The 569092-nt window shown below is 38.2% G+C and overlaps 51 protein-coding genes and 4 long non-coding RNA genes across 111 annotated transcripts in view; 32 read left to right on the top strand and 23 right to left on the bottom strand.

Annotated features, from left to right (window-relative positions):
• LOC136773921 (prolyl 4-hydroxylase subunit alpha-2-like) overlaps positions 1 to 50451 on the top strand; it is a 51409-nt gene extending 958 nt beyond the window's left edge. Inside the window, exons 2-10 of the mRNA XM_066727894.1 lie at positions 34246 to 34493; positions 44699 to 45021; positions 45361 to 45528; positions 45646 to 45815; positions 46136 to 46402; positions 47028 to 47252; positions 47525 to 47590; positions 47737 to 47902; positions 48023 to 50451. Coding sequence (XP_066583991.1) covers positions 34258 to 34493; positions 44699 to 45021; positions 45361 to 45528; positions 45646 to 45815; positions 46136 to 46402; positions 47028 to 47252; positions 47525 to 47590; positions 47737 to 47902; positions 48023 to 48117 — 1716 coding nt within the window. The 5' untranslated portion in view covers positions 34246 to 34257 and the 3' untranslated portion in view covers positions 48118 to 50451. The remainder of the gene's footprint in view (positions 1 to 34245; positions 34494 to 44698; positions 45022 to 45360; positions 45529 to 45645; positions 45816 to 46135; positions 46403 to 47027; positions 47253 to 47524; positions 47591 to 47736; positions 47903 to 48022) is intronic.
• On the bottom strand, positions 35496 to 40014 carry LOC136773298 (probable helicase with zinc finger domain). The gene is made up of 5 exons (XM_066726860.1): positions 39463 to 40014; positions 37810 to 38522; positions 37020 to 37727; positions 36411 to 36920; positions 35496 to 36296 (listed from the first exon to the last, which is right to left on the bottom strand). Exons 1-5 carry the CDS (start codon positions 39695 to 39697, stop codon positions 35691 to 35693), a joined length of 2772 nt encoding a protein of 923 aa, XP_066582957.1. The 5' UTR covers positions 39698 to 40014; the 3' UTR covers positions 35496 to 35690.
• Positions 50452 to 51206: 755 nt separating the features above from the next.
• On the bottom strand, positions 51207 to 55365 carry LOC136773289 (J domain-containing protein-like). The gene is made up of 5 exons (XM_066726846.1): positions 54802 to 55365; positions 54626 to 54745; positions 53681 to 53782; positions 53486 to 53602; positions 51207 to 53100 (listed from the first exon to the last, which is right to left on the bottom strand). Exons 2-5 carry the CDS (start codon positions 54707 to 54709, stop codon positions 52882 to 52884), a joined length of 522 nt encoding a protein of 173 aa, XP_066582943.1. The 5' UTR covers positions 54710 to 54745; positions 54802 to 55365; the 3' UTR covers positions 51207 to 52881.
• Positions 52963 to 53714, top strand: LOC136773290 (uncharacterized). Its single transcript, XR_010822589.1, has 3 exons — positions 52963 to 53102; positions 53186 to 53490; positions 53578 to 53714. It is a non-coding gene; the product is annotated as an uncharacterized lncRNA (long non-coding RNA).
• Positions 55366 to 57920: 2555 nt separating the features above from the next.
• On the top strand, positions 57921 to 73613 carry LOC136773285 (phosphoinositide 3-kinase adapter protein 1-like). Of its 3 annotated transcripts, none has more exons than XM_066726840.1 (15): positions 57921 to 58224; positions 59509 to 59551; positions 59950 to 60403; positions 60922 to 61175; positions 69172 to 69334; positions 69430 to 69820; positions 69883 to 70179; positions 70262 to 70397; positions 70458 to 70648; positions 70733 to 70805; positions 70866 to 71192; positions 71260 to 71682; positions 71765 to 72184; positions 72266 to 72868; positions 72955 to 73613. In XM_066726840.1, exons 2-15 carry the CDS (start codon positions 59542 to 59544, stop codon positions 72969 to 72971), a joined length of 3759 nt encoding a protein of 1252 aa, XP_066582937.1. In that variant the 5' UTR covers positions 57921 to 58224; positions 59509 to 59541; the 3' UTR covers positions 72972 to 73613. The 3 variants fall into 3 exon arrangements, with proteins under 3 accessions (XP_066582937.1, XP_066582938.1, XP_066582939.1); XM_066726841.1 differs by having other exon boundaries at positions 59491 to 59551; XM_066726842.1 differs by lacking the exons at positions 57921 to 58224; positions 59509 to 59551; positions 59950 to 60403; positions 60922 to 61175 and adding an exon at positions 66934 to 67218 and having other exon boundaries at positions 72955 to 73612.
• A 184-nt stretch (positions 73614 to 73797) lies between these two features.
• On the top strand, positions 73798 to 75317 carry LOC136773287 (uncharacterized). Its single transcript, XM_066726844.1, has 2 exons — positions 73798 to 74387; positions 74460 to 75317. The coding sequence occupies exons 1-2, from the start codon at positions 73913 to 73915 to the stop codon at positions 75209 to 75211; spliced, it is 1227 nt and encodes a 408-aa protein (XP_066582941.1). The 5' UTR covers positions 73798 to 73912; the 3' UTR covers positions 75212 to 75317.
• A 108-nt stretch (positions 75318 to 75425) lies between these two features.
• LOC136773288 (receptor-binding cancer antigen expressed on SiSo cells-like) lies at positions 75426 to 77133 on the top strand. The gene is made up of 4 exons (XM_066726845.1): positions 75426 to 75825; positions 75956 to 76111; positions 76174 to 76287; positions 76344 to 77133. Exons 1-4 carry the CDS (start codon positions 75661 to 75663, stop codon positions 76533 to 76535), a joined length of 627 nt encoding a protein of 208 aa, XP_066582942.1. The 5' UTR covers positions 75426 to 75660; the 3' UTR covers positions 76536 to 77133.
• A 134-nt stretch (positions 77134 to 77267) lies between these two features.
• On the bottom strand, positions 77268 to 80596 carry LOC136773286 (zinc finger protein 569-like). The gene is made up of 9 exons (XM_066726843.1): positions 79964 to 80596; positions 79482 to 79888; positions 79123 to 79401; positions 78877 to 79057; positions 78562 to 78804; positions 78265 to 78483; positions 77857 to 78180; positions 77623 to 77777; positions 77268 to 77556 (listed from the first exon to the last, which is right to left on the bottom strand). The coding sequence occupies exons 1-9, from the start codon at positions 80288 to 80290 to the stop codon at positions 77379 to 77381; spliced, it is 2313 nt and encodes a 770-aa protein (XP_066582940.1). The 5' UTR covers positions 80291 to 80596; the 3' UTR covers positions 77268 to 77378.
• Positions 80597 to 95506: 14910 nt separating this feature from the next.
• On the top strand, positions 95507 to 102695 carry LOC136773183 (striatin-3-like). 3 transcript variants are annotated; one of them, XM_066726613.1, is made up of 11 exons: positions 95507 to 96079; positions 96865 to 96968; positions 97059 to 97238; positions 97559 to 97760; positions 98752 to 98913; positions 98999 to 99122; positions 99200 to 99327; positions 99880 to 100055; positions 100248 to 100585; positions 100669 to 100980; positions 101066 to 102695. In XM_066726613.1, the coding sequence occupies exons 1-11, from the start codon at positions 95810 to 95812 to the stop codon at positions 101233 to 101235; spliced, it is 2166 nt and encodes a 721-aa protein (XP_066582710.1). In that variant the 5' UTR covers positions 95507 to 95809; the 3' UTR covers positions 101236 to 102695. The 3 variants fall into 3 exon arrangements, with proteins under 3 accessions (XP_066582710.1, XP_066582711.1, XP_066582712.1); XM_066726614.1 differs by having other exon boundaries at positions 98758 to 98913; positions 101066 to 102676; XM_066726615.1 differs by having other exon boundaries at positions 97559 to 97754; positions 98758 to 98913; positions 101066 to 102675.
• A 668-nt stretch (positions 102696 to 103363) lies between these two features.
• On the top strand, positions 103364 to 105518 carry LOC136773345 (lysM and putative peptidoglycan-binding domain-containing protein 2-like). 3 transcript variants are annotated; one of them, XM_066726948.1, is made up of 5 exons: positions 103364 to 103519; positions 103842 to 104025; positions 104119 to 104265; positions 104342 to 104469; positions 104572 to 105518. In XM_066726948.1, exons 2-5 carry the CDS (start codon positions 103852 to 103854, stop codon positions 104807 to 104809), a joined length of 687 nt encoding a protein of 228 aa, XP_066583045.1. In that variant the 5' UTR covers positions 103364 to 103519; positions 103842 to 103851; the 3' UTR covers positions 104810 to 105518. The 3 variants fall into 3 exon arrangements, with proteins under 3 accessions (XP_066583045.1, XP_066583044.1, XP_066583043.1); XM_066726947.1 differs by having other exon boundaries at positions 103371 to 103750; XM_066726946.1 differs by having other exon boundaries at positions 103372 to 103720.
• A 133-nt stretch (positions 105519 to 105651) lies between these two features.
• Positions 105652 to 106813, bottom strand: LOC136773346 (E3 ubiquitin-protein ligase RNF180-like). Of its 6 annotated transcripts, none has more exons than XR_010822595.1 (3): positions 106672 to 106813; positions 105973 to 106161; positions 105652 to 105883 (listed from the first exon to the last, which is right to left on the bottom strand). XR_010822595.1 is itself a non-coding variant. In XM_066726950.1 (3 exons), the coding sequence occupies exons 1-3, from the start codon at positions 106691 to 106693 to the stop codon at positions 105725 to 105727; spliced, it is 360 nt and encodes a 119-aa protein (XP_066583047.1). In that variant the 5' UTR covers positions 106694 to 106813; the 3' UTR covers positions 105652 to 105724. The 6 variants fall into 6 exon arrangements, 2 of the variants coding, with proteins under 2 accessions (XP_066583047.1, XP_066583046.1); XR_010822596.1 differs by having other exon boundaries at positions 106668 to 106782; XR_010822594.1 differs by lacking the exon at positions 106672 to 106813 and adding an exon at positions 106378 to 106661.
• Positions 106814 to 107939: 1126 nt separating this feature from the next.
• LOC136773397 (protein brambleberry-like) lies at positions 107940 to 112845 on the top strand. The gene is made up of 9 exons (XM_066727047.1): positions 107940 to 108398; positions 108605 to 108992; positions 109283 to 109468; positions 109542 to 109764; positions 109847 to 110143; positions 110221 to 110433; positions 110495 to 110725; positions 110787 to 111078; positions 111138 to 112845. The coding sequence occupies exons 2-9, from the start codon at positions 108624 to 108626 to the stop codon at positions 111274 to 111276; spliced, it is 1950 nt and encodes a 649-aa protein (XP_066583144.1). The 5' UTR covers positions 107940 to 108398; positions 108605 to 108623; the 3' UTR covers positions 111277 to 112845.
• Positions 112846 to 133421: 20576 nt separating this feature from the next.
• On the top strand, positions 133422 to 142217 carry LOC136773317 (protein twist-like). Of its 3 annotated transcripts, XM_066726896.1 has the most exons (4): positions 133422 to 133459; positions 133635 to 133836; positions 135537 to 136459; positions 138070 to 142217. In XM_066726896.1, the coding sequence occupies exons 2-4, from the start codon at positions 133793 to 133795 to the stop codon at positions 138207 to 138209; spliced, it is 1107 nt and encodes a 368-aa protein (XP_066582993.1). In that variant the 5' UTR covers positions 133422 to 133459; positions 133635 to 133792; the 3' UTR covers positions 138210 to 142217. The 3 variants fall into 3 exon arrangements, with proteins under 3 accessions (XP_066582993.1, XP_066582994.1, XP_066582992.1); XM_066726897.1 differs by lacking the exons at positions 133422 to 133459; positions 133635 to 133836 and adding an exon at positions 135047 to 135263; XM_066726895.1 differs by lacking the exons at positions 133422 to 133459; positions 133635 to 133836 and having other exon boundaries at positions 135047 to 136459.
• Positions 142218 to 146231: 4014 nt separating this feature from the next.
• On the top strand, positions 146232 to 151510 carry LOC136773454 (uncharacterized). Its single transcript, XM_066727148.1, has 2 exons — positions 146232 to 146588; positions 146686 to 151510. The coding sequence occupies exon 2, from the start codon at positions 146761 to 146763 to the stop codon at positions 147721 to 147723; it is 963 nt and encodes a 320-aa protein (XP_066583245.1). The 5' UTR covers positions 146232 to 146588; positions 146686 to 146760; the 3' UTR covers positions 147724 to 151510.
• A 532-nt stretch (positions 151511 to 152042) lies between these two features.
• LOC136773805 (E3 SUMO-protein ligase ZBED1-like) lies at positions 152043 to 154762 on the top strand. The gene is made up of 4 exons (XM_066727717.1): positions 152043 to 152229; positions 152468 to 152649; positions 152720 to 152912; positions 153162 to 154762. Exons 1-4 carry the CDS (start codon positions 152043 to 152045, stop codon positions 154679 to 154681), a joined length of 2082 nt encoding a protein of 693 aa, XP_066583814.1. The 3' UTR covers positions 154682 to 154762.
• Positions 154763 to 156063: 1301 nt separating this feature from the next.
• Positions 156064 to 158851, bottom strand: LOC136773455 (ubiquitin-conjugating enzyme E2 J2-like). The gene is made up of 4 exons (XM_066727150.1): positions 158113 to 158851; positions 157758 to 157992; positions 157550 to 157678; positions 156064 to 157467 (listed from the first exon to the last, which is right to left on the bottom strand). The coding sequence occupies exons 1-4, from the start codon at positions 158235 to 158237 to the stop codon at positions 157255 to 157257; spliced, it is 702 nt and encodes a 233-aa protein (XP_066583247.1). The 5' UTR covers positions 158238 to 158851; the 3' UTR covers positions 156064 to 157254.
• A 7113-nt stretch (positions 158852 to 165964) lies between these two features.
• On the top strand, positions 165965 to 166586 carry LOC136773852 (uncharacterized). Its single transcript, XR_010822673.1, has 3 exons — positions 165965 to 166083; positions 166176 to 166344; positions 166436 to 166586. It is a non-coding gene; the product is annotated as an uncharacterized lncRNA (long non-coding RNA).
• Positions 166587 to 169667: 3081 nt separating this feature from the next.
• LOC136773381 (nonsense-mediated mRNA decay factor SMG8-like) lies at positions 169668 to 174349 on the top strand. Its single transcript, XM_066727023.1, has 13 exons — positions 169668 to 169816; positions 169936 to 170080; positions 170164 to 170438; positions 170517 to 170747; positions 170814 to 171007; positions 171073 to 171176; positions 171261 to 171454; positions 171516 to 171755; positions 171832 to 172145; positions 172225 to 172380; positions 172451 to 172661; positions 172727 to 173218; positions 173313 to 174349. Exons 1-13 carry the CDS (start codon positions 169776 to 169778, stop codon positions 173431 to 173433), a joined length of 2718 nt encoding a protein of 905 aa, XP_066583120.1. The 5' UTR covers positions 169668 to 169775; the 3' UTR covers positions 173434 to 174349.
• A 1397-nt stretch (positions 174350 to 175746) lies between these two features.
• Positions 175747 to 179606, top strand: LOC136773382 (splicing factor 3A subunit 1-like). The gene is made up of 10 exons (XM_066727024.1): positions 175747 to 175994; positions 176152 to 176482; positions 176557 to 176716; positions 176793 to 177074; positions 177162 to 177441; positions 177528 to 178211; positions 178279 to 178340; positions 178447 to 178554; positions 179103 to 179276; positions 179377 to 179606. The coding sequence occupies exons 1-10, from the start codon at positions 175877 to 175879 to the stop codon at positions 179476 to 179478; spliced, it is 2301 nt and encodes a 766-aa protein (XP_066583121.1). The 5' UTR covers positions 175747 to 175876; the 3' UTR covers positions 179479 to 179606.
• Positions 179607 to 179742: 136 nt separating this feature from the next.
• Positions 179743 to 185460, bottom strand: LOC136773383 (xylulose kinase). Of its 8 annotated transcripts, XM_066727029.1 has the most exons (14): positions 185324 to 185453; positions 184812 to 184898; positions 183118 to 183230; positions 182972 to 183054; positions 182685 to 182838; positions 182385 to 182564; positions 182143 to 182244; positions 181429 to 181560; positions 181151 to 181304; positions 180904 to 181048; positions 180510 to 180799; positions 180326 to 180423; positions 180109 to 180249; positions 179743 to 180042 (listed from the first exon to the last, which is right to left on the bottom strand). In XM_066727029.1, exons 4-14 carry the CDS (start codon positions 183019 to 183021, stop codon positions 179965 to 179967), a joined length of 1524 nt encoding a protein of 507 aa, XP_066583126.1. In that variant the 5' UTR covers positions 183022 to 183054; positions 183118 to 183230; positions 184812 to 184898; positions 185324 to 185453; the 3' UTR covers positions 179743 to 179964. The 8 variants fall into 8 exon arrangements, 7 of the variants coding, with proteins under 7 accessions (XP_066583126.1, XP_066583125.1, XP_066583124.1 ...); XM_066727028.1 differs by lacking the exon at positions 183118 to 183230 and having other exon boundaries at positions 185324 to 185460; XM_066727027.1 differs by lacking the exons at positions 183118 to 183230; positions 185324 to 185453 and adding an exon at positions 184966 to 185299.
• A 4025-nt stretch (positions 185461 to 189485) lies between these two features.
• Positions 189486 to 194204, top strand: LOC136773612 (uncharacterized). Its single transcript, XR_010822653.1, has 3 exons — positions 189486 to 189869; positions 192938 to 193032; positions 194011 to 194204. It is a non-coding gene; the product is annotated as an uncharacterized lncRNA (long non-coding RNA).
• A 62-nt stretch (positions 194205 to 194266) lies between these two features.
• Dad (Daughters against dpp) lies at positions 194267 to 223278 on the top strand. The gene is made up of 7 exons (XM_066727354.1): positions 194267 to 197475; positions 197510 to 197726; positions 203106 to 203156; positions 207578 to 207664; positions 221159 to 221359; positions 221669 to 222014; positions 222118 to 223278. The coding sequence occupies exons 1-7, from the start codon at positions 196762 to 196764 to the stop codon at positions 222119 to 222121; spliced, it is 1620 nt and encodes a 539-aa protein (XP_066583451.1). The 5' UTR covers positions 194267 to 196761; the 3' UTR covers positions 222122 to 223278.
• Positions 223279 to 227132: 3854 nt separating this feature from the next.
• Positions 227133 to 237114, bottom strand: LOC136773577 (synaptic vesicle glycoprotein 2C-like). The gene is made up of 10 exons (XM_066727353.1): positions 234554 to 237114; positions 231744 to 231803; positions 231160 to 231321; positions 230838 to 231000; positions 230627 to 230748; positions 230311 to 230549; positions 230055 to 230230; positions 229626 to 229936; positions 229184 to 229471; positions 227133 to 229115 (listed from the first exon to the last, which is right to left on the bottom strand). Exons 1-10 carry the CDS (start codon positions 234588 to 234590, stop codon positions 229072 to 229074), a joined length of 1602 nt encoding a protein of 533 aa, XP_066583450.1. The 5' UTR covers positions 234591 to 237114; the 3' UTR covers positions 227133 to 229071.
• LOC136773582 (uncharacterized) lies at positions 232753 to 237629 on the top strand. The gene is made up of 3 exons (XR_010822647.1): positions 232753 to 233620; positions 234321 to 234641; positions 237504 to 237629. It is a non-coding gene; the product is annotated as an uncharacterized lncRNA (long non-coding RNA).
• Positions 237267 to 240657, bottom strand: abo (de-etiolated protein 1 abo). Of its 3 annotated transcripts, none has more exons than XM_066727351.1 (10): positions 240471 to 240657; positions 240030 to 240088; positions 239404 to 239853; positions 239188 to 239325; positions 238977 to 239121; positions 238782 to 238890; positions 238511 to 238703; positions 238149 to 238432; positions 237774 to 237980; positions 237267 to 237697 (listed from the first exon to the last, which is right to left on the bottom strand). In XM_066727351.1, the coding sequence occupies exons 3-10, from the start codon at positions 239806 to 239808 to the stop codon at positions 237514 to 237516; spliced, it is 1665 nt and encodes a 554-aa protein (XP_066583448.1). In that variant the 5' UTR covers positions 239809 to 239853; positions 240030 to 240088; positions 240471 to 240657; the 3' UTR covers positions 237267 to 237513. The 3 variants fall into 3 exon arrangements, with proteins under 3 accessions (XP_066583448.1, XP_066583449.1, XP_066583447.1); XM_066727352.1 differs by having other exon boundaries at positions 240532 to 240582; XM_066727350.1 differs by lacking the exon at positions 240471 to 240657 and having other exon boundaries at positions 239936 to 240285.
• Nmd3 (60S ribosomal export protein NMD3) lies at positions 240427 to 243422 on the top strand. The gene is made up of 10 exons (XM_066727355.1): positions 240427 to 240543; positions 240615 to 241014; positions 241149 to 241283; positions 241355 to 241505; positions 241577 to 241820; positions 241892 to 242185; positions 242259 to 242410; positions 242483 to 242598; positions 242695 to 242877; positions 243066 to 243422. Exons 2-10 carry the CDS (start codon positions 240962 to 240964, stop codon positions 243259 to 243261), a joined length of 1524 nt encoding a protein of 507 aa, XP_066583452.1. The 5' UTR covers positions 240427 to 240543; positions 240615 to 240961; the 3' UTR covers positions 243262 to 243422.
• A 376-nt stretch (positions 243423 to 243798) lies between these two features.
• On the top strand, positions 243799 to 246642 carry LOC136773575 (sphingomyelin phosphodiesterase-like). The gene is made up of 8 exons (XM_066727349.1): positions 243799 to 243936; positions 244361 to 244677; positions 244832 to 245215; positions 245288 to 245460; positions 245537 to 245737; positions 245797 to 246148; positions 246227 to 246417; positions 246496 to 246642. The coding sequence occupies exons 1-8, from the start codon at positions 243861 to 243863 to the stop codon at positions 246590 to 246592; spliced, it is 1791 nt and encodes a 596-aa protein (XP_066583446.1). The 5' UTR covers positions 243799 to 243860; the 3' UTR covers positions 246593 to 246642.
• Positions 246643 to 246719: 77 nt separating this feature from the next.
• Uqcc1 (Ubiquinol-cytochrome c reductase complex assembly factor 1) lies at positions 246720 to 248247 on the bottom strand. Its single transcript, XM_066727356.1, has 6 exons — positions 247965 to 248247; positions 247622 to 247847; positions 247479 to 247551; positions 247240 to 247406; positions 246942 to 247136; positions 246720 to 246856 (listed from the first exon to the last, which is right to left on the bottom strand). The coding sequence occupies exons 2-6, from the start codon at positions 247820 to 247822 to the stop codon at positions 246773 to 246775; spliced, it is 720 nt and encodes a 239-aa protein (XP_066583453.1). The 5' UTR covers positions 247823 to 247847; positions 247965 to 248247; the 3' UTR covers positions 246720 to 246772.
• A 177-nt stretch (positions 248248 to 248424) lies between these two features.
• LOC136773574 (zinc finger protein 800) lies at positions 248425 to 253349 on the top strand. 2 transcript variants are annotated; one of them, XM_066727348.1, is made up of 9 exons: positions 248425 to 248573; positions 249344 to 249722; positions 249805 to 250128; positions 250191 to 250313; positions 250362 to 250383; positions 250471 to 250611; positions 250679 to 250836; positions 250916 to 251609; positions 251687 to 253349. In XM_066727348.1, the coding sequence occupies exons 2-9, from the start codon at positions 249345 to 249347 to the stop codon at positions 252892 to 252894; spliced, it is 3048 nt and encodes a 1015-aa protein (XP_066583445.1). In that variant the 5' UTR covers positions 248425 to 248573; position 249344; the 3' UTR covers positions 252895 to 253349. The 2 variants fall into 2 exon arrangements, with proteins under 2 accessions (XP_066583445.1, XP_066583444.1); XM_066727347.1 differs by having other exon boundaries at positions 250191 to 250383.
• Positions 253350 to 257353: 4004 nt separating this feature from the next.
• Tsp66E (Tetraspanin 66E) lies at positions 257354 to 302898 on the top strand. Of its 10 annotated transcripts, none has more exons than XR_010822695.1 (10): positions 257354 to 257690; positions 278495 to 278588; positions 279533 to 279631; positions 290866 to 290994; positions 291138 to 291212; positions 291832 to 291939; positions 292315 to 292479; positions 293058 to 293199; positions 295751 to 295857; positions 302761 to 302898. XR_010822695.1 is itself a non-coding variant. In XM_066727982.1 (9 exons), exons 2-9 carry the CDS (start codon positions 278529 to 278531, stop codon positions 302772 to 302774), a joined length of 792 nt encoding a protein of 263 aa, XP_066584079.1. In that variant the 5' UTR covers positions 257354 to 257690; positions 278495 to 278528; the 3' UTR covers positions 302775 to 302897. The 10 variants fall into 10 exon arrangements, 7 of the variants coding, with proteins under 7 accessions (XP_066584079.1, XP_066584081.1, XP_066584080.1 ...); XR_010822694.1 differs by lacking the exon at positions 302761 to 302898 and adding an exon at positions 300814 to 301797; XR_010822693.1 differs by lacking the exon at positions 302761 to 302898 and adding an exon at positions 298159 to 301797.
• On the bottom strand, positions 302791 to 309609 carry MED14 (mediator complex subunit 14). 4 transcript variants are annotated; one of them, XM_066727977.1, is made up of 22 exons: positions 309534 to 309609; positions 309266 to 309449; positions 309051 to 309183; positions 308677 to 308976; positions 308121 to 308612; positions 307906 to 308047; positions 307629 to 307833; positions 307390 to 307549; positions 307102 to 307309; positions 306527 to 306735; positions 306201 to 306447; positions 305997 to 306140; positions 305775 to 305918; positions 305530 to 305702; positions 305264 to 305458; positions 304937 to 305191; positions 304618 to 304846; positions 304232 to 304545; positions 303979 to 304137; positions 303638 to 303907; positions 303183 to 303443; positions 302791 to 302955 (listed from the first exon to the last, which is right to left on the bottom strand). In XM_066727977.1, exons 2-22 carry the CDS (start codon positions 309412 to 309414, stop codon positions 302791 to 302793), a joined length of 4554 nt encoding a protein of 1517 aa, XP_066584074.1. In that variant the 5' UTR covers positions 309415 to 309449; positions 309534 to 309609. The 4 variants fall into 4 exon arrangements, with proteins under 4 accessions (XP_066584074.1, XP_066584071.1, XP_066584073.1 ...); XM_066727974.1 differs by having other exon boundaries at positions 304232 to 304846; XM_066727976.1 differs by having other exon boundaries at positions 304232 to 304846; positions 306527 to 306702.
• A 17398-nt stretch (positions 309610 to 327007) lies between these two features.
• LOC136773585 (general transcription factor 3C polypeptide 2) lies at positions 327008 to 333901 on the top strand. Of its 6 annotated transcripts, none has more exons than XM_066727362.1 (5): positions 327008 to 327162; positions 330298 to 332055; positions 332176 to 333179; positions 333258 to 333359; positions 333430 to 333901. In XM_066727362.1, the coding sequence occupies exons 2-5, from the start codon at positions 330363 to 330365 to the stop codon at positions 333616 to 333618; spliced, it is 2988 nt and encodes a 995-aa protein (XP_066583459.1). In that variant the 5' UTR covers positions 327008 to 327162; positions 330298 to 330362; the 3' UTR covers positions 333619 to 333901. The 6 variants fall into 6 exon arrangements, with proteins under 6 accessions (XP_066583459.1, XP_066583458.1, XP_066583455.1 ...); XM_066727361.1 differs by having other exon boundaries at positions 332134 to 333179; XM_066727358.1 differs by having other exon boundaries at positions 330298 to 333179; positions 333430 to 333899.
• Positions 333902 to 334747: 846 nt separating this feature from the next.
• LOC136773586 (uncharacterized) lies at positions 334748 to 340419 on the top strand. 2 transcript variants are annotated; one of them, XM_066727365.1, is made up of 4 exons: positions 334748 to 336603; positions 338013 to 338229; positions 338640 to 338833; positions 339709 to 340419. In XM_066727365.1, exons 2-4 carry the CDS (start codon positions 338033 to 338035, stop codon positions 339894 to 339896), a joined length of 579 nt encoding a protein of 192 aa, XP_066583462.1. In that variant the 5' UTR covers positions 334748 to 336603; positions 338013 to 338032; the 3' UTR covers positions 339897 to 340419. The 2 variants fall into 2 exon arrangements, with proteins under 2 accessions (XP_066583462.1, XP_066583461.1); XM_066727364.1 differs by having other exon boundaries at positions 338010 to 338229.
• Positions 340420 to 341419: 1000 nt separating this feature from the next.
• On the top strand, positions 341420 to 346554 carry TBCD (tubulin folding cofactor D). The gene is made up of 15 exons (XM_066727048.1): positions 341420 to 342113; positions 342191 to 342329; positions 342677 to 342869; positions 342944 to 343175; positions 343232 to 343380; positions 343452 to 343681; positions 343763 to 343902; positions 343966 to 344071; positions 344142 to 344319; positions 344379 to 344537; positions 344609 to 344812; positions 344890 to 345334; positions 345433 to 345631; positions 345707 to 346009; positions 346091 to 346554. Exons 1-15 carry the CDS (start codon positions 341593 to 341595, stop codon positions 346370 to 346372), a joined length of 3480 nt encoding a protein of 1159 aa, XP_066583145.1. The 5' UTR covers positions 341420 to 341592; the 3' UTR covers positions 346373 to 346554.
• A 141-nt stretch (positions 346555 to 346695) lies between these two features.
• Positions 346696 to 348523, bottom strand: FucTB (alpha-(1,3)-fucosyltransferase 10). The gene is made up of 7 exons (XM_066727051.1): positions 348401 to 348523; positions 348284 to 348332; positions 348082 to 348206; positions 347803 to 348022; positions 347550 to 347739; positions 347303 to 347480; positions 346696 to 347233 (listed from the first exon to the last, which is right to left on the bottom strand). The coding sequence occupies exons 1-7, from the start codon at positions 348467 to 348469 to the stop codon at positions 346748 to 346750; spliced, it is 1317 nt and encodes a 438-aa protein (XP_066583148.1). The 5' UTR covers positions 348470 to 348523; the 3' UTR covers positions 346696 to 346747.
• Positions 348302 to 351198, top strand: park (parkin). Of its 2 annotated transcripts, XM_066727050.1 has the most exons (8): positions 348303 to 349338; positions 349413 to 349614; positions 349691 to 350054; positions 350126 to 350327; positions 350387 to 350548; positions 350610 to 350729; positions 350809 to 350893; positions 350969 to 351198. In XM_066727050.1, exons 1-8 carry the CDS (start codon positions 349078 to 349080, stop codon positions 351076 to 351078), a joined length of 1506 nt encoding a protein of 501 aa, XP_066583147.1. In that variant the 5' UTR covers positions 348303 to 349077; the 3' UTR covers positions 351079 to 351198. The 2 variants fall into 2 exon arrangements, 1 of the variants encoding a protein (XP_066583147.1); XR_010822611.1 differs by lacking the exon at positions 350969 to 351198 and having other exon boundaries at positions 348302 to 349338; positions 350624 to 350729.
• A 16-nt stretch (positions 351199 to 351214) lies between these two features.
• Positions 351215 to 355469, bottom strand: byn (brachyenteron). The gene is made up of 7 exons (XM_066727049.1): positions 354780 to 355469; positions 354116 to 354677; positions 353533 to 353628; positions 352907 to 353150; positions 352646 to 352799; positions 352373 to 352570; positions 351215 to 352264 (listed from the first exon to the last, which is right to left on the bottom strand). Exons 2-7 carry the CDS (start codon positions 354415 to 354417, stop codon positions 351450 to 351452), a joined length of 1809 nt encoding a protein of 602 aa, XP_066583146.1. The 5' UTR covers positions 354418 to 354677; positions 354780 to 355469; the 3' UTR covers positions 351215 to 351449.
• A 1758-nt stretch (positions 355470 to 357227) lies between these two features.
• On the top strand, positions 357228 to 373112 carry LOC136773804 (dnaJ homolog subfamily B member 13-like). Its single transcript, XM_066727716.1, has 8 exons — positions 357228 to 357255; positions 357548 to 357589; positions 371333 to 371429; positions 371528 to 371749; positions 371893 to 372037; positions 372176 to 372344; positions 372494 to 372665; positions 372815 to 373112. Exons 1-8 carry the CDS (start codon positions 357228 to 357230, stop codon positions 373092 to 373094), a joined length of 1155 nt encoding a protein of 384 aa, XP_066583813.1. The 3' UTR covers positions 373095 to 373112.
• Positions 358730 to 369551, bottom strand: LOC136773627 (uncharacterized). 2 transcript variants are annotated; one of them, XM_066727422.1, is made up of 7 exons: positions 369479 to 369551; positions 363608 to 363954; positions 362795 to 363288; positions 362592 to 362712; positions 362337 to 362521; positions 362113 to 362262; positions 358730 to 361987 (listed from the first exon to the last, which is right to left on the bottom strand). In XM_066727422.1, exons 2-7 carry the CDS (start codon positions 363870 to 363872, stop codon positions 361436 to 361438), a joined length of 1767 nt encoding a protein of 588 aa, XP_066583519.1. In that variant the 5' UTR covers positions 363873 to 363954; positions 369479 to 369551; the 3' UTR covers positions 358730 to 361435. The 2 variants fall into 2 exon arrangements, with proteins under 2 accessions (XP_066583519.1, XP_066583520.1); XM_066727423.1 differs by lacking the exon at positions 369479 to 369551 and having other exon boundaries at positions 362128 to 362262; positions 363608 to 365248.
• A 425-nt stretch (positions 373113 to 373537) lies between the features above and the next one.
• LOC136773235 (folliculin-interacting protein 2) lies at positions 373538 to 379774 on the top strand. Of its 3 annotated transcripts, none has more exons than XM_066726733.1 (12): positions 373538 to 374039; positions 374966 to 375173; positions 375282 to 375371; positions 375452 to 375531; positions 375592 to 375671; positions 375736 to 375855; positions 376075 to 376288; positions 376357 to 376689; positions 376765 to 376849; positions 376917 to 378604; positions 378876 to 379304; positions 379428 to 379593. In XM_066726733.1, the coding sequence occupies exons 1-12, from the start codon at positions 373948 to 373950 to the stop codon at positions 379453 to 379455; spliced, it is 3447 nt and encodes a 1148-aa protein (XP_066582830.1). In that variant the 5' UTR covers positions 373538 to 373947; the 3' UTR covers positions 379456 to 379593. The 3 variants fall into 3 exon arrangements, with proteins under 3 accessions (XP_066582830.1, XP_066582828.1, XP_066582829.1); XM_066726731.1 differs by having other exon boundaries at positions 373542 to 374039; positions 378876 to 379338; positions 379428 to 379774; XM_066726732.1 differs by lacking the exon at positions 375736 to 375855 and having other exon boundaries at positions 373542 to 374039; positions 378876 to 379338; positions 379428 to 379774.
• Positions 379775 to 380995: 1221 nt separating this feature from the next.
• LOC136773803 (stabilizer of axonemal microtubules 2-like) lies at positions 380996 to 383543 on the top strand. Its single transcript, XM_066727715.1, has 10 exons — positions 380996 to 381018; positions 381100 to 381151; positions 381220 to 381279; positions 381350 to 381394; positions 381488 to 381637; positions 381699 to 381888; positions 382030 to 382187; positions 382260 to 382544; positions 382627 to 382816; positions 383034 to 383543. The coding sequence occupies exons 1-10, from the start codon at positions 380996 to 380998 to the stop codon at positions 383393 to 383395; spliced, it is 1515 nt and encodes a 504-aa protein (XP_066583812.1). The 3' UTR covers positions 383396 to 383543.
• Positions 383544 to 385682: 2139 nt separating this feature from the next.
• Positions 385683 to 389289, top strand: LOC136773429 (endocuticle structural glycoprotein ABD-4-like). Its single transcript, XM_066727118.1, has 4 exons — positions 385683 to 386023; positions 387673 to 387884; positions 388126 to 388387; positions 389089 to 389289. Exons 1-4 carry the CDS (start codon positions 386012 to 386014, stop codon positions 389182 to 389184), a joined length of 582 nt encoding a protein of 193 aa, XP_066583215.1. The 5' UTR covers positions 385683 to 386011; the 3' UTR covers positions 389185 to 389289.
• Positions 389290 to 389544: 255 nt separating this feature from the next.
• On the bottom strand, positions 389545 to 404786 carry LOC136773376 (uncharacterized). 3 transcript variants are annotated; one of them, XM_066727014.1, is made up of 5 exons: positions 404744 to 404786; positions 404604 to 404652; positions 391919 to 392178; positions 391711 to 391830; positions 389545 to 391634 (listed from the first exon to the last, which is right to left on the bottom strand). In XM_066727014.1, exons 1-5 carry the CDS (start codon positions 404764 to 404766, stop codon positions 390974 to 390976), a joined length of 1113 nt encoding a protein of 370 aa, XP_066583111.1. In that variant the 5' UTR covers positions 404767 to 404786; the 3' UTR covers positions 389545 to 390973. The 3 variants fall into 3 exon arrangements, with proteins under 3 accessions (XP_066583111.1, XP_066583113.1, XP_066583112.1); XM_066727016.1 differs by lacking the exon at positions 404744 to 404786 and having other exon boundaries at positions 404604 to 404727; XM_066727015.1 differs by lacking the exons at positions 404604 to 404652; positions 404744 to 404786 and adding an exon at positions 400936 to 401253.
• Positions 404787 to 406819: 2033 nt separating this feature from the next.
• On the bottom strand, positions 406820 to 414066 carry LOC136773655 (retinol dehydrogenase 12-like). Its single transcript, XM_066727456.1, has 6 exons — positions 413479 to 414066; positions 412164 to 412245; positions 411776 to 412077; positions 411344 to 411463; positions 407336 to 407552; positions 406820 to 407127 (listed from the first exon to the last, which is right to left on the bottom strand). The coding sequence occupies exons 1-6, from the start codon at positions 413594 to 413596 to the stop codon at positions 406968 to 406970; spliced, it is 999 nt and encodes a 332-aa protein (XP_066583553.1). The 5' UTR covers positions 413597 to 414066; the 3' UTR covers positions 406820 to 406967.
• Positions 414067 to 414214: 148 nt separating this feature from the next.
• On the bottom strand, positions 414215 to 418609 carry LOC136773654 (retinol dehydrogenase 12-like). Of its 2 annotated transcripts, none has more exons than XM_066727455.1 (6): positions 418360 to 418609; positions 416769 to 416850; positions 416372 to 416682; positions 415972 to 416091; positions 415486 to 415702; positions 414215 to 414531 (listed from the first exon to the last, which is right to left on the bottom strand). In XM_066727455.1, the coding sequence occupies exons 1-6, from the start codon at positions 418475 to 418477 to the stop codon at positions 414369 to 414371; spliced, it is 1011 nt and encodes a 336-aa protein (XP_066583552.1). In that variant the 5' UTR covers positions 418478 to 418609; the 3' UTR covers positions 414215 to 414368. The 2 variants fall into 2 exon arrangements, with proteins under 2 accessions (XP_066583552.1, XP_066583551.1); XM_066727454.1 differs by having other exon boundaries at positions 416381 to 416682; positions 418360 to 418602.
• A 412-nt stretch (positions 418610 to 419021) lies between these two features.
• LOC136773802 (uncharacterized) lies at positions 419022 to 430500 on the bottom strand. Its single transcript, XM_066727714.1, has 12 exons — positions 430218 to 430500; positions 425088 to 425169; positions 424702 to 425000; positions 424065 to 424184; positions 423586 to 423802; positions 423003 to 423162; positions 422098 to 422221; positions 420922 to 421003; positions 420534 to 420835; positions 420125 to 420244; positions 419632 to 419848; positions 419022 to 419422 (listed from the first exon to the last, which is right to left on the bottom strand). Exons 1-12 carry the CDS (start codon positions 430333 to 430335, stop codon positions 419260 to 419262), a joined length of 2004 nt encoding a protein of 667 aa, XP_066583811.1. The 5' UTR covers positions 430336 to 430500; the 3' UTR covers positions 419022 to 419259.
• Positions 430501 to 431871: 1371 nt separating this feature from the next.
• On the top strand, positions 431872 to 434645 carry dib (Cytochrome P450 302a1, mitochondrial). Its single transcript, XM_066727452.1, has 8 exons — positions 431872 to 432447; positions 432527 to 432767; positions 432853 to 433028; positions 433113 to 433317; positions 433634 to 433784; positions 433865 to 434113; positions 434199 to 434426; positions 434498 to 434645. Exons 1-8 carry the CDS (start codon positions 432258 to 432260, stop codon positions 434624 to 434626), a joined length of 1569 nt encoding a protein of 522 aa, XP_066583549.1. The 5' UTR covers positions 431872 to 432257; the 3' UTR covers positions 434627 to 434645.
• On the bottom strand, positions 434639 to 436697 carry Rpt1 (26S proteasome regulatory subunit Rpt1). Its single transcript, XM_066727453.1, has 6 exons — positions 436506 to 436697; positions 436388 to 436425; positions 435786 to 436268; positions 435548 to 435712; positions 435308 to 435474; positions 434639 to 435236 (listed from the first exon to the last, which is right to left on the bottom strand). Exons 1-6 carry the CDS (start codon positions 436576 to 436578, stop codon positions 434858 to 434860), a joined length of 1305 nt encoding a protein of 434 aa, XP_066583550.1. The 5' UTR covers positions 436579 to 436697; the 3' UTR covers positions 434639 to 434857.
• Positions 436698 to 437444: 747 nt separating this feature from the next.
• Positions 437445 to 439659, bottom strand: LOC136773199 (endocuticle structural glycoprotein SgAbd-2-like). The gene is made up of 4 exons (XM_066726653.1): positions 439590 to 439659; positions 439006 to 439139; positions 438440 to 438584; positions 437445 to 438172 (listed from the first exon to the last, which is right to left on the bottom strand). Exons 1-4 carry the CDS (start codon positions 439599 to 439601, stop codon positions 437933 to 437935), a joined length of 531 nt encoding a protein of 176 aa, XP_066582750.1. The 5' UTR covers positions 439602 to 439659; the 3' UTR covers positions 437445 to 437932.
• A 6557-nt stretch (positions 439660 to 446216) lies between these two features.
• Positions 446217 to 448906, bottom strand: LOC136773942 (endocuticle structural glycoprotein SgAbd-1-like). The gene is made up of 3 exons (XM_066727932.1): positions 448765 to 448906; positions 447696 to 447832; positions 446217 to 446834 (listed from the first exon to the last, which is right to left on the bottom strand). The coding sequence occupies exons 1-3, from the start codon at positions 448774 to 448776 to the stop codon at positions 446552 to 446554; spliced, it is 432 nt and encodes a 143-aa protein (XP_066584029.1). The 5' UTR covers positions 448777 to 448906; the 3' UTR covers positions 446217 to 446551.
• A 3070-nt stretch (positions 448907 to 451976) lies between these two features.
• Positions 451977 to 452794, bottom strand: LOC136773944 (endocuticle structural glycoprotein SgAbd-1-like). Its single transcript, XM_066727933.1, has 2 exons — positions 452675 to 452794; positions 451977 to 452487 (listed from the first exon to the last, which is right to left on the bottom strand). Exons 1-2 carry the CDS (start codon positions 452684 to 452686, stop codon positions 452083 to 452085), a joined length of 417 nt encoding a protein of 138 aa, XP_066584030.1. The 5' UTR covers positions 452687 to 452794; the 3' UTR covers positions 451977 to 452082.
• A 3076-nt stretch (positions 452795 to 455870) lies between these two features.
• LOC136773552 (sphingomyelin phosphodiesterase) lies at positions 455871 to 476864 on the top strand. 6 transcript variants are annotated; one of them, XM_066727307.1, is made up of 12 exons: positions 455871 to 455910; positions 467354 to 467451; positions 468717 to 468931; positions 469942 to 470238; positions 471246 to 471431; positions 471831 to 472037; positions 472138 to 472310; positions 472392 to 472754; positions 472818 to 473010; positions 473113 to 473297; positions 473553 to 473738; positions 475124 to 476864. In XM_066727307.1, the coding sequence occupies exons 2-12, from the start codon at positions 467382 to 467384 to the stop codon at positions 475191 to 475193; spliced, it is 2145 nt and encodes a 714-aa protein (XP_066583404.1). In that variant the 5' UTR covers positions 455871 to 455910; positions 467354 to 467381; the 3' UTR covers positions 475194 to 476864. The 6 variants fall into 6 exon arrangements, with proteins under 6 accessions (XP_066583404.1, XP_066583402.1, XP_066583407.1 ...); XM_066727305.1 differs by having other exon boundaries at positions 455873 to 456179; XM_066727310.1 differs by lacking the exon at positions 475124 to 476864 and adding an exon at positions 474552 to 474771 and having other exon boundaries at positions 455873 to 456179.
• An 877-nt stretch (positions 476865 to 477741) lies between these two features.
• On the top strand, positions 477742 to 479735 carry LOC136773602 (threonylcarbamoyladenosine tRNA methylthiotransferase). Of its 2 annotated transcripts, XM_066727382.1 has the most exons (3): positions 477742 to 478003; positions 478093 to 478318; positions 478390 to 479735. In XM_066727382.1, exons 2-3 carry the CDS (start codon positions 478155 to 478157, stop codon positions 479606 to 479608), a joined length of 1383 nt encoding a protein of 460 aa, XP_066583479.1. In that variant the 5' UTR covers positions 477742 to 478003; positions 478093 to 478154; the 3' UTR covers positions 479609 to 479735. The 2 variants fall into 2 exon arrangements, with proteins under 2 accessions (XP_066583479.1, XP_066583478.1); XM_066727381.1 differs by having other exon boundaries at positions 477742 to 478318.
• Positions 479736 to 482319: 2584 nt separating this feature from the next.
• Positions 482320 to 504930, bottom strand: LOC136773603 (uncharacterized). Its single transcript, XM_066727383.1, has 2 exons — positions 503303 to 504930; positions 482320 to 482584 (listed from the first exon to the last, which is right to left on the bottom strand). Exons 1-2 carry the CDS (start codon positions 504593 to 504595, stop codon positions 482333 to 482335), a joined length of 1545 nt encoding a protein of 514 aa, XP_066583480.1. The 5' UTR covers positions 504596 to 504930; the 3' UTR covers positions 482320 to 482332.
• Positions 504931 to 506192: 1262 nt separating this feature from the next.
• On the bottom strand, positions 506193 to 526923 carry shn (schnurri). 3 transcript variants are annotated; one of them, XM_066726887.1, is made up of 9 exons: positions 526906 to 526923; positions 525124 to 525762; positions 515540 to 516048; positions 512564 to 515285; positions 512356 to 512476; positions 510297 to 512279; positions 509986 to 510178; positions 509623 to 509871; positions 506193 to 509548 (listed from the first exon to the last, which is right to left on the bottom strand). In XM_066726887.1, exons 2-9 carry the CDS (start codon positions 525131 to 525133, stop codon positions 509033 to 509035), a joined length of 6303 nt encoding a protein of 2100 aa, XP_066582984.1. In that variant the 5' UTR covers positions 525134 to 525762; positions 526906 to 526923; the 3' UTR covers positions 506193 to 509032. The 3 variants fall into 3 exon arrangements, with proteins under 3 accessions (XP_066582984.1, XP_066582985.1, XP_066582986.1); XM_066726888.1 differs by lacking the exon at positions 526906 to 526923 and having other exon boundaries at positions 509986 to 510172; positions 525124 to 525874; XM_066726889.1 differs by lacking the exons at positions 525124 to 525762; positions 526906 to 526923 and adding an exon at positions 521771 to 522261.
• Between the last annotated feature and the right edge of the window lie 42169 nt (positions 526924 to 569092).

The following is a 569092-nucleotide window of genomic DNA, read 5'->3' as shown; positions in this document are numbered from 1 at the left end:
ATGATGACTTGACGAGGATGCTCTATAAATTTCTCATTCGATTGTCAGTGTTTCCGAACGTGATACATGATCGTACTTTCGCGTTCGACTTTTTATATCGTTTCTCGAACAATATATATATATATATATATTATATAAAATAGAAGATGCAAGTATAATAGGCACGGTAAATGGAAGGAAAAGTGATTGAATGCTCGAGTCGAAGGAATCAGACGAGAGACTTGTACGTTTTGCAACTATCGACGATTCGATTGTGGACCTTCTCTTATCAATAATGATCCAATGATGACTCCACGAGGACGCTCTATAAATTTCTCATTCGCTTGTCACTCTTTCCAACTACGACGCGCGATCGAACTTTCTCGTTCAGCTGTATATTTCATCTCTCGGAGAATCTATATATATATATATATGTAGGTATTACATAAAATAGAAGGTGCGGGTATAATAGACTTTAAAATAAGAAAAAGTAGTTAGACGCTCGAGACGGAAGAAGACGAGAGGCTTGCGTGTTTTGGAGCTACCAGCAATTTCATTGTGTCTATCCTCTTATCAGCAATGATCCAATAATTATCGAGTGATGACTCTGCACAAGGATACTCTATAATTTTTTCATTCATTTATCATTATTTTCGACCAAGGCATAATCGAAATTTCGCGTTCCGATGCATATTTGACCTGCCAGGGAATTTATATATATATAAAGTAGAAGTTGTGCTGGTATAATGGGCATTAAAATGGGGAAAAATTTATTCGATTGTGCCCCCATCCTTTTATCAGTAATGATCCAATAATCGTACAATGATAGCTCTGCAAGGATGATCTATAAATTTTTCATTCACTTATCACTGTTTCCAGCCAACGCGTGATCCAATTTTCGCATTCAGCTTTAAATTTTATATCCCGGAGAATCTATTTGCGTTATGTATGTAATATATATATATATATATATATTATATAAAATAGAAGGAGCCGGTATAATTAGCAGTAAACCAAAGGAAACGTGATTGGTTGCACGAATTGTAGGAAGACGAGAGCCTCGCAGGTTGTAAAACTATTGACGATCCTACTGTCCCCATTCTTCTCTTACCAACGATGATCCACTGAAGACTATCCACAAAGATGCTCTATAAATTTCTCATTCGCTTTGTTACTGTTTCCAACCAACGCATGATCGAACTTTTGCATTCAGCTTTATATTTGGTCTCTGGAGAATCTCCACATGTACATGAAGAGAATTAAAAAGCTATTATCACAAAAAATATTTTCTTAATATATAAGGACTGATTTAATTCTTTACTTTTCTTGAAACGTTCGCAATCTTCTTGAACTATTCTTAGATGCTCTTGACTCAAATAAATTATGATTAATTTAGTCAATATTGATTATTTTCAATCAGATATTTATTTAGTACCAAAAGATTTATTGATTCACTTAATTTATACCTCTTTTTGATTAATATCAGCTAATATATTTTCGCATATATATATATATAAAACAGGAAGTAGAAAGTGTGCAGGAAAATAGACATTAAATAAGGAAACAGTGATTGGCTGCTCGAGTTGAAGAGAGATAGAAGAAGCGTGGGTTGTAAAGCTATTGACAAATTAACAGTCTTCAAATTTCTCTTACCAATGATGATCCAATGATGACTCCGCAAAGACGCCGTATATCATTTTCTCATTCATCTTGTTACTGTTTTAATTTCTCATTCACCTTATTACTGTTTCCAACCAACGCGCGAATTTTCGAACTGTCGTATTTTGTTATATATACGATCTCTGGAAAATCTTTACGTTTATATATATATATATATTAGGGTGGTCGTTAAAAAAAAATTTTTTGACGGATCCCCAAAAACCACTAGTATTTGATGAGAAAGTACAGTGGTTGAAACCTGTGGCCTGACAAATGATGGAAACACGTACCTCATTGCGATCAAATATAATTTTTGAAGAATTTTACAGTTTTTCGCAGATAACTCATTAAATATTCGATTTTATAAAAAGATGCATATAACCTTTTCTCTGCAGAATTAAATTCTACATAATAAAGGTTCTATACATTTTTCTTCTAGAATGCATACTAATCGAGATATTTCTGAAAAATCGATCCTCTTGTTCGTTTATACACATTATATTGATATGTTTATATGAATAATTATTTTTAGTTTACCGTACAATTAACATATTTTATTAAATTAAGAGAAATAAAATGTGTAACTACAGCGAAATAAGAATAACTACTCATATGAGCATATGTCAATATAATGTGTATAAACGAAAAAGAGGATCGATTTTTCAGCAATATCTCGATTAGTATGCATTCTAGAAGAAAAATGTATACAACCTTTATTATGTAGAATTTAATTCTTCAGAGAAAAGGTTATATGCATCTTTTCATAGAATCGAATATTTAATGAGTTATCTGCGAAAAACTGTAAAATTTTTCGAAAATTGTATTTGATCGCATTGAGGCACGTGTTTCCATCATTTGTCAGGCCACAAGTTTCAACCACTGTAGTTTCTCATCAAATACTAGTGGTTTTTGGGGATCCGTCAAAAAATTTTTTTGTAACGACCACCCTAATATATATATATATATATATATATATAATTGGAGGAATGCAGGTAAATAGGCATTAAAATGGAGGAAAAAAGATTCGATGTTTGAGTCGAAAAAAGACGAAAAGTTCGCGGGTCGTAAAACTATAGACAATTCCATTGTCTCCATCCTTCTCTTACCAAAGATGATTCAATGACGATTCCACAAAGATACTCTATAAATGTCTCATTCGCTTTGTTACTGTTTCGAACCAACGCATGTTCGAGCTATCGTATTCTATTTTATATGTGGTCTCAGGAGAATCTTCACATTCATATATATATATATATATATAAAATAGAAGGCGTGCAGGAAAATAGGCATTAGAGTGGGGGAAAAAACGACAGAGGATGCTCGTGTGTCGAAAGAAGACGAGAAACTCGCGGGTGGTAAAAGTTTTGACGATTCCATTGTCACCATCCTTCTCTTACCAATGATGATCGAATGATGACTCCACAAAGATGCTCTATAAATTTCTCATTCACTTGTCACTATTTCCGGCCTGCGATGCATGTTCGAACTTTGGTATTCAGTTTTATATTTGGTCTCTGGAGAATCTCTACGTATACACACACCCGCACACACATACATGTATAAAGTATAAAAAAATAGAGGTGTGCAGGTATAATAGGCATTAAAATGGGGAAAAAGTGATTCGGTGCTCGAGCCGAAGGAAGACGAGACGAGAGGCTCTAGCACGTTCTGAAACTATCGGCGATTCAGCCGGGGTGCTCGATAAAAGTTTAGAGCTTTGGGATTCGGTGAGGCGGTGGAACATCTTTGCGCGCAGTAAAAAAACTCTTCTGTGTTTTACGTCGGCCGGTATGACGCTCCGCGCGCGCGATAGCGAGAATCGCAATTCAGACTTAGCAGATCCTTTTACGGTCGGCGTGCAATCTAACTCCGATAGTCGCGACAGAGGTCACGGGGTCAAAAGCACCATTGAAAATCGCGCTTTTAACGAGGTCAGGTCTCTTCCGAGTCGTCCGTCACGTAAATCCCCCCAATCGGATCTTTGTCATTGTTATTATTTTTCTTGGACTTTCCAATGCCGTTGTTGCGTACTGTACATATACTATATATATATATATATACACTGGTGCATGCGGAGGAGAAACACGTGGGCTTCTTCGTGACTCTCCTAAGACGATAGCGAAGGTCATAGATCGCTCGATGATCCACGGCCTGCAACCGTTCACATTTCTTTTTATTTCCACGACTCTACATTTTTTGTCTTATATACACAGAGTCTATATACTATTATAGGATATATGTGTGTGTGTGAGTGCACTGTACACCTACAGTCCTTATAAAGCCACGCTCGATGCACGATTCCGCTCCAACTATTTAGAAATTCGCGTTTGATTTACTGCCAGCGAACGAACGAGTAGCATCAATGACTGGATCAACGATTGCGCCATTTCGTTTCATAATATTTCAGCGCAATTTTAAGCTATATCGAATAAACGAGTATATATTCTTTTTCCGTTTTATTTATGTATACTATATAAATAATTTCTCCGTATTTTCGAGATTTTGTTTTTACAGAGAGGAATATTATAGTGGAATCTATTCAATTTTAATGACACACGATCGCAGCTTTTTTAACATTATTCATTTGAAGATAATGCGGGTACAAAGTGTACCAATTTGTGCCATTTTTCCGTATATAAATTGGAGAGCAGTTTTATTGGATAAGAGGGTGATATGGAATGGGAATTTAAATGTATCTGTTGCTCTCTGATCCTTGAATTCCCATAATTAGGAATTAACGTGCGTGTAGGTATAATACAAGTATTGATATTTCGTCAATTCTTATTCAAGTGTAAAATTTGCTAGATCTAATAGCTCGATGATATCCAGTTTGTGTGGATAAAATTAAGGGAATTTGTTGGCGTAACGTTAGAGGAAGATCTAATTGGAAAAATTGGGATAAACGCGTATAAGGTTTAAGTGGGAAATCTGGTGGATTGTAAAAAGTATTGAAAATGTTAGATGGAATACTTATTGACATCTAGTTTGTCGATAAAATTAAGGGAATTTGTGTGTGTAAAGTTAGAAGATCAAATTGGAAAAAAGGGATAAACGTGTAGAAGTAGGTTTAAGTGGGAAATCTCGTAGATTGTTGAAGCATTGAAATTTGTTAGATCGAGTACTTATTGACGTCTCGTTTGAGTGGATAAAATTATAGGAATTTGTGTGTGTAAAATTAGAAGAAGATGTAATTGGACAAAAATGGAAATAAACGTGATAAAGTTTAAATGGAACATCTCGTGGATCGTTGAAGTATTGAAATTGCTAGACCGAATAGAGCTTAGCGAAGTCTAATCGATGGAGGTGAAATTAAAGGGTTTAGGTGTGTAATAGTTGGAAGGAGAGTTGATTGGAAAAAATAGGGATAAACGTGTATAAGGTTTAAGTAAGAGAGATCTCATGGATTGTTAAAGTATTGAAATTGCTAGATCGAATAGCTTAGTGAAATCCAGTTTATGGATAATTTCAAGAGAATTAGTGTGTGTGTAGATTTAGAAGGAGATTTAATTGGAAAAAGTAGGGATTAATGTATATGTCAGGTACAAAGCTTAAGTGAGAAATGTTATAGATTGTCAAGTATTGAATTTGTCAGATTGAATAACTTAGTAAAAAGCTATTTATAAACTAATTTGACGGAATTCAGATATGGGAATATGAGCAAAACAGGGCCACGATCAGATATCGACGATTCTCGTATATATATAATAAATAAAATGATGAAAAATATGTACCACTCTAATCAATGTTTTTCGTTAGAAAGTTTTATATTTATTGAAAATGTAGCCTGTTCATTTTAGTCGCGCGCGCGCACGCGCTCTTTCTTTTTGAAAAAAGAAAAAAATTTATATTAACCTCTGTTTGCCCCATGTTTCTCTCCATGTAGTAATTTGACGGAGAATTAATTGGACAATTAGGGATCAATATGTATAAGCATTTAAATGATAAAAATGTAGAGTGTGGATGAGAAATCTCACGAATTATTGAAACTTTCAAATCGAATAACTTAGTAATACTTCTGTTTATGGGCAAAAGAAGGAAATTTATGTATGTACTATTTAAAAGAATAACTGCTTGAAAGATTTATGGATAAATGTATAAAAGTGTAAGTAGTAAACTATCTAATAAGGGCTTAAGCAAGAAGTCTCGTCTACTATTACAATATTGAAACTGCAAGTTGAATAACTTAATAATACCCAGTTAATATAGGGAAATGAAAAAATTTATGTATGTAGTATTTAGAAGGAGAACTGATTAATAAAGTTATGGAGATAAATATATACAAGTATAAGTAGTGAAATGTTTAAATTTTAAGTGAGAAGCTTCATTAATTGTTGAACTATTTGAGCTGGCAGATAAAATAGCTTATGAAAACTCGGTTTTCGGGATATATTAAGGGATTCCACGTATATAACATTTATAAACAGAATTAATTGACAAAATTAGAATTGAGCTTATATAAACTAACAAAATAAAATATAAGATTTAACCTGGGAGAAATCGCGTAGAGTGTTGAAGTATTAAAAGAAACAGATGAAATATTTTAATAAAACTCCATTTTTGGAATAAATGAAGGGAACTCGTGCATATAATATTTATAAGCAAAGTTGGTTGAAAAAGCTAGGAACAAGCGTAATATACAAAGTTCAGCAAAATGTACAATAAGATTAAAACCGGGAGAAATTTCATGGATTGTTGAAGTATTGATACTGGTAAATGAAATAGTTGAAAAACTCCCCATATACGGGAAGAATTGAGGGAATCCACGTAAACAATATTCATAAGCAGAATCCATTGAAAAAATGAGGAATAAACGATACATCTATATACAAGTTAGGAAAATGTATACATATAAGAAGGTTTAAGCCAGGAGAAATCTCATGGATTGTTGAAGTAGCGAAGCAGACAGGCAGGCAGATGAAATAGCTTAGTAAAATGCAGTTTATGGATGAAACGAAGAGAGTGGAGGTATACAGTAGTTAAGAAGGAGAGGTGTAGCATTGGAAGGTAGAGATTTTTCAGCTCATTGACCGAGACACGTTTGTTCGCATATGCGGAGCCGATGGCCTATAAAAGTTTGCTCGGTCCGTTGTCGTATCAGCAAACTCCGATGATTCTCCGCACTCGAGCAACTTCCGCATGCCCCGAGCGCAATTTCAATTCGGTTCCATCCTCCATTTACCATTCTCCGTAGCGAAGGACCGATTCTCCAATATGATTGCCCGCAAGAAATAATTATCACTAGGAATTTTCTTCGCTAGTTTCCAACAAAACTAATTAACCTATTGTTCCGCACGGTCCACCAACTTGCGTATATGCCTCAGCCTTTTATCTCGAAATTCTCGTCCGCTTTTTAATATCGCACGAATGTCCAGTTGTATATACATATATATATATATATATATATGTGTATATAGATATATAGTGCACAGGGCACGATTTCAAGCATTAATTATACGCACGAGCGTTGCTCACCGATTATTCCGTGCACAACGTTTGGTCCGTAAAATTTAGCGAATCAATTTTGTCGATTGAAGTAGTAATGATTCCTCATTGATTAATTAGCGCCTGAAAGGAAGGCGAGAAAATGGTGATAAATGGAATATTATTAATGGCGCAGTTGCGCGGGGAGCGAAAGAGGATTTGGCCGGCTCGAAACTCCTAATGCAGGCTGCTCGCTGGCGCGAGGCATAGGCGTGCGCACGCACGTACGCACGTACACACACACACACAAACACTCGGTGAATCCTGGGAAGGTTAATCTAACGGTTGCCATATGTCAACATCCGACGCAGGACCCTTCCAGATGAGGCATTGCTCGACTACTGTAGCTACCGTGAACGTTCTCCTGTTATACCGCTTGTCTGCGCCTGGGAAATCAATTTCTATCAATTTTCCATATGCAAACGCAATTTGCTGTCGGAATCACATTGCTTATCCAGCACTTGGCAGCCTGGCAACTCGCAATTTCCAAGATGCCGTAGAGCGAACAACCGCGTACAAGGCGTGGATCACACCCCCCCCCCCCCCCCCACCCCTCCTACTCCCTTTTTGCAAATCTCTTGCTCAAACTCGGATAGATCGGAGAGCGAGCAAATCCTCTCTCTCTCTCCTCTACACAGTTTCTATTCCCAACTATTTTTCAAACTCGAATAATTATCTGCCGAACGCTCAAGGGCAATGGCGTGAGTCGAATACTACAAGAAGCCCGATGTGTTTACTCGTCACACATGGCTCTGCCGACTGAAAGTAAATTAGCCTTACCGCTTTCCCCCCCCCCCCCCCCCTCACCACCACAGATGTGCCTCCCCGACAACTTTCTACGAGAAAACGCTCTCGTTCAAAACATCGCTCCTTCTTCTCTCTTCGTCCAAATCTAAGAGACGGTGTGCACGTAAACATACGATCAATAGCTTATAAACAATGTACTCGAATGGCTGCAGAGCAGAAAACGATCAACGGCTAAATTCTAAAAGATCAAACTGATTCAAGAGTAACTCGAGGCTTTTTCTGCCTCGTTGATTACACTTTGAAAAGGATCCCGAATAAAATATCGGTCCGTGCGATTGTGGAATGTGCAGGGAGACGCGACGTATGATGGTATTTTGTAGCGCGAAATTCGGGCTATTTTTTAGACGATTGTTGGCGAAGTACCGCGCGGTAACGTAGGTCCGAAATGGATTTGGAAATAGCAGGTTTATCTGGATGGGGGGAGCGGCTGGGGGACAATGAGGGGGGAAAGCTCGTAGCTGAGCAACGAGAGTTCTTTGGGAGAAAGGCAAAGACTCGTCTTTCGGTACACGCCGGGATAGTGGGTATACATTGACCAGGCAAAAGCTCTTATTGTCTTGCTGAACGTAGAATGGTGTTTGCACCGAATTCTGTACTATGTATAGTCATATCGCTGTGTAGCCAGAGTATGTACATGGACAATGTAGTCGTGCGTAGCCATAGCTGTCCAAGGATTATTGGGCGAGTGTAATCCTCGTCACCACACAAACAAATCTCTCGGCCCGACTAAACACGGGAAGAGCTTTTGAGCATGTAGCGTTCATAAGGGATTAAGAGAGTGATGGAGCAAAATTGAAGTACCTTGCAAAAGCGGAGAAAAAACAAAAGAATGAGAATGTTAGAAACGTAATACGTTTTAAAAGTATAGCAAATGCTATAATACGGGGCAGAGCGAGCTTTATAAATATGCAAATATATAAGTTTCTGTTATTTTCAGACCAGACACATTTCAAAACAGGTTGTACGAAGAGGTCGCTCGAAATATTGGAAATACGAGAGTTCCAACGGTCGAATTAACTATTCGATATATCCAAGATATACATATATATATATATATATATATATATATATAGTATTATATGGAAAAAGGATCTTCTATAAGAAATTGGATATGTATTTTGATAATTGTCACCTGTATCCGGTTCCCAATAATGCCATTATTGGAGCCAATACAATCAGTTTGGGTCCTTTGCATAGATGGGTTAAAATAGCTTGGAAATAATTGTCCGGTTCCCAAAGGATCTCCAATTAAACGGTAATAGATATAGTCGTTTGTTGCATTCGGAAAAATTTGCCGTTAAACGGGGAAGCTTGGTTAAAAATCAACGTTTTTTTTATTTATTATTGGTTTGATTGGCGAGTGTGGTTGACCCGGGGAGAGAGGTGGTGGCGAATCAACCATGACACTTTTGCCACAAAAGGACGCTTCCACAAAGCGACGCGCTAACACCACTGCTCTCTGCTGTCGTTTTGCAAATATTTCATTTTGTAAATATGCGCTTTGTTGTCTGTGTGCTTATGGTAGACCAGGAAGCTTTTGCTAGATTGCTAGATTGTTTATGTGGGGTAACACGTGGGTGATGACGGTTTTTGTGTCTAATGGAGGAAGAGCTGCTCTGCTCGCTCTGGCAGATGCAAGCGAATGGGCGATGTTGCCGGCTGATAGCAAAACTCGAGATTTCTCGATGAATGTCGGTCGACCAGACGCTTCCGGTCCTCTGATAATACCTCGGGTGGGGGGGGGGGGGGGGTGGAAGCTTTTCTGATAATTTTTTTTTATTTTTCTTTATTTTCTTTTTTTTTTTGAGACCCACCACGAACACATTTAGCCCGGAGCGATTGATTATGAAAATCTCATTGTTGCAGGGCATAAATCGGTAATTGATAGCACGAGCCTTTCGCTCTTTCGACCGATGATGGGCTTTGTCCTGCTTTTCCCTCTTTCCTCAGCTTTCACCCCCTCCATTTCTCGTAAAATGAAATATATTACTCGTAACGTTTCCCGTTTTTAAATAATTATTTCCTCGCTAACAAGAGTAACTCAATAAAAGCGCAGCTGATATTTTACCGATATTTTCATTTCACGTCAGATTTGAATTATACGCTTTAAACGAAAATAGATAATGAATGGAGCTTTTCAGAAGCGTATTTCTATATGTGATGTTACATGTATGCACGAGCAAGTAAACGCATCTCTTTATCCCGTACGTTACATATAGTACGTATAATTTTCATCCAACTGCTGGTATAAGTATGCTTTCGGATGTTCTCTCCCGGCGTGCTCTTGGTCATGGTAATAAGCTGCGTTTCTTTGTGCTAGTATACTATACAATGTATATACAGGGTGTCCCATCGATTTTTGCCAAACTGATGATTCGTGTAGAGCGAGTAATTTGAAGGATAAAATTCTTATGACATTTTTCTATTCGACCTTTAATTAAAAAGTTATTAAGGATTAAAGATTCTTTCATTCGAGGCTTCCAATTGGCTGATCCTGTGAATTTTTTATTTATCGATATTGCTCGTGCACCATTTGCTCTAATACAATGTGTTTCAAAGTATGAGGAATTTTTAATCATTGAATTAAGTTTTTTGTCAAGAACTTTGGAGAAATGAAACGTTACCAGCATTTTATTCTTTGAACCCTTCGCTCTATGGTATATATATATATATATATATATATATATATATACATATATAAACTTATCGGTCTCGCATAAGTTAATCGGACACCTTGTATACTTCTAGAGAGAATCGGTAGTACACGCTTAGGTGCACTAACGTATTGAATATGTATTGAGACTTGAGCTTGGCAGTGCAACGTTTTTCATCCTTGTCTTTGGCTACTGCTTTGTCAGGGCGCGATTTCTCGCACCATCTCACTTCCGCCATTTCACTAACGAGTAGATAAGAATCCGTCAGAATTTATCATTTTCCCCATTAATTCATTGTTAATGTCGAAAAGTAATTATTAGCTTCAAAGTTGCAATCTGAGTGAAAATTAACGTTAAGGTATATATTAATATGAAAGAGTTGCGTTGTTTGATTTAATTTTGTGCAAAAAGTGTATGGTGAGATTTCTGTAAAAAATACTCATTACTCGATGCACGAGGCTTCCATTGATATTTATTGACTTAACGAGGATGGGGTCTAATATGATACTCTGATGCACTTTAAATTATATAAATTAATATTCTTTGGTTATTACGATACTCGAACTTGATTCCGTATCGATAGACGGTGACAAGTTACATTTCTTTCACTTCTTTATGGACTCTACCTATTTTAAAAGCATAAAAATAAATGAGTGTGGTATTGCTAAAAGAAAATGAAGATAAAAAAATGTAATATGTGTGTACAAACACATTAATAACAATTTATGTAATTACAACTGTATATTATAAATTTGCTCGAACGACACTCTGTATTTACAGATTAATGACAAAGGTACTCTTCTTCTTCTTTATAAACACTGTGTACTGCAGAGGTATAAAAATAGAGTACGAGGGTAAGCTCCGTTACAAAAGTATAAACAAAAGTAAAAAATGTTGCTATGTACAAGAGACATTAATTAACACGTTGTTTTTAGCAAAATGGATAATTTGAAATTTTGCAAAACGAGTGCTTTGAAATTAATTAATAATTTAGTATATTGTGTCGCGACTGGAAGATATTTTGAAACTAGCCGAGATTCTTCCACAGAGGCAACAGTGGAAGCACCACTGGAGCTACACCAAACACACCGTTAGTTGGCGTTTGTAGCGTGAAATAATATTAACATTAGTTGCATAATTTTCTATACCTATTTAGCAGAGTTATTTTGACAGTGTGCGCGTAACTCTCCCAATAAGCGAGAGTTTGGCTACCGCAATGGGGACAGATTGCGAGAAGATTCGTGTTTTCACGCTGGCTCTTTCAAAGAATTTCTCTGCGGTCGGCGAGAAACGCTTTATTCGAGTCCCTCGCGAACGATTAACCTCGTAATCGAGCTTGGCGTCGGGAAATCTTCGTAATTCTCGCAATTCGTTACCGAAACGTACGTTCTCTCCAGTAGTTTACTATATCTATATAAAGGTATATATATACCCCCTTTTTTTTGACTACTCCCCTTGAGATGCAAATCGTCGTCGTTTATCATTAGACAGGCAAAACTTTGCCACTCATTGTTATAGGACTGCGTGAAAATTGTAGCCCCGTCGTCGCGAGTACCACTGCTCTTCATAGAAATCCTAATGAATAGGCGGCTTTTTATTCAGCTCTGCGCGCCAGAAATTAAGTAAATTCGATTCGTGCAACTGGCACATTTCATGATTACCGCCAACTTTGGCAATTTCTACGTAGGCTCTATACATATAGGTAGGGTGCTTGAAAAGTGTCATGTATATACATCCGAGTTAGTTAACATTAATTAGATTGTGTTTGGCAATAAGCTGGCTTTCCTGCAGTGACTCTGCACACCCTGCTGTGTTTATAAACACTGCGAGTCTGGATTCTCGCGAGAGCGCGCTAGGGTTGAATTTTTCCCCCCTCCCCTCCATCAAAAGCGAGCTCGCGGAATCTTAGGTAGTTGCGTCAGCGCCAGGCCACATTTGCCTGTATATTTGGCTCGCGAGAGAGAGAGAGAGAGACGCCAGCACAGTTTCGCCCTGAAGAGTGGTCGGGTAATGGCAGCACTGAGCGAGAATGCGCGCCGTTTCACCGACACTTTCCAGCCCCGTGCACGCTCGCCTTTTGTTCGACTCTGCGACGCGATAACGCGCATTGTCTCCGCGCTCGTGTAATAAACACTCACTTTTTTGTCATCCTTCCCCCCCCCAACACACGTTTATATTTATTAATACGGGACACACATACGCGAGAGCCCGGGCAGATGCACGCGACAAGCTTTCTCGTTCGATGGGCCACTATTTTACTGCGTGCAGGGACCAAGCCATCGCGGAAACAGCCAGCCATGCATTATTCATGCTTCGAGTCACGACGACGACGACGACGACGACGACGACGACGACGACTCTCAACCTGCTCCACCAACACTACGGTAATAGCTACACCTACTACCAGACTTCCCAATCATTCATAGTTGTGCGTTTCCTTCGTCACCATATCCCCAACTTCGTTCCGTCCGGGAGAGCCTGCAGACGACGAAAATAGTTGCAGTCTTTAATAGAAATTATACTAGCGTTGAGCGAACTTTGGTGGTGGAACGTAGGCCCAACAATGTTGCCAAGTTTCTCCTCGATAGCACGCTCCAGCGTGTATACAGTTACCAGTAGAATGGAATCTTGGCTCCTTCCATGAATTCGACGGTTGTTCGCTACAGTCTATCGCGTCCAGTCGACAGTCACTAATTTCCAAAGAATCTCGAGGTTTGTTTACGTTGGCGCGTGTCGTCGAACAAACTTTTCAGATCACGATGAAATGCGCGTTTGCTTACCCGTCGGACACGTGACGAAAACACGCAAGTTTTTTCCTTCGTTTAACCAGTAAGCAAGACTCGTTCGGCCGTTTCAACACTTTTTTTTTTACTAGCTGTTTATGAATTCGACAGTCGTATCTCGAATTTAGTTGGCTTTCCAGTAATTTTTGAAGAATACAAGGGAATGTTTACTATCGTCGTGTTGTGGATGAAACTTTTCGGATCTCTCGATGAAATACACGTTTATAGTTGTCTGCTGGACACGTGGCGAAAACTTCGAAGTTTTTTCCTTCGTCTACTCTCTTGCTTTAACTAGCAAGCGCGAGACTCATTCGGCTGTTTCAGCACGTTTTTTCACTCTGTCTGTGGATAATTCGACGGTCGTATCTCGAGTCCAGTTTGCTTTTCCAATAAATTTCAAAGAGTCAGAGGGATGTTTACTATTACGTCGTGTTGTCGATGAAACTTTTCGGATCTCTCGATGAGATACACGTTTAGTCGTCCGTTGGACACGTGGCGAAAATTTACATGTTTTGCGTTTTCCTCGTGCTACAAACACTTTGCGCGATAGAGCCATCCGACTCTTTTCAGCGCGCTCGCGCGCTTTCTTCGCTCTATGAATTCGACTGGTTTTCGCTACGCAGTCTGTCGCGTCCTGTTGACTCTCCACGAAATTCCGAAGAATGGAAATGAATGTTTACCATTATCGTATTTCCATCGGGTGCGTGACGAAAACTCACGAGTGACTTTTTCTTCCACGTCTTTTTCCTCCATTTCAGTTTACGCGGAAGAGATCCGTACAGTTCTTCTTTCCAGCACGCTATTTTCACTCTATTATGAATTCAATGATTCTTCGCCACAGTATCTCGCGTCTAATTGACTTTCCACGAATTTCCAAAGAATGTCGTTCAATGTTTACCATTATCGTGTATTGCTCCAAGTAACTTGGAAGATCTCGATGAAATATAAATGCACAATTGTGTACATTGAACACGCGTGGCAAAATCCTACAAGTTTTTTCTTCCACGTATTTTTCTTCGGATCAATTTACGCTGCAGAAAATTCGTTCAATTCTTTCCAACGCGCTTACTCGCTCTATTTATGAATTCAATGGTTCTTCGCTACAGTGTCTCGAGTGCGATTGACCTTCTACGAATTTCCTTGAATGCGTTTACTATTACGGTGTATTGCTCGAAAAAAGTTCGAAGATCTCGATGAAATACACATATACACAGTTGTGTATATTGAACACGTGGCAAAAACTTACAAGTTTCTTGTCGCACATCTTCTTGGTCTAATCACTTTACGCGAGAGACCCATTCAGCTCTTTCCAGCACGCTTTCATGGAGGTTCTGCCAGAAGAAATTCCCCAAATCAATTTTCTCCCTTGTCTCTCGATGCACGTTTCTCGAGCTTCTGAGAGACCGAGCAACATAAGAAACGACAAAACTCGTTTATCCATTGGTCCCCCGTAAATCTTTCGATTATAATGATTAATCGTCAATTTTCTTACGGGTAGAAAAATGTCTTACAAAGCTGCACTCGATTCACGTTTATTTATCAGCGAAACGAGCACGGTAAGTGCAGTTAATCGACGTGGTTCTCGTTGGGATTCGATATTTCAGCAGGAGCGTTTATTTATTTGCGCAATTTTTACTCATTCAAGGATTTGGCGGCGGGGAGGGTCGGGTCGGTGTAGTAGAAGAGCTTGGTGCATGGTGCGCCAGTACTCGATAGACGACGCCGCGCGCGGCAGAGGTTCTTTATTTACCGAATAGTTTTTATTTTTCTCTGCTCCTGCGGAGTTTTCAAGTGGCGGGGAACCCCCCGCGCGCAAGCTACCCTTCTGAACCGAGCCCATAACTCAAAACGATGCAATTTCCGGCCAAGCTCTACGCCAGATTTCGCCACGAGACTTTCGAGTACTTTTTCCCACCAAATGTCGTTCTTACTGCTCTTTCTCCCCCACCTTTCCTCCTACACCCCTTGTACGTTCTAATTCTTTTAGCTGTACTGCCACACGATATATATATAGTTCTACACTCGATAGCTATATTTCGACAGGATATAGAAAAATGGTCTATATAGTGTATGGTTTAGTGGAATTTTGCAGGAGAAGAAACGATGTTGAGAGACGAAAAGCATGGCGTTTTCAAGAACTCGAGGAAGACTCTCAGCGTTTTTATACGGCGTTATAGCTTCCTTCGCGTGTCCTAATTCTTGTATATACGTATATAGATATGTATACTATTACTATATATATATAACTTTACATCCAATAGTTATCTTTGCACAAAGTACAGGGGAAAATACAATATATATATATATATATATATATATTTTAATATAAATTTGCCGGAGAAGAAAAGACGTTGATGAAAAGCATGACGTTCTTAAGAGAAGGAGGAAGACTCAGGCGTTGTTATACACCGTTAGTTTCCCCTACTTGGCCAAGGAGAATTTATAGTATTCCTTCATCGCAGCAGTAGGGGATTTTATTCAAGGAATGTCGGATGCAATGCGATGTCGCGCAAAGTAGATGTATGTCGCAAAAGGAGCTTCCGCTCCGGCAATCTCTCGGTCTAACCCCTCCCTAAAGGCTCCGACACCAACACCACCCAAGCAACGCTCTCTCGCTTGTCAAGTGGCACGCGTTAGCCAGCCATAAGCGTCCTTGCACCGCATCCTATAAATTTCTCCCAAAATTCATTCTATTTCCTCAAACTCTCTTTTTGTCTTCTTTCAAAACTACAGAGACGGCGTTTTTTCTCCTGCTTCCCCCCCCCCCCCCCTCTCCATCCCCTACTCGCTCGCTCGCTATATCGGAAACAGACAGCTGTTATACAGCTACTATATGTATAATGTATATATAATAACAAAAGAATCGCGCGTAAGAACGTCGAGTGAATTTTTCATTAATACCGGGGAGGAGAGCTACTGGAGATCCCAACCAACGTTATTCTATATGGAAAACTAAACACGCTGGAAATTCTCCGGACATGCTTTTTATTCTACGCGTCTACTTAAAATAACTGAAATTTTTCAGAGTTATCGCACCGTGCAAAAAGCATCTTTCTAATTTGCGCTCGTCATTTACGTTTACCACGCTTCTTATTAATTTCGCACTTTTTACCCTTTACGGTTGGACTGTCGTTCCCCCTTGACTCGATTATTCGCGCATTCAAATTAAAACTCCATTTTATATATACTGCGTAATAATTTATATGTGTGTGTGTGTGTGTGTATATATATAGAGAAAATCGGGTATATAAAACTTGATCCGATTTTGTCCAAAAGTGTTTATGCGGTGAGGATTGATTCGAGTGCTGGGACAATCATCGTCTTAACAGGAATAGGGGTAGGGGAGGGTGAGGGAGGTTGGTAAGATGAATCGGGTCTTTGGGGGTTAAATCGAACGTGCAGAATCCGTAATCCAGATGATCCAAGCGAGGTGAACCGTGGGCAGGCGGACGGGCGGGCCGATGAAGAGGAATAGGGAGGGGGTGTGGTCCACACCCGCATAACCCGAACAGTAGTCATCGGAGTAAAACGCGCGGGCCCCGCTCCGCAGGGTCGAGGAAATCCCTGTTCTTTATCGTACCGCACCATCTATCCTGCTGGCTGCTGCGATGCAGACCGGAATCGATCGGAGCATATCCTTCCTCCGCGAAAACCCTTGTAGAACCTGCATTGCCCACCGGAAGCACATCGGAAGCGGAACTCCGCAAGAGCAATTTTCTTAGTGTTTATACCGCTCTGCGCTCTTTGTCGAGCGCCCCACATATAGAAAATAGACGATTTTGCAGTTTATCGATGAATCAATTTAAATGTTGTTTTGCTTTTGGAGCGCTACCCTAATTGCACGAATATCCCCAGGACATCCTTGCAACTTTCCGAGGATATTCACACGTCCAGTGGACGTGCCGGGGATATCCCCTGAACATTGTGTGCTATCGTGGCTATGGCTTAGGATTTAGAACGTTTTGGCGTGTTCGCTAAACGGAAACGCATTGGAACCGGAAACGGAAGTCGAGCAGAGGAATTTTCTTGGTATTTATCGTTCTACGGTGTTTCCTAGTAAGATTTGCTCTATATTTGACCAAATAAAATTGCAGTCAATTTATCGATGGATTAATTCGAATGCTAATAGTTATCAGCTGCTATATACTGAATTAGGATTTAGAAGGTTTTATCGTATATATATATATATATATACATATATATATTCTCCGTGGAAACGCGTTGGAACCGGAAACAGAACTCGCGCAGAGGAATTTTCAAAGTATTTATCGCCGTGCGGTTTTTGCCGAGCAAGGTTTGCTCTACATTAGAAAAAATAAAATTGCAGCCATTTTATTACTGGATTAATTCAAACGCGGAGGGTTATCAGGTGCTACTGGCGAGGATTAGAACGTTTTGGCGTGCTTGCGCGCCCAGCGGAAGGGCGATGGAATCGGAAACGGAACTCGCGTAGAGGAATTTTCTTAGTATTTATCGCTGTGCGGTCTTTGTCGAGCGTGGCTTGCTTTACACTAGAAAACTGCAGGCTCTTTGCTACGTTGCACACCGAGAATAGAAATGATTCGAACCAAGTGAATTGTCATCTGTTAAATCATATTAATATTGATGTCGGATTAACATTCGTTAATATTAAAAATCCATATATATTATTATGATTATTCAAAACTATGTTCGAATGGAATAATTTGTTCTATCGGCGCTTTTAAACGCGGAGAGTTTCATCGGGTGCTACTGGGTACGTCCCTTGGGAGTTGGGACGCTTTAGCGTGTATGCCCAGCGGAAGCGCGTCGGAAGAGGAACTCCGGAAGAAGAATTTTCTTATATACTCTTTATCGCTGATGCAATGTGCAGACATTTTCTAGCGTGGCTTGCCTCGTACTATATATATATATACCAAAGACTAGAAAACTGCAGGCATTTAGCTGAATTAATTCAAGCACGGAGGGTTATCGGGTGCTACCAGATTGGAAATTACAAAGCTTTAGCGTGCATGCCCAACGGAAGCGAAACTCCCGAAGAAGAATTTTCTTACCTTTTATCGCTGCGCAACGTCTTTGTCGAGTGCAGTTTCGCGTTATAATAGAAAGCTGCAGATATTTTCTTAGATTATATTCAAGCTTTGTACCAAGCGAGTTATCGGTATCTGCAGGATTTGGAATTACAACCGTTTGACCCTTATGCTCGGCGGAAATCTATCGGAACCGGAAGTCTCGAGTAAGAAGTCTTCTACCGTTTATCGCAATGCAGTCTTTGTCGAGAACGGCTCAGCTTCGACTGAAAAATTGCAAAAGTTTTGCTAGATTACATTCAAAAGACTCGCAGAGAGTTATCAGTTGTCACTGAATTAGGAATAAACCAACCTTTGACCCGTACGTCCACCATCAATGCCTCGAAATTGATGAACTTCTTAAGAATGTTCTTATCGTTTATCATTAAGCATTTTTTCGAGAATAATTTAGCACATAAACTAAAAAACTACAGATATTTTGTCAGATTATATTCAAGCCTCGCTAAGAGTTATCATTTGTAACTATATAAATTAGGAATCACAATCTTTCAACCCATATATACACTCACCGTTAGCTCGTCAAGAACCGAATCAGAGACCTTCCAAAGAACTCTCTTATCGTTTATCACTAAGCATTCTTTCCTAGTATAATTTGACTTGAACTAAAAAACAGCATATTGCTATATATATTCAATCCTTGCTATATAAGAATTATCAATTTCCACTGGATCATGTATTACAACCATTTCACCCATATACAGCCACGATTATCTCATGGGAATCAGAACAGGAGGCGTGGAAGAATAGGCTAACGCGTTTATCGGTATGCAGTGTTTGCGAAGCACGACTCTCCTTGAACTAGAAAGTAGAAAACTGGAGGCATTTTGCAGGATTATATTCAAGGCTTGGCGAGGGTTATCGGGTGGTTGTGGATAGGTGCCTTGGGAGTTGGGACGCTTTGTCCAGCAGGTCCCATATTTCAAAGGAGCCCATTGAAAAGCCCTGCAGCGCGTGGGAGGGAGGAATATATGTGTGTAGAGGCCGGCGCGGCGTGTCTCCCTCGGCGCGTTGGTACCACCCCTTAACAACTGATGTCGGCACACTCGTCGCACAGTCTCTGCGGTCCTGCTCGTGGCTCCATGTGGCCTTCGTCACCCTCTCGCTCCGCTGACCTCTGCTTAACCGTACACCTGAGACACCTAGTCCAATTGCCGCCGAATATACCTGCAAAGCCCTCCAGACGATCAATAAACTTTATCTCATAATGTATTATATATATATATATATATATATATATATATATATATCTACAGAGATAGTCACAGAAGAGTATTTAACGCACCAGCACGTTTACACGCCTACGGACCTCTCGCACCGATATTATATATTTTTCGTCGAACGAATTTATGGTTGATTTTCCTATCCCCCACCCTCTTCCTCCTCACTCTTCCCCACTAAAACGCAAATTAGAGCTTGGCGTATAATTGGACGGAGAACACTATACCCTCGGAAACTAAATATCGCAACTATATATATATATACATGTATACAGCTATTCTGTTGATGTTGCGGTAGAAAATAAGAGATCAATGAACTTTGAAATTTGAAAATCCCACAGAGTTTGTAAATTCCACGTGGATCGATTACACACACATATATATATGTGTGTGTGTACGCTTGGCTCTACGTATATCTAATATTGTTTCGACGAGTCCTTCGACGTGATTCGAAAACAAGACTCTCGACGACTTTCGCGGTAGCACGTGGGTCTCGCGTGTCCCATGCAAAGACTGTACGACTGGTATACATACATATATATATATATGTATATAAGAACACAATATTATAGTATACGTGGATCTTTCGAGAAGAGTTACACGAGTTCCTGGAGCTTCGTAAATCTTATCCAGAAACTTGTCATAGAAGCCAACGAAACGTGCTGGTTTTCCGGCTTCGGCCGAATTTCCCACGAGGGAAATAGATTTTCATAACCGATCAGCTCTCCGCTGGCGCAACCGCGCATTCCCTTTATTTCCATTTCTACCTGGGAGCTCGATTAAACGGCAAAACGGCAAAGTTTCGTACGCCGCGCGGGACAACAATGCTGCGCGGAAGCCCTATATATATATATACATATATACACTTGTATATATATATAGCTTTTGAAAAATCTCGCGCATCCTTTCGTGGAGATCGATAAAAAAGAGAGAGTCGCAGCGTCAGCGTTGTCCCCCTCCCCCCTCTCCTTCATTGGTATTCCACGGACGTTGGAAAGTTGGTGATAATTCGGTGTCTCGAGCGCTACAGTCGCTCTGCGGGGTGGAGAAGGGAGGGAGAGAGGGGGGGGGGGGGGACACAGACTTCTCAGTCATCGTCGCAAAGCGGCCTACGTGACTGGATAACCCATCCCCGCCTCTTTTATCACTCTCCTTCTCGAAACTCGAATCCTCCTATCACCCCACCCCCACCCCCTCCTCCTATCCCCCCTTCGAACCAACTATTTTCGTCGTCGAGTCGAAGCAAACGCATAATAGGTCGGTTAATGAAATTGAAAGCACGGGCGGTTATAAAACAGGTGGAATCGCTTCCGATCATCCGTCTTATAATGATCGTATTTGCAACGAGATGCTGGCAGATTAACCGTAAGGAAAACGCCAGATGCTATCGATTGGCGCTCGACTCTATCTCAATTTCATTTATTTAAGCCTTCCCCCCTCCCCTTCCCCATCCTATACTACAATTTTTATCTCTTCCGGTTTCCGCTGCCAAGCTGCGACTCTGTTTGTTCCCTCGCTGCATCTGCGGCCGCTTCTCTCGAAGAATAGCACCTTTGACCTCTCGAGTAGATTTTCGTTATCGAGGCGACAAAAAGCATCGGTGCTTGGCACGTTTTCAGTTAGCGGAATTGCCAAGTGGCGAGTAGCGGCGCGCAGCACAGCCCGCTCGGCCAGCTTTTTCAGCTTTTCTTGCTTTTCATATATATATGTATGTATGTATACACAGAAGCAGCAGAGATTTTCGAGAGGTAGATAAAACAATTTTGCTCGTAAATGTTCATTTCCCGTTATCTGCCTGACACGTGTTGGAAAGGCCTGGCACGCGCCAACCATAGGTTACAAGTCCGATGCACGTGTACACTTTTGTCTATGTGTGTGTCTCTGTGAGAGAGAGAGAGAGATTCGGAAATCGCGATAGGACTCGATTCACGACTGACTCGTAATCGGAAGTGGCGGGACCAGCCAACCAAACTTCCTTCGCCTTACCTTGCCTTGCCTAGCTCCTCTTATACCCAGAGTCAGCCAGCAGCGCACCAAAGAATAATCCGATAGGATTCGATTTAGCTAACAGTCCCACGTGGAGCATATCTCGCCCTCGAGATCCCTCGCTAAAAAATAAAAAGCCAAAAGAATTCCGACAAATCTAGATAGCGATGCTCGTTGAATTACAATTCCTACCATGATCTTGCTATAAAATAGAATAAGCCGAAACGCCTTTTACCCCGACCACCGCCTAATGGCAATCCCATTCGTTTCATCTTTCAGACTTTCAAACTCTCATAAATTATCCCATCGAAAATCCTATCTTTTTCGATATGATAAAAGAATATTCAGAGACTCTTCTCATTCTATATATACATACATGTGTGTATATATTACATAAATATACTGTTTTAGAAACCTCTGCTCTTTTTAATGTATATATGATTCCACGATTATACAAATCTCAGGGCGAATCCTCTTTGGAAATATTGGATTCTATATATATACGCACAGTATATATGTATAACTTGGCACTGCAATTGGAACTCGAAATTAGAACGATAAATCGTGGAATGTGAATTTTCGGTAATAAATAAGCTCTACTTGGTTGGATGTAGGTCGGGGATGGACAGGTAAAGTCTGGTGGAGAAGAGAAGAGAAAAGGAGGGTGAATCGCAGAAGGGGGCTCGCAGCTTCGGCGGCGCGGAAAATGAGTTTCCGTAGAGTGGGGAAGAGGGGGGGGGGGGGAAGGAAGGAAGGAAGTAAGCAAAAAGGAAGTAGACGCGGTATCGCAGCAGAGAGTCTCGCGACGAGAGAAAGACAAGAGCGTAGCTTTTGTATCGAGCCAGACGTCCCGCCAAATGCATCGTTCTACGACTGCTCTAAAATCGCTCCCTCGGGAACTGGACGACCGTGTATATACTTATTGCCACTGCTGCTACTAAAAATCCTACGAAAACAAACTTCCTAACCTTACCGACCACCTGCACACCCACCGCAACGCTCTACCTTGTTACTCCGAAATTGGATTTTTAGCATTTTCAATTCTAATCATTTTTTACGCGTACCTCGAGTCAATGTGGACAAACTAAGCTCTCGTCGCGCAAGAGTCGCGACGAAAGATAGGGAAGACGGGAGAGTATAATATCTTTTCTATCGAGCTAGACGTCCCGCCAAATACATCCTTTCCCTCGGGAACTGGACGACCTTGTGCATATACTTGTTGTCACTACTACCACTATAAATCTATCAAATGCAAACTTTCCAAACCAGCGGACCACCTGCATCCCTTACATATAATTAATCTTCTTACTCCCAAACTGGATTCTTATTATGTATATATACTGTTTTCCATTGAAAGTATTTCTCATTACCCGTACCCCAAAGCGTCAATCTTTGAAAACCAAACTCTTATAATGCAAAGTCCCCATGAGAGAAAGACACTCTTTGAACTACACGTCCCGTAAATACATCGTCGTCTTCCTCGGGAACCGAACAATCGTGTATATACATATATACTTATCGTTCATGGTATCGCTAAAAATTCGCCAAAAACAAACTTTTCAAACAAATGCTATTGTGTGATAATTAACGCTAAACGTACTGAGAATTTTTTATACACGTGTGTTTACATTTAGAAAAGTCAGTTTGAACGCAAATGGTAGCTTTAGTGTTAACCTTGCTACTTCTACTATTATAGTGTTTATCATTGAAAGTATAGTATTTCTTCGTGTACAGAGCGTCAATTTACAAAAACCGAATTTTCCTCATGCAAAGTCTCGAGGAGAGAAAGACACTCTTTGGACTAGACGTCCCGCAAATACATCGTCTCCCTCGGGATCTGGACAACCGCGCGCGTATATATACTTATCGTTAATGGTACCACTAAAAATTCACCAAAAACAATCTTTCCAACTTCACCAACCGAACATACGCTTTTGCCATAATTTTAACGTTGTTGCTCCAAAACTGAATTTTTACTATTTTCAATTTGGAGCTTTATTCTATATACCGTGAGTCAAAGTGGGAAAACTAAATTCTTTTCATGCATGATCTCGGCGAGAAAATATGAGACCGTGTTTGTATCGAGTGAAACACCTCGCCAAACACTACTCTAAAATCGTTCCTTCGGGAACTGTGCAACTTTGTATATGCTCATCGTTGCTATTAACACTAAAAATCCACCAAAAACAAATTTTCACACCCTACGACCCTATAATAATAATTACAAAAAACATAGATGGATATTTTTGTCGCATATGTATTTACAGTTTTGGGATGAGCTCTTTCAAGATATTCCACTTTTTTTATCTATCTCAACGTATTTTTTCCATATCAATGTTTAAATCTTAAAAATCGTGACAATTTCAATATTATTTTTCAATCATCTCTAATTTTAGTTTGGAATATGGAGTTGTATTGTACTGAAACTTAGGATTGGGTGGCATACAAATTAGGGCTTATAGTCCACAAGGCTAATTATAGATACAGAAAAATTCAACATGCCATACCTAATATTGAGACAAATTTATACGGAAATATATATAGAAATTTTTCGCTTTTCTCCGATATTTTCTATTACTTGAAAATAGATACTGACAAATATTACTCATCCTATTATTGGAAAGTGTCATTTTCAATTTAAAGGCATGGAGCTAAAAAAATTTTCTTTTTTAATTTTAACTGTTTTTTGCAGGTTTTGCACATTTGAAATCGCACTCCACCATGTTGGATCCACCGCTTTTAATTTTTACATTTTGTGTTTAGATTAGTAATTAGCATATCCAAATATATGTAAAATTTGAATAAGAATCATTTTCTATGATAAAATATACAAAAACCGACAAAAAGTAGTTAAAATTTAAAAACAAATATGTTTGACTTAACTCCAAGCCTTATTTTTTCAAAATAAAAGTAATACTTTTCAGCACTAGGAATACCGATTTTTGAGTATTTGCCAGTATCTACCTTGACATAATTGAAAATATCAGAAAAATTACCATTTATTTACAAACTCGTCGCCATATTGGATACGCCATATTAAATTTTTCTATTTGTTCTTGCGGACTTTAAAGTAAATATTGATATGCCGCTTGCGTATTTCCAAAATTCAGTACAATAAAAATCGCAGTTTTCAAACTAAAATTACAGCTGATTAAGAAATAATATGGAATTATTTATATGTTTTTCAAAATTTAAACGGTCATATTGTAAAAATACATTGAGATAGATAAGAAAAATATGGAAGTTCTGAGAGAGTACACTCGAAAAGCGTAAGAATATATGCGACAAATAGATCCGTTTCTTTTCTATCACTTTCAATAATTAAAAAGCAGATAAAATTTGTGCCGTTTTGGGTGGAAATGGGTTAATATGATATAGTTGATTCAGTTTTAAAATAAAATCAATTAAACTTATAGGATATGAAAGTCCACGGGACTTGACTTTGATCGCTGCAGAGGCACAACACAACACATGCGTGCGTGCGCGCCCGCGCGCGCGCCTTTTCTACTGGTATTTAATTTACTGGTATTTCACTTATTAGACGAATTCTTACAAAGATAGAAGCTTTTCGATTCACCGCACACTACACCTCCATATTACATTCTTTTATATAAAAGATTGTTTGATGAATTACGAGGAGAGGTGCGAAGCCGTACAGCACGCGCGCCGCGCACCGACGACATTCGCGAGTCTTCGAGCTGATTGCACACTGTATTCGAAGCGGCTACGTGCATGAGATTAGAGGTGGACAGGAATGCGAATTCAGTTGAGATCGTTGAGGAGGGACGATCAAGTTGCACTCGCGGGGGTGGCGGAGGAGCGAATCCAGTACGGGGGCACTTCCGGTCGCGCAAATTTCGACAAAATGTAAAGAAAGATGGCGTCGGAGCGGGGAGAGGGTAGAAGCTGCTCGCACAAATCCGAAAACTAGTATCAGTTCAGTTTTTGGATTTGTGCGAGCAGCTTCTACCCTCTCCCCGCTCCGACGCCATCTTTCTTTACATTTTGTCGAAATTTGCGCGACCGGAAGTGCCCCCGTACTTGATTCGCTCCTCCGCCACCCCCGCGAGTGCAACTTGATCGTCCCTCCTCAACGATCTCAACTGAATTCGCATTCCTGTCCACCTCTAATCTCACGTAGCCGCTTCGAATACAGTGTGCAATCAGCTCGAAGACTCGCGAATGTCGTTGGTGCGCGGCGCGCGTGCTGTGCGGCTTCGCACCTCTCCTCGTAATTCATCAAACAATCTTTTATATAAAAGAATGTAATATGGAAGTGTAGTGTGTGGTGAATCGAAAAGCTTCTATCTTCGTAAAAATTCGTGTAGCGATTGAGATATTAGTAAAAATTGTCAATGGCAAACGCATGTGCTGTGTTTCTGTTGTGTTTTCATGTGTTTGCTGCCGCCAAAGTCAAACATCTCAAGGACTTTGACACCCTGTAAGTATCTTTGGTTTTATTTTAAAATAGAATAAACTATCAAATTAAAATTGGGTCGAATGATTCAATAAAGCTATATGTATATAATAAAAGAGTAATATTGTCAAATCGGTAGGTCATATAAAGTTTTGACTATACATTGTTGCTTCGAAACTGGATTCTTAGCATTTTCAATTGAAGATTTCTTACGCATACCTCGTGTCCACAATGAAAAATCAAATTCCTTTCATAAAAGATTTCGACCAAAGAAGAGAAGCTGTGCAGTGTTTGTATCGAGTCAAACATCTTGCCAAATACAACGGTAAAATCGCTCCCTTGAGAACTGTACAACGCGTATACACACATTCTCACTATTACCACAAAAAATCCACGAAAAACAAATCTTCTCTCGGGCCCCAAACTGCTATGTGTACATATATATATATATATACATATAATAATTAACATTGTTGCTCCGAAACTGGATTCTTAGCATTTTCAATTGGATTTTTCTTGCACGTACGACGCAGCGCGTCAACGTCGAAAAAGCAAATTCTCTGCATCATGCAAGAACTGGAGGCATCCTCAACCCCGGCAATGCGCGTGTTTTTCGCTGCTTCTCCCACGGGATGCCTTTTGTCTTCCGGAGAATCGATATTACAGTTTCCAGCGTCAATAGTCGATACGGCTAGGTGACTTCCGTCGCTCTTTCGAAATTTTCTTCTTACCGGAAATGACGAATGTTCTGCGTTCATATTCCTCCCGCCTCCCCCCCCCCCTCTTTCCTTTCCCATCGACACTCTTTCATCGCTACTTTCATACTTCGCCGGACGAAACATCTTCCACTTGGGCTTTTTCCTCCCGTTGCGCCATTCCCTTTGATTTCGCGACGTTCAATCTACGTAATCGACTTATCCGTCTTAAAAAGGGCGCGCCGTTGAGAAAAACGAGTGTATATATATATATATATATATATATATATATATATATATATATATATATATATACAACGTCTCACGTAACAAATCGGTGATTCGCGAAATGGAGTTACGGGAGAGAAGGAACAAAGCGAGAGAGAATTTTATTTGACGCGTATGCAAAGGGAAAGAGAAGAGGTGGGTGGAGTAGGAGGAGGAGGGGTTGGGAGAGGGAGGGTGGGGGGGGGGGGGTTAGTTAGAAGTGACAAGACTCCAATTAGTGGAGTAAGGACGTTGAGCATGGAGCAAGATTTCGATATATTTTACAGCTAAAAACCACTTTGCTGCAGAGAATAAACAGCTGAGCATTGAGCAGGCTGCAGCAAGGCAAACAGCAGCATCAGGATGATCCAACTTGGCAAAGTTAATTAGGGATGGGGGAAGTAGTAAGAACTGCTTCGAGTGAGAAGATCGAAGGAGAGCTATAACTAGCCCGAAGAGATTTCGTGGTGAGAATCGATAAACCTATACAGATATATATAGGTATATAGGAAGCAGCAGCAACCGCGCGTGTAGTACAATTTCTATGTGGTACGGCTAGTTGCTGTTGCTGCGCTCTGTGGCTTCACAATTAATAATAGTTGCGTTGTACTTATAGTGCGGTGTACGATCTACAAAGAGAACCGATTTGATCCGATCCAGAGACTAATTAAATTCGAGGCATAATTGTGTTAATGAAAGGTTACCCCCTCCCCTTACATCACCCCCTCTCCCAACTTTCAAAACTTTCAATTTCATATATCGACTTATTATTCAGCATGACTGTATAGTATATATAGTTACTGCATTATGTGATAGAATATTTGACATATATAGTACACACTGGGTAACAATATTTAATTCGGATAAATCTTTATTCGGAAAAGCGTTGATGAAATATTTACTAGGTATTAATGCAACTTCATAAAATGGATTAAATTGTATCAGAATGAAATATTTTCGTTTTTATTCGGTGAGTAATTCGTTAATACAGAGTACATATGTAATTGGAAACTTTTCATATACGAACAGTTATTTGAATCAAATTATTTTAGCTGGTATTGTTCCATATACTTTTGACGTGGTGCAGGATACCGACACGAACGAGTTGGTCCGATTTAGCAATAACTATTCTCTTTCTTGTTAAGTGTTATGTCATGCAATTTTATACATATAGTTATTACATAGTATAGTCGCTCGATTAATAGTATACTTGCAGTTTATTTACCTATCATAAAGCAGGATACAAATAAGATCAATTTTATCCGATACAATCTGACCCAACAATGACCTTTCCTTGCGTTGATAACTCGTATCATGCAGCTTCATAGTTGTTATATTATATATAATTATCCGATTAATTATATTGATGTGTTAACTTATATATATATCGTAAAACAGAATATACAAAGAGGACCGATTTTATCCAATATAATCTGACCCAACAACGACCCTTCCTTTTATCGTCATCTCATATCATGCAGCTTTATAGTTGTCACACATTATATACCTATACATAATCGCCGATTAATAACACTTGCGTTTATTTACATTTCCAAAACAGAAGACAAAGAGGACCGATTTTATCCGATACCATCCGGTCCAACGTCGCTCTCTCGTTAACTTGTATCATGCAGTTATATATATATATATATATATAGTTATACCGTACAGTCGGCCGATTAATTATACTTGCGTTCTACTTATATACCGTGTAATGCAGGATACATATAGAGGACCGATATCATCCGATCCAGCGACTAATTAGATTCGAGGCTTAACCGCGTTAACGAAAGCTTGCTTCCTGACCCCTGCCACTCCTTTTAACTTGTGTCATGCGACTATACAGTTTCTGCGCTGTAGCCGCACGATTAATAACATATACTTGCGCTATACTTATATACCGTGTTGCAGGAGGGATACAAAGAGGACCGATTTCATCCGATATCATCCGATCCAGCGACTAATTAGATTCGAGGCTTAATCGCGTTAACGAAAGGTTACTCCTCCCCCCCCCCTCCCCTCCCCCTCTTCTGCCTCTCTCTCTCTCCTCTCTCGCAGACTTAATTGGATTCCGCTTCGCTTCCTACAGACCATCATAGCCAACAGACCGCTGCTCTTCTGCAACTTACCGTGCCTCGATCTCCATATTGTTATCCGTCAGTATATACAGAAGCCCTCGGCAGCATTGTGTGGATCTTTCTGACTAAACAATCGAGACAATTTTGCCTTTTCGCTGTGCGATCCGGTAGCTCGTATAATACGATTAAACATTAGCGTGGAATCTAGTTCGGCCTTTTCCTCGGTAACGAGACGTCCTCTTGTCTCCGGTGAGATGCACCCACTCCCGTCCCTTCAACCCCTTAGGGGATGCAAATTTTCTTACGCATCGTAATTAATTATGACTTTGATATCTACATATAATTGCATGTTTAATAAGAAATAATAAATACGCGCATTTTTCTGTAATAATTGCGTCGAGTGAAAATTAAAGTTTTATTCGTGCTGATTAAATTTCGGAGAAATCTATATAGGTGGTGATGTTATTTATTCTATATACATACCTTGTTCATTTTCACGTAAACGTCTATATAATTGCACGTTTAATAAGAAATTAATAAATACACGCGTTTTCGTGTAATAATTGTGCAGCGAGAATCAAAGTTTGATTCGCAGTGATTAAATTTCAGAGAAATCTACGGGTTTGCAACGTTATTTATATCAATATAATATTCATATCTTAGTTTAATTACGAAGAGAAATATTAGCATAATTTAAATATTATAGTTAAGACAAGAAAAATACACGAGATTGGCATGTAATTACGGATTGGAGATGGAAGCTTATGATTCGCGGTAACGAAATATCTGAAAACCCCGTAGGTTTGATAAAACGATACAATTTGCTCGTAATAAAAATCCTCTGTAATTATGACGATACGTCTACGTAATTAGACACGAACAGAGTGAAAACACACGTGTTTGCATAAACACAAGTATATACCCACGAGGTCGAGAATCGAAGCTCGACTCGCGTGACGCGTGAGTAAACTTGTGAGAAATATATCTGCAGTGTGCGTCGGGGCGCGCGCGATGAAATTGGAACCAGCGCACAATTGTTAATAGCGATGGGGGTTGGCGGCGTTGAATGGTTAGGAGGGGGGGGGGGGGGGGGGGAGAGAGACGCCGAGAGACGGTGGTGAGGAATAAATAGCGAGTCTCGTACGTTGCTCGGGCCATTCGGTCCGAGTCCGGCAACCTGGAACATGGATGAAATAGCGAAGAAACAGCAGCGGCAGTTTCGGCTAGATCGAGCTGTATAGGAAGTGGGGGGGTGGGTGGGTGGGGATACGAGTCTGGCTTTACCTTGTCTCGTCTCGTCTTGCCTTACCTCTCGGCAGCTTTAGCCGTTGCAATTTCGCGGCATCCTAGTAACTACCGGATCGATAACGCCGCCTGCTTCCTTGCTTGCGGAAGTAATACCGATACTCTATCCCTTTACATACACCGTGCACACGAACGGTATAGCCCCCTCCATAAGCTCTTCACCACGTACAGACAAACTATAGAAACGCCTCGACTCTTTTCCCCCAATCTCCTGCACTACACGAGTTGTTGTATACCAAACTCTCGAGTAATCCGCGTCTCGAATATCCAATCGTTCCTGTTAAAGTCGAAACACCGACGCGCCTTTAGCGATAGAAACATCACTTTTCTCCCCCCCTCCCACCCGCTTACCTCGAGAAATCCCTTCGAGTCCCTAGCTCCCGCGCACGGCGCAATATGCGCGCTCTTTCCCAACGTATTCCGGAGAGCCAGAGGACGAGAAACATCAATTTTCGTCATATCCCTCTCCCCGCCTCTCTCCATCCAGGAATATATTTAGAACCCTCGAAAGGCGAAAAAGGGCCTCGAAAATTTCTCCGAGCTTTTATCTTCATCCGGCTTTACATTGTGTTTTTTGCCCCAGGCCTGTTTTACATTTTTTCAGGCTTGCTAGTTTTTTTCAGGAAGGTGTCGGGGAGAGAAGGTACGCGCACAGTGCGGCTAGGCTCCCTGCGGTTGGCTGGGCTCTCCCTCGCCTTTTTTCCCAGCCCCTCGTGGCTTCTTCTCCGCTCTTCTTTTTCAGAGCTTTACGCGGGTTTTGCGTCGATCGGTCCTTTTTGCCGCGGTGAATCCCGTAAACGCTCGAAAGGCTCGATGATTGTCGCTGGAATCGCTGTGTATATGTATCGCGTGCTGGCTGAGAGATCACTGTGTACTAACCACGGAGAACATTGCAGGCATCTCGACATAATGTATCGCTGAAGTGAAAATGTATTATTCATCGAGCACCGACCGCTTCCGCAGCTTTTTCCGGTCCATGACTGTCGAGCGTGCTATGTGCACCGTGGCTACAGCGTGTATACCGCAAGCACAAACCTCTACTGCATTTATGCGTCTCTCTGCTCGACCGAGACTGTCCAAGCTACCACCATCGGCACCACCACCTACCTCCTTCATAATAGCCACCCCGTTATCGTTCTATTATGTCTCCCTTACAACTTTCAAATCTGCCTCTAACACTATACTTTCTTTCTCATTTAAACAGTAATTATTCGCGAACAATGGTGGGATTTTCATCGAACGTTCAGCAGCTATGTCCAATGATATTCGACATTGTTATCGTTTATTATGCTCCGTTTAAATGATAGGATACGTGTGTATACCTCTGTATACGCAAAGACTATTAGACGTTCTCTTATTACTGCACATTTATGTGTTTTTTTGCTCGACCTAAACTGTCCAACTTACCTGCACCTCCATCATTGATAATGGACACTTTATCATTATATTATGGCCCTCTTACAGCTTTCAAACGTATAACTACGAGACAGTTCCTTCGTCATCCAAAACGCTATTGTTTGTAAGCATTTCTGAGAATTTTATATACTTGTACAGAATAAATGTTTTTAAATAATATTTCAAGGTTCGCAAGGTATAGTGCAGTTGACAAATATTAGGGTAACACTTGAAACGTTACCGCAAGCACAAACGTTCTCCTCCACATTTATGCGTTTCTCCGCTCGACCGAGACTGTCCACGTTTCCTACTACGAACCCTCCGATAATAGCCCAACCCATGACCGTTCTATTATACCTCTTTTACAACTTTAAAACCTTGCTGCAGCACCCTATATAAATTCTTTCTCATCGAAATCACAATTGTTTACAAAACACTCCTATGAGGAATTTGAGAACGAGCGTGGAATAGGAGTGGCAAATGACATTCAAAAACATAAACAGTGGGGCACGCGCTATAGGTAAACACCGCACAAGCACAAACGTTCTCTCTATACAGTTATATGTTTCTCTGCTCTAGCGAGCTCTCCAAGTTACCACCCACCAATCTCCCTCCCCCCCCCCCCCCCCCCCATAATAGCCACCCCGTTACCATTCTATTATGCCCCTCTTACAACTTTAAAACCTTGCCGCAGCACCGTACACAGTTTCTTTCTCATTCGAGACGCGCAACTATTTACAAACATTTCGCGGAATTTGATCGCGCTCGTCCGAAGGAGCATGCTAAACGATATTCGAACGTATCGTAACGTGCATATAAAAGTTGATAAATAGTAGGTTTACCGGCTAAATTCCGCAGTCCGAGTCTTCCTCGAAGGACGAAAGTACGAAAGCGTGCTTATACTCGGTATAATAACGTTCGCAAACGTCCCCCTCTCCCCCCCCCCCCCCCCAAAGTCCCATTCGCTGCAGGCGTAACAGTAATAATTCTTCGTCCCTACTTTTGCCCGCTTCTTTTTCTTTCTCTCTTTTTCCAGTGGAGGCGGGCGGTCTCTCGTGCGCGCGTTTACCCAGCAGCAGCGCGTTTCGCGAACGGCACAGGAACTTTTATCATCGTAACCGCTCGTAAACCGGAAGCAGTCGGGTCAAGATTACGAGCTTGCCACTTGTGCGTGTCGGTTACTCGCTCGCTCGCTCGCTCGCTACTTGGCAAGTAGTACGCGAGGCCCGGTTCTCATAGTCGAAGCCGAGTTTCTTCTATCAATCCAGGCTATTAATACCTATACAACGCGTGCAAAAACACGCCCTTCACTCCTGCACACACACACGCGCGCAGGAGCAATTTGTTAAAGCCCATTAAGCTTCGCAACTGCACGAAATGCGATCGATCGTTCGATCGCAACACAACGGGAAGCTTTGAAAATGCTCGATTACTGTTTCGGATTAATCTTGATTAAAATAATCAGCCGCGCGCACTTGCACGCTCGTGCCGACTGATAACGAAACGATAAGGCAAATCGATTAGGCTAATTGAAATAACTCGAGTTAATCGTGACTAATCTAGCCTAATTATCCCGTCTGCCTGGGACCGTACATTTTTCTGTTACTCGATTGCCAAGGAATTTATCAGGAACAAAGATAAAAGGATTTCGAAGGATTTCCTCGCGTTGGTGAAGCTCGAATCACGGAGACACACAAGGGTAGAGGAGGAGGAAAGGGGGGGGGGGGGTGGAATTTATTGCCATATACAGAGCAGCGAAAATTTTCCTCGTAGAGAAGCGAGACACGCGTGGACGGATTAAACTGTGTATATATATATATATATATATATATATATATATACTAGCAAGAGGGAACTACTAGAGTTTTTCTGTGGCGACCGCGCGGTCTATTAAGAGAGGCTTATTTTTTTCACATTTGAACGTTCCTCGAGGGGCGGGAAAGCAGCGGGCGGGTCTCTCCTCTGGACGTTGGCTGATAAAGGGAGAACTGGAACAATGGGGGAAGGTAGCAAAGAGCGGGTTGAAATTTCTCGCGAAAGCAAGTAAGAAACGGTCGGTCGTAATGAATGATGCTTTTTCACCTCCGGCAGCAGGCAGCCGCCTTTGCCTCCTCCTCGACCAACTCCTCGTGGCGCAGCTTGCTAAAAGTATTGTACACGAGGAGAAAAGGAAGCAGCGACGGCGTAAGAAAAGTCTGCCGCGGGAAACCAAACCGCGAGGAGCGAAATGCTAAAGAAAAGCCCCCAAGGCGGGCTAACGCGGAATATTCCACTTGGTTAACTGATGATTTTGCCAAGCTCCTTTCCTCTACCTCCATCTCTATATATGTATATATATAATACTGTGCACACGTTCCAGTGTTGCTCGCTTATTTTCTACCCCACTATTATAATATGCTTGTGTAACCCGCGCGCCTTCGGCTACTCTATGGAAATTTATTTTCTGCTTGCAGAATTCCTGCAGGATGAAGCCCGTCGATGTCGGAGGACGGGCGCTACCAGCAGCAGCAGCAGCAGCGGCCCCTCTGCCCAGACTCCTCGCCACTGGAATCTTGCTGATCCTCCTACTGGCACCGGCATCCTCCGAGCTATACACAGCTTTGGCCGATATGGAAGAGCTTCTAGAAACTGAGGCTGTTCTAATTGACACTCTATCGGGTTACATCAAAGCTCAGGAGCACCGACTGGCCATTCTCAGGAGGTAATCAAGATTTATCTTTTATCTCTACCTACTTTCCCACTACTTTTATGTATCCTTTATCCACTTAAAGCCCGCTCTTTATACCCTATCCCTCCTCGTTATCCCTCTATACTCTCTGCCTGCCTTCTCTTCATTCGTTACCTATTCCACCTTCAATGTGTATACACACCGAGCCTTCCTCTCCTCCTAGCCCTTTAACTATTTTATTTCCTCTTTATGCTCCACCACCCCCCACTCATTGTCCTTTAATGCAAACTACCTTCTTCAACCACCTCTTTCCCCCCTTTCCCCCTTCCCTTCTCTACATTTTCCCTTTATTGCTTTTAATTATATGCACCGAGCTTTTTATTGTCGAATCTACCCTCTTTAATTTTCCTTGCACTATCCAAACTCATGTTTTAATGAATTATTTTCAACTGAAGCTTTAGGTGCTAATTTTCACTCCCCCCCCCTCTCTCTCTCTCTCTCTCTCTGTCTCTCATCGTTCCCTTCTTCATGTTCCACTTTATCATACTTTCTTTCGAATTTATTTAATTGCTGATCAGGTTTATGCATTTTCGCGAGACGGGGCAGGCTAGTATTGTAACACAATAATTGTGCTTTAAAAGGGAAAAGAAGGACAAGCTATTAGCATAGAATTCATTTGATGCCTCGGGGACATCTCTCTTCTTAGTAGAAAATTGAGTTTACACCAAAGTACGTACACTACTACTAATAGTACTGCTGCGCTGCACTACTACCACTACCACTACCACTCTGCTCTCGTCTTTTTAACCTTCTTTAACTTTTCCCTTTTGATGGAATTTTGTTTAAAAGCTCGCGAGAAGCAAAGTATGAGAGTCCGAGTTTTGCATTACTTTTTGGAGAGTGCTAACGATTACCATCGTGCATAGTTAAAATACCAGGAGAAAAAACAAACCAGAGAGAGAGAGAGAGAGAGAGAGAGAGTACGAGTACGAGAAATGCTGCTGCGAATAAAACACGTTGTACTTAAAAGTCATTTTATTATAATGGTAATAATGAGACATTAAATTAAAAGCTGCTATCTTATCAAAAATATTCGAGACAACCATCGTGAGGGAATTATAGTCTATGATGTATCTAACAACCACAAGTAATACTTAATGATTAATATATATTATATATACTATGTATAATACGCAATATCTAGAAACTAGATCTAGGTAATATGATACACTAACGCAACTGGTACAAAAGGTAGTCTTTGTTAGAAGTAGGCGTGTTGTTCCGGGGCACGAATTCATCCGCTAGAGGGTTGAGTGTCGGCAAGAGGGGGAGATCGGACACCTCCTGAAGAAGTTGATGAAGCATGTGGCGATCTATCCCGCGAAGATCGGCCATATCGATGTACCGTCCCCAGAGCTGCTTGCACCGTCCCACGGTCAAGAGAGCGATAGGATCTCCGACAACACCTATGAAGCACTTTGCCCGAGTGACCGCGGTATTGAGTAGCCTTGGATTCGTCAGGAAGCCGTAGTCCTTGATATTTCGTTCAGCCGAGTATCTACAACAGTTTCTCGTGCGAACCGTGCTGACGAATACCGCGGTAAATTGTTTCCCCTGAGCATTCAAAACTCTCTCCACTGTCACGTCGTACAAGCGCCGCTTGCGTAATTCACACCGGATGCGTTGCACCTGAACGTTGTAATAGCAGAGCACCCCGATGGAATCCTCGCGGTACGGGCCCCATTTATCAACCGGCCAATAGCTCTTCATTGTCTCGACCCAATTGGCCACCTCGGAAGCCTCCTGCTCGTTTACGTAGCCCGCGGACAGTTGACTCTGAATTACCACAAAATACACATTCGGTTAGAACAACGCCTCTCTCTCTCTCTCTCTCTCCCCCCCCCCTCTCGTCACATTTCAATCACAAAGAAAAAGTCTCTCCACTCTCACCTGAATCTCGATACCTGGAGCAGCTATAAAGGTGAGCGGCGCCAGGAACGGATGAGGCTGATGCTTCCCAGCTGGTATCACTATCCCATGGTAGAAGGACAAGGACGCAAACTTGACTATATCGTCGTGAGCGCGATAGTTTTGCTTGAAATGAATTTTGCAAGGATGCTGATCCGGATAGAGCTGGTAAATTCTCTCTATCAAACTAATGCCAAAGCCGCATTCGCTGGCGAGGTCACTGTAGATCTCCGGTGCAAGTTGTTGATGATCACCGGCAAAAACCAGCCTGGTGTCTTTGGTGGCAAGAGCCAGGGCGACCAGAGCCTCGCACTCGAGGGCTTGGGCAGCCTCGTCGATAATTATGTGACTCGGCTGGAAACTCAGGCCCACTATGGAGCTGGAGGTTGCCAGAGTAGTGACTATTATACCGCAATTGTTGAGGTCCTCGTCCATAGGGTCGCGAAAGCCAGTCGCTTTGATCAAGCAGTACTCGTGAACCACCGGATGCACCTACGACACACACACACACACACACACCACAAAAGAGAAAATAATTGACGGGGGAAGAAAAGATTTTCCGGGGAAGCAATTAACTTGTTTTTTTTATACCGTATTCCTCTCTCGATCCCTGTAGTAGACTCTCAGGGGTCTGAGACGCTCGTTTTGACTAGATTTGTACCAGCGGTCAAAGTACTCCTTGATGTAGAGATCCGCGGCGCTGTTGCTGTGCGTGCAGAGCAGTATTTTACAGTTGGGTTGCTCGAGGAGGAGTCGGAGTATCGCTCTGGCGATGGCAAAGGTCTTGCCAGTACCGAATGGGCCGAGCAAGAGTATGGGTGGTAAACGTATCGGTCCGTAATAGGTGATCGCGTTGACCGCTTTTATTTGCTCGCAGTTGAGCGCGGCGTTGCCGGAGGAATTTGGCCAGAGATGATCCGGGGGCTCCTCCAGTTGCTTCGTCCAGAGTACATTGAGCATATCCATGTCGTTGCTCAGATCGAAGTCTTGGAGGAACAGGAGAGCCGTGTTGGAGAGGCAGTCTATCGCTCGGTGCCATTCGCAAAAGGCCAATCGATCCAGCACGAACTGCAGCCGCACTATGAACTCGGCTGTGCCCTGCAATTTCAGATGATCGACGAACTCTTTGGACAGCCTCGCGTAGACCGTCTGCGAACACTTGTCCTCGATCTGGGCCTCGAAGATCAAATTGTCCAACACCAAATTGCTCTGCATGCACTGGATCAAAACCGTCTTGCAGCTTCGAAGCAGAAGTCTGCCGCTCTTGGTGTCGTCCGAGATAGGCCTGTCCAGTGGTAGCTGTAAACAAACGAAGACTCGTGCGCGTCATTATCATTGTTGTGCACAAGTGAACAGCCATATAATGGCCCTCGTCCCTTACCTGAGCGTACATCTCTCCAGGTGGCGCATATTTCACCGTGACGGAGCCGTCACCGATGAAGGTATTGGAATAAGAGGAGCAAACTTTCATTCGCGAGATCTCGTTGTATCTGCCGATCTGCTCGTGCCGGGCCAATTCCTCGACGGCTATCAGCTCGTGCATGCGACATCTGTAGTTGCTTCTGGTCAACCACTTGTCCGACAAGCTTGCGGAGGTTAGGAAAAAATTCGTCTCGTCCGGGTGAGGGTAGATGTCCTGCAGATCAAGGTCTTTAGGGTGCTTCGGTGCCACGTTGCTCGATTCGAACGGGCGAACGCTCGGGCCCTGCCATCTTCTGTCCATTTGTTGCAAATTGTATTGGGTCGCGTTTGACAACCTTGTACCGTCTCCCTTCCGCACGCAGTCGAAGCAGACTGTCCGGAAATACACGGGGTACTCACCGAAATCGAATATAACGTACTTCCGGTAAGCGCCATAATCGTCCGTCTTGAAATTTAGCGTCACAGTGTAATAGAGTTCTTTGTTCACTCCCGAGGGCCTCTCGTCGCGATCACTAATGTCCGACAGTTCACTCTGTTCCGCTTCCGGCCTGTCGTCGTACCACAGTTGACCATTCGTGATACCAAAGTCCCTCTTCCTCTTGCGCACAGTCTCGATGCTGAAGTTCTCCCGGTGATCGTCGAACATCAGCCCTACCTGACGCAGCCTTTTACCTAAATTCCCACACACAAGCCAAAACTCAACAGCGTGTATTGTGACGCAAGTCGTAAAGTCGCCAATATAGATCAAGCGTATATAATAGCCGGGAATTTCGATCGTGGAAAATTGCTCTTTACCTCTCTCTCTCTCTCTCTCTCTCTCTTTTGTCCTGTAATTTATTCAAAATTTCCTTATCCCGACGCTCTTCGAGGCTAAAAAAGAGCTGCTTTCGAAATGAGATTGTTAGAAGCGCGAAAAAGCACGGCAACTTTGTCGAGTGGCACGAAAGAGTAATAGAGGATCTTAATTAGTATTGGTCTACGCTCTTGTGTACAGAGGCTTTGTTTTGGTGTAGCTCTCCTTCTCTCTCTCTCTCTCTCTCTCTCTCTCTCTTCTCTGTGCAAAGGATTGGAACGTAATTAAAGAATGATGAAACTTAATAAAAGGCCATATGATCCTGGATCAAAGTACAAAATACCAGTCAAGATTTTATAACTTTCGGGTAATGATCTATGGTCATGCTTCTAGCCTCTATCGTTTAATAAAAGACTTTCGGGCCATTTTCGAGAAACCTGGTGAAATCTCTTTGATAACTTTTTGTATCATTAAAAGAGCGTGCAACAAAGTTGCGCGTAGCGGAAAACTTAAAGTTTCTTTACACCGTACGTACACACTGTAAAGTAATAAAATTAGATAATTTAATTTATAGTTGGCGTTGCATAAGATTTCACGCGAAAAAGAGAAGAAATAAAAGAACCGAAAAGAGTGTTTAAACTCTGAGAACAAAGAAGTGATAATGCTACATTATCTCTGGCACAGTTTTTACTACCGCGGTACGCGTTTCGGAGAAAGCTACGACTGGATTTGAATCGAGAAAGATTGTTCCAACCGTATGTGTACACACGAGGGTAGTGTGGAGAAGGGTATGTGGTAGATAGAGAGGGAAGTACTTACCACGGGTTTGAATGATGAAAGACCAGTTGACTTTGAGGGTTTCCGTAGCTTGTTTATTGAATCTGGTATTGAGTTCCAGGTTAGAAGTGATCGAAATATCGGGCGGTGTTTGCAAAGAGAGGATCTTTGCGGGTCTCGCGGCTTTGACCCAGTCATGTTGGACTTTCTTGGTGAAGCCGGCAAAGAATTCATCGCCGTACTCCTCTCCCTTGAAATCCTTCTTATGGTACTGCATATTTCACATTGCAGGTGTTCGAATAATGCAACGTGACGGTCACCAGGCTTCACCTTTCACTTTACGCGCGCATCTCGTTCCAAAAGCTCAAATCCCAAGTTGCACAGTAGATGCGACGACTGATGGTCGCCATTACGGACTCTGAAATGTACGTGTTGCTCTCTTTCATTCGATTCGCGCCTGCGCACAGTCCTTATCCGTCTCCGCAGCGCCATCTCGCGTTCTTCGCGCCTTACCAAAAACCTACATTATCGACGTAGCTCTTTTTCGCTCTACACTTTTTCTCCGTCTCTCTCTCTCTCTCTCTCTCTCTCCATAGTCGTCGCTCCGTCGCTGTCGCGCGTCTTGTATATGTATAGTATAGCTGCACCACATACATGTCTGTCTGTTATCCGACGTTTCTCTCTTCCTGCCTGCCAGAAATATAAAGCCCTCGCTTTGATAGCCGCCGCCGCCTCCCATTCACCGCGAATTTGTACAAAGATTAAAACGGGAATAATTATTTCCTCGTATGTTGGATTTTTTTCTACGGCCATTTTGTTTTTCGCTTTTTTTTTTCATATAAGCCGCTTATTATCGTCTCTATACCACGTTTCTATCCCACTACGGTAGTACTGTGCGCCCAGCGTATGAGGATATACTAGTACAGTGACTGTGGTAGACGACACAAACGCATATCGAATAGAAAATAGAAGCGACATGAGAGGCGCGCGTTGCAAAAACGCGATAACGACGTGGCTTCTTTTTATTCGCTACGTCCCAATCCTCTCGTTAGTACGATTTCAACGTTTTTCTTCTCCCTTTTAACCACTCTCAAATTCCTTCCCACTCTCTCTCTCTCTCTCTCTCTTCTCCTCTGTTATTCGGTGCGGGCATCGAGGGAGATTTTCATTAACGATATAGCAGCGTTTTCCTATCATCCGTCCTCCCTACCTAACCTCCTTTCTTCTCCCGTTCATTCATCCCAATTCTGAAATACCAATTCCATCGGCGAAAATCAAATATTCTTAGGCAGAATTTAAAACGTATCACAGGTCGGTCCGCCAGCAATTAGTGGTTTTTACTTTTTTTTCTTTGCCTCGTTGCCTTCAACCCTTTTTCCGCCTCTCTTTTTTTCTCCCCCCCCCCCCCCCCCAGTACGCCCCAAATGACGCGCGAATCCCCTTCGCCATTACGAAAATTCCCGGTGCTCGATATGCAAATGTATTCTATGAAACGACCGTATGAATTGGAATTTTTAATACATTTTTTATTTAACAATTATTAACAAAATACAAATCGGCCGGGCAAGGTTTATCTTGGAAAACACAATATTACGGATTTTTACGCATGTGTGGAAATCCGTTACTTTTCCACATGGATCGTACGGAGTTTAACGAGGAATAGGTTTACACTTTGGTTGATTGAGCGTAAGATTCGAGAGCTATAAATCGTGAAAGAGGTGGAAGATGGCGGAGAAACGTCTCGCGGGAGGATTTCTATGGTATATATACAGTGGAGAAATTTCAAAGAGGCGGACGATTCGCGCAAGTGACATTTATAGCGTATAGCGACGACGTACCATTGAGTTTCGAGCGATAAGCGCGCGCGCGCGACCTTTCCCGAGAGTACACGATGACATTTTGCCAATAAGGCAGAAGAGGATATCGCTTCATCCTTCGTGGATTCGCCGAGTTTCCCAATCTGACAATCGTCATCCGACATTTTCCTCCTTGCTCTCGCCTCATTTGCCCGATGAAAAACCCTCTCCCCCTTTCACATTGTCCGCGCGCGCGCGCGCGCGCGTATATGTATACATATATACGTCGATCCCTACAAAGGGCCGAACAATCGATTTCGCGCAAATAAGATTTCACGAAAATTACAATTACGGAAGCACCGAGAAATAGGATCCCAAAATTTCACATTCGTTTTTCCTAACGAACCTGCAGTACTACACTCCGGTAGGTAGCAGCGACCAGCCATTTTCACTGCTGCACATTTTACCTTTTTACCTCCGAGCAAAGCTTGACTCGCGAGAGCGTAGTAATTCTGATATTGGATTTTTCGGGGATTCTTCTCGAATTTCCCGGAATTCTCTAAATTACATTGCACTCGCGTGGGATACGAGGGAGAAAGGGACAAAAATATGGTCAAGCTGGAGAAAAGTGGGTGAAATTAGATTTGTAGATATATATATATATATATATATATATATATAGAGAGAGAGAGAGAGAGAGAGATGCCTTGTAGGTACAGCGCGCGGTACGTATACATGGTACATGCTATATATATATATATATACTGGAACAGGTCTGTCACAGTAGTTGCGAAGTTAATAATCCTGAAGTGTTCGCCGGTGCGCTTGTGCGGGGTCGATCCATTATTCTGCCTCGTTGGGCCCCTGCGCGAAATTAGAAGATGAAAATTTGATTAATCCTGCACGATCTGACATCGATTTCGATATCAGCGGCTACTCAAACTCTCTTGCATTATTTCTACGTGCGTCGCTCGCTTCCTCCCCCCCCCCCTCCCCCCTCCCCCCATACGGTTTTATATTATATCCTGCATTATATATAGCATATCAGTTTTACGGAAGCATTTGCCCCCCGTAGATTTATAATTGTATTTTTCGTTCACCTCTAACAAAAACCAGAATATAAAGTCAATATAGCTTATGTAAACATTTCCTGGGAATTTTTGTTTACATTCTGCGTGCGAATAAAGCACTTGTATGGAAAATACACGCATCGACTGCTTCGAATCTGCTGCAATCAATTTAAGCAGAATGTATCTGTTAATTTTTGTTGCTCCAGCTGCTCTTGCATTCCAGCTGTTTTGCTATTATTGTGCAAATGTAATGAAACCTCTTTAATTATTGTTTATTCTTCGGAACGCGCAACGTTATAGCAGTCGCGAGGATAATAATCCCTGAGCGAACAATAGAAAACGACTCTCCATTTCGTTTTTAATTATTTAAGTTTCTCGGAGTCCGTCCGTCCGTCCGCCTATTCCCGTTCCGCCGTTCCTGCTTCAGCCTCGGTTTGTCTTCATTCGTCCCCGTCCCTCCAATGTAAATTCTTAATAAACGCCTAACTTACTCGAGTTTGCACTATTCTCGCGCTTTTGCTTCTGTCAAATTTTTCATTTCACAAAAAGAGCTGCTTTTTTGCTCGCTCGTATAAATATTTCACTCCTCTCGGTACCGTATGAAAATCTGTCGGTCATATAAGTGACAATTGAACGCGACAAAATTACACCTTACCCGAGCTCCGTAGATCGACTTTTTAATAGATTCGCGAATTTTCGTAGGATTTTCCACGAATAAAACATTCGGAAGGATTACGGGCGATCGATTTTGGTCAAAACAACAACAAAAAACACTAGTATATGTTTACATATATAGCCAGAAATAAATCCATTGTACATTAAATCCTACCGATTCCGTTAATTATAGAGGGAGAATTTTTGTGTTCTATTTGGCAAATATTTACGGCTCTCTCGAGATTGGAGAAGGAGGGTTGGGGGGGGGGAGGGAGGGGAGAGTCGTATAATGCAAGGAGGAATCGATTTGTCGACACGATTGCCAAAGTAGCTGGAAATATTGCGAGGTGATTTTCAGGTGGGAAGGCGACGCTTGGGGTTAAATTTAGTCGAATGCATTACTCCGGTTGCGCTAGGTCGGAAGTTGATTTCGATCGATAAGGTTTAGGCAAAGGTTCGTTAAACGCTCTGCGGGGTTATGCTATATATATATATATATATGTAATACTATACGAATCGCTGAAATCACCGGGCAGAGACTCCACTCCGCGCAGACACGATTCGTCGAATGGTGCAGGACCATTATATCCTATACTCCCACTACCACCACCATCACCACCACCACCACGTCACCTTTAAATCCTTCCGCGCAGAAAATCCAAAATCTCCCGCCGATCAAACTGAAATTCCCAATATTTTATCCCTCTCCAAGTTGCGCGTGATTCGTTGACTTCGCATTAACTGCCATTATGTGCTTGACACACGGGACGTCGCAGACTTCTCAAGGGTATTATTGCGTTAAACGGAATAAAGGTGAAAAGGGTTAGGTCCAAGCTGTGGAAAAGCTTGGATATTTTAATAGAATATTGGTGCAAAGATGCCCGATGAAATTTAAAGTTATTGAAAATACGAAGGAATAATGTGCCTTGAGGTGATGCTGCACAAGTATATATGTATATCTGCGTAGATATATAGAGCAGTGCTAGAAAGCAAAGTTTTCCGATAGAATTTTCAAAGATATAGCCGATGGAGAGAGTGGAGTGAATCGAGGCAGAGTGGTTGGCTGGTTGAAAGAAAATGGCAAAAAGATGCGCGGCTGCTAATTAAGCGATGCCAGAGCCGAGATAGCGTTGGCCCGATTACAATTTTAATTAAGATCCTCTCTACTTATAGCAAAGCCGCTCTTTTCACAGAGCGGTTCTTGCGTTTCCATAAGGATTATCGACGTGGATTCGTCGAGCAGCTGCGAATACACGGGTATAAGAGAACTTTTTTCGCGTTATTGACATACGCTTTGTTTACCAACTGGTCGTTCGCGGTCGAAATTCCGTGGAAGAGCGAGGCTGGGCCGTGGCGCGCGTTATGCAGTGTAACGGAAGAATTTTAAAATGGCGTGCTCTTTCCGAGAACGTGTCTGTTATTGTTATTATCGTCAACATTATATCCTTCGAGAGAGAATAGTCCCACAGCAGGTTGTTGCTCGGATCGATCCACTTTTAATATACGAGAGCACACACGGAGAGACGCTCGGTGTTCTTCTCTTTCCGTATCTCGGCGTAGCTTACCTAACCTTACCTCGTCTCCCAACCTAACCTAACATGACCTATAGGCAAGCCCGTGGCTCTCCCCAGAAATCGAGCTTTAACGACTCTGACGGAATATTGCGAGGAGGCATAAACGAATGAAAATATTTTGCCGCGGCGTTCGACGAGTTCATTACTCGATAGAGACGAACGATAAATCGATTGATCGTTGCAGGAACGTCGAGGAGTACTCGCGCGAGCATCAGGAGGCCTCGAGAAACATACAGCAATACCTGTCGAATCCCATAAACGCCTACTTGCTGGTCAAGAGACTCACTACCGATTGGAAGAGGGTGGAGGAAATTATGACGCAAGACGTCGGTAAATCCTTCGTGGCCAATATCACCAGCTCGAGGATAGACCTGAAATTCCCGACCGACGAGGATCTCAACGGTGCAGCGGTCGCTTTGATGAGGCTTCAGGACACTTACAAGCTGGACACGGCTCAAGTTGCTCGCGGTGTGCTTAACGGGGTTCAGTACAGTACGGGATTAACCGGTGAGTCGAGGTTCTGCATTATCAACCGAGCACCCCCTCCCCATCCCTTTCCACGAGCCTCCAGTAGTATATGGCCCAGTTTTCATGAATTATTAAGCAACCTAACCTTTACTACTACCCCCGGTGTACAACCTTTTCCCAAGAACCCTCTTCCCGCTCGATGCTTAATGCTTGCCTCCATAGACCAGAATATCCCTAATTAATTATTCAGAAATTATGCAACCCGAAGAATGCCTCTCAGCGTATATATATATATATATATATATATATATGAATATACGCAACGATCAGCGTAATTGATAAACCGAACAGAGATTCAGATTTCAAATGGCTTTTCAGCGAGCGATTGCTTCGAATTGGGCAGACAATCCTATCACAATCGGGACTATTACCACACGGTTCTCTGGATGCAAGAGGCAATGGATCGTCTTCAAGAGGAGCAAAATTCCACCACGACCACGAAGCCCGATATCCTCGAGTACCTGGCCTTCTCAACGTATATGCAAGGTTCTTCCTCGTCTTGTCTCTTGCGTCGTTCGATATCTCTCTGCGCTATATATATAGATATATATATATATATATAAATAAATAATTTGTACGATATACCGCGTGATTTCATTGCAGGTAACGTAGCAAGGGCGCTGAGTATGACAAACGAGCTGCTGGAGTTGGTGCCAACACACGAGCGTGCTTTGGGTAATCGAGCTTATTACCAGAAGGAGATACAGAAATCCAACAAAGCTAAAAAGAAGCGTGGCGAGGACGGTGGCGATGACACTGCTCTTCCGGACGAGGCAAGTGCACGCAGCAGCGTCAATTATCTCCTTGTTTGTTGTTGCATCGTTGCCTGTGGATATAGAGAGGCTGTAGTACCGCGTCATTGATACGATTATGAGCCTAGGCCAATTATCAATCGTATCGACGAGGGACGGTAACGCGCCAGTCTCCTCCAATTAGGCCATCCCATTAATCCGTTATCGTTGTGCGCGCTCTGCAGTTGCAACAACCGTTCGATAATAATAATAGTAATAACGATTGTAGCAATAACAATAGCAAAGCTATCGCGTGACACGTTACTGCTTCCACCACGTTGTTTCATCTGCTCGAATTTTAGCGCTTCTCGGTCGCCGAGGAAAAAGTTAAGAGCTGGGACGAAATGACGGAGCGAGAGAGGTACGAGATGCTTTGTCGAGGAGAGGTTAAAGTCTCGCCGGAAATAGGAAAAAATCTCAAGTGCCGCTACGTGGACCGTGGTATCCCATTCCTGAAGATAGCACCTTTCAAGGAGGAAGAGGCTTACTTGGATCCTCGAATAGTCGTTTACCACAACGTCATCACTGACGAAGAGATCGAAACCATCAAAAGGATGGCCCAACCTAGGGTAAGATATATATACTCGCTCCTCGCTAAAATCGAAATTTCCTCCAGAAGAGAAAATATATCCTTCTTGACTTCTCTCGTATTTTCCTCGGATAACGCGAAACTTTCAATTTTAGCTGCGTGATAAATATATAAAATCATTTTATACTTGTTTATTTATAATATTATTAAGGAGCAATGCGTTGTTTACTCGTTACATTTATATATATATATATATATATATATCAAAGCATACAAGGTTTGCTATACTTTACCTATACACCTCGCATGGTACACGAGTGGAAGAAGAGTAAATAATAATATTTGCTTGCTCGATGAAATGAATAAACTGAGATTTATTTACATCTCGGAAGATTTCAGACGAGTACAGGAATCGTGATTCTTGTTTACTCGTCGTGTATCCGAAATTATGCGAAATGCGCATAGAGATGTAAAGAAAACTCGTCGTCGAGGCTGTAAATATGTGTATACACACACACACACATAGTGTATAGTAATAGCAGATTGGGACGTGCTCGAACGGGACGGGACGGGACGGAAAGCGGAGCGATTATGTTGGGAAAAGTGAACAAGGGGAATGTGCACGGGCAGGACGGTTTTCCTAATTTTCATACACTTTGTTTCAGTTCAAACGGGCCACCGTGCAAAATTACAAGACTGGCGCCCTGGAGATTGCTAATTACCGCATTAGCAAGAGCGCCTGGTTGCAGGAACACGAGCACCCTCACGTAGCGGCAGTTAGCAAGCGTGTCGAGCATATGACCAGCATGACTGTAGACACTGCCGAGGAGCTCCAAGTAGTCAACTATGGAATTGGTGGCCACTACGAGCCGCACTTTGACTTTGCCAGGGTAAACAAATTTCCTCCTGTGCAACGCTCAAATATTCTAATAAATAATTAATAACCTTCGTATGTCCTTCTCCGCGATGCACCGCGAATGCGCGCAAATTCGCCAAAGTGCGATCCGTATATAGTATCCGCTAAATTCCCCGCTAAATAATTGACAACCTATAAATACGCACGTGCGGAGCATAATAATTTGCGCAGGGAACCAGCCAAATGAATAATCAACGAGCCCTAATAGTCCCTGTATAATTGATCGCTCCATGTTTTCTATTGCAGAAGGAGGAGACCAATGCCTTCAAAAGTTTGGGTACCGGAAACCGTATAGCAACAGTGCTTTATTACGTAAGTGAGGAAGGAGGGCTTGCGTGATTACTCACTGTAATTGGCAATCGCCTCGTTCAGACCATCTTTTTAATTGGCTCTCCAGACATTTTAAAGCAGTGTTTCGGAGACTACATCTCTGCGCGTGCTCGCGTCTTTGATTTTAGATGAGCGACGTCGAGCAAGGGGGTGGAACCGTCTTCACCGCTATAAACATTGCTCTGTGGCCTAGGAAGGGTAGCGCAGCTTTCTGGTACAATTTGAAGCCAAACGGCGAGGGAGATTTCAAGACGAGACACGCCGCATGCCCCGTGCTAACTGGATCCAAATGGGGTGGGTATCTAGTCGAGCGCCAAGTCGATCAGTCATTCTTGTATTTTCTCCGGACCGACGTCGCAAGAACCTCACCCCACTCTTTTTACCGCTTACTCATCCTTCCTCGACTTGTTGCAGTCGCTAACAAGTGGCTCCACGAGAGGGGTCAAGAGTTCCTGAGGCCTTGCACACTGGAGAACCAAGCTGCTGACGAGGAAGATGTCAGGCATTAGCTCTAATGACCAGCGACCATCGTTCTACGATCCAGCTCTGGACATATCCCAAGAATTGTTCGCCGAGGGACGAGGGATCTTATCACACGCCTTGTCCAAAAGCGACTCTGTCTCGTATCTCACTGCGCGCACTCCCTCATCAGAATTTATCCACGCGAGACTGGATAAATAGGGAACTCCCCCACCCCCGCCCTCTCAGGAAGGGAAAAAAATTGCTCAGAAACTCAAATTTCGAGTTTAATTTATATATTAATATATACACCTGCATACATACGAATATATATATATATCTATATATAGATAAAAGCTTCGTCGATTTGTACCAGTTAGAGAGGAGCGAGCTTTTTTTTCTAGCGCATCTTTAGAGGTTTTTAACCCCCGTCACGTTCAACGGGCCAGCTCGTTAACTTTTATCCCGTAGCAGAATCTTTTTATTTCCATCATTTGCATTGGATATTTCGTACCGAAGAATAAAACTGATGATCCTTTCAACGTTCTCGGTTTTACCGGTGCACCGTCGGTACGCGCTGCTTGGTGCTCAGGCTCACAGGGATTTGAGCAAGTTTTTCCCCTTATTTTGCTTTGATAAAAGAAACTCGAAGATACCCCGGACGGTTCTCGAGCTTGGTTTTTTTTTTTTTTTTTTTTTTCGTCTTTCTTTCGGTTTCCATTCTTCGATGCGCCAGATCAGCACGGAAGAAATCGAGAGAGGAGCGTCCTCATCCACGCTGATCAATACTTTTTGTATCATTCACCCAGCATTTTTGTCAGTTTCTGTACATATAATAGTCATACAACATAGCGGATAGGAGTACTCGTTGCGAGCTTGTATACGAATTGCTTGTAGGGAAGGACTGTGACCATAGTTACGAAACGATGCATTTTTTACGTCTCTTTCGTAATTTATCTCCATGAGCTCCCATCGGCAATCAAAGGCGCGTCAGCCAATTTCGACATCCGATCTTATTATCAGAGGTGCGTTGAAAAATTTTCTCAAAAATACCGAATAAAATTACGATCCGATTGAGTTGGAACTAATTCTAAATGGGCGACGATACTTTACACCAGAAATGTTCAAAGATACTGTTTTCCTGTTGTTATTATTAGGATCCAATGATCATGGTATAGGGTACAGGAAAATCGTGATTAATGGAGGGAGATTAAGGGAGATTCTCTCGAACGACGCGATTCGAAAATCGAGAGGTTTTTTATTGTTACGACACTTTGTTAAGCGTGATTGTTAGGCCTAAAGAGATACATTATTGATAAGCGAGTTTTTCTCGAGCATGTGAGAACTGCAATGTTCGAATCGTTGCAAAGTTCGCGGTTCCTCTTGTGGATACCGCTCATCTGTTTCCTATATACATATATATATATATATAGTATAATTACCTAGCAATAAGTTGATTCGCATCTCTCGTTATAAGCTACCATTAAGAAGTATATGAACAAAAATATCGATCAATAAAAATATGCAAAGCCGACAATTGGCTGTATAATACTACTATTGCTAAACCGCAAATACTTGCTGTCACTCTTTACTCTGGATTTTATTTTGTTTTGGCTTCATCCCTCTTATCCCTGGAGGATCACTGCGGGCAATTGCCATTTCCTGCGTTATCTGCCGGATACTCAGCTGATAATGACGAATTTGGAATTCATGGAAATTAGTGGCGTGCATACGTGGTTTAGATGCCATAATAAATTTATTGGTAGCCCGTGATATGCTCCAGGTATCATTACAGTTTTCTGTAATCCTTTTAGCATAGATTAATCCGCTCGTTCCGGCACGTTTAATATTTTACTGCAACGTCCAAAATTAGCTTTACCAACATTATAAAATATACATTTGCATATTATAACGCCGAAAACGATCTCCTCTCGGGCGTTTCGATGATACGAGGACCGGTAGGATTTCGTTGGAAATTAATGTAATAGCAGCGAGCCGAGCGAGATTTGGCGACAAGTCGAAAAATTGCTCTCATCGATATTCCGGATGGAATTATAAAGTTGGACGGGGATAAGTTTAAGGTGTGCGTGCAAAGTGGCTGGCAATGTGCAAAAGCGTGAAAAATCGGTTAGGAAGGGAATGAAACGGAGGAAGAAGGAAGAGATGGAAAGTGGGATAAGCGGGTGGGTGCAGGAGAGAGCAAGTAGAGTGTAGGTGAGGTGTGGAGGAATGCGAAATGACTAAGAGGACAGGCGACTGGCTTGCACGAGTGTTCGCGACACAGCATCGATCGTTTCGAGCCACTCCGCCCTTCGGCACTTCCTTTGATCAAAATTCTCGTACGCACGGATGAACAGGCTCCACCTTCTCCCATCCGTGCACCCCTTTCATCCCTCCAGCCTACCGCACCTACCTCAACCACCACCCCCCCCCCCCTCCTCCCTGCTACACGGCCTCCGCGTTAAATCGATTTTCTTCCTATCCTAGAAAACTTTAGCCTGAAATTAAAAGTTCAACACCCAGTGCATTCCTCGGTCTCTTCGCGATCGTTCCTTCATTTTGGAGAACCTCGCCTCTCCTCCCTCCACCCCACTCTATTCTACATCTCTCGCCCCTTCCATTAAACCCTGCAGAGGCGCAAAAACTGTTCTTTTTTTATTTCTGCAACGAACAGTCCTCTCTCAGCGTCCTTCGTATATACCTCCTCCCACTTTTTATATAGGTCAAAGTTTAGAACGTCGCGCGTCGTCGGCGGCCAACTGGAATGGTCGCCGATAGAATTTGAAACAACGGAATGCCCTACAGGCTGCTGCTCCTCTTCTGTGTCGTCGTTATCAGGCGGGCTGCAGCCGCGCACGAACCCAAACCAATTAGTTTCTTCTTAAAAAACCTACTCGACTAGAGGTTTGCAAATGAAAGTGGAGTATAGTCGATAAGTCAACGAGTTATTTTTCACGAGTTTGCCCGATCCACTGGAATTGCATTCCTGCAATGGGAAAGCTTTTAGCATTTTAGTGAATGGAACGTCAAAAACAGCTACTACCTCCTCTGATCCAAATATCGCTGTAGCCAGTATATGGTACGCTCGTACCCATAAGGATGCTTCGCGCGATATGTTCAATAAATCCTGCTCGTCCACCTCTTTTAATTAAACACATTTATTGAACTTTATACATCGCCAATTCGGCCAGCGTATTTGACCGATATAATTTTGGTATTAATAATAATGATAATATTAATAATATTAACAGCAATAGCAGGTACATAGGTAATGTAAACGATATTAATAATAATTGTATTGAACGCTTGTACAGTTACGTTTTAGATAAATTTTCTCTGCGTTTTCAGGATATTAAAGTGTAGTACATGCTATACATGAAGGAACGTGCGTACACGTAGTAGAAGGACGGACAGGTGGAGGAATGAGAAAAGCAAAAACGATGAATAATTATGATCAATTAATCGTCGTCTTTTTACACCGATAGTTTTTAATTGATTGATGCTCAATTGACTCTTTTTTCATCACACGTCTTGGAAAAATGCTCTCTCCCCCTTCCCATTAATTACTCTCGCTTAAAAGCATTTCCTCGGTAGCGGAAATAGAGGAATGGAAAAATTCGCCATCCCTTACTTCCGTACAATCCATATACATATATATATATATTTATCTCCATTCTTTTTCTGCTTTTGAAAGTTTCACAGTGATAGAGATGTCGTTAAATAGGACAAAACAAAGCGTGCTTTGTCCGTGATACGAAACACAGGTACATACGAAACGCGCCTTTTATGTGTAGCTCGTGACAATGGAGCACTCGAGTTTATCAACAGACTCGATAATGACGTAGCTACGGCCCCCCTTTTCCACCCCCCCCCCCACTCTTCTCAAAAAGCCATATTCCTCCCATCCAATGCTTTCCACTATCTTTTCAATCAGCCGGGAGCTCTCAACGTTATTCTTATCGTCGAGTAACATCACTGTTTGTTAAATGCTTTTCTCCTCTCTCTTTCGTATATATGCATAACTAACTGACACAGCTTTATCGAGCACTCTCATTGTCTACGCTACTTACTTTTACCGAGTCATTATCACCATCATCATCATCACCATTATAATCATCGTCTTTTCCGAGACTTCTCTTTATCCTTTATAATCACTATTATTATTAATATCCATTATATTATCTTCTCTTTACGAAAAAAGAAACCTCGACACGCTTTTACGAATCTTTTATACGAAGCTCCTCGTCCAAATAGTCTCCGCAGAGAGCTAACCTTTCAACGTTTCACCGTTCGCGTGTCTTGTACTCGATACTGTATCAAGCAGCGCCATCTTTCCTCGCGCGACAGTCGATTTGGACGAAGTTGGGGATCCAGATTGATCTTGTCGCTTTTATCAATAATAACATAGGAACAATTTTTTGTAAGGGAAGACTCAACGGTCAGCGACTCGAAACACGAGCAGGGATAACTTACGTGTCGACTTATCTTTATATATGTATTCTCGATATTTATCTATGGCAAAATAGTTTTCCCGCGCAATTTCTTCTCTATGGTTCCTGCTACTATCCCTGTTCTACGCGCCACGTCTCGATACTCGCTTATTATATTTATCTTACTTAATTCTGAGGATAAAAAAAATATTACACGTTATTGCACGAGGTACAACTATAGACAGACGTACACAGTTTGCCCATTTATTCTTGACGAGTTGAAATTCGCAAGTGATAGAGATGGAGGGGAGAGATATTTGAATGAAAATAAAAGTTATATATATAGTATAAAGGTATAATGGAGGGATGGGGGCACAAGTTGATTTAGATCTCGTAGTTGCGAAATTTGTTGATGACCTCGGTTGGGGCCTGAGATTCCCAGTTGACGTTGCTCTGTCGTCCGTAGTAGATGTTGGCGCCACCTTCGGAGGCCCTCCGATGCGGATTGGCTGCCTGGCCCCTCGCGTTTCCCGGTGAGCCACTCGCACCGCTAGAGTCCGGCAGCATCCTGTCCTTCGTCTTCGGCGTGCTCCAGTGCATCGACTGTGAGATCCCATATTCCACTTACCAATTTCTCTCTCTCTCTCTCTCTCTCTCTCACACACACACTTTCATTCTGTATTTCTAGCACAACGCGCAAACATAACCTCTCTTTCTCTCGCGCTCATTGGACCAATCGCGTTCAGCCTTCTATTCAATCAGTCAACAACGTTTCCATCATATTTGCTCGTCAATTTCTATCTACATTCTACCGGTTCGTCAAAGGATACTCTCGAGCCCGAGCGAACCGCCCAGGCAGAGAACCCTTTGAGGAAATGTCAAGATCCAAGTAAATCCAGCGAGTGGAAAAGTAGTCTCTTTCATCAATCGATAACGCGACGCGACGAGAGTAAATAGAGCAGATTCCCGGAAGATGGTGTGTACTCACCTGCTGTACGTGCTCCTTCATGCCCAGCCATTGTTTGTAACTGATCGAGATACCGCTGTGTCGCCATTTGTCATAATTGTTTCTTTTCTCAGGATCGCAGAGGATCTCCTTGGCGTTCTATCAACAAATACAAACACATTCAACGAACGCTGCTTTTCACTTAACCGAAGAAATAGTAGAGCAGAGAGCGGTCACCTTCAGCTGCTGAAACTTCGCCTCGGCCTCTTTGTTACCCTCGTTCTTGTCCGGATGATATTGCAACGCTAGCGCCTTGTACTCCGCTGTGATCTGCTCGACCTGAAAATACCATAAACGCGACTTGACAATCTTTTTATCTCGCTAATCGCTCGGTTATAAGCGTCGGAAAAATCAGTGGATTTGAACAGCTGGCCGAATCGAGCGAACCTGAGTAAACCGAATTATTTACAGACGTTGCATTCGATAGTTCGGTAACGAGAATAATCGCAGTAGTAAGAATGAATTTAATTTTCAAGCTACGAGTTGAAATTCAGTTTTACGGAGAGCCCAAATTGAGTGGATAAACTCGAGGAGGATTTTGCTCAGTTATTATGGCTATTATTTTTTAATTCTATAATATTATATCACAGAGGTAAACCGTGAGTAAAGGCTAGAAACCTTTTTCCTTAATTTCCTACTGTAGCAGACTTTGTCCAATTAAATTTCATCAGAGTCGACAGCTTTATTAAACAATGAGCTTAATCTCATTAAACCTGCAGAGGTCGAAAGAAGCAAGTTTTAGTAAAAGATATTTAGTTTAGCGTAATTGTTCAAGAGAAATATTAGAGGTACGGAGAATTTCAGCAGTAAATAGAGAGAAGGACTCGCGCTCTCTTGACTATACGAATAAAAGCAAGCAGCAGAGATAATTAATGCGAATGTGCGTTTCAATTTTCAGCACCAGTCGAATGAGACTTCGTTAAATAGACGTGAATTTTCAAGAGATTCGAGTAACTGAGAGTTCATTGAATTACACAGATTAAATAAGTTGATGATAGAGGCGCAGTACGGTGGCGCGCGGATAAATGAATTGACGAGTAAAGGGGGCCATTATACATATAGTAAAGTTATGACAGGTGTGACTATATAGCGTTTGTACAAGCTAACCGATTGACAGCTTACCGTGGCAGACTCGTCGCAGCCTAGCAGAGCGTACAAATCCTCATCATCGCTGGGCTTGTAGCTGAGTATATTATCGACGTTCATCGTGGCCAAGATTCGCGCAGGCACTACCGTCCACTACTGGAAGAATTCTTAATGAAAAGTTGGTCGAGCAAATGAATTACCGACGCACCCACCGTTCTGCTGGTTCTTTTCTACGACCAGCTTGTTTTCCTCGTATGCTTGACCTCCTACGTAGTTTATCCTGCTGACTCCCCCTCTCCTAACCTTCCACGTTCACTCTCTCCCTCTCTCCCTCGAAACCGCGCGCGCGCGCGCTATTTCTTCACTCGAAACTATTATCTTTTTCTCTCTATTCCACGGATCAACGTCTCCCTCTCTCGAGAAATATCCGTTCTCTCTCTCTCTCTCTCTCTCTCTCTCTCTCTCTCTCTCTCTCTCTCTCTCTCTCTCTCCTATACACGGTAAAACTCTGTCTCTCCTCGTTCGACCGTTTGGCTTATCCACCGCGCTCTTCGCCTTTCTCTCTCTCTCTCTCTCTCTCTCCCCCCGTCTAACTATATTCAGTAGCTCGCAGCGCTGTCGTTCCCTTACCCTCTCTACCGATTCAATAGAGTCTCGTGTGCGCGAGCGCGCGCTTCTCAAAAACTCGCCTATTCTCTCTCGTCTGGGTCCTGTCGAGGATTCAACGGTTTCAACCGTCACCTGTTGCGAACGCGAGCGCTCAACACGCGAGACCAAAGTGATGTTTCGAGAGGCCTGGAAAGCCCCGATTCCCGGCAAAAAAAAATTTCACGCATGCGTGGTACCAAGGTCCATTAGCTGCACCTGCGCAGCATCCCTCTTTCGCTCTAATCCCCCCCCCCCCCCCCACTCCTTCATCCGCAGCAGGTCGCCTGCCATTTCGCTCCATTATCCTTTTCGTCTTCATCCACTTCCACGCATTTCCCGTTTATCAAGAACCCCCCCCCCCCTCCCTCCACCTCTCCGACAGTCATGTTTACCTTAGCGAGACTGTAATTCGTGCTCGCGAGTTGATCTGCCCGCGCACTCGTCCATCCGAATACTAGACTACCCTCTGACCTTGAACTGATTCTTATCAGCTCTCTCTATCTCTTTCTGCGCCCAGCCGTCCGCTCGACCGATTGATTTTCAAAACTACAAGCCGATCTCGCTCGACCATGTCCGTGAAGCCTCGCCCCACTCGGCTACTCGGTTATGGTATTATACATATATATAGGTAGGTAGAGACTCCCTCGGTAAATCAATCTCACTCGAATCTCGGACTCCTGAAAATTCCATTAAAAGACCATAAATGAAATTTCAAAGCTCCTCTCCAAAGGATATTGAGTAAAAAGTTTATGAATCTCGGTAGATAATCGATGTTGCGCGCTTTGGCTTTGTATATATATATTGCAACGTATAACCGAAAATAGATGTTGCAATTTATATAGCGCGGAATATAAAGCGAGATAAATTCCATATGATGCATTTATTGGTTTTGTGGCTTATTTCTGGAGCAAATCCGCGTATAAATAAAGCGTTGATTAACGTCGCTGCTCTTGGATTATCCTGCTCGAGAGTTAGATGTATACTAATATTCCCAACGGTTTCTCTTGCTTTAAAAATTGTTCCTTGGCGCGACTTAATAGCGATAGCGAAGTTGGTAAGTTTGATGGTAATTTCTTTTAGTTGGCGTTGCAACCGGATATGCAAAGTTTCGCAGGGGAGCCTCGGAAGACCGCTTCTTCTTGTTCTTCTTCTTCTTCTTACTCGTTAAGGATGTAAATTTACCCCCAGGATTATGCACTGTCGGTGAAAAACGGTAGGCTTATGGCCACGAAAACGTGACTGAATGTGTACAGGATCATTAAACATTCGACGCGCAACAGCTACACAGAGCCATGGAAGACGCCAAGGATCATTGGATGCTTTTCTTTAACGAGCGAGACCTCGTCGCAAAAACTATCATCGATTGATTCTCTCTCGTTAGAAACGTGTCTACCTATTACGCTCTTTAAATCGTTCCTCGATGCACGAGAATAATTACCTCGAGCTTTCTTTCATTCAAATTGCACTTTTTCTTTCGATTCTTTCTTTTAATTGTATCAATGCGATCGCGTAGTTTGCAAATCTTTGTCTTTGAAATAAATCCTGCTGCTGGGTTTAACCAAGGTACAAAGCACCAACTTTCTCTCGTATTTTCATCATGGTTTACACAAGCCTCGAGAATATTGTATGTTTTGGTATAGGAAATGACATTTGGGGTACATTTGGCTGGCACGTGTCACGCAGACCCTGCAAACTTTCAAGGACCCTTCCAGTCGGATGGAAATTGAATCTGGGCTTGAAACGAGTGTCAAAAGTAATCGAGAAAAAATACCGGAAGAAGAGAAGAAAATCTTCGAGAGATTTTCCTGTCGAGCGAGCGAAATGGAGGAGGGGAAGGGGGGGGGGGAGTAATACGGTCACGCCGAGAGGGTTCGTGAGACAATAAAAGAGAAAAGGAGGGGGGGGGGAGAAGGAGAGGGTGAATCCTTCGCAAGAAAACTCACGCTTGGGGAATTTCGCGTTCACATGCGTGACTGACACGCAAACTAAACTACTTAATGTCTAATGTTTCATTCCAATCAAGATTTATCGGATAAAAGCCCAGTCCCCCTACTTTTTGTCTAATTAAACATTTCTCTGCCGTATAAAAATTAAATTCCGGTTTGCTCGTTCGTTTTTTATACGATTGAGAGAACAGTGCAATTTTTTAACAAATTTATATTTCTTTACCGCAACTGTATACAAAGGTGAACTTTTCTATTAATTCAAATTTTTACAAAAATAAGAGAACAATGGAATTTTCACGAAAGTCTTTGCAAAAACTACCAGACTATATATTTTCTACAACTTTATATATGCATGTATATAAAAGTTAATAAGGTTACTATTTATTTGCTTCTCCGACAATTAAGAGAACAATGGAATTTTGTTGATTGACAGGAAGCTCGCAAGTATACTGGTAAGTTTAAGGTCTGAATGGATTTGGAAGAGCTTATGATAAATCTCAGTCTAATTGGCGCAGAGAGGCAGAGAGGGTCTGGCTGGCTTGGGTTGGCTTGGGTCTCGAAATAGTCGGGCGCACGTGGCCGTTTCTTAAACAGAGAGGTTGCTTGCGGTGCCAGCAGATGCGTGGGTGCTCGAGGGAGGGGGAATGGAAATGGTCGGGGGGGGGGGGGGGGGGAGAGGAGAGCACGAGGACGCGACTCACATGGCGTACTGTCAGTGTTACTCGATCAGCAAACGCTGTAAGTGCTCCCTTTTGCACAGTGCTAGTTTCAACCAAGAAGCGTTCCTTCATTCGGATTTTCATCCAATCATTTTCTCGAATTTTCCAAAACACAAGAAAGGCAGCTGCGATGTCTCCGCGAATCTCCCATTTTTCCCCGCGCTCTCCGCTCAAGAATCGCTAATATTGGATTCGTTCCTTCCTGTGATCCTATTGTTGCATTAACGACCTTGGAAAATGCTTGACGATTCTCGCGGATAATCCGCTTGAAGACATCACCCCCCCACCCTCCCCACCCCCGGCCACTCTCGTTGAGATCCAGGTGAGTCTTGAAAACTTTTGCAAATCTTGTATACAAAAGCTCCCTCGCGATTCATTATTTACAATAACGAGAGAGAAAACTCGCAGTCTGAATTCAATGAAAAGTAATCGCCTTGAGGCTCGCGGTGGCTTCTGAAAATATTTTCGTCAGAGCGTTCCGATCTAATATTAGATCTTGACAGTCGAACTTGAACAGATCTCTCAGGCTGCAAATTTCAGTGAAAAACTCTCTTGCCAACTTTCCTCGAGGCTTTGAGAGATGTTTTCCTTTCGCTGAAATGGATTATACTTGCGCGAGTAATAATTGTGCAGGTATTAAACTCTATTTTTAGTTTTTATATATGCAAGAGGAACGGGTTTGTACGACGAGAAAAGTCTTTAAGGGTGAGGAGGTGGGAGGGAGAGATGCTAAGAAAGGGAAAAAAATGACATAACGAGGGGGAATAGCGAGTGCAAGCATCTGGTAAAATTACTAAAATGAGTAGCGCGTGCCCAAGCGGTACTATATATGCTTCTGTACTACCACAACGATTCACCGGAAGTCTGTTCGGCAGGTGCAGCACTGGCGGATTTATTAATGTACTTGCATCGGCGGAGAGAAAAAAAAGAAAAAAATTAGCAATTGGCAATCGCTTTCTGCACAGCGACACTAAAAATAAAACAGCATTTTAGGGCATATCGAGTTTTCAGCCAGAATCGATAAACACACCGTGGAAAATTCATGGAAAGTCTATACGAAGCTTTCTCTCGCTCCTCGATGCTTCCATGGACTCGAATGACATCCGAAAATAGCGCGTTGCACGAGCCACAAGGCGCGAAAGCTCCGAGGGAAAATGGAAGAAAAAGAAAAATGGCCGCGAATTTTCTTGCCCTCTGGCCATAGTAGAATAAAACGTGTTTACTCGCAAAATTTTCCTTTGGTTGTACACTTTTACGCGGTAGGAATTCGATTCGCTCTTTCGAGCACTCTATACAGCATGGCTCTAGCTTTGTTCGATGATGGATTATATACTTTCAATAGGAAGATTTTTATCGAAGATAAAACTTGCGTTCTACATAGATTATACATTTTATACATACCGTACTATATCACGATAATTCATACGTGACGCTGGAAACGGGGAAAGCACGAGTGATACGATTTCGCCCACGTTCCTGCGCTAAATTAAGCGTTTAGCCGCGTTTTCGAGCAAATGAATGAAATCCTTGGCTAAGCCACACCGATGAGGTACGCAGCTACGTTTTAATGGAACAATTTATTTCATAGATCTTCCATCTATTCCAGGAATCCCACTCCGGGACAGGACAAAGCTTCGACATGGCTCTGGGTAAGCACGCATGTTTCACAACAATTCCTACGATATTATAAATCATCCAATTCCTAAGAGGAAGCTCATCGTTGAAGGATTTCGATTTGCATTCGTTGCGAAGCTCGCGAATCGCGCGGCACGATCGGAGATGTGGATGTTACGCGTGTGGATAGAGAGGGAAAGTGTGTAAATGTGTGAGAGAGCAACATCCGGTAGCAGGCACCGTAGCCGCCAAGGGTTTAGCTCGACGCACGATGCGGAGTCTCGAAACTTTCCACTATTGCCGCTCAGTCTTCGAAGAAACCTTCAACGCGACAGAGCCGACTCCGAGGAGAATAATTAAAAATTCTATCGCTTCTATTGGCAGTATTGATAAAAGAATTCAGAGAAATTTAATAAAGCCTCTATGTTGACAGACAATCCCTCGTATTTCTCGGTATCGGCCGAGTGTCAACAAAGCAGCCGAGCGAGCGACTCAGCGAAGAGTCGAGCGTCGGGTCTCGGTGGTTTGTTTAGAAGGAGGTCCTGCAAGAGGGAGACGGAGAGCAGTAACGCTCCAGTGACCAATCAGAAGAAAGGATTGAGGAGTCTGTTTAGATCCGTGAGTGCTTGCCAGGCGGATGAAAGGACCCGGCAATTGTTGAGGGGCGAGCCTAGGCCAGAGGATATAGCGCCACCGTCTCCTTATTTATCGCACAAGAAGACCGAGCCTCGCAGGAGAACCGGAAGAGAAGCAAGATTGTTGAAATCCAACAGTGAATTGTTGTGCAGCGATATGGTTTATTGCCAGCCTGCCGTGGCCGGTGGCGTCCTCGACGACGAGGACCACGATGACGCTGGCGAGGTCTTCCTCGGTCACGGGGATGCAAGGTATGTACCACCTCCACTTGCACTTCCACTGCTCTATTTATATATAAAGTCTCGTTAACGGGATCCCTCACGCCTTCTTTGTCGACAGTTAAAGTCAATAAACAATTAGTTTAATAAAATTCAAATGCGAAGCAAATTGAACAATCGGGCGTTTGTAGGACAATGTGCCAGTCCTAACGAGTCAAACGAACTTAAAAACACTCAAATTAGTTGAAAAATAACGCTGTACCATTGTGCCGCGTTCTTGAAGAGAGGTTACTTTTGGTTATATCCACTTCAAGAACGCGGGACAGTGGTACAGCGTTATTCTTCATTCGATTTGAATTTTTTTAATCTCGATTGACTCGTTAGAATTGGCACCTTGTCATAAAGAAGCCCGTTTTTGCAATTTGCTTCGCATTTGACTTTTATTAAACGAATTTTTTATTGACTTGTACTGTCGGTGAAGCTCGCGTGAGGGATCCCGTTAATAGCGAATAAACAAAATTAACCCTATACGTATACACGCTTATATACAGGTATTACAATTTATCATCGAGCTTGAATAAATCCAGCAAAGCCGATCGAAGGAGGCACTCGATAGGTGGAAGCTTCTTGAGCAGGGAAAGGATCACGACGCACACGCATTTTCTCGACACGAATATCACGGTACCGGAAGACGTTGCTCCTCCTATTCCGCTGGAGATCCCCGAAGAGAGAGACTGCGTCGATGGAGTCGCGATCCCGTCCAAGACTAGAAGACGAAAACGACGTGGAGCCTCCTTTGGAAAAGGTCAGTATATAGAAATTCTATTTGCTTTGGATTTGCCTGTGTCATCGCCGTTCCCACGGGATATGGAATATATTCTAGACCCGCATGAACGCCCGCGTTGTTCAGACCCAACGTCCACTTGTCAGCTCGAATGCCTTCGTGTGTGCATTATCGTTCTACTCACTCGACTGCTTAGTCAATTTTTATATCCCCTGCTGTCTTCCCCTCCCCCCCCCCCCCCCACTTCAACCCCTACAAACAAGTCAATATAATCGAAATTCAACGCATCGGTGCTTCGAATAAATACGGCGCACGACTGCTTTCTTCTCATAATATCTTGCTCCGTATCTCGAAAAGTTACTGATACATGCATAAGATACAAATGGATGATAGAAAGCTCGCCCTTATCGAAGCACGGGTAATCTTCGGATAAGAGAGGCTGGCGAAGAATTTCGTTTGTTTTCTTCGATATATCGTGTGTTTATTATACGCGTGTATATATACAGTAAAAAGAAGAAAATTTGCCGAAAGGTACAAGAAAGTTTTTCTTCAGTTTTATTATTCCGTGCAACCGGGCTTGTCCTCGGACACTTTAAAATGTCGTTAAATTTCGTGTAACGATGCGCGGTCCGTCGTACGTTCTCTGAATTTGATAAAAGCCCGCAGGAATTCTCGGTAAAACTCGACAATATTACCAGGGGTAGGGGGAAGGGGGGGGCAGAAATTTGGTTAAAAGATATGGAAAAAGAATAAAAAGATAAATAGGGGGGGGGGGGTGGTCGATGTTAGTGTTTTGAATCGGGATTGCAGTAGCTTAGGAAAGAGTGGGAAAGGGGGGGGGAGTCTGCTGGGGAGAATTCCTGGAAGTTTAGAACTGTTACTTGTAAGTTGAGAAGCCTGGCGGGTTCGTGTGTTGGTTTTCGTTGTTTCTTACCGAGAAGGACGGTTCGTTTACCAGCCACGTGTTTTTCGTTAATCGAAGCCAGAACCGTGAGGGAGTTTATATATGCGCACGCGACTCCCCAGCTTCCCAAAGCTAATATTTTTCACGCGTGAAACGAAAAGTTCAACAGATCGAAGCAGCCCTATCCTTGAAGAAATACACGTTGCGCCTAATTATTATTCCATGCTCCAAACGAGTCCGGCAAACGCACGAAACTTGACAAATTCCGTGAGTTAATATTATTCATGGGAAAAGAAAGTCGATCGGGAAAATATCGAATACACGGAGGGAATTTTTACCGAACGTGCAAAACTTTGAACCGGATACGAGTTGAGAATTGCTTTGCTCTGTGTAGAGTAAAGGGTCGGAGATGAGATGGGCTGTCAGCTTCCGGTTTACGTTCCCGTAAAGTCTTCTTCTTCTTCTTATAAACACGTGCACAGCTTCGGTGACAACTCGTGCTACGCCAACAATGAGCCTGCATCCCAGATTTTTCTCAATTCTCTAAAACACATTTTTACGGCCCAACTCGGCTACCGAATCAGTTCCAACTCGTGTCTCGTAAAACCTATTATATGACATACATATTTATGACGCAACGATCACGAAAGGATAGAAAAGCGAGAGAGAGAGAGAGAGAGTTGGTCTAAAGATAGCGGTCGATAACCGTGATATTAAGCATTCCGTTGGCAAGCTTTCCATCCGTACCTATACTCCGCTTCCCGGTGCGGGACACGCATCTACGATTTCCGGTCCCGGTGTGCTGCATCTACCGTAATCCGCAACCTCGTCCGTTTACGATCCCGTTTCCGGCAACTCCAAAATGGCTGCAGGAAGTCACCCAACGATTCGTCCATCATCCTCCCAAGAAAAGCCCCGATAGAAACCATTTCGCAAAACGACCAGGATTCCCAATGACTATATACGTCGCGTGAATCGAGATGAGAACACCTGTGAAATCGCTCAAATCGTCCAGACCTACCTTTCATATATATATATATATATCTGTGTGTGTGCGCTCCAAATACGAATTTCTCTTCCATCCCTGATACCATATACGTATTATTTACCATGTATATACGAACACGTGTGTATGTATATATATGTGTGTGCGTGTGTCCCGTTTTCAGCAGGAGATTCGGGCATCGAGCCAGTATGACATTATATTTTCTTATTACGTTCATTCAATGAGATTCTCTCAACGTCCATTCAACGAACCGAAAGTTTCACCCCGGCTAGAAGATTATCCCTGGAAATTCTATACTTTCGATTAAAATTGGACACCCTGTATAGATATTTATCGAGGTTGAATGGACATATCATCCAGCGCATTTAACGAGCGCTGATTGGTCAATACGCGATGTCCGGCGGTGAGATTTGTCGGAGGACCGGAAGTTATCTTTGTCCCGAACTATCTTCAATAATTCCACTCGATTATTCCCATTCTAGGAAAACAATAATCTTTCCTGTTTTCTATTTCTAGCCTCGTCTCTCGGAACAATGCCATAGGATGAGTAATCCGTCTTTGCTCGGTCGTGTTTACAATTTTGTGGGACTAATGACTTTGGAATTTGTTGCATGCACATTGTGCATGTAGAAACTAGAGTAAACACTGGGAGGGAGGAAGATGGGATCTATTGACTGTCAAATTAATCTAATGAAATCTAATCCATTCTTGGTCAGTTCTGTTTACAATTTTGCGGGACTAATGACTTTGGAATTTGTTGCATATATTGTACATGTACAAACAAGGGTAAACACAGGGAGGGGGAGGAAGATGAAATCTATCGACTGTGTAAAATAAATCTAATGAGATCCAACCCATTCTTGGTCAATCCCGTTTCTATTTTTATAGCTTTAATGACTTTGGAGTTTGTTGCAGTATATGATATACACAACATGATGTGTATATATGTATTGTACGCTTACATGTTTGAGTAAACCCTGGAAGTTGGGAGATCCGAAATTGATTAATTAATCTAATGACATTTCATCCATTCTTGGTCAGTTCCGTCTACATTTTTATAGGGCTAATGACTTCGGAATTTAATGCATACTACGTGTGTATGTGTATCGCACGCTTACATATTTAAGCACAAACTCTGGGAGTTGGAAGATCGAAATTGATAAATTAATCTAATGACATTTAATCCATTCTTGACCCGTCGTGTTTATATTTTTGCAGGACTAATAACTTTGGAATTTGTCGCACGGTATATATACACTATCCGTATTGTACATACTCGTGTGTACACAAGCAAACACTAGGAGTGAGGAAGATCGAAACCCATCGGCTAATTAATCATTGCCTATTAAGTTTGCCACTCTGCATCTTAATTAATCACTGTTATTGCTCCCTTGCAGTCCACTAATTAAGTATATAGCTACTACGTAAATTATTATTTGTTCAGACGTCGTCCTACGAAAGTTGTGTTGGACAAATTTCTAATTAATTATCGCGTCGCTTGGAAAAATGGAATTCTTTCGGCACGGCTTACATCAATCTCGGGAATTTGTTTTCAAGAGCGATTCTGCTTGTTTGTTCGCGAGAAGAGCGAAAGAGAGAAGATGGCGGATGGCGGATGGTTTCGCCTCTGGTAGGCTAATTTTAAACGCGGCGCAACGCTCTTTCCTGACGGACAAGCGGCGTTTCAGCCTGATGGTGAAAGCTGCACAGCGATAGGCCTGCCTTTTTTCAGCAAAATTCTATGTTCGATCGCACCGGGACCGTTAATTATCAATTGGCGCACGGTTCGGCCAAGGACGATCCCTCCTCTGCTTATCGGGTTAGCAGCTTCAAAACGATGTTACACCTTCAATTTCCAGTTGGAGGAAAAAACTGAATTCCTGCTGCAATACGAGACAAGCTTCTCGGCTCTTAGACAAGCAGGAATTTTGCAGCTTCATGCTCCGCACGTAACGAGAAACAACGTGCACACCCCTCTCCCTTATTTACGATTATTATACAAATGCTATTTATACAACCTTCGACGACTTTTCCCATTTCTATTCCTATCGTCTGTGACGGTGATAACACTATTAAAAATAATGAATTTGTATAGTTGGAAACTAGTGATCACTTTGCATCATACGTGCATGTATACACTGTGAATTATAACGAGAGTCTACGTAGTTATATACTCTAATATTGGAGAAACAAAAAGTCAATTACCGAGCTATTATTTCACCGGAGTTTTGTATTTTTACGGATTAATACAAAGCGCGCGCTTTTTTCCTCATATTTACTATTTTTAAACCAATGCTATTTGTATACAAGCTTTTAACAACTTTTCCTATTTCTATCACTATCGTATGTATGCGATAGTGATAGCAGTATTAAAAATAAATTCGTGTACAGTCTCAATGAAAGATCTCTTTCCATGATATACATATACATATACACAGTGAGCGACAACGACAGCGTGCTCAATTTAGCATTGATTAATCAATGATCAATGTACACTAATTGAAAAATTCTCAACTACTACGTTGTATTGCTATCTTAGGGAATATTCCTATTTCGACGGATTATACCCCGTTGAGTAAGCATAAAAAAGCATGGTTCTTGCGCGGGGTTTTAAGAAAATGTATTATTTATTAGGAGGATGGCTCAACAGAACCGTCTGTCAGACGCTGATGAGAAGAGTTTGATATACGCCGTCGTCGTACGTTTCTTCATTCTTCAGATAAGATTGTTCGTTCAGTGAACGAGGGAGAGCAGCTCTCTTCTCCGATTTCGTAATTGGGCTGCAGCAATTTTTGCATTAGACCAGTTTTACCGAGGGACGATTCTCGTTCGGCGCTACTAGCCAACTGTATATACCATTTATATATATATAGCATATATTGTATACTGTAGGGTGATTGTTCTTTGTTTCTAAAAGAGAAAGGGAGAGGGGAGAAATTTGTGAATAACATATATAGATATATAGATATAAGAGAACTGAGTGCGCTCACCGTTAGAGAAAATGTAAAAATAAGATGCTTTTGAGATTAGGCGCCGGAGATAAGGAGGTATCGTTATAGGATAAGCATGATGTTTGTCTGCGGAGAATGGGCCTCAACCGTAAAAGACCTTTGGAGAGATCAACGGAAACGAGAACGATAAGCGTTGCCCTTTAAAACCTTCTTCAAGTAGAATTTCGATCCTTACGTTCAATGGGGCCCCTGTTGCATCTACGAACTTATGTCAGTTATGACTTAATTCAATTCTTCTTCCATTCCATGCCCCTTTATTAAAAGTTTTCTCTTCTCATTTCTCTTCGTTGCTTTATTGTATAATACCACTATCTTATAAATTCTAGCAGGTTTTCGATTTCGCTCGACACTCGCGTACCTTATAAAATAGAATTATTCGATTCCTCCTACCCCGTGATCCTATATAGCAGACGCTTTTCCACTCGGTACGTTTACTTTATACGAATTGCTGGTGGATCGTGCAAAAAAGCCTGTCTCTTATTGAAGAGGAGCGAGCGGAGGGCTCAAGTGGCGTGGGATATCATTTGTACCATGTAGTTGAATTAAAGGGTGAAGGAATGGAATTTTGAAAAAATACTGACGAGATAAGCAACGAGGAAGAAGAACACGAACGATAAGAGAATGCGAAAGAGGAGGAAGCAAAAGCAGAAGACAATTTAGTGCGCAGGCGCCGGAGCTTACAGCCCACTAGCGCTAAACTGGCGAAAGCAGCAACTGGCAGCAACTGGAACTGTCTGGAACTGGCTGAGGCTGACTAGTGCCGCTGTAGTGGAAGAAGTGGTGGACTAACAGCGGTCAGTCAGTAGTAGAGTGAGTAGGCTGAGTAGGCAGCATTCAGCAATGCGTTAGTAACGATAGGGAGACCGGTGCCATCGCTTCCCTCCCTGCCTGCCAGTTTCTCTCACGATCCACGATAATCGTGTAAAACTCGAAAGTCTCTGCAATCAAATACTATCAACGATATATACAGACCCCCACCCTCCTCCTATCCTTCTATTCCTCCTCCTCGACCAACTCTTATCGTAATTCTTTAATATGAGCCTATTCCGCTGAAAAATTAAAATTCTTTTGTGCGGTGAACATACAGAAATAAAATGAGGATCCAGGAGGAGATTTACGCGAAAAAGAGCGCCGAGTATTTTGGTGAGTCTCTGCAAGCTTTATTATTGTTTCTTCGCGGATTAGACAATAATAAAATTGTATAGGTAGTTTGCGAAACGAATAGTTTAAGAAATTGAAGAGATAATTAAGGGACGAAGAATAATAATTGGAAAAACGTTAGCTATTATGAGCGAGTTGAGTTGGAGTTGAGTAAAGTGGATGAGGGGGGAACCTTCCGAGAAATCCAACAATAAATTGTGATAGCGGCCGTTTCTCATAAATGCTATTAAACTATTCAGAGGAAACTTTCATTATTTACATCTTTCTTCGCGAGAATCTTCTTGGAAAAGATGTAATGGATGCAGCTATACCCATCGAATATCAATGAGAGCTCTTCTACCATCTTCGATTTCGCTATTTCTCACCTTTCTTTCTACCTTGAACGTACCATAGATTCTCTCACAATATTAACTTTTGCCACGTATCAAATTCGTTCCAGTTGATTTCTCGTTGTTCGCGTCATTTCTATACGTAAACGCAGTAAGTTTTCCGCATCCAAGAATTCAGTAGATGGCGAATTCGCAGTGCTCACAGCTGGAAGAGGATCGGGGGGCTGCAGAAGAGACGTAATTCTAATTATGGTCATGGGCAGACAGACAGACAGATCCAAAAGCAACGGGAAACGGCACGCGACGAGGCTTGCATTTATGAAGCGCCGGCTGCCGCTCCGGGGTTTTAGTCGACGCGAGAGGGTAGGGGAAGAAGAAGCTACTCGTTTATGCTCGCCATGCTCGGCTCACGCTTCCCTCCACCGTGGTACAAGCATCGAAGGACAAATAATCTTCCCTGCCAGATCTGCTCTTGTGTTTATTTCTTTTTATCTCGTACCCCATGCCACCCACATATCCCCACCTCGGTACTCCCTGCAGCTATTCCTCGAACAATCTCGATGGCCATTCGTCGCAAACGTTGACGTCGAACAATTAATTTCTGCAACAGTAATTAGCCGCCAATTTATCAAATCTTCACCGACTATAACTTTCACACGGATAAGTTTTTTCTTTTTTCCTATATATATATATATATATTTATATATAATTACACACCGAGAGAAAAACAGTTCTAACGAAAGCGATGAGAGCCATTTATGGTCCACGTGCGAAATTCAGCAGTAACGCAGAACGCTACGAACACTGCAGTGACTTCTAACGATTATTACCCAGTTTCCTGTTCGTGCGCCAACTACAAAATACGCTCGCGCGCCTATAATTCGTTCTACGAGCGGAAAGGAAACTTCGGAACCGGAAACCAAAGCGTTAGACGTTTGCCGTCACGTGCCTCACGTTCCCAATGAAGAACCTGGCTTGAAACTTCTCCCACTGTTCGATTAACACGTGCTTCGTCTACTAAAGCACCAGTGCAGCCTTATTTACACAATAAATTGATGAGCTTTCCTAGCAACAGCTCTCGATTCAATTTCACTCTTCGCTCTGTTGCCGTTGAACTATTCTAACGAATCTTATTATTATGACTATTACTAACAATATCCCAGCTAGCAAACAAAATTCTTTTTAAATATTCGTGGACCTCTGGTTTATGAAACAAAACAGATATTTTCTCTCGAACTCTTTAAGAATTCGAAAAAAAAAAAAAAAATGTACCATGAGAGTTGAGGAAACTCACTTTTTACCTTTTCAAATTAAAACTCTTAAAGGATTCTTCTTACACTATAGCCGAGTTAGCTATACGCAAGAGGGTTTACGTAAGTATATTATAATCAAGCAGAGGCTTAATCATCAACGACTCCAATGACGTTAAGCCTGAAATTCGATGACGCCAAGGGACTTTCGAAAAGAATAATAATCGAATAATGATTCTTTTGTACTATCAGAGATACCCATATCTCATTCGAGATTCTTTTTATACCTCATTCACACTTTCCACGACTGATAAACTATAATTTCCTTCTAATTGTTTCGCTTGGATTCGTTGCAGGCTCCCACTCGACACTGTCATCCACCAATGAGGAGATCCAGCAGTTAAACGACGATGTCGTCTTTGTGTCGAGCAAAGAAAGCGAAGCTGCGAATTTATGGATCAACTATTTGACAGCGTGCTTCGAGCAAATCAGCCGACAACAGGGTAGACCACCCTTTAGGTTAGTTAAATCCTTTAATTTTTTTTCAATTAGTGCAATATTAATTAGCCGCCTTGATGGATCTTCGATAATTTTATTTGTTGTATTTGCTACAGGGTGAAACAAGCCACCGTGGAAGAGTCGTGTGCAACGAGCGTTCTTGACGGAGTGCAGAAATCTCGACTACAAATCATCGTGGTATGCCCGGTCCTTCTGGAAAGAGCCGGAAGTCAAGCCGAGCAAGTTTCCATTTTAACTAAACGCCTGATACCGGAAAGGGTACTAGGTATGATGCTCGGCGTTCATGAGAGTCACGTAAACGAAACCCAGAAAGCATCCTTGGTTACTTACCATCGTTGGAACAAGTTCTTTGTTAAGGATCAGGACGAAACGTTCGTCGGAGAGTTCCTCAGAGAAGCTCTCTCCATTTTAGGCACTGTTTCTGCTGCCTCCAGCCTTAAAAGTGATAAAACTGCCTTCTCTGTTCATCCTAAAAAAGTTAAACTGGTAGGATTCGAAGGAAACCACAAAGAATCGAGTGGTATTTTATTTGATTGGTTTTATTACAGAGTCAGAATAGGGTAATCGCTTTGTTAAACGAGCCGCTCCACCCTGAAGACAACGTGGTGGTTAGCGTGGATCGCTGCGGGGAATCTTTAGACGTGGCCAGTGTGAAGAGGAGGAATCCTTACACTCTCCAGTTCTCCATCCCGGAAAGATGCCTCGACGTCTCTATGCTCATCGGGGTTCGAATTTTCAGGAATGGATGTCCTTTAGGGGTACGTCAGATCAAATGCGAGAGTAGACTCAGAGAACTCGACCAAATTCTCAGGGCGCACGATAATCCTCTCGAATTCATATGCCAGGTATAATGAGAACAAACAGCATTATAAGGATTGATAGGAATTTCCTTCTAATTTACTAATTACCAATTTTCATTCCATGTAGACCTTTGGTTTCAACCCTGGAGATCGTGAGCAACTGGACAGTTGGATGGTCCACGCTTTTCAACGAAACATACCACCGAATTTCAACCTTTTATCGACTCCTAGCGGCATGGTTCACACGCACAAGAATCAATCTAGTAATTATTCGTAAGACAAGGAATCTGGATGATAATAATTGTTGATAATTTATTTGTCAGGTCCGGAGGAGAATCCAACGTTGCTGCATTTCGCTGCACGTTTCGGTTTGGAAAGATTAGCCTGGCAGCTTTTGGAATGTCCTGGAGGCGACGTGGCGTGTGAGTTAAGGAACGTGGCCGAGCTGACGCCAGCCGAACTTGCAGAAAAATCAGGCCACGCCAGACTAGCTCATCAATTACGAAGTCATATGGTATAAATATGTACTTTTATTAGTCCTCGCGCGTCTTTGATTTGTGCAAATTCGTTTTAACGCTTTTCCACTCTGTCTCGACAGCAAATGAACGAATTCAGCAACGTGTACAGCTACGTCAAAGTCATAAGTGAAAAAGCATCTGATACCACTGAAGGTGAGTTAAAATTTAATCTGACCGTCGAAGCATGAGATTTCAATTGGGAGTGATTCTCAGTTAAGCACCCGTCGACTAAGAGAAGCAACTCGATGGGTACGGGAGACAATCATAAAGAGACTAAGGGGAAAGATGAGACGAATGAGAAAGAAGATTATTGTAGACCAAGAGCACTGAGCGACGCTTATTCAGTTCCGCCAGCGGCAAGACCAGTTACGAGTTTGTTTCTTCCTGGTGTTGCGGGTACTCCGCTTACTGCCAACAGTCCCATAGGCACTGACTACTCGATTGTTCCACCACCGATGCCTGTCGAACCTGTGTCCAGTACCGACAACAGCTTTCGTCCTTCGTCTCTGCAAGGATACGTCAGGATGTGTCCTGCTCCAGGTAATTTTACACTTTTCGCACTTCTCACTTACCCACTACTGCAACTTAAATCACTGCGACTTTTCAGGAGGGGAAACTGAAGAGTCCAACGTAACCGGAAACGATCAAGCTGGGCACCACATGGATCAGACAGCCAAAGATACTGACTTCAATGCAGCAGCAGTAGTAGTAGCATCCTCCAGCAACAATTCTTATCCAGGAGTGTCGAAGAATGGATCTTTGAAACGAAAAGATCAAGCCTGCCCGCAAGACGAGCTTCTCGAAATTATCAACGATTTTAAAAACAATGTTTTTACTATTTCCGAAGTAGAGAGATTGGTGGACAATTGGAAGAATCGAAACGATGTTCAACAGAGCTTCAAGGATAAACAAAGACAGTTGATGGCCATGAGAGAAGAATATGAGAGAATTCAGAAGAGAATCAAGGATGATATGAGGGCTCCTACTCCTTTTGACAGGATAAGGAAATTCTTTTCAAAAGGAAAGAAGGGTGGGTCTCATTATTATTATTATTATTACTATTAAATAAATATAGTATTATTATTCTATTGATAATTCGTACAATAATTCAGATGGCAAAGACGCAATTCGCGCAAACGAAGAGATCGTATCGAAATTAGATGGTTCGACAAGTGGATTGGGAGATCACCGTCCAGTGAGCAGTTTGAGTCTGCGTAGCATTTCGAGCTCATCCTCGTCGGGACGTATGAGCATCGCAAGTGGTTGCAGCGGTGCCAGTCTCGGTGACAGTGGAACTCACTCTGATCCCGAGGACAAAAGGTTGCAAAGTCTCAGAGAGGACAAATCCAGCCTGCTAAACTACGAAATCCCACCAGCCCCCAAACCTTTCTCCAATAAATACTCGTCAACACCACGCTATACTCCATCTCCGCGCTGCCCTACAGAGGATAATCACTTTGACTTCCGTACTGCCTTGGCTCAGACAGATCAGTATTATTTATCCTTCCCAATGTCTGCATTATCATCAAATTGTAAGGAACTCGACCATCTTGATTAATTTCAATAACGCAAATCTGCAATAACTCTAAAGTACACCCTTATCTCTATTTCAGCTCTGAAGGAACAGGATGAACTTCCAACCCCTTGTTCGCCAAGCGACAATATTCTTGGGGATCGCCCTAAATTTAATTCAACCAATTACGTAAACGTCGAATCAAATTTGTCTCCGAAAATCATGCTCCGTCCTCCGACTGGATTGTGCATTCCTGCCAATTACACAAATATCGACCCAAGTAACGAGAAGGCACAAACTTTCCAAGAGCTTGCCCAAGTTCATAGAAATGACTCCGCAGAACCGATCACTGTTACGGAAACCACGACTGCCGATACAAATTCTGAAATGAAATCCACTAAGGAGATTTGCAGAAGCAATGGGGAAATTGAGAAGATTGTCGGAGAAACGTCCGGATCTGAGGAATCAAAAGATCCCGCAGAGATCATTGACACGGATCAACTGGACGGCGAACGATGGAACAACCAACCAATCAAGTCAAAGACTGAAAATGCCATCAGTAATGATAAAACGGAAACCTTGGATTCTGGCGAAGGAAAACCATTTCCAGATTATATGAATGTCACTACATGCTTAGCCGAAGACATTGATAAATCTGCCAACATCCCAAAGAAACGAATTGGTCCTCCAGTACCACCAAGAAGTATGTAATATGTTTAAGAAAGAAATATCAAATGATTCGAATCATTTAATTGGTGCTATTTCCTAATTTATATTTTACTGTTACAGCTACTTCCAGCAAGTAAATAAATATTTCATCTATGAATTGTTTATAAAATCCTAATCGAGTTTTAGCCGGTAGTATGTATAATAAAAAGACAAAATGCCTATAACTACAAAAGTATAATATTTCGGTGAGCGTTATTGTAAAAATCTGTAAAATGAATTATAATAGTTCTTATTTTTCAATTAATTCTTTTTACGTTGGATTTAAGTTATTGTATATGAGAGAGAGGGAGAGAGGGAGAGAGGGAGAGAGAGAGAGAGAGAGAGAGAGAGAGAGAGAATGAATTCGTGTACCATTGTGCATTTATAGCTCTTAATTAAGTAATATATCTATACATATACATAGAATATTAATTGTAATTTCTACTGGTAAATCAATTGAATCTAATTCTGTATAAAAATGTTTAGTTAGCATAGTAAGTTTATACTCTATAAAAGTCGAAGCTAGCAGCATAAAAGAATGATACGAGTTTGCTAAAGATTTAAAAGTACTATCTAATATGCAAATCAAATAGACATGACTGGTCGTCCTCGAGATCAAACGGGATACTCCCAAGAATCTCATTACGTAATATTAGAGGACGAGCTGACTGTAACTTTTGTATAATTGATATATGCAGTTAAATAATAAAAAAATCATCGAACAAACCACAATTATTTCTAGTTTCTTCACTTTTATTAACTGAGAGATCGTTCAAAATATTATCTCTTAAACGTGGAGGTTGTGACCCAGTAACACGACTGATCTTAAGTTTATCGCGAGTTTTTTTATACAATATCATGTAGCTTTCATGAACTATCTGTACTTTAACAAAAGCGTATAAATACATTTTTAGATATGGAGCCTAAATTTTGGGTTTGTTCTCAGAACAATTGTGGCAAAGATACACATATAGCACTACTCGGCAGGAAGCTTGCCCTTCAGAAACATTTAAATGAGTCATTTTGAACATGATAACTGATGAATGAATGCGAGTGTGAAGATGTTTTAAGAGAGGGGCAGTTCATGATAGGTAGACATAAATATACAATCAAGAAAAGTTTGTTCTTCAGACGAAGATCGCGTAGCGCGCTATTAGCTTCGTCAGATGGTCATTTTTTATATTTCATTGTTTGTAGTAAAAAGCTGTTTAATTCGATTATAATTTATATTATTCACACTGTTCGCACACAAAAGAAGAATAAAATGGAATTTCCAAAGTGGACGATAATCTTCGCAGTGTTACTCACGATTTACCTGAAGGAAGTTAACAGTCAAACTTCAAATTCTGAAGAGAAACAAGGTGTTTGTCCTCCACTGCTACCGGTACAGATCTGTTCGCGATCCTGCTTCTCGGATTTTCATTGTCAAGGGCCAGGAAAATGCTGTCCCACTAGTTGCGGAGGCTTTGTTTGTTCACGACCTGTCAGTGCCCGAAAGCCACAACAACCCGCAGGTTAGAATAAAAATTCTTTGCTAACTATATGTCTGTCAGCACTATTGAAATAATACTTCATTATTATTATAGAAAACCCCGGATCTTGTCCCGCTTATCCTACCGGACCCTGGGTTTGTTCATCCACTTGTACAGTTGACAGTGACTGCAAAGGGATAAAAAAATGCTGTAGAAATCGATGCGGTGCTTTTACTTGTCAGAATTCTGAGAGTGACGTTATAAATTCTGTAGATGACTCCACCGAACCGCAGCCGGTCAAGCCTATCGATGCAATTCCAGAAAATCCAAACCCCAACGAGGGAATTCCAGGAAATTTAAATCCTAACGATAGAATTCCAGTAACTCCTAGCCTTAACGAGGGAATACCAATAAATCCGAGTCCTAACGAAAGAATTCCTGAAAATAGAAATTCCTTTGACAGAGGAGTTCCAGAGAATCCAGGCAATACTTACGACAGATTGCCTGTAACACCAAATCTTTATGATAGAGCTCCAGGCAATCCAAATGTTTACGATAGATTTCCTGTAACACCAAATCCTTACGGCAGATTTCCAGAAAATCCAAATCCTTACGACAGAGTTCCTTTAAGGTCCAATCCTTACGATAGAATTCCGATAAATTCAAATCCTTACGACAGATTTCCTTTAAACCCAAATCCTTATTACGACAGAATACCAGTAAATTCAAATCCATATGATAGAATCCCTGTACATCGAAGTCCTTACGATTTAGAATTCAATCCTGGATTTAATCCTTATCCATACAATCCTTACGAAAATCCTGGACCTTATCGAGTTAATCCTATAATTCCAGATTTTATTTAAGAATAATAGTTCATTTTTTTATGTAAATATAATTTAATTATGACTTTCACTAATAAATGAGTATATAAACTGTTTCTTAAACCAACTAAATTTTGTTATTTGTTGTACGTATTATTTTTATGCATATATATGCCGGCCGATACAGCCAGATGACACGGATGATGGTATTGATAGTATACAGGTATGCATATATATACATATATATATGTACTACACATTCAGCTGATACCACAGACCACACCATTCTTTGCTACGTTGTTAGGTTAGAAATCGCAATAGCTCTAGCGATATTCTAGTCTACTTAACAAATTCTATTAATGTTCTAAGAAAGTTTTAAACTATAGGAATAGTTTTATATTCTGCTCATTATGATTTAGGTGTGAAAGAAAATTTGTTTAAACTTCGTTTTATTTCATCGATGAAAGAACGTGACGCTCGAAGTTGACGCTATGGCCGTTGAATTTTTGGCAAATCGACTGAAAGCCCTTTTTATTATTTTGTTGGGTCTTTTTAAACGCGCGCTGTGCTGTCTGAGAAGAAGAAGAAGATCTTCTTGCGATGCTATTCCTCTAGCAGCCGTAGGTGTTCTTCCAACAATTGTAAACAATAACACAGTGAGTGTCAATAGTATTGGTTATAACCCCACCTTAAAAAAAGTAGTTACTTTATTTCTAGCAAAGCAATTTGTTTAAAAAACTTTAATTTATACGCGGATGGTAGTAATTATGGAGATGCTTACTCAAGGAATTGGAGCAGTGGGATCACTGGGAAGAAAGTCCTGTTGTTGTTATTCCTGACAAACCTATCAACCCCATTCAAGCAAAAATTGACCAGTATCGACAACAAGCTACAAAATCTTTGGAGCCTGAACTAGAAGAAGCACAGACTAATTTCTTTGAGGTAAATAAGCTAATTATCAAATCAGTCCTCTGATTCATACAATCAATAAATCTTTTATATAGGATATGACACCAAAGATCACAAAACAACTGAAAATTCTAGTTAAGGACAAACAAATGCAAAACCAACAGCTTAACCCTGCAAAATTTGCAGTAATTAGTGATCCGATACCAACAGTAAGTAATGGAATTTTTCCTTAAAAGCTTTATATTATAAAACAACTTTTTATTAGAATGATCTCCAAGAGTGGGAGGAAAATACAGTTAGCTGGGAAGGAGAGACAATTGAAGAGTTTGGCGATCCAGCAGAAGTGCTAAGGGAGCAAAGAAGAAAAGAGAGAGAGCAACGTTTATTGGAACAGCAGCTGAAACGCCAAGAACGTTGTTCCAGACCACAACCACTTGCTGCAAAATTGAACTCTTGAAATCGAATTAATTATTGACTTATTTGAGAATTATTGCACATATTGGCTATCTAAATACTAGTACTCCTAATGGAGTAAAGAATTCATTGCATTTATTCAAGTAAATGTTTGATGCTACTCTAATAATAAAAGCAACAATACAAGTTATATGCTCAAAATTATCAGACAAAAGTAGTGCATCCTTTTAGGTTGATCACAATTTTTTTTTACAAACTATCTATTTTTATCAAAAGTTAATGTGTACCATATAACCCCTTCATTAGAGTATTAAGTGTGTCAACAGATATTTATATATTCAAATTGAATTACACTCAGGAGCTGAAGTTTCAAATTTTATAGAAAAGCAAAGTTTCAAAAGTTTATAAAAAATGTTACTGTAGACGAGAAGAGTAAAGACACATTTTTTTGCAAAATAATATTTTTTTAAATGACTTAGCCTAGGATTTTTACATTAAATAAAATTTCTTTTTATGGCTTTGTGCTAAAAAAATTCTCTAATATTACTCCTATTATTTTATCTTGATGGCTATGAAGTATACGGATTAACAATATACTATGAACTCTCGACCGTTATGAAAAATAAAGTGTCACATAATAATAGTTTTCTAGGAGCATGTAATTATTATCTTAATGAAGAAAAAATAGCTTTTAAATTCATTAATAAGATCAATCTTAAACAAAAACTTAATATTTAATACAGAGGCATCAATTTTTAGATACTTATGCTAATAATAATTTGACTTGAACTTTATTTCAGAAAATTGGTCGATAAAATACGAGGCACGGCTATTGGTTGAATTTATCCAGGCAAGAAAAATATCTAAATTTTTCCTTACATATAACTCATTTTTCAGGCTCTTCAGCGTGTTCCGTTTTTATATGATGTGTAAAAGTGTATTGTGTCGTAAATCTCTTTTTACAGTAAGGACATTGATACGGCATCACAGGATGGGCAGATCGCAAATGCGCTACTGCTAGTTCTCTTAGAACAAACGGGGATTGGCATACACCACAGCGATATCTATGAAACGAATGAAAATAAGACCCCAGCTAATTAAAAAACATTTAATAATATGACTGATCGTACCCTCCAGCAGTTCTGATTAAGGTTCGTTTCAAAGGCGCTAGTGGGCTTCCCTCGCTTATTTCAACATTCGCTTCAATCAATGGCACTGTTACTTCCAGAGAAGTTTCGGGAGTTAAGGTCGGCATGGAATTATTTTCAGTATCATTTCCATTCTTCTACGAATTAAAGTAGGTACATTAATACAAGCATTATTAAAGTTAATTTTAGTTATAAAGTGTCATTGGTTCTACATACTGTATGATCTACGTGTACTCTCATGTGTGAGTTTCTAGATTGCGAAGTAGAAAAAGATGCGTTGCACTTTGAGCACTTATACTTTTTACTATTATTTTGAGTTTGCTGTTTGGATACTGAACTTTTTTTCGCAAAATTCCCATTGCACTGATGCGTTAAAAGAGATACTTCTTTAAAAAATAATTTATTACACTTTGAGCAATGATACGATCTATCCGGCGTATGCGTTTTTTGATGAGCTTTGTGCAAGCTTTTTTCCGCAAAAACTTTATTACAAACGTTGCATTGATAAACTTGGGCTATATTACTGCGTTTATGGGATACCTGTAAAATACAAAATTATCAAATTAAACTAATTAAATAAAAAAAAATGGTGATTTATATTAATTCCTATATTATTTTATTAACTTCGTGTCTTGATAATTGCCATTTTTCTTTAAGTGCTTTTTTACACTTTTGATTATTATAAGTTTTACAACTTAAGTTGTCTGAATGTGTTTTTAAGTGTGCCAACATCGTACTGTGATCGTTAAACCATTCTAAGCAAATTCCGCATCTAGCTACATTTTTATTCTTTTTGCTTTTGGATGGTGCTTCGTCAAGAATGTCGTCGTTTCTTCTTAATATCTAAGTAATTTATTACATTCATTTTATTAGAATAAATTAATTTTTTGTGAGTTTATAAAACAAAAGTAAAATTTTTACATTTGAGTAACGAAGAATTCCTGCTTGGGATCTTGCTTCTTTAGCTTCTCTTTGAGCATTCAGTGCTTCTTCCTGCTCTACTACCATCATGGTAGGAGACACAGGTTGTTGATTGTGCTCACTTAATCGATGAGCAGCCAAACGAATAAAAAGGCCAAAAGATCGTCCGCAAATATTACATTTATGCCGTTTTGGCTCATGCGTACGCATGTGATTAGATAAAGCACTTTGTTGAGTACAGACCTAAGAAAAAAATAATTCAACAAAGTTAGCACATAAAAAAAGGAAAGAAATATTTTTTTTGTTAAAAATTACTTTGCCACATGTAAGACACATTAGGGACTTCGTATTTTCTGACTTTAGTTTTGTTTTTTCTACAATCTTAATTGTATGAGGCTTATTTTCACTATGAGGAGGCCGTAACGAAATTGCAGAATAATTGCTAGACTTATGTAATTCCATATGATCTTTGTATAATTCATCACTATAAAAAAATCTGTGAAAGAAAGAAAGATTTATTTATTTAAGACATTACTAAGTATATCCTCTGATAGTATCTACCTATTGCAAGGAAAGCAATGAGTATTATGTCCAATTTCAACAGCTTCCCCTAAATGATCTCTTATTCTATGGTGCTTTAACATTTCCCAACTAATAAATTTACGATCGCATTGATCACAATTTTTCAAAGAATCCTGACAATCTAAAATCACTTTAAGATGATCAGTTGCCTCATGCTCAGCTAGATCTTTCACAGACTGGAATATTACTGAGCATTTTCGGCATGTGTATAATCTAGGGCAATATAATTGTAAGTGTTTTGTTAAGGCTTCCTTTGTTCTAAAATAGCAATAAATAAAAGTTTTAAGTTTCTGACAAATTCTTGAGAAGAAAATAAGTCTACAGAAAAATGAACTTACTTATAATATATATTACATGGTGAACACCAAAATGCAGAGCTTAAGCCACTTCTAGGTGATATATCTTTGCGATCATTTAATGTTAGGTTACCTTTTAAAACCTGTTCTAAAATACTAGTTGGTTTATCATTTTTGTTCTTCTTTGACATAAGACTTTTTCCTTGACTGTAATCTGTAGTCTCTATATTAGAATTATTACTCTTTATTCCCAATTCACATATTGCATCATTAGTACCTATTAGTGAATTTATTTCCTCAATCTCAACTTCACAAGGTAATTCAGGCAAATCTTCTATACTTTGAGTTAGTTCATCAGCTTCCATGGTTACAGAATTTTCAGGAGGTAGAGATATTGGTAAAGGAACTAGTGGTGGTGGGCCCCGTGGCCTCTCAACACAAAGTTTTGCCTGTAATTAATACCAAATTTCAGTAATATAAAATTATATAAAATTGAAAATAAATTATACTGCGGATAGTATTACCTGACAAGGATCGGGTGAACTCTTCATAGCATTAAAAAAAATTTGCACAGATTCAATGTTCTTGCATGATAACAATTCTAAATGCATATTTTTATAAACACTTAAACAGTACTCCCTAAATTCATATGCATCATCCAGTCTAGCAGCACAAAATTGGCAGATTTGCTTAGGCAGGGGGTCAGTTTTGTAAACAAGAACTGGCAAGCAAGCCCTTAATTTCTGTGCTACTTTTCTCTGTAACCCTTCAGTACCAAATATTGGCAACATCTCTTTTTTTTGTTCTGCACATAGCCTACATGCATTTTCCCATTTATTTCCCACGTTCATTGTCAATTTAGAAAAAAAAATTAACACTCATGGGTTTATTTAGTAGTATCATAAAGTGTATAAGAAACAAATTACATCAAATCATATGTAGATATACATACAACATATATGTCACGTTTTTTGTAATGATACATCAGAAGAGATATGAGGTTTGTTCTAGTGTTGCCCGTCACTTTCTACACACTTTTACCATGCGCTCTTTTTTTAACGGGTCGTCGCGGATTCACGCGGAGTGCGGACCAACGCGGACGGACTTTACGCAATACTCAGACTCAGGGCTCAGGGCAGTGCAGGGCAGTCTGCAACTCAGAGATCATCAGGTCAGGAGAGCAGCAACAACAACTGAAATGTCTGCCTGCCTTGCCGCGCTTCCATGGCGGCGCCACCGCCCAACATTACATTAGCGCCATTAGCGGGACAACCTGAGAGAGAGTAAGTGGGACTAGTGGGGGAGGGGCCGACCAGTGCGACCACCAGTAGTGGGTGCATCCAGCCAGAAGCACAACCGTTCAGTGAGCGGCGAGCGCTCGGTGAGCGCTCGCCAAATCCCCTAGACAAAAGTACTGGATGAGGTGCGGCGACACTTTGCCACCCGGGAGTAATAATTTCGCTCTATGAGGTTGGCAGCACTTAGCGCTTGAAGCATTTTATTCAAGATGCGATCTCATAGCAAATTTGGTGTACAACTAATGCATAAGCTGCATATGTATGCGTGTATACAAGTAAATATGAGATATCTGAAATAAGAATTGGAGCAAAGGAGCATAGCGTGAGAAATAAGTAAGGCATTTAATTTGAATGAAATATAAAAATAGATTTAATATTATTAATTGAAAAGGATGATTTTTCTAATCACTTTATTAATGATATTAAATAGTTATTTGAAATTAAATACACATGAAAATTTAATAATCAGATAAGTTAATATTTTATATTTTGATTGCTATTGCATGAAGAAATTAGTGTTAGCAAACGTTCTCTGTATTAAGATAAAGATTTTATTTCGCAGGTTATTTCAAATGAATATGTCAGATTTTTCTCAATGGTGTGGTGTATTCTATGGTAAACTACAGTGATCCCTCCTTCAATTGATGCACAGATGGACATGGCTAACCGTTTAAGAAGAAGCTATGAAATAAAAAACCTATAAATATAAAGATTGATATGCTGAATAAGTATTAAGTAAGTAGCAATATCATTACCACATGTAAATGAGTTAGAATCCATTGCAATTAATGAGAAAAACATAATATGATTTATTCGGTATAATACACAAGTGAGATCAACATGTATATTCTCACACGTATTAGGTTTTATATGTGCTTATTATCATCTCTGTATTTACTTGTATATTAATAATTACAAATTTTGATTTGCACATGACCTAATAGATACAGAGATGATAATAAGCACATATAAAACCTAATACGTGTGAGAATATACATGTTGGTCTCACTTGTGTATTATACCGAATAAATCATATTATGTTTTTCTCATTAATTGCAATGGATTCTAACTCATTTACATGTGGTAATGATATTGCTACTTACTTAATACTTATTCAGCATATCAATCTTTATATTTATAGGTTTTTTATTTCATAGCTTCTTCTTAAACGGTTAGCCATGTCCATCTGTGCATCAATTGAAGGAGGGATCACTGTAGTTTACCATAGAATACACCACACCATTGAGAAAAATCTGACATATTCATTTGAAATAACCTGCGAAATAAAATCTTTATTTTAATACAGAGAACGTTTGCTAACACTAATTTCTTCATGCAATAGCAATCAAAATATAAAATATTAACTTATCTGATTATTAAATTTTCATGTGTATTTAATTTCAAATAACTATTTAATATCATTAATAAAGTGATTAGAAAAATCATCCTTTTCAATTAATAATATTAAATCTATTTTTATATTACATTCAAATTAAATGCCTTACTTATTTCTCACGCTAGGCTCCTTTGCTCCAATTCTTATTTCAGATATCTCATATTTACTTGTATACACGCATACATATGCAGCTTATGTATTAGTTGTACATCAAATTTGCTATGAGATCGCATCTTGAATAAAATGCTTCAAGCGCTAAGTGCTGCCAACCTCATAGAGCGAAATTACTACTCCCGGGTGGCAAAGTGTCGCCGCACCCTGGATGAAACTGCTCATTAACGGAAATCCGTATACCGACATTACAGAGCAAAAACTATTTCGCATGCAGCTTCGTTATTTGTTGACGGATTGTAAAGTTATTACAGGTTTTTGGAAATGCCAGAAGCTTATCTACTAAGTTACGTTAGGACAATTAACAAGAAATGAAAAAAACTTTTTGTTTAAATAAATAAATTAACATTATTGAGAAACAGCAATTAAATCGCAAAATCCCCCAACGTAATTTACTAGATAATGTTCATACGTTTCCAAAAAGTCCACATAAATGCAAATCCGTCAAGAAATGACGATGCTGCATGCGAAATAAATAATGGAAGAATTTCGTGTTCGGGAAGTCGCTAACACGAAATTCTTCCATTATTTATTTCGCATGCAGCATCGTCATTTCTTGACGGATTTGCATTTATGTGGACTTTTTGGAAACGTATGAACATTATCTAGTAAAGTACGTTGGGGGATTTTGCGATTTAATTGCTGTTTCTCAATAATGTTAATTTATTTATTTAAACAAAAATTTTTTTTCATTTCTTGTTAATTGACCTAACGTAACTTAGTAGATAAGCTTCTGGCATTTCCAAAAGCCTGTAATAACTTTACAATCCGTCAACAAATGACGACGCTGGATGCGAAATAGTTTTCGCCCTGTAATGTCGGTATACGGAATCCCGTTAAGGTGTGGTGTGCTCTTGGCACTTCTACAAGATTCCCAAAGATCAGAAAATTAATTCGAATCATTTACTAATCGGAAGGGATCTTGTAGAAGTGAGCCCCCCCACCACGACAAGGTGGCACACCGTCGGGGAGGGAGGCGGCGCCGCCCCACCTGAAACAAAAAGAAAACAAAAATATACTTGAAAAAACGAGTATTCAACCCGAAATGTGGAAGGATTTTCAAGGAAAATATTCCCACATTTCAGATTCTAATTAGGAATTTCAAGGACAGACAAAGATATAAATTAATAAAGCATGCTACAAAAAGTGAATGAATAGAGAAACTAACTAAATTGTTACTTCTTTCTAGCTGTTAATTGAAAAGCTTCCTCCTCTCGAGCGTGAATGTTAATTCACACAAAGGTCAACCAGATCATGACTGATACTCTCCTCAGTGACTAATTACCCTTACATTCTTTGCCCCTTGGTGTGGATCCGAGTTGTCACACGAAGAACTACTACGTCGAGGAAACGATTTACACATCAATAAAGATGGACCCCTATTAGGTGAACTTAATGAGCCAACGTCGAGAGTCCACAAGGACAAAGTAAGTAAGGGTTGATAGTCGCTGAAGGAGGATCAGCCCGAGCCAGTTGACACTCGAGAGTCCACTTCTCAATAAACACCTGTACTTGAATTAACAATGAATGAAAGTAATAAAAGTAAATTTGCCTATCCTTGAAATTATTTAAATAAATGTGGACTTAAGTAAACGGAGAGTGTTTACTTCCTACTCCTTGGTAGCCTTGTCCTATAAGCGGCCTTCCTAAAACATAAAATAAATTAAACAATTATGAGAAATAAGAAAAGAATGTATTTGCCTGTACGTCTTCCTCCAACGACGGCTCGATTCCGAATGATGGTTTGGCTCACTCCAACCCAGGGTGGCAATGGCGCATGATTGGTGTCGGTTCGTGTTGGATTTATGCCGACAATCGACAATGTGGTCACTACCCATGGTCCTCTCCCGATCGAACTGAAACAGAAAAAAAACAAAAATATACTTGAAAAAACGATTATTCAACCCGAAATGTGGAAGGATTTTCAAAGAAAATATTTCCACATTTCAGATTCTATTTAGGAATTTCAAAGACAGACAAAGATATAAATTAATAAAGCATGCTACAAAAAGTGAATGAATAGAGAAACTAACTAAATTGTTACTTCTTTCTAGCTGTTAATTGAAAAGCTTCCTCCTCTCGAGCGTGAATGTTAATTCACACAAAGGTCAACCAGATCATGACTGATACTCTCCTCAGTGACTAATTACCCTTACATTCTTTGTCCCTTGGTGTGGATCCGAGTTGTCACACGAAGAACTACTACGTCGAGGAAACGATTTACACATCAATAAAGATGGACCCCTATTAGGTGAACTTAATGAGCCAACGTCGAGAGTCCACAAGGACAAAGTAAGTAAGGGTTGATAGTCGCTGAAGGAGGATCAGCCCGAGCCAGTTGACACTCGAGAGTCCACTTCTCAATAAACACCTGTACTTGAATTAACAATGAATGAAAGTAATAAAAGTAAATTTGCCTATCCTTGAAATTATTTAAATAAATGTGGACTTAAGTAAACGGAGAGTGTTTACTTCCTACTCCTTGGTAGCCTTGTCCTATAAGCGGCCTTCCTAAAACATAAAATAAATTAAACAATTATGAGAAATAAGAAAAGAATGTATTTGCCTGTACGTCTTCCTCCAACGACGGCTCGATTCCGATTGATGGTTTGACTCACTCCAACCCAGGGTGGCAATGGCGCATGATTGTTGTCGGTTCGTGTTGGATTTATGCCAACAATCGACAATGTGGTCACTACCCATGGTCCTCTCCCGATCCAACTGAAACAGAAAGAAAACAAAAATATACTTGAAAAAACGAGTATTCAACCCGAAATGTGGAAGGATTTTCAAAGAAAATATTTCCACATTTCAGATTCTAATTAGGAATTTCAAAGACAGACAAAGATATAAATTAATAAAGCATGCTACAAAAAGTGAATGAATAGAGAAACTAACTAAATTGTTACTTCTTTCTAGCTGTTAATTGAAAAGCTTCCTCCTCTCGAGCGTGAATGTTAATTCACACAAAGGTCAACCAGATCATGACTGATACTCTCCTCAGTGACTAATTACCCTTACATTCTTTGCCCCTTGGTGTGGATCCGAGTTGTCACACGAAGAACTACTACGTCGAGGAAACGATTTACACATCAATAAAGATGGACCCCTATTAGGTGAACTTAATGAGCCAACGTCGAGAGTCCACAAGGACAAAGTAAGTAAGGGTTGATAGTCGCTGAAGGAGGATCAGCCCGAGCCAGTTGACACTCGAGAGTCCACTTCTCAATAAACACCTGTACTTGAATTAACAATGAATGAAAGTAATAAAAGTAAATTTGCCTATCCTTGAAATTATTTAAATAAATGTGGACTTAAGTAAACGGAGAGTGTTTACTTCCTACTCCTTGGTAGCCTTGTCCTATAAGCGGCCTTCCTAAAACATAAAATAAATTAAACAATTATGAGAAATAAGAAAAGAATGTATTTGCCTGTACGTCTTCCTCCAACGACGGCTCGATTCCGAATGATGGTTTGACTCACTCCAACCCAGGGTGGCAATGGCGCATGATTGGTGTCGGTTCGTGTTGGATTTATGCCGACAATCGACAATGTGGTCACTACCCATGGTCCTCTCCCGATCCAACTGAAACAGAAAAAAAACAAAAATATACTTGAAAAAACGAGTATTCAACCCGAAATGTGGAAGGATTTTCAAAGAAAATATTTCCACATTTCAGATTCTATTTAGGAATTTCAAAGACAGACAAAGATATAAATTAATAAAGCATGCTACAAAAAGTGAATGAATAGAGAAACTAACTAAATTGTTACTTCTTTCTAGCTGTTAATTGAAAAGCTTCCTCCTCCCGAGCGTGAATGTTAATTCACACAAAGGTCAACCAGATCATGACTGATACTCTCCTCAGTGACTAATTACCCTTACATTCTTTGTCCCTTGGTGTGGATCCGAGTTGTCACACGAAGAACTACTACGTCGAGGAAACGATTTACACATCAATAAAGATGGACCCCTATTAGGTGAACTTAATGAGCCAACGTCGAGAGTCCACAAGGACAAAGTAAGTAAGGGTTGATAGTCGCTGAAGGAGGATCAGCCCGAGCCAGTTGACACTCGAGAGTCCACTTCTCAATAAACACCTGTACTTGAATTAACAATGAATGAAAGTAATAAAAGTAAATTTGCCTTTCCTTGAAATTATTTAAATAAATGTGGACTTAAGTAAACGGAGAGTGTTTACTTCCTACTCCTTGGTAGCCTTGTTCTATAAGAGTCCTTCCTAAAACATAAAATAAATTAAACAAATATGAGAAATAAGAAAAGAATGTATTTGCCTGTACGTCTTCCTCCAACGACGGCTCGATTTCGAATGATGGTTTGACTCACTCCAACCTAGGGTGGAAATGACCTCATGAAAGGTGTCGATTCGTTATGGGGTTTATATCGTTATTGGATACGAGGTCACTATCCATGGTCCTCTAGCGCTCGACCTGAAACAAACAAAAAAATTAGAATAAATTTGGAAAAAAACGAGAATTCAACCCGAAATGTGGAAGGATTTTCAAGGAAAATATTCCCACATTTCAGATTCTAATTAGGAATTTCAAGGACAGACAAAGATATAAATTAATAAAGCATGCTACAAAAAGTGAATGAAAACAGAAGCTAACGAAATTGTTACTTCTTTCCAGCGGTTAATTGAAAAGCTTCCTCCTCTCGAGCGTGAATGTTAATTCACACAAAGGTCAACCAGATCATGACTGATACTCTCCTCAGTGACTAATTACCCTTACTTTCTTTGTCCCTTGGTGTGGATCCGAGTTGTCACACGAAGAACTACTACGTCGAGGAAACGATTTACACATCAATAAAGATGGACCCCTATTAGGTGAACTTAATGAGCCAACGTCGAGAGTCCATAAGGATAAAGTAAGTAAGGGTTGATAGTCGTTGAAGGAGGATCAGCCCGAGCCAGTTGACACTCGAGTGTCCACTTCTCAATAAACACCTGTACTTGAATTAACAATGAATGAAAGTAATAAAAGTAAATTTGCCTATCATTGAAATTATTTAAATAAATGTGGACTTAAGTAAACGGACAGGTAATTAAGCCTTACTCGTTGACAGCCTTGTCCTATACTTGTCCCTCTTAAAACTTAAAAAAATTAAGCAAGTATGAAAAGTAGAAAAATAATTTGGATATTTGTCAGTACGTCCTCCTCTGATGACGGGTTTACTCCAAATAATGGTTTGTCTTTCTCCAACTGATGGAGAAAAGGGTACAGGGTTGGTATGAATTCCATATCGAATATATATCGATATTGGACAGTTTTGCCACTAGGAATAGTCCTCTTCCACTCCACCTGAAAATAAGAAATGTTAATAAAATTTGAAAAAACGAGTATTTAACCTTAAATATGGAAGGTTTTTCAAAAAAAATATTTCCGTATTTCATTTTATAATTTGGAATTTCAAGAACTGGCAAAAATGGTATTTAATACGATGATTCTACCAAAACATACGATTATAAAAAAAAGGGAAAATGGTATTTGATTCTAGTTATTAATTGAGATGCATCTTTCTCTCGAGAGAGTGAACGTTAATTTAATTGAGATGTGCCTTTATTAGTTGAACTGGACAAGTGGGAAGATAGAATCTCCGTGGAAAATGAAGTTGAGGTGATTCCCTTTATTTTAAAAGGAATTAAGAAACCTGAAAATGATACCCTACCTAATACCGAAAACTATAATGACTATCTAATTCACAAAGCTAAAGAGCCTACATATAACACCAATCTAAACCTAATGAAAAACAGAAAATACGCGCAAAAAGAAATAGACGATACGGAGGATCTGAAAAACATTAAAAACAAAACAAGAAATGATTTTAACCGAAGAATGGCCAACTGTAACCTACTGATAGGTTTTTGATCATTCTTAAGTTAATAAAAAAAATTTCCACGGTTTTACCCGTGGGACTCACTCATTCAGCGAATTCCCAGCCATAATTCATACTTATTCTGCGATAATACCGAAGATGGGAATGGTGATGTTGATGGCGATGATAATGGCGTTTATGATGACGATGGAGATAAGGACGCTGACGTTATGCACTCGCGAAAAAATAATTTTTAAACGGCACTGCGCGAATTCTTTTTAAGGTACACTTCTCGCGACAACCGCACTACGCGACGAGCAGCTCACGACTGACACTACAGACTCGGATTCTTAAATTAGCAGTGCGCTACGCGATTTCTTTTAAACGTACACTACGCGGGAGAACCGCACTACGCGACGAGCAGTTCACGACTGTCACTACAGATTCTGATTTTTAAATCAACAGTGCGCTACGCGATTTCTTTTAAACGTACACTACGCAGGAGAACCGCACTACGCGACGAGCACTTCACAACTGTCATTACAAATTCTGATTTTTAATTCAGAAGTGCGCTACGCGATTTCTTTTTAACGTACACTATGCAGGAGAACCGTCCTACGCGACAAGTAGTTCACGACTGGCACTACAGACTCGGATTTTTCAAACTGCACTGCGCGACGCGATATTTCTTTAACGTGCACTAGGCGGGACAACCGCACTACGCGATGAGCACTTCACGACTGACACTACGAGACTCGGATTATTCAAAAGGCACTATGCGACGCGATTTCTTTTTAACGTACACTACCGGGACAATCGCACTACGCGACGAGCAGTTCACGACTGACACTACAGACTCGGATTTTTAAAGTAGCAGTGCGCTACGCGATTTCTTTTAAACGTACACTACGCGGGAGAACCGCACTACGCGACGAGCACTTCACAACTGACACTTTGAGACACAAATTATTCAAAAGGCACTACGCGACGCGATTTCTTTTTAACGTACACTCGGGACAACCGCACTACGCAACGAGCAGTTCACGACTAACACTACAGACTCGGATTTTTAAAGTAGCAGTACGCTACGCGATTTCTTTTAAACGTACACTACGCGGGAGAACCGCACTACGCTACGAGCAGTTCACGACTGACACTACAGACTCGGATTTTTAAAGCAGCTGTGCGCTACGTGATTTCCTTTTAACGTACACTACGCAGGAGAACCACACTAGGCGACGAGCACTTCACAACTGTCATTACAAATTCTGATTTTTAATTCAGAAGTGCGCTACGCGATTTCTTTTAAACGTACACTACGCGGGAGAACCGCACTACGCGACGAGCACTTCACAACTGACACTTTGAGACACAAATTATTCAAAAGGCACTACGCGACGCGATTTCTTTTTAACGTACACTACCGGGACAATCGCACTACGCGACGAGCAGTTCACGACTGACACTACAGACTCGGATTTTTAAAGCAGCTATGCGCTACGCGATTTCTTTTTTACGAACACTACGCGAGAGAACCGCACTACGCGACGAGCACTTCACAACTGACACTTCGAGACTTGGATTTTTAAAGTAGCAGTGCGCTACGCGATTTCTTTTAAACGTACACTACGCGGGAGAACCGCACTACGCTACGAGCAGTTCACGACTGACACTACAGACTCGGATTTTTAAAGCAGCTGTGCGCTACGTGATTTCTTTTTAACGTACAATACGCAGGAGAACCACACTAGGCGACGAGCACTTCACAACTGTCATTACAAATTCTGATTTTTAATTCAGAAGTGCGCTACGCGATTTCTTTTTAACGAACACTACACGAGAGAACCGCACTACGCGACGAGCACTTCACGACTGACACTACAGACTCGGATTTTTAAAGCAGCTATGCGCTACGCGATTTCTTTTTTACGAACACTACGCGAGAGAACCGCACTACGCGACGAGCACTTCACAACTGACATTTCGAGACTTGGATTTTTAAAGTAGCAGTGCGCTACGCGATTTCTTTTAAACGTACACTACGCGGGAGAACCGCACTACGCTACGAGCAGTTCACGACTGACACTACAGACTCGGATTTTTAAAGCAGCTGTGCGCTACGTGATTTCTTTTTAACGTACAATACGCAGGAGAACCACACTAGGCGACGAGCACTTCACAACTGTCATTACAAATTCTGATTTTTAATTCAGAAGTGCGCTACGCGATTTCTTTTAAACGTACACTACGCGGGAGAACCGCACTACGCGACGAGCAGTTCACGACTGTCACTACAGATTCTGATTTTTAAATCAGCAGTGCGCTACGCGATTTCTTTTAAACGTACACTACGCGGGAGAACCGCACTACGCGACGAGCACTTCACAACTGTCATTACAAATTCTGATTTTTAATTCAGAAGTGCGCTACGCGATTTCTTTTTAACGAACACTACACGAGAGAACCGCACTACGCGACGAGCACTTCACGACTGACACTACAGACTCGGATTTTTAAAGCAGCTATGCGCTACGCGATTTCTTTTTTACGAACACTACGCGAGAGAACCGCACTACGCGACGAGCACTTCACAACTGACACTTCGAAACTTGGATTTTTAAAGTAGCAGTGCGCTACGCGATTTCTTTTAAACGTACACTACGCGGGAGAACCGCACTACGCTACGAGCAGTTCACGACTGACACTACAGACTCGGATTTTTAAAGCAGCTGTGCGCTACGTGATTTCTTTTTAACGTACAATACGCAGGAGAACCACACTAGGCGACGAGCACTTCACAACTGTCATTACAAATTCTGATTTTTAATTCAGAAGTGCGCTACGCGATTTCTTTTTAACGAACACTACACGAGAGAACCGCACTACGCGACGAGCACTTCACAACTGACACTTCGAGATTTGGATTTTTAAAGTAGCAGTGCGCTACGCGATTTCTTTTAAACGTACACTACGCGGGAGAACCGCAATACGCGACGAGCAGTTCACGACTGTCACTACAGATTCTGATTTTTAAATCAGCAGTGCGCTACGCTATTTCTTTTAAACGTACACTACGCGGGAGAACCGCACTACGCGACGAGCACTTCACAACTGTCATTACAAATTCTGATTTTTAATTCAGAAGTGCGCTACGCGATTTCTTTTTAACGAACACTACACGAGAGAACCGCACTACGCGACGAGCACTTCACGACTGACACTACAGACTCGGATTTTTAAAGCAGCTATGCGCTACGCGATTTCTTTTTTACGAACACTACGCGAGAGAACCGCACTACGCGACGAGCACTTCACAACTGACATTTCGAGACTTGGATTTTTAAAGTAGCAGTGCGCTACGCGATTTCTTTTAAACGTACACTACGCGGGAGAACCGCACTACGCTACGAGCAGTTCACGACTGACACTACAGACTCGGATTTTTAAAGCAGCTGTGCGCTACGTGATTTCTTTTTAACGTACAATACGCAGGAGAACCACACTAGGCGACGAGCACTTCACAACTGTCATTACAAATTCTGATTTTTAATTCAGAAGTGCGCTACGCGATTTCTTTTAAACGTACACTACGCGGGAGAACCGCACTACGCGACGAGCAGTTCACGACTGTCACTACAGATTCTGATTTTTAAATCAGCAGTGCGCTACGCGATTTCTTTTAAACGTACACTACGCGGGAGAACCGCACTACGCGACGAGCACTTCACAACTGTCATTACAAATTCTGATTTTTAATTCAGAAGTGCGCTACGCGATTTCTTTTTAACGAACACTACACGAGAGAACCGCACTACGCGACGAGCACTTCACGACTGACACTACGAGACTCGGATTATTCAAAAGGCACTACGCGACGTGATTTCTTTTCAACGTATACTACCGGGACAACCGCACTACGCGACGAGCAGTTCACGACTGTCACTATAGATTCTAATTTTTAAATCAGCAGTGCGCGACGCGATTTTTTTTAACGTATACTACGCAGGACAACCGCACTCCGCGACGAACACTTATCGGTTGACACTACGAAACTCGGATTTTTCAAACGGCACTGCTCGGCGCGATTTTTATTTCAACGTATACTACTCGGGACAACCGCATTCCGCGACGAGCACTTATCGAGTAACACTACGAAACTAGGATTTTTCAAACGGTATGCGCGACGCGAATTTTATTTCAACGTATACTACGCGGGACAACCGCACTGCGCGACGAACACTTATCGATTGACACTTCGAAACTCGGATTTTTCAAACGGCATTTCGTGACGCGAGTTTTATTTTAAGGTATACTACTCTGGAAAACCGCACTCCACGACGAGCACTTATCGACTGACACTACGAGACTCGGATTTTTCAAACGACACTCCTCGACGTGAAATTTTTAAACGCGCTCTCTCACTCTTTAGTGAAGTCGCTAACCGTAACAGAAATAAATTATTGCATGTAATTTTATAGAGTTAATTTTAATTTATTTAACTTTAATATAATTAAAGTAAAACTGGCAGGCTTTAACAGTCTTTGAGGCTTCTGTCTTTATTCGCTGCAGCACTCACACACACATACACAATAGACACGCTCCGCACTGACTGTAGTCACAAATTTTCTATTTATTACGCGAATTACACACAGATAAAAGCTTTTATTTTCATCACACTCTGCATTCATTACTATATATTCTATTAAAATATCCCAACTGCATTACTTAAATTTCCCTCTTGACATAATTAAATATGCGGAAATTATATAGAAAAGTTAAGTTTAATTTTTAAACAATTTATTGTCACCAATGCCGAATACTTATAATTGCACAACAATATTAAAAATTTTAACCAGAATTTTAAATTTATTTAGAAATTAATAATAATTAATAAAATCTTAAATAAATTTAAATTGTTTGTATAAAAATAATAAAAGCTAATTAAATTTATTCAAATTTTATAAAACGCGGCACAATTTTATTAATATTATAAAATAAATAGCTCATATGTGATGAAAATAAAACATTAAATTATTTTTAATCGCGACTAATTTAAACTAAATGTCAGTACTCAGTGGTTACGAAAAACCACAACGCGGAATCCACTGACGACCGGTACGCGGATAATTGATAACTGAGTTGATGTACCCGCTACGCGAGAGGGCTATGCGGAACAGGTATCGCTTATTGTGGGCGGGTTAATTAGCAATCGCACCTGATTGGTTGCAATTTGAGATATTCCGCAAATCAGTTGCGACTGCTATCGGTATGAGTAGGATCTCTTTCACCAACTTTTAAAATGATTATTTTGCCAAGTACGGATTGACCATTTTTTCGAAAATACTTATGCTAATACATTGCAATGTTAACAATTTTATATCATATGGCAAATTTAGCGTTTTAAAAGCCAGTGAAAAAGAATCTTAACGAGTAGTACCTGTCCCGGATGGTATTTTTTTGAAGCGCGAGTTTCAGTTTATCTATCAAATTTCCGCGTATGAGTTGTCAGTAAATCGCGCTGTTTCTTTTTATAATCACTGACATTTATTTCGCATTAGTCGCGATTAAAAATAATGTAGTGTTTTATTTTCATCAAATACGTGCTATTTTATTATTATGTTAATAAAATTTTACCGCTCTTTAATAAATCTATGTAAATTTAATTAAAATAAATTATTTTGTTACAGTTTAATTAATTTTAAGTAAATTTTCATTCATTATTATTGATTTTATATAATACAATAATTTTATGGAATACTGTATGTGATGAAAATAAAAGCTTTCATTTGTAAAAGCAGTGTAATAATTAGAAAACTCGTAAAAATTGTCAGTGTGCAGTACACGCGTGTGCGTGTTTAGTGCTTGCACGATTAAAAGTAGAAGATTCAAGGACTCTCTTAACCCATAATTCTCATTATTTTATTTTGAAGTTAAATGAACTATAAAATGAACTCACTACAGTTTAATAAAATAATATTTGTTATACATTAGACGGTCTTATTCTAAAATGAATGCGCGTTTAAAAATTCCACGCCGTGTAGTGACATTTAAAAAATTCGTGTTGCGTAGTGCCGTTTAAAAATAATTCTTTTGTAAGTGAATATCGTCATTATATATGCTGTTTTGCAATTAATTTACAACAAAAAATGTAGTTAATAAATATTTTAAAACATCTGCATGTTATAATAAATGATGTTCTGTTAAACAAATGTCTGCATTTATACTATTTATAGTTCCCACTTACATCTGACGTGTATAACGAAATTTACCGAGCTCAGACGAAGTTTTTTATAAGTTTTTTTAATAGTGTATAGACACTGTGGAAAATTGATCGCCGTCTTTGAAATTCGTAGAGAAAGTACGAAGTGAAGTTAACTGAAAGGTCGCCGAATCAATTTCCTATGGTGTAAGTTGGTACTACGTAATATTGACCAATCAGCGCTCTCAGATTCGATCATTCCGAGTGCTATAGTCAACTAACACGAATCTCCTATGCTCCGCTGTTAGGAAAAGACCCTGTATGTAGTGCACAGTGGGAAATCAGTGGAAAATTGAGTCGTATGTATGTGGTTCAGCTGCTTCACTCTGTAATTTAACATGGAAAATGATTACTATACACTATAGCTGAAAGCACACACGATTCAATTTATAGTTGTAGTATATACATACGAACGAAGCAATAAGCGAGTGAGTTAAGCCTACGGCACACTATGCTGGATTTCGTGCTAGAATGCTTGCTAGAATTGTGAAGACCAATGATGATTCAGTTGTGAATTAAATATAATAATCTCATTGGTCCTCACAAATCTAGCAAGCATTCTAGCACGAAATCCAGCATAGTGTGCTGTAGGCTTTAGGTGCGCGAAGTAAAAGGGCTGGTCTTTTTAATGCGATTCCTAAAAGCATCGAAAAATTATGGGAAAGCCATACCTGGCGATTACTGTATGTACATGTAAAAGATACCAAACTAATATGTAGTGTGTATAATTACAGCTCGGTTGTATATATGGCAAGACAATATGGTTTTAATAACATTTAAATTAAAATTAATCATATTAAGCATAAGTAAACAATAAATATTATATATTGAGATAAAAAAATATATTACTCAATGAATTTTGTAAAATCGGAGAGTAAGAAGTAGGAGTTACCTCACTAATGTAAAGAATACTATATGTATAGTGTATACGTAATAGAGTATACAGAAAAATCGGAGCGAGCCGAGCAGCATACTGTGTGAAGATAGTGCTCAATAGTATTAAAGAGAGAATGAGAGAGAGAGAAGGAGGGAAACTGTGAGAGACACAGAAAATGAAAGGAAGGGGAGAGAGAGAGAGAGAGAGAGAGAGAGAGAGATGAGATAGAGTGATAGAGAAAGAGGTGAGTGCCGACTGTGCTGAGTGCGGAGTGCTGTGCCGTGAAATAACTTTCACTCATCGAAGTGGTCGCGATAGAAATAATAATAGATCATTTTGCTATCTAGACATCGGACATAATTTGTTTAATATTGGTGGAAGATAGCTTGAAGGAGTCAGGTGTGGTATTGTAAATTAAATCTTTATGGTACACGAAAGTTCTCTCCCGTTCGATCGAAACATCCGACAGAAGAGCACTCTCTGGGCCTCGATGGAAAGAGAAGTTGGTGTAATGGCTGCCTTTTCATGAAATGAAGGTACCCAGCTTATCTTGTGCTTCTACAATGGAGGATAACTCCAGTTCCGCGTCGCAAAATCACAATGGACAATTGACTGGTGGTGCAAACATTTCCTTGACGAACAATAAAAATCAGGGTAGTGACAATGGCAGCAATGGAGACACTAAAGAGGATCAACCACCACAGTACTCGATGCCTGGTATTCTACATTTTATTCAACATGAATGGGCCCGCTTTGAGCTAGAAAGGTCCCAGTGGGAACTTGACAGGGCAGAATTTCAGGTATTTTCCCTTTCAACTTTTTTACATATCACCTTTTATTCTTCTCGTACTATCTACCGTTATTTATTTAATTTCTTTTCCGCGATCATTTCCCTGCTTTAGTACCCTGACGGCTCTCCTTGTGCTTCGTGCGTCTATTTTAACGTTATCTGTCAATGTATATTAATTTTTTTGATTAACTATCCCATAATCCAAGCTTTCCTTCAACTTTTCAATCTCCAATCAATGCACAACTCTATTAGTAATTCAAAAGCTAATTATTTTCCTTCAAAAACATTGTTAATTTTTAAATACAGTAAAGAGTTTTAATTTTTGCTATTTAGGTATATTTCATATCTCTTGATAATATTGGATGTTGATTGCTGTAATATAAGATTTTGTTTAATAACATTTGTATTGGTATAAAATATTTCTTTAGGGACATTACACAATTAAAAATGTTATTCCTGTCTGTATAATAGAATTTTCACATTACAATTTGTGGTATAGCTGTGACATCTGTATATAAAGCTTTTGGGTGACACTGATTAAATCTGATTATTCTAGAAGCCCTATAAACTTAAGCCAAAGTTTGTTTGATGAAAAATGTTACTAGCTACCTTGTGATAGTTAATTTTGCTTGAAATAGATTGATTATTAAGTTCAGCAATATGACTCAGCAATTTTTCTTTTAACAGTTTAATAGAAATGTTCTTATCACTTGTATTATTTGACTGTTTCATTTAAGAGAGAGAGATATATATATATATATATATATACAGACTGACTTAATTTTTCTTTTTTAGGCTAGGATAGCCTTTTTGCAAGGAGAAAGGAAGGGTCAAGAAAATTTAAAGAATGATTTAGTAAGGAGAATAAAGATGTTGGAATATGCACTTAAACAGGAACGGTAAGCTTTAGCAATTTAAAAATTGGTACATTACTTATAATTCCTTTCTGTAATTTCATAAACATTATTGATTGAGTTTTACAATTCCAGAGCAAGGTATCATAAATTGAAGTATGGTACTGATTTAGTCATACCAGGGGATGGAAAGCCACTGAATTATGAAGAAGGTAGCACAGGAGGTGCTTCTGATGGTGGTGGTAGTGATGGGGAGCAGTCATATACTTCAGTTAGTAATGTCAGCTGGCGACAGGGTCGTCAGCTTTTGAGGCAGTAAGTTAAAAGGATAAATTATACCCTTAAAATATATTATTATATATCAACAAAAACAATAGATTGTAGAACTGTCTCTGCGTTAGGCTAGTAGGTTGTATTTTGTATGAAGTAATCTTAAAATGGATACTGAATCGATTGTGAGAAGAATTTAATTTGTTACAATATTATGCAATTCTTTGTTTAATATTTTTTTGTAATTTAAAATTGACTAATCACCACAAAGGTTATTGCCTTACTACCTATTATACTAGAAGCAGAGGCAGTTCTATAATCCACTGCCTCAATTATCAACTCCACAACATTATACTTTTTTTCAGATATTTACAAGAAATTGGTTATACAGATACAATAATAGATGTACGTTCAAACAGAGTAAGATCTCTTTTGGGATTAAATAATAATGCAAATTCTGAAGAAGTAAATACTTCAGCATTAAATGGAAATCAGCATCATGAAAGATATTTAAATAAAGGAAACTATGATAAAAGAATTAATCAACCAGATCGAAAAAAGGTAGAGGTAAATAAAGTATAAAATCGTTTTTTTTTTTTAATTTTGACAATAAACTGTGGATGGGTTAGTCTTAAGTAACATGTTTCTTTTAAATAATAATTTAGTACCAATTTTTCTTAATCATCGTAATCAATACCTTTGGTTTTATTACTATAAGTTACGCATAAGAGAAATAAATTCAAATTAACTAACTTAAGAAGCAAGATTTTTCATCAACATAATAAAAACTTAATGAATAATTACATGTTCTACAACAGTAATTACAACTGTATTTTAGCTCTGCCTATTTTTAAACACAAATTTTATTCAGTTTTATCAAATATTTCTAATAGCAGTCAAATTTATATACCTTTCTTTTCCAAACATTTCAAAAACTTGTGTCATATGTTACATTTTACAAATTCATATTTCACAATTAAGTTTGTTTATTTTAACAAAAAAATTATATCACTTTTTACACTTTGTGCACATTGAATGGTATCAACTTATATAACAGATAAAGATAAAAATGCAAAAAGTTTAGAAAGCGTAAGGAATGTAGCTAATATGAACAATATAATATTGAAAATGCAGAAAGTATAATTTAGAGAAAAAGAAATTATACATTCATCCTTTGTTTTACGTGCGTTTTATTTTATATATTAATGTTTCGTTAAGTTTCCACCTTTCATACACACAATTGGGGATGAAAGCTTATTGAAAAAAGAAGTCGATTTTTTTCAAGTTTCGTTAAATACACGTAAAGTTTTTTTTTTTATTTAATATGTCTTTCTTTTACGTCGCGTATTGTGCACGGATTAGCTTTGCTCTTTGTTTGGGCTTGGCGAATCTTGAGAAAATAAAAATACCGGGAATAGAGCTAGTGGGTATTTATTGAGGAAATTTTGCAGAAGCGTAACGAGAAGCTCTTGTAGTCCGTAGCTATTCCGTTATACTATTATAAATATGTAGGCTCAACAGAAAAGTTATTGATATTTGATATTATTCATCTTTTGAGTTACAGCCAAGCTCAATAGCAGAAGCAATGATATTAGATACACAAGCAGCAGTTATGTCAAATTTTGAGTTCCTAAGTGATAATGATATGGATATGGAGGAAGAAGAAGGTGATGTAGAAGATGAGATTTATAATACCAATGCAGAACCAAAACCAAAAAAGGTACGATGCACAAATTCAATTTCAAATTCTATTACGCGAGTATATTTATCTGCACGTACATACTAATGTTTAATGTATTACGTAGGCAGCGCTTCGTCTTACAGAAGATATAGATACTGAAACTGAAGAGGTTCTGAATGAATTCAATCGCCTTACTGACATTGAAGAAACACCGCCTATGCACCTTGAAATCGAGTCTAACGAATGGAGTTAGAATTATAATTTGATAACGTATTTTAAAGTTCTACTTCATTTAACTCTTACTATTATTTTCCTTTTTTTTTAGATGCATTACATAGAGGTATGCAACCAGATACCAGAAATCAAAATAAAGAAGGTAATGATCCGGTTGTATTGGAGCTCGGAGAATTAGAACAGTTATGTGTCAATAATGAAACAGAGCTATCCTACGATGTATGTATCACAGTAAATAATTGAAATCACTACTTTTTAACACACATTTGTATATACATTAGGGTAGTTAAAAAAAGTAGATTTTGTTTTATTGCATAATTAAAATTTGTTTCTATATATCAAAATAAATCTCTGCAACAAAGTTGAATTGGCGCAGTTCTGATTTGTTATTATTTTTTGTTTACTTTAAAAGATTTTATATTGTCAATACGTTTCTCTATTTATTTCTCTTTCTAAAAATTATATGTTGTAATTATTCGGATTTTAATATCAATTTGAATATAACATTTTCGACAATTTAATGATGTAAAATTGATAATGAACATTTGAATGCAGGTAATTAAACATTCTTTTACGACTTTAACTTATAAACGGAACAAAAAAATATTTAAAGTTTATTGCGCCACCTTTCAAAATTAAGCTGCTGAACTCAACTTTGATGAGAAGTTTTATTTCAATGTATAGAAACAAATTTTACTTGTGCGATAAAAAAAAACAATCGGCTTCTTATGAATCATCCTAATATGCATATATTTTTATTGTTGTTGTTAGATTGTTAAAAGAGAAGCATCATTCAGAAAAACGTGGAACGCAAAGTATACATTGCGTTCGCACTTTGATTGTGTCAGAGCTCTCGTCTTCCATCCGTTGGAACCAGTTCTTATAACTGCGAGTGACGATCATACATTGAAATTATGGAATTTGCACAAGACTGTACCAGCGAAAAAGTAAGAATCTTATTTTTTTTTGTAAAGAGTCTTATATTAATAAATATAATTGTTTCTAATACTTATTAATATTTTATGTTTAACGATTAGTTTTCTGGCATGGTTACAAATTGATTTATAAGCAAATTGCTGTGACTGAAGAGATAAGTTAAAGGTTTTGGCAAACATTAATAAAATAATGTTTATTGATAGGTCTGTTTCGCTTGACGTTGAGCCGCTTTACACATTTAGATCACATACCGGCCCTGTATTGTGTTTAGCTATGTGCGGCACAGGCAATCGTTGTTATAGTGGTGGATTGGACGGTAACATTCATTGTTGGTCCCTACCATCTGCTAATATAGATCCGTACGATGCATATGAGCCAAGTGTCCTTAGCCAAACGTTAACAGGACACAAGGACGCAGTTTGGGGATTAAGCATGAACAATGAACGCAACCTATTGTTATCTATTAGTTCTGATGGCACTGTAAAATTATGGAGTCCACACAGTAAATCACCCCTTCTTCATACATATGTTTCTGAACAAGGTTGTTATTTCTTCTTTTTTCATAGTTGTGATGTTTTAAATCTTTTTAATATGGTATATTTTGCAATGAAATACTTATTTCAGATGGAATACCAACTTCTGTAGACTTTATACAAGATGAACCACATAGATTAGTGGTTTCTTACGAAGGAGCATGGGTGGTATTCGATACAGAGACTGGTGCTTCGATTACCCGTTTTGAAACCAACGAAACAAAAGGTATTAATCGTGTCGTAGTCCATCCTACCATACCGTTAGTTATTACTGCTCACGAGGATAGACACATAAGATTTTATGATCATCGGTCGGCTACTCTTGCTCACGCCATGGTTGCTCATCTTGACGCTGTTACTAGTCTTGCTATGGATCCACATGGTCTATATCTACTATCAGGAAGTGAGTAGCCGCGATTAAAAGTAATCCTAATCTTGTGCACATTTTGGAACTGTTCAATGTCTTATGTTATTAATTAAATTTATAGGCCATGACTGCAGTATAAGATTATGGAACATGGATAATAGGACTTGTGTTCAAGAAATAACAGCACATCGTAAAAAATTTGATGAAAGTATTTTAGATGTAGCGTTCCATCCAACTCGGCCGTTTATAGCAAGCGCTGGTGCCGATGCTCTCGCAAAAGTATTTGTGTGAGATGTAAATCAGGATTTGTCTTTTTCCGTCACGATGAAGGCAGTTTTTGTACCCATATTCTTTTTAAATAGTTTTATCTGTACGTATCACACTTCCAATTATGTTGTAACATTTAATGCTCTATAATTGAAAAATTAAATATTACTCATACTGTAAAATTAAAGTCAAATCATAATCGTTACCCGTGACTCTTATCGACAAAAAAAATTATTTCTAATATACATGTTGCTTGTTGATACAGTCTTCATCACATAGCCATCACACAATTCGGGATAGAGGGAAGGGGTCTGTCTTGTAGTATATTAGTTAAGATAGTCCCATTAATTAGATTGAAAAAGCCCCTTTGCCCAGAATCCAGAAAGCACACTGCCGCAGTAGCATAATATTTACTTTCGTGTTATACTATTTATTACAAAATATATCACAGTTACTGTTGCACAGCTACTGGGGATTAAAATGTAATGAGCTACGATAAAACTGTCCTAATAAAAAATACATTAATTAGTCTCCCATTACACAGCCTCTATGCTACCTTATGAATGTATACCTTGAGGTCAGCATTGAGAGTAATAATAAACAAAATACATTGATAATAATAATTACTTTTAAGATTATTATAAAATTATAGACATAATATTAACAATAAATTATAACTGTGTGTTTCTCTGTAATATATTGTATTTAAAAATAGACACTGTGTAACGTATTATAATGAACATTTTTTCATTAAACTCTCATTCCATTATTTTGCTTAATTTTATGCCTTTTATTAAGTGGATATTTTTTTCTGTTGTGTGATTGCATCGATACACGAAATCTTTAATATAGTATACAAGGTATGTCAAAAATCCTGGACCCCCTCAATAATTCGAAAACTAAATATTTTAGGAAACAAATTTTTAGGAATAATTCTATTAGATTTATAAAACTTTATCAAACGTTTCCTTATGCTTAATTGGGGGTGCGACGTTGAAGGTCATGCGAACCGAACTAATGAGAAGGCTACCTTCATTTTTTCTTTTAACGAAACCACTATTTTTTATCGTATATTTTTTCTTATTCAAGGGCCTTCCAAAACATTTGTAAATGTACTATTCTGTTGTCGTTTATTAAATATTTCTATTTGAATGTGTGTTTAAGTACAGGTGAGTAACAACGCGGTTAACGCGTCAGCTGCCTGACGGTCATTCACACTACTTCAGCTGACTTCAGCTGACTCTTCAACCAAATCTATACCTTTGTTCAATTTAAAATCGAAATATCTAAGGGTGAGTCCGACCAAATCCTGTAAAAATAAAATTTTACAATGTAGGATTGCCAATTTGCTGTGAATTAGCCAATCAGCATACGTATTTTCGAAAAATTGGCAATCCTACATGGTAAAATTTTACCTTACAGGTTTTGGTCGGACTCACCCTAAAGATAGAATGAAATGATAACTTTTTGAAAGTGTTTTGGAAAGTTTTTCAAATAAGCTTCAATAATATGCAATTGAAAATAGGGACTTTCACATGACCTTAAACATTTCATTCAAGGTATAAACCATGAAAAAGACACTAATTAATAGATGTTTTAAAGTAATACAAATTATTTCTTAAACATTTTTTTTCAAAAACGTTTAGTTTCCAAAGTATTTAAAGGGTCCGGGACTTTAAAAACATCCTGTATTTAGAGTATATAATATACACTAAATTTAAAAAGTGAAAACAAGTTTTGTTATTGGTTTATTCCTTTACCTGTGAGAGCTCCTGAACTTCCCTATTTAAAAACGAAAGGTTTGCCTAATAACGTAGATTTAAAAGATTTACTCAGGGTTTTAAAAAAGCGACTAAGAAGCAATCGAAAATTAAACGATTCACTGACCAATAGAACTTAGAAGAGTGAAATTCTAGTGAAATATTAAATTAATTCAGGAACTTGAGAAGTGTGTTTGTATGCTTTCATTAGCTTTTAATTACTTTAACCCACTTTAATCCATGATTGGTGATCCAAAATGCAGCATCATCAACCCCTGCATTTATCCTATAACAAATCAATGAATTCTTCCTTCTCCTTATCATAGTCCTAGCTGGTCCTAACAGGATATCTAGGAAGATATAATACTACCTAGTATGCTATACTCTTACTACTGTGCTCGTATTTTGGATGGATCACGGATAGTCAGCTGATCCAATCCAAATCGAATGGAGTCAAAGTCAAAGTCGTCAAAGATGGTTTAACATCCGTATAAATGTAGTAGATGTTCATGATTTAAGAAATATCCCGTTCAATATGAATTTATACCGTAAGAATACTATCCGATTGTTAAGTATGTAATTATGATGTAAGGTTAATGTTATTCTTTGATATCTTTGAGCGAATACCATTGGTTCTTTTTTATCATGAGACAAACAAATCACGCGTTTAATTACAAATCATTTTAAGTAATACTACATATTATGTGAGTTAAATAAATGTGAACTCATTATATAATTTTGATAAGGAGGTACATGAGATTTGTATAATATTTAAATAGGTTAAGTCAATGCTTAATAAGTATCTATAAAAAGTAATAAGACATGCTGATATATATATAAAAAATATAAAATTTGATTTTATATTAACAGGTTGTTAAGGATGGAATGGAATGGGGCTGAAATGGAAGAGCGAATGTGTATTAGAGATAGCAGCAAACCACATAAAAAATATGGTAGCACAGCAAAACACATCACACGCACTGAAAATTTAGTTAAGCATAGCGTGTCTCCTACAGATACTCTTCAAGGAATTGCTTTAAAATATGGTGTTACAGTATGTACTTTTGCTATGTATAGTTGTAAAAGTAAAATTATGTTTATTTAATATTTTTGTGTTTTCAAATTAATAATACTTATAATATTATAGACAGAACAAATAAGGAGAATTAATAGACTGTGGGCATCGGATAGTTTATTCTTACGAGAATATTTACTTATACCTATAAGCGTGGAAGCTAGTTTACCTGACATCACAGATGATTCTGCCAAACCTGGCCATGAAGCGGTTCAACCTGTTAGTTTTATTGGTTACAACTCTTAATTTTATTCTTAATTTATATACATAAATTAATACTATATTCCCTTCACAGATTTCCAGTTCTTCTTCAATAGCATCATCTATTGATGATGAAAGTTCTATTAATGATTTCTTAGCTAAAATGGATTCATCAATTGCATCTGTTAAAAAAGAGGTCAAACGTGCTCAAGGGAGTAGTGAGTAAGTTAATTATATACTTTTATTTATTTCAATATTTATATTTATTATAATATAGAAATACCCTGAAAGAGGAATCATTAAAATATCTAATTTTAATTACAGATTTTGTGGTGAGGGCGACGATTTTTTCGTACAGAGACGAAAAAAATGTACGAAGTTACGAAATTCACTTCCCGTTACGTCAAATTCATATTTATCGTCCCCTTCCGAGTCACAACGACCATCTTCATCTAGTGATTTGCATAATTTTCCTACCGCCGTCGTAATGACACAAGGGAGAAAAATTAAAACTTCTCTACAAAGACTTCAACAGCAACAAGATGAAATGTTTCAATTGTAGCGGTTCTATTTTGTTTCATGTGATGGTAATAACACGATTATAAATACTAATTAAAAATCTTTTAAGTTAGTAAGAGCTAGATATTTGATTCAAAACGATATTATTTGATATTATTTTCGGTATGTCATTATTTTTTTCATAATTTGAAATCAATAATTAAAGTCAAGTAGATAAATCATGAAGATGCTTAAGTTAACATTGGCCACCATCAAGAACAATTTATTGCAATTTTCACTCAACATATTTGAAAGAACCATGTGTGCCTTTAATACAAATCTGTAGATTGTTTACATTTTGCTTTGTTGATTTTTCAGATATATAAAATATTCTATTTTTAATGTCGCGCGTCTTCTTAAATAGTCATTTATTTTTAAATAATTATAATGAATAATAGACGACGTACATATTGTTGCATTGAGCAAGGTTATCAATAGCATCTAGCAGATCTACAAAAACTACAATTGTAATTATACATTACTGAACAAAAAATTTCTTACAATTAAGCGAATTGTAATCATATTAATTTACAAGTACTGAGCTTTGTTTAAGAGTTTTATTAAACATTATTGTTTGTCAAATAAGACAAAATTTAACTATATAAGACACCTGCATAATATTTCAATGGCTGAAGAAAAAGAATTTTAGTCAAATTTTATTTTATAGATAAGTAAATGAATAAATTTATGCAAGTAGAGCAAATTTATTGGTAATAAGTAAAATATGGAATTGCTTTAAGAAAATAATTTTTATTGAATCATGTTTAAAAGATATGATTTCCGTTTATTACATTATATGGTTTTCTGCATAAAGTAATCATTCAACAAAATATAATAGCCAATATATACTTGCAAATTTGAATTTTATTAGGATTGGCTTAAGAGTAAATACACAAATTAATCCATTTAAAAAAATATATCATTGGTTTCCAATTGCTAAATCTACCTTACTATATATTAATCTAATTGGTGGTATGACATATTGTTTGCAATTACATTTTATAACATTAACAAAATTAAAAGACCCTATACGAATGTTGCAGTTCAAACAGTTAAGTCTTCCTTTTGTCCAAGAATTCTGTAGAAACAAAGAATATCAATATTTATTTTGCACAAACTTTGAATATGAATTTAATTCAATTATAATGAAGATAATTATGATGTTACTTGGTTTATTGCTTCTTTAATCCATTCAGGAATATTATCGTCTGACATATATAGGCAAGAATCAATTTCCTCTGATGCACAGGTTAATTGTTTAGTAGAATCTCTTATTTCATTATGCGCAGAAAGTAATTTATCCTCTTTACATGTAAATAAAATTTTACGACAATGTTTACACCGTAAGGTGATCATCTAAAAATGGTAAAAACTAAATATATTATATTTTCAAAGCATAAAATTCAATTGTCCTTTTAAATAATAGAAATATATGTGACTGCAGAAATACTACTACTATTTAAAATTTTAATATAGTAAAACAAATATTTAATAAAATTTTCATCATTAAATCAAACCGAGTCTCATTGAATAATATCATTAAGTTTTCTGATGAAAAATAAATTGAATTACTTTACTATTTTATTATTTTCATAATTTCGTGTTATGGTAGTACTTTTTCATCAACATTAACACAGCCAAAGCACGCACATACAAGCTTGGACATAAAGAAGCTAAAATTTAACACAGTAAGGAAAGGACAACTTGACAATAAGAACAAGAAGACTATAAAACATCAGGATCAATTATTGCAAATTTCTATATTATGTGCAGTTTGCTTGACTGAACTCAATGTAAATATTACTCATTCTCATTAGTCCTTTAAGTCTTAATTATTATGTGATATATCTACTATTATCTACCTACAAGTACATACAACTATGGGCATTGGGCAGCAGTCAGCAGCTGTGCTGCCTGTGCTCAGTGCTGGTCAGTGCTGGTGCTGTTGGGTGCTGTGCTGAGTGTGCTGCACTGCTGCAGTGTGCTGCGGCTGTGGGCTCAAGCTCTTTTCTCCCACTTTACTTTGGCTGCGTTTCAAAACTTTAGCGCTACGATAGCGCTAGGTAAAATACGTGTCATGATCGGTCAAATTGATTCAACTGACCAATCATGATATAGCGCTACCTTAGCGCTTAAAATTTGAAACGCAACCTTCGACTTCGCTTTCTGTGCTTTGCATTCGTATGTAGCTTGAAAATTAAAGGTGCCTTCTCATGGTGACTATATTGGTGTTTGATTGGTGTTTGATTGGTGGCGGGTGCGTTCACGGAGACGCTATAACGCGCTACTTTTCAGCGTCAAAAATGTGACGTGACATTGGCCATGTTCCAGAATTCACTACCAGTAGTATACTGCGGAAATCGTTATATCTTTGGCCGTGTTCCGTTATTAAGACCGTTATTGACTGTGAGTACTGAAAATCTATAGTTTATGTCACGCAAACTATAGATTACTAGTACTCACAGTCAATAACGGAACACGGCCTTTGTCAAGAATGAAGCATTGAAAGAAGACAGAAGGATATTCCGCAGTACTGCGGTGCCGTCTGCCAGTGAATTTTGAAATACGATCATTATTGGATAGAAAAGGATATGAATTAAGGTGACTGATGGGTTGACTAAATACTAATATAAGAAAAAAGGAGATATCGCCAAATGAAATAACCATCGATCCGGCGTCAACGTTGAAAGTTGAAATAATCCAACTTTATATGCGAAACGCTAGCATCAAAAACGACCCAATGGTTGCATTCAGTAGAGACAACAGTTGCGGAACTGTTGAGTAATTCTTTTTAAACTTCTACTTCTATTGGAAAAAATTATAGGATCTAAGAGTAATAGCCAATAACATACAACGCTCCCTCAACATTTGTCTCTACTGAGTCTACTGAATGCAACCAATGCTACTTGAAATTGAACTTTGAAGCTTTTCAGAAATGTACAGTTTACGTGACATATATTGTTGTTTTCGCTTGTTTGTATACAAAGTGATGCGAGGCTTGAAATGGCGCTGTAAACACGCTTCTGCGATTGGCTGTGATTCATAATTTCAAATATAACGATATTGCGCTTCGAAATAGGTAATTTTGATTGGTGAATTTGAACGGGTAGCCAGTATGGCTGCTATTTTTCATATAAGCCGATTTCCTTGTATGATGAAATTTTTTTAATAATTCTAAATATTTATCACAATTTTGCTAATAAATTTTTTTGAAGAATCAAATTTCAATATATGCTTCATTTATTCATTTACAAAATTAGAGATTAAAACCTTATAAATCTATAAACTCATCGGCCATTGATAAGTTTGTCACGTGGGGACACCGTTGCGTAAAGCCAAATAATAAAAATACACATTTGTCATCGTATTTAAACTAGAAAACTTGTAAAGTACCACTAAAATGGTCTTACCATGAAAATTTTAAAGGTTTTTCTAGATTAGACCAAACTTGATGTAGCTTGTTATATTATTGGAGTACAAAAGTTTTAATAAGCAACATTTAAAGAGGAAATAGAATATTTTGTTGTATGGTAATATACTGAAATCGTTGTATAGTGGAGCAGAAAATACACTTAATATATTCTATTCTTAATGTAAGTTTCTTATTAACTTTATATATAGTAATGCTAACAACATAGAGCAACATGAAAATATTTGGCATCTTTGACTGTTTCTAATATACAGCTTATGAAAATTTTAATATCTTTTTGCTAAATGGTTTATTGACATATAAAATTTTGAATTAAATTTTAAGTGAAAACAATGCAGTAATAGGTTTTATTCTTTTTTATTATTTCAGTTTCATTTATCATATAAATATGGAACTGGCATTTGTTGTATTATTATTTACTATTAACATTAGCCAATCTCAATCAGCAACTGTATTAAATTGGATATGGGGAAAATCAGAGGATGATAACACTGCTGTGGTGGCTGATGGAGTTCCATTAATAAATATTCCTTACGAAACAATGACAGAAGATGAAAAGTTTTTACAAGAAGCAGCAAAATTTACAGATATCCAAGTGTCCTCGCCTTTGGAAACATGCCAACATAAGGTTGTTATGAAAATTAAAACCTCTTGCAGTGACATGACTGAAGAAGAGCTAGCAAAGCTAAGTGTTAATTTGTTAAATTGTCAATCAGCAGTAGAAGGGAGAAAAATGTTTCCATGTACAGAAGAAATGGTAAGTATTACATTGAACAGCACATATAAAATTGAAAAGGTGTTGAATATGTTTAGTTTTGGTAGGGGTAGTTTTGAGCATGTTCAGACTTGCATATCCCCTCCATAAGTCAGGCAGTAGTGGGGTAACTATTTTATACAGCGTCTCTAAAATCTGTGTAGTGTAAAATATCTATTTACTCTGAAATATTCCCTTACATTTCTATTATTATTTAAAAGATAGTATAAAAATTTTATGGTTTTAAAATGGATCTTTTAAAATTTTATTATATAAATGTAATGTTTTTTCAGTCACTTAAGCAATGTACCACAGACATGGATGCAGATATGTGGAATGCCTATCATTTGATGAGTAATAGGGCAAGAGCTGTGTGCTATGCAGCTAGAAGTACACAATTCAGAGCCTTAACAGAATTAACAGTTAATAAATTAATGCAAAGTGCTCATTCTCAAATAAAGACTCTTGACTCATTAAAGGTAATTTAAATTAAACTTCTGTCTCTAAATCATTCTTTGAAAGATTGTTTTTAAAAGAATATAATAAATACAGGAGGGACAGGAACGTCTTGAACTACAAACTATTGAGGCATTACATTCATTGTCCGAAGGAAACCAGGTTTTAATGCAACAACAAACATATTTGAAGGATGCTCAAATTTCAGCACACAATTTGGTAACAACAAATCTGAGAGAACTAAACAACGAAAAGGCCCTAATTCGAGCTGGGCATGCACAACTTGTAGTTATGACTGAAGATATTAAAAAGAAATTAGGTAGTAGATGAGTAAACGTTTATATAGTAGTATAAATTAATTGAACTGTAATTTGTATATACATTCATTTATTTAATTGTAGAAAAAGCAAATGAAGAACTTTTGGAGCAAGCACAAGAACGTGGTGCCAATCATAAAGAAGTATTGGAGGATTTAATGAGTATTCAAGAACAAGCTCTTACAATTTGGGATAAAATAGAGGCTAGTACTGACCGGATCCTTGAACAGCATGAAACAGCAGCTCAACAATACGAACAAACTTTAAAGAAATTGACCCAAATCAATGAAACAATACAATATATCTTGGATGCTACAACTAATATGCGTTCCGAAATCGACGAGAAATTAGGATGGATCACTGATTATATTGGAGATACAGGTTTAAATTATTTATTTTCTTTTTAATGTTATATTAGAGTATTGTATAAATTTAAAATATTTAAAAAATTTTTTTAGGAGAGCAACTACAAAGAGTTTATCGTATCTTCTTGCATGTCTTGTATCTGATGGTAGCTATGGTGGTTGCAGCTTTTTTAAATGCTCCAATTATAACAAGAATTACTCTGCTAGGATTGATACCATTAAATCTAGCAACCTATTTAAAACATGGATTGGATGGCTGTTTAGATTTTCCTTCTATCACAGTACTAATATTTTTAATTACTGGAAGTGAGTGTAACCAAATAAATTCTTCTTTATGATATTCATTTTTAAATACCTATATTTTCAGTGCACTTTGTAATGTCTGGAATTCAATATTTCTGTGGGCCAAAAACTTTGAAGACTTTAAGTAAAAATGAACAAAATGTAATGTCTCAAAATGGAACTTTAAGTGACAAAAATCATCAACATACATCTTCTTCTTACAATTATATTCCTAAGAAGAGCTTATATGTCCGAATAAAAAACACATTTAACAGTTTTTTTAATGGGATCGTCTATCAATTAAATCATGCAACAGGTAAACAAAAATAGCCAATAATTAATTAAAAATATTAATTTGTTCATGTTTTCATTTTTAGAAATAATTGGATCCTTTGTTGAAGCTGCAACTTTATGGAGTAAACGGAGTTTAACTTCCCATGAAGAGCTTTCTTGCTCGTATGTACCATCTAAGAAATCTCGAGCTGATTTATTATATGATTATGGGAAGGAATATTTATCAGACGACGCCACTGAAGCAGAAATCTCTGATAAACTAGAAAGCTATAATAGTTTCGATAACTTGGTGGATGCTAGTGAATTACGAAGACGTTTTTTAATGGATGCGGCTAAATATAATTCTCGCAAAATTCCTACACCAACAACAAGAAGGTACTAAAGTTTGCACATTTTTTTCATTTGTATATGATATACAGTCTTTTTATTCTCAGTCCTAGTCCATCTTATTCGTCACCACGTACACCCTGTGTTGCTTTTACAAGGAATGGAAAACGATGTAGATTATATGCCACAATTGGAAGTAATTATTGTTCAAGACATAATATTGGCTCTTCTGTTATGGGAGACTAAGGTTTTTTCAGTACTATCTTCTATAATAAATGTAAATATTAATAATTTATTGAATGTTTTACATTTTGAAGCATAATAATAACTGTATAGTATGACTATTAATTAGTAAATTTACGGATATGATGAATAGAAATATACATTTATTTAGGTTTAAAAAAACAATGTCTTTTAAAAGAAGCACAAAAGTATAATTATTCTAGAATACTAGACATGCGACAAAAGAAATATTCTACTAGATAAATAGTTTCATCATTTTTAGTACTATACCTAATATTAATTACTAGACTCTTAAGACCAACTTTTCACATTCCTTAGATTTATTTATAATAAAATATAGTGCTTGATGTGAAATTCACTTTAAATATTTTATCTTAATTTCTTCTGGTAGAATTAATATTTATTTTCATGCGTTATTGTGTATAATTAATTTGTATACTTTACTTATTTTTCTTAATAATTAATATTGTGTGACAAAAGATATGAAACAAACATTAAAGTTTATTCATATAAACAAACATTGTTTCTTAATAACGGTATTTCAAAATCTGCGTACCTATAAAGTATAATCTACAAGAAACCATTTCATATTGTGCACAATTTGTATTATTTGTTATTTTGTTATACTTTGCAATTATATTAAAACTTTATGTAGTTATTAATTTTTTTAAATTGTGCAAATATTCTATACATAATTGAAAACCATAGGCCAATCGATGGATTTGGAGATGGTCTAAAATTAACCTTTAGACTGCTTGAGCTCTTTCCAACAGAATTTTTAAATTGATCTACAGAGAACGTGCAGCAAATACAGGTAGTGAAGTGAGAATGTGTATTTGGTGTATGTACATACTATCAGTACAAACGATCGATCAATTTTCGCGCCTTTTAAAGTGTATTTTATATATGTGTGTAAAGAGTTGCAGAATGGCACTTCGCTATCACTGTATTTGCTGCATGTTCCCCTATTATGACCATTTTAACTATCAACAGTATATTTGTGGTAAAAAGTTCTGACAAATATCTTGTGCCACTTAAGTGGCGTCTGACTGAGTCCGGCAGTCTAAAATTTAGATTCTAAAGTATTCTAAACTGTCTAATGAAAGTTTAAGAAAAACAAATAAAAGCGTTTACTCAACTATTATAACAATCGATTTTTGTAATAAACTGTAAAGTACTGTAACCAAGCAGCTATCTTTAGTAGATTTTTAAAAAAGAATTTAAATTTAATCAACGGATCTTTATTGGTAAGAGATGCGTGTTACTTTAGTTATATTGTTTCCGTTGCGTTTCAACTCTTTTAACTTTGAATAATATATCAACATGATAAATAAGATCATATAAATTTTACCGAGTTAAAGAAAATTACTGTATAATGATCAATTTAATTTTTGAAATTATCATTTGAAGAACACTTCGAAATTTCACATTTTAGTCTTTGAATCACAAAAGTGCTTGACTTTTCAAAACTTTTAAGTATATAGTTAAAGAGAACAGTGGAGCAAGGGAGTGCGAGAGAGAGAGAGAGAGAGAGAGAGAGAGGGAGATAACACACTTATTTTTAATAATACATAAAATCATGTCTACAGATTTGGAAAAAGTATTTAAAAATAAAGAACACATATTTCTCTCGAATTTCAGTTTTTCCCCTAAGTGTGAAATGTATATTTTATCAGCGGCTCGGTTCACCCGAAGAAAAATATACGAGCTTCTATAAAGCGCAATATTAAGTTTATCTATTTACATATGTTATTTCTAGCGAATTGAAGAGATTCTAGTTAAAAAGCTATGCTGTAATAACTTTTATCTATTATTTAAAAATGATTGTTTTGATATTAACAAATAAAGAAAATTGGAGAGTATAAATATAATATACTATTATACAATACACACAGAATGCGTGTAATAGATAGGGAAATACCAATTTAATTATAGATTAATAAAATAGGATAATTATTAACAATCAGTTTCGAAAATAAGCACTGCATTTCCAGCTGAATGCGCTCTTAGAAATCTTTGCATTTCCCATCGAAACTAGAATCCCTATTGGAGACAATAAAATTTTTTCGAATTACAGATAAATTTGAGCATTGTTTAGTGTATTATAATATTTATAATAATTATAATTTGAAGATGAAAGCTAATTGAGTGAGAAATGTATTAAAAATTATGATATATCTTTTAGTGTGTCGCGTTGTGAAAATGCTGGCACTTATATAAACACGTGTATGAAAAATGCAACCATTTGGTCTTGTCAGCACAAAATATCTTTGTTATTTTAAAGATCTATCAGTATTCTGACGAAAATAGGATGGAAGATTCTCCAATATCTGGCTCGGCGTTTCATTATTCCCTCCGCTGTATAGCGTCGCGCGCGTGTCGCGTTTCTTGACAGTTCTGACACTTCTACGCGATTTGACCATCACCGACTGAACCGACTAAACATCATTCGCGCAAGAAACCAAGAAACAGAGAAAGAAAAACTGTAGCATAGCTTCAGCCTGCTTTATTTTGACGACGGAAAACACACGACTATTTAGCAACTCTACGATTCTCGCGCTTTAATTCACAAGAACTTTTATACTTTATGACACGCGTGTTAACATATATATATATATGAAACAAAAAATGCATGAAAGATATTGAGTACTAAAATACGAATAAGCAAATAATAAATATAATAGTGCTGCGTGACTGATGGAAAAGTATTATGAAATTTGTTAAAGTATAAAACTGACTGGTAATATCGATGAACAGTAGTATACTTTTTGTAATGATGAATGATGTTGAAGAGATAATGGTTGACCTATACGGAACGTCAAAGAACAAGTGTAACATCCGAAGTGTTTTAAATATAGCTCGTTCACAGTTTGTTTCTCGATGGGGACATCGTGCGACAGAAAGACGTGGCTTCTCACGGGTGTAAATTCAATCGTTTCTTCTAGTCGTTTTTCTTCTTTTTTATACAATATACTCGATGACGCGTCCCCGATGAATACTGTCCATCGAGATTCAAACGCGCTATCCCACTAGACTTTTTCTACCTCTCGACCCGATTTCATTTCTCGAATTTAAGAGCGTCTCCAAAGTGTCTTCTCGAGTATATACCCAGCAACCTGTGAACTAAAATCCATTTCCTCAGACCTACCTAAATATATGTGTAATACCATATATACGGATGAAATAATTCCTTCTCTCGCAAATACCATAATGCATGTAGATATCATAAATTTTAATTACGCGTAAATCTGGTTTTATTTTGAAAAATAGACAAAAGAGGAACGCAAATAGATCCAATCGATGAAGAATCTCTGCAACTGCGTCTTTTAAAAAATCGAGTTTGGTATATAAAAGAAGCTTCTTGGGAGTTCGGAGAGACCAGTCTGCAGCATGACTAATTATCTCAAAGGGAGAAAAAATCCTTTTGCGTCGTGAGCTCGAAGATCGCGTCACTGACTGTCAATCTCGCGAGAGTCGAGCATGCATTATGGGTTTCGAATGAGCCTGACTCTTCGGTTTAGAATTTCACAAATAGAAAAATATACGGTATAACCGTTAGAAAAAAAAACTCTTGGTTTAAAGTAATTTTGGGAAAAAGTCACTTTCAATTTTTGCATTGGATTGATCAGAGGCTGAAATATAATTTTTGCTAATTGAGATTCTTGTATCATTATCCTGCAGTTTTCTGAAATATTTTGGATCTTAAAACTAAATTCACTATATACACACACACATATATATATATATATATATATATATATATATATGAAGCAAGTTTGCGTGGCTAATTATTCGAAGCGCGGAAAGTTTAGAGTGCAGATTGAAGAGGTCGAGGGGATTTTTTTTAGCCGGTCTGGGGGTGGTGGAGGGAGTGGTGGTGGTTGAGACTGTCAATCCAGTTAGGGAGTCATGGGTATCGGCACAAAGTGCCGTCTCCTCTCCTTCTCCTCGCCACCTCCAACGAAGAAGCAGATGTCAGCGTGGCTGTCAAGACGGGAGACCAAACGGGGAAGAGACGGAGAGCCACGTTCGCTCGAAGAAGAGGAACGAACAGCAAAGAGAACTAAGTTTACAGAGAGTAATGCAAACAGAGCCAAAACGAGTTGAAATTGGAGAGACGAAGAAAGACACGGGAGGAGTGAAGAAGATAAAGAAAACGAAAGAGAAATCTCCGAGGATTAATTAGGGAGAGAAAGATTGGGAAAATAAATCGATATAAAAAAGCTTCTTTCTTCAATAACAGTGATCGTTGACATTATATATGACGTCGCGACGTCGGTTTGCCTTTTCGTCAACGAATCTCTCGCATCGTCGCGCCGTCCTTTCTTCCGTTTCCTTTTCATCAAGCTTCTTCTTTCCAACGACTCGTTATTCTTGGAAAGCTTCCCGATACCTTCCCGATATTCACGCCAAATAGCCAATCTCTATTTCGCCAATAATATCAACATGAGCCCACGAAAATGAATCATGGGGAAAATTCCTAAACGCAAGATTCTTGCGATTTTTAATTATATTGTAATTATTTTTGCTATTGATTTTAATATTTAACGAGAAGGCGAGAGATAGAAAGAGATATAGAAATCTGGCAGGTATAGGAAGGATAAATAGAAGAAGTACTTCCGCGAATGTGGGTCATCACGGAGGGATGAATGGGAACAGTGTTTTCCTGTTTGCTACTTCGGTTATATGTGTATTATATATATGTATACGCGCGATACGATGCTTTGCGAATCATCCTGTATCTGCTTTGCTCGCTAGACGCATGTGGCACGAGTTTAGAAGACTTCCAGGGACCGTGTCCTTGATCCAACATCGATTCTCGCTCTTCTCGGAAAGCTCGTCGTGTACTCGAACTGTTCACCAATGCCCCACGCGTATTCCTCTTCGGCAAAAAGTGCCTAGAAACGAGAATCGGATTGGATTATTCGTTAGTTAGGCTGTAGAACAACGAGTGCTTTTACGAAAAGAATTTTCATTGCTGAGAAACCAAGAAGAATCTGAAGAAACGAATCAAGAAAAGAAGAAGATAATGATGATGAAGCAAACAAAGAGGAAAAATATGGAGAAGGCGAATGTATATAGCAATGGTGATAGAAAAGAAGATGAAGTAAACGAAGATGGAAGAGTATACGAAGAAGAGAGATTAACGCAGTGACGATGGTGAAGATGAAGTAAATAATAAAGATGGAGGAAGAATAATAAGAAGAAAAGGAAGAAATGGCGGAGGGACAGTCGTGTGAACCGGATTTTGGTCGTTGGCAGCTGTTTGAGTTCCAGTCTGAAGCTAGAGTGCACGACCTTAAAACCTCGACGCCCCCGCTTCGTATCGGCTACGAAGGAAGCGGCAAATAAAAACACTCTTAAACTCGCAAATGCTACCAGCGACCGTAACTGCACCTGCTCAGATAAATCCTCCGAATACACTAACCCTACCTTGTCTCTCTCTCTCTCTCTCTCTGTCTCTCTCTTTCTCGTACCAATACTATGATTATATATCCACGATCCTTTCCAGTCCAACTAAAAATTGGAAACATTCCAATCAAACTATATAGCTAATTATTAAACAACCTTTTATATATTATTTTTTCTGTAAACGACTTAAAGTTGTTTTTAGATGCTTGAAATTGAGAATACGAGAGAGAAAGAGAGATTGAATATTTCGTAGGTGTACATAAGAGATTTGAAGGGTTTAAAGAGAGTTGGTGTAAGTGTGGTACGTATGTATAAGAAGCGAATCATTGGCCGTGAAATGTTAGGCTTCGGTGCGCCGCGCGCCGAGCGGTCGGTGTCTCGGTGCTACAGCAGCTAGCTTTGAAGTCACCGGTGAAAATGAAATCTGACATGGATGGAGGAACGGTGGTGGACTGGTGGAGAAGTAGTGGTAGTAAGAGGAAGCAAAATAGGGGAAATTGAAGAAGAAGAGGAGGGAGAGAGGGGAGCTCGCTCCATCCATCGCTTCGTGGTACATACTACACTATATCGAGATTCATAATTCGGACCGCCTGTCGACAGCTAATTTCCTGCTGGGTAGGCGTGTCCCCTGCGCGGAAAATGAAATTTTCCTATGATTTTTAGAACGCCCTCAACTCGACCTCTCAATCCTGTATACCTGCAACTTGCGTGCCCTGTCCAAAATTACCTCGTCTTCGGCCTTATCGTTTATCGCAACTATATATTCTGTTCAACAGTGAACTATGTTTACGTATAAAGATTTGAAACAAAAAAAGGGAAAATTTTGAAAGGAAATATTTCGAAAAAATGTATCTTCAACGGGGTTATGAGAATCGGGATGTCAGGATGCTAATGAAAAAACGAACGAGTTTTCATTGGCTCGCGATGGGCCCGAGAAAAACGGCCGTCGGTTGTATATTAGTGGCCTTCGCAGTATCGCAAAGTGCAGGCCCGGATTTTTCAATGAGTATATAACGAAACTTTGCGATATTTGTCGCGTACACCATTCCTTCTCTCCCTCCTTTTATAGCGACGCAATTATTATGAATTTCCAACGAGAATCGCGAGAAACGGAGAAAAAATAGCTAAATGTGCGCATAAAAATCGTAATTCACTTTTCGTATTAAATATTTTTAAAGCAATATCGAAATGATGGAGAATCTTTTGGTAATTTCCTCGCGAGCTTCCATAACCGCAAATCTTTCTAACGCCTCTACTCCGGTCAATGGGTATATACACATATACATATAGAGCGCGCGCGAGGTCCGTACGAAAGTCAGAGTCGAGACGCGAGAAATGGAGTGGAAATAATAATCGTCAGTGCCACTTCCGCTCGTCGTAAATCATTCATTGCGAACGAACCTGAAAGTCCCACCCGAAAATACACTTTTTCCTTTTCACTGCCATTCGTTAAACGGCCGTTTGTTAACAAAGTAGCGAAATCCTGCGAATCGCTATATACAAATTCGCTCGCGAGCCAAACTCTGAGATGAGTGCGAGAAATTTACGCTGCGACCTGGTCGTCGCGTGTTTTTCGTCCACCTATCCTTCTCGCTCGTAAATCTTCGGTTAACCATCGTGACTTCTTTTAATGCATGTGTCAGCTGAGCTTCCAACTAAAGCGCCTTGTACCTATTGTTGCATGGGTAAATTTATCCGACGAAAGAGTTGGGAGAAACGCGAAGGTTTACATTCCTCTTCTCTGTTAGGATGATGGAAATATGGACGACAGTTTTCCGAATCACGGAAGTTTCTCGTTTCCAACTGAAATTATTCTATAGCTTGATGATTTATACGATTCGGATATCCGTAGATCTTTCTGGGGAATGGTTAAAACGCAAACTATACATATATATATATATATATTAATGCTAAAACTTTTAAAAAGTTTGTTATCTACAGTTTTTCATTTTGTAGTAATAGGTAGAAATATACGAGAACAGTTTCGAGAATAGTGATTGATTAAATTTGGACATCAATATATATTTGAGAAGGATTTGAAATGTAAAATATTTTTGTTAATGCGTTCAAATTTGTAAAAGGCTCATTGTGTTTTGATTTCCATTTATTTATAAATGACAATGACGACATCAGTTTTTTAAATCACCAAAAATTATTCTATTTATCCAGTTTATTATCCTAGTATCGTTTATATAATCTGAAACTTTGTAAATCTGAAGAAGTAACAGGAATCAGAGTATTTTTAAAAAATATTAATAAATGGCCCTTATTATAATTTTTCGTGTGGTTCTTGGATGAAAATATGAGCGACGGTTTGCCGAATCGAGGAAGTTGTTCGTTTCCGTCGAAAATGATCCGACTTTGATGATTTATTAAATTTAGGGCTTTCGGTAGATCTAGGGAAGGGTTGAAACTGAGAGTATAGCTTTTTTTCTTTAGAAAAAAAAGGTTCGAGTTTTTAGACGGCTCGTCGTATAATCGATGGCAGCTTCAGGGACCACGGGAGATGGGAGACGGGGACCGTCGTCTTCGTCGTCGTCGTCGTCGTCGGATTCACAGCGTACTTCCGGTTAGGTCGCGGCGTATCATTTTTCAGAATATCCCCAGGCCCCTCGCCGACACCCGTCGTAAATTATCCTCCGAGACCGGCGAAACCTCGCGTGGACTCTTCCCAATTTATCTCCACTCGAATTCGGCTCGGTTTCGTGCTCAAATTTTAATTAAGACTGTACTACGCGGCCACACGGCCAATCATAGCTCGCGTTATCGCTCCCTTATAACCACAGCCACTACTTATTCTTTCTTCCCTAAAACTTTCAACTTTTTAATTGGTAGGCGCCACACCCGCTTCATTTATTTTCCTTCAAAGTAACGCTTGTAAATCCTGAAAGTGCCGCCACTCTGCCACGAGAATTAACCATAATTAGCCGGCATCATCGTTAACGGGACTAAACTTTTGCTTATTCGTTACAAAAATACCCCTAACTATCACCCGGCTCTACAGTAGCTTATCACCTGGTCATACGCTTGATGGTCGTAGTAAAACAAGCAATACTAGCAATTTTATTCTCTATTGTTAAAGAACTAAAAAAATTCAATTTCGTTTATTTTTAAAACATTCTACCTGATTATAATACAACAATTTACACGGAAACTTGATTTATTGTATTTTTTAATATTCTATAATGAAACTAAATACACTAAAAGTATATATATATATAAATAAGCTTTCCTCGTATTTAAAAATTCTAATCTAATTATACACATATGCATATATATGAGCAAAAATAATACAAAATTGGATAAAGATCCTTTATTTTAAATGTTTGGACAGCTATTTTTACACGAAGGAGTTATATCGCATAGTTTGTAATATATATGAATGAATAAATTTTTCCCTTACTACTATATGTATAGCACCACCGAGTAGCATGGTAAAAATGAATCTCTTAAAAGAACACAACGCCAGTGTGATGTACAAACGCGTGACTCAGTATATGTATAACCATCCCTGAGCAAACGTGTGTTAATAAAAAAGAGGGTCACAACGTAACTAGAAGATTCAATAACTTTTCGCGTTACACACGTGAGTATACATCAAAGGCACTTCCCTGGAATAATTACTGGGAAGAAGCTCCTTGTCTACGATAACAAGAAAAATCGTAAATCATTCAATGTTTTTTCCCCCTAATAATCCATTTAATTGCTATAATAACCAGTCGAACAAAAAACTTACACGGCCACCAAATTTATGAGCCTGACGGGAGAAGAGAGTAGTTTTAATCCTTCTGGTTATTAATAATATGAATCATTGGATAAACAATTTTACAGCGAGTTACCTTATTTTGGGCTTGGGAAGATATATTTTTTTTGTTTTTTTTTTCGTTTAGAGTAACTCTGAGCTTTGTCAGAAGCGTCCATCGCTATTTTCCATTGGTTCACGATGACAAAGGAAGCCGAAAACCTACGGCGAGAAGAAAGAGAGCGAAAAAGAGGAGTGGGGGGAGAGAGAGAAGAGGATTGGTTCCGAGAATCTTCATTGACGAGTACCGAATTGACTCAAGAGGGCGGATACCTGCTCTTCGGTTGGTTTCCGTTTTCACCAGAGCTTCACGAATATAACACAAAGAGGGCATACCTGTAGAGTATACATATACATATATTAGTATCCCAAAATTCTTGGGTTTCCTCTTGTGTCCCTCGCTCCTACGAGAATCAACAAATGGAATAGAGTTTTACGTATAGTATTGAAATAATAACAAAAAAACTGAATCCTATAAGCAATTAATTTTTGTATTTCACCTGAAACTCTAGGTTCGACCTCTATCTAATCTTTTTTACATGGATCAATAAATGGAATACAATTTTATTGCAAATTCAATCCTGAAAAATTAATTTATTAGTCCTACACTATCTTTGTACGTACTCTTAAAAATTTGAATTTTTGTTGTTGTATTATATTATCGTATTATAATTATTATTACAGTATTAAAATAATTAGAAAATACAATAATAGAAAAATGTGGTATTGAATGATTTTTTGTGGGGGTTAATGAATCGATTGAGACATTTAAGGGGGGGTTAGAGAAAGAGAAAAAGATTTGAAGAGAGACAAGGAAAGGGAGGGAAAGATGGGAGACACGGTTGATTATGCGAGGTTTTTGTCGCGCTGGCGCCAGCCGAATCTTTTCCTCCTTCACGGTGAAACTGCCCGAATCCTCCCCCATGCGCCAATTTCAAAGCGAGCCGAGGTCGACAAAAAATCGAACCGATCCGCTTCTCGCCTTACACGAGAGCTCGCGTCTCCCGAGTCTTCCGATGCCGCAGGCTGTGTAGCTCGAGGACCACGAAGAAAAACCGACTCCCCAAACGAGGAAACACTGAATCGCCGTGTCTGAAAAACGGAAAATGGGCGCGCGTTTGGGTGAACGCATCTCCGGATGGGCGTGTATTCCTGTATAATGGATATTTGTGAGGAGCAACGAAATATTTAACGCTTGATCCTCTTAGTCCTCTCTCTCTTTTTACTTTTTCTCTTTTATCTCTCCGGGGGACGAACCACTTATTGCTTGTCGCCTCATGCTCTCGATTAACATTATTATTTATCGTCATCCTTGAACATCAGTCTGGAAGCTTTTGTAGAACGGTCGATCTTGACGAAAATTTGGAAATTTATAGGTTTTGTTAGTATTTCAATTATTGCAGTTGTTTTCCAGTCGAGCGCGTTTATAATAATAGTTGGGACGTTGTGACGCGGCGACAGCTGCTGCGGTATCGAAACGAAACACTGCAGCAGCCGGACGGACGAGTAGCGGCTGTGGCCTGTGCTGTCTTGCGATACATCCATACAGCACTACAATGTAGCATAGTATAGTATGTGTGTGCAATGCTAGTCACGACTGTGGCGTGGCATGTGTATCGCAAACCAACGAAAAAGCAACACCAGCGAGAAGAAAGCAAGTGCCGCCACTTTTGGACCGCTGGCAACACCTGGCCATACGTTTTATGTATCTATACATACACACATCCATGTATATTTTAAACGTGTGTGCGCGCAGCCTGCGTAACAAGATCCCATATTTTGATCGCTCCGCTTCTTAATTCTTCACGCCTCTCTTCCTCCACCAGAAACACTCCATCTTGCGACATTTGCAAAAAATAAAACATTTCCAACAAAATCACCGCTTTAACGCTCGATATCCTGGAAAATTATAGAAGCTTTTCTTTATTTCCGGTGAAGTATACGAGCTTCGATGAAAGATGATAGTGCAAGATTGTATATAGGACCGCCACTTAAATGCCACATAGAATATAGGTGCAAGAAGGCGGATATCTCTGTAATTATTAGAGTTATTACAATTTTGTACAAGACATATCTGAATACAAATAGTGAGAGCTTTCGAAAAGATTTGTTAAAAAATGTAATATCTCTTATATTTACGGAGTTATATGTCTGTTTGTAACAAAGCTCTGGGGCGTTTGAACTGGTAGGTCTATACTATATATACATATAGATATTGGGCCTTACCTCCATTTTGCACTCGAAGCGAAGATCTCACCTGGGCCGCCTGGGCGGAGACCACATTTTATTTACCTGCCACGAGGGGCACCAATCGGAACACCTGGATGAGCAGAACCTGGAGACTCTTCGTTCGTTCTTTGCGATTGGTCCTCGTGGCTCGATGGTGATCCAGGATTGTTCCGATTAAAAAAAATGAAGAGTATATCACTCGATTCTCTCTCTCTCTCTTCTCTTCCTTATTGAATTTTTCATTATTATATTACCCATTGACGAAATTTATTCCTTTAAACCTTACTTTTTATGCTGCACCTGCAGCTCGATGAAATCTCTGCGTAAGCGAGGTCTTGATCGAAATTCTGGTAGTAACTCTAGTAAGACGATGGTTTGTTTTCAGTGTAGAATCTTGACGAGTGTGGAACATTTGCTTGACATAGAAATAGGCACACTTATTCGAGTCCCTGTTGGAATCTCAGTGGTTTTCCAGTAGCTTGTAGGAGGTCCCCTGAAAAAGCAACGATTAATCTGTCGTCGTGATATCCACGATGCGACGAAAATCCGCGGGGTTCCAGAAGAGACTTGGGATGACGTATGGAAAGGGAAAAGGAAAGAAAGTGACATAGAGAGAAAAACGAGAGAAAGGGCACGCTTCCTCTGGCCAGCAGCGGGTCGGGAAGTGTCGCGTGTCCTGAAATCGTCCCTATTCCTAGAATCAGGATAATTTAGCTCTGGAGGAGTCGAACCCTGCCGATAAATTTCACCCTTCTATTCGAAAACTTGAAGAGCCTTAAGGACATTGGAAATAATGATGAATGATTTTGAAATTACAGTCTTTCAGGTTGAAAAACATATTGTGGTAGTTTTTGATGAAATCAATATTTAATTTCATTAAAGAATTGTAATAGTAAACCCTTCTTATAGGCAGAATGTGAGGAATATATAGTGTGAATGCTTTTAATATAATGAAATTTAATTGTTTTCATAATAAAATGTTAGAAGAGATTATTTATAGATATAATAGATATACATATTATATAAGAAAGATATTAATAACAGGTAAGGAGAGGTATATAAATGTATTCAAAGTTCCTGACATGAGCTTGAGAGGGGGCCACGAAGCAGTCTCAAAGACGTGAAGAAAATGAAGAGAGATTGTAGAACGTGAAAGTTTTTTAGGCAATATGTGTGTGTGTGTGTGAGGAAGATAATGTAAATATTATTAACATAAAATGAACATTTTGATTTCCTTCAGTGCGGGTGTGACAGTAAAGTCTTAGAGGAGGTATACTTATGTAAGAGAGAAAGAGATATAGGGGAAGCTACATGAATGTATGAAGATTCAAGGGCCCTGACATGAGCTTAGGAGAGGGTCAGAGAAAAAAGGGCCTCATGGACAGCCAAAGGCTCAAGATTCTCCCTCGGGTCTACTCAGTGGGGGTCTCTCACGAACGTGCGTTATATCATTTTTCCTTCGACACTACAAAAAACATTGTCCTTGCTACTCTAATTGTCCTGGAGACCCCGAACAAAAAGCTTCGCCATTATAAAATATATCCTTTCGAAATGTTTTATAAAAAAAACTCAGACTTGCCATTTTTTAAGGTAAAACCCCGTTTTCTCTTTCTCCCAATAATTGTGTTCACGCGATAATTCCTTGAACATGCATTAATTTTATTTTCATGATAAATATCGATAGTCCAAAAGCCTTGTTCCTTTGCAAGATACCAGGTGACCAATTAACCTTATAAGACTACTATTACTGTTATCTATATGTTTGTAGATATGCTTAAAGCAGCTTAGCATTAGCTAGCAAAATATTGAAACTTGAGTGAGATCTGATTGTAGAAAACTGCCTCTTCAGGTTTGTGAACAGGTAAGAGTATCATATCTAGAGACGTTATACTTGTTTACACTGATAATACTTCCAATCTCTTAATCACTTACTCGTCGACCGTTTTGCTTTCAGATATCCCAGAAAGGTTTGGCTTATTGGAAACATGCGAGGGATCTAATTTAATTATGGTACACGAAACGGATATTAGTCTGGTAGTAATTTTCACTTTGTTAATGCCCAAAGTGTTTTACGCGCCATTCCATAATGGGACATCCGGGGATTTGACTTGGGTGTAAGAAACGAATATTTGGCGAAGCTGAAATATGGTGGAATTAGCAGGTTCGAGGTTAGCCGGTGCGTTGCCGCCAATGTCACATGGCAAAAGGGCGTAGACTTTTTCTTAATGGATAAAATCCAACGGGACATGTGTTCGCCAGACGACGTCTCCCGAAGGTGCATGGGAATGAATTACATTTCACTCCTCCACCCCTCTGTCTCTCCCAACATAGCGAACCGGTTACAAAATCATTCGAGAATATTCCAAAAGCTCCGGGTATATCCAATCGGAATCCAACGAATGTTACAGCTGTTCATTTACCAGATATAGCTGTATATTCCCCCCGATCCTCCTACCCTGCTTAGAAGACGTATATACCAAGAATTTCATAACGATTTAATGATATTAAGAGTATGGGTGATTTTCTTCAAACAGCCTGTATAAACGAAGACAAAGGGGAAGCCACTGTAGACGGGGCAAATGTTCATATGTGTGTATAGGGTTACTGATAAGATAGAGGAAGGGATTAAAGGCCGAAGACACACGGTGTCCTTGGAGCAGGTAAATCTGCAAACGATGACATGGGGATGGAGTAAACATTTCTGGAAGAAACCGGTGGCGCACACGTGTGTCGCAAGGGTCATTTTCGTAAACTTACGTGCTGGACCTTCCACACTGACCATTGCTAAATGCACCGACGCTAATCGTGGAGGTAATTTTTCCACCGTTAAGACTTCCGGTGCGCTCCAGGCAAATGGCAAAAATACAATAACGGTCTCCGTCAGACTACACCCGAAGACCCTTTTTTCCACCCTCGCATCTGACCTTTCTCAACGCAACTTTAAGAAACCTCTCTTCTTCAAACGCTTCGAATTGCACAAGAATTTCTCTTGTTTTTTCTTTCCATTCGTTTTTAAATAATTCTTCGGTTCAACACCAACGAAGAAACGATTAGTCATTTTTTTATGGAAAGTGCTATTACATCCGTGTCGTTTTGCGATGTGTATAAAATAGCGTGTAACATAAAAAAGATGAGATGGTTTGGATTTGAATCGCAAAATCAACTTTAGCGCCGTGGTAATATGGTTGCGTAACATTGCATGGAAGTCGATTATTCTGTTCATAAAAGATTTCTGTTTATTGTGAGAGTGGTGTTTACCCTCGAGTTACCAAGTATTTTAATCTAAACAATACAGGGGAGATTTTCGGTACTTTGAACAATCCCACGAAACCGATGCCACATGGCAATAAACAATAGACGATCGTGGACGGAAGTCTAGAAGAAACACCACGTTCGCCGCGTGTTTGTTTGATTTTCGTTTTCAGTGTGTGGATGCTTCGCTCTCTGGCTGACTCGTCTACACGGTTTTCCTTGTATGCAGAGTAGACATTCGATGTGTACACACGCCACGCTACGTCGTTGCGTCAGATCCAACGTCAGTCCCATGGACCACCCTGCTAGTCGCGGATTCTCCTCCATTTTAGTTTCGCTTCATTCCATTTTCTTCTTAAAGCATTGCACGAATCAACTCTTACAATTATTTCTACACTTATTTTATATTTTATCGTTTACGTAATATTTGTATAGATATATCATTGTTGAATACACGAATCAATTACAATTATTTATACGTTTTTTTAACATTATATTTTTCTCAATATTCTTGTAGATTTAGGTTATTGGAATATGATAGCTGAGGATATTTTTATACAATGAGAGAAGTGGAATATTTTCAGTATTAATGGAGGTTTGTCAAGGTGATAAAAGTATACTGTTGTTTTGCTGGTGGCGCTTTTGTTCGGTACCCAGGAGGTTGCTGGTCCTTCGTTGTTGTAACCATAAACATGCACCTTCATTTTCTTCTTCTCTCCTGTCTCTAATCCCAAGGCAGGTTATTAATAACTGCAGTTATCCAACAGCAAGTTCGTATATAGTAATTGGTATACAGTATTTTCTTCCACATGTCGACAGCTTAAAAAGTTCTTCTTAAAATTTCGCAATAAATATTTTATTATTCAACGTACCAGGCAAAAATATACAAATATCTTAACGAATTTACGAAGTTGTAGAGATCCATTCTTAAAATATTCTAATAAATTCTCATCAATTGTAACTGAACTCATATTTGGTAAAAAAATTGAAATTAATTGAAATTCAACAAATGGTGCTACGTTAGTGATAAAGTTTGACTGTTCGGAAACAAGGAAGCTGGAATTATAGCAGTGGTATAGCGAAATTAGGTGGACCATCGCTGAAACGTGCAGAAAATAATAGCGACTGGTACATTTGACGCATACGACTGGAAGGTTCGTGTAGCCTGTTCTAGGTGCTTTCGGATTAACAGGCCAATAAACTCTCATAATCCATCCTTCGACCAAACTTGCACTAACTGCAATGAGCTTGGAAAAATTACCAGTGCATCAGGTAGCAAGTCTTCCTACCTTCTCTTGGTTTTTCCCAACAACGGGGAAAACCAAGGAGTCCCTTGCTTCCAATTATATGGAAATTCTTTTATAAATCTACACGCTGATTCTTCGTTTATAAAAACTATCCCTCCCTAAAAAAGAAAAATCTCTAAAAATTTCAGGAAAAAACTTATAAAGGTATGAAAAGGACAAGGGTGATTTGACCTTCACCTGTGACATGGGTCTCGCTACGCATGTGTTTGAGCAAGTGAAATTGGGTACACGTGGGTGCAAAAGTATAATAATATATATTGGTCCCTGCAATCTGGAGAACATACTAGGGAGGCTCTATCATTGACGTGACCGGAATCTCATTATAGGTGCACACGGTGGGACTGGAATGGTGCACGCGTCCAATGAACACATGGTCGCCAAATTTTTCAAATTTATACGACCGGTCAAAGCCCTGACATGTGTTGACCAGTAAATTGCCAAAGGTCAGGACATCGAAGAGGTAAACTTGCACGCAGGTACAACGTGCTAGTCTCGAGAATCTCTCTCTCTCTCTCTCTCTCTCTCTCTCTTTGCACCTCCTCATCCTCTTCATATCCCCTCTCCCACCTATACCTTACCTTCCTTTCCTCCTGCATTTTCTCTCTTCTGTTTTTCACTCCCTCCACACCTTACATTTACCATCTGCTCTGGGCTCCAACTCGCATCCCTATTGCCAAACTATTTCGTTCATCTCTATCCTACTGCCACTTGATCACTCGACAACCTTCTTTTCTTTCATTATATTCATCAATGATTAATTAACTACTACTGTATTGTCCAGAGAATTACAACATTTTTGAAACTTCTCATTTATATATAGTATAATTTATTTTGTTAAAATAATTTACTCATATAGTTCAATATCTAGTATATATTGTTTAAGAATAAACGTATAGGTATAATTTTTGAGCATATTACTGTTCGTATACAGTTTCTATAGCTAACGATTTAATTTCTCTCTCTCTCTCTCTCTCTCTCTCTCTCTCTCTCTCTTATATTCAACAACCGATCTAGTTTCTTCGGTTATTTTCACCTTTTTCTTTGGAATCGATTATCGGTACCGATTTACAAACTTCCACAATCACATTTACATAATTTACGCAAATTTTTTCATAAAAACTATTTCATCGATTAACCAGTGTGGAGCAGCTGTAACTTTTACGAGAAACATTTATCAGAAGTGGATTACACCGCTGTTTCAACATTTTGGAAAAGTTTTGCAAACTGTACTTACCGTATAATCCCGGATAAAGGAAGTCAATGCGCTATTCGGATTAAGGACACAGAGAAAATATTTATCTTGAAAACAATAGGCAGATTAACGACTACTGATTTAACAGTGGCCGTGTCCCGTTACCGCCTAGAGTATCCTGGACATACATTCAGTGTACGTGAAATAAGAATTTCTCAAAAAACAGTTGTTCTCTTGTTGCAATATTATTAAAAGGAATGAAGAAATAATACATTTTAAAAATTAAAAGAAAATCATGCCAAGGTCACTGTTAGATATCAAGTGATAATTTTCAATAGTATTCCAATTTTTTTTATTTAAAATCTCATATACTGAGATTATTTCGTGGTATTGTATTGTGAGTGATGATAGATCAAGTATAATGGGTGATCATCGCTGTTGATGGCACGGTTGAAAAAGTTTACTGACTGTAACGAATTCAGAATTTGGGATAGAAGGAAGGTAAGCACAAAAGGGAACGAGAAGGCACTTGTCGAATATAATGAGGAAGCTTCGAGTCTCGAGGGTAACCATTGTGAAAGGCACTTGTTGCCATTCAACAATCATAAAAGCCATTTGACTCTTAGCCCAAAACCGCCCGCAATGCTAAACGTCCTCTTCACCTTCGGCAACCACCTCATCACTTATTCATTTCCGGTCAAAATCCAGTACCCCTTATCGTTATTTTAACCTCTTCTAACAATCTACCGCACTCTTCTTCGATACTTTTCGGTTTCTTCATTATTATCTCACTTGATGTATCATTCGACACAGGTTAAAGTCTTCATTTTTTATTTACAGTTTTACATAAATATGACAAATGATTCTACCTTTCTCATATGCACATGACAGTTTAATTACAAATAAAATTATTTAAAATCATAAGCAATATATCGTGGTTTTAACCACTGATATCAACCAATCGTTATCTTCGTTCAATTTCTTTCTTATTTTCAACTTTATTTATCATTTGACATACGTTAAGGTCTTCATTACTTATTTTCGATGCTGCAATACCAACCAATTCCATCTTCGTCATACCTAAACTTAGAATTAATTAAAAATTCATTCCGAGCTATATTTTTCACCTCTGCTATACCATTCACAATTCAGATTTATTAGAATTTACTATATTTACCGCTATTCTGAACCAGAACAACAAACTTTACTCGCTTATTCAGGAGAGTTTGATTTAAAAACACGCGTACCATCGAGGTTTTTTTTTACTTCGATTGAACGCAATATTGAGGAGAACTACTGAAAGCGTTACTTCCTAAAAAAAAAAAAAAAAAAAAAAAAACAGTGGAAAAGCAGGATTATTGAATGAGTCGAGTGTCACGTAGGTTGGAAAAACTTTCACCTTTGGAATGGGCAACATGTGTTGCACCGGAGAGCAATTTTGCGCGGGAAAATGTTGGAAACACATGTTGGCAGGGACGCACGCTCATAAATGCAAATTTTTGGCCAAACTGGAAGGGCCGGACGGAACAGCCAGAGTTTAGTTGGGAGTAAACGACACATGGATGAGCAGTGGTAACCAAACCCTCGCGCTAATACAGTGGACCCTCTTGAGAGATACTCCCGTGCAAAAAGCGAGTCAATGGAAAATTCTCGTTTATTTCGAGAGAAAAAAACTCGGATTTCTCGACTAAATAAAAGGAATTAGTATTATATGCAGATTTTAAAAAATTTAAAGAGATAAAAGGGGAAATCATGCGTTCGAGGAGTTTTTCAATGACGAAAATGTAGGGGGGGGGGGGGGGGTACAGCAAAATTTAGCAAGTTGACAGTATACTTCGGGTATAGGGAGAGAGACCCAGCCGCATGTTGGACACATGGCGAGGGTAAGACGATGAGAAGACATTGACTGGGGGACAAACATTGTACAGAATGTTATCTGTCGGCATGGATCGTAAAGGCAACGTTTATAAGCAGAACGCGCGCTTCTGCCGTGCCGTGCCGTTCTCCCTACCGCTGATCTCCGCTCGTTTTATACAGGGTTCGCGACACTCCGCGAAATCTACCGAGATAAACCGAGAAGAACCGAACTCAATAGCCATTGAGATGATCCACCCCCACTTCATCCCGAAAACCTTATCAACTATAAAACTTTGCATTTGCGCACTTACCACTCACATCGAAACGTCATTCTCGTTTTTCTATAGAATTCCTCTGTGTTTCACGCAGCAGTAAAATATTTATTATTGCTGAAATTTTGTCGAAAGTACGAAAAAACGTTAAAATTCAAAATAAAAATGGCAAGAATTACTATCCAACTAGTTAATTTTGGGTCTTCCTATCGTAAAGAGGACTTGGTATGCAGACTTTATGGTATTTGAAGAAGTATTAGTGGAAGGAAGGTGGAGAAGTTTAGGTACTAATTGCTCTTACTGGTGGCTGGATTCATCGTGTCCACTGGACAGTACGACTTGGCAATGCGTACGATTTCAGGGAGTATATCCAAGGTGAGGATTCATAAATCCTGGAAAAGGGGCCCTCGTGATTCCTCTCCCTCCCCTTTATTGGTCATTTGGGGAATTCCCTCGAGCCCTTTAGCATCCTTAATTCTTCTTTGAGAAATTAACAGTACTATACTCGTTATCTCACACCTAAGAAAAAATGTACACATTCGGGAGTTCCCTAGTTTCTAGGTGCACCAAGACAAATTAATTTTTTTGTACACCAAAAATTACTATTTATTTGTTAATTTTTCCTATATATACATATAGGAAAATTTACAAATATTTAGAAAAATGTATTATATTTATCTTCTAATAATTACTATTCTTAAAAACTCTTATATTTAAATAAAAAATATTCATAAATGTATAGTAAATTTAACCAAGTATGAATAGTAACTAATATTATATTTAGTTTTTACACTTATTTTTTTTAATTCTTAAGAATAAATATTACTATATCGTATATGATTTTCTTCTAAGTTATTTATTATAGAACTATCAATATTTACTATAATCCTTTGTGCGTCTGAAAATGACAATATATATAATTATAGTATTTATTACTCTATTATACATACACACACACACACAGAGTAATCAATACTATTTTCTATTCTCCGTATAGAATCAATAAAATTTGTTGCAAATAAATTTCGTCATGCGTTTTAATATACTTTCCATTAAACATTAGTGGGGAGGGAGTAAAGAGACGAAACGAGGAATATATGTTCGTATTGGTACTTTAGTAGTGGTGGTAGGCGATTAAGCGAGGCGCAACACGCGCAATTAAAGTCGCGTTAATATAGTCAAACGGTCCGTGCACTGCATCGCGAGCCACTTTTTGCAGTGTGCATCGTGCGAAATCACTCGAGACTCGTCCACACCGATCATACTTATCTTTCCCAAATGTCCGAATCAATTTTACTCTTATACTACTTTTTCCCGACAAAGAACTCGAATTCTAAAATTTTAGTTCTTTTTTCCTTCCAATTCCAAACTTTGCTGTCATGCTTTGCTCTCTTAAAATCTGTCTCTATTTTCATAACGTATGAGCAAGCTTTAATAATAATCTCTGTATACAGTATATATATATATATATTACCACAATATACTGTGTGTCTGATGGAAACATCATCAGTCCATAAGAGACGAAACAATTTAATTAGAGAATTCGTCGTTATAGTAAGAGTGGGTTCGGTGATATTTCGAATGGTATATTTCGTTGAGCGACGAGACTTTTGGGAATTAATCACCAATGTGCCATGTACTCGGTGTTGAATAAGTTTGTCAAACGCGCAGGGATATTAGGGAGAGTTGTTGAGTTGACTCGCGTCCGCGTCTACTGGGAGGAGAGGGCCGGATATTCCGAGAATCGAATCTTGTTTCGAAGTTGAAATGCACAGGTTACTTCTCTTCTTCTTCTTCTCTTACTCTTTACTCTGTACCTACAAGTTCGTCGATTTTGGCAAAAGTCCAACCGCAAATCAGATCGCCTATAAGGAGACCGATAAATAACACTACCAAACACCACAAAATAATACTTGACGCCCATCGAACTGGAATAACTATCATAACTTTCCAGAAAAGATTCATAAAACTTTGCAATTAATTTTTTTATTTATTCTGAAATATTTTTTTAAAAAGTTTAATATATTTCTATTATTTTACGTGATCGAATTGACATGCAGCAGATTTTTCTTTGTGGATGTTGTAACATTGATTTTGATCTTGAATATTCGAGGATCGAAGTGTTTTGACCAAGAAGTTTTCTCTATTTTCAATTCGACGAGAAAAATTGATGAAAAGTCAGGGTACATCATACAAGTGCACCTATATATACATTATCAAATAAAAGTCGTAAGCTTTATTCAATACTGTAACTTTGATTCGAAATTGTCAAAAAGGATAATGATAAATTTCACGTCGAATTCAAGAGTGTTACTGAGGAATGGGAAATTGGTCCCTCGAGTTTGGAAAATAAACCATTAAAGATGCGATTTAACGATCCATAAAGTTATAAATATTGGGCGACTATATCATACTCATTTGATGCCTGCCAGATGAAATTCCTTTAAGAGTCACGAAGACCGCGTTCGGCACTTCCTGACTCTTCCATAGATAAATTTTATATCAAGCCTATGAATATTTATTCAGTTTATTACCGTGATCCAATAAGCTTGGACGCATGCTTTGGTATATTCCAAAGATAATCTTTAATTTATTTATACTTATATAAATATATGTATCAGCTGTGAAGAATCGGTATAGACTCTTGTAAATCAAATTTTAGCAGACTTTACAAAAATCCTTAATAATTATACTGTAGTAAGCATAGATGTGGATAATGAACCGGTAAACTCCGGTTAGCGAAAGAGCGGTAGTGGGGATAAAGAGGATCAAGCGCGGCTAAGGTAGAAGTTACTGAAAATCAGTGTATTAATTGTAACTGGCGAAATAAAGTGTGCTTCTCCAAAATTAAGATTTTCTTCTGGTCTGTGCGACCGTTTCTTTTAATTTTTCCCTTCTAGAATGCCATATATAGTTTAATTTTAAATTAGCCCAGAATATTCATCCAATTTATTGGCATGAACTTATATACAACCTGAATATAAAATTTGTCTTCGTGTGTGTAGAAAAAGAATAAAATAATTTATTTCCACATCTAGATTTTCATGGGACAAGTTTGAAAAATCGAATTTTAGAGAATTTAACCAAAAAATCTATATAATCCAGGCATATTTGAATAATGAATTCAGAAACAATGAGGATCTCGGATCTGGCTTTATTTTGGAGAGTTGCTTAGAAAGCTGCGGTATAGTATATAATGGATGGAGCAGGAGGTGGAATGGAATGGTGGAGAGGAAAGTGGTGAGTAAAGGACAAATATAGTAGCTATTTCTTGCATGGGGCGCCTCCCTCGCGAGTAAATATTCCCGTAGGCGTGGTGCTCTCCGTAGTAGAGCGAAAAGGTAAATCACGAGAACGCGTAAAACTCCTATAGGCCTGAAACGCGGAATTTATAGATATACTATACCCACAAACGAGCTTTCCTCAGTCACAACAAACACGTCTCGGCAATCCGCCACTAACATCCATCACTCTACACACATTGTGTACTCCAAAAATTCACGGTTATATTTTCCTCCGTTCATTATACCTATATGTGTATATAACCCTTCTGGAATAAAGGATTTGCTCACACTCGCTTAGAAATTTTCTTGAAGGAAATATTTAAATAATCCAACTGGCATTATTAAAAATTAAGAAATAATTTACGTAGTTTAGACTTCGAATCGTCCATAAAATAGATTATTCGTGAAACGACCTGTAGTCTGATCACGCCCCCTTCTATTCTACTTATACTATTGAATATTTTGCGCGATATAAATATTCAAGATAGGTCGGCTATCCGTGCCGTCTCTCGACGTACAAATACGCTCCCACTTGGCGATTTTTCGTTCAATCTTCGTTCAACCTCGGCTTCGAATTTCAATCTGTCCTTCACGCTCGAAAACGACCTTAGCAGCGAAAATCTCTTCTGCATCTTCTCGCTCTCTCTCCTTCTCCAAATTTCTGCATTTCAAGGAAAACTATGTGTTATACAATTTTTCATACGATTTATCAATCTGTCCATCAGATGCAGTAATAATCGTACAAATTCATTCACTGTATGCCAAAGCGAAGATTCCTGAATCACCATAGTCCGTCCTTTTCTGGGTGGATGCGCTGTTCTTCCGGCGGTTGCTCGGATTGGTTCTTCAGGGTGTCTCTCTCTCTCTCTCTCTCTTCTCGTTGCTTGGGTTTCTCGCCAAGGCTGAAGGAGGGGGTCGAACTAACTAAGAGCTGGCTAGCTAGAGATGGATAAAAGAACGCGTTGAGTTTCGTTTGGTGGGGATGCTGCTTGGTAGGAAGAAGTATCTAGTTTGAGAGAGAGAGAGAGAGAGAGAGAGAGAGACTCGACGGTTTGGAAGAGAGTAGTGGGGATGGTGCAGAAAACGTAGGCGGAGTTCGTCGATGTGACATGAAGGAGCCGAACGACGAACGTTGATTTCTTCGGGCAGAGCCTCACGACTCGTTTGCCACGACAGAACGAAACAGAGTCCTCCTCACCTTTGCACAGTCCTCACGCGTCTTCGGAAGAATCAACGGTCACTCGGGTATCACAAATCACAAATCTGTTACTTTCTATCCCGTGAAATTCCTACAGAAATAACTCTCAACAACCACACATCTCTGGCTCTTCTGCACCAAAAGTGTCTTCAACAAAGACTGCCTTCTTCGCCATTTCAGTGATTGTGAGTGCTGTATTATAAGAAGTTTTGAAAATCGTGCGCGCGATTATTACAGAGAAGAAGTAGATATTTAGTTTTTCGATTAAATACCTAAAGAGAGAGAGAGAGAGAGGGGGGGTGCGTGAGGGAGAAGTTTTCAATGTGCCGACGTTGATAAAAATCATCGTATAAGAGTTAGAAAATGCAAACACACGTGGTACCAGTGGTACTTCAAGGTTCAAGAATCCCTAGTATGTATGTATTAGAGGCAAATGACAGTTCCGGTATTCCACACAGCGCCGGAAGTTCCGCGAGCAATTCGCCGGATCATTATGAGAGATTCACGCCGCCGACTCACCTGATGGATCTGAGCAGTCCTCCGGAGCACAGAAGTTTGCCTGGGTACCATCACAATAACCATCATCATCATCACCAACATCAAGTGATCTACCAGCAACCGGGGTACATCGTATACGATAACCCCGAGGACCAAGCGAAGAGGTACCAGAATCATCAGGACGCCAAGATGCTGAGGACATCCATGGACATCCAGGTGGATTACGACAGAAGGTTAAACGATAATTCGCCAGGATTTCTGTCGGACCACAGCAGGGACCAGGAGCAAAGTTTGTACCTGACGCCATCGCCGCAGATGTACTCTTCCGGTGGGGAGGAAATGTCCGTTGGTCCCCAGCAACCTACGACCTATCAGCACGTCGTTGATCCGGTCGAATATAAACCGGAAGTCATCGAATATAAACCGGAAGTCATCGAGTACAAGCCTACCGTGCTGCAGATGGAGGACGGCTACGACAAACATCTGTCGGACTTTAATCAAATGGCCGATAATGCTTTGTCCTCGTCGACGTCGAAAAGTGGCTTCGACAACGGTACCAGGGGCAAACGGAAGAGAAAGTCTAGTATGGCCGACGTCGAATCGGATGGCGAAACCTCGGCATCCTCCACGAGGATGAAGGTCCGCAGGAAAAGCGGGGCCACTTACGAGGAGATCCAGACGCAGAGGGTCATGGCCAATGTCAGGGAGAGGCAGAGGACCCAGAGCCTCAACGAGGCTTTCGCAGCCCTTAGAAAAATCATCCCGACTCTCCCCAGCGATAAACTCAGCAAGATACAAACTCTCAAGCTTGCCACTAGGTACATCGACTTTCTCTACCAAGTCTTGCACTGCAATTCGGAGAACAGCGAAGTTTTGGAGGATGGTGAGCTTTTTTCGTTTCTCTTTATTTTTTAGGTATAGAAACTTTTTTCGATATTCCAAGAGGTTAATATAGGGAGAAGAAGGGGGGAGGGGATATTACTATTTTGTGCAGTTGTTCGGATGGAGCACTCGAAAGTCGAACGGCTTCTCCGTCGGCACCCCCGATTCAGGCACGTGTGTTTATACGAGCTACCTTCAGCTTCTTTAGCGATTAAACAGAAGTGTAAGGACTCCGAGATCCTCGAGTGTACCATTTACGAGTAGCTTCTCCTCTTCTCCAAAACTAGTTCTTTGGTAAACTTTCCCTCTTCAGCATTGTTTCACGCTACTTCCACAAATCCCTAATGTTTATTCTCCAAGCTGTCCCACTTTAGTCAACGATAGACACTTCTCTTTTGAGAAAAAAAAGAAATGCTCCATGCTACTTAATTTCAACTTCTTATGATTATTCTTGAAAAGGTGTTTATTTGGATTTACATGGTTCAGTAAAGACATATATAGTTTTTTTAATAGTTTTGAGTCGTACAGTGTGTTGGCTAAATCCGAAGATTATCTCTCTTGTAATTTCGCCTCTTTAACTAGAAGTTAATTTTAACTGAGAGTGACGATGATCAACTGTTTTTCTTTTACCGAATAAAACACAACTCATGTATCAGATTTAAATAATTATTAAAAAGTAAAACTATCCATTTGCATTAATCTGATTCGGTAAAGGAGTAGTGTTTTAACAGCTACGACACAAATTAATTTGTTTTAATTTAATTTTTTAAATGGGGACATTAATCATGTCCGAGAGCGACAAAGATAAAAATAATGTTACTGTTATCAAAAATTAAGAGCACTCGTTTGTCAAATTCAAACAATTATTATTAAAGAAAAAGGCTATATCCATTCGTGTTATAAGGCGATTAATTTAAAAGATATTTTTTATAACTACTGCCCAAATGAGTCTTCAGTATATTCGTTTCTTTTTTTTTTTTTTTTTTTTTAATCGGGAAATTAATTCTGCTTGAAAACGGCTAATACTGATCAAATTCATTGTTTTACCGAAACTAAGCAGCACACCGCTCGTAAAATTAAATCAAGTATTAAAAACAAAAAGAAAAGGAAAACGATTCATTTTCTCAAAAAGTTCAGTAGAGGGATAGTTTTCTTGTAATAGTTACCAGTTATACAATGTTAGCTAAACGCGATGATTGTCTCGCAATTTAGTCTCTTTAATCGGGACATTAATTTTGCTTTAGAACGACGTCGACTGGACAATTTTGCTGTTACCGGAAGCAAACAGCACTAGCTCGTACCATTTGCTAGGCGTTTACGACGCTTCCGAAAGCTTCTTGAGTAAGTTTCGATGGCGAATCTCTCGACTAGTTTAAATCTTGCAATATTACGACGCGGATTGCCAGTTTACAGTTTCACTACCGCCAAATTTTCACTCGTCGTAGAAAATGCATTATCGTAAATCTTGAAACTAAAATTGATTTGGAATGAAAAAGGTTCACCGTAAAAAATTCTTTCCTCTTTTATCTATGAAATTTTGTCTCGCTTCAACCGGAATTCATGAATGATAAGGGAGAACCATTGAAAAACAGAATTTTCGTTTGATTTTAGGTGAAAGAAGTCCAAGGAGTGCTATGTTGGCAGCGAGAGAAATCACATCTTCCTCGGCGTGCAATTACGGGGCCCATGAGAAGCTCTCTTATGCCTTTAGACTCTGGAGAATGGAGGGTGACTGGAATTCAAATCTCTAGGGTGCCTGCGAAAGTCGAAGGATCTTGTACTTAAAACAGATAAAAGTCAAATTTTCTTAGAGGTAACCGAGAAATTACCCGGACACACCGGAAACTAATTTTCACGAGATGTTTCAAATACGACAGACATGCTACAATATTTTTTCTAAAATAAATAAAAGATGTTTCTTTTAAGAGGTCGATTCACACTATGAGTTTGCTGATTCCTTAAAAACACAATAAATATAATAAATAAATTACTGTATATTTCATACTATATCATTATCGCTCGGACACTGGTCTCACAATTGGTTTCTTCCTGAAAAATTTTGTATCGATGTAAGAATATATCGATAGCGGATTTATAGTGTGAACGATACTTTAATAAACAGCAGAACTAGGTAAAAGAGGAAGAGAAAAGGCATTTCTGACGTAAAAATATATTTGCGTTTGTTATTTTCGCTGGTCGTAAAGTAACCGAAACTATCTACCCCGTTGCATGTTTTTATCAACTAGTTATGCACAGCTTATCGTCACCGATACTATCTAGAAACAAGAAAATTCCTTCGGAGAACCCCGAAAGCATCTATAACAGCGTCCATTCCCGTTTACCCAAAACTATTTTCGAATTCAAAGAAAATCACACAAGGTTCTGAAACAAGCAAATAAATGAGAAAATCAGAAAAAGTTCAAAAAATCTTTTAAATACGAGTAGAAATATTAATGTACATATAGAGATTTAATAATATATATGTGATATCGACAAACTATATTATGCAATTTTCCAAGTATTTTGTATGCAACAAAAAGAAGGGAGAAGAGTATTAAATCTAGTGTCAGAAACTTATCGCGAGTTACACAGCTGGAGTGATAGATTTTATAATTGCGAATGATCTCAGCGATACTTTATTGCGAATCGTGCGAATAATGATCGAAATTAAGGAACTTGTGCTCTTTCCGGGGACATTGCGGTGGATGGAGTTGAATCGAGGGGTTTTCGGGACGACGAATGTGAACGACTGGGTTTGCTTGGCGCTTGCAATAATGTAAACCGATAATTTACGCCTCGCTCCCCGTTGGTCTATTAACGGTCCGACAGGTTTGGAACACCAGCCAAATATCCACGTAATTTCTGCAAAACGCAAAGTGGACCGTCCACGAAGAGTAACGTATGGGAGGGATGGGGAGGAGGGGGGGGGGGTTGTCCCCTCTGCCATCTTGTTAGCGAACGACGTTGGGTCGATTAACATCAAAAATCAATCCAAGCGAATCCTACGCAATTTACACGGAATGTCTCTTGGCAATCCTTCCCTTATTCATTCGCCTCGCAGACCCAAATTTATCTCTCAATCCAGCTCCATCGACGAAACGATGATTTTTTATGAAAATGAAGAAATTCGAGCGACTGGAAGTGCAAACAATTTTTATTCGTTTTGAGGAAGAAGCGCGTTATGGAATTTTTACGAGCAGAACCGCTTTTTTTTACGATCGCCTTAGCGAAACATCTCGAGGCGTCGTTAAGCTACCAGCTTGCGCAGTTGGGAAAACAGCCTTAAGAGGCCTAGTCCGGTGGTAGAAACAGAGACTCTCGAGCAAAACGACAACCGGGAAAATTTTAACGATTAATCGTCCGTTTACTCGTATATGCTCTATTACGATCCTATATAGGCTTCCTCCCTATACCCAGGGTAAACTTCATAACTCAACCTTGGAATCTTTTCCATCGATCCAGTAAAAACATTCCACGTTTCTGGCAATAAATCCTCCGGATTAAATTGGCTAAGAAGAGCGAGTCACTTTGCCATGCGCTTTCTCTTCATCACCGAGAGACTCATGATCATCGATCATTCCAACATTTTCACGTTTTGGTGTGATTCTTGTGAGAAAACATTTCTCCTATGGATGTCTCTTTCTTCTTCCTCGGAAATTCGTTGGAAACGTTGTTTTTTCTTTTTTATGCCACAGACACGAAGCAACAGAAATTTCCACGGATCCTCTCTGCCCCCCCCCCCCCCTCTCAGTTATGTTTACGTGTACAGGATGCGATGCTGTATTCGATAGTATATGAAAGCTTCAGTTTTTCCCAGCACATCGCCTTGATTCCTTCTCCGATTTTTCTTCCCTGATGTTGTTCTTTCTTTTTTACGCCACGAAGAGAAAAAAATTCATTAGACCCTTTCCATCTTCTCCTTATCAACGATAGTCTTTTGCTTTCTGTAGTGCATAAAATCTGAAAATTTGCATTTCGCATCCCCTTAATTCTCTCTACAGTTTTTCTCTCCTAACTCACGTAGTCCTCTTTTTTTTCTTTTACGCCACGAACAGTAAGAAGAAGAAATTTCGCCGGATTCTCTCCACCCTCTCCCTTCCTCAGTTGTGTTTATGCCTGGATGCGATACTGTACTGGTTTCAAGTTCCCGTGGCGCGACCGTGTGAATATTTCGGATCGAGTTAGTTATTTTAAACCGGGCAAAGCAAACTTTGGACCGCGTTTGACTCGCTTAACGAAGACACGCCACGTTAAAGCCAGCAGCAGCCTCTTTATTGCGGCAGTGAATCTTAATGAAAAAAATCTCTGACTCTGGTGTACAAGCGAGATACTGCTAAAACTATGCCTTCCAAGACACTTCTCGGATTTATTTATCGAGAGATAAAATTAAAAAGCGAGTCTCGTAAAAATCATTTAAAAAACCGATGCACTCGTATCATTCGCTACTCGCAAACTTCCCACTCGTCTCCATTTAAATCACGAAATCAACCAGATCGTTTTTCAGTTAAACAAATAAGGACATGGGAAGCTTCAGTTTTTAGAAGTGTATTGGGCATTATTTGTGGCTGAATCTCTCTACCCCCACCCTCCTCTATTTTTTTGTCACAATACGACAAGCATAAATCTTTTCGAGTTCAATTAGCCGCGCCATCCATCGCTCGAGTCCCAACCTTTCATAACCCCGGTGTGACGCCGTCCCAGATCCATCCTGTCACCCTACAAAAACAAACCTAATGCATCCTATGCACCAAATGCATATATCCAACCTACACCCAAAACCATTAAAATCATTCCACAGAACCAACTTTGGCTCCCCACCCCTCGACACCCTCCCCTCTCTACCGCTATACTATACAACCGTTTAAACGGACATTGACAAAAAATCTGCCATTCGAGATGATTTTTAAAGAGAAAAACCGATAGAGGCCGTGACTGGCTTTGTGACCGATAATTTCGCATCACGAAAAATCTGAATTTTTCGCTAAATTTTCCCATCGCGTTCTTTTCTGCCCAATACGAATAATTCCATAAGAAAAAAACTTATTAGCATCGTTTAGTACAAGTATATATACATAACAATCGATTCGATAAATCTCATGACGATTGTTAGAACTTCTAAAATCAGAGTTAAAGTTGAAATTAATTTTATATAATTGCGTCTATAATTATAAGAGAAAAACTCGAGTGCCTTGATGCCCGACCATACAGCGAACGTACCAAAAATTCTATATTGTAAATAAACGAAGAAATACTATATTATATTTACGCGTATATATATATATATATAGCTTATTTTAATAATTTAATTAGACTATAGATTTTATTGTGGTATGTGTATATATTTTAGGCGATATAAGAGACTGCGTGTGTATTATAGTATAAGTATAATTATACGAATATGTATATTTTTGCGAGGCTATATTATAGATTTATCAATATAATTCTCTTCCATCTTTGAAATGTGCGAGAAGAAAGTGGCGGCCGGGGAATGCAATAATTTATTATTTTTTAGCGGCTGGTCGTCGTAAAACAAATTTTTCTCTATGTATGTATATACATATGAATAAGCGAAAAGGACGCGGCTCTCTCGCCTTGTAAATAAGTCTCTCAATTGTCTTATCGTAAGCTATGCCTTATAAATGTCCACAGCGAGATTTGGATTTCCATTCCCTTCGTTGCAAGCCATGTACTTTCTCTACTTTTAAAGTACTCGGTAACGCCTTTGATATATGTACAGTATTTTTATACTATATAGTTGCAAAACTTTCAATAAAGAAATTTAATGTATAAAATGCAATTGTATTTATTCCGCACAAATAACCCTCAATTTTTCCATAAAGATAAACCGACATGGAGTACTTGTATATTTTTCCTAGCAAGAATCGGTGTTCCTCGTCAAGATATAATTATTCCATCCTCTTCGATGCAAACCATATACTATATGCACTTACTTTCTCTGCTCCTATAGCACTATATGTATAGGTAACGCATTTGATATATGTATACAGAGTATTTTTATAAGTCTGTATATGTAGTTGCAGAGCTTTCGATAAATTAATTTATGAAATGCAATCGTATATATATTTATTCTATAAGCATGAAATAAATCGAATAGCCTCCAACTTTTCCATAAACAAAAATCAAAATGTTATACATATTTTTCCCATGAAAAATCACTGTTCCTTGGAAAATAACACAAAATAAGATTGTAAAATATAGAATAAAATATGTTTATGTGTGTGTGTGATTTTACGCAAAGTGGTTACGAATTAACAAAGTATTTTTAAGCAAAGTAAGTTTTCGCTGTCGTTGCTCAGTCAGTGATATCGTTTCGCGAGATAATTAATGGGAATAGAATGATTATGAAAATAGGCCAGTGGCGTAGAAGGCGAATTACGTAATTGTGATGTCAGAAGCGTCGTCCTCCTCGCTTCTAGGCGTGTATTCTCAGATCGTAAATCCCGAGGTTTCAGCCGTATGTCGTATAGTGGGGGGTTGAGAAGGGATAAATAAAACGTGACAGAAAGTGTGCGGGAGTGGTTGAGAGAGTCGATAAATAATTTACCAAACGTCATTGGAGTTGGCCGTGTGCTTTAATGGATTAAACGAGCCAGTGCAAATATTATTGCAAGTCGTTCGAGAATATAGAGACGCCCATCTCTTCCCATTGGTCCAAAACGATGTCAATCGTCGTGCAAATGGACCAATGGCAATCTCTCTCTCGTTTTCTCTTAATCTCTACCATCTTTTTCTTCCACCCAGTCTACATGCACTGCAACACCATTCAACCAACCCTACCTCCATATATACATATATATTGTGCTCATTGTCTCGTGTGTCGGCCCTCACTTGTTTACGCGCATCCTAAATGCAATTCTTTCTAAATGGAATTTAAAACCCACATTTTTTCAATGTAAAATCATTTTTTCTAAATAAATTTTAAACTTTCGGAGGAGAGATTGTCTTTTTCTTAATTTATCTATTAGAAAATCAACCTATTTCTGCACTCTAGCTCTCTCTAACTCTGCGCATTCAATGCGCCCTTTCTCTCATTCATTTAAAACAAATACCCCTCTCCTCTATTTACTCAAGAAAACAATGTTTCTTGAGTAAATTCTACAGATATGAAAATTGTTTTTGTCCCAATCAATTGGCAAATCAATCCTAGAAAACCTTTGTACATATATTCCACTCTTTCAGATTCAGTGCATTCGAGACGGTTTCTGTTAATCTTTCCAAATACATTCCCCCGGAAAACCATGAGAACCAATGATTTCCACATAAAATTCTCCTTCTTCGATTAAAATTTAAAATTTAGAAACGTTCGTGCGATCATTGGTAAATTTCAGCACGATGAAGAGTATACATTTGAAAAGATACAGAGTGCATGGTTTGTAGAAAGAGAGGGGGTAGGTATATATGGGAGGATAGAGAGAAATTCCAGAATCTCGGTTGGTTTCTTCGTATTGACGCGTCTGGGATAGGATATCTATAGCGTTTGCCGTATTCGTAAATAAAGTATGGAGAGTCTATGTTTAGTTTAGGTGGTTTCTCGGATTTCTACGAGCACCATGGGACCACGGGCTACAAGGACAGGTCCCCTTCCCCTTTTGCTACCGGAAAACTACTTTATGATACCGCGCTCTCTCGCAGCCAGTTCCAGCAACGATTTACGCGATTGTTTCTCATCTCCTCGCTCCTCTTGCCCTATCCGTTTATCTTTAAACTGACAGCGTTGTCAAGCTTACTCAGTTATCAAGCTTTTAACTAGCGGCGATCTATTGCTCGAGGACAGACACCTGCGATCTATATACACCTATATATATATACATATATATATGATAGTAGATTAATATATGCGCGTATACCACACCTTTTAAACTCTTAATAAACCATTTTTCATCTCGAATCTTGCATCTAAATTATTGGTAACAGCTCCTTTAAATTTCTGATATATCAATTTCAGGTGAAAATAATGAATCTTAAAATTTATTTGATTTTCAGTTTTGCATTTAACTGTTCGCCTTTTTAGTACCGAAGTGGTCAATGTCCGTAGTTAGCTATATGCAAAGAATGATGATATTTAATTTTAGATATTACTAAAAGAAGATATAATAAAATATGGCAGCATTTTTCTCATAAATTGAACAATTATTAGTTTTCGAAAATAACCAGTGTAATTAATAATAATGATAATATTTGTAGACTAGAAGAAAGCGACGATTCTTGAGACACGCGTAACTTTCGTTATTTCGACGATTTTCGCTCGAGCGAGAAAAACAAATTTTGTTGTCCTTCATATATTAATAATATCCCATATAAATATTAGTGCTGAAAGAACGTTATATTGAAATTTTTGCAGAATTAAAGTTTATAAAATAACAACAGGGGTATATAAAATGGTTGTAAAAAATTGGAATTCGATAAGGAGTAATAAAATTGACGGAAAGCTGAGTGACGTGGACGGCAAAGATTGTAAAGTTAACGATAGTACGTATAGAGTTAACATCTGTTCCCTGTCCTTCCGTCTTAAATCAACGTGATTCTCGTCACGATTTTCCCTTTTTACCCCATATGATGAATAGAGGCTCGTTAGTGCCAAGCTGTACGTATTCGCATTTCTCGCGTGCAAAAGCCCACGCGCAAAATCCAAATTCGTGCATGCGGCCACACGTGACACAATTCCAGCGAATCCAGCGACGCGCGGTGCCGGCACTTTGGATTTTACGAGCCCGCTAAATCGCTACGCTCTTTCCATAATAAGTTTCCCCATGAAGATCTAGGATATCTCTCCCAGTGCTTCTCAAACTAAAGATGGTCCGTTCTGCCACGCTTAAATGTGGCGCAACGGTTCGCATAAAACTTTCAAACATGTAGGTGAAATCGAATCAATGTACGGAGAATATTTTTTAACAAATTGGAATTTCCAAACGTATGGCAACAATGAAATTGTAATAATTGAACCTAAAATGAAACGTTTCTACGACAGAGATTTAATTGTTTGACAAAAAACAACATAGTTTTTTTCTATTAATTCGTTCATTTTTTTTTTGTTTTTATATATTTTAGTAGTCAATGTTCGAGAGCAGTCCGATGATCTATAAGGGTCAGGGCACATGAGAAAACTTAAGCAAAATTTAAACATTAAGGTACAAATAGACCGATCACGCTTCAGATATTGCAGAAATTTCCAACTGCGATAGGTTTGTTCTCATTTTAATACTTAAGTCTTGCTTAACTTTTTCTGTAAGCCATGGCCCTAAGTCTGTTTTCTGTTGTTGCACTCTTCAATTAATGCAATAGTTACAATGAGAAAACGAATGTTTGATTTACCAAAACTTGTTAGCATTATTTTGTGCATCAATTCAACATTTGAACAGTGCATAAGAGATACGGTAGTGTATCGACATCAAAATACATATATTTTTAACATAGAAAACAGACGGCGAGTCTGTATTGTCTGTAATGAAAAAATGGGGAGGGATTCACATTTATTAAAATTTATTGTTTGTAAGCACCGTGTATGCAAACACTGATTGAAAAGTAAGAATGTGTTACTTTATATGTTTGCGGAACGCATAGTGAAAAATACAAAAATTTAACAATAGGCAGCGCTGTTAGCAAGTTTTTCACTGCCTTCTCATATATATATACATATATACAGCAATAAACTCTACTGTCTCACTTCACTGTCATGTCATTGTATTTCGTGCCCGGTGCCTGCATACTGTGTCAGTCAGTCTGTGTGTACTGTGTGTAGTGCCGTGCTAATCGTCTCAGTCTTACTCGCCTTACTCGTGTAACGTGTTAGTCAACACCGTCAGCACTGCGTACCTGAGTAGTTGCTATTGTTGTTACTGTGGATAAAACTAGTGTAAAGAACAGAATGAAAAAATAATCTGCATTATCTGTCCATGCGTTCACAAGTTACAACCGCCAAGCAAACTACCAGCTAATTAAGAACTTTATAGTGGAACAGTAGAAATAAACTTCTGAACTGTTTTGTATTAAAAAGGAAAGAAAATAAAAATATAACAGAGGAATAATACTACAGTTCATGAAAGAAACGACTTTTTCACTAAAATATTACTTTGAAGGCCTTCTTTAATTAGTAATAAAAGAGATAAAACGTAAGCAGTATAAAAGATTCTTAATAATAGTGTAAATATAATAAATTCAATTTCTAAAAAAGATATATGTATAATAAAAGCAGATTTTTTGTTATAGATCATTGGTGCAATTTTAAAGGGAAAAGTAAAAGCTTTAATTACAGAAGATAACATACACTTTTTGTGAAAAAAGATGAATGAACATATAACAGAAGATGAAATAGAAAAATTAGTTATGGATGTGTACAATGGGATTTCAAACCATAGCGATATTTTTGGTGAAGGACCCGATGATCAATTCATGCTTGCAGCAATTCATGGAGTAACTAAGGCTTTTCGGCTACCAAAACCTGTTAAGATGCTACATCTACGTGAAGTCTTCGATCAAGAATTAACCATGTGGTCTTCTTCGCCTGGCTTACCTTGGACTCAATTGGGATATGAAACGAGAGGACAAATACGGTATGCACCTGAAGCAATAAAATGGATTAGAAGATTTTGGCACCGTATTAAGTGTCTGGATGACCTTGTGCCTGATGAAACTACATTAGCGTTTGGGGAAGCAGTATTTGCACTACCTCTTATTAAAGCTTATAGTAAATATGACTGCCCTATAGTTTATTGTCTTAAATGTCAAACTGAGACTGTGCATGGTAACTTCTTTGCTAGTATTGTTTATAAGAATTGTGATACACCTATACCAGAGTGGTTGATCAATGACGCTTTTGGTGTTTTGAGTATCAACTTGAACTTAGCAAAATATCAAAATTATGGTACAACGCAAGAAGAGCGCATGGAAAATATGTGGTTCTTCATTCAAGATAATTTTATTAAAACCTCTTTAAATCTTAGTAAAAGAATAAGGTTCAGGCCAAAAGCTTCTATTGTCAATGGCAGCTACTTCACAACGCTTATCAGTAGTATTGTTAACTGTTTCCTATTGAAATACGTTTCCTATAGAACTATCAATTCTTTGATGAGTATTAAAGTATATGGGAGCGAATCGATATGTGGATTTGACCATCCAATCTCTCCTGCTCAAATTCAGGAAGTGCTAGAACCATTGGGATTCCCTATTGATACCACAAAGACAATGGTTTCTAGTCGTTTATGTGATTTATCTTTCCATGGCCACAAACTTAGATGCACAATGTAGATTAAGCTATAGTATTTTAGCCTTTATAACTTGACTGTGATTGATAAATATTTAATTTACTAAGCTAGAGCTTATATAAGTCTACCGAAATTGATCTTTTCTATTTCTAAGAAGAGTATACGCACGTATTAGGCATATTGCCTCAAAATAGGATAGTGTTTCGAGATATATAAAATAATATTAAGAAAAACTGAGTAAGCTAAGTATTTTCAGCAAAACGTACTAGTTTCACCGTAAATTAATTCAAACTGAATTTCCTTGTCGTTGATCAAGCGTCGTTATGAATTAATATCTCGGAAAGCTATTGATATCATTTCACGTAAATATCACTCGGACTGTATAACAGATGTTTGCGATTCCGCTACATTTTACTAGAAATCTTATTTTAACGTAAATTGCTCGATTTAGTGCACCTGTATACTATTGCAGATTTTTTATGAACCACCAATATTCTTTGAAAAAAAATTGTACTAATTTTCCTCAAGTCCTTGTATACTTTCATTCATTAGCTATAAAACTTTAAAACAGAATAAAATTATACGATTTTAAAAGAAAATTAGTCGGGTTATTTTGCATTAAAATAAGATGTAACAAATTTCTTCTAATTTTTGTATTTATTTCACTATCGATATAATTTTGTTATAGAGTATATAAATAAGTAACGTGTCTCTACAGGAAAAATCTCGTAACTATAAAACCGTTGGAGATGATTAAATATATTTCTAATTTCCTTAAAGTCGGGGAATGATTTGGTGGGCGTGTTTTTTGGGATATTTTCTAGGCTTCGAATATCAACAGGGTCCGATGGGATCTCTGACAGCTCATTAAGGCGCATAATGAACTCGCCCCCCTGTTAATTATCCCAAGATGGTTTTTCTTATCCTGTAGAACACGCCAACTTTGACGGCAAGGAGTATTCTTGCCAGGAATACTCGACATGTTACGCGATTCCTCAAACCAATTCTTGGACCGACGATCATTTCAATCATTTTCCTTGGTAGAGTCAAAATCATCTACATAAATTTTTAATGACAATTATTTTTAATTCTTTTACTGTTTCTTACGTAAGACTTTATTTTATACAAGCAATATTGACCCAAGGTAATGCTTCATCTTTTTTTCCTGAATAGGCACAGCAGTTATATTTTTGGTCTTGTTGTTTTTTTTTTAATTTTTTTTTTAGATTTTAGCTTTATAAATGATTAGCATGCAAACATTTATATTGCAGAAGTTTATCTTAAAATACGTTTCATAAAGTCATAACGTTATTTGCTTATTCGATACTTTCTTTAGAAGCAATTCTAACTCGGGTCAATGTTGTATTTCCATTGGATGAATGGCCTACAGAATTGGTATTCTTGATTTTTTGTAGATAGCTTTTTAGATGGCTAGTATTGAAATAATTTTTTGTAGAAATCAATAATTATTGATACTACTACTACAAGAAAGCAGTCTTACAGTTTTTTTGCTAGCAAAATTTTTAGATATATGATTATTTAAGCTTATTTTAAAAATTGTGCACTTAAAAATACGGCGAAACGTATCTTTTATTATTCAGACTTCGATTTCCGCTATAACTCTTATCATCAGCCGTGAAATAAATTTTGGTATTTATAAAACATACTGATGAATAGAGTCAACGTTTGATTCCAATTTGGCGAATGATTTACCGTACACCGTGGGGCATGATTATCTGTTAAATGCTAAACCACCGTTGAATGCTTCGTTGTCTAAATTCGCTCGGGAGGAAGGATTTATCCTGTGAAACTGCTTTCAATTTCTTACCGCACTCCCTTCATTTTTTTCCGTGAAAAGATCGGATTTAAAATGTGTTTGGACTTTTACGAAAAAAAATTATTAAAAATAATAAGTATAAGTATGGGGGTAAAGAAAAATAAAGCCTTGAATGGCGAAGTTATTCAGAAAGAAAAGGTAGTAAAATATAGTCATTGTGCAATTTTTAATATTTTTGTAATTGAAAAATGTACGCTATATTTATATAAGTATACTGTGTAAGTATAGAAATATAGTCAGTAATATTATTTTATATGGAAAATTACCGTTTTTTTGTAAAAGCTACAAAAACAGAGATGATGTTAGTGTATGTAAATACCGTACAATTTTTAATATAAATAAATTGATATAATTATCCTTTACTTGTTTAAGAATTTAATGACTCGTGTGATTTTTCCTCATTTCTCCTTCCATCTTAGTATCAGAAAATACGGAATGAAAGAAGCAAATAAGTAATTTCATTGATTATACAATAATAAGAAACTTATTATTGGAAATTGATGAAAGAGCAGACGAAAGAAGGGTATAGTTTTTAGGAAAGCTTAACTAGGCTATTGAAGAGGATTCTTATTCTTTCCAATGCCACCACTATTTTTTAGGAACACGCCTTTTTCATAAATATCCCAGATAGCAAAATCCTGTCGTAATGTTGTCATATTGTCCTCAGAATGCAGTATTCCGTGATGACAAAAATAGACACAGATGAGGACTCATTTGTACCTCAGATTGCACTCACGTCATGAGGTATCATTAAATGATAGAAAATGTTGAATTCCGATGTAGGATAATTCTTCAATTTTTAACGCCGGCGTTGCAACATTTTCGCTCTGCATTTAATCAAATTTACTTTCATTTTTGATGTCCAAATGATTTGACCGTACTTTTGCTGATGAAAAATCGTTTTCCCTGGTGGGTCTTGAATGCTGGTCGTTGGAATAATCAGGCTGATACCTTGTCCATTACACTGCCTGACGTTAGTTAGTAGCAAAGTTCCATTTGTCTATATATTTCGACTGGCTGTAATTTTATCGGTCACATTAATTAAAAAAAAATGTACGTGCTGTAGCGCTGATAGCGATATGTAGCTTGCTTCTTGAATACTCGTTATTTGAAAATATTAAATGTATTAATTACCACAATTACATTCAATGTACTCATAATTCACTCATGATGTGTCGACAGCAATCTTCATGTTATTATCATTACATGATCTCATTTTTTTCTTACAATATGACGTGAAATGTAGAACATAGCATGTCCTCACGATACCTCATTAAATGTCACAATGTGAGCTCAGGATCATATTGACATTATAGACCATTAATATTAACATGTTATATTTTAACATAATCTGATCACAAAAATAAAGCATTATGCGGTAATATATACATATCACGTCGTGATTAAACCTGAGGTTTCAGACGTTGCTATCTGGGTATCGTTATGGTAGCAACAGGACAGATCACCTCCCACTGTTCCTGCATCGTTTAAATAAATTCCACGTGGAGCTCAAACAATTATTTGCTTTGTTCCTAGTTTTTCAATTAAGGTTGATACCTCCTTTAAAAAAATTCCTGTTACAACTGATGAAACAGTTTGAAGAGCTGTAGGAAAATAATAAAACGAAACTATTAGCATTTAAAATTCCACTGTTTTCGTAGAGATTTTTGTTAGAAGGATATATCTATATAATTTCTAAACTGGTCAAAAGAAGACTGTTTTTTTAACATTAAAGTTTAATAATCGCATATACACTGTGGTCTGTGCCGCCAAATTAATTCTTGGCCATTTCAACTAAATTCACTCCGTACTTTTCTGGCATATATGGTCTGTAATACCAAAGGCGAGAGGGAAATTGACGCATAGCCGCAGAAGTATGCCAGAGAAGCACGGATCGAAGTTAGCTGAAATGTTCATGAATCAATTTAGTACATACAGTGTATTATGTATTAGGATATACACGGAATTAAAACAATAGCATAGACATTGTATTATCGGACGGAAGACTGAACGGTTGAAACAAGAAGACGTATAGTGATTACGAACACTTATGCATCATTGCGCATAGTCTTTATGGATTTACCTAATTTTTGATGTAATAAATAAAAGAAGGCTATATGTGTTTAGCGCACATTTGTGCGTGTCCGAATTCGTTAATAATTTAATGATAGTACCTTATCTTATGCACATTCATAAAATAGTAGTCTACACAAAGGGTGTTTTGGCCAAAACAGCGCTAAGATAGCGACTGCTGAGTTTAAGCGATAAATGGCGTCTGGAAATCAACGCTAGGCGCTTGGCTGTATGGGGACAGCAATTTCAGTCAATGAGAGCAGCGTGACGGAAAGATTTAAAAATCATCATAGCCATAACTAGCTATAATTATGTATATGGCGTGATAACGTATATTGATCAATGAAATATAAGTTCATTAAAATACGATGATGACGATTTGAATCCAGTTCGAAAAAAAGATGATGCACGGAATGAGGGGCGGTGAAATATTGCTATAGAGTAGTCTAGTGATGTCGATACTGTATCGATATATTGAAATATCGATACTTTTATGTCAATATTTCGATATTTTGTACCGATACTTTGCTCCGCGATATATCGTAATATTAATACTTTTTCGTTTCAATACATGCGGCAAAGTAATTTTAAAAGCTATTTTACTGCATATTTTTTTGCGGGCAATAAAACTCCAAAAAGGTAAGCAATTATGCACAATATTTTAGCATAGTTTTAGCAATTTTGTGCAGAATGGATATTATAAATTTCTTCAGCTGTTAATATAAGCTTTTTTTTCTACAGACATTCCCTTCCCTATACCATCCTATTGGATATACCAGTACGCAATATTTTCCTTTTTACCTTATTTTTCTCATTCCTTGTCATGAAAACTTATTTTTGTTGATATCATTTATTATTTGATATTATTTTATTATAGTGCCAACAAAAAGTAACATTTGGAAATATTTTGTAAAATTAAACACTGGCGGTAAATGCAAAATATGCCAAAAAGAAGTAAAGGGAAGCAATAACACCACAAACATGAGATTCCACTTGGAACGAGCTCATCCCACTTTAAAAATGGGAGTAAATTGTACAAGTGCGAAAAGAAGTGCATTGGTAATATTAATTATGGGACTACACTTATAGTTTATATCATTATAGTCTATTTTTTACTAAAATAAAATAGGTACTCGAAGATGATGACCCATCAAGTAACCCGGATGATCCTGACAGTGCAAATAGTATTGGCACTGCTACTTCCATGTCAACATCTTCTACAACATTATTGTCAGCTTATTATGCATTGGAAGAAACAGAAGGCTCTACAAGTAAACAGCCAAGAATTGATTTAACATTGCGTAATCAAACTTCATTCCAAGGTTAAGTATTTGTTTATTCTGGCTGTATTTTTGGACTCTTATTGTATTGCTTTAGATGTTCATTTACCAGTTGACATTCTATATAATAAAATTAGTCCTTACGATATCAAAATAGCTCAATTTTTTGTCGTTTTGACTTCATTAGAATAAGTTTTATTAATTGGGGTCTTAAAATGTGAAAAATGTTAAATTACAATTTTAAATGGATATAAGTTACTATTTAATAATATCAGTTTAATCTTATTTTAGATGGAGGTAAAAAAGCATTGGAAATAACCAGTAATTTATTGTTCATGATTGCTAAAGATAATATGTCTTTCTCAACGGTGGAAAAGGAAGGTTTTACAACATTTGTAAAAACAATAGCACCTTTGTATAAAATTCCATGCAGAGCAACAATTACTAGATTAATGGAAGAAAAATATCAAGTTTTATCTAGTAATATAAAATCGCTTCTGTCTAATACAAAATATATGTCGTTAACTACTGATATTTGGACAGATCCCCTAAATGTTAAGAGTTTTTTGGGTTTGACAGCTCATTTTATCCATGAAGATAAGCACAAAACTGTGACCATAGGAGTAACAGAACTTTGTGATAGACATAGCTCCAATAATATTCAAATGTGGCTATTAGATGTCACTGAAAAGTGGAAAATTAAACAGGAAAGTGTTGTGACGGTCGTCTGCGATAACGGAGCTAACATAAAAAAGGCTGTCAAGGATGTGTTTGGTGTAAATAAACAGTTGTCTTGTTTTGCACATACTTTAAATTTAATTCCTGCAAAAATCATAGAAAGTGATGATGTGCATGTCATATTTAAGAAAATAAAAGCTATCGTTACATTCTTCAAAAAATCTGTAGCTGCTATGGATAGTTTGAGAGCTGTGTCAAGTTTGAAATTAATACAGTCGATTGATACTCGATGGAACTCTGCACATGACATGATAATTAGATTTATAGAGTTATCAGATAAGATTGCGTCAATTCTTCTAAATTTACCAACAGCTCCAATGATGATAACATCAACAGAATTGCAGACTGCAAAAGAGTTTGTAGACTTATTAAAACCTTTCAAGGATGCAACAAAAATCATTAGTGGAGAATTTTACATGACAGCAAGTAAGTCGTTACCAATAGTGAGTACTTTAAAAGAAACGTTAAGTCAATTAATACCTATTACTGAAGTTGGAAATAAAATGAAGCAATTGTTGTTAGAACAATTTGAATTGAGGTTTCAAAACATTGAAGAAGAAAAAATTTTGGCAATGGCTACAATTCTTGATCCACGGTTTAAATCAATTCATTTCAATAATGAGACAGCATGCTCTAACATTATAAGTGATATAAATATGATATTAAATATTGAAGTTGCAAAAGAAATTGAAAACGTCAATGTGCAAAGTATTAATTTAAATAATACCAGTTTTTGGTCGTATCACGAAGCTTTAATCCATGAAATAAAATCAAAAGAGCGAACTACCTTTAATTCAAGCCAAATGCCTGAAGATTTCAGATTTTACTTAAGCCAGCCTCCTATTGATATTAAGGAATGTCCAATACAATTTTGGAAATCTAATAATTCAAAATTAAGTGAATTAGGACGAAAATATTTGACAGTAGTTGCTTCGTCTGTACCATGTGAACGATTGTTTTCTAAGGCTGGTCGAATTATCACAGAAAGCAGGAATCGTTTAAGCGCAGAACATTTACAACAATTAATATTTTTAGGTTCACTATCTATCCAAGATTGGATGTTTTTGTTGTAATTAAAATATAATTGTCTAAATCACCACTTAATAATTCAGAATCTTTATTTATTGGGTATTTCTGTAGAATAAAAAGAAACAATAAAAGTATTTCTTAATTTTATACAAATTTTCCTTTATTAAATTGCTTGTCACTTATAAATTCATTATTTACAGTTTACTTACAATCAATTAAAATGTATAGACTTCATTACAATAAATATTGTACGTACATACTACATACATAATGGGCGATATTCAAACTATATATGTTACTGTATCGATATATAGAAGTATCGATACTTTTAGTTCGATATATTACCTGTATCAAAATTGTACCTAAAAATACATATCGATACAAAATATCGATACAATTGGATCATATCAGCATCACTATAGAGTACTAACTAAAATTTGCTATAAGTAGTCAGCGCCTGTCGACGATTGTTCTAAGCAAAAATCGTGCAATGTAATTTAGTACCCAGCAATTGCTATAACTTAACACACAGGGTAGGCTAAAACGATTTCATGCATCAACCATATTTGTACCGTGTTTCGTTATTACTACAAGCTAGTACATGTAAGCTGCAAGTACATACAATGCTTGAAACTCTGTGACTTTTATTGCATAAAATATAGATTCTCAGTACTTGCAGTTTAATAGCAACAATTTGAAAAATACGGCCTTGAAGCTTGGATAGGACTCGGTCTTAGCGACTAGCATTCCACCAATGGAAATATTCAAGGTCGAATTTTAATTTTTTTTTTTGTTAATAGAACGGTGACGGTCGCTGGGCGCTGGGCGCTGACTCTATTAAGTATTAATTCTAACCCGATTTGAAACACTCGATGAAATCTCCTCGCCTCTGCCAGCTGCCTATTATAAGCACCATACGTCAAATACAACGATAGAGAAGTGAAAATGTGTAGCCTTATATGTGTACAGAAATACGGAATGCATAGTGAAAAACTGAAAAAATTTAACGATAGACAGCACTGTTAGCAAGTTTTTCACTTTGCTTTTCGCATGGATGAAATTATTGGTCATCGTACTCTATTCATCATCCACGGATGATAAATGAGATGGAGACGTTACATTTAATGTTATACATATACAAATTATTGTGTAATAATGTTGTTCACAAACTATAATAGAATTGTTTCTTGAAAACTTTGCAGTAATAATTACATTTTGTTTTACGATCTAGAGTTCGAAAGTATAATCGTAATACTATACAGGCATCAAACTTTGTGCTCTTATTAAAAATTATAACTTCCATAGGAATAGTTACAATTTTTGTCTCAATATCTATAACGACTTTTTTCCATTTATAACGCGTCATCATTTAAAGAGGAATAACACATAATAAAGAATTTTTTAAATAAACTTTCTGACACGCAGAGTCGTCGCACCTTTAATTTATTTCATCACTTAACTGCATTTGACACATTTATCGTATTTACATAGTTATGTTAAACCAATATCAATTTATACATTTTTATACATCATGTGATGAGGATAGAAGATGTATACTCTCTTGACTCAATGAAAAATAGCAAAACAAACAGAGATAATTGTATCCTAGAAAAATTGGAAATTTCATAAAGACTGGCCTTAGCAGTATTATTAAAATGTTTAAATTCCTTGTTCTATTGGCACCCGAACAAACCCCTCTTAAAAGAGACAAAAAGATGGAAAAGTATTGTATAAAATGCTTTTAGATTTTTAAACCAACTCAAACTAAGCATTTATATATACATTCATACAACAAAAATTAACATAACAAAAACATATTTGTTTAACTAAAGGAAGTTTAGTTTATACTGGGTTAAGCAGTACAAATTGCTTACTATGCCCTCCATAAGCGAAATGTGGCTTTTAATTACTTATATTTGCATATATACAGAATGAAAATCTTTGTTTAATAGAAAACAATGTCATTAATATCGACTATAGTTGCTGTAAAACTGAGGATAATTAAATTGGCACAGCAGACAGAATAGTCTTATTTAAGTAATACATTTGTGCTCTTCAAGTCTTTATCCATAGGGCAATAAAAAATTAATTATCTTAATTTTAAAAGATAGATACTACTAAATATTTTTAAAAAGCAGAAAATAACTGTAAAATTGAAATAGTCCAGTAGCGGAAGCTCATATGTTCTTCGAAGAAATTATACATTGACCAAAATTGGAACTTGCATAAACATTAGCCAAGATTAGTTTTGCATAGTTTGTAATCCCGAGACAATTACATTTAATTAAAGATGCACTTCAGACTATTATGTCATGAATATTGTACTTAAAGCTCAGGATTACTATACGATTAATATCTTATATTTACTTTTGCTATAAAAATCTATCAAATATTCAATCTTGGAAAGTGTTCCAATTCACACTTAGTAGTGCCATAATCACCACAAAAAACTGATAGATCGACAATTAGGCAAGCTAAGCTGCAGTAGTTTATCTTCATGGAAATTGTTAATTTTTTAACCTTTAACCAACATTTACAGTGTGTCCATCACAGCACTTTGTTTTTAATCTTTCTCTGTATTAAAACAGATTAAAGAGCAATCTATCCTGGAGATATTTTATTCTGTTGCAATACTTCTCAGTACATATTTGACGGTGTAAGCAAATGCTGCAAATCCAATGATAACAATTAGGTTTGTTAGTGCGCTATGCAACGGACTTTGATCTCTCTGTAATTGATCCCGAATCAAAGAAGAAACTTCTGCTGCAGTCGAATGATGCCTAGCTTGTTTTTCAAGCTCTTTTCTACGTTCAAGCTCTGCTTTAATAACCTGTAAAACATAATCTATACATTACTTTGTTTCCTTTATAATGAGACAAACATATAGTAAAATAAATAAAAATTAAATTTACCTCTACAGTTTCTGGAAAAAGTTCACAAAACAGTTTATCTTTTAAATTATATTCTAAGCTTTGTGCAGCAAATTGCTTTTTCTGAAAGTCAGTTGTGTTAATACTACCCAAAGTTGGACTTTTTTCAAGCTAGAAGAAATCATTTTATATAAATTAAATATGTTATAAAAGAAAATGAGAAAAATAATTAATTTTATTTTCAACTTACCATAAAACTAAGAAGCCCTGTCAATATAGTAGATACACTCCATGCTGGATTCCATGTATCAGGATGAAAATCCGAGATAGACAAACAAAGTCTGGTGTTAACTTTAAATCTTCCGTTTGGAGTAATCATGTAAATACTAGGAGGCTGGAAAGGAAACTCTCCTGGAAATACAAGCTTTCCATGATAAAATCCACCTTCGTAAGGAGTCTTTTCTGGACCTTTTACCACATAATGCCTATATAAAAAAAATAACTTTTATACATACTGCTACACAAGTGAAATAAAAATGTTTTCCTAGCTACAAATTTTAACAAATAAGCATTAAGCTCCAAAGCTAATATATACAATAACTCACCATTCCAAAATGTTTGAAGGTGTTGGTTCTGCTAGCACATAAGGAACTGGATCCTTTTTTAAACGTAAATAGTCTTGTTTCAATCTAGGCACTGCACTGTCTGACATTCTGTTTCTTCTTGACATCTTTGTGGTATATTTTTGATAATACTTTAGGAGAATGTACGACTTCTTAGCAATTTAAATTTATTAAATAATTTCCAGCAAAATTTATATTTCAGATTTAAATTTTTACTTGACCAAACTATGTAAGATACAAGAAACATACAAAAATCTTTTTATACTATTGTTGGATGAGTCTCTGATGACTTTACTGGAAGGGGTTGACAAGAGCAGTAAATTGTAGAAAAAATATTCCAAAATGGAGAGAGAGATGGAAGAAATGAAATTTCATATAGTTCCTAATAAAAAGATGTTACCATTTCACGAAATTTGTTGTAATAAAATCTTATAGTTGAAATCTTTTTTATGCGCGGATACAGATTCTCAGACTTACTTCATTAAAAGCAGGTTATACTAGAATGTTTTGTAAAGAGAAGAAAGAAAGGTCAAATAATTGTTATTTAAGAAAAACAATTTTTTTTAAATGATGTCAAATTCAATAAAAATTGAAGAGTTTGACAATGTTGTGATGAGATATGTGTGAATATCGTTAAAACTGACAGCACCGTTTCTGCGACAGAAAACATATGACTGAAATAACCTAGCGCCTAGTATTCATCACATCCACCAGATCACCTTGGGTGCATTCCAAGGTTGCCAAGTGTAGTACTTTCGGTACTACCGTAGTACCCAAAAGCGACATATCCTATAGCGTAGTACTATTTTGGGTACTACGCTATAGTCGCTGCTGATACTACTGGTCGGCGGAAATACGTCAGAGGGTAGAGACTGTAGAGGGACCGCAATATAGATATTTCTAATTACTAATTTCAAAATACATAATGCATGGTCCGTGAGCCAAGACAAATGTTAGTATATACATACCACAAGTTATAAAGTAATATAAAGAAATAAAGTGACAGTTTTAATCTTACTGACAGCTGATGTACTGATGGTATAAGTGAATAAATAAAGTGACGAAATTTGTAAAATGTACATAAAAATAATTTTTAAAAGTATATAAAGGACTGAACATTTTAGATAAGTATAACAATAAATTTTATAATATAAAATGTAAGATATAAATATTTTGTGGTACTTTGTGGGATTTTATTTCAGATTAAATTATAGTAATGTGTTTACTATGTCACTGTGCTGAGGATGGAGCTATGCAGATTTTCAAAATTAAAATAAAGGAATAGACTAAACATAATGTGGTTATTGTGTCATCGTTGAGATTCAAACTATGTTAATTGAGACGGATAATAAAATAAACGAGTGAAAAACTGGGTAAATACAATAATAAATAAAGAAGCTGACAAATTAGATATATAATATAAAATGTAAGATATTTTATAGTACTTTCTGGGATTTTATTTTAGATTAAATTATAGTAATGTGTTTACTATGTCACTACTGAGGATGGAGCTATGTGGATTGAACATTAAAATGAAAGGAATAGATTCACCATATTATGGTTACTGTGTCATCGCTGAGGATCAAACTATGTTAATTGAGATGAATATTAAAATAAACAAGTCAACACATTGGGTAAATACGATACAAATAAAGAAGCTGACAGATTACATTTGTAATTTCAAATGTAAGATTTTATATAGTACGTTTTGGGATTTTGTTTCAGATTAAATTATTGTAAAGTGTTTACTATGTCAATGCTGAGAATGGAGCTATGTGGATTGAACATTAAAACAAAAGGAATAGATTCACCATAATGTTGTTTCTGTGTCATCGCTGATGAGGATCAAACTGTGTTAATTGAGACAGACATTAAAATAAATGAGTCAGCATTTTGGGTAAATACAATAATAAATAAAGAAAATGACAGAATAAATATATAATATAAAATGTAAGATGTTTTATAGTACTTTGTGGGATTTTGTTTCAGATTAAATTATAGTAATGTACGTGTGTTTACTGTATCACTGCTGAGGATGAAGCTATGTGGATCGAACATTAAAAGAAAAGAATAGATTGACCATAATGTGGTTACTGTGTCATCGCTGAGGATCAAACTGTGATAATTGAGATGAATATTAAAATAAAGAAGCTGACAGATTAGATATATAATATAACATGTTAGATATTTTACAGTACTTTGTGGGATTTTATTTAAAGTTAATATATGTAAAATAAAATTTTTGTTTTCTTTTTACAATTGTATCTATATTAATTACTATATGTTGCAATCTCTTAAAATTAAGCCTCTGCTTTTATTAGCAAACTAATAGTTCCACACGGCAGTGATGCCAGAATCAAGCTTTTAGCAACAAAAATGAAGATAAGCGCTAGCCAGCAGGAGTATAGAAAATTTAAAGGGAAGCGGTACAAACACAACTATGCCTGGAGAGCATAGGTGTGATTTGGACTTCAGGCAACATTGGCTTTAGAAGAAGAGCGACTACCGCTAACCGTGACATTTTTACGTGTTATCCGTGTGAAGTGGTGCTGCGTTTACCTAAAAACTCAAAGCAAATAAAAATGCTTTTCCTAAATTGATTTGTAATATTGATAAAATCGTCAAATGTAGCCATTAATTAATTAGATTTGGTAATAAATACAGAAAATGCGTTTTATTATAACAAATGAGTTGAGGTAAAATAAACTCAATGTTTTTATATTAATCTGTTAACAAATGCATTTTTTTATTTATTATTGAGTCCAATAAATTAATGGTTATTAAAAAAAAAATTCCTTGTAATGAAAAAAAAAATGAAAAAATTCTAAACTTCACCAAGACTCGAACACGAGCCCACCGCATGACAAACGACAACCTTACCACCTGCGCTACAGCGCTCACTTGATGTACCAAGAGCAAAACAGCCTTTTAAAGACTGACTACAATTCTTTCACTAACTCGTCATAAACGATCAAGAATTAGCTGCAATAATAAATACATTTATCTCCATAGCATTATTGCACTAAATTTATTATGTTTTTAATTTGAAGCATACATTTTACATGAAGATACGATACTTTAAGGATGTTCATGCAATACTTTAAATACAAAACTATTCATATGCTGGTTTATCATAGTTATTCGACTACATATAACAAATATTATAATATTACTTAATTAATTTATGATAGTTGAGCATATGAGTAGTTTTGTATATAGAGTACTGAATGGTTTTAAATTATCATATCTTCATGCAAAATGTATGCTTCAAATTAAAAACAATAAATTTAGTACAATAATGCTATGTAGATAAATGTATTTATTATTACAGCTAATTCTTGATCGTTTATGACGAGTTAGTGAAAGAATTGTAGTCAGTCTTTAAAAGGCTGTTTTGCTCTTGGTACATCAAGTGAGCGCTGTAGCGCAGGCGGTAAGGTTGCCGTTTGTCATGCGGTGGGCTCGTGTTCGAGTCTTGGTGAAGTTTAAAATTTTTTCATTTTTTTTTCATTACAAGGAATTTTTTTTTTAATAACCATTAATTTATTGGACTCAATAATAAATAAAAAAATGCATTTATTAACAGATTAATATAAAAACATTGAGTTTATTTTACCTCAACTCATTTGTTATAATAAAACGCATTTGTTGTATTTATTACCAAATCTAATTAATTAATGGCTACATTTGACCATTTTATCAAAATTAAAAATCAATTTAGGAAAAGCATTTTTATTTTATTTATTCACTTATACCATAAGTACATCAGCTGTCAGATAGATCAAAGCTGTCACTACTCCTTATTTCTTTATTACACTTTATTTTTCCGTATAAAAAACATTTGTCTTCGTTCACGCCGTTCACGGTGACAGGCTGTGAATATAATATATATAATTTTTGATATATTACGTTCTGCATTTAAGATGGCTACTGACGTATTTCCGCTGGCAGTATACTTTGTGCAGTCTGCATTCCTTATATCAAAATTCACTTACTATAGAGCGTAGTACTATTCAAGATGGCGGACTTGGCAACCTTGGTACATACTACCGTAGTACCCAAAAGCGACATATCCTATAGCGTAGTACTATTTTGGGTACTACGCTATAGTCGCTGCTGATACTACTGGTCGGCGGAAATACGTCAGAGGGTAGAGACTGTAGAGGGACCGCAATATAGATATTTCTAATTACTAATTTCAAAATACATAATGCATGGTCCGTGAGCCAAGACAAATGTTAGTATATACATACCACAAGTTATAAAGTAATATAAAGAAATAAAGTGACAGTTTTAATCTTACTGACAGCTGATGTACTGATGGTATAAGTGAATAAATAAAGTGACGAAATTTGTAAAATGTACATAAAAATAATTTTTAAAAGTATATAAAGGACTGAACATTTTAGATAAGTATAACAATAAATTTTATAATATAAAATGTAAGATATAAATATTTTGTGGTACTTTGTGGGATTTTATTTCAGATTAAATTATAGTAATGTGTTTACTATGTCACTGTGCTGAGGATGGAGCTATGCAGATTTTCAAAATTAAAATAAAGGAATAGACTAAACATAATGTGGTTATTGTGTCATCGTTGAGATTCAAACTATGTTAATTGAGACGGATAATAAAATAAACGAGTGAAAAACTGGGTAAATACAATAATAAATAAAGAAGCTGACAAATTAGATATATAATATAAAATGTAAGATATTTTATAGTACTTTCTGGGATTTTATTTTAGATTAAATTATAGTAATGTGTTTACTATGTCACTACTGAGGATGGAGCTATGTGGATTGAACATTAAAATGAAAGGAATAGATTCACCATATTATGGTTACTGTGTCATCGCTGAGGATCAAACTATGTTAATTGAGATGAATATTAAAATAAACAAGTCAACACATTGGGTAAATACGATACAAATAAAGAAGCTGACAGATTACATTTGTAATTTCAAATGTAAGATTTTATATAGTACGTTTTGGGATTTTGTTTCAGATTAAATTATTGTAAAGTGTTTACTATGTCAATGCTGAGAATGGAGCTATGTGGATTGAACATTAAAACAAAAGGAATAGATTCACCATAATGTTGTTTCTGTGTCATCGCTGATGAGGATCAAACTGTGTTAATTGAGACAGACATTAAAATAAATGAGTCAGCATTTTGGGTAAATACAATAATAAATAAAGAAAATGACAGAATAAATATATAATATAAAATGTAAGATGTTTTATAGTACTTTGTGGGATTTTGTTTCAGATTAAATTATAGTAATGTACGTGTGTTTACTGTATCACTGCTGAGGATGAAGCTATGTGGATCGAACATTAAAAGAAAAGAATAGATTGACCATAATGTGGTTACTGTGTCATCGCTGAGGATCAAACTGTGATAATTGAGATGAATATTAAAATAAAGAAGCTGACAGATTAGATATATAATATAACATGTTAGATATTTTACAGTACTTTGTGGGATTTTATTTAAAGTTAATATATGTAAAATAAAATTTTTGTTTTCTTTTTACAATTGTATCTATATTAATTACTATATGTTGCAATCTCTTAAAATTAAGCCTCTGCTTTTATTAGCAAACTAATAGTTCCACACGGCAGTGATGCCAGAATCAAGCTTTTAGCAACAAAAATGAAGATAAGCGCTAGCCAGCAGGAGTATAGAAAATTTAAAGGGAAGCGGTACAAACACAACTATGCCTGGAGAGCATAGGTGTGATTTGGACTTCAGGCAACATTGGCTTTAGAAGAAGAGCGACTACCGCTAACCGTGACATTTTTACGTGTTATCCGTGTGAAGTGGTGCTGCGTTTACCTAAAAACTCAAAGCAAATAAAAATGCTTTTCCTAAATTGATTTGTAATATTGATAAAATCGTCAAATGTAGCCATTAATTAATTAGATTTGGTAATAAATACAGAAAATGCGTTTTATTATAACAAATGAGTTGAGGTAAAATAAACTCAATGTTTTTATATTAATCTGTTAACAAATGCATTTTTTTATTTATTATTGAGTCCAATAAATTAATGGTTATTAAAAAAAAAATTCCTTGTAATGAAAAAAAAAATGAAAAAATTCTAAACTTCACCAAGACTCGAACACGAGCCCACCGCATGACAAACGACAACCTTACCACCTGCGCTACAGCGCTCACTTGATGTACCAAGAGCAAAACAGCCTTTTAAAGACTGACTACAATTCTTTCACTAACTCGTCATAAACGATCAAGAATTAGCTGCAATAATAAATACATTTATCTCCATAGCATTATTGCACTAAATTTATTATGTTTTTAATTTGAAGCATACATTTTACATGAAGATACGATACTTTAAGGATGTTCATGCAATACTTTAAATACAAAACTATTCATATGCTGGTTTATCATAGTTATTCGACTACATATAACAAATATTATAATATTACTTAATTAATTTATGATAGTTGAGCATATGAGTAGTTTTGTATATAGAGTACTGAATGGTTTTAAATTATCATATCTTCATGCAAAATGTATGCTTCAAATTAAAAACAATAAATTTAGTACAATAATGCTATGTAGATAAATGTATTTATTATTACAGCTAATTCTTGATCGTTTATGACGAGTTAGTGAAAGAATTGTAGTCAGTCTTTAAAAGGCTGTTTTGCTCTTGGTACATCAAGTGAGCGCTGTAGCGCAGGCGGTAAGGTTGCCGTTTGTCATGCGGTGGGCTCGTGTTCGAGTCTTGGTGAAGTTTAAAATTTTTTCATTTTTTTTTCATTACAAGGAATTTTTTTTTTAATAACCATTAATTTATTGGACTCAATAATAAATAAAAAAATGCATTTATTAACAGATTAATATAAAAACATTGAGTTTATTTTACCTCAACTCATTTGTTATAATAAAACGCATTTGTTGTATTTATTACCAAATCTAATTAATTAATGGCTACATTTGACCATTTTATCAAAATTAAAAATCAATTTAGGAAAAGCATTTTTATTTTATTTATTCACTTATACCATAAGTACATCAGCTGTCAGATAGATCAAAGCTGTCACTACTCCTTATTTCTTTATTACACTTTATTTTTCCGTATAAAAAACATTTGTCTTCGTTCACGCCGTTCACGGTGACAGGCTGTGAATATAATATATATAATTTTTGATATATTACGTTCTGCATTTAAGATGGCTACTGACGTATTTCCGCTGGCAGTATACTTTGTGCAGTCTGCATTCCTTATATCAAAATTCACTTACTATAGAGCGTAGTACTATTCAAGATGGCGGACTTGGCAACCTTGGTACTACCGTAGTACCCAAAAGCGACATATCCTATAGCGTAGTACTATTTTGGGTACTACGCTATAGTCGCTGCTGATACTACTGGTCGGCGGAAATACGTCAGAGGGTAGAGACTGTAGAGGGACCGCAATATAGATATTTCTAATTACTAATTTCAAAATACATAATGCATGGTCCGTGAGCCAAGACAAATGTTAGTATTATTGTATCGTACATACATACCGCAAGTTATAAAGTAATATAAAGAAATAAAGTGACAGTTTTAATCTTACTGACAGCTGATATACTGATGGTATAAGTGAATAAATAAAGTGACGAAATTTGTAAAATGTACATAAAAATAATTTTTAAAAGTATATAAAGGACTGAACATTTTAGATAAGTATAACAATAAATTTTTTAATATAAAATGTAAGATATAAATATTTTGTGGTACTTTGTGGGATTTTATTTCAGATTAAACTATAGTAATGTGTTTACTATGTCACTGTGCTGAGGATGGAGCTATGCGGATTTTCAAAATTAAAATAAAGGAATAGACTAAACATAATGTGGTTATTGTGTCATCGTTGAGATTCAAACTATGTTAATTGAGACGGATAATAAAATAAATGAGTGAAAAAACTGGGTAAATACAATAATAAATAAAGAAGCTGACAAATTAGATATATAATATAAAATGTAAGATATTTTATAGTACTTTCTGGGATTTTATTTCAGATTAAATTATAGTAATGTGTTTACTATGTCACTACTGAGGATGGAGCTATGTGGATTGAACATTAAAATGAAAGGAATAGATTCACCATATTATGGTTACTGTGTCATCGCTGAGGATCAAACTGTGTTAATTGAGATGAATATTAAAATAAACAAGTCAACACATTGGGTAAATACGATACAAATAAAGAAGCTGACAGATTACATTTGTAATTTCTAATGTAAGATTTTATATTGTACTTTTTGGGATTTTGTTTCAGATTAAATTATTGTAAAGTGTTTACTATGTCAATGCTGAGAAAGGAGCTATGTGGATTGAACATTAAAACAAAAGGAATAGATTCACCATAATGTTGTTTCTGTGTCATCGCTGATGAGGATCAAACTGTGTTAATTGAGACAGACATTAAAATAAATGAGTCAGCAATTTGGGTAAATACAATAATAAATAAAGAAAATGACAGAATAGATATATAATATAAAATGTAAGATGTTTTATAGTACTTTGTGGGATTTTGTTTCAGATTAAATTATAGTAATGTACGTGTGTTTACTGTATCACTGCTGAAGATGAAGCTATGTGGATCGAACATTAAAAAAAAAGAATAGATTCACCATAATGTGGTTACTGTGTCATCGCTGAGGATCAAACTGTGATAATTGAGATGAATATTAAAATAAAGAAGCTGACAGATTAGATATATAATATAACATGTTAGATATTTTACAGTACTTTGTTGGATTTTATTTAAAGTTAATATATGTAAAATAAAATTTTTGTTTTCTTTTTACAATTGTATCTATATTAATTACTATATGTTGCAATCTCTTAAAATTAAGCCTCTGCTTTTATTAGCAAACTAATAGTTCCACACGGCAGTGATGCCAGAATCAAGCTTTTAGCAACAAAAATGAAGATAAGCGCTAGCCAGCAGCAGTATAGAAAATTTAAAGGGAAGCGGCACAAACACAACTATGCCTGGAAAGCATAGGTGTGATTTGGACTTCAGGCAACATTGGCTTTAGAAGAAGAGCAACTACCGCTAACCGTGACATTTTTACGTGTTATCCGTGTGAAGTGGTGCTGCGTTTACCTAAAAAGTCAAAGCAAATAAAAATGCTTTTCCTAAATTGATTTGTAATATTGATAAAATGGTCAAATGTAGCCATTAATTAATTAGATTTGGTAATAAATACAGAAAATGCGTTTTATTATAACAAATGAGTTGAGGTAAAATAAACTCAATGTTTTTATATTAATCTGTTAACAAATGCATTTTTTTATTTATTATTGAGTCCAATAAATTAATGGTTATTAAAAAAAAAATTCCTTGTAATGAAAAAAAAAATGAAAAAATTTTAAACTTCACCAAGACTCGAACACGAGCCCACCGCATGACAAACGACAACCTTACCACCTGCGCTACAGCGCTCACTTGATGTACCAAAAGCAAAACAGCCTTTTAAAGACTGACTACAATTCTTTCACTAACTCGTCATAAACGATCAAGAATTAGCTGCAATAATAAATACATTTATCTCCACAGCATTATTGCACTAAATTTATTATGTTTTTAATTTGAAGCATACATTTTACATGAAGATACGATACTTTAAGGATGTTCATGCAATACTTTAAATACAAAACTATTCATATGCTGGTTTATCATAGTTATTCGACTACATATAACAAATATTATAATATTACTTAATTAATTTATGATAGTTGAGCATATGAATAGTTTTGTATATAGAGTACTGAATGGTTTTAAATTATCATATCTTCATGCAAAATGTATGCTTCAAATTAAAAACAATAAATTTAGTACAATAATGCTATGTAGATAAATGTATTTATTATTACAGCTAATTCTTGATCGTTTATGACGAGTTAGTGAAAGAATTGTAGTCAGTCTTTAAAAGGCTGTTTTGCTCTTGGTACATCAAGTGAGCGCTGTAGCGCAGGCGGTAAGGTTGCCGTTTGTCATGCGGTGGGCTCGTGTTCGAGTCTTGGTGAAGTTTAAAATTTTTTCATTTTTTTTTCATTACAAGAAATTTTTTTTTTAATAACCATTAATTTATTGGACTCAATAATAAATAAAAAAATGCATTTATTAACAGATTAATATAAAAACATTGAGTTTATTTTACCTCAACTCATTTGTTATAATAAAACGCATTTGTTGTATTTATTACCAAATCTAATTAATTAATGGCTACATTTGACCATTTTATCAAAATTAAAAATCAATTTAGGAAAAGCATTTTTATTTTATTTATTCACTTATACCATAAGTACATCAGCTGTCAGATAGATCAAAGCTGTCACTACTCCTTATTTCTTTATTACACTTTATTTTTCCGTATAAAAAACATTTGTCTTCGTTCACGCCGTTCACGGTGACAGGCTGTGAATATAATATATATAATTTTTGATATATTACGTTCTGCATTTAAGATGGCTACTGACGTATTTCCACTGGCAGTATACTTTGTGCAGTCTGCATTCCTTATATCAAAATTCACTTACTATAGAGCGTAGTACTATTCAAGATGGCGGACTTGGCAACCTTGGTGCATTCCAATATCACGCATGAAGCGCATAGAAAGTACAGTTTATGTCACATTTATTATAGAATTTAAGTGCTTACTGCGCGCTTGCTATAAAAACAGTTGAACAGGGTGGGCAAGCACACGATGTCAAAAGTCCCTATACTATAGTCATGCATGTGTGAGTGAATTTTCACACTGCGCCTGACTGCGCCCGGTGTGCGACGTGCGTTCACTTGGTGCATCGGTGCATGCTAATTGCCGCTGCATACAACCCAGACAACAGTTGCGGAGCTGTTGAGAAATTCTTTTTAAACTTTTACCTTTATTGGATAATATTCTAGGATCTAAGAATAATAGCCGATAACATACATCGCTCCCTCAACAGTTGATTGGGCTGATGTGGGCTGATGCACCCACTGTGCGCTTTCCATTTGGCTTCACATCGACAAATTTTAAAGAGACACCCAGAGACACTGCAACGTTCGCCGTCATTAACACGTTTCATTAAAAGTGCATTTTGTATGATATAATTAAAACCTTGTTCGCGCGTTGCTTGCATTTTTTAATTTCTACCTCAACTCTGAAACCAGGTTGGGATAACCCTTAAAAAATCTATAGTATATGTGACGTATCTTATAGGCTTCAAGATGAATTAGGCTTGTCGTGTCTGTGAATTCCAGCGTTGGAATGGTGACTGTTGATTGGATATCCGCATCGTTATAACCAATCAGCTAACAACGCTCAGGTTAGTCCAGTTCCATCAAGCAATTCAGCACAATTAGCACGTGTGAAAGCAACTGTAATATACAGGGTTTTTCTCTAACTCCGTCATACATATGTATGATATATGTCACATACACTATTACATTATGAGCGTTTTGGGCCTTAATTGGAACGCGCCTAAATTGTGCAGCCGCTTTTAAGGCCATCAGCTGTCAGTGTAATCTCTGACCCTTTTATCTCAGCCCTGCTCAGCCCCAAGTAGCATTTCTCGTAATAAAAAAATTATGTACTTCGCAAATTTGTTAATTTAAAAAAAAAATAAAAATGCGTCCACAAAAATTTAAAATCCCATATGATTCAGGGAAGTAAGTGATACAATGTTCAGTATTTAATGTGCTCCTAACCAATGTCGTGATTACTTTTAGATAGTACAATTTTAATTTCATTGATTAATTTAAAACATTTAAAATGTATTTTTTTCTAGGTTTATAGACACTGATAAGAAAGTAGTTATTGTATCAGTGTTCGGTAAGTCTGAATATCGTGCAAAGGGATGTAAAACAGATATGCTGAGCTCTATTCTTCAAGTAGACCTGCTGGACAATCCAAAGATTGACTATCAGAATATGGTAAATTTAATTCTTGTAGAGTAATTCATCGCGAAATATCCTAAAAGAAATAAATTTTTAGTTTGAATAAATTTTTATTTCAGTGCGAGATTGAGGGCTACTATAATGCTAATGAAAAGACTGTATATTTACACTTAAAAGGATGCTTGGATGCATATTCCCTTATAAACACATATAATAAATTTACTTCAAAGCAAGAATGTAAAGATTTTCTTAGTGTGTGGGCACATATGAAAGATAGATATGCAAGAGCTTTGTTGGTTCTTTTTCATATATCACATGTTATAATACTTACTCATCCAACTCATAATTTTGACTATAATTACATTCATTTATTTTGTGCCATGGATATAGTTCGGTAAAAAAACTTAACATAAGTTTTCTCAATTAGTAATAGTATTATTATAGATTCTTAGATATTATTTTTTCAAGATAGACAAAAAATTTCTGGCCAATTATCAAATGTATTAAATTCTATTGAGGGATTACCTAAAGACTGGATATCAAATGTCCGTCCTTGTTCTCCAAGAGTATTATTTTATTTTGAGACATGTCCTACAATATTTCAAGAAATAGAAGGAGAGGCAAATATTAAGAAATTGGAGCATTCTTTAGAAGATCAAATTTATCATGTATTAAGAAAAAATCGTATTGTCACTAATATAAGGTAAATAAAAGGTAAAAAGTGTTCCTTTATTAAAAAAATTGTATTCTAGCAAATTTTCATTTTCAGTACAAACTCTTTGTTTGCAATACCAGCCAATCAAGAATTTGTATATGTAAATACTGGAAGTACTGAATATAGAGACATGTTTGGATACATGACTAGAAATTTAATCCAAAGTTGTAAAATTAGCTCGGGAGGTGCTACATCAAGAAGTCTTGCAAGCTTAAACTGTTATTTACACAATGATGATATTGATGCTGGTAAAATCTTAAAGAATTCTTGAAAAGGTACAGATTCTTATACCTAATTTGAAAAAAAATTTCAGATGCTAGATCGTTTAAATCATTTCTACAGCAACATATTAATCTTGCCTTTGCCAAAGGCTTTGATGATAATGTTGGTAGACACACAGCACCTGCTTATTTCGAAGTAAGTAAATCAATAGGTTTTGAATAAAGTATTTTAAAACACTAGATCAATTTATAAAAACTAGGGTAAACAAATTTTTTCTAGATACCAACATTATCATTATTTTTTGAAGTAACAAATAAAGTATATGATTACTTTATGCACAGCACTGACAAGGAATTAAACACTTTACATAATTTGCTAGACACTGATGTTAAATTTAGTAAAAGTAGATGTAGCAAAGTACTACCAAGAGCTTTACAAGCTTATCAAGAAAATCTACCACAGCATTATACAAGGTATATTTGTTTTATGAAAAATATTTGAAAGTTATATTATACCAATGTTCTTTGTATTTAGAGCTTACCACGAGTCTAAATTAGCTCATGCAATAATAGTCTTTGAAATGCATGCTCGTGGACCCCTGTTTGAAGAGTTCAGTAAAAAGTTACAAGTTGAATGTGACAAACATTGGAAAGCTGGAAGGCAAATGTGTGAAGTCTTATCTTTAACTGGAAATCCATGTACAAATCCTATTCATAAAGGTGGTAGTGAAGGAGCAGGGGGTGGTGAACAATGTGAAAACAGAAACGATGATAAGTAAGATTTCAAGCACACACACGAATAAGAGAAAAATATTTATTTCCAATAAGTTAAATTGTTTTTTTATTTTTAGTGACCTGCCATTAATGGAACATTGTAGTGGAGTTCGATATATTTGTGCATGTAATTGTGGTAGATGTCAAGGGCCTCGTAAAGATCCCTTTAACTTGAAACAAGCAAACTATGATTATTTTCAAATGCTGGCAAAGCAGTGTGGATGTGTTCAATTAGAAAGTTTGCAATTCCCTGTGTTCCAGCCTAGTACACATAATTTTAGACCAGCTCAATTATTTTCAACGACTAAGCGCAAAGATTCGTTCAGTAGAGACTTGTCTGTACCTCAAGGTCAAACTGAAGCATGCAGTTTGGAGGTTGAATCTCTAAATGGTAAAAAATAAAAATTATTATTTTCTCTTTTTATACAAATATGTTAAGCACAAATAATATATAGAATTTGATTGTAAAGATGACATAACAGCTTATGGCAGTGGTGGTCAATCTCCACCCAACAGTGATACAAATGAAGAAATGCCAATATTAAGTAACAAAGCTAGTCTAACTCCAACCGATGTTGACAAAGTAGTTATTCAAGTATCAGAAAGCGATGCGGACACATCAAAAGGTTTTCAAAATTGACACTTATTAGTTATATATTAGATTTAGACCATAATCATATTAAAATATTATTTTAGAAAAATCATTGATTAGACAGCCATCAACAACAGAATATTTACCAGGTATGTTACACACTGAATCACCAGCAGGATTGCTTCCACAATTTTCTAGTTGGTCCTTGATATGCCTTGGACCAAGCAGCCTTTATTCACATAATGTAGGATTACAACATCAAGCAGGCTTCTTGTCAAATTCCGCATTTCTTTTACCCTGGGACGTCACTGTCAGGTAAAATCTTTTAAGCAAATACATTTTTATAAAATCATAAAATACTGTTTTTAAATATTTTATAGATTAGAGCATCAGAAAGAGCGCGGCTCTCTTTGGCCTATGGTTGGAGATCAAAATATACATAGCTATTGTTCTAGAGGGAAAAATTTTCCAAATTTAAATAACATGCGTGGCAGAAAAGCTAAAAGTGGAAAAGAATTTGTAGTAAAGATATTTGTGGGGGTGGAATATGAGTGTCCTCGTGGACACAGATTTATGGCAGCTGCACCTGATAAAATTTTTAAACTAGCTGGGAATGACATTGTAAAGGATACTGGAAACAAAGTAACATCTAGTACAGCTGACATGCCTTTGTACTTTCCTTGTCCCTGCAGGCAAACTAAACCTTTAATTGCTCAATTAATGAGAATTCACGTAGTAACACCTAAAGCACCAGTTCACGTTACGTTAAATCCTCGTGTTCAACCAGGACCACCTCCATGTCCAATTTTTGTCACTGGCTGTGAAGAACCAATTAAACTGTCCCAAAGTGCATATTGGATTCTAAGATTACCGTATCCTTTGAATTTTAAATTATTGAGTTTTCTGTCATTTTATCACTTGCAATAATAATCATAATGTTATCTATATTTCTTAATATAAATTTAGATATGTATATATGGGGGATAAAGGCCCCTATTTACCACCAAAAGAACCTGTACCTGCATCTCATGGACGTTTACTAGCAGGAATGTATGGTATCAGTGAAGTTGTACCAGAGAAAAAGTAAAGAAAAACATTCTGTAGTAAAAGACTTAATTCAATTTAACTATTTCAATGACCAACTGTATAGAATTTTATCTCAGCTATTTAACAAAAGGAAAATGATATTAAAAAATGTTTTTACTACAATTTATACCTTTCACAAGTGAATTATGGAATTTACTACATTTTTCTTAGAGTTTATAATTCTATATGTAAATAAAGCAATATGTAAGTACATACTTTGTATAATAGCGTATCCTCACAAAAGTCACTTGAAAAAAAACGGCAAGTAATTAATAAGCTAGTAATCTTTAGCAATAAAATTGCTTTAACTGGAATCAGATAATTTCGACTAGTAATTGATTTTATTGTTATAAGAAATATTTAACAAATAGAGAAAAGTAAGTAAAATACAAATACGCTTGCTTTAATAAAGAAATATCTCAAATTTCTCATTTAGAAGAAAAAGCAATCAAAACTAAAAGCTTCTAGCCGTGTCTATACTTTATAAGATTAAATAAATTATCCAAATATTAATTTACAGACTATAATATGTTATATATGAAATATAGCTGAAATCACATTTTTCATTATATATCAAGCGTGAGTTGCAATTTTTACGTATACCTTTAGATATTAATGATAAACAGTCAATTTATCGATCATTTTTCTTGCAAGCTTTCCTTTACCACCGAATTTTTATTCTTTTTTTTACATTTCCTTAGTCGGCTGCCCATTCGTTTCTGCACATGATCGACGCATTCTTTTTTATTTATTGTAGTTTCCGTATAAGGAGCTACAGTTATAATGCCTTTGTATGTTTTAGAATCTCCATCACCAATATAGTTAAAACACTTAAACATTATGTTTTTCTTGCGAGCGTTTGAAGATTTCAACAATTCCATCAACTTTCATTTTCTCTGCAAATCCTTCATGACTTGCTGAAAATAAAATTTTATTTTTGTTGTACCATTCTTTATACATCTCAGTATTCATTTTAGATTATTTCCAAAATTCACATTGTTTGCACTAACTGCTGTTATCTTGAACTCTCTTAAAAATTGTTGTTTATATAAATTAATAAGAAATTTTATAAGATGAAGGAAACACAAAAGAACTGATACAAAATCATTTATTTTAAGAATTTATTAAATTAATAATTATTGATCGCTTCTTTTCTGCTTCTATAAATACATCTTCGCATTTAATACTAGTATTCAGATGAATTTAGATTAAAAGATTCATCCTCATAACCGATGCACATATTATGCAAAATGCAGCATGATAATATTAACAGAAGTACCGATTTAGTACCGTTTAGTTATTATACATATAAATAAAGCATAATTTTCTGAATAGATCTTTTAAAAGGCCAAAAGCTATTTCAATTACTATTCTCCCCGGTAGCAAAATTGGTCCAAATGACGTCATTATGACCGGAAAGCCAGTCTTGTTTACGTCACATTTGGGCCAATTTTGCTACCGGGGCTGGTACTTGAATTTTTTTATTATAAGCTGTGTTTTATTTTGCTACACTTTTAACACTTTCTACACTTTCCGTATTTCTGTCTTTGTCCATTTTGAGCGAATCAAACACTCATTCAAGTTTATCTTCCAAACTATTAGGAATATGAACTTTTTTGTAGAGATTAAATTTACTCTTTTGGCTGTACTGAAGCGCGCTACAAACTCGGTTTCTCAAAATTATAAAAAAAAATTTGCATAAAAATTATAAATATTTGTAATTTTGTTGGTCATAATAATATTGAAAATTAGGCGTTGTAGCGCGCTAAAGAAAAGTTCTATGACTAATTTGAGACCAAGAAGAAACAAATATGTATACCTAAAAATGTGGAAGATTTTTTTGAAAAACTAAATTAGGTATTGAAAGACAAGTTTTAAACTGTTTTACCGACGGAGAAGTTTCACAGTGCGTTAGAACCATTAACTTATTGGACTCAATAATAAATAAAAAAAATGCATTTGTTAACAGATTAATATAAAAACATTGAGTTTTTTTACCTTATCTCATTTGTTATAATAAGAACGCATTTTTTGTATTTATTACCAAATCTAATTAATTAATGGCTATATACATTTGAGCATTTTATAAAAATTAAAAACCAATTTAGGAAAAGGATTTTGATTTTATTTATTCACTTATACCATAAGTACCTCAGCTGTCAGACAGATCAAAGCTGTCACTTACTCCTTATTTCTTTATTACACTTTATTTTTCAGTATACACTATACATAGTACATACATATGTATACATGTATACAACTAACATTTGTCTTCGTTCACGCCACTGCAGTCACTGCACGCCACGCCGTTCACGGTAGCTGGGTGACTTAGGTGACTGTAGGTGACTATTCGAGACAAGACAATTCGAGTGTTTACTGTTAATTGTTTGTTCAATCTTCGCCGCATTCGCCGCCGTTTTGCAAGCCATCATATACTTTTAACAATGCCTGCACAAGAAATTGTGGTTTCCCAACCACCGGCGACTGAAGATTTGGAGGATAATACTGCACCTTCTTCTCAGCCTATTGTGGGAATTATTTATCCTCCTCCAGAGGTTAGAAGTATCCTTTTGAAGAATCAAAATAATAATTTACCCAAGTGCTTTTAAGCATCCTTTATTAAAAATAGTTTTTTTTAAACAGTGAACGATTTTTTTAAATATTTGATGCTTTTTTTACATAAAACTACTATCTTGCTTCTCCTTATAAAGAAATGCAGATATTGTTGATAAGACTGCAAGCTTCGTTGCTAGAAATGGACCAGAATTCGAGTCCAGAATCAGACAAAATGAATTGGGCAATCCAAAGTTTAATTTCTTGAATTTTGGTGATCCATATCATGCATATTATCAGCATAAAGTAAAAGAATTTAAAGAGGGCAAGGCTCAAGAGCCTAGCGTGGGAACTGCTATTCCTAAGGGTGTTGCTCTCAGTGCACACCAGAAGCAGCAAGAAATCTTAAAACAGGTTGAACAGCCTTTCATCCCCAAAGATCCACCAGTAGAATTTGAATTTATTGCAGATCCACCTTCTATATCTGCTTTGGATTTGTAAGCTTTCAAATTCATTCCTTGTAAATTTGAAAAATATTTGTTTATTAAATATGTATTTTAACTCCTTTCAGGGATATAGTTAAATTAACTGCTCAATTTGTAGCTCGTAATGGACGTCAATTCTTAACAAACCTGATGAATCGTGAACAAAGGAACTTTCAATTTGATTTCTTACGTCCACAGCATTCGCTATTTCAATATTTTACAAAGTTACTTGAGCAGTACACAAAGGTATATTTTTTTATTGTATAAATATTTTGTTAAATCCTACTGATGAAGACATATCAAATATTTATTTTTAATTCAGGTTTTAATCCCACCAAAAGACTTATTACCCCGCCTTCGTGATGAGTCCATAAATATGGATAAAATTTTGGAGCAAGTAAAGTATCGTGCTGAATGGCTCAAGTACCAAGAAGCACAAAGACGAAAAGAAGAAGAGGAACTAGAGCGCGAGCGAGTAGCATACGCTCAAATAGATTGGCATGATTTTGTTGTTGTAGAAACAGTCGATTATCAGCAATTCGAAGTAGGAAATTTCCCGGCTCCAACCACACCGGACGAAGTAGGAGCAAGAGTTTTAATGCAGGTATAAGTTAATTATATTGTTTATGACAAAGTATATTAATAATTTCTATTTATTTATTATAAAAATGTAATTAATGATCGTTTGCAGGAGCGCATTGAAGAAGGAGAAGATGTAGAGATGCAAATAGATAGTGATGGAGATGATGAAATGCAGAATCGTACAGAAATTGAAAAAGATCGTGCAAAGGATAATAATCAGGTTCAAGATATGGAAGAAGATTCTAGCGACGAAGATGATGTATCGCCACCAGGCGAATCACAGAAATCAAAAGATAATAGAGGACGGGAAGCAAGTATGCAGCCACCGCCATTGCCCCCTACACCAGGAAATGTGGTGGTTAAGAAAGGATACGATCCTAAACAACATGGTACTCATAGATTGAAACCCTATTAGGTTTTTTTTATTTATAAAATTAAGATTAGCTTCAAATTATCTTTAATTTATTATTTGCAGCAACTAAAGTTACTCGTCCTGCTGCTCCTGATGAATATCTCATTTCTCCGATTACTGGAGAACGTATTCCTGCCAGCAAGGTACAAGAACACATAAGGATCGGTTTACTGGATCCACGATGGGTAGAGCAAAGAGACAAGCATCTTGATAAGCTGGCACAGGAAACTGTATTTGCTCCGGGTACTGCGATTGAAGCTAGTTTGAAGCAACTCGCCGAAAGACGTACCGATATTTTCGGTGTCGGTGATGAGGAAACTGCCATTGGTAAGAAGATTGGAGAGGAAGATAAGAAAAAAGATGATAAAGTCACTTGGGATGGGCACACTTCAAGCGTGGAAGCTGCCACGAGAGCTGCTAGAGCAAATATTACTCTAGAAGAGCAGATTCATCAGATTCATAAAGTCAAAGGACTTTTGCCTGATGAAGAGAAAGAGAAGATTGGTCCGAAACCTGTTAGTCGAGCGGCGGAATTAACACATATGGCAGCTGCTGCTTCTAAGCCACAAGCCACACTGAAAGCTCCACCAAAACCACCAGCACCAAAACCCATACCTGTACCAACTCAGCCTCCTCCACCATCAACTATGACTATGCCTGCTATGGGTATGCCACAGCCAATGATGCCACAGCCTCCGATGATGATGATGGCACCCATGCCACAAATCAGACCTCCTCCTCTCATGAGTAAGTTGATCACAATTCCTTTCATTTGACTTTTTTCCATTAAATAACATTCACGAGTTTATTTTAGCACCTGCGATGTCGCCATTCATGCCTACACCCCCACCTATGCAGCCTCCAATGGGACCGGCTGTGAGTATCTATAAAATTTGAAGATAGATTGTCATCTTTCATATTCTAAGGAAAAATGTGCGATTGGGTCAATTGTTTTCAATTATTTTTATGCTTGTATTTGTAGATCGGCATGAAACATCCTGCAGAAGTTATGGAAGAAGAGCCACTAGCTAAAAAATTGCGTACCGAAGATTCACTGATACCAGAGGCTCAATTCTTAGCCAGGAACAAGGTGAAGAATCTTGGATGCTTAGTACACATGCGTACAGAGCTCTCAAAGAGTTTTAGAATCTTAAATAATTTTTTATACAAAAGTTGTAAGATTTGAATTGATCTATCTACTAGTCTGATAAGCTTGTCCTTGTTTTCTCGTCAAGGATATGTGAGGTTTCTTTAGAGTTTTGTTTTTAGTTTTCTTTTTTTTTTACATGGCATGATGTATTTTTTTTTGCATATTCCTGTAACCTATCCGAAGAGCTTTCATTGTACGAGTTATATTATTTCATTCGCTCACTAGATATTTCGGCCTGAAATTATAAGTAGTTAAGCGATTATGTGCGCGTGTAGCCTAACGGTCGCGTACACTACTTTAGCCAAATCTATATTTGTATGCAATTTTAATTAGAAATATACAGTGTACGATTGGACGATACAGTAAGCTTATATAGTGATAATTGTTGGAAATTTGGAACATAATTTTTTGTTGGATACCTTTTGAGGATTTTGTTTCTTTTAGTCGGTGAAGTTTGACTAATGTTTCTATAATTTAATCTTTTTTAGGGTCCAGTACAGCTTAACATTGCTGTGCCGTTGATGACAGAAAAGGCTGAGTGGAAATTAAATGGTCAAACATTAAATGTTACATTACAACCAAACGAAACTGTAGGAACTATGAAGGCTTTGATTCATGAGCAAACTGGTATGCCTCCTGGTAAACAGAAGTTGCAGTATGAGGTTAGTTTTTATATTTCAAAATATATAGTTCGGGTTAATATATATGTACAAAATTTTAACTCGACAAAATCTAATGTTTTGTTTTGTTTTTTTGTAACAGGGAATGTTCTTCAAAGACAGCAATACTCTCGCATATTATAATTTGATGTCAGGCAACGTTATTAATCTATTGCCAAAAGAACGAGGTGGTAGGAAAAAGTAAATTACGGATTGACATATTAATAAAATTTTACTATTTTAATTTGATCTAACATTATATTTACAATTTATTGTCATAATGTATCTTGCATAGAAAAACGTAAATGAAATAGAAAAGTTTAGTTATCGATATAGACTTGGAATTTTTTTATAAAATATAGTTTATTCATCACATTAGCAAAGTTATAAATTAGGATTTAAATATTCTCTTTCATATACATTGTTTGAAATGTATATGTGAATGCTTTCATAGAAATTACTTATTTCAGCAATAGGTAAACACAGCTTTGTACATGGATCTTCTACTTAGCAATAGAAAAATATAACTATAATATCATTTACTGTTGTTACGAATGATAAGAGCAATACTAGATATTACTTTATCTTGGATTAGACTTGATAGAAACGTAATTTACTATTAACAGAGTGTATGCGTATATAAAAATATAGCTGTAATAGTAAAAAATGTATAATTTGCACAATAATTGGATTATAATTGATTAGCTTTCGTCTTATCCAGTATACGTTTGATTAAGTTTTGATAACGAATAACAAGAGGTTTATATATCTGAAAAGTTAAATTCAATTAAAGAGAGTGCACACAGAATATAGAACAGGATAAATGAAAAGTTACCGAATCGGCGTCGCTGTAAGGCTTGCACGCGAGTTTTGGTTCTGAGAGCTTGTTCATTTCCTCCTCAAAGTTGGAATGCTCTCGCATTAAGGAAAATCTAGCTTGATACGCGGCACCCATCATGGCTGAATTTGCTATTTCCTCGAATGAGGATTAATTGATGCAAATGAAAGAAACGATTGCAATTTAATATATATTTAAATAGAATAATACTTACTGACACATAAACCGGCGAATTAAATACATCGGAAAGAACTTGTAGTATAGACATATTCGTGGAAGCTCCGCCAGTTGCAATTATGCGAGTATCACGGCCTAAGAAAGTGATTGGTTATACAGGAAGAGTAATTATTATTGCAGTAACGTGCAGAAGCAAATAGATCCTTGTTTTATGATTATACCAATAATAAATCCAAACTCTTCTGCGTGCGCTCGTTTTGCTATAAATTGGCCTTCGATCAAAGCTCTAACCTCCACTTCTTTAGAGCTGTATCGGCCGATTTCATCGTTCGCCTTGTTAAATCTGTGATCTCCTATTACAAAGGGTATGATCTCTTGCGTATCAAAATAGAAGGCCATATTGCCGAAATTTCCCCGCGGTGTGCTTTCTAATAATTCGTTGAATATTTTCCAGGAACCTCCTGCTGCACTGTTCCTTATTCTCTCGCGAGTGAGGGACCCATTTTTGAAGCTGATGAAAATACGTCGCGCGTATGAGTAGGAGCATTTTCTTTTTCTCACAATCCTTCAATTATAATAATTAATAGTGGAGAATTGGTAGAGACAATTACTTACCAAAGCAACGCCATGTAAGCATCGTCTTTTAAAGGATTGCACAAAACGTGACCCTCCGTCACTGTTTTTGGTTGGTCTAGCCACAAAAAGAGTGTGTCGCTTGTTCCTAAGCTGCAAGCAATATCCCCTTTCCTCAGTCTCATGCCTACGCGCAATTGAAACGATGAAACGTTAATCTATGCAGTTTGAAAGGCGGAAACAAAAAGAATTCGCACAATAAATAAATGTCAGAAATACAAGTGTGTACCGATCAAGGAGGCTGGATTGTCTCCGGTAAAGGCAATTATTCTACAAGATTCATCGAAGCCAAATCTTTCAACGAAATAAGGCGATATTGGTCCAATATTGCTGTAAGAAGGAGCAGGTTTGCCAAGTTTCTCCCTTAGATTTGGAGCACAAGCCTACGACGGATAAGTAAACAAAAAGTTGGAATTTTCGAGCTTTTCATAAGCAAGCATCGTTGTTAAGCATTTAACAGTATTTCTAGCTGGTAAGAGAATAATTAGGGACTATTTTTTGTCTTACTTCCAACAACGGTTGATCCCAGTCTTTCGTTCGAATATTCATCAAGTTCATACCCGTCCCGTCAGAATAATCAATCGGGGCGTAGTCTCCCAAAAAGAGGCTAGCGAGGAAGCTACTGATCAGCGATATTCTCTGAAAGAAATGCCATTCAAGTTTCAAATTAAAATTCACCAATCTTTTGCCATTATACAGAGAGGAATAAGTTATATAGAAACATTAGAATATAAATACGAGTGTGGACAAGAGCGGTGTCTGCATGCCGATTGTCGATCGGCTCGTTACATTATCATGAATTCGTAAGTCGCGTTTTTGCGCTCCAATTATTTTCGCTTTATCAATATATTTATATGCACCAATGCACGCAAGTACTACGGTGGGAAATATTGTTTTTGAAAAAGGATGTATCACTTTGAATCGTATATATAAATAAGTTTAAAGCCCCTTCGCGCTTCGTGGAATAATGGAACAGTGTGACATATGTGTGCGTATAACACTTTAGACATACGAACCAAAGTGAAATAATGCACGAAAGAAGAATAGAATCAAGGGTGCTTTTTTTAAATATTATTCTATGGAATATTTTATCACTGTCAGCAAAGCCTATATCGAATACGCCAATACCTCGATTATTCGACGTTTTCATATTTAGCGAAGTAGCGTGCACGCGCGCGCGCAAGTGTTATTTAGTAGTTAGATAGTGGATAGTGAATATACCTCTGTGTTGACGAATGCTTCTGGTTTCTTGCGCGCTATTTTCGCTATTTGTGCTCCTGAGAATCTTTCGTACGCTCGAGAGCCCGTTATTTCAGCTAATTTCTATAATCGGTAAATTGTAACGACACTCATCTTATACAATTACAGCATACAAAATTGGTTTGACAATATGATATATATATATATATATCGTTCATAGTATATGTAAAGCTGTTGGAAAGAGAGGTGGTTGAAAAACTCACCTGGGGACCACCCGCCACTTCCTCCAATACACGACACTCGTTGCTCGTACTAGAATCCATCCACACCGGAGAATTGCCAACTGAAAATGATGTTGCAAATTGCTCGTGCAAAAATTTACTAGGATTCAACTTTTGCAACTGGGCTCGACTGCCTTTGTTCCAATAAACCGTACCATGTTGCTGAGGAAGATAAGCACGTAAGTTATCCAACGACACACAGAATGTCAATCAACAAATCCTATACTCATTCTTCTGTGGTTTATGCATATTTACGCGTATTTATATATGTTAAACTCGTACCTGCGCACAGCCAGAAATAGCCGCAACTTTACTAAAATCAACGCCGCACACCCGTAATTTGTCAAGAATCATGTCTAAAGCTTTCACCCACATCAGTGTGGGTGCTACTACTACGTGGGGCTCGCTTCTTGTCTGCACGACTCCTCCATATGTCCTACAATTAAGAACATTCCAATCTATAGAACTATATATATAACTATAATTTAAAGTTATCATTGATGATGTTGTGCTACAACACATTGGAAAATGATTCTCTACTCTTTTTTTTTTCTTCTTATTAAACACACCTAAATTCAGGCAGGTCATTGTCGAATTGCACACTGCTTTCATGGAGCATGTTAAGATTATCGTCTAGAACTACTGCTTTCAGCTGTAAAACATTTGATTAAAAAGCAGAATCAGCGCAATACAAACATTTTCACACAATACATACTTAAAACTCTTGAAAACTATATGATACTGCGAGAAGCATCGACCGAACAAGACGAAGAAGCTTGGGAGAAGGGTTAAGGATTTTCTCTCAAACTACGTTCTTTTCAACCTGGTCTTTAAGAGAAATTTATTTTAAAATCAATTATTATTATTTATATACATTAAATGATTAACAGTGAAGTGTATGTTTTCAGTTAAAGACGCCGTATGCGAAAAATTTAATAAGAAAGATAAATACTGCTTTCAATCGTATCAATTATGCTCGTTTTTACCAATGTTATAAATATATAAATTATTCTTTTTTCTTCTTTTATACTCTTATGATCATTTTAAGTATAAGTAAATATTTTAAGTGTGGCGCAACCAATTTTCCTTCTACTTATTGGCAATCGTTATTATTAAATAATATTCGTGGTATACGTTTGTTTTCGATAGAGCGCGAAATTGCCTTCCTTCGCAATCTTTTACCACAATTATACATATATCAGACATAATTTCATCATATTATTTCGGTAACGATACCTATAAGAATGTATCAGTGAAAGATATATTTATCTCAAAATATATAGAGGGTATCTCATGAATGATGGCCATGTCAATACCATCGGGTAGGGTACGAAATTCTAAGTAAAAAAGTTCTAAAAACTGTTTGGCTAGCACTCTTGATTAAAAAGTTACTTGCAATTGAAGATTCTCGATTGTTATAGTCGTTCTTAAAGAGGAAGATTATATAAGGCCAAAAATGCTAAGATTCTGTGAATTAGAATAATAGGAAAAACACAAGAGCAAACATCCACTTGAGCCTATGGTGTGTTTATCGTTTGATTGTTTTTATGGCGCTCGTACTTGAAACTGCCGATCGGCCTTCAATCACTTGATAGGCTCAAATGGATGTTTGGCTTTGTGTTTTTCCTATTATTCTAATTTTCACAGAATCTTTGGCCTTATATATGCGACCAAAACAATCTTTCTCTTTAAGAAAGGCTAACTGTAATCGAGAATCTTTAATTGCAAATAACTTTTGAACCAAAAGTGCTAACAAAAATGTTTTTAAAACTTGTTTACTCAGATTTTTATCCCCTATCCGATGGTATTGGCATGGCCATCGTTCGTGGGACACCCTATATATAATAATTGTGATTAAGGTTTTAATAACATATATTGGTAAATGTAGAATTTGACTCTAATTAAAGAATTGAAAAAAATGTAATTTCAATATAGCGCGCTTTTACTAAGCACGCGCAGTAAATCCTTTCACACATGTTTGTGCGTCAGGTAGACCGTGCTCTATGATCTTGAATACTGATCCCAAATAAGGTTGGCGAGGTAAAGGAGAGATGAAATAAAGCATAGAAATCTACAAGACTTGAGAGAAAAAGGAAATTTCATGTGGTGCATCATTATATATACATTATTGTCATACATTAGAGGATTATTATTATTAAATTTATTATACTATTGATGAAAATTAATTCTCGGAAAATATTGCAAAGTTTCTGATTACATTTGCACATTCAGCAAGTGGTACAAGCTTATAGGCAACATTAAGAAGAATCTTATTCATGATCAATGTTGAACTTATAATTGTGCAGTGTGAAGCCAGAGCTAATAAAATTCTCAGAGATTTCATAATTAATAGCTTGATTAGTAGGAGAAGCCGAGTGCAATATGTCAGTTATAACGCATTTCTTTTACCTGCTGCGTGCTGAGATCTAGCCCTAAGTATGTTGAATTCGAAGGTTCGTCCATAATTCTGCCGTTGAGACGTAGCGGATCGTGGAACTGGACGGAAATAAGTAAAATCAAACGCGGAACGTTGAACCAGTTGGAGGTTATATTAGCGTCATACTCGAATAATATTTCTCTCATTCAGGTTAAATAAACATGAAAGACAGTTGTTAATGGAGTCATTGAAATCGCTCTCTCCCTCGTTTTCCGTATTAACTACTCAGCTCCTTTTGAGAAACTAAACCACAGTGGAGAGTCTTCCTCTTTGCACTCATTTACCATGCGTGCCAGCAGCGCACAGCAGCGTGCCCCCTTACCACGAACCACGATCCACTCTTTACTTTACTACGTCGCAATTCGCATTTCTTCAGCAGACGCATGCTGCTGTGTTCTGCGCTGTAGTATAATATGAGCGAAACTTGACCGGGCACGATTATCTTATCGTTACTAATAAATAATGTTACTCATCTAACACTTACGTAAGTTCATGACTGAAAATAGTTTTTCAATCGTTTTGTAAACGTTTAGCATACGTTGCATGTGGTCCATTGAAAAGAAGGAAATTAATCAAAGAGCCTGGGTTTTGACAGGTGTGTACTGTGCAATAATACTAGCAAGAGAACTGCCTTATCGACATTCGACAGATATCTCCGCGGGTAGCTAAGGTAGCCAAGCTGGCTTCGCCCACCCCGTCGTCTTCACCTGACGACTACTACAGTTTATGGTGTACAGTGAACACTGTACAGTGGCCCGTCATACCGTACATCGACGCGAAAATCACTTTATCATACGAGTTTTCGAACCTCTGGCTCAAATATATCATTTTTTTCCAAATGGGCTCCAACTTGAGCTTAGTAATTATTTAAGGCCAAGACTTAAACGAGCTAAGCTCGTACCAATAAAGATTAAAGTAAATGGAGTTGATCTTAACTGAGACAGCGCTAAGCTTTTTACAAATACAGCGCTTTATAATACCATGTAGCGCCAGCCACTCTTACACCTGAATCCTCGGTTAATTGCCATTTATCTGTACATAATTATTTTACAGCCATACAATTATTCCATGTTGGTAAACTCTATCGGATGAAAAAAAAATCTTTTCCTCTATTTTAGTAATAGAGCTACGGCAATTTGAATGCAATTTCCAGAGAAAATTGAAAGAAGCATATTTAACATTAATTTTGCTCTCAGTGCTAGTTTCTATTCTTTTTTATTTCGAAGAAAAATTGTATAAATTTCTGATACCCATCGAACGTCTTATATTTTGCTGTAAAAAAAGGGAGAATATTTCCAAGGCGTTTATTTTCGCCGTGGATCTGGTTCGCGGTTATTTTGTCGGTTCCGTTGCCTTATGATCGCTGTCTACAGATAATGGCCAGAGTCAAAGGACGGCGGGGCGTAACGAAAGCGAGGAAAAATAGTAGGCGGGATAAAAGGAACGAGAGAGAGAGAGAGAGAGAGAAAGGGAGAGAGGTAGAGACCAAAGTATACGTATAGCGTCAGCTTTGTAAAAGTGAGAGAGGAAAAGAGTGTGCGAAAATACAAGGCTCGTAAGACCTCGTAAGGCTTAAACTGCATGGTGCTGCAGATCGAGCCGGTCGAGGCAGTTTTAAACGGTCTTAAGACGATGCCGGCGGCCGGCACGGCACGGCCAATCGAGCAAAACTTATTGCTGGCGCGAATCCACAGACACTTGGCAAACATTCCCTGCCTGGCGCTACCGACGCCAAAAAAATCTAATTACGCTGAACACGGCAACATAATTGTTTACTGTCGCCGAGTGCCATTCGCATGTGTTCGCTTGTCTAACAAATTTGACGCTGTTATAGTAGTCGGTATATATATATATATATATATATATATATAGAAATATGCGCCCCTTAATAAATAAACTATGACGAATAAAGCGGAGGGAGACACGAATTGATATTCGAGAAGCGGGAGCGACACCACCTTTGAAAAATCCCCGATGCGAAAGACTTATGAGGAGTATTCACTCGAATTTTGGAGCTATGAAAAGGGAGTAGGTGTATAGCTTAATGGTGAAAAAAAAAACAATTGGAAGGGACGAGTAATTCTCGGTGGTTTGAGAGAAGATGACAGGGCTCGTGGCATCGTAAGATGGAAGGACAAGAATGGAATGTACGAATGCACGGTGTTGGCTATTTGGTTGGAAGATGAGCGAAAGAGATGATTGAGGGGTGTGAGGGGAGAAAAGCAAAGCAAGTAGAGAGCCAGCGGAAGCTCGACTAGGCGCCAGGACCAACTGCGGTAGTGAGTTTGGAACTGGGGATAGAGTGTGTTTTGGTGGAGTTGGAGGGGGGAGGGGGGAGAGGGGGTTAGAGCTTACGAGAGTTAGTAGGATTGTGTGTATGTATATGGGGGGAGAGGGAAAGAAGAAAAAGGGAGAGAGAGGGAGAGGGAGAGAGAGAGAGACGGAGACAGCCGGGCGCCGATTTCAGCGACCGGCCGGCGGGCGCTAACGTCGACGCCAACGAGCGGCGGCGCTACGTAGTTGGCTTGTTGGTTGGTTGGTTTGGTTGGCGTCGTCACAAGCAACGAGCGACGAGCGTCGCCGCCAACGCCGTCGTCGTCGTCGCCGGCCGCCGCCGCCAGCAAGCCGCCAGGCGACCGTCGCCACAGCCATCGCCATCGCCATCCTCGACACTGCCGATGCCGACGACCAATGCAAAAATACTTCTTTCCTTGGCATCGTGGCTCCAACTCTCTCTCTCTCTCTCTCTCTCTCTCTCTCTCTCTCTCCTCTCACTCCAACCCCAACCCCTGTAAAGCACCGCTCGCTGCCGGCTGACTAGCCGACGCACAGCTACCACCATTGCCACCATTCTCCTCCCCCCCTACCAACCGTACATGCTTGCTCACCGAGAGGACGCCAAGCTGGAGGGCGCCTTGACTGATGCCTCCTCATGCCCTCATGCTCTTGCCTCGTGTACGTCTATCGCGTCTACACCCTGCCTGCTCTGCTAGACTTCCTTTCTTCCCACTACCCCACTCCAATATTTTACGCCGTATACATATATGTAGTAACGATACCCGTTTACAACCCAAATCCCGTACACGATTCGTCATTCCGTACGGTCATCGAGGGAAAAGCCCCCCGTGGCCCCTTCCACACTCGCGCACCAATTAACTTGATTTACCATCGAAGAAGAATCCTCGTTCGCGTTCATTCTGCAAAAACACAACGGGCAATCGAGCCCGTTGCTCCTGTATCGCTATTATTTTCCAGAAGGTTACACATGGAAAAGAATAATGGGATGGTTGAAATGTTGCCGTAAATTCGGCCAATCGAAGATTTATTATTCTCCTTGTTGGTCATAGTTCCGAACGTCGCGTATAGCCATCCTCGAATCCATTTTAATGACGGTCTACGCTCGGTTCCGACGTACGAGCCACGAGGACTAGAGGACATCCGGAAGATGGGGGTTGAGGGATGTGGGGATGGGTAGGGCGATCACGACGGCTCCAACGTGGGGCGCCAAGTGTTTTGATGCTTGTTATGAGAGGGAAACTGGATAAACAACGAGAGAATCGGCCCCGCGGCGTCGTCGTCGGTCAGACCCCCCCCCCCCCAGAATTTATCCAGGCAAAGTTGAAACCGAACGAAAGAAGAAACGTCGAGTCATCGTCTCCCGCGGCCCCGCTCACTTGGCCAATCGGAATTAGTCAAAATTGTATGAATCGCGTACAGAATAAGAGAGAGAGAGAGAGAGAGAGAGAGAGAGAGAGACAGACAAATAGCTTCCCAAAGTCAGAATCCATCGGAGCTATCTCCTTTTATGTGCCATTGTTGCACTCTGCGAGCCAATTCTGAATTTTTTGCTGCATATTCGGGAGAAGATGGTATAAAGTTGCCGAAGGAAAATAAAGGATTCTCGCAGAGGCGACATAGAGTTGGCGGGATTCTGGCAACGGCGCAGTGTCGCGCCATGAGGCTGCCGGTATAAATGACATTGTTTATCCTGAATTCGCAGGAACTCGGCGAATGCGTTTGTCCGCTTCATCAGAGTCGGTCAACTACCCTGGCCGTTCCAAGTGTTCCACTACTACTCGGAATAGCCGGACTGTATCGCTCGTATCTGTCAGGCAGCTGGCGTTACGTTACTATTACGAGGCCACAATGCCGCAGCCGACAGGGTATAGCTATGGCATATGCAAGAGAGAAGGCAGCAACAGCACCGATGACCTACGACACGTGACTCTGCAGCAAATGGCAAGTACCAAAAAGTTACGTGCACTAACGGTACCAACACCAATGCCGTCAGCTCGCGAGCTTTTTGGAAGAGCCGCGGGCGGGGGGGGGGGGGGGCGAGTTTCGCGCTTTGCTCCGGCCGAGGAGCCATACGGCATGAAAGTGGACGCAAGTCGCGGGCGCGAATCGTAGGCTTGCGCGCGCATACACGTGCCAACTGCGATCTTTCATGCGAGTGGCGTCAAGATTCGCGTCGCCAGAATTTCGACGCGCCGATGGTCGCGCGTGGTCGTCGGCGCTGGTCGGCCCTAGTCGGCACCAGTCGGCTCTGCTCTCCGTAGTTAGGCCAGTTAGGTTGGGGACGATGTTAAAGCCGTCTCTGTCGCGACGGACGCGACACGTCGTCGGCCGTCGCTAGTCCCCGACACCGGCGCCCACGTCTCGCAATCTCGGCTCAACGCCGTCCGCGGAGATGGCGCACTCTCGCACACACACACACACACACACACTCGCCCGTCGGTCCCGCGTCTCCCTCGCGTCCCGGTCCTCTCCACTGTGATACACGCATATCATACTTATAGCCGATTTTGCCTCGATCCAAGTCAGTCGATGCTCCGCTACCGACGCGCGAGCTACCCCGCTATTCTTATCCGACATCTCATTCATATTCTATGATATCCCCTTGTATTCTTATCGCTGCCTCGTATCGTCACTCGTGTCGAGGCTAGCCTCTCCTCCAATCTTTTCAATTAAGAAACGATACAACGCACGAACGCTATCAATTTCACCGGAATTTTTTAATCCAGCGACAAGTATGTATAATAACACAAGATAGATGAATTTTAATTCGTATCCGTATTTCATCGGAGGAAGACAAACATTTACGCACGACTGATACGCGAGCCCCTCCGATGCTTCCGTTAGACAAACACATAGCTCTTCGTCGTTATTTTCTATAGCCTTCGTAGAAATCCTTCCCGCAGGTATTGCACGTGCAATTAGCCGAAGACCAATCGGCTTTTCTTTCTTCCTCGCTCGTGACAAATTAAACACGACGCGGCGACGCCTTTCCTAAGGCCTTTCTTCGTTCCACTCGCTCTGTCCTTTATTCCTGTGTAATCCCTATACTGAAAGCACGCGGACAAAGCTTATAATTAAGACGGCGCACTGCAACGGTTTTCTACGGTTCGTTAATATACTCGATTGAATTGTAACGAGCTCTAGAAATGACGAATAAATGGAAAATAATGAGAGCTGGCGCGATATGGAACGAGATTATTTGAAAATTTGCTCATTTGCTTAATGGTGTAGACTGCAGTGGACGTAAACCGTTTACGGTACGAGTGAAACGATGCTCGTTGATAAAGAAAGACTTTATTGGAAGTTGACTATGTGCTGTTAATTATGGTAGGATCGCCGGGGCCCTTGTCATTTTTCATGAGAATTGCCAAAGTATTTCACCGAGAGTCAACTGGTTTGGTATGTGATTACAAGCTGCTAAGTTTGGTGGGTTGTGTTCTTTGTTAAGCGCGTGCGCAGCGCTCCTATCCAATGAGGGGGAGCTTCCAGCTTATATAGAGTTGATGCAATGCAACAGGTAAGAGGTGCACGTGGATACATAACACGGGATTCGGAATTCTCGCCGTGAAACGCCTAGTTCGCCGCGTGATTTTTTCGTTCCTTCTTTCTTTTCCATGGTGGCGAAACAGTGTGATTTTGAAAAATAACGGGGAAATCCGTGCGTCCAGGAGAGAGACTGAGAAGGTTTTTTTTTAAATGCTGTTTATTCGCGTGGATATCTAAAGTACGTGATTAAAGGAGCAATTGCTATTTTCCGTTGATCCGAAATGGACCATCATAATTGATGTTGGAAAATAAGGAGGAGACGCGGTGGAAGGGGGATGATGAGTCGGACGGGTGGCGCCAGAGTGAGAGCAAGTTATGGGCTACAAAGTGTCTGTCTGTCGGCAGTGGAGGCGCACCTGTCCCATCGAGCATCACGACGCGCGAGCGTCTCTCGCTCTCACCGCACGGCGCGTCTCCTCGGTACTCCTCGAGTTTGTTATAGCACTTCCTCTGGCCTGTGCCGGCACCCGGCTGCCCTGCAGCCCTGCGTCGTTCGTCCTCGCCACTCTCGCCGTGCCTAGAATATTACCCCTCCCTCCTTGCTCTCTCTCTCTCTCTCTCTCTCTCTCTCTCTGCCAATAGAGTGCCACTAGCGGTGCCGTCTTAACCTTACAGCTACTCTCTTACCAAACTCTCTTGCTCTTTGACACGCATACATACACACACACATTTTGCACATAATTCTATAATGGCCCATTAGACTTCCCAGCCGTCATTAGCTAAAATAGAGCTATGCGTCTACTCGTTGAATTATTCAACAAATAAAAAGCTTGATTTATTCCATTTTAACGTACCTGAATTTATCTTTACTCCTTTCCGTCAATCTGCTTGTGTGTGCATGGAATTAAATACAGGCCGTGCGGGTTTATTTTTAGAGACCACGAACGATTTTTCACGAGGATCGATGATGCTTCGGTGGTTCGTAGGCCAACTGTCCATCGCGCGGAGGAACTGAAAATAGCCCAAAACTCTGGGCGAAAAATGAATTTTGGCAAAATTCAAAGTGTCAAATTCGTGGAACGAGAGGATGGCCGTGCTCTCCCCTCTCTCTCTCTCTCTCTCTCTCTGCACGTTTACTCGAGCGAGACTTGGAATTTCGGACGTTGACATCGGCGCCAGCGAAGGTTAAAATGGCACGCATACACGCACACGCACGTGTATACGAGTTAGATGCACACGTGATATGCCATCCTTATTTCTTATACCAAAGTTTTTATTCGGCGATGCTCTCCTTTTTTTTATTCTGCCTCGTATCTATATACCAGACCCGTTCGAAAGAAAGCTGCAAATTCATTATAGTTTTCTCATGCTCCGTCCCCTCCTCCTACCTCCTCTATATTTAATATTACAATTATTTTGTTCGCGCGAGATTCGACCAAGAGAATTAAATTTGTGGACATAAATAGTATAGAGTAATGTGTATAATAATACATGCAGTTACAGGCAAGAAATATCTGAAGAATGGCGTATCGTTCGTGGCTGCCACCGAGAATGCCAGTAATTTTCGTCTTTGAAAATAGAACGAAATCAAGATACACGTGTGCACAATCTATGCTTGTTCTCCTCGGCCCGCCAATCCATCACTCCTTCAGTCAGATAAAATTTATCTCGCTTTACTTACCAAATTTTTCAGGAAAACAAAATTAATGAAAAAGCACAAATTAAATAAAGGACTAAAGGAGAGTCGTCTAAAAATGCAAATATTTCTAGGCTCTTATTTGCTAATTAGGGATAAAGTAGGCGAATCTTTTTAAAGGTCGAAGGGTACAGAGCTAGATCAGGAAATTTAATTGTGTCGAGACACGAAGGCACCGCGTACGTTGACGGCCCTGAAGAATATAATAAGTTTTACCGACCGGTTGGATGAAGAGCACGATAGGAGGGATACACATGGATATAAGAAGGAACAAGGCACGTACATGTACTACATATGCCATAGGTATAGACGTGGCATAGAAGGAAGGCAAGAACGCGAAGGAAGAGGAAGATGTGCGAGAGAGCAAAGAGTTTGCGGAGGCCAAGCGTCTGATTACTAGCCACAGCCGCGAGCGAGAGAAGCCAGACGCGCATAACTAAATCAGCTCCTAAATTCTATATCATTTCGGTACAAGCTACAGTCCGTTGGAATAAGACGCCGCTAAAAGTTTCCCTGAGAAAAAATTTTATTGAAAAATAAAAAAACAAAACGGATGACGCAGAAGAGCCCGTGTGAAAATTAAAGCGAAATATAAAAATTGTTGCCTTTTTGTTGCAGATCGAGGGTAAAGAGTCTGGCGCTAGAGAAGACGAGGAAGGTTTTTATCATCCGGAGTAAAGAGGGTTGCCTGGGCCATTAGTTGCAGCGTTTCGGTCAGTAAGCAAACTTTGATTTCACGTAATTTGATAAATAGGAATTTTGGTCGTTGTGTTAGTTTGGATAAGCGATAAATATTGCGATTGAGATTCTCGTTGGTATGTTGACCCTCGTTAGTGGTACCGTAGCACGGTTGGTCGGCATTGTCGGTGGAGCGACTGGCGTTGGCGCTGGCGCTGACGCTGACGCTGGCGCTAGCCGCTTGGCGCTAGGCGCTACCAGTGGCGCTGGCGTCTCTCTATCTCTCTCTCTCTCTCTTCGCGTACTCTTTGCTCGTCCTATATGTCCGTCCACTCGTCTCTTCTCCTCCCTCCCCACTACGCTACTTCGAACTAATACCATAACAGCACATACCGCATACAGCTTTATACATACTGCGCGAATGCCAGACTTAACACGAGTATTTACCAACAATTGCAATTGCCCCGATATATTACTCGCTCCGCAAATAGCTTCTTCCACTCATTTTACCTCCCGCGATCAAACCAATTCACCTGCAAAGCTCGCTGCGATATTTCTCATTTCATCTTTTCATTTTAAAACTTTTTATTCAAAAAGATCGTTCCTCTAGTGAGCGAGCGTTTAATAAAATCCACTGGTCGATATTCTACCGGAATCAATATCACATACGTACATACTAAGACGTATATCTCGAAAGCACATCTTGCTTTCGGATGGATCATCCTTTTTTCTCGATTTCCGATTTATCATGAAGCGATTGAATCGATCGGTGATAAGAGAAGTAAATGTATAAAGGAGGAAAGAGAAAATTTTTTTTAATTGTCTCATTCTTTTCTTAAAAGGGTTAATTACCTGTATTTAATGGGTGTAGAGAGAGAGAGAGAGAGAGAAGGATTTGAGAAATTGTTTGCGAGCGTGGGTTTGTTAACCGGTCGAAAGTGGCGACACCGGTGGCGATTGAGGGAAGGAAGTTGAGCGGCAGCCATGTTTAACAATCTCGCTTTTGTGTTTAGTATGCTGCTGTCGGCGTTGCTGTATCGGCGGCGGTGCGCAGGGACGAGCGAGGTGCGAGAGCGAGACAAGTGCGGGCCATACGGGAAGGGAACGTTAGCTCTGAGGGAGAGAGAGGGCGATAGGGGTTTAGAGGTGGAGGAGGGAGGAGGGAGAGCGAACCTCGGCGGGCTCGGTGGAGGACTGGCGGCGAAGTCGTGGGAGAGAAAAGAGGTGTGGAGTGGGAGGGGGAAAGGGACGAGGAGGGGAAGAGAGGAGAGAACGGTGTGTGCGCTCATGACGGGGACCTCGTGTCCTCGTGTGTCTAACCAGCGGAGTAGCAGCAGAGTCAGCAGACCAGTTGCGTCGACCGTCGAGTGGAGTAGTTGTGAAGTGGAGTGGAGTGGAGTGGAGTGGATTGGATTGCTGCAATGGAAAGGGATGGAATGGAATGGAATGGTGTGGAACAGCGTAGAGTGGAATTGAGTTGAGTCGAGTCGAGTCGAGACGAGACGAGACGAGACGAGTCGCTATTTAAGAGGAAGAGGAATAACGAGGACGAAGAAGAAGAAAACGTGGACGCCGCGCACGGTGCACCGTGCGCGCCTTCTTTCACCTCTGCAACCGATTCTTCCTCTGTAAAACGCTCAAGAGAGAGAGAGAGAGAGAGAGAGAAGCCTTCTTCTCCCGTTCGATTCTCTTATTCAACATCCACCACTGCTATTTTCTCCTTTTCTTCGTACCGTACCAAGATATCAACTTACGTGAGCGCGGTGCGCGCGCGCGCGCCAACTTGACACACGCGAAATAGTGTACGTTCGTCCGAGAGGGAGAGATCAGCGAGAAAACAGCTTATCGGAAAATAATACTCCGTGCTTCTGTTCGTTTCTCTGTATTTTCGACGCATCGCCGTTGGTGTGTGAGTGTCCGTGTGGGTGTTTGCGTGTTCGCGTGTGTACCAAAGTGGTCTCGCAGTTATCTGTCGTTTCGCGAGATATATACATTTAAACGTATTCTCAATACGTTTCGTCAGTGTGTGGGCAAATCATTTACACATTCTTCTTTCTCTCGCTCTTCCCTCGCTGCATACACGAAACAATTTTAAATCTCGTACTCGCACCCTCTCTCTCTCTCTCTCTCTCTCTCTCTCTGCCCATCGGTCTGTCTGGTCTTACCGAACCCCCACCAAGAGTTCGCGCTGTTGCTTCGGAAGCGCGATTTCAAGAATGTGACAGTGCGCATCCTCGCGGTCGCTCGAGTGCGAATAAGCCGCAGAAGAAGAGGAGGAGGAGGAGGAAGAAGAAGACAAATAATAATAATAATAAACGGCAAGTGAGGTGGCGGTTCGGGCTACGATGATGTTTCGAAAGTGGTTAGTCGAAGCGTAAGCTAAAAGCGCGGAGCGAGAGAAAGATAGTATACTTTTGCACACACATATACACACAGTAGAAGGAGAGAGGGGGGAGAGAATGCCAGTGATTCAGAGAAGGACGAACGAAGGATGGAAATGCATCTACGTTGTTAGGGAAGCAAAGACGATCGTGTTCCATGATAAGTAGATGGAGTTGTGCTTTTCTGCTTGTAGCGAATAGCGAAGAGTTTGTCGTTGGTAGAGAGTGTGCGCGGCGCGCGAGAGAGAGAGAGAGAGAGGCGGCTGATGGTCGTTTCGATCGCAGCTTGATGAAACTCGAACCACCGCCAAAAAAAGATCCTCGTCGATAAACAAGAGAACGATAGTGAGTAGTCGTTGCAGTAGCAGCAGCATCATCATCATCACCACTGGCAGTACTACTATAGTGGTACTCGTTCTAAATCAGTCTACCTTGCAAAGGAGAGAAAATTTGCGGTATTGCCGGCGGCGGCGCGAAGAGGGAGTGAAAGAGAGAGAGAGAGAGGTTCACGCACTGGTGGCGCGCGATTCGACCGGCTGCTGACATAAGTAAATGAGAGTTCAAGGTCGCGCGACGTTGACGCCGCCGCCGCCGCCACAAGTGACGACGACGACGCCGACGGCGACGACGACGACGACGACCACGAAGACGACTGGCAACATCAGCAGAAGCAGCGGCATCATCGCGATCGCTTCGAGAAGGAGGAGAAAGAAAACGAGAGGGAAACGAAGGAGACTGGAGGAGGAATAAGAAGAGGAAAGAAGAGTTTTCGGAAAGAGCTTCTCTCTCTCTCTCTCTTCTTCGGATACAGAGCGATAGAGAGAGAGGAGTGTGTTTCGGTGCGTCAGTTGGTGTGTGTGTGTGTGTGTGTGTTTTTGGATGCTGGTGCCGCGCGGTATCGGTGTCCGTTGTCTCTCTCTCTCTCGGAGGAGGAGGAGGCTGGCTCTTGCGGTTCTCGATATTTTCTGGTCGGGATTTCCGGGCTTGCAGCCAGCAGCAGCAGCAGAAGCGTTCTAAGGGGAGGGGGAGTGAAGAGAGAGAGAGAGAGAGAGAGAGAGAGCGTGGACGCGAAGCTAAGTCGGAGGCCGAGGGTGGGCCGAGCGCGCGTACCGCGCCGCGACCCCTCCGCTCGCAACATCAAGCAAGCGAGTTCAACGGCGCCGACAGGCACAAGTCGGCAGACGAGGCCAGTGGCGTCGGACGCCGCGGAACCAGACCGGCGGCGACGGCTCCGTGCATTGGCGCCGATACACGCACCATCCTCCACCGCTCGGCCCAAACGTCATCCTCGCCGCTTCTTCATTGTCGAGGAAACGACACATTTCTCCGTGGCCACGATAAAAAGTACTGGCCCCCAATTGCGCGTACCGAAAATCCTGTTTCATGTTCATGTTCCGGAGCAAACGGACGGTGCTCACTAGACGTCTCCTAAAGGCCAAGATACGCGGAGAGCATGAAACCGAGTGTGAGGTTCAAGAGGATTCGTCACGTATCAATTGCAGCAGAACGACCAGCCTCGCTAGTAACACGGAGAACGCGAGTAACGACGCGACGCCACCGACGAGCAATCAGCGTAATCGCCAGCACCAGCAGCAAACTGTCCAAGTTGTCGTTGCATCGGCGGGAGGCGGTGGTACCACCGGAGGCAAGAGGAAAAGCTTGACGGGCCGAGTGGCCGGTGGAGGAGGACAAGCGCGAGGTTTGAGCCGTACCTGCAGCACTGCGAGTAAATTGCAGCAAAGTTGCTGCGGTGGCGATCGCAATCACGAGGACGACGATGAGGATCCTGCTCGATTGCTAAGGTGCAAAGAGTTGCTCAAAAGACTGGAAGAGAATCAGCTGGAAATGTTGCTGGCGGCCGTCGAGAGCTGCGGCTCCGTTCTTGGTTCTTGCGTCCTGGTGCCGAGGCTCCACTCTCGCGAGGACCCTTACGATTGCCAGCAGCAGCAGCAAAGCTGCTACGATCATCATCATCACCATCACTTTCATCACCTCCATCACCACTATCATCCTCGTCTCGGCCATCAGCGGAGCTATTGTCTCTCTACCTACGAGGAATCTCCCGAAGAGGGAGGAGGAGGAGGAGGAGGAGGAGGAGCAGGGGGAGGAGCAGCAAAAAATCCAACGAAAGAACCCGATGAAGCCGGAACGCTGCAAGATTCCCGCTAGAGCCTCTCTAGAGTCTTCGGACGCTCCGTTCGAGCCTCATTTGCTCTCCTGTCAGATCTGGCGTTGGCCCGATCTCGTTCATACCTCCGAACTCAAGAGACTACCGGTATGCCATTCCGCGAAAGATCCTGTTTTTATCTGCTGCAACCCCTATCATTGGAGCCGACTTTGCAAACCTGGTGAGTCCCTTTTTATAAAACTTATGTCTCATTTCCTATCTTCGTCCTTGTATACTTCCCACTCCTTGTTATTCTCTCTTCCCTTATATGATACAATAATAATGGTAATATCATTGTGTGGCGCCCGGTGAATGGGAAACTGTAGAATCGCCTCGGGATTCTATAAAGCGTTGAAATTCTTCCAAGTGCGTGCATCGTAGAGTTTGCTCGTGGCTGTTAGAAGCGCGCGTTCTACGATTCGGAGGTTAAAAATTTGTCTGGTCCTATGGAGGCAGCAACAGGCGCCACTGGAGAACGAGGCTTTGCTTTACGTAACTGGTCGATCGCTCTCGCGTCTCTCGGCTATCCTTGCAAAATCTACCGCAGCAACGACTGTTCGAAATTTGTCAAATGCTGCGCGGGCAGGCAGGCAGGCAGGGCCTATATAGCCTGCTGTAAAGTGATAAAAACGCAGACTAATTAATTGCCCATAACGAGCAGATTTTCCTCCACTCGAAAGTCTTTTGACAGGAACGAATTGGATATACCGTTCGTTCCGGCTTAATTCGTGCGCGAGGGACTGCCCGAGAATTATGCCCATGCGAAATCTATAAAATCGAGTTTCTTCGGTATACGCGAATAGAAATCTGGCCTCTGAGGTTAGATCTATGAGAGCGGTATATGTGCAGGAGTCTATATAGTAAACAGATCGACCAATACGGTTGGCATAAATTAGTTTTAATAGTTATTAGCATCTTAATGGCTTTTAAAGCTGTATACGCATATATCCATGCCATGTCGATAGGTTTGTGCGCAATATTAAGGTGCGTCCAGAGCGGAGCACTCCCCATCGTCGTCCCACAGATGATAGCCATGCAATTTCGATTCACATCCTCCGATAAAGTACGAAACATTAATCCTGCAGTATTAACCGATCTGGCTCTCTCTCTCTCTCTCTCTCTCGTCCGAACCTTCCTTTTGAAATTTTTGGCAAAATTCGTCCTTGTACGAAAGGTTCCAGGCCGCCTCCTATTCCGGACGCTCCTTTAAAGAGCGGCGTAGCTGCACTGCAACTGCGAGCGGCCGACCGAGAGGAGGGAACGCGAGCAGCGATAACCCCTTAATAGCCGTATTATCCAGTCCTACGAAAATCCGTTCACTCTCCTCCGAGCAGACGTAAAACTCACGATAAACCTATGCACTTTCTCTCTAACGCTCTCTTATATGTATGTACTTCTCCTCTATAACGTTGACTTTGAAATAATCGTACGCTATGCGACGAGACGCCTGCCTGCCTGTATAGAATGTCAAAAGCGAACGAATGAACGATTGCCGGTGAAAATAGCAAAAAAATCTTGAGAATGACTCGATCCAGTAGATATACAGCACAATATGCGAGATGCTGGCACTATAAACGCGTGTACGAAAGTTTGCTCGCGGAATGCGTCACTTATACACACCAACGGTATAGATATACACACACATATATATATATATATGTATGTATAACGAGAGTTGTAAGCAGGAGGAAATAAATCTAAAAATATATATAACGCGTGGTATTGGAGGCGCGCGCGCGCGCGTGAGCGAGAGAGAGAGAGAGAGTGAGTTTGGGATGACGGGGAATGAAAAAAGGGAGTAAACGGTGCGTAGGTAGAGAGTAGGAATTGAAAGATGGAGCGAGAGCATATGGAGTGTTGGGTTCGGGGGAATTGGAATGAGGAGGGAGGGAGGAGAGATGAGGCGCCGGGGCCCGGGCATAGAGAATATACGTGTATATAGAGGGAGAGTAAGCGGAGGTTAGGGGAAAGTGTTGGTCGAGCGAGCGAAGCAGCACGAGGCACGGGGACGGCCGACGGAACGGCGCGGGAACGGCTCTGCTGGCTGGTCGACTCGTTGTTGGGGGGTAGAGGAGAAAGAGGGGTCTGCTGGCTGTGTTGTATAGCTGGCCGGCGCCGCCGCCGCCGCCGTCGCCGCCGTCGCCGCGCCGGTCCGTGTCACTGCTGGCGCCAGCTAATTGCCGAGGCCAAACCGGCATCAGCCGATGTGCATTGCCGAACCTGACCGAACCTCCTCCCAAAGCCTACGGCAACGTCAACCGATCAGCCAGCGTCCGGCACACATACACACACACGCATTACCTACTATACCCAAAATACACCGTACTTAATAACAAGCAAATTCATTTTTCTTCCAAACTTTTCCACGCGTATACGCGTAAAAATCACTCGGAACATTTTCTCTTGATTTTTTTAAGCTAGACAATTTGCGTCGCTCTCTGCACGGTAAACCTTCCTGGCTCTCATTGATTCGCCAATCGAAATTCCTTCCTATTTATTAACAAGATTAATTCCAACTGTATATATATATATATATATATATTGTTATAATTTGATTTGAGTTCGCATCGAACAGGCTGGCCGAGATCGGCTGGACTTTGCTCCGTGTGCTCGGATCGCACTAAGCTTCGGTTATTTCTAGCGGACTTTTATCCAACTTTATGCACGATGCTAAAAGAAGAATTCTGATTTATTGATACACGTTGTTGGAGGTTAAAGTAATATTAATAAAAAATGCTTCTACACCTCCAGCTTCAAGTAATTTAAAGCTTTTTAAAGCGGAGCGTTTATTCGTTTAGCGTGTTACGAGACTCGCAGATGGACTGGGACGGGGGTAAAAAAGGATAGGTTCGATTTTTGAAAGATTGAATGATAGTGCGAGTGAGAGTGCCGGTGCGTCGGCCAAGTTTATTTTTGAATGAAAGGCGTGCCTAATGGATTATGGAGATGGCGCTGCTGGCGGTTCGTTAGGAGGGGGGGGGGGGGGGGTGAGAGAGAGAAGAGGACACATCGGCGCGCGGTCGTAATCGTGTCGTTAATGCATTATGGGAGAGATAGAGAGGGGCTTCGAGGAGAGGCACAACTTGTAGAATTTTGTTTTTGAGGAATTTTAGTGAGAGAAGGAGAAGAGCGAGAGGGAATAAGTGTCGTGGGAGAGTTGGAGTGGAGGGGGTGATAGTAAAGCACTGTAACTGATATAGTACGTATGTGTAGAGACGCGGAAGGAGGGGGGAGGAGGAGGGATTGTTGCAGGTAGACGACGAGCGAGCGAGGAGCGGCGTCCGAGTGTTGGACGCGCCGCGTCGAAGGTGAATCGCGGCGCGCTTACTTAGTCGGTCGCGCGCTGCTCGGTGACTGAGCCGAGTGGCGCCTTGTTTTCGTAACGCGATATGACATTGCTTTATCTGTTTTTCTATTCGGTTATATTCGAATGCTGCGCGGCTGGCCTGTAAAAAAGTCGGCCCGTCGCGACGCGACCAATCGATTACCATCCACGAGACAAACGCCTTCTCTTCTTTTCTTCTCACGCTCCTCTTTCCTATCTATAGATATATCTATGTTACGTGCAACGATAATTGTTTTATAGCATGCACCTAGAATTTACAATTTTCCTTCAATCTGACTTGCGCGTTTGCAGTATTCCTATATATATCGAGATACGCCTAACAGACTCGATCCTAATGTCGCGAACTAGGAAGTCTTTATAAACGCGGAAGAGGCGTTGAAAGAATTTTTAAGGCGAGATTTAAGAGAGGTTTGTTCGAGCAGGCAGAGAAGGAAGGAGGAAGAAAGCTATATTGGTGCATGGGTGGAGAGCGGGCGATTTACGCACACGTTTACCGAGCGCGTATCGGCCATTAGCGCGTTCGCGCACTCGCGCATCCGCGGATCGGGCGAGCCAAGGTCGCGTCGAGTTTTGGCAAAGCGAGAACCTTCGCGCGCCACTATATACTATAGAATTTCAACTATTCGATCAATCAGCGCTTTAACGTCAATTTACTCGTTCGAACTGCCACCGCGGCGCCGCCGCGCCGGTCACTCGATACGCGCTCTGACGCTGCAATTATTTTCTACATTCCTCCCACGCACCTTTGACTCTCTTATTTCTTTTCACAAACAGCGCTTCTATATCAAAGGCCTTCGCCAAAATTATCCATGAACAGTGACGTCATTTTTCTCTCCAATCATTACGGCAAATCTTTGCACGAGCTTGATAATTATCGCTGTTGTATCTTTGCGCTTCTCGATGCTTTAAAATTAGATCGAATAATTAAACGCGTGACTCGATCGTGGTAGAAAAATGTCGCTAGTGTGAGAGAACCTTCGGAAAGAAGTAGTCGTTCTCGCGAAACTATATAGAAGCGAGATGGGAGAAACAAGTTTTCGGTGCAATTGAATATAATGTGGATGGAAAGCTTGTAGCGGTGTACCTGTGATAATTTGGCAAGTTTATTAATTAGCGCGTGAAATTGATTAATTAACGTTGGGATTTTATCGGATTTTCCTCGTGTCGAGCAGAGTGTGGGCCGAGCGTGGATTGATTAATAAGTCGTTCGAGTCTCTCGTTCGCGTTTGCATCGGAGGAAAGGAGGCTGCACTTTGCTGCACTGTGTTGCATTGTCGCACTTCGAGCGTTATTCGCGCGCGTATATTAATTTCTATATGTAATTACGTATAGAATTAAAGAGTCGAGTCGTAAGCTGACGTTAAGATGCAAGCGTTATAGATATAAGTAATATGATCGAGGAAGAGATTTTTGGGGTCTCGGAAAGATGGCGATTGTGCGAGGGATGAACAGGGACGCGGTTTTTCCTCGCATAACCTATATATATATATATACAGGGCGCCAGGGCGGATATTCTACCGAACGACAGTCTTGACAACTCGCCGAGAGCGGATTTTCCGACACTAGCTCTCTCTCTCTCTCTCTCTCTCTCTCTGCCACTACCCCTGTCCTCCTCCATCCAGAGATCGCGCCCTCGTAAATTAATCTCGACGGGTCTCGCGTCGAATCTGCAATCTGCACGGATATTCCAAGGCCAACGAACCATTCAAATGTCATCTTCAACGTTTATGACAGACTAAGAAAGGAATAAAATCTCGGCAACTTTGAAAGCGTCACCCAATCTGTGTACTCTTCTCCAAATTTTTATCGGAAATGCCAATTTCTTCGCAATTCCAAGTGAAAACACTTTCGAGTGTGATTAAATAAATGACGCGTCGCGTCGGGTGGCATCCTTTCGAAAGCTGAGTTGATTATTGAGCTTCGGAAGATTGCGAAACGTTAGGGTTAAGGTGAACGGGAATTTCGTATTTATTAGATATATATTACAGTGGCACACATCTCGCGTGTCCTTTTATAAACGGTTTACTGTCGTGCAAACGATACTTAAAAGGACCAAAGTACTATATATACATACCGGTTTTGCTGGTGCATATTCTCCGTTAATTTGTAGTACCTCTCGATTTCCCATACCAATAATCGATAATAACAACATAGATTTATTTCTATGCGCTATCAGAGTTTTTTTGAAGTAAACATTTTTGCTTATTTTTTCAGAGTCGCCACCACCACCATACTGCCTTATCCCCGACAGACTGAAAGCCGAAGGTAAGAACTCGGTTTAAATCTTATTAATTACAATTACTCTAGCGCTATATATTAATTTAAAGCTATAGTATATATATATATATATATATAACGAGACATATATATATTGGTATAGGACGCATGGAAATTTTTTCTTGTGCCGGTAAGAGGCATGTAAGCCGATCTTGTTGTTCTGCAAACGATTCGTATATGGCTCTACGTTTCACGATATCACTGTTTCAATGCTTCGCGTCTTTATCTGTCTTTATTGCAAAGACCAGAGGCGCACCTGCTCAAATCTAAGCTATTATATTACACTTGGAAAGCCATTTGATGAAATTACCATTTTTTCTCTCTTGCTGAAAATCCACATGGACTCGAGAGCTGCTGGTCTATAAAATAATTAGTTGCACCGAAGCGTGCAAAACTCGACTTGTCTAGCCTAGAATTATTATATTGTTGAAAGGAGTGTCTGCGTGGACCGTTGGCCGTACCTCGCGCGATTCCGAAGATTGGCGCAGCTGCGCGAAAAGCGCGGTTCGATGATCGGGACGCGGCGGTCCTCTCTACTTTCTTATTGCGCAATCTGCGATATCTGAAAAGCGTCGATTGGCGAACGACCATTGACGTAGGCATTCCTATACAAAAAATGCTTATAGCTAATGACCGCAAACACGGGTAATATCCTAGTCGTTTGATCGCCCCATCCTCCAATTTGACATTTTCAGCATCCTTAAATGCTGCGCGACGATAATCGTTCTCTTGGTCGAATCAATATAAGGAGAGACCTCGAGAAAATTAATAAACTATTCCAACGTTGAAATCGATCGATCCGGTGGTTATCGATCCTATTGACAATAACATCCGGAAGAGCGAACGCTATATTCACCGCTGTGGTAGCTCGCGCTATATATATATATATATATATATATAGTTATTCCGAATTTACGATCTTTGAGAAAAAAATCTGTCCGAGTGTAGCAAAGGAGAAAATAAAAGCTCGGATTACTACTTGTTGATTCAGCAAGGACTCGCGCGAGCCCCCTCCTTCCTCTTCTCCTTTCTTTCTCCCTCGTTGGTGTCCCTCGCGCTGAATGCCTTCTTGTGTCATACGGAGAGCGAGCGCGCGCCGCACACGCAGACAGACAGAGAGAGAGAGAGAGAGAGAGAGAGTAAAAGTCACTTTTACGCTTTGTTTATTCCTCGAATTTCTCTACTACATTTATCATGTTCCTGGTATCTCGAGTAAATCTGCTCTCGCGCTTTATTTACGCTTCTTGTACGCAAACAGTTATATATCGATGTGTGTATTTTGGCAGGGAGCAAAACAAAGAGGATCGAGTCGCGCAGCGAACGATTAACGTTATTACGTATGCATGATATATAGTGACTATATAGTCGGTGAGTAGCTTTACTGCATCGATCCGCGCGTTCTATGCGAGGCGATTGCGTAAAATTCAACGAATACGCCGAAGGACGTGGCGCGCTCGCGAGTCGAGTCGAGTCGAGTCGAGTCTAGTCTAGTGTGTAATCCCTTTCGAATCAACGTGGACTGATCTCGAGTGTGAACTCGGGCTGCGTTAAACCGTCGGTTGTAGGAGAAAATGCCAATTGCCAGAATTTTCTTTCGGTTCGCGTTATTCTCCAGCGTGTATGATTCTTAAGGTTCGAAGGTGGTACTGCGAGTGACCGAAGATGGTCTGTTTGCTGGTGCTGTTGCTGATGAATGGAAGGACGAGAGGCTGTAAGGTCGTGGGTTCGGGGGGTTATTGTCTCGCTGCCTCACCGGTTGTTTTAGTTCGAAGCACCGGGTCTCGCCGTTCCTCGTCGTCGTGTCACACGAGACTGCACACTCCTATAGTACATCCAACTCTTCAACTTCCTTCTCTTTCCCCTATCTTGCCACTTTTGATCGTCAGTTTCAAACGCAAAGAGACGACGAGAATGTGAAATTACGTTGTTACGAAGGCTCGAGAATATTGGAGAAATCAAATGTATACAATAAAGGGTTAAATATATACACCGTGACTTTTCACGTTTCTCTATTCTCTGCTGTATATGGTAAACTGATGAATGTGGAAGAGAGAGTAGAAGGGAAATTATATCACAGGATCGTACACAGCTGCTGACTTTGATTCCTCGACCAACTCGAAGAACTATGTTTTGCATCTCTCGTATTTTCCCGTTCATTCGTCACTTTTATACTTGAGAAGAAAAAGAAAAGATTGCTTCCGCTCTTTTTTTCTTCTTTCGCAATCTGCACTTTTCAGCCGAATAATGAAGATGGAGAAGATTCGAGTTGTATATGCAAAATAAAATTGCAGGCTAAACGAAGGCTGAGTTATTAGAAGATTCGAGTCGAGTCGAGAGGAGATAAAACTCTGCTCGGACGTTCCTTGTAATGCTCCATAGAAACTATAGGAGGTAGTATATATAGATGTATAAGAATAAGGTCGTGGGCGGCTGTGTCTCGGCCAGTCTCGGGTTAGCTCCAAGAGCATCGGCAGCACCGTGTCCTTGATACCCTAACGCCCTCTTCCTTTTCCTTTCCTTTCAGCTCGTAGCAATCTCCCCCCCCCCCCCCCCTATATAGGCTTGCGCGCGCGCGTGCACTCTCTTCCTCCTTTCTTCCTCTTTCTCCTCTCGATCTCTTTCGCCTTTCGCAAAGGAACGCCTCTAAACGGTTTGGCGGTTCCCTCGCGCGTTCGCTCGCTATGTACAGTCTCGCTCCACTCTTCCCTTTTAGCTCCTTTCGAGCCGTACACGTTTGAGCGGCCGGTCGAGCAAGGCCCGAGAGTCTCTTGCCCCGTTGCCGGTGCCGTTGCCGTTGCAGATGCCGATAGCCGCGGGACGGGAGTCGGGAGTGGCTCTCCCGCATTCCAATCTTTCCACTGCATCACGCAGGACGCTCGCGCCCCGGCGCTAATCCTTCCCCCCTTTTCATCTATATACATATAGACTTTTATCAAATTCCCAATATCAATGTAGCACGTACATTTATTCCTTCGACTGTACACCTATACAGATACATGTTAATTGAAATCTCACCTACATGTATAATATACGTAGTGCAACTGACATTCTTCAACGGAATAACGTATAGAGGCTTCGAAAGCCTTGCGAGGGACGATTATTTTTAAAGAGAGAGAGAGAGAGAAATGCTGCTTCTTCGTCCACGATTCAGGCTGAAGGATTCCGAGAGCGTTCGGTGAACGGCGAGACGAAAGGGTTCGATAAGAGGAAACGATTCTCTCTCGGGTAGTAGAGAGAAAGAGAGGGAGTATACATCCAGCAGGTCTCATTGGAATCCCAAAAGAATGCGACCTATTCTTCCTTGAATATAGTTTTGGCCTCTGATGGTTATGACGTCACTCGTTTCTCCTTTATAGCCTCAAAAAATCCCTATTTGCTTTTCTATAAGAGCAGTTCAATTGCGAACTTTAACTAATTATTTTGAAGATTCGAAGGCAGAAGTATAGCAGCCGTGGCGAGCGTTCGAGGAGTAGAATTTCTATAAACTATACAGTATATATAGCTATAGTATGTTTGGGTGTGGAAAGTTTAGCGAGCGACGGCGAAATTAGCAAAGAATGTAGGCCGAAATTTTCAGTGGTTTTGCCTTGGTATACGCCCATCGAGTCTCTTCTCATACGTGTGTGCACACGTCCATATATATATATATATATACTCTCCAGTCAAAATCAGGCGTCTATATAGAATGATATTTTGTCACTTTCAAACTGTCCCTAGTTGCTGCACGTGGAATTCTTCGAGCAGTCAACAAATATATCCTACGACGACTACGACGGCTACGACCCGAATCAACTCGAAATTTGATTGAAAGATAGCTCGCTAAAAATACGTTCCACTTCTAGCCAAGATTCTTTTGCTTATTCCATTGCGGAGAGGAGAGAGCCCTCTCTCGTAATAACACTTTCCTCTCTGTCTCTATTATGTATATATATATATATATATATATATATATATATGCCAATTGTGTCGTCTATATTTAACGCAATAAGCTATAATCTACATTTATATATATATATATATATATATATATATACGTTATGATGTTAGCTGTATTTCATTACCCGTGCAGCTAATATTATATATTCATGGAAATTTAATGGTACTTACTATGCGCATTTAACGTACGTACGATAATGATATAATTGAACTGGCTAAATACTTTTGAGTCTCCTAAATCATGTCGTAGGTGCTAACGTAAACCATGCTTCGTGTGTACATGGCAGTTTAAATTGCGCGACGTTTCCTTCGAGAGTGGGAATGGGAAAAGGGAAGAAATAAAATAGAAAGAAAGAGAAGAGGAAGAAAAAGTAGAGGTAGAAGTAGAAGCGGAAAAAGAAAAAGGAAAAAGGAAAAAAAGCTACACAAATGTGTCTATGTCATCTTCTCAAGAAGTTGCCGTTTATTTTCAGATTGTACACCGAGTGAAAGGGATCAACGATGGGGCAAAAACATCGCATCCTTGCAACTTTCTGGCTCTCTTACCACCAACGGAGAAGGTAAATACACACCTCCTTATAAAACGTCTCTTTCCTATTAATTATATTTTTATATATACTATATATTTATATATATATAGTATGGAACAGGTTTACAATTTATTGAAAATCTACTCGAAGAATCCTCCGAGCTCCTAACAGATTCTATATATATATATATATATATATTAGGTAGGAAGAAGCGACTATGATTATCGATGGTCATTACGAGGCGACGGACTTGTAAGCAGAATATATAACAAGTTATTTTCTGGCTGTGAAAAATTGCTCGGTTGAGACGCGCGCACGCATGACGGAGAATTGGATCGGGATAGACATTTGCGGAGTGAATGGGAGTTTATATTTGAATGGTGAAGCGAGAAGAAAATAAAGGCGCGTGGGGAATGAGAGTGAGAGTCAGGTGATTTAAAAGGGTTTTAAACGGTTTGTTGGGCTGGAAGGTGAAAAAGGAAAAGCAGAGAGGGGAAATGTTGGCAAGGAAATTTCCTTGACGGGCACGTTCCACGGTTCTCTAGCCAGCCAGCCAACCAACCAGCTAGCGCGCGTGCTTGCAGCTTTTCACGCATGACGCATTGCGAATTTCCGAGGATCGCCAACTTCTCCTTTTCGCCCCCCCCCCCCCCCCCCCCGAAACTCCCGAATTCGTGGAACGCTACGCTTTTTTAGCATAACTTCTCTCTCTAACACGATTCTCAGTCCGTTGCTGCTTTGGAATATTTATATGTCATCACCGATTATCTCTAATCACCAACAGCTGCTATTCTTGTCAACTTATAATCAATGCTTACATAAACCAATAAGATAAAGCTCTCTTAAGATTTTCACCTTTATTATCTGTTGGTATATCCAACGATGCAAAGGCCACTGCTCTTGTGCTGCGTCGCGTATACTATGTGCGCCTACACTAATAATTCATTACGGTATAACTCGTACATAATACGTACGCGACTTATTGAGCTATACCAACACTTTTGCGTTCTTCATACATATTATATGTATGTATAGTAGACGAAAAGTCTTGCGATATTCTTTTGTAGTACAAGTGCAATTTCATCGTTTCTTATTTTCTTGTAATGAAATAAAATATCGTATATTCTTCAAATTCATATCTATATAGTGTTCACTTTGATCAATTCTTATCTATTCAGATGTGATCGATAACAACCTATTCGTGATTCAAGTATCTCGAGGATTGTGGTAGTTTACTGTTGTGTTTACATAGAGTTATCCAACTTTTGACAATAAATATAATAGTTGAAGGAAGGGGGGGGGGGGGTGGGCTAGTAAAAGTAGGTGAGTCCGTGGAGGACTTAAGTAGAAATATTGAAAAACCGAACAGTGTCGTAGGAATGACGAAAGAGAGGAGTGTTCCTTTTTTTCACTTGTACAATAGAGTGGGTGGAAAATTCTCGAAAAATGGAAGAAGCGGTAAAAGTAGAGAAGATGGCGAATAAAAGGGGGACTAAAAGAAATGGGAAAAGTATGAATAGAAGAGTGGAGAAGATGCAGAAGCTGGAGAACGGCGCGATAAGGTGGTGGAATCCTTGAAGAAACGAAGAAAGAGGTAAAAGGATGGAGGAAGAAGGGAGACGGAAATAAATGGAAAGTACGGTATATAGAAGAGTGAGGATGCAGGTTTGAGAATGGCACGATAGGTCGGCTAAGGTGGGTGGCATTCGGCGCGACGGCCGTTGGATGGAAAGGAGTGGGGGGGGGGGACTGGCGCCAGACAGCTGCCGCGTGTCTCGACCTCGCTCAGCCGCGCTCCACCACCGGCCCCCTCCCCCCTCCCGTATACCTTCCCGCCCCGCTCTTCTTTAACCCCTCCTCTCCGCATCCTTTCCATTTCTTCTCCTTCGCTCTCCGTTTTCTGCTTTCCGATTCCTCGACCGAATCGAGCAACGAGCCTTAAATAAAACATCAAACTATCGAGAGGAGCGAGGTCTAGCAGGCCTAGTTTGGCCATCGCAATCGCAATCGTGCTCTTTCGCAGAGATACGGATAGAGAGCCCCGGCGCTGGCTCGTGGCTAATATAGTCTCTCCAGCTATAACCTTCTTACCTATGCTTCGCTCGCTGTTATTCCATCGATTGCTTTCGAGTCGCGGCGTCATCGTCGCGTCGTCGTCATCGCCGCCGCCACGAATCGATCGTAAAACGTCGCGACGAGAAACCGCAATTTTCCTTGGGGCTTTTAATCGTTATTTTTAGGATCGATGAGCTTCTCTCTCTTGTGAATTCAGAGAGTATACATCGTGGTATACACATATATATATATATATATTGTAGAGAGCGCGAGAGAACGCAACAGGTTGTTAGAGAGGTCCTTTGCCTGGCTCGCCAGATCCCTTATCCAACTGCAATAACGGTTGGCCTTGGTCCACCCCCTCCATCCGTTTGCTCCAACGTTCGTACCTTCGTCGGGGTGGGGAGGAGGGGGGACTTTCTTCAATGGGGAAATCATCCGCTTTGCTCTCGGTGCACGAAGAGCGGTCGCTTCTCTCTCTCTCGCGTGCGCGATAACCAAAGCCGAATACATAAACTGCTTTCATTCATTCGGCTGATCCGTTCATTCGTTTTCTCGAAGGCGGCGGCGAATGGCGCTCGTCCCCATGCACACACGCACGCAATCGCGCGGCCAGTTTCACTCGACCTCTTCGCTCTGCTAATCGGGATTAAAATTCCTGCCCGCCAGTGTCCCATACACTCCTCTCTGCAGTATACCAATTGCACCAAATCAGCCATTTTCAACTTTTTATCTCGAGACGTCATCCCCGCGGGATATAAAAAGAGTTTTTTTTTGCTTTCTCTCTCTCTCGTTCTGCATTTACCCTTTGGTTCACCCACGCTCTACTCTCGCCTCCCCCCTCGAAATTTTTCCATTCTCTCGATCGGTGTTATTATATATAGAAGTGTGTGTGTGTGAGTGTAGAGGGCAATGCTGGTATCTAACGATCCCCGTTGTCGGTTGCTCAACTCCGCTGCAGCAAGGTCAATAAGGACGAGGTGTGTGTGTGTCACGGCACAGCAGTTGGGTCAAGCTCGGTATGGAAGCTCTTAAAGGGGACGGATCCGGATCTCTCTTTCGATGCCATTAAACAACCCCGGCCGGAGAACCATTCTTCCATCTCCCTATCCTAGTTATCCTCTTTAATCTTCAACTTCCTTAAACAAATCCTTTTAAAGACGACCGAACGATCTTTCGAGAAATCTTCTCTCCTTATCCTGTACGCTGCAATATCTCATTAGACAATTTTAATCCTTCCTGTTAAACGTAGTACATATATATATATATATATATACTTAAATACCGTACAAAAGCTTCGAAAACAATTGAAATTTCATGATTACAGTTTTTCCCTTCGAATATACGTATACAGTACGCTTAATACATGTTCTCTTTAAGATTCCATCGGATCACTTTAATACGCGAGTGTATCTCGGAAAGTGGTCGTTTTCAGTGAATGTTCCGTGATGCTGGAAGCTCGAAGGAGGATTTGGCACGTTGAAAAAGTTGGCTCCTGATACCCTATCGTGGTAGGTGGAGACAATTACAGTGGGAGAAAAAAGAACAGGAGCGATGGCAACCGAATTGGATCCTCCCGACTCTTTCAGCCGCAATGAAATTACAAGTGGAGTAATTAATCGCGCGCGACTGTTTAGCCATTGGGAGGATCGTTAGGTTACGAGCTATACGCGAGCTCTCTTCTCCTTTGAAAGAAACTTTACGACTTGTTATCCTCCTCCCTATACAGCCTCTCAGTCCTGCCATACAGTTGACACGAGGCAGGCGCATGCATAACATAGTCGCGCGTCTCTCGCTCGTACTTTCGGTTAAATCCTCCGTTGGAGTGTCGAGCGCCGACGTCGAGCGTTGCACGGTCAGAAACGCAGCCGGTGCCGGCACCGTGTGCGGCGTTAGCATTGCTCGAGAAATCCGTCGGGTCGACGGCCTCGATCTCTCGATCGTGCGAAAATAGATTGAGAATTTCTACTGGTTCATTCTCTACTAGCGCACGACGCTCTCCTCTACCTCCGAGATTTCCTTTGATTTACGCAAAAATCATATTTTTCCCCCACTCTTTGCTTCATTCTCTCGTATATATGTCGAATCTATTTGGAACAGCTTGGAAGAAATTTCTAATAGCTTGACTATATTCCGTATTTTAACCTTCAAATTAACTTGTTTGTTTTTCACTCTCAAGTATCTTTCTCTCTCTCCCTCTCTCTCTCTCTCTCTCTCGAGTTATCCCACACTATAGCAGATGGTTGAGAATAGGTTTCTTATTACCAAAACAGTCTAATCATTGGTTATATGTTTGTAAACAAACATTGTCAAGGATCGGTGCACGAGGTTAACAACGAACTATTTTTTGCGTTTGGATAACGTTGATCCTTTCTCTTTTCTTTGGGAAAGTTGCTGGCTTAGGGTAATACATATAACTATACGGATGAGGATTTTGTCGAGGAAGGATTTATCGATATCTGTGGCGAATGTGTTTGTTTTGCTCGGAGGTCCCGCGCGCGCGGCACACACACTCCCGCCCGATTGGTGGTGGCGCTGGTCCCGAGGCGATGAGGCACAGCACACGACGGCACGGCCAGCAACCCAGCCATGTGTTCGAAACTCTCGTTACGTCGCGTCACGTCGCGATAATAAAAACGCTTGAAAGCTGCTTTCACACAGAGACTAAGTAGCGACGCGCCATATTTTCACCTACAGCGCGTATAAATATAAATACTTGCGAGCTTCGAAATAAGCAGCACGCTGATTCCCAAAACTCCTGCCACGCCCACGTCTCTCACACAGCCTGCATTTACAAGTTATTCATTAATTGTTGGCGAGAGATCTCATTAAAAGGCATAAATAGTTTGACTGCAAATTAATTTTTTTAGTCGAAGGAACGAGGCAAGCATAAAGAAAGTGTGAATTACAGATATAACAAGGTATCTCCGTATCGACCACTGGTTTTACAAGCTGCGAACACCAAAGAGATCCGGAGCATTGTTCTCCAAACTCAATTGGACAAGCCCATCTGCTCGAGTGTAATGCTTATAATATAGTATATGGCGAAATATCATGAAACCATCTCTAATGTTCCAAATGAAAGAATAAAGATTTTCATTTGTTGTCGATGTTGCAAATTAAGACTGAAAATTGTTTCTATAAATAGATCAATCGGCCGGGAGAAACCAATGGTAAATTTTGTTTTCGCACACATGAACGCGTGCTCGTAAAATTGGAAAATTAAATGGTAGGGGTAAAATTAACTTGGTTTTTTAAATGCTACGAGATAAACGTTTACGTATACATGGAAACGAGTGGGTGTAGAGCAACGTATTTGGCTTTCCGTAGCTTTAGAAGTATCCTAACGTCGTTGTATTTGTTCTGTCGAACGGACGGAAAGACACATACATATCCACCTATGGTATGCATACGTTGATTTATCCATGTATGAGAAAGCCAGTATAAATATAAGAACTATTCCATACTTCTTGCTCTTTCCCAAGTACTTACGCAAAAACAACCTGAACCTTACACATTTTTCTCTTACCAAAAACATAATTGATACTCGATAAATTTCAATGAATGTTTTTTATTCTACAAAGACGTTTTAATAATGCACACAACTTTCACAGTACGAATGTTCGGCATTTTAGAGTTTATTTATATAGATTTATTAAAAAATAATAAATGTACTCGATACACTTGTGCATGTGTATATATATATATATATATATATATATATATATATATATATAACACGAGTTTTATACGTATAGAACATATGCAAGAGAGGGATCGAAGATATTATTTATGCAAGTGAGCAGTGTGGGAGTTGCGAGATGCTGACAAGCAAACTAAGTAAAGTGTCTGTGGAAATGGTTGGTGAGCAGACGCAAATACACGCAACGTGCGTGCCACGCAAATGGGTGATGGCTGACCGACTGGCAGTCCGGAGGAAAGGGCTTCGCACGAATCGCAGCTCGCCCGGTTCGCCCGGCGTTCCCATGCAGAGAGACCCGGGCTAACTCGACCGAATGCTCCTCGCCTCGCTCATTTTGCCACGTGCAATCTACCCCTCTGCAATGCGAGGAAACACCTATAGGGCTCTTCATCCCGCACCGCGTCACAACTGAGAAATTTCGTCTACTCTCTCTCTCTCTCTCTCTCTCTCTCTAATCCATTATCGTCATACGTCCAGCTGAAAATTGCTGAAAATCAAGGACACCCGAGATCCGCCTTTTCGCATATTCCAACGCGCTCCTTTTTGCCTGCACGCCAGCCAGTTTCAACGCTATTCGCGTATGCACACGCTTCCTAGCTCGAAAAATGTTAGCTTCATCTCATACGCGCATGTATATCTATATCGTACTGGCTTACACATCACTATATATAGCTAGCTGCCACGACACACGCTGCCACATTTTACTTGGAACGCGATCATCCAATTATTATTATTTTTCATAAAGTTTTTTTGCAAGTTCATGTTTGTTTCTTTGAAATTAATTTAACATTTTTTGTGTACTATATATATATGTACAGAGTGATGTTCTTCGAGGATATATTGAGAGGGACAATTAAATGTTGAATGGGGAGAGGTCAGATTTTGAGTACCAATGGATATTGCAGGAAGAAGGGAGAAGGGATGAATTTCATTGGCTATGCAGACTCATAGCGTGTGATGGCACGTAACGCGTACACTGTGTGGCTACTGTGCATGGAAAGAAAATATGAAGGTCGTAAGAGGCAGGAATTCCGACGGTGCAATGACATCCAGCTCGATGAGAATCAATTGCTTTGTTTTCAGCATCTCCCAGCCTTTCCTCGGTGCGCTACATTTACTTTAGCCACGAAAATTCTGCCCTCTACGTCCAAAATTGTTGTCGTCTCTTCTTCGAAAAAAAAAAACCCAACATTGCTCGATTTTACTTGCCTAATTAATGAGGATAATTAATCGAGAATCCCAGGCATACAAATATAAATAAATATATTCTATTGTACAAAACTGTATTTTGCTTAAGTGCCTTTGAAAGCTATTAACATTGAATAAATAATCATAAGAAAATGTTGACGAAGTCTGTATTTCTTTACGAGTAAATTTTGGAGGGATCTAATGGGTGGACTCAATTTCAATTGGAGATCCGAGGTTAGGCAATATCATAGCTTGATAAATAATAAAAAGGAATGCTGTGCGATGAAAAGTGCGAAAATGATTATTGAGATTTGAAAAGGGTGACCCTGAGTGCGATGATGAAATGCAAGGAGGATGGTCACACCCAAGTGATACGCGTTGGATATCCTGGCGCCGCAAAGGCGTTCGTGCTTAGTCTACCATTCTTTGCGGCTTTTTTTCGCTCCATTTCCTCCTCAATAATGTATATATATATATATATATATATATATATACTTGTATACGCGCGCATTGTGATAAGTAAATTCAGAGAGGCTCGCAAGCAACTATTCTCCTAGTGTAGCTTCTCTACCGCACTATACCATGGCTAAATCATACAACATTTCAGAGTTAAACCTTCGTGTCATATTATCGTATAATCTAAAACATGTTAATGGAATTTGAGTCTCGAGAATCCATCCACTCGACGTATCTAACCTGTATCTTAGACATTGATGCGATGGCTGTGAAAATTCAACAAATATCGAGTACAAATTGAGTTCTATAAATGACCAGTGTGTCGTTTGTGTGTGTATATATATATATAGACGCATGCGAGAAGAGATTGTTAATGGAAGGAGGGGGGGGGGGGATGTTATGTAAGCTTTGAAATCGAGGTGAAAATTGGTAAATAATCGCAGACAAGCGATTATCCGAATGTAGATTAGTTTGCTTTGACAGGTTGAATAAGTGGAGGGGGGGGGGGGGGGGGGGGGGATTCGATCTGGACGAGGCGACTGAGCGACGCGGCGATCGTCCGGCGCCGCCGATTGCTACGAGCGCCTGTGCCATGTGAACGCGACCAATACAGGAAGGGCGGATCATTTTACGAGTTTCTCGCTGCATCCGCGAGCATCTTTCGGACAATTTGTCAAAGCTGCCAGTAGAATTCTTCCGAAAGGACGAAACCATTGCACTCTTCTATTCTCGTTCCCTGAAAATAACTTTGGCCCGCGTAATTTGCCAGAAAATAATAGCCACGGTCTTATATATACATTAGATGATTTCTATGAAGCAGGAAACTGCTCGAATTGGAAGGATTTTCGACTCTACGGCGGTGTCAGTCCTCTTTCGACTTTGTTGCTCGTTAAAGTATCCATCTCCAGGATGAAGTCGGAGCAGGGTGGGCCTTTGATTTTCTTGGAAGAAGGGAGAATTTTTGTTGAGAGACGATGTTGCTCTTGCACAGTGGACTCTGTGTGGTATTAGGATTATTGGTTTGGGTGAGTTTGGAAATTAAGGAAGGATTGCAGCGTGGGTTCCGCGTGGCGCTCGACGCACCTCTCGACGTGTGCATATCTATAGCACATACTCGAGTACTGTATATACAGCTAGAGGCATTTAGTTTCTATATATATGTGTGTGTATATACTTGCGATTGCGTATGCGCAGCAACGAGCCGATACCTGCGTATGCAGTTTGCAGTCTGCAGCATTCGGTATGCGACACGAAACGGAGCACGCACGAGGCATACACTTGCTCTCTACTCTTACACCTATTGTGTATACGTCTATGTAGAAATGTCGTGGAAAGGCCGTTCGAAGGACAGGGGCCGGAGGCGCCCGCGCGCGCGTCCCTGGCGTCCAGTCGCGTCGTCGGTCGTCGCGTCGTCGCGTCTCTCCACCGGTCTACATATATATATAGTCAATAATCGACGACACGACTAGCCTTATATGTTTACAACCACCACTACCTTATTTTCTATTCGTTTCTCGCTGTATCTTACCTCCATCGGCCAATCAATATCGATAATGATTCCTTCTCTAGGACAATAGTTGTCCTCTTTGAAAATGTTACACCCGCGTGCTACTTTTTCGCAATTGCTTCGAATACCCTGAAAACTATCGCTTGGCTCGTTCATTTTTCTAGACACCTCGACGCATCCGCTATAAAAATCCCCACCTTACATTCGACAACTTTAATCTAACAAAAGTCTTTCTTATTTTTCTATACCGAAACAATCGAACGAATGATATATAGTATACAGAAGGTTTGACGTATATAGGGATGAGATTTATAGAGAAGATCAATCGTAGCGGAAATGCTTTGGAAATTTCAACGCATTTTGCCAATTGGGTGAAATCTAGGCTGACAGAGCTTAGTGTACCAGGGTTAGATAAGGTTTGTATAACCTTCGGGTGGCCGTGCCCATCGGTTGCATGGTAAAGGCCTTTGTTCGTTGGCTGAGAGAGAGAGAGAATGAGCAGCATAGTCTGCACATTGTAGACGCGCTCGCGCGCGTGGATGATTTTTCAATGTAAAAATAAAAGAGAAATAGGCGGTGTAGAGAGTGAGAGTCTGTCAGAGGAGATAACGCAATGGCATGCAGCGAATCAAAAGTGATAGCATCGACAAAACGTCCTTCGCTTCATTGCTCTCAATTTATGAGAGCTTTTTAGCTTTATTCGACATTCCTCTCTCCTCTCATGACTTTCCTCTTTAAACCATAGCTATATAGGCGTCTTTTTAAACATCGTGCTCCCCTATACGTATAACTTCTACGCCGCGCGTATACTACTTAAATTTACGACTCGTCGCAATTCACTAAATTCTGCGAATTCACGCTAGGCTTTTTCTTCGATTGAAATTGATTTTGTCGTCCAAGCGTTTTGCCGGGCCAGCCAGGAGCCGCAACACTCGGTCTCTTTCGGTCCAGTAATTTGATTGGAGGAAAGGAAGCGACGAGGAATTTCTTAGAATCGCTATATATATATATCATCGTGACTGTGTAGTATTATTGTCGAGATGAGAAAAATAAGCTGTATAATTGCAGTGTGAAAAGGAAAGAAGGAGATAATAATAATAGGACTGATCGGGTTACTGGAGCCGCTGGAGCCACTGGAGGAGCTACGGACTCGGTCTCGGACGCGCGACTCGCGTGTCTGGTCGCTCGGTGCGCGCTATATACGCACTCTACGCAGGCTTTCTTTTTCACTCTCGTATTAGTCTCATGGCGCATCCGTGTTTACAGCGTAGTTACATGCTGGTGCGTGCGCGTACAAAACACCTTCGCCTATCTCTATAACCGAGCCAGACCAGACGCAGCACTCGGCAGAGTGCTGCCATGCACCATTGGTCCCTCGCGCCAGGAGGAAGGCCAACCAGGAGTCATGTGACATTTTCAATATTAAATGCTTTCGCCATTCTACCATCGGCTATATCCAGTGCCTCGATCAAGAAAAAACAAGAGAATTTTTAGTAGCTGCGCCAAGAGAATACCCCTCGACCAGAGTAAAAATAACTTTTGCCCAGTTACGGTAAAAATCGATGCTTCTTCCACGCGAGATAATAATAATGGGCGACCAGTCAATTTTTCTTATTCATTTTCTCACTCCGAGCATCTACAAATTAAAACGTCTCCACTTGTGTTGTACACTGCAAATAACACGTCTATGAATACGAGGACGCTTTATTGCCAGCGGGTCTCGTAATTCCAATTTCTTTATCGCAGTCTTCTCGGAGAAGCCAGAAAGAGAGAGAATTGTGTTTTATTACAGGTACTACTCATTTCCCGAATAGCAACGATTGGGACAGATTTTTTCCAAAGGTCTCCCACAGTAGTATAATTCTCTACCCCCCCCCCCCCCTCCCAAACTCTCTCTATACATATGTGTATATCTTCCCATACAATTTAATTCTCCTAATTTATAGATCATCCTTCGTTATACCGATCGAACAACAACTCTCTAATATATACTATACTTTTGCTCCACTGAGTTTACCGAGAAAATCACTATAACATTAATCTTACCTTTAACAGAAAATAGACATATACACGCTTCTTGGAATTGATTCGACATTTGTTCCACAAAATCTCACATTTGCTCTCGACACGTAGAAAGACGGAAATACGAGTTTGTCCCAAATGGAATATGTCTTTATCACGAAGAAACAAAGTCGTTTCTCGAATAAGGGGAGTGGCGAGTGACTTATATATATATATATATATATATATATATATATATATATATATAGGTAAACTACACGTGTGTATTATACGATGAGAAAGATCGATTTGGATTTTGTCTTGCTGCGGGTAGAAGCGAGATTAGGACGAAATTTATTTGGATTATCAGAGACATTAGACATTAGCTACATTGTCCGAGTAGAATGGAAGAGTGAAAAGGAGGTTAAAGGACGATGATAGCGACGATAGCGATGATAGCGACGAAAACGACGATGAGCGACGCGACAAGCGTCCTTGCTCTAACCAGTCGCGCTACAACCGATGACGTAATCGTCGCGATACCCCGCAATCTTGGCGCCGCGGTAAACTCGTAATATCTATTTTTATCTGGTGGAACTGGTGGAAGCACAGAGCCCCACCCCCCACCCCACCTCTATTATATGCGTATACCCATGCTTGCCTGCCTGCGGAGTGCGGGCCTGCCTCACACTCGCTGCTTCCTTTCTTCTTCTTCTTCTTCTACTTCTACTTCGTCGTCGTCGTCGTCGTCGTCGTCGTCTTCGGTTAGACTCGGCTCCATTCGGATCGCAGCTCGGCCAACTACTTAGTTCTCGAGATACAACATAGAACGCGCAGATTTTTACATTGGAAACAGTGGCAGAACCGCGCCAGAGCCAGAGGCAGTCGTTGGACATGTGGAAGAACGCGCGACTCTATACATGGACTCTACCTCGACAAACACTCGTTAGTTTCGTCTCTTTCCCTCTCCTCTCGTATTCTCTCATTTTTCGAAATATTTACTCGTATAGCTTCGTTCAAAAAAGCTCCAGTTTGACGCTTACCGTATACTATATATAGAGGATACATACATATTATCTAAGACAACACTCGTGTTTTGCAATATACATGTAACAGTGGTATTATGGATCTATCATTACATAAAACTATATGCATAAAATTGTTACGAGCAGCGAGCTCTCTTATCACTCTCGAGAGAAAAAGAAGCTAGAAATAGCAGAAACGCGCAGATTTTTAGGCGAATCAGTCTTTCATCGTCATTGGACAATGTCATCTAACTGGTTTGTCCCCCACCCCTCCCCCTTTTTTTTCACCGTCACCCGAGAGTCCTAAGACACAGCTTCTCGACGCGAGCAAACTTTTAGCTTTTTCTCTTCTCCGCGAAGCTCTTTTGTGCCTGGTTTGTCCAACCAACGGCCAACACTCGTTCCAACAGTCGACTCTATCTCCATCCGCATTCCTTGCATATCAATCGAATCTCGACAAGTTTAATCGCGAATTGCCGCAAATTCAACCATCTTGCGCTTAATGAAAACACTCTATTAGTTATATCTAAACTAGTCGCTGGTTAGCGTGACTATCCGAATCTGACTTTACGTATACACACATACATACGTGTATATCAGTCCAACGTTAATTGCTTCTAACAACTATATTACTTTCAAACAGCTTTGTTTTCCTAAACTGCTCGGCCGATGAGCAAGGTTGGGCTTAGCCGAGTGTTCGAAAGTTGGGAAAATATAAACAAGAGAAAACACTTATATAGCCGCTTGTATATATAAGAGTTGGACTTTCTCGAGGTAATTTAGGTGTCGCGCGAAGGTGAAAAATATGGGAAGAGCATCGATCGGTGCAGGATAGTCCAAGCGTGTCGAGTCTATTCCCTCGTGTCGGTGTCCATTTGTCAGGAACGATGAGGCCCGAGAGAACCGGGAGAGCGCAGGGGCTTAGGAAGTTGGCGCGCGAGTGCGCAACGTGGTGTCGTGTGGTGCGCTGCCCGCAGCTTCTCGTTACTATATCTATATAGCTATCCTTCTCCCCTTTACTTCCCTGCCCAGTGCCCATGCACGTTGCACGCGGCCCTCGATCGCATCATCTTGTCTGAGGATCTGGCGCCACTATTGTTGTCCACACTCCGCACAGTCGTGCCAAACCGAAGCGCGCGTAGCGTGGGACTTTTCTATAAAGCAGCCGACAGTCCATTTACCAAAGAAACCTTCGCGAGAGTCCGTCGCTCACAAAAGATCAAATCACCCCCGAGCCCATCGACCCAACATTCTTTCCCCTAACCTCTTCAAACTTTGCCATTGTCTTCTTTTTCACAAACTAATTGGAAAATTTCTCCGTGCGATTGATAAATCAGCTCGTCCAGAGATAACCTTATATCGTCGCGGACAATGAAATAATTTTCCTGATATTTATCCATATATCGATTTGAATAATTGCTGCAATAAGTATACAATAAACGCAATGATACTTTAGTTTTGATATCTTATTCGCAGGCTCTATATAGTATAATCACATCGAATGTATAGTGGTTTGATGGAAAAGTTAATAGAGTCATCGAAGATTGATCGGTTGGGAAATTTTAATGATTGGTTGGTTTGTTTTACAGGCGAGAGTGGACAGAAGGAATGGTGCACTTTGGCGTATTGGGAGTTGGGCGGCCGAGTGGGACGTTTGTATCCAGTGGAGCCGTCGACGGTCAACGTTTTCGATTCTCTTCACGACGGCGACGGTCTTTGCCTGGCGAGTCTGGCCGAGAACCGTGTGGCACCACCCGCCGTTGAAAGAACCCGCAGCAAAATAGGCCTCGGTAAGGATACGTCCCCCTCCCCTAACTCGTTGACGCTCGCTCATTCGAGAGAAACATTTCCACGAACCTTCGTTCATCCGTATATTTAAACCACTCGGCGGTCATATTCGACCATGGCCGCGGCCACAAAGAGAGATGTACGAGGGCCACGCGAGATACCTCCTTCGATCGTCACAGAATGAAAAATGTCGTACAGATTTCCCTTTGGTATATTTATATAAATGAAAGAGAAAAAAGCTTTGAATCTCGAGACGCGGAGTATGGCAGGAAACAATTGAAATGCGAATAACACGCGTTTGCTCGCCGTAGGTTTGATGCTGAGCCAGGAGTCGGACGGGGTGTGGGCGTACAACAGATCGGACAGTCCAATCTTTGTGAATTCACCGACCCTGGATGATCCAGAGTCGCGAACGGTGCTAGTTTATCGGGTACCGCCAGGTTGCTGCTTGAACATCTTCGATCGTGCCAAGATTCTGCAGTCGCCGTCTTACGGAAGCGTGAGAGCGAGCAGCACGGCGCCCGGATTTGCAGCTTCCGGTCCCGTCGATGTTAATTCCGTCCGTATCAGCTTCGCCAAAGGCTGGGGACCCAAGTACTCCCGGCAGGAAGTCACTTCTTGCCCGTGCTGGCTCGAGGTCCTCCTGGCACCATGCAGGTACGATTTTCAAAAATTCCCAATAACTTTATTGTATTTCGACCCACTCGACCCTGTATACTTTCACCAGTTTACGGAAATTCTAACCTTTTTGTTTGTTCAGGTGATCGCCGAGCCGTTTGCTGCGAGGACTCGTTGCAATCCTGATCCACGCATCCTAGCTTCTTTCGTCTCGGCACTCGACCAATGGAAGCGGGGTATTTCTGCTGTTGGAAACTACGGAAACCGGCACTGCGTCTTGTGCCATTATCTTCGGTTTTCGTCTACGCACCTCGACTCGCCCCTTCCTGTTCCTCACTTTCCCACAACTCGAGATCGGTTGGCCAATGAACATGGAAGCCTCGAGGAAATTGCGAATCTACCTTGTCGCTCAGGGGGACTCGGCACTCGATGACCACTTTGCACGAAGAAGCAAATTATTTTAATCAAGAGCCACTTTTGATGCTCCAATGCGATCACCTTCGAATAGTAACGCGCAGCGCATCGATTTATCGATTTCAGCGTTTTATTTAAATCTACAGTATTTATGGCAATTTATGATGAGAAGAAGAGGAATACGCGAATGTTTGTAACGCGATTCCGACCCTCGACCATCGAGCCCGCCCAATCTCCCTCACTCGCAAATACACATTCTCCATTTGGAAGTTTAGTATGTGTAGAACTCGTGGACTCGGACTTCCGATAGGTCTAGTCAATGGTGTATAAGAAAGCGCAAGCTCGAAGAGCGCTGAGCAAATGAGAGAGAAGAGGAGCTATCGTAAAATTAGCGCCAATGGGATTTCTACGTGCTACTTATCCTTGCGAGATGCTTTTCAATGTACATATAATGAAAAATGAGGGGCAGAGAGAGAGAGAGAGAGAGAGAGAGAGAGAGAGAGAGAGAAAGAGAGAGCAATCATAAGAAGCAAATGGCAATGATCGATTTGAGCTTGCAAGGATAGTTTCCAAGTCTCACGCGATTTATTTTACATGATATATTCCTCCCACACCGTGAACCTTTCGGTGCTGTTGTAAATAAGATGTGTTTACTCGAACCGTGCCTTCCTACTTTAATCTGGTAAAGCATTGTAAAATCTAGTAAGAGAATGATAAAGAGAGGGAAAGGGAGTGAGAGGGAGAGGGGGGGGGGGGGAGGGGACGAAGGGAGGGATGGAGATTGAGAATAAGAGGAGAAAAGGGAGCAGCCGAGCCAAACTCGTGTCATTTGTTGTCCAATGCTTACGTACTGCAGTAATGTAATATGTGTACTGTGATAAAACGGTTCTCTTCCGTTCATTGGACGGTATACCGTTTTTAACCGAGCGTAGGGTCGAGAAAAGATAGAGGTGATTTTTTCTTCATTCGATTATACGCGGATAAAGTAACGATTGGAAATGTTGATGAAGGATTTCAAAGTGTGAGCCGACAATTTTTGTCCCATTGTATATTAACCGAGCCTTTCCGAGACGGATAAAACTTTACCACCTGTGTACTACATTGCTACAGGGATGAAGGAGCTATCTGCGCACGGAATTCAATTGGACCGCGGGAGGGCTCAGCCGTGAAATGTTACACTTTTATTGACTTTGATAGAAGCTTCGCATTTTATTCGGGTGGTTCTAATTAAAGGCAATTGTACGAGATGCGTACAGTGTATGTGTGAGTAAATCTAGAACGCGACTGTAGCATTATATATTTGTCCGTTTTATACGTAATGGCCATATACATAGAGACACGCATACATATTATATAGGCATAAGTGTACACTACACAAATGACTGATCCAACTGTAGTTTCTTCCGAATCGTTAGCTATTTTCGTAAAATCGCTTTTGTCGACGTAAAAATGATGAATGCCACATCATGCTATTGAGTCTCTCGGATCTAGCTCTGTTTGTGCGATCAACGAAATCTGACGAAACTTGAGATATCGCGAAGCGTATGGAGAGATGCGAAGTAAATGGTAAATGTATATGTGCATATGTATATATTTATACATTTGTGTTTAAGTTTTAAATTGTAAATGCGCGCGAATGCGTGATTGACTTAAAGATCCAACGTAGAGTTTAAGAGCGAATATGAGAGTTTGTATGAATGTGATGACGTGTGTTTCATGGGTAGCTAATTTGTACTACATGGAAATTTAATAAATATATATAGTTGGCGGAATAAAATATTAATTAACTGTCAATTGCCCTTTCGAACTTTGGATTTGTCCGAATGGAAATCTTATAACGATAGCACGGAAACTTTGGACACACAAAAAGTAGAAGAAAAAAGAAAGAAAAACAATCGCGACTGTTATACCATTAATATTAGAATAACATTATTTATTATCAACGAGTAGTGTACCATTGTTATATCTATAAAAAGAAAATGATGTGTCTAGAGAAGTAAGAGATGCCTTCGAGATTCTAGAGAATAGAATCGTCATGAAAAATGAAGATAGCGAGATGGTAGATCCCTGAAATTTTCTAATAGATTTTAAGATTGTATTGTTATTGTATGTTAAAGACAGTTTTAACTAAACAAGGACCAGTTTTTAATTGTATGCAATAAGCTTGTTGGGAAAAAATGGGCCTCGACCTTTTATAGAGAGAAACAATAAAAATCTCCTATTTTTCTTTTTTCTTCCTTTTTCGTTAAAAAGATGAGCTAGTCAGTTTGTCGAGAGGAGCACGAAATCAGCATAAATGTAAAATAGTTATCGCGTTTCAGGACTTGGAGAGGAGAAGGGGGGGGGGGGGAGGGAGTGTTGTTAATCGATCGTGTGCCATTTGAAACGGTGTATGTATTATTTATGATGTGAGCACTGTCACGTAATCTTTTTAAGATTTAATTGACGATAAAAGTGAGGGATATAGCAGACTCCAACCATTGATCAGGGCATTCTTCCAACTAATAGGATTAGCCGAGTAAACTGCTTCGCTCATTTCTCCTCCTCGCGTTATCCTCGTCTTGTCTTTTCTACGTGCAGCCGGTGCCTTATAGTGCGAAAATGTAATTCACCTATATATACTTTCGTTCTTTCTTCCTTCACATTTTTTTCTTACAGCTCGATATAATCCGTTAAACGACCGTCGAAACACATGCGAAGAATCCCTTTTTACGCGGAAGCGTAACTCTGGTCCACTTTTTTCCAAAAATCACGGTTGAAGCAACAAAATTTTTCTCAAGACGCGTGAAACGATTCTCTTGCTAATAACAATAAAATTTGTATTGTAACGTGTGTACACCTATATGTAGGCAGTGCTAATTACGTATGGCATAAAAATCGTGCTCCTTAAGAATATTCATTGAGTTTGCTAATGTGGACCACACTGTGCAACGATCGTCGATTCTCCCGAGCAACATGACGTGCCATTATTAATATTAATATCGAGAATAATAAATTTAACTTTGTGGCGACCATTAAGACGTTCGGTAGTATCACTTTAACCAGAAAAAGAAAACTCCGTGTCTGCGGTGTCTGGCGACTTGGCTTTCATCTACAACAGACATATATGCAATACGAAAGCTCTGCAACCTGTTGCATGCGATTGTTCCTCCTCGTTTATCCAATTTGTAAATATTTATATAATTTCGATTTTCCAACAAGTGCGCATATTGAGGAGAATAAACGAGGATCAGCAATTCTTTCAACAGAAAAATATACGTCTGTGACACTTAGTGCCTTTATAGTCATTCACTGTTACAGTTAAGTCGATATTATATAACTATTGTTAATAGTATATAATAATAACACGCAACTTTGTCATCTCAAACTCAAAGCTAAATTAATATTACAATATACCTATATGCGTTTAAGCCGATGACATTTTTCGTCCTTGAGTATATTACTTTTAATATACGCGAAATATATATATATATATAAAAAGAAGAAATTCCGATGCTCTTTGCCTCGATCAAGATTTTTCCCACTGTTTTTCCAAAACGACTTTATTATACCTCATTCCAGTAAGAAGCTAGTATGATTCTAATACAAGTCAGGAAATTCATCTATTAAATTAAACAGCTGAACTCTCCATTATGGAAAACCAATGAAAATGATAATCGTTTATGTTTATAGTGATATATAAAATCGGAAAATTTCCATTAAAAAAAAATTGAAATAATCCAAAAGTTACAATATCGTAATCAGTGACATTAAACCTATCGAAATGTTTCATTTGCATGTATGAGAGACTCTTATAATGATTATATTATTATATAATCTTGCTAAACAGAAAGATGTATCTCTCTACTTTATTTATAATTTATACAGCTTCATTTTAAATTAATATTGTTCTATAAAGCATAGTTAGAACAATATATAAATATATGTAAGGCAATCGTCACTGGGGGAGGCCTGCCAGAAGGTTAATTATTAACGACACAGATGCAATGAAATGAGTTAAAAAAATTATTATTTATAAAAATCGTGTAATATTGAAGAAACAAATTTTTGCCTATTATATAATGTATTTAAATGTACATAGTGCGCAAACGTGCAAACTATTTTCTAGTATTGTATCATGTAATATGTATTGTACGTGTATATAGTGTATATTTATTATTATTATATAATTTCTTTAATTATATTATTATTATCATCATCATTATCACTGACATTATCAGTAATGATGATAATATAATAATAATAGCGATGAATAGCGGTACTAGTACTAACACAATAACGAATAGTGAAGGAAACAATATCGATTATGAACAATAATATAAGAAAGTAAGGATATAATTAAACAGTTGTCGAGAGAGAGAGAGAGAGAGAGAGAGAGAAGTACTCACAATTTTAGTTACAATAATATATGATTGTATCCATTTGCGAAGTAAAACGTCTTTTAAACGATCGACGTCGTACACGTGAGAGATCAAGAGAAATCCTGTCCTTTCATTTTTATGAGAAAATATATAGAATTGCAAATTTTTAAGTGAATCTCAATTTATTTATCCCACTGTTTTACCTTAACAATTCTATTTTACCTATTATATCGTATCAGGTGTTTACTATTATATCACTTATCAGTGTGAGTCGTGCGGGGCGAGCATGTAAGCTCGTGCATGAAACTTGATTTTGTAAAAAATGTTTTATCTCCATGCCTCTATACCTACTGGAAGTTGCCTAGAGGTACGCAATCATGGATATTTCCTTACTATGGGCCGATTCCATCAAGATTCTGCGTTGCGTCTTATGCAAATATTCCATAAAGTTACTCGATCGTTTGGATGTTTCCATGCAAGAAAATTCACTACGATAAGAGGAAAAGTTTGTAGGCTCGATTGGATGATATTATGAAAAGGTTGTGCTAATTCCAGAGATGAAGTAAAGGAAATAAACCTTTTATTGTGATTTGATTTTGCATATCAAACTAAATAAATAATGTAAGATTGTATTATATATATAGGAGCTTTGGTAAATACGACATCTTCTCGTGTAGAGTAGTTAAGCAGTAAAAATATATGAAAACGCGTCGCTTTAATTTTCCCAAAACCAATTAAGGCAGTCCTTTAAATATACAATTGAATTCCAACTACCTTTATTATAGGTAAGATCCCAGGTTTATATAACGTAATTGGCATAAATTAATAAGGGGTTATCCTCGTGTGAGGGCTTTAAAAAGTCCATTTCTTTTTTTATTTCGTATTTTATATATATAACGAAGAAAATTTACCATCTAGATTTGAATTGGAATTATTTATTAATATTTCGGGAGTTGTGGAGCAGATAAGTAAACGCTCTGCTGACCTTCTTCTTATTTACGCAAACTTTAAACGTAATTTTCTCGGAAGCACTTATTTTCTTATCGGTGGGGTCCGCATTTACAGAAAACTATTTGACGAATTAGACTGAAATTATGATAGATTATTCTACGCACCTAGGACTGCTGCGCGTCTCTATCGCAATTCTATTTATTATATAAAAATTGATATTGCTTTGGTACTTCTATATATAGAGACGAAAGAAAGAATTGAAGAGAAAAGTGATTGTTTTATATATCCATAATTTTCTTATTCTTTAGTAAAATCGAATGATTTTGATCTGAATTATAGCATTATAAGCATGTAATCTTTTTATCTTTTTTAATACAGTTTAATTTTAGACAAGTGCGTATGGAAGAAAAGACGTTAAGCCCATGCACGTACCACTCGTGTTTATTACCGGGCGCCGTTTTTCAATGTAAAATACATTGATAAGGAATTTCTGAATTTTCATTAAATTCCCACGTTTCGTTGTTATTACGAAAAATGTCTGAAAAAAGCGTTAAATTTGATCCGTGACAGGCCGTCGTAGCGGCTCAACGAGGATATAGTTGATAGTCCCTTAAGTAAAATCCCCTTGATACGAATGATAGATTTCGCATCGTTCGCTCGTCGCGTCTTAATATAATGTATAGATCATCTCTCAAAATTACTAACAATAATATATTTTAGATACAATAAATATACCGTATAGAGAAAAAATGCGAGTTGCAAAGGTACGCCGCATTTACGGAAGAGAAGGACGACGCGTCTCGATCGTCTCACTCACCCCGTAAAGATACAACACTAGACTTATTCGAGCAGGTTTTTCACAATGGTTGAACATTCATGAGTAAAAAGGAGCGATAAAACGTAAAATAGAGAGAATCGACTAGTTTGATGGAATAATACTCGTTAAAACGTTTGACAAATGAAGAATGGAGCTTGGAAAGAAAATTGAAGAAGATATAATATGTATATATAAGCAGAATAGCAGCCAGAGTAAATGGCCTTATCGAGATGACGCGAGATTTGATCCGTCGGAAAAGTTTGCGTAGCGCGCCCATTTATACACAGGTAAAAATATACATTGCAGTTTCATTCGGTGAAATTGTGCATTTTGTTCCGATGGACGCGCGCGCGCTCTCGCTCGCAATCTCGATCCTATATATAATAGGGGGAGGGGGGGGGGGGGACTGTGTGTAGGACATGCAGATTGTCTGACTATATGTATATATATATATGTACACAATTATATTATCGAGATTCGAGGAAAGAGGAAGAAGCAGCTCTTTAACGTTCGGTCGGAATAACCGTGCGCGCGTGTACTCGGAAAATCTTCATCAGGTTTTTCTCACTGGGATCAGTAGTCCTAGGAAACCTCCGGCTGAAAGGAAAATATGTAAAATTGGGAAAGATGATAGAGGCTGGATGTATATATAGGTGTGTACCTACCGAGTACGATCGCTGCAACGAGGAAGATTGGTATTTCGCAACTGATGTCGAGAAGCATACCAAATGCCAGATTACTGGCGATCGCGCCGATCCTGCCGAAGCACGTAGTCATGCAAATGGCCACTGCACCGACGTGCGTCGGGAAAATATCCACGACCACGCTGCCAAGAACAAAGTTTGCCGTCGATATCGTCAGCGAGAATAAACAGGTGACTATTAGGATTTGCAGGGACGAACTCATAAAGTAGATGACCACGCCGAAGAGGCCAGCCATCAGCATGGTCGTTACTGTGAAATAGAAAGCCAGCCGCACCCACTCTTCTTTACACTCCTCTATACCTTCTATTCTCTTATACATATATATATTGCGGAGCGCACGATATAGGGCGCAAAAAGGAATAAGGCAAGAAAAGCTGAAAAGCCGAAAATATTGCTCACTCACCTGGCATCGTTCGACGACCAACGCGATCAGCCAGATATCCGGAAGCTATGTTACCGAACAAACAGACGGCGTTAATCGTCAGAGTGTTGATGAACACTCTTTCCCCTATTGTACCACTGCAAAGAACCCGATGGTTCGCAGCCTCGACAGCTGGTAACAACAACGCGTTCTCCATTGTTCCATTGCCACTTGGCAGCACATCCTTGCTCTTCACCAACTCGCACACAGCTACCGAACTGTTTGGATGCAATTCGTTGTACGTCTCGAATCTATTGAACAGTTCCGGTAGCCACAAACCGAAGCCGTAGTACCTTTCGGACCAAACAATTCTCATTTAATTTTCTGTTCCGCGCGCGAGGCTCATCCCTCTAATCAATCGTCTCTCGTATGTACATGTCATGTATACAGAGAGATCCACCAAGGACTCACCCAAACATGTTCGAGAAGAACATTGTCCAGCAGAGGATGGAGTACTTCAACAGAGGTGGCGATGCGATTGTTCTCATTTGGTACCACACGTTCTTTAACAATAACTCGATTCTTCCGGAAGTCCCATCCACCTCGTCTTTCGTCATCGATGATTCTTCCGATAAAAGAATCTTCACCTGTTCCGCATCATTGTGTTTAATAAGGACTCGTCTCATTCTTTCTCCCACATCAGCTCCATCATTCGTAATATACTCACAGGATAATCGTGCTCCTCCTGGCCAGTGTTGACGGCGTAAATTTTCCTGAGTATCGCCAACGCTTCGTCGGATTTGCCTTGCGAGAGCAAAAATTTCGGGCTCTCCGGGTACGTGATCCCTACCAGAGCCACCAAGAACGTAGGGATTCCGATGAGGGCCAGTAGGAACCTCCAGGAATTGTACAGAATACCAGAAACCTTGATGGAGAACGGCAATGGCAGGATAATCCAGGATAGTCCTGCAGCGTATAACAATAACAAGTATTATTAGAAATATTCGTTATAAATGTCTGAAAAAAAATAGTTGTCAATTGACCAGGTAAGACCAGCCATGATAGCGTCCAGAAGAATCCAACGTAGCAAATGCTCTTTGATCGATTCCTATCCGAGTGAAATTCACCGAGATACGTGTATACCAATGAGCCAGGGGCACCAATTCTGTAGAAAGAATTGGACTCGACAGTCGACCATTGACGTTCGTTGGAATCAGGCAAAATATAGAGAGCTTTTCTCTTTGCGATACTTACAGGAATCCACTGACGCCACGAAAGGCCAGGAGCAACGTAAAGCTTTGAGAGATGCTAGATATCATTGACAAGATGCTATCGGCGAATAAAGTTATCAAGAGGGTCTGCTTCCGTCCATAGGCATCAGCGTAGATACCCCAAAACAGCGAGCTTATCACACCACCTGAATAACAAATTAACTCACTTTCAACTTTTAATTCTTTCACCATTCTATTGTATGTATCAATTTTTCACTGCGAAATGTATTTGTATACATATATAATAGAGAAAAAGGAAACATTTGGAAAATTTCTCGCAAATGATATCTCTTATATGTGCTCACCAACGAGAAAAGCTACGTTCAGGAGTCCCTTCTCCTCGGATGATAAACGAAGATCGCACTCAGCGGATGGTAGGATATAGGCGTTTATACCATTTTGCAAACCCACGCAAAGGAACATCATACCGCATAAAAGTAACAAGCAATAGTGAAATTTTCCATATCCTGTAAAAATATAATTATTCTATTTCTTGCGTTTCTCCAAAAGCTGTATATATATATGCGTATAGTCCTAATATATATAGTACATATAATGTTGTACCACTCAAAATCACCGGAACCAGACTGTTTCTCTATTTGCGCGCTGATGTCATCCCCCTTTATTTTTGTAGCTATAAACGATTATATCAATTTATCATAGGCAAGACTCTTTTCAAAGGAAATCGATAAACGTTTATAAAAAATCTTATGGAATAAATTTATATCTTTTATAATTGGGAGTAAAAGATAAAAGAGGATTATAAGGGGAACCTTGAGTCTTTGGTCCGAGCGCATGATTTCAATAAGTTTTAAATAAGTATATTCGATCTTTACGTATATATATATATATATATATATATATATATATATATAATACTAATACTGACCGCAAGCTTTAATGGCTTCGTCAAAATCAGCGCTCCCCTCCTTGGACGCATGATTATTTTCTGAAATCAATAATATTAGATATTTGCACTCTTCCATACAATTGTTGGCAAAGAAAGAAATGAATTTTCTAGCATTGATTATATCATTGAGATATTTGGAGAAATTGACGCATTGGATGGACGCGAATGACGTTCTTTCGTTTCTTTTCTATAGCGATTAAAGCTTCCTATCCAATCAAAGAAATTCTTGAAGCAGCTCGAATTCGCGCATTGCTGCAATGACAAAAAGATATTGCGTGCTTCGCGTATGCACGCTGACACGTTCCAATTATCTATCTAATCGCCCCGTACTCTTCTGCCTTGCAATAGCCTTCGTTTCAATATTATAGGTATATGGAAATTTTTCGCCATCTCCATCTACTGAATTCTCTTAATTCTCACGAGCAATTCCCTTCTGTCGAACATTTCCGATCGAGCGCGAGCCAATTCACGAAATTGCCAAAAAATTGTACAACGCGTGCTCTCGAATCGTCGCGAAATCACTGTATTCTTTTTTCAAATGTGAAAATAAACTTTATAAAAGCTGACGCGAAAATCGTAACTTTATCAATATTTATACTTTATGCAACATCTGAAAATTTATTGTCCGCGGTTATGCTTGTCTAAATTATAGTAATTATTATTATTATTATTGAGAATGGGGCTGGAGAGAAATGTAGCGCTTAAAGACGTAAGCAAAGAAAAAATGATGATTCGACGAAAGCGGAGAATAATTCGCGTATCAATTTTGCGAGTGTTGGTGAAGTTTGGAGAAATAATTAAACAGGTTGCGAGAGGATACATACACACATGCACGTATCGATGGACGAAATAGAATTTTAGAAATTGCGACGATTCTTCGTTTTATCTAATGATAATTGGTAAGATGCAACCTTGGGGAGCATTCGGTACGTGTATATATATATAGGTATATCAATATATAAGGTAGGCAGTTGGTATGATTGTAAATTAGTATCACAGAATTGTTAACGCTGTTTGATTTAAAACGGAGCGTGGAAGGGCGTAGATAAAATTTTAATTTGCTCCTATATACGAAGATACAATTATGTTTCTTTAATGAAAATGTCTGTTTCGTACGAATAAGTTGTCAAGACGCGACAACATACGCGAGGATTATCATCGGCCTTTTCAATAATCGTCAAACACGGACGGCGAGTGTTTCGCGTCTCGTAATTTTTCGAGTGTGTGTCATACAGGGTATATATATATATATATATATATATATATAGTATTTACACGAAAATGTGCAAATAATTTCAGAGAAACAGATCGGAAGAATCAAATGTATCCACGCGTCGAAAACTTTTATTTAAATATTTCCAAAATTAATTCTTCTGCTTTTTCCTCATTCTGTACACATTTTTCGTACACTGGCGAACTTCGCTCTATATTTGGCCCAGAATATTAGCGACACAGTGCTATTAAAATAATATGCGTGCGAGGTATTTTCTTAAAAAGAAAACAGAAATATTTGTTTAGAGAAAAAATTTTTTGGAGAAGGAATCTTCAGTGGTGTGTGTTTTTTAGGAGTGTAAGATTTATTCTTTACACGATTCAACAAACATTCCTATTGATTACAAACTATTATTATTTGGAGCTGAGAGTTTTGTGCATGGAACAGCGCACCTCTATCATACACGCGTATATAATTATATAGAAAAGGAGATAATTAATCCGCTTTGAAGATCGTAAAAACAACAAATTAAACTATAAAACGTTTAATTTTTCAGTGATAATTATTGATTGGTAATCTGGCGCCACCATCCTAGCTTGATCGACACGAGTCTTTAGACGTCGGATTATTTGCTAAAGTCGAGGTAATTTAAATCAAGTAACCAATGTTCATTTCTCAATCTTGCATTAATTATCTTTCTCACGCCACGCGCGTTTAAGGAAAAACTAATCTTGCATCTATTTTTATTTCAATTGAATAATAATTTGTGGCCCAAAGCTCTAACGTTATCACAAAATATCGCACATGACTTCTCTTTACTTCCATGATGATTCATCGATACATCGGACCAAGGAAAAAATAGTATAACGTTTCTCGAAATTCTAAATAAATTATGGTATTTCATAGAGAACAATTGGACTCGTAAAAATATGGGGCGGAGGGATAGTAAAGAGAAGCAACATTTTTTCTTCACGCAGCTAAACTATAAAATTCCATTCGCGAATTATTATTGGTTTAATTGAAAATTTTTGTAAACGCTAATCAATATCTGAATTGTTAATAAGAATTGAAAACTATTACACGGAGAAAATATGAAAATAATTTTTATTGTGTGTCCTCTCGGTTATACTGTCATATCTTTTCAATTGTAGAAAAAATCATTGAATTTAGACTTCAAATTACTGTGTGATCATTAAAATGCACCTGAAAATCAATGATTTTTCCAGGAAATGAAAAAGTTTGACAGTCCAACCGAGGGCACACGGTAAAATTTACTTTCACATATTTTCTCCGCATAAAACATATATATATATATATATATATATTTATCTTTTGGTATCCAGCTCGAGAGAGATGCAGAATTTCATTTAACGAAATAAATATTTCATTTGGAGACTTCGGATTGACCGATGAAGGGTATACGAATCGCATGGGAAGAAAAGTAGCACGCGTTGCACGAGTAAATGAAGAAAACGATAAAAAAAAATTTATCCTTGAAGGAAACGAAAGAGAAGAATGAAAAATGAATAAAAATGTTGGGATGAAACGAGGAAAGAAGCGTTGAAGAAAAACTCACCGACTGCGAAGGACAAAGTTGCGATTTGGTTGACCATAATGGTTCACAGTAGCGATCTAGGAAATAACAAGCCTATATATATATATACGTAAGTACATAAGGATAACGATGAGTGGCACGCGACACTCTAAAATTGTTTCAGCTTATTCATGAAAGATTTTCAAGAAAAATTCTGGTAGCTGAAAAGACGCGCTCGCTCGGGCCTCTTAATAATTTTCTTCTCCTCCTCTTCGTTTCTTCTGGATCTTTCGTGTGTCAAGAGCAACTACTGCTTAAATATCGTGTCCTGGTCTGCCCTACTCTACCCTATTTTACCCTACCCTACCACACTCTATATTCCACTTTACTTTGTATACTCTCTCCTTTTTTTACTCTCACTCTTCTTACCGCGCGGCGACGCGTCAAAGTATTCTCTGGCTCTCTCGTATATGTATGTCTGCACGCGATCATCCGGCTGTGCTGCTGCTGCGCACCGATTAGTCCAACTTACATTCGCGCTTTGCGCTCCCGGTGTCCCCACCTGTCAAATATCGAAACCTACCAATTCTTTCGCATACACCCCTCTCCCCTCTCCCGGTCTCGTCACAAACCGTCCTCCTCCCACGATCTCACGATGAGAGGCAGACTCTACCCCGTAAAACCATGCACCGCGTGCTACCGACTATACGACCGACCGACATCGCAATTAAAGCACGAGCCAATAGTCAAGAACGAAAGAAGGATTTCACACAATTACGATAAATTCGTGCGTCGAGCGATGCCGAAGAAACGCCTTGCAGACGCCAGACGAGATATACCATTTTTCCTCTCAGTATTTTATTAGAGTAATGGATAAAAAAAAGAAAGAAAATATAGAGAGAATTGAGATAAAATTACCATGCAACATCTTAAGAGTTTCAGGGGTAGGATAGTTGGTATATCGTGCCATAGTTGTTCAACTACTTGACTCCCGAACTCTGCTGTGTCCCCTGATATACAAGACCGCCAAGACCACGCATTTAAATATTTGCTTGCCCGTATCTTTGAAATTAATTAAAAAAAATCGTATTATTACAATGGTGTTTACTTTTGCTCGATAAGGTTGACTTATTATTAGGAAATAAATCTGCTCCGAATGGAGACAGGTATTAGCGAGTATTCTTGCAGTATGCATCATATACGACCCCTTTGCAGTCTCTTCTTCCTTCTTCATTATTCCGATAAGGACCTGCATATAATATATATTTTTCACGTCAAATTGTACTATAAGCGATTCCGATACGTGACATTGGCACGCGTAACCTTCTCGCGACTTTGGCGAAGAGAAAGAGAAAGATTGGAAAAACGATGATCCTGCGAGTGATTTACGTGATACTGCGAAGATAGCGCGAGGGGAAATTGATCAAACTCCGATGGGTCTAATGGTACTTTATTCTACTTTTTCCTATCATTTCCCTCGTAAGTCGTATATAAGTATATGCATTTTTAAAGGATATTGCTCTCCTCGAGTATCGGTAGCATACCGCGGATCGCGAGTCTGCTGATATTATCGAATTTTGTAAAATTGCAACTCGCGTTCGAAATGGAAAGAAAACGAGTCCAATTCTCCCTTGGCATGGTCATGAAACTCGTAATGATCAACTTTTATTGTGTGCCGAGTAAAGAGTAGAAAATCAAAAACTTTTGTTTATTATTCTATTGTCTTTTACCGTCCGCGTTGCATTCTTATAATTTTCATCATCAACCAATCACATGCTTTTACCTGTGCGACGCTCATCAAATTTATGAATTTAACACTTATATTCTTCGCTGAATACATGAAGCGTATAAATCAAAGGCATGTGTGTAGAAATTAATTATAAAAGACAAACAGGGATACTCGCGTTGAAATTAATCTGAGACAATTTTGCACGAATGGTGCAGTGACGTAATCGTATAATTTTAATTAACTCGTTAATTCCCTGTCAAACCACTGTAAGTTAAATATGATATCCAGCAGTCACGTGTAAGAATCGTCTGGTGTATTGCGTAAATATCTTCACATATTCTACATATTTATCGATATTCAGACTACTTGTTTTATAAATCTACATAACGTAATATATAATAATAAAGCTCCTTTTTTCGTAAATTATTATTTGATAATATTTATTATTTCTGTGCCAATTAGTAGAGGATTCAAGCAAGTTCTATTTATCATTAAACTTTCAAGTTGTTATTAATGAATACAAAAGATAACTATTCTAAAAATATTGAAGCACTCTTAATTATTCTCGCGTAAGAGTATATGCCAATATCGTAAGAAAAAAAATACTTTCTCCTGGTGCATATTTAATCGCTAGGCAATATTTACAGTTTTACTGGATATAACAATTAAATGGTAATATTTACTATGGGCGCGGTACTCCCGTGATTAGGCTCATTGACCGCAAAATTAGGAGTACAGATCGATATGTGCTAGTCGACTTTCAGATCCGTTATTAATAGGCACAATAGAAAACGAAGAGAAGGAAAGTGTATTATCAGCGTGCTAAAAACTAAATATCCTCTATCTGACAAATTTATTCTTAATTAAACACGCCAAAAATTATACCGACTGTTTCTATTTATACTTCAAGAATCGTCTTTTTCAAGAATAAATCATGTTTATAAAGGTGGCAGACTTTCGTGTATTAAAATGTTTCTTATATAAAACATTACAAGGAGAGAAGCTGAACAAATATCGATTTAAAAAGTTTTATTGCACAAAAATAGCGTGTATCCCAGATTAAAAAATTCGTAATTATTTTAAATATCTAAATATTTTTATCAAAGAGATGTATTAAATACAAAGCTAATGAACACCTAAAGATTACAGCTGTTTATAAACCATTCACAGAATGGAATATGCATTTGTAAACATTTTTCCACTATAAATTGCATTATTTGATATAGAAATGTTATTACAGTATTTATTGTGAAATATTTTCAGATTTTTGCCATCAGATATGTCGAACGTGGAAACTAACGATGTACTCTGCATTGGTTCTTTGAACAGAAATTGCAAATGGATCGGTTGGATGGAACGTGAATGCAACTAATCGTCTAGCGGCCGTTGGTGTTGTTCGACCAAGCATTCCTGCATACATCCGAAACTTTAAAAGACCCGAATCTCTTGCATAAAATCTATTAATGAAAATAACGAATATAATAATAATCATACGTCAGACATTATAATTGATATTTCAATATATATATTAACCTGATAGGATGTTCCCCACATGGCTTAGGTCGCTCCATCATAGAGACCCATTTATCATCGTAACAAAATAAAGATAGATCGAGGTACGGGGAGCTCGAATATGATTGGGCACATATTGGTAACTGAGCAAGAAGTCTTTTTGTAGCCTCTGTTATCCCGCCATACTTCGCACTTACTATTGTCTGTTTAAACCTTTGTTGCATCAGTCTAAAATACGAAAAAATAAATCTAAGTAGGAAACTTTAATGAGTAAACGACATAATAAAAATATTATGCAAATAAATGAATTGTATATGAATTGTAAATGAATTATAATTATTAATTAACTACTTTTTGTTGTCTGCATTGCACTTTATACATATTAACAAGGGTTACCTTGCATAAATATTATTGGACGGTGAACACATATATTGACAATCTGTACTCATTCTAGCATTCCTAAAAAAATCACTAAAATTCTCAAACTGTGTTAACAACTGTGGTGAAGCATTGTCATAAGCTGCCAAAATTTTTGCAGAAACCATATCATACACCACTAGAAGCGCGGGCTGTGCATTTGGTTCACTCGCTTGTAACGTTGCGACTTCTTCACTCGCAAATCTGACTAATATGTGATTCGTATCTAGCAGCTGCATTTTCCACATTCTCAGAGAATTTAGCTACAATATTAATGTTTAATATTGGTAAAGAAAACAATCAAATTCAATGCATCAGATATATAAAAGATTTTTATGTACCTGGTCAAAATATTGATGAAAGCGTCTAAGCTCGTAAGGATTGTTTTTTGTATAGCTTATATATTCAGCCCTTCTGTATAAGTATACTAGCAATTTATGCTTTAAACAATTTATTGTGGTATCCCTAAATGGCCTACAATTAGCACCTGGCCATGCGCTTGTAATTAAATATGCATCATCTTCTAAACAGAATCTATGATATAAGAATTTCAGTTCTCAGCGAATAATAAAACATTTCAAGTGAAAATATTTAATTTTGAAAGCTTCCTACCTTCCTATTGTGCGCACATTTATAAACATGCCATCAAGAATTTGAAATATGTGGATAGTTTGATGCTGAACTGATAATACTGCCAAAATATCTTTATATAAGTATAGTCCTAAAAGTAAAAAAATTGCAAGTCAAAACATACAATTTTGATAGAAGCAAATGTACACTATAAATAATCTTTGTTTATGTGCCTACCTTGATTGTGCGACAAATATATTTTATCTACTTTAAATTGTCTAGTATCACATAACTTTCCACCTCGTAAATCAACCAAATGTAAACTATAATCTTCTAAAGGGGACCTAGGATTTGGTGTCAAAGCTTCGTTGTTTGAATAGATCTAGGATAATGGAAAACATTTGAAGAACTACATTCAGAAAGAGTTGTTCCCATAATCTATATATACCTGATAAAAATGTGGCCTTAGCTCATCTGGTATATGTGCTGCTGAGCCCACAATAACATAACGTGCATCATCCGTGAATAAACTACATTCTCTGTTTAACTGCTCGTTGCTCTGCACTACATTGACTACCCATTTAAGCTATAAAAAAATAAAGTAAAATATATACTCTTATCAAATTTATAAAATTATGAGGAATTATTCTACAAAACCTTGTACCTTAAAAAAGCGATTAAAAATATTGCTACGGATATTAAAACTCTTTTCATCATTTTGGCCAATGTATTCTCCTTCACAATCTGCCAACAAATCAGCAGCAGCTGATGCACCACGATATTCATAAACTTCAATAGATGTCTGATCTGCGCTGAAGGCAATCAAATACCTTCCATCAGGACTGAACTTTCGCAGAAAGCATGGTGGTTTCTCAACATTCATGACAGTAAAATTAGGAAAAACATTTTGATAAAATTGCCTTGCATTATGTACATGAGTTCCTGGATATGGGCACCCAAACGTTTCTCGTCTTCTTAGACGAACAACAATATTTTGTGGTCCAATTTTTCGAGGTTTAATCGGGCATGGCTCTGTCACAAATTCAATTTTACCCTCTTTTTCTGCCATCGTTTGAAGGAATATAATATTTTAATCATCACAACGTAATTATATCTGTTGAATAGCGACGAGGATTAGTTATAAATGTCTAAATAATTTTAATAAAGTACTGCTCATTGAAATGCTAATAAATTACTTGTCTTTGAATAACTTCAATTTTTATTATTTCTAAAACTTTCATAACTTTACAACAAAATATTATTAGTTACTATTAAAATATCCACACTAACCTATGACCTTATGACTGATTGATCAATGACGTTACGTACTACTACGTTATATATAAAATCTAAAGTAAAAAAGTTATTTTTTAAATAGCGAATGTTGAGATTGCGAAATAGTTAAATAAGGTATATAAGAGAAGATTAATATAAGAATAAGACGAATGAAAACTAATATGTGAATCATGAACTGGTGTTATGAAGTATGAACGGTATGAAGTGTATGAACTGAACTAGTAGTGTATGTAGAATGTAGCAGAGCCACAGTGAGCCACTATGTAGATTGTAGACTATAGCTGTGTTTCATTTAGCAAAAAGTTGCTACACTTTTTACACTTTGTGCACTTTTTAAGGTGTCAACTTATACAATGGACAAAGACAGAAATGCGGAAAATGTAGAAAGTGTTAAAAGTGTAGATAAATAAAACACAGCTTATGTAGAGTATGTACTATGTAGTGATGTGGTGTGGACTGTGAAGTTAAAAGTTGAAAAGTTAAAACCAGTTAAAACCTCAATTCATAGGCCGGTATTCATAGTCATTGCTTATATTTAAGTCTGACTTAAAGTATTGATTGTCCTTTTTCCCCTAACAGTAATAGAAAAAGATAACCTATGCTTAAGTCGGTCTTAAATATAAGCAACGACTATGAATACCGGCCAATAGAGGGCATTTTAGCTGAAAACGAAAGACGATCTGTGCCATCTGTGGTGGACTGCGTCCTCTGTGGAGTGTGGAGTGGAGTGACGTGATTGTGCACAGTGCATGGTTAACATTATGGTTTGTGGACTGTGTTTGGTTGTGTGCGTTGTGTGGTATAACTCCAGGACACTCAGGTAACCGGCCGTAACTGGTAAAGCCACATGGTGTCAATGGTGTGGTGGTGACTAGTGAAGAACTGAAGAAGACCACGTGGGAATTGGGATCCATGTACGATTCAAGATGGAATACATTGAACCACGCGGTTCTTCTCTGCTCCAGCAAAACGCTGTTATGTATGTATTTTATCAATATATTTACTTTTAAATACTTGATATGTGCAAATTCATCATTCTTTATATCATTAGGATACATTTTATAAATATATAGTATTTTCATTAAGCAATTTATTTAATTTTACTGTTCGTAGTTTATGCTGTGAATGTGGTATACAAATTGAACCAAATCCAGCAAACATGTGTGTAGCTTGTTTGCGTTCGCAAGTTGACATCACCGAAGGAATCCCCAAACAAGCAACTTTACATTTTTGTAGAAATTGTGAAAGGTTAACATTTTTAATTTACTAGATAATCTTATAAACTGTTTTATTAATTAACTGTTTCATTATATTTTCAGATATCTGCAGCCTCCTGCTGAATGGATTCATGCAGCTTTAGAGTCTAGAGAATTATTGGCTCTATGCTTAAAAAAATTGAAAGGATTGAATCGTGTTAAATTGATAGATGCTGGATTTGTTTGGACAGAACCACATTCTAAACGTTTGAAGGTATTTTTGTGAAATTATCAATGTATATAATGTTGCAAAGTGCTTAGCAGAATCTATCTGTGGTTTAATAGGTAAAACTGACAGTTCATGCAGAAGTTATTGGTGGTGCTGTTTTACAACAAATATTTATTGTTGATTTCATTGTTAATCATCAAATGTGCAATGACTGTCATCGTGTAGAAGCCAAGGATTATTGGCGTGCATCTGTTCAAGTTAGACAAAAAGCTACAAATAAAAAAACTTTTTTCTATTTGGAGCAACTTATTTTGAAACATAAAGCTCATGAACAAGCATTGGGTATTAAACCTATACATGGTAAATAATTTCAAATAAATGAGGTAAAATAAAATATGAGTAATATTAATTTTTGTAGTATTAATTTGCAGATGGCCTTGATTTCTTTTATTCAAATGAGGCTTCGGCTAGGAAAATGGTAGACTTTTTGATAGCAGTATTACCATGCCGTTATAATCATTCTAAAAAATTAATTTCGCATGATATTCATAGTAATATATATAATTACAAATTTACCTATAGTGTTGAAATTTTACCTATCTCAAAAGATAGTGTAGTATGTTTACCGCAAAAATTAGCAAATCAGCTTGCAGGGATTAATCCAATATGTTTAGTATACAAGATTACAAACTCTTTACATCTTATAGATGTTGCATCTGGGCAAAGTGAGAAAAATTAATTTTTTTTTAATTTAATAGCATAAGTAATTATTTCTTCTTTAAAACAGTAATTTTTTAGTTGCTGAAATCAACAGTACAATCTATTGGAGGCATGCTTTCAATAGTATTTGTGATCCTAAGCAATTAACAGAGTATGTTGTAATGGATATTGATCCAATTAAAGATAAAGATAAGAAAGTTTTTCCAGGGCAGGGATGTGTTTCCCAGAAAGTAAGTGTGATAAGATTTAATTAAAGATAATGTAAAAAATGAACAGTAATATGAACAAATTTGTTATTTTAGCATGTAATATCAGATGCTTGGATTGTTAAAGCTTCAGAGTTGGGCATAAATGATAATACCATTCACACACGAACACATTTGGGGCACATTCTGAAGCCTGGTGATTCTGCACTTGGGTATATATACAAATTTTTATCAAAAGAAATACATGAAGATATTAGTGTTGACTAATATTGGCTTAAAATATACCTAAATATCTTGTTTGGTTTCAGGTACAATCTGAAAGACAGCAATATTAATGATACCAATTTTGACAAACTAAATCAAGATATGATACCAGATATTATATTAGTAAAAAAATTTTATGGAAATGATAAAGCTGCCCAACGGCGAGCAAGATTATGGAAACTGAAACACCTTGCAGAGGAAGTAGTCAGTATGAGTACTGATAATAAGTAAGTACAACAGAATTACTAGTGTATCAAAATCGCAAGATTAAGATCAGGTAGATCGTTATTGCACAAAAACAAAAAACAGGAAGATGATCGTTAATTATCCTAAGCATATTATAATCGCACATTTAAATTATAACAAATTATTCACAGCATGTTAAATTCTCAATGGTCATTTTTTAATTTTGCAGTGACTACAATGAGTTTTTGGATGAATTAGAAGAAGATCCAGAGATGCGACAAAACGTCAATATATTCAGGGACACGAGAAAACAAATTCCAGTAGATACTAATGAGATTGATCCAACTATTCCTCAAATCACTTTAGAAGAAATGTTGGATGATCTTGTTATAGAAGATGAAGAGATGGCAGAGGTTTACAATTGAGAAATAACTGCGTGATTTTATCACTTAAGAAATCTCGTCTACAATCTTATTATTGTAAAATGACACTTGGATAAACCCAAGTAATCAGCGTGTATATATATATATATATATATATTCAGGGTTTTTTGCGTAAGACGCCCCAGAGTATGGATACAAAATGACATGTATCTCTTTAACTATAAGAGATATTCAATTTTTATATAGGACCTTTTCGAAACATCTTGTTATTTACTTTCAAAAAGGTTATATGAAAAAATTGAATACCTTTACAGTTACAGAGATACACGTTATTTTGTATCCATACTCTGGGGCGTCTTACGCAAGACACTCTATATATGTATATAGAGTAATTCAAGCGATAAGCACAAAAGTGTATATATATATATATATATAATATACACAATCAATAAATTGCTAGGAGATAGATAATTAGGTCACAATCAGTTTAATCGTTGCTCTCGAACGTGAGTAGATTTTTCTTTTGAACATAGAAAACACTGATGTAAAGAGGGGAGAAGATTAGTTTTATTATATAAACGGAAATTAGTTTAGCCATTCCGGCTACAGTCTAACACCGGACTTTCAGTAAATCTGTCAACATGCAACTGCATATAATTTTCACCTACCTTTTGTTGTTCTTCGCTACAAGCAATGCAAAAGTCAATGTTTTAAAAGGTAATAATAGTTTTTTCTATTTTTTGTATAACTTTGTTTCATATATTCAAGTATAATTATGTCAACAGTGTAATATTCCTATAGTAGTGGTGAATATTAACTACAGGTCGTATTGATTGCAATGGATTTTAGCAGCGTAAAACTTATGTATTTAAAACGGAAATAAAAATGTATTGTATAAAGTTAACGTTTAAGTCGCATGATTAATCTGCTCCAAAAAGAAATATTCTTCGTCTTATTTATTATGTGTACAATAATCCGCAGTTTCGTTATTCTTGCTGTTGTCTCGCTGAAAAACAGATCAAAATATACTAATTTTTCTGTGACTGTAAGATTAAAAGTGAAATTAGATGTTAAAGATAACAAGTTAAATATTCTTGCGTTATGAAGGCTGAATAAGCCAAAATAATTTTTTTATGAGTAGCATCAGATGTGGCGGAATCAGCTTTAGAACGCGAACTTCAAACATGGATGGAGTCGAACGAAGAGACTGATTCGTTCAAACAAATGATCGAATTATTTAAGCTCCCCACAAGCTTACAGCGCAAAAATTACAATTATTTTACTGGAGAAAGGCATACAGTTATATGCAAAACATGCATAGCTACTTTTAAAGTATTTATCCAGTACAGAAGAGATGGTAAGAGCGCTGAGGATATTTTAACAAGAGCTTCTAAACTATGTAAATTGTTGAATCTCCAAAAAGAGAATGTCTGTGAAGGTTTAATTCAATTGAATGGGGTAAATATATTTTCAAGATCAGCGTACTTAGTATTACATGTGTTATTTATCTGATTCAATATTCAAGTGTCACTAGTTTATTAGTGCGGTATCCACCGAGAGTGTTTTTCTTAATAACTTCAATTACTATAAATTAAATATTTTTCTTTTACAGCCAATTATTCTTCGTATAATAGACTTAAAACCAAATATAACTGCAGTCGACATATGTGGTGTAATGCTGGAGCATAACTCCTGTTCTGTTATTAGCAGTGAATTTGAATGGACAGTTAATATTGATACTAGTCCAGCTAAAACAATACGCGTTGATGATACAAACAAAATTTTAAAATTACTCCAATTAACTGATATCCACTATGATCCTAAATATGAGGTTAATGGAAATGCAGAATGTGGCGAACCCGCCTGTTGTCGCATAGGACAGAACGTGACAAATGACAAAGGAAAATTGGCTGGCTATTGGGGAGACTACAATCACTGTGATAGCCCATGGCATGCAGTTACAGATGTCTTAGATCATATTAATTCAACACATAAAGTAAATGGTTTTACGTTTTTCCGAATTGTATCTTAAACTATATTTTTATAATAACTTTTAAAATACTTGTAGGACATAGAATACGTATACTTTACTGGAGATATAATAGATCATGGAGTGTGGGAAACTGCAAAGGATGGAAATGTAGAAATTCTGACTGCTGTATATAGCAAAATTCATGAAACTTTTAATCATACCAAAGTATTTCCTGTGATAGGCAATCATGAATCCCATCCACCTAATGTGTAAGAGGCTTAAATTTATTATTTTACCACTGTTAAATACTCCTACCAATTTTATTTATTATTCTTATAATTTCAGTTTTGCTCCTGGTACCATCAAAGATGATAGAGATAGTATGGAATGGTTGTATAGAACACTAGCAGATTTGTGGATCGGCTATGGCTGGTTACCCGAATCGACACGTGCAACTGTCTTGAAAGGAGGATATTATACCGTATCACCACGACAAGGCTTTAGAATCATTAGCCTTAATAATAATCTTTGCTATGTATATAATTGGTAAGTTGAAATGAAAATAAGGAATATTATAATGGGATAAATGACTGAAAATTGTACAGGTGGCTTTTCTACCAACCACAAGATCCAAGTGACCAATTGCAGTGGTTAGCTGATACTCTATTGAAAGCTGAAAACGATGCGGAATTCGTTCATATATTAGCACATATACCCCCCGGGGATGCTGACTGTTTTAGCACTTGTCGTCGAGAATATTTAAAAATTATTAATAGATTTAAACATATCGTAACTGCTCAGTTTAATGGACACACGCACAACGACGAATTGCAAGTGATATATGAGGCGCAAAGTCTTGCTAAGCCTATCAATGTAGCTTGGAATGGAGGGAGCACAACAACATTTGCCAACCTAAATCCCAATTACAAAATATATTCACTCAACGTTAATAGTATGGTAAGCTATAAAGAAGCATTGATTGATGTAATTAAAATAATATCGATTTTTATACCTTTTCTTATTTTTTGTAACCAGGAAGTGAAAGATTTTGACAATTGGATGTACAATCTAACACAAGCCAATGAGACTCCAGACCAGCGGCCCAAGTGGTACAAATCTTATTCATTCAAAGAAGAATATAAGATTCCAGAAATTACATTGCAATCTTTGCATAATTGGCTTCAGAGGATAAGTATAGATGAAAATATGCTTAATCTTTACCATAGGTAAGTACTATTTTGGCCCTTTTACCTAAATGAAATTGTTAGATCATACATCTTAACTTTAAATTTATCATTCTTTAGAAATTTTATGAAATATGCAGACCCAGCTCTTGAGATACCTTGCAGCTCCAACTGCTTAAAAGATTACATAAATCGTATTATTGTAAATAGATATTGAACTTTTTTAATATACAAAGGTTTCATGAAAATATAGAAATTAAAAAAATATTTACCTTGTTAATAAATTATCATTATAAGTATTTTTTTATCTCAATAAAAGCATGTCTTGACTAAAAAACTTGAACTGTGTATAAGTTTATTTATTTTTTAGTATGTACAAGAATAAAAACAACACATATCATTTGATTTTCTCTAAAGGTAACCAGTTTACGCTCCTTTGATCCAGAATTTCATCTGGTGGTATTTTGTCTAACATTTGCATCTGTAGAAATATAAGAAATTACATTTTTTGTACAGATTGAATTGATGAATATTTTAAAAGTTTCTCAATGTTAAAGCCTACATACTTGTTTCCTGACATATAATACAAGCATCTCTATGTGTTGTGGATTATTGCACTCCGAAAGGAAAAACCTACGCCATAATGCACCAGCTAATACCATATCATTGGATAATATTGCTTCATCGTATCCAATTATAGCTGCTTGAAATTGCTCTCCTATTTGCATAATTTGCTTGTTCTTTTTAGAACTAGTTATGGTCTGTGAAATTGTTTTCCATTACCACATTAAATACTGTTTCATTTTTACCATATAGCAATAAAAACAACATTTGATTTAAAAAATATACAAATAAATAACTTACACCTAATTTATCTACTCTATTTTTAAGATCAGTCCACATCTTTTGAACTATTGCATTCCTGATATACTGTCCATTTTTTCCCTCAGCCATATAGCGACACATTATCATCCAAATATGCAATTCTGTTATAAGAAACCAAGAATTGAATGTATCTGGCATATTGAATTCTAGAAATAAAACTTTAAATTTAAAATATTACTCTTTGGTAATTCTTACAATGTTTTTAGAATATAAATTACCTTTAAAAAATAGATCATAATTCAATGTGTCCACAACATTTTCATAAATAAGGTTACTGTTATTTAACATTCTCTGCAAAATAATAGATTTCAAAATAATCAGTTATCATTTACAAAACATAACCAGGAAAGAGGATACTTACATACTTTAACAATCTATTACTTGTACCAATTTTTTTAATAGCATTCTTTATAATACTGCCATTTATATATGATGCTGGGGATGTTAAACCCAGATGAATGAATTTATTCTTTATCAAAGGCGATACGTAACAAGTAGGTAAAGCACCCAATCTACCAAAGGCAATAGGAAGACTTGCATTCTGCCTCCACAGATAATTCATCTGTTTCTTTTTAAAATGTAACAACCTAGTTATATAATACAAACAAAAATTTAATTATAAAAAAAATTAAGAAAACATAATTCAACTGAGGTTAGTAAATATTAATAATTATGATAAGATGGGATAAGGATACATATTTTACCTAATGTGAATAAAATATAATTTTGCCTAACAAGATTGTCACAATGATACTTGGAGAGTGCATAAAGCACGTTGTCAGAAAAATATAGACTGTAAATAGATAGACCTGATTAGGTTCACTGTACTTTAAATTTTATGGAGCTAGACAGCTGATAGGCTGGTTTTAGAGTTTGGTACGTTGGGTAAGCGGGTAAACTAGTGTAAAGTGCTGCTCGAGCGAGACTACTCGCGAGAATCGAGAAAGCCTTTGGTCTTGGTGCCTACTGCCTTGGTGGTGTGGCCGTCAACCGTGGCCAGCGGCTTTCCGATTCTGGTCGCTCTGTCGCTTGTCGCTTTGGTCGGTTTGATCAAACGGGGAGTATAAGAACTTAAGACTGAAAATGGAGGTCTCCCGGTGATGAAGATTCACAGATCGTGAGACCAGGATTTATAAAGGATTTCTTGTTGATTCTTACACAGAGTGTTTTATTAATTACGGAAATTGTTAGATCAATTATTAAACTTGTGAGTTGCATAGAAATTTTGGGAACAAAAGTTGATTTTCATTACATAAAATGAAGGAGAGACAGCACTAGGCGCTTACTGCTTGTTCTCAGTACATTTATCAAATGTAATAAAAAATCGTAATATTCTTCATGATTTTACATATATTTTTTATATAATTCTTGTCATTAAGAATTTTTTGCAATATCCCTTTAGATTCTTATTTATTAATCAACTCCTAATTGTAATACTTATAGAGTACATATACATACATAATATAACATATGATTGTATTTCTTTATTTTATATACTTTTTTCATTTGTGTATGTAAATTAAATACTTCATTACTTTTTTTTGTAAAATTTCAGTTTCATTTAACAAAATTGTTTATCTTCTAAGAAATATTATAAATGAGAGGTGTAACACTTAACGGGAGAAATATTTTGTTTAAGTATAGATGTTTGTAACAAAGATTACTGTTAATAGACATTAAACATAAGAAATATGTGGATCAATTTTGTTTATAATTGTATTTTAAACTTTTTTGTTAAATTTCTTGAATACTATATTTTTTGCAATTGACAAGCAAATATTGCTTATTTATTTGTACTACTTGTAGTATAACAATGAATATGAATAATTCTTCATTGCATAGTAGTAAAATAAAGTTTTAATTTTCATGACTCATATTAACATTAGTCCCACAAATTAAACTGATATTATATCATGTCTAATGCCATTTTTCCTTGGTTATACTCACTTACAATTATTATACCAAATTTGTTACAACAAAATTGTTGTATCCAAATCATTCTTATCAATGTGTGGATGGTGTAACAAAGGTTAAATACTATAAGAAACTTTTAAGAATCATCTTTGAAATGCCCTTTTTGCAGCATGAAGTCTGGTAGATCAAAAGCTAGAGTGGCTAGAGCAGGTGGAGCAGCCAAAACTAAAAAACTACAAGCAAAACATGCACAAGATAAGTTAAATACCCCTAAAGAGGCACAGAATGTGGATACCCCTGATCTATCGGAACTGCATAAGCCAATTGACATAAGTGTATCAAGTTTATTTCAAGTGACAAAACTTTTTGAAACGGGCAGTAATGAGGTTAAAGCAATTTTAAGCAGAGAATGTGATATTGTTTATGAATGCCGTATTTGTCGTAGTTTATTTAGAAGCTTGGCCAATTTTATTTCACACAAACGAATATATTGTACAAACAAATTTAATTTAGAGCATTTTGGAGAATTTAGAAATAAATATGATATGGTAAGTTTGTCATTACTATGCATGTTTATTATTCTGGCTATGCAACCAAAGTTTGTTTAATATACACATTTAACTTCCTTAGATCAAAAATCGAGATTTACATCACCAACCTGGTCATGAACCAAATACAGATGATAGTTCCAAGAAGAGTAAAATTCTTAGAGGCCAAGTTAGAATGGATGAAAGAAAAGATTTAACTTCTATACTTAGTATGCTCGAACAGAAGCACTCTTTAAAAGTTAATGGAAAGTCAAGTCCTGAGAAACAGGAAAATATGAAAATTACTCAGTTAAATGAAAATCCAATAGTTTTGGAGCCAATTGGAAGTAATTTAAATGCAGCTTATCAAACTGTTATTGAGGACAATGATTTTCCAATCATGTCAAATGAACTGATGAAGAACCAGGTAATAGCCTAATTATTTGATACTTCGTACAATGAAACAAGATAAATCTTATTAAATTGCAGGTAATTGAGTTAAACAGTATAATTGATGAAAATACAGGAATTCTTGGTCCAGATGGCCTGCTAATAGACTTTGACCAAGCTAATAACAAGGACAAGGGAGGTGATGAGAATCTTATAACATTAAGTACGAGTGATGATGACAGTAGCTCAAATGCCGATAGTTCTACATTACAAAATTTAAATTGCTCTATTTGTGAGTACATTCATTTAAGGACCTTCTACTTAAAACATCCAAATATCTTGGTTTTAGGAGTTAAAAATTATTCTTGCCGTTTTTAAGGTAATGCAAGATTTTCCACAAAGAAAACATTAACGTTTCATGTAAAAACTTTGCATACAACCCATCGCATGTGCTATCCATGTCCCTGTTGTTCCAGTACATTTGCAAACACTTGGAGTGTATATCGCCATTTATTCAAAGGTAAAAGTAATGTATTCCTCATTTATAATTCTAAACTAATTATTGTACTTGTATATTTGGACAATAGTTCATAGGAAATCAAATGACCAAGTGCGTAAGTTAAGATCTCAAATTCAAGAAAGAGCTTTTCGTAGAGAAACAACTGCAGCGGAGGATATAAGTAAGAAGACAACATTGGCCAAATCATTAAGTCTTACAAACTTGTCAATGAACAATAACACAAAGGTATATTGGTTGTTGAAACATCAATAAAAGTATGAAAGTATTGAAAATTATACTGTTGATTGTTAACTCGGAATTTCAGGATTGGATGGAAAATCAAGAGCTGGATATAGAATTACAGAGATGCGGAATTTGTGGAAAACGGTTTGAAAGGAAAGTTGCTTTATTTTCTCATTCTCAGAATTGTCAGAAGCGTTTAGCCGCTAATAACCATTCAAATAGTAAAGAGAAAAATTCTGATAAATCTTCATCCAGTTCTGATATATCAACTTGTAACAGATTATTAGTAGGCTCAAATAAAACGACATACTACAGTCCTATTATTAATTTGGACAAATCTTTAGTAAATTCAGATAAATCGTCGTTACATTCTGAAAAATCATTTTCGAGTAATGCCTCAGATACCACGGATGTTTTGACTGCAAATGATGGTATTAATTTACCAATTGATGGGACTCTAACGAGCAGAATAGATCGAAGAAACAAATCCGCTTCTCCAGAATTGGAAACAACAATTCGCGTTGAAGCAGTAGAAACTTTGAGCAAAGATGACTGGGATAAATTGAACGATAAATGTGACTATGGCGAAAATTCAAATCCTGAACTTTTTTCATCTGATGCAGCACCAATAATACAAACTCCCCTTTTAACCGATTTTATGTTTTTACCAGAAGATGAATACACTCCTGAACCTGCAGTGGAAAAATCTTTAACTGGTAGTAAAAGACGTAAAACATCTCTTAAGAATTTAAAAAAAAATGTTTATCTTCCGAGGGGTAAGATTTCTCTTATATATCGTAATTAGGTAACTTATAATATAAATTTATAAGAAATTATTATTGTCATATTACAGAGAATGATACAGGGAGAAATTCTAATACCGTGTCAGCTGACGATAATTCTGGAAAGACTAAATCATTAAGGCTATCGTCCAGTGAATCGTCAAATAAAATTGATTACACGGCTTTGATGGATGATAAAATATCATATATAACAAATATACGCAAACTGCAGTGCCTTTTATGCAAACGTAAATTCACATCAAAACCTAATTTACGGAGGCATATGGCCGTACACGTTGGTTGGAATCGCTACCGTTGTCGATCATGTGATTTTAAATGCTTCATTAAGAGCGAATGCGTCGCACATTGCAATAAAATCCATAATGCACAGAACAATCGTGTTATTTTAGAAAAGATGATAGCAGAAATACCAGAAGAGGAGTATGCTTCAAATAAAGATTTCCTGAATGAAAATAATGCTTATGAAACTGATGTTACCGAAGAAATAAAACGCTCTGATGTTACAGTAGCGACGTTTGATAAAAATAAAGATACTGCAGTGAATGATGATGCTATTGTCATTAAAGAGATAGCGTATTTAAATCTAGGCAATTCGGCAGATAACGATATAAAAATTAAACCAGAAATTATTAATTTTCCAGATATTTTTAAAACAGATAATCCGGATGTTGAAAAAAGTTCATCTTTCCAATATAATAATATTAAATATCCTCATAACGATATGGCTAAAAATTCTGAAGAAAATGTTTATGATAATCCTAATAAGGATACCGATCCTCCTAAAGAAACTATTGCACGACGACAAAATAATTTATTGGATTCTGATCCTGAGCTTCGTCGTATGGTGATGGAAGTTATTTTTGGTTCTACGGAAGCAGAAAATTCACTGGAAAAAGATGAAAACGAGAGTCGAAAAAGGAAGTTTGAAGATGAAATGGAAGAAGAGACATATAATTCATCGCAAATTGATAATGTGAACAAGTCATCTTCCGCTATAAATGAGGAAGAGCGTCCTCATCGGCCTATTCGAAATAGGGTGAAAGCAGTTGACAAAGACTTTGTTTATACGTTAAAAGAAAAGAAAAGTAGGGATTTCTCAATTAAGGGAACATGCAGAAAATCAGAATGCCAAACAAATAACCACGACGAAGGAGTGCATTCAAATGATTCCTTTATCCAGGAAGATTTTGACGCGAATAAGTTGGAATTAATCGAGAATAGCTGTTGTGAAGGGCCGAAAATTACGGCATACAAATAACGTTCTATGTAATGTATGTTATTTTGATTGATATAATCTGGTTATTTAATATTAACAACAAGATGTTATGAAAATGCAAAATTTCAAAGGAGTTTTATTTTTAATGATTTGTTTTAAATTACCTAATTGGTCTTTTCTATTTCACTGCATTGCTGCACTAGTGCAATGAGTTAGGGTGAGAAAACATAGGTTTGTCTTATTTCAACTAGTTTTACCAGTTCGATAGTGCAGCGAAAAAGAGTAGACCTAATATTTGAAAGCAGATACATGTATACATACAATAATAGTTTCATGATAATACATGTATATTCAATATAGTTAATATTAAGTAATTCATATCGTGTGGAGATTCTCTAGCTTTTATTACGATATTAAGAAACCTGGAAAAATACGATATACGAAGCAAATTAAATTATATTATACTAACTCTTTATTATCTGTGGAAATAGAATAAAGTGCCGTTTATGTCTTAAGTGAATTGTTTTATTTGCCAACTGTCATAAGTATTGATATATGTTATTTAAATTGTAATAAAATCATAAAAATGTCAAAAAGCTAATTTTTATATATATAATTTATCGAAATTAAATTTATTAAAGTATTTTTCTTTTATGCTACTAACTAATGGCGTTAACAATAATTGTAATTATTTGTAATAATTGTCCAATAGGATATGAGAGAGAACCTGAGAGGATAACACGAAACGTGGGGCCATCTAATGGATGAAAATGAAAGCTTGTCTAGCGACAAGTGTGTGAGTGTGCTTTACATGGGGTGCGTTCCGAGTCACGCATATGCGCGCAGTAAGCACTTAAATTCTATAATAAATGTGACATAAACTGTACATTCTATGCGCTTCATGCGTAATTTGGAATGCACCCATGAACGATCGGCGGCGGCGACGAGCGCGCGCCACTTGGAACAGTTGAAACTTTGAACTGCTTGGAACTTGAAACGCTTCGGGTCGGGAAGCAAGGTTGCCAAGTCCGCCATCTTGAATAGTACTACGCTCTATAGTAAGTGAATTTTGATATAAGGAATGCAGACTGCACAAAGTATACTGCCAGCGGAAATACGTCAGTAGCCATCTTAAATGCAGAACGTAATATATCAAAAATTATATATATTATATTCACAGCCTGTCACCGTGAACGGCGTGAACGAAGACAAATGTTAGTATACGGAAAAATAAAGTGTAATAAAGAAATAAGGAGTAGTGACTAGTGACAGCTTTGATCTATCTGACAGTTGATGTACTTATGGTATAAGTGAATAAATAAAATAAAAATGCTTTTCCTAAATTGATTTTTAATTTTGATAAAATGGTCAAATGTAGCCATTAATTAATTAGATTTGGTAATAAATACAAAAAATGCGTTTTATTATAACAAATGAGTTGAGGTAAAATAAACTCAATGTTTTTATATTAATTTGTTAACAAATGCATTTTTTTATTTATTATTGAGTCCAATAAGTTAACGGTTATTAAAAAAAAATTCTTTGTAATGAAACAAAAAATGAAAAAATTTTAATCTTCACCAAGACTCGAACACGAGCCCACCACATGATAAACGGCAACCTTACCGCCTGCGCTACAGCGCTCACTTGATGTACCAAGAGCAAAACAGGCTTTTTAAAAACTGACTACAATTCTTTTATTAATTCGTCATAAATGATCAAGAATTAGCTGTAATAATAAATACATTTATCTACATAGCATTATTGTATTAAATTTATTGTTTTTAATTTGAAGCATACATTTTGCATGAAGATATGTTAATTTAAGGGTAACCATTCAGTACTTTATATAATAACTATTCATATGCTCAACTATCATAAATTAATTAAGTAATATTATAATATTTGTTATATGTAGTCGAATAACTATGATAAACGAGCATATGAATAGTTTTGTATTTAGAGTATTGCATGAACATCCTTAAAGTATCGTATCTTCATGTAAAATATATGCTTCAAATTAAAAACATAATAAATTTAGTGCAATAATGCTGTGGAGATAAATGTATTTATTATTGCAGCTAATTCTTGATCGTTTATGACGAGTTAGTGAAAGAATTGTAGTCAGTCTTTAAAAGGCTGTTTTGCTCTTGGTACATCAAGTGAGCGCTGTAGCGCAGGCGGTAAGGTTGCCGTTTATGATGCGGTGGGCTCGTGTTCGAGTCATGGTGAAGTTTAAAATTTTTTAATTTTTTTTTTCATTACAAGGATTATTTTTTAATAACCATTAATTTATTGGACTCAATAATAAATAAAAAAATGCATTTGTTAACAGATTAATATAAAAACATTGAGTTTATTTTACCTCAACTCATTTGTTATAATAAAACGCATTTTCTGTATTTATTACCAAATCTAATTAATTAATGGCTACATTTGACCATTTTATCAAAATTAAAAATCAATTTAGGAAAAGCATTTTTATTTGCTTTGAGTTTTTAGGTAAATGCAGGACCACCTCACACGGATGACACGTAAAAATGTCACGGTTAGCGGTAGTCGCTCTTCTTCTAAAGCCAATGTTGCCTGAAGTCCAAATCACACCTATGCTCTCCAGGCATAGTTGTGTTTGTACCGCTTCCCTTTAAATTTTCTATACTGCTGCTTGCTAGCGCTTATCTTCATTTTTGTTGCTAAAAGCTTGATTCTGGCATCACTGCCGTGTGGAACTATTAGTTTGCTAATAAAAGCAGAGGCTTAATTTTAAGAGTTTGCAACATATAGTAATTAATATAGATACAATTGTAAAAAGAAAACAAAAATTTTATTTTACATATATTAACTTTAAATAAAATCCCACAAAGTACTGTAAAATATCTTACATGTTATATTATATATCTAATCTGTCAGCTTCTTTATTTTAATATTCATCTCAATTATCACAGTTTGATCCTCAGCGATGACACAGTAACCACATTATGGTCAATCTATTCTTTTTTTTAATGTTCGATCCACATAGCTTCATCCTCAGCAGTGATACAGTAAACACACGTACATTACTATAATTTAATCTGAAACAAAATCCCACAAAGTACTATAAAACATCTTACATTTTATATTATATATCTATTATGTCATTTTCTTTATTTATTATTGTATTTACCCAAATTGCTGACTCATTTATTTTAATGTCTGTCTCAATTAACACAGTTTGATCCTCATCAGCGATGAAACAGAAACAACATTATGGTGAATCTATTCCTTTTGTTTTAATGTTCAATCCACATAGCTCCATTCTCAGCATTGACATAGTAAACACTTTACAATAATTTAATCTGAAACAAAATCCCAAAAAGTACTATATAAAATCTTACATTTGAAATTACAAATGTAATCTGTCAGCTTCTTTATTTGTATCGTACTTACCCATTGTGTTGACTTGTTTATTTTAATATTCATCTCAATTAACACAGTTTGATCCTCAGCGATGACACAGTAACCATAATATGGTGAATCTATTCCTTTCATTTTAATGTTCAATCCACATAGCTCCATCCTCAGTAGTGACATAGTAAACACATTACTATAATTTAATCTGAAATAAAATCCCAGAAAGTACTATAAAATATCTTACATTTTATATTATATATCTAAGTTGTCAGCTTCTTTATTTATTATTGTATTTACCCAGTTTTTTCACTCGTTTATTTTATTATCCGTCTCAATTAACATAGTTTGAATCTCAACGATGACACAATAACCACATTATGTTTAGTCTATTCCTTTATTTTAATTTTGAAAATCTGCATAGCTCCATTCTCAGCACAGTGACATAGTAAACACATTACTATAATTTAATCTGAAATAAAATCCCACAAAGTACCACAAAATATTTATATCTTACATTTTATATTATAAAATTTATTGTTATACTTATCTAAAATGTTCAGTCCTTTATATACTTTTAAAAATTATTTTTATGTACATTTTACAAATTTCGTCACTTTATTTATTCACTTATACCATCAGTATATCAGCTGTCAGTAAGATTAAAACTGTCACTTTATTTCTTTATATTACTTTATAACTTGCGGTATGTATGTACGATACAATAATACTAACATTTGTCTTGGCTCACGGACCATGCATTATGTATTTTGAAATTAGTAATTAGAAATATCTATATTGCGGTCCCTCTACAGTCTCTACCCTCTGACGTATTTCCGCCGACCAGTAGTATCAGCAGCGACTATAGCGTAGTACCCAAAATAGTACTACGCTATAGGATATGTCGCTTTTGGGTACTACGGTAGTACCGAAAGTACTACACTTGGCAACCTAGTCGGGAAGGCAAGAAGGCCCAAGCAGCACTCTGCAGGCACGCACTATACATATGTATGTATGTACTAACACTACTAACAACAGGCAACAGCAGCGCAGTAACGGGAGTAACAAGAAGCAGTAGCACTAGCGTCTGCCGTCTAGCAGTTAGCACTCTGGCAACTCAGGCAGGCCACTCTGGCCACTCAGCGAAATTATAGGAAGTTACATGACAGGCAGGCAGGCAGACAGCAGATTGGAGCAGATGCGCGGCAAACGGCGCCGAATGAGGTGGTGTTGTAAAGTACTGTACGGAATATACGTGTTTTATTAATACGAGACGCGACGCGATACGAATGACGCGCCGGTTAAACAAAATACGATCATATTAATTATTCCTAAAAAATTCGTCAGATCCGTTTTATGAATGAAAGTGTAAAACCTGTGCTGAGTGGAAATCAACATTTAATACTCGACTTGTTACTGATCAAAGTCGCAGCATCCTTTCCTCTCTAAACGTAAGTGAGATTCGCTTTCTTTTTAACCTTTCTTTTTACCTCCAAAGACTTTAAAATCTGTACAAAATATACATATTATAACTTGTTGGCTGCATTCGTAAAGAGGGTTAAATTATAAGAAAACGAAAAGTATTTTAACGTTGTTTTTACACCTAGCAATATCTTTACAAATATATATATATATAAGTTAGTACACAAAACGACATATTTTTATTGCATAAATTCGTGAAGAATTGGATGGCCAAAGATTATTTGAGTTTATTGTTGTTTACGCAAGATTGTAGATTATAAGTGTAACATTGTCTACTATTGTTTGTTTATTTTGTCTAAGCATTGCTTAGACAAAATAAAATTTAGAGGTATTTTTTACAGGATCGACTCTGAAGATTTGCATAATATTTCATAACATAGCTATAAAGCTCTGTTATGTTCTGGACATTTGTTTACTTTTTTTAACCCATTCTGCTTGATGTCCTTTCTTCGATCGAATGTAAAAAATTTGAAGTGACTGAGAAATATATAGAAAACTAATGGAAGCCTTGCGATAAGAAGTTGAGAAATAATTATTGTGCTTTGTGCATAGAAAATCAAAGAAAGAAATACATTGTGATTCGAGGATGCAACAATGTTATTAATAATAAGAAATAGTATGGTAACAATAGAAATCACTATGCGTTTCGTGTATTCCGCTGTGTGAAATACGTGATCTGCCTGCGAACTTGATGCCAATAATAAGACTCGTCCGCACCATATATAGCACATATACCAATTGATAACTTTGCATATTTTATTATTGAAATTGTAATGAAGGAGAACAGTTTGATTTTTTATTACCGCCTTCAGTTGTTTTCCTTCCTTGTTGGAATTAGAAAAACAAGCTTCATGCGCCTTGAAGTATGAAAAGCTTGTATGTAATCCGTAGGCGTAGCAAAAAATGAGTAAAGGCTGCCATTTATGTATACAAACGCGTTTCTCGCTAAGTGACAAAATTTATATTCCGATTTCACGGGAAAAACGCAACATTTCTAATTATGCTTAACACTTGGTCTGATAGGAAGTACCAGATGTTACACTGTGTATCTGTATAACCGTGTCGGTTTGATTATCTTCAAGTTACCTATTTCGCTTGTAAGGAGTAAATATATATATGTACATAGAGTGAGATAGAAAGAGAAATGGAGATAAAATTATAATTGGAATATTTAAATAAATCATAAGTACTCTTTTATCGAAAGCTCGTTGAAAATTGTATTGCTTTATGACGAATATATTATATTCTTTTCAAAAATCACTGTAAAGTCAGCAAACGAAGAGCAGTTTCTTTGGAAATTATTATAAAAGGTGGAATGAGAATGAAGTAAATATAAATACGCGATTGTTGAGAGAGGGAGAATGGTGTGAATTTTTATTTACGAACGAAGCACATAGTTATTATCTAGCTAGAGCTAAGCAGCGGATGGTTCTGTGTTGATGTGTCAGACGAGGACAGCGAAAGGAGTGTGCGTGAGACTGTAGGCCTGTACACAACACTGTAACAGACCATGTAGAGAGAGAAGCGAGTTGATTCGTTCACTCGGTTCGTACTTGGTACCCAGACCCTCTTTTATCGCCGTAAACGCTGCGCGCGCGAGTGCAGCGACAAGCAAAAAATCTTCTTGTCTGCCTCAAAGTCAATTTTTATTATTATTATTTCATTTCTTTCCTTGTACTTACGTAACAATTAAATTTCTTCCGTTTCAGAATTATTTTTGAAGGCAGAAAGAAGGCGTTTGTTGACATAATTTTCTCGGCTGTTCGGGATAAATCTCGTAGAGGGTGAGGTAGTTCTGTCGAAAGGAGAGGAAAGGGGGGGGGGGGGGATATGGCATTAACGCGTGGTGCATATTGTGCGCGAGGTCGAGCCGAGAGTTGGGAGGACCTACGAGAGAGCCGACATCTTTCTTCGGTTCTCTCTCAAAACGATCGAATGCATTTTTAAGGGGAGTCGCGGCTGCGGTTGCGGCTGCGCCTCTCCGGGGACCTTTCCTCCATCGGTTCAACCTTTTTTCAATCGACACTTTTTGCCCGCAAAAGGGAGAAAGTGGCGTCCAGACATCGTAATCACGGGCACATGTCACGGGACGCCTGCAAACCAGAGATATTCGCCCTCTTATTTGAACGCTTTCCCACGCTAAAACCATCCAATCTCCACCACTACTCCACTCAGATTTCCTCGCTTCTTCTTACCAAATTACAAAATTACCAATTGACCATTTTCTCCGTGGGAGTATCATCCATGCATATGTAGCTGAAAATTAATTTTTAATAGGGAGAGAGAGTTTTGAATCTAGAATTGTCTGCTCGCGAGTGTTGCTCGAGTGCATGCGCGAATGCTAGAAATTCCAGCGTGGAATCTGGTTGTAGCATCTCTTCCCTCCTCTCTCTTTCTCTCGGAGAGCACCGGTAAAGTCGTTTCGTTTATTCGTTTCATTTGTGCAGCTCTCGGTGTCTGTTTTCGCTTCGCGCGGTCTCGCACTATATACTATATACATCAGGCTCTGTCATTACGGATTAGAATCTTGACTTATTTTACCGGCGAACCAATATTTCCCCCACTTTAAATACATCCAAGCCTATCTTCTTTCACTTATGGAGAAACTGGATAAAGGAGAACGAGCATGCTCAGCGATATATATCCAGAAATAAAATGCAGGTTATTTTGAAGCGTTGAAAGAAGGCGAATGAAAAGTAGGTGGAATTACACCGGTTGTGTGACACAATATTCGAAGGAGAGAGAAACACCTAGGAAAATCAACAGTCCGTTATTTGTAGCTCTAGCCGGAAAATTGACGTTAGAAATTTAGCGTACGTTGTTTCTGCCGGCTTGAAATAACGCGCGCGGGTGCGAGTCTTCCTGCTTAAGCCACCTCGATGAAAACTCTAATAAAATATCAAAGTATCGGACGTAAATAGATTTATTAGCTATATTCTACCAGTTTATCGCCTTGTGAATAGACGAAGCCGAGGAAATGAGTGATAAAGGTTAAATTATCAAGAGTTTTGTGTACAGGTGAATTAATATAGTGTACAGTATAGCCTTGTTATATTTGGAGGTTGTTGCTGGTGAAAAATAAAAGAGTGGAGAATGAGGGAGGACGGCGGACGCGATGTTTGCTTTTCTCTTGCCTGCCACATATATAGATGGATTATCGTTTAGCTGGACGGAAATGTACATACGAAGAGTATAACGATAATCTTTGGGGGATTAGGTGAAAATCGATGTAACGATTGTCTCTCTAATAATAGCTTTCTCTTCCCAACCATTCCCCATTTATCAACTATTCATCTCTGAGCCTCCTTTACAACGAAAGATTGTCAGCTTTGAGTTTATTGGCCCCGGATGATGTAACTTTAACGAATGGACGATTAGTTCGAAAGGGGAAGGCAGACAAATTCTAGGAAGCGTTTACCTTGAAAATTATTGAATTCTTTTTTTTACAGTAAGTAGTCAGGTTTCTCCTAATAGAGGCAACCCAGGCGTCGCTTATTTCCACCCTTTCGTGAGGATTTTCAGTTAGGGGGCAAGTTGGTTGCGGGAAAAAAGGGTCGAATGGGGAAAGTTGTGTAGGGACGTGTGAAAAGCGCGTTAGAGGAACACAAAGGAAGAAAGAGAGATAGAAAAAGCGAAAAGTGCCGCAATTAACGAGAGCCGAGGAGAGGAATAATGGAGGAGGAGAGTGTAGAGTGCGGCCTGGAAAGAAATGTGGTCGGTGTACGTGGTATTAATTAAGAGTGAGTATTGGACGAGTTTTCATACTGTTGATTTTAATGGTTTATCTTTTGTTGGAGCATCGTCAGGAATCGAAGGAGGGAAAAAGGGCAAGGACGAGTGGTGGTTTAACGCGCAGTGTTTCGTTGACTGAGAGAAGATAATGCGCGTGTTGGAGCGATCCCCCGTGGACACATGGGGAAGTTTCTGCTGCTTGCTGACGTAATGCACGGGGGCAATGGCACAGCGGAAAGCTTGTTACGTTGTTGTAACGCGTTGTTATGGAAACGCGGTCCACCACACGCACACACACGAGTGAATTTCCTTCCCTAGAATCCGAACGCGACATCTTCGCCTCAAAGGGCCCAACTTTTTCTCTACGCTCGAAAATAATCCTTCTTATCCCCTCTCTCAACAAATATCATAAGCGTATCACCGGAGCCTTTGAGAAACGTTACACTAACTTTCTTAAGAACATCACCGAGCAAAGCATCTGCAGGATCAATTTACGCGTTATTTGAAAGAAGACGCGATTCTATCAATTAGTAATGATATCGTTCACTCTATACCGTTCCAGATGCTCAAACGACTCGAAGTAAGACATGGGAACGAGGAGGTAAAATTGGCAGAGCGAGGCAAAGTATGTTTTTCGAAATAGCGAGAATAATAGTTGAGGTAGTCTCAGCGGGAAGCTCGTCCTGCAGACTGAGTAGGATCATTTCCGCTTTGGGATTATAAGAGTATCGAGCAGCGATAAAGAATTAAGAGAATAACCGTTTATCTTTACGGGCTTTACTTGGCCGTTGACGATTTTGCCGCTTCTTTTCGATGCAAAAACGGATCGGCTCTATTCGGTATTTCTTAGCCGGTCCGCGCATGTTAATCATTTAATTGACCAAGTTTCTTCTGTGTTATAGGAAAAAGAAAACAATAACATAATAGAGATAACGAAGAGAATGGTTGGTTGTAGCGAGCAGAGGTGTGGCCATCGAGACACGTGCTTAAATGGAAGAAGAAGGATTCTCTAGCATTTTGCTTTGATCCGCTTATATAATAGGTTAATAGTTTGACAAAGGAAGATTTGTGCTTTACGAGAAGAAGAATGAGAGACCATCGACGCGTTGGCGGGTGCGCGCGTTGAGTCATTGCAACTGATGTTAGAATCTCCGAAAGAAGAAAACTATATACTGGCATATATAGCGCCTATGGAACGATGTATATATAAATATGTGCTGCCGTTGACTCTGGCCATAATATACAGTTTCACATCCAACGCGCGCGCGCCTCTTGGCACACTTTATTCCGCGCATTAGAGAGAGAGAGAGTAAAGAAGAAAGCACGCACGGAGAGTAACACAAGACTCGAGGAATAAAAGTTGTGTGCAAAGGAGGATATATTCGCTAAGTGGAAAAACAGCCAACCGGCAGACCACCATCAGCCTCGGCTCGACTCGCGTCAAATCACAATTCTGCCACGTATTTGCGCAATTTCTCTCTCTCTCTCTCTCTCTCTCTCTCTCTCTCTCTCTCTTCGACCTTAAAACTCGCATTGAAAACTGTAGCTGCGATCAGAAATTGGATGATTTTCCATTCTTAAGCCACGACCTCGCCGAATCGACGTTTAGATCGAGTTTGTTCCAGCTACTCTTTAGACACGTTGCGTTCGCCGCCATGTTTAAAAAGTTGGCCAATAAGACTGATTGAAAATATTGCTTCGGCAAGGACACAGCTTTAACTGTTACAAAATGTATGATTCGCGTGACATTGAACGTGCGTCGAGCCAATTGTTGCGAAGCGAACGACAGTCGAGGCTCGAGAGGTTGATTTTGCATATATCCGGTTTGACCTTTTCATCGGGAATGGAAAGAAATGAGATATATATATATATATATACTTATTCCTGTCGATTAATTTTCCGATAATGGATCATGGATTTGCACGGAGAAGGAGAGAATCGCACGTTTGGAATAAAATAATAGAAGGGAGTGTCGCGTGCAGTCGCTGATGACGGCTGTGAGATTGCGTGGAAGAGAGTTGGTTGGAAAAATAAGGCAGGACTTGTCATAGAGAGAGAGAGAGAGAGAGAAATAAGGATCGGAAATTGGGAAAGGTGGAAAAATTGTCCGGAAAGCGCGCGAGTATAATAGACTGGTGGCTGGTGAAGCAGGTTTGGAGAGACATTCTTGCGTGTTCCACGGATGATTTTACGACGACCTTGGGGGTCTCTCCCAGGCTCTCCGCCGCGCCGCGCCGGCATTCGTTGCTTAACAATGTCCGCTTAAATCGTAAAAGCCCTCTCCTTTCCATTGGTGCACCGTGCGAGCACTGCGCACTCGAGCTCCGTGGTAGACGAGCGGTCCGCGATTCACCGATAAACCATTTATTACACTTTAGGAAAAAGACGCTTGCCAAACAAAGCGCCATTTAATTCAGCCGCCTATTATAATCCGCAGATTCGAGAAGAGCGTTTCAGCGAGACACGCGAGAATTCCCAGCGGAATAGCCAGCTTTTCAGCAATTTTTCTTTCGTTTTCGCACGCTCTGAAAGCTTCGAATCAAGGTTAGTCTGGTCAGCCTGGTCAGTCAAGGTAAGGATGAATTTTCTTCGCGGAGGAATAGGAGGAAGAGAAATACGCGCGCGACTCGAGCATCGCATTGGCGAGGCGGAGGAGACGGTGGTGCAGGGAGAACCCTCGTGGAACCGAGCCACTCTTTTTTTTTTCCTTTTTTTTTACGGGGCCATTCAGCACTTTTCTTACGGGCCATTCAACGGGACTTTCCCGAGGAGAAACCGTCCCTCTTTCTCAGCTCGTTGCTCGTAGGAACGACAGTGTCAAGAATCGTTCGGCCACTGGCCGAGCGATCGTCGAAGGTTCGAGCCTTCGCAGTCGATCCGAGCAAAGAGCGGAGAGGCGACCCCGAGGAATCTTTCCAAGCGAATCATCCTCGCCAGCAGCGAGCGCTCATCGCTACGCTCCTATGCTCCTTCTCCTTCATTTCTTTTGCTAGCCGGAAATCCCCCCACTCCTTCCCCTCCCCCAGTATATCCATCAAAATTAATCACTGCTACTTTTCCCCCTTAGCAATATATACGCTATTCTCTTGCGAAGCTTATCGCATCTATATATATATATATATATATATACTCTGTATCCACTCTGTACTCGATATAAATACATGTATAAATGTTTCTCCAATTGTCACCATTTTCTTGATATTTTACTCGAGTCAGCCAACTCGGGGCATTTCTCCAGTTTTCGGAAAACTCGACGACCCTTTCGTTTTATAAACGCAGTTTTAATTTTTGTCGACGTATTTCAGCAATATACTCTTGTAAATATTATAATGGATGAATCGAGGAAGAAACTCGAGTAACTTATGGGATAATACAGTGCTGGAGGATAGCGTAGCTTTGTAGCTGATAAATACATCTTCCCACCGAGGTCTCCGTTACTTTCTAAAGAAATGATCACTCTCTCTGTTGCAGCGGCGATCCGGCGGATGATGTAGATTTTAGCAGGCATCCTTTACTTCGTAGACCCTCTCTTCTGGATTTTCAATGGCAGAAGAGAGCGAGTCTATTTACTCGAGTTGGGTTTTGAAAATAGGATACAGATTGAAAAAGGTGGATTTCGCGAGGTGCGGTGGGAGGAGACGAGGCGGGGGAGGTGGTACGCTGTGCGGTGAAAAATCTTTAATGCAAGGGAAATGAGTAGTGAGGGGAGGGATTGCGGGATAAGAATGTATACACATATATATATATATACATATAGGTATATATAGTGTAATGTTATATACGGAGGACTGGCAGGAAGTTTCTCACAGTTTATTTGCGCTGTTAGCTCTGCTCGCGACTGCGACTGCTGAACGAGTATATATATATATATACATATAGAGACGGCCGGTAATACAGCAATCGCTCTCACGGTACAATAGCTGCTTTGCAATCTGCAATTAACCAGACTTACAAGGCGATATTCCGTCAGTATTGTTCCTTTACGTAAGCTCCATTATCGGATAGCCACCCCCCCCCCCCCCCCCCCGCCCCTTTCTTATATCTTCCTCCCAGTCCAATCGTCTCGATTCTCACTAAAGGATAAACGACCATTGCCATTGACCGATTGATTTGATTCTCAGCCTTTCTTACCTCGCGTTCAAATCACTTGTATGTATATAGGTATGTCTCACACTTTTGTTACACTTGCAAAAATTGTCTGGTTCCCCCAACTGTGTATAACTGTATAGAGTCCTCGACACACGAAGCACTTTTACTTTTCAATGATATATCAGCCAATTAGGTTACGCTTGCAAAAACCGTCTCGTTGACTCTTCAATTCTCGTGATGTTTACAAACTTACAAGAATAAGTATAATTATAGAGTGTTGGTCACTGACGTCTCAGTAAATTGGCAGAAAGTCATTCTTCTTATCTCCGTGTGCGAAGAACATAGAACGGAAAGTTTGTCGTAAAATTAGTCATGATCGAAGATTTCCTCTCTTCCAGGCAATATATGAGTCACACTTCATTTACAGATTTACGTGCTTTCTTTCTATTTGAGGAAAGCAGTCTGATCGTTATTGCGAGACATTTGTGCGATGCAAAGTATTATCATTGAATTATTGTTGTGTATAATCGCAGCTGGCTTTGTTGCTCGTCTTTCGATATTTTCAAATGCGTTAATTCTTTCTTTTCAGTCTTGTAAATAACTACTGTACGAACGAATGCCATTTCAAGTTATTTGGATAAATGTTCGACAATTAATGAAATGTCCGGAAAATGATGAGGGATAATCGATTCGATATAGATATCCCGAGCAACCAAGTTTGTCGTTGGTAGTAAATCCTATATACATAGATAGAGAGAGAGAGAGAGAGATAAAGAGCCGAATATTCCTCGTTAGTATCCAAAGCAATTTCAACGACATCAAAGTAAATCTTATAATAGCGAAATTGGAGTCATGGATCGATATTCTCGAAAGACCAATTAGTATGCCCGCTCTCTGCAGTGATCAGGAGCATCCAGTTTATCTATCGATCGTACCTTTGCACTACGATTCATCAAAATGACTATATTATTGAAGAAAAAAAAAGAAACAAAGACATTTGGCTGATTATCTTAGGTATCGAATTACTTCTTTGTGTCCAAGGGTAACTTTTTTCTCTGTGTTTTAAAGAATTAGCTGAAAAGCTGGAAGTCCAGTGGAGGGTTAGGCGAGCATAAGAGGATTTGATCCGGCTGGTTCGCGAAGCTCACCTGGGGGACTCCCAGCAGTCTGTAATTGGAGTTGCTTTAAGGGAAAGGGTTACGGAGGGTGGGGGGGTTTGCGCGCCAGGCGTTTTCGTGTCACGCATGGAAGATTCCATCGGGGAGCAGGTGGAGCAGAGTGTCCACCGTGCGTCTACCACCAACGAAACCAGGGCCCGTCACTTGGCTGATTCTCTCATAACTCTGCCACCGAGTCATTATTCCAGATACGAATTACCATTATACACCCGATCGATATCTCTTATCTTATTATTCCTAAAAAACCTTCCTCATCGTAAACTTATATGTACCAAACCGAAAGTAACTACATCTTGGAATATTGTAAAAAAAATCTCCGTTGTAGAATAAAGAAGGTTTCGCGATAACTATACAGATAAACGGCTGCTTTCACGAGAACGATTTGCTATTTTAAAATGAGTATCGAATTACATAGTAGCAATTTCAGTAATTTTCTTTAAATTGGATTAAAGTGAGAGCGAAGAATCTAGTGGGGCACATGTACCAGGTTGGAATTGAAATAAACTGCAGTGATTGCGCATCGCGGCTAGGCCAGAAAAAATGCATCTTTGATGATGGGATGAATGATAGAAATTGAGGAACTTTTGATCGGTCCTGTCGAATAATTCTTCTTTGTATGGTTTAATTCCTCCGTCGCCATCGCGATTTTCCGAATCTCCAGCGAAGATGAGACGATATACAGTTGGCTTGGTTTGGTTGGCATGCGCCAGTATGTACGCAGGTACGCGCGTTGCTTGCTCTCGGGACGGTACACGCACAATGGTTGCCCTCTTTAAAGTGGCCCGAGCGAGCGAGGGCACTCGAGTTTCGCGAAACCTATTTAAGAGAGCCATTATCGGTGCTCGTTGCCTGATAAGACCCTGGGATAACGGTCTTGCTGCAAAATCCCCCCCAACTCTCATCATTCCACTAGATCAAATTTACCCACATACGCTGATTCTCCAAGCAACACCATTTTGTCCCTGACACACATCAATTATAACCTTTTACATAGGCACATATGTGTCAGTGAGCGATAATTGAACAAATCTCATCGTATATATATATATATATAGATAAACGATTATTATCTCCGCGAGCAAATCGTTATTTCACTTCTGATAATAAAATTAATTAAGCTTCCTAAGTAAATAAATTATGCGACCAGTCGAACATTACGTAACAATCATTTCATCTATATATCTTTAGTCCAAGAAACTGTAAATAAGGTGAGTCATTTGAGATTTCCTAGAACACACATACGCAGGTTTTTCTAACTATAACAGATATTATTTTCTTTGTAGAGTCTCTTAATATTTCTTTCGTAATTACCATAGGAGAGATCTTGTATAAAAAATGAGAATTTTTTATAGTTATTCTAATTCGAATTCTTTATTACTGCCTCGCCGTATACATCGAACCAATCTTAATAAAGTAAATAACGCTCGTTACTGCAAAACGATCAATGGTTCGTCGATACGCTTTCTTCGTTGTAACATGATCCACGCATCGATCAATGATCGCAAAAACGAGAGAAACATTAGGTTCTTTAATTCACCAGAAACCTTTCTACCTTATAATTATATAGCCACGAAGAGAATTTTTCATAGGACCGATAAAAAGATTGAGTGGATTTTTAGTTAAAAATAATAAGGCCTTGCCTCTATAGTCTTTCGCTTTTTGAGAATTACGTAAGATTTATGATGGCAATTTCTCCGTGGAAGTTGAGTAAGAACACGTGTCTACCTTTCTCTATTTGCTCTACTTGCTGATTATAATATAGGGGGAAGAGTTGTAAAGTTCAGTGAGAAACCTGCATGCACCAAGAGTGAGGAGAGCGAGGCCTAAAGGTGCTCTGGAGGAATTATGCAAGCTGCAGCCTTCGGTACCGTTGCTCGCGTGCGCTGTCCTTCTGGCTCCTGCGCGTACTCAGCGGCGGAGAAGGATAACGTTGGAACTGTTGGGGGGGGGGGGGGGGGGGGGGGTAGCACACTGAAACTCGTCCGGACCAGTATAAGGCAAACCTGCTGCTCCTTCGAGTCCGCCCCGCCTAAAATCACATTTATTTCCCTCTCAACTAATTTTCCAAATTAATTGATCACCCTCACTCCGAAGAAGCTGCAAAAAATCCACTGGAGCCAATGACGAAGACCAGTCATAGTAATCCCCCGTGGAGCAAACACCAGCCCCTCCCCCCTTCCCCATCTAACATTCCACGCGCACTTGGGTAAATAACGCGCCATTCCGCGCAACGATGCGAGTCGACTGACGCGATTTTGGATCGATAAACTCGACAGTGAATCACCGAGGGACACGGACGACTCGCTTAATTTTTAGTAGACTAAGATGAGATTTTTAAATGGAGGGGGGTTGAGTGTAATGGTTATTACGTAGTAGCATTCGGGATTAGAGGCGAAAGTTTAATTAAAATCCGGTAAAGTTTGTTATACGAGCGTAAGGGGTCCAGGGAGTGGGTGGGATGGAAAGAATTAAGAGACGGTCGCGGTGGGTCGTTAAACTATATACATATATACATGTGTATGTAGCCATATGCGAAAGGAGTGCAGGTTGCTTTGATTTTGTCAAAGGGTCGCGCGAGATCCTTCCTCCGAGACGCCAAGTTTCGCGCGCCCATGCATAGTATAGGTATATATATACAGTTTCTTATCCTGTGTTTCTCTGGATATCCCCCCCCCTCCTTCCCCCCTCAACGGACAGGTTTGTCTTGTTGCGCCCTCGAGGAATTTTTCGTCCCGATCACCGATCCCTTCTCGCTCTCCCCCCCACCACCTCCAAAATTCCTTCGCTCCGACAGATTACTTTCCTGCTGGATTTTCTAACAATTCACACGATGCCATTGGTTGATTCATTCGCGCAACGCTCATCTCCTTGTGCACCTTTTCTTCCGTATTTCAAGTTCTCCTCTAACGAACCTCGTCGATTCGTTTATCCTTCTGCATAACTCTCTATTTTTAATGTCGTTTCATCTGTAGTTATATATATATACAGGTGCATATACTTGACCACATTTTTATATCAGATATTATATTGTGGTCCTGCAGGAAATTGCCTTTTTCTGCCGTGTAGAGTCGAGGATTAATTGAAAAATCTCATTCGAAAACGCTGCGAAGTAATTGATATTTTATTAAAAGGAGAGAACGATGTCTCAGGCATTTCTCTTCGCAGCATTGTGATGTGGCGATGAAATTCCTTCCGACGGAGAATTTTCCTGCTATTTTTCTGCATGGACGAAGCGAAACGTCCATTGGAACAACTCGAACAAGCTGTTTACCTTTAATCACAGGGCCTTGTTCTCCAGAGGTTCCTCTTAATACTCCTGTAAACTCTGTATTTTTGTTCGGTTTTCGCATAAGTACCAAGAGAAATCCTAATCGAGTCTGTTCTCACGCAACTGCGCACACTTGGATTTTCAGAGAGCCAGCGGACGATTTATAATTGTTGCAGTTTTATTATCGTAGATTCCAGAGTGGGTTTCCCCCTTAAATGAGTGAATTTTCAGTCGCTGCGTCGACTTTGGAATTATTGCGATAATTATAGCGATGAGATCGAAAGGGATCCGACGCGCAGTCGAGTATCAATCGTCCCTGTCGTCGTCGAGTCGCGCGGATGTTCCGCGGGTGAGTTTAACAAACTTTGGCGAAGCGAGGGGGGGGGGGGGGGAAGGCTCTGTGCCATCCCGTGGGAACGATCGTGCAGGTATTCCGAAGGAAGGATCAGGCGCAGACGGTGAAGCCCGACAAATCACTCCCAATGCTGGATATAGAGAGGCTTGCCTATATATACTATATACTATACACTACTCCTACACGGAGAACCGAGAAAAACAAGAAGAAGAGGCGCGATAAAAGCAACGAAGGGGGGAAAGGAGCAACCAACCGAGAATCGTCGGGATCGGTATAGCCAATTAAGCGGCTAAAGCCGAACGTTAAAACGAAATCCGCTTCAATTCTAAATGAAAGTTGTTCTTTTGTGCGAAGGAAAGACGAAATATATGTAGAAAATTATGCAAACTGAGCAGGGGAGATGAAAACAGTATAGCGTGGAGAAAAATTTGTATATAAGCAAGTGGAATAGATATATATCGTAGAGGGAGAGGGGGAGCACACACACACAAAGTGGATGACTATAGGGAGGAAGGAAGAAGGACTGATATGGCTGCTTTTTCTGACACGACGAGCCCTTGGACTCGTCGGTCGGTCGGTGCTCGCGATGATAGAATCCCGGAGCGATTTGCCCCAAAGAAAAATCACCGTCTTTCTTGTTTCGCAGCCTGGATTCCAGATCGTGCCTACCGGCACTGACCTACTCGGCGAGCTGGAGAGCGCGCGTTGATTAGAGTCACGTAATGTCACGACTCGCCGCGGCACTTCCGGCCAGATGCAGCAGCCGATTCAAAGAGATCGAGAAACTATATGGGAGCCCTGAATTTGCATGAGAAAGTTCTCCTCTCTCTCCCTTTATAAAACTTGCCACCCCCCCCCCCCCTACATCTCTCTCGGCATAGAATTTCACACAAGAGTAAATAAGCCGCAGTGTAGAGAAAGAGAGAGAATTAAGGCACGGATCACAGTGATCGCTTTCGACCCAACGTCCACATTTCTCGCTCCTCTCAACTTTTAACATCTCTCGGGTGTTGCTCTCTTGCAGCATTAGCATAGTATATGTATGTACGTATAGCAACGCGCGCAAAGTTGTGCGCATTTATATTCCATTCTCACTAGTCGCTGCTTCGTGATATTTGCAAATTAACCGTTGGAAACTCTCGATACCGTCAGCTGCCTCCGCAGTCTTACGCAATTCATAATTATTGTCTATATATTTCAGTGAGTTATCAATCCCGACGATCGACGTGAAAATGTTAGGAGCATGCACGAATATTAGAAAGTCTCCAGAGCAGGAACATTGGATTTTCCGAGGAATAACACATTATAAAGTTTAATCTTGGCGAAATAATAGTGCTGGAGTTCTTCCAGATGAGGTATATATGTGTGTATAGGAGAACTCGAGTCAAGATGGAGGGGCCAACAGTTAATTTGGCTAGTAAACGCGTTGGTGAGATGGTAGAAAGAAAAAATATTGTTATTTCTTTGGATAAGGTACTGGAGCTTATTTTTAGATCTCAGTTTTGTCGAATTATTCTCAATTTGGTCCTCGAGAAACGATGGACAAAGGTGAGAAAGCAAATTTTTTAATGAGAAATAAAGTGGAGCGATCGGTGCGCACTTTTTGTATATTATATTTATATATAATAATATGATTAGAATCAGTTGTTGGTTTAAAGGAAAATAACGGAATAGTTTTACGAGCATAGGTTTTATTTAATTGTTTTTCGCACGACAGAAGAGTCCCGTGGAACGAGGGGGGAGGAGGAGGAGCGAGTATTGAATCGAGGAGAATCGCTGGACCGTTGTATTTACTGAATAATTAGCATGCGAAGCGAACGAGCGATTGCTGCTCACTGCTATAGGCTCGCCTTGAAAGGCGTCCCCGGCCCGCGTCCATGCATCAGACGTGGATGAAACAGATGCAAGCAGGCAGGCAGGAGAAGAACGTAAATAGCTGTTCAAGGTACTCTGTGTGATTTCCCATTCATTCTCTTATTCCTACGCCATTTTCCACTACACTCGTGATCCATCCTACGCTAACTTTAACAAGCTGCACCGTTTGCATCCTTCATAACCTGCAACAAGAAAAATATTCAGAGAAAAGGGAAGAAAATATTTTTATACGTCTCTAACATATCCTACCATTTCGTTTAATTTCCTCAAAATTGTCCAAAGAACAACGAACAACTGCGACGATCGATATTTTGGACTATTCAATTGGTTCACTTTTAAACGAGTTTTATTCCCTCGGTTGACTCGATTACGACTAAAATTTTTCTGATCGATATACGCACTATTAGAAGAAAAAAAAGAGCAAGTTGAATCTATTGTATTAATAATTGAAAAAGGTATATAGAAGGCTAAACGTACGCGCTTACTATATATATGAAATGCTATTTTTGCACAGGGATATACGCGTGTTAAAGTGGAATAGAACTATGCATGGATAATAGATAATCGAACTCTTTATTCTGACGTTTCACTTGTATGAATCAATTGAGATTCCTTGGAATTATGATGAATTTTTTGTGTCCACGAGTCACTTTATCCGCGGTCGGTGTGTTTTGAAACTTTAGAAGCGACCCATTTTCTAGGAATCATCCGCTTAACCTAGTTGGGCTCCTACGGAAGGAGATCCCCTTAATAACATTTCTTCAGCGGTACAATTTCCAAATTACACGTTTTTCAATAATTTTTCCTAGAATTTCGCTCCACGATACTCGAGAAAAATTCAGTAGCATCATGAATCGATCTAATGGAAGATCCAATGAAAATTGTATAGTTAATGCGAGGATGAATAATTTATTGAATATATGATTGATTGATTTGAGAGAAGTTTGTTTTTTATGAAGGATGGGTAAAGGGGGGGGGGGGGGGGAGAATGGTTGATAAAGTACGATCTAGGCCGGTACAAGTAAGGAGGTTGAAGGTATATATATATAGGAGTGAGAGCGGCGCGCGGCACGGCGGTGTTACTGGGTTAGGGGAGTTTGGTTGCTGGGCGTCGATGGAAAAGTCGGGTCAGCTGTTGGGATGTGTGCGTTTGGTCCAGCGAGGGATAAAACTGGAGCAAAGGAAGGTCAGGTCGCGCGCGACGTCGCGTTTGTGCCCGAGTAACGATTCGAGCGAGCGCGCCAATGTTCCAACGTGGCGCACGCGCGCGCAACTCCACATTCGTTGCTGCATCCCGGGATGCAGTCTCCCCCCCCCCCCCCCCATCCTCTCCCTCTCCCTCTCCCTTCATCTTTCCTCACCACCCATATTCCCACAGCTTTTTATCCTCTCACCGTCTCATCCGTGCGATTACTCGAATATCTCTATTGGGAGGGGGGGGGGGGGTTATGTTCACCGACGTTAACGGTGATTTTCTCATTTGGCTGCAGAGAAAAGATCCGCGAGGCTGGTGCCTCCTGAAAAACGGAGAATCCCTCGTCGCATATACACGTGATACGAGGATGGAAAATATTAGCCGAGTTAATTCGAGTCGCTCTTGTCGAAGAACGCTTTGGAATTTTCCGACTTTTCTTTGATTCCTCTCGAAGCGAAATGAATGGATTTTCACGGGTGAATCGCATGGTAAAGGTAGGAGTACAAGGGGCAATGCGTGGTGTTGGTCCCACTGGCCGTTTGCATCTGGGCTATCGATTTTCTTGCCAGGGATGCTGCTGCTGCGTCGAAAGAGAAACGCCGAGCGCTATCAGGTGGTGACCCAGCTGCACCAGCTGATAGTAGGTCCTTCGTGCCAGCTAGAGAGGAGGCGACCTCTGCTTCTCTCTTGCCGCAGGACTATACATCGTCCAACCACCACAAATACAAACGCATCGATTGTCCTCGATGAAAAATCTTCCTTGCCAATTTTCTCGAATGAATTCCGTAGGAAATTAATAAAAGGAGTTTGCGACGATGGACCAAGTGTACACTTGCATCATCTCTTATCGATTTGCAAGATTGTCCGCAGCATGCATTCACCATGATCACCAGCATCCCGCGGCTCAGGGTTTTCTTTCCTTCGAAAGCCCGAGGTCAGTTTTCTTCAGGGTTATCGGTCCCAATCGACCTACAAATTTTCTAAAACGACGTTTACGATTGTTGGTGAATTTCATAGGAACGTTGTGCTTGGAAAAAATGGAGTTTGAAGGGCTGGGAGGGGGGTAAATGCGTCGTCGTGTCGGAGTGGTTGCATCTCTTATCGATTTTCCTCTCGCAATGGGGGCGGGGGAGGGGGTGGTAGCAAGAGGAATGTTATCAGCTGCTCCAGCATCGCGGCAGCGGCGGCTGATAGTAGGTCGCTCGATCAAGGTCTTTCCTACTCGGCGTTTCCCCATAAGCGACCTCCTGCACCCATTCCGCTCTGGTACAACCTTCGCAGTTGCGCGCGCTCGCCCTCGCTACTTCTTTCCTCCAGATCTTTCTCTCTCAGCCTATACCTATATGCTATATATATATATATATATATGTATTGGCAAACCGTGCGAAATAACCATATTTCTATTATTCTCTCGTGGACTAATTATATGGAGGGTGGTGCCGCCATTGATCATCGGAAAAATCACTTCTCCCCTCCCCCTCCTTCCTCAACCTCCTCTCGAAGAAATTATGGCAAACCGTCCAGCTGAAGCACGAGCACCACCACGCATGCACTCTCCTTATTACAGCATCGCTCCAGAAGAGAAGCCTACTGCTCTCCGGATGAAAGAGTTCGCCGAAGAAAAAGGAGCGATCGATGCGCGCGCGCGCGCCTCCCTGGCAATGTTGAATCATTCGTAAGAGTTACGTAATTACCGGAGCGAGCTGAAAGGAAGATTAACGAGTGATAAAGCACCGTACATTACGCGTAAGGTAAAACTTTACACGTGGAGAGCGAGCAATGATAGAAATTCTAGTATTTCCAAGAGCAAACTTTCAATTATACAGGTTCGCGGCGAGATGTATAATTGAAAGAGCGTGCAGTCGCCTCGAATATTTTCGGTTTAACGCGATCATTTAGCTTGCCGTAGGAGGGATTCATTTGAGAGCTTTGACGGCTGGATGATTAATGCAGGGATCGCTTTTATTACCGAGCGAGCGAACGAGAGAAAGAGAGAGAGGAGAGAGCACTCGAAAATCTGACTAATAGCTCGAAATAACATAAGAGAGATTCTACAGTGCATGGCCTCTTGAAAAACACACTAGGCATGGCGTTATAATTATAATGTTATACTACGTGCGTAGTTATACGAGGGATGATCGTCGATCGATTGGTTGTAAAATTCTTGTGGACGAATCGTTATAGAATTGTGTAGGTTGAAGCGCGATTCGAGTTTGGTATAACGGAGGGGAAAAAGTGGCCTAATGAGACGATAGAGTGGATGAGGTAATTAGAGGGAAGACTGCTACTGCTGCACTGATATATGAAATTGCGTTGCGTGTTGGAAGCTGCGCGGAATATCGCGAGGGCAGTGTCGTGCGCGCGTCTTGTCGCGCTCCAATCCGGCTGGTTACAATCCCACTGCCACTAAGTATGTACTGTGTCACCAACACTACCACCGGTGGTGGATCTTTCGTCGATCGAGAAGGAAGCATCGAGAAACTAAAGCTCGATGAAGATCCGCAGCTCGCTCATTAGTCATTCGCGACATATATGTATATATTACACCAAACTTGCTGCTTATCGTGCCTTTCAAAATAATCCCTTTAGAATTTCATCAATTCTTTCTTATTTTGCCGTTGGTTAAATTACTCAAGAAAATATTACATTGTTGAGGATAAAATAAAAGAAATGAACTTGATATGGGGAATTTAGAGATTGGACGATTGATTATTTGCAAATGATACATGGTAAATTGAAGCGACGTCCCAGTGTTTCTCAATATCGTTGAAGGAAGCTGAAGTGTGACAGATAAAGACTAGGTGTGTTTTTTTCTAGGTGTGACTGGGGAGTATTTAGTAAGAGAGTGGTTGCAGCTGTGGTAATAGAAAAGGGCGTACACCACAAAGACAGGTTAACCGACTAATAACGTAAGACAGTTAGCAATACGTATATATATATAGGTATAGAGAAGAGCGTTTGTGCCTTTACCAAGGAGTCACCTACTTTTCTCCCCTTTTTTCGGTTACTTTCGTTCCTCTCCAAGGAATGTCATTTTTATAAAGTTTTTTTCTTCTTCATCGTTGCGAACAATAACCGTCGCTGCGATCATTGCACCTCTGCGATATTCCTCGTGCACTCTTTTCATTTCTACGCAGTTAACGTTCAACGCGATTTCTCGGCTGATTTACACGCTGCTGCTCGATCTGTGATTTCTTTTTCGCGCGACACATTTATCTGGCGGTATTATTCTCATCGACGACGATCGATCGCGTGTTAATTATATCCCCGATCCCGTACTTTGCATCGGCAATAGATTTTCTTTCGGTGAAATTCTTCGCGCTTTCCTTCCGGAATAGTAAAATAATCCGCTTTTCCCTCTCTTTCTCCTAGTTGGATCGGTTGGCGGTGAATTTTTGTAGACTTATTTTTAGCTTGGCGCACATTGTCGAGGTTTTTCTTTCTTCGCGCGCGGTAGCAGCGGCAACGGTATAGCTTTCTAAATAAATGTTGAATCGAGGAAAGATTGCGGTCGGCCGAGTGCACGGGAAACGCCCCCCCCCCCTCCTCTTTCTTAATTCCTCCAATTTATGATTCTTTGCTCGAATCGCGCTCATGCACGTGGCAAGCATTGAAAATGTGATGAGTCGACGAATATGTCACATTTTCCTTTTTCAAACGAGTCTCATCGATTTTTTCATATACCGTTGAACGAAATTTATAAATAAAATGGCTAAACCAGAGGGATGACTACAATTTGAAATTTATTTATCATTTTCCACCCTTTGGTATTTTCAACTTGTGGAGTTTACGATATCCCTTGACGTCCGCGCTTAGGACAGTAAAGAAAGACAATAATAGGGTATTTTCTCCTTTAGCAGTGTTATTATATATATATCAATATTTGAAGTTCTACAAAAGACCTCGCTTTATACTTTTGTCGGACAATTTTTTCTACAGGAATATGTATTTAGAAAATCAAACATTATAATAATTTTTACAGTTTACATCAGTAAGTATAGGTTTCGAGAACTGTCCCTTACTGATTTCAATTGATACTACTTTGTTATATTATAGAAAGTATAGCATAAATTATAAAAATTCTAAAATATCGCTTTCCCTCTTCGTTTTTGAGAAAATGAGAAATGTAAATCTATAGAGTTTTTCGTGATAGGTGACATTTGTACTTGTCGGTATAACGGTGAGCAACGGAGCTACGCCATGCAATCATATTTGTCGAAGCGATGGGAATGGTATGGAGAGGAGAGGGGGGAAGCGAACTTTGTACCAGATGACTATTCATCGATAACGACGATCGAGCAAGCGACACCATGAAATCTCACCTAATGCTTCCACTCGAATTTCATCGCTGCGCATTGGTATCTCACTGTAAATAAAAAATGAGAGATACGCGAGTGCGTTCGTTAACCGGTGTTAAATTTTCATCCAACCAATTATCTTTTTTATTGGTAAATTATCAGTCCACACCACTTCGGTCCAGTTTCAATATAGCGACAATTATATTTCACACAGTTTGCATCGCTCGAAACGACGTCCCGCGAAGCATAGATATATACGTAACAAGTTATATATATATATATATATATCAGCTCCATAATCGGAAAGAGTTATTAAATTGCATTTTTGCTCAAGACCTTTTCGAAATCTCTTATTACTCATCGCACTTGGAGAAATCTTGTGGAAATGTTTAATATACTTACGTGAAGATATAATCACAAATATTTTCTTATGTATATATATATATATATGCAGACTTTGGGAGGTTTTAGATAGAAGGATACAATCCTTTATGTATAGTCTCTTCAAAATTTCTTTTATTTAATAAAAAAGTATTACAAAGAACTGATGAATTTTATGATGAATAAGAGAACACGTGCCGCGCTTTGCGTGTTGCGCCGACTCTGATAAATTGACGAAGATAAGAAATATATTGGATACTTGGAATCTAGCCAAATAGTCCAACTCTGTGGAGAAGGATATAGTTTTAACGCCCGATGGATCATTAATTGTTGCGTCAACGTACTTTTGTCATTCCAACGAGTGAAAAAGTAAATATCACGTTCTCGTTGTTTTGTTTGCAGGTAAAGAAGCGTTTGACCGATCGAAAGAAGGAAAATGGGCTGTGCATCGCAGTGTGCCAAGTACTTCCTATGTTTGTTCAACTTCTGCTTCAACGTGAGTATAATCGTGCTGGAGAAATATTCTCCTCGCATTTCGAGAGGGCCACTATAGTTCCTTACTAATCATTTTCTCGCGAGCGCGATAAGCTCTGTTTTGAGGAGGAGAAACAATATATATATATATATATATAGGTGCACTCTGGACGAGCATTGCGACCGGTGTTATATTAATTTTCCTCGACCATTGGTCAATGTCGTGCCGGAAAGTAAGAGGAGAAGGAGTGCATCGAACCCTCGCGCGAGGGTTTGCGTTTTTTCCCAAGCCTCGTCGTCGGTGCATCATCCCCCTCCAATAGGCCTAATCAATGTTATCGCGTTTAGTCGCAGCACCGCTCTCGGTCATTCACCTCTCTGCTTCCTTCCTACTTCTCGTCCTTTTTCAAGGCTCCTCCACGACCTTACGACTCGTCAACAAAATAATAGCAGTTTAATTTCTATCCGCGCACCTTTTCGCAGTCTTCTTATCGACTCTAATGCCTTGCTCTGTACGATTGTATCCATAACTAAGTTATTCGATTGGTCGGTAGTGCTGCATCGTTCGACGATAGGCTTGCAAAAAATTCATTATATAATATATTCATGCACTTTTGCGCAATATCCGGAATTTGAAAGGAAACGCGGCGGTCCGCGCGCTGGGTTTCCGATTGCGCGCGGATCGTTCCTATTATTATCGTTAGTTCGACCGTTAAAAATTCCTGTATAATTCATATCTCCCATATTTGGCAATTTATATTTATTAATTTTCTCTCATCGCGAGTCTCGCGCGAATTACGACGCGCTCTCTCTCTCTATACGTTTCGCGCTGGAGGAAATTGGAAACTAACGCGATTGCGGAAGATTTGTTTAAAGTTGCGAGGATAACGGTCGAGCTAATTAATTTTCAAAGTCAACGCGAATATTTGTACACATAACGAGGCGTTTGTGCTGCTCGAATTTCAGATTCTCGGCGGGGCAGCGCTGGCCGTTGGCATTTGGCTAATCGCTGACCGAAACTCATTCACCAACCTGATCGCCAAACTCGATCAGTCGGATATACTGGTAAGTGTGATTTTTATTTATCCAATTTATTATTACTCGCTCCTACGATTTTTCTGACAAAAAGATAATCTTCTGCTAGAGTCCTCCTCATGTGCATATGGTCTCTCGTATTCCTTGAATGTTCAATTAAATGTCACAATTAAAGGAGAGCTAGGAGGAGAAAACAGGCAGCAGTTTATATAGAGCGAAAAGGAGGAGGAGATGGTGTGTAACATTCGATATGGCAATGAGGTAACCGCCCCGAGAGATATCGAACGAATGAGCTTTCTAAAAGAACAGAACGATTTTTCTATCGAGCAAGACTCTCGCGATCCGTGCATTTTCTAAATTCCATTCAAAATTCTCTCTCGCGAAAATAATTTCACTATAATCTTACGTCGCACAAGTTGGCACGAGCTTTTTATCTTTCGTCGCTCCTCCTGATTATTATTCATATTATTATAAGAGAGGATTTTCAAGTGGATAAACCATTTGTCACTCGTGTCTCTCCTTTGAGAGTTAGGGACGGACGGATCGCAGTTGTATGGTTATATATATACGGCTGACTGTGGGCAAAAATACCGGTTTGCAAACGAGTTCCACCTTGCTCCTACGTATATATATGTACATGCACGCAACTCCTCCTCTCCCCGCTGACTTTTATCAAAGCGAGCCCGCGACCAAAGGTCTTGTTGCTTCGAAATAGTCTTCCCTATTGGAATCGTTGCTTGCACGCATCGGTTGCGAAAGAAAGAACCGTTCCAACTTGATAGGAAAGAAGATAAAGGCTTGTCAATAAGGGAGGAGTTTGTATTGAATTTAACGCGAAGCTCATAAAAATAAGGTATTCGTTGCAGTGGTTGGCAAGTATGCCAGTTTGCCAGTTTCGCACTCCCTCTCGGGTTGCGTCTCGTATTTACCCGATCTCTCTCCTTCTCTAATTTCCCGCCTTTTTTCTCACGTGATTTTAGAGGAGGTCACGTGTGCGTGCATTGCAGCTAAAAGTAGGTCTCTCACCCGTCACATCTCTTACCTTCTTCTTCTTCCTCTTCCTTTTCTTCTTTGGCGCATCGCAGCTGTGCTAATTAGTCGAGGCTAACGACTCAAAAAATTTCTGCCATTCCCCTAACTCTCGACATGCGTAATTTCTCCTTTTAAACGGTCGATCGAGCTACTGGAATTTTCGGGCAAATTGCCTCTCGCGGCTTGGATTAGTGAAAATCTCGTCAAAAGGGGAAAATTGGGATTATGCACTGGGGGAGGAGAGACTATATAATTATATTATTGAAGATTTTTCCGAGTACGAGTGTAAGGTGTGTGAAGAGGTGGGGGGAGGATAATTAGATTCAGCCTACATAAAAAGAACAATAGAAAATCCCGATTTCCTCTTGATAATTATTAGTGGACGGAGTATAGGAGAGGCCTTTTGCCGACTACGGGCGTGCCTCTCCTAATTATGCAATTGCTCTCACGCTATTTGTCTCTGCCAACGAAATAGATATAGGTGGTACAGGTTGCACTCATTGCACCATGCACCACCGGATCGATCTTGCGGTCACTTTTACAAAACATCAAACACTCTGATATATATCTATATGCTGTCCATGAACATGTGTATTATATCTCTCCTCGTATATCTTTGTGCAATTCTTATCAAACATTTAGCCTTTTAATGCTAATCGGGTTTCCAATCTTCTTCTTTCTTTCACTCCCGGAATAGAAATTACTAATAGTCGTTGTTTGCGTAAAAAAATGATGCGCGATATTTATCGTTGTCCAATTTTACATGCATAAAAATCCATAAAAAGGATTTTAGCATTAGCCTGTAAAAATAATCTATGTAAAATTACAATGGACGGTAAAAGAATATATAATAACTCGATAGTTATTCACGTGCTAAATTATCAAATGATAAATGTAACTTTGCTGGAGTTTTAAAAAAGAGTTATCGAATTTTGTGTTGTTGCTAGACAAACTTTTATCGAGTATACTTTATTTATTTCGTCCACGTCTTGTATTTACAATTGATGAAAGGAGGGTAGATATATATACATAAGGGGGGAGGGGGGTAAATAGGAAATGGGAGGGGGTGAAAAGGGTCGCAGAGGGCTCGATTAATGATCCAACAGGCTTCCATCGTTACATACTGGTGGTCGATCAAACTTTTCCTCTCTTTCTACATTTCAATATAATTTATTCCACTTTTCCACTCGGTACTTTCTTCCTTGTAACAACAAGGGATTCGATAAATAGAATCCGATTTCTGAACATTGGACTAATTTGCTCGCGACACGAGACTGTGCGAAAAGTGATTGATTCGCTATCTGATTTCTCATTGAACATGTCGAAATTGGTCAATCCTGACTCCAATTGAGGCTAATTGTCCTCCATCTAAATGATAATCAACTAGAGCTATTAATCCAATAGCTTCATCGCCCTGCAGTTTATCAGTCCATACAATTTGCATAATTTTTCTAAATAACTTATTCTTATCGACAAACTTTTACTTTTCCATTAAACTAAAACGATAATAGGCAAGTTTTATTATTTACAGTGGATCATATTATTTCTGGATTAGATTAACATTTATTTCTATTTAAATTTGCACTATGTAGCGATGCATACCGATAAGAAGCTCCCCCCCCCCTCTTCCTGCCGGGTCATTGACTTTTCCTTCGTTAATTAATCGGACATGGAGATGAGTTGGTAAAGAGAGAGAGGGGGGGGGAGGATCAGTGGGTAGTCGTGTAACTTTCCATCTCGCTCACCGTATTAGCTCCTTATCATCCTTATCATCGACCAATTAGCACGTGCATCACTTTCATCTTTTCTCTATTAGTACTCGTTATGAATGAAACTGACCGTACGGCGAGCGTTCTCACATTTTATCAAAGAAAATCGCTTATTCCCATCGAATAAGATTAACATTTTTTATAACGAGAGAGAGAGAGAGAGAGAGAGGAGAATTTCCTCCTGCATTATATTTCATCCACGCAATGATGCAATTAATGCTTTTTCAATCTGTCCTTACGATCAATTTTTATATACATGCATGGATATATATATATATATATATATATATATGTACATATAGATGAATGACATTAAGAGAGATTTTCTCAATGTGCACTACACATTTAACATCCCACTTTCCTGAAGGAAGAAAAAGTTTCTTTATTACTTATCTTGGAATAGATAATGGAATCTCTGATGTAATTTAAGTATAAGAACAAGTTTTTTCAAGCGTTGCTGACAAAAGTTGTTGGGAACTGTTACTCTAGGCTGGTAGGAAAAAGAATGGAGCACGTGGAAAAGCTTTTATTGTCTAGCGAGAAACTGGTTATTTAACCAATGCAGCACGCGACTTGCAAAAACCTATAAAAATCTCTCAACGTTAATTGCGATATAATTTAATCAAGCAACTTTTCTTCAAACGAGATATCGATTATTGGCATTTAATTCGATATAAAAACGAGTCTTATATTAAATATCCTTTCGACCATTAGATATTTCTAAGGTAAATGAAAAATTTCATAAAAATGCCTATATAATTAGATTAACGCCTGGTATATAAAAAAATTGGTTGATTGAAATAAATATTTAATCCATGAATATAATTACACGTTGGAATGAAATGTGTGCGTGTTTTCAAATTGATTGGGTTGCAAGAGTTTTTATTGGACTCGTGATCAGAGCGCGAGATGTATATTTATTAAAAGGAAGTAACATTGCCTTTGATAAGGATGAGGTTTGAAATGAAATTTACGGTCGCGTCTTGCAGCGAAGGTTTTGTCGGAGTATGCAAAGGACAATAAAGATATGCATATATATAGCCATAGGAGAAGGATTGGTTATGAAAAGTAAAGATTAATGAGGATGGAGAGAGATTCTAAACGCGCGTTACACCGTGGAAACCCACGCACGCGTACACCAACTCTGTCGGTTGGCCTCTTAATAAGCTCGTTACAAGTTTATTAAATAGACTTGTTTTCTTGGTCCTAATGATAACTCGGGAATTAATCTTTCGTACGGCCAGTTTAGAGAGCTTGATTACAAAATTGCAGGTAATTTAATGGATAGAAATTGGGCTCGTTATACGAGTTTAGGGGGCGGCAAAGGAGGAGGATGATGGAAGCTGACGCTGACCAGACAATTGTGTAAACTATTTTGCAGTTGAGTCACACACACACATACATACATGTATAGGCGAGACGCCTGCAGGAATTGTAAATTTTCATTAAATATTCAGCCGCGTGTTTGCTGCTCCAATTGTTTTTTATAATGGCTGCTGCCTCTCTTGACGCAGTGAGAAAATCAGTTATTCACCGACCCGGTCGGCCACCGAGCGAGCGACCAATTACTTTATTATCATAGCAGGTTCACGACTGCGGCGGAAATTGCAATTTTCGAGCCTCTAATTGGATTTCTCCAAATGCCTGAATCGCCGCCGATACTCGTCGCGTCTTTTCCTTAAATTCCTTTTTAAAGAGACTGCGTGTACTCTGAGTTTCTCATCCAACCTCCTGTGTACCACTTATCTCTTCACCCCACTTTGCTCTCGAATTTGCCTATATATATATATATATATATATATATAGGATGTGTATATATACAACGATGATGATTCTAAGTTTTCCTCCGTGTGACGGCGCGGCAGAAATGGCAGGCTTCTTCCAGGCATAGCCTGCAACCCTCTTACGAAAGAGCCTCTCCGATTTCAATAGTGAGCTCACCGCTCACCGTTCACCTTACAGAGCCTACGTATTATCTCTGACAAATGCGTCGCGCGATGCGTCTCCGGAAAAAGACTATATACATATGCAACATACCACTCCTCTCTACGCTCGCACGCACACTTTATTTTTGTACAGAAAAGCTAAAAAATCGGTCAGCTTGTCGAGTGGTATATATATATGGGCAGTTGCGAGAAGAATTATCAGCGGCGGGTCATGGCTGAGATACGTCGAGTCGCCAATGACACACGGTGCGTGGGATTTCAGCTAGGAGGAGCTCTCGGTACTCTTGCACTGCAATCTCTCTCTCTCTCTCTCTCTCTCTCTCTCAATCGAGAGGGCAAAGCTCCGTCGATCGCCACGAAAAGTCTCCGAAATAAAAGTGTTCGATTTGAAAGAGAAACATCTGCCAAACGACCAAACTTTTTATATATAGAAAAGATTCAACAATTTTTCCTCCTTACACTTTGTACATGCTTTTGAGCAGTTTTAATAGATTTCGTCGCGCTTATTTTCATCAAACGCGGCTATAGTTTTTAGCGCTGAACGTTGGTCCGTGCACGGTTGCGCATGGATTTGAAAGTATATAGACGCTGAGAGCCGATTATAGGGGCGTGTGTCGAATAAAAGGAGGAAAAGTGCGCTGCTTTCGGTTTACATCGCGGATGGAAAATACCTCGTCACGATAATTTACAGTAATCTCGCGCGACTCTCCACTGAGAGAGAAAAAGAGAGAGAGAGAGAGAGATTCTTTAATTTTTTTCCTATACTTTTCCCATTTTATACCGATGCCATTGAAATAAAATTGCTCGTGTCGTCTCTTTCGATGCAGCAGTTTCCCAACGCGAAGAAAATTACTCGCAAGTTAATAACTCGAGGATTTTTATTATATTGTTTATTGTGCGGTAGGCGCGTTGGCTCGCGTCACCAAAGTGCGTTATAGGATGACACAAGTGCCTATTGTTCTAGGAGAATCGAAGAAGAAAGAATCGAGTCGAGTCGAGTGAGTACGACCCGTTAATGGCACACTTGACAAAACTCTTTATAGCATTACACGTACTTTTTTACTGTTACGCCGACTTTTCCTTCGGCAAACCTAACAACATTTTTTAACGGTTCCTTCCTCTCCTTTTCCCACAGCGATAATCCTCTCATTATACATTCACGTTTATTTTCCATTTTAACGACTCGTCGCGGGGTGCGGCGCAACGTGATCTTGCCATTCCCCTCCCCCCCCCCCCTTCATCTGCCGCAACCTCTTTATATCGACACCAATGATTTTTAGCCTCGATTATACCTGTATTATATATATATGTAAAGTCCATAAATACAAAAAATTCTAAGATATTTATTATCGGCTTCTGATTCAACGCTATATCTATTCTTCCACTTGTACGATATATTCTTTATTAATGTCGCTGGATATTCTTCGAATGTAACAACCAATTTTATAACGCTTTAAAAGACTTGAATCGTTTTTTAACGATCAAACAAAATTATCTAGGATCACGGTGATAAAATTCGACTGTTGGTTTAAATATTGCAACAAAATCTTAATACTGTATAAAGTCTTAGGAAAAATCGATAGTCCATAAGGGAGAGTTGCTTTTTCCAAGTAGACTATTTGGTTCTATTAAAAAACACAAAAAGTTCATCGTCGTGTCGATCGATGAATAGATAGAAATTCTTTATAAATATAAATCGTTTAACCCGACTGATCTGTATAAGGATAATTATCGTGAGACACTCGGTCGTATCTTGTTCCAGGTGTTTCAGTCATTGAAGCGAGTAGTAACCAGACCATCCTTACCGCTAAATCATCACGTACAAACCTCCATTATCTTTTCATTATCCGAAACTACGTCTTATACGTTTTATCTAGCATACTATAACGTATCGCGCTATAATTCCAAAGATATACGATTATCGTGGTATTTATCGTGCAAACTATACAAGCTGGAAAAGAAAAGCCTCGTAAACTCATAGAAAATTAATTGCCTCGTGGCAATTTATGCCAAACAGAGATATCTTTCTCGATTATGACCAAACGTGTCGCGAAAAATCAACGGAAATCGAAACACGGGTGAGGAAATTCATAATTACGAGAATCACTGTAGAATATTTGTAAATTTATTCATTATTTTTAATCAAAACGCTTGACCTCTTATCTCTTCAAATTACAGGGTCGAGCAAAAAAATAGCTACTTTTGTTTCACATACCTCAAGACTTTCCACGATACACCAATAGCTGCATCAATAAATTAATTTCTTCTCTAGGAACGCGCGAAATTCACATTTTTAATTTTATAGTTATATACATATATATACAATAGCGAATGGAGCTAATTTGTCCAGATATAGTTGGTTCGCCTAGTTTCAGTATAATAATGCAATCCATTTAAAAAATAAAAGTGTCTGCTCCATGTATATAGAAATGGAATATATTCTCCTAGTAATTCTGTGCGTATGGTTGGTAGAAAGCGCACGTGTAATTCGTCAAGGTTCATTGATATGCAGCGGTGCACTGTCCCACATATAGAACACCTGTTTCCTTTTATATGATCGTTATCAAATCCAATGAGCTTGGCTTCTTTTCCCTCGCTGTTAGATAACATTCTAGAAAATTGTTCCATGCTTTTTTGGTTTATTTGAAGAATTTACCGAGACTCGTTGCGGGTCGCTAAACTCATTTTTATTTAGTTCACTTAGAAAGTAGATCTTAGAGCGCTTACGGTAACGTGCCAATGCTGCTGCTTAGAGGAGAGACGAGAATGGAGCTCAATTCGCAGAGATTAACTGGGTTAAACTTAATCATCGAGCCTGTCGAGTGTCGTGTGTCGAGTGTCGACTCGACCCAGCTCCATCCATCTCTACACCTTACGATATTATTAACATCCTAAATAATAATAATAATGATAAGCAGCGAGTATCGAAAAATCACACGTTACATTCTCACCGGCTACGGTAGAACGAAGAATCAAGAGACGTGCTAGTGTATCGACGGCAAGTACATATATACATAGTCGAGCGCTACCGTGTAACTTATACAGCAAGTTTAGTCGTCCCAATTTTCCTGGAGAATCTTGCAACCTTTTTCCATTTGGAAAAATCCTCAATGCAAAACAAATGCTTATCAAGCTCTTTCTCTTTCTAACGAAACTTTAGCATTGGAATTATAGTGGGTGTAGTTTAAGCGACGAGAGTTTGCTTGAATTTAACGAATATTTGGTGCTGCTTTCTGCAAATTGGAGATGAATGAAAAAGAAAGAGGGGGGGGGGGGATTGTTTGCCGAGAACAAGGCTTTTGCTTACCGTACATACATGCGAGTCGCGTGAGAGGATCGGGTAGGGCGGAGAAGAAGATTTAACAGAGATGAGAGTGTAGGATGAATGAGGAGGAGGGAGAGTCGTAGTGTGTCACGTGTTTCAATTGGCAAGCCGCTTCTGGACAAACGCAACAGTGAGCTGTGCCCTCGTCTCTGCCTCCGCGCGTCCGATTTTAATTATTGCAGATGCGTCACACACAACAACGAGGCCTACACTCGCTCTCCCTCCATCCTAATTACAAAAAGTGCCAACTAAATTGGAGCGCCCCAACCCATCCTATCTCTTTCCTCCCCTTATTCTTGCCAAAAACTTTGAAATTTATAAAGCGATCACCTACCTCCCCCCTCCTCTATTTCTCTTCTCGCGTTTCTATCACGATCATCGATCCGAGACGAATTATATTCTCCGCTGAAGTTGGACGAAAAGATTCGTCGATTGGAAAGTGTTTTGAGGCTCTCGAAGAGGGGAGCGGGGGGAAAGATTGATGCGTTCCACGTATATTATATATTAATTCGATGTGCATGTGATTTTTTTTTACGGTGTAAAATTTTTGATGGGGAATTTGTTGGGATGAAAGTGATGTGGGGAGGGAGGGGGGGGGGGGGGGGGGTACGGTTAATCGGTAGAAATTGAAGACTCGGCTCGACTCGCGTTAAATCCTTTCACCCGTTGACCTGATTTTCCTCCTCGTCCAACTGTGTTTGGCCGGCCAAGAAGACGCCGCCCGATAGGAAAGGTGGCTTCAGGCTCGCTCGGTAGCTCGGAGATGCTAAACGGCCCATGCAATAGCTGCTGGCCCGTTCCGTTACCGGCGCTGCTATACCGACTAAAAATATCCAACCACGACCTTTGACTCAACAGGTGCTCGAGATAGTCCAGCGATAATATAATGCAGTCGATGCACCTGACTCTCCCTTCACGGTCAATCTCACGATTATTAACAATCCTCGTTCAGAAGTTTTCTTTTACGCTTTAATCCTTGTGTGTATATATATATATATGTTTATCGACTCGATTCTATTAATATACTAATTATTGTACAATTACGATCTTCTTCTTTGCTTTCTTAGAAACTAATTAATTCTGTGATTATATTATTTTTTACTGCCAATGATTGGTAATAAACTATGCTATATTTGTAGATCTTGTTGTTTAGAATTTATATTTACAGCTGCAAAGTAGCTTTTATCGTTATTTTAATACTCCGGAGCAGTTGGCTATAAATACAAAGGTCAATGTAGTTAATCTGCAAGAAAAAAAATGAAAAAAGTTACTCGATTTGGAATGAAAATGAATTATTGAGTCGAATAAAATTAACGGTTGTAATTTTGTTAAGAAAGATGGTTGGGTAAAAGACAGACGCGCGAGTAAAGCTATTAAATGAATTTAATGACTTTAGTAAGGATTTCCAAGGGGAAGCAATTTTCCTGGGAATTCCAAAGCTCGTCTTCATCCGTGATATACATATATATATATAAAAAGGATTTAATGAGCAGGTCATTCGTTTCAAAGCAGCCAGTGGACGTACCTCGTTTTACCATGTGCTATCTCTAATAATACGCTAGGCAAATTTTAAAGAGCAAATTAAAGTAGGTGGAGTCATACAAGTTATGTTTGCTGCTCACTCTTCGACCGATTCCTCGCTAAATAATTTTTCTCATTTATTGCAATTTAACGTCCTCCTCGATGCTCGAAAATTTATCTCGAGTTGTCGTTGCATTAAATTTACGGAGGAGAAGAAGAAGAAGTTTGCAAGGAGAATGTTACTCGAGAGGTTCAACTTTTTCTTACAGACGTTGACATTGAGTCTCTTGGAAAAATCCTTTTGAAAGGGAGTCTCGTAGGTTAAAAGGAATTAAGGGAGGGATCTAACATGGAGACGAGTGTAAACTCGCATGGAGTTGACAGCGAGCAAAGCTATCGCAAGCATGTGTGTGTGTGTGTGTGTGTGGTTGTTTTGTTGAGCATCGTCAGCTCGAGTCAGCCATCGCGATGAATGAATGACGCAAGACTGATGCGCGCTTTCGGGTCAACTGCTTGCATACTAATTTCCTCCTTTATCCTCTGCTAATTGATCCATTGATAGCTCGACACTTTTATCGCAAAGCAAATTACACTCTTTTGCAATCTAATTTTTGTTCCTCGTCCACATTTATTTCGACCTTTTCTTTCAAGATATAAGCGTATCCGACTTGAATTTTTCTGTCTTAAGAAACGATGCATAATCATATATGCGTCTCAGCTGGGAAATACTGAAGAAACGACAAATAATTGTTTCATTTAAAAAATCTTGAATGTTATAAAATGTGACGATGGAAGATCAAAGAGAGTGCGATGGGCGCATCGATACGAGTAGATTTTCTTCGGGTATGTGAAACTATAACTGGAGGCCTAATTTAAGGAAATCATTTTTTTTAAGAGTGTTCAGACTTCTTTTACGATAATTCTAGAGATTCTCTGATGAAATTTTAAAAGAGTTCTATTGATTAAAACTTGATAAAATATAAATTTAAAAAATGGGCTTCTCTCAACTTCACGAGGAATTTAGATGCCCTAGCTCCCAAAAATAAGTAGTCTAGCTATATTTCATGATGAATAATGCGAGATAATTTCAAGTTTTTAATTGTTTTCTATTTAACTTACAAGAGTTTCCAATTGTTCATCTTCCGCATTAATTGTTTGAACAAAAGAACTTCCGAAAATGAAAATAGTTCGACTATTGCTGATCATAGTTGAAGTACTAACAATTATGTAGATTTTTATTTACATTTTCTGATAGTAAATTGATATAACTCTCTTTATAGATTTCATCAGGAACTCTAGATCTATCGTAAGAGAAGCAAAAACTTTTTAAAGAAAGGGTTTCCTTAGAATGGGCTTCCAATTTTACGCACCCTAGTTGTTTTTTCAGCGTGTAAAAATATCCGTGCGCGCGCGAGCGAGTAGCATCGCGGTGTGATTAGCGAGTGTGCTCGATAGGAGAGGGATATGACTCGACGCAACTAGCTATCCCATTAGAAGCATCTTTCACACGTGATTCTCCATTTATTCCTTTGAATAGCGAGCTCTTTGTAGCTTCAGGTTCTACCACCATGCACCAATTCTCTCTCACTCCTGCACTCTTATATTAATCTTTGTTTACAGAGTTATCTCTTTAATATAATTGTATTAATTTTCTTGTTGGATCGATTGCAGACGAAAACGGACGCAAATGTCCTGAAGATGATCGCTTACATCCTGATATTAGCAGGAGCATTGACCTTCGTCATCAGCTTCCTAGGATACTGCGGTGCGATGTTCGAATCCAGGTGTCTCCTCTGCGTGGTAAGTAATTTTTCTCGATAGAACCGATAATTTGTATTCGTTGATAAAATTGACTACAACTAACCAAGAAAACTCTCCTCGTTTACTTTATACTTTGGAGAAAATTAAATTTCCATTTGTTTGGTATACACCTCATCTTTCAGTACGGAGTCCTGATTCTCATCGTCCTGATTCTGGAATGCGTGGTCGTTGGTCTTACATTTGGACTTAAAGGGGATGTAAGTATGAAAAGAATATTTATTCCACTATATATATATATATATATATATATATAAGCTAATCGTTGTAAGATAAAAATGGCTTTTAATACCATACGAAGCAAGGGGCAGCGAGTCGTGCATCGTGTTAACGTCCGCAAGAGAGCAAAATAGAAAAAGTATACGGATGAATATTCAGCGCTGTGAAGGCCTAATTAGAGTATCCCTTGACGGAACTTTCGAAGAAAAGAATTTACATTTCCGTAATTGCAATGTACATGTTCGCGCGAAGCATATTAGAATCTTGCTCAAGTGCAATAATTACATCTGCACCGAGTAAAAAGGCGCACGCCCCCCGCAAGGCCGCCAGTGCATGGAGCCGCAATGAACGAACACGACCAACTAATGTTATTCGCTAGCGTAGTATTGTTTCCCCTTCATTAGGAGAAACAAGTACGTATGATGATTGTTCATAATGAAACATGGATGGAACTCAAAGTGATGCACGAGCTCGAGAAATTAATGAGAGGAAGCAAGAAAAGGGCCATATGAATTTTCCGAAGGAAGGAAGGAAGAAAGGAATTTCTATTATATTTATGTTAATTAATTCAAAATAATTAACGTTTCTTATGATTGACAGGCCGAGAGAGTAACGCAGACTTTCCTCAAGTCAACGATAAAGTACTATGCCACCAGTGCGGACAAGGCTGGAACCGTAACTGTTGCGTGGGACGGTATTATGACCCAGGTAAAAATACTCCTAATTAATAAACAGATTGAAATGCTCGATTTAAATAATGCTTCATTGCTCCATCGATCCCTCCACCCGCTTCTCTCTCTTATTCTTTCACCAGCTTGATTTATATATGCAGGCTAGTATCGCCAATCGTTCATTCAATTGGTTTAAAGCTCGTCGATACCAGTAAGTTCATTAATATCGTGTTTTTGTCTCGTACCACTGCAAATTTTATTAGATCATTCTTCTTTCCAACCAATCGTTTGTTCCTGGCGAAAGAAGAAGAGCATGTTTTTATATACATACATAGGATCAGTGTTCGCACCGGTCTCTCTTAGGGTGTCAAATGTAAAGCGTAGAGTTTTTGAAAAATTAATTTGATTTCAGCTTCACTGCTGCGGAGTGGAGAGTTATCGTGATTTTCACGACAGGGGCAATTGGACGTACACCGACAAGATCATTCCTGAAGCTTGCTGCGTAAAGGACAGCATAGGTCTGAAGGATCCATCCTGCCCAGTAAATCCAACTTCGGCAAACTCCTACCATCAGAAGGTAAAAATACCCGGTGGTACCAATTTTCTCTCCATATTTCTTCGCGTAAATGGACGATCGAACGAACGTTTCGCGTTTCTTGACGCCGGGACACGACGGAAATGGACGAGGCTGATCTTTTCTTGTTTAAACGAGCCTCGATGGCATGTGTCAATAATTTGAAATTCCCTTTCGACGTGTTGTTTCATATTAACGATTGTGTCCGATCCCTTCCTCCTTCTCTTCCTCTACTTGAGATATTTCTCTCCTTCCAATAGCATCTTTATTCTTTTTTTTTCGCGTACAATTTCAATATATCCTACACCCAAGTGGATCTATGAGTATATCTTTTGCCAAATCGTTCCGGAAGAAAGTAAAATTAGTAAAATGGAGTGTCGCGTATATTGCCTCGAAACCGATTTCATCAGTTATCGAAAATGCTAAGATTATTTTTTTTTACTTATATACATTCGTCATAAACGTTATACAAATGGGCTTTTAATAAACTATCCGCGAAACGTGGAACGAATGGATGATATTTGGGAGAGGTAAGAGTCGAGTGGTTTGACACGAACTGAAGGAAAAAAATGTTTTTTCAGGGCTGCTACAAGGCGATAGTGAATGCTATCGAAGAAAATGCACCAATAGTGATCGGCGTAGCTGCCGGTCTCTTGTTCGTCGACATCCTGGTGATCATCCTGGCCCTCTACCTGGCTTGTTGCTATTGGCGTCCACAGCATGGTAGGCCTGCTCTCAAGTCTTAAAGCCACTTTCTAATTTCGATTTTACGCTAATTTCATCACCGCTAATTCCGTTCTCATTCAACAACCACGTTCCACCTACGTTATTCATCTCTTTTTCTTTCTCACCTCTTCCCCCCCCCCCCCTTTGATTCTCTGTCACCCTCTCGTATTTCTCTTCTTTTTCTCCTGTACATTCACATAAAAAAGGCACATGTGTTTTTTTTTTGACACTTTGCAGTTTATCGATGCGTAGAGCCGTCCGGCAAGGAGTGATATCACCGGAGAGCAGAACGCTAACAAAGTTTTTATTCCTCCTCCAAGACGCGACGCGACGCGCCATTTTTTCTTTTATTCCGTCTTACGCCACTCTATTGTGTACCATCTATCTATATCTCGGAGACACACAATTCCTCATTGTCTCTTTTTTTCTTCCCCTTTACTCTCGCTGCTTCTCTCCCTTCTCGTTTCTCGCCAGTCTACCACGACGTCGACGTCGACGAGTCTGCGTTTATCCGTCCACGACTAAAGTGTAATTGCGCTGATCTGCGAAAAGGCCGCTTTGGTTTCTTTCATTATCGAACGACTCGCGCCTAATCTCTCTTTCGCGAATAATTATCAATCGTGCCAAAACAAACTATACACTGTCAATAATTGTACCGTGATTCCTTACTTGTTCGTCGTTAATATTAGCTAATTTAAGTTGGTAAGTTTAATAAGTTTGTTGGAGAAACGTTCGAATATTATTTCCTGTTTTTGCTAAAGTTTTCACGCGTCGAGGTTGAAAGTGAGGAGCTTTTGGACGCGTATCCATATATATTGTTAATCGTAAACTTGTATTCTTTCGTCGATTCACATGGAATCTTTATGTACACTCCTACAGTATTCATTCGGTGGAGGAGAACAAAATATTTGAAGGTATAAGTGTGCGCGCGCGTGTGTGGTCTCTTACTCTCCTTACTCATTTTCCTTCTTTATTTTCTCGTTTTCACACACAATTATACTCTCTGATTTGTTATTTATTATTAATTAACGATTATCGCACGATGTAAACCTGCACTCGTTATGTTTTCGTTGTAACTTGTCATGCACGTGTACATTTCATAGCATTTCGTCACTGGTTTAACGCGCCACTTTTCCGTTGTACGTCAATTATATCATTACTGTTAAGCCTTCCGTTTCAAGTACCATTAAACCAAGGGGTCTCTCTCTCGATTAACCATTCCGTCCAATTAGTAAATTATTGTTTTCAGTTAAACCATCCGCGATTCGCACAGGCTTTCCTGATTTGTTCAGTTGCGTATCAGTGGCTTCCAAGTACGCACCAACATCAGAATCACTTGCTTCACTTGGAAATAGTAAAACATTTCATCACACAAATCCTGGTTTTAAGCACATGAAAGAGTCAATAGAGCCATCAATTTGTTCCACTATTTTTTCTCGCATTTTTACTAGTTTTCTCTTCGTATTTAACGTTGAATCATTCCATGCCGAAGGTTGCGTAGTCGCGTGCTTTATAATCCTGTCAATTGCTCGTCTCGTCCTTTCTCACAGGTCGTAGTACTTGCTACTAATGCGAGACGTATATACAATGGATGAGAAATAAATTCGTGAAAAAGTAATAAATACTGACGAGCGAGTGAGAGGGGGAAAAGAGATCCGAGGATCGATCGATGATTGATATTAAGAATAAGTTGAGAAGGGGACCGATCGATGTAAAAAGGTAAAATTTCATTGCAATTTGATAATTTGACGTTTGAATGCAGGGGACGAGCGATAGAATAGGGGGCAACTGGAATTTTACTACCGGAAGCAGTTGACGGGTCTTACGAAGCACGAGAGAGCATACTCTACTATCTACGAACATTTAAGGCCACTCGTCCTTCTTGCAGCCTCCATCTTCTAACGCTAACCGATCGAAATACGCAGCAGCTCTGTCCACGTTGTTCTAGCGATCATTTACGCACCGCTTGGTCTATGTACAAAACTAGCTCTACAAAAGTTCATCATCCTTTCGTCGAAGCCGTATAAAGACGCGCGTGATCAACTTGTCTCTGAATCTCTGGATCTCCTTTAGCCACGTTACAACGACCCTCGCAAGAGGATGTTGTATAAAAATGTCGAGACCGGTGAATAGTCATAAGAGAGACGAGCAGTAATATCTCATCAATGGAGCACCGCGCATGCTCTCGATTCTTGCAGAATTTTCAGCTCTACGATTCGCGAGTACAGTCCTCCGATAGTCGTATGCTTCCTCTGTAACTGTAGACTCTTCGCCGTTGCTCTCCGTAAAAACACCCTTGATTCATCCGAAAAAGGATTTGCACGCGTAGCGTGAAATGCGAAGAGCGAGGAAAAGAAGGCAGGTAGCGAGAGCTGCTTTTGTCTAAAGAGAGGGATTTAACGGGGGGAGGTATGTAATATACAGGAAGAGTGGCCATAAATAGAGAATATATCATTTTTATCTAGCATAGACATTCTCATTGCATTCGATAGATTTTCCAAGATGAAAATTAGAGTTATAAGACAATTGACAAAGGACATTGTTTTAGCTTGTGTAGACGTGTCGTCGAGACAGGCCTGGTGAAGCGATTGAGCGAAGCCGATGATGATTTGGTGTGGTGATGGTGGTGGTGGTGATAGTGGGGTTTGATTTCAAGTAAGAAGAAGGTGAAAGTGTCAATTGACGGTTGACCTCTCCGAGCGTCGCTTCTTTAGCAACGCCGGATTCTCTATCTGCATATATATGTTTACCTTCATGCTCCGTTCTACACGTACTTTCATTGATTCCCTATATAGGCATGGTAGCTACTACACACTTGCTCTATCTATCCCCCCCCCCCCCCCTCCCTTATTGCATGACCGAAACACTCTCCAAGTGCTCCGACTACTATGTTTAAATTGCTGTCGACCCGATTGCATCGACCTTGGAAGTTGTCAAATTCTAAACCCACAGGTTTATATCCACCACCTGCGCTTCCTCGTAGCTCCATGTATCGATGAGCATCAGCGTCCATCCTCTTAGATATACCTCTTGTCCATATAGTTATTCTTATATATATCGTACATGTTCGAGTATTAGAAGCGCGATTCGTATACGTGCGTGTCTCATAGAAAAGCCCGTTTCTTCCCTTTCAACGGAGAATAGCAGCAGCAGCAGCAGCAGCTCATTGTCGTAGAAGCATCAACTAGTGCGACATCTATTTAGACGATTGCTTGGCAAATAATAAGCCAGAGAAATATTGGGTCGATGAATGCTGCTGGATTCTATTTTCTCTTTTCTCTTTATTTTCCTTTTCTTTTTTAAATCCATGACTTCTTTTCTCGTCGTCTATTTTCTTACTCGAGAACAACAGCCAAAGATTGACCTACCATCGATTCGTTTGCGAGGTTCGTCACAGTGTCAGATAGAAAAATAACAAATGTAAAAGGCGTGTATTTCTATTTAATAATAAATATAAACCATTAGTGTACAACAGTATAAGAAGAATAATATATGTAAGAGAAATTATATATGACGATTTGGGGAGATATAAATTAATATTGACATTTTGCGACACTGATGATAATCTCACCCTTTTACCGATACGAGTGTGTGTGATTCAATGTTTCCATCGTTTGAAAAAACGTAGAAAACAAGAAAAAGAAGAGAAAAATTTAAGGCGATCAGAGAGAACTTTGCAATTGGGTCCAAAAGCAACAGAGAGAGAGAGAGAGAGAGAGAGAGAGAGAGAGAGAAGAACCGCGAGAGGTTTCGATGGAAACGCAAAGAGAGGATACTCGATGAATAAATATGATTATTAGCAGGTATTAGCACAAGTTATCAATTAAAATGCGACAGGTAATGGATTCGCATGTAAAAGCTCTTAGATCGGTATTGCAAATAATTGTAACTTTATTGATATAAAGTAAACGACGTGTTACCATAAATTCTCTGTGTTCATCTTCGACTCGATTAAGGTTAAAAGTAATAAAGTAAACGCAGTTTTTAGTAAACTTGTCTGCTTAAGGGGATGCAGTTGGTCCGTTTACCCTTTATCCTAGCTATAATGGCATTATACACATATGATATTATAAACGAGTAAATTAGAGTCCAGAGAAAAAAGAGGGTTTCATAGGATTAAAAATGATAAAGAGAAATGAAATGTCAGTATTATTAGAGTCGTTGTAATGTAAATTATTGAAAGTAACACTACAAATATGCTTTCGATATGAGAGATTTGTAAGAACAATGTATTTCGTGTCACATTCCATGATAATTTGTGCTACTTGTCACATATTACTTCAACGATATACAACACGAGCACACATAGCTAGAGATATATGAGTACTATTCGCGCGAAAGACTAAAGCCGCTTCGCGCGAGACAAATTTCTTTTCCATTTAAAAACATGCAACTCTTAATTAGCCATTCAAAGTACTCTTTTCTACCGAGAAATTCCAATGGCAGAGAATTTGTCTGCTTAAGACTGATTTTATTCATTTTTGCTCGCAGACTTACACTTTTCTTTAATGCTTGATTGATGGAGAATAAAGCACATGTGATCAGTCGTGTGGTAGATGATTCAATCGTTCGTGGAAAATGTTTGATATTTGGTTGGATATTTCATAAAATAGTATGCTGCTCATAGAAGCTTTGCACCGTCAAACAAGTGTACACACAAGCTTCGGCTTGTAGAAAGAAAAAAAAAGAGACGAAGGAATCTCTTGGAAAGAGTAGCATGTGAAATCAAGGTGTTTCTCAGAGATTTCTTCGTAGTTTTTTACACGACCAAGTGTTCCACCCTACTGTGTGTATAACGATGCGTCGAGAGGCGCGTTTAATGTTCTTCGAGGGGGGAGGGGGAGGGGGTAAGAGTAAGAAAGAAGGAAAGAACGTATAGATATAATAGAGTAATGCAACGCTACTATAATGATGATTATCGATGCTGCGGAAGACTGTAGAGATTTTCGTTTCCAGTGTTAACTTGTTGGTGCTGCTGTTGACGAGACGTAAAGAGCATGGAACTGTTGAGTAGTGGCTCCTAGCATTCGCGCACGTGTTGAGCCCTTAGAGGTCCTGTGCCTTGCTTGCTTGAAAAACACTAATTGGAGTAATTGCTGGCCAAGGCTAGCCAAGAAGTCGACGAACAGAAACGAATCGTGTGCGTGAGCGTGAAATGTGGCAGAATGACGAGATGAGAGCAGTGGCGTAGGAACGAGCATCACACATAATAATACAAACGCGAATTCTCTTTCGATAACGTCCAACGAATCCCGGCTCACTACTCACCCACACTAGTCTCTATTCCTGGTCAGATCTTGATTATTCGCCAATCGCCACTATCCAAATCTCGATACAATACGTAAAATTGCCTTAATACGAAAACATAAAGAAAGCATCCGAGAAATAGCGAGAGAGCACCTATACCAACTTTTCTTCTTACAACAAAATTGCTCACCATTCAAAAGATTCTCTCCGACATTCATTGCACACGTACGACATAATAATATCTAGCATATCCGCGCGTTCATGTGCTTTGAAGAACATCTCTAAAGTTGTTATCATTGTAAGAATGAAGCTTCGTGTGTCGTGTATACAAAATAGATTTAATATTAACGTCTCTAGGTTTTTTCCAACCAACATATTGACATTTCTAAAAGATTCCAGTCTATCGAGATCCCAAAGTGGCGTTCCGGGGAAACTTGTCATTTCAAGATTTGACCAAAAATACAGACTGAATATAATCGAAAAAGCTTTAACTTTCATCTTCACCAAGCTTACATACTTACTCTGTGAGAATCGACAAGGTTCTCTCAAAGTTTTGCCCTTATAGATCAAGTACAAAACTAGGTTTTATTCCAAATATTTTTGATTCTCTTTATATAAAGATACAGATCTATATATAGTACATATATATCTATATACACACAAATATATATATATATATATATATGAATTAGATATTCGCGATTAAAAAATTGAGTCGTCATAAATTAAAGATAATTATAGTATTTTATCTAACGATGGGAGATAAAGTGTAAAAGTCCGGACATACGAAACTTGTTAATAAACTTTTGGCAATTTCAAAGCTCGATACGTGTTACATTAGATATTTCATGTCGTAAGATTCGCTAGATTCTCCTAAATAAGCTATTCAATGTCCAAGTTCTCGAGTAAGAGCTGTGCGTGTATCTTAGATGTCGACAAGCTCACTTGTAGGATTAAAAGAGAAATTTCAAGAAAGCCCTCCTAAGCTTGATAGAGAGATAAAAATATACATATATTAGTGTCACTGACCTACGTCACTGTGAGAGTTAATATCGAATTTCTCTGTTCGACGTTGATAGTGCAATCTAGATGCAAGTATCTGAAATGAGAATTGTACGAGAGGCGTAATCCTTATGCCCGAAAGGGTCCACATTGTACTACGATGTACATAAAGATTACATTTGAATCTAGAGTAATTACACAAAGGATTATTTCTGGATAGGTATATATTATAGTTTCCATTGATCAAGCCTATAACATAGGCAAGAGATTTGTTGGATTAAAAAAGTCAAATATCGTCGCTATAAATACATGTACAAAGATTTTAGGTGTCTGTATCCGAGAGATCGATATAGTTCGTCATCCGAAATGTTCGCTTCTGAATGGAAACTGTGAAAACGAAAGAATCTCGTTATTCTCTTCCATTAAAAAAAAAAAAAAAAAATGGAAATTTTTCCCAAAAAAAAAACGAATAATCAATGTCATTTGCAAGGCTCATTTTTTATTTCAATCGTGCCAGTAAAACTGTCATCTTTTGTACAATCACCTCGATGTATTGGCTTGTTTCTTCCTAATCAACACTTTTGGGTCTTTGCCAATCTGACGCATTGTAATAAGAATTTAATTATTCCTTGCTTTTTTTTCTTGACTCGACAAATATTTTCTTTCTCAGTCAAGTTAGTTTGTCATTTATTCAGATTGTGTCAGTGAAATGTACAAATGTACATGTTTTACAATTTAATCTAGATTGATTTACAATAATGCCTATATAAATGTACAAATGTAAAAATGCTAAAGGTCCACTTTGGTAAAATGTAAAAGAGAGTGTATATGATTTTCTTAACTTCTATGATTTAAAGTAAGAATAAAAGACAGCGACAGACTGAATTACGTTGAAGAGCTGCTTAAGGCAAAGTTTAAATGGCGTGATTATTTCGGGAAAATGTAATATGATACAAGACCAAACCAAGATTGTCAGGTATAAAACACCTTAGAATTTTCATTTTTATCAGTTTTCTCTCATTGGCAAGTAATCTTTGTAAAAAATTCATGCTCTGCTCTGCGACTGGATAGAAGAAAATTCTTCTCTCAGATTTTTCTGTCAATCTCCCTTATTTAGATATTTCATATTAAATGAGAGGTTCCTTCTTTCATTCAGTCGATGGCTTAAGATATTAGAATGATTGTTCCCACAATGTATAGCTTAGTTTAGAAAGTTCGTCGGACACACATTTCTTGCATGCAACGCACTATAAATATTTGTATTTATTTCTATCCGTTCTTCTTTTTGCATTGTACCACTCACCTCCCATTAAAACTGAATCTTCCTTCGAGACGTTTTATAATACACATCGAATCTTACAGAAATTGAATGAAATAGAGAAGACACAGCGACCAAAGGAATCATTATAATCTCTAAGATACAATTCATAAATATTGACGAATAAAGACTCCAGGGAAGAAAGTGCAATGCAAAAAAATTGAGCTTTAAGATATTCTTTCTTTCTAAAGCAGAATCTTTAGATTTACTGTTATATTCTTTAATTGATAAGATTTGGCATAAGACATTTATTCGACATTAACTTAGCAAATTAGATAATTATTAGAACAAAATTTCTTGTAAGCTTTATATTGATCTAACAAATTTACCGTACGAAATAAGTTACATGTATTGTATATATGAAAACTCTGAGAGAATGGAAGAGAGAGAGAGAGAGAGAGAAAATGATAGTGTGCGCGCGTGTGTGTAAAACGGCGAAAAATATTGTTGCGCAAAAAAAAAATAGTTTTGCAGCTAGTCGGCTAATTTTCTTTGGATTAATGTGAAAGTTACACATTGTATTATAGCATATAAGTAAATCAAAGCATTTCTTTTACCTTTTCTCTTCAATCGCAAAAATACAAAAGAAATTTCAATAAACAAAAATGCTCTAGGCATTCATAAGCTGGAACATATACGAATAACACAAATTAAGAGAGATGTAAAATATTTAACATTTATTTTACGTTCAGATTTGTTATACTTGTATTTTTTATCCACTTCGTTTCCATTAATGATAAATCGTAAGCTCGAAAAAGGCTAAATCGACAAGTGACGTACACTGACATATATATATTTCAATTTTTTATATACAGAGACTGATACTTGACCTAAAGTGTATATATTTAAAAAGTGTTATTTGATATATGATTATATTATGATGCATTATAATTAATATCTAATTAGTATTATATATATCATTATAGTATGATTGATTTGTTAAGAGTATTAATGTTTTTTGTAAAAAAAAAAAGAATACTGTACACACAGAGCAGAAAATAAAAATTTTATATTATTCATAAACGTGAGACACAGGCTGTTTAGTGGCAAAATACTTTTTTTTACACAGTCTTAATTATACCTAAATCTTAATATTATTTTATTAAATAAATGTCATCTCACATAATAAAGCAATGTGTCTGTCATATTCGTGAGTTTATATTTTGTAAGTAATGTTTATTTACCTCGTGTAATAAACTAAAAGCTTGGACTTATGACGTAATTAAAAAATATTAATATACTATATATATATATATATATATAAACAATGCTTTTTTAATTGAAATGTATATGATGTTTATTCAAAACGTTTTCATTATTTCTATATAATGTAAAATATACTTTTCTTAACTCGCTATTATTAAACTATGTTACTAAATGCCTTTAATTGGTTTGACTGTTCAAAATTTACAGTTTTTCTAATAGACTCATTTTTACCGCTTATTTATTTCTGACAATTGTTTTATTCGCCTTAGCTCGTCAAAAAGTTACTTGTAATATGAACGTCTTACATGTCTACGAAAAAAAAACTACAAAAGATATACACTTTAAATTAGTTAGTGAATTTACATTACAATCAGTTCAATGCACAGCAATTTTCATCTCTGTAATTACACTGATATCTTACATTCGCTCTCATATCACGCAATGTACACCAAACGTACAGACGCTATGCATTTATTTAAAAACTCCGGAAGGACTATATAAGTGCAAAGTTCGTTGCAAAAGTGAGATTCAGAAAAGCGGTTAAAATAGTTCAGCATTTTGCATGATAAATAGAAAATTCATACATTGCTAAAATATTTTAGAAACTTAGAAAATCCGCTACATTTTCAGAATCTATTTAACACAATTTTTTGTCTCTCCTAAAACTCCCCAGTCTGTGTTATTTTATTCGAATGAAGATGTTTTCTCTTTGAATGAAAATCAATTATTGCACACATTAGACAAGCTTTATGTGTTTAATTCATCCACATTTGATTATTGGGTAGACAATGGGGGGTAGGAGAGTAAAGCAAGTCCTATTGAGGCGGTCCACCCATCATTCCCATTGGTTGCATCCCTTGGATACCGTAAGGGCCTTGAGGTGGACCTTGACCTCCAGCCATTGGTGAATGCATCTGCATCGCTGGACTTTGAATCTGCTGTGTCGGGGTTACTTGTCCTCCAGCTGGCGACGCCACAACCTTAACATAAATTATTAAAGGATCCATTTATTAATTAACACCATATTTATATATTTGTAAAATAGTTTTCTCTCGCTAATATATCTCCAGCAAATGCTCGAAATATATGGTAATTTATGTATGAAAATGTAATTATAAAATTCATATACATCTCACACTTGAAATAAATCGAGGCCATTTATAATAAATATCATCTTATTATTTCAAAGCTCATTTATTCGCTGTACCTGAGATATAACCGGAGGCTCGGAAGGTAATGTCAAGTTGGCTAACAAGTCTCTAACGGCTGGAAAAAGAGAGCATTCGGAGGGATTTGCGTATTCAGCGAATCTCTTTAGTAGCAATGAAGCTGCTGCTGTCGCCGATGCCGGACTAGGATCTCTTTTTTCTGCTAGCTGTGTAAGATTTGTACTAACGTCGTATACCAATGGTAATACCAGAGATGGCGGTTCACCTTGATACGGTACGCCAATTCTTGTGATTTGTAGCTAGAATTAAATATTAAACGTATAACAAATGATTGAAAACTAAGGCTAGAACCACGCACACGCATTTGCATGTCCCGTAAAAAAATTCTTGTTTAGCGTACACGGTAAATTTTCTGCAGGACCTGCAAAAATGCGCATGTATGGGTCTGGCCTTAAGTATAACGAATAAAAAACTGAATAAATACATTACTTACGAAAAACAAAATTTTGTTACGACAAACAACAACTGCTGCCATGCCAGTTGGCATTATTGGCGTTGCAGATGGCGGAATTCGAAGACACCATTGAACGGACCATTTCAGTTGCTGCTGTTGAACTAACTGAGGCATTAATTCGAGTTTCATTATTTGCACAAAGTCTTTTAAAACATTAAAAGGAACATTCAGCATCTTTCCAAAGCCGGAAAGAGTGTTGGGCTTGTACGGCGGAGCAGCTGCTCTTGTATCGAAAAAATTTTCTATAATCTGTTGGATAACAATGATTAATAGCTCTGTCATATTTCAAGAATAAAGTATTTATTTGTAATTTTACTTACTTGCAGTTCTTCCAAAGTCCATTGATCTTTGTGTTCTGGCAAAGGCTGAACTTTGATATGTAAAGATTGCAAATGTTGTGGATTTAAACCGACTCTGCATTGGAGACTTTCTACTTTAAAATGTACAACTCCTGGCTCTGTACTGTTAATAGCTGTCAGCTACAAATAGAATCATGGACATTATTTATTTGAGAATAGAAATTAGATAATTGCTTTTATGTGTATGGCCCTTTAATATATTTAATAGCCTTACGCATTCATCTGCTTGAATGAAACGCTGCAATTGTCGTCTCATATAAACGCAACCCAAAAATCTTTCCAAAGGGGATAATTCTGGTCCAGGTAGAAGAGCCGGATGAGGTGAAGGACAGCATAGTAACTCCAGCGCTTCATGAGTTAATAATGTAGGTACTGCACCAGCCCATGATCGCTGTGGAAGTACTCTGGATATATGACTGCCAGGTTTATGGTCATTTGCCTGTGGACTGTGTAAAGCATGGCCTGAGTTTGGACCAGGTCTAGCTGGCGATGGCCTTGGAACACTTGGAGATCCTGGCCAATTGGATGCTGCTGGGGAAGCCATACTTTGAGATGATGGGAATGGGCTTCCATCAATGTGACCTGTTTGCATAAACGAACCAGCGGGAGAATGTCCAACCTGGACATTGCTACAAGGACCTGGAGATGAGGTAGGCATCAGACCAGCAGGACTGGACACGTGCATCTGGTTCAATGGACTATTCGCTACCAGACCAGAACTAGGAGATGGATGAGGTAGCATGTTTGGCGTGTTTGGTGGCAATGATGGAGGCGAAGCTAGGTTAAATGATGTTGCTGGACTACTTCCAAAACTTTGATGTTGGCTAGCCTAAAATTAAATCAGCAGATTGTTTAATGATAAGAATTTGGCACAAGTAATGTTAGACATGAGTATTATATGTAAATTATTCAGTTATACTTGTGATATATTTGCTGTATGTGGACTAGCAGGAGTGTGTGGATTACTGCCAGATGGTGGAGTTAAAGGTGGATGGAATCTTAAACCATCTCTTTGCTGGGCTGGTGATTGGGGACCACTTCTGTGGTGGCTCAGGAACCCAACACCACCTCCACCATCGCTATCCATGGTGACTGGTGATGGTGGATTATCGTCTTCCGATTGGGATCTTCTTCGAAATACAGCACTCTCATCCACATATTTTGATAAAAATGCCTGTCACATATTTAATAAAGATTACTTCTGATAATCTAATTACTGCCAACTTCGAATCAAGTGTAATTTTACCTTTAAACCTTGCGTTGGTGTAAACTCATCAACTACATTGCTTCTATCAAATCTACTATAAGCACCATCTCTTAAACTAATTAAACCTCCTCCTCTCATGCGTAATTCTAAACAATATATTCCTTGATAAGCTATTCTAACTAATGTCACACATTGTGGCATTATGGTAAAAGCTTGTACTGGGACCTGTGGTCTCTGGACAAAAACAGTTTACTGTCAGTTTTAAAGAAATCAATTTTAAGGAATAAATTTTGAAAAAACCTTACCGAATTATGTACACATAGCTGTGGTATAATAGGTAATTTATTAATCGACGTAAGAGGCTGCAAGGTTTCATTGAGTATATGAATAATCTGTGCCAAGTTTTTATGTCTGTTCAGGTGTGCTTCTAATTGCTCTTTCATAATCGAATGAGCATTAGTTACAGTATTTGTTGGACCTGCAAATTTTTTATTTTTAAAATTAATTACAATAATAAAGAAAACAAAGAGATACTGATATTTCTACTAACTTTTACCAAACACTAATTTAAAGGCTTTATCATTTGTACTCCATTGCACTGTTACCGTTGCTCCTCTATTTGGACCATAAGCAAGAACCAGCTTGCTATAATTATAGGATTTGATACTAACCATATTTCTTAAATTATATTTTTCTGAAAAAATAATATACAATTTTTTCTCTCATGCAATCAATGACAAAGAAATTCTTATTTTTCTAGAAATATATTTACCCATCTTAAAATATTCCGATAAATCTTGAACAATTAGATAAAGGTGTACGATTTGCGCCCAGTCATTTAATAAAGAATCTACAGTCCTTGAAACAGTATCTGCTGAGCGCATTTCATATTGAAAGTAAACTGGTCTTCTTAGACCTAAAAAATATCAAATTATTATAATTAGGATATAATGATTACACAAAAAACAATTAATACCTTGTTCCTTGGGATGGCTACTCCCCAAAGGACTACCATAGAAGACAAATTCAGCCATCCATGTTTTACCCATTCCTTTTCCCTGGACTCTAATAGAAACGCTGAGCATTCTTTTCAGCAATGCATTCCAAGCAGGATTAATCGCAATTGTCTGTGTCGGAGCTGGTAAATGTACAAGTTTCAATACCAGCGCTGTTGCATTAGCTTCTATTTGAATTCCTTGATGTGCTATCTCCCGTTTGGTTAACTAGAAAATTAGATTTTGGTGTTACATTAATAATGGTGCCTTAGGTAATATCTCGTACCCACTGTCTCAATAATTTTACCTCTTGCGATAGAGTTACGAAAGGTATCCTTTCGTCGCAAAAAGCAACAACGTGAGCCAATTCGGGAATAAAATAAGCTGGATGCTTGGGTCGCCTATTCTGTGAAGCACCAACTGCATCTGTTTTTCCTGTGGCCCCAGTACTACGGCGCTTGTTTCCAGTCGTCTCCATTGCTTCTGTAATGCACCCCCCATCTTGATCATTATTCCCTAAAAAATCCGCCCGTTAATCCCCCTTAAAGTAGCTTGACTACATTAATCATTGTCCAACTCATTTATCAGATGATAATCTTAATATTAGAAGTATAAACAAATTATGTTAATTGAATTACTTTAATATTATTCCGTTTAAGCGGTTTTACTAGTGTAAAATAATTAATATTATGTGTGTGTGTGAATGCTTTTATTAACTTGATCCACTTAATAGTTGAAAAGAGCAAATGAATTTGTTAAATTGATTACCAATAAGATTACATCGTACTAAATAGAAGGCCTTTAAATACATGCTCCATTTAATTAAATTCAATATATTTGTGTGTGCATAGATTTTCCAAATTTTTTATTAATAATGCTTACCGTTATCAACGCTTGTGAAGGGTCCGTGTGTTATAACAAAAGTGTCAAACTCTATTAGAGTTTGGACTTTTAGATACATCTTTGGAATTTCCGCTTCTATACTATCGTCATGTGGATCGTCTTCGATTGAGCTATGTTTTACCACTGCCATATAAAATGAACATTCAATCTCGCAGGGTGAACATTCTTTCTCTTTGAATGCTACAATCTTCAGGATAACATTTTAATACATTTTTGAAGAAGTAATGAATTACAAAAGCAGAATATATAATTATTATTAAAACTTACCAAAATAACTGTAGGGTGCCTGTGCAATTGAACAAACATTCGATGTCTACTAATTTTTGACATTGGATGGTCAGGATTATAAAGCATAGGTAAACGCTCGTGGGAAGTAGCAGGCAAATGTTGTAAAGTTTTTTCACAACGTCTTTGTGTTATCCAAAATCTAGAAAATCAAAAGCTCTTGATCTATTCTTTTATCTATAACTCCTGTTTTTCAAAATTACTGTTGGCTATACTACTACCGTAATTCTGATATTAAAGCTGGGAGTCTGGAGTGATCTGTATTTAACGTAATTGTTAATTCTGGCACAAGTGGTGCATCATATTGTGGCACATGACACTGTAGCATTCCTGTATGAGTATCTACGGTTACTAGAAGCAACTCTGCCCTTAAACAAGGTTGCAGAATAGGTACTTGAAGAATTGCTGGGGATCCAGCTAATGTACCTGAAAATGATTTGTTTAAGATGAATAAATATTGTAATGAATCAACAGAATATGAAAAATGCTGTTGCATACACTCTACATCTTTTAACATTGACTGCAATTCTTGTTTTAATTCGGTCAAACGATTTCTAGTTCGAATATAAATGGTATGCACCAGTAAACATTCCATTGATAATTGATCTGATCTAATAGCTCTATCAGCTATTTCACTTTCCTGCAATAAATCATTTTATTAAATATTTTGAGATTTTTAATAGGTATAGTGTTATTAAAAACTTTATAAATACCTTACTACCTAAGGAAGGTATATGAACCACTGCAAGTGGTCTAGCAGGATCATGTTGATCTACCTGAACAGTTAACTTATAACCAAGCTCAGACCTTGGATCTTTATTGGTTAATTCTCTCCAATATGATATTGAAAGGCATTTTCCAGGCGTATATTCATCTACATGAATATGATCGTCTAATCTATCTCGGATTAATCTTAAAGTTTGTGAATAAAGAACTTCTAATTGTAGAGATTGGCAGAAAAAGTGTAAAATATGATACACTTCTGACAATGGATTGCTACTTTCTGCTAATCTAGATTGCACAACCTGATGAACATATCTTGTTTGTAAGGGATGTACCAAAGCTTTTCCATCTCCAGTTTCTCTATCAGAAACCAAAACTTCCAGTTCCAATAATCTCCAAGGTACAGTGGGGCCATCACCCATTACTGTCAAAGATACTGAAAATTCTTGTTCTACTAAAAATGTTACTCTTCCTGCTTCGATCTATATTAAAAGATATTTAATATTATTTGATACTTATTTCTTAAGTTATTATTATAAAATGTACCTTTAAATTACGCATTTGAGGTAAAAGATTTCCAGTAACCAATCTGTGTTGAATCACTTGATTTAATCTTTGAAGTGTGTTCTTTTTTTCTGATGGAGTAATAGGATCAGGGGGAACTATTCTTTCTCTTATACAAGCTGGTAAGCGGCTATAAGTTCCTGTTGTGAGTACTTCAACTGCTGCAGGTATGTGAAAGTTTGGTAACCTAGCATGAACTAATGTTTCTCTAGCCATTCTTGCTAGCATGTCAGCAGTATCAACAAATAAAAGAGACTGCTTATCAAGAAATGCCATAATATGCTACAATATAAATATCAATAGGTTACAAGCCAATTAATGTTCATATTATTAGAATGCATTCAAATTTAACTTACAGCTGATTTATCAACTTTTGATGCGCTATTTGCCCATTTTACTAAAGCTAATAGTCGAACATATAATTGTCTGGTCCTAGCAGAAAAATTGTAAATTTCAATTTTACGCTCCATATCAGTCTTACGTGGTAACCTGTGAAATAATCGCATAAAAATACATTTTCATATTGAAACATTAGTGATTCAATGGTTATTTTATTACATGGTTAACTTACAATTCAGCTAAAACTGTAAGCTCATGATATGTCCTTTGTATAATAAAATCAATTAGCATGCCTAATGAAATTGAACCACCACGATTGCCTTCCTGGGGTATGTTATTAGCTAAGGGAGTTTGATGTCCCTCTAATGGTACTGGAGCCATTTTTTATCAGTTCAGTATTTAAGCAGAGACTCTTTCTAAGTTATAAAAAAACATTGAATTAACAAATAAATTAGGAAAGCTTAAATTTCCCAACTTGAAATAAACTGTAAGCTAAATACCAAATAGTAGTAATAACAATCACCAATCCATCCACTCCACTAACTCCATCGTCTCCAGCAGCCACCAACACTTTTTGTTCATCATAAGCTATAAGGAATTAAGGAAGGGAAGGCAACGTGCACGGTGCACTAGCACTTTGCACCAATAACGCCGTCTAGTGAATTTTTGTCGAAGCTATAAGGGGGTGAAAGTCCGTGAAAGGTGGAATGGAATGACTGCAATGTAAAATTACATATACTATATATGTATGTACATACGCATACATACAATGCGTGTGCATAAAATATAAATAATAAACGTTTAAATTCTATAATCTACGTGACATAAACTGTACATTCTATGCACTTCATGTATAATTCGGAATGCTGCCTGTCATCCACAGTCCACACGATCCGAGAAAAAATCCTTCCTGGTAGTTCCGAGAATACACAAGTAATTAAATTGTTACGTTTCCGTCAAAACCGTATATTTTCGTCAAACAGTTTTCGGAACCAGAACTTAGAATAATTTCTTGGACTGTGGACGGACACAAAGGGATTAGGCTTTAAGGCGTTTAAGGCATGATGGTAAATGGTAATCAGTTGAATAACCATCATCGAATCATTCGAATCTGCAGTTTGCACATGTCAGCGTCAGCTGTTGTCAGCACTCAGCAGTCAGCACGACAGCTCACAGCAATCAGCATATGCACATGCACATTGCGGCGATTGCGGTTCGGCCGGTTCGTGGGCCGTGTGTATGTACAGTAATCGCCAGGTATGGCTTTCCCATAATTTTTCGATGCTTTTAGGAATCGCATTAAAAAGACCAGCGCTTTTACTTCGCGCACCTAACTCACTCGCTTGCTTCGTTCGTATGTATATATTACAACTATAAATTGAATCGTGTGTGCTTTCAGCTATAGTGTATAGTAATCATTTTCCATGTTAAATTACAGAGTGAAGCTAGCTGAACCACACACGATTCAATTTTCCACTGAATTCCCACTGTGCAGTGTGCACTACATACACCATAGGAAATTGATTCGGGGACCTTTCAGTTAACTTCACTTCGTACTTTCTCTACGAATTTCAAAGACGGCGATCAATTTTCCACAGTGTCTATACACTATTAAAAAAACTTATAAAAAACTTCGCCTGAGCTCGGTAAATTTCGTTATACACGTCAGATATAAGCGGGAACTATAAATAGTATAAATGCAGACATTTGTTTAACAGAACATCATTTATTATAACATGCAAATGTCTTAAAATATTTATTAACTACATTTTTTATTGTAAATTAATTGCAAAACAGTATATATAATGACGATATTCACTTACAAAAGAATTATTTTTAAACGGCACTACGCGACACGAATTTTTTAAATGTCACTACACGGCGTGGAATTTTTAACCGCGCATTCATTTTAGAATAAGATCGTCTAATGTATAACAAATATTATTTTATTAAACTGTAGTGAGTTCATTTTATAGTTCATTTAACTTCAAAATAAAATGATGAGAATTATGGGTTAAGAGAGTCCTTGAGTCTTCTACTTTTAATCGTGCAAGCACTAAACACGCACACGCGTGTGCTGCACGCTGATAATTTTTACGAGTTTTCTAATTATTACACTTTTTTTACAAATGAAAGCTTTTATTTTCATCACATACAGTATTCCATTAAATTATTGTATTATATAAAATCAATAATAATGAATGAAAATTTACTTAATATTAATTAAACTGTAACAAAATAATTTATTTTAATTAAATTTACATAGATTTATTAAAGAGCGGTAAAATTTTATTAACATAATAATAAAATAGCACGTATTTGATGAAAATAAAACACTACATTATTTTTAATCGCGACTAATGCGAAATAAATGTCAGTGATTATAAAAAGAAACAGCGCGATTTACTGACCACTCATACGCGGAAATTTGATAGATAAACTGAAACTCGCGCTTCAAAAAAATACCATCCGGGACAGGTACTACTCGTTAAGATTCTTTTTCACTGGCTTTTAAAACGCTAAATTTGCCATATGATATAAAATTGTTAACATTGCAATGTATTAGCATAAGTATTTTCGAAAAATGGTCAATCCGTACTTGGCAAAATAATCATTTTAAAAGTTGGTGAAAGAGATCCTACTCATACCGATAGCAGTCGCAACTGATTTGCGGAATATCTCAAATTGTAACCAATCAGGTGCGATTGCTAATTAACCTGCCCACAATAAGCGATAGCCGATACCTGTTCCGCATAGCCCTCTCGCGTAGCGGGTACATCAACTCAGTTATCAATTATCCGCGTACCGGTCGTCAGTGGATCCTGCGTTGTAGTTTTTCGTAACCACTGAGTACTGACATTTAGTTTAAATTAGTCGCGATTAAAAATAATTTAATGTTTTATTTTCATCACATATGAGCTATTTATTTTATAATATTAATAAAATTGTGCCGCGTTTTATAAAATTTAAATAAATTGAATTAGCTTTTATTATTTTTATACAAACAATTTAAATTTATTTAAGATTTTATTAATTATTATTAGTTTCTAAATAAATTTAAAATTCTGGTTAAAATTTTTTAATAGTGTTGTGCAATTATAAGTATTCGGCATTGGTGACGATAAATTGTTTAAAAATTAAACTTAACTTTTCTATATAATTTCCGCATATTTAATTATGTCAAGAGGAAAATTTAAGTAATGCAGTTAGGATATTTTAATAGAATATATAGTAATGAATGCAGTGTGTGATGAAAATAAAAGCTTTTATCTGTGTATAATTCGCGTAATAGATAGAAAATTTGTGACTACAGTCAGTGCGGAGCGTGTCTATTGTGTATGTGTGTGTGAGTGCTGCAGCGAATAAAGACAGAAGCCTCAAAGACTGTTAAAGCCTGCCAGTTTTACTTTAATTATATTAAAGTTAAATAAGTTAAAATTAACTCTATAAAATTACATGCAATCATTTATTTCTGTTACGGTTAGCGACTTCACTAAAGAGTGAGAGAGCGCGTTTAAAAATTTCACGTCGAGGAGTGTCGTTTGAAAAATCCTAGTTTCGTAGTGTCATTCGATAAGTGCTCGTCGCGGAATGCGGTTGTCCCGAGTAGTATACGTTAAAATAAAATTCTCCTCGCGCAGTGCCGTTTGAAAAATCCGAGTTTCGAAGTGTCAGTCGATAAGTGTTCGTCGTGGAATGCGGTTGTCCCGCGTATTATACGTTGAAATAAAAATCGCGCCGAGCAGTGCCATTTGAAAAATCCGAGTTTCGTAGTTTCAGTCGCTAAGTGCTCGTCGCGGAATGCGGTTGTCCCGTGTAGTATACGTTAAAATAAAATTCGCTTCGCGCAGTGCCGTTTGAAAAATCCGAGTTTCGAAGTGTCAATCGATAAGTGTTCGGCGCGCAGTGCGGTTGTCCCGCGTAGTATACGTTGAAATAAAATTCGCGTCGCGCGTATACCGTTTGAATAATCCGAGTCTCGTTGTGTCAGTCGTGAGCTGCTCGTCGCGTAGTGCGGTTCTCCCGCGTAGTGTACGTTTAAAGGAAATCGCGTAGCGCACTGCTACTTTAAAAATACGAGTCTCGAAGTGTCAGTTGTGAAGTGCTCGTCGCGTAGCGCGGTTCTCTCGCGTAGTGTTCGTTAAAAAGAAATCGCGTAGCGCACAGTTGCTTTAAAAATCCGAGTCTGTAGTGTCAGTCGTGAACTGCTCATCGCGTAGTGCGGTTGTCCCGGTAGTGTACGTTAAAAAGAAATCGCGTCGCGTAGTGCCTTTTGAATAATCCGAGTTTCGTAGTGTCAGTCGATAAGTGTTCGTCGCGGAGTGCGGTTGTCCCGCATAGTATAGGTTAAAGACAAATCGCGTCGCGCAGTGCAGTTTGAAAAATCCGAGTCTTTTAGTGTCAGTCGTGAAGTGCTCGTCGCGTAGTGCGGTTGTCCCAGTAGTGTACGTTAAAAAGAAATCGCGTCGCGTAGTGCCTTTTGAATAATCCGAGTCTCGTAGTGTCAGTCGTGAAGTGCTCGTCGCGTAGTGCGGTTCTCTCGTGTAGTGTTCGTTAAAAAGAAATCTCGTAGCGCACTGCTGATTTAAGAATCCGAGTCTGTAGTGTCAGTCGTGAGCTGCTCGTCGCGTAGTGCGGTTCTCCCGCGTAGTGTACGTTTAAAGGAAATCGCGTAGCGCACTGCTACTTTAAAAATACGAGTCTCGAAGTGTCAGTTGTGAAGTGCTCGTCGCGTAGTGCGGTTCTCTCGCGTAGTGTTCGTTAAAAAGAAATCGCGTAGCGCACTGCTAATTTAAGAATCCGAGTCTGTAGTGTCAGTTGTGAAGTGCTCGTCGCGTAGTGCGGTTCTCCCGCGTAGTGTACGTTTAAAAGAAATCGCGTAGCGCACTGCTACTTTAAAAATCCGAGTCTGTAGTATTAGTCGTGAACTGCTCGTCGCGTAGTGCGGTTCTTCCGCGTAGTGTTCGTTAAAAAGAAATCGCGTAGCGCACAGCTGCTTTAAAAATCCGAGTCTGTAGTGTCAGTCGTGAACTGCTCGTCGCGTAGTGCGGTTGTCCCGGTAGTGTTCGTTAAAAAGAAATCGCGTAGCGCACTGCTAATTTAAGAATCCGAGTCTGTAGTGTATGTTGTGAAGTGCTCGTCGCGTAGTGCGGTTCTCCCGCGTAGTGTACGTTTGAAAGAAATCGCGTAGCGCACTGCTGCTTTAAAAATCCGAGTCTGTAGTGTCAGTCGTGAACTGCTCGTCGCGTAGTGCAGTTCTCCTGCGTAGTGTACGTTAAAAAGAAATCGCGTAGTGCACTGCTGATTTAAAAATCAGAATTTGGAATGACAGTTGTGAAGTGCTCGTCGCGTAGTGCGGTTCTTCCGCGTAGTGTTCGTTAAAAAGAAATCGCGTAGCGCACAGCTGCTTTAAAAATCCGAGTCTGTAGTGTCAGTCGTGAACTGCTCGTGGCGTAGTGCGGTTGTCCCGGTAGTGTACGTTAAAAAGAAATCGCGTAGCGCACTGCTACTTTAAAAATCCAAGTCTCGAAGTGTCAGTTGTGTAGTGCTCGTCGCGTAGTGCGGTTCTCTCGCGTAGTGTTCGTTAAAAAGAAATCGCGTAGCGCACTGCTACTTTAAAAATCCAAGTCTCGAAGTGTCAGTTGTGTAGTGCTCGTCGCGTAGTGCGGTTCTCTCGCGTAGTGTTCGTTAAAAAGAAATCGCGTAGCGCACAGCTGCTTCAAAAATCCGAGTCTGTAGTGTCAGTCGTGAACTGCTTGTCGCGTAGTGCGGTTGTCCCGGTAGTGTACGTTAAAAAGAAATCGCGTAGCGCACTGCTACATTAAAAATCCGAGTCTGTAGTGTCAGTTGTAAAGTGCTCGTCGCGTAGTGCGGTTCTCCTGCGTAGTGTACGTTAAAAAGAAATCGCGTAGCGCACTGCTGATTTATAAATTAGAATTTGTAGTGACAGTCGTGAACTGCTCGTCGCGTAGTGCGGTTATCCCGGTAGTGTTCGTTAAAAAGAAATCGCGTCGCGTAGTGCTTTTTGAATAATCCGAGTCTCGTAGTGTCAGTCGTGAAGTGCTCGTCGCGTAGTGCGGTTGTCGCGAGAAGTGTACCTTAAAAAGAATTCGCGCAGTGCCGTTTAAAAATCATTTTTTCGCGAGTGCATAACGTCAGCGTCCTCATCTCCATCGTCATCATAAACGCCATTATCATCGCCATCAACATCACCACTCCCATCTTCGGTATTATCACAGAATATGTATGAATTATGGCTGGGAGTTCGCTGAATGAGTGAGTCCCACGGGTAAAACCGTGGAAATTTTTATTATTAACTAAAGAATGACCAAAAACCTATCAGTAGGTTACAGTTGGCCATTCTTCGGTTAAAATCATTTCTTGTTTTGTTTTTAATGTTTTTCAGATCCTCCGTATCGTCTATTTCTATTTTGCGCGTATTTTCTGTTTTTCATTAGGTTTAGATTGGCGTTATATGTAGGCTCTTTAGCTTTGTGAATTAGATAGTCATTATAGTTTTCGGTATTAGGTAGGGTATCATTTTCAGGTTTCTTAATTCCTTTTAAAATAAAGGGAATCACCTCAACTTCATTTTCCACGGAGATTCTATCTTCCCACATGTCCAGTTCAACTAATAAAGGCACATCTTAATTGAATTAACGTTCACTCTCTCGAGAGAAAGATGCATGTCAATTAATAACTAGAATCAAATACCATTTTCCTTTTTTTTTATAATCGTATGTTTTTGGTAGAATCTTCGTATTAAATACCATTTTTGCCAGTTCTTGAAATTCCAAATTATAAAATGAAATATGGAAATATTTTGTTTGAAAAACCTTCCATATTTCAGGTTAAATACTCGTTTTTTCAAATTTTATTAACATTTCTTATTTTCAGGTGGAGTGGAAGAGGACTATTCCTAGTGGCAAAACTGTCCAATATCGATATATATTCGATATGGAATTCATACCAACCCTGTACCCTTTTCTCATCAGTTGGTGAAAGACAAACCATTATTTGGCGTCAAACCGTCATCAGAGGAGGACGTACTGACAAATATCCTAATTATTTTTCTACTTTTCATACTTGCTTAATTTTTTTAAGTTTTAAGAGGGACAAGTATAGGGCAAGGCTGTCAACGAGTAAGGCTTAATTACCAGTCCGTTTACTTAAGTCCACATTTATTTAAATAATTTCAAGGATAGATAAATTTAATCTTATTATTTTCATTCATTGTTAATTCAAGTACAGGTGTTTATTGAGAAGTGGACTCTCGAGTGTCAACTGGCTCGGGCTGATCCTCCTTCAGTGACTATCAACCCTTACTTACTTTGTCCTTGTGGACTCTCGATGTTGGCTCATTAAGTTCACCTAATAGGGGTCCATCTTTATTGATGTGTAAATCGTTTCCTCGACGTAGTAGTTCTTCGTGTGACAACTCGGATCCACACCAAGGGACAAAGAAAGTAAGGGTAATTAGTCACTGAGGAGAGTATCAGTCATGATCTGGTTGACCTTTGTGTGAATTAACATTCACGCTCGAGAGGAGGAAGCTTTTCAATTAACAGCTAGAAAGAAGTAACAATTTAGTTAGTTTCTCTATTCATTCACTTTTTGTAGCATGCTTTATTAATTTATATCTTTGTCTGTCTTTGAAATTCCTAATTAGAATCTGAAATGTGGAAATATTCTCTTTGAAAATCCTTCCACATTTCGGGTTGAATTCTCGTTCTTTTCCAAATTTATTCTAATTTTTTTGTTTGTTTCAGGTCGAGCGCTAGAGGACCATGGATAGTGACCCCGTATCCAATAACGATATACACCCTATAACGAATCGGCACCAATCATGCGCCATTGCCACCCTGGGTTGGAGTGAGTCAAACCATCATTCGGAATCGAGCCGTCGTTGGAGGAAGACGTACAGGCAAATATATTCTTTTCTTATTTCTCATACTTGTTTAATTTATTTTATGTTTTAGGAAGGACGCTTACAGGACAAGGCTACCAAGGAGTAGGAAGTAAACACTCTCCGTTTACTTAAGTCCACATTTATTTAAATAATTTCAAGGATAGGCAAATTTACTTTTATTACTTTCATTCATTGTTAATTCAAGTACAAGTGTTTATTGAGAAGTGGACTCTCGAGTGTCAACTGGCTCGGGCTGATCCTCCTTCAGTGACTATCAACCCTTACTTACTTTGTCCTTGTGGACTCTCGATGTTGGCTCATTAAGTTCACCTAATAGGGGTCCATCTTTATTGATGTGTAAATCGTTTCCTCGACGTAGTAGTTCTTCGTGTGACAACTCGGATCCACACCAAGGGACAAAGAAAGTAAGGGTTATTAGTCACTGAGGAGAGTATCAGCCGTGATCTGGTCGATCTTTGTGTGAATTAACATTCACGCTCGAGAGGAGGAAGCTTCTCAACTAACCGCTGGAAAGAAGTAACAATTTCGTTAGCTTCTCTGATCATTCACTTTTTGTAGCATGCTTCATTAATTTATATCTTTGTCTGTCCTTGAAATTCCCAATTAGAATCTGAAATGTGGAAATATTTTCCTTGAAAATCCTTCCACATTTCGCGTTGAATACTCGTTTTTTCAATTTTATTTTTGTTTTCTTTCTGTTGCAGTTGGAGCGGGAGAGAGCCATGGATAGTGACCGCATTTTCCCAATATCGACATAAATCCAACACTAATCATGCGCCATTGCCATCCTGGGTTGGACCAAGTCAAACCCTCACTTGGAATCGGGACATCATCGGGAGAGGACGTACTGGCAAATAATTAATTTTTTTATTTCTCATACTTGTTTAATTTATTTTATGTTTTAGGAAGGACTCTTGTAGGACAAGGCTGTCAACGAGTAGGGCTTAATTACCAGTCCGTTTACTTAAGTCCACATTTATTTAAATAATTTCAAGGATAGATAAATTTAATCTTATTATTTTCATTCATTGTTAATTCAAGTACAGGTGTTTATTGAGAAGTGGACTCTCGAGTGTCAACTGGCTCGGGCTGATCCTCCTTCAGTGACTATCAACCCTTACTTACTTTGTCCTTGTGGACTCTCGATGTTGGCTCATTAAGTTCACCTAATAGGGGTCCATCTTTATTGATGTGTAAATCGTTTCCTCGACGTAGTAGTTCTTCGTGTGACAACTCGGATCCACACCAAGGGACAAAGAAAGTAAGGGTAATTAGTCACTGAGGAGAGTATCAGTCATGATCTGGTTGACCTTTGTGTGAATTAACATTCACGCTCGAGAGGAGGAAGCTTTTCAATTAACAGCTAGAAAGAAGTAACAATTTAGTTAGTTTCTCTATTCATTCACTTTTTGTAGCATGCTTTATTAATTTATATCTTTGTCTGTCTTTGAAATTCCTAATTAGAATCTGAAATGTGGAAATATTCTCTTTGAAAATCCTTCCACATTTCGGGTTGAATTCTCGTTCTTTTCCAAATTTATTCTAATTTTTTTGTTTGTTTCAGGTCGAGCGCTAGAGGACCATGGATAGTGACCCCGTATCCAATAACGATATAAACCCTATAACGAATCGACACCAATCATGCGCCATTGCCACCCTGGGTTGGAGTGAGTCAAACCATCATTCGGAATCGAGCCGTCGTTGGAGGAAGACGTACAGGCAAATATATTCTTTTCTTATTTCTCATACTTGTTTAATTTATTTTATGTTTTAGGAAGGACGCTTACAGGACAAGGCTACCAAGGAGTAGGAAGTAAACACTCTCCGTTTACTTAAGTCCACATTTATTTAAATAATTTCAAGGATAGGCAAATTTACTTTTATTACTTTCATTCATTGTTAATTCAAGTACAAGTGTTTATTGAGAAGTGGACTCTCGAGTGTCAACTGGCTCGGGCTGATCCTCCTTCAGTGACTATCAACCCTTACTTACTTTGTCCTTGTGGACTCTCGATGTTGGCTCATTAAGTTCACCTAATAGGGGTCCATCTTTATTGATGTGTAAATCGTTTCCTCGACGTAGTAGTTCTTCGTGTGACAACTCGGATCCACACCAAGGGACAAAGAAAGTAAGGGTTATTAGTCACTGAGGAGAGTATCAGCCGTGATCTGGTCGACCTTTGTGTGAATTAACATTCACGCTCGAGAGGAGGAAGCTTCTCAACTAACCGCTGGAAAGAAGTAACAATTTCGTTAGCTTCTCTGTTCATTCACTTTTTGTAGCATGCTTCATTAATTTATATCTTTGTCTGTCCTTGAAATTCCCAATTAGAATCTGAAATGTGGAAATATTTTCCTTGAAAATCCTTCCACATTTCGGGTTGAATACTCGTTTTTTCAATTTTATTTTTGTTTTCTTTCTGTTTCAGTTGGAGCGGGAGAGAGCCATGGATAGTGACCGCATTTTCCCAATATCGACATAAATCCAATACTAATCATGCGCCATTGCCATCCTGGGTTGGACCAAGTCAAACCCTCACTTGGAATCGGGACATCATCGGGAGAGGACGTACTGGCAAATAATTAATTTTTTTATTTCTCATACTTGTTTAATTTATTTTATGTTTTAGGAAGGACTCTTGTAGGACAAGGCTGTCAACGAGTAGGGCTTAATTACCAGCCCGTTTACTTAAGTCCACATTTATTTAAATAATTTCAAGGATAGATAAATTTAATCTTATTATTTTCATTCATTGTTAATTCAAGTACAGGTGTTTATTGAGAAGTGGACTCTCGAGTGTCAACTGGCTCGGGCTGATCCTCCTTCAGCGACTATCAACCCTTACTTACTTTGTCCTTGTGGACTCTCGACGTTGGCTCATTAAGTTCACCTAATAGGGGTCCATCTTTATTGATGTGTAAATCGTTTCCTCGACGTAGTAGTTCTTCGTGTGACAACTCGGATCCACACCAAGGGACAAAGAAAGTAAGGGTAATTAGTCACTGAGGAGAGTATCAGCCGTGATCTGGTCGACCTTTGTGTGAATTAACATTCACGCTCGAGAGGAGGAAGCTTCTCAACTAACCGCTGGAAAGAAGTAACAATTTCGTTAGCTTCTCTGTTCATTCACTTTTTGTAGCATGCTTCATTAATTTATATCTTTGTCTGTCCTTGAAATTCCCAATTAGAATCTGAAATGTGGAAATATTTTCCTTGAAAATCCTTCCACATTTCGGGCTGAATACTCGTTTTTTCAATTTTATTTTTGTTTTCTTTCTGTTTCAGTTGGAGCGGGAGAGAGCCATGGATAGTGACCGCATTTTCCCAATATCGACATAAATCCAACACTAATCATGCGCCATTGCCATCCTGGGTTGGACCAAGTCAAACCCTCACTTGGAATCGGGACATCATCGGGAGAGGACGTACTGGCAAATAATTAATTTTTTTATTTCTCATACTTGTTTAATTTATTTTATGTTTTAGGAAGGACTCTTGTAGGACAAGGCTGTCAACGAGTAGGGCTTAATTACCAGCCCGTTTACTTAAGTCCACATTTATTTAAATAATTTCAAGGATAGATAAATTTAATCTTATTATTTTCATTCATTGTTAATTCAAGTACAGGTGTTTATTGAGAAGTGGACTCTCGAGTGTCAACTGGCTCGGGCTGATCCTCCTTCAGCGACTATCAACCCTTACTTACTTTGTCCTTGTGGACTCTCGACGTTGGCTCATTAAGTTCACCTAATAGGGGTCCATCTTTATTGATGTGTAAATCGTTTCCTCGACGTAGTAGTTCTTCGTGTGACAACTCGGATCCACACCAAGGGACAAAGAAAGTAAGGGTAATTAGTCACTGAGGAGAGTATCAGCCGTGATCTGGTCGACCTTTGTGTGAATTAACATTCACGCTCGAGAGGAGGAAGCTTCTCAACTAACCGCTGGAAAGAAGTAACAATTTCGTTAGCTTCTCTGTTCATTCACTTTTTGTAGCATGCTTCATTAATTTATATCTTTGTCTGTCCTTGAAATTCCCAATTAGAATCTGAAATGTGGAAATATTTTCCTTGAAAATCCTTCCACATTTCGGGCTGAATACTCGTTTTTTCAATTTTATTTTTGTTTTCTTTCTGTTTCAGTTGGAGCGGGAGAGAGCCATGGATAGTGACCGCATTTTCCCAATATCGACATAAATCCAACACTAATCATGCGCCATTGCCATCCTGGGTTGGACCAAGTCAAACCCTCACTTGGAATCGGGACATCATCGGGAGAGGACGTACTGGCAAATAATTAATTTTTTTATTTCTCATACTTGTTTAATTTATTTTATGTTTTAGGAAGGACTCTTGTAGGACAAGGCTGTCAACGAGTAGGGCTTAATTACCAGCCCGTTTACTTAAGTCCACATTTATTTAAATAATTTCAAGGATAGATAAATTTAATCTTATTATTTTCATTCATTGTTAATTCAAGTACAGGTGTTTATTGAGAAGTGGACTCTCGAGTGTCAACTGGCTCGGGCTGATCCTCCTTCAGCGACTATCAACCCTTACTTACTTTGTCCTTGTGGACTCTCGACGTTGGCTCATTAAGTTCACCTAATAGGGGTCCATCTTTATTGATGTGTAAATCGTTTCCTCGACGTAGTAGTTCTTCGTGTGACAACTCGGATCCACACCAAGGGACAAAGAAAGTAAGGGTAATTAGTCACTGAGGAGAGTATCAGCCGTGATCTGGTCGACCTTTGTGTGAATTAACATTCACGCTCGAGAGGAGGAAGCTTCTCAACTAACCGCTGGAAAGAAGTAACAATTTCGTTAGCTTCTCTGTTCATTCACTTTTTGTAGCATGCTTCATTAATTTATATCTTTGTCTGTCCTTGAAATTCCCAATTAGAATCTGAAATGTGGAAATATTTTCCTTGAAAATCCTTCCACATTTCGGGCTGAATACTCGTTTTTTCAATTTTATTTTTGTTTTCTTTCTGTTTCAGTTGGAGCGGGAGAGAGCCATGGATAGTGACCGCATTTTCCCAATATCGACATAAATCCAACACTAATCATGCGCCATTGCCATCCTGGGTTGGACCAAGTCAAACCCTCACTTGGAATCGGGACATCATCGGGAGAGGACGTACTGGCAAATAATTAATTTTTTTATTTCTCATACTTGTTTAATTTATTTTATGTTTTAGGAAGGACTCTTGTAGGACAAGGCTGTCAACGAGTAGGGCTTAATTACCAGCCCGTTTACTTAAGTCCACATTTATTTAAATAATTTCAAGGATAGATAAATTTAATCTTATTATTTTCATTCATTGTTAATTCAAGTACAGGTGTTTATTGAGAAGTGGACTCTCGAGTGTCAACTGGCTCGGGCTGATCCTCCTTCAGCGACTATCAACCCTTACTTACTTTGTCCTTGTGGACTCTCGACGTTGGCTCATTAAGTTCACCTAATAGGGGTCCATCTTTATTGATGTGTAAATCGTTTCCTCGACGTAGTAGTTCTTCGTGTGACAACTCGGATCCACACCAAGGGACAAAGAAAGTAAGGGTAATTAGTCACTGAGGAGAGTATCAGTCATGATCTGGTTGACCTTTGTGTGAATTAACATTCACGCTCGAGAGGAGGAAGCTTTTCAATTAACAGCTAGAAAGAAGTAACAATTTAGTTAGTTTCTCTATTCATTCACTTTTTGTAGCATGCTTCATTAATTTATATCTTTGTCTGTCTTTGAAATTCCTAATTAGAATCTGAAATGTGGAAATATTCTCTTTGAAAATCCTTCCACATTTCGGGTTGAATACTCGTTTTTTCAAGTATATTTTTGTTTTCTTTTTGTTTCAGGTGAGGCGGCGCCGCCTCCCTCCCCGACGGTGTGCCACCTTGTCGTGGTGGGGGGGCTCACTTCTACAAGATCCCTTCCGATTAGTAAATGATTCGAATTAATTTTCTGATCTTTGGGAATCTTGTAGAAGTGCCAAGAGCACACCACACCTTAACGGGAATCCGTATACCAACATTACAGGGCGAAAACTATTTCGCATGCAGCGTCGTCATTTGTTGACGGATTGTAAAGTTATTACAGATTTTTGGAAATGCCAGAAGCTTATCTACTAAGTTACGTTAGGAAAATTAGCAAAAAATGAAAACAATTTTTTGTTTAAATAAATATATTAACATTATTGAGAAACAACAATTAAATCGCAAAATCCCCCAACGTACTTTACTAGATAATGTTCATACGTTTCCAAAAAGTCCACAAAAATGCAAATCTGTCAAGAAATGACGATGCTGCATGCAAAATAAATAATGGAAGAATTTCGAGTTGGCGACTTCCCGAACACGAAATTCTTCCATTATTTATTTTGCATGCTGCATCGTCATTTCTTGACAGATTTGCATTTTTGTGGACTTTTTGGAAACGTATGAACATTATCTAGTAAAGTACGTTGGGGGATTTTGCGATTTAATTGTTGTTTCTCAATAATGTTAATATATTTATTTAAACAAAAATTTTTTTTCATTTTTTGTTAATTTTCCTAACGTAACTTAGTAGATAAACTTCTGGCATTTCCAAAAACCTGTAATAACTTTACAATCCGTCAACAAATGACGACGTTGCATGCGGAATAGTTTTCGCTATGTAATGTCGGTATACGGATTCCCGTTAATTATACTATAGTTTTCTTTCCCGGGTTGAATTATATTATTTAATTCATTACTACACTATCTGATGCCTGAGCTACATATGATTTAATTTCCCATTGTGTATATACGAGATAAGCGAGGATGAGTTATACATAGGCGCGCGTATTAGTACTACATAGTAAGAGCGCTGGTGTCTTTTTAAAGCAGTTCCTAAATGCATCGAAACATTAGAAAAAGCCATACCTGGCATTGGTTGTATCCCGCAAGGACAGAAACTGTAGCGTAGGATCCCGCAGTGAACAGAAACTATAGCGTAGGATCCCGCAGGGAACAGAAACTGTAGCGTAGTATCAGGATACTACGCTATAGGAAAATTATACTACGGTAGTACACTATTGCTCAATAATCTTGCGTCAGGCGAGGGGCAGTGGGGATAAGAGAGGCAAGGGGTTATCTAGGGAATTCTAGTGGACACCGTCAAATTTTTGATCGGCTATCCCTTTGACGCAAAAGAGCTGTCAAAAGCTAAATTAACCTGTATTTTGAAGAAATACAGAAACATAAATATTTTTAAAAAACAAATAAGAAGAAAGAAAGAAAGGATTTTAATAAATATATAAAGAAAAAATATCAGATGAGTATTAGTTAATAGGAAATGTTAAAGTAATTGTTAATTATTAAGAAAATATACTTTGTGGTTTTTTTATTTCTGTTACAGGTTAAATGCTGTTTCTGATGAGCTTAAATTACAGAAAAGAAATATATTTAGACCAATAAATAAAAAAGGACTAATTTATGAAGCATTTCTGTGTGGACCAGTCATTTCAATAATTATGATGTAATGTTCTAATAGTGAATGTGTAAGCGTTTGGTGTATATACACAAAGAAATTTTATTATAAATTAATAATTATATATAATAATGTGTTGATTCTTATTACTATAAATTAAAGCTAGTTCAATTAAAATATTCTTTTTCTTTCCTCCTTATCTGAATTCTATACATACATAGTAATTACATATTCTCGTAGAATCTATTCTTTAAACTAATTAAATTGTAACTATTTGGAATGTGCAAGTCATAACTATTTGCTTCAATGATATTTATTATTCATTGTAAGAGAAATTGCATAGAGCCTCTGCAAATTTCTTATTAATATGTCACATCCTTCTACATATTATCTTTTATGACATTTATATGCCTCCTTTGCACTATTTTCTTCTAGTCTATAACATATAAAAATAATTTTACAATCATTAATTATTATACGCAGATCTGATGATTCTGCTGATCTCTAATTAATTTTATAAATATTGAAATCATTGATAAACCATTGTCTAGTTAAATTTGAAAAATAGGCATTTGAATGATGTTATTTAAATTTGGTATCTCTTTTGTGAGATATGTTTTCATAGTACTTGGGAAGATAAAGTTCTTTAGAAGGTATGTGTATACTAATGAGTTCATTTTGCTTTCAGCTTCGAATAGTTTTTCAACTACGTGTTTGGATATACATTTTGAATATAGAATATATTTATTTTGTTACTCCTATTATAATGTTGACAGAATTGGTAGTAAGATATATCAATCATCTGAAAATAATAGAATATATATATGGCGACTAGATAAATTAAGGATTTAAGACAGATAATTCTCAACAACAAATAGGAGTAACAAAATAAGTATTGTATATTAGGAATGGATATCCAAATATGTAGTTGGAAAATTATTTGAAGCTGAAAACAAGATTAACTCAGCAGTATACATGAATGTATTGGAGGACAATATCCTGTCAAATGTAAAGAAAAGATATCATGTAGACGAAGTACCAAACATTATATTTAAGTACAATAAATTAAGTGAAGTGTCTAGATTCTTCAAATTTAATAGAGCAATAGCTTACCTATCATCCTCACATTGATAGAATCAATTAGACAGCAGAATAAGCATACTTCAGCGTATTTGAAAATATCTAGAGAAATATTGGTATATGTTGAAAACTAGAAGAAGAAGGAACAATCAAGGCAAATAAATGTCACACAAGATGTGAAAGAATGTGACAGATCAATAAGAAATTTGAAGAGTCTCTATGCAATTTGTCTCGCATTGAATAATACAAATAATTGAAGCAAATAGTTATGACTTGCACATTTCAAATAGTTGCAATTTAATTAGTTTAAAGGATAGATTCTATGAGAATATCTAATTACTATGTATGTATAGAATTTGGATAAGGAAGAAAGAGAACGAGTATTTTAATTGAACTAGCTTTAATTTATAGTAATAGGAATCAACACATTATTATATATAATTATTAATTTATAATAGAATTTCTTTGTGTATATACACCAAATGCTTTCACAATCACTATTATAACATAATTAAACCATAATTATTGAAATAACTGGTCCACACAGAAATGCTTCATAAATTAGTCCTTTTTTATTCATTGGTCTATATATATTTCTTTGCTGTAATTTAAACTCATCAGAAACAGCATTTAACCTGTAACAGAAATAAAAAAACCACAAAGTATATTTTCTTAATAATTTATAATTACTTTAACATTTCCTATTAACTAATACTCATCTGATATTTTTTCTTTATATATTTATTAAAATCCTTTCTTTCTTTCTTCTTATTTGTTTTTTAAAAATATTTATGTTTCTGTATTTCTTCAAAATACAGGTTAATTTAGCTTTTGACAGCTCTTTTGCGTCAAAGGGATAGCCGATCAAAAATTTGACGGTGTCCACTAGAATTCCCTAGATAACCCCTTGCCTCTCTTATCCCTACTGCCCCTCGCCTGACGCAAGATTATTGAGCAATAGTGTATAATTATACTACACTTGGCAACGCTGATCTCACTCAACCATCTCAACTCCTCTATACATATGTACTATCTTATAGCAAAAATTTAAAGACAAAAGCAGACGAAACGCGACATCGACAAATATGGAGATGACGTTTTGGACTTAGTAAAAGCATTATCCAAAAAGCATATTATTTATGTTGGAAATGTAGGGATGTCGAAAAATGGAATGGAAAATAATGCAAATATGGTGCATATATATAATATTATTTATCAAGTATAAAAGGGAAGAGATCGGATGCAATTTTCAGCCTATAAAGAGGAAAAAGCATCAGATAAGTATCGGGAGCAGCAAGTCAGAAGAAAGATTAATTTAACAAAGCAAAATATTTTTTAATCTTTCTTTTGATTTACTGCTCCCGATACTTATCTGATGCTTTTTCCTCTTTATAGGCTGAAAATTACATCCGATCTCTTCCTTTTTATACTTGATAAATAATATTATATATATGCACCATATTTGCATTATTTTCCATTCCATTTTTCAACATCCCTACCTTTCCAACATAAATAATATGCTTTCTGGATAATACTTTTACTACGTCCAAAACGTCATCTTCATATTTATCGATGTCGCGTTTCGTCTGCTGTTGTCTTTAAATTTTTGCTATAAGATAGTATAGGGAAGCAGAAACTATACCTGTACATGATTCAGTTTTGAACAGTGTATGTATGTACACTTCGGCCCAATAATCCTGTCCCAGGCAAGGGGAAGCGGAAATCAGAGGGGCGAGGGGATATCTAGGGAGTTTCTCCGTAGCTGTCAAATGGCGCGGTTAACCTTCGTTTTTGTATCATAGACAAAACTAATTTTTTCGGAAAAGTATTACGGCAAAAAGAAGGAAGGATTTTAATAAATAACAGAAGAAAATATATATCAGATGAGTATTAATTAATAAGAAAACATAAAAATTGTTGTACATTTTTAAGGAAATATACTTTGTGGTTATTTCATTTTTGTTACAGGTGAAATCCTGTTTCTAATGAGTTACAATTAAGGAAAGGAATACTTATATAACAATAAACGAAGAAGCATTTATATACGAATCATTTTTGTGTGGCCCAGTCATTTCAATAACTATTACGTAATGTTATCATAGTGAATATGTAAACGATTGGTGTATATACAACAAAGTCTTATTGTAAATTAATAATGATGTACGATAATGTTTTGATTCCTGTTATTATAAATTAAAGCTAGTTCAATTAAAATATTTTTATTTCATCCCTTTCCAAATTGTATACATAGTAATTACATATTCTCATAGTAATCATATATTCTTTATATTGCTAACAAAATTACAACTACTTTATGTTTGTAGAGGATAGATGTTTGTTGCAATGATTTTTATTATTTAACGTGAGACAAGTTAAATAGCGTTTCTGCAAATGTTGTATTGATCTTCCACATCCTTTTACATCTTACGTGATATTTATTTGCCTCATTAGTTCTTCCTAGTTTTTGACATATATCAATATTTCTTTACTATTTTTAAATAAACTTAGATATATCCTTTCTATTGACTAATTGATTCTATAAATGTTAAGATGATTGGTAAACGATTGTTCTATTAGTGGTTTTATTCACTTGCAACTGTTCAGTAATATCTACTGAACTTATTCCTCGATTCCACAGACTGATAACATTTCCTTTTTTCATTATCATTTTACTATTATTTGGCATTTTGCAATTAATTTTATAAAGAACCACTTATAAAACTGTTTAAGCTGTATCAGTCATAAAACAAAAGAAAGCAAATAATGTATCAGCCAAAGAACAAAGGAAAGCAACTACTGTTTTTATCTGCTAAACAAATGAAAACAAATACGTGTTTGTTTTCCTTTGTTTTATGGCTGATACAGCTTAAACAGTTTTATAAGTGGTTCTTTATAAAATAAATTGCAAAATGCCAAATAATAGTGATTTGTACATAAAAAAAGGAGAGGCTATTGGTCTGTGGAAGGGAGGAATGAGTTCAGTAGATATTGCTGAACAATTGCAATTGAGTAAAAGAACTATTAATCGATGGATTAAAAAATACAGTGAAGAAGGATATGCAGGACTAAAAGATGAAAGGATAAATAATAAAAGGCCGCGGATCACAACAGAAGAACAAAATAGGCAGATTGTTCGTGTAATGGATGAAGATCCTTTCCAGCCTTCCTGCAGTGTATTGAGCAAATTGGACTTTCGTGCTTCAAAAATGACTGTGCGCAGAAGACTCCATGAAGCTGGCATACATTGTCATCATGCTGCTCACAAAATTAAGCTATCTGAGTATCACAGGCAGCAGAGAATTGGATTTGCGTTACAGTATCTGACTGTGGAAGAAGAATTCTGGGATGACGTCATCTGGAGTGATGAAAAAGTATTTCAATCCTCCGAAGATGGGAGATTACACGTTTGGCGTCCAGATGCAGATAGGTATAATGACAAATATGTCTTGCCTACAAATAGGAGCAACAGGATTAGTGTTGCATTCTGGGGCTGGATATCAAAGCATGGTGTAGGTGAATTGGTTGCTATTGACACTAAAATGAATTCGGTGACTTACACTAGCCTTTTAGAGAACTGCATGCTGCCAAGCGTCCGAAGAAGATATCCCATCGAACAGGCTCCATTAATAAAATTCGTTCAGGATAATTCAAGTGTGCACACATCGAACATGACCAGACAATGGTTTGATAGGCATCCTGACGTCCTTAAAATTAATTGGCCAGCCAGATCTCCAGATCTCAATGTCATAGAGAACATTTGGGGAATCATCGTGAAACGTTGGAGGCCTGAAGAAGAAAGGACAAAAGAAGCATTAAGGAGCCATGTAAAAAGAATGTGGCAAGAGCTAATTGATCAACCAGAGATATGCAGAAATCTTGTAAACTCTGTCCCAGGCCGTTTACACGAATTAGTAGCAGCAAATGGTTATGCACTGAGGTATTAATAATACTTACAGTTTTCTAACTTGCAGATCAAATGGCTGTACGGTGCAGGGGGTTTTAGTGGGTATACTTGGGGGTGGCGGCTTGGTTGAGACTGTCTTTTTTAAGACAATCAAAAAACCACTCCCCCCAGGGAAGTCTTGACCTTGAATGGGGTCTTTCCACATAATCCTGGCCTACAAAGACCAGGATATGCGTAACAGCATTTCCTCATGCACCTAAATCTAAAAAAACAAAAAAAAAAAATTCAATGTGTTATATGTATAGCAGTAGACAAAATAAATATAAAATATATATAAAATACATTACTTTATATTGTCATTAATTCATAATTGCCAAGTTCATTTTTAAGTTGACAGGTAACCTTAAACATTTCCATTGCTGTAGATGAATTAATATATATTGGGATGACTGTGCAACACCAGTAAGTGCGAGCGGTAGCCTACTTCTTTCCGATCCAGTTGAAAAAGAGATATTTATTTGCCACAATCAGACTTTTATCGAAAAGAGGAATTCATCTGTAATCAAATTAAAAAAACCACAAAGTATATTTTCTTAGCAATTTACAATTTAACGTGTTTTATTAATTAATACTTATCTGATCCTTTTCCTTCCTTTAATTATTAAAGTTCTTAATTCTTTTGCTGATCTTTGAGCAATTAGTTACAGTTCTGCTGACGTAAATAAGAACAGTTCTAAAATTTAACGGTGCTGACAAGAATTCACTAGATATCCCCTCGCCCCTCTGATTTCCTCTTCCCCTTGCCTGGGACAGGATTATTGGGCCGAAGTGTACATACATCTCACCTCACGACTCACGACGCCTCACGTCACCTCACGTACTCTGTCTGCTGTCAGCAGGTCAGCACTCAGCAGTCGTTGTCGGTTCTCGGTGTCACTCGGTTTGGATTAATTAGCCAAGAAAAATGGATGATGAATTATTTTCGCAACGAAAAAGGGGTAGACCACCTAAAAGAAGCAGAGGTCGTCCAAAAAAATCGATAGCAATTAATTCTGATACTGAATATTTACCGTCATTACCTTACTCTACATCAGATGATAAATGGAACTGTGATACCAATGTCGATAATCATTTAGAAAATAACACATCAACAGGTGAAAGTAATAATAAGCATGGTAAAACAACATTGTTGATTAGAGCCAATGAGAAATATAATGATGCCATGGTTAAACATACAAATTTAGAAAGACTTGGAAATGATATAAGTAGGGATGATACAAAAAATCCAATATCTCAGAGCAATCAAATGGTAAAATGTTGTAGATGTAATGAAAATGTTTTAAAATTTCAGTGGGCTTCTCATAATTTACATCGTCACAATAACATGGGTTGGCGTGAACATGATACACCTATAGATTTGGAAAATGATTTACAATTATTGCGAAAAATATTAGCAGTTACGATAAAAAAAAAAAGAGGTAAATTAAATTGTGAGCAGTGTAATGATGTAAAACGTAGTGTTAATGGATTTTTATCACACTTACAATTTTGTGGAAAGTCAGAAGAAGAGCAAAAAGCTCTGTTAATGACTTGTCCTGTTTGCAAAGCCATTATGAAACCATCATCTATAAGCTTCCACGAAAGATTCCATAGGCAAATGGAACAAAAGAAACTGCTACAAGAGTCATCAGATTCTCAAGAGGGAAAATCAAAACGGAAGGCAGCAGAAAGAGCTGTATCTAAAATTCAAGAATTTACAGAACAGGTTGCTGATGATCCATTAACTAAAAGAGCAAAAATGAATAATATGAGCTTTAGAAATTTGATTAGTTTTCCTAAATATGTAAGAAGAATTCCTGGAATCATTAAAAAACAATGGAATGATAATTTAGTGTCTGTGGGTAAAGCAAAATGCAGAACAGCCACTTGTACTTTTATATCCAGTTCATACAAAGATATTTGCGAGCACTATGCTAAATGTGGATTTGCTGCTCAATCCGATTATAGATGTAAGATTTGTAAATTTTCTACTTTACTAGAAAAGGAGATATATGATCATATTGAGGAGATACATGCTAATGATGCAGATGGAAAATCATCTGATAGAGAAGATTATGTTGTAGGAGAGAGTGAAGATGAAGATGAATTAAATGCTAAAAAATATAGGATATTAAAATCATTGTCACATTCACTAGATAGAAGTAAAACTTTGAATACATTTGAATTTTTACCTCAACGCTACAAAATGAATTGGGACAAGACTTACAATCCTGTTTTAAAATGGACATTGGAATTTGAATTGAAAAATTACAAATTGCAGTTATTTGAAAAATTTAGCCCTAATAATTTTGTACCAATACAAACTAATGATTACAAGAAATATTTACCAAAACTTGAAGTATCAATGGTAACGAAAAGTGTAAATGCATATAAATCTGAAGGAATAGACAATTCCAAAATAGAGTGGAAAGTGTTTAAAATATTTGAAAGTGGATTTGATAATGATATACCAATGTTCTTTGCTGGTGGTCCAGTATGGGCTTTAGCATGGTTACCAATACCAGCCCCATCTATGCAAAATAATTGTAATCAATTTTTAGCAGTTAGCTGTCATCCAGACCCAGATAATAACTATGCTGTGGGAAAAGCGTACTCAGGTAATAATCTAATACAAATATGGAATGTAGGTTCTTTGAATCTTAATACTCAATTACCAAGTTCACTTCCCTCATTAGCATATTGCATCGCACATGATAATGGTACTGTCTGGTGTTTAGAATGGTGCCCATCTGGATGCTATGAAACCAAAGAACTGAATTACTTAGTAAAAGATAAAGTTACAAGGATGGGACTGCTAGCTGCAGCATGCTCCGATAGTTCTGTTCAAATATATTCATTGCCTTTCCCTCAAGAGTTAAAATTGAAACGTACAAACCAGAGTAGTAAAAAAGAATATCCAATATACAAAACAGATCCTCTTATAACGTTAGTTGTATGTACTGAAATGTATGATAATAATAAACAGAACTGGCAATGTACAAAATTGTCATGGTCTAAAGAACATAGTCACAATATACTAGCTGCTGGTTTCTCAAATGGTTACATAGCCTTATGGGATTTAGCAACCGAATCACCACTTTTAAATGAAAAACGACAAAATACAATATTCATGATACCTTATAAACATTTTTATGCACATGCACATGCAATTTCTATGTTGACAATAATTCCACATAGTAAAAATCGATTTATAGCATCAGGTAGTATTGATCGTTTATACAAAGTTTGGGATGTGGAAGATATTAATATTCCCCAGGAATGTGTTAAAAAGGGAATAATATCTAATGGAGAATGGATGACCCATTGGTCTTGCGCCATGATTTCTTTTGATGATGCTTTAGGATGGAAGCATACAAATTCTTATTTAATTCCTGTACGGGAACACGGATTCAAATTGTGCCCAATATTACCTACAAATTCTTCAGTTTATGGTGTTGCAGTTTCTGATCATACTAATGCTGTTGCCCAAGGAACTTTGGCTGGTGATATTATTACTATTTTTCCTCAGCAATTACTTTACTATCGCGATATCGAAAAAGTAATACCGAAAAACAGACGAATCAATTCTTTTGTTAAAATAATAGATTTTAAAGAAGAAATGTCTGAAAACTCTAAACTGAATAAAAAAGATACAAAATTGTCTAAGGAATATCATTATATGCCAGAGACATATGAGGGATGCAAGCGTCGATTTGGAATTATTTTTTGTGATAATTTAACGGTAAATTAGACTTTTATTTTTTATTGGATGTAATTTATTTGTTTCCAGTTATCTAATCTTAAGCTTTTTGTATTGCAGACGGAAAAAGAGGAGACTGCAAAAGAATCAAAATCGAAATGGTATCCATTTGAATTACCATTATCTAAGATTGAACAATATCCATTTGCTTCTGTTAATAGAGTATGACATTTAGTTGTATGTTATAATAGTTATAAATTATAGCTATTCATATTAAAAACTTTTGTTCTAGGTAACATGGAACCCAAATACAGTAAGCTGTTTATGGATGGCAGCTGGGTATCAAAATGGATTAGTTAGACTGTTAAATTTTAAATTTATGAATATGAACAATGAAATAGACAAACTTTTTCCGAAGCATGTGGAGGCTATGTTAAATGCAAACAAAGATAGTATAGAGACCAATTATGCAATGGCATAAGAAATCAGATTTGTACAAATTTGTTATTTTATCTTTATACAATGTTAATCAATTATCTCATTATATTATATATTACAAAATTTATAATTTAAGTTAGATTTTTATTGCTTAAATTATTATTACCGACTTATTTTTTAATAAACATGTAATTACTTGCATGAGAAAAAGAGAACTTTTAGTACAAAATACCGTATGTAGTAGAAAAACTTTAAATTTGAATGAAAACTACTATTATTTGTAGAAAAGTTTATAGAAATTAAAATTGTATCAGTTAGCAAATAAGATGAGATTTTCGTTGTTCAAACCCTAAATTCTAATGATGCATTTTCTCGGGTGCGTGTCTACATTTTTGCATCAGTTGTAACTGAATCATGAATCGAATTCAACCGAGTCTCGTTGCGATTCGAGAACTACACTATTTATCATATCATAATATCCCTACCTACATGCTGCCAGTTCGATACGAAGAATTCATATCGGGTCAGTAGCATGTACATATGTACTACATTGTTGTAGTTCACGAATCAAGAGCGGTTCGGTTGCAAGTGGAAAAGTGCCCTCAGGGCGGGTAAAACCAACTCCTTAAGAATGCTATATTCTATGTGGTCTATAATATAGCATAAAATTAGTTTAATATCAATAGTATTTTTACGGCAAGTTTCTCTATCTATTGGTAAAATGTATCCGTTTAATAAAAATTACAAATTGTAGTAAATTCTATTTAATTGCAAGCTTTACCGAACGGATAAATTTAATAAGCCGTTTACCAATAGGTGGATAGCTGACCCTTATAAACGCTCTTCCACTCAACTTGATGCTCCAATACTTTGGTTTACGTAATTTATATTGTTGTGCTTAATAGGAATTCGAATTATCGCGGCATTACAGAACGAGAACTAATTTAAAATAGCGTTTTTATTGTCGGACGTATTTTAACATTATAGGAGGGTTTAGGAAATGACACAAAATTATCTACAAAAGCATATTGGAACATTTTTGAAAAAACTAGGCAAAATAAATTTGTCTCATAATTTAATTGAGATATAAAAATTATTAATAAATTTAAACATTTCCTAACGTACTTTTGTTATAATATCGTTGCGCTTATAAAGAGCTCAATGAATTGATTATCTGCCAAGAAATAATGATACTATGCTCAAAATCAAGAAATTTCGAATTTTGGTAACGAAATGCTGCTTGCTTGCACGTAAAATGAGCATCACATTTTTTTTTCAACAGATTATGTTGTAAGTAGTAAAAATTTAATCTGCTGCTTACATAGTAACGGATCTACGTTGGACGATTCCCAAGAAAGCTTTCAGTTTTTATTAATTAGCGTTATCAGTTGAAAGTTGTAGCAAGATCTAGTCCTTAGTATAGTATGCCTATTGTCTGTCGCGCAATCCCAGTTTGTTAAATTTTTTACTCAAAATCTGCATGATTTATTTACAATATGCAAGCGTATATCTGTTTTCTTTAAATAAAGGATTAAAACCTTTATCACTAACATCGTAATCTGTTTAAAAATACGTAAAGGACCAGTAGAAATGTAATGTTCACTTTATTACATGCAGGCGAGCAGCGTCTCGTCGGTCTCGTCACCGCAATTCATGATGTGTTGATTTCCAAAGTATACAGCATCATTATTTCTTGGCGGATTTTTAATTGATTAAACTCTTTAAAAACGCAAAGAGATTATCTATCCAATTGCGTTGGAAAATGTTTAAATTTATTTACAGTTTATATAATATATATTACAACTTAATTATTTAAACAATGTTTTTTTTAGTTTCTCAAGAATTTTCCGACGTACTTCTGTAGATAATCTCTTGCCGTTTTTTCAAAATACTTTTACGGTTTTAAAATTCGTCCAGAAATAATACATTGGAATTAAGACGGGACTCATAAAGAAGACTTAAGTTTAAGCTTAAAGCCCGTAAAATCTATAGTCTGTGTTACACATCTTATGAGTTTCAAAATGATCTTAAGCTTAAGTTTCGTTTGTAAATCCTGACCTTAGCCCCGTAGCATTAAACGGAACTATATACGCTTAGCGCTGTCTTCGTTAACATCAAGTTGTCTCACTTTAACTTTCAATAAAATGCTTTAGCTTGGTTTTCGCTCTAAGTGTTCAGCTGAAATTTGAACTTATTAACTCCATTTAATGGTAAGGGTCTTATAGCTCATGACAATTATCGATATCCTTAACGGGAAGGCGTATATTGTTATTACGAAGCAATTACACCTGGTGTTTAAGTTCTCACAGACAACGTTATTTAAAACTTTCGTTGTTTTATACAAAAGATACATACTTCTCAGAAAATTCGAAAAGCCATTGCCGATAGTAAAATCGGTCTTCAAATAACATTGTCTTTTGATAACTAAGATTTCAGGTGGGCCACTCTGTAATTTAGGTAAAAGCTTTCTAGTTAAGGATCAAGAATAACTCCTACGTATCACATTTGTGTTTTGCATTTAAAAGAGCAACTTTTGCCAACTCTACCCTACAAATCCAGAAAAGTAATGGTAAGCCTGTTCAGACGATCACAGAAATGTGGTTAAAGCTCTTCAGCCTTAATGTTTTTTAATATATATGTGTGTACAAATAAAAGGTCCTAACTTATGGGGCCTTAAAACCGGGGTATCCTACTCCCCAAAACCTGTTACTATATGTACTTGGGAAATATGGTGGGGACTGAAATACTTCCTACAAGCTTACTCTCCAAGTAGTGCAGCCCCCCACCGACCGCACTATCGCACCAGCATCGTCATTTTCGTCATGATCGGCAGACGGCATCATGTATCAGTCATAAAAAAAACTGAGACTTGAAACACAGTTGAGCACAGTCTTCAAACAAGAAGAGTGCTTTTGGCTTACACGAGAGATAGACGACGCTATCGCCGGCGGAAGCGTTGATAAAAACACGAGACAGGCTTGTCTAAAATTGTATTTTAAGGATTATTAATCAAGTTTATTATATATATGTGAGTAGACATTATATTTTATAACTGATCATTATTATTTTATGAACCCCAAAGACGGATAAAAAATATTTGTGTCAATCTAGAATACAATAATTTTCATATTTTAATTTAAAGCATTACGTACGAATAAAATAAACTACACCAATATATATTCGTGTGGTTGTTAAAACTGGTGTTTTATGATTTTCACCAAGACATCCTCCAAATCTACTCCACAAATAAATAACAAAATTTTTCTAAAACCTGAGCGCTGAGAAAAAATCCTAAAGTGCGCCCCGTGTCGCTTATATTTTTCCATTTAAACAACATAGGGTTTTGACGGACTGTGGAAATGAACTTTGGGTTTTCCGTAATTTTTACTTTAAAATTGTTTTTATCATAATGGACTGTCAAGTAAAAGTGCTAGTATTTGCAGAAATTTTGAACGAATTTTCCGTTGCATATATAAAGAATGGCACATCAGTGAAATCGTCCTTTAAACCGATTTTTTGTTGATTTCAGTAATAACTATAATCTTTATACATATATATAAAAGAAAATTCGCTAAAAATGTCTGCAAATACTAAAATCTGTACTTGACAGTCTAATATGGTTTAACAAATTTAAAGGAAACGATTATGCGGAAAATCTCGGAAATTAATTTCCATATAGTCTGTCAAGATTCTAATATGTTATTTAAATAAGGAAATAGTAAGCGGCTCGAGTGGCACTTTAGGCATTTCTTCTCAGCACTGAGGTTTCAGGGATATTTTTGGTTATTTATTTGGAGTAGATTTGGAGGGCGCCTCGGTCGAAATGAAAATAACACCCTTTTTAATAACCACCTTAATTCACATTTAACATCATGGTCCGTCGCTCTCTGGTGAGCGTTTTTGAACACTCATAAATATGCAGAATTCTACAACAGAATTTATAAACGGTTTTTATTTTTCCTTTCATAGGTTTTTGTATGCTGAATATTGGCCAAGCGTGTGTAATATGTTTATAAGCATATAATAAAAATGTGGTACTCATTTTTTAAGTTAACGAGAAGTATGCGATATTTTCGTCTGAATGTGAAACAAAAAATTACTGTCTCACAAATATATATATTTAAATCAATAATATATGATTGCCATGTTTTTATAAATTAATATTTATATGCATATTATACTTGCCTTTTTCGTATATTTCGTTTCAAAAAAGACGAAAATATTTATATTTCAGTTTTTACATTACGAGAGACATACATCAGGTATACGAGTGTTTTAAAAATTCTCACTACACAGATCGACGGATCATGAGTTAGTCACGAATAGCAAATTAGAAACTGTTAGATTTCCTATTTGAATTTTTAGTGTTGTTTACGAAATGAAGGTTAAGGTTTATATTATATTATTACATAACACGATCTTTCTTTTTGATAGCAGTGTGACTTTTTTACATTATCATGGGCTTGAATCCAATGAAGTGGAAGACTAGAAATGTTTTGTATACGATTCTAGGAGTTTTCGGATTTTATATGTTTTTCATTCACAAGAGAACCCACAAAGTTCTATTCGAAGCAGTAATACAAAATTCGAATCCTAAACACGTTTGGGAGTATGTTGCTGATTTTAGTAATGTGAAAAAATTGAATCCAACCATGTATGTATTATATGTAATATGTATAGTGAATGTAGATACTATTAGCGCTGTCTATCGTTAACTATTATTGTAAGATTTTAAGTATATTTTTCGTATACGTATACAACTATATATATTCTCAATTCAATATCGTTGAATTAGTGTGCATGGTCCCACATGTCCCTTAGCATGCCTCTTAAGATGAAACCATAATATAGCTGTTTGATACAATTTTGAAAGTGCTAAAAATATGTATAAATTAACTTTGTCCAAATACGATGGATGAGCAGATATCCCAACTAACAGAAATTTTTAGACACCCTATAATGGTAAAAATTAAGATAATACACAATCGTTTATATGATATCAGCATTTAACGAATACACTGTGTTATAATAGAAATAGTTAAAATTAAACTATTAATATTTTAGAGAAGATTTTGATATTATCGCTGAAAGCGGTAATTACGATCATTGGAAATATTCTGTAAAATATACAGAGCACTTAAGTCATTTACCAATTATTCGAAATACTGCACATGGCCATTATGCAGTTAGAGAGGATAATAAAGGATATGTAATTAGTTCCAAACACCGTACGTGCTTTTATTCGGGCCTGAGTTGCTGTAAGTATAATATTATTATTAATGTGAAATACAAAGTAAAATCTGAATCTCTTATTAACGGAGTTCCTTATCGACATTACAGAACGAATTTTGAAAACACCCATAATAGCATAAATTACTAAGATTGGTATTCTAAGGCATTTCTCCCTTCAACCCACACAATGTCAAGTACTACAATATGTGTATATTAAATAAACAATAGTATTGGAACTTTTGTCGAGCTGGAGAAACGTATTAGAATTCGATCATTGAAAAGCCGACTTTTTAGTCAAGTGTGCTTTTAAGGGCTTTTTATACGATCACAGAAATTTTTCAAAGCTATTTGACATATTAAAAGTTACTAGACTCTGATCGCATCACACAGAAATTTGTATATATATACATTAAAAAATATTTTGAATGTGTATGTACGAGAGCTTTCTGTAATCGTTTAAATTATTATATTAGGTCCTTAAAAACGTGTCTGTATTATGGTGTTACTTAACGACCGATTTCAAACTTATTATAGTATTTTAATGACGTCGCGAACTGTGCTGTCTAAAAAAATAGTCAGATTTTTTAAAAAGAAAAAATGTTAAAATAAATGCGTTTCAATAATATAACTTTTTTTTGTTTATTTAAGAATCTGGCCATTTTACTGGAAAGAGTAATTTGCGATATCACTAAAATGCTATAATTACTATATTGAAATCGATCGTCAAATAACATCTTAATGTTCACACTCGTTTTCGGTTTTCGCTTTTTAATGTCAATATAAGCGAATCCCGTTAATAACAATTTAATGAATAGATATATGTCTACAAGCATTGTATTTCTTTCCATTTAGATATTAAAATTCATTATACTCTGTCCTATTTATCTTTTTTTACTTTTAGTGGACTCAGTTTCTCAATTCCGATTCGATAAGGATGGAGTCTCAGATACAAAATGCATAGAAACTGTGCAATACGAGTGCCCAATTGCATTTTCATTTTTGTGTTATAAAGAAATTATGTATCAACGAAAAGAGATCATGAATAGACTTAAATTAGAATTCTCCTTTGCGAAGGATCAAACTACGTAATATTTTCTATATTACCATGGTATTTTTCTAAAAGTGTTAAAATAGTTGACTTCGTGTTACTTGATTAAAGCTCTTAAGCATTATATATTTCGATTAACAAGAAGGCGGATGACATTTGTTATAGAGCGGCTCACTTAAAATCTTAGTTATCAAAAAACAATGTTATTTGAAGACCGATTTTACTTTCAGCAACGGATTTCAAATACTCAGATGTATATATATATATATATATATATATATATATCTTCTGGGATAAAACAACGAAACTTTTTAATCGCATTTGTCTATGAAAACTGAGGCACCAGATGAAATTGCTCTCTAATGTTATTATACGCCTTCCCGTTATTTTAAATAATACGATCATTTGAATGGTAAAAAGTGCTAGTCGAGTAACTTACAAATCCTATGTTTCACCATTAGAAAAAAACCATGTATAATCTTTTATCATTTTAATAAAGCGCATTACAAATTTCACTTGTATAATTATTTTCTTTATTACTCTAAAATACATTTTTAAAATGGATATTTTGATATTTGAACAGTTACCCCCGTATTCTTAGGACGGAATCGATGTACCCCACTTTAAACTTAAGCTCATGCTTAGGACATAGGACCGTAAAAATTCTACAGTCTATGTTAAATATCTTATAGGTTTCATCTCTCAAGGTAGCGGCATTATTTTTATCAGGCTGGAATCCATAAGTTAAAACTTATATTAGGTTCAATTCAACCGAGTATGTTTAAGCCCAAGTCTGACTTAAATATAGTTCGCCCGTTATATGAACTATATGTATATACCACTACTTTAAGGGCCAGTTTTTTCATTTATTCGTAAACGTTTTGGTACAGGTTGAAATTGAATAAACTTTAGATTATAAATTTTACTAATAGGGGTAGAAAAACTGACCTTTTAGGGTCAATTTATGTGACTGTGTTTAAGTTCAAACAGAATAATCGACGTAACACAATTAAAGGTGGTTCAAAAATTACTATAGTTTGCGTTACGTTAACTATACCGTTTAAGAAAAAATGAATCGAGTCTATAAATATATAGAATTTTCTCTATCAAACGAGAGAGATTATCTATCGAATAAGTATTAGAAAAATTAATTTTAAGCGGAAATAAAACAGTTCCGGTTAACTTCAATGATAATTTTATTTTTTAGTTAATAATATGCAAAAACTACCGACTATCAAATATTTATGCATATATATATATATATATATATATATACGTAGGATAACTATCCTGTAAGATCATATCAAACGATTGTCAAACGAAATCAAGAAAAGGCCAGGCCGATTGAAAATTACAAAGTTAAGGATCCGTCAGCCAACTTCTCGGAGGTAAATTCCGGCTATAGTTTTTACACATGCACACCTCTTATAGGGGCAATAGGGGTTCTATAAGTGTGTACTGGCCGTAGACCGTAGTAGTGTGTACATATGTATGTATGTATGATGTGTGTGTGCCGTCTCCACTCAGCTGTTTCGCCTTTCGGCTATGTACAAAAGTAGTCAAAGTACAGCTTGAAGCGTCTCGTTTCTAGCAAGTCAAAGTAGTCAAACTCTAAACTCTCGTATGTTTTGTTAAGTGTCTAACCTCGAGCAGTCATATTTGTTTTTTATCTTAAAATATAAATGGTAGGATACAGATTTGATAAGTTAATAAAGAAATGAAATAAAAGAAACCACCATGGTTTTAAATGACTGTCCAGATTCAGAAACCATTGGCTGTGGTTTTAGTGTTTTTAAAGAAATAGATGAGGTCACAGAGCTTATAAAAGAATTGAAAAAGCATGACTTGCCATCAAATATGATTGAAAGAAATCGAGATCGATTTAATTTCATTCTTTCACAATATCAGGATCAGCGTCAGCTCCTTGATCCATATCTTAATAAAATCTTAGAACCCATGATATCATTTATAAAAGACCCTAGTGCATCGGATCAAATGAAACATAATGCCTTTAAATATTTGTACATTATCATGTCTGTCAAAACATATAAAAATATTGTCACATATCTACCTCATGAGGTTGGGGATCTTGTACCAGTTTTAAAAATGTTAGAGGCTCAAGATCCTAATAATGCAGATACATGGGAAACTCGATATGTGCTTCTCATTTGGTTATCAATCATTTCTAAAATTCCATTTCCATTATCACGACTAGAAACAGCTACAGATATCAATCCAGAAAATACTATCTTAGTAAGGTAATTTAAAGTTCTATATATTGTTTTTATTTTCAAATTAATAATTGTAGGTTAACCTTTAGTATTTGTATTTACAGGATTTTAAAAGTATGCAAGCTTTACTGCCTTTCTGTTGGGGCCTGCTCAATTGCGGCAGTTTTTCTTATTACAAATTTTTTAACAAGATCTGATGTTAAAAAACTATATTTGGAAGAAATGATTATGTGGTGCTTAGAGGTATTGAATTAGAGACATTTAACCACTACATGGCATATTATTTCAATAAAACATAGGTAGCGTACTTGGGCCATTGCAGAGTCTGACAACAGTAAATCATTGCTAAAGACAAAATACTAATTGAACTAAATGATCTTCAAAATCCAAAGTTCGGCATGCAATAATTTCTTAAATCAAAATTTAATTTTAAATACTTGCAAAAATAACAAAAGAAAAGATATTGTGAATGATATTACTAAAAACCAAATTAATGTTTGGGTCATTTTAATCTCCATGTGCCATGTAATGTTTAAACTATTTTATTTGTATAATAATACAATCAAATAATTTTGAATTATATGCTACAGTGTATGGAAAAGTCTGATGATTTATCAAAGCATAGGCCTTTAGCTGTAATAGCCTCTATACTAAAGCATAATACCCGTGAGGATGTTAAGCCATATGCTTTAATGATCCTTGAAAAATTACTAAAAATGGAATTAAGGGAGAGGCCAGCAGATCTCATCAGAAAATATGGGATAAAAACTGTACAACGTATTGGTAATGAAATTACTTATTAATTAAATTTTTATATTTTATGTATTGAAGATAATAACAAAGTTCTGTCTACCTAGGTTATATTCTGTTAGGGAAAAAATTAGCTTCGTGGCGTTACCAAAGAATGTGTAGACCTATTTGTTTAATGCCAAACAACAACTCAACAAATATTACAGAAAATAGAACTCGGATGGATAAAATAGATGATAATTTTATAAATGATTCAGATGACCAGGAAATACCTCCATCTATAGAAGATGTTATAGAAGAACTTATAAATGGCTTGCGTGACAAAGCTATTCCTGTTAGGTAAAATATTTCTTGTATCAGTTGCTTTTCATGATAAAAAAAAATTTTGTTCTTAGATATTCTGCAGCAAAAGGAATTGGTAGGATAACAGCAAGGCTACCAATGGATTATGCTGATGACGTAGTAGGATTTGTTTTAAATTTATTCACTAGCCGTGAGTCAGATTGTGCATGGCATGGAGGTTGCCTAGCCTTAGCAGAATTAGGTAATATATATTCAATTTATTAGGTAAATATAAAAACGTAGTTTCTTTATTATTTCTTATAAATGGTTTAGGCAAACGTGGATTGCTTTTACCACACCGTTTAGATGACGTGATTCCTGTTGTACTACAGGCTCTTGTTTTTGACGAGCCTCGAGCTTATGGGGCTATAGGATATTTAATTCGTGACGCTGCGTGTTATATTTGTTGGTCATTTCCAAGAGCGTATGATCCACACATCTTTCTACCGTACGTTAAAGATATTGCTGCCGCTTTACTGGTGGTAACGTGTTTCGATAGGGAGGTAAGTCTTTCATATTATAGAATAATGTTAAGGAGACTTATAACAATATTAAATATAATTTTAAAAAATAATTTTTTACAGATAAATTGTAGAAGGGCGGCTTCTGCTGCATTCCAAGAAAACGTCGGAAGACAGGGCAATTTTCCACACGGCATTGATATTCTGACGGTAGCGGATTATTTTGAAGTAGGAGTTCGTACTCACGCATACCTTAAGATAAGGTATATTTTATAAATTTTCCAAAATGTTATATCGACGACTTATATTAATATCTGTTTTATTAGTGTACACATTGCTCAATATGAAGAATATAAAAAACCTTTAATAGATCACCTTTTAAATAAAAAAGTTGGATACTGGGATACTGCAATTAGAGAACTTTCTGTAAAGGTAAATTTTGTGTGATTCAGCACTAGGCTACTCTCTTTACTTTAATGATTTAAATATGTTAATTTTTTAGGCATTATATAATTTAACACCAGCTGCTCCAGAATATATGAAAACTATTGTTTTACCAAATTTATTAAGTATGTTTAACTCGATTGATTTGAATGTTAGACATGGTGCAGTATTGGCTGTTGCAGAAATTATAGATGCATTGTACAATTATTATAATATTAGGATCGAAAATATAATTGGTAAATTAACGTTAAAGATGATATAATGATTAATTATTGATCGAGATTAAATTTTTTAGGCGATTCTGCGATAGATATTATTCGAAATACCGTTAGAACTTTCAGGATTAGAGGACAATTCAAAGGCCTTGGTGGAGAATTAATGAAACAAGCATGTGCTGTTCTGATTAAAAAATGCTCTACTATACATTTTCCTATTCATTCTTCAGATGTAATTGGTAAAATGTTAGGCTTTCTTAAACTAAAATTAAAAAGTTCATTATTATATAATTTTATATATTTTGCATAGATGACTGGCAGAACTTGTTAGAGGAGTGCTTAAATCATGAAGTAGCAGTTATCAAACAAAAAGCAGCTGAAGCACACACCAGTTTCTTCACAGAATATTATATAAGTATGGATGACGGTAAACGTAATATTGTAATAAATCGATATTTGGAAAATCTTCAATCTCCTAACCAGGTTACGCGAATAGGTTTTGCACAAGCGATCGGTAAAGGACAATATTAAATGGATAAATTGAAATATAAAAATAATTTATTAATGAATCTTAATTATTGTTATAATTAGGTCATTTTCCTTTGTTCATTGTAAAAGACAGAACAAAAGACATATTTAAAGTATTGATTAAGTGCACGCGTGTATCAGAAGAAACGCTGAAATGGGCAGAAAGCAGAAAGGAAGCATTGCATTCTTTAACAATGCTTTGCCAAACTTTGGGTGTCAAAGAAGTCAGTTCATGGGAAAAATATGTGCACGATCTGTATGATTGTTACCTGTTATCATTAAAAGAATATACCGTTGATAGTCGTGGTGATATTGGATCATGGGTTCGAGAAGCAGCTATGATAGCTTTAAGCGTGCTTACAAACTTAGTTTCTGAAGCTAAACTATTTTACATTCTTAATGAAACTTTAATGGTGCATATCATTGGTGGAATCGCACAGCAAGCAGTGGAAAGGATAGATGGTATTCGTGCACAAGCTGGAGCCATCTTTGGTGATCTTATACACTGGTAAATTTGTTAAAACAAACGTTTATTAAATGTATAATCTCAATTCATTATTTTCTATTAGAGGGTATTGACAACTTTGTTTTTTTTTTGTTATATAGTGATCCTCCGCTCTCAAATATCCCGTACCATAATGAACTAAAAATTATATTTCCTTTAAACGAATGTAAAGATAATATAAAGTGGAGGGATGAATCAGCTACATTTCCACGATTTATTAAAATGTTAGCGTTTCCACCATATACTACCAATCTTTTAAAAGGAATTATATTTAGCGTGGGCGGTTTAAGCGAATCTCTGGTTTGTATTATTTTATAGAAAAATTGTATATGTGAAATTATGGTATATAATTATATTTATATATTATTATTACAGGTAAAACATTCGAGTTTTTCTTTATTCTCATATTTAAAAGAAATCGATGATAGTGGATTGAAAGATCTGTGCAGTAAAATCTTAGATATATTCGGAGAGAGCCATAAAAATGAAAGAATGATAACATCTATTTTAGCATTTATGGATCGTTTATTAAGTTCGGGATGTATCCAAACAGTTCTGGATGATCCAAGCAATTGTATACCAGAACGTATTTTGATATTATTGAAGAAAGAAATTAAATCTACGAATAGCACAAAGCTTCTTTTAAGTAGTATCAATGTTTTTTGTCAATTGCTACAGGTTTGTAATAAAGTTTATTTTATCAATTTATCTTTTAAATAGTTTTCAAATTGCACATATATTGATTTTACCATTTTATAGGTCAATGGCCAAATAAGTAAAAAAGCTTTTTGTCAGCTTAGCATATTCTTGTGCCATCGATACAAATGTTTGCGAAACACGACAGCAACCAAGACGTATGAAAGTTTAATTTTATATGGGGAAGAAATGGATATAGAAGAAGAAGACTTGACGCAAATTCTTAATATATTAAATGACACTGATTGGGAGCAATCGATCGAAGACTTGCGACCAGTACGAAATGTCCTTTGTGAATTGATGAAAGTGCCTGCACCAGTTTTACAAGCAAAAGCTGGAAATTAAGAGATTGCTTTACATATATTAATAACATTAATACTGTTTGATAAATAATTCATATTTCGCTTTTATACTTTGAAGTTTACTTATCGACGAGAAGACGAACACGCTCTTTTGCAATACAATGCAGCATTGTTTCTATTATATAATTTGATTATTTTTATAATTATGCCATTCCACAAGTAAATGACTTAAAACCTTCAAACAAGTAATGGTCAATAATAGCCAGGGACTTGTAATCAAATTAAATATAGCTGATGTAAATTTATTAATTATGCACAAATAAAATTGAGGATAACTTTCTTTGAATAAAATAATAAATATAAATATACTAGATTATTAAAATAAACGTTTATTACAATTTATTTGTTGTTAATCATGTTAGCAATTATTTCTTTCGTATAATTCTAATTTTTTTTTATTAAAAGTATTTATACTAATACTGATATTGTTATTTATGTATTGATTAAGTAATTTTCCAGCGCATTTTTCTATTTTCCATTGGCTTACCCACCAATTATTTTCGTCTATTTGATTTGTTAACGGATTTTTCGGCATGGGACAATCTAAATGCTCTTTCTTAACCATGTTTTGTTGTAATATATCATTTTGTACTTTTTTGCAAATGAAACATTCAAACTGCTCAACATAAACACCAAATTCATTTATCACTCCTTGAATTCTATTTTTCAAAGCGTTCGTCAAATTGCGATTAGTTACTTTTTCATCCTGGTTATTTAATTTATGAGATAAATGTTTTTCATACTCCAAATCGTTGCTAGACAGAAAGGAAATATGATCGGCCAATTCTTTTGGTCCAGAAAAGTCTAAAATTGATATTGCAGAGTTAACATTAGGAAGCCAGTCCTATAAACAAACAAATATTTAATAATTGCTATGATGTCATCTAGTTATCTTTTAAATAATTTATTGCACCTTGAAGGATGGGGATCCGTAATAAATAGGTACAGAACCAACAATAAGAGGCCTCCATAGCTTTTCTGTGATATAATCATTGCAAATAGCATTCTCAAAGGCTATTGTAAATTTAAACTTAGCAACAAAATGCAAGAATTCATCATGGTTTAATATTTCAAGATGATTTTCTTTCAGTCTGATAACATAGTAAACAAAGTTTTATGAAAAAAATACATTTTTATCTACAGTTTGGTTTGGGTTATACCTTTCAGATAAATTACGATTATTTAAGCAGGCTCCATATGAATCTATTGGAATGTGTTTCATTAATTCTTTTACATATAAATCTCTATCACTTGCTGTTTCACAATCTGATTGAATGTATAAAATTGATGATAAATTTTCTCTATTCATAACAATATTCTTATCTTTGGTTTTTACAAAGTATTCATTACCTAAAAATATTTTTGTCAATTACAATGTATGATTTTATTCTTATTTTCTTTATTACTATTTACCAGTTAATTTTTCTAAACTGGGTAGATCTATTAAGTTAAGTGGTATATCACTGTATCTACTAAAAGTAGAAGAATAATTAAAAAGATTAAGTGTTTCTTCATGAACTAAAATAGGATTATTCCTAGGAGATTCTTCATGCATTAATCCCCATATTAAAAGTGGAGATCGCCACCTTGGTAAATCTTCAATTTTAAAGTTGCTTCCATAATACAAAATAGCCTAAAAAAGTATTCTAACTGATCACAAATAATTGCCATATAAGACTCAAGTAAATGTACCTTTAACTGCTGATGATACTCAAGAGTTCGATTAGATGTAAAATAGCAATGTGAATAGTCACATTTCCTAACTTTATTAAAACTACCAAAAGGTGTCCACCATAAAATTATTGATGTCTTTGAATCTATACAAAAATAATAGTAAATAACAAATCTTTATTTAGATTATTATAAGATAGGTTTACTAATTTTAAAAGATTACCAAAGACTATCACCTCTCCATTATTGCTATAAAATTCAACTAAAAAAGCCTAAAAGTTGTTAAAAAAGTTTATTTATGATTACATGATTAGTAAAAGGTTTAATATAATATTCTTACTTGAAAAAAAATTAAAAATATTCCAAAAGTTATTATAATCAAAAATAATGTAAATAACTTTAAAGCCATTACAAATTTTAATATAAAAGTTATCAAATTATGATACACATGTACAATTACTATTTTTTAAATTTCAACTAATTTATTCTAATTTCAGTAACAGCTATTATCAGCTAATCATACTCTTGCGCTTCCTCTTTAAATAAAATTGAAAAATTCTTGCTTTGTTTAGTCAGACTCAACATAGTGAGTTGTTAAAGATATATCTATATTTAAGTCCTTTTTAACCATTTAACTGACTAAATTGGGCTTGTTGGGATTTAACTGTCAAACTGACAATTGATTGGGATTGGGATCCCTGGGTAGTGGCACTTGGCACTTTGGCAGTAGTGGCTAAGAATTGTAGAAAACATTAATTTGGTTTCAATTTGTTCCATTTTCCAGAAATTTCCAGTTGGATTTAAGTATTTAAAGATCATTACAGTGTCTACACACTCACACGCACTACACCACTCTACACCCTAGCTTCAAATGGGTTAATTTTTAAATCTAAAGATCTAAAAGAAAAAATGCAAAATGAAAAATTATAGAATGATTATATAATAGACATATGTATATAGATATTTCTGAATTTATAATATTTTGTAAACAAGGTTTACAATAAAAACAATAAAATTATGAGTTTTCTATTTAATTTTATAAAGAACATATTTGTCAGAATGTTTGAGGTTATTCGATTGTTCGGTAAAAGTAAAATAACTAATTGTTTAAGCATATATATCAAGACTAATACAGGTAATACACTTTCTGTTGACTTGGATCCAAAATGGGATATAAAAAATGTGAAAGAAATAATAGCAACACAAATGGGAACTCCTCCAGAGGAGATAAAAATTATATTTGCTGGTAAAGAACTACATAATTCTACTGTGATAGAGGTAAATATATCATTATAAAATAGTTCTTCAGTTTACATATTGTCAATTTAACATCAATATTTTATTTTGATTAGGATTGTGATTTGGGGCAACAGAGTATTTTACATGCAATACGTACCCCTCCTAAGAAAATAAAAAAAAATATTACGTCAACTACTATTGAAGAATCTATAACAGAGACAGAATTAAATGATACTGGTAGTAAGCCTTTAAATGAAACTTTGGGGGATCTAACATTAGAAGAATCTGACCAGCAGGAAGAAGCTTCTAATGAAGGTAAAAAATATTTATTATTATAATTTGTTCTTTAATTTAAACAATTTACTAAGATTATTATTTTAAATAATGACAGATCAGCAAGAAAATAAAGCACATTTCTTTGTATATTGTTCTTCTCCATGTAAGGCGGTGACACCAGGAAAATTGAGAGTGAAATGTGCTACATGTGGGAGTGGAGCTGTTACAGTAGACAGGGACCCGCAGAGCTGGCCAGATGTACTACTGCCTAAAAGAGTTACAGTACATTGTGAAAATGACTTGTGTGAACCATTCTTGGCGACATCAGTCAATGAGACAGATTCTCAGGTCTTATATGCCAAATTCTTCTTTAAGTGTGCAAACCATACTAGCTTAGGTGAAGATGATGAAGCTATTCCTTTATACTTGATCAAACCAAATCTAAAGCTAATACCTTGTCTGGCATGTACTGATGTAAAGTAAGGGTAAAATGGAATAAACAGAATGAGAAATGTGATTTGTTGGTATTAATCTAGCAGATACTTTTCAGAGACACTGTCTTGGTTTTTCCTTGTGAAGTTGGTCATGTTACCTGTCTCGATTGCTTCAGAGATTATTGTTCCGTTCGTTTAAGGGAGAGGCAATTTCAATTTGATGAAACGAAAGGATATTATACACTTCCATGTCCTGCAGGGTGCCCAGATTCCTTTATTCCAGAAGTTCATCATTTTCATCTATTAAGTAAAGAACAAGTAAGTGATTTATCAATTGTTGATCTATATTATATAACAGAAAGTTGATTAAATTTTAGTATGATCAATATCAGAAGTTTAGTGCTGAAGAATATGTATTAAAAATGGGTGGTTTATTGTGTCCAAGACCTGATTGTGGTATGGGCATTATACCACCTACAACAGCAGAAGGAATACTTGAAGAAGATTGTCGCAGGATCCAATGCATTGGCGGATGTGGGGTAAATAAAATATTTCATTCATTCTGCTAATATTAACTAATAAGTCATATATTCTTTGCAGTATGTCTTTTGTAGAAGATGCTTGCAAGGATTTCATGTAGGGGATTGTGAAACTCAGCCTTCTTCAAGTTTTGTTAATCCCAGTTTAGGATATTCCGTTGATCCATTGAAAGCTAAAGATGTATATGAAAAATTTATATTTATACGCATAGTTTTTTTGAACCATTAACATAGCTCATGTATTATGTATTTAATTATAGGCAAAGTGGGAAGAAGCTAGTAAAAAAACGATACAAATTTTTACCAAACCGTGCCCAAAATGTAGAACACCAACAGAAAGGGATGGTAAAGATGAAAAATTTTTCCATAATATCAGTTAGTTGTAGCTTATGGAATTTTAACTGAATAATTTCTATTTAGGTGGTTGTATGCACATGGTTTGTACAAGAGCAGGGTGTGGTTTTCAATGGTGTTGGGTATGCCAAATTGAGTGGTCAAGACAGTGTATGGGGAGCCACTGGTTCGGTTAATTCTGCAAAAATTGTCCATGAGAAATCTTGGATCCCAAGACTTGTAAACTTAATTATTTATTTTTTAAGATGTACATGTATTTTTGTAGACAGTCCTTAATACAGATATTTATACACAAATTTGAGAGGAATAAATCATTTATAAAACCCATCTTAGCCAGCTTCATTTATTCAATAATAGCAACAACTGTTCGAGATGATAGTTTTACATGGATTAAATATATTAGAAATATTTTAGAGGACGGATCAATATCGAGCATTAATTTTACCAGTATGCGACTTTCTAGCTCCAAATGTTATCAAAATAAAGTATATCTTCACAGAGGAGACTGCAAAGTGAACGAAGAAAAATAATGTAAGATTTTTGATAATCAAATGGCGGTAGTTTGAGGAGCTGGCGAAGAAGTGAGAGGTGTCCAAGCCTGTCGATCATTAGTCAAATCCTCTTGTCGATGATGGTGTTGTCTATCGATGACAGCAGTTAAGTATCTACGTTCGTCATCGGCAGAAACTTCGTTCAAAGTATCAGAAGCAGGCTGATGAGAGTAAACCATTTGATGATGTTCCTTTCCAGGTCCATCGAATTCGATGCTTACGGGTGATGTAGTACCAGGTTGACCTATGGATTGCAGGTGCAACATCTGGGAATGATGATGCTGCTGATGACGATGTTCAGGGGTGGTGGAGTGTGCCGGGGACATCTGATGATACTCGTGAACATATTCACCGGGCTCAGTCACCACTTGCGATTCTGCAGGATGCAATGCTTGATGAAGGCCATGACCAACAGAGTAAGAAGACATTTGATGATGAAGATGCAGGTTCAAGTTTAAATAGGATTGCTGTTGCTGTTGTTCTGATAAGTTTGTAGGATGGATCCAAGCTGATTCCGTGCAATGATCCTGAGAATTAGAACTGCTAGCTGGTAAACTTGAAGGAACATAGAGAGTACAACCAGCAACCGTGGTGGCTGTCGTAGTACCAACGACTGATCTTCCCAGTGCCGTGTGCGATCCTGACGTTGGCGACGGCGACGAGGGACTCGTGGGCCAGTCTTGTGACCCTGGTAAACACGCGGAGCTCATATTTTGCAAGGATTCTGGACTGCGCGATGACCAACCTGGCGTAGTCACGTAAGCTGCCGAATGTAAGAGTGGTACTGGTCCATATGGATCTGTATGTTGATCTAAATTGAAAGTAAAGATAAATTTATAAATCGAGGCAGCGTATTCTTATTTTGTATATAATCCTATGTAAAATATAAAAATATTATATGGAGTAGAAGAAATTCCACCTTCTTGTACGTATTTGTGTCTTAACGAATAAGGAGCTGTTCTGCAGTTATTTCGGTGACCAGCGGTGGATACGGTACATGAATTGGAATGGTGATTACTGGCTGAACTGGAGACTTGGTTTTGAGCAGCCACAATTGCCGATGCTGTGTTATATTCGTATCCAACCGTGGGTTGCGGAAGGAACCAAGCACCAGTGTCTGTAAAAATATGAGAAACGAAGTGTCTCATTGCCAAAGGGATAAATGATCAAGATAATCATTTTCGTAGCTTACATTGAGGGTACGTTTGGGGATCCGCTGGTCTCTCTTTAGCATCTAAGAAGGCCTTGGCGAAAGGATTGTACTTGATTTTTAAGCTCGTCACTTCCTCATTCTGATAGGCTGTTACAGCGATGAATTGGGTCTCGGGAAAACGATAAGTCAATACCTGCATGCAGTGTTACGTTGTCCTTATTTTCTTCAAACGGTATACTATTCTTATTTATGAATTACGGAATCATCTGAATTCCTTGTTGTGAATACATGAAAGCTTACCGTTCGTTGTTCTTCGGCACCAACGCGTACTAGATGAACGCGTGGCTCGTACTTATGCAGAGAGTTCAACATTATCTGACCGTTACCGTTGGATTTGTTGGTCAGTTTCACCTTGGCGAATGATACGGCCTCCTTCATCCAGTGAGCACCAAAATTTGGACTTTCGGGGTGTATGTATATCGGATTCGGTGGAGCTACTTCCGCTTTACCTCCTGGTACCCATTCGCCATTCACGTATTTCCATCTTAAAATTAAAGCCCTTTTTACTTTAATCGAAAATATAGTTAGGCGAGAGCAAAGCTATATAAAAATTCTTCTAAAATTAGTGTCATTGAAATTAGCTTTTGAAGCTTCGATAAAGAAGCTTCAAATTCCGTTACGCGCGCAGGAGTCTTGCAAAATGCAGCAAGGACTTTGATAAGAAATCATCACCGGTTAGTTAAAAGTAGCTCTGTACTAACAAGTTTAGGATATGTATGTGATAATTAACGCGTCAACTCGGTTCATCTGCAGCGTACGTACGTATTTCATTTGATCACGAGGGACTATAGTAATGCAATAAGAGTTGTTGCGTCGTCGGAGTTAATTGCAAAATATTTGCAACGAGAAATCGTATCGATAATTACCTGTGTGGATCCACTTGAACGAACTCCAATAACAAAGTGTACATCGCTGCAGGTTCCAGGCCTCTCGCGATAACTTTGACAACGGGAAACATTCGTCTGTTAAGGAATAATAGAAAATGAAAAGAAATGAAAAATGAGGTAATCAGTACAGGGATTATTTATACTTTTGATGGAAAAATGTTTTGGGTCCGATTGAAGAGGAAAGTACAAACGTGCCGACAGCGAGAGAGATAAAAGATGCTTGGGAAGGCTTAACCGATGTAATAAAACTTTATGGTGGCAATTCTTTAAAAAATGCCAGTTGGCAGGGTGGGATTCCGAAGATTTTACCTGGCCGTCACGGTGCTCGAATCACTTTCGATAAACCGTAATTGCTTCTCGATAATAACTGTAAAACTATCCGACAAAGTCGCAATATCTCTAGGTCATATTTGCTTCTCATCGTGGTTTTTAAGCTCTTGGGAACAATAAAGAATTTTAACAGAAATCAAACGGCAAAAGTGTATAGGTTTATTTCTAAAATAATTGAAAATAATGAGTAAATATGTGCGATGGAATTTAAATGAGAAGAAAAATGGCGAACCTTCCATTTTTTGTGACAATCATTTCATTGGTGATACACTGGAACCTCGTCCAAAGTTCTCTGTCCTCTAGTGACAGGGAAAGAGGTAAAGATTGATTGGATGAAACAGGGGTAGCGCAAAGTCCATGCCTGGATGGCATTCTATCGTCGTTTATCGTTTCTTCGCGAGTCACTTCCGGTGTGGCCCGATTCCTCCTAGTCTCGCACTCCCTTTCCCTATCCCTATCTCGCTCATCCAAATCCCGCTCAGCATCCCGCTCTCTACAAGAACGATGGTCTCCCGTACCATTTACAGATTGCATTTTTTCAATAATTCTCTCTCTCTCTCTTTATTTCTTTTCTTTCTTTCTGTAAACTTTTCCCGTTACCAAAACTACACAAATCTTTTTTTCGGTCTCTTACTATCAGCAGACGTCCAAGTCACGTTATAAACCTCATGTTAGGCTCCGTATTAATTTTGAACTCTTATATCAATAGTCTTTACTAAAATTTTCAACTTTCAAAGACACAAAGCATCTTCTCTGCACTATTTCCGGCTCCAGCAGATTTTCCAAGGTCGTTTCTGTAAGAGAGCGTCGAATCAATATTTGGAAAAAACTGCAGATGAAAAAAAGAAGGGAATATAGTTTTCAATGATAGAAAAGACTCTCGCGGTGAAACCTACCTATGAAGAAGAAAGAAAACCATTGCTAAAATCCATTATGCCCGAACACTGTGGTAGCGCTTTTTGTGTGTTTTTTTTTTACAAAAAGCTACAAAGCAATAAAACGGTGGCTTTGATAGGAGTTTCAGCGTCGCATCGTCTAAATGGATTGTCAAATTTTAAAATTGACTAATAACAACACTGAACTAATTATTCCACAGGGAAGAAACAAGATGGCAGCTTTAAGCATTCGGCAACATCGGGAAGATATCGTTCATGCGTAGTTGCAGAATGAAAGAGGATGGAAAATGTTGAAAGATAATGGCTATTTTCGTGAAATTGGATAATAATGGTAATATTAGTATAGGATTTGATGAAGAAGGGAGGGGACAGATGGAAAAACTTGTCTTGGAGGAAAAAATAGGCACTCGCGGGTTTGGTAGCACTTAGTCGCGATATTTCGCACAATCGGCTAGAAATGGCGCGTTCGATCGAGTTATCATTAAGGCGTAAAGGGGGACGAGGAGGGGATAGATGGAAAAGCTCTTGAGAGTCCGGAAAAAAGAATCGTCGCTGGTCTGGTAGCACTTGGGCGCGATATTTCGCACTAACACAACGGAATGGCGTCAGTTTCGATTGACTTATCGATCGAATCGCTCGAGAAGAGGAAGGAGAGGCCCGCAGGGACTTTCTAGCATTTAGCTCGTAACACTTGGCCGCGATATTTCACACTACGCGTTAAGAAGCGTTGAGAAAACCATGTAGACACGTAACTCGTACCCTTTCCTACCCCTCCTCATCTTCTTTTCTTCCCTTTCCTACCCTTTTCGCTCCACGCCTCGTCTCTACTCGTCTCACCTGCCCCGTTCCCCTCTTCTGGCGCTAATTGACGCTAAATTAGGACCTCGCTGCGAACGCAATATGGCCGAACACACAGCCATTGGTTATCCTTCACTCCGACCACATCCCAAAACTCTGCGCGTTCATCCAAAAACATTTCCACTTTTATCAGATATTACTTTTTTCTTTTCCAATTATTTACCATTCGATTTGTCATTGTTTAACCTTTCGCGAGGGGGTGAAGAAGAAGAAGGAGAAGAAGAAGAAGGGAACGAAATAAGAATTTGGTCTTTGCAGGTATCCCGACGATGACAGGGGCCCGGTAGAAACAGGTGTTAATTAGTTTATTTAAAAAGAATATGGCGGCGATTGCGGTGACAATGGTCACCGCCTCCGTAGGAAAGAACCGGCCAATGAGACCAATGACCATCATTGCGAGACTTTACGCTATTGGAGGATCGCTAGGCGCTTTTTGCCGCCAAGACGCCCACGCGCTTCTAACAACGAGAAGCAAGAATCCTCGATAGTCCTCGCGGACGACTTTGCCGGTGCGCATTCGAATTTCCGCCATTCGCTTTTATTCCCATTAATAGTGCCAAAATTTTTATACAAAGCCTATTTTTTCTCCGATCTAAGGGAAGACTTTGTCCGAAATATTATTATTCAAGCTATTTTCGCAGTATTATATATAGACGCTTGACGGTTCGCTTTCTAAAGTTCGATATTTCGCTTTATTCTCAATATTGGTGTGTAAAATTGACGAAAAGCAATCTTTTATGATCTGAGAAGAAAGTTCAATTGCAATTTTATCATTTAAACTGTTGCTCGAACATCATTTTTTTGATGAATTTGTTAAAATTCGATTTGACTTTCTTGATTTTTTTATTACGCGTATATAAAAATGCTTCTCTGAATCGCGTTAATCGATCAATCTATCTTGCGACTTTTTCAAATAATTTGTGTTATCTCTCGTCCCAGTGATAACGCGATGGTGCATCGATTATAAATTTGATTCTTTCAAGGTATCGAATGTCGAATAAAGTTTTTGGTTTAATCAAGTTGAAATAAGTGTATCGATAGTTTATTGCATTTTTGCACTCGCCATAAGCTTTTTGAGGAAGGCGAGGATAATTTTTAAAAACTTACAGTAGTATTATATAGATAATAATATTCGAGTAGGTATTTCGAGGATTTCGCATCAAATGACAAAAATCAACAGAAGTTTACGAGCTGCTGGAGGATCGAATGGATATTTGAGGAGGACCGTGATGGTTTCTTCTTGTTTGCCATCGCAGTTGCTTTCGGCTCGCGGGACATTCTTATTTGCCCTAGCAATTTCTTCAAGAATACCATTGCGATCTCTGCTGGAACTCTGTACACTTAACAGAAAGCAACCAGTGGTGATCGCGCAGCGAGAATTACAGCCTTGGATTTTGCTCGTGTCTTCTCCAAAAATGACAGATTTTTTTTTATCAACAAACTAGACAAACTCACCACGTTTCGTCAAACACTAGCAGCTCACCCTATACGAACAAAGGTGAAAATATTTAATGATCTAGTCGCTAACTACGGCTGGTTCGGTTTAATCACGCGACCGAAATATTCCTGATAATATTCATGGAGTTTGAAATGGATGAAACTGTACAAGTTCATCAAAGTGAATGAAGGATAAAAAATGGTGAAGCGCAATAAAAGATAGTCGGTGCTTTTTGTTCGAAGCGTTGTATCGGAGTTGTATTATAATTTTATATGGATGAGAGGGGATTATTGGGCGACGAAGCGGCGACTAAACAGTGGCAGGGGCAATAAAAATTCTTAGTCGGACGTGGAAATAAAGTGATGCTGATGTGTACAGTGTGGGATGGTGGTTTACGATCCCGGCAATTTCGCAGGATCGCAGGATGTCTCTACCTGCAGACCACGGGGAAACCGATGAACGACGGAGCGAGAGAGCCCTCTCTATGGCCTCTATAGGACCTATACTATACTGTGTATGTGTATATAGGTAGCCGATCTGATATTCCCTCCATTTTCCTCTCCGCGGTGGCCTACGAGCTTTGACCGATGCCGACGCTGAAAAAAAATTAGCCGCCGTCGTTAAAAACCCTCGTAATCCTCCTCTTAACTTTGTATCCACGAGGCAAACGCCCATTTGCTCGCCGGAAGTAAATCCTTCTTACCTTGCATTTTTCCAACACTCCTTCATTAGCACCGCCAATTATAATCGCATGCAATTGATTCGATCGCTGCTCTTAAAACCTATCGCGTTTATCCATTTCGATTGATTTCTTAGACATTTTTTATTTTTTCAATTCTCTTATAATATCTCGTTTTTGCACAATATTGTAAGAATTCGTCAAGTGCAATCTTTAATTAATAAAAGAGCGGAACATTTGGCTGAAATGGGGAATAAAAAGATGTTGCAATTATTAGGGGAGTTTTTCGTTGTCGGAATCATCGGACTTTTTCGGCTTCTGCTTGTTGAGGGTTTGAGGAGTCTCCTGTCGATGCTCCGGCTCACGGTTCTCCATGTACACATCTTTATTGCAATTTCCACAATCCTGACTGTCGCAGAAAAATCCTTGGGTGCTCGCTGGTACGGCCGATTGTTTCGTTATAGGTACGTGACACAAGCAGTCCATTTGCGAACGATGATAATCCATAAAGCTATACGTCTGTATATGTATAAATAATAACTTAATGTACAAAAGAAATGATAAAAGTTACCTCTTTATTAAAAATTGTGTGATTAATGGCTAGGCCTAATTTATCTCCAAAAACATCAATAGACTAATAAACGTTGCTCTAGTTTTCGTTTACTGAAAACTTAGTCGAAGGATTTCTTGGTGGTAATATCAGCAATGAGAATTATTATAGTAGCTTTGAAATTACTTACTGGATTTGGAATTTTGGTGACGATTCGGCCAGATTGGCTGGTTAGCCAGCAACAATTATCTGGAATTCTCTGAAGGAGCTCGGGGTCTTTGATGTTGTGATAAGGGCTTGGATTGTTCTGGTTCCCGTGGGAATTTGGGTTAAATGGGATGACTATGGGAGCCGCGAGGTAAACGTCGGGGATGAACTGTGGCAAGGAGAAAATCATATATATAGCAATTAAAATCTACTTTTTCTTTTCTGTCATACAGACATTGATTTATTCTCATCCCACCGCTCCCAACAATATCACCCAGGTCCGAAATCTCCCAGGTTCCGTTTCAACAGAATTTTATTCTATTAGGCTCCTTTTCGCGTTGTGGCGCCAAAAGAAAAAATCCATAAGATTTCTGATTTTACAAGTTTTATACAATTTTTACTGCAATGTCGTCAAAAAAACTTTAAGCTACCAGACTTCGGTAGTATATAGGATTTGTTAAAAGTGGGGGCTTGAGAGAAAAGAGAATGAAAAACGTAGGTTGTTTTGTAAGTAGTTCGCTGTAAATATAAAAATGCCTCCTGACGTGTTCAAGCACCCTGCATTTTTAAATTCTTCCGGAAAATTTTAATCACTTGAATTTAATTAGAATAAATATTTTGGCATTTTTTTAAAAATGAATTACATATCATTTCTACTAATATTACATTACAATTTTATGCGTCTCATTCCAGAAAAGACGAATGTTTGAAAATTTTTACTTGCGTATCTTTAAGTGTGTAGTTAGTGACTAGAAGATTTGGATATATTCAATATGTTTGAAAGTAAAATCATGTTTACAGGTTTCGCAAGGAGAAGATTCTCGAAGAGAATTTAAAGGAGCGATGCGAAATTACGTAGGAAAAGGCTATTCGAAAGCACGACGGTTTAACGGGAAATGAAAAAGATTGCGTTTAAGATAATTTGGTCCCATCGTATAGATACATGCGACGTCTGGCAGGAATTTATTCCAAATCGACCAACTCAATTGATATAGCGCGCGTCCCAACCAGCCAATCAAACGGTAGAACGATGTTTCCCGTCGGCTTTTCCAGCTTCCTACTGTCGCATCTTTCGCATTCTTCGCTCCACCAACCCCCTCTCCCTTCAAATTTAACATCAAATATCCTCGAAAAAAAAACTCATTTCCAACGCGACGATAAAAAAAGAAAAAGAAAATAGTGCTCCAATCTAAAGTGGAAAAACTTGGTCCAATAAAATTTCCAGTAAGAAACCTTGCAAAAGTTGTTTGTTGATCGACGAGGTAATATTAAACGTACGGGTTGAAGTTCGAGGAAATTCGAAAGATGAAGCGAAGATGAGGATTGGCTATCGTGCCAGAAATAATTTTCATCATCTACTAATTAATGTCCGAGGGTCGTCCGTTTCCTGCTGTGCTTAATTATCATTCTCCCATACATTTGTATTTCACTATAGGATTGAACAAAACGTTCGACCCTTGATATAACGCACTGGCACAAATTTTACTTTAATTTCCTATACGATTTTTGATTTTTTGAAAGACAAAATTACCGGCGAAGCAGGCAACTTCCGGTGTTCCTCGGGTTGTATACCAATCGGAAGTTGCCGATTACTGAGCGGCGAACGGGATAAAATACCGACAGTTGCGAGTCGGAGCTACGAAAAGATCTATGAATATTCTATGGGTGTTTCGATAAACGTTTAATTGGTCCATACATTCCGCAGTCATTCTTTATTAAAGAATTAAAGCTATACGATTAATCCACCCTTATCACCGGCTCACTTTTCTATTACCATTTGTATTATTCTCAGTAATAAGGGCGGTTCTTTATCTTTGGCGCGCAAATATATTCCATTTGCCAATATTTTGTCCACGTTCGGCTATGCTCGAGCGTCAAACCAAACTACTCGTCTGTCTTCAAGAAAAAACAACAAGTTTCTTGTCGATTCCCATATCACGAATGAATTTCACTACCTATTCTACAGATGCCATGAACATTCCGTTTGACCTTGTCACAACTTTAAACGAGAGTAATCCACACAAACGAGAAAAATTAACAATTCCTTCGTTGTGCAATCACTCAAACTTGTGTAATTTCACTGTATAGAGAAATAATAATTATACTTTGATACCTATCTAATCGGACTCGATGCCAATGCTCGAAACAATCGATTAAATTGATGTGTGTCGATCAATAATTTAAAAAAATTCAAAACCATAGTGACACTAGCCTTACTTTGCCAGTATCGTTCTCACGCTATTATTAATCTTTACTCTCTTTTACACTGACCCCATATTTTCTTAATTAAATTGCGATACTTTTAATGGGCGATATGACTATTTGCCGGATCGTATAATCAAAAAAATTCCAGCAGTCCATGAAATATCGATTTTTCACTGCAGGAATTTATTTACTACCTAATCGCGAACGATTACAATAACATCATCCTAGCTCAATCACACGATTCTCTATTCGATCTGGATATATTTATTTATATATCTATATATTTATAATATATAATATATAATATACTCTCTTGCACCACTTTCGATTTACCTTTAGCGACTCTTAACATCACAAAGTCTCACTTTTTTCCGCAAACCAAGCTCACCGAGCTTGAGAATGTTTCTCTTTGGTTTATCTGCTTTTTGATTTAGGAAGCACTGCTTCTTATAGTTTTCACCCCATCTCTCTTACCCGGACTCTCCCGGAAGAATCCCGGTCAGACCTTTCTAACTTTCCCACCGTTTGAGATTCACGGATTTATTCATCCATTCTCCCTGATATTCGTTAATAAATTAAGAGAAAATTGCCTCTTAAAAAGAAAAAAAAAAAAAAATCAATCTTAACTTTACTAAAATCGTCAAAGGAATCTTGACAGATTATAATTATAATTCGTGAAGTTTCTAGGACTTTATGCTTTTCAGAGAGCGTCTGTGTTTTTAATTGGAAATTTCGCCACCAATGGGGCCAACGTGTGGACTGTGCCAGGTTGGAGTGGTCGGTGGGCAGTATGATGCAGTGATTTGCCTCTGTTCGTCGATTTCCCCGTTCGACTCGTTATAGGCCGGATCATTTTCGTCGGCGGTGAAATTTCTGGACGACACGGGTGCCACGGCGTCGGCCGCAGCTGAACCGGAAGTTGACGCAGTGCCAGTGCGACTATCCAGACCATCCAGACTCTCCAGATTCTCCACAAGCCGATCTCTACTTACACTGGAGTTGCTCTCGCTGCTCTCCGACTCTCCAACGATGTTCGCAAAGTACTCCGACCTTGAAAACTTGCCAATCCCCGTAGAACCGAACGCCTGATGGAATCCCGGAAGTGGTTGCTTACTCTCCGTTCTTTTCTTCAACCCAAAGTGCTCCATATTGCGAGTCTCTCTCTCTTCTCTCTCCTCCCTCACTCTCGCCCTCTCCCTTTCCCTATCTCTTTCCTCCTCCCTCTCTCGATCCTGCTCCCTGTCTCTCTCCCGATTTTGGCCAGATTCCTTCTGCAAGAATTCCCAACTTCAGCCAAGGAATATAAACAAAGACATTGGACGAACAAAAATTGCGAATCTTTCAAACGAGCAAATTTCTCCATTATGGAAAATTATAATTATTTAAGTTGATTTACTGTGGACGACGTAACGATTTCCTCGAGAGAAAGGCCACCGGATCCAACGGGAGTTGATTCCCATCTCGCTTCGTGCTCTTCACGGTTGCCCATTGCAGTTGCTGTAGAATCAATAGCGCAGTCCATTCTTGGTTCCATCATTCTTGGGATCTGTGGAAAAAGAGAAAAGTTAGATTTCTCAGAAGAGAGTAATCTATAGATATCGGTCCTGGAAATCTTCTTGCCTTATGGTCCACCTGGGAGTGATAGGTAGATCGAGTATCATCGAGCACCTCCAATTTACCAGGGACGTACGAGACTTTCGTGGCCTCCTCAGGGAACGCGCAGTGTCTATTGGGCATTGGATCCCGCAGGAAAACCGCGTGACGTGGTCCTGGGATCGGTAGGTTTCTCGACATTGGTGATGTATCTGAAATCAGAAGCACACATTATAGATAATAGCCTCGATTCTTCTTAGAGAGTCATTTGACGACACTTACGTGGCATCATACCGTGACAGTATTGGCTCCAAGAGCCGTGAAGATGAGGACTCGACTGAACCGGATGTATCAGCCCCATTTGCGAAGGATGCGGTGCCCTTGGATGGTGACTCGCTCCATTCTGAAAATAATTTAAGTCTATAATACAGAATAAAGCGATGGATGTTAATATCGGAATGATAAAAGAACAGATTCTCGAGTACCTGATAGGGATGCCATTTTTGTGAATCGGAGAATTCGACGTAATCGCTGAGAGTTCGTTCTCTGCCACGATTGGTAGGATATTCCGAAGAGTACCCGTTGAACATGGAACATTCTTGATTGCGAATAGAGTCCTTGGATTGGTCGATGCTCCTTTGATGAAGTGCACCCATGGCCTGGAGACGTTGGATGGGGTCTTCGACGTAATAATCGGACATCCTGAGGACGGGTTTACCACGATGGGTCTGGAACCACGCTTCCGGTGCACGCTGGTCCTCCAAACTTGGCGAACCCACCGGTAGACCGGAAACGCAAGCGAATCGGTGCTGCGTCTCGAGGAAATTAGAGCCGTTCGCAGAACCGGAAGTCGTTGCGGGAGCACGCGCACCGTTGCTAGTAGCGATCGCGCTCTGCAGGATCGAACGTCTTGACACCTCGCGGTTCTGTTCACGCATTGCCTTTCGCAGTCTCGCTTCCTTCGGATTGTAAACGTAATCTATTTAAACAATTAATTTCAATCTTCAATAACCACTCTCTTGGTAGGCGAAGCAAAAGTAGTATGATATGTTAAAATACATTGAATTTCATCGGAAGTATACTCGAGGCGAGGCTAACTGTATATAAAGCATCGAATAAAGTTGTCTGCAATTAAAAATATAATTGCGATAAAATTCTTTGCGAAGGAGAAGCGAGGATGACGTCTGCGGAGGAACGATTAATTTTGTGACGACGGGATCTGAATTATGAGGGGGGGGGGGGGGGGAGAAGGAGGATTTTTGGGTGTTTTGTGGAGTTTTTCGGTTAATCCTTCGTACCTGTAGGATATGCGAGCGATGGGAGACCATTGTTGTTGTAACGGGAATTCCCGTCAGCTGTGATGGGAGCTGCAGCCGCCTCGTAACTGGCGTAGACATTGCTGTTTTCGTAATGGAAGTATTGTTGATGGTGTTGTGGTTGTTGTTGTGGTTGGTGTTGCTGCACTTGTTGCTGGTGCTGCAGGTGTTGTTGATGATGTTGATAGTGATAAAAATGAGCTGCTGACGGCGGCGCGTATGGCTCCACATAGTTACAGCAGTCCATCTCCTCAGCGGAGAGACTGCTTGACGAAAAAGAACTTACTTCCGCCCCGGAAGTGACTTTGCCAAATAAATTCTTTCTCCTCCTTCGAATAAACTCGCGAGTTTGATTAAAGCTCTATTAATCCCCCTTCCCCTGTCTTTTTCTATTCCTCTCTCTCTTTCTGAGTAGACTTCCCTTCCAAGGTCAACTCTCGGAGGACGAGGAAAAGGTTTGTTTTTCCAAATTGGAAGACCGTTTTTCCTATTATAATTTCTGATTAATGCATTTGATTATAGCTGCTATTTTTCACGTTCTTCTTTAGCAATGAAAGCGTTCGAAGAAGTCGAAGAGGACTTTTTTGATTGGTTTTGGAGAACTAGAAGAATTTCTGAGTGCTCTCTTCTTTCGAAGATACGCTGCAGCAGTAGAGTGTGAGAGAGAGAAAGAAATTGTTGTTTGTATACGCGAAGAGGCCTGCCTCCTGGTGGCTTATCGGCTGACTGGTCCGGAGGAGACCCGGCTTGGTCCCGGAACTTCGGAGACCTGTGCCGTGCTTTGCTCCGGAGGGACGTAAACAGTACCGGCGCGCCGCGGCGCTAGGCAGCAGCGAAATTCGATCGACGCCCGGCAGCGCGACGCCGGCCAACTCACCCTCTCTTCAACCCCTTCTCCCACTTCTACCACCTTCTCCCTCCTCCTCCTTCTCTCCTCCCTTAACGATTCCCGAGGATCACGACTTGCCGAGATGACGCGCCAAGATTTTCAAGTGGACGACCTCGCTTCCCAAATTCTCACCAAAATTATTCAACCCCATCACCTTCCCCCACCCACCACGCCCCATCCTTCACCTCCTAAGCTGTCACCAATAACCAACGATTAACGAAAATTACACCATTCGAGTTTATCAAACATAGAATTTACGATTCCTCGATTTTCCTTGATATTGACACTATCCAAATTCCCTTAAAATCTCACGTGACAGATGTCTATTCGATCTTCTTCTACTATTGTTTTTGAAAATGTTAAAACCTGGATTGCAGGTTAGTATATTCTCCACGGTGAACCTAACCTCTTCTGAACTCTATCTCTCTCTCTCTCTCTCCCTCTCTATCTGTCTATATCGCTTCTCGTAGTTCCTTCTCGATTATTACAAGTTCTGCTAGCTCCTGTGATCCCTAGGAGTCCGTCATTTCGAGAGCAAGTGTATCATTGGTCACTGGTTAACTCGGAGCACGGTGCAACGTGAGATCAACGAGATCTGCAAGATTCGTAATAACGTATGATAATTTGAGAGGAGATTATTGCACTTTAGCGATGAATTTCCGGTGGCTTCCTGGTACCCGACCCGGAAGCACCGGCCTCCGAGCCGCTCCGGGCTGCTCGCGCCATGCCAACACTGCACCGAGATCGATGCTCGAAACTTGAAGCCTCTTCTCGCCTTCTCTCCAACTCACCCTCCCCCCACCCGTGCTCTCGCCATCCCCTACCTCTCTTCCTCGTCATTCCCTCCCTATTCTCCCTCTCCCTCTAACGCTCTCCCCCCACGGCTTCTCTTTTTCAGTCACCCGCTGCACGCCGTGACACCGAACGAACGAACGATCGACCCTCTATTCCCCCCCTTTCCACCCTTTTCCCTCTCTGTCCTTGTCTCTCTCTCTCTCTCTCTCTCTATCTCTCTAGCACCGTCTTTCCTAACAATATAAACACACATGGTCAGAGCTTCTTTTTTCTATTCAATCATCTTCTTCTTATCTCTCCCCCTTCCTTCCCTACATTACTCTTGCTCTCTAATAAGTTTATTCGTACATCCTCTTCTATCTCTTTTTAACGCGTTCCCCACCTGTCAACCCGATCCTACCCCCGTTATATTGGTCGTTTCCTCCTCACTCTCTCTCTCTCTCTCTCTCCACCCCCTCCCCTCCTAGCCTCATCACACCCCTTTCCTCTCTATACGTTGCAGATCACTAACCGCGCCTTTATCCGTCGCCCTACTTCTCCAACTCCTCCACTGCGCCTACCCTGCATGCTCAGCCCTGCTCTATTCCGCTGGTCACAGGCGCAGGAGTCTCGCGTTTGTTTGTTTTGTCTCCGTCTCTGTCGCTCCTCAACTTCCTGCTAGACTCTCTTTCTGTCCTTCCGTTGTTGCGCGTCACGCTCTCCCCCCTTAAAAATTGCCACCTCATCTCGCTTACCATCCAACACCGCTGAACTCGGATGTCCTCAGGATTCTCAAAAAGGACTTTGCACTCAACTTTCAGAAGGCGTTGAAATTTTTACGAGGTATCTCACATTTTAGAGCTATTGAGAGATTTCTGGAAGGGGGGGGGGGATGCGCGTTACAGTGGCAACCTCAGCATCATTCGCGGAGTTAAGAGGATCTCTCTCTCTCTCTCTCTCTCTTGCATCAAGTAGCTCTTCCTTTTTTATCAATCGTCCTTATTTGTTTTTGAAATCAACAACACTTGATTTCTTTTAAATTTTACAAGAAGAGTAACTCCCTATCATTTGAGGAGTTTTGTTCCTATATTCCTTAATTTTTAAATTTTAAAGAAATTTTCGCACTGATGTATATACAGTAATAAATTTTTATTTTGTTACTAAAAGTAAAAATAATGTTAAATTGAATATGGTTTCTATTAATTACTATAAAAAGCCTGAGAACAAAACACCAGGAGCTTTTGCAAATTACAACGTGGACTCTTAGGACGGGGAAACCTTAAGAAACGGTGAGTTGAGAACATCTACGAGATGCTAAGTAGCTTCCCAGGAAGAGAAGCCTTAAAAAAATGTTAAGGGTTGAGAATTCCTGTAACTCGGCAAGTGAATAACCCTTCCGGCTTGGACGAGTGCTGTTCGTTGTGAGTTTCTTTTCTACTGTTTTTCAGTATACATACGTTAAGGGCAACTGAGCTAATGACGATGTTCCATTTTTTCCTGCATTTCTGTCTCTCCTTTAAACTGGAATGATTCTAAAGACGAGAATGACCCGTTTCAACGGCTCGTCGTTGAAAAGAGTGAAAGGGGAGAGGCTTTGTAGGAATTGGCACTGCGCAGTCTGAAGTCTAATCGGATAATCAGGTGATAACCGGGGTCAGTTCAATACGATTGCTATTGATCGCCATCGTTCTTAATTGATTTTTCTTTTAGGTCATGAGAGGATTAAATGAGGGAACAACGTCTTTTTCATTCAGTCGTCTCGGTAATATTTTTTGATTTTAGATCATCCAAAAGGTTCAAAAAGGAAGTCTCGCAGGAGCAAGGATTTAGGAATAGCAATAGGATTGGCTGAGGATAAAGGGTTTCTTTAATTTTTTTTAGAATCCCGTATGAGGGAACGCGTAAATTACAGGTATGTGTTGTTGCCTTTTTGAGGGCTTGTTTTTGTTACACCGCAGCGTCGATGTAACAATTAAACGTAAGGCAAATACATATTTTCTCATTGTAAATTAATGCAATGGTAGTACGGAGTATAGGAAAACTAGCGAAAAAACTGAGGCATAATGGAATAATCAGGTGGTAGTCGGGACTAGTTCAATACGATCGTCGCTTATCGTTGGTCTTAATCGTTGGCTCGTTCAGTGCGTTCTTTTTTCCCCCAGTCCCTTTACCCCCTTCATTCCCCGTATCTCGACCCCCCCCCTTCTCTCTCTCTCTCTTCGATCCCTTGCTCGTTCTAATTGTACGAGAAGCTGCCCTGCCCTCCAAACAAGATAATTAGATAGGCTGCCTCACCCCACCCCCCGCCCCAACTCACCAGAGTCCTAGCTTGTCAATAGTTTATCAATAATGAAATATTCTTCACCACGAACGATGTCCCTAAAATTAGATGAAAATTTTAATTAAAGCCAACGTACGGCGTAAATTCAGAAAGTTTTGAAATCGATGACAGCGTCGATAAGATTAGCCCTTATCGGACCATTCGATAATGCTAGATGGCCCGTCGAGGGTTGAAACAAATCTCGAATTTTCCGCTCGAATCGAAACGGAAGCTGACGATTGACGAGCTTGAAATTGGAATGCCAATTGTTGAATGTACGCGTATATGTGAAATTGCGATCAATTAGGGGTGCGAGAGCTTTAATAAATTGGAATTAGTTCGTTTCGATGCTTGCCTAATTTCGCGCGCAGCCCCAAGGATACGCTTTTATTTAATCATATAGGTACACGCTGCATGCGTCGCGTGCATGTGTGTATGTGAAACTACGCGCAGCAATACCATTGGCACTGATCGCATGCGCACTCGTCGCTTTCGTAAAATTCGTTTGATAACGGGAGCGAATCAATTGCGCGTCTGCTGTCACGCTCTGCTTCGAATGTAAATTAATCTCATTTTCTTCCCCAATTTTCTCATATGTCAAAATAAACAGCTTTCGTACCTGATATTCTTTCAGATACGTTACATCATGTTTCCCATTCAGCATTCACGAAAAAATTTATGAGAACGGCCACGAGTCAGCAACGAGACGACAGCCGAATGTAAACAAGATTTTGTACAAAGATTCGCGCCAGATCAGCGAGCGGGAGATTCGATTGAACGGGCTTTGGTTGGATCGTGGATTTGCTTGGCGATCAGCGGCGAATATTCGCAATGTGGATAGCGAAAAGTGTGTCCGTTGGTTAATATGGAGTTATGACGTAGTTAGAGGCGCGAATACTCTGAAACGTACGAGCGTGATCGTGCACATACTCTTTCTCTCTCTCTCTCTCTCTCTCTCTCTCTCCCTCGAAGCCAGGGAAGAAGGGTGGGGTTGGGGGAATGGTGGTGTATCGGACAGGTTCTCCTAGAGTCGCGTCGCAATCAATATCTGTGGTCTCTACAGGCACCCTACCCCCCCTTCCCCCTCTTCCTCTTCCTCCCCGCCGACCTCATCCCCCACGTACCCCGTCACTCAGCCGAGAATATTTCTCCGCTCACGCCACCCCCTGCAATTCGACCCGCAAACTCCTATCGCTGCGCAGCCCTTCCACCTAGACGACCTAACCGTTTTTCCACACTCTTGCAATCCTTTCCGAGATATCCTCATCCCTTTCAACTCTTACAACCCGTCCTTTATTTTTCTCTTTCCTTTATACACTTGTGCATTATTTTTCCTTTGTTTTTAGCAACAAATTTCAGATTTTTCTGCATCGTTCAACGTGAGAATTTTTCAGCTTCGCTTTTATAGAAAAAGGCTCTCGATAAGTTACATATCTAGGATAGATTTTGCTAGGGTTTCATACCGATGAATAAAGTTTCAAGCGTTTGAAATTTTTCGTTCGCTTTACGGGGTGAAATCGATCATCGAACTGCACGTATCTCCCTGCGTAGTGGCAACCGATGGGTGGATGTGTGTATGTGTTACGATTACACGGATGACCCATATGCAGCTTGCCATAAACGAATTTTTCATATCGGATAGTGGTCATGATCATAAGCTTCGATAAGCGGAAACTTCTCTCGAAAATTAAATATCTTCTTGATTAATTAAAAACGGAAATCCTGGCAATTAGTCGATCCCTCGAAAATCATATTTACTTTTATGCAAAATTAGATGGTTCGGTTGCACCCTCGTTAACTATACTGTCAATTTTTAACGAGCGTTCGTGATCTTTCTTTAGCCGCTTGTATACGCATCCTCTATACTTACCAGGATACTTTCGTTTGTGTTCAGCGTCCACTTCCCTCGCCAAAGCAAAGTATTTCTCTTTTACGTCCTTTGTCATACTTTTCCATAGTACTCCAAGCCTGACAAACAGAAATCCTTCGCTTATCGTTTGCAAGCATTTTACATTGCCATTTATTAAAGCTAAAATTGAGTGTATGAGAAGTTTGATCTTTCAATGTTCATAAATATATATATATATATATATATATATTTTGCAGTATTTATCACTTTTCAAAACAATAAAAATTATCAAATCTTATACGACTATTGATACTTTGTTTTTTGGAGAAACGAGGATTATTAATACGAAAATGGGGAAATACTGTTCCTTAAGGAATTTGTATATACAAGTTGAATAAATATCGGTAAACTTTCGAAGGGTTTATTTCTTGTAGAGATAAATAAACGATGAGGGGGAAGTTTACCTAACACTGATGTCTTTGTTGGAATCGCGTGGGTTTTCCGCAGCGAGTTGTTTTCTCCATTCGTTGGCGAATAGCATGAAGGCATTCGCGGGTCTTGGGATCTTCCGTTTAAGACTGGAGCTGTTGATAGTGGCCTCCACCAATCTACCTTCCACGCGCATCGGTATTGGAGGTTCGCACGCCTCTTGCGAAATACTCTTTTTACGCTCGTTCTGGCTTGCTTTCTTTGATTTGCCTAACTTGGGAGCGATTTTCACAAGCCTCTTCTGACACTTTTCCTTCTCCGACTCTGAAAACCAGAAATTATTTTTCTAGAATTACAACGTTTTCCCACGCTATAATGGATCTCTGATGAATATTCTATCACACACACACACACACACACACAAGAAATTAATTGCTTTACGTTGTTACAAATATAGGAAATGGAAAAAAATACTGGCAACCGCACCATTTGGATTGGAATCGTTACGACTATTTAATTTTTCATCGTCTTCTTTAACAGAGGGCATCAAGATAACAATGTTGTTAGTTTCAATTTTTATTTTCTTAATATTATCCAAATTCTCTTCGATGGAATCTGCAAGGATCATGAGATACTTTCTTTTCACAAAATTTTTGAAAATTGTCTAAAATACTCTTGCTTATTATTTACAATTGTGCTTTAAACCCATTGATAATTATCCCTTTCACTATATATAAACTTTCGCATTATCTTACTCTTCTTTCTTTTATTTACAAATATCGAAAATTAACAATTAAATACTCTTTTTGTCGGAATACAAGTCCGATAGTTTTTTTTTTTTTTTACAAATAAGATAACCTTTTGCAGTAGGATATTATCTTTGTAATTATTACCTGTAGTGTTGTAAGCATCATCTTTATTTCCACCAAAGTCCATGATTTGTAATATTGCAGAGCCTTTTTTATCGCAATTCAGAAATTATCCGTCTTATTGTTGCAGTTACTTAACAATAGTAATAAACTTTTAAAATGGGAGCTTTAATAATTACTGGTTTTAACACGCGTTAGTCATTCTTCGACTAAATTCAATAAAGACAAAGGGAGCTGGTTGTTGAAAACACGTGAAGAATTGTTTCTGCGTTACCGTATTGTCGCTTTTGTTTTTCTCTCTCCCCACACAATTCGTTTATTTTCTCCCACCATTCTCTCTCAGTGTAACACACACACACTCACACATGTATAGACTGACCGGCACGGATTCTGCCTAAAAAAATTGACGATCGAGGTGTTTTCTACACATTCCATCTAATCTCGGGAGCAAAATCGGTGCAAGCCTGTTTACGTGCACGTGATGCACCGAACAAAAGACTATAATAGGCGAAAATATCGATCGTCCGTGCATATCGAGTGAGTCGACTAATTTTTGAAATAAAAATGGAAATTTCAGCTCCAATAAAAGGACGTCGCTGCTTGGAATACGATTTGAATTATTATGGCATTCTGGCAGTGGACAGGGATGCTTCCGAAGCAAGGATAAAAGAAGCGTGAGTTGATATTCGATATTCATCTTGAAATATAAAAAGTAGTTTCTGTTTCACGGTCTTTGAACGATTTGACGAAAAGAAAAATGATTATAACGCAGTTTTAAAGAATTGGCAATCAAGCTGCACCCTCAATCGTCGAAGAATCAGTCCGATTGGTTTGTATTCACTTTGGTAACGGAAGCTTACGACGTGCTTTCCGATCCATTGAGAAGAGCTGTTTACGATCAGTATGGGGAGGAAGGTCTTAAAAAAGGTGTACCCATACCCGATGGCTATTTCAATCCATATGTATATCACGGGGATCCCATGAAAACTTACAGGTAAACATATAGGTTTTGTCTCCTCATACGATCCTACCTTGATCGATCGTTGATTCTATACTATCATTGAAATGAAACGTCCAACTTTTGATGCAGAAACCTAATTAAAAATGTACGATAAATCTAAATTGAATCGTTATCAGAGAGTTCTTTGGTACTGCGAGTCCTTATCCGAATCTGTTGGACGTTTACGCGCATCCTCAGCCACTTTACGATTTTCCTGAAGGGAAAGGAGTGAAGAAGAAAGACGAAGCAGTGACGAAAATGTTACTCTTAAGTTTACACGAGGTAATATACGTATCTTATATATACAAAAGGTAGATCTCCCGTTAAAATCGCCATTTATCTTGTTATAGTTTTTTCTTTGTCGAAGAGACTCGATTTATCAATATTCACTATTGATATTTTTATGCGTTCCGATCAAAGGTGTTTTATGGGGGCATGAAAAAGATGAAGATTCGGAAATTGGTAGCCGAGGCTGATAATCTGATGTCGATCGAGAAAATACTTACGATACCAATAAAACCTGGCATATTGACTGGCACAAGAATTATATTTCCAGAGGAAGGAGATCAGTGTCCGAAGAAAATACCAGGTTAACTTTTTAATTTTACATTGCTCTCGCTTGTATAGATGCTCTCATAAATATTTTATTGAGAAAATTTTACTCGATCGTTGCTTGTGAAAGAATTGGATCCTGCGATAAGAGTGCGGTGTGTAAAAATGAGATTGGTGTGTCGATAGCGGATATCATTTTCGTGGTGGAGGACCGAAAGCATGAAAGATTCAGCAGAGACGGATGCGACCTCCGAATGACCGTCGACATCTTTTTAAAGGACGCCCTCGTTGGGAGCATTGTCACCGTTAATACTATCGACGATAGAATAATCAGAATCCTCTTAACATCTGTCGTAACGTACGTCATCCTGCTCCACTTAATGCGACCCATCATTAATTTTATCAAAAGCTGAAAACCTATGTTACATTTTAGCTATAGAATAATTTTATACGAAAATTGTAGCATCTTGATTTTGCACAAGTTCATAAAAGTAATTTTACCGGCAGGCCTGATTATACAAAAGTGATTACCGGAGAAGGATTGCCATTAGCAGAAAATCCATCGAAAAGGGGAGACCTGGTAATAAACTTTAACATCGAATTTCCGATCTATATGCCGTTGGCCAGCAAAAATTTCGTCAAGAGAGCATTCGAACCTTCCGATAAAGATGATAATATCAACGATGCAGAAAATATTCATCGCTTCTTATTGAACGAAAAAATGCAAAGAAACGTCGATCAGAATGTTCCGCTGCGCAGTAATCGAGATAATTTTCGCTTGTGCTGACCTATTTTAAAAATATCAATTTCCACTAACGAGATCCCTATTAAATTTCTCCAATAACAACTCATATTATTAATTATTCCCCATTCACGACTCTGATCCACGTCGTGCTGTGATTCGTGTATACATGGTCGATAAGAAAGAATTGTGGATCACAACATATTGTTGAATCGATTTTTAAAGGAATTTTATGCAAATTTCAAATAATTATATATGTATATATAAATGGGAACTTGAGATATTTCTAGTAAATTAGTGAGATTAAGGACGAAAGTTTGGGAGAGAAATATGTGTGTGGAGAAAGCGTTGAGATTTTTTTGAAAGGAATTTATAGAGTCGGTAAGGAAGAGCTGGATCCTCTCTCGGTAGAGGAGCGACGACGAGATAAGCAAAAGTGAGCAGAAGCAGACCCAGGGGACGCTCTCTGGCGGTAGGCAGGCCAAACGATTTGCCACGAAATAGTATTAAAGACTGTTCCGCAGTCGACAATTTGACAGTGGTCAAGCAAAGGCTCGGCTTATTTCTTCATCGATTGTCCAGATCCGGCAGGCAAAAATTCAGCAAATTTCAAATCGAACCTTTTCCGCGAGAGTGATAAGGTGCGTCGAAGGTAATGGGAAGTTCCAGGATGACTCATCGGCTTAGAAGGAGGGAAAAGCAGAGGTAGCTCTGACATCGATTGTCAGCCAACCAACGGGACATTATTATCTCGGGCAATCATATGACTTGGCCGCACGTGACTTTATTTACAGTTGGATTACACTCGCGAACATGTATGGTGCAGTTTCTGGTGATATGATCGGCTATAAATTTAGACAGCGCGAGCAATGTTGGATTTATAGAGGCTCGGTGTCTTATGATGTCTTTTCTCGATAAGCTGATTCCATCGAGGAAGAGCTGCAAAAGCGTGGAACCACCCAAGAAGGCGGAAAAATCTGAAAACCATAGGTGAGGTATAATCGCCAAATGCAGAAATTTATCTTTTACTGGACCCATCTTTTATCCTTCACCTGCGATTTGCGAGCAATATCGTAAAAACTGATAAACCTTAGATCAATCATTTTTCCCTTCGCACAATTCTTTCTTTAAGTTTGTAGAATTTTTTCAAACGGTTAGTGTACGATTGGTCGACTATCGCTCAGGGTTATCATTGCTTTTTTTATGGGGAGATAATCTTGTTTGCTGGAAAATCCTAACCTACTCCAATGCGTTGAACCGATACAGTCGCTAGCCGTAATCGCTCGGGCTTCTGCCACTCGTTCTTTCTATGTGGTTGTAGTGTAGACGTTGTGGGTTGTGGTTATTCCGTGGCCTGACTTTCCAACACATTTTCGAGCGTGTGTATGTGTGTGTGCACGAATGCGCGTCTACCACACATTGAGCGTCTCTGTCCGTACGTCAAGCGTCACGTGCAAAAAACCTGCTTCGAACTGGCATCGGCTTGAATATTTCACCATTCAACTCTCGTGAATCGCGAACTGAAAATCCGTTCTTTCTCTATTGTCCTCCTGTTTTTATCTAATCACTCTAAATTACCAAATGTTTTACTAAAATTTCCAGTCGAATAAACATTTTTCGACATTTCTAAATTTATATCCTTAAAAGAGCTTCGGTCCTAAAATAAACTTATATTACCTAAATGGTCTTAGGAATTTTGTCGTTATTCCTATTCGACAATCTCTAATTTAATTTCCTCTTTACCTATAAGAATATATTTGTTCGGTCGTTCGAACATTCACGCGATAATGAAAATAGGGGAAAAATATATGAGGGAAAAAGAGAGAAGAAGAAGAATAATTGATTGTACTCAATTATTTGCATTGTAATCTTATTCGCGTTTATCTTAATCAGCTGTTTTTCTTGTTATTCTTTAGAAAAACAGTTTTATGCGTCGGGACCGACCAAGTGCGGATTCTGCTATTTCGAGAATGCGAGTGGCAGGGCAGAAAGCTTTTGTTCGACTCCGTCACTTTGGAAAAGCACAAGAAGCAGAATAAATGTCCATCAACGGGTTCCCCGAGGAGCAATGGGGAACCCGGGAAGGATGAATGTCTGAGCGGCAAGAAAACTCGTAACTTCGAGGTAATAAAATCACTGAAGATAATTCTGAAAAATATTCAACGAGCCCTCTATGTCGTATCCCAGAATATATCAAATAATATGGATAATTTTTCATTTCAATTCTTTTAGCCGGAAAAGAATGTGGAAGATGACATCAGTTTACTGAGCGAAATGGTATTCGGCACAGTCGCCATGACTTACAAGGGACCGTCTTTCAAAGTACAAATTTCCAACATAAATTAAATTAACACAATAAAAAAGGATTTCTTGCTAAACGATGAAACACTGAAACTTTTCAGGTTCATTCTTTAAATTCACCGCCATGTATAATGTGCACCAAAGTTTTTCCCGCCTCGGAACATAATGCATGCAGGAAGAGGTGAGTCTTTATCGATTATCTAGTCGAAAGATCGATATTAATAATTGTTATATTTTACAGCAGGAGAAATCTTGAAGAATCGTTTGGGCACACTGCCAACTTGGAAACGAGCAACCCCAATAGCGCAGTTTTAACTTTGTGTGAGTAGTGAAAATTACGTTAATTTAGAGCGACAGATATTGATTGATCTATAAATCATTATAGTTTCACGTTCGAGTTCGGAAAACTTTCCTGGAAACGATTCGAGTCCTTGGCCCAGGAAAAACTCGACGTGTTCTAGCAATGGTAGTGGTTGGGATATAGAAATACCAGCAGTGTTCGGAAGTTAGTATAAAATTGTTCGAAAGAGATAAATTATTAGAAATCTATATATATATATATATATATATATATATATAGACGTGTGTTATTAGAACTGGTTTGATAATTTCGATCAATTCCGAAAATTATGTACAATAGATAATAGAGAATGGAAGGTCTTGTGTGTGAATAAAAATAGAAAAAATTGTAGATTTTAATAAAGAATATTCAATTTTCTGTCAGGTTCACAATCCTTGGAAAATCCATCGGGTCTTGGAAGTTTGTCGAGTTTGAGGAGAAGATGGTTACGTGCAACTTCGACCTCTTTGAGTCGATCGGAATCGGATGATGCATTTGGCATGCAATGGACAGAAAACCCAAATGAAATTCGCGATAAGCGTCACAAGACGAGACTCGGACTGGCCATGCTCGTTCGCCTCACTAGAGATCACGAAAGGTTTGTTGAATTCAAACTCTATTAATCTTTTCTACAATATTTATTCATTTTTTTCGTTATTTTAACAGGAAAATGGAAGAAAGGATGCTGGAGCACATGGCCCTTTTGGAAGGGATGCTGGATCGCTTGAGATTTTTCTGTATTGAAGCTAGTAACGCGAACGGAAGGACCAATAGTAGAGGAATGCTTATGGCTGAAAAGATCTACAGAGCATCGTTTCGTTTCGTAATTTTACTGTTGAGGTTGTTGATGAGCGTCGAAGCATTTCCAACGCCCCTGCTGTGGCATGACATTTTGTTAAATTCCACTGGCATCATCGAGGACCGAGAGAACACTTTACATCTCAGTCTCCAGCAAATGTGTCAGTTGCTGGAAATCGTTGACACGAAATCCACTAACTTGTTAGTAGACCTTTCTTCCTATAAACAATTGGCAAACATTATGTTAATATTACCAAACACATGTATTATTTTCAGTTTTCTCAGCACTGTTGTAACGGCAGTACTCACGTATCACCTTGGTTGGGTATACACAGTATTACCACTCCAGGAAAGGCGGATGGTAAGGAGAACTGAAAAAATGTTAAAAGATACAAAAATATTATCGAATTCTTCATTTTTCCTTGTAGATGGAAAAAATGGGTAAATGGTATCCTTGTAACCCGTTGTGGGCTCAGTTGGGTGATTTGTATGGAGCTTTGGGCAATCCCACAAAGGTCGCCCATACTGTAATCGCTGGTGACCCGAGAAAAGTCGAGCTGATCAATTCGATTCTATTTTTCCTGTCCTATTTCGTGCGAAGCGGCGTCGTGAAAAAAAGGGAAGAATCCCGATGTCCAAGTCAACGAGATGTCCATGAAGCTATTGAAATTATGGAGCAAGCGAGGCTTAAGCAGCCTGAACTCTTTGCCAGCCAAAGGGGCTCGTCTTTTGAACAAAACCACAATATCAGATCTCACACCAAACGAAAACAACCCAAACTTTGTAACTCCAATTTCAACTCTCCGGTTGAAATCGATAGTTTAACCTTGAAAGTATCTACGGAATTAGGAACCCTAAAACGTACCAGATCTGTGAAATCGAATCTAGATACTTGTTCGGTGAAGTCTGAACAATCGGAGTTTAAATTTCCTGCAGATAGTTTACAGAAAAAAGATATTAAGCAGAAAATCGTATCCGTCAAAGGTGATAATAATCCAAGATTTGTTTCTGATAAAGTACGATTAGTTGATGAAGAAAGTCCCACTACTAAGGTGGAATTCTTGGAAGACGTTAGTCGCTCATTGAACAAAATCAGCTTCGTCGAAGAAAATGATTATTTATTGAAGAAAATTATATCAAACGAAGAAAATATTTTTAACGGTAATAAGTCGACACTGGATGAGCAGGAAGGACGCTTGTCAGCTGAAACAGTTGATGAAACAGCTGGTAGCTTGGATCGTTCCAAACTCAATTTGGATATCTGCAGGCTAAATGGAGAGCATTCGGAATACAAATTTCCAAGGAAGGAAACAGTGGAGGATGGGAATTCGGTGAAAATTAGATTGGACGTAAGCAGCAAAGTGAAATTAGATGAGGAGGAGAAGGAATGTGCATCGATCAAAATCAGATTGGACGAGAATCACAAAGTACAAATTGACGAAGATTACGAGGGTTATGCGACGAGTAAAGCGAAGATAATTGGAAACGATATATCCGAAGAGGCAAGACTGCCGAAAGAGGATTTGCAATTTCTCGAACAATCGAATAATGAAGAGAAACTCGATAGCAGTACCGAGAACGAAGAGAGTAATAACGTGGATTACAAGTTCTACACTAATTTGTCTAACGATCGTTTCCAGAACACTGTTTGTCCAAACAAGGAGTCTCAGGTGTATTTCACCCTGGGCGAGGAGGAAAAGTATACAAAGAGTCTGTCGAGGTTGCGCTCGGGCTACAATTGTCAGTGCTCGTACACATTCACGAGGGTACCGAGCACCTCTGCCCAATTGCCCGAGGGTGTGTTGAGAAAAATTCTCCAAAGAAATTTCCCAGAATCCTCGAAAAGCATGCAGCCACCTCCGGTGTCCGGTTCCAGTGGGAATCCAAGGTCATTGGGATTTTGCCTAAAGTGCAGTGGCCAGGGTTACGGGAATCCTCGAGGTTACGACGGTAGCAAACAGTTGCTGGAAACGCCCACTAATGCGACCGAAGTTTTGCGCACCTGTGGCAGCTCCAGCGACAGAACTGTCAATGATAGAACTGTTGGATTGTCAAGGTCAAACAGCTTAGAGACTCTGATGGAGGCCAACAACGTTGTCGAATTACCCATGCCAAGGTTAGTTGCTGGGACACCCGTTTAGTAAACAGTCCACTCATATTAATGATATACCAGCTAAATAGATTACTTTTTCGTGAAAATATAACCTTCATAGTAGAAATTTATGGCACGTAGATTGGCAGATGTTGAATACTTGTTTATGAAATGATAGAGGAGTAGAGAAGAAAAATTATGAATCGTATATAAATATAATGTGGTTGCATGATAATTCTGTGTGTGCGTGTGAATGATAATAGCTGATGAATGAATAATTCTTATTATATTTTAGATCTAAAAAAAGGCTGGAGAAATGCGACGTGGGCGAGGAGACAGGCTTCACAAAGACACTGTTGCAAAACAAGGTGTCGAACGACGAGATGAATGTGGGAATGACAGGTACTAACTACACATGGGGCTTAGCGATGCAAGGTTTGGTGAAGAAGAAGAGAAAGAGGCGAAAGAAATCGATCGATGCGAATGGCGAAGAAAATTTATCGAGAGAGGAGAACGAGAAGGATTGGTGGCGATTTATGAGAGAGGAAGTCGGCGCTGATGTACGATTTCCTATTATAGACCAACCGATATCCGAGGCTCTTTGCATTCTTGGCGATTTAGACACATGGCAAGTTGGGATCATGTCCAACAATACACCGTTGCACAGTCCGCCATTGACAGTTGGAATGTCACGCTTGGTTTCTGAGATGCTGGAAGCTTTCACGTACGTGTGGAGAAAATATCGCTCACCCATGCATGTAAGATAATATTACATGCCTGTTTATTATTTCATCTATAGTTAGCTTTTCCTCACAATGACAATTCATTTGGAATTATTATCTTTCAGTGCGTGGAGATTCTCGAGGGAAAATTAAGAGAGATGTTTATGAGAAGCGAAGCTTTGGCAGAGATGCTGATGACCTCTGACGTTTGCGATGCGAATATCGCAAATGTAACCAGTGCACTTGATCTTGACGCTGCCGATATTCCTCTTTTACTAGCTGTAGCCACTACCCACTCACCACAAGTAGCTCAGCGCTTCGGCCTCACTCTCACCTAATGTCAACTTCTATCATAAAACTCACTATATTATAATATATATCTATATGTGTATATACTTTTCTCTTCTCTTCCTCCTTTTCTTTTTTTAATTTTTCATAAATGTCAAACAGAAATAAAACAATGAGAAACATACTAATGTGAATGTTTTTATTCCACTTTCTTCAATAATCGATAGTTATTTAATGTAATTAGTTTTAAGTAAAAGAGGGTCTTTTGTAGACGCAATAAAGGGATTACATTTTTTTTTCTTAATGCAGCTACAATTAGCCGTAACACTTGTATAATTTCATCCAAACGCAAGATCACTCACGATTCGTTAAATCTATACTGTTCAATAATTACGGTTTTCGTCGAGAAAAAATCATAATGTTTCCTTTTCGTGATGTTGGTACAATTCAGGGCTACATTTTTTATTTAAAAATAAAAATTTCATGGTTTAGGGTGAGGTTCACCAAGCCCGGCTTGGGGCTAGCCGGGCTAAACTCATACAGCCGTGTAACGGAAACTACTACTTTAGCCCGAAAGTATACCATATTAGCCCTGCTAGCCCTCAAGCCGGACTTGGTGAACCTCCCCCTTAACGGGATCCCTCACGCGTGCTTTACCGACAGTACAAGTCAATAAACAATTCGTTTAATAAAATTCAAATGCGAAGCAAATTGAACAATCGGGCGTTTGTTGGATAATGTGCCAGTCCTAACGAGTCAAACGAACTTAAAAACACTCAAATTAGTTGAAAAATAACGCTGTACCATTGTGCCGCGTTCTTGAAGAGAGGTTACTTTTGGTTATTTCCACTTCAAGAACGCGGGACAGTGGTACAGCGTTATTCTTCATCCGATTTCAGTTTTTTTAAGCTTGATTGACTCGTTAGAATTGGCACCTTGTCATAAAGAAGCCCATTTTTGCAATTTGCTTCGCATTTGACTTTTATTAAACGAATTGTTTATTGACTTGTACTGTCGGTAAAGCACGCGTGAGGGATCCCGTTAATGATTTATTTCGCAATTGCAAATGTTTATGGCATATATGTACAAAAATATATCTGAAGTAGTAGCATAATTGCCGTCATTGGTTGCGTTTCAAATTTTAAGCGCTAAGGTAGCGCTATATCATGATTGGTCAGTTGAATCAATTTGACCAATCATGACACGTATCTTACCTAGCGCTACCGTAGCGCTAAAGTTTTGAAACGCAGCCATTGTTTATTCTGCTACATTCACAATTTTATTTTTCACTGATGTTTCCAGAAAATGTTTAAAATTTAATTGTGCATTTTAAAATTCTCTATAGTAATTTCGTGAGACGAGAGGAAGGTTTTTTTATGAAAATTGTTAGAGAATTTTACGAAGAATGCAGATCTGTCCACCACAACCGTAATTAATTTATTACAAATGGTCGAAAATTCAGTAAATTAGGACAAATGGGGTTATCGATTTGTCATTTTTTCTTTACAGGCTTCCACGCGAAAAACCGGTTTCTGTCGTAGAGTATAAAAATAAATTTAAGGTAAATTTCAGGATAGTAATTGCAGCAGAGTCGTGAACTCTTCGGTATAAAAAAATATATTGTTTCAGTTAGATCACGATGAAAGTTGTAACTGCGCTGTCTGTTGCTCGACTCCACCTCCAGCCTACGTAAGTTCACGAAAAAGAAATTTATTATCAAATAATGGGTAAACTGAAAAACTAATTATCACCATTGCAGAGATACATCCAACCCGAAGTTCCACGATCTTTTGCACCCGTTAGAGTGAGTTAATCTATTATACAATTTTTAGAAATAATTTTACGAGAAAAAAGACTTAAAGATAACGCATCATTATCTATTCTGGGAATGACGCAGCAATATTGCAAATCGAATATTCCATTAGAAGACAACACAGTATATAAACTTTCGTACTGGGAGAATCCACCATTGCCTGCCGAACCCATTAGACCGGATGATCGTCTAAAACTAGGCCAGGGACCAATATCTGACGAAACTACTCACAAAGTATGCTATGATAACGAAGAAACTCTTCAGAAATTGCCTAATTAATATTTATCAATTACAGTTAAGCTATGTGGGAAACTGGTGTGTAAAGCCTGAAGAATGTATTATGCCTTGCGACAGACAACTGTTAGGACGGGGTCCAATGCAGGATGTTACCACTCAAAAGCACGACTTCACGTGGAAGTGTCTAGCACCACCCGAACCTATCAAAGAACGACCAAATTTGTACAACGCCTGTGCTGCAATGTCTGGTATAAATTTTTTAGACTTCTTTTATAACTACAGCAAATTATTAACCCTACATTTTAATCTTCAAATGTGATTGGGAAGAATCGATAGGGTTAGCTTCTCATAATTGCGGTGACAATTTTAACATAGATAATTTTTACCAGACGATACGACTTATAAATTGAGCTATTTTCCATCGGGTGATTGTACAACTCCAACACAGTCTTACGCACCAATAAGAAATTACGAGCGTTCCGACGTGCCGATGGAGGGCCGTACGACTTACAATCTCAGTTATTGGCCGAACGAGCCACAACCAAAGGTACTTTCGTGCTCTCGAGAATTTGTCTTGTATTGACTCGTGATTCACGAGAGATACGAATGATTGTTAAAGGAGGAGAATCCTTGGGAGGTCAGGGAGCCCTACAAGCGCCCAGTGGAACCAATGGCCGGTAACACAACGTACAATCTGAGTTTTTGGCCAACTGATCAAAAACCTCCCGAGCCCATTATTAATCCGGACACTGAAAATATTTTAAATGCCAAATGTTGTTTCGATGGTAATACGACCTACGGTTTGAGTTACTTTGGATGTGGAGGGGATACCAGGGAACCCATCAGGCAGCCTGAAAATATACTGTTCTCCGGATGTCCTGTGTCACACGATACTACTAATCGAGTGAGAATTGTTTCTTCCAAACGCGAGTGCGCGCCGCCTTTAAAACTACATTATCCTGATAATCTCATTTGTGAAATTTCAGTTGAGTTATATGGGAAACTGGTGTGTCAAACCGGAAGCTCCAATAAGACCCTGCGACAGGCAGCTTTTGGGTCGTGGTCCGATGCAAGAGGTAACGACACAGAAACACGACTTTACGTGGAAAAGCACGGAACAACGTTCCGAAATTCTACCGGAGGATAACCTTCAAACCTGCCCGTGTCCACTGAGTGGTCAGTTAATACAAAATTTATTGGGATTTCCCATCCCAAATCTCGTAGTACCTCGAGCTATATTTATTTTCAATTACATTTCATTTTTCCTGCAGTAAATTAAAAACCACAAGCTTGATTGTGGTATTTAAATTTAGCCATATCTCTATGTGTCTCGTTGCTTATTATTCAAACATTTTGTCGTTTTTCGAGTAAACGAAGAAAAAAATGTAAACAGGTTACACGACACACAAATTGTCCTACTTACGGCATAATTGCGAATTGACGCCAACCGAATCGTACGCCCCGATAAGGGAGTACAGGAGATCGGAGATTCCTTTGGAAACAGAAACGACAATGAAGTTGAGTTACCAGCCAGTGGGAGAAATCGTCGAAGTGGAGAAACCCTGGGCCAATCATAAACCGTACCATCCACCAGTCACGCCCATGCAGGATAATACCACCTATCATTTAAGGTTCGTGTCGTGTCTGCATCGTAACTTTCAATTTCTACTGTGCTTATGGTTCATATGCAGCCAACTTATACTATACAAATACAACAAACGAACTTGTAAACTGCAAGCTAAATCCAAAGATTAATTTACAATTGCTCTCATTCCTATACTCTTAGTTTCCCTCCACCTGGCATACTGGTCCCTATTGATAGTCCTTGTCCTCAGAACTGTGCAGGTGAAAAATTCGAAATTTCAAACGTACAATGTTATAACAAATAATGACACAATATTAAAGATTAATCTTTGCAGCTGTGCCATGTATGTAAAATCGTTGGAAACTAGCGATATTGGCGAAAAGCTGCTTTCCATGCAGTTATAGAAAATTAGCAGTGGAATGACTTCTGGTGCTTAATTACCTTACCACGATGAATCTTTTGTGATGCGCGTGTAAAAGTGTGTAGTGGTAATAAAAACTCGTTATGAGTTTTTAATAAATATTTTTCGCCAATCAGCGTTCTTGTCTTTTACTGCGGACAATTGAGTAAACGTAACGGAGCTCTTTAACTTTGTATCGACGTTTTCTTTTATCCGAATTCTGGAACGAGTGCTGTAAACCCGTTGCGGTGTATGTGTGAAAGTAATCGACGATTCGCGGACTGGTTTGCGTAAGAAGAAGCTTCTATTGTCCTTCGAGAAGAGGAAAAAAAACGTACGCGTTTAATTTGGTTAATGCGATAGAACTTGTAAAGGAGGGGGGGGGGGGTATGTGAGGAATGAGTGAGAGATAGTGTATGAGTGTGTTTGTGTGACAGTGAAAGGGGAGATGAGGGAGGCAAGAAGACACAAAGAACGTTTATCTCGAGGGCAAGAGCTCATGAAATTACGTGCAGAAATTACATGGACCGCAGTGGAAAGATGCTTGTAAGGATAGAAAGCTTACACGATCGAGAACTAGCCAGAACTCTCGACTTGATGGAATTGCGTGTGGCTACTACAATAATTAGCCTGGCAGATGACCGGAAACAGATAGCCAAGTATAATACCGCCGCATCCTACAATACAAGGGGAAATAAAAGCGAAAGCTCAAGGTCGCATGTTGGCTGGTAAAAGTTTATTGCCTTTTTTGCACTCTCGTGCCCGTACGATACCTCGTACGAAAGTAAAATCGTTTAAATACGTCAATCAATGCCAGCTAATTAAGTTTTACGTAATTCTTACAATCCCACAAAATAAGTTGATACTTAATTTAACCAACTCGATAAAAATACTACGATATTAAGAATAAACACTTTCGATGGAAGCTCATCGATTAGAATCGATGAGCTTGTCGTCAAAAAAAGGATATTACAACGACGAATGATAAATTTGATTAGAAAATCGCTCGAAAGTTAATGTCGGAGCGTGTAGCTAGATTTTTCTACTTGTAGTGGAAAATGAGTTCAATTGGACGAAGCTCTTGCGGATTTACAGAATATTCTGAATGATATAATTCTTTGAGAAGATGTACGATTAATTTTCATCGAGTCATTTGGTAATGCTCGAAGCGTAATCACGTTTCTCATTAGAGAATTCGAAACCACCGGAAATGGCCAGAGACTGATCGAGGTTGTTGGGACTCTGAACCTTTGTAGGAAGCTTCGAGGAGAGTCGATTTTTCGCTAAATTAAACATTAAATTTAATATCTGATCCAAAAAGGACGTTTGGAAGCTCTGAAAAGTAGAAGAAAATTTTAGACAAATTTTACATGGATCCAACGAGAGAATTGCCGTTTAAACTTGTCGATATCGAGAGACAATGGATAAAAAGGGGTATGGGATTTAAGTAGAGGGTTGGGGGAAGGGGGCATTACATCATAGAGATTATTACACGTTTGCCGATAGTCTCTGGTGAGGGGGTTGGAGGAGAGGGGGAGTGCAGTGGCGAAGTCGCTCGTTACGCAGGCGAGAGGAGCCAAGCAGGAAAATCTTCGATCCCGATCGTGGAGTGCAATATTCCACGCGAGGGAAGAAGAAGCTGAGATTGCCGAGGAGAGATTGGACAATGCGCGAGAAATGAAAGATAATTTCTCGCTTGGAAGCTTCTAGGAAGAAATCCAGCCGCCAGTTTTACGATCATGGAAGCGAATACGTCGACGACCCACGCACGCGGTACACTGACCGGCATCGCACAATGATATCTCTAACCTCAAAACCCTCTCAATTCCTATCAAATAATCCGAATAGTCTGCTAAATATATTAATAAAAAATAGATAAATAAATTCTTATACAACATTCTCAGTTTTCTATATATATATGTCTTGAAAGTTTTGGGAAATTTATAGTTAATCATCGTGAAAGATTAGAGTTGCAAAACCAGAAGAGCAGGTGTGAAATGATTGCATTTGATAAATGGATGCGTGAGGATTGAGATTATTGGAGGAGGATCCGAATGAAAGGTATTGGAGATTTGACGGAAGTTTCTCGGTTGATTTAAAATGAGTTTGCGTCGGGTATTGTAGGTATTATGGATAAATAGAAACGCACAAGAGGATTAGCTAGCGAATACGTAAGCTTCTTTCGTGAAGATCTTTCGTCGTGGTAGTCAAAGAAGAGGTAACCTCTCTCGAGTAGGGGTAAAGTGAGAGTACGTATAAAAGCTGAATTCCTTCCTCTCCATGGATCGCAGTCGATCGTGCTAACTCAATTGCAACCATCCGAAAATCTCTTCTTTATTTTCATCCACGTTACAATCGCACCGCTGGATCCTCTTAAGACTCCATCATGAAGTTCCTGGTAAGTAAGGAGCCTTGCTCACCGACCACAAATAGCATTTTTTCCTTTTGATTTCTATCAAACTTTTCTTCTCTGTACTATTAATTCCTTGCATTCTCATTAAAACATTAAACTTTTCTAATACTTTTAAATACCCTTATAATATTTTAAAAAATCATATGCGAGGAAAGATGTCGATTCTCCATAAAATTTTTCCAAAAATATACATTTAAGCAATTCAATCATACGGTTAGAAGAAAAGATTGATGATAGTTTTAGAAAAAGATGGTAATTTCTAGTAAAAAGCAGAAAGAGAATTAAATCGGAATTCCAGCAAGGTTGAAAGGGGTTAAATAGTAGTCTAAAGGGGGAAAGGGTGGGTCGTATTGAATATCTCGAATAAAAGTTAATAGAGCGATCGAGGGTTGATTAAATTTTCGGTATCCTAAAATGGTCATTTTGCGAACACAACGAAGAAAACCAAGTCCTTTATGATTGATGACACCGTTACGACAGAGTTTTCCTTTAAGGCTACTAATTAGAGTCGTCCGTCGAAGTGACGAAACGATAACTGCATGGGCGAAGAGTTCGTAAGAACAGAGAGACGCGCTAAAAGAGCCGCTCGTGTCACTCGACAGTGATAGATTGGCGAAAAAGAGGAGGCGCGATTTAATAATACCTAATCGTATGCGTAACATGAGTCATGTTCTAGCAATTTACATAATTTGCATGGATAAATAGGCGGGAAAGAGTGGTTTAAAAAATTTGCGGTACCGTCAAGCGCCTCATTGTTTTTCTTCATTATCGTTCTTAGAATTTTTATTATTATCGCGTTTTACGATTATCGATGTGGCGCAATTCTAACGTGGATTAAAGCGAATGGGGATGAAGAGGAAGGAAGGGGGAAAGAAGGAGATTGGCGAGTTCGTATGGGGAATAGTAGTGCACTGGATGGAATAAGATAAGCTGGGTTGGGCTGGGTCGTTATGGGACGGGTCGAGATGGAACGGGACAAGTAAGTTTGCGGGTCAGGAGTTAAACGACCCGCGCTGGCATTTGCTTCTCACTTTCACTCATCTCCCCGGGAGCGTGCATATCCCAATATTCACAGCAGATCAACGAAATTCGAGCACTTGATACCTCCTCGATCTTACGTAATTATCGCTTCGCTCGGTGAACCAAAAGACCAAAACATAAAAAAAAACGTATTCTCAAGAACGAAAATCCTTGAGCGTTAGACCACAGAGAATGCTCGTTTTTAGCTTTCACTCCTACCGGAAACACGTTCATATACGGATAACTCGAATAAATTCTTCTTAAAAGAGTGAAGAATCTAACGAATCTTTTTTTTTGGATAAAAGAACCATGAGTTCTTCTATCTTTTCTAACTTTCACTCTTTCCTTTTTTCCACGAAATATAAAGTATCCGCGGTGATTAAATCTCAAAGATTCGATCGTACCTTAAGAAACAAAAACAGAGCTCATCTTGATGTCCTTCGAAAAGCTGCTTTTAACTTTCACTTTTTTTCGTCTATCGATTCTGTTACGGTAAGGTCGGATTGTGATAGATCAGGGGGAATAATTTAGGAATGTAGAAGGGCCACTTGAACGCGATTGATATAATTGTATATGGGAAGAATGCTCGATTTGATAAATGAAAATTCTCCCAGGTACTGGCAGTATTGGTGGGGTTGGCAGCTGCGCAGGATCCGCGTTACCAGCAGCGAAATACTCAAAACTACCAGGATGACGGTAGGCAGAATTATAATCGAGACGTTTCACAAAATGTACCAGATCCAGACAGAAGAACAGTATCGACCACGCCGATTCCGATCTTGCATTGGAACAAAATGCAGGAGCATGATGGAACTTACAGGACAAGGTGATTTTACACGTCTTTTCTTCAATTGGTCGTCTTTAAAAAATTCATTCAAATTCCAATATAGATTCTCTATTGATAAATAGAAGAAAAACTGTATATCATCTTAAAGGATGATTTCTGGGTTAAGCATAAAGTGTTCGGAACCACATTAGATTTGCATTATGCGCTTTTAACTCGCAATCAGGTCAAAGTACACCTTGCGATGACGAGGCGAAGACTAACAAAGGGTTTTTTGTCTTAGTTACGAAACCGGGAACAACATAATTGCGGAGGAAAGTGGATATATAAAGACGGTGGGCGAGGGGGATGAGCGAGGGGAGGCTCTGGTTCAACAGGGTAGCTACTCGTACACGAGTCCCGAGGGACAGCTGATCACCATTCACTATACCGCTGACGAGACCGGCTTTCACGCGACCGGCGATCACATTCCCACGCCACCGCCAGTCAGCGAGGAGATTCAGAAAGGCCTCGACCTCATCTTCGCGGGCATACGACGCCAGGAGGTGAAGAGTCCCACTCCCACCGATACTCTACTTGCCTTTCTGTTTTATGTTTCTCTTCTCCATATGATTCCACCCTCCCCCCTCCTCCCCCGCCACTTACCATCTCACGCTCGTCCTCCACCAACACTTAAACCTCCGCTCATTCACAAAACCTTCAAAGTCCAAGATTTTTTCTCCCCCTCTTGCGTTGCTTTTTATTCGATCAAGGTAAAAGAGGAGAGTGGTAGCTGCATGCTTCTGTCCTTGCGAATGTGACCCCACCCCTACCCCGCCTCAATTTTCCCCTCGAGCTACTGCTGCGCCCCGACACGACTCACCTTGTGTAATCTGTCCCGATGCATTTCAGATTCTCCATCTCCAGCTGCATCCCCATCCTTCCTTTCCTTTTTACCGCTCGCTCTCTTGCACGTTCTCTTGCCATTACGCTGACCCATTGCCACGCCAAGATTTCCAATATATCACCACCCTACCCCCGCTTCGAACATCCTCCTATACCCGGCGTGTTTCTCGAATTCTCACACAGTTGCTGTCTGTTCTCTCGCGCATTCGAGTCTATCCTTACCCTCCCTCCTCTCTTAATTTTATCGCGTCTCTCTTGTAAAATAGTATAACTTACATTCGTCTCCCCCGCGTTTATTTTTAGAATTTCGTCAAGATTAAGTCTGTAATTACGATTGGTTCATTGATTGTTTTTTGTTTAGGAGGAAGACGCGCGGGAAGCAGCCCAGAAGAACTTGCAGCAACCACACAGTCAACAGATCAACAGGGATGATTACGACAGGAAGTACAGGCAGTGAAGTGGCGAGCATCGAAATTCACACTCTCGCTCGTCCTTGAAACCCATGCACAGCATTACTGTCATTAATAATTAGCATTAAGTTTTGTCAAGTTCGCTACCAAGCCGTCCGTTTCAATACATTCGACATTTTACTTTATATACAAAGTTTATCCTGTTCTTATTTGCACTCTTGCCCAATTTCCCATCTTCCAGATGATTATCTTTATTGCTGTAATAAAGGTGTTGACACTTCAATCGCATTCATATATGATACTAATATTATTATTATTAGTGTTAATTATTATTTAATAAAGAATCAATACATATTACGTACCTTTAAATATGAATTTTCTAGAAAGAGAAAGGAAAGAAAAGTAAGTCTGCGCAGCAAAGCATCTTTATTATTAGTTTGAGGTATTTACAAGGAGTTAAAATATATGTAAAAGGTCGTCAGTCTTCGGTCCCGGGTAACGAGATCATTCCGAGGCCGGTGAAACTTTAACGAGGTAGTGCCTCAGGATCGGGTGAAACTAGACGCACAAAAATCATTTTTCAATCGTAATTACGATCAATTGCGTTAAACACGATCTTAAGATTGCTATTAGCTTACTTAGACTTAACGAGATAAATTAATACATTCGTGAACGACTGTTGGCTGAAGCGACTACGCACTACGTCTTAACAACAAATTAAACGATTTAATTATCGACTATGGTATTGGCTAAATGATATACCAGAAGGCATTAAATTCCTAGAAAATTCTCGTTAAGATTCGTCGATTATTTCTTATCTTTATGGGATTTACTGACTTCAATGACTGAATTTTATTTTAAACATTTTATCAGGGAATCCTGAAAGATATTAATGTTTCATTCGGTCTCTTATTAAGCTACACTCCTTTCGTGCCACGTTAAACAAAAGAATGGAAATTATATTGAGAATCCTAACTGAGAGGAATTTGAACTGAAAGTAAATATTAATGTGTTCTGATTTACCGACAGTGGAATCCTATATTCCCGGCAGTGATAATAGCACAAAGGAAGTAAAACTTGACACTAGAGCAAAAGGTGCTTGTTCTGCTCTAATATTCGGTTGGAATATTAGAGCAGCGAGTCCTAATTCTCCTATCGCTCCGACGTGTCAGCTGAGTTTCGACTCGCTGCAGAATCGAGCCAGTTATGGCCTGCGTGGCTCGACCTAACCTCTATAACGCGAACCAAAACTCTCAGGCGTCAATTCCAGACGGCCGTCAGAAGCTCAGCGGGGCAGAACTAACTACGCTGCGCGACACTTGTTTACGAGTGCCAAAATGGCGATCTAAGAAATTTGACCTCGAACACCCAACAACGGGAAGCAAGGTGAAGAGGGCGTGGGTTTCGCGGGACAAAAGAAGTTTCTGGGCCAAGGGGAATCCCCCTACGCATCTCTTCTCCAGCCCTGAAGGCTGAAATCCTCTAGAGTCCATCGGATGCTTTCTAAGAGCTTCGCAATCGCCTTTAGAATGCTTATACGAATAATGCACAAGACTCTTAACGCGAGAATCATTCTATACACGCTGTTAGGAAAATGGCGGCGGTAAACCTGTTTTCCGTATTTCACCATAAAAGTTCCTAGAAGCCTAATTACAGCGGAGAAATCGCAACAGAATTTAGTAAATAATCTTATTTACGCCGCGAAACGATTGGAATTTCTTAATGAAATTCGGAAAAGTCAAGGGGAGCTTCTAGATGGCCATCGGTAAGGACCAGGCACATCCAGTATGGCAACGTTTAGTATGAAAAAAACCAAAGTGAATCTATAGATTAAAATTACGACTTAGCAGTTACGTTTAGAGGTTTAGGAGTGGTCGTGGAACTGGACGAAGACCTCGAAACCCTGGATATCGACGCCCTTGTGATCGGAGACCTCGTTACCGAAGACGATCTTGAGATTCTAGCGATATTAGGAGGAAGTGGGTCGTAGGGTGTAGCGCGAAAACCAACGTATCGATTGTTCTTCTTGTGGACGAAGCCACCGTCGATGGGATCGGTTTTGTAGTAGATGACGCGTCGGATACCGAAGGGATCGATATATCCGAATGAGCCAACGCGATCACCGTAAGGCTTCTCCTCTTCTTCGTGGTACTGTCTCTTCAGGTAATACTCGAAGCCATTTGCGGTTCGGTGGGTGCCGTCGTAAGTTGGCAGTTCCGCTGAACTAACTGGTCTAGCCGCATAATTGAGACCAGAACTGTAGGGTCGAGAATTATAAGACGTTGACGGTGACTGGAGTATTTGCACGGGTCTCGCTGTTTGGGTTGAATAGTAACCACTGAATGGTCTCGGGTAGATGTCCAGATTTTGCAGGGTTGGCTTTGCTTCGTAATAAACAGCGTTGGGACGAACCGCTATTGGTCGAACAGTACTACTCACGTAATAGCTAGAGTCGATGGAGTTTCCTGACAAAGGTACAACGTCGTTCGTCTCTTGTCTGAAATTAAGATTAAATTGTAAATCATGCAAAAGTCTATTCGAATCTATGATTTTATATTTTTACTGTCTTTCACCTGAAAGGATTTGGCGGTCTTCGAGGTTTAGCCAAGAGTCCAGTCTGTGCCGGAACTTTCTTCGCTTCCGCCAAGGCGTCTTGGATCGGCCTATCTCTTCCAACGTACACCATTTTGGATCTAAAATTATATATATATATATATATATATACAGATAAGAGCAATTACCTGATCGACTTTATATTTTCAAGGTTATTCCGATGTTAACCTCAAAATGCGAAATCCCTCGTGATCGGCAATGTAGTCCTTGAGTCGTAAATATCCAAGTGCATCCAACCACCCTTCGGTACCAACGACAGTGCCATCCGCAAGTCTCTTCTCCTTTCGGTATTGGCCATTTTGGGTTTGGTATCGGAAGAACCTCTCCGGTCCCTCGTCCGTTTGAATGTGATATTGAGTGTTTGGATTAGCACTCCATCCGCTCCGTTCAGCCTCGATCTCGTTCGCGGTTAAACAAATAACCGAAACCTGTCGATATTCGGAAAACTTTTCATTCTTCATTCGATTTCTATTTGTTGAGAGTAAATTGGCACATTGAATTTTAATTTACAATGAAAAAGCGTTTATTTGAAAATGATAAACTTGTAAGAATAGTAAACTCCTTGGATAGTGCAGGGCAGTGGTTGTAAGAAGGAAAGAATCGAAGGTTCCCACTGAGGCGTTTAGGGTGGTCTGCGGCCGCTGCGGCAGATCAGCCAAGTGTCGCGTTACTATACCTGCCGCAAGGACGGACCGAGTCAAATGATGTCGCGAGATTTTCCTTTGCCACGCAATAGCTCGCGGCAAACCAGTAATTTTATTCCACTTTACACTTATCGCGATGCATCTCGCACGGCCAATCCATTCTACACCGTGAAATATATAACATTAAAACGCCATAACCATTATAACCTCGTACAGCAGTCCGGAATCAGTCGTGGCTAACTTTAGCATAGATGGCGTTGTAATCAACGCAGTTCCCGCCATAAACCCCGCATAACCTAAAAAAGCATCTTTAAATACGTAAAATACTATCACCGTAAATACTATTCAACGCGAAACAATGAATAATAAAAGTACGAAGAATGCTTGGGAATTGAACCGAACAGAAATTAACCTATAAATTGTTTTTTACGACTATTGCTCGTTAAGGAAAACGAGATTTTGCGCGCGAAATCATACGAGGAAGATAGTTTGCACTAAATCACGAGAGATTTTTAAGGGTGCAGGGTTCGATTGGGAGATACGTTGAAATTCATAAATCGAATTTGAGGGCGGGCCATAGCTGGACAAGTATGAGCAAGTTATAGAGGACAGGCGGCTCGTGTTTGAGTCGAATCGACACGTCAGTCAGCGATAAAGGATAGGTGAGTTGACGGGAAAATTTATGTACTCGGGTCGAAGGAGGGTCAAGAGGAATCGTCTGGCCAGCTGGTTCTCCAGCTCAGTCAGCCAGCAATGCCGTATGCCGTAAATGGAGCGATTACGCTTCTTTACCTTCCTGACCAACCTTCTTGCAGCTCCTCCTTATCCGTCAACTAAACCAGCCTATTTTCAGCTAACATTATAAAACACTTTTCCCTTGAACGTCTTACAACGTACTATTTTACATCAACCTCTACCGCAGAGCTTCGTGTAACTCTAATAACAATATTAATAATAATTTCTCTATACAATGAAAAGTGGTCAGATATTTTTCCGAAGACATAACCAATTAATTAAAGATAGTTTCTCGGTATCCCTTTGAAGATTGTCAATGACTTGCTTTAGAAACTCATTTAATATGTTGTTTACAATAAATCTTTCCTCGGAGAGTAATAGTACGCCTTTAATACTCTCCGGAACATAATGGCAAGTGCTGCGTTCAAAGATAATATCGATTTACGTATGAAATTTCTCGTTTCCCACAAAGAACGAAGGTGCATTTATCCCTGAAGGTTTTCTGCATGATTTATCGCAACTCGCTTATTTCCTGCAACACAATGCGACATTGTAGATGAGAGTTAAACATCTACTCTATCAGACATTGAAATCGCAGCGGCGAATCTCATGTTGCGTTATATCCTTGCCACGTTCCGCCATTAAATCCAACCTGCTCTATTTTGAAACGTAAACATATGCGTCTGAAATTATATCATCGAGCGAATCGTTGCGCAATCCTAAAATTGATAAGGTGGAGAAGGAAAAACGAACTCGTTAAAGAAATACGTTCTTAAGTAGATAGTGGCTATAGTTAGACACACAGACTAGGGGAAATTTTGGTGAGATCCAAGAAAATTAAGGGAATGCGAAGGGGTGGAGGTGGAGATGTTTCAAAGGTGTCCGTCAGGTCTACCGTATGAAAGAATGGATGAGAGGAAAATTGGAGGAGTAACTCTGAGGTTGGAAGGGGACATGGTAGAGACGTCATAGTACAGAGAGTTTATCGAGGTCCGGGATCTCTCCACGGCTCGTTAGGTTCATCCTTGTCCCGCAGTGGACAATTAAATCGGCTTGGGGGCCCGCTCGGTCGTGATCCACCCGGAGTCACGTCGGGTTTACGGTTCCAGCGAGAATCGCCCGCGGACCAAAGCAAGCGAGGCTAACAATGAACATTGCACGCGCCCGCTTCTTGTCTCGTAAGAGGAATTTATGCCTTTTGTCCCTCAAGTTGCGTGGGATTGACCGAGAGCGAAGCGTGTCCCCAAGCATTTTCCCTCCCCCCTTCCCCCCTCACCCCCTCACCTCTCTTTACCATTCCACTCTTTTACTTCCTTTTCGACGCGTACCCTGATTTACGATCTAACCTTCTCCATCTTTTTGCCTCTTTCTGCGTTTCTCTCTCATCCCTCCCTCTTCTTTCTCATTTGTTTATTTAGTTCCATTGCTACGCGCAAAATCCCGAGAATCCCCGCTGCAATTCTCGCTTTATCCCTTTTCGCAGCGTGGCCGCTGAATTTACCGCCACTTATATTCCTGTCGACCACAACTTTGATCCCATTGTCAGACTGAAGGATCACTCTATTTCCAGCCTCCCCATCTTTCCCTCTCGTCAAATGAAGAAACGAAGGATCGAAAGACACTGCACAAAACATCAGCATTCTTTGCCTTTGGAACGTCACTACTTTTTGCTTTCTGCTGCCTCCAACTATATAATAGCAATTAGAAAACCTTATTCAAGGTGGTGAAAAATAAGGATTGGTGTCTTTTCTCGAATGATTTATGATAATTGATATGGAAGGGTAAGGTGAGACTTGATTAAAGTTTATCCTTCGTCAGGACAAATTAATTCTGCTTCTCTCGTGTATTTTATTTCAAGAAATTGATACAATAACAGATTATACCTTAGGCGGACACTGATTTAACCCAGCAAGATTCCTCCAAGACGAATCATAAATATCCAGGTGGGCAGTTTATACCGGTTCTCATTGCCTCGAATAAAAATCTATGACATTGCCGAGTAATGTTGATAAATACTGTATCATCCGGATATCTCAATGGTATTGCACGTCGGCTTACACATTTTTTCATTTATCATCTCAAATCTTTATGGATCAGCTCTTCATGGTTCATTTGATCCAATCAAATCTACTACATTGCATTATAGTTTTTCAAGTTGAAAGAGGACCAAGTGTGCAAATTAAACTGATTTATGCGTTATTACCAATTGAAAAATTGAATATTCTCGTCGTAAAATGATAAAATCGAGATTTTTTTATTTCAATAGGTTTCTACGCCCACTTCGAATGAAGTAATATTAGATAATCGATTAATAGAAGCTTCTTTCAGAACGAAATCGTACGATAGCCACGTAATGAAGGGCAAAAAAAGAAGAAAGTTGAATTTCAACGAGGAGTTTCTCTAAGATAACGATATAGGCTTACATAAAAATTGCCAATCGAAGCTTTGCATTGCGTTGCGGGAATACGGAATGGATGCAGAATAAAGGTAAATAATCGGACAGTGAAAGAGTATCGTAAAGTGTCGCTCGTGAAACACGTGTGTAACGTAAAAGAGAGATACTCATCCCTTCTATGTAACTCGGCGCTTACGTGGGATTGGTTAATAGTCAAACCAGCCACAACGCTCCATATTGAGATACGTCCAATCACTTTGGCAAATCACACCGTATTATCTTTAGGTATTGGTGCGTATATAGAATTTTTGTAAACATCTGTCGAGAAATGTACTGTTCTTTAAAAAAAAAAAAAAAAATCAAAGACTAATTCCATTGCAAATATCTTAGAACAAAAGTATCGCTATTTGCGTTTATTATAATTTCCATGCTGTCAATAAAAAAATGCAATAAGAATACTTTTCTACACTATTATCACCAGTCTGTAGCGAAACGCTCTTTTTCTACTTGTGTCTCCTTCCGTGCCGCGTGTCCCATTTTCCTGCCCCTGACAGAACCCTATTCATTGGTCAAAATGTAAATTACTATATCTTTTGATTTTATTTTCATCCTTGAATTGTCTTAATTGTTTGAAAACTACACGGAACAATAAGTTAATTTACAAAAAAGCAACCAATTATTCATACTTCAAGCAGGAAATACAATATTTATGATTTTATTACATTTGTCCTTGTTTTACGTTAAAATCCATGGCTGACACTGTCATAATACAGAGATTTCGAAAATTAAAAAAGAAATAAAGGTTGTAGAGGAACGGAATCGAAGAACAAAGGACACGGACAAGTTCATGGATAGGTGCTTGTATAATTTACGAGGGAAAATTATAGTAGATAAATTATAGTGATTTAATTGTCGAGAGACACGATGCATTAATAATATAATAATTAAGCACCGGATCCGAGTTTTGAAATAATTATCATCGCGTTCCATTCTCGTATCTTATTCATTATATCGGTAGAGAAAATATCAGCGGGATCTTGTGGCTCGTTTTCTTGAAAATTTCTAGCACGTGGAAAGCGCAACACTGTGGCGATATTTTAAAAGTAGCCTGAAGGGGAAAAATAAGCTGGGATAAACAATAAGTCGTATAAACACGCGATCCCTCGACATTTCCTGGACAGAAACGTCTCTTCTTTCTCTCACGGGAGCAACGAACGCTATAGCTTCTTTCCACAATTCCGCAAAGTTTGCCTCATTGGAAATACTAATTTGACAGTGCCATGTATATACCTAGCTATTATGATCATCTAGCAGCATTTCTGCGTACTTAATGCTATTAAAATAATATAACGTTGGAAAAAGTCCCTATTTAAACCTAACTTCAAATAAAGAAAATTTATTTTGAGCCTCTATATACTATATATGTACATAGATTTTACGCTTTAAATCAAAATCCGCGGCTGTCTTTAAGATTATTATCAAGGTGACTTGAATTTGTTATGATATTGGCGAAATGACACGACCATCTTTGGAACGATTAAGCTTTGATTCGTTTTATTATTCGAGAATCGAATGGATTCCGTAAGACGAGCGGGAGAATGCGATATAAATCGTCATTAAGGGTTTGCAAATGAGTCGGGTCACTCGGATTCACGGGATGCCACGGATCGTTCGACTCGTAAAGGAGGCTCGTAAACGAGATATCTCTCAGCCCTTTATAGATAAGAACCTTAACGAACGTGTACTCGTCTCTGAAAAATAGCGAGATCCTCTCGACTCTTAATGCTCAAGATCGATATCGCACATTTATTCGTTATTATAATAATTATAATACTCTCTTTAAATGTTCAAATGAACTATACAAATCGAATCGCAATCATATGGTAAAATGCAAGATTTTTTCGGATTATTTTATAGTTACTTCATCCACTGCTTTTTGTCATATTCACATCCAAAGCATTCTGAACATGCATTAACTTATTTTGTTATTATACGAGTTTGAAAATAGTACTCGATGTTCCAAAACACATGCAGCGTACCCAAAACGTTTCAGAGATCATTTTGTTACATTTTTAGTATATTTTAGTACCGAAAGGTTAACTATTATAGTAATAACATGGAAAGTGTTACAAGAAATGTAAATGGTGAGATTGGTCGAACCTTGGGTGATATTTTTTGGAGGACATATATAAAAGTAGTCTTTAAGGTTTTTTAAGTGGAAATCGAGAGATATTTTTATTATTTATTATTTTACCAGGTTCTCGTCAAGAATATTTCAAAGTATTTTACGTTAATGTGCACCATTTAACCGAAAGCGATTTTATTTTCTTCTGATCTGTTTCATTGGCGTTTTCATTGCCTGTAAAATAGCACGTTTCTGAATACGGTACTGAATTTTTTAAGATCGAGGTATAGGTTACGCGTAGCGGTTGATATTGCGCAATGCAAGTGATTGTAAGGGACGTTAGCGAGATGTTTTGTCATGTTGCTGCGAGGTACAGTTAAATGGAGGTTTACTGGAAGTTCACGAGTGGGCGTTCTGTAAGCCGAGGCTGCTGCATACACGCGGAGTCTCGAATATCCTGGGATACAGGGACGACGGAAGTAAGCGAAAGGAGCCTGGCTTGGGCTTCCGTGCGAAGGTGAAATCACCGTGACCAATAATGTTTCACAGTCAACGCTCACTCATTTCGCGGCTTAATCATTTTATTCGGACAATCGACGAAAAATTCTACTTTCCTCCTCAAAGCACAAAAGTGAAGGTTACAGTTGTGGCATATACCTCTCAATTGTGTTGCCGAAGGATTTTACGAGAATTTGGTCGTTTTTGTAAAAACGAAAGAGTGTTTGGGTATAGGAGTAGGAATCCTTTCGCAAAAATAACGAAAGTTTCGCAAAGGTTAGACGTTTGACGAATACTAGCGCATTAGGAATAATAAATGAATTGGATGTATGCACGGATGATATAATCCATTAATCAATTGGTATTCCGTAGACTTGGATTAAAAGAAATCTAAATCACTAGCACGATCTTGACACAGATCTACAATTAAGTTGCGCATCATCGCGGAGTTTACATATAGAAGAGTGGGGTTAAATGAGGTGGATCTGCATTATCGATCGATTTTGCATTCGCTCGGTGTTACGGTGCGTGACGTTGTTTATGGTTCGATGTCCTTGAAAGCCATGCGAGTGACTTCCAATCGAAGCTCGATTTATTCCCGCGCACGCATTGTTTTCCGCGAATAGTCGACGCATAACCTAATCCAGCGTGAAGCACTCTCGCTTCATTCACGCTTGCACTGCTTTCTGCGAATAATCGATTTGGACGCTGTGGAAAACCAGATTTGATCCAGCTTTGTCCTAGTCACGACGCTATAATCCTGCGAAAGGAAAATAGCGCCAACGTGTTTCTCCTTCGCGGAATAGCCACGCTAGCATGCGTTTCCCGAGAAAGCGTTTTAAAGTCCAGCATTGTCCCGAATATGAATTGTTTAAGCTAAAAATCTCTCGTTTCAACACCAAGAAGATTCCATTGTTAAAATTTCCGTTTAAAATTGTTTTTAGGAAAACCGCATAGACAATAAAGGAACTGATATGATTAATAATATCTTAATGACCATTCGTATTACACATCACTTCTACTTTAACTTATTTCACTATAATGATTGAAAAATAAAATAAAAATATATATATAATTAATCTAATTAGCGACGCGCTGATAATAGGAGAGCGAATGAAGTGAATGAAAAGAAAGAAACTCTTCGTGGCAGATCGTTATCTGAAAATTAAATAGGTCTGGTATCACCTGAACTTTTGCACGACGAACGAAAGCTCGATGTGAAAAGTGAACGTCGTCTGGTTGCCATATCGCAGGAAGATCTTCACGCTATGAGCAGTCAAGATCATCGAACTCCTTTCGCGCAACAAGGATACCAAGAACACCCGATAAATCTGCTAGTGGAGTCAACATCGTCTTGTATAACTATATGTTTAACGTTGAACTTCGTTATACCAACACTTTCATTGTCAATGTCGATGCTTCTAAAGAACCCAACCCCTACCCCTCCCTGCCTTGTAAATAAATGCATTAAAAATTTTCACGTATTCAATGTCCACCTCAGAAATTTTATCACCTCTAGAAATAATATTTTCTACAAAAAACAACATTGTTATGGATTTTTATTAATACTTTCTCGGCAATTACATTTCACAAATCAGATAGATTTATGGTTTGCTATACGACTCTCCTTGATTTTTCATGCATTTCGTACATCAGGGAGCCTCTCGGCTAATTTAATTCTTCGGAGGCTGAACGTTGCGCGTTTGATTGGATTTGTTTTTATCGGTGATTGTTCTCGTGTAATTGAGGTGCGTTTACTTGGAGGTAATTTAAGATTTGATCGAAGCTGCGAGCGTTGCGTGGTGAATGGCTCTAGTTAGTCATGCTCTCACCGTCGATGGTTTCATTGCCAATGTCAGTGCTAGCAGATCGAATCGCCGTTGCGACAGAGTGGAAAATAATTGTGTCATCGAAAGGTTGAAATTAGTCGGTGCACCGGTGAGTGCTCGATTCTTCGACGATGATGGCGTTGGCTGATGCATGCTTATTTCCTTATTACAAGCAGATTCATTCAAGTATTCGTGCGTTGATTCACAAATACCGTAAGAAAAGATTCAACCATTCTATTGTCATGCTTAATTATTCATTTCGTATTCCTCCGAGGTAGACGTAATCAGGTGATCGATTCGATCGGTTCACTCGATAAATTCTAAGATTTTAGACAAAAAATTGTCCACTTCTCTCGGAGCGCGATCAAGTCAGTGAAATTCTTCGATAATTTTCTTCATCGCGCTTGCGGACAGCTTATCAAACGCGTCTTGCATTGTCTGCGCTAATGGGACTTGGAAGGAAGAGAAACGGACGTCTATGAGAAGAAAGGAAATACAATAGAAGTATAGAATAATGATATTGTCTATCTGACGTCACGAAGGCGGAACACGACAGGTGCAACATAAAATTCAATAAAACAATGCATCTTTAATGAACATTCTTTTCGCATACCAAAATTATAACACCCTGCAATGCCGTCATTATTATTCTACTGGCGAAAACTCATTCAATTTATCGATCTAAAAATAAGCAAAGAAACACATTCCACCTCGCGCAACACAGCTACTTTCCATTATTTCTATTTCATCAAATTTTCTTATAAACTATGTATAGCGAGAGGTTGAATCGTATCTATATAGAGATAAGTAAATGTGTTCCACTGAATGCATCGGCATTCGCGTGGAGGTCGGGATTGGTGAAAATTGGAAAATGGATCGGTCTCATTGCTGGGATTGCTGGGGGAAAAGTAAGATAAACGCAAGAATCGTAACGATGGTAGTAGAAAGGCGAAGTTTACCGTGAAGAGTCCGAGGTAGACGAAGAGAATCCGGAGCGGCATGCTCGCATAGCCTCGGGAGAGTATCGATAGGTGTCGAAGAAGTCGAGGAGATTTCAATGCCGGCACAAGCAAGGCGACGACGTCCAAAACGCGATAATACCGGAAGTTTCTTCCGAAGAATAAATCCAGTGCTGGTGAACGTTTCTATAAGGAGTTACCGAGCGTGCGAGGGAAGGGGGTGGACATTCGATGCAATTGACAAGAGGTGCGATGGATCGAAGATTTTCGGGCAAACTGCGGAGAAGAAGAACGGAGACCGGAAACTCCGCGCGAGACTAGGCGATAGCGCGACTAACACTGGAACGAAGCGGGATTTGAGAAGACTCAGAGCCGACATGGCACTCCTCCTCCAAGGAACATCCCCCTCCCTTCATTCTTGCATTGCTACTTCGTGGTCTCCTGCCTCTTTACAATTTCCCCCGCACCTCCGACACTCCATCTCACGCACGCCCATCACTTACGCTACCACGACTTGCCAATTTTTATCCAAAATTGATAAACTACTCATCCATTACTCTCTTATCCCCTTTTTATATATATTCTCTTCTAATTTTCCAACTTTCTCAGTATTGCTTATTCACAAATTATTTCTTACATTGGATCGATAATAATAATATTATTCACTCGTTTTAAGATGAAACGAGCAAAGCAATTAACATATTTTTGGTCAAGTTTCTTATCAATACTTTATATTTATCGGCTGTGGCAGGTTTATGACCAAATTAAGAAGACGATCCGAAATGGTATATAGGTGGAGACTAATTGGTAATATTGCAGAATCTGTCCGGAGATATCGGGTGGGCAAAGATCGGTTTCGCCGTGTCTTTCGTGTCCCAGTTTTTCGATCGCTTTCATTTTCCTCCCGTGTGGTACATTCATCTTCACGCCACCAACGGAAATGCTTCCCATAATTATTCTAATTATTCTAATGACTGGTAGATGGCAGCCTTGCCGCATCGATTCTACACTGGAATTACCAAAGGGCGATATTTTCTTCGCCTCATAATAATCGCGCTCCGTGTTTTTCTCTTCAGCCTATCAAAATGTTTTCCCCGTACACCGTGTCGACATTCCAATTATCCCTTTCTTATCCTTATTTGTCGCTTAATCCTCTTCGGAATTACCTATAAAAACTTCAACTACCCATCCATCCAATTCTCCAACCTATAATCTATTATTTTTACCTTCGCGAATAGTGCGTAGTATCTCCCAAGAAATTCATAAGTTTAAGGTCAATTTTGCGAAAAAAAAAAATGAAAAACACGAGATTTCTTGCTTTGTGTTTAGAAAGGAAATTGTCAAAATTGCTGGTATAGTTATTAATTGATCGGTAAAGAGGAGAATGGTTGGCAATCGATTGGCTGTTGTCGAAAGAAAGGTATCCGAGAGTAGTTTCGGAAGTGATTTGCTGTCTCTGCTTATTTTCTCTTCGGCCGAGCGAACGCGAGCAGTTCCCCCGAATCGCTTTCACTTTTACGAGCCGCGACGCCGCCGTTGGACGTCACGACGCCCCGAATAAGTCCATCCAATCCATCTCCCAATCCAAATTAAATTCAACCCTACCAAAAACTTCTTTCAATTATGTCCATTGCCGGAAATACGCGTAAACTCATTGATAGGCTGAAAACTACAACTAACACGACCAAAACGACCAATATGCTGCAATCTAATAAAGTATTTAAATTTTTATATATTTAGGGAAAATACACACATACACACACACACACACGATATTAATATAGTAATCATCGAATCACTCAAATCTACCGACTTTAGGTTACTTTCTTCCAAATAAAGGTGTTGGCTACAAAAATTGTTATTCTTTTGTCTCAAAATATATTCTAATCGCAATAAAGCTCACACTTTTTATCAAAAAAGTTCCTAAAACGTTCTTGTATTCGTTTTGAATATTTTTATTATTTCAACTGATTTAAATATTTATTATCCCCAGTAGTTTTAGCTCTGTTAGCAATGCTAATTATTGGAAATTTACTAAGGAAAGCCAATTGATCGAGATTTATTTTAGGCATTGTTTATTCATTGAATAACAATTATTATGATTATATAGGTCCCTACTAGTTTTGTCATAGGCTCCTTATTGGTTTTGCCAATTGGAGATAGTATTACATAGTATCTTCTCTGCTACTTTCATAATTTATTCGACAGCTCCTTTCATAAGGGGCTTTATAATATTCCTGCTCCGAATGGTACCCGCCCACGATTCTACGTACATATATAGAATGCCTGAAATCGCTGAAATTTTCACTGTATTCTTTGAGACTGATTGATATTAGTTACATGTCATTGTCGGCGCTAAAATACTCCGCGCGATAGTATTCTGATATTGCTTCATAATCTATGCAGTTGAATAATTTTATTCTGTAAACGCATAGGTTATAATTTCACTTGATAATTCTCATGCAATTATGTCACATCGTAATTAATAAGGCGACAATGCATCGATATTTTTGTTTCTTATATCATTCTGTAATAGAATTCGCAACTTTTCCTCCAACAACTGTATTTTTAGTCACCGATAAAATATTCATTATCCCTTAATCAATGTCATTGTCACGTTTGCCTTTCAAGAAATAATGGAACGAGCACACAGTTTAACAAATTAACGATGTATTTGTATTTAAGCCACCAGTATACCGACAACTATATTTGTGTATTAAAATAGAAACAATTGCAATGCTAATAACGTTCCAAAACAGTAAACCTTTTTAACCCATAAAATTAGCTTTGACTCGCATTAGAATTAATGAAGCGTGAAATGAACAGACAATCATTATCTGATTGTACTATTCAATTTAGGTTATTTTAAGCAGTGTAAAATAGGAGTAGAGGAGCATTTGTGTCAACAATTAAGGCTGCGTTCTATATATTGCAGAAAATATGCTGAGTTACAAAGTCAGATGTATATAGTCTCATATGATTTGAATGTTTTAATTTCATTAAAGGAATTAACATATTTATGAAAGAGAAGAAAATGTGTAATAATGGAACGAGGAAGCCTTTTAACAGAGAGATCAATTGGCGGATGTGCGCAATGTCAGGTGTTATCTCCTGGTTTTTCTCCGATACAAGCAAGTAACAGCATAGGTTTCCCAACACCGACCTATCCACGACTTATCGTGAGAGCGTATATTCCCTTTCGAAAATTCCACTCTGTCTCACGCATGAAATTGCATTTTTTTCGCACGCTTATCTTTCCCTTCAAGAAATTGCGGCACGCGTCTCGGCAAGTCCTCGTCATTAACGTTTCCCATTTTCACGACCTCCCGTATATACCTTAATTAATGAATAAGCCACTGAGCATCCGGAATAGCTTTAAAAAAAGTCCATTGGAACCGTAAGTATAGTATTTATCGATCAAATAAACGAAAGATGCTGATAAGCCAAGCGAAAGAAAAGTTTCTCAAGAATTTCATCAGCGTTGAACAATGAATGGGATGAAATTCTGCACAATTCACGGAGCTAGGACGATAATTGTTGCTTGTTTTTGTCGAATGACCGAATGAAGGAAATTTGTTGTATAGATAAGATGGAACAAAGGAGTGGACTGGATGATTTTCCGGATGATAATTGCGAATCGTTCATTGTTAAGGCGATAAATGACTTACCATGGCGGCGAAGAGCAGTCGGAGTTGCATCTCGATGGGGCGAAGCGGGCTTGAGCGGGTCGTATATATAGAAGAAAGGGGGTAGATGGGTGAAATAATGGATTTGTGGAAGCGGGCAATCTTGCCGCGCTTAATCGTACCGAATCACTGAACGAGCACGCATTGGCTGGTCGGGCTGGAGCCGGATCACATTTGCTCGGTTCTTACGTAGGTGCGAGAGTTGAGTAGGCCCCCGTAGTTGGCAGGCCGCAACGCGGACAACCCACGCCTTCGCGATTTTCCTTAACGGACACGACTGTGCGCTTAGGCCACTACTCACACCAACGTCCGTTATGTACCACACACTCCAGAATTACATATACATATATATATATATATATATATATATATATATAGAGAGAGAGAAGGATGCTCACTTTGACATTTTTGTCGCACGAAAATAGAGTTTATTCCACTGGGAACCTTCCGACAAGTGTACTTGCGTGGGAGTCATTTGATGTGTAGAAAAAAATAGATAAAGAATTTTAACAGAGCAATACTTTAAAGTCGAACTCGCACTGAAATTTTCTTACAGAAGAGTAAAGTGTACAACGTCGAGACACGCGTAACAAATCACGCCTTACCGATACTAGTTCACATTCCATTTTGAATAGATCAAACCTATCCGGGGACACAGACTACCCCCTGTTTCCCAACTCCTCTCTACGTCTCTCGCGCTCTCCTTTGCTCTCTCCCACATTTGGAGAACGCATTTCTTTTCGTCGACCAAAACACACTCGTTACCTAATATGTAAACGCCTCTATGGTGATCGAGCGCGTGTCTTTTTTCGACTTTATTCTTTCCACGAAACAAATCTATTTGCGTTTTTATTCTTCTTCTTATGCTATAACTGCGAGAGAGAAATACATTGTTTTTTTACTGTTTTAATTATAAATATATAGGATAATAAATGTAACAGATTTTTTCTGCATAGTATTCATTATTATTCTACAGCTTAGTAATGTAATTTTTCTTATTTTTCGGAATGTTTTCTTATTATACATAATTTTTTTTTTACACTAGCAGAAGATGATAAAGTTCTTCATATTTTTTTCAGTTCTTTCTGATAATGTCAATGACCAAACGGTCAATGACATTTCGAGATGCAAATTGAAGCATCGCTAAGATGTAGGTTCAATTTACGCCCCCGCTTTTCCGTAATATTGTGTGTGTACTATGTCGCCCCAATAACGGTACCAATTTGGCGAATGATTCTTTAACCCATTTAAACCCGTTTACCTACCAATACCCAATAAGTCTATCTCACAATAAATGATTCTTATTAACCTTAACCTTAATTTAAATACTTGTGTGCATATGTGAATCTGTTAAAAATATTTTGAAATTTAGTAAAATTCTAAAAATTTAGTATGTGGGACTCTTAGTGGTATGTTTACAGGAGCAACCCATGTTTCTTAAATAAATTATAACATTGGTCATTTTTCATTTGGGGTGAGTGAAGTCAATAGATAAGCGCTAAATTTGGTTGGTAAATTAGCTAAGAAAGATGGCATTTGTGTGCTAGTTTGTTTTATTATTTCGGTAAGTGTAGCTTGGTAATAGATGGACACTCACGCGCAGGCGTGAGAGAGTGAGAGAGAGGCACACGCACATAGAAATGATGATTCAGCAAGAAATAAAGCTACTTTTAATGATATGGCAGAGCTGTTGGTCTATGTGAAAAAACCAATCCCGCTAGACCGACTGCTCCTTTAAATGTCCTCTAAAGTGTATTTGGAAATGAAGAACATGTGATGACATCATTGGCATTACAAGTATCATAACAGAACTCAATGCAAAACAAGCGCTGCCTTCACTTTAACCTTGCTCGCTTTTTATGCTCGCTCTAGAATCAATGTGACCCCCAATACTTTAGACAAATGATGAATATCTCGTTCTCATAAATTATATGAGACCTACGCATTCTATACTTTCTTTTTGTAATAACCAACCATTTTCGCTAATTACCAAATCATTTTACGCCTTGTCACTTTTATGTTGCATAATCGATCAAACCAGATGTGTATAGAGTAGAATCAACATTGATCACGGATATATATATAAATACGATAAACAAATTATAATTAAAAGTCTTTATCTTACAGAGTATAATTTGAAGGGACTTGTATAATAACAAGTAAAAATACTGCTTACTGCGATTGAGAAGGTGGTTGAGGCCAATTTTTAAAATACATATTTATTAGTAAACTGAAATACTTAAAATAATTGTTTAAAATACATAGACAAATAAATTTTCACTGAACTCTGATGATCATTCTTAGACCCATTCTATTATGTAGAATAATTTCTGATATAAAAAAATATTATTTGCTGGGGCTGAGTAGCTGTTTGTGGCCAGTTTCTAAAAATTCGTTAATATCTTTTATAGGTTTTATACCAATCATTTCACAGCTTTTATTCCAGAGCTCAATGGCTTTTTCTTTATTTTGCGCCGTACTTGATGGGGAAGTTTTCGCACATTCTCTAAAAAAATAAACATTCGATATAATTAAAGCTCAATACTATTTTGCAAATTGTCAATAGATAATAAAATGGCAATGAGACAAAAATAATAGAAAATTAAAGATAATTTGTTGAGTGTCTATAAGTTATAAAGGATAGTCATAGGGTCTAATAAATATATAGCGATGTATGAATTATGTTTTTTGGTACGAGAAAATATCATCCTTACTGATAATATTCTCCAGTCTCCTTGCCAGCCTCCTCGTCGACACAGCAGTAGATGGTAGTTTGTGCTCCTTGTTCTGGAGTTTTTATGAACGGATAAGAAATTACTCTAAAGATTGCACGTGCACCACGGAACCAGCTGGAATCCAAATGTCTCACCAATTCGGTGGAAATCATACCAGGGTGCAAAGCGTATACATGAATTCCATCAATCTTTGCCTCTGAGACAAAAATTTAATTAAAGCCTCCTCCTTGTAAAAATTACAAGTTTGTAATCTTATTTTAGCTCCTTCAAAAATAAAACCGACTTTAGGCCAGAAAAGTACTAGGAAACTATTTTAAGTTTGGTATTAGTAGAAAATTAAAAGCCTATATTTTTTTTTATATTTGAAATTGTTTACACAAAGTAATTTGAACAAATAAATGAAAAATTGTCTCAGGAATTATAATAATGTTTATTTTCGTATAATTGAATAGCTTAAACAGTTATTGCAAAAAAAACTTTATTCTGTATTTATGTAAGTATCTTATTTTTATAAATAACTAGAAATATTAAGAAAAAAAATACGAATCTTTTACTTTTCGCCTATGCGAGATATTGAATAATCACCATGTACTTATCTAGCCTATTCGCTCTGTGCATTCAAATAATAATAGAATAAAGTGAGAGTGTGTAATAGTGCATGTGAATATTGCCAGCGCTACCTATCGATAAATTTTGTCATGTTAGGTGGACATTTTTTGTATACGTATACAGTTACACATTCTCACTTGAATATCACAGTGCAGATGTGCATGGCGCGGATAGAATAGGCTTGGATTTTAATAGGTTGATTATAATTAAATCCTCTATATGCTTATTTTTACTTTTAAAAAGTTTTTAAGAAAGTAAAATAAAAAAGTAGGGGACGGCGACACTGTACCACCCATTACCGCAACTTTTTATCTACAGGGTTGGCGGCACTGAGAACACAAAGAGTGTTCTTCAAAATAGGATCAATTCTATTATATTTTAAGAGATTGTTCAATTATGAATTGAGAAATGTTCAAATTCACAATATAAACACACCGCGCGCACTACGCAATTACGTTTTTTGACGAATTTTCCACTTATCTCACTGTACTTTGAGAGATTATTGATTCGATAACTAAGAAAAGATGAACATAGATCGCAAACACACTGCACGTACTACGCACTGACGGTTTTCACGAATGTTCTACTTATTTCGCTGCAATCTTGGATTTAGAATGGAAAGAAGCACGAATCTCGCTTAATTTGTCGAAGAAAGGCGTGGAGAGTGCAGCGGGGCGCGCGAAAAGTGAGAAAGGCCCGCCCCGGCCGCGGTTGGAAAATTCGCGGCGGTCGGGTCGGAAAACAAAAATATAAACATAGCGGCAAGGCGGTGGTGGGGAGAGGGTAGAGCATGCTCGCACAAATCCGAAAACTGAACTGATACCAGCTTTTTCGAATTTGTGCGAGCATGTTCTACCCTTTCCCCACCACCGCCTTGCCGCCATGTTTATATTTTTGTTTTCCGACCCGACCGCCACGAATTTTCCAACCGCGGCCGGGGCGGGCCTTTCTCACTTTTCGCGCGCCCCGCTGCACTCTCCACGCCTTTCTTCGACAAATTAAGCGAGATTCGTGCTTCTTTCCATTCTAAATCCAAGATTGCAGCGAAATAAGTAGAACATTCGTGAAAACCGTCAGTGCTTAGTGCGTACAGTGTTTTTGTGATCTATATTCGTGCTTTTTTTTATTTTTAATTCAATAATCAATCAAAATACCGCGAAAGAAATTAAAAATTCGTCAAAAAACGTAATTGCGTAGTGCGCGCGGTGTGTTTATATTGTGAATTTGAACATTGCTCAATTTATAATTGAGCAATCTCTTAAAATATAATAGAATTGATCCTATTTTGAAGAACACTCTTTGTGTTCTCAGTGCCGCCAACCCTGTAGATAAAAAGTTGCGGTAAAGGGTGGTACAGTGTAGCCGTCCCGAAAGTAGATGTTCATTTAACAATAGTTTGTACTACCCCAGCAAGACGTACATGATGATCATGACGTGATAGACTTATTTTATTCAAACTATACAGCAAATTGATGAAAACTTATTTGAAATAAATAAAATGAACTCATATTTTAGTAAAGTTGCTGTTTCGTTATGTGCGAAATGTATTTAAGACGTTTATTGTAAAATAATTTGCTAAATCTTACATCCCCAGCAGTTCGCATATAACGGACATGACATGATGAATTTATTTTATTCAAACATTACAGCAAATTAATGAAAACTTATTTGAAACAAATAAATTGAACTCATATTTGAGTAAAGTTGCTGTTTCTTTATGAGCAAAATGTATTTAATATACATGATTGTAAATTACTTTGCTAAATTTTGCATAAATTTTGCTGCTTCGACAATCATCAATTTGACACAGAATGTTGGTGCTTAATGTGTAGCAAATCTGATGAAAAACATAATTACGATATTTGCATGATTTTGTTGAATCAACCTATTTACCACTTATTGCATCAAATAAGTATTACTCTTAAAGTAGAGACAATATTAATACAAGGCATATCTAAAATATGTTGTAAATCTAATATGTAAAAATGTAATCTCTTTATAACAAGTTTATTTTTCTTCATCTTGAGTCAATATTGTTGTATAAAATACATGTAAATAAAACATGATATTATGAAACAAATATTTGCTTTAAACGTGATTATAGATCATGATGTAAATTTCAATACCAAAAGTTATATTATAAAATTCTACTAAATATTACTTCAATTTTGTAAGTTTTCTATATTTTCAAAAGTAGATGAAAATTTTACAAAAACTTAATTTAAAAAACTGCAACTGTCATGCGTAATAACTCAGAAAAATTATTACTCTGATGAGTTACAATTTCTTCAACTTGTTTAGTCTCGCTTTGGTGTTCATCGGTCGATGAAGTGAAAAGTGATAAGTTCTATTCGTACTAGTGAGCAGTTTTATTAGGGAACCCTAGGAATATAAGCAATCGGTAAGTATTTTCTTTTTGTAATACATATATATTTATTATTTCAATAGTAGTATTTTGTAGGAAAAATTATTCAATTTTTATCAATATGATGCGCAATCGTAGCAAAAAATCCTTTATTATTATTTCCACAGATGCTGCCAAAAAGATTAAAACACTTGATAAATTTAATAGGGATGTATTCAAGTCAAATTTCCAAGAAGCATTGAGATCATATAAACAAATAGCGAGGAATGCAAGAGGTACTAATAAAAAAGGGCAAAAACGGAAGCGTGCAGACGAGGAAAAGGAACTGTTTCCTGATGAAAACGATTCTGCCCATACTTTAAGCGATTAAAAAAATAATTAATATTTTATAATATTTTAACATACTTTATTTTTGTAATATTATTTTATAGTATTTAAATAAATTTTAAGTAAATTTGTCGTAAAATTAAGTTGTAAATTTCATAGCAATTTACCTATAACACATGTAGAGTTAGGTTGCAGTAAATTGTACGAACATTTTGCTACACGAAATGTAGCAAGTTTATATCAAATTTATCTACACTTTAATACACAAAATATAGTAAAATTTACTTCAAATTTGTCTACATTTTACTACAAGAAATGTAGTAAAATTTACTTCATATTTATCTAAATTTTGCTACACAAAATTTATGGAACGTTTGCAAGATTTTGTGGACATTGCGTTTGTTGATATTATGATGCAAATTTGCTGTAAACGATGCGAAATTTATTTTTCTCATTGATATTCCCAATTATGAGTAAATGTTTCGATTATTATTTTCAGTATTTTTAACTTCAAACTTTGCGCCCACCTGTACACTCATAAGGATAGCAACTTTACTACAAATAATTATTTGAATTGCTGTAAACCTTATATAAATATGAAGTAAACCTGTCTGGCTGGGACGGTGAAATAAATAGGAGAGGTGCAGACTTTAATGAGCTTTTCGTAATAAAAGCATAAATTATACCTTTTAAGCGATGGGCTAATTCCCTTGTAAATAAAACGTTGGCCAATTTAGTTCTAGCGTAGGCTCCTAATGAATCGTAATGCTTCTTCGAGTTCAAATTCTCGTAATCAATCCGACCAGCTGAAATAATAATTTAGCATAAATACTGACAAATGGTAAATTTGGAACATTCAGATTTCTCAAGAGATTAAAATCAGTCAAACTTTTATTGCCAGAACGAAATTTCACATCAAACTATTTATTCCAAAAAAATTCTATTCCATTTGTTAAATTTAAATACTTATATCATTTTTACTTAAAAAATATATTTAAATAGAATACAGTGCAAGAATTTCTGAACTTATAATGATTGAATATACTTCATTTTGATAAATTATAGAATTAATCATTATAATGGTAATTCAAAATAACTTATATTTAAATAATAATTACTTATATGGAATTTTGCAGAGACGTTGACAATTCTGCTAGAACTGGATCCTTTAAGTTTCGGCAGAAGCAAAAGAGTTAGAAGAAAGTGTGCTAAATGGTTAGTCTGAAATTGTGTCTCAAAACCATCTTCGGTTAGTTGAAACGGACACATTGCTATTCCGGCATTGTTAACGAGAATGTCAATGGCCTGTTCGGTTTCCAACAAATGCGCCGCACATTCTCGTACACTAGAGAAACTACATAAATTTAATTTGCACACTTTAACCTCGCCAGGCTGTCCTTTAAACTGATCCCTTTCTGGCCTACACAAACAATTGAAAAAGAGTAGTATCACTAATAATTATTTAAATTTTTCAGTCATATTTTTGTGAAATTCATAAATATTTACTTTGATGGAGGAACATTTTTAATATCTTCCGCCGCCTCGTAAGCTTTACTTATATCTCTACATGCTAAAATCACTCGGGCACCTACCGATAAAAAAAAAGCATTGAACTATTATTTTAAGGTAATCTAGTTGACTGAAATTATTCGGCTACCCATAGAGTACAAATAAAATTAATTTATCAAATTATTGTATATTTCATCATATTACTCACTGATTGCAATGACGTCAGAACATAACAAAATATTTAAATTTGAATCTCTTGGAAACCTCTGTAGCAATCTTACTTTATATGTTTCACTATTTAAAAAAATCGGCATCAAGGCAACTATTCTAATTATCGCTTATATAGCAATAATTGTATCACTCTTTAGTAAAACGTAAAAATATGAATCGTTCGTTAAAATTATGCCTAGTTTATTTACCATCAGATTATGTAACATTGGTAGAAACGCTATTGCAATAAACTATATAATATTACAATTATTTGTATAATTTACTTTAGTTTTGTGAAATTAATAGTTTTAAAACTTTTTAATATCTCAAAATGCTAAAATCTTTGTTGTGCCATCATTTGCCGCCAGTGAGCAATATATTGTAATATCAATATTTTTACGCGAAGAAAAGACAAATTTTATTATTAATAAATGTGATCTTTAAATATTATACTTAATTTTACTATAGTTTATGTTTTTTATAATTAGACCCTTTATACATTCAATTCGAATAATAAGAAATCGAGATATTATATACTGTCATGTAACTTTTTTTTAAGTGATAAACTACGTATTTCCCTGTTAAAAAATAATACTGGAATTATACCGTCATTTGCTGTAATTGCTCCTCCTTATTATATGTTTTTAACTCAATGTAGTAATTTATCTTGGCTTAAAGTCTGATATTCAAAGTATATTACATCAAGATTTTCAAATTGTCGTTCGATTTAGCACAAATACATATACACCTAGTCTCGATTTTGTTAAAAGGAATTAATCAATTATTATATTATTTTAATTAAAATTCTAGACAAATGTAACAATAATATCTGCGATCAAATCAATATGGGCGTTCATCGAAAGTCTATTAATTTACTTCATTTGCCTTTTATAGTAATCAAACACAAAATTAATTTGGAATTAAACGGTAATATATTCTATTAACAAAGAAATTAAGTCATCGGTATAACGTGGATTATATAATAATTAAATAAAATAAATAGTAATGAATCTTTCTTTATAGAAGATAAAGAGTACAAGAAATGAAGAAGAGGAATAAGTTGAAAGATACCTGGAGGAAAAATTGGAATAAGAAAAAATACCTCGTCTGTAAAAATCCCTAGCAGTCTCTTTTCCAATTCCTACATTGGCACCTGTAATAACCACAGTTTTTCCATCTAGCCGAGCTTTGCTTCTACAAGAACTACTAAATGATAGCATTATCTATTTTCTTGTCACTGTATTCGAGCGCGCCGCGAAATACTGAGCCGAGTAGAGGCTAAAGATGATGAATACTTAAAAACTACACTAGTTCGCTTTCATCAATAGTCTGATGGATATTGGATAGTGAAAGTTCAAGAACGGGAAGGCCTCAACGAAACTAACGAAAGCAACATTCCCATACGAGCACAATGCAATAATATTCCTTTTACGGTCTCAGCGCCGTCTGGTGGCCTGAAGGTTTCACTATTATCCTTTCGCTATTTGGTCACATGACACTTATACAGAGTGTCCCACCTAAAACAGGCAGTTGAAGAAATGATGACATTACAAAAAATTAGTTTTGTTGAAAGGGAATTGAAATGTCTTAGTTAAGAAGAAAGAAAAAATTATGAATGTTTTACGTTAAACCAATACTGAAGATATATAAGTTTTTAACAAGTTATAGATTTAATTTTGAATAGTTTCTTCTTCGACAAATTTTATACTACGCATTGCTTGAAAGCCATGAAGTTTCTAGACCTTTTTTGTAATCGATCAAAGTAGAGTTTAAACAATTTGAAAAAGGATAATTAGTTAAAAGTTCACATCATTTTGTTTATCATAATACATAACATCTAAGAATTTTATTTAACTTTATTATTGTAAGAAAAGGCTGAGGATAGGATAGGTTTTTAACTTCGTAATAAAAAACGAATAAAATTGCAGTGCTCCCTGAAAAGTATCTATAACTTTAACATTATTTTTGGAATAATTGGTAAATAAACTGAAATTATTTTTTGCTTGGATTGAGAAGATTACTGTGGCTAGTCTCTAAAAATTCGTTAATATCCTTTATCGGTTTTATGCCGATCATTTCGCAGCTCTTATTCCAAAGCTCAATTGCTTTATCCTTGTCTCGTGCCAAGGCTGATGCAAAGCACTTTGCACATTCCCTAGAAAGAAAAGGCATTAGAATTTTGTAAAAATGTGTAATTAAAGTTGAAAAATAGTTTTAGAACTGTCAATAAATTGGATAATACTACAAATTAATGGCCTCCTCACCAGTTATTATTTTTAATTTTGTTAAGCATTGCAAAGATATACGTATTTTAGTGTACTAAAAACGAATCGGTAATTTACAATTCTCAGACTTTTTTATAAAGTAATTATTGTTTTTATTTTGAGTTTGATATTTTTTTGCAGCTTGTTTTATCCAAGGAATTTTCTTCTGTTCTATTGGGAGACTATTTAACCATCTACAGTAAAAATATTTCCAGTACGTAATTCTTGTTACATATGATAAATTAGTCATTCTATTGTAGACTTAACTCTATCAACAGAGTCCATGCATTTGCAGAAATGTTATAGAGGTACTTATTGATCTAAAGCAAGAATTAAGTGCTGGAAATATTCTTACTTTAGATGAGTTAGTCATTTTCTTGAAGACTATAAGCTCCAATGACAAGGTCGACTTGCAGAAAAATAACTTATTGACCTAAAGTAAGAATTAAGTGTTAGAAATATTCCTACTTTGAATGATGAATTAGCTTCTATAGCAGTAAAATTTTTCGATGAAGCAAACTTTCGAGAAGAACATTAAAACCAAAAAAAACACTATAACGTAAAAAAAAAGATCGATATTTTTTCATTGCGGATTCGTATTTAAGTCACAAAAATACGTATTTTTACAAAATTTAAAATATTTCAGTAAGGAGGCCTTTAGTCTGCAGTTTTACCATATATATTATAAACTGGATAGTACATATAGAAATAATGCAATGTTAAATAAAATTTGACTAGTAGTTATCAGTTATCAATTACATTGTTTAATCACGCACTTCATTATATGAACATATAACCATTTGAGAATTACAACTATTCGGTAAGTAAAAATGTTTCATTCTTACTGGTAATATTCTCCAGATTCTTTTCCAACCTCCTCATCGACGCTACAGTAGATAGTGGTTTGTGCTCCTTGCTCCATAGTTTTCGTAAAAGGTTGAGAAAACATCTGGAATATTGTGCCAGAACCAGGGAACCAGGCAGTAAAAAAATTTCTCGCTGCTGCGGTATTAATCACGCCAGGGTGTAAGGCGTACACAGTAATGCTATTAATATTAGCCTCTATGAAAAATAATAGAAGTTAAACTTCTTTTATTTATAAAATTTAAAAATATAAATTTTAATTTCATTAAAAATAATGACTATTCTTTTCCCTGATTTTTGCTTATGTTGGATTATATAGAGATTTAAAAAAAATATTCAATATTTTAACTTTGATAACAAAACGACATACAAATTTAAACATTCATTTTTGAAAACATAAAATTATAAATGTATTTGAAAAAATAACAAAAAAAAGGGTCTTTATCTTAAAGGTAAATTAATTGTACCTTTTAAGCGCTGAGCCAATTCTTTGGTAAATAAAACATTCGCTAATTTGCTTCGAGCATAGGCCCCCAGAGGACTGTAATGTCTTTTCGAGTTCAATTTCTCGTAGTCGATATGACCAACTGAAATAATTATTCAATATGAAAATCTGACTTAATATTCTTCTAGTAAGTTTATAACCATGAGATTTATTAGCAAATTTTACGTGACGCGAATGATTAAAAAAAAATTCCTGCATAATCTTCCAATTCAGATGTTAATAACATTTTAGTAAGGAAGTAAATTTAAAAATGATGCAGATGATTTCTGAATTGGTAAAGACTAGATGTTTCATATACAAGGACAATATATATAAATTCATTGTAATGATAGCGAATTAATGTTATACTTGTGGAAATGAACAATAAATACATGTGTGGACTTTAGAAGAGACGTTGACAATTCTACTGGAAGGGGAAGCTTTGAGTTTTGGTAGAAGCAAGAGAGTTAGAAGAAAGTGTCCTAGATGGTTTGTCTGGAATTGCACCTCATATCCGTCTTCAGTTAGTTGATAAGGGCACGCCGCTACTCCAGCATTGTTCACGAGAATATCAATAGTCGGCTCGGTTTGCAACAAAAATGCTGCACATTCCTGAACACTAGACAGGCTGCACAAATTTAATTTGCATACTTTAATTTCTCCAGGTTCACCTTTAAACTGTTCTCGTTCTGGCCTAAAAAAAAATTTAAAATAAATAAAATAATTCATCATCATAAATTCCTTAACTATTTCATTAAAAAATTGAAGCAGTATATTTACTTTGACGGAGGAAAAGTTTTGATATCTTCAGCCGCCGCATTAGCTTTGTTTAAATCTCTACATGCTAAAATCACTCGGGCACCTACCAATAGAAAATATCAAGCTATTATAATATTTTAAGGTGTATTAAAAAACATATATGTATATCCGCAAATAATTACTTGGCTATATATATAACGATCGATAAAGTGCGAAAAAAAATTAATTTATCAGGAGGTACAGTACGTGATAGTATCTTCTCTATATCATTATTTATTTTAATTAAAAGTGTAAAAAGACTGCACCGGAATAAATTATTTAAAAATAAAAATAGTCGTAAAATACATAATTTACTACTTTACAGTTTTATCAATTTCTTGCTAGAATAAGTATAAATTTTATTAGAATCGTTTGTACGTTGAATAATATAAGTATCAATATATACGCGTATGGCGCAATAGGATATCGTGATGTGGCATTAAGTAAATATTGCTGAACTGATAAATATGTATGCCTTCTTGTTAACAAAAAATGGTTGAAATGTGCTATCGCATTTGCTGTAATTGTTCTTCCATATATACTGTTTCAGAATCAACTGGTTTACCTTCGCTCTTTCCTATAATTCTACATAAATTTCGTATGAAGCTTCTCTCAAATCGTCGTTCAATATAGCATGGAAGTAACAATGTTCATATTTGTTGAAAACGATAAATTAATTAACAGATGAGTACAATTAATACTTGAGTAAAAAGTAACATATCTTTCGGCTTTGAAATCGTCATTGCGTGTATTGATCGCTTAGATATTTACGTCTTACGCTTCTTTAACCCCTTGCCTGTGTATGACATCTATAGCGGCATAAAAATGTTATGCCACCAGTGTATATGACATCTATAGAAGCATTAATAAGAAAACATAAAAAACCATTGCTGTTAATGCAAAAGTGTTTTTTTATTTGTTTTGTAGGTCACTGAATCCAAATTTGGCATAAGAATTTGAACATTCAAAATAGCGGATCCAAGATAATGGATAAAAATGTCAAAATTAGTAAGAAGAGCATACAAAATGTTGAAGTAAGAAAATTTCATCAAGAGACACGATAGTATATGTCAATGGCAAGTAATGTAAAGAGTGACACTACTCTCTTTACGCGAAGATTATTGATCGCCTTAACCTCAATAATTTATTTAAATTGATTTTTCTTAAAGTTGCTCTAGACTTTTCAAATAATCATTATGAATAACAAAATATTCATCTGTCCGTCGGACTACTTAATTTTAACATCAAAGTTAGATCCAGCGACCCCTAAAACCCTTTATTAGAATATCCTAAATAAAATTTGCAATTTTTTTGTCCAACACAAAAATGGAACGTCTATTAATTTTTGTCTATACACAGTCAAGAGGTTAATTTAATCAGATATTAAATTTAATTACAATTAAACGATTTATTAATACACAAACAAAGAAAATTGATACAACGTAAATAATTATTATTTGTAAGGAAACAGTAAAAAATTTGTAATAAGTATAGCTGAAGAAATAGGTAAGTGCAATATAATTGAAAGGTAACTGCGTAAAAAAAAGTATATATATAGTATAAGAGGAAATACCTCTTCTATAAAAATCTCTAGCTGCCTCTTTTCCAATTCCTATATTGGCACCTGTAATAACTATAATTTTTCCGTCTAGTCGAGTTTTACTTTTACAAGAACTACTGAATGACAGCATTTTGTATCTTTATCACTTTATATTCTAGCGAGCTGTGACACACTAAGCCGAATGCAGACTAAAGAGGATGAACATCATCAAAACGGCTGAACAAGTCTCCTTGTCCCACCATTGGTTTGATAAAACAGTGAAAGGAACGTGAAGGTCCCAGTCTGAGCATAATCTCTTACACGCACAAACTGCATTATTTTTACATTTACATCTTTAGCGCCGTCTGGTGAACGTAAGGAGAATATGACTACTGTGTTATCCTTTCTGTATTTGACATCACACACCTTTTCTTATACAAGGGATTTGTCTCATTTAAGATATGACGGGTGAATAAATCATAATATATAGAAAAAAATAAATCTGCTCTAAAGCAATAGAGCTCAGAAAGTTCATAATGAAAACATATGCAGCATTAAAATTTGACTTGTGCACTCCTTGATTAAATTTTCAACAGTTACTTTGAACTGGCATGTAAATTGCGAATATTCTTGACATATCTTTGGCAATCGATTATGTAAATTAGGTTTTAAACAAATTCAACAATTACAATCAATTCCTACATGAAAAATATGTTTTATTGACATCTTGTAGTATAAAATTTATAATTTATAGAAGCTTCTTCATACAAATCTCCACCATTTGTCGTCAAATAACATATGTTATAATAATTAATCACGAAAATATAATAGAATTAGCTTACTTAATAAAAAGGAATAAATTGTCACTGATCACTCACGACTATCGCTTACCTTTTGTGCATTATTCAAAAGAGTTTTTTAAGCAAACCGAAATTATTTTTTGTTGAGATTCAAAAGCTGATTGTGGCCAGATTTTAAAAATTCGTTGATATCCTCTATAGGTTTTATGCCGAGCATTTCACAGCTTTTGTTCCAAAGCTCTATTGCTTTTTCCTTGTTTTGCGCTGTGCTGGATGGGGTGTATTTCGCACAATCCCTTAAAAATAGATTAAACATTAGGAGATTTTAGAGGCGCGTGATTAGATTCAAATAAAATCTTACAAACAGGTAATAGACGGTAATAGAAAGTCAAAGAATATTGGACAAGTACTTGTCAAATATAGTGGTTAATCGTAGTATTTCAAAAACGTATATACACATGTGTAAATTATGAATTATCTGTGTAAGAAAATATATATTTCTTACTGATAATATTCTCCGCTTTCTTTGCCAGCTTCCTCGTCGATGCTACAGTAGATAGTGGTCTGTGCTCCTTGCTCCGGCGTTTTTATGAATGGATAAGCAAGTACTTGATACAGTGTCCGAGCGCCACGAAACCAGGCAGAGTTCAAATGTCTTACTAATTCGGTGTTAACCACGCCAGGGTGAAGAGCATATACGGTTATCCCATTAATATTAGCCTCTATGATAAATAAATTAGCATAAGGTTTTTCTTTATAAAATTAAAAGGACATAAATCTCAATTTCATTACAAATACATATATCGTCTATCTTTTCCCTAGATAAATGTTTTTTACGGCTACACAGATTCAAAACAAAAAAATATAATAATGTAGTATTTTAACAAAATGATATACAAATTTTAGACAACCTTTTTCGAAAGAGAATAATAACGGTCTTTAGAAAAAGAAGAAATTCCGATTAATGAGATTTTCTCGAAATAGAAAAATATTTTTACCTTTTAAGCGACGAGCTAAATCTTTTGTAAATAAAATATTGGCCAATTTGCTTCTAGCATAAGCTCCCAGAGAGCTATAATTATCCTTTGAGTTTAAATTCTCGTAATCCATGTGGCCAGCTGAAAGAATTATTCAATATAAAACTCTGATTCAATATTATTCTGATAAATTTGCAACGATAAAATTAATCAGCAAGTTGTATATGTTACGTAGATGAGTTTAAAAAAATCCTGCATCATCTTCCAATTTAGACTTTAACAACATTTTAATGAAGGTATTAATTTAAAATTGATGCAAATGATTTCTGAGCTAGTAATATTTATATCTTGCATATGCACGGAAAAGATTTAAAATTGATTGTAACGGTGACGATTTAATATTATACTTATGTAAATAAAAAATGCATACAAGTATGAACTCTCGAAGAAACGTTGACAATTCTACTGGATGGGGAAGCTTTGAGTTTTGGTAGAAGCAAAAGAGTTAGAAGGAAGTGTCCTAGATGGTTCGTCTGGAATTGTGTCTCAAATCCGTCTTCCGTTAACTGATAAGGACACGCTCCTACCCCGGCATTATTCACAAGAATGTCAATAGTCGGCTCGGTTTGTAACAAATGTGCTGCACATTCTCGAACACTAGATAGGCTGCTCAAATTTAATTTGCATACTTTAATTTCTCCAGGTTCACCTTTAAACTGTTCTCGTTCTGGCCTAAAAAACAATTTAAAATAAATAAAATAATTCATCATCATAATTTCCTTAACTATTTCATTACAAAATTGGAGCAATATATTTACTTTGACGGAGGAACAGTTTTGATATCTTCAGCCGCCGCATTAGCTTTGTTCAAATCTCTACATGCTAAAATTACTCGGGCACCTATCATTAAAAAATATCAAGCTATTATATTATTTTGATGTATACTAAAGAGTATATGTTTGCCCACTGAAAACTTCTTGTTTAGCCACACAAGAAAAACATAGCAGTAATTTATAAAGGGGTACATTACCTGACATTACGTTATTTTCTATCTCAATTCAAAATGTGAAAAAAACCTATGCAGAATAAATTCTTAAAAAATAGTCATCTTTAAATACTAAATTTACTAATTTACGTTTGTTAGTAATTTTTTTATTGGAAGTACCAATCTTATTGTTTAATGCGTATATATAGATTTGCTAAACAGGAAATCGCAATGTCACATTACGTAAATATATTGCTTAGGTGGAAAACATGTATGTCCTTGTAAAAAAATAATAGTTGATATGTACTATCATTTTCTATAATTATTCTTCTGTGTATATATATATATATATATATGTATATCGATCATGTTTCAAACTCAAGTGGTTTACCTTGACTCCGTCCTATAATTCCGTATATAAATTGCGTATTAATAAGATTTTTAAAATGCCGTTCAATACAATATGAAAACAACGATATTCGATTTTGTTTAAAATGATTAACTAATTCATGAATTCAAATATCAATTTATTGATTCCAAATAGAGAGAAAAGTAACAGAAACTGTCAACCTTGAAAAAATCGTATGCCGCCTGTACTATTCGTTTTATTTTTTACTTTTTTCGGTTTTTATATTAATCATATATGAAATTCAATTGAAATTAAAGGGCTAATTACTATATTAACAAAGAAAATTGACGTAATGTAAATAATTTAATGATCGTAAAAACTTGTAAAAGGTCTTCTCGATATGTAATAGAAAAACTGGGTAAGTGTAATAACATTGAAGGATAACTATTAAAAAATCATTATACACTGATAAAAATGTTTTCATCCCATTGATAGTTATTTGTGATATCAATAAACTAAATTTATTGATATTATGAATAACTTGATAAATAATTAATTATTCTTAATATTAATAAAATTAATTTATTGATATCACAAATGACTGTTAATTGGATGAAAATAAATATAATATTTTTATCAGTGTAGTATGAGTAAAAATACCTCTTCTATAAAAATCTCTTGCAGCTTCTTTTCCAATTCCTATATTGGCGCCTGTAATAACTATAGTTTTTCCTACCAATCGAGCTTTGCTTTTACAAGAACAACTAAATGACAGCATTTCGTTTCGTTATCACCTTATATTTTACCGAACTGTGAGATACTGAGTCGAATGATGACTAAAGTAGGTAGACAAATACCAGAATGACTAAAAAAGTCCCCTTATCCCACCATTGGTCTGCTGGATCAGTGAAAGGAACGTGAAGGTCCCGGTCCCAACTCCTAGCCCAATCTCTTACAGATACAATGTAATAATTTTGCCTTTACGATCGAAGCGCCATCTGGTGAGAGTATAGAATCACTACATTATTATTTCGGTATTTGTTACCATATATACCAATACAGGGTGCTCCATTTAAAACAGAGCGGCGGAATAAATCATAATATTAAAAAAAAAAATGGATTTGTTCAAAGGAAAATAAACCTTGATAAATTTCTAACAAAGGAGATTGCAGGGACAAAGTTTTGCAATTTTTTTAAGCGAGTAATTATTCATCAGTCGCAGTTATTTAAAAATTCTGAATTATTCTTGCTATATTTTTCGTTTTCTATATTCAAGCAGGTTTTCAACAAGTTTAACAATCATAATTAAATTGTGCATAGAAAATATATTTTTATTAATATATATCTTACAGAGCATAAAAATTATAATTTGAAGAAACCTTTTAAGAAAACTATTTAGTTTCAGTTGTTAAAAATCATATTATGCTATATAATAATTATACTGAAATTCTCTATAATAGGATTAAGTTATTTACAATAAAAATTAATAATGCGTCACTGATCTCACACAACCATTCCTAAATTTTGGTTTTATTGGTATTAATATTGTAAATAAAACGAAATTAGTATTTGCTAGGCTTGAGAAGCTGACTATGACAAGTTTTTAAAAACTCATTTAGATCATCTATAGGTTTTATGCCGAGCATTTCACAGCTTTTATTCCAAAGCTCTGCTGCTTTTTCTTTGTTTTGGGCTGTGCTGGATGGGGTGGTTTTCGCACATTCTCTAAAGAAAAAAAAAATGTATGATGAAAACTAAAAATTATTTTGCACACTAACTATAAATGGTACATGAAGTAAATATTAAAGTACATTTTATTATGTGCTTTTCTCAACTGTACTGTCATATCTTTCTACGCCTAGAAATAATTATTAATTTTCAGATGCATTTTAATAGACACATAGCAAGTTTAAGTCTAAATTCAATAATTTTTCCAGGGAATAAAAATATATGACATTATAACTAAGGTTACACAGTAATATTTATTTTAATATTTTTTCTGTATATGTAGGCAAATATATGGAAAACAACAGAAAATCGAAGATAATTTGACGAATGTCTACAAGTTATAAAGACTAGAAACAGGGTTTAATAAACACCAGTGGTGTATGATTGATGTTTTTCGGTATGAGAAAAGATTTTTCTTACTGATAATACTCTCCGGTCTCTTTGCCAGCCTCTTCATCGAGGCTACAGTAGATAGTGGTTTGGGCTCCTTGCTCCGGAGTTTTTATGAATAAATAGGTAACCGCATAGAAGAACGCGCGAGCCCCACGGAACCAGGTGGAATCCACGTGTCTTCCTAATTCGGTAGAAATTACGCCAGGATGCAAGGCGTACACGGTAATCCCATCAATACTAGCCTCTGTAATACATATATTATATCTTAAGATTCATATTAGTTAAAATTAAAATATTTAAATAATCGTTTAATTTAAATTAAAAATCTGCTATTACTTTCGACCAATACATTTCTCTGTTGGTTTATATAGATTAAAGAGAATCAAAAAATAAGAAAAACTTTATCAGTGGCTAACATAAAAAAATATAAATTTATAAATATTCCATTAACAAATTATATAATAGCCTATATTTTTGTGAAAAAGTAGTAAATTAATTATATATACCTTTTAAGCGATGAGCTAGTTCCTTTGTAAATAAAATATTAGCTAATTTGCTTCGATTGTACGCCCCGAAAGAGCTATAGTGATTTTCGGAGTTTAAATTTTCGTAGTCTATTTGACCAACTGAAATTATTATGATAATCATCAGTTTACTCATCAATTTTTAAATCTTATTATATATTATTAGTATACCTAATTATTAATTTTCTTCGCTATTACTTGAATTAAATATTATAATCTAAAAGTATAAGCCATAATTATGTATTTAATTATTGCAAATCAGAAACATTCAGAAACATCGGATGATTTCACAAAAAGTTTTAATCATTTCTATATTTAGGCCTGAACCAAAACTGCTTATTGGCCTCCATAGCTCGAATCTTCCGGGGGCCTATGGACAATCTTCAACTGAGAAATATCTCATTTTAATATTTTTTATTGTTTTCTAAATATAGTTTGACTTAAAAATAATGCAATAATTTTTTTCTAAAAAATTCTCTACCTCCCCCTAAAATTATCTGAAAGTATCATATCGGCAATATTGAAGTACCCAATTGTATCTGCTGATTATTTACATTATGATGATATATAATATTCAATATTAAAAATAGGTAATATTTAATTTCACTGATGCATTTACTGTGTAATTTCGCTGAGACATTGACAATCCTGCTAGGGGTAGCAGCTTTAAGATTTGGCAGAAGTAAAAGGGTTAAAAGAAAGTGTCCTAGATGGTTTGTCTGGAATTGTGTCTCGAATCCGTCTTCGGTTAATTGATAAGGGCACATCATTATTCCAGCATTGTTTACAAGAATGTCAATGGTCGGTTCTGTTTGTAACAAATGCGCGGCACATTCTCGAACACTGGACAGGCTGCACAAATTTAATTTGCACACTTTAACTACCCCAGGCTCTCCTTTAAATTGTTCCCTCTGTGGCCTATAAACAATTTAATTAATTAATATCCTCGATAATCATTACAATTCTTATATATTTCGTCGAAAAATTAATCTACTATATATTTACTTCGACGGTAGAGCGTTTTTGATATCTTCTGCAGCCTCATTAGCTTTCTTTAAATCTCTGCATGCTAAAATCACACGGGCACCTACCAATAAACAGAAAGAAATATTGCATCATTTCAGTACATTCTTATTCTCTGCAATTATCCGTGGTGAGAAACGCATTTGTTATTGATACCAATTTAATATCGAATTGATATCACTAGCGAACTGATTTCTCACCAGGTACTATATTTGGAGTTGTATAGAATTGGAGCCAAGATAAACCACTTGAGTTTTAAACATGATATAAAAAAAAAAGATTCCTTAAAGAATAAATTATAGTAAATGGTAGCACGATTGGATAATTATTTAATTGTAAGGACGTGCATGTTTACTACTTTAATACTATTTTATTTACGTAAAGTGTACTTCGTGATTAGTTATTACGCGGATCTATAATCATACATTACACACAAAATATACTAAAAATAACTCCAGCAAAATTATTACTCCCAACAAGAAGATACTAGAAAAAGCTTAAACTCTATTACATTGCATATTTTAAGATATTTTTGTTAAATTTTATTCTTTAGAGTATTTATAAACATCTTTAATTGTGTAATAAAGGTGTGATATTGAAGATATTATTATGCAATCCAGCCCGCTAAATTAATTAATTTTATTTCAACTCTATATGTGAAAAATCGATTATACAATATTAAACGATTAAATTATTATATTAATTATATTAGACAAACAGTGTGGAATCTAAGAGAAATAAGAGAAAAAATAAGAGAGAGAAACACAAGAAGGAGAAATACCTTAAAGGAAAAATTAAAGAAAGAAAAAATACCTCTTCTATAAAAATCTCTAGCTGTTTCTTTTCCTATTCCTATATTGGCACCTGTAATAACTACAGTTTTTCCATCCAATCGAGCTTTACTTTTACAAGAACTACTAAATGACAGCATTCTGTATATCGTTATCACCTTATATTTTAGTAAGAGCTGAGATACTGAGCCGGATTGAGACTCGAGAAAACGAATACTACCTAAGTTAAATAAGTCCCCTTCTCTTTTGCTCAGATAGATCAGGATACGTCGAGAGCGTGAAGGTCCCAGCCCAACGGTTGGCTACAATCTTAACATTCACATACGAACACAAAGACAAAGTATTAATTATATTTTACCGCCTCAGCGCCACCTGGTGAGTTTAAGAACTCACTAATATATCTTTCCGGTGTATTTGATATCATATACTATACATACTTATACAGGGTGTTGCATTTAAAGCAAGGCGGTTGATAAAATAAGAATATTTATATAATAAAATAACTTTTTTCAGAGGAGAATGAAACTTTTCAGCTGCAGGGAAGGAAACATAATGTCTATTGCAGAAAAATAACATTATAAACTTATAATGGTAACATCAGGAGTTTAAATTGTTCCATAGTTCTTTTTAATCTAATTCTTAATAGCAAACAGTGATTAAAAATCCAGAATATTCCAACTTTATTTCGCTTAGTCAAATAAAACAAACCTTACACAAATTCAATATTGATAATCAAAATTTGAATATAAAAATACATCTTTTTATTAACGTGTCATGATATAAAAATGATAATTTAAAAAATCTTGTTATTAAATTAACATACAACATAATTAGGTTATTTATAAATATTTAAGACAAGTCATTTAAAATAACGTTTTAAAAAAGATAGGCAAGGAGTACTTATTGACCTCTAAAGGGTACAGTTAATTTTTATAATATTTGAAATAGTTTGTAATAAAAGACGAAATTATAATTTGTTAGGATTGAGAAGCTGGCTGTGACCAGTTTCTAAAAATTCGTTGATACTTTCTATGGGTTTTATGCCGATCATTTCACAGCTTTTATTCCAAAGTTCAATAGCTTTTTCTTTGTTTTGTGCAGTGCCAGACGGGCTGGTTTTTGCACATTCCCTAAAAAGAAATAAATGACATTATGAGTTCATAATAATAAATAATTCAAGCTGAATAACAATTCGCAAATGGCCAATAGATGGTAAGTAGGTGAGTATGTAGAAAGTAATAGAAAGTTAAAGATAATTTCTTGAGTGCTTATCAGTTACAGTAAGTATAGCTAGTTGCAGTATTCAATAAATATATATCGATGTATATGAATTAAGATTTTGGATCCAAGAAAATATCTTTCTTACTGATAATATTCTCCGCTTTCCTTGCCAGCCTCCTCATCGGTGCTACAGTAGATAGTAGTTTGGGCTCCTTGCTCCGGATTCTTTATAAATAAATAGGAAATTGTCTGGAAGAATTGGCGAGCACCTCGGAACCAGGTAGTATCCATATGTCTTCCTAATTCGGTGGTAATCACGCCAGGATGCAAAGCGTATACAGTAATTCCATTAATATTAGCCTCTGTAATAAATAATACCATTTTGACATCTCTAAATTGTTAACTATACAGTTAAACGACTGACCTTTTGCCTGACTCATTTTTCCATTTGCTTATATATAGATTAATAAAAATAGATAATTTTTTTAGATTTTAGTACAATGGAATACACATTTAGATACTCATTTCAGAAATTGTACAATAGTCTGTACTGCGTTAGAAAATTAGGTAATAGGGACCAATAGACTTTTTAAATAGGAGAATAATTATACCTTTTAAGCGACGAGCTAGTTCCCTTGTAAATAGGACGTTAGCCAATTTACTTCTAGAATACGCCCCTAGGGTACTATAATGCTTCTTCGAGTTCAAGTTCTCATAGTCGAGATGACCAGCTGAAATAAATATTAATCATGAGCATTTGACTGAAATTTCTTTTGATGGATTTTTAACGATGAGTTTTATCAATAGATTAAAAGAAATTGAAATATAGGAGGAACTATTATTGTAAATGAAGGCCAATTCTAAATTATTAATATCTTTTTATATAATTAAAGAATAAGCTTAAAAAGTGATATAGGAATGTCTCAGTTAAAAATAAAAATTAGTAGCGATTTATTGTCACTGATGCAAAGAATAATTACTTATGTGTAGTTTTGAAGACACGTTAACAATTCTGCTGGAACTGGAAGCTTTGAGTCTCGGCAGAAGCAGGAGAGTTAGAAGAAAGTGCCCTAGATGGTTAGTCTGAAATTGTGTCTCAAATCCGTCTTCGGTTAGTTGATAAGGACACATCATTACTCCAGCATTGTTCACGAGAATGTCAATGACCGGCTCAGTTTGCAATAATTCTGCAGCACATTCCCGTACACTAGCTAAGCTGCACAAATTTAATTTGCAAACTTTTACCTCGCCTGGTTCTCCTTCGAATTGTTCTCTTTCCGGCCTATAAAAGAATTTTAAACAATTAAACTCGATAAAAATTCCCTGATTATTGCTTTGACAGATAATTATTTATATTTACTTTGATGGAGGAGTTTTTTTAATCTCTTCCGCTGCCTCGTTAGCTTTGTTCAAGTCTCTGCATGCTAAAATCACTCGAGCACCTTCAAAATAAGTAATTTTATTAGGATTAGTAATTTTAAGGTATCTTTGTTCGCCAGAGCTACTCAGCTACGTTCATAGAAGAAATCAGATTATTGGAGCGAAATAAATGCTTCGGTTTAAAAACCAAACATGGAATTACAACGATAGTTTGTGCCTACTGAATGATATACAGCGCGACAGTTGCATACTCTTCAAACCTCATGTAATTATTAGTCAATTAGCATGTTTGCCTTCAGATACCTGCATAAATTATTTCATTTAATGAACAAAGCAGAGAACGTATTTGAAAAACAAGAGCCCTTTCTTGGTTAACAGTAACATTTATTATTGCGAAACTCTAATATATAAACATTAAGCAAAAATTATTTTATTAAAATAAATTTTCGTTTGAAAAGTGCTAATGAAAAATTTACTTGGTATTAATAAAAAACAATATTAGCCCATTTATTTCAATTTTATCAATATCAAGTAAATAATTACCAACATTATTCATAAAAAAAGGTTTATTTGAATAAAATATTGTTTTTTTCTCAATAAATTATTCTAATTAATACTCAGTTAAGCACCATAACATTTTACATTACGATCAATGTGCTCACGAATACTGCAATCTTAATCTGACTTTATCTTCAAAGGTCATACTTCAAACTTGAAAATTATCACCTATTATTTACAAACATTAGACATTTGATATTTTCATTGTATTTTGTTTACGTATGTAAATTAGTTACTTTTGAGGTGACCAAAATATTGGTTTTTCTCTGTAACAAAGCAGTTTCTTTACTGAAGAGATAATTCTGTGAAGATGACTATCGTAAAGTACACCTTTCTATTTTACGATGCATGCTGACTAACGGTAAATACAATAGAATAGATGAGCAAATGATCTTATTCAAAATCTGTGGATAGTGAAATTTACCTGGAGCAATTAACTAAACTACTATTCAAAGGAAAAAGTAATTTCTACAGCAAGAAACCATTTTCCATGAAGAAAACGGTAAACACTAATGCCTTGATAACGGTATTTTAAGGAATGTCAGAAATTTCTCTCAGGTAGCATAAATTTTCCATCACTATATAATCTTCGGATATTTTTCTCTACGATTCTCCTAAGCTCCAATAATTTCGTTTTATTCGTGAATTTATTCTGTTCATCCTTGAAATATCCTGTGTCATGCAACGACATGCGTACAGATCTTCAAGTGCCTTCTAATGCCACAGCCAAGATTTTGTTACATGTTATGCATGCTGAATGACGCTGCATTTTGATTTTTATTATTACACGTTATATTAATTTCGCATTGAAAACTCAGATAAAGTAATAGAATATGTCTCGGCTTTCAGCATTGACTTATTTAATTCTTCGCATTTCTACTATTTAAATGTGAAATGATATGTTGATACTACTAATTAAATATTGATAGAACGCAGACGATATACATATAATTGCGTGGGACAAATTGTCTATTTCTTCATATTTCTATTACTTATAGATATGAAGTTTTATATTGATACTAATCTTAATTAGATATTGATGGAACGCAGATAATGTAATAATATTAGGTAAACTATAAAAGAATCTTGTGAGAGAAGGAGAAAAGACAAATTGAGAAATAAATGATTATAAAAAAAGGGAACATTAAATAAAAAAATGTACCTCTTCTGTAGAAATCTCTAGCAGTTTCCTTTCCAATTCCTACATTGGCGCCTGTAATGACAACAGTTTTCCCGACCAAACGAGCTTTACTTTTGCAAGAACGACTAAATGACAACATTCTGTATTGGTTTCACCTTCTAGATTTGAGCGAGCAGAGAGACTGAGCCGAATGAAGACCGATGAAGACTGAAGAGTCAACAGTTTTCTAGCTTCTAGTCGCTCTTGATCGATTCGATTTCTCCGACCGGCCTACGAGCTAGAACTAAGAAACTAATGCTGGCTATTATCCGGATCACCCCTCTGTACCGTTTTGTTAACTGTACATAATCTAAGTAAGGTACAGTGCGTACCTACCCCCACCCCACCATTAATTATCAACCTCGACCAATAAGCTGCATTTTACTAATGCAGTCATCACAAATCCACTTATCAGAAATTTCTACATTTCTATCAATGCCATTTTAACTTTCACTTATTTACTCACCAAAGTTTCATGGAAATTTTCAAAAGTTTCTGGCACAAGCTTTAAGTTATCTTCTCTTTCTCAAGCTTAATAAACTTTGATTTATACTTGTATTACAAGATTTCAGAGATAATCCCTCTCTTGCGAAAAAAATTTCAATAATCAACATTGTAAATTTCTTTGTTTTCCAATCATTTAAATATTGATTCTTATCTTGAAATTTCTAGAAGATGGAAATCTAAAAAGGCATATTTTTATTATAATTTGTAATTTTTAACAAAAATGGTGCTGATAAATGATTGTCCTTGTCAAACTAATCAACGGTTGCTACATTTTCTCAGCTATGCAATTGCCAGCAGCTATAATATTTCGAAAGGATTTTTTATTGGAGAAAATAAAACGATCGGTGTAAATAATTCTTTAAAGTGAAATTATGGATTGAGGAAGAAAATTAAAGCAGTTAATAAAAAAGACCAGACAAGCATAGGAGACGATGGAATGCGTTGCAGTAAAACATTGACGCGTTTCTGGAATAAATCAGAGACGGTTAAATATTTTAATGCAAGTCTTTGCATGAGTCAATCACATTTTATTATTCAATGCGTGTTCAATCTGACTTGTGTGAGGAGAAGGGGGTTGAAAAGGAGATCGACAAACGCATAATGCTAAATGTGATACTGAACGATATTAAAGGAAGGAGAGAGAAGTGGCAAGGGAAAGATACGTGAGAGCATAGGAATAGATGATTGTGAGAGAAGCATGAAGACGTGGTAGGAGGGAAAGATAAAGAAAGTGGTAGAAGAAGGAAGGCAGCCAAAGAGGGAGTGAGGAAGAGAATGAGGGGCAAGAGGGAGGGAAACGGAAAGAAAGACAAAACCAAAGATAGAGAGAGAGAAAGAGACAGCTAACCAGAGTGAAAGGGAGAGAGAAGGGAGGGAGAAGACGAAAGAAATAAATAGGTAAAAGGGAAAAGGTACCTTGAAACAGAATGTCTGAGGTACAGAAGGAAAACGAGCGAGGAACAGTTTGGAGTCTAAACTGCTCAAAGATCGGTGACATAACGCCACTTTTTCAACTTGCCGCAGACGCCAGAAGTATTTTCGTTGCGTTATCAACTGCTTCTCCTCCTCCACTTCTGCTCTATCAAATTAGCGAGACGTAAGGTAGTCATCACTTGGCACTTAACTGACACGTATCTAAAGACCTTACACTCCACTGTAATTCGAATCGGTTCAATTTCTTACGTTTTGCTCCTACGCAAATTCATATTTTACACAGACCTCGAGCACGTGTGGCTCTGAAACTGCTGAGGATTAATAGATTATATTCCTTTTTAAATAGTACTATTATCTTAATAGTATACTTCTTTTGTGTACATTTCAGTTCAATACTGCTTCCTTCCCCCTTGTCTTAATTTCTTAACCCACTCTCCATACTGGATCAATTTATCGTAGAATATATTTTATTATTTTATTATTTGTTCGTAACAATCTATGCATTTGTCGAGTGTTTAAAAGTGATTTTTACTCCAACAATACGAATGACTACACAGTGGCACATTTCAGACATCATTTTTGATGATGCTACCGAGGTTTAGAAGGTCCGATGGAACTTCTGTGATTCTTAGGAGTTCGTTCTGCTTGAACCAACGTCCTGCCAGAAGATCATCCGGGGATAAAGAATGCAGTCCACGGCCATTCAAGGACATTCCAGGACCTCGACCTCTACCCATCATCGGGACCTTGTACAAATATCTCCCCGTTATCGGTAATTGATAAAAAAAATTCTTTTTATTAAATAGATGTTGTTTTTATGAAAATTATAATGATTGTATTAATTCATTCAGGAGAATATAGTTTCACGAAGCTTCACAAGAGTGGTGAGAAAAAATTAAGACGTTATGGTCCACTTGTACGTGAGGAAATGGTACCTGGTGTCCCAGTGGTTTGGGTTTTTCGTCCTGACGACATTGCTGAAATTTTCAAGTCCGAAAGTGGAAAGCACCCCGAAAGAAGAAGTCATTTGGCTCTCCTCAAGTACAGAAAGGATAGACATCACATATATAATACTGGTGGTTTGTTGCCAACGTAATGGAATTATTGTGTGTTTTCATCCACCAAAAATAAATTCCAAAGGGAAATGTAATTTATTATGTTTCTTATAACATTGCAGAAATGGCATTGAATGGTGGAGGATACGTCGGGAATTCCAAAAAGTCCTTAGCAAACCTTTAAACGTCCTTGATTATTTGGAGGATACTGACATGGTTGTTCGAGAGTTTGAACAAATTTTATTAAATGAAAAAATCAATGATATGTTACCAGAGCTGTCACGTCTCTTTCTCGAACGTAATAAAATTGAAGCCAATTTCATTTAAATGATTGAATAATATTTAATAAATTGTAGTAATATATGAATTCTTATTGTTTTAGTTACGTGTTTAGTAGCCTTTGACGTAAGGATGCAAAGTTTATCCAAAGAGGAAAGGGCTAAAAATTCGAAAACAACCAAATTAATAGAAGCTGCTTATACTACGAATAGCACAATACTTGGATTGGACAATGGACCAAGAATCTGGCGATTTTTGGAGACTCCATTATATAGAAAAATGCGAAAAGCTCAGAATTTTATGGAAGAGTGAGGAATTTGTCATATATTCTTTCAGACCACTTACATTCGGTTTAACCTTTGGACTAAAAAAACTTTGATCTCTTATCAGTAATTTATCTAATCTAGGAATTCTTTAATACTATTTTCTTTTGCTGACTAATTTACATTAAATATTTTTACTGCTTCTTGTAGAAAAATAATTATCAATTGAATAAGAAAGAATCAACTTGACAGATCAATCTATTAGACGTTTCTTTAACTATATTTACCATAGCTCACCTGTCCAAATAAGCTTATCAAATTTGCCATCAAATTTTAAATTAATGAATCTATTTTTACCAAGGATAGCGGTGGCAATGGTGTCCAGAAAAACGAGGGACCCAACGATAAAAAGAAAACAGTCATTACTGGATACTTACTTGAGTAATCCCAATTTGGATGAAAAAGATGTCGTGGGAATGGCTTGTGATATGCTATTGGCTGGAATTGATACTGTAAGTTTATAAAAATGTGTTTAATTCAATTATTATTATTATATTACTAATTAATCCTACTTTTTTATTTTATTTTCTAGACTACGTACAGCAGTTCATTTGCTTTGTATCATTTAGCTAAAAATCCTCAAGCACAGGAAAAAGTAAGACAAGAATCTACGAATTTATTGCCTAACGTTGGTGATCCCATTACTGGAGAAACGCTAAAACAGGCAAGCTATACCAAAGCTGTATTAAAGGAAACTTTTAGACTGAATCCTATTTCGGTTGGTGTTGGAAGGATCTTACAAACTGATGTTGTTCTCAGTGGTTATAATGTTCCTAAGGGTGTTAGTACTTTTCACTTCATTTTTGCTAAAGATTTTGTTAATTTTGTCGGATGTATATTCTCATCAATGCGCATTTTTCTAATAGACCGTGGTTGTAACGCAAAACCAAGTGACGTGTCGTCTAGATGAATATTTCGAAAATCCAAATGCATTTCTACCAGAAAGGTGGATACGAGATAATTCAGAGAGAGTATCTGAGAAAATTGTTGAAAATTCAATTCACCCGTACCTAGTATTACCTTTCGGGCACGGACCACGATCTTGTATAGCAAGGCGTTTTGCTGAACAAAATATGCAAGTTTTGTTATTAAGGGTAGGCATTTTAAAGGTAATGACAATATTTTCTTATTTGAAGTAACTACATTTTTTCTATTATTTTTGCAGATGTGCAGATCATTTAAATTCAAATGGTTAGGAGAAAATTTGGATTGTGATTCTCTCTTAATCAACAAGCCTAATGGACCTATTAAGCTTAAATACTACTCTATTAATAATTCAGAAAAATTGAAATAAATTCGACAAAAATTAATATTAAATTTTGTTTCTTCTTTTTTATGCACCATACATAAAAATTAATATAAATGATGATTTTAGACTTGATGAAAAAGAAGGGTTTATTTTGCATTTACAATATATGTCTTTTAATATCTTTTTCTAATTGGCTTGGTAGAACAAGACGGTGAATATCATCGATGAAAAATCACCTAAAATCACACTTTACGTTTTATTTTAAGATTATTAATATTAGTTGTAAGTCATGTATTTAGGTGTAGCAGAGAACTTCGCATAGGATTTGATGACTTTGTTCACGGCTTCGAGGAAATCTTTCTCAGTCGCGACTTTACGACGTGCCCGAATTGCAAACATTCCAGCTTCCGTGCAAACCGATCGAATTTCAGCTCCGGTACTGTTTGGACACAGACGTGCAAGCAGTTCGAAACGAATATCTCTCTCGACGCTCATTGACCGCGCGTGGATTTTGAAAATGTGTGTTCGTCCCTCCAAATCGGGCAAACCAAATTCGACTTTCCTATCTAAACGTCCTGGCCGCATAAGTGCAGGATCCAGGGTGTCAGGTCTGTTTGTTGCCATCAATACTTTAATATTACCACGTGGATCGAACCTGCAATGAAATTTATAAGATTTTATGCTTCTGTATCACTGGTAATTAAGGTTTCACTTCACTCTGCTTACCCATCCAATTGGTTGATAAGTTCAAGCATAGTACGTTGAACTTCATTGTCGCCGCCAGCTCCATCATCGAAACGTGCACCACCAATTGCATCGATTTCATCGAAGAATATTAAACATGCTTTTTTACTTCGCGCCATTTCAAATAATTCTCTAACCATTCTAGCTCCCTAAAAATATTGAGAATTTTGTTATTTGTACTTTCCTGTTCTTTATAAGTTTTTAAATAAATGAAAAGCTTACCTCTCCAACATATTTTTGCACCAATTCAGAACCAATGACACGAATAAAACAAGCATCTGTTCTATTGGCCACTGCCCTTGCGCACAGTGTCTTTCCTGTACCTGGAGGGCCAAATAACAAAACTCCTTTTGGTGGTTCAATTCCTAAATTTACAAATTTCTCTGGCTGTGGAAAACGTTTAGATTATTTAAAATATATAAATAGAAACATTTATTTAATCTAATTATTAAAAGCTTACATGTAATAATGGAGTTTCTACAACTTCTCTTAATTTTTCTATTTGCTCTTTGCAACCACCAACATCACTATAAGTGACATCTGGTTTCTCTTCAACCTGCATCATTGTGACTGTTGGGTCAATTTTAGGTGGAAGTGGAATATGAATTTGATACTTATTCCGATCCACACCAACTCTCATGCCTTCCTCAATATCAGTTGGGGCAACTGAATCTGCTAAATCTACCACAAACTTTGCAAACTGTTTTACATTTATAATATATTTAGGATCATCCGAATCAGCATTGATGATTTTGGTACATCTGGCAACCTGCAAAGGTTGTTCATTTTGTAAAGTTTGCTTATCAGCCGTTAAATCCCACAAGGCAGGAGGTGCGAGTCCTGTATCTGATTCTTTTATGCCTGTTAATTCATTTACTCTTTTAATAATAGTTTGTATATCCTCGTCTACAGATTTAATGCTTTTTGTGTACTGTCCTTGACCCTGATAATAAGGAGATTAGGAAAAAGGATTAAAGACATTCACTTTACAAAATTTAATAAAAGAAAATAATTAATTTTGCTGAGAAGAAAGCGAATTATTAATTGAAGATTTTAACTTACGTAGGTTTTGAGCAATGCGATATCTCCTTCGTCTAATGCTAAAATAATAGAAAAATGCGAAATGAAATAAATGCATGACAGAAGTAAGTTTTGGGGCAGTAAAAATTGAAAAACTTACATTTTATTTCTTTCTCCTCTTTTTCCTCTTCGCTCTTCACTTTTCTCATGTCAGTTCCCAAATGGTCCGGCATGTTGGGAAGCTTGAGATTAATTTCTAAGCACACAAGACTAAATTAAAATTATTGTTATAAAGCGAAGACAATATTCAAATCTAGGTTATGTCGACGACGAATTACAAGCGAAATCTAGAAGCATAAAGTACTTGCTTCGTTACTTCTGTGAATTACCAGTTAGCGATGTAAATAATTTTGTTAGCATCAGCGCCTCTGAAGGAAAATATATCGAAGCTTTGACAAAACCAAACTTACCTTCTGTAGGATTTTGGTGTGAGTGAAAGAAGAACAATATAGCGCTGCTGTGGGTCTGTGGACGCTGTTTCAATTATTCACAAATTCAAATGCTAAACTTGCAAGAACACTCATTAATAATTAGAGAATTGTTACAACAAATATAATTACAAGGTATCGTGTTTATTTTAAATAAAATTTAAATATATATTTGACGCCAAACTGTAATATTTTAGCGAAGAAGTACAAGTTGTATCAGAGAGTGATAATTGAATTTTTCATGAGTGTTCTTCATATCATGACAATGATCGAAATATTGGCAAATCTTTGCAAAAAGAAGCGTTAGACCGCCCAAGTTGCATCGTTTATACAAAGTAGTCCTTGACCGAAATAATGCGTAGCAGAATGCAAAATAATAGAAGAGTCAAAGATGCGAAACACTTTCACCCGTATCCACCTAACCCTACCAGATTGCATCATTTATGAATGCAGATATGCAAATCTTGAAGTCCAACTTATTATATAAATCCCGTCATAAATTTTCGATTCGCATAGATCCTTATTGTCATTTCAGATTCAATTTGTTTGTATTCCGCTTGTTTTTTTGGTATGAAAAAATGCAGTAGGTTCACTAATCTATTATTGAATCAAGATAAAAAGAAGGCCATTATTTCTGCAAAGTATCCTTTTAATTTCTGTCAGTATTATACATATTTGTAATCAGTATTTGCAAGTCTATGCTACTCTTTCGAACTAAAATAGCTTGCGCTTGCAACAAAGAGGGTTGATCGAGGATGTACAATCATGAGAACTATATAAAATTATAAGGTTTTTCAAATCCCTGTTACACGAAATTGTGACGAGGGGTGGGAAGCAGTTATTTCTTTATTGCACAACCACTCAAAGAACTCGATGTTAATATATATGTTCTACTGTCAAGAAATTAAACTGACAACCATGTTTACGCAGTATGTACATATTTATCACGTCGGGTTAGCGTTGATAAAAGGCCCCAAGTAGACGTTACAGTCGTCAAGAATTCAATGTTAATCACAATCAAGCAGCAGCATCCGGTTTATTAAACCGTAAACTGTGTAAGGGAAGAGGGTAGAAAGATGGCGGATGACGAGTTGGAGATTCAGTATCTTCTGTAGGGGGTTGATCCCCCATATTGTCCCTGGTATCTGGAATTATCGTATCTTGATTCATCATCGGGTCCAGGAGGGTTGGCAGCCAGAGCGCGTCGAATGGCTTCCGGAATTGGTGGAGGAGTTGGAAGATGAGCCCCTACGGCCCGGAAGCCGTTCTCATCGGCTACGTATTCCAAGTTAATCGGAGTACCATCTGGAGCCGTGTATGAGAATCTACCTTGCACTACCTAAAATAATTCAAAAAAACTAGCTGAAAAATATTTTTTTTATATTACTGAATGGAATCGAGTATCGAGAAAGGGTTGGTAGTTTTAGTTGTTTCAAGCGAGAAAAAATTTACTTTAGGCAGTATTGTTTATACAAAGAGCAATTTGATTAATTATACCCGGTAATTTAAATAATGGAATAAGGGTGCAAGAACAATATACCGTATAAATAAGAAAAATAACAAGATGTGCGTCAAATGGATAATGAACAGGTTAAACGTGTGTTACCTCAGCCTGACCCTCAGGAGTGGCTTTTGGTTGGCCACTCTCAGAAGCTGAAATTCCATTCTCGGTATCGTAGCTCCAGCTATAAGAACCATCGGGATATGAATCCTGATGTTGGCTACGAATTCCTATGAATCGTCCTGGAGAACTGCAAAACCAATTTAGCTGAGTCTCTTCTTTGTTAAAGGCTTTGAGAAAAAACGTATATTATACACATAAATAGTTTCCTTATTTTTTTCTAATTCATAAATCCAATTAAAGTAGAAACTAGAACTCGTTTCTATCGCCTAATTAAACCTATTTTACGTGTCATTATAATATTGAACGATAAGTATGAAAGTCGATGAACTTTATCGTATGCTGGAGGGAGAAACTATAATTGCACTGGTGTAAATTTGACATTCGAATGCTTAATATACATCTATATTCATAAGTTAGGATATATTTTCAAGTTCCTGGTTAGTTAATGCTGCACTGTTTTAAAGGTTAGAGGTTTAATTGCCGCAGGTAATATGCGCTTGTCGCAGTGAATTATGGCGCGAATCCTAGATAGATTTTTCGTAGCTCACTTGTATTGTGGCTGGTATCGTGGCTGTGTTTGCTGTTGATAATCAGGCCTCGGAGACTGGTACTGACTTTGTTGAAAACCACGATATCCGCCGTATTGTGCCAGCGCACAGCTGATTAGGCAAAATAGCAAAATCTGTAAACATAAAATACCTGCAATCTATCTATTCGATAAATAATTTACCAATATAAAGATTGATACCAATTTTCACAATAAGTGTGTTTCCTAAATTAACCGATGACCATTTTATATAATACACTTCGACTAAACTTTAAATTAAAATAAATACCAAAATGGCGGAACCTGCCATTGCTTAAGAATGACTAATATATAAGTATATTAAAATGAAATTGTCCTCTTTAACTTTCTTCGCGAAAATTTAAATGCTGCTGGATGAAGGGCAGTTGTAACTTGACAATAATAAAAAATGATTAAAAAATAAGTTTTCTCGTAAGAATTGATTATAAAAGGGCGTTATCCTGGCGAGGAAGAAAAGAGAAGAGGGAGCGATTGTTTGGTCGAGAGAACTGGATGACACTAGAGCGTAAGGAACACCTCGTTGAACGCGAGAACACCTGCACTCACTGGATATTTCATGGTGAAGACTCGTTCCGGATGGTTGGTGTCGATTTGAACAAGATCGAATCTGTGTCTGATGCAGAAAGACTGCCAGCATTTATATGAAGACGACCAAGAAGATTTTCCCTTCCTTTCCCTCCCTGTTTCTGCATTCGTGCATTCTCTTGTCGGTTCCCTGCCCCACCCCCTACCACCCCCAAGCCCCTCAAACCTTGCCACTCCATGGATGAGTAAACGTGAGACAAGCAGATAAGTTCCACATGAGACAAGTTCGATCCCGCTACTAATATTCTGTGGGGGCGTTTTATACAGATCCTTCTGCATTCTCATTACACACCGGAAAAAGGACAGAATGCCATTGCGTAGGTCTTTGCAATTTGACTTTCAATTAACTCACCTTTCCTTGCTCTATCACTGATAGCTCAAAACTATTCCTTAAACAATGAATCCACCATGCCCTCATTCATTAAGGATAAAACGCAATATCTTCAATCTTTTTTTTTTTAATAATTGTAACGTTGGGCAGATTCGTTGAATAATAAGACAAATACATATTGTATTCGAATGGTAATTTTTTAATAAGATATTAAATGGATAATGGTATTGAGTCGTTCCAAGTAAATGGTTGCGGCAACACGGTGTTTTTGCCATTAGGAGTCACTTACCCCTTGCTTTTAATTCGTAATATAGTTATTTTTAAGCGAGACCACTCCCAGAACTTAATGGATGCTTCCATTTATCCTACCTATCTGTATACAATCGCACAATCGTTTACAAACCCATAATCTCACGCGGATACCTGTGAAAGATCGTGCAATCCAGAGATTTGAGTCGATTTGTAAATGCGCGCGCATTTCTAACCTTAAACACCTGCAACACACACACTTTCGTATACTAAAATTTGTGTGTTCTCTCTCTCTCTCTCTCTCTCTCTCTTTTTCCCACCCTATCATTTAATAATTTAAGAAATAAGTACAGGAATATGTACTTAGTGTAGGGTACCTTTCATAGCGAAGAGTAAAAGTTAAACAATTAATTATATTTAACGGATCCTGCAAAGAAAAAAAAAGTAACTAGAATAAAGAATTTATAATTACGGAATGTCGAGGAAGAATTAAATCTATGCAAATGGTTGGTCGTGATTATTACAGTCATACATATTGTTAAACTCGTAATCTGGAAATATTATTCCCCAAGGCGAGAATACTTCGTGGTCGCGGCATGGAAATGTAAGATAATTCTCATGAAAATCCGCTTATTAATCAAACAATTATTGGAATCTTAGGATCGCTTCCATCATCTACTTTGTGCTTTTATACTAATAATATCGATTACACGTCTATTATTCATTGTTAATTTGCGTCCGGAACTGTCAAATGTGAATGAAGTCAGTAACAGAGAGAGACAAAAGGTGTGAAAAATTAAGATTGAATCAACATGCATAAACTATAAATCAATAATGTAAAGATTATAATATGATGGAAACAAAGTGGAATTTTAAATATTCAATTATCTAATTTAACTATACTCTTAAAGGGGTAGGTGGAGGGGGGAAGGGTGACAATGTCCCATATGTATGCGGATATGAAAGAAGGATGGTCTAAATCGAAGTAGGATTAAGTGAATTCAGGTAGTGAAGAAATTGAAGGAAATTAAGAGGTAATCGTTCAAGATACTTAGCTAAAACTGACAATTTCTACGTAAGAGAAAAGGCGCGGAATCGGTTTGCACAATTGTGAGGTAGGATGCTGGGAGGACCCCGGAGGTATGCGCCTTCATCCTCCTCTTTGTGAGGCTACGAAGATGACGAGGCACAGCTATGCCGACGTGGTTAATAAAAGCAGAAAGGTCAAGATAGGTTCGAGTAACTCGTAAAGCCCCGCCGGCCACCAAGATCTAGAACCATCCGGATCGTTCACCAGGGGAGGGCACCACCGTCACGCATAACCTCCATTTTATGAACGCACGTGGGACGCTCGACAGAAGAGCTCCCCATTATCCGTTCCCCATGCGGTATTTTTTAATATCAAACTGTCGAAAGAAACCCTTTAACCGGTTGCAAAATGTTTAATTCGGTATTCGAATTTCGTTTAATCACACCTCAATGCCCTTTTTACCTCCCCACTATTTTTCGCGATGCGCAGGTGAGTCTGTATACGATTTATGCAGATGTCGCTCACCTTTTCGTACTTACTGACTTATTATTATTACTCGATGTCAAAATGCAATTTTACGGCTGTTCACCGCTTTGTACTGACAATCCATTTGCAAGGTTTAATCATGCACAAATCATTTGTAGGATTCACCGACGGGCCTTGATTTGTCTCAACGTTTTCCCGCCAATTATCAAGCATCGCCTTACGAATCGCTCGTAAATTGTTATTTTGATTTGCACAGCTTCTAACACCTTCAAAGTCTAAGGCTCTTTGTCTTTGTCTATTTCCACAGTGTAAGAAAAATAACTCAATAACGTAAGATACAAATCATTTAAAATCGAAGGATTATTTATTTACGGAGAAGTACAACATTTTTATAATTTTTTTAAAACGAGAAAAAGTAATATACATATAAATAAGTTACTCGGGTTAACGATTTATCATTATCTACTTAAACTGAACCCATCAAAGTCAGCGGAGTTTACGGTACTAACAAATGATCCAGTAAATAAAATAGATCACAGTTATTAATCTGACAAATAATAGTAGTGTGGTGCAGCGAACTATACTTACAGCGTGGCAGTGCACATTATTGCTGAATGGAAATTAGTGCTAACGAGGTATCCGAAAGTGGGACACGTTCCCATAGGAGCATCGCAACCTTTTCGCGGGTCGTAACAAGCAAGGTCTAAGTAGCCAAGGGTGCGGATCTTGAAATGAAAGACGCGTGGATTAATATTTCTTTATATAAATTCTCATATGAGCACAATTAACTTCTTATTTACTCATCTTACCTTTACTTCATTTATTCACTTCTGGTATCAGTCCCATACACAGGCCTTCATTAATTCTTTACATTCGTGCTCACACACTCAGAAAGATTTACACATATTATCATAGATTCATGACGCAGAGGAATTAAAGTAACCAGCGCTCGTTTGATTTTAATTGGTTGATTCCGTATTTAATTATCGACCTGTTACTACGTGTCAATAATAAAATTCTATAATTAACTTGCTATCGAAAGTAATTAGCTGACATTTACAATTTTCCAATTCCAGGTAATCCTGCTTTTTCACGGAATATTTGTGCTTTGTGTAGTGGCATATTGAAAGGGTTAATTAGATATTAACAGATGTCTGTTAAATCGTGGAAGACATATAGTACATCTGTTTTAAGGGTTGTGGAAACACTCGCGAGAAATGGAGAATGTCAGGTTGGTAGAGGGGCTCTCCTGTTAAAGGCAGCCCCTTTCTTGCACACAAATCTCCCGTGCGAAATTGCGAAAGGTAACTGGCATTCGGGCTGCTCCTCTCTATCTGCTGTCATGCCCTCTTTTTCTTTCCGGTTATATAGTGACGAACCACGAAAGGAATCCTTTCTGCAGCATTTGAAACTCGTGCCAAGAGAATCATTTTGAGATTTTTTCTCCATAAGGTGACATTATTGTGGTTAATAATTTCTTTAAACCTGCGATGGAAAGATAAGTTGTATACGACAGATTGCATTTTTGTATTTTAAATATTTTTTAACTAACACGGTATAAAAGCCTGCAACATTCCTGTAACAAATTATAATTAGTATCTTTTTATACTTATTATTACATACAGTAATTTATTAATCAGCTTTTCTAATTATAAATTTACCGCAGGTCATATAAAATTGACAATTGAATGAATTTGTTTAATTATTATTATTAAACTAACATAATTGTGTATATCAGAAATTTATACGCATGGAACATCTTTAGGAAATAACGAAAAGATGAATATGGATAATAATGAGCGATTGATGAGTAATGAGATAATTTTCGTCTCTTCTACTTCGTTTCACTTTTCCAGAAAAATTCAATGTTTTAAGGCTATCCTAGTTATCTAATCAACCCTTGAATCAAAACTTTACGACACTTGTAGTCTCGCCTAGTGTTCATTAAACTCCTTGACCGGTATCTCTGATGCGGCACGACTGTTTCACGCGATTGTATGCAAAAATATGGATTTCGTGGCTCCTGCTCTGACAACACCAAATAACGACGACCCTCTATCATCCCCCCCCCCCTCCCTCTACAACCATACCAATCCATGCTTCTTAAAAGCCCGTCATTATTACGCTTTTCGTTTCGCAAACGCCATGAAACATCCATATAAATTTCATTTAATATTGATCAAATCTGAAATTGCTTGAAGCAGATTTTGAAAAAAGTCGCTATCTTCAGGTAAAAAGATTTTTATCTTTAAGTATTTTGTCAACGAAATCTATTAATTAAAATCACTAAAAATAAAGTCTGCTCTAACGAGGGCTGTTGATAAATGAGCTGTCGTGTAAGACATATTTTAAAAAAAAGTAGATATGCTAATTCATTAATTGGAGTTGACAAAGCTTACAATCGTGTATATAGCGATAACCGTAAAATATGTGCCTAGTATGGAAACGAAAGTGCCGAATTTGCGAGAAAACATTTAACACTACAAACGAGTGTTTAGCATAGGATATTCCTGTTTGACTCGCTCTTAGCTAGTTGTGCAATGGACGAGTGCCCGATGATTTGCTTTCACTGACTCACCTTTAACGTGATGTTACGATTACTGTTAACATTAATACCATTGACATTTTATCATTTTTGGCAAAAAGTTTTTTGGCCTATACACATTTTATCGATAGATTTTCCGAGCTTAGAGAAACAACCCTATGTAAATGTTCAATATAGATCAATTTAATTAAGAATCATCGATCAATGCGTGATGAATTACGACTCCGATTTTCTAATGTAAGATCCACTCTCTTATCTCGTAACACCCATTCTAACTCGTTTAACACGTTTTCGATAAGGCTGAATGTAGTAGCTTCTACCTTGGAATGAATAATTAACGATTTTCACAATTTATGAACAAATAATGCGAAACATCCAATGATCAACCGAGTAAAGTAAATTTTCATACTCCTAGAATAGTCCAGTCATGACGTTTTGTATTCTTTTAATTTGTTTTTCCTTAAAAGATATTACTTTTTGTATATCGCTTTATGTTTAGTATATATGTATATATATATATATATATATATATATATAATGTCTCTTTTAAGTAACTTATTGAGTTGTAAAGAAGTCACGCTTCACTTTTCTTTGATTTATTTGTTGAAATTGATTTGTAATGCAGGTGTATAGATACTTTAAAGACATTACGTTGTAAGACTTTATTACTTTGTAGCCACTGACAGACAGATGCTATCGTCCAATTAGTATCTCTTTGCGGAATAGCTTATTCTATAACCTATCGTACGCAAATTCAATCCGATAAAACTAGTCATTTTTTGGGCATAAAATTGCACATTTCTCAACTCTCACATTGACAGCAACAGCGTGGGCAGATAATCTTCAAGGAATTTTCAAGCTTATTGACTTGACCGCTAGAGGACCTGGCCGCAAAGAGCTTACTGTTTTTTATTATTGTATCGCGATTTAAAGAATTTAGAGTAAAAATGATTAAATAGTAATGAAAATAACAACCAATTAATAAGAATATTAATGATTGCTTCACACAGAATCCGGTTAATGCATAATTTAAATTTTTTATTGCGTTAGAGGACACTGGACGCATTCGAAAAATTGTGCATTCCATCGAGTACCATCGGAGCATGGCAGTTTCGATTTATGACTCACGTGGTACTGGTCACACCTGATAAGTGTGACCATATATTATAAATTTACGTTAAGACCGTTAGAGCGTTAATAATTACGTGCGAGATGTAATTATCCTTTCCACGGATATTCTGACATAACGCATTACGCAAAACGATCACGACACTATAAGAAAGGCTGAAAATATCTAGTGTTATTGTTATTTTATCAGTGGCACTTTTATTGTTATTCAGTTACGTTTATTCCTGTTTTTTTATAAAAAAAAACTAGTTATTCAATATTTATTAACAAAGCGACAAAATAAAGATCAGTTGTATAATGTTGTCTCCTTTATTTGACTTTTATTGTTTTATTTTTAAGGCGACTGTAATAATAGCAGCAAACAATCCACAGTAGTCGAGAAAGATTTATGTCTATGATATTGTTATTATAGTCATTGAAACATCATTGATTTAAAACTAAAAACTAAATGGGTGTTGTGTAATTGGATAAATAACTTCTTACACTTGTGAACCCTTTCTTTCTGAAGATTAGCACTTTGGAAGAGAAAGTGAAGGCGCAATTGATTGCCAATGATCACGTAGATGCACAAGATTGCGACTTTAAGGTCGACATGATAGTCTTTCGTTTTAAATCGTGACTTTGCAATGGTCATGATGTTAAAGAAAATCCACGAAAGTTTCTTCCTATATATTATGCGAAAACAAAAGATTCAAATTCTTAAAAAATACTAATCAGACCATCTAACATATCTAAATCCTTCAACAAGCTCAGATCTTTGTTTTTACTAGAAGAGAATAATTATTTTACTTAAAAGATTTAAATAAATCGACACTATCCTGCTCTGATACATAATATATTATTTAGTATAAAGAAAATTAATTAAAATAATATATAAATATACAGTACATGGTCAATTATTCGTATTTGATATAATTATCAAAATACATTGATTATTAATAAATATTAATAAATGTAACTCATTGTGAGATTTCACCATTTTCAAAAGTATAAACAAAATAGGAGCTTATTATAAGTTTGTCTTCATCAAGATCAGTTAATTGTGCAATAACATCCAGTCGCTGATTCAGGTAAGATCAAAAGTTTATCAGTATTTTTAAAAGTTGTTGCACGAGTTAGGTTTGGTAAGATAAGCCTTGAGAAGCTTCGAAGAATTATTTTGTATATCGTCGCCTGTTGTAGGGTTCTTCCTCTTCGGGATGCGCCGCGTTATGAGCCAAAGCACGTTGGATTTCAATAGGGATTGGCGGAGGAGTAGGCAAGTGTGCTCCACTGGCGCGAAAACCGTTCTCATCCGCCGTATAAGTGACGACGATAGGTGTGCCATCAGGCGCCGTGTAGCTGTACTGACCACGGACCACCTCGATCTGCCCCGCAGGACCCAAATTCTTCACCTCACCGGTTTCCGCCACGGAAATACCATTCTCAGTATCGTAACTGAAACATTAATTACAACAATTATATTTATAAACTTGAAAAAATGTAACAAAGTTGTTGTATATTCTAAATATTTGAATATAATTTTCACCTTTTAGGTTAAGATGGAAGTATCAATTCAATTCTGTAGGATCAAGTTGAAAATTCATTCGACGAGATTTGTCTGTAATTACTTGTCGTCGAGTCGACACCATACGACTCTTGATCGAGTAAACTTTGTATTGACTGACAAGGGTATTTCAGATGCCAAAAAAATGGACAGGTGTGGTTGATTGTATTGAAGTGTGCGTATGATTCTACACGGATGGGTAGGTATGTAAACGTGTGTGGGTAGGTAAGCAGGTAGGTCGAGATTGTAATTGTTCGATTGCGCAATGAGTTATTGCTTACTGCGCAGCAGCATGGCGCGGACGATTAACATCAATGCCAATTAGCAATTTTTCACCAATCCTCCCGAATCTCAAACATTTCTCAAAATAATCTTCGATACCTAATCCGTACATTATTCAGAAATCTTGCCAATCATACCTGGCAGCTATAATTATAATTGAAAGCGTTCTTTTTCTGCCGATGCAACTGTCCGCCTACTTGTCGATCAAAAAATACGAAAATTGCCACGTAGGTGGAAAAAACTTATGCATTTTTATACACGTGTTTGACATCCTTACATCATTTTGTAATAATTAATCAATAATATTATTAATTCATTATAAAATTCACATTGGGCGGGTTACCTCGCTAGAATTGTTCATCAGCTATTATGTGGCCGATTAATTAAGCTCATCTGTGTGTAAGTACTTCCGGCTTTCGAGGAAACTTCTAATCGCATCGTGCGAAGATTTTACTGTAGATCTAACTCACCTGTAAGCGTATGATCCATCAGAAGCGGTGTCTTGCGTCTGTCGCAAAATAGCGTATCTCCTCCCATAGTAATCTGGAGGGTAAGGATACCTAGGAAATTGAGCAGTAGCCACCGATACGAGGCCAAGCACCACTAACTGAAACACGATTATGCATAATTAATTAACCGATCAAATTTTACATTACTCTCAATGACCTATATGAATTTATCCACGAAATTTCTTGCTAATTAATGAAATTGAATCGAGTCAGATAGAATCAAAGATCACGATGTGGTAAATTAAGATTCGATGTATCTGTATGAGTGAGTGATACGAAAGGGGTGAATGGCGAAATGGGTCGCAAGTGGGCAGCTAGTTTTTTACGATAGAATTTTTCAAAATATCCTTGCACGGTTATATGAATAATGTGATGGGAGACAAGCGTCACTCTTGCAGCTGCCTTTTCTCTTCTTTCTTCGCGCAAACATTCGCTAAGAAATAATTGACAGGTTTGGGCAAGCAACGTATATAATTAATGGTGATAAATTTCTCTCCCATCCTGAAGAGACTTTAATCCATGGAGAATTATCGGATTCGCGACTCGTTGATTAAATTTCAAAGCTCGAATAATTTATCGCCTCCGAGGATTAGGCATCCTCGATCGATCGATCGATAGTTAACCAAGATTAGTCAACGGTCCATTATAAATCACCTTAACCGAAAATTTCTATGCTTCACTATAATATTCAATTAAAACCAATTAAATCGGATAAATAAAGTTCGTTCCAATGACAAATGGCGTTCAGTTTCCTGTATTATTTTTGATGTATCAATACAACGATTAATGTGGCATTTGCATCTGCAATTCTTCAAAGTTGACAGTGGGAACACCTCCCCTATTAATCACACCTTTCTCACCCGCACTCATTTGAGTAATAGAAAATTAAGATTGATTTATAATTTTTAACGTTATTCCATCACTTTTGAGTAATAAAGTGCAGTAAAGTCGAATTGAATGACCAGTGATAGGTGCAAAAATATCAGAGAAATCGTACAAAATGGATGAATCGAACTGGGAAAACACTCACGATAAACTTCATGGTGGTGCTTAAATTGAATTTCGATCAGATGGATCTCAGGAAGAAAATAACACTGTGAAAATGAAGTAGCGTTAAACTAAACCGATGTATTAAAAGTACAAAACGAAGGATAAGATGTTGAGACTTTATAGCCGTGTGGCGCTCTGGTTCTGACTGATTTCAGCCCCGCCACAGAAAATGGGAGGGGCATCTTGGATGCAACCGATGCAACGCTAATTGTGAGATAATGCACCGGCTCCCTGACTAAGAGGCCCAATGGGTGGCACTAATATCTATACTGAGGAACTTGTGGGGGAATGATCCTACGTCTGGGGCTCTTCTTGTGCTCAACAGCACCAGAGGAAGAACCTCCTAGTAGTGCAATTGTAAAAAAAAATACATTTTTTATTTATATCGACCCAGCAAGTTTATAACGAAAAAACGTCCATCTTTTGGATGCGTTTTGCATGTTATATTAGATATAATGAAAACTATGAACTAACAATTGTATAAAGTGAAAATTGAGGAAAGAAAGAAATTATTGATATTTTATATTAAGTTTGTAAAAATTTGCAATAAACTATCAGGCAGGGCGTGTTCCTTTCACCAGGTGTAAAGATCCTTGCGACATTCGACGGACCGGTGAGCTCGTCCTTCTACACGCCGAGTCGCTTCCTGTTGGTACTATCATGCTATTCTCACTATTCACTCTAGCAAACGAGCAGTGAAAAATCTTTTTTCTTCTCACTTCGTCGGATCTCAATCTTCTAATTTATCAGCTGGCAAATCTCCCCCTGTCGAATGCTCGGAAAGTGAATCAATTATTCGGTTATTTTTTTTTTTTCTTATGTAGACTGACGATTTTAAATCGCAATAAAATCAAGTTGAGTTCTATAGGAGTGTCGAAACAAAGGGTTCTAGGGTAGATGTGCATAAGGTGTATAAGGTGTATCAAGGCGATTTGGCCGATCCTTGGCGTGGGCGGTACCGGAGAGGCTCGGTCGGCCGGGCAAGTTTTGCCAATACGGGATGAGAGGATGTGCAATCGTTGACAGAAGGAGTTATGGCATTTTCAGTGATAGGCAAACTCTTAAGATAGATACCTAAGACAGATTAAAATCAGCACCAGCTCTCATTTCATGCAATTCGCATAATTTATTGGTTTTAACGTTCCTATTACGTTAAGATTTTGGACATTATTTACGTATAATCAGTGCATGCCTAAACTTCAATTTTGAGCCAACTTTAAAATCGTAAAATTCTAAAACCGTCCTTAAAAAGCATTTAAAATGAGAATATTTCCTTAAAATTTCAGAGATTATCTCGAAATTACCACGGATTAATTGATCATCTTCCCTTTATCGCATAGGCAAGAGTTTAGTATAATGTTGGGTACCGTAAATCTCTAATGTTAATGCTCAATCTCGAATACTTGCACCATAAAATTTTATGATAATGACCAACATTATAGGTCATGTATATAGTATCTAAGTTAAGCTGAAAATTATATCGTTGAGACTTTATTGTTTGGAGATGATACCTCTTTGTTCTTTAAACAAATAATATAAGTTCTGCAATCGATACTAATAATAGGTTGGATGTTTCGGATTTAATCTGAGTTTGATGGTTCGGTAATTTGTTTCCAACAACCTTGCGAATTCCTATAAAATTCGAATTAATTCATGCGAAGCTAAGCTGGGTCCCCTTGAAAGATTCTCATAATTGCGTAATTAAATCTCCAATAAACCAAGCCTCTCGTGTAATTTTTTATATTGGTCGTTCAAATAACTCTAAAAGCAAAAGACTTTAGAGCTAAATTTTTGTCGGAGATTGAATGTTAAAAATTCTTTATAAAGTTATACAAGAATTTGTCGTGAAAAATTGAAGATGAGGTTAGGAAAATAGAATAACAGTATAAATTAAAAGGTTTCAAATTTTTAATTTATCCAACACATAAATTCCAAGAAAACTATATAGTCGATCTGAACAAACAGTTATAGAAACTCGCGATTTTTTTATAAGCAAACTAGCTCTAGCATCGAGCCATTTGCGGACAATGGTGGTCGGTATCTCATATCGGGAGGAATAGTACAGCTTTTAATGTCAAGGCATCTTTGTTGAAGCTTTCTCGCAACTCCTTTCTGCGTCCAATAGTACACCCAAAGTCTTTTCTGCATCGGATTCGCCCTGAATTCTTTGTGCGCTGCTCTCATTGCTCAATCAAACTTCATAATCCAGGCACAGAATCGCAAGCTCCGACATATACTTCTGAAATAAGACCAAATTTCCATTATTATCTGAAAATTTTAATCTAAAGCAAAAATTCGTCGACTGACAATTCGTAATTCCTAATCTTTTTGCTCCGAAAGCAACAATGCGTCGTTACTCGGTATAATGGTCCGAAACTGAAAGGGTTACAGGTTACACAGCTTTCATTCTTCCTGTACTTTCAATCTTAGTACGAAGGCCGCTTTCCAGGAATAAATCTTGACCACTCGTAGATATATCAACTTGAATTCCTGCCAAAAAAAAAATTAACGAAACACGGGCGATTCTCTCTCATTAGCATCTTACTGTCCGCAAAAGAATTTGGTTTTTCACTAATTTGTACACACGTATAATATACCTGTATATATATATATATATTTTTGGGAAAAATGAAAATTGCATTCTGTGGCATGTCGTTCCATTGGTTGGTTAACGCCGAGTTGCAACGTTCCGTGTCGTTGAATGAAAGAAAGAGAGAGAGAGGAAGGGAGGAAGAAAGATGAGCACTAAAGATAAAAATCTCAATGCTTCCAGCTTATCGGTTTAACGAGTCAGGAGGAAAACTCCGATTATCTTCTCTCGCCATCTTTGCACGCTTCCTCTGCAGCTTCGTGCCTTTTTCCCTAGTCTCTTCCAATCAGAGGCGTTAACACGAAAAATCCTTCGCGATATCTCATTCGTTATGCAAAATGATTCCAGCGAATACCGGAAAATTCAAGAAAACCCATTAACCATTTATCCAGCTTTTGGCACTTTCTTATCATTAATCGAAGAATCGAGACTGATGAGAAACCGAAGCAAAATTTAAAGTACGATATATCGTTTGAATGATAATCAGAATAAAAAATGTATTTTTGTAATGAAACTTAATAACTGTCAGATGATATGCTCATGAAAGGAAGAGGTATTGAGAGAGACAATAAAACGGTTGAGTTTTGTTATAAAGGCTTATATTACAAGAGAAGAAACATAGATAGAGTGAATTTGGTGTCTAAAACGAAGAAGACTCTTCGTAAGGATCGTCAATATGTACTGAGCTAAGAGGTGGTTGGTACTGAATCAAGGTTGTTCCTCTGGTTTTGGTGGGTGAGCAGCGATGTATGCGAGTGCTCTCTGGATAGCTTCTGGGACTGGTGGTGGCACTGGGAGCGAATCACCCGTGGGTTGGTAGCCGTTCTGGTCGGCGACGTAGCTCACAGCGACTGGGGTACCGTCGGGGGCGGTGAATTGGTATTGGCCTTGAACAACAACAACGGGTTCACCATTGGGTCCAAGAGGGGTAGCTTGGCCAGTCTGAGACACTGCAATTCCATTCTCGGTCTCGTAGTTGTAGTTGTAGGAACCCTCTGGAGATTGGTCCTGGGTCTGTTTCAAAATAGCCACTGGCTTGGTTACCAAAGGCACTCCAACGTAGTGTTGTTGATGCTGAGCGAAAGCTACAGCCAACAAGGCAAAGGAGACAATCTGCAAATTTGTATTGACAATGAAAATTTATCCCTAAGAAATTTTCATCTTCGGAAACTTTATATTTCACTTGATAGCAAATTATAATGACATTAATGATAAATTGATTTACTGCTTAATTGTAATCTATTAAATCTTTCAAAGCAACATAACGAGAGATTCTGAGAGAGAAAGAGAGAAAACTCACGAGGAATTTCATTCTGTCGGTTTTGGGTGGTTGATCTGCTGATCCAGTGGAGGAAGCTGAGATTTCGAGTGTGATTGCCAAGAGGACCGAATGCGCTTTTATACGAAAGTTCGACCTCACTTTCCCTAGTAGCCATGGTTCCCCAAAATGTGAGAAGGACAATTCGGTCCAAAACATACACGAGTGGAAGATGAGAGATGGAAATAGAAGAGAAGGAGGGAGAAAGGGGGTGGGGAGATGAAATTTAAAAGGGGGGGAAGAGTGGATCTTTTGCCAAAATTTAGTCGTCCGTTTGACCTTTTGCGATGATTAAATCGATCTGTTATATAATAAACAAGCGTGACTTTGTCAGAACTCGTTGGCGTTGCAGCTATAATAAGCAGTTAATGATGCTCGTGGCAAAAAATGCTTCCAACTATGTAAAGTAAGCTTATTTCTACCGCATCTCACAAATGCAGCATTCATTAATCTATTTTCCTTCTCGCAAATAAATCTATTTTCTGTCTTGCAAATAAATTCATTTTCCATTCTCCCTCTCCCTACCCCCTGTTCCTCTCGCTCTTGTACGCTCACGCGTAAAATTGCCGCCTTTTTACAACCGAACATAAAAACCACACACAATTTTCTCCATTTTCTCGCCTAACCATCAGCAATGAATAGATCAAAATAAGTGTTTTTATTAACGTTGAATCTACGAACACGCTTCGCTTGCCTTTTCTTACATTAATTAATTTACAATTTTCACGTGATAAAATCGACATTTATATGCATAATTGGCAGCATATCGATCACGCAGTAAATCGATCGTTCCCTTTTATATTGGGTTTGCTCTTGTTAACATTCTTAATTGTTTTACTGCACATTTGCTTTGGTGTTGATACTTTATTAGCTGTTTTTTGGCAGCTTCGTTAGACGAGTGTTTCTTTTAATTAGGGACTTGGATCTAAAATTAAATGTTTTAACGTAATCGTCTCGGACGTTTTTACCTCCTCGTCTCCCTACCACTTCACACAATCAACGATCCTTCGCCACATACGTGTATAATATAATACTTACGAATTTAGAAACGACACTCCTCTATACATAATTCGGTGAAAGAACACCGCGTATCCTCCGTCTGGATTATGAAATCGGCCTTGTCCATTGGCTACCTTGCAGAAACTATCAGGTTTCTCGAACGTGAAGTAGGTGAATAATGCATATCCTAAGTGAAGAAAAAATGAAGGAGAATACCGAAAAAAGACGTACATTTAATTATGGCACATTCTCACCTGTTTAGTTTGAAAGGAACAATTTTCGAGATTGATTGAAGTACTACTGTTTACAATTTTTCAATTTTTTGTATAAATGGTAATTGGACCGACTGATTCTCTCACGGAAGAAGATTAAAATTTATCAGGATATATGAAACGATCAAAGTGACTGATTATCTCTTGCAGACTATTATTTAGTAAAGAATACAAATTTTGTATAATTAAACAGTACCTAATACATGAGTTTTAAGAAATAATTTGAGATTGCTCATTCATAATTAAAATAAGTTTCTTTGTTTAAAAAGAAAACAAGTTAAATTATCAGTTAGAATTATATTTGACAGCTGATAAGAAAATAAATAAATTATCAACTATATAATTTATCATATTTCTTGCATATTGGCGTGACGGCACAAATTTAGTAATTACTGTCTAAAGTCTTCTGGAGTAACAGGTTTTAACTTGCTACTGAGACACGAGAAGACAAAAAATCCTACGAAATAATTAGTAGTACTTTGTTGGAATATCAGGCGATACTTGACAATAATGAAGTGATTGGAGTCTACACAATATTTTTGCATGATTAACAGCAAATTGCGTGGATTGATTTAGTATATATATTGTAAATGTTTTGTTGGAAATACTCTTGACGCGTAACAGGTCTTCTTCTCGCAAAGAAAGAACAAGAAATTATCTTGGTGCAGGAATTAGTAGTCCTTTGTAAAGCTTTAGTGACAGTTGACAATGGATAGTTAGTCGGTAATTTGTTAGTAGTTGTATCAATGGTTCTGGCACGCCTACGTAGCAAAATCCAGCGAGTTCAATTATCGCTGAGTCGAGCGGCGCATCTCATCAGTCGAACGTCTTGGCGCGTTGCGTTGCGTGATATGGCACAAGAATGGAGCATCCTATGCCATGTTTAGCACGATCCTACTGGTTTTGCGTACAATAATTTGCTAAGTATCCATAATTGCCTCCGTGAACTTAATGCTACTTGTACATAAAAATTGTAAAATTACTAGCTGTTGCCTTTCATCCTAAAATTATTTCGTCAAAAGTTTACTCAGTAAAATTTAACCTTTATCCTTACCTCATTATTAGTTTCTACCATCATTCATAAATAACTTGAATTCTCTTTTTTCTTTATGTAAACTCCACGTGAGATAAAACAAATGAATTTATAGTTTTATTCATAATATTTTTCTTATCGATTTTGAATTTGTTTATGTGTGTATGTGTAAATTTATTAAAGAATTATTTTAACACGATATAATATAAAAGTAATAATTACAAATTTATATAGGTTGTTTATAGAAATCTGTAATCGGTAATGTAGAAACCGATTTGTGGTACAACAGATTTCTAGTTCCCATTCTCTCGACAGCTGATCATCTGATATTGGTATCACAAGACTTTATAGGATGCATGTTATCTATAGAAATATATGCACTGTAACAAAGAATAATGTTAACATTAATAATCATCATTTGTACTTTGTACGTAGGTTTTAAAAGAAATAGATATATGAACAAAGGCTTATATTTACAAGATAAATATAAGCAACATAACAAACTTGAATAGACTTTATCTAAATCAGTAGGCATAATTATAATTATAAATAAAGAAGAATGAGCCCAGTGAATAAATATCAGTTATACTTTTTTACAAGAAACTGGACGACTAAAAACGTAATTTACATTTTTTAAACTAATTGTTTCTTTTAATATAAATAATGATAAAACTACATAACAGCGTTGTATTTATATGGTGAAAATATTTTGAGAGGCTTTCGCGCTAATAATTGAAATTGAGCGGTGTAGAGACGCGATTGGAGAGTTTTGACCAATTGGGTGAGAGGAGAAATCAAATCGGTCGAGAGGCAAGTAGACGCGGAGGCAGGCAGCAGTGGTAAAACCTGTACAGTACAGTACCGGCAGTACAGAAAGAGACATCGTGACGGACAGGTGGACGAGAGGGGTGGAGGTAAATACATCAAGCGTGTGTGACATATGTGTTCGCGCGTGTTAACAAAGTTTGCCTCGTTTCGTCCACCAACGAAAAAGCACCATCGCCTTCGATAATGTCATAAACCTACATTTCTTTTAATCTCTATCATTCGCTCTTTACGCAAAATTTTTATTTAAATTTTGTTTTCCTTCTTCTTCTTTTTTTCCTATTTAAAGAAAGAAAAATAAGTAAGTGACAGTGCTTAGCGTGAATTCTGGGTGCCCTTTGGATCTTTTCTAAGTTTTGTAAGTAATCAGAACAAATGTGGTATATTAAAAAGTAAAATTAACGTTTCGCTATATTTATAAACACAATTTGAACGTAACGTTGTTTTATCTAAGATCAACTTGTCTCGCTTCAACTCTCAATGCAAGACTTAATTTAGTCTTCGTGTTAATTATTACTAAATTAAATTTCGAATTACTTCGGTTTATAAAATCCATCGGTATATATGTATGTATGATATATGAAAATTGTTTAAGTTTTTAGTACCAGTTATAATGGAAGAACGCATTTAAACACGCGTTAAAATAATTAATCAGGAGATTGGATAGTCTCGCGCCAAATTTTCAAAATCTCTATAATAAAGAGGATAAGTGATTTTATATTTCAATAAATGTTATAGATATTACAGAGATTTGTTATTCTAGATCGAATATCTTGTCTTGCTTACAAAAATATTGCTTCAATTAGATAAATATACATGATGAAAAATTAGATCAATTATATATTCAATCAATATCTTATTTAAATTTTCCCCATTATTTTGCATAATTCTATTATGATATTAATGTTTTAATAGAATAAGAAAAAATTAAATGATATTTGGATTGTAACTGAACTAATGATGTTATTATTCTGTGCTGGAGGGTAAATCGTGATTGTGAAAACTATGCTACTGACGAATATACCAGCGCTTCTCGTGCGTGAAATTGTGTGCGGAAGGAGGTTCCAACATTAGCTAGAATTACAGTGATTTTAGTGAACTAAATTTTATACATGCTTTTGTCCATACGACAACGAATAAAATTCTGTTAATTATAAAACAAAATTTATTATCTCGTGGGTTATACAATTTGCCAGTTCTTTTAGTCCAGTCTGTTATATTTTTATCACGAAATTCTCGCTTTCTATCATGCCTCGGACATTTATTATTATTCGTATGTACATTTTTACATTATAACGTCACGTTTTGGCGTGATGTAGCAAAGGAAGCGTTATCAAAGTATTAGGCTGTACTTTTTCACCTTTAAAGTTCTCTGTCATTATCAGTTTTCTGTTTTACCACGAGCGATAGCTATTGTTGCGAGTAAACAAAACGTCGCGGAAAAGTCAGTAGCTACTAAAGAAAAGAATCGTTCGCGCGCGGAAATCAAATGAAGAGAAACTTGAAATGCTATAAGTCGATTGTCTCTCCAAGTATTTGCGCAAGTTTCAAATATTCCTCGCACGTTTTTCCGAAAGGTTATTGAGATACCAAAAGGACTCTTCGATATTGCTCGTGATTTGCTTCTCCAATTTCAAACGTGAGCACCAAATCAGGAAGAGATAATAAAGTTCTCTCGTAGAAACGTGAGGTGGATCTTCGAAGCAAACTCGATTCCAATTACGTATTTTCCCGTTGTTATACAGTGAGTTACATTTCAGTATTTTCTGTTTCAGTTAAGAAACTATAACGTGAATACTGTCGATTTAACTGATAACCTATATAAATAAAAACAGTGTTTCGAGTCACGATTGAATAATTCAAATTTCGAAATAAACGAACTATAAACTATCATGCAACGTCACAATAATGTCGTTATGAAAAATGCTAAGTTGGTTCTTACATCTCAAAACATATATACTCCCACTCTTATAATCTTATATCAGTATAGTTTTTATTTTGCGATTCTAGTCATATAGTAAATATATTTATAGAAATTTTTCTTTTTTAAATTACTCTTTGCATGTCATTATACGGTGCTATTGAAAGGTTGCCTTGTATGTGTAAAGAGTGTATATTTCAATTCACTGTGTAGAGTTTGGAAGTAAAATTCCGATTTCTCCGTAACTATAAAAGATATCAATTTTTTCATAGAGCCTCTTCAAAACTCCTCTGTGTATTTGAATTTAAAAAGGTATTATGCAAAATATAAATATATCTCATATTTATGGACATAACTGAATTTTTCTATGCCCACACTCTGAAACGAATAATAAAGTACACACACTGTATATTCTCTGCAGTTTAGAATCAACTCGGAGCACAGCCAAAGAGATACGCAAATCCCTCGCGTTAAATTACACTATATACGTATAGGTACAAAATATATCTCTTGGGCTTACGAAATATCGTTTATTTATAAAATAACTGTGCCCTAACAAAATAACCAAACCCGTATTTTTTCGCTCTACACTAGTAAAAATAATTATAAGTTGTGTGTATTTCATCGTAAGTCGTAGACATAAGGTACACATTATTATGAGCTTTATCTTTCAATTGCATAATGCACTAATTGATTCTTTTACTTATCGTAACTCTTTCGCGAACAGTTTAAAAATTAAAGTTAATCGCACCCATGGTTTGTTTTTCCCTTGAATTTAAAGCTTCCTGGACAGGAAGCGATTAGGTATCGAAGGATTTGGATTTAATTGAAGAACGCGGAAGTGGATGGATGGATGTGTCGATGAGAGAAGAATGATATAACATAAAATAAAATTATACAAAGTTTAAAAAGAAGCTTTAGGGAAGTACCAAGGTTGATGTATCCAAATGCTTCAAGATCGGATCGGATCGGATAGCATAGGGTAGGGAGAGTCTTGATAACGTTACTGGTGGTGTGATGGCAGCCGGTGACGCCACACGGTGAGAGAGAGCGAGTTGTTCTAAGTAGGTTATGCGCCACAGACACGAGACGATTGGTTATTGGCCACGGAAACTGGTCATGCACGAATCCTCCAATGTCTTACTAGTACCGAGAGTGAAAAAATCACGAGCACGCTGTCTTTTTGGAATTTTTAGGTCAACCTTGTCTCTCTGCTCTCCTCTTTTGTATTCATACTTGAATTCTCTCAAATTCTCATCTCTCTCGCTCTATCTTTCTCTTTCTCTTACTACTTTTACCTCACCAGATTCAACCTTATTTCGATTCACTCTCATATAATTAATTTATTTCGTTCTTTACCCTACTTTGTATCGAAGTAATTGATTCCAAAAAAAGTCTCTCCTCTGCCCTCGTTCGAATTACGTAATATCAATTTTTCGAATGTAGAATTTATGTGGGATCTGAAAGAGTATCGCCTTTCAAAATTCGACAAAGAATTTACACAATTGTTTTGGTGGAGATTTAAGATCAAAGAACAAATAAATTTTGAAAGTGATAAAGAAATAACTGGATTCTCTTTCTCTGTAGAGATTTCTATCGAACGGTTAAAAAAGGAGCAAGTTGAATCTTGTGGCGTTTGCTCGAAATTTCGAATTTCGCATAAAACTTGCCTCTTGGTTCGTCCGACTTTTTCATTTGGGTCACATTCTCGAGAGATGTGCTCCCTTTCTTTGACCTTGAATATAAGGAAGCATCTGCTGTACTTTCATCCATCACTTAATCATCAGGCAACGTTCGTTTTAATTAAGGAATTATTACGTTATAAAAATAAGAGAGAGAGAGAGAGAGAGAGAGAGAGATGATAAAAGATTTGTGTTTGAAACTCTTCTTATATATTCGATTTAATATTTCCACGTGAAAAACAACAATACGTATATAAATTAACTGCGACTTTAAAGTATTATCTATTAGAAGCCACTTACTCTACAAATTTTTTGATCACAGATGACGTAAACACTGTGAGAACATATTTCTCGCGCGCTTATTTCTTTATATCTAAAATAATTTATAATAATTGCAGATTATTATACATAATTTTAGAAAAATGGTTAAAACAAAACATTTCGTAAGAACTGACCTTATTTATTGACCGAGGTGCTAAAATTCATTGAAAGCAAAAATTCAGTCAACGTTGTCGAGATAATTGCATAATACCGAGCATTATAAAGTAGTTGCTTAAGAGTTGAATGCGCAAGAGACATTTTCGGGTAATCGTGTGGTACTCGAAGAGACGCGCTTGGATTTTCGAAATTCGAGAAAAGGTGGCAGCTAGTGGAGAGAGAATATACAGAAAGCAAGTCTCGGTGTAAATTTCCATCATGTTCGGTCATTGACATCATCGTTTAAATACGTTTTGTCTTAACGTTAAATCCATCTTGATATGTGAAATAGTTAATATCTTCAAAAAGTAAAACCCTATGAGAAATCTATAATGATCAAATTTCCTAGAGGTTTAGTGGCAAACTGTCGTATATCATGTCGAAAACCTGTATAAGATCAACATTTCGCATCAAGAAATTTCTTCCTTATCAGAATTCCTCATCGACTTGCCAAATTGGGGCTTCGTTCTTGACGATTCTGTTTATACTAATCGTCGACGAGAAACGATGAATAATTGTAAAATGTTGTATTCAAAGATTATAGATTCGCTGATGATGTATTATTTATCACAGGTCATTCACTAGGCGTTAATAATTGGATTAAGCAGAGATATATTTTGAATATATTCGACGGTTATAGGCTAATGAAACGTTGCTTATTGATACATTTTTTACGGCAAGTACACCAAACTATACTTAGATATAGATAATTCAATCATCCGAGGCAATAAATTGGCGTGTTTATTATTTACTATCACACAATTCCTCTCATCTCCCCGGGACACTGATTTAAAATAAACATCGTTCTTCAAAATCAAATATATAAAACAATTAACTAGTTTAATTAATCGAATACAAAATAAATAAAATTATCATGCCACCTCTATATTTTGTTCGAAAATTATAAGAAGAATGAAATGAACCATTTCTGTAAATTAAGTTAATTTTTACAACATATTGAATGTTTGATCATTTCGTTTGTAGCACCATTTGTTGATATAAGAAGCGATATAATTGAATTGCGTAGACTGATCAGTTTTGGTATTTTGTAATTATCGTTCAAATGGTTGGCAAGGAAGACCAGAATCAGTAGAAATGGCAGTTTGGCGAGTCCGCTGGATCATACGATGAGTCGTCGACCTTAGATCGAGCTTTCGTTTCGAACGGTTAAAGTACACTCGCGATCGGCTAACTCGAATTATCTCCGCTCTTACTCCGAACTAGGAAGATGCGGCATTGCAGCCTGTTGCTTATAGCTACAAGCCACTCATTTACCACTCATGACTTTCTCTCGTTATAAGAAGCTCACCTGAAAGCTACAATTCTTTCCTTTACGCATTTTCCTCCGACACCCTCCCCCCACCCCTCTTTTTCACTTTTCTCCCGCTTTTGCTTGTTTCAAAATTGGTCAATCAGTCAACACCTTTTAAATCGTTTTATCAACTCTTAATTACCCTCCTCTCATATTTTCAATTATCTCAGCCGTCTGTTCCTTAATTTACGACGTAATAACGTCAAGCAGAAATTCTATCTATGAACAATTGTTATTTGACCCTTTGCTTATCACTTAATATCTGAAGTGTGTCTGTAAATGGCCGCCACGGTGTCTGATTTCGAAATTAAAAGCCTTTTTGTTTGGCATTAAATAACTGGAAATGTTTACATACATTGACGAAAATCAAGGCGTGCTCTCTTCTTTCATAAGGGGCGATAATCTTATAATTAGAGAATGCCAAACGATTATCAACTGCCTATTGATAATTAGCGTCTCGCATCGCCGAGTTAATTTTTTTCTTCCACAACGAGTACTTAATCTCTCGCACTGAAAGTCGAGATTCCCTAAATACAGGCTTTCCCCGTTTTATTCTCCGACAGAAAAACTCTCTGTACGACCTTCCGCAATTTAGAGAAAGTTGATTTTTCGCGACCTTGAACTGGAACCTAAATCGCTTCCTTTAGAAAATAACCGTTTGACGTGCGTGCGCGCGCGCAACGTTAAAAATTGTTGCATCGCGTCAATAGTAAATAATTTTAATGGCCACGAGTGCTCTGATAAATTAACCGCTTTGTTTCCTTTTACAACTACATACTCAACACTGTCTTGCTTATTTGTCTATTAACCGCTTCGTTTTTTCGTTTGCGAGCTTCTTTGTTCATCGCATTCACAAGATTTCTTCTGTTTTCCCTTTAAGCTTATGTTAGTCACTGCTTGATTCATTTATTTATGTATATTGCTTGCCATTTGTGTAGCTTTTTCTATATATGTAAGCAAAATCCTTTACATTGTATTGTCGGTCAGTACTATATTCTGACAAAGTATTATGCACATATATAACTTTCGATATAGATAAGTCTATTATGTACGTCAATCTGACTTTTATTTGTAAAAAAGTTAAGTTTAGGAGCAATATATGCGTAGGTTTTAACCGTTTTGTTAAATGTTTTTCTTTATCTCTAATGCATTTTTAAAAAGCGAGTATTAAATTTTTAAAACCGCCTTCACGATTGCAAAAGTTTTCGACGAATACCATAAATAGCGATAACGCGTGCAAAACTTTATCCCTAGTTCAATAGCACTCCCCAATAGATCAGTTTAAAGGCTAAGACAATTTTTGGCACGCCAACTGAGAATCGTGTACAAGGCACTTTGAGCACGCGCACAATTTTTCCAGTAAGTAATCGTTAATCATTAATTTTATGCACCAGATTCCATAGTTTTCTTCACACATGAACAAACGTTTCAAATAATATGGTACAATTCATGTCCGAAGGTTTCACGGCTTCCACTTTAGCCCAAGACACCAGATACGTCCCATATTACATTTAAATTAAATTAAACTTAGAAGAACACGAATAATACTGTTTATTGTTCTTATATATATATATAAATTGCGAAACTTTTGAAATCTTTTAACAAAGTCCTTTTCTTTCTCGGGCTATATAGTGAGTCATTAATTTTCTTTGTAGGGAATACTCTTTGTAGATCAGGTACTCTGGAGAAATTTCACATGCACGGATAAAGCATAATGAATAATTAAATGACTTTATTTATGTTGTAAAAAAAGTACTGCGTCTCCTACAAAATTATCTGATGTGTTTTTAAACTCTTTATATATCTGAGAAAAAAAACTGCAATTGCTACAAAAATAACATACATTTAAATTAATTCAATTACATTTGATTTCTTATCAATCCATAGCATTTGTTCATACATCATTTTCATCACAGCTTCATCAGTAGCTTGAAGCAAAACGTATTTAACGAAGCTGGAAAAATGAGGAGAATGTATATAATATTTCCGGCTGAATTTACGTTAATGGTTTAATCGCATAGTAATGTCTCGTTTGGTAAAAAAAAAAGAAACAACTGGAGAACAGGAAACGTGTAACAAATAAAGTGCATGAGCAACGTGTATTGGTGTTTGCGTATATTTTTACGTGCAAGGTCAAATTAACAATTTTACTGTTTCAATCGTCCGTTTCCCCATTGTGCCTCCACTGCTCTTATCCGGTTTTCGCCATGTCGTAGACATATCGCGAGGAAAGTGGTTAAAATCAAATTGACCTATTATATCATCAGACGACGAATGGTGGTAAACCACAACACCTGACTCTCAGTAGATAGAAAAGTGATGTATATAGAGATAACAGAAACTTTCCAGATTATATCTGTAGGTGAAGATAAAATGAACACTGACTCTATTAAAATAGCATATGATTAATATTACTGTAGAAACAATGACGCTACAGGTTGAAATAATGATCAATTTCATTAACAATGAAATTTTATTGAAGATAAATTATAAAAGTTGGATCTGAGATTAAATTTGTAATTAATGAAGATGAAAGGATGATTTTTCAAGTGATTAAGTAATATACGAGATAGAGATGAAATGGTTGATAGGAGAAGGGGTTTGATCGTGTTTCTCGAGATGAGAGTAGAGATTTGGAAGTGTTTTTAAAATTAAGCGAAAGTCTTAAAGCGATTGTCCGTTCGTATAGTTGTGGTTTTATCTACTACTCGAGAGTTTTTGACTACGCTTTTATTCGCGATAACGATAATTTTTACTAATATTATTACGCGTGTCGTCGTGATAATTATAATAATTATTTATTATACACACACACACACACACAATTGTAAAATGTATTGACCTACAATTTTTTATCCAAAGTCTATCGCATCATAGCGGTATTCGAGATTACCCGTTATAATACCTATGGCCATGTCCAAAATGTACACACGAGCTCCAGAACGCATGGATAAATATTTGACAAAATACCAGAGTCATTCTCTGTTTCACTATTATTATAAACGTTATAGTATATAATGATCACATTGCATTTTATTATAAAATTCACTATTTTGTTCTCTCGTGCTATTATATTTATATTTAATGAAATTCGTATTAATTTTATTTAATCTGTGGATTTTTCCATGGTACATTGAAATGAAAAGGGAGATAAAGAAATAGTCGAGGAATTTGTGAGTGACCGAGACACGAATTTTTCAACGATAAGCCTGACAAGAGAAGTAAACGAAAATCCATTCTTCTCTCGGTGATAGTTGCTTGATCGATCGTTGCCTCAAAATTGGTCAAGTGGAAGTTTGCTTTGAAAATAAATAGAAACAATTAAGAGCTATGAGTGCGGGTGCATGTTGTTACTGTAAGATTTCACGATAAGATAAAGTAACCGTTTGCTTTCTATAAAAAACCATTCTGAACAACAAGTAGCTCTTGCGAATGTTTACTGCTCTTCCTGGCTTGCACATCGTGAAAGAGTAACGTATTGTGAAAGGGACTCCCCATTAAGCCATCTGATTAATCCCAATTAATGAGGTAATTGCGTTGCCCGCCACAACAGCAACTGCAATTTTTCATACATTTTCTTACTCTCATTTTTTGCTTCTTTCTATATACATATATTTTTATTACTGCCTTATACTTACATTTCAAACATTTTTTTTAAACTATTAATATTGTTAATATCATTCATTTTTTCTGATTCGTCAATTTATAAAAATAAAAATAATCTTTCTATTTGTAATAAATGTATAGCATAGTAAAAGTTTTGTTTAGGGATTGCGAAAATGATTGTGGTGTAGTTTCGTTTACTTTGACCAAATTTCTGAATGAATTTGGCATTTGACAGAATGGGCGGATGCTACGCGCGAACGTGCCTAGCCAAGGTGAGTCTCTTTCTTCGGCCAAGAGGACGGTGGGTCAAATAACGGTCAGCCGCGTATTCCACTTGGCCAATCCACTATGTTTTACCATACTCCGCCTTCGTTCACACTATCACTCGTTCCTAAATAATGTCAAAATAAAACCAACTCGTCCAAAATCCCTTCGTAGGTGATTACAAATTGTATTGAATTTTATCGATTCGAGAATCAATGACGAGAGAGACAAACGGACATGTTATGCAGGGGGAGGGGGGAAAGCATATATAGAACGCTTCCAAGTGAAGGAATTTACAAAAAATTCTATCTGAATGATTTAGCGTTGAAGAATAAATGAAAAGGAGAAATAACGTTTGTCGGAGATCGTAAACTCCGTAAAAAACGAGCCGGAGCCCTTTAAAACCTGAGAGAACGTTGAGGTAAAAACTTGGGGAGAGGAAATTCTGACTCTCTCGAGTGGAGGGATATTCCCTGAGATTCCAACAGAATGATTCAGCGTTGAAAATCCACTGGAAAAAATAAGAAACAAATTCATGAGCCCAGAATGGTCGCGAATGGAGAAATTTCGCACCGGGAATTCCCTAGTACTTTCGGTGAGTTTCTCTCGGTGTGTTGGGGACGACGGAGAGCGCGGGTATTTTTCTAGCGAAGGACTAATAAAAATTTACCCGACAGAAAAATTAATCATGATGGAAAATTATTATGAAAAATAATTAATCCGATTGTGTGTATAGGAAAAGGAATTCACAACTTTCGCTACCGAAATAGATCATATATACTGACCCACTACGCATACCTGAAATACAACATTTGCTTCTCCAAATACACAAGTTCCGTTGAGAAAATAATTTATTAGGAGAAAGAAAGATTAATTTATAAACATCGAGTGAAACGCAGGGTCAACGTTCGCTCAATCATAAACAAGCCTGATGTCATTATTTGATTTTTAATCTGTAAGTTTGTTTGCGATCGTTTGACACTGATACGCTCCACTCGCCCAAATCTTGAATGATCAGTCGATTTGGAGACGCTTCCTGTTTCTGTTATAAAACCAAAAGAACGAAGCAAAAATTTTTATTTTTATTTTTCTTATCAACTTTATCAACTTTTACCATTAAACACGTTCACGAACGAAAATACTATAGTAACTGTTTTCATTGTCATGTTAACTCAGGTAGCCTTGAAATTATATTACAGATACTTAAATATGATAATGTAATGGACTTGGATCTGATAAGTAAATTTTGAAGAATTGCTTGATGAGTGCCTTGTAAGACTACTGGTTTAACATAAGATTATAATGATTTTTCTAGACGCTCAAGCTCCTTTAAGGGGTACTCATTATGTACCCGGTAAAGAGATCGCAGGAAAAAAGGATGCTATACTAGATATCAATGCATCTGTGAAGAAAGATTAGGAGATATGTGCTTCGTCAGTTCATCTTAAGGTAGTCGAGCTGAAAGTTTTGGATACAAGCTCCTATATATACTATATATTTGAACGTTGTTATTTCTAAATTTATACAACACTAATAATAATCTTATGCACTAAGTAACATCAATTTATCTGTTCTGTCATTGTGTTTTTACAAATCACACATTAACATATTTACTGTATCGAATTGATTATCGTGGGAAAGTTGATAATTGAAAAGAGGCAATAAGAAAAGGGCGTGGCTCTTCAAGGCCGATCGGTTACTCAATAATTGATGGATTCCTTCTGTCGTTGACGAGTTTGAAGGATGATCGTTGAGGAAATGGAGTAAGAGTTGAAAGAAGGTCAAAATGAAGGTAACAAAGCCCACGTTCTCTGCTGACCTAGATGAAATCGTGGAATAATAGTAGAAAAAAAGAAACCTAAAATTTCGAGTTGCTCTATACCATTGAACTTAGTAGAGACTGGAGCCATTGCGCGCTTTATCTTGTGTGTGTTAATTCTTAAATGTTCTAATCTGTACCCAACTTCATACTGATACATTTTGTTATCTGTACAGTCTTCTTCATTTTTGTTGTACCTCAATCTTCCTTTCTCTCATCGACCCACCTTGAAGCTGCCAGCATTCTCGTGAGAAATGCAATTTGACCGTGAAAACTCGTTGTCGACCCAGTATTATTTTCACCTGTAAATTTTCAAGGTCATTAGACACCTCTTGCCCCTCCGATCTGCCCTCAATCGACCTTTCACTCTCTATTACACCCTACACTCGTAATTGTTCTTTTTCACGTCTCTTCGATTATCTCTTAACACTCGATTATGTTTCTGTTTCAGGTAACAATACCAAAGAATACGATATAGTATGCCAAATCAAAGATGGATGGCGCTAAGAAGCCTGACATTACTGTGCATCGGTCTGGTGTGTGTAAACGGTGAGAGACATAAAACAATTATTGTGAAAAGTTAACAAGTTCGAGTCAGTATTGATATGATAGACGGAGCAGAGGTCAAAGTTGAAAATGCAGAGTCAAGTTTTAGGTGGGACGCTATTGGGTTAAGGCTGAATCACTCTTGATGAACGGTCTAGAAAGAGAAGTAAAATGATTAACAGTGAATATAAGTGTGGGGGAGAAACGTTTGATCGGTAGAGCGTTGAAAATCAGAAATAAAGTGAAGCGCGTGGGTGATGGAAAATTCGTAATATAAATTAATTGAGAGGTATATATATATATAGAGTACGCATAATAATAAACCGATGAATTTCTTGTGGAAAACTGTGCAACCCAATAACCTCTTTTTTTTAGAAAGTATTTATGATTAGTATTTGCATGCAATCGATTACATTAGCGAATAATCTGTCAGTGGCGGGGCGTGTATCGCGTGACAGAGAAATTGCACGTTTTCTTCCTCTTCTGCTCCTTCTATTTATTTCTCTTGTCTCTTTGGCGATCATCAACCGTTCATTCAATTGAAATTAACGAGTAGAATTTAGCGTTGAGTTTAGCAAGGAAGTCGTGACACGTTCGCCCATTTATTGCTCGACGCTTCGCGATAATCGCCTGTAAACATGTCCGAGCTCAATTTTCTCGACTAACGTACGTTTCTAATCGAACGTGTTTTAGAAACTGGACTTTACATTTCCATCGACAAGATAGCCAGATTACCGCTCGATAATTCACCATAGTTTCCTATTATCATCGTAGGCCCTCTTATTTCTTACTAAAAGAAAACAAACAAATATAGCTAATCTGCATCTTAAAATTAATAAATGTCATTATAATTTTGCTTTTTTACTTAAAAAAGAAAAAAAAACGCCAAACCAGTGATTAAAAAACAGCATCACTTTCTACGTGTTTTACCGTAAATCCATATAATTATAAAGCTTAATCGTTGCTAGTGCAAGCAAGTGCATTTTTTCTCACGCTCAGCGAAGCTTACGCAACTATTGTTCGTTTCGTGAGAGTCGTGAAGTTTTTCAACTTCCACGAAACGATCTATCGTTGATATTTTCACGAAGAGAATTAACGATGTGATGAATTTCCAGAAGAAGGATTGGGTTCTGGTATCTTAGTTGAGTTAAAAAATAGGGAAAAAGATGCTTATGTAAGCGGGACACTTGTTTTTGACGAGTGATCGATCAACTTGCGGATGACAGTTGTTGAGGATTTCCCATATTTTTTGCTATGTTTTGTTGCAGGAAGCCCGGTGAGGGATTACGCGGCGAGAAGGAAGAGGGAGGCGGAAATCGCGGCCACGAATTGGACGCAGCTGGCGGATGAATGGTTATCGGCCAAAGCCAGGGCCATGGAGCGAATCGACGTCACATTGTTGCCATTCAACGAAAACTTCCGTCCTTTACCACCCACGGCTACCACGGTCCTCAATGACAGCAATACGGATCAGCTAGCCAGGGTAAAATTACTCGTATCTCCTCTCTATACCAATCAAGCTGATCAGTTACTATCTGAATCCTTCCGGATCTCAATAAATACCACTCGTCCACTCCCTTCGCGTTTATACCCTTCTTTACTATCTAGTTCTATACGTGCAACTACACGACTGGCATTCGATGAAAATTCTATTTTAAACAATTTCATCCATTCTCTAGAATTTTCCTGTCGAAAAATTTATTTGCTCTGAATTTTAGTGGAAAATAATAACGCAGGTATTTCCTGCACAGTTATTCCTTTGTGTTACAATTCTTTTATCCGTCCTTCGTCCGCTTTTCACGTGGCTTTTTCTCTTGGCCTACACGACGATGTCTCGACGGCTCTCACTTTCAGTGTCAAAATACTTTCACCAACTCGCCACTGGCCGGGAATGCAAGCGCGGACCTATCTTACCTACGTGTATTTTCACACATACCTAAAGTTCAGTGTCAATGACTTTTCCGGTGAAACTCGCCGTGATACGATTCGATTGCTCGCATATCCTCTCCATATCGTCAATCTTCCATATAGCTCTGTTTTTTTAAGGAATAATTAAAGAAACGATCGTAAAACGGCGCAAAGCGTCGATCGGTTTATCGAGCGTTTTAAATTTTATCGAGCTGAGCGCTGTAACTCTAATAAATTGGAAAAGAGAAAAATCAAGAAAATTTGAAAGCGGACGAGAAAGGCGCGAGGGTCGATTAAAAATTGTATACTTGGCGAAATGCGAGAGGTTGATTTTTCTGGTAAATAATGTGAATAGCTGAAGACTCGAGATCCCTAATCATTGCCGATTACTCGGGACCTCGAGTGCAATTTGCAAAAGATTGCGAGCATAACGTGTACGCCGATTAACGAGAACGACCGAGGTGCGAAAATTTATGAAACTTTCACTTTCCTTCGCGTTTATCTATCATCCTGTCGTTTCGTTATGCGATTGCTAAAAACCATTTCTCGATGTTTCATGTATATGAATTTTCTTCGATTTCGTAGTACAACTATTCGAGAATGCTCTGGGACATGGAATCCGTACAGCCAAGTGGTCACCTATCGATGTTCGTGGACAAAGCACTGAAATTGTTGGACTTGAAGCAGGTGATGATGGAAGTTGAAACTTCGGTCATGTCCAAGGTTTCTTGCACGGCTTGCAAAGTTGGTGCTGGACTGCTGCAACACTACATTAAATCTGGAAAGAGCGATGAGCAAATAATGGCCAGCATTTACCAATTCTGCGTGTCCTTGAACATCCAAAGTCCGCGAGTTTGCGAGGGTGTCACTTTGCTTTTTGGGGTAAGTATGCTTTATTTACTATATATATGCTCGTATTATGTGCCTTACCAAGGCCTCTGATTTTTCCTTGAAATCGTTAAAGTCTTCCTTTTTTCCATAATTATTCAAATCTTTATGAATCACTCTACCTTCTCTGTATAATTTTGTAATTTTTTATCCCTTTTCGATGTAAAAAATTATAATTTTTCATTTTCTCAAATTCTCTCCAGAAAGTTTCCAATCCATCACCTATAAGCTATTCATTACTATTCCTTAAACGTATAAAATAATCCTACAAAATACATATGTATACAATAAGCTGCCTAAAGTTTGAAAACTCTGCACGTTCAATATTCTTGCACAATTTTCACTTATTCCTTTCATCGACGAGATATGATACATGGGCTTTAAATTTTTTTTTTCGTTACACTGTAAAAGTTTGGAGTATTGAACTTGTTTGTGGAATATTTTTCGCGTTATGGTCGGGAATGGCGTTCCGATTATTCTGGAACGTACAACTCGCGAGACTTGGAATACGTGAGACTACATTAATTCTTTGCTACTCTTGGATACACAGAGAGGCTATTGACTTTTACAATCCTTTCTTTTTCCACGTCAAATTTAGCGATGAGAAAAGATACTCAACGCCCTCTGAAACTATATTCTTCAAATTCACTGCTTACTGTAACACAGTTCATCCCTGGTGAATATTATAATTTTGCAATATTATGATCGTTGCAACAGTTACCTTCAGAGAATAGAAATATTAAATAGAGCTATGAAATAAACTGCTTCTTTCAATTCTGCAGTATATTTTCAAGGTTGTATTATAAATATCTCAGCAATACTGAATATATATGGTGAAGAATAAATTAAAGAGATGAGAGTGGATATTTTTCGTTTCCCTCATACACGAGAGAAATCGAAGGAGTTGTAGAGGCCGTCCAAAGTAATCAAGATTGCATAATGTTTGCGAATTCACTGGCTGGGGCGGTTTTAATGTTGCAATGTTTTTCCTGCATTTACAGCGAGAGGTAATCTACGTGCTGAAACAGGTTAACATGGGACCAGCACAGATCTGCAGTTTCGTGATTGGAGATGCCTGTGACGACGCTTATAACCCCCAGCATGAATGGGAAGTGGTTTTTCCACCTGTTAAAAAACCCGAGATCAAACCTCCAATACCACCCCAGGAAGGAGCTCCGACCTTCAAGGTTCGTTGGCATTCCTCACCATATAATACCAAGAACTTTCTTTATCTCCACTCGAGTAAATCTTCGCATTCGCGTTACAAAATTGAAAGAAAAACATCCTTTGATTGATCTCTTCAAAATTTCGTTCAATTGATTTGTTAAATAAATTTAATGCAAAAAATTGAAGAGAGAAAAATGGAACTGTTGAGTGATGAAAAAATGATAGAAAAGTATCACGTCATTCGATTACTTGCTTTACTCGTAGAATGGGAAAAAAGTAAGGAAGGAAGAATTCTAAAAATAGAATTATACTTAAATGGAAAAGCGTTGAAATACTTGTTTCTGTGCTGGAAATTTACACCCTCGATAATTCTAACTGTAACTAACTTTTGCTGTAACTATTTCGGTGTGACCTTCAAGGTTTTGCACATCTCGGACACCCACTACGATCCATACTACCAGGAAGGGGCTAATGCAGAGTGCAACGAGCCGCTCTGCTGCAGACTGACCAATGGCGCTCCTCTAACCGCATCCGCGGCTGCTGGCAGGTGGGGCGATTACAGGAAATGCGACACTCCGAAGAGGACCATCGACCATATGTTGAAACACATAGCGGACACCCATTCGGTAATTAAAAAAGTCTACAAAATACTTCAATGTCCTCGTTCGCGAAAATTCACCAATTACGTCAACTCGTTCCAATTCCTTGGTCTCGACACATTTCTAGGATATAGATTACATACTTTGGACCGGTGACTTGCCACCTCACGATGTATGGAATCAAACCAGACAGGAGAACCTCAAGATATTGCGCGAGACTGTTAATCAAATGGTTGAAATGTTCCCTGGAGTTCCGATTTTTCCAGCTTTGGGCAATCATGAAGCTGCACCAGTAAACAGGTAAGGAGAAAATAATTTTATCTTTAATCGGTCGTGAATAGAATTATCGTGTGATACTAATGAACCTTAACTGACTTTTAGCTTTCCACCCCCATTCGTTCCTGAAGAAAACAGCATTTCATGGCTGTATGACGAAGTTGACAAACAATGGAGACGCTGGTTACCAGCTGGTGTATCGCACACTGTACGCAGAGGCGCTTTTTACTCGGTTCTTGTTAGACCCGGATTCAGGATCCTCTCTGTCAACAATAACTATTGTAACAATAAAAATTGGTGGCTTCTAATCAATAGTACCGATCCGGTAAATGAATTGCAATGGCTCGTTTACGAGCTCCAAGGGGCTGAAATGAACGGAGAAAAAGTTCATATAATAGGACATATACCACCAGGTCACTCCGACTGTTTGAAAGTTTGGTCGAGAAATTATTATCAAATCATCAATCGGTAAGGAAAAATTTATGTTTTACAAAATCAATCTCAAATCGTTATAAATTGTAATGTTCACAGGTATGAGTCAACAATTACAGCACAATTCTTCGGCCATACACATTACGACGAGTTTGAAGTGTTCTACGACACGTCAGATTTAGGAAGGGCCCTCAGCATTGCGTACGTTGGTCCTTCCGTATCTCCTTATTACGATCTCAATCCTGGCTATAGGATATATTACGTGGATGGTGATCATCCGAAAAGCACCAGGGTAACTTTTAGTTTAATCGAGGAACTTTTGAAAATTCACAACACACATACACAGATATATGATGAGAAGCATTAACAATTATAAAATCATTCCTTTGTATAGTTAGTTGTTGACCACGAAAGCTGGGTAATGAATTTGAAGGAGGCAAACTTATACGATTATCCAATCTGGCACAAGATGTACAGTGCTCGTCAGGCTTATCAAATGGCGTCCCTTTTGCCGAAGGATTGGGATTCCCTCATCGACAAAATGAGCAACGAACCTTCGTTGTTCGATCTCTACTACAAGTAAATATGAAAAACTTACCATTGATAATAAAAATAATAAAGCTTCATCCAAATTTAGGAAGGGTATGTTTGGAGTAGAAAGTAAGTATAAGGGTATGTATAAATATATAGAAAACAATGGCATTGTATCCGCGCGAAGGATGAAACAAAAGGCGCTTCTAATGTAAACTTATTGTGTACTATATAACTTAAATAAATTCTATAAATTTATCTTTATAAAATTATGTATAGTTGAACTTATTCTTTTTTTTTCAGACATTACAATAAAAACTCACCTGTACGAGCAGCATGCAATGACGAATGTAGGAAGCGGTTGCTATGCGATTTGCGAAGTGGACGAAGTCACGATAGGAAGGCGCTTTGTCAGAATTTGGAATCGAGAATAGACGGTGAAACAAGAACAGGCTGGAGAGCATGGATTTACAACGGCTTAGCACTATCGTACGTACAAGATTGGTGGATTAAAGCTTATTCATCGAATGATGAGCCTAAAAACCAAATCGACTAACCACCACTCAAGGTGTAAAAATTGTCTTTTTTCACATGCTCATTAACCCAATATAGGATTAATCCTCCTTGAAACTTCAGTGACTTCTTCTATTCCACAGAAGTATCCTAAGAATGAATTATTTTCCAAAAACCAGCATTGATAGCTCTCTGTTAGATTTATCTAACTGAAAGTGTTAACTAATAACTGATGTATATAGTTATATCTAACTACCTTTGTACAAAGCGATTTGTCTCAGACTTTCAGTCTTTACATGTAGGCTAAGCAAATATTTGCATTGTTGCGATCTAACTTGCAAGCTGCAATGGTATGTGGGTAATTTTAATGCAATAAAGCAAATTGCATGATATTTAAGGCGAAAGGAATGAACTGGTAATATATTGCTTTATAACTGAGCTAGTAAGTGCATTGTAATGTAATTAATTCAAACCTTTTAAGCAAATTCCAAGCACATTGCAATGTCATTATTATTGTTACCTTATTATGTTTTACTCGATAGTGTTTAAGTAATGTCTTTATTCTTACTTGAAAATTTTAATTAATTCGGTAAGAAAAAACAAGAATAGGTTTCATTACACATTCGATTTTTAGCTCCTACTGTACTGGAACTTTGCTCAATTTGTTATAAATTTATATAATTGTTGTTAATGTTATTATTATTTTAAACTGCTTTGAAGTTGTGCACGTTCAATTTGATAAGTATTTATAATTAATAAGGGTAACAAAACGTTTGATATATGTTTCAGAGGTTTCATTGCGAAACAAATGTCACCATAATTCCTACCAGACAATAAACATGACGTTTACGCTTTCTCGACAATATACCAGCCTTTTTATATTAATCATAATAAATACGCTCACAATTATCCATTACTCGGCTTTATTTTGTATAAATCTTAGATCTAATACGTAAGACGAATAAGCTGTAAATATATTTTTCACAAAAATAAAAGACTTTAGAGTGGATAGGAATTCTCGTTTCTTGTTGTTGGTTCAGGGTATTTTAAAACAGGTTCAGGAAATTTGCGTTTGGAGTAGAGTATATGTTCTAAGAATTATTCTCCACATAATAAACAATAAGCTTGGTGGCGGTAGTTAACAAGAGAGGATAAGGGATATTTGGAACACAAAATTAGTAAGTGACAAAATCTTGACCTTTGAAAAAAATTGTAATACAAATAAAAAGCTTAAAAAATTTAGAAATATCTGATATATTCAATATTAATTATGAATGTTTCAATTTTTCTCAAAGGTACAATATTAAGTGAAAATATTTGTTTATTTGATAGCAATTTTAACATGTTTGTTCAATTTCCAGAATGTCCGTCGTCATGGCTATTCCTAGATTTGCCTACAATTTGCCGAAATACGTATTGGGCCTAGGTTAAACATCTGTAATTGAAAAAACTCGTGGAAATTATAAAAATTTGTGGCATATTACTGTGAAATTAGATAACGACTGTAAATTTACTTGAAATAAGAAAAAGGAACGAAGAGATCTGGAATTTCCCAAGAAGAGACACACCGTATTATGTTTGCCCCAAAAGTTATTTCCAGTGTAAAGACTTGTTTAATTCAGCCGACAAGCTGACTATGAGAATAGAAAAGATTCGTTCTCCGCGATAGCAGCGCTTTTTTTATTATTTAATTTATTCAGCTGTCAGCCTCCATATATATATTACATGTAAATGCATTGAAGCAAACGAAAGTCATGAGGCACTTTAAAAGCCAGCAGCTCATCAAATATAACATATAATGTATAAATACATATTACTGAACGATTACCTCACAAATATAAATAGTTATACTCAGAAGAATTATGTTTGTGATAGAAAACTTATTTTACAATGGTGCGTATTTTATCAGAGCTATACTAAAACTAATGAATTGATTATAGTATAGTATATGCATGTTGTGTAAATACGAAAAGGGAGTTATATGAGTATAATAAATTCATATATTGATTATAGTACCTATTACAATTAGAAACTGATATTTGCATAACGTGCCGATTTTGTAACCAAGTGCGTGTGCATTCTGAGTTACGTATATGCGCGCATAAGACCATTTTAAATTCTATTCAAAAATAACACAGACCATGGACTTTACGCGCGCCATGCGTAATTCGGTATAAGAACTCAATATTATTAACGATTAGCACCGATTTCTCCATAAGAGAAATGGAAAACAGAAAATGATGTCCTGCCGTGCAATGGAAAAATGACGCATCCGTAGTACACACGAAATTTAAAAACTCGAAAATTATCTTATTACTAACATTTCCTGCATTCCTTATGTAGCAACAAATTTTCTGCATATTCCAGGTCTTAAGCAGATACAAAGAGAAAATGTGTATAATCATTTAAAAATCGTTTGTTTTTTTTTCCGTTTCACCATTACCACTGATATGTCATTCTTTCATTGTACACAGCGCAGGTATCGGTTTTATTGTTTTGTAGTCAATCAAATGCGTCAAACAAGATAGTCATGTAATAGCTCCTCTATTATATTCCTCATTCGAACCTTTCGGTTTTTTCATCCTTTTAAACTCCACCCTTATCCATTTGTTATAATTCAATTGGTGTTCAATAGATACCTTTTATACTAAACAATTAACATTAATAATTTACTAAAATTTAACGAAATGTAGAATTTGTTTAAAGCTTTACCTTAATAACATTACATAGTAGATTGTGGGATATGTGGTATGAATTAAATGACCAATCTTATATAAAAGAGAAACTAAATTATTTGAATACACTTAAAAAGTGTAATACATATATGTCCCGCGTGATTAACTTCGAAGAATAAACGACGATTGTTAAAAATCAACAAATGTTTTCCAATGAGCTTAGCTATGTTTCGATGTACAATCGATTTATACTACCTGTGTTTAATATACTTTATTACATAGACAATTATATTAAATAATCTTTATATTTTAATGCGCGATACTGAATTAATAATAATTTTCGCGTAATAGTTTTACAGTATACATGTGTATATAAAATGAAAGCGAACAGACGGTTATTTATGTACGATAGATATAATAATATGCTTTAGATCATTCCTATTGTAAAGTATTAAACGAATATTTTTATATATCAACTCACCTAAATGACTATCATTTTAATAATCATTAAATTTTTATAAAATAACACCCATATAGCTTAATTACTAATTGACAGATAAAAATTGAAGAGAGCGATAAACGGATGAAAGATCCGGAGTAAGGAAAAAACCAGCAGTAGCAACCACTACAAAGAAATGATATCTCCTTAGGACGTACACATTCAGCTATGCAAGGACTAGCAAAACGTAAATATATCGCATATAAAGTCTAAATGTCATTGCATTGGCATTCTGTAACATAATAATAAAAAAGACAATTGATAAGCACCCTAAACGGCACTAACGCAATAGAGTTACATTATACTTATTTCGTGTATTATATAGAAAGAAATGTATTGGATGGTGTAACAGTGATATATGTCAAAAATTAAAGAGAGCGTACAAAACATTAATATTGATCATATTTTATCAAAAAAAAATGTTAGTGTTCCATTATTGATCGAATCTTCGTGCAAGTTAATTTTGCGAATAATAAGAAAACCTGACTGTACTGTACCAAAAGCGACAGCAATTATTGAGTTCGTGTATTTTATGTTAAATAAGTAAGTCGATCGAATAATTGTCATTTTTAATAATTACGTCAGTATAAGAGAAAAGTATTTTGATTAATTTTTTAAAGATTTTTATACACTTTCCTTGAAAAGTTATTCAATAATAAGGATAAGTGTATTGTGTACTGTGTATGTGTTCCTGAATGCATAAGAAAGTTGTATGGTGAGAGAACTCTGTTCCTAAATACATCACAAAAATTCCGTACGATTCTGTGAGGTCCATAACCTCAAAGAAATAATAGTGTAATTTTAAATATATACATACAATATTTTTAAATGTTTTACACAGCTCATTGAATAAAAATACTTAAAACTTTGTGTAATTATATCTAATTGTCTGTATGAGTGTATATCATGTTAAAAGGAACAGGCATTGCTTTCTAATCATATTCATAAATAATTACAAATATATATTTTTTTAAATTATATTACGAGAACATGTCGCAGCCATGTGGTGATATCATAGAAGACATAGAAGATTTAATAAGCTCCCAAGACATTACGCCAAAGGAAAGGTATAGTTTTCGAAAAAATATAACAGTTCGTTCGAAACGTAAAGTGAAGAAAGTAATAGAGCCTCCAGTCCTAACAAGTATTGTACCAGGAACACAGACAATTTATTTTAAGACGTGGGGCTGCACCCATAACAGTTCTGACAGTGAATATATGGCTGGTCAGCTAGCAGCTTATGGATACAATTTGACGAATGACAAACTAAAAGCTGATTTGTGGGTATTAAATTCTTGTACAGTAAAGAATCCAGCAGAAGATCATTTTAAGAATGAAATAGAAGCAGCAAGGGAGGCTGGAAAGCATGTCGTAGTTGCAGGGTATATATGTCATATTTTATCTAGTATTCTGGCCATTTTATGTATTTTAAATTAAATATTTCAAATTTTAGGTGCGTACCTCAAGGGGCTCCAAAATCTTCATTTCTGCATGGTTTAAGTGTAATAGGAGTACAGCAAATAGATAGGGTTGTTGATGTAGTTGAGGAAACATTGAAGGGTCATTCGGTTAGATTTTTGGGGCAGAAGAAATCTGATGGGAAAAAGATTGGTGGTGCTTCCCTCAGTTTGCCTAAAGTGAGGAGAAATCCTCTCATTGAAATTATAGCTATTAATACAGGCTGCTTAAACCAATGCACATATTGCAAAACAAAACATGCAAGAGGAGAGCTTGGTAGCTATCCTCCAGATGAAATTTTAGCAAGAGCTAAACAAGCGTTTGAAGAAGGAGTTTGTGAATTATGGTTGACATCTGAAGACACTGGCACATATGGTAGAGATATTGGAACCAATTTACCAGAATTATTATGGAAATTGGTTGAAGTCATACCTGAAGGTTGTATGATGAGAATAGGCATGACTAATCCCCCTTACATATTGGAGCATTTAGAGGAAATGAGTAAAATTCTTCAGCATCCAAGAGTTTACAGTTTCCTACATGTCCCAGTACAATCTGGTAGTGATCAAGTTCTGGCAGATATGAAAAGAGAGTATTCAAGGGCAGATTTTGAGCATGTTGTAGATTTTTTACATGCTAGAGTACCAGGTCTAACTATTGCCACTGATATTATTTGTGGTTTTCCTACAGAAACTAAGGAAGACTTTGAAGAAACAATGACACTGTGCCAAAAGTACAAATTTCCTAGTTTATTTATTAATCAATTTTTTGCTAGACCAGGAACTCCAGCTGCAAAAATGCCAAAAGTGCCTTCTCAGGAAGTTAAATTAAGAACTAAGAGACTATCAGAATTTTTCCAATCTTATGAGCCTTATGGATGTAAAGTTTCCTCAATTCAACGAGTTCTAGTTACAGAATTATCACATGACAAAAAACATTATGTTGGCCACAATAAGTTTTATGAACAAGTACTAGTTGCTAAAGAGGAAAGATTTCTTGGAAAAATGATAACTGTAAGAATAATAGAGGCTACGAAACATTCAATGAAAGGTGAACTAATTAATGAAAATGCATTATTTAATTCTGCCAAATTATTAGATAAAATACCAGTAGAAATGAAACCATCAAATTATAGGGTTGCTCTTATTTTTGTTGTTTGTTTTGCTTTAATGGTAAAGATTGTGTGGCAATTCCTAAATTCTAGGAAGCATTAACTATCTTGTAATTGTATTATATACAATGGTTGTTAATTCAATAAAAAATGCAATTTTCCAACTATAACTATTTGTTTAAGTCATCTATCACATAAAACAGGTAAAGAATGAGAACAAGTTTCTTTTATTCCAAGTTGGATCCAAATTTATATCAATATTCTTAGTAAAGGAGTTACCCTTTGAAAATGTACATCTTTTGTCTAACACCGTTGATACACTTAAATCGCTTTTTAGAAAAAACTAAAAGTAATTTAATTTTTGTTTACTAATATGAAAATATACATTAGTATAAATAGAGATATTTTGCAGAATGCCCAAAAATATCCATATTTATAAATTATCATTTATAATTGAATGTTATTAAATTAATGTATCTCTCGACAAAGAGTGTATAAAACCTCCAGGTGTTTCTATTATTATAGTATATTATAAATTACTTAACAATGACAAATTTTTGGTACTAAAATTTCCTTATTATTTGACTCATTTTATGTTTATGTACAAGCGCAGAGTTTTCTAAAATTTCTCTTGAGTATTAGACATTTAAAATTGGTTGTTAATTTAGAATACTATTTCATCTAGATAACATTTAACAATCTTAAGCTTTAAAATGTTGTAAAATATGGTTAATTTTTTTAAATGACCGATTCAAGGCACTTTTTAAATGCATACTCCAATTATATATATATATTCGAGCCATTAATTCTAAATATAAATTATTACTATTCTACTGATAAAAATTTTCTTGCACCTTAATCTCGACATATTAAGTAAAATATATGTGGTTAAGAAAATTATTACATGGAATTTCAATTGCCGTGAGTTTAATGTAGTTAAAATCGCTAATTATTGGCACATGCTGACCTATGACAATACAAGGCTATATAATTGTATCACGAATCCAGCGCATCTCACGAGACTTTTTTTTGTTGTTGCTCAATCGCACAATTTATGCATCCTACCTTAAAGAATTAAGCTCGAATGCCTATAGAATCTTATATTAATATGCTTATGCAAATTTTGAATTAAGTAGTTTTGTTTTGAGCGATTTTATTTATTTTCTAATTTGAACAAAAAAGGTACTACGCACACTGGAATGATTGTAGCATCTATCACAGAAATGTCGCGTATCTCAACTGCTCGCGATAGTTTCTGGAAATATAGTGAGACTTTGGAATACTATAAATAAAAAACATTAATTTAAGGACTATTGTACAATACGTGATGATTTCATAAAATTTCAAAGAATTTCAATAAATTATGAATAAATTATGAAGTTTCTCCAAGGGTCGAGGATATTTAAAATATACAAACGCACAAAACTAAAAAACAGTAATAGACGAAATATAATAGCGAAAAGCTAAAGTTACAGTAATGAAAGGCACAAGAATGGCTTCCTTTTATCATTAAGGCGTCTTCAATGAAATAGTACAAAATATATTACTATGTATTCCATTATTTACATGCAGTCTTACGCTTGACAATACATCCGTATGACAAAACTAATGCACGGATAGGAAAAAACTTGAAAAATAGTGTCATTGATACACACAAGTGGCTCGCATAAAATATGGCCTCGAAAATGGCTAATCTCGACTTTTCCTTAAGCTTTAAGTAGATAAATTAGTCCTATTTTATAAAAAAATAATATATTATGGCAATTGACATGGCGCGCTCATGGACACTCAAGATAGTAAATATATCAGAATAAAATTTGACCAATTTTCGTTTATCTACCGGTCAAAGCTTTAATTCTTTTCAGCTGATCCTGCTATAGGTTATGACATACCTTTTTATTCTTTATGTAATTTAATAAACGGGACTAGCGAGCGAGAAGCGATAATCTCTTGTTCATTATAAATAAACATAATTATACAAAGCGAACAGGAGAGTTTCGGATCATAGTATATTACAGAAATCGGAAGAAATAATTTTTAAGAAGAAATATCGTGAGTAAATGTGTTTTAGCTATTTTTAAGAACAATTGTAGGTTAAATATGAAGCTAAATGATATAATTTCGTTGAATTGGACATTTAATTGAATTGGTTAAAATTAAAATGCGATTTCTGCAACGTATATAGATCGAGGAAAAGGGACACGAGAGTTGGTTGTTAAACTTGAGTAAATGCGAGGAGGAGTGGTTCGAATAAAAAGCGGAATATCCGGCTGGCTGGCTGGCACGGGTGCCTTCAGCCCTTAAAGGTTTTACGAGGCAACTTTACTGCTCCGTTTCTCCTTTAACCGCTCATCTTCTCTGCTGGCCCATTCCAAATCACGTATCACTAACACAAATACCAATCCATCCACTCTCGCACACCAATGCCATCAAACCCTAAGCTTCTCGTATTGGTGATTTCACAGTCTTAAATCAATGAAAAATCGAGCACAAAGGTTCACCGTGCAATCCAATGAAGATAGTCGGTAAATCATGCTCGAATGTAATAAAATATTAAAATATATGCAAATACATAAGAAAGAAGTTAGGATTGTTGGTACTGGCGTGGCGTCGTTTTTCGCAAATATTATAAACATCGCTCGGTTTTCTATCCAATGAAAAATATAAGTTATTATACTAAGGTAATACTCGCTCTTTTTTTTTGTCTAATGCAATTTTTGGAATTAAATACTAAATAAGACTCGTAGAATTCTTCCTGTCTTATAATGGTAGTTTTTCATTTTTAAAGACCGAAGATTTTGTGGAACGGCTTTTAAATGGCGTGGTGCTAAAGTCTTCTGAGGTTTCGTTTACTCTGCCTAGAGCCGACGATGATTCGCTTGTTGCGCTTTGTGGGGGTAGCAAGCAGAGGAGTCTTGCAGGGTCCCGTATGGGGTCTGGAAGAACAGGAAGCGCAGAACTCTATCGAGCAGCCCTGCCTCGAACAGTTTCCCAGATTCTTCTCCACATTCATGTGACATGGAAACGAACACCTCGGGCAGGGTAACAATTGCTCCCCTGGCTCTAACGTTCGACTAGCCTGTAAAACAAAAAAACTTGTGTTAATATTTCATCGAAATAATTCTCCCCTTCAAATTTCATTAAAATATATTAAATTTGAGAAACACATATCGTATGAAAATATCGTAATTATAAATAATATAAAATAGGTGACTTTTCCACACTTTGCAAAAAGTATCAAGAGTCTAAAATTCTAGTTTTATTGACGGAATAATCGTTATGCCAATAAAAGGTGAAACATGTACAATGATCATCTAATTCCAATGACTTTAATTTCGCCTTACATTTATCGTTCACACAAAACTACAAAAACTTGGTTACTTTAATAAGAATAATAATGCTAGGCTATACAAGTTGTAGGAAATACCTGCTTTCCTCCGAGAGAAATCAATTAAAGTATAACCGATATATTTATATTTATATATGGTGTGCCACTAAAATCGCACCAAAACACAGACTCAAAAATTCACTTAATTTCGAAACTATAGCAAATATCAATTGTTTACTTCAGAAATTTGATAATGCATATAAGTACAGATGGTACGAAAGGCATGTATAAAAAATTCATATATCATTGATTATTACGCAGATAAGTGCGAGTTCTTTACGTGCACACACTCGCCTACCTTCAATGGTACGCGTACCCTGTATTATAATTCATGGAATTGAGATAACTTGGCGTATTGCTAGCTGCAGCAACCGAGTTCTTAGAATTACGATATGTTGACACCATATATTACTCGCTACAAATAATTGTGCGTATCAAAAATCTTTTCGTCTTCGTATTCATTTCTTGATAAATATACGAAGAAAGAGATTTCCTATAAAAATACTTTTATATGAAGTACTAAATATTATTATATTATTCACTAAATTTCTCGAGCTTTTACTTAAATTTTGCTAAACTAGTCCATTAAAACTATATTCAGATCATTAAAAATTATCACCTAGCAATTAATTGGATAATACTTGCAGGATTTCTTTGCGTCGAAACTTTGATTACACTATCTAGCATGATCAAGAGGACATACGATAGTGTCTCGAGGGCGAATAATTAAAAAAAGGCACCGCGACAATTAATAAGTTCTATCAATTTTGGAGGAATTTTTTTAATAGATGAAATGCAGAATTAATTTTTTCTTCCATAACTGCAAATAAGTATTTTAAGTGTTCAATATTTAGCTGGTGTGTAAAATTATTAGTTGTTTCTTAAAACAGTTGTCCAACGGTGGTTAACTTTACATGTGGATTTAATTTGACGTATACGAGAGTAGCAATGCAGGAAATGAACGAGCGATTAGTTGATATTTTAGCCTGTCCAAGCGAACTGAAACTTTAGACTGACGAGTGGACCAAAAGTTTAGCCGTTGGAATAGAAAGGAAATTTTCGGTAGACGAAACACCATCCAAGAAATTCGTTATCTTCAGCAAAACATCTATACGCCTACTGTCTAATAATTCATAAATTTCCAACAATCGGTTAATACTTTGATAAAATAATATCGCGCTATGACAGGAGGCAAAAACACAAATTGTCCATAACGTTGTAATCGATAAAAATACAAGAGAGCAGCGTTGAAAAAATTGATAATAGCAATTTCTACACTTTAGTCCTTCGATCAATTATCTCCAAACAGTTTCAATGCTGATTTAATTGTCGAAATTAATTTCATCAGTCAGGATCCTTGTTGAATAAAACGCGCGAGATTAATTATGCATGCAAAGCGATTTGTCATTAGTTCTAAATACAAATTACTTTATCGCTTTGTCCAGTGTGGCCAGCCACATTTCTTGAGTGAGACGTCAAAAATATTAACGACAAAGTAGTCATAACCGAGAATTAATAGCATCGTGCGAGATAAAATCAGCGAATTCGCGAGTTTGCAATGTCGGCTGGCAAGAATTGTATGGCTTGCTCTACGAAAAATTGATGCGAACTGGAAGATTTAGAAAACGGGGATTGTGATGCAAATAGCTCGGGACACCAGAGCGTTCCTCAGACCTCCTGACAAATTCGGACCATTTATCCCCGTCCAGAAGGGAAATATCACGTTTCGGAATGTGTCGGCATTATCTGTAATTCGATACCTCTTCTTAATCGATTAGTAAGCGAAAATTAATATATAGAAAAAGGACGGTAACTCTATTAAACATTTATTTATTCGCTCGACCCTCTTACCTAAATTATTGCCTCTTATACGCACCTCCGTCCTTATAAGATTACGCCAAGCGCGAAAATATTAAAAAAAGAATGAGAGAAAAATACAAGACGATTGCATTAGATTAATTTATTCGCTCTCGAATAATTTCTTTTTTATTCTCACTCTTAAATGGCACCGCGGGAGTTTGGAGAAGTAGGGACCGTTTAGTCCCTTTCACCTTTCTCATCGAATCAAGAAGGTTACGCGTAATTCGATATCTTCATCCGACCAACATTGTAAGTATTGAATTACGAATTTCGAATTATCGCTCACAGTTGGCTTGTTTTTTGAAAGAGGACGCTGCTTTCCCAAAAAGAGAAGAAATCGTTTCCCCGAAGGAAGGAAAATTCCAAAAAGGAAGATGATTCGAGCTGATAAGAAAATCATTTCGCGATTTAAAGAAATTTACCCACTTTGGTGTTTATTTGTTTAGAGTTTTAAAAGCGACGAAAGCTCTCTGCCAAGATGAGTATAAAAATGGAGAAAAAGGCTCGAAGATTGTGTTGTTAAATATTTGGGTGATGCGGTCGCGCGTGAATATAAAGCTAATTGCTTGGCTTTGGATGATATTGTGTGGGACCAACCAACGCTGGCCATCTGCTCTCTCCCGTCGGATGCATCTAAACTTTTTTGCTACTTTCTTCCAGCAAAGAGAGCCCCATGAGTCACACTCGTACTCGCTTCTATATATATATATATATGCAACGTACCAAACTCACTCCCGTTGCACTCTCTATTAATCACTGAAAAAGATTTGCTCCTCGAAAGATTTCTCAACTTCTCTTCGTGAAATTTACAACAAAGTGGCGTAAGAATAATAAAAATAAATAGTGCGAGATAGAAACAGGAATAGCTTTGTATTAAATTGCTATTTAACACTCTCAATGAATACCTAAGGAGAGTTTCTCAAATCGAAAACTTTTTCAGCTTCTTACGAGATTGGCAAGAAAATGGCACATAAACAGAATAAAACTATAAGCGGTAGATGGAGCAAAAGAATAAGCGAATAATTTGAATCATTTAATTTGGTACAACTGAACCATATAATCTCTATTTCTCGATTGTCGCTATAGGTATTGGATTGACAAAAGTCTCGTTAGCTTCTATTACACGCGGGAATAGACGCTACCGAGAACCACAACAAAGCGGCAGGTGCCTTGATCTTCGTGACGCATCACTTTGGTATACCGAACGTCCTCTAATTACATAATCCAATTAACCGAACAAGCACGATAAATGAAAGGCTCGCTCAACATTAAGCTAAATAAATTTCTGCGATACACGTCAATTAATATAATATTCAAGCCAATCGATATAAATTAAGCGTGTCATTGCAGTAATACAGAATCAATCTAATGAAACAATGCAATATTAACGAATAAATCGCATTATTAAGAAAAAGCGGAATAAAAAAGTTGAGGCATAATTCAGATATCACACGAGTGTTTAAAGATATAGCATATGTGGGACCAACCGAGAGTCTAGATAACAAAAATCCTGGTATCGGTGAATTGTGAATTTTGGTCTATAGAAGGAAACGATGGTGGAGGGGGGAGAAGTTTCGCATGGTAACGCGATCTATTTGGGGTTGGCCAATGCAAGGCCCCGCGAAACGTGGGAGAGGAATACTTTTACCTTGATTCTCGAAACGGCCCCAGTCTTGCCTCGCCTCAGGCTTTCGCTTTCCAGGAGCAATTTTTTGACACGCGTGACTAAAGTAGTTACTCGTAAACATTCGCGACACTGCAATAACGCAAAGAATATTTTTGTAATGAGAAAAATCGTGAAATTGGCAGAATTCCACTCAGAGATTCGCGGAGTTATGATGAGAGAGAAATGAAAGATTGATTGGGAGGAAGCTTATAGGAAGGATGTTATAATTGCGCAAGTGTAAATAATTAAGAGACACGTATACATTTAGGATATGGATATAGAGTTACCGAGAGAGACTCAAGTGGGCCAGAGAATCGCCGACGTGCCGGCGCACCGGCCACTCTCGTCAGATGTATCATTATCTCGGGCTGACTGTTGCTATGCAATTAGAGTCCGTTAATCGGCATGCTCGCCTCGCCTCGCCAGTTCGCTACCACGACCACGGCACAGTCAGTCCATGACACTACTCTTGGTCCGGCTACGAAGAGGAGGAGGAGGAGGAGGAGGAGGAAGAGTGGGAGATTCGCGGCAAGCCAAGGATATACACAATGGCAAAACATCGAACTGAAGGAAGATGGATGAGGCAAAAGGAGGAGGAGAAGGGAGCTTTGCAGAAAAATAAAGGATCCAGAATGAGAGACTATAAGGAGCAGAGTGGCGAAGAAAAAAGGAGGAGGAGAGAGCCAGGGAGGAGGAAGAAATTCGTGAGAAAGGCTAAGAGTATGCTACACGTATATAGGAAGTGTATAGAAGAAAGACGGGACAAAAGGGAGATAGGGATAATTGGCCATATTTTGTATTAAATAAGGGATGGGGGATACCGAGGCATTGTGCTCCGGGCAGATTAGCCTATCGCGCTTCGGAGGAATGAAATATTCACCAATTTGTTACGTAGCTGTAAAAACTGGACAGTGAAAGCCTTTTTGGTCGAGAATAAGGAGCGTGCTGATAAGGATTAATCTCTATATTAAAAAAAGAAGTAACAGTGAAGAGAGATTTTTTGTACGAAAGTATAGAAATGTTGATGATGAATTTCGTGTGTATGTGGGAGGCCGAGTGTGAGGTCGGAAGTAAGGGGGGAGGAGGTGAAGGAAAGGAGAAAGAGCCAGAAAAGAAGAGAAAGAGTAGAAAAAGGAGGAGAAAGAGGGAGGGAAGAAAAGCGATTGGCCGAAGAGAGGACCAATCTGAAGGAGGAACGAAGCTGAACGAAGATGGCGATAACAACAATAACAACCGCACGTGGATCTCCTGAGCCGCCGCCGGATGAGAGAATCCGCGCTCTCTCCCGCCTTTTCTCGTACGTACCATCCTTCTTTATTTTTCTCCTCATCTTCACCGTAACGAAACTAAATTTTCAAGCGTCCGAATATTTTATGGCCCGCTGCGAAATTGGCTGGAGGTCTTGATCATCGATTTCCGTTTTCGAGCCTCCGAAACTCATCAGCCGCTTCCATGCGCCGATATTTATGGGAAAAATGCAAATTGCAACGTTCGTTATTCCTAGGATAAAACGTCAAATTTTCAACCCCACCCCTCCCCCTTCCACCGCACCTCATCAATTTTCAAATTCTCCCCATTTTTGGCTAAATTAGCAAAGCAAACTTTTACTAGAATCGGAAATGACTAATGCGTGAAATGTGCAGAGTTTGCAATGCGATATAATTTTCGAGTTTGATAATCAATGGAGATTTCTTTAGAAAAATTTATTTTACGTATCAGTCTGATGGACAGACGAGGATGGAGTGTCAATGAGGCGCTTCCAGAGAACTGCGTTCATTAAGATTTGAATGACCTTGGGTGGGGAAGAGCTCGGGTGCGGCGCGCGCACTGCGCGGGAAACTGTTGCCATGCGCCCTCCACGAGACTCCCATTCAAGCAACTATCAACGTAGAAATTCCTAGCTGTTCAAAAGTCAATCTTTGCATCGAGTGTAAGATCAAATTACGAGACTGCTTGATGAATGTTATTAAAATGCAAATTAACGTCTATTTTTATTAAAAGAAAAAAACACTAAATTAAACAATTTTAAACAAAAAATATTAAAATTGGACGATAAAAGTGAAGATAATAAAGAAAAATAGAATAAAAATGGTTTTGAGAGAATTGCTAAATGTGATAAAATATTAGGAGATTTTAGCGAACAATGGAATCGTGTATCGGTTTAGTTTGTGACTTGGCGTACGCGCGCGCTTGACTAGGACAGAGAAGAGAAGAGCTGGAAGCTGTTGCCATGCGACTTTTTGGGGGCACCGTTTACACAGCCGGAATAATACGTAGAAGCGTAGTGCGATGTCGATGTCGGTTAACTTTGACATTTCCAAATGATTATTGCACCATCAAAATACTTTAAAATTAATCGAAACAACCATTTTTTTAATTTTGTAACTATTTAAACAATAAATACATGGTATTGAATTTAAACGAATTTATACAGTGATTTTTTTTTAATGTATTGTTTTTTTAAGGTCTCATTTCTTTGTAACACGGAATGCTGACACTCACTGAACTATTCGGAGTTTACTTATAGAGATTGAAACGATAGAGATGACGACTCGAGAGATTATAGTCTTCTCTTCTTAATGTTTGAATCAAATATATTATTTATAAAGCAGTATTGAATTTTATAATAAAATAACCATACAATATGCAAATATTATTTTTACTAAGATTTACATATTTTTATTTAACGGCTTATTTATTAAAATATACATTACCGCTTGATAATTAGGTCAATTATCCTAAAACATTAATATTCTTAAATGTATATATATATATATATATATATATACACTTGGAGCTGTTAAAAAGGTAAACATAAAATCATTCCTTCGCCTTACTAATTAAATTCACACCCACCGTCGAAATCTGCAACTAAAGTGGAAAAAGGACATTTTATTAAAAGAAAGCAAATATTCAGTAGAATTTTCTTCGGACGATAATCATTGGATGCAGCCGAATGGTTGCGTGGAAAATTTCGAAACTCTTCGACTCTTGAAGCAGTATTCTCCACGCTGTCCTAAGTAGTGGGATATGAAACTATGTAGCCTATAACATTGTGGGGATATTTTGAAAGCTTGGGTCAAGAAAGGGTCTAACGCGAAGCAACTTTGTGGCACAAAGAATTCACTGTTCCCAAAGTAAAGAAAAACGTTCAGCTGCTACGTGTTGCTATACGCTCGTTTTCAAATCATTTTCTAGAAACGAGGATCCTGCTGGAACTTTGAACTGCAGAATTGTTTACGAATGACTAAGCCAACGAAGGTCGTGACTCTTGCACAAAAATCTCTCGAATGGCACTATAGGTATAGTTTCGAATAAAAACATATGAACGTTACAAATTAATCTTTAAACGCGTAATAGTAAAAAATGCTTTTAATCACAAATTTGAATCTGTGCGTTCACACACGGAGAACAAAAAATTTCATAAAAAGCAACAATCAAGGATTCAAGCTGAGAAGTTGCGCAGTTGCGATCTTCAAGGACGGGAGGTCCTTAAACGCTCACGGGTGAGCATTGTTGATGACGATGAAGCGTTGACTATTCAAGTGCGTGAAAACTGTTCGAGATCGCGAGCCACGCGTGTCATTAAACATACATTATTCAAGAGATTTGGAAAAAAATGTCTCGTTGCGAATTCAGCACGTTGCACTGTAACCGGGTAGCAACAGGACCCGGCAACAGGACTTGGTTCTCTCGTTTTTGCCCCTCCCCAACCCCATCGGTTGCTTTCTCGTCTCTTTCTCTCTTCCCCCGCACCTCTCCCGCGCACCATCACCCCTCCCCTCCCTATACCCCCCCCCCCCCCACTTCTTACTTTTTCGGCTAAACATTTTGCGTCACGCGCTTTCTCATCGATCGCTAATGGCAACTGACGATACATTTCGCATGTTTGCAACAATTTCAAGTTTAACAAATTCGAATGAACGTTCGATCGATGTTCATATAAATAGTATACAAAATTGTGTTTAAAGAAAAAACTTATTATGTGCTCATTATAATCAGCTATTTGCACGACTTATTTTCTCATCGTAAATTTTATTATGCTTATGAAAATAAGTACATTATACACGGCTGTTGTAATACTAATATTTTGACTGGCTGATTTATAGACGGTTAGCAAGCAACGCGTGAATTTTCATATCTATGCATAGCGAATTTACGTGGGTATGCCTTTCTCTCTCTCTCTCTCTCTACATTCAGCGAGTAAGCGAGCACTCGCTTTTTGTCTCGTTTATCCGTGTTATTCCAGGATAACACGCGTAGATCGATGCTTCGTATACAAAGGCTACAAGAGCCTCGGCGAAAATTCTCTGAATTTTTAATGATTTCTTGTGTGACTTTATGTCCAATCAATATCCATTCATTTTTTCATCCTATTGTATTCTATCGAGTATAAATAAATCTGTGTGTACAAATTTGGCGATTTTCAATCGATGGTTGCATGGACTGGTAAGAAAGCCAATTTCAAAGGCAAACTAACCGAAATTTTATTATGGCAGTTGCTAATCCATGGGTTGGAAATGGTAGCTCAGGAAATCCGGGTCTGGGAGGATCTAAGGACACTTACTCGTGCAATCAGGTCGATCTAAATTAACGGAGACATCCCCCCGCCCCATCCTCCCCTACGGAAGAACACGCTGGTCCTTATTCGAATAGCGTGACCCTTCGGATCCTCCTTGGAATTTGCCAATGGCGTAAAACAATTTTATCCGTCGCTTAAAGCAATCTGCATTCACAGAAACGCTATGTATTTTAAAAAATTTATATAAATCACCACTGCACTAATTAGTTTCTTTAAAGAAACTCTGATAGAAATTTGTGATTCGATCGATAAGAGCTTCGAAATCCAATAGAAATTCGTCCTTGTTTATTTGTTAGTAAGAGAATATAGTTTAATTAGAATGGAGGAAGGGAGTAATTTATAGGACGGTGCACGCCACTGCACTGAATTATTGTCACACGGTTGCTCATTATCGAGCTTCGTTAGTGGTGAATTTGAAGGAACAAGCTGTTCGCGAAACGGTCCTCTCTCCCCTCGGACCTCGTACTTGTGCAGGTAGCTACCACTAATTGTCAGTATTTCGATCGGCTACACCTGATTTCTCCAGCGGAGCCCTTAAAGACTTAGTCTCGCTTGTTTTGCTACTAGAAAAAGAGAAAAGAACCGACAGAAAAACCTTTGCCGTGATGAATGATTTAATTTTATTTAATCGCCTATCTTCCCTGGCTTGTTCAGGTAAAAAATATCGAAAAAACCAAACTTGACACGGTTCTCTTCCTTTTTTCTTGCAGAAATGTTGAATTTCAGAGGGTGCTCGAAAAGGTGCCTCATCACTGAAGCGAACGGAACGATTATCAAGTTTGTTTTGCTAAGTAAACAAAACTTTGCGAATTCTGGGTGGGTATATGTATAGCAAGGTAGTGGGTATGTAAGCAAGTTCTGTATAATCATGGTGATGGGAATTCGCGAGGAGTGAGAGAGAGAGAGAGAGAGAGAGAGAGAGAGAGAGAGAGAGAGAGAGAGAGAGACCACCTGTGAGTCCCATTGAAAGTGGCTGAATGAATGAACGGGTAAACCGGACGTGGATGAAGTCAGCTATAGAAGCTTATCTTGCTCACTTGCTTGAAAGTGATCAGATCACGGTCCGGCTTTATCTACTAGATTTCCCACTGTTTCACTTATACAGATCTCTCATGAATAACACTAACAGATTCTAATTAAGGATTATTAGCAGCTGTCTCACCGTTCTTTGAGAAAATCTACGGTTCGATTATTGTATCGATCGCTAAATCACGTTCCCTTCGGTAACGACCTTCTGTCCGACAAGAAAAAATACTTTATTCAATCTATTATATTGTCTGTATAGGAAGAACGAGTGAGACATTTTTATGCCCGGAAAAGCTCATTTTCCGACCGAAGGATCGGCAGGTGCATTCTTAAAATGCTCCTTGGTCCTTCTGGCAAACATAAGCTGTAAGAGCCTCGGCCATATGGCATATATATTCTACTACTAGACCAATCTTCATTTTACTGCTACGTTGTTACAGGTCATTATGTTTCTTCAGTAGGAGAACTTTATTTTCCCAACTTTCGTCTTTTAAATTTCACCTCTAAGTCATTCAATAAAAACCCTATTTTAATTATAAAAGTTTTGAAGAGAAAATTGCCGTTAATTAGTAAACGATAAGCATAGCTTGTTGAAGAAGCGAAAACAATTTTGAATACACAGTTATTAACAGATTTGGGACATCCTTTTGTTGGAACGCACGCAGACTTTTAATTCGTAGGTGTCGAAGCATGCTAACATTCATTTGTGTCAATAGGGAGCGTGATAGGAATAAAATCTGTTGTGTGTGGAATCACTTGTACCTTGACTCATAACTCATTAAGCTTCGTTAGCCTATCGAACCGATTTTATACAACCATAAATTGCTTCTTCGATATTTTCTCGTCTGAAAAAAAAACTTTTTAAGTTTTATATTGTAGAATTTTTATAAACATTGAAATCAATTTAGCTATTTATTTTGGTACAGGAAAGAACTCAGCCTTGCCCTAATATATTCTTTATACGAATTACACAAGTCAAAATGTTGTCTAGGTCGTGCAAAAGGTCTGCGCTGAAAACGACGCAATCAAGCAAGTATCATAAAAGAAGGAACGTGCCAGCTCGAGTAATGATTGACGATTTCTTTATGTAAATAAACGAGTAACGCCTATCATTGCTCCTTTAAAGCGCACGGACCAGCCTTTTTAAGAACGCTTTCACACAATACAGTTTATTTACTCTCAAATGAAAGCTCGTTTCGGGACTTTATTAGCATTGAAGATATACTATAACTATATATAAGTGAGTGTTAAAAGCGTGTAAGATTGCGCTTTGGTGCCGCGTAGATATTTCGGAGCCTCGATGATTCGGAATATCGGTAGCCGATCGATACCGATGACGAGAAGAGGCTGTGAGGAGGGGATAGGATAGGAGAGGGGTAACTGTAAAAGAAGGGGGAGAGTGGAATGGGCGAAATGTCGGTGAGTTGGCGCGCAGAAGAGAGAAACGGGGACTAGGAGATGACGTAACGTTGTTTACTTTTAAAGCTTCCCTTGGCAACAGGTCGCCTTCCGCGGTTCTAGGACGCTGGAAGGAGGACCAGTCACGGCTCAAAACAACGGAGAAAGGAAGACAGAGAGAAAGAGAGAGAGAGAGGGGGAATGGCATTCAGAGAAATGTCGACCACTGTGCGCCCGTGAATAAATATTATTCATAGGCATCGGCCGGCGGCCCCTCTCTGTCCTTCCTGATTTCTCTAACGTTCACCGTTTCCCGCCAATTGCCGCATGCACTCGATTCGCGCATGCGCAGGGACAGAATCTATTCTATCGCACTATTATTCTTTTTTACAAATTCTGAGGATTTATTTGTAGCTTCTAAAATTTCTTGGAATCGCAATAATCAATTGGCAAATTTTAAATAGAACAATGTACACTTTGCTTAAAATAGAACACTTTTTAAATTACTTTGAGCGCGAATTCCGCTGTAGAAATACTGTTAGGGACGAGTTTCGGGTAAAACAACGCAGGTGCGGGTAAGCGACGGTATTGGGGGTACAAAGGGGGGGGGGGGGTTAGAAAGGGGCATGTGGGAGAGGGAGGGGGACGTATAAGGGGGTGAAAAACGTGGCTGAGCAGTAAGGCGGGCTTTTGTGACGGGCCGTGCGCACAATCGGCTGGCGAATAATCGCGCGTGGCGATTGGTCGAGCCAAGCGGACCCTGTTGGCTTGGCTGTGATCTCCTCCTGGCGAGTGGCGGCTGCATAGCAACAAGGACCGTTTTCTCTTTCTATCTTCACGTGCGCCCTGAGCCGGCCGGCAGGCCACCCGTCGCAGGCCGCGGCGCAATAGCAGAGGGGAGCTGGCCGAGCCAGCGAGGACCGAAGGACGGAGATTGTTGAGAGAGAGAGAGAGAGAGAGAGAGAGAGAGAGAGAGAGAGAGATACGTCTATATAGAGAGGTGGGACGAGGATGGAGATAAAAACAGTCAGTTCGACGCGCTCGCATGGAAACAGAGACGGATAGAAAACACGTAGCTCAATACTAATATTCGACACTATTATCGCGCAAAAAATAACAAAGCTGCTTCCGATTCTTGAAGAAAAATAAATGTTAGATAAAAATGTTGACAATGAAATATAATTTTTTGCGTAGAGTAAGATAATATTGATATTTTGGAATAATAAAATTTGGAACAAGAACGGATTATTTTATGTATGACATAGATTTTGTAGAACACAAAGAGGAATTTGTTGGAATGTGCAGGAACTTCAATATGTTGCGTGAGAAAGGGACAAGCGGAAATATAGTGATGGGAATATTTGATTTTCTACTCGGTCAGAGAGATAGGCTACACTGTGTTGCTACATTGTGAAGCCCCAAATCAACCGAGCCACTTAAACTTCGTTACAACCCGTAGCTGTATTTTTTCTCATCTAACGATCAGCCAATGATTGTTAACGCACGTTGATTAACAGCCTCAAATATCATGGTAGAAAAGGACTTTATGTATAGCGTCAACAATGTAGCGATGAAAAATAATCAATATTATTAAACTTTTACAACGAATAAATATGATTTTTGTGGCACTTAATCCAAAACCTTTCGTCTGCAACTATTCAATCCAATATACATAATTTTATACTGATATAAATTGAAGTAATTAAAATTATTCTTTGGTGTACCAGATAACACTGGGATGTGATATCCGTCGTGTAAAAGAGAAGAAAAATTGGGCGCTAAGAATTAATTTTTGTGCTATGATACTTGGCCGTCACAATGTGGTGGCCACGCTAACGCTAACACGAGCAGCTTTTAAATCAACCTACCACGGAGCATCCGCTACTTTTCTTTTTCTATCGAGTGAGAGCACCGTAAGGTCCATGATACCTCGAAGGGGGTCTATCCAACATAGTCAATGTTGACAGCTGTCAAGTAATACGCGATCTGACACCGAGTTTATTACTTTAGCTCGGCGCCAGTTTTCAAATTTACTCTCGGCAATCTTTTTCGTTCTTTACAACGATAAAACCTTCAAATTCGCAACGCGCCAGATGGAACATTCAAATTTCGTTCTGCGTCAGAATTTAATTCTATTCGGCCACGCAATGCGCTCTCCTCCTCCACTCTTCCATTTACCCCTACCAAGCACTTTTTAATGATCCTCCGCTGAATCCATATAACTTTAACAACTAATAACTCACGACACTTCATCAACGTTTAATCGCCAATGTTCTTTCATTTCCAGGAATGAAAGGGTTTCCGTACTGCTTAATTTATGCAGGGTTTACGAGTGGACTGATATTTCCTCGCGGATTTCGATATTATTGAATACGCTTTTTCGTTCCAGGTAATCGGACATTTACATACTTTCCGCAATCGGTATATTCTTCGGTACCCCAGAGTCGGGCGAGTGACTGATTTTAGGACGAGAATTTTAGTTTCTTTCGTCGTAATTAAGAAGATTTTTTCATGCCACTGATTTAAATATCCTTTGATGAGGCCGGTACGCTAAATCAAATTTCGGCTACTCGTATATCTTGAACTACTAATAGGGAATGTTTAATTAGCTGTATGGACGTTTATGCGAGAACAGTTTACGAAAGTGCACTCTAGACGGATCGAAGTTTGCTAAAAGAACAGGAACATCGCAGTGTATTCGAATAAACTATCCACGCTTTCCTGTTAGAGTTCTCTGCTGAGCCGGGACAAACGAGAAGTCGATCATTGCGTGTTCGAGGAATTATATAGATAATGACGTCAAGAAGCTGGGTGATTGGGGGACGACTAATATATATATGCTATATACTATGCTGATGGTAAACACAACATACGTATATACGTTTCAATGTGATCCATCTCGCACTCAACGTCTTACCTGGTAGTCTCTAGAAAAATTTTCACGACACGAGCGATGACGGGCCTTTTCTTAGAAACGAAACGCGGGGTTTTCACACAAAGCTGAATAGCCGAAGGCTACCAATCACCGTGCTTCAATCTGTTCCAACAACAAAAGCATCTATAGAAATCCTGCTGAATTTTTTCCACTCATTATAATTTACGACTCGACTCTTTACATATAGATATATGTAAACGCGTCGATAAGCAGCATAGAGAGAGAGAGAGAGAGAGAGAGAGATGTGGGAGACTAATAATTTAATCGAAAGATAAATTTGATTCGTTCGCGCTCGAGCAATTGTAAGAAAAGAACGAAGCGAGGTACAAGGCAATTTGGCACTTAAATTTAACGAGCAGGAAACGAAATAATTTCTAACAGACTCACGAATCATTTTCACGATGAAGCTACGACTCACATTTCCTTCAACTTTTTTCCTACGTGGCTAGCCTCGATAAGATATCCTTGGATTATCGGAACCTTAAATTAGCTGTTATCGTTATAATTAAGTGTACCGAAAGGATCCTGAGTAATCGTATCGGAAATTGATCGTTTTGACTGCGGTAGATAAGGAAGAGAGAGAGGCGAGTAACTAAAGGGGCGTCGCAGTACGCGCGCACGCAAGGCTAGTTGGAAAGGAGACTGGGGTACAAAAAGCTCTTGTGAACAGCTGTCGCTAGTTTGGTTTATCATTCTAGGCAGGGGAGGTTTCTCTGTTTTCTCTCTTACTCTTACATTTTTCGTCCTTTACCACCCTTGGTCGTCTCTCTTTGTCTTTATCCGTTTCCACTTTGTCTCTTCAGCCCCCCCCCCTCTGTCTCCCTCTCTTTCACTCTCAGCAACTCTCGCGTTAGCACTATGTTGCGCCTTCGGTCACCATTTCCAGGCTTTTCAAAAGCAAACCCGTGGGGATATATAGGGGCAGCTGCTGTGCATTCCTACAGACCTATCTCTCCACTCCGCCCTAAACTCTCTCTCTCTCTCTCTCACTCTTTACTACTCTTGATACCATCCAAAACTTTTCTTGATTTTCTATCTCGATTTTACTTCGTTTGCCTATACTCGCTTCTTTGGAAATGGTCAAAGAAACTCTACAAAAAAAAAAACGTCTGACCCAAACTAACAACATTAATCTTCTCCACGGTTTCTCTTTGATTAGGGCTACGACTTTGTAGAGGTTCACAATGTGGAGGCTAACTTTGTAGCTTGGAAGAACCTACGCTCTTTCGTAACCTTCCAGAAACGACTCTCGAAGAAAATATTTTTCTCGACTTTACCAAGATTACTAACGAAAGCATTATAACAAAGTTGCAAATTTATTGCTACAAAATTGGTATAACTAAATATAAAAATATTAGGTAAAAGTTTTTAAGTCAAAACAGGTATCTTTTGTAAAATATTGATAAAAATATATATAATTAAGAGATTTAGTGTGGTTTGGTCCAGTTTTAGGCTGGAATTGGACCGATTTAATTTAAAAAGGATAAGGTATGAGAGCGGCGATAAATAATAGGAAAAAGGTGTGGGAAGGAAGGAGAACTGGTAGGGTGTACAGTATATCTTAAGGAGAGATAGGAGAAATTACGTTATCCTTGCTTTGCTGGTAGGCTATCTGGTCGCAAAAGGGTTAAAGGGCTCGGTTCCATTGAAAGCGTGTCACGCTGACTCTGTTACTATGCGAGATAAAATCCAGTGAGCGATTGGGCCAATTCGTATCTGCACCGGAAGTAGCCGACCCGAACGAACTTTTATGGCCTTTTCTCACTCGGCTCTTTCGCAGATTGCATAATATAGCAAACTGTCGTCGGTGTAAATGCAATGCTCGATCTCAACGAAAATTTATGGCCTTTTCTCTCCTCTTTCTCTCTCTCTCTTTTCCTTGACTATCTCGATCATTACTGCACAAATAATAAAGAGCAAAACTGTGGGTAAACGCGTACCTATCTGTCCCAAGACAACGTACGAATTGACGAGGAAAATGCTCGCACCCTGTTCCTCCTGCTGAATTAAACATGAATAGCAACAGGTGAGAAACTAATGAGACAGAAAAAATGAATGGGGTACGGATCTTCCCACAATCCAATGAATATTAATTTACAACCTTTGAGTGTTAAATAACCACGTGTCTAAATTACGTATTATATTGAAAATCTTAAAATCGCCTTGTATAAATATGAACACAATATTATTGTAGCTTATGAGATTAAAGGTTGAACAAGTATCGAGGAGTTATAGTTTGGAAGCCCTTGCATACATTGTGTGTTATTAGGCTGAGCCTTATCGAGAGTCTAGAAGGAAGTTATATTTGCTTTCCACAGGAGTCGTATTCTTGACTCGCAGCTACCGCGTGTCGCAAGTTGCAGTCTTGGACTTCCTGTGGGACTACGGGTGCAGGGTGGTGGCCGTTACAGGCTCCTGTTAAGCACGTACCGTATAAACAACGGCGCGTCTTAGGTGTGCCACATTCTCAAAGGCAACGTGACTCTTTGTAGTGCAGTGTCCTTGTTCGAGTCGTTGGAATAATTCTCCAACATAATTATACAACAGCAACAAAATTATACACTAAATTGTGTATCCTCGCTGGGTCGATTATTGACTAATTTGATCGATCGATAATCTAAACGTAGTCATAATGATTCAATGCGATCGACATTAATGATTGTTCTTTCGCTTTAGGTCTGTGTCCTCGTTACTTCGACGTTTCATTTGGTAATATTTTAAGAGTATAGTGGTCACACAGTGACCAGGAGGATGAAAAATACGAGGACACAGCTTTACCTATATAAAACATACAAAAATTAGATTAATGTTGACCCAAGATCTACGATAATGGAGACAGTTTTTGAGTAGAAAAATGTCTATGTAGGGTGAGTGCGATATGGAAAACGGAAGCACCTGCACCCTCAGCTGTTGTATCCACGCATGACAACTCTCACGACGCAATTTCTATTTCCGCAATATTTACAGTCTATCTGTGGGATCTACATACCGGTATCAATTATTATGAAAAGCTCTTGCTATTTAAAATACAATTTTCCTTACTTCGAGTACAAGTAATATTCCACAATCAGACAATTAAGATCGTTATGCCGATACAATTTGGTCGCTTATAGAAAAAACAGTGAAGAAAAACGGTTGTGGCCACTTACCTGGAAAAATATGACGCAAATTTGCGCATATCGCGTTATTAAGTAATTGTTGCGCATTCCGGTAAGATTATCCGGCCCATATATTTTCTCGTTACATATGTCATTTTTGTTCAGAAATATAAATGGACAGCTCGCTAACCGTTGCAAGCTACTTTACGCTCCACGGAGCGTGGAGGTGGTGCACCTGGCCAGGTGATAAAAAAAACGAGCCTTTCGGCACGCGATACGACCCGAACCTTCCGATATAAACATTTTTCCAAATCGAAACACAAACATTAAATGTGGCCTTCCACAAACATCGATAATTCTGTTAGGAAAGACCATTGTGACAAGAAATGAGATTAGTATAAAACGAGAGAAAGCCAATATACTCGAAAACTATATACCTTTCTCAAATAAGAAAGTCATGCGATAAGAAAACAATAGGTTTAAAAATAGAAATATTTGAGTGAAAATCTGCATTTTTCTGTGTTCAACTGATATTAAAAATCAGTAGGCCAGCCGAAAAATAACATTAACATAGAGCGAGAGAAAGCCAATTTATTGGAAAAATCCAGTTTCCTTGAACATGCAAGAAAAGAAAAGTGGAAGAACGGTGGAATTAAAAATTGAAGAAAATTTGGAAAAGCAAAGAAATTCGAGCGGAAGAGTGCATTGTTCTAGCCAGACGAGAGAATATTTCGTGGTCCTCGAGTTATTGTGCGGTTGCAATTATTTTCCTAACCGCACAAAGAAGAAGAAAGGAGTCCGGAGTGTAGTTGCATGGGGCAGGGGTAACAGGAAATTCAGGCAAAGCTCAGGACGCTTGGCTACTCACGACCGTTTTATCCGTTGACTCCTTAGCCGGCTAATTATAGAAGAAAAAAATTTCTTCCTTCCGTCCTCGATAATTTTCGTGCGGACGTGGATCGGTAGGAAGGAGAAAATCCTGCAGACTGTGGCTGAAAGGGAGAAAGGAGGGAGCGTTTCCTTCTCTCCCCGATGCGTAGTAAAGCGTACTATACACGCCGGCCACTTTCGGGTCTTCGCTTCGCTTTGCCTCAGGTAAAGAAGGAGTGGAGTAAGCCGAAGAATGCACGTGAGAAACGAAATAAGGGTATGCTCGAATTTCCAGCCAACCTTGCAGAGGGAGATTCATCCACGATCCGTGCAGCATTTCACTTTCCTTCGTGACAATTTAAAATATACCAAACATAACTTTCCACATTATAGTAAAATCGCAAAGGACAAATATTCGAATGTTGCTATTAAAAATCGCTTGATAATTATCATACGTAGACTGATCAAGAAGCAATAAACTGTGATTATGAAGCAAAGAAGCGAGATTATTCGAACGAGAAGAATTTTATAGAAATTGGCAGAGCGAGAGTGCACGAAAGCTGCCGAATCAATATTGATGTTGCCAGTTGCATTCTGCAACTTTTTATATTCGACAGTGGCTTTATATCTAGCTGTGTCCACAAGCTGGTAACACACAGAGAGGTGCCTTGTGCCGTAGGTATCCCAGGGCCAGTGCGAGCCCTTGTGAGAAGGCCGAGAAGGGCCAAGCAAAAAGGGTACGCTTGTCTTTTGTTTTACTGCCAGATACGATAATATATTCGCATTGTTGTCGGCGGGCCGCCCCATTGGCCGCCGGAGGCTACACGCGCGGCGCGTCTCACCATCTTTTACCAGTTTTACCCCCTCTGCACAGGCTTTCTCTCTTTTCGGTGCACAGAGCCTCTCCCCCATTGATATATCGATTGCCCGAATCGATTTATACAAGATTTCTCTCTGCCGATGCATAAACAAATAAATATATTCTCCAATGCATTTGAGAGAGTATATCGGAGGAATCGGATAGAAATAAATTCTAAGGATGTAAGAGCAATAGGAGGAGCGGTTTAAGGATGAGATGACACCAGCAATTCTTATCAGAGAACGTTTAACAAAGACTCTTGATTCATCTGGCTTAGCTCTGCATGCACTATCGCAATCTAATGCGAGGAGGAATGCGTTGATGCGTCCAGACAGTGAGAGCGAAACTCTGTGGGAAGAAGAGGACGAGCGTGGATGATTATACTTAAGGGAGGATCATCGGAATTTATAATCATATTTTCCACTGTAATTTAATAATTTAGCAAATAGCTGCCGGAGCCATTTCTTCCTATAGAAAATAATATATAAGGGCGAATTTGTCGGGTATTAAATTTGTTCGGGTAAATCGCAAACGACTCGAGAGTCGTTTATAGGGTAAATATGTCTCTTGTTGAATATCTGCTTATTCGTACATCCAAGGTCTTACCTGATGTCGTGGCGAATAAAATTGATCGGTACGTGTTTCTCGAAGGGAGAAACAATAAAGGGAGAGAAAGAGAAAAGGAGAGAGAGAGAGAGGGAGCGAGAGCGAGTATAGTGCTCGTCATACTTAAGGGCAGATCTGAATCAACGCGCGCGCGATTCCATTTTTTACTGTAATCCAGGAATTTGACAAATAAGCTGGATTGCAAATGTTCTTTCTTGTTATAAAAAATATTTCATAAAAACAGAGCAAATTGTAAACTCTGAAACGGATCATGGAAGAAATGTTTGTTGTGGAGTGCGCGCGTTTACTGTTGTTAACGATCTTGCCTGATATCGTAGAGAATAAAACTGATCGGTATTTCAAAGAGAGAAACAATAATAAATCAGTGTCAAGTGTAGAGTTCTGACGAGCGAAATGCTCGAGCGATTTAATGCGGGGAAAGCTCATTTACAACAGGAATTCGTACAACGGTGCCAATTTGCTGAAACGGAACTCAGACTACTACTGATGATCGTTCGTCGGTCCTGAGCGAAAGAGAATCGCGATGATTGACGGTACGCGATCCCGGCAAAGCTTAATTAAGGTTCTGCCAAGGGTTTCACAATGCTACGAGAGAGCCAAGTGAATTTTACATCTTCCAGAGAGCAGCGCGTCGTACAAATCAAGCAAATCGTCCTCATCGCTCAAATATGCGCCTTTTACTTTTTTTCTACCCTTTTCCAATAAACACAATATTAATCTTTAACATCTGTCAAAGATATCCGAGAAAATTATCTATTCGAAATTAATCATATCTCGAGCTGCTATACAATTTTTAATCTACTTCGACCTCCGCTCGATCATTCCATTTCTATAATCCTAATTTCCAAATCGACTTTGAGGATTAGCAATCGATCGATGGGAAGTAGGCATTAAAATGATGCATGGATCACTGTCGACAGCACGATTATTCGTACTTTTCTCATGATAAAAGAATTACGAAGATTGTGTGACGGAACGTCCTGACCAACCACAGGCTTAATTACGATTTCGTTCAGACTACGCAATCTCATTTCCACTTTTTTTTCCCCATTATTTTACCATCTTTGCTCGAGTAATAATGTATGGAGCAGCGTGTTGCACTCAATTATTATTCATTATAGCTGAGACATTGTACAGGGATGACAACATCGCTACATTAGAGCTACAGAGCGATAAGAGCGAATATGACTCTGAGGAATAATATTCGCTCGGTCGGTCGTTGAACGTCTAAAATGACGCCCTGAGAAACTTTGCTACCTCCGTCGAGACATTTTCATTAATCAGTAACACCATCAGGGTCCATGGGAGAATTCGTTAAAGTTAAATTTGATACTTCTATTGCTGTGTACTTTGTTCAAATTGCTGTAAAAACTATGGGAACTGGGTTATTTCAAGTAAAATTATTCAAACAGAAATTAATTAATTTCATTAGTTTAATTAATTTCTCTTTTGAATATTAATTAATTCAATAAGGAGGGAGAGACTTACCTTGACAAAAGAATGAAATTTCACTTTGCTTGGTGAGACAGGAGGACTACTAGTAGGCCATGCATGCCTTTGCGTTTGCAGTAGATTTTGCACTTCTAGAAGATGTCCCTTCTTGAAGTACCTACTTTTTGGACTGGAAGGAATATCATTTTCCATTTTTAACTGCCTCGCAATTTGAAGATTTTCCTTGGTGGTCTTCTTCAGCATTATGAATCTCAGCCTTCTCATATTAGCTCTTGAATCGCTGGCACAGATTCTCTCCCAACTTTTAGATACCATACTAATGGAACAAAGATCTTCGGCTTCAAGATATGAAAAGATCTTGGAAACTATTCTCCAATGATTGCTCTTTTCCCCCAGTAAACTTAGCAGATCACAGGTTTTTTTGCCAGTATAGTCAGGAGTGGCTCTGGTACGATATAGTTTCACAGGACATGCCTTTGGACTGAAATCAAGCTTCTTCGGTTTGATATTGTTGGCAGTAACCAGGTCTGTGATTTTGAGCCTGCTTAATTTTTTATTTTCTACAGATGTTATAACAGGAATTCTTTTCCTGCTAGTAGGTGAAAAAATAGTGGTTGGCGAAGAAGGGTCTGAAGGGGGTGAGATTTTAATTTGAGGCGTACTATGTGGCACAATTAGTTTCATTTCCACATCCTCGTTGATGGGCTCACTCGCGATATAGGAAGAAGATGGAACTGTGGGTGATGCTGGGGAAAATAATATTTTCGTCTTAATAGAGGCCGGAGCTATTGGTTCGGTCGTCCTCCAGTTCCCCCTTGTCCTGCTCCTGAGCTCCATCCCAAATTCAAAATACTCCGAGGAAACATTTTGTTTTTCACTGTGCAAAAACAGACAATTACAATTCTTCTTTTTCTCTGACTCCTCCGAGAGAAAACTATCCTGCCCGAGCACGCTTTTCTTTCCATTGTAGCACGAAAAATCTTGACTCTGCTCTTTCCCTAATCCAGACTCTTCAGAAATTGACGTTTCTTGCCTTGAACTTTCCGCATTGACAAATTCCACCTCTGACACGTCCAACAAATGATTCAATTTCGATCTGTGACGAAGAAAACGTCCCGAGTTCCATGGTTCATTACGAATTCTTAATCTTTTCGACGAAGCGTAAGATCCCTGAGATTTGAGGAGATTGACAGATGTGAAACTGGTGGAATTTGGCGTTAAAGTTAAGTAACCACTGTCGCCGCTGGCATAACTGACAGAATTTCGGCTGCTCTTATTTATCTTTGCATGAGGAGTCTCGATGATGCTCGTGCTTTGTAGGCTCTCCATTATTACCACTTTCCAATCACTCTTTGTGAAAAAGACGCACAAATCTCACCCCCCAGCTGACACTCGTCCCCAACAAAAAACCTTTCATCCTCAAATTTCCAATAAAATTGGCTTTGTGCCGAAATTCTGTTGTTGAGCTATCTGTTAACCATATTTTCGGTAAAATAAATGCACTGTTATATATTTGAATGCTTGTCGAGGTTGAGTTTGGGGGTAGTTTCTGGGTTTCCAACCATCCGAGGGACACAGGTAACAGCCAGAACTGGTTAGAAGAATAGCGGGAAACGCACGAGGATACGAGCAGCTGCAGCTGCGCAACGCTCACGCTCCATCTACCTACTTTGGAGCCGCTCGCTTCAAAACTGCTTCGTTCAATTCCGTTGTCTCGCGCAAAACCCCTTAGAATTGCCGCGACCAATCAGAATGACCCTGTCATCCCGCCGACCTCGTCCGAGAATCCTGATTCGCTGAACTTTGTGGCGCCAACTCTTAATTGATAGCTGCTGCCTCTCTTGGCATAATTTGTAAGCTTTTCTGTTTGGAAAAATTTACGAAAAGAGAAGAAAACAGCGCGAAAATTACTAACTTTTCAATCATGTGTATTTTTGCATCCATCTTATAAATTTAATTTTTCCTGAATTTCTGTTTTTTATGTTTTGTACTTGTTTTAACTTTAATAAAGCTGGTATTAAGTTTGTTACAAAATTTGTGATTGGCCAATAATCATTGTTGGACACACTGGATTTGCGCTTGCATAATTTTTCTATATCTATGTTAAATTTTTTATAAATTAATTTTGTAAATTGAAACTTTTCTTTTTCATATAATTTGTTTTTCCTGCATACACAACGTAATGAATTTAAATTAACTTTTATCTTTATTGTTATAATTTAAATTTCAAAGTATTTCTGTTTACTCCGAGAATTAATAGTTATTTTAAATTAATTATACGTATAAAGTATATGGAAATAATTATTTATTTCTGAGAGAAGAGGGATGTGTGTGTGGGCGCTTATGTGCCACGTGCAGACATTTCGCAATATAGCGGAGTGCCGCCGATAACGCCGACAGGCGACACTCGACACTGCCGACTGTTGGCTGACTACCGAAATATACTGAACACAATGTTGTTTTGAGTCAAGAAGAGCGTGAGCAAAGTTGTTGGATAAGAATTTTTTAAACAATTATTGATTAATTAACGAAGAGATGGAATCTACCAAATCAAGTGATTCTGCTCCGAAACAGGCAATGGTTTATATTTGTGGAGGTAATTACGTTTTGCCACTAGTGGTATTTCTAACCTCAAATTTCTTTTATTATTTGCCATAAATTTTTAATCGCATGAGTGAGTTTTTTTATTTTAAACTGTAAACGTTTGTGTCTAGAATGTCATCACGATAATGAAATTCGCCCAAGGGATCCCATAAGATGTAGAGAATGTGGCTACAGGATTATGTACAAGAAGCGAACCAAACGACGTATCCTTTTTTCTCACATAAAACTTCAATTCTTAAGAGCAATTTCTTCATTAATATCTTTTCCTTAATGAACCAATAGTTGTGGTATTTGATGCTCGATAAAAGATAAAACTGAACCAGAATTAAGATTTAAAGGTTTAATATACTTGGAAATATATACTGAGAGGATATTTATAATAATAAGATATTGTAAGTAAATAATATAAACAAAACCAGTTTGTATACAAGAAAATAAATTTTGTTCTACATATTTTGGTTTTTCCAAAGAGTGATTTATCAAGCAAGATTGGCTTTATGCAATATTCTCATTTTATTTACAATAAATAAATCACATTCTCAATAGTTTAACAAAGTCATTGAAACAGGAAGAAATAGGATTGAGACATTAACAAATTGTTGGCAACTTTTACTTCAAAAAAGTATATATGGCTACTTTATGTATACATTATAAAAGCTTACTGCGGTCCCCTTTTTTGATATTTTTAGGCAAAAGCCTGCCTAATTTAAATCTGAAATGGTTGTTGAACTTTGCAAATATTCACAAAAAATTGTTGACGATTGTCAAGTATGAATAATAAACTTTGTGTTACAATAAATGTTTATAAAATCTTACACTTTTAATTTCACTATGGTATATATAAAATATAAAATGGCCAACACTTTGCAAATGTTACTATCTACAAATATATAAAATTTAAATCATCCATAATATATAAGGACAGCAGAATATAAGTTTTTTTTTACCAAGAAAATCATGCCAATAATTAAAGCTATTTTTATATACTGTAAACAAAGATGATTAATAAGCTATAGGTTTACCATAGTTTTTTTTTCTCAAGATCATTTAATACTGAATCTGGAAGAAGCCAAGCCAACGCTTTATAAAAATCTTCAGAATATATATCTGGAAGGATGCTCTATATCTGTTTGTTATTTATTATAAATAAGTCCTGGCTTCTCTTTTATAAATCTAGTTAGTTTATACACTCACTCTACTTTTATACATGTATGTAGCTTGATTTTATTGATAATTCTCACAGAGATTTTTGATACATAGGAAACAAAAATTATATTCACTTTGCTAATAATTATCAGTCACCCAAACTATGACTCAAATAAAATATGTAGTACTGCTATTTTTGCACAAATAATTTGGCACAAGTGGTGCAAACTGAAAGTATTTGTATATTTGCATATACATATCTCATAATAACTAATATAAAAATATTTTCACAATACGGTTGAGCAGATGTGAGCCTCTCACATTTATAAAGTGATTTAAAAAATAAAAATAAGACTGTATCATCAGTTCGTTACAGATCTATCTTATGCAGCAACGTATTTCTGTTAATTTATGTAGATGTTCCTACTAGAGCAGCTAAATTAATAGAATTGATATGTAAATGACCTTTGCCACAGGTATAACGAAGCTAATTTAAGTTTTTACATTATAATCAAATACATATAGGAAATTTTTTATTTCTTATGGAGGAAAAAAAAATTAGAAGCACGTGTGCATAATTTGGTCGATTTTTTAAGTATAATTGAAATTAAACATTTCTAGATAGAAATTTTTCTAGACGCTTCAAATTAATTAATTCAGGAGAAAGCATATTGTTTCGAAATAAAATTCCTCTTTGATTGAAACAGCACAAATAGTTGGCTTGGCATACTGGACTTGAATTTACCGAGTCTCGTAGAATATTTTTAAAAGCTCATACGTACATGAGCTTGCATTTGATGAAATAAAACATTCCACATCAAACGCTACGATAATTATGCTAACCAAAGCTGATATCAATTTGGCGATAATCACTTCGACTGGACCTCGTTACGTAGAGTTGTGCGGCCGCTCTAAAGTTTTATAAGTTTTTCTCAAGCACATTAATTAAGGTACTAATTGTGATAATCGAAGACTGATTATACCATAGGAAAGACGTTTCGCGTACTTGAGCGAGACATTACGTTGCGCGCTGCATTAAATATAAACTATTCGCTAACAGATACAGTAGCTGTTGCTCGTGGAAGGTAGATTGTTTCTAAAATGTCTTAAATTGGAGATTAGTCAATTCATTTTTTCATTTCAGAAATATATTTGATATAGTTCTGAAATTTGTTGTGGATCACACACGTGACCCAACAAAATCAAAGTTGCTAGATTCGAAAAATCATTTTTGTTTTTCTCAATGATGAACTGTATAATAAGAGCAGCTCGAATACTCGATGCTTCAATATACGTACGATCGCTTATGATTACATTATAGACTAATATGATACTTTAGTGAATATAATACATAAATATATACAAGCAAATATTCTCGTGGATCAACAATAATTCTCGTTCATACTAATATACAAATATGTGTATATGTATATATATATATATGATGTATGCATACCAATTGTTCAATCGAACTCTAATCGGTATGTTAGAATACTCTCCAACTTTGTACGCAGCACTTTAAATACAGAATCACAAATTCCATTGCACCTTGACAAAATTCACAACGTTCTCGGATGTAAATATACTGATTATGGTTATTGAAACAATGTTTTTACACGTTTATAGATGAAAGAAATAATGAAGAAACTCATAAAATAGTTTTTGGAAATGTAAACTTTTCTTAATATAGAAATTTGATATTTTGATCTTAGTGTTCATCGCTTCTTTCCAACTCTTCACTGTAATATGATGCTCTTTTGAACTTACGGAGAGAACAGAATACTTTCAAAATCTGTAATTTATAATGTGTGTTGATATAATAAATTACTGTTTCAAGAAATTGTACCCGAAAGTGTTTGGTCGCAATGTGGCATATACAAAATTCAACTACGTTTCAGAATTATGGCCTTTTCGATATATGATATTAATTCTCGGCAATAGAGAGAATAATTTGTTTTACATTAGAACAGTGTTATCTATATGAAATTGTTTTAAGATACTTATTTAAAATTGGCACTACGTATCGACTATTTTTTGTCTGTTGTCTTTAGGACTTTCATCCGTGATTCTTCTTTGAGTATTCTCTTTATCTCTACACTCAATTCTATCCCTATGAATGTTTGTACTAGAATCCGTTTCAATATTGTGTTCAACAAAACAATGTACTTGTAGCTCACTTACGGTGCGCATGGACACTGCGCAAACTTGGCACTTAAATGATTGTAAATTCTCCTCGTTATCTTCTAGCGTGGACAAATTTGGCTTCTCTTTGTATTCGCGCTGGGCAAATTGAGAATTGCCAATTCGGTTTTCGCTTATTGATTTTTCATCGTTGGTAATTGGCACATGATACGTCCTTGACAGTTCAGCCTCTACCAATTTCGTGGTATATTGGTGTAACGTTTGATGTGGTATCGGTTCGCCCTCATCGGAGGAGGTTTCGCCTCCACTCATAGGTGGATTAGGAATCATTTCAGAGTCCCATTGACCCATTTTGCTAGGATCTTTCTCGCAGAGTCTTTGCGCCAATATCTATCGAATAGAATTTCGTCAGTATGACAGACAAAATATATTTAGAATTTATAAAAAAAAGAGGCGATACTAACCTGAAGACTAGTAAGACTATTATCACAGTCGGTTGTATCAATATCATTTAGATTAACACCAGATCGCTCCATCTCGGCATAAGTGCCGAATGGTAACTTCCCAAGACATTCCAATTTCATAATATGCATTTTACTACGAAGATGTTTAGCCAGATGACCATGTATTCTAAACGCAATTTTGCAGTCCGTGCATTTGAATGGTCGTGGATTACTGGTAGTTGCAGCACCAAAGGTTGAAGTCATGCTAACCTGAAAAGTTTATTAACGTTTTTTATTAATTTTTACCGATAAGTATTGAAAAATATATTGTCCATCATCGCAGCCCTCTTCGCGTCAATATTTATTGCTCGTTTCTCAAATTACTTTGTTATGATGGGAAACTGATCTCTCGTGTTTCGTCAGGTGGCCTTTCGTCCTAAATGATACTGCACAGCTTTCACATCTGAATGGTCGCTCGAAGTAATGAATATTGATATGCAGCCGCAATTGACTAGGTTTGCTGAAGACTTTGTTGCAGATTCCACAAACACTACGACCATCCTCAGTGACACTGTAACTAAATAAAATAGATTGAGTTCTTACAATGGCGACTCTTGCGTTGCATTGTAACAAATGCAGAGAGCTACATAAATGCATCCATTAGAACGGATGGTTCTAACCGAGATTAAACTCACCTAACGTAATTAGGTGCAGGACCGCTGGAAGGCTGCAAAAATTCTGCTTGAGGTTTTCCATTTCCCGTTGTAGGAGAAGGAGACCTAAAGCCTGGACCACCAACCACCATTTTTCTGGCCACGGTGTGCTTGATGCTATCAGTTATATTCTGCTTGGTCACTTCTATCGGAGGTTTCATCTCATTGCGTTCCAGAGTTCTACCTTCTACATGTGACCTTTGAACCTCCTGAAGCTTTCCTGGCTCCTTAATGGGCGACTGCACAATTTCGAAGGCAGTTCTCACTTCCTGTGGCTTGAATTCCGGTATCATCCTGGCATCCCTACTAGGGGACCTGTCGGAATGTCTGATTTCGCTGTTCATAGGTGGAATTATTGTAACCAAACGCATGTCATTCAACAACTTCAAGTCGCAGTTCGGAGACCTTTCCTGGTTTCTCAATTTAAAATCCTGATTCACCAGTCTGGTTTCCGCAGTTGGATTCCTAATGAATTCCTGACTGGGGGGAGGACGGGCTTCTCTACTAGGAGGCCTCAAATCTAAACTTCGTGGACTCTGTATTCTAAAATCCTGATGAATCCCTCGTATATCCCGACTGGGAGGTCTTAATTCCAGATTAATATGATGCATTTCCTTATCCGATTCACTCATCAGTTTCGTTGAATTATAAATTAAATTTCGATCAACCTCATTGACATATGGCACGTGTCTGTTACTAGCGTCAAATGTAAAAACCTTCGGTGAATCCCTCTGGATCGTTGCGTTTCTATTGGGTGAGCTACTTGAAAAATAATTTTGGTCAAAATTACTCTTGTTTAAAACGTATTCGGCGTTAGTCCGTGAAGCAGCGCTTTTAGCCAGGCCGAACTCACAATTTTCCTCCGGATAAAGTCTCAACTCTTTCTCCCTTGCAGTTTCAAACTCGAAATGTCGTTTCTCGATAACGTTATTCTGATAAATTTTCTCTCGAATCTCCATTTTGATCTCCTCAGCAGAGCTTTTTAAAGGGTTCTTGATTCTAGACTCTACGACGGTTTGTTGCAGTTTGCTGGGATCGGTATAGGTCACCGTGGGAGTTCCATTAGTTTCTAAACTCCTAGGACCTGGATAATCTTGATGCATGGCAAGCTCCCGGTCCTTGGCGCACTTTTCCACCTTTGGATTTCCAATTCTGTATTGCTGTTTGATCTTACTGTCCATGACGTACCTTTCCGTAAGGTAAGCTTGCAGCATATGACCCTCGGCGTCAGGTTTCCACTCTCTACCCTGTATAGGCAGTCTCTCCATGGACTGGACGATAGTCTGCAGCAAAATTGGCTCCGACACCGGCGTCAGAATATCCGTTGGCTTGGCTCTTGGTACCGGGGGCGACTGCAGAGGTTGAACAGTTTTCGTCGTTAGGTCCATTGGCTGTGAGAGTTGGCGAGTTTGATCAGTGTTCGTTATTTCTTCAATTTCAACATCGGAGTCCTCTCTTTTGGAAGAGTGAATCACCGTGGTTCTCGCGTCCTCGGCGGATCTCGGCGATGGAAAATAATAGCGGCTGGACATTTCGTTCTGTATGAGAGTGGTGCTTTGAGTGCTAACGCCTTGACTGATAACGGGTGTGGAGGTTATCACAGTTGAGCTGAGTGTCACTGTAGTGGAAGTTGTGGGGAAGGTCAGAGCGTAAGGATAGGTTGTTGGTCTTCCTGCTGGCAGAAGACCTGGCAATCTATTTGCGTTTCGTTGCGATAAACTGAGCAAACTTTGAGCAGCTTCCTGTTCTTCGCTGCCGGACTCTTCGCTGTCCTCTCCGTCGCTGTCTTCCTCCTCCGACGACGACTCCTCGGTATTTCCACCAGCCGCCAACCTGGCTATCGCCTCCTTATCAATATTCTCGTCGCACACCGTGGTCGGTACAGGGACCACTCCAAGCTCAACGCATTTCTTGTAGTGCGCTTTCGATTTCATGTGCTTCGTCAAGTTGCCCTTTGTCTTGAAGCTGAAGGCAAATGTACATATCAATTTAAACGTGATGGATGAACATTGCGAGAGATTTAAGAGGGAAAATTGCTCACCTAAAAGCACAGTGTTTGCAGGTGTACGGCCTGACGTCTGTATGTGTTCTGATATGTTTCTTCAGCATCGAAGGCTTCTTGCAGCGAATTCCGCATTCCTCGCAAACATACCGACCTCGACCTTTTAAGAACAAATTCAACAATTATTTGCAAAACGAGATAGAAGCATACTGGCATACGCATGCAAAAAATTGAGAAAGAGCCTTACCTCTGCCCCTGACATAGGTGTAATCCTCGTTGCTCTCGAATCCACCATCGAAGATTTTAACTCTTTTGGCCTTTTCTTGCAGATCGCTCTCGGTACCACTGTCGGGGCTGGTGGGGGTGGTCGGTCTCTGGGAGGAATGAGTCAGAATGTCTTCGTGCTTCCTCCAGGCAGTGGTGTAATTGAGTGGCCGATGTCTGGAGTCGTAGTGGGCCATGTCCAGGTCGGGTGGTGCCTCCTTGCAGATTTTCCAATTGGAATACATGGACAAGCCGTGCTGTTGCGTCACGTACATCGGTTGTGGCCTGTTGAGGGTGCAGTAAAATACCCTGGTCGAACACTTCAAACCCAGATATGTATAAGCGTGGCCGTTCAGGTAGAGCTGTCCGTAGGATTTCTTTGGTCTCGGAGTCTCGGGACTTATCAGAGGTAACGTGTTGGCCGTTGGCGTTATACCATGATGCTTCTTCGGCGTAAACGTTCCTGGCTTCAGGGGCAACGACGTTGGTCTCAAGAACTTGCTCGAGTTTCTTTCCTCCTTCTCAGCCTCGTCGTTTCTCGCCAGCTTTGCTTCGGGCTTATCCAGAAGTTTCTCCTCCACGGACGCTTTTCCGTCGACCCTGGACGAGTCCAGATTGACCAGTATTATTGGAGTCGTCATTTCCGCTTTGGGCCTCGTATTTTCTTCCAACACAGGTGACCTTGACTTGATCTCCGGGGAAGACTTTGGTCCATCGTTCAGCGGAGGTGGCGGGGAGTCAAATGTCGAGTTAGAACCGTAAAGCGGAGAGGACTCCGAGGATCTGCTGTTCTCCAGTTCATTGACGCTCCAGCTGGAGGGTCGCTTTCTGACCTCCGACACGGTTTTTGGCGAGTATCTCAGTTTGCTGTAGCATATCGGCGACTGGGAACCACCGTCGAGATCGTTTGGGTAACCGAAGGTCTTCTCGACTTTGGGACTCCGGTCGTAGGTGAAATCTCGCCTCTCCCTCGGACTTTCCACGCTCTTGTACTTGACGGCGATGTTGTTCTTGATATGATGATGATCCAGCTCGATCTTGCCGAGGTCACTGGTGGGAGTCAAGGTCCTGGCCCGATACTTGTCCGCTGTCTCGACTTTGAGACCGGGGACCTTCGGACTGGACAAGCCAGATCGAGGGGCTTCGCTCGGTGCCTTGAAGCTTTTCGAGTCTTTGGCTGTACTCGCGAGGTCGAGTGGTTGTTGTACCATACTGGGAGTTACGGGAGCAGGGATCGGGGGTAAGGTGGGTGTGGGAATCTTGACCGGACTGGCCAAGTCCAAAGGTTGGGGTATCATATGGAGACCGGGCAAGCCTGGTATTACCTTGTAACCAGCTGCCTCTCCCGAGGGTACACCGGAGGATATGTCTAAGGGGGGTGTCCCGGTCAGCGTGTGCGGCCCGGGCATTCCTGGCACGTAAGGAATCACTTTTCCGCCGTGAAGAATGTTCGTGATACCAGCTTGTGGCAATGTTAACGGGTTGTAGGCAGTGATACTCGTCAGGGGATTGAGATGAGGCTCCAGGTAGTTGTAGCACGACATAGTAGGGACTATGTTGGGGGTTGATATGTTTGGTATGATTGGTGCCAGTATCTTGGAAGTGTTTGGCAAGGATATGGAGGAACTTGGCGTACTGGTGGAATTGCCCGATGGTTTATGGACCATCGTCCCACCCGAGTGCAATCCGGATCTAACCACTATGGAAGCCGTTTCGGAAGCCACGCATTTACTCCCTACTATGGTATCACTGGGGGGAGAATTGGTCTGTCTCGGTTCGATCCTCATCGTCTTGGTCTCCCCTGAATTGTCCAGTATCCTCACTTCCCCGCCGAACATTTGAAGGGAATTTGGCCTTGGATACTTGGAGAGCTCCTCCAGAGATCTCAGAGTGGTCGGAACGGATTCGGATCTCTGCTTCTTGCAAGGAGGAGCGTAGGGGTCCACCAACCTGGTGTTCCCCAGAAGAGGTCCTGGAGAGGGCAGAGGTTGAAGAGTCGAGTAATAATCCGAGGAAGACTTGGGGTCGAAATCCGATTGGCTCTTGTCGATGTCCAGGTGAAAGTCTGGTCTTCCTGGACTGACTGGTCCCTTGCAGTAGTATCTGCGGTGAGCGTCCAGGTTGTCCGCGCTGCTGTACGCGATATTGCAGGAAGGACAAACCAGGCTCTCTTCGGCATCTTCGTCGGTGCTTCGAGTCTTTAGCAGAAGGTCCTTGATTATCGAGCCTTCCTCCTGCTTCTCCTGCGCAAAACTCTCGCTGTAGCACCGTTTCCTCATGGACGCCTCTACGGCCGAGGACAAGTTCAAAGGTTGCTCGGTCGTCGATCTGGTCTCCACGAGGCTCTGCTGACGTTGCACGAGCTTCTGGAGACGCGGATCCACGGCGTCGACGATAGCTTTGTTGTCCGTAATGATCTTGTCGATGTGCTCCTGCAGCTGGCCGGCGTTCGGCTTGGAACTTCCGGAAGAGGCCGGCGAAAGAGCATTGTTGGACGAACGTTCCGGAGTGGTCGCTGCTGACTCCGTCTCGCTATTAACGCACTGGAGAGCCGTGTGAAACTTTGGCTTGTAAATCTTGCCTGTCTTTACGGTTTTCATCGTCGGTGTCGTCGATGTTGGCGTCGTGGAGGGGGGCGGTGGAGGCGGGGTGCTGGTACCGTTGCTCGCGCTATCCGACAAACTTATGTCGGAGTCCTCGGACACCTGCGGTCAATTTCAAAGAGTTCCTTTGGATTAACGATTATATATATATATATATATAGCAGCGCTGAAAGAAGCCTCAAGTTTGGGAATAAACTGAAAATATTATCGCGCGTATGCTTTAATTTGAACGAACCGGAAGCTGATTCGAAGGAATTCTTTCTAAATGAAATTACCCAAGTTGTGTGTTGCGCGTAGAAGTTGGTTTATTTAGAGATTTGAGGATGATCGGCGGAGAAGAAAAGTTTTTTAATTACCTTGCTAGTGTAGCCTCCCTCCATTTTGAGAGCATGAGCGCGGGATCTGCAGTGCTTGTAGAGGTTGGATTTGGTTTTGAAGGCGAAACCGCAGGGCACGCAAGGATACGGTCTCTCGTTGGTGTGCGCCCTGATATGCTTCTGAAGGACACTGGGTTTGGCGCAGGATAATTTGCAGTAAGGACAAACGTAGCCGCTCTTGCGAGATTCCGCGGGTTCTCCTTCCTGTTCCGGTGAGCTCTCGGGCTTGATCGGCTCCTTCGCGGAGCTTCTCGACTCCTTCGTGGCGTCTCGTCTCTTGGGAGCTTCCGGTACCAAAGCCGAATTTCCGCTCTCCTTCTTCGGTTCCGCACTCGGCGAAACCTCCGTGGTCGCCATCTTCTTGAACTTCTTGTGCAAATACTTTGGCTCTCCATCGTTGTTATTGTTGTTGTTGTTATTATTATTATTGTTATTGTTGTTGTTGTTGTTGGTCAACTGTGGGTCTGTCATCGCCACAGTGTGAGTCTCTGTTGACAAAGAAAGAGAAAAAGGGATTTAGCATGAATTTTTGTCGTGCTCTCAGCTACGAGGGATGCTCTTCGAGATCTTAACGTCGAAGAGAAGGAAAACGCGCGGGATGAATATTTCAAGCCGGGTAAATGATTCACGGAGAGATCCGCAAGGTTCTATAATACCACTTGGCCAATTATTACGTGATGGGATTGCACAATTATGATTCATACGTGATTTATGTATACCTGGAATAATTAATAATATCCCATTTCACGTATCATTAATTTCAAACAATCGCTGGTATTAGCAATGAGACGAATAGGATTTGTGTACAATCGACATTTAAGGCGCGAATAATAGTTTTATCGGCCGCATAATCGACATTTTATCGCGAAGAATGTCGAATGATATTGCAAATCAATGGAGAAACGGTTAAAACGGTAATGCACCTTCGATCGATTTACCGATACGTATTTTTGATTACGATGAAAAAGCGCAAGAGTAACACGTTACGAAAACGGAAGCATCCGAGTTCAACAGTTCAAGCCAGTCGCTTATATGTACGTAGGAATAGGATATTCCTTCGACTGAATTTCCATTTATAAGTAACGAAGCGACCCGATCGTTCAGTTTCGTTATATACCCGCGCCAAACTGATTAGCGATTATACAAGCCAAATCTGCTGGGGCTATGTACGCAAATGTCTCGCCTCGACCATCCACGTTTAAACACTTTTGAATATATGATTGCTTCTAATGTTATATTTGTTTTCACTCTATTTTTACATAACGTTATAGCCTTTCGGTCGTGCAGCGGAAAGGAAATGACGAATCTTCAGTGGGAATTTTTCACAGAATTGCAACTTCATGACAGAAAATGTTTGCAATGGAATTTTGCAATTTTGTATGAATTAAATTTTTGTAATTAATTAAGATTCTTTTTTTTCCCCCCTATATACAGTGAAGGAGAAAAATTCTGATATTCTCTCATTCGTTGAAATAGTCGAGGTGAAATAATGGGAGTCTGCGTGACATTTGTAAAGCGTACAAGTTTTTATTAAAGTCGAGGAGAAGGGAAGATTTTGTTGGAGGGAAATGGTCGAATTTACGGGGGTTGGCTCGATAGCAGCAGCGAGAAATCTTGCGTCGTTTCTCAGAGCGAGATTTCCCGGCAGCGTTCGGCGAAGCGCTCGATAATTTTGGACCGTGCTATTTATAAAGGCGAAAAGAGAGAAAGAAAAAAAAAAGGAGAGGAAGCTAGCAGAACGTGGGCCAACCTGGTTGTCGTCGAAGACATTCCCCGCGCGAACTCGCCCGTTGGATAACTTTGGGACGCCTATATTAACTTGGCAAGGATCGCATCTCACCAGGAAAATCCAACGATAAACCGGAGCTTTCGCAAGTCTCTCAATGAAATTTTTTCTTCGTGCACACACACGTGTAAACCCTTTGAAAAACTAAATTGTCACTTGGCAAACCTAACCTCGTGCTTGTAAACTCTCCTCTAAACGAGTATCGGTACTCGCTGTACTAATTAACCATTAAACGATAATTGATCTCGATCGAGGAAATATAAAAGTAAAAAAAAAAATGTGATTTTTAAACAGGACCATAACAAACTATCGCACGCTATACAGCCAATCATTCGACTGATCAATAACTATAGTTATCGAACGTTTTATGCAGCAGTTATACATAGTTTGACGTTTCAAATTTGTTTATCAGACGGTAAACGTCAATATTAACATTTTCTTATCGCAAGGTTGCGCGAAGAAGCGCAGGCTTTGTGAAAAATGTCTGTAATATTAAAATGATCGCTCGACACACTCGTGCAAGCGCGTAAATATATAGAGGAAGACATAAAAGAGAGAGAGAGAGAGAGAGAGAGAGACAGAAATGCACGAGCGCGCGCGCGCGCTCTCTCGCCTGCGAGAGTCGAAGATTAGTGTATGCGCATATTCATTGGTCGCCACGTTTCGGTGAACGGTCGAAGGTGAGTTTTTAAGTGGTTGTAATGACAAGAAAATCCGTAGGCGCGTGGTGGGACGCCGTTAGGTCTGAGCAAAATAGGTCAGTCTACGTTTCGTATATATGCATGCATGCTATTGCAATATACGCCCCACCATTCTCCAATGTTGCGGTGTTTGCTCCCGTGTCAAGCATGTGCTGCTGGGAATTCCTTCGAACCAGATTGGACGCAATGGACGACGCTCGCTAGTCTCGTCGTGTCAATGCGTCGCTAAACTTAATCTCGCCTTGCATTATGGTACAGTCAATTCACCGCACTTGTACGCTGAATAACCTTCTCACTATATATATAACCTCGATCGGTAATATTAACTCTCTTCCATTCCTATCGCGTTCGATGAATTTTCAATTATAAACGAAATATTGCAGCGAATGAGATTGTCTATAGATTATAAAACTGTAACGATTAAGATATATATATTTTTTTCTTGGGCTGGTGACAGTATTTGTTATTTTATATATATATATATATATATATATTGACATTACTGGTGCAGCGAATCGGATTAATTAAATCGACCAGTGCCGCCGCAGGAATTCTTTCATCAGCACTCGACGTGGCGCGCCTTAATGGATTTACCGATACCATTAATGAAGAAATTTCACACGTCGATGTATAAATCTTTCGCGCAGATATATGGAGCAGAGGGGAGGAAAAATTCTCGAAAAGATAGGTCAACACTTTTGTGCCAAATTGGGCCGCGCGAGTCGATGAAATTATAGCTGCATGGCGAGTTTCACGATAGGTTAATGGAACTGAACGTATATAACGCTGGCGGTAATAGAGAGTTTTCATAGAATTCGCCGGTTCACCTTTCTCGTTAATCTCTCGTAGCATAGGTTGCACTTGATCATTAACTTTACGTTCTTAATATTCAATCGTGGACCGATGGTCGAACGCTTCAATTATTTTTCTTTCAGTTCGCGCCAGTGGACTTTCTATCTCTCCCTTGATTAAAAAAAAAAGTCAAATTAACCACACTCGAAGCAATAAATTTCTCAAGTTTTACGTTTCGCCGAATAATTAAGGCATAACTTTCTCGGCCGTTTAATCCGAGGATTGATAAGGTTGATAAAAGAGAAAAAAGCATTTAGTGGAGAGCGAAAGCGTCAGTGTGTCAGATTTGTACGGAATCCATCCCGCAAGAGTGATATATTTCTAGCTCTTATATATTATTTTTGTTTGCTCTCTGTTTCGTTTCGATAGCTTATTCCCTGACCTTTCGAACCAAACTGCCGCTCGTTCAGCTTCCCTAATGAATGTTACTTGGAATAAAGATAATTCTTTGTATATACGCGTCTCTCTCTCTCTCTCTCTCTCTTTCGAGACATAATCGCTGACTGTTTTATGAAAATCTTCCACCGATTGTATCAACGATCAAGACTAGATATATCCCAAGGGCCTCTCTCAATCATCCTCGATTTTGTAAAAAAACTAAAAAGAATTGCGAAAAAGAGTAGAGTAGGAGTTGCAGGAAGTATAATGGGGATTGACGAAAATTTCAATGAAAATCATTGCAGCAGTGGATTTCTGTACTTGTTGCACAAGCAGGTTCGCTATCGCTTTCCTGTTTGGGAAAGCGAGGCGATTGCGTAGCGCGCGGGACTTGGGCGAAAACGACGCTGGTTCCTAAAATACGAGCGGAGACTGCGGGAAATTGATTGCGATCTCTGACAGGCAGGCGACTGGTAAGAAAAAAGATAACGATCTGTCGGAGCCATTCGGCCAGCAAATATAATTATTCCGTCCTAGTATAATTTCTACGTCGATTGCAGCTCCAAGTGGAATTAGCGTGGAATATAGATAAAGAGGCTGGTGGAACGTCATCTAATGAATGACGGTGACGTTGGTGAAGATAAGCTCGCGAAACTATATAGTACGGAGCGATCAGTGACAGTAGAATTTATGATGGCCGATATAACAATGCAAAAATGCAAATGCGAAAACAAAGAAAAAAGGCAAACGGCAATATAGAAGCAATAATTGTGATAGGAAAGGACGGAGAAGGATGGAGCGTGACGCTGGCCAATCGATATTGCGAGAGAAACTAATTCTCGATGCTAGGAGCACCATCGAAACGCTTCAAAGCGAATACTTCAAAATTAGACGATAGGAACATTTGAACAAAACTTTGATAAACAATATCATACGAAGGGTCTCATCCTATTCCTTTCGGGTCCAATTAAAACCGCTGTAAAGACACGATGTACATATAATCGTTAAATAGATACATCCACCGAGTTAGCAGAGAGCTAAATTGTAATTTGTTAACCCAGATCTGCCAATAATTCTTAAATGCCGTGCTAATTTCACGCCAGCGATGTTTTTTATACGCGGCTGGCCAATTTGCATAGATTGAAAGAGTCGCGCGCGCGATCCAAAAGAAGACGACCAGTCAATTACGCGGGATGGATGGTTCACCCTGTTTGTTCGCTCCTTGCGCCATTCATACCCCTAACGAGATAGTAATTGTTAACCCAGATACGCCATTTGTCCTTCGGAACAATAACCTCTTTTGTGCTATCTGCAGAGACGCATTTTTTCTGCTGAAACATTTGAAAAATTTCATCGAAATCCGTTACGTCACACGAGCCCAAGCCCACGCGGTTATTTTTGGACGTTGTATCCTGTAATTTTCCGCCATTTCTTTCTCTCTACCGGGAGACCCGATGAAAACCACTATTTTTTTCTCAACTGACTCGACTGCTGATAAGCGCGCACAATCGATGCTTGTTTAAATACACTGTATATATATATATGTATACATATAGGCGTATGGCACAAACGTTGTGTGCTTTTGCGATTGAGATTGAAAACGTGGAAGGGCATGAGAGAGAGAGAGAGAGAGAGAAATCAGCTTGAATGAACATTCCGCGCGACAGACTGTGCGTGTATTTGTGTATTATACAATATCAGGTATTCGGCACGCGTGGCATGTCAGCAAATTTTTTTGCATTCCGTAATGAATGAACGAGCCGAGCCGTCACACTTTGTCCCGCGGCTCACGCTCGCGCACCGTGGAAGCTCCACTTCCACCTGAAGATTTTCGCGGAGCGCTCGCCACGAGATATTTCAACAACGTTCGTTCCATAATGCGCAATTCCCCTGTCATTGGCGCACGCGTTTCTTGCCGAGACGGGCATTCTAATTGAATTAAGCGCGAAAGATGGCGTAGTTTTATATGTATACACGGAGATTCCATTGAATCGCGAATGACGGAAAAACTGACGTCCCGCACGTCTGTGTTTAAAGCATAACGCAGCTGTACGTAGTACGAGAAACGTTCCTGAAACGTCTCAGGCACGTTACAAGCGCGTGGTACGTTTATATAAAAATATGTCGCCCGGTTTGAGTAATCGCGACGAGCGCTTTTTACAATCCGATCGTGAAATGGAAATGATAAAGCGTTTCGCGAAACGTGACTCACCGCGCTGCGTGGATCGGCTTGTGTTTACCCGATTCCTACGCAAGAGCGTGTACCTCATCAACAATCATTTCTTACTTTCCGTCAGCGCATCTTGCACGCCAGATAATACCATGTTTGCAATAGCCTTGAGAAGCAGCGATATACCGACGTCTCGCTGTTAGTTGGAAAAGCTTATCAAACGCTCCCATGGATCCAACCAGACACATCTTTCCACTGACATCGCGGGTTAAAAAGAGAGGAAAGATGAATTTTTCTTCTCACTGGAGGAGAAATCCGCTTACATTTAAGCTGCGATAGCCATATCCGGTGTAAGAAGAGGACCTCTCGCATCGGTTTACCACTGGCGAAGAAATCCAGAAATTTCGCACATAATCCAAATGGTAGTAGTTTTTCGAGAGGTGTGTGTATATGCACGACGACACGAGGAGAGCACTGTGTTCACTTGTTAGAAAGATCTGACGTCACGCGACAACACATTGTCCGTTGCGGAGGAAGAAGAGGAGGGCCGGAAGAGGAAGGTCGCGTGGGAAGTTTGGCGGTAGACTGTGGAGTGGAAGAATCGTGCGTTGGGTTTGCTGGAAGATTCGTACGGTGCTGCCACCGGGGAGTAAACGGGAGAATCCCGCGTGAGCCACCGCACACCACGCCACGCCACGCAATACTATGCGAAGGAACGACGACGATACGCGGCGAAATGATGGTGAGCGAGGAGATGAGGCCAACCAAAGGCGAGCGAGTGAGCAGGCAGCCAGCACTCGGCAGCGGCAGCAGCAGCAGCAAGTGAGTCACGCGCAGCCAGCCTCGACTGGCGTCTGACGGAGCTACCTCACCTCCCTTCCTGCCCCTTCTCCTCGCGTCAACCTCTTCAACATCCTCTCCCCTTCCCTCTCAGGAATCACCGAACCGAGCGAGATACGAGATTCCCCCACCGCAACGTCACCACGAGGAAAACCTCTCCCACCACACACAAATCTATCTCTCTCCCTCTCTCCCTCTCTCCCTCTCCCCTCTCCTCCTCCTACTCCATCTCTCTTTTCACAATCTTTTACTCCGCACGAAGCGCTTGTCCTCTCGGAGCAAACTCGGGTTCCCCTTCTTCGTGAAAGCCGATGTAGCTCCAGTGAACGGGTGATTGGGTCACGCACCCCGTGCGTCTACGTGCCCTAGGACGTTCACGGCCGCCTATCCACGGAACTCCCCCCATTCTTTTTCTCTTCTACTCGGTAGTCTCGGTCTGACCAACACCCTCTCTCTTCCCTTCCATTACAGACTCACTTGCCTCTTCCTATATTACTATACCGTGCACACACACACACATATATACAATATATATACTTTGTACAGTATATCGCTACCGGATAATCCATCTTTAAACATCTGCTTCTTATTTATCGATACCTCTCCTCTCCTGATTAGTCACTTGTTTGCAGTAGAAAACCATTTCCAATAAGCTCTTCATCCGTCAATAGAATCGACATGACCATTCGATATATATATATATATACTTGAAATTATACGCTCGTGAATAAAAGCCAAGTTTGAGATGGCTGCTTCTTAAACTGTAATCTTTCAGTTTAATGCCATTTCCTTTGAAATTCAAGTCAGACTTCCATAAAGCTGCCTTGTATGAAAACTCAAGGTTTGAATTACGAGAGGGTATAAAGCATAGTATTAGACGGTTAAAAGTTAGACGAGGCCGTTATGCAACTAATTATCGATGCCATTCGTATAGAGAGAATATCGAGGCGTTCTCTGCCGTGCGTATTACAATTCCGCACGGTCACGAACCCCGCCGCCGCGTGTGTTTGCGTGCCTAAATCGTTCACGGCCATCTTGGAGATTCCTTACCCGTTCCTCGTATACGATTAGCCGAGAGACACTCGGCTCTTTCCGCTTTCACTTTACGCGCGCGTTTGCTACAATAATATATATATATATATATATATATATTACTTGCCAGCAGAACTTTTCACGCTTAACCACTCCATTCCGCGATATCCTGAGCCGTCCGTACCCGAACTACGTGTTTATGCCTCGACGCTTCTTAAACACTCATTACCCCGGGCAGCCACCGTCCGATGGAAAACCTTTCGAACCGATCCCGCACCTATCATCGCTCTTCGTCATATCGATACGGATGTATATATAAAAAGAGTTTATTAGACACTTTTCTCAAGCTAAAATAAAGAGTTGATCGCGTTCGAGATAACGGTGATCCGAGCCGTAGTAAAAATCCGGAAATGACACAATCCATTTCAATTTCCCTACGCGAGCAACGCCTCGTCGAGTCAAATGAGCTCGTTAGCTCGGAGAAAATGACGGACCGTTCGATTCGTGCCACCGTCGATCATCGATCACTCGCGTGACAGAAACGCGAGAATGCTCGTAAAAAGAGTGAAAAATATTTGGCAGCTGACAGGACGGCGAATACCGATCTTACGCAGCTTCGAGAGAATAATAAATATTGACGGGCGCATTCCTGCGGTGATTTTACCGACCGGTAAGGAAGAAATCGGTAAGGATCGGTAAAAAATCGGCATTTTTTTCAACGCGCAACGCTTGCCGGGCCTCCGGTCGGTGGGAAACATCGGGACTCTCGGTCGGCAGTGTCGGGCATTAATTAACGGAATAGCGCGACTGCTTTCCGCGAAGTGACGGCGGCGAATCGAGAGAAATTCCAGCTAAGCCACGCGATTCCGGCTTTATACGGCGGTGCCGAGGAGTCCTGCACACTCGCCAGTATATAGGCATTGGCTCCGGTGTCTCTTCTGGCGTGGCATGAAAATAGCCAAGCGTACTTGGAATATCGCGCAGCCTACGCGCTAAGCATGCTAAAACAGCGGCATTTGCTGGCGCGATCTCGCGGGGAGCGAGGGGAAGGAAGCACGAACGTACGTGAAAGGGAGTGACGAAGAAAAATTAATTCAACCTGAGAAACCATCGAAAATGGGATGGAAAAACGATGAACGATCGATCAAGCATTAAGAAATATCGAGGCGCTCCGATTCATACAAATCCATCGAAATCGTCCTGCGAAACGTATCCTAATAAATTTACAAATGCACCAAATTCAAAAGAAAAACTCAGCACTTTGTGCTAAATAACTATATTTTTAAAAATTGGTCAATTGTTAATTTACTTTGACTTTTAGCATAATTCTAATGGTTATAGAGTTACATTCTTCTCATTAAAGGAGAAATAGAAATAATAAGTAGGAAAAATAATTCTGCGATCTAGAATGAGAAGGTTAAATTGATAAATAACAAAGGGAGGATAAGAAAGACGCGGTATAGCTTCTCTCTCTTAAAGTGAAAGAGAAGGAGAGGGCAAATAAGGAAACCACAAAGGGGAGATAGAAAGACAACAATTCGCAAAAGTTGGCGAGAGAAGTGACAGTCGTGTCGCGTCTCTCGCGCGCATATGCGGGATCGTAGTGATTGGGAGCGATGGAATGTCTATGTACGTTTAGGAGAGATGGGAGGGAAGGAGGGGGGGGGGGGGGAGCGGAGATAAAATGAGAAAGAGCGAGAGAAAAGAATGATTGAGAGTAGTAGCAAGACCGATGCGTTTGTATATATGTTTTCGTGAAAGAGAGAGGGAGAGAAATGGGTAGAAGGGGTGGCTCATGGTTCACCTGTCGTCATGGCAACGCCGCTTCGCCGCTCACTTGTTACTCCATCGGCATAGCTCGGCACTCGGTCCTCTCGCAGCCTCCGCAGGAAAACGAACGCAAGTCACGATCCATCGCAGGAGAGACCCAAACGCCTCCGCTCTCCTCTCCTATTCACCGTCACTAGTTACGAGAATCGCCTCTCTCTCTCTCTCTCTCTCCCTCAACACTCGAAACACCAACGATACTTCAATATCACAGCAGCACCTTTTTCTTCTCGCACTTTTCTCATTGCCCCCACTCACACTTTTCATTCGAGAGATCTCGCGTGTCACTCGTCTCGATCCGGTCTGCTAACCGTTCCCGGGTCAGATCCCATGCACCAGACTCCCGGATATGGTTAAAACGCAAACTACTGTACAATTACGTTACATTATAGAGGCTAGGTATCCCACTGTGCCGAAATTTCGTCGATCCCATTCGAAGCAACGAGAGAAACCCACAGTTTATTGCTTTCTCCGTTGAAGCGAGAGAAGCGTCGTCTCGTTATCCAATTGTAACAAGTGGGAGAGCGCATGAATCTGCGTTTGTTATGCAAATCCTATAGAAGTTGCGCTGACGTCGTCGGGCATCACGGAGAAACGGGTCCGTCGACGATATCTCCTACTAACACAGTTAACAGCACTTAGTCATTGCCCGGCAGCGCGCGCGTTGAAAATATCAGCGCGCGGCGATTCCACGGGCTCTCCTGGCTAGTGTGGCTGGCTTTCCACCACCACCACCACCACCACCACCACCACTAGTGCCTTTTCCAACACGTACGACTCCGCGCCGCACTCCGCGTACACCGACACTTGACACACACACACACACACACACGAGCGCGCGCGCGCGCACGGTCAAGCGGAGAGGCAAACACCGTTGGGTAAGAGCGCACACACGGAAAAACGCGCGCACTTACGGTGAGCGAGTCGAGCGAGTATCGCCGGACAGCAAACTCTGCGGACGAATTCCCCTTTGCGACTCGCCGCGCGACTCCGGCCTGACGTCATTGGCGCCTAATCGCGACTTCTTGCGCTCCCCACTCCCTCTCGAGCTCCCGATTTCCCCTACCAGCGATACACCTTGCACACGCACACACGCACACCTCGCAACTGCCCACTTCCTCCGTGTCGACACGAATCGCGATCTAAGAACGTCCTTGACTCCTCCCCCACTACCAAGCGCATCACTTCCGCTCTCGCTTATCCACGCGAGGAACCAACGCGATCTTTCCGCGATCTCTTTCTCCTCCTTACTCCTATAATAAATATTCGCAACGCCACTCTTCTCTCGTTCCCGCTCTCTTTTTATTCTCTATTCTCTACAATAGTCTCTTAGCTTTGCTCGCGAGCTTGCTCGGCCTCGTGGCTTCCAACGCGCTTTTCAACAAGTGATATTTAAGGGGGAGGGAGGGAGAGAGGGAGGGAGAGAGAGAGAGAGAGAGAGAGAGAGAGAGTCGAGGACACCCCGTTCCGTTCCGCGACGGTTCGCCGAGGTGCCAGGTCAGCTAGAGTAGCACGCGCAGCAACTTACAGCGTTGTTATTGTTGCATAACTGACGGTACTCTTTACTACTATACTATACCAGCAGCGCTGTATAGTTGTTAACAGAGTATTATTAATGAGGAGAGATCGAGGAGAGTGGAGAAGAAGTTTGGTCCTTGGCGGAAAAATAATTTGATCGAAAAAAGTAAAATCTTTGGTATTGGGAAACGAAAGGTTTCCGTGCGATAGACGAAGGAGAGGAGTGCTGCGTTTGTCGTACGTCTGTGTGTATTGGTGCGAGTGTGGGATAACGCGCAGCGAGCTCGCGAGCGATGCGCCGTCTGGCGTGGCTGGCGACAGTCTACTGCCTTCCGAGAATCACGAGGCGATTCCCTGTATCGAACGTGCGCTGCCTCTTCCTTCGTTCAAGGGACGGACAAGCCAAGTTTGAGTGGGGGAAACCTCTGCCCGATGCCTCGCTTCCTCTCTCGCTCTTTTCCCCCCTCCTTCTCCCTCTAATCCTCACCCTACCTCTCTCTGCTCTACCTTCCAAACGCTCTTTTATTCCGCATCCTTTATCTCTCTCTCTCTCTCTCTCTCTCGAAGGTCTCACTCGTCCCAAAGCGAATAACGGGGACGGAGCGAGACTCCGCAGCATCGAGACAGAGTCCGAGGAGGATGACTTGGTAGGATCAGAACTCTCCCCTCCCCCTCCCTCACTCTCTTCCAAAATCCTCTTACTCTCCTTCAACGATTATCCATATATACACCTGTCAAATTGGGAGGCGATAACGAGCATCTCAGTCGTGGCCTTCCTCGCGAAAAATCCACATCGACTCCCGAAACTCGCAACGGCGCCATATGTTTGCGAATTTACGTCGTGCGACCTAAATTTACAATTCTCGATCGGCCGTCTATAAATGAGAAGAGCTTGCCATGGTAGAAATAAAAGAGACGGTCTGAATCATAGCGGTTACTTTCTACTTGGCTGGAAAACCGCGAGAAAGATTGGGATGTGATTCGCGAGAGGTGGAAGGATTTTGTTGGTTGGTGAGGGGGGGGGGGGGGGGTCGGAGGTGGAGTTTATAAATAAAAGGTAAAAGTGCAGAGAGGAGATGGATGGTTCGAAGGTGGTGGAATCCCTCGTGCCGATATAATCCGTCTTATCTATTCCGAATCGGGTAAAAGCGAGGGCAGACTATTTGGATGTTGCTTCGGTTGTACCATGTTTCATCGGCTCTGAGCGTCGTCGTACAGGGAGACGGTGTTATCTACCAGATACATACAACCTTCTTCTCACGCGTCTGCCAGTCCCGGAAGGACGGCCTTCGGGGAGCTGACCTCAACATCACAGGCGGTCCAAGAGAAACGCTCCGAGGAGCATAAACTAAAAGGCGCCCGAGCAAAATACTACGTCAGATTATTTTCTCCAAAGTTTCTCTCCTTTCGTTTGTCTAATTCTTCGTTCATTAACCCCAATCCTACGAGCCACGTCGATCAAAACTTTCTGCTCTTCGATCGATCCACTTTGTTATTACAGCGATAAGAAAATCAATCTTCGAAGATGCGTCATCCTTTCTGGCGCTATCGTAAATTTTGGAGGACGATCAACTTGTGGTACGCCCTTTGACTATACCTGCCCCGGTATATATATATATATACACATACATACACAGCGTATACAGCAATTGATCATGTCCTTGCTATACGCCGACCTTGATTAAAATCACGCCATAAAGATACTGCATTAGCCATTAATCGCAGCGAAGGTCGTGCGATTCTTCTGCTTCGTCAATTTACTCAATAAAATTACAACTATAATATTTGCAAGTTGTTGATAAGGAGTATATCCAAGTTGTGACTGGCCCGTAGTCCAATCAGCGATACCACAATGTTTATTTTCGCCAAAGAACGAGTGGGGTATCGAATTTCGACAATGTCAACTTTCCTCATTTCGTACGATTCCTCCATCGAAATCCAATAAGAAAGAATAATTCCTGTATAAAAAGTACGAGCTCGCAAACAAAAAAAATCCAAAGTAGGAGAAGGAATAAAAATCGTGATAATTTTTCAGTCATAAATAATGAAAAATTGAGATGGTCGTGTCAGTATCGTTAACGGCAAATAACAGTATCTCTGAGCTGCAAGGGTCTGCAGTATATATAAGATTAAAAGGGAAAACCGGTCAGGTTTCGTCGGTCGTCCACCGAATATTGCAATTCGTCGAAGCGAACGTCCTGGTAAACTGCAGAGAGTCGAGAGAAAGGAGGAGAAGGAAGCGATTGTGCAGTGCGGGTTGGAACGAGGAGAGAAAAATCAAGTGAGTTTGCGTATAGGGGAAAGAGAGAAGAAAATGGTAAGAAAAGAAAAGGTATATAGGAAAGTGGGAGGTGACGACATGTGGAAAGTGGCATAGCCGAGAATTTCCGGGATTCGTGGAGAGCTGTGTACGGCCCTGGCGAGTCACTTGGTTGGAGCGTCTCGCTCGCTCGCTCTCTCGTAAAACACGTAGGCCGTGCCGTGGCGCTGAACAGCGATAGAGGCGCAAACTGTGCCGGGGAACAACACGGACGCGTACACATTGACAGAATCTGCCTGGTGTGTTGTGCCATGTGGCTCGGAGAGAGGGTGGGAAGGGGAAGGTGGTGGAGGAGGAAGAGGCTCGGCGCTGAGGGGAGCGGCTGGCTGGAAAAGAAGAAAAAAGCAGGAATGCCTCTGGGTAGAGGGAAGGGGGGGGGGGGGGGAGTGGTTGAGTGGAGAGACCCAGGAGCGATGAGAAGTGGGGGTAGAGTTCTTGGAATGTCCCGGCGTCTCGGGCGAACAACAGTCGGGCTCCTCCGGAACTCCGACCGAGAAGCCGAGAACAAGTCGAAGCCGTGGAGGTTCTTGTGGCTGGCTGCTCGCTCGGCTGCTTGGCGTTGGTTCATGCCAGTATTATTGCCAGCTCACGCTTGTGTGCTTGTGTTTATGCTTACACTCGTGCTCGCTCGCTGGCCCTCGGGCTCGGCTTACCACCATCCACACGAACAACCGACGAGGCCTTCCTTCTCCTGCTCCCCCCCTTCCCCGCTTCCTCTTCAAAACTCCACAGCTTCGTCCTCTTATCCCCCCCCCCCCCCCTCCTCCTCACAATCTTTCCTCTCTTCTCTCTCAACCATTTCTTCTCCACGTTCGTACTTCTCGTCTGCTCTCTTTTACATCTTCCCATTCGAGTGTGACCCCTCTCTCTCTCTCTCTCTCTCTCTACTCTGCCCGAATTCTTCTCGTGCTTCTCTCTTCTCTTTTTTCAGGCAGTTTGCTCTCCGTCTTATCGATGCTCCGAGAGGAGTTCCCGTCTCCTCTCTCGATCTTCTCTGTGAAACGGTGCGAGTGCCAGGCTCGTCGGTGAAGCCGCCACTACTAACACAGAGGCTCGGCTTTACACGGCGCCGTGTCGTCGAACGCTCTCCTACGTAGCAGACACGTCACCGTCTCAGATCAGATCGTACGCGAAAGCGTGAAACCACTTTTTGGAAGGGAACCCTTTTGCTATGCCGTAGGAGAGATACTTTTACCAAACTTGTTTACCTCAATGTCTACTCCACTGGCGCGACGCGACGCTGGAAAGAAATTTTTACGACGTATCTAGATCCCGATATAACGAGCTACAATTATCCTATATATATATAGGGTGCACGGTTATAACTTTTATCATTACAATAGCTTTTTACAATTAATTAGACGCAGCGAGCCGCTGTCTCTATAAAAGGAACGAAAGAAGAACGCTGCTGTTGCATTTGGGCCACTGCAAACTAGACGCAGCTGTAATCCCAACGTGACGCTTACGAATTCTTATCGCGTGGTTCCCCACTCGGAGACGAGCTTTACATTGTCTGCCTAACGAGTTTGGAATAACGGCAACATAGCACAGTAGCTTGATTATCTCGTTTCGAGACTCGTAAAGACTGTTCCTCCGCAGAAGTTACAAAACACACATCTCTGACATACGAAAATCTCTAATCAATGAAAAGAAAAGTTGGCATGAACGGGCTTCAACGGATAAATTCGTATAGAATTATGCAATAAACCGAGTAATTTCCACGCGAGCTTTAACGACAGCGATACACGAATGAGAGTATTGTGGTCGACGGGTTATTAAGCAGTACGAAAGTTTCTCCATGAACCTCCTATGGTGACCCAATTGACTATTCTAGCCTCATTGCGAAGATATTCCAGGAATTTGCTCGATCCCAGGAATGTTCTTATTAAGACACCGTGTCTACGACGTCGAGGAAATATCCTCCTAGTGGACATAATAAACGCAGGAGTACTCGGCCAACTTGGAGTATTGCCGCCTCAACACAGCCCCGCCATTTTCTACTATTCTCCATGTTGCTATAACTCTGCGAAAAATAGCCGAAAAGTTATTTTTCCAGCGACTCGCTGCAAGATACGTACTGCGAGCGAAATTGAATTTTTGGAAAACTTACGTCTCGAGATTCGTCGAGATTGGCATAATTGCCAGACATTTTGGCGTTAGTAAATTGTTAAAGGGCAAAAATTTCAGACGTTGCACGAGTTCACAGGTACATCCTCGGCACGTTGCACCTGTCGGACTGGAACATCCAGGTGATCCAGGGGAATTCCTTCTTCGTATATACAATGGTCAATACGCGCGCGCGCGCGCGCGTGTTTGTGTGCGAGTGCTGTCCGACTACTCGTCATGCAAATTCCGCTTGAAGATACGACTGGACGCCTCTGAGAAATATCATGCTCTAATTCCACCTTAATACCAGAGTTGGTCAACGCGATCCTTCCCCGGTATTCATGGATTGCTGCAATTATAAACGTCGTCGACTCACGACCAATAGAGATACTCTTGAAAATGAGAAAGCGAACAGGACAGAGAGTGTATGTATCTATATAGGTATACTGATTAAAAAGAAATTATGAATAAATTTACGCGTAATTTTGCGCAAGTAATAAAGCCTCCACATTACTACCTCGTTTGTTTATACGTGACATTTGCACTTTGCGTTTCCTTATCTATGATTATGCAAACTTATTTCAAGGAATTACGCAACGCAATTATACGTTAAGACCACGAAGCCTTGAGTAGCGCAGGAGCATTTTGGTCGATCAGTTCCTTTTCGTGAAGAAAAAGGAAAAAAAAAAAGGAAAGATAGAACGAACGACGGAGTCTCGTGGCATTAGCTTGAATTAGGTCTGAATTGCGTTGACGTAACGCTGTTGTAGCGTGAAAACGCATTGTCATTCGACGCCAAAGACGTAGTTGCTAAACTCCAATGTCGTTTAATTCGCTTCTTCTCCCGACTCTCCGGTCAAGTGTTTCTTTCCACATTTTTTTCCACACTCTTCTCTCTCGCGAGTCTTCTTATTTTTAAAGTTTGCACCTACACGCATACCTTTATCGCCCACGTGAGCTCGCTCGGTGACTCATTCCAGCGCACCGTCGAGATATTTTTTACACCGCTTGGCCATGCGGGAATATCTTGACACGCTGCGCGCTGGAGAAAAAACAATCGTATCTCGCGGCTTGGCACATTTGGCAGCTCGATCCGAGTTTCATTTATAAAGCTGCAATTAAAAAGAGTTGTGCGTCGATCGCGCTCGACGATGAAAACGCGAGGCAAAGATTTATTCATAAAGTACATCGAAGCTTTATTCGACGAAAGACAATTACAAATGTACAGTTGTTTACAGGGTATCTAAATAAAGAGCGCGCGCGCGCGCGCGGAGAGTGAGTAATAAGATTGTTATTATCGTAGCGCGATTGTCAAGGTCATAAGGAGAATCCATCGCGCGAGCGTACAGCCTTAAGGAAACTCGTGACGCGTAATGAAACGCTGAATGGGATTGGCGTAAACAAGCGTTTGTGCCATAAACGTAAGGCGAGACGTCTACCGTGGACTATTAAAAGTTAACGGAAAACGCGTAGACTATTGCTTGTAAGAGCCATCGACTGATTTGCCATTGAATTTTTCTCTCGATTTTCTCTTTCTCGTTACGCACTTAACGAGGCTTATTGGTTTCCACATGTAACTCGGTTGAGTCGCGCTCGTCGTGATTCACGGTTGCGCTTTCGAGAATTCCGAGCACAGAAAGTACATAGTCTGTCGGCCGGGGGACACGGCGACTGGCGTTGAGGTTATGTATCGCTCGGAAGAACACCGAGCAGTGTAGTCGGGTCGGGTCGGGACTAGTCGGGCGGGAGAGTCCCGTGTCAGTCCCGTCCCGTCTAGCCCGGGCTGCTCGGGGGCCCCGGCCATGTTAATTGCACAGGTATAGAGCAGTAGGAGAGCTGCTGTATACTCCGTAGTACATGCATAGTACTTGGAACGATACTTGGCGAAAAGGCAGGAATTCTCTCGCGTGATAGAGATGCGTTATCGCGCACGGCTTGCGAAACTGCCGCTCCTCACCACACGCCGCGCCGATTTGTTTGCACATCTCGAGTACCGTTACTTCGGACTCGCGATTGGATAGAAAACGAATTTTCGTGTTTATGGAGCTAGAGGGCGCCACCGTCGAATCGTAGCGCGCATAGACAGATCAGCCGTTAATTGATACAAGCCGATAAAAACGATGCGTGTCAATTGAAATACAAACAAATATTACGATATCGTTTATTTTTAGCGTAAAATCTGGACTGTGTGTGCGTGCGCGTTACACGCCAGACCTTTCTGCTTCTTTTTTCCCTGGAATCTGCTTTGTTATTTTGGTAACTTTCGCCTGTTTACTTCTTGGCTTGTCGAGAGATCTCTCGGAATGTATATTCTATGCATTTGTATATGTATACGTGACTCCTCTCGCACTCTCCTCATCAGGGTCATTCGTCATCGAGCCTCGTTAACCAACCGTTGTGACGTAAATCGGTACTACGTTAATCGCTCTTTTTTCTGCTTATCTGTTTTGCTCAGAAGCGCAAATTCCGTTGGATAATAGGATTAGTACATCTCTTGATCTTGAAAATAGATGGGATCTTGGAATGTACAAAGTTTCTTCGTCGCAATGGCGCACGTCCTATTTTATTATTACCCGAACGACACTGTTTATTTATTTTTCTCGGAATCTCTCCAAAGATACTCAATGGTCGAATCTATACAACTCTCGCTGTTCGACGCGTGTACGCGGACAGATTTATTCGAGTATATAATTTCACCGAACTTTTCACAAATAATCATCGCTCTTTGCGCTAGTATTATACTACAAAAAGAGAGAGGCCCGTAAAACGTTCGTTACAACTGTACATGTAAGCATCGGTATTCGAAATAATTACGTGAGAGAACTAATCGTGTTCATGGTGGATCGCAAGCTCGTATCCTTGCTTGGTATAGTTGGAACGCTTTGGTTTGGAACGCCGCTAATACGATATCGTAGTACGGCTGTAATGGGTCATTAACGGAGTTGAACTTTCGTAATAAATCGTCGACGCGACCAGCAATCCATTGATTACGGCGTATATTGGTTAAGATATCAATTCTTTAATGGGTGGCCGAAGAGTTTATTTCGCATCATTGTGTTCGCCTTGTTGTTTTTCAATATCTCAAACGAAGAGAAGAAGTATGATCTCTCATTGCTGCTATACTGTATATCTTTTTCTAATAATCAAGCTTTTCTGCGTGAAAAACCAGGAAGAGAAAATGAAAGTTATTGTTGGACATTAATACAAATTGAATGGATGATTGTACGCGAGGGTCGAGCAATTTATTAGGTATTCATGAGAAGGAAACAGAGTCCTGGTAGTTGTAGGGCTAAAGACGCGCGCTTCGCGGAAAGGAAGAGAATGAATTTTTCCAGAGATACATCATTAAAATCTGTAATATTATTATAATGAGATATAGTGACAGCGAATGGATAAAGAGGGATTTTTTTAATTATCGTCGGAAAAGTTTCGTCAGTCGTTTTGCAATGTCTTTTCTGTATAACAGTCGGCTGAATTTCCCCCTGTAGCGAAACATCGTCCGGAAAATGTCCTCCACGAACAATGGTCCTTATGCGAATGGAGAGTAAACTCGCTGGTTGGAAATAAGGCAAAAGTCACGATTCCTTTTGGTATAAAAAAAGATTTCTCTCCAATACACTGTTGTATTCTCAATCACGTCGAAGAATTAGTTCCTTTCCCGGTATAATCAGATTTTATTCCAGTTTGTAAATGAAGTTTTAAAAGAGTTCTAAAGCTAGAGCAAACTGGGAGAATAAAAAGAACATTCGCTTCGAGATCACTTTTAATTAAGGAGAGGCGATAAATAATCGAAACGAGGTGGTGGAGTGAGAATAGAATTTCTCAGAAGAATGAAATAAATTTGGCAGGCTGTTGTTGAAACGGCTGGTTCAGTTAGAAAATTTGGCAGATTATATGAATGATAGAAATAAATTTGTGGATTGAAATAGGAGGTGTAATTAGTACGGAGAGAGGGAGCACGAGGGTTCTGGGAAACGACGAATAATTTAAATAGCAGGATGCCCGCGAGGATCAGCGAATCAATAACCTGTCCAGACTCCAGGAGGGTAAATAACCTTTGGTAGTTGGCGCGCGGTGTTCGTTTCTGTTCCTGATGTATTTACGACTCGAGCGTCGTGATTTAAGGTCCTTCGTTCACCCACTGACGCACGCCCATCATCCATATAATACCCAACCTATCCGCTACCTTTAGCAGCCGGCCTTCCCTTCCTTCCTTTTAACTCTCCTACCAACACCAATACTATGCCCAATCTATATATACGTAATACCATTATTATACCCGTGCCGGAAAATCCTGTTAAGATTCCACGCCAAACTACCCGATTTTTTCTCCAACAAAATTTCTTTCCCTTTTGCATTACAATGTAGCTATATCTATCTATAGATATAACAATAAAGATGAGACGAGTCAAGTCTAATAATATTTCTATGATTCGAGAGTATCTCGAGGCTTTCCGTACAGCTTATTTCTTTTTGCAGTTTGGTATTTACGTCGGAGGCGCCAGGTCCGAAGGTTTTGACCCTTTGGGGTAGCCGCGCGGACAAAGGGAATCCCGCAGGCTCGGCGGAGTGGGAATCGAGAGATTTTTCCAGGATACCACGATAGGTCCAGTACCTATAGGAAAGTGGAAAGTCTTTGTTTGAAAAGAGGCAGGGCAGATGTGCCGGGCGCGGCGAGGTCCAGTCTCCGGTGTACACGGTTCGATATCTCCGCAGCTAACGAAAGGAGCTCTGCAGCGGCAGCAGGTAACTCACGGCACAGGGTGGATGGTGCAGGATGAGGAAATCTGCTGGGCCAGTACCGTGGACCGGGGGAGGGATCATACGAGCTGGGAGAGCCGGATCGCATAATTTACTACCCAAGGATTCTCAACACCGGCGCTTATTCTTTCTTGCTCGTCCTTCGAGTATCCCCAGGATCTTATGAAATTGGAAAAAATCTCAGGCAAACCCCTAGGGTCCAACAGACCCTATTTTTTCCTCGCTTTACAGCCATTATTTAATGACCCCTATTAACGGCTCCTTATATACCTTTTTTCACAAAAACCACTCACCTCGATCGTTATATATTTGTAATTATTAGTTTATTTTTCTCATTCCTTCTCAAATTAACCCTGATCGACTAATTATATTGTTATTATTCGGCGTTTTTATATATATACACAATCGCTGTACACGACGCGACTTTTAATGACTCGTAATGAGAATAAAAATGTCTGAAATAAAATTTTACGAGTTCTCCTCGTAATTGGAACAGAGACATTTGGCGTAGATATCTCGAGTCTCTTATCTGCAATTATGACAATTATATATGTCGTATCAATTCTGAAATCACAGCGAGCAAAACTCTTTTGATTTATATGAACTGAGTCATCGTGATTCGATGTGATCCCAGAAATTTGTTGCAAATAAAACACCGAGCGATAAGGAAAGTTACGCTTTATCAGAAAGCCGTGATAACAGCCGATTATATGCTAATCGCTTGTTTTTTATTTGTACAAGTATTCATCGACACAAGCACAGCTTAAACCGGCTCAATGTAAAACGGATCGGAGATATTCGTTGGACAATAAGCAAAGCGCGATGTTGCTCCTTTTTTCCGAGTGCTCTCCTGATACCTGATAACTCAGTATTTACCACGGCTTGATTTTTTTCACAAACCGATGAGGTTTCTTCGGAGATTTAACTACGCAATGAGAATCACAGTGAAAATAAAGATCAATGCGGAGAACCAAGTTTTCCTTTGTATCCTCGATAATTTTCATTTATATACTAAACAGATCGTGCGAATAATATTATAATGCTGCGCGAGGCCCACTAATCGATCAATTTACTTAACGGAATAATTCATCAACCACACGATTTAATAATTTAACTCACTCTATATAAATGTATATATTAAATTAATAAACTATTTTCATGGTATAATATTTGAAAAATGTATGTTTTCTCGATATAGTTGTTTTATTCTATTTGATTAATTTTATTGAATGGTTTTTATCAGTAAATTATTATTTTAAATGACATAATACAGGTCTGATTAAATGGGAATGTCAATAGGTGTACATACGAGAGTTACATCATTGGATAAGTGCAGGAGTTATTGAAACTTATTTGACAAATTACAATCATTACGCTTCATGTACTATTCCTGTAGGTGAATCATACGTGACGATTATGAGAATTTTATTCATTATAACAACCGTGAAAATTTTTATATCTAAATTTGTTCCAGTATTTAAGACTATTGAATAAGAAAACCAGTTTATTCCCGCACTTCTTTCAAGTGTCAATTTTCTAACCTAATACTAACGCAATATCGGTTTTAATGCTAGAGCCACTTCAAACTCGACATTTGTCTTATTGCAAAATTTTCCGGACGAGATAATTACATAAAAATTATCCATCGAACGTGTCGCCGTATTGCGTTATGTGGGTGTGAAAGGTAATTTTTCTCCCGCTTTTCTTAAAATTATTCGCTTCCTCCGTCGTAGTATGCTTGAGGGAAATAACGAGGGCTTCGAAAAATAATTAGTTTCTTATATCTTTCCAAGTTTTTCCATGCCGTCAAAAAGATCGAGACTCCCCTTAATTTGCGATGTTGGTCAGCTGGAGATCTTAACGAGTCAGTAGTCAGGAGTGAAATAGCAGTGTTAGGAAAAAAAGCCTTGTAATTTTCTAGGAAAGGATAAAATTGGCTGGAGTCGAAGGTGGGCTCCCGTTTTTCTAATGACGGAGGGTTATGGGACAAGAAGTTTGAAGGAGGGGGGGGGGGGGGGGGTGAGTTAAAGTTTAAAGACAAAACTCGGTTGGGCGAGAGTGGACCATTGGTATCGGTAATTTTTGACGATGCAGCGAGTCTGCGAATTATCCTGCACGATCAGCTTTGTCGCGAGGAACCGACTTAACAGGTACCTCTCTCAGCCAAGCTTCTTTTCCCGTCACCCTTCCCTAATCCCTGCCAAAGGGGCTTTCTATTCAACGTAAACTCCCCCGAAATCCACGGGATAATCGCGCGAAGAATGCCAAAACAAAATTACGAACGGCGATCGTGCAATAAAACTTTTAGTTGCTTAAGATGCGTATAAATTAGAATCGAGAAAGTTAGGCGGGGAGGAGAGGGGGGGGGGGATGATGAGGGGAGAAAAGGATTCGGGAGGAATAGTGAGATAGAGGAAGAGGAGGATGAGATAATGTACGGCGCCGTTGTGGCGTCCATTCATGCTTTTTACTCGTTAGAGCGGTTAGAGTGCGCGAACCGGCCTCGTCTCACCTTGCCCCACCTGCCGCCATCCCATCATTCTCATTTCCTTTCCTTTCCTTTCCTTTCCTACACTCGGCGTGTTCTCCCCCTCCCCAAGTTCCTTCTCATCGTTTCTCTCACACACAAATAATACAGCGAGACTGTGACTATCTTTTCACTTGAAATGTGTGCAGCTCTGGAGTAACTGGCTATCCAACTTCCCCCCCCCCCCCCCCTCTTAGAATGTCTCTTCTGGTTCTCCTCCATATCCACATCCACCCCCCACCCCACCTCGCACCTTCCTTACCTTATACTCCCGCGTGTATGCCGTTGCTCGTTAGAACTGTGAGGCCAACTCACTCTGAATTCTTAGATGACTTACTCGAAAGATTCCCAAGTAGCAAGAAACGCTCCATTCACGCATCGACCAGTCACGCCAAATCGTCCTAATTCAATAAGGAGATTTCCTGGAGAAAAATGCTCTTCCTCGCGAGAATCTTCATCGTTGGAATCCATCGTCGAGAAGGTTACGAAGAAAATTGCAGAGGGAAATTCCGAGCTAATTGGAAGGATTTTCTGATGGTTCGAGAGATTAGTGATTGGAATAAATTGTAATTATGTGGAAAGGGGCCTGGGAGAAGCTGAGTGGGGCAAAGAGGGTAATAGAGAAGAAAGGCAGAGGTTTGATTCAAGAGTCACGTCGATGTGTCAGAGAGACGGTCCTTTTATGTCCACGCATCGTGGGTCCTGCAGATCCCATTAGCAAATCCCCACCCTGCCCCTCTTCACCACCAACTCACAATCAGCACTTTCAGGGGCGGAATTTATGAATGGATTATATAGCAACACTCTTGCTCAATACCGCATAAGCAGCTCATAATAATAATTTCAATAAATTATCCGATATTAAATTTTCTCTTTAAATGAGATTTCCAATAATTCGCAGCAATTACGTCCTATCTATAATAATATATATTTTTGACGAAATTGACCAAACATTCCAGCGACTAAATAGCAAAATTAATACAACGTTTTTGATGCACAACTGTAACAATATCAATTTAGCAATGTTATTTTCAATTTATCGATATCACACTGTTTATGATCGTGATACGTTTGGCTTTGGATTATAAATGCCAGGGGTCGTGCGGTTGTAATTATTTGTCCTGTGGCGGCTGGAATTCCTGGCGGAAAATAATCAGATCAGAGCGACAAGAAGAGGCAGAAAGCGAAGAGATTGGGTAAGGGTGGAGGGAAGAGGATGGAGGACAGGTTTCTCGTGATTTTTAGTTACCGTGCGGAGAGCATAATAATCGCAATGCAAGGGGGGAGCCTGCTGACTGGCGAACTGGACTCGTACGCTGCTGGAATATCAACAAGCTTCTTCGAAGGAAGTCCAAGGGACCCCAGACTGCAAGAAGAACACCTGAATGGATCCCGAATAGAACCAGTTCCCGCTATCCGAGTCGGATTGACCTGCGGTAGTATCATATCTGATACCTACACTATTACCTGCCACACACACACTCTATATACTATATATATCTCAAATTTGCAATGTCTTCTCAAATAACTCATTATCACTAAAATCATTTCCACACTATCAATTTTCGCATAGAAAGTCCGAGGGACTTGTCAGTATTTTATTGCTGATAATCTGCCACGTTATAATCATCCAAGATTTGTCACGTGCACATGCCTCCTATGTAATAAAATCCGCAAGAGTTTTATGGAAAGCAAATATTATTATTTTTGAGAAAAAGACTGTTCTGGGAAGAGTCGAACCAGAAAAACGAGTTTCCCATCTCACCGGGGTATATTTGTATTTCATTAGTTGGTTTAATTATAACTGTATTGATCTACTGGTAATATTTCTCGCTCGTTTTTGCTGGTCGTATATTGTTGGAATGGAAAATTATTGGCTTTTGTGTAGCGATTCCAGAAATCCAAGTGTAATTTCGTCTTTGGTTGGAGCGTATCTGAATGGATGGTGTGGCACCGGGAGAACCAGTATCTGGTATCCAGACCAGAAAGAGACGAGCTGAGAAAGCAAGCATCAGAAGGGACTTTCGTTTCGTGGAAACCATCCGCGATTGGTAATTGTATATATCTATATATATATATATATACATGCCCACTGCCCCCTTGAATGGATCTCTCCCCTCTTCCCATCTATATAGACAATTACATCCACGCGTGTTCTGTTTTTCCACGTCTTTCTCGATCCCGAGATTCCGAATGGGAGACCAAATGTGTATCCCCCCCCCCCCTCCCACCCCCTCCCACCAGTCTCTCTTCTTATAAAACTTCAACATTCTGTCACATCGTTCTTACGATGCTTTTTTCATATTTCTATATGTGCGATACATATATATGTATATATATTATGGAAGATCCTGAAAATTGATGAACAAGTAGACGAAGCTTTGTCAGGATTTTCTCCTTGTTATATAACGAAGCAGTGTTGGTGTGTGCGCGCTTTATCATGAAATCGATGAATTTTATCCGAGGCAATGTCGTATCGGTGGAAGGCAGAGGCGATTACTCACGCGTGATCTCAGGATAATTATAATGGATGAGCTCCGCGTTTCTGAGATTGCATCACCATTGGCCGGACAAGCGCAGTAGTCACACCTGATTCTGCTCAGACTTTCTCGCTCATTAATTTTTCGATAATAAAATTTATCCCGCGTATCTAGCAGCTTCGATACTCTTACAAATAAATTACAAGCCCAGATTCCAATTAGTCCGGGCTTAATTAATTTTGCGAAACAAAACTGGAGCTTCTTTATCATTTTAACGAGTAGTTAAGGCGCGACTAGAGTCAGACTTTAATTTGGACCATTCGTTTGGTAGGAGATTGAATAAATTTCTACATGTTTAATAAATACGAGTGACAAATAACGTCCGGCGGTCATTTGTCGAAGGTAAGTCTTGAAAGTTTTATTGGAACTGGAGAATTCGTTGCTTCGTGGAAGAAACACGACTCGTAAGATTCTCCCTGGCTTCATGAATTACCAAACTGGATTCCACGGCGATTCTGACGCACGGGGAATATCTTTGTTTCTTACCATCCGATTTTTTCCACATTCTCCGAGCATTCCACCATTTTCGACATGGCAAATCTCGAATTTTCGCGCCCTAACCTCCCAAGCTGCTCCTCCACAATTATTTACAGCAGGAATGCCAAGCCGAAAATTGTTATTTACATCGGGGACCGATTTGGCCAGTTTTCGCCTTTGTTTTATGAACTTTTCAAGAATTTATTATCGAATAAAACTCATTGTAAAGCTATAATTTTAGAACAAAAGTGAAGTTGGAAGGATCGCAGGGAGTTGGGTGAGTTTACAAGCGCGCATTCCATTCCTCGCTCGATGGCTAGCTTCCAACTTTCAAATCTGCAAGCTTCTCCGAATAGAATGCCAAGTGTCCAATATCCGTTTGGCACTTCCGTTTAAGCTTATCATTAAACTCTCGAAATTCACACAAATTCCCTCCTCTCCCCATTAACGACTAATGACGAATCGATCCGACAGAGTCATCAGATATGCAACAATATTTACAAAAATACCGCCGAGAGAGATAAATTCTCCACACGATTTCAATCACCAAAATCAAATATCAAGCCTCTTACCCAATTCGTTAATCATATTTTGTTTACTCAATAATCAAATATTGAAATCTATTTCCATATACCTATATATACTTTCAGTGCAAATTATCCACCTTTTATCTCTACGATTCTTCAGCATCTAACATGCTGAGTAGATAAATATAATCCAATCAAAATAATACAGTGCATCGCGTTACCTTTTCTAATCCGTACCACTTTGTAACGAAGCTTGTAAATAAGAAGAGAACTCGAGAGGCGGTTGAGTTAGCGTTGTAATAATCGCATCGCCAAGAATTGTAAAAACAGCTTAGTTGGGTGAGAAATGTTTTTGAGGTGCGAAGGTACAAAGATGATATGGGAAAGGGGGGGGGGGGGAGAGAGCAAGATTGACAGAGAGGGAGGGGGGACGTTGATGTCACGCGTTACTCAGCTGCTTCAAGAGAGAGAGAGAGAGAGAGGAGTTAAACGGATGTATCGGGTTTACGGGGGTGGGAAGGAGTGGGGGTGGAAGGCCACATCGGTCGGCTGATGTCATAAGTGCAAGGCGAGGGATCTCCCGTGTGCGGACACGTGTTTCCTCGAGGTTGTTCCATTCGGTTCCGAGAAACCTGGAGTCTCCCCCCTGATAGCCTTCCCCTTTCCCACCCCTCGTGCAACACCAGTTCGCTTCACGGGCCGCTGGAGGCCGCGTGGGAGGAGGCTCGTAATAAATCGGTTCGTTAACACCGAGTCCTTCGCCAGGTCGATACGTTCCTTGCTCCAGCTTTTCGCAAGCTCAACCGACTATACCCCACCTAGCTCTCTTTTACACACACACACACACACACACAGGACCTCTCTACTTTTATTATATACACTCCCACTCCCCGTTATCCTAATACCAATTTAATCGCTCCATTTTATTTCCTTCGTTCTATTTTACGACCGCTATTATAAAATCCTTCCGGGAAAACCGCAAAGCTTTCCAAATACCCTCCGGAAAAAAACTCTCTTCTTTTCGAAAGTGACGTCAGTCATCGCGCCTGCTACGCTACCGCGGTTCCTCAGCGTGGGAGTGGAATTCCCTGATTCTCACGAGCTTTATTTCGAGAACGCATGAATCCCGAGTGGGACCAACTGTTCCCGCTTTTTCTCCGATGAAATGTGTCCTGCAGCTTCGCAGAAACGCGCGAGGAATTTTAAGAATGGTTATATCATTCTGTAGGAACTATTTTATTGCTACCCACACTGATTCTATTTTTTTTCACATTCTTTCCTCACCCCCTCGCTCACCGCGTCTCTCGATATATCTTTTTCTTATCTGTAAAACCATTGTTTCGATTCGCGTGTGTACCAGAGGGACGGTAAATAGAAACTTTTAAATAGAGTTTTTTGTATAGAGTGTACGTGTGCCTGTACCGAAAAAGGTTTTAACAGCTCCCTCCCACTACTTATAACGTTTACAGTCTATTGTAAATAAATATGGTGTACCGATTAACGGAAGGGGTTTTTTTCGTTTTGGCTATATCGTGGGTCGACCCATCAATGGAAATTGTTTTTTTGTTTCCTCGGAAGAGAAGAAGCTATACGCGAAATCCGATACGCGACATTTTACAACTTCGTTCTCGATTCAGTTTCTGCTCTCCTATCTATGTTATTTATGGTCGAGATTTGACTTAACATACAAATGAGATATCGGAGACAAAGCGCGGTAGAATTTTTTACTCTCAGCTGCATGGTAGAACGAAAATATACAAGAATGTTTTCCACCAGTAGCACACACAACCGACTTATTTTTCCACTCTCTTCCATGAAAACAGTCTAAGCTCGCGAAGCGCTATATTTTGATCTTGATTTTAGTTTTTTCTCTCCCAAAGACCCGGCTCGCTTTATTAATTTCCTGCGGTACTGATCTCTCGTATATGTATATATATATGTATATTTTTAGAAAGTTTTTTGCGGTGCTAAAATAGTAAAGTATTTTTTGGGTGATCGGAAATTAATCGATCGTTGCAACGTTTATTCTATTTTGGGTGGTGAGAATGTTTGGAGAGTAAACTGCTCGATTATTCTTAGCTAATAAAAAGCTCGATTGGCAATTCTGCTTTTGGATTGGTCGGTTTTGCGAACGTGCCTTGGAAATCGAGAAGGGCTGATATTCCTCGTGGAAGTGAAACTTCCAAGAAAGTTTTGGCTTCTTCGTATCGTCGGTCCGGTCCAACCATTACGAATCCCCATCCCTCTTTCTCTCGATCCTCCTTTACCCTTCCAATTCCACGAAACTGCGTAATGAAGCAACGGAAGCCTCGATCGGCCAAAAGGTGACCGTATTTTCAGTTCCAATTTCGAAACACTCGTCCCCCTCGAAACAATTTAACACGCTCCAATTTTCACTTTCTTCAGTCATCGTCTCTTGATTCTAGATTTCGATGCTGATCTCTCGATGGCTCGCAAATGTAAACACTATCTGCAGAGAGGGACGAGAATGTTTTCTCGAAACAAGTGAATCACAATAAGGAGAAAAGAAACACTGACAACTATGCTCGTTCGAGTCTTTCATTCAACGCGTTCCAAGTAGCCAATGACTAGGAGCCTTGTAAACCCAAGTTATTTAACTGTATGATAGAATAAAAAAATTAGCGTTTAGTAGGAATGAATTTTCTTACTTTGGTCATGCGGGACAGGTTTCCAGTTAAAACTATATTTATTGCTCGGTGGTTTTGCAGCTTCTTCGCGTTGGCGATAAAATTAAGTCTGTTATTCGCGTGGAAGGAATTCAGAATTTTGGCAGCCGCGATTGACAGTTTGGGCGATCATTGGCTGGAGGAAAACAGTGAAATCAAGTGTTCCGCCACGCGACACTCGAGAGATTTTAAAGACCTCGCGCTGCGGCGAATGTTCTACGTCGCAAGGTTTCTTCTTAGAAAAGATACGTCATTCGTGCGCAGGCTAAGTAAATGTGCCATAAGCGAGACCGTTCACACTTTGACCCATCATTATTATTCGCTATCAATAAACCTCTGCTCGATCCTCCATCGAAGCTGCGTTCGTTTATTACTTCGATCGAGTTGCTGCAAGTACTGAAATCCTCTCGGATGCGTAACACACATACATAACGTATATTAAACTTTCGATATTGCCAGTGATCTATATAGGCTTCTCGATCACCATCCAAGTCAATCTTGTGCCTAAACCTTATTGGACGATACCAAAGAAATATAAGAATAAATGTATATAGCGAACACTGAGATAACTATAGAGTCTATAAATAGCACTAAAAAAATTTCTTTCGCAATCTCACAACGGGATGAAATCATCGGGCGTGAAATGGACGATGACCCAAATTTCACGAAGATCCACCTCGTTCCTCCTTTGTTTCGATCCGCTCCGTTGTCTTCGCTGGAGTACGATTTGTGATTTATCAGGCCGTCATCCATAATTCTGAGGAATCATCTCGAGCAGATGGTCCGTGAGTAATGCACTGAAAATAATTTCCAGCGAGATCACTGCGCAGTAGCGAAATAAAAACTAAGAATTGGACAAGGCTGCGAGCACGTGGAGTTGAAGCTTCGAGGAAAAGCATCGGAGGAACGAGACGGCAGAGTTGGCTTCGACGATAAAACTCGAGCAAACGTATTAGTTTCAAGATTTCTGTAAAATGCGTTAATCGCGAGCGTTCGTCGAGGGAGGGCAGAATGCTAACCGCTATTATTTCGTTTTCTATATATCATCGCCTTTAGTAGGATGAGTAACGTCTGCGCGAGAGGGCTGCGAATTTAACCTGTAAGGGTCGTTATATACCCGAGAACACATTCGCAGCCTCTAATTAGCAGTTTCGCGCGGCTTTCCAGCACTCGTGCACATTGGTAGGTGTTTTTTATGCGTATATATATATATATATATATATATATGTATATATGCATCTCGAGCCGTTGAGAAGCGAAGAAGCCTTCTGGCTCGCGTCCAAATCGTAAGGCGCGAGATCCATCGCCAAAATCAACCATTTAAATCGAGCTGGAAAAGTGGCTGGCTTTGTTTAATTATAGTCATCGGTCTTTTCTTTATTTATAACCGCGAGCGTTCGAAATGCTTTTTCTTGAAAGGAGCTATAGCGCGATTGGCTATCGGTGCTCTTATCTTTTTTTCTATGGATTTAAGAGGGAACGGGTTGGTGATTCAGTGAAATCCACGTGTGCGTGGATGAGATCAGAGTGTACATTGACATTTCCTTGACACCACGGAGAACGATCGATCAAGGAAGCCGAGTATCGCGCCGTGGCAAAACAACATCTTTACTCAGGTTTCATGGAAATCTAAGTATGCATATTCCGATACCGTTCTTTCCTTCGTTCGTTCCTTCGGTCGGGCTTCTCGGTAAAGCGACACGCGCTAATCGCGCAAACAAATCCACTCACAGAATCTCTCTCTCTCTCTCGTCTCTCGTTATTGTTTATATACCTCCACGTATACCCTTCACGATTCCGTGCTTCCTTCCTGGAAATTTGCCTTTCTCAAAAGAAACAATTATTATACATTCGCCACTTTTTATCCATGCACTTCTCGTCACGGCGTTTTTTCTCAGTAATTTTTCCCTCGGTGCTATAATTGAGGACACCTGTAAATTTTGTGGTATAAATTGAGTTCGCGATGTGGTGAATTAATTATTCTTTTTAATAATGAGAAAGCTGATTTGCTCGTGGCCACAAAGCTTCGTGCCAAATGGGTTATCGATTAACAGAGCTAAATTCAGCGGATCAGTCGCGAGTATCTCGTGAAAGCGACGAATTTTTCTGGATACCGAAACCACCTATGAAACTGGTCTGGTGTTTTGCTATTTCGTCGTATACATACAATCGTTCGGTGTATCGCTGCCGAGTTGCACGGTGAAAACAACGCCTACGTATAATATATTGTCGTGAGAGAGAGACGGAGGGGGCCGCAGAGGACTTTGAGCAAATGCATTTTCAATTCCTGCGTTTGTTTCTCCTTTGAATATTTAAATAAAATTTTGTAAATAATAGTAAAATCTGCTTAGAGAAATATTTTTAGCTCGATTCGCTCGCTTCATTCGCCTTTTTTTTGCCGAATTCGACGTAAATCTCGTAAGCGTTTTTTTTCCTCGGTACACTACCTTGACAATATTATATATATAGAGTGAACAAGGTAGGGGACTGCCGAGAAATTGTAAACGTAATTTTTCAACGTACTCGATTGATTCGAATGGCGCGTTGCGCAGGAAATCTTTCGGTCTATCGTCGAGGAAACAGCCTTGGTACATTCTAGACAAGGTTATTGCACAGGTCCAGCACAAGCAGGGCAAGTGCCAAACCAGTTTCTATATAGTGCCATTCTAACTCGCGCTGATTTCACGAATTCCACCGAACCACCGCTTCTCGTCTTCTTATTAACTTGGCTCTTACACGCCAATAATTTGTTTAACGTAATTTTCCATAGCTCCGCTCACTCGAGCACTTTGTATTCCGAATGAACATAATCGATGGACTATTCCAAACGCAGCTGACACTTACCGCATTGCCCATATAACTATTTCGCGTGCGGCTTGCGCGGAACTTTCAAACGATAATAAACTATAAGATTCGATTGAAAATTTCCTCAATTATTCTACAACTACATATATATCGCGGGGCTTAATACCTACATGTATATTAATATATTCCAAACATTGGCTGTAATTGTTTAATGCCACTGTAATCAAGGGATTAATCACGTGTGGCAGATTACGTTGCACGTTGAAGCAGGTAAACAATAATAATAGTTTAAAGCAGAAGCTATGTAAGCTGAACGGAACTCGCGGAACTCTTGAGTGAATCGCTGTAAGCTCGTTAGCGGGATCAATTGATGGCGAGCAACAATGTACGTAATCTTATGCGTTTATTCGTGCGTTCTTAATCAAGCGTAGCCGCACGAGAAGCGTGTAATTTCATCGGTAGACCGAAGGGCTGGCAGATATAGGGCCGATAGGGATCGCAGCCCTGCAGAGCGAGTGGCCGAGCGGCCAAGCGGCCACATTTTTACCAGTCCTTCGTTATTATTAATGCAGACTCCACTCGAGTCTCGACTCTCGACTCGACTGGGATCGTCCCCGAAACACCTGCCCCCTCCCCTCCCCCCCCCCCCCGCACCTTAAATTTTTCTCTCTTCCCCCTCGATAGCGGAAGTGGCGCGAGGCAACCTCGCCGATTTATAAATCGCCGTTGCACCGCTCCAAGCCCCAAAAACCCGATATTAAACCATTGGATTCACCTTTTCAACCGGGAAAGCCCGAAATTAAACGATTTGGTTTATTAATCGCTGCACCATTGACTGCCATGGCTGCGGGGTATTCAAGGACCTCGCGTAGATCGTTATAATTGGGTGTAACTATAGCGTATTATACTCCACTCCGGGAGTAAATCAAAATTTGATTTTCCGTACGATCCAACTTCCATATTCCTCGTGATATCCGAGGAACATTGAATTATGGTTGCTTCCAGCCAGTGTTATTAACCAGATTCTTTTGTTTTTTTGTTCTTTGGTCAAATTAATGACGAAAGTGGCCTCTTAGCGGTTTTAATAGAGTTTGTGCCCGAACGCGAGAGCTTCTATTAGTAAACTGAATCAAGGTAAACTTGTTATACCGTGAAAAGCTGGTAGCAGTTAGGCGAAACAGAGCCAACGTCCGCCATCGAGACTGTAATAAGAGTTGGCAGAAAGTTAACTGAACCATGAAGACAGTTTGCCCGAAGAACGGAACGCTATAGAGTTCCAGGAACATCAACAACTCGTGCCTCTTATCCCCCGTTCCCCATCCTCCCGTAAGTACGCAAAAACCACCTAACTTCCCCGTTACATTCCTATTATTCCCGATAAACCCTATTATATGCAGCATTTTTCAATCATCGTTTAAGCAAATCTTCCTTGTGCCATATATATATATATATATATTAGCGTATTGCAGTTTATTTCAAAGTACAATTTTTCAGGTCGAGGAGATGTTTCGATTCGCGAGGCTTCGGCTCTGGGATACTGGCATAAATCAAAACTCAAGAAGGCTCGATAAATTTATGGCGGAGAGATTTCAGAAATTGCGCAATTAGAGGCTATATACTGCGCGGCGCGCCGGGTGGTTGAAGGAAGGGAATATAATGCGAAAGGAGACGCGTGCAGATGCAAGTTTCTTCAGGGGGGCAGAATTGCGCGAGCGGTGCATTTGTTTGGACTTTTTTTTCCCTCTCGTTTGCACCTCGGTAAATTTCACGTACGCCCTGGGTCCGGGCAGCGCGAGGTGTTCCTTTGTGGACCGCCATCTTTGATTCGTTCTTAGAACCGGCCCGCCGTTGCCCGCCGCGTCTTCTGCCTCATCTTCTTCCTTTTTCCATCCCCACCTCGTCTCTAATTCACCCTATCCTCTCGTTTGGTCCTCGGAAACCCCGTTCGTTCGATCCATCCTGCACCACCCTCTCCCCTCCTCTCATCTCTTCTTCCATCGCACACACACCAACTATATCCTCCTCTTTTCTTTCTTCCGTGCCCAAACCGATTCTACGAATTTGTCCGACATGTGCTCTCCCCTCCTCCCTCCCCCTTCACTACCTCCTCGACGTTCCTTCCTCTTCTTCGCAACTGCTTCTCTAACCTGCCCTCATAATTTCCCCTCTTTTTCTTCCATTCGATCAGAATTTAATTTCATAGCCCCATCTTCCTCGATTTATGAGGTCATCGAACCTCCTCTTCTTTGGTCGCACCATCTTGCACATTAGCAAGGTATACCGTAACGCGGGTCGACTCTCTGTGACCTAACCTCGAATTTAGTCCTTCGGGAGGTCGCTCCGCGACATTGTTCCAGTTAAGTATATAGTAGGGTGCTGTGCAGTAGTATTGGTTCTGAAAAGAAATTCGCATTGTTCCAAATGGAATTTAAGCAATTTGAAATTCCACGTGACGATCGATGATCGATCGAACAGTTTTTTGATCGAATTCGAGAAATGCGCTGTTCCTGCATACTATACTATACATGCGTTTGTGTCACGTGACATCGCGCCATTGGCCGTATGTCGCTATTATTAACATTCAGTGACACGGGACGTTACATGAACTTACTTTTCCATTATTCATGTCGACGTATTGTGCTTCCTTCGTTACACACGTACATTTCTTTACTTTGAGAATTTCATGGATATATTGTGGTATTAATTTTTCTGACATTTTAACTTTTAACCTTCTGAACCAAGAAAAACACTTGGACATATGCCACAATGGACCAGAAAATGAGATTCTTATGAGGACTGCGATGCTTATTGTTAATTTGTTTTTACAGTTAGCCATTTTTATAAGTGCTTAAATAGTGGCTTAGACGATATTTCATCCAAAAACAAATCATTTAGATGGTGTGTAAAAGTAACCGTATGCAAATATTCTTCGTGCATTATGCAACAAGCTTAAACAAGTTGATTCCTGTACAAAGTCTCTGTAAATACAACACACAATTGTAATAATATTTATTACTCTATTTCAATCATTTCTTCTTATTTTTTAAGCATGACGAACATTTTGTGAAATTTTTAGAAATATAAAGTGCTTTCTCTCAATAATCGTTGTGTACGACAAAAATTTTGTTCGATAAGTATAACGGTGCAATACATTAATTTTGCCTGACATACATACTTGTAAAATTATTTGGCAGCAAGAATCGACTGTATTTCTTGAATTTGGCATTGAATAGTAAACATGAGCGAACTATCAGTGGAAAAGTATTAAAATGAATAATACAAAACACACACAATGTCAAAAACGTTCCCAAAACGTTTCAACGTGTCAAATTGAGTCCAGGAACGTTCCTGGCACTATGTTGCTACGCGAATATACACGTAACATATACAAATATACAGACTTGTATAGCGATCGATGAAGGTTTATTGAACCATAGTAGATATACAATAGCGATTCTTGCGATAAAGTGCCTTATTGTTTATCCTCGTATCGACTCGAGCAAGATTATTATCATTCGAAAAATGATCAATCAGACGTCGACTTGCGAGGAGCGAGCATGCGAGTTCTCGCACGGTTCTCGCTTTCTCGAGAGATAATAAATCGCCGGGGCTTCGATCGAGCTCTGAAATCGGTGAAGACAGGAAGATGCAGGTTTTTGGCTAGGATGAAGGGTGAGATTGCTCAAAGTTTAACTGCGGAGTATTCCAGGAGGTAAAAAGATTAGTGTGTTGCGAGGTTAGCGCGGTTGGTGCACGGTTTCCTGTAACGCCCACTACCGGTCACTTACAATTAGCGCTCGAGTCAAGTATGTGACTCGTCAGCGGCGCAAATTGCGTACTGGAGGCAAATGCCGACCAGCTGAATGGAGCTTAATGGTGGTGGTTGTCGGTTTAATTTATGAAAAAAGATCCGTCGACGGTGCTCGCGCTGCGTTGAAACGTCACGTGCTTCGCGGCTTTCCGCGGAAAAGGCAAATGAGACCAATATATTTAAGCCTGCTGAAAACTGCAGGCGAGAGCCGAGTGAAAACAAACCGGGGCCCCTTTCGCACCGTTGCTGCCGCTCGGAAACTCTGATTGACGCCGTCCAACGGCACCCGCACCGATTGACGCAATGCGTCGCGTCTCTCCCTCCCCCCCCCCCCCCAATTCCCTCCTGCCTGCCCAACGTCTGCACATCGCATTCGCGCATCGTTAGCTCGCAAATATAAACGCACCGTTCGCGACACAATAATTTCGCAAGCACGAGAATCCCCTTAATGTTTACACGCTATTTTAAGTTCCACATTTATAAATCAACCCCCTCGTCACCTACAATTTTATAGCTATATGGTTTTGCCCCTCGGCTCAACGAGACCGACCTTCGTCGCATACGCCGAATTTCCATCTTCTCGCATTTTTACATTTTCAGTGTTTTTGCTTTGCTACTATAAGAGACAGATGTGGGATTCGCGAGGAACGATAACCAGGCATTTCTATGATTTTTAGTAAATTTCTACTCGTATATATATATATATATATATATAAGGTAACCGAGCGAGATGCGGAAAACTGTAAAGCAGTGGGAGAGCTCGAAATAATACGACTGTTTGTGTAAAGTGCACAGCGTGAAATTCGGCAAACCGGAGGATCGCGTGAAAGAGCGAACGGACGGTATATAGATGTGTCTTCCGGCTTGCCGTGCTCGACGAGCCAAAATGCAGTTTGAGATCCTTAAAACTGCACTATTATTAGCGCAATTTAGTCGGAAAAGAGCCTGTTCCACGTAAGCTCAACGGTATAGCGTGGTAAATCTATTTTTCGCGTTACTCGAAAGTGGCTCTCGACAATTGAACCGGTTGTACAACGTATATATATATTGTACACGCGCGATTAGCCTGGAGTGTCTAATCGGAAAAGCAACAAGTTTCTATAGATAAGCCTCCATGCTTTTGATCGGGAGAACGGCGAGTAATCGCGAAAATCGTCGTCGTTCGAATTCGCGTTAACTGAAACTATATGTTGGTTTAAGAGGAGGGCAGAGTGCGACCCTTATAGATCGATGAACGTTGTCTTGGGAACAAATATCATTATGGAATTTTCAAGTGGAAACCGACAAACCGATGGAGATGAGATTAAACGTGCGAATCTTAAGGGGGAAATTGCTTTTTCGCGCGTGCGAGTTACTCGATCGGTAAACGCCGGGTGGATTTCCTAAATTACCGACGCGCGAGTCAAATTTGCCCTTTACGCCCGGAAATTACGAGTGAAAATAAAGCTGCGGAATTTAATGCTTAGAAGCTCGATCCAAACTCGTGACACGCGCGAGCGATGGAATAAAAATTGTTTCATTCCGTAGATTAGCGAGGCAGACACCATAATTCTGTAGGAGGTCTCGAGTAATTCAATATGACGATGTTGATATTGAATTATTGCGATAGTTTGCGTAGGCTGGAGCTCGGCTGATGATACTTGGAATTCATGAATGGATCCGGTCAATGGAGAATGCCTGTGCTGGTAGACTGATAATAATCGTATATCGCTGCATCCATGCAGCAGCGATGCAGCATGACAGACTGCACCAGAAACGTTTTGCAGCTTTTCACGCGATCTCACGCCGTCCGATGAATCAGGTGAGTAATTGCTCCACTGATTGTGCTCAACTCTAACAGGAAATTCTCCCGAGTTCCACGTATTCCACGGATTATCAACGCGAGTATTATCTGTCGAAGCTTGCAACAAAATTCTCCAGTCTTTTTTCCTGCACAATTATATATATATATATATATATATTATATTACATTGTAGTCTCCGATATTTAGAAAATATAGTATATGCATAAACAAAAGAAGGTTCGAAACATGGAATTGGGAGTGTTTGCCCTCTCTCGTCTATCGGCCTGCTAAGGTTAACACGCGAGCCACTTGATCGTCCCCTGGCATTAAACACTAATTTAGCGTGCCTTGATTGAATTTGCAAGTTTAGTAGAGGCCATGTTGCAATTTGTAGGGAATACAAGGTAAAGGGAGAATTCTTGTGCGTGAGTTTTGAGGTAATTGCGATGAATTATTAATGTTTAACAGTGAAAGAGGTAGGTAGTGTGTGTGGAATTATCGTAATTAGAGGAAGGGTGTAATTTGCATGCAGAGGTACACGTATAAGAGGGCGGGGAAGGCAAACAGGCGGTACCTAACGATGGAGTAGTTGCAACAGGTCGATGTAGGCTTAGGTCAGTTAGCTTTGCACTGAGACTAAGTTCGCGCTCGATTGTTACATTCCGTTGCGATGATAACGCGCGGCCAATAAACAAGCCAACGACAGCGAACCACGCTATATCCACCTGTTGAGTCTTATCATCTACCGCTTTTTTCCTCGGATACGGTGCTTCTTTCCAACGCGATTCTCGCGTCACGTGAAATCCGACCACTCGTGCTTCCAGCACCCTATCTTCGCCTCGGATCTTGTCTTTTTTACTGTTACACCTGCAGTGTGTGTCGTAAGCCGCAAATAATTAACGCCAGCGTGATCTTTATTCCCTCTCGTTCATTCTTCCCTCGATCGTTTTTCCAGTAATCGTCGAAAAGCGTGGAAATATTTATTTTTCTCGCTTAAACCGACTAATTGTCATTTCGATATCACGCACGAGGAAACGCTAAGTAAACTTCGTGCAAATTCAAGCGAATCCGAAGAGCAACGATAAAAGCTAAAAATAAGCAACGATACTCATTCGATAGCATTAATTAACGCGAGTTTTCAATTCTGCCACGAGTAACTATAATTTTCTCGAGTGAATGGAGGAATCTTTAATCAGTCTCGCAGTCTCAGAACTACGCTGGACTAATCGAGTAATCTTCGGTGTATAACCGTCGTTGAGTCACTTTGATAAGATAATTTCGTTTCTAGGAGAAAAAGGTTATACGTTTCCAACGATTGATATTACCCAAGGCATCGCAGCTATCACGATGAAAATGACAATTTTTCATCAAGCAAACTTTTATACTCGCGTCACTCTTAATTTGCCTATATATAGCTTATAATAATGATATTGCAAAAACAAATAGTTATCGATTTAATGGGAAGGATCGAAGAACATCGTGAAGGAAATATTTATTTTTAGCCAATTGGGATCCTCGACCGATGATGATGATACGTATTCGGGTATTGATTTTGCTTCGATATAGTTTATGGCTGGCTGAGATTTGGAAAGCACCTATCGGTTGATTATGCTTTCAACTATGGTAATAGCGAAACGTCAATCAGCTGAGTCAGAAAGCCGTTACACGAATAACCATGGCCGGCACCACCTGTCGTTATTATAGCCGGCGGCATATTAAATCCTTGTTGTATATCACTTTGCGATAAATGCATGCTTCGTCAGTGATTCGCTTTTTAATGCACACGCGTATACTGACCGTCCAGAAGCCTATATAGCAAAAGCTTACGGAACATTTGTATTCTGTCGACATTCGATGCGGATGTACCGGAACGTGTCCACCACGTTTATCCGCGTTTATTCATCGTTCATTATCATTCATAATCGGCTTCGAGATGCCACTGTGCCGTTTGATTAGTGGCTAATGAATATTGCGATAATTTATGGCAACGATCCTGATGGAAGGTTTACGTTTCGTTCGCGGTTATATATAGGGGAAAGACGGACAAAACGGGGTAGGTGACTAAAACGGGGTACCCTACTTTATTTCTATACGCAAGTAGCTTTATGTACATAATATTTACGTAATTATAGTATACACGCGTATATGAAACCTATGCAATAAGGCCGAAATCGACAGTTATAAGACAATCGCTGTCCTTGGCACACGTCTGTTTACGGTACTCACAGTTCTAATATCACCGCGTATATTAAATTCAACGTAAGTACTAATAAACCAATTTATCATTGAAAAATATTATTACAAACTAAAGGTAGATAATTACTAAATACTACTTTTGCCATATGTTAAAAAAAAATTACATCTAATAAAAGAAATAAGTCATAATCCAAAAATCGGCTAATTAGGGCAAAATGGGGTACTAGCAGCTGAAGAAAAAAGAAACTTTACCAAGGTGAAATTAAGGAAACTAAAGATAGTAGATGGTCAAAAACAAACGCGCACAATTAAGAAATCTAAAGTGAGAAAAACTAAAAAAGAAAATTCAAATTCAGAAGATGAAGTCAGTGACGCTGAATGCTTGTATTGCAAACTGCACCTTTATTCAAAATCCACAGAGGGATGGATAAGTTGTTCTAGTTGTTACAAATGGGCTCACAATTCATGTGCAGGTGTAGATGATGAAGATGATGAAGTAAAGCTAATATGTAAACATTGCTCATGAGATTTTCATGATTTAATCATACTACCCCAATTTGCCCTAAGCGACGGGCATAACGGGATAAATTGCATTCTTTGATTTTTTCTGCAATATATAAGAATATATTTATTTTTTTATATGTTCCAATGTTATTAATAAACAGTTAATAATGTAACAATGATATTCCCTTATTTTCCAAATTACAAAGTTTCAGGTTTTTTAAAAATTTTATTTTAAACATTAAGTACACCATTTTGCCCGCCTCTCCCCTATATATACAAGACTTTGGGGGAAAATTATTGAAAGAATTATGGGAAGTAATTGTGGTCCACCAGGAAGGTAAATATTTATGGGGTAGCTGAATAATTAGAAAGGAGAATAGACATCCCCGTGGAGTAGAGCCCAAGTTTCGGGCGAAACACACCCTTCGACTAATCGACGAGTCAATGTACTCTCTGTTGGAGGATCCTTATATACTAGTCCCATGGATCTCGCATACATTCATGGGTTTCTCTCTCTCTCTCTCTCTATATATATATATATATATATATATATATATCTCATCATTATATCACGCTTTTCCCCGGATAAGCCAACGCGCGCGGTCTCCCCCATCTATATGGATGATGAAGGCAGAATCGTAGATAACGACGACTATCATAATCCCAGCGCGCTATCCTTCCTACCACAGGAAGTGGCCACCCAAGAATGGCTTCCTTCATCCAGGATAATTCGCTGGAATTACCCGACAAACCAATCAATGAAATTCTATTTCACTCGCTTTGAGCGAACCGATGAAATTAACGGGAATTAATAGCTCGAGTTATTTTTTAATTCGTACTTTTAAAAGTCTTAAGTGCTGGGATTTAATCTAAAGCGAGGAAATTACTGGACCGTTGTTAATTAATTAAGATTGGATGCACGGGGCAAAATCTGAAAAGTGGAAAAAGAAGGTGACCGCGCGAGGGTGGTCCGGATGGGATTGGGGAAAGAATGGAGGAGGGGGGGGGGGGATGGTGGTTATGTGACGCGTGTGGTAGAAAGGAGAGACGCGGATGATGGTGTGCGTTTACTGGAGAAACGTACGTGCGTCTGGGGACCCGGGAGGCCCGACAGACTGACGCCAGGAACCTCGCGAACGAGACGTCTGGCGTGCGCGCGCATATAAATACTCGCGAGAGAGAGAGAGAGAGACTCGGGGAACGTCCAGCAGAGAACCGAGAAAAATCAAGCAAACAAAAACACGAAAAAGCCACCGTGGTTAGAACGGAATACCTGCATGCTCTCTGCACAAACATATATATACCATCTTATTATAATTTATTCAGAAACCTCCAAAGTCTCATCTGCCTCGAATCCCGAAAGACGCCTCATCGCTATTCCGATTATCCGATCATCGCACTGCGAGCTGAGAAAAATTCAAAGATTACTGGGATTCTCGCCACGATCAGATTAGAGGTTATTACGTTCGCAATTAAATTCAATTATCTTTGGAATCAAAGTTTGAAGGCTCGCACCCCCGAGACGTCGATAGCTCTTAATGATTATCTCGTGAAATTTTCCAATCTACTGGATAGAAATTGAAGAATCGTTGGGCAAAGTTGAAATTGATTAAATTTTAATCGAGGGATTATATGCTTGTTTTTTTTGCATAAAAATTTATGTTATCAAGTGATAATGTGGAAATAAATGGGCTCCGAGTGATTAATATTCTTGATTATAATTAAGGGTGTTGGAGGTATTTGAATTTATTCGGGATTAAACGCAGAAGAGAAATGATGGAGTACCCTTGGTATCATTCATCAGAAGATTTACCATTGGAGATTCGAGCTTAGGGCAAGGACGTCTCTCCTGCGGATTTCTCCTGCTCCTCGAAAATGATGGGGGGTGGAGGGGGTGACAGCCAGGGTCATCTAGCCATCATCCCCTCTCCCCCGTCTCTTTCTTGTTCTCCCGACTCCTCTCTATACACATTCAACGGAATTCTAGTCCATATAGTAAACGGAGAAATCCTTTCGCGTTCGCGTATACCGGTTAACTCAATCTGCTCCGGGAATCTCTGAAAGTTCCCTCGAGGACTTCCCAGCTCTGATCCTGTCAAGATCCTCTGCTTATTTCCTCAAGGAAAAACCGAAAACTTGACTATCACCGAGTCTTCCTTCTTCTTTGCCAATTAGTTTCGCTCGATAATTCTCATTGAGCTTCTCAAAGGGTCCCAGCTTACCCTTAACACAAACGACTCGCTAAATTATTCGTCCCTTCTCGACAATCATGGAATCTCACGAATTTTCCCCTTTCAATTATTGTTGACGCAGAATTCATCCACAGGTCGTTCTTTTCACAATCACGAAAGTAAAGTTTAACATAATTTTCAAATCCGATTCACGTATACACCGTGTCATATTGTCGGAGCTAAAAATCAATATTTGAACGTAGAATAATTGACGCAAAGTTTCCTCGTTTGAATCCATCCTCTGTACATGCTCTCCTGTGGACCAGGAAACACCATTGACTTTTTAATCTCGCATAATCCGAGAGTGCAATCACTTATTTAGAAATTTCTACTTTTACTTCATCCAACGCAGATAAATTATTGATAAGGGTACTCGAACTTTGTAGCGTCAGCTATCGAAAGTTCAAATTATTCTTTTTTTTCTCCGCTTTGCCAAGCTCGGCGTTTAATCTAGCTGAAGGATATCGCATGATTTATATTATAAATTTTTTTTTAATTTCTAGATACAGATACTCTATAGGAGCGAGGCCCCTATTCTTCATCGCACCCCTGCACGAATTCATAGATATTTCACAATGTTGCATCAAGTTACGTAAGTGTGAATTACAGTGAAAAGGCCCTTTCTTTCATCGAACGGGCAAAAGCGGTGATCTTCTATCATTCCATACAATCTGTCAGAACTGACTAACTTCCTGTACTTTCCCTCAACTTGGCTAAACTTCATCATTACAGCAGTCGCTGCTCCAACAAAGTCGACACTCTCGTGAACTTTGGCCCGTTTGACATTCTCCAATCTATCCACCATTTTCATTTCAATTTTCCCTTGTGATAGAGCTTCTCCTCAGCCAACGTTTCAAGCACCCATTGTCTACAAGTTTAGTTAGTCACGAATCTCTTTATCTCTTAGTTTAACGGGATTTTCTCTGCTCCTATTTGGACAATTTATTTACGACTTTTTGCTCTTACTGCAGTCATTAGTTTCATTACTTGGCTAGCGTTTCCCGGAGTGATTTTGTCCTGTGAGAACATCGCTCCAAGCTGCTGCCTCTTCCACAGATATTTCATTGGCAATCGTTGACAAGAAACAGAAATAGCATCCTATACCAGTAGGTTCAAATACTCTTTGCTGAAAGGAAGATCGCACTATTACAGCCAGTTTCCCGCTATAGAAATCAAGGAAACCCTTCCGATCCACCTACCAGTCTATTTTAGGATGCCTCATACCTAATCATAGCAAGTGCTTCTTGACCCAATGGAGACGCTCTATATATATATATATATATATATATATGTATATTTTGTTCACAATCATCCCTCTTTAGTATACCAACACATTCAGCTTAACCGCACTGTTGTATCAATGCAGTGGAACATCATTAATTTCGCAAAATTAAGCATTCGCTATCCTATTCACGTTTAAAATGAGAGCAAATCGATGTGGGATAACTTCAGTTTGACTGATTCGGAAGTTTAGTTAAATAATTAATAATAGGATAAAAATAAGTTGACTTGCACATAAGAGGTGTACCGAACGAGTCCACTGGATTCCCAAATATAAGAGAACAATATTTTCTAAATTTTCTCACTTCTTACTCAGCGCCATGCGAAAAATGTTTTTTACTTTGTTTCTTTGCAAAGGGGAACGTTCTCATAACATCCCTATAGCACTGTGAATCGTCATCCCTGTTTGATCTGCTCTCGGTCATAGGTGGCTATAATGGCCTTCCAATAAACTATTTTTAAATAAACAAATCTATCGCGACTATGTTTATATAGGCACAATATACCGGGACCGAATAACCGACCAATGAAGCTGCAGCGAATCGCCAAACCGTTGAATAAATGGGAATTATTCGCGTCGACATAATTTTCAACGTACAAATAAAATGTTAGAGCTTGGCATTTTCCGTCTATTTTGGTCCGATTCGCTGCTGAATCAGCCTGCTAATTGAAATTGTAGCACGATGGACGCAATACCTGTGAGAAATTTATCGATAGTTTGAATTATATAGAGACTCGTGTCAATCTAGTTTTAAATAGATACGGGATCAATTACGGATCCATGACTGATAAGTGGAGCCGTCGACCAAACTTTTTTTGTGTCATTAAAACAAGCCGAATAGTAGCAGGAAGATTCAAAGAATTCCAAGCAGGTCACGTTTAAAATACTTTTGTTTGGAAGTTACAGCATCTCAGTAATTTCCACTAGCTAATTTCCGTTATTGCTCGGTGTGACTCATTTTCAAGTCGATAATATACGTAAAGAAAACCAAATGCTGACATTCCAAGCTGACACATGGTAATTCATGACTAACAGTCTTTAAATATCCCAGGTATTTTCCTCGATTTCAAACACGAGGAGAGGTCATTTTCTTGGCTTATCTGCGTTGGCAATGTTAGCAGCATAACTGGGTGTGACTTTGTTAGTATCCGTACATCCCGCGATTTATAGGTTAGTTTGCTGATGTTTCATTCTTGCTCGTGCTTAATTAACGTCTTAGGATCGTTGAGAATAGCCGATATCCTTCCTATGCCGATTATTTCTAGACAGAGCCGCCAGAGGGAATCTAGAAAGAAATCTTTTGTGTCTCTTTCTCGCCAGTCGAGTATTCCTTGTTGTCGGAGAGAGATCTTCGAGTGGCGCTGCGAGCGCTCGGAGCGCTCCATGTCGCGTAAATCGCTAATGAGAGCGCTGCGCTGTGGTGACGTGTTGATGCTCCTCGGGAGATTCCCCCTAAGATCAAGCAACCCGCAAACCAATTCATTCGCAGTGCAAGCACCGACATCTTTTTTTAGACGTCCTTCGCGAGAGGACTGCCGATATTGCGTTGGAAATTCATGTTACCTGTTTAGATCGATCGATATAGGTTAGGTTAGAGTCGCCATCAAAGAATCGAGTTTCCACGAGGCGTCGGCTTTTCGTGTTTTGCCGCGTGGCGACTGGCTGCCAAATTGAGAGAGTGCCTGGTAGGGGAAAGGAAGCGAGGAGATAGAAGAGGAGCCTCCTATGTTAGTATTTCTTACGCAAGTGACAGTCGGTGTGCTCAGGTGTGCGTGGGGATTCCTCCTGGCGCCGCTCGTCTGGCCACTCGTCAGGCCTGCCAATCTTCTCTCTCTACCCGTCCCAAAGTCCCAACTCCCAGCCAGAAACCCTTGTCCCCTTGTCTATTTTCGATCGTCTTTCATCAATCGCACTGTATAACTAATTTTTTCGTTACTCAACAAATATCCGTTCAACGTGTTTTCTTTCAAAATTGTCATTTATAGAAAATTAACGATCCTATATGTAACAAATGTAAGGTTTAGCAAAGTTTGATGCGCATAATTTGAACGATGTAGGTAGTTTGATAAGTATATAGAATTTAATTGAAGCAGAGTTTGAAGGGAGTAATGGAGGAAAAGTGTGCAAGGTGTGTTTTTGGAGGTTCCGCTACGGGCAATATCGCACTTGAGAAGCCTGACGCGACGAGAGTTCTTCGACCCAGCACCTGCTAACTGACATGAAAGATTCTCCGAGTCATTTGACGCTAGCTTCATATTTCATTCCTCTTCACCAACATTCTCAATTTCCATCAATATCCCCTCTTCCCTTTTGTTACATTTTATTTCTTAACGTAACCTTCCAATCATTTCCCTGTGCCTCCTCCCTCGACCGAAACAATCCATTTTCACATTGATCGACTGTGTATTCACCAATGACGAATTAATCTCACGAAAATCTAACCCCGTGTCTGTTACCACTACACGTCTCTATCTGTCACTATAGCGAACTCACTGCAAGAATATCAAAGTCAACTCGTACGTACATTGCAACGTAAAACATTCACGACTCTACTTTGCGAGAATCCTAATTCTGTCGCTAAGAATACGTTCTTTGGGATTCTTAAAATTATTCATTCAGAGTAAGCTGTGATTTTATTTGAAACCATCCGGGCATCGTTGAAAACCGTGCGTTCTCTTTCTTCTATGAAGAACTATCGGAAGTATATCGATATGAAAAGTATATAAATATGGATCTCATAAAAACATCAGCTGCCAGATAGCATAAACTGTTTAATAAAATAACTCGGTCGATGAAATATCAAATGTTGCGTTGACATTGGAACAAAAAGGTCGGGCGTCAACTCGAAAATAGCGTCGATCGATTTTATTATAACGTGCACGGCATAAATTAAGGAATACGTGCCGATGTAATAAGAGGCAAACTACTTTTATTACAACAGCCGTTTAACTCTTGGGGTTTAAGCTGTACCAAGAAGCTGTGCTTTATCTGCTAGATAAGCACGAGTCATTGAGAGTACGCCACGCAACTATTTTCAGCGACTTATCATTTACCCCCCAACATAATCATCGACTCACGCGTCAATAAATTTTCATTAATCACCACTCTGCTTGTTACACGAAGCTAATGATTGTCCCGCAACCGACTTTGTGAGAGAGAAATAGAAAATCTCGGAGCATGAAAGTTTTGCTGATGCGAGCTGACGTAATACGTTTGATTGACTCTTGCGTGGCTTCCGACTGTAAACTCGTGGCGCTCGAACTTACATAAACTACTCGGCTGTTAAACTAATTTGAGCAACTGCGCATAACAGAAAAAAAAACGTGGATGGCGTATCACCGGTTACTTTGTCCGATCGAAGCTGGAATATTGGGGAAAATTGATGGTTTATCGTGGATGAAATGAGATTTCTTAAAATAGATTGGTGGAAATCATGAGAAGGGAAACGAAGAAGATGGAGATAGTGCGGGAAGGTTTCATTCAGTCGTTGGGGCAATAGCTGGCGATAAAATGGAGGAAGGCTATTGCGAATCCTTGCTGTTTGAATAATGATCGCGAATAAAGAGTGGGCAAGGTGGAAGGAAGGGCGCCCTTTCGCAGGACTAAGTTAGGTTGGGCAAGGTGGGCCAGGGTAAGATCGATGGTAACGATTGGCAGAGGGAAAAGGAAAGGGCCAAAAGGAGGAAGAACCTACGATCGAGAGGATACCCACTTTCTCCATCTCCTGCATATATACGCACACAACCTGCGTAAAAAGCACGCATCTATTTCCGGTTCCCATTTCATCACCACCACCACCACCACACCCCTTTTATCCCGGTTGAGCTTTAAGCTTACCTAGGGAAGCCCCGGAGTTTTTACGAGCACGCTTTATGGAAGCTCACCAGCTGTGCTCGCGATAAACCCGCTGCATCCAATACAAGCTTACCAATACACTCGCTCACTTACGTGCACTCGCGTCTCTCGCACACGCGAAGCCTTTGTTTACACGCGACTCACACTATACACACGCATTATGTATACAGAACGCGAGTACTTTGTGCCGAACAGATAAATGTTATGTGCATGCATGAGCTTGAGATATTCGCCAAACGAAATTGCGCTTTTCACAGTTTCCCGCGCTTTTCACAGTTTCCCGCGCTTTTCCAAGTGAATTGTGATTTTCAGCCACCCGAGAGCCATCTGCATTATCGCCTCGAAATCATATTAGAAATAATCCGGGATTCCCCTGCTTTTGATTCTTGGAGCCCATCGATCATGAGATATTTTATTTTGGAGACAGCGTTTTTTGCCTCGAAATGCAAATTCATCGTTAAATCTCGGCAGGAATAGATATATTATACTTTTCGCCGCAGTATGCAAGTCGTGCTCGTGATAGAGCAATGTAATACGATAATGTATGGCGTATAATATAACGCTCCCCCGTGATGCTAGTCTAAAAATAAATCACCGGGAGACTGTCTGGTCGTTCGACTGAAACCAGACTCAAATTCGCTTCCCCGAAAGGTCTAGCATAGCAGACGAGTACCGGTGGATGCTGCGCGAGTTTACGAGGATAAAGCAATTACCTCGTTCTCTCTTCTCACTACCAGTCAGAGATTACTCAGTTTTACAGCTGATTAATCCGCTTGTCGATGACGACAACACTTTGCAAACATAACCTGCGAAACACACAGGCTTATGCAGCAAAGCAACACAATTCCTTACCTCTCGCATCGATCAATATACTTAACTATGATACATCTCACCTACGATTCGGAATTCGTCGCAGCTCGAACCTCGCGACGATCTGAAATATTCCACAAGCACTCTCTCTCGTCTGTCCCACCGAGGATTTTTCGTAAGATCGAAATTTCCGAGTGGAAGATGGATGGATTGGAAAGTGGAACGCGCGTTAAAGGAGATGATGTTTGCCTGCATAATTAAATTAGCGCGTCCTTGAATTTTCCGCGGGTCGCGTTTCTTGCTTGGGAGGTGGTGGTGGACGATTTTGTTTGTGCGTTGAACGCGAGGTTAGTGGTAGCGGGTAATGGAGGTCTAAAAATAACGACGAGAGCGTACTCTGTGTCTGGTGGCGAGAGTTAACTGATGCCGATGCGTTGTGTGGTATTTATGCCGCTCGACACTGTGTCGCCAGTCTCTCGCACACACGTGAAAGTGACAACAGAAGAGGCTCGCGCGCATAACGAAAATACGCCATCTCGACCTTCGGCTTATGGATTCGGTGGCTGCCGAACGCTTCAGAGACAAAAGGGAGACAGGCAGCCTCGTTCGGCTCGTTCAGCAGCCGACTTTTAAAAGAATCTCCGGCTTTCCTTTGGCTTTGGCTAGCTCTTACCTCACCTATTACGAAAGATTAACACGGCACCCGCTCTATGAATCTTTTGCCTCGTCTCTCTCCCCCTCCACGCGTTTCACCGCTATAGTTTGCATTTTAACTCAACAAAGTTTTATCGTTCCAGTCGCCCAATTGATTTGAACCTATCGGTGAAGCGGTGGAGGAGGAGGAAGGCGTCTTCCCTGACGCCGCCACCTTGCTGAATATTGTCGAATCTTGGAGGATGGGGTGAATTTGAAGTCCAGTCCAGCTGTGGAGCAATCGCGAATCTGCCGCGTGGCTCGCGCAGATAACCACCTTTCACGGGCGACTTCATCTGGACCTGCAATCAGGCCAAGATGACAGACATCTGCTGGCCATCTGCCATAGTCCAGATCAGCCGCACGCGGACCATCCCGCCCCTCTTGCAAGGTGTACCGAAAATCGCTCTCTCTCTCTCTCTCTCTCTCTCTCTCTCTCTCTCTCTTCCTCTGCCTTTCTCCTGCCTTCAAATTATTTGCGTGTGCCTCGGTACAGCGATCGATTTAACAAAATAACAAATTAAAGAGAAACAAGGAATTAAGGGCGCATAAAATTGAACCAAACTTTAATTCATGGATGTAAAGTATGCTAATAATATTCTACTCTTATAAATGTCTTCTTTTCTAATTTTACTTTTTCTAACACTTTTTACGCAACTAAATTTTTTCCAACCATTATCTTCTCTATCAAATTCACACAAATCACTCTGCTCACGATTAGACTATTTCTGCTGCTTAATTAAATATCTTCTCTCTTTTAATATCTTTTACCAATTTATGTTTACAATAGAATCGTGCAATTACCCTCCGGATGTCGAAGAATCGATAATATTCCGAATAGAGAGTACAGGCGCCATCAACAGGCCAAATACGAGTTTTCATGGATTAATAATATTCTAGCGACGAGAAACACAATCATCATAATCAATTTGTTCACGACAGGATGATCTTCTATTAACGTTTACTGATGCTGCTCTAACTTTCAGTTGTCTCGTTTGTATTTTTTAATCAGTACATTACATTACATTCAACACACATATATAGGTATCAAAAGCTTGGATAATAAAAATGTTGGTAAGGGTTTGTGACTATAAACGAGGAGTTATAAATAATGTGAAAAGAATAAAGCGCAAGCGTGAAATTTAAAGGGACGCAAGGGACGCGATTTAAACGCTCGTAAACGTTACAAGTTGAGCCGACGAGCATATAGCTGCTGAGCATTAAGTGCATTTATTTAAAAATTAGCGACGCGCCAGCGTTGTAATATGCATATGAGTAGCGCTGACTATCCTGTACCGCGCTACTCGCGATTTAACATTTCTCAAACCTAGCGTGAATTATTGCCCTCCTTTTCTCGTAAACTCAAACTGATTCTAACAAAAACGTCTCCTTGCAGCATCATCAAGCTCATTCAGTTCTATATAGTCTTCTAAAAAATAAACTCATCCTACGAAATTATTCAATTATATTATTACGATATATAGAAGCTCTCCAAAGATTTTTCTCGTTTCAAGTTTTACGGTAAGAGTCTTCCGAGATATTCGTGATTTTTAGAGATTTTTTCTGGAAGGGCTCTCGGTGAGATTTAAGATGATAGCATATATACGTGGTTGATTGTTGATGTTTGTTTGATCTTGCAGGCTCGCTGGCTTTATCGAGGGATGCTCAAAAGGTTCTTGAGGGAGGCTTAATTGAAGGCGGTGTAGTTGGTTGGGTGAAAAGCAGCTTTGAAGATGTTTGGCTGTTTCTGCTTACCGTCCATTTCGCGTCTTCCCTCGGATGCAGCCTCTTCTTTCAGCGAATCCGTTCGCGAGTACTTCACAGCAACGTCCTCGTCCGTTACCGTTGTCGACTCTTCTGTCCCTGCTCCTCTAGAAGATGTCCCAGAGGAAAGCAAATAAATATACTATTTTTTATACCAGGCTCCCTTGGCTTCCTACCTCCGATAATCCAACTTTTCCTATGTATACATTAAGTCCAAACCACGTATATCCCTTCTGCTCTCGGCATACAACTACCCTCTTAATAATCACTCGAATTTCTCCCCTAACAACGGTAAAAGCAACAGTAAAGAAACACGAAGAGATAACATGGCCGGATAAAAGCAAGTGAGATTTGCTTCCTAAAAGAATTTAGGGTGATTGTTATTTCTATTTATGCTGCAGTCTATGGTCTACGTTGTTTAAGATCTATTAAATTCTTTTTATAGTCACCGGCGTATAAGGGAATTTCAAGTGACACTTGTTAGTTTATCGACGCGGGTAGCCTTTGAAAGGCTGCGAGTTAAATAGAGAGAGAGAGAGAGAGAGAGAGAGAGAGAGAGAGGAGAAATTGGATAAGGGAGGACAGAGTTTCACGTTGAAAAATTTCATCGCAGTTTCGCAGCCGGACCTTCGACGGATTCAATAAAAGGGCGGAAAGTGCGACGCTGCTACTCGTAAACGGATAATCTGCTATTCAGGTCATAACCTGGCACACGTCGGCCAGCTCGTTTTCCCTCGGCAGCTATTCCGGATTCCTCGTTTTATCCATCTCTATTTCTTTCTTCCCCCTCCACTTTTTCTCTCACTAGTCTCGCTCTTTGCCTAAAAGCTCTCGCTCATCCTTTTATATAGTATATATATATATATATAACCTATATCTTCCCACTCTCTCCCTCTTTTCAACTACGTCCCGGGATTCCGCGAGATACGAGCCGCAACAGCGGACGATCCTGGGCTAGCTTGCATTTATAACCCTCTTTGCACCCCCTTCACCACTCCCGTAAAATACTGCAGCGAGTTAACCTTCTAATATTACAGCAGGAGGGAAACGATGCTACACACTCTGGCAGCGTCATTACTGATGAATGCGATTAAAACTATCGTATGAGATCTGTATAACACCCACCTCTCACGGCTTTCGTAAATTATTGCAAACCAATTTCCTTCTTTACGCTTTTATCACTGTCCAGCGATAAAGTCAATTTGTATGATTTTTTTAAACTTGAAAACGATACTATTAATGTTGCAAACTCCATTTTGAAGAATGGTAATGAAATATAAAATAGGGGGGAGGGGTAGAAGCTAAATAATTTCAGCAACAATTCAACGATATAGCTACCAGGCAGGATCTCACGAAGCCATGCAGCCACAAACTTTTGACCTTTGGAGGGTATCTCCTCGAACCTCGATCCTATAGCTTCCGTGTTTGCCCCCGGGACAAGGGTAGAGAAGCAGCAGCGACGAGGCCGAGAGTGCGTGGGTTCTGAGTGCTGTCTACTCGAGGATCTTTTATTCATTAATCAACCATATATGTATACCTATAACCACTAATTTACTAATATGTATTATCTTCGTCTAAAAATAATTCCTCCCTGATAATACAAGTTATCCGATAAAATACGTATATGCAGTTTTAACCATAAATATTTTCTTACGGATCACGTATAACGTTGAGCCTAAAGTTTTATAATGTAACTCGATAAGCAGTTTATTAATTAAATTAAAATAATTAACAACTGATATTATTTAAATATTAGAAAATGCTGTTTAAAATATATGGAGCGACTTGAGGCAATAATAGAGGTTTCTTACAATAAGTATTATTATTCTTAATAGTTTACAAGGCATTGCATTGTGGCATAAAATGACGGGTTTGACATCATCAGCTGAGGGTATTGCAGTATTAAGGTCTTTAGTAGCGGTAGAATCTATTGTCATGGATATTCTGTATCATTATAATGCGAACAGTTAAATTTGAGAATTATTATAGAACGTAGTCGAGCACCAATTATTACTATTGCAGCTGATCATTCCGCATAAGGGGTAGCTCCATTATCACATAATGGCAAACTTGGCTCGATATTCCTCGGGGATTTGGACCATTAACAGTTGAAGCTTGTCAGCTATACTATATATATTTCCTCTTCAACTTTCCACCTTTTCTTCCTCCTCCACACTGCATCATAATTCAGAAAGTTTATAGTAGCCCTCTATCGCACACCCAGCCTTATTCCGTTCTCTATTTTCACAGAAAAGTCAAGCTTCGGTCTACACCCCAAGTGCGTACACCCTATACAAACTAAACGTTAAAGCAACACCTTTGAACTCTTCATTTTTTATTTGCTTCCTTTTAAGCCAAGCTTATAACACGCTCCGAGATTCTTCGGATAAGAGCACTTTCATTATCCCATTCATTTTTATTGCGGATAGTTAATGATTCCAATGGCTCCACTGTGAAAGAAGAAATTTCATAAAATGTCTATAGTGCTTCCTTCATTTTTTGTATACTTGAAAAAGCATCGTCCATATATATATATATATATATATATATAGGATAGAATGTTGATTAGAAGAAATGGAGTGAAATGGCTGCTTGAATATTTCAATTAAGAGGAAAGGTGAACGGAATCAGGGGGTGAATAGAATTTTTGGATTGTTTGAAGAAAAACAGGGGTAGCGTGGGTGAAGGGTAGTTGCGGATTTGTTGGTGTGTGTTGCAGGAACACGCCCCGGGGATTCGCTCGGAATTG

The sequence above is a fragment of the Prorops nasuta genome, unplaced genomic scaffold (assembly GCF_024137725.1).
Source record: "Prorops nasuta isolate Cenicafe-Biocafe unplaced genomic scaffold, Cenicafe_Pnas_1.2 PNAS00005, whole genome shotgun sequence".
Taxonomy (NCBI): domain Eukaryota; kingdom Metazoa; phylum Arthropoda; class Insecta; order Hymenoptera; family Bethylidae; genus Prorops; species Prorops nasuta.
Note: the sequence above shows the minus strand (reverse complement) of the source record. Positions and strands in the feature narration are given on the sequence as shown.

Coding starts and splice junctions, on each gene's coding strand:
- LOC136773552 (XM_066727307.1), top strand. CDS start 467,382: ATGCCAAATCAAAGATGGATGGCGCTAAGAAGCCTGACATTACTGTGC. Junction 468,932..469,941: donor ATACGGATCAGCTAGCCAGG/GTAAAATTACTC, acceptor TCGATTTCGTAG/TACAACTATTCGAGAATGCT. Junction 473,298..473,552: donor TTGTTCGATCTCTACTACAA/GTAAATATGAAA, acceptor TTTTTTTTTCAG/ACATTACAATAAAAACTCAC.
- LOC136773383 (XM_066727025.1), bottom strand. CDS start 184,985: ATGAGAGAAATATTATTCGAGTATGACGCTAATATAACCTCCAACTGG. Junction 182,839..182,971: donor AATGACCTGCCTGAATTTAG/GTGTGTTTAATA, acceptor TCTTAATTGTAG/GACATATGGAGGAGTCGTGC. Junction 181,305..181,428: donor GGGATCAACCGTTGTTGGAA/GTAAGACAAAAA, acceptor TATCCGTCGTAG/GCTTGTGCTCCAAATCTAAG.
- LOC136773454 (XM_066727148.1), top strand. CDS start 146,761: ATGAATGAACATATAACAGAAGATGAAATAGAAAAATTAGTTATGGAT.
- Uqcc1 (XM_066727356.1), bottom strand. CDS start 247,822: ATGAATTATCTGTGGAGGCAGAATGCAAGTCTTCCTATTGCCTTTGGT. Junction 247,407..247,478: donor TTATGATCTATTTTTTAAAG/GTAATTTATATT, acceptor TTTTATTTCTAG/AATTCAATATGCCAGATACA. Junction 246,857..246,941: donor TATTATATGTCAGGAAACAA/GTATGTAGGCTT, acceptor ATATTTCTACAG/ATGCAAATGTTAGACAAAAT.
- Nmd3 (XM_066727355.1), top strand. CDS start 240,962: ATGGAATACATTGAACCACGCGGTTCTTCTCTGCTCCAGCAAAACGCT. Junction 241,821..241,891: donor GGGTATTAAACCTATACATG/GTAAATAATTTC, acceptor ATTAATTTGCAG/ATGGCCTTGATTTCTTTTAT. Junction 242,411..242,482: donor AGGGATGTGTTTCCCAGAAA/GTAAGTGTGATA, acceptor TTGTTATTTTAG/CATGTAATATCAGATGCTTG.
- LOC136773376 (XM_066727014.1), bottom strand. CDS start 404,766: ATGCGTGCTCGTTCAGTGATTCG. Junction 404,653..404,743: donor CGTGCTCGTTCAGTGATTCG/GTACGATTAAGC, acceptor GACCCGCTCAAG/CCCGCTTCGCCCCATCGAGA. Junction 391,635..391,710: donor AGACCGCCAAATCCTTTCAG/GTGAAAGACAGT, acceptor TCTTAATTTCAG/ACAAGAGACGAACGACGTTG.
- LOC136773586 (XM_066727365.1), top strand. CDS start 338,033: ATGGGCTTGAATCCAATGAAGTGGAAGACTAGAAATGTTTTGTATACG. Junction 338,230..338,639: donor AAAAAATTGAATCCAACCAT/GTATGTATTATA, acceptor TTAATATTTTAG/AGAAGATTTTGATATTATCG. Junction 338,834..339,708: donor TTATTCGGGCCTGAGTTGCT/GTAAGTATAATA, acceptor TTTTACTTTTAG/TGGACTCAGTTTCTCAATTC.
- LOC136773285 (XM_066726840.1), top strand. Junction 70,398..70,457: donor CACGCACAAGAATCAATCTA/GTAATTATTCGT, acceptor TTTATTTGTCAG/GTCCGGAGGAGAATCCAACG. Junction 71,193..71,259: donor CAGGATGTGTCCTGCTCCAG/GTAATTTTACAC, acceptor GCGACTTTTCAG/GAGGGGAAACTGAAGAGTCC.
- LOC136773287 (XM_066726844.1), top strand. CDS start 73,913: ATGAATGAATGCGAGTGTGAAGATGTTTTAAGAGAGGGGCAGTTCATG. Junction 74,388..74,459: donor AAAGCCACAACAACCCGCAG/GTTAGAATAAAA, acceptor TTATTATTATAG/AAAACCCCGGATCTTGTCCC.
- LOC136773346 (XM_066726949.1), bottom strand. CDS start 106,471: ATGTCCAAGCTTGTATGTGCGTGCTTTGGCTGTGTTAATGTTGATGAA. Junction 106,162..106,420: donor GTGTTAATGTTGATGAAAAA/GTACTACCATAA, acceptor TACCATTTTTAG/ATGATCACCTTACGGTGTAA. Junction 105,884..105,972: donor TTAAAGAAGCAATAAACCAA/GTAACATCATAA, acceptor TTGTTTCTACAG/AATTCTTGGACAAAAGGAAG.
- LOC136773627 (XM_066727422.1), bottom strand. CDS start 363,872: ATGGACTGCTGTAACTATGTGGAGCCATACGCGCCGCCGTCAGCAGCT. Junction 362,263..362,336: donor ACTCCCAGGTGGACCATAAG/GCAAGAAGATTT, acceptor CTTTTTCCACAG/ATCCCAAGAATGATGGAACC. Junction 361,988..362,112: donor AAATCGTTACGTCGTCCACA/GTAAATCAACTT, acceptor GAATTCTTGCAG/AAGGAATCTGGCCAAAATCG.
- LOC136773381 (XM_066727023.1), top strand. CDS start 169,776: ATGCGTCCACAAAAATTTAAAATCCCATATGATTCAGGGAA. Junction 171,008..171,072: donor CAATGATGATATTGATGCTG/GTAAAATCTTAA, acceptor AAAAAATTTCAG/ATGCTAGATCGTTTAAATCA. Junction 172,146..172,224: donor GGAGGTTGAATCTCTAAATG/GTAAAAAATAAA, acceptor TTGATTGTAAAG/ATGACATAACAGCTTATGGC.
- LOC136773199 (XM_066726653.1), bottom strand. Junction 438,585..439,005: donor CGATACCAGCCACAATACAA/GTGAGCTACGAA, acceptor TTGGTTTTGCAG/TTCTCCAGGACGATTCATAG. Junction 438,173..438,439: donor CTCCTGAGGGTCAGGCTGAG/GTAACACACGTT, acceptor GAATTATTTTAG/GTAGTGCAAGGTAGATTCTC.
- LOC136773585 (XM_066727358.1), top strand. CDS start 330,363: ATGGATGATGAATTATTTTCGCAACGAAAAAGGGGTAGACCACCTAAA. Junction 333,180..333,257: donor TTTTTTGTGATAATTTAACG/GTAAATTAGACT, acceptor TTTGTATTGCAG/ACGGAAAAAGAGGAGACTGC. Junction 333,360..333,429: donor CATTTGCTTCTGTTAATAGA/GTATGACATTTA, acceptor CTTTTGTTCTAG/GTAACATGGAACCCAAATAC.
- LOC136773802 (XM_066727714.1), bottom strand. CDS start 430,335: ATGTTGTCATTTAGTCGTTCTTGCAAAAGTAAAGCTCGTTTGGTCGGG. Junction 425,001..425,087: donor AAAAACGCTCTACCGTCGAA/GTAAATATATAG, acceptor AATTGTTTATAG/GCCACAGAGGGAACAATTTA. Junction 420,836..420,921: donor AAAACTGTTCCTCCGTCAAA/GTAAATATATTG, acceptor ATTGTTTTTTAG/GCCAGAACGAGAACAGTTTA.
- LOC136773805 (XM_066727717.1), top strand. CDS start 152,043: ATGTCGATACTGTATCGATATATTGAAATATCGATACTTTTATGTCAA. Junction 152,230..152,467: donor GGCAATAAAACTCCAAAAAG/GTAAGCAATTAT, acceptor ATTTTATTATAG/TGCCAACAAAAAGTAACATT. Junction 152,650..152,719: donor GTGCGAAAAGAAGTGCATTG/GTAATATTAATT, acceptor AAAATAAAATAG/GTACTCGAAGATGATGACCC.
- LOC136773577 (XM_066727353.1), bottom strand. CDS start 234,590: ATGGTCAACCAAATCGCAACTTTGTCCTTCGCAGTCG. Junction 229,937..230,054: donor TTCTTCTCGAACATGTTTGG/GTGAGTCCTTGG, acceptor TTGGTCCGAAAG/GTACTACGGCTTCGGTTTGT. Junction 229,116..229,183: donor CGTTGCAGCGATCGTACTCG/GTAGGTACACAC, acceptor TTTTCCTTTCAG/CCGGAGGTTTCCTAGGACTA.
- LOC136773429 (XM_066727118.1), top strand. Junction 387,885..388,125: donor GATGGAACTTACAGGACAAG/GTGATTTTACAC, acceptor TTTTTGTCTTAG/TTACGAAACCGGGAACAACA. Junction 388,388..389,088: donor CGGGCATACGACGCCAGGAG/GTGAAGAGTCCC, acceptor TTTTTTGTTTAG/GAGGAAGACGCGCGGGAAGC.
- dib (XM_066727452.1), top strand. CDS start 432,258: ATGATGCTACCGAGGTTTAGAAGGTCCGATGGAACTTCTGTGATTCTT. Junction 433,029..433,112: donor GTCACGTCTCTTTCTCGAAC/GTAATAAAATTG, acceptor TTATTGTTTTAG/TTACGTGTTTAGTAGCCTTT. Junction 433,318..433,633: donor GCTCAGAATTTTATGGAAGA/GTGAGGAATTTG, acceptor ATTTTTACCAAG/GATAGCGGTGGCAATGGTGT.
- LOC136773298 (XM_066726860.1), bottom strand. CDS start 39,697: ATGCAGTACCATAAGAAGGATTTCAAGGGAGAGGAGTACGGCGATGAA. Junction 38,523..39,462: donor TTTCATCATTCAAACCCGTG/GTAAGTACTTCC, acceptor GTGGGAATTTAG/GTAAAAGGCTGCGTCAGGTA. Junction 36,297..36,410: donor CTCCAGGTATCGAGATTCAG/GTGAGAGTGGAG, acceptor GTGGTAATTCAG/AGTCAACTGTCCGCGGGCTA.
- LOC136773397 (XM_066727047.1), top strand. CDS start 108,624: ATGGAACTGGCATTTGTTGTATTATTATTTACTATTAACATTAGCCAA. Junction 110,434..110,494: donor AATATTTTTAATTACTGGAA/GTGAGTGTAACC, acceptor CTATATTTTCAG/TGCACTTTGTAATGTCTGGA. Junction 110,726..110,786: donor TCAATTAAATCATGCAACAG/GTAAACAAAAAT, acceptor TTTCATTTTTAG/AAATAATTGGATCCTTTGTT.
- LOC136773183 (XM_066726613.1), top strand. CDS start 95,810: ATGAAGGTACCCAGCTTATCTTGTGCTTCTACAATGGAGGATAACTCC. Junction 96,080..96,864: donor TTGACAGGGCAGAATTTCAG/GTATTTTCCCTT, acceptor TTTCTTTTTTAG/GCTAGGATAGCCTTTTTGCA. Junction 97,761..98,751: donor CAGATCGAAAAAAGGTAGAG/GTAAATAAAGTA, acceptor TCATCTTTTGAG/TTACAGCCAAGCTCAATAGC.
- LOC136773382 (XM_066727024.1), top strand. CDS start 175,877: ATGCCTGCACAAGAAATTGTGGTTTCCCAACCACCGGCGACTGAAGAT. Junction 176,483..176,556: donor TCTATATCTGCTTTGGATTT/GTAAGCTTTCAA, acceptor AACTCCTTTCAG/GGATATAGTTAAATTAACTG. Junction 178,555..179,102: donor AATTCTTAGCCAGGAACAAG/GTGAAGAATCTT, acceptor AATCTTTTTTAG/GGTCCAGTACAGCTTAACAT.
- LOC136773602 (XM_066727381.1), top strand. CDS start 477,927: ATGTCGCAGCCATGTGGTGATATCATAGAAGACATAGAAGATTTAATA. Junction 478,319..478,389: donor AAGCATGTCGTAGTTGCAGG/GTATATATGTCA, acceptor TTCAAATTTTAG/GTGCGTACCTCAAGGGGCTC.
- LOC136773603 (XM_066727383.1), bottom strand. CDS start 504,595: ATGGAGAGCCTACAAAGCACGAGCATCATCGAGACTCCTCATGCAAAG. Junction 482,585..503,302: donor AATTTCATTCTTTTGTCAAG/GTAAGTCTCTCC, acceptor TTTGTTTTACAG/GCTAGTCGAACGTTAGAGCC.
- LOC136773654 (XM_066727455.1), bottom strand. CDS start 418,477: ATGCTGTCATTCAGTAGTTCTTGTAAAAGTAAAACTCGACTAGACGGA. Junction 416,851..418,359: donor TAGAGATTTTTATAGAAGAG/GTATTTCCTCTT, acceptor TTCTATTGGTAG/GTGCCCGAGTGATTTTAGCA. Junction 416,092..416,371: donor AGTCCACACATGTATTTATT/GTTCATTTCCAC, acceptor TAATTATTTCAG/TTGGTCATATCGACTACGAG.
- LOC136773288 (XM_066726845.1), top strand. CDS start 75,661: ATGGCCGTTGAATTTTTGGCAAATCGACTGAAAGCCCTTTTTATTATT. Junction 75,826..75,955: donor CAATTGTAAACAATAACACA/GTGAGTGTCAAT, acceptor TGCTTACTCAAG/GAATTGGAGCAGTGGGATCA. Junction 76,112..76,173: donor CACAGACTAATTTCTTTGAG/GTAAATAAGCTA, acceptor TCTTTTATATAG/GATATGACACCAAAGATCAC.
- LOC136773803 (XM_066727715.1), top strand. CDS start 380,996: ATGCAGATCTGTCCACCACAACC. Junction 381,395..381,487: donor GATCTTTTGCACCCGTTAGA/GTGAGTTAATCT, acceptor GGAATGACGCAG/CAATATTGCAAATCGAATAT. Junction 381,889..382,029: donor CGCCTGTGCTGCAATGTCTG/GTATAAATTTTT, acceptor AATTTTTACCAG/ACGATACGACTTATAAATTG.
- abo (XM_066727351.1), bottom strand. CDS start 239,808: ATGGCAGAAAAAGAGGGTAAAATTGAATTTGTGACAGAGCCATGCCCG. Junction 238,891..238,976: donor ATATTTGTCGCACAATCAAG/GTAGGCACATAA, acceptor TTTTACTTTTAG/GACTATACTTATATAAAGAT. Junction 237,981..238,148: donor TCCAATAATATTTATGCAAG/GTAACCCTTGTT, acceptor TTCGTATTTTAG/ACTGATGCAACAAAGGTTTA.
- Rpt1 (XM_066727453.1), bottom strand. CDS start 436,578: ATGCCGGACCATTTGGGAACTGACATGAGAAAAGTGAAGAGCGAAGAG. Junction 435,713..435,785: donor TAGAAACTCCATTATTACAT/GTAAGCTTTTAA, acceptor CGTTTTCCACAG/CCAGAGAAATTTGTAAATTT. Junction 435,237..435,307: donor CTTATCAACCAATTGGATGG/GTAAGCAGAGTG, acceptor ATTTCATTGCAG/GTTCGATCCACGTGGTAATA.
- LOC136773286 (XM_066726843.1), bottom strand. CDS start 80,290: ATGAACGTGGGAAATAAATGGGAAAATGCATGTAGGCTATGTGCAGAA. Junction 78,484..78,561: donor GAATTCTTCGTTACTCAAAT/GTAAAAATTTTA, acceptor TAAATTACTTAG/ATATTAAGAAGAAACGACGA. Junction 77,557..77,622: donor TTAATCAGAACTGCTGGAGG/GTACGATCAGTC, acceptor TTCGTTTCATAG/ATATCGCTGTGGTGTATGCC.
- byn (XM_066727049.1), bottom strand. CDS start 354,417: ATGCAATCTGTAAATGGTACGGGAGACCATCGTTCTTGTAGAGAGCGG. Junction 353,629..354,115: donor ATTGTCACAAAAAATGGAAG/GTTCGCCATTTT, acceptor ATTCCTTAACAG/ACGAATGTTTCCCGTTGTCA. Junction 353,151..353,532: donor GTTCAAGTGGATCCACACAG/GTAATTATCGAT, acceptor TTTAATTTTAAG/ATGGAAATACGTGAATGGCG.
- LOC136773289 (XM_066726846.1), bottom strand. CDS start 54,709: ATGAACGTCGATAATATACTCAGCTACAAGCCCAGCGATGATGAGGAT. Junction 53,603..53,680: donor CGAAGTTTCAGCAGCTGAAG/GTGACCGCTCTC, acceptor ATTTGTTGATAG/AACGCCAAGGAGATCCTCTG. Junction 53,101..53,485: donor TGAAGGAGCACGTACAGCAG/GTGAGTACACAC, acceptor GGGATCTCACAG/TCGATGCACTGGAGCACGCC.
- LOC136773317 (XM_066726895.1), top strand. CDS start 135,442: ATGCAAACACACGTGGTACCAGTGGTACTTCAAGGTTCAAGAATCCCT. Junction 136,460..138,069: donor CAGCGAAGTTTTGGAGGATG/GTGAGCTTTTTT, acceptor GTTTGATTTTAG/GTGAAAGAAGTCCAAGGAGT.
- LOC136773575 (XM_066727349.1), top strand. CDS start 243,861: ATGCAACTGCATATAATTTTCACCTACCTTTTGTTGTTCTTCGCTACA. Junction 244,678..244,831: donor GTTTAATTCAATTGAATGGG/GTAAATATATTT, acceptor TTTCTTTTACAG/CCAATTATTCTTCGTATAAT. Junction 245,461..245,536: donor GAATCCCATCCACCTAATGT/GTAAGAGGCTTA, acceptor TTATAATTTCAG/TTTTGCTCCTGGTACCATCA.
- shn (XM_066726887.1), bottom strand. Junction 515,286..515,539: donor AGGGAGGCTACACTAGCAAG/GTAATTAAAAAA, acceptor AATTGACCGCAG/GTGTCCGAGGACTCCGACAT. Junction 509,872..509,985: donor CAGTTTCCCATCATAACAAA/GTAATTTGAGAA, acceptor TAAACTTTTCAG/GTTAGCATGACTTCAACCTT.
- FucTB (XM_066727051.1), bottom strand. CDS start 348,469: ATGGCTTTAAAGTTATTTACATTATTTTTGATTATAATAACTTTTGGA. Junction 348,207..348,283: donor TGGAGAGGTGATAGTCTTTG/GTAATCTTTTAA, acceptor ATTTTTGTATAG/ATTCAAAGACATCAATAATT. Junction 347,234..347,302: donor ACGGATCCCCATCCTTCAAG/GTGCAATAAATT, acceptor GTTTGTTTATAG/GACTGGCTTCCTAATGTTAA.
- MED14 (XM_066727974.1), bottom strand. CDS start 309,414: ATGGCTCCAGTACCATTAGAGGGACATCAAACTCCCTTAGCTAATAAC. Junction 309,184..309,265: donor CTTACAGTTTTAGCTGAATT/GTAAGTTAACCA, acceptor ATTATTTCACAG/GTTACCACGTAAGACTGATA. Junction 303,444..303,637: donor GTAACAAAATTTTGTTTTTC/GTAAGTAATGTA, acceptor ATTTAATTCTAG/CTACAAATCACAAGAATTGG.
- LOC136773345 (XM_066726948.1), top strand. CDS start 103,852: ATGGAATGGAATGGGGCTGAAATGGAAGAGCGAATGTGTATTAGAGAT. Junction 104,026..104,118: donor CTTTAAAATATGGTGTTACA/GTATGTACTTTT, acceptor ATAATATTATAG/ACAGAACAAATAAGGAGAAT. Junction 104,470..104,571: donor CGTGCTCAAGGGAGTAGTGA/GTAAGTTAATTA, acceptor TTTTAATTACAG/ATTTTGTGGTGAGGGCGACG.
- LOC136773942 (XM_066727932.1), bottom strand. Junction 446,835..447,695: donor GATGGATCATACGCTTACAG/GTGAGTTAGATC, acceptor TTAATGTTTCAG/TTACGATACTGAGAATGGTA.
- park (XM_066727050.1), top strand. CDS start 349,078: ATGAGTTTTCTATTTAATTTTATAAAGAACATATTTGTCAGAATGTTT. Junction 350,549..350,609: donor AATGCATTGGCGGATGTGGG/GTAAATAAAATA, acceptor TATTCTTTGCAG/TATGTCTTTTGTAGAAGATG. Junction 350,894..350,968: donor AACACCAACAGAAAGGGATG/GTAAAGATGAAA, acceptor ATTTCTATTTAG/GTGGTTGTATGCACATGGTT.
- LOC136773655 (XM_066727456.1), bottom strand. CDS start 413,596: ATGCTATCATTTAGTAGTTCTTGTAGAAGCAAAGCTCGGCTAGATGGA. Junction 412,078..412,163: donor AAAAATGTTCCTCCATCAAA/GTAAATATTTAT, acceptor TTGTTTGTGTAG/GCCAGAAAGGGATCAGTTTA. Junction 407,128..407,335: donor GAGACTGGAGAATATTATCA/GTAAGGATGATA, acceptor TTATTTTTTTAG/AGAATGTGCGAAAACTTCCC.
- LOC136773804 (XM_066727716.1), top strand. CDS start 357,228: ATGGATGAAACTGTACAAGTTCATCAAA. Junction 357,590..371,332: donor TAGGACCTATACTATACTGT/GTATGTGTATAT, acceptor TGGAAATTTCAG/CTCCAATAAAAGGACGTCGC. Junction 371,750..371,892: donor GATCCCATGAAAACTTACAG/GTAAACATATAG, acceptor AATCGTTATCAG/AGAGTTCTTTGGTACTGCGA.
- Tsp66E (XM_066727978.1), top strand. CDS start 278,529: ATGGGCTGTGCATCGCAGTGTGCCAAGTACTTCCTATGTTTGTTCAAC. Junction 290,995..291,137: donor CCAGGTGTCTCCTCTGCGTG/GTAAGTAATTTT, acceptor CTCATCTTTCAG/TACGGAGTCCTGATTCTCAT. Junction 291,213..291,831: donor CATTTGGACTTAAAGGGGAT/GTAAGTATGAAA, acceptor TATGATTGACAG/GCCGAGAGAGTAACGCAGAC.
- LOC136773455 (XM_066727150.1), bottom strand. CDS start 158,237: ATGTCAAGAAGAAACAGAATGTCAGACAGTGCAGTGCCTAGATTGAAA. Junction 157,993..158,112: donor CCTTCAAACATTTTGGAATG/GTGAGTTATTGT, acceptor TTTTTTATATAG/GCATTATGTGGTAAAAGGTC. Junction 157,468..157,549: donor TTTTTCCAGAAACTGTAGAG/GTAAATTTAATT, acceptor TATGTTTTACAG/GTTATTAAAGCAGAGCTTGA.
- Dad (XM_066727354.1), top strand. CDS start 196,762: ATGTTCATGTTCCGGAGCAAACGGACGGTGCTCACTAGACGTCTCCTA. Junction 197,727..203,105: donor GAGCCGACTTTGCAAACCTG/GTGAGTCCCTTT, acceptor TTATTTTTTCAG/AGTCGCCACCACCACCATAC. Junction 221,360..221,668: donor CCGCAGCAAAATAGGCCTCG/GTAAGGATACGT, acceptor TGCTCGCCGTAG/GTTTGATGCTGAGCCAGGAG.
- LOC136773574 (XM_066727347.1), top strand. CDS start 249,345: ATGAAGTCTGGTAGATCAAAAGCTAGAGTGGCTAGAGCAGGTGGAGCA. Junction 249,723..249,804: donor TTAGAAATAAATATGATATG/GTAAGTTTGTCA, acceptor TAACTTCCTTAG/ATCAAAAATCGAGATTTACA. Junction 250,384..250,470: donor AAATTTAAATTGCTCTATTT/GTGAGTACATTC, acceptor GCCGTTTTTAAG/GTAATGCAAGATTTTCCACA.
- LOC136773235 (XM_066726731.1), top strand. CDS start 373,948: ATGATGTCTTTTCTCGATAAGCTGATTCCATCGAGGAAGAGCTGCAAA. Junction 375,672..375,735: donor TAGCGCAGTTTTAACTTTGT/GTGAGTAGTGAA, acceptor AAATCATTATAG/TTTCACGTTCGAGTTCGGAA. Junction 376,289..376,356: donor CTCACTAGAGATCACGAAAG/GTTTGTTGAATT, acceptor TTATTTTAACAG/GAAAATGGAAGAAAGGATGC.
- TBCD (XM_066727048.1), top strand. CDS start 341,593: ATGGTTTTAAATGACTGTCCAGATTCAGAAACCATTGGCTGTGGTTTT. Junction 342,870..342,943: donor AAAAACTGTACAACGTATTG/GTAATGAAATTA, acceptor CTGTCTACCTAG/GTTATATTCTGTTAGGGAAA. Junction 345,632..345,706: donor GCGGTTTAAGCGAATCTCTG/GTTTGTATTATT, acceptor TTATTATTACAG/GTAAAACATTCGAGTTTTTC.